The sequence below is a fragment of the Ovis canadensis genome, chromosome 1, assembly GCF_042477335.2.
Source record: "Ovis canadensis isolate MfBH-ARS-UI-01 breed Bighorn chromosome 1, ARS-UI_OviCan_v2, whole genome shotgun sequence".
NCBI lineage: Eukaryota > Metazoa > Chordata > Mammalia > Artiodactyla > Bovidae > Ovis > Ovis canadensis.
The window spans coordinates 21,004,121-21,532,036 of record NC_091245.1 but is presented as its reverse complement, the minus strand read 5'-3'; the positions used below and the strand labels follow the sequence as shown (position 1 = coordinate 21,532,036).

General features: G+C 41.6%; 7 protein-coding genes and 1 non-coding gene across 22 annotated transcripts; 4 read left to right on the top strand and 4 right to left on the bottom strand.

Annotated features, from left to right (window-relative positions):
* Positions 1-29,102: 29,102 nt before the first annotated feature.
* Positions 29,103-44,987, bottom strand: LURAP1 (leucine rich adaptor protein 1). Its single transcript, XM_069590271.1, has 2 exons — positions 44,655-44,987; positions 29,103-34,608 (listed from the first exon to the last, which is right to left on the bottom strand). Exons 1-2 carry the CDS (start codon positions 44,850-44,852, stop codon positions 34,087-34,089), a joined length of 720 nt encoding a protein of 239 aa, XP_069446372.1. The 5' UTR covers positions 44,853-44,987; the 3' UTR covers positions 29,103-34,086.
* Positions 44,988-48,089: 3,102 nt separating this feature from the next.
* POMGNT1 (protein O-linked mannose N-acetylglucosaminyltransferase 1 (beta 1,2-)) lies at positions 48,090-56,984 on the top strand. Its single transcript, XM_069589435.1, has 22 exons — positions 48,090-48,243; positions 48,717-48,887; positions 49,495-49,609; positions 49,736-49,854; positions 50,343-50,408; positions 50,499-50,612; positions 51,336-51,453; positions 51,653-51,751; positions 51,890-52,017; positions 52,357-52,427; positions 52,656-52,731; positions 52,926-53,009; positions 53,099-53,140; positions 53,348-53,406; positions 53,756-53,828; positions 53,911-54,039; positions 54,122-54,247; positions 55,190-55,254; positions 55,439-55,483; positions 55,716-55,851; positions 56,096-56,205; positions 56,305-56,984. Exons 2-22 carry the CDS (start codon positions 48,768-48,770, stop codon positions 56,390-56,392), a joined length of 1,983 nt encoding a protein of 660 aa, XP_069445536.1. The 5' UTR covers positions 48,090-48,243; positions 48,717-48,767; the 3' UTR covers positions 56,393-56,984.
* Positions 56,985-59,293: 2,309 nt separating this feature from the next.
* Positions 59,294-71,227, bottom strand: TSPAN1 (tetraspanin 1). 6 transcript variants are annotated; one of them, XM_069590252.1, is made up of 11 exons: positions 71,143-71,227; positions 70,263-70,386; positions 68,026-68,138; positions 63,944-64,074; positions 63,424-63,488; positions 60,867-61,073; positions 60,575-60,649; positions 60,384-60,482; positions 60,150-60,305; positions 59,964-60,047; positions 59,294-59,775 (listed from the first exon to the last, which is right to left on the bottom strand). In XM_069590252.1, exons 5-11 carry the CDS (start codon positions 63,478-63,480, stop codon positions 59,728-59,730), a joined length of 726 nt encoding a protein of 241 aa, XP_069446353.1. In that variant the 5' UTR covers positions 63,481-63,488; positions 63,944-64,074; positions 68,026-68,138; positions 70,263-70,386; positions 71,143-71,227; the 3' UTR covers positions 59,294-59,727. The 6 variants fall into 6 exon arrangements, with proteins under 6 accessions (XP_069446353.1, XP_069446331.1, XP_069446361.1 ...); XM_069590230.1 differs by having other exon boundaries at positions 70,198-70,386; positions 71,143-71,209; XM_069590260.1 differs by lacking the exon at positions 71,143-71,227 and having other exon boundaries at positions 70,263-70,517.
* On the top strand, positions 67,268-67,772 carry P3R3URF (PIK3R3 upstream open reading frame). The gene is made up of 2 exons (XM_069590302.1): positions 67,268-67,511; positions 67,729-67,772. Exons 1-2 carry the CDS (start codon positions 67,268-67,270, stop codon positions 67,770-67,772), a joined length of 288 nt encoding a protein of 95 aa, XP_069446403.1.
* A 16,512-nt stretch (positions 71,228-87,739) lies between the features above and the next one.
* LOC138431316 (U6 spliceosomal RNA) lies at positions 87,740-87,846 on the bottom strand. The gene has a single exon (XR_011253615.1). It is a non-coding gene; the product is annotated as a U6 spliceosomal RNA (small nuclear RNA).
* A 30,676-nt stretch (positions 87,847-118,522) lies between these two features.
* On the top strand, positions 118,523-225,285 carry PIK3R3 (phosphoinositide-3-kinase regulatory subunit 3). 4 transcript variants are annotated; one of them, XM_069589778.1, is made up of 11 exons: positions 118,523-118,605; positions 120,334-120,450; positions 183,076-183,184; positions 185,281-185,379; positions 192,981-193,161; positions 193,944-194,069; positions 201,890-202,032; positions 206,170-206,346; positions 212,777-212,851; positions 213,321-213,491; positions 221,549-225,285. In XM_069589778.1, the coding sequence occupies exons 3-11, from the start codon at positions 183,102-183,104 to the stop codon at positions 221,745-221,747; spliced, it is 1,254 nt and encodes a 417-aa protein (XP_069445879.1). In that variant the 5' UTR covers positions 118,523-118,605; positions 120,334-120,450; positions 183,076-183,101; the 3' UTR covers positions 221,748-225,285. The 4 variants fall into 4 exon arrangements, with proteins under 4 accessions (XP_069445879.1, XP_069445888.1, XP_069445872.1 ...); XM_069589787.1 differs by lacking the exon at positions 120,334-120,450; XM_069589771.1 differs by lacking the exon at positions 118,523-118,605 and having other exon boundaries at positions 120,219-120,450.
* A 3,876-nt stretch (positions 225,286-229,161) lies between these two features.
* On the bottom strand, positions 229,162-428,592 carry MAST2 (microtubule associated serine/threonine kinase 2). 6 transcript variants are annotated; one of them, XM_069589227.1, is made up of 30 exons: positions 428,090-428,592; positions 406,200-406,347; positions 402,833-402,975; positions 345,117-345,148; positions 290,735-290,826; positions 259,932-260,007; positions 257,474-257,494; positions 255,623-255,701; positions 253,320-253,474; positions 251,370-251,445; positions 248,201-248,410; positions 243,836-243,937; positions 241,409-241,541; positions 240,553-240,614; positions 240,215-240,300; positions 239,568-239,776; positions 238,194-238,332; positions 236,567-236,699; positions 235,681-235,846; positions 235,009-235,110; positions 234,665-234,787; positions 234,384-234,493; positions 233,879-234,033; positions 233,398-233,678; positions 233,101-233,298; positions 232,250-232,476; positions 231,926-232,048; positions 231,370-231,506; positions 231,042-231,235; positions 229,162-230,740 (listed from the first exon to the last, which is right to left on the bottom strand). In XM_069589227.1, the coding sequence occupies exons 1-30, from the start codon at positions 428,285-428,287 to the stop codon at positions 229,218-229,220; spliced, it is 5,433 nt and encodes a 1,810-aa protein (XP_069445328.1). In that variant the 5' UTR covers positions 428,288-428,592; the 3' UTR covers positions 229,162-229,217. The 6 variants fall into 6 exon arrangements, with proteins under 6 accessions (XP_069445328.1, XP_069445338.1, XP_069445348.1 ...); XM_069589237.1 differs by lacking the exon at positions 257,474-257,494; XM_069589247.1 differs by lacking the exons at positions 345,117-345,148; positions 402,833-402,975; positions 406,200-406,347; positions 428,090-428,592 and adding exons at positions 320,425-320,619; positions 323,294-323,417.
* Positions 428,593-487,637: 59,045 nt separating this feature from the next.
* On the top strand, positions 487,638-522,186 carry IPP (intracisternal A particle-promoted polypeptide). 2 transcript variants are annotated; one of them, XR_011256995.1, is made up of 10 exons: positions 488,088-488,168; positions 491,312-491,653; positions 493,459-493,890; positions 501,140-501,295; positions 502,713-502,880; positions 509,185-509,322; positions 509,868-509,990; positions 512,166-512,386; positions 515,720-516,047; positions 520,261-522,186. XR_011256995.1 is itself a non-coding variant. In XM_069589678.1 (9 exons), the coding sequence occupies exons 2-9, from the start codon at positions 491,362-491,364 to the stop codon at positions 520,483-520,485; spliced, it is 1,755 nt and encodes a 584-aa protein (XP_069445779.1). In that variant the 5' UTR covers positions 487,638-488,168; positions 491,312-491,361; the 3' UTR covers positions 520,486-522,186. The 2 variants fall into 2 exon arrangements, 1 of the variants encoding a protein (XP_069445779.1); XM_069589678.1 differs by lacking the exon at positions 515,720-516,047 and having other exon boundaries at positions 487,638-488,168.
* The last annotated feature ends 5,730 nt before the right edge of the window (positions 522,187-527,916 follow it).

The following is a 527,916-nucleotide window of genomic DNA, read 5'->3' as shown; positions in this document are numbered from 1 at the left end:
GGTTGGAGTTAGATGTCGCTGCTCTTCCCCCATCCCCACCCGCCGAGGTTGGGGGCAGTTTTTCCGTCTGGACTCCCTACCACGTGGTCGGCTTAGGCAGTGAAAGCTCCCAGGGGACTTGATTTTTAGGTCTGGCTTGTCTCAAAGAAAGCTACCTTCCTTTCCTAGGCAAAACCGTGCTGGCGGCAATGTGGCTTTGGAGTCAGGCCTAATCCTGTACACTGTCTTCCTGTAGGCTCAGTCTCTTAAAACGTCACTTACTTCATAACGAAACTGTGTATTATATTAGTATTTTGGCTATTCTGAGAATTAGATAAATTAATGTGCTCAAATTTCTCAATATAATGCCAAGCACAACCTACGTACTCACTAGGAAGGGGTATACATAGCATTTATTGCCAGGTACCTCTAAGTTTCTTCAGTTCAGTTCAGGTGCTCAGTCGTGTCCGACTCTTTGCGACCCCATGAATCGCAGCACGCCAGGCCTCCCTGTCCATCACCAACTCTTGGAGTTCACTCAGATTCACGGCCATCGAGTCAGTGATGCCATCCAGCCATCTCATCCTGGGTCGTCCCCTTCTCCTCCTGCCCCCAATCCCTCCCAGCATCAGAGTCTTTTCCAATGAGTCAACTCTTCGCGTGAGGTGGCCAAAGTATTGGAGTTTCAGCTTTAGCATCAGTCCTTCCAAAGAAATCCCAGGGCTGATCTCCTTCAGAATGGACTGGTTGGATCTCCTTGCAGTCCAAGGGACTCTCAAGAGTCTTCTCCAACACCACAATTCAAAAGCATCAATTCTTCGGTGCTCAGCCTTCTTCACAGTCCAACTCTCACATCCATACATGACCACAGGAAAAACGATAGCCTTGACTAGACGGACCTTAGTCGGCAAAGTAATGTCTCTGCTTTCGAATATACTATCTAGGTTGGTCAAACTTTCCTTCCAAGGAGTAAGCGCCTTTTAATTTCATGGCTGCAGTCACCATCTGCAGTGGTTTTGGAGCCCCCCAAAATAAAGTCTGACACTGTTTCCACTGTTTCCCAATCTATTTCCCATAAAGTGATGGGATCGGATGCCATGATCTTCGTTTTCTAAATGTTGAGCTTTAAGCCAACTTTTTCACTCTCCTCTTTCACTTTCATCAAGAGGCTTTTGAGTTCCTCTTCACTTTCTGCCATAAGGGTGGTGTCATCTGCATATCTGAGGTTATTGATATTTCTCCCAGCAATCTTGATTCCAGCTTGTTTCTTCCAGCCCAGCATTTCTCATGATGTACTCTGCATAGAAGTTAAATAAGCAGGGTGACAATATACAGCCTTGACGTACTCCTTTTCCTATTTGGAACCAGTCTGTTGTTCCATGTCCAGTTCTAACTGTTGCTTCCTGACCTACATACAGATCTCTCAAGAGGCAGGTCAGGTGGTCTGGTATTCCCATCTCTTTCAGAATTTTCCACAGTTTCTTGTGATCCACACAGTCAAAGGCTTTGGCATAGTCAATAAAGCAGAAATAGATGTTTTTCTGGAACTCTCTTGCTTTTTCCATGATCCAGCGGATGTTGGCAATTTGATCTCTGGTTCCTCTGCCTTTCCTAAAACCAGCTTGAACATCAGGCAGTTCATGGTTCACATATTGCTGAAGCCTGGCTTGGAGAGTTTTGAGCATGACTTTACTAGCATGTGAGATGAGTGCAATTGTGCGGTAGTTTGAGCGTTCTTTGGCATTGCCTTTCTTTGGGATTGGAATGAAAACTGACCTATTCCAGTCCTGTGACCACTGCTGAGTTTTCCAGATTTGCTGATATATTGAGTGCAGCACTTTCACAGCATCATCTTTTAGGATTTGAAATAGCTCAACTGGAATTCCATCACCTCCACTAGCTTTGTTCATAGTGATGCTTCCTAAGGCCCACTTGACTTCACATTTCAGGATGTCTGGCTCTAGGTGAGTGATCACACCATCGTGATTATCTGGGTCATGAAGATCTTTTTTGCACAGTTCTTCTGTGTATTCTTGCCACCTCTTCTTAATATCTTCTGCTTCTGTTAGGTCCATACCATTTCTGTCCTTTGCTGAGCCCATCTTTGCATGAAATGTTCCCTTGGTATCTCTAATTTTCTTGAAGAGATCTCTAGTCTTTCCCATTCTGTTCTTTTCCTCTATTTCTTTGCATTGATCGCTGAGGAAGTCTTTCTTATCTCTTCTTGCTATTCTTTGGAACTCTGCATTCAGATGCTTATATCTTTCCTCTTCTCCTTTGATTTTCACTTCTCTTCTTTTTACAGCTATTTGTAAGGCCTCCCCAGACAGCCATTTTGCTTTTTTGCATTTCTTTTCCATGGGGATGGTCTTGATCCCTGTCTCCTGTACAATGTCACGAACCTCATTCCATAGTTCATCAGGCACTTTATCTATCAGATCTAGGCCCTTAAATCTATTTCTCACTTCCACTGTATAATCCTAAGGGATTTGATTTAGGTCATACCTGAATGGTCTAGCAGTTTTCCCTACTTTCTTCAATTTAAGTCTGAATTTGGTAATAAGGAGTTCATGATCTGAGCCACAGTCAGCTCCTGGTCTTATTTTTGTTGACTGTATAGAGCTTCTCCATCTTTGGCTGCAGAGAATATAATCAATCTGATTTTGGTGTTGACCATCTGGTGATGTCCATGTGTAGAGTCTTCTCTTGTGTTGTTGGAAGAGGGTGTTTGCTATGACCAGTGCATTTTCTTGGCAAAACTCTATTAGTCTTTGCCCTGCTTCATTCCGCATTCCAAGGCCAAATTTGCCTGTTACTCCAGGTGTTTCTTGACTTCCTACTTTTACATTCCAGTCCCCTATAATGAAAAGGACATCTTTTTTGGGTGTTAGTTCTAAAAGGTCTTGTAGGTCTTCATAGAACCGTTCAGCTTCAGCTTCTTCAGTGTTACTGGTTGGGGCATAGACTTGGATTACCGTGACATTGAATCATTTGCCTTGGAAACGAACAGAGATCATTCTGTCATTTTTGAGATTGCATCCAAGTACTGCATTTCGGACTCTTTAGTTGACCATGATGACTACTCCATTTCTTCTAAGGGATTCCTGCCCGCAGTAGTAGATATAATGGTCATCTGAGTTAAATTCACCCATTCCAGTCCATTTTAGTTCGCTGATTCCTAGAATGTCAACGTTCACCCTTGCCATCTCTTGTTTGACCACGTCCAATTTGCCTTGATTCATGGACCTGACATTCCAGGTTCCTATGCAGTATTGCTCTTTACAGCATCAGACCTTGCTTCTATCACCAGTCACATCCACAGCTGGGTATTATTTTTGCTTTGGCTCCATCCCTTCATTCTTTCTGGAGTTATTTCTCCACTGATCTCCAGTAGCATGTTGGGCACCTACTGATGTGGGGAGTTCCTCTTTCAGTATCCTATCATTTTGCCTTTTCATACTGTTCATGGGGTTCTCAAGGCAAGAATACTGAAGTGGTTTGCCATTCCCTTCTCCAGTGGACCACATTCTGTCAGACCTCTCCACCATGACCCACCCATCTTGGGTTGCCCCGCGGGCATGACTTAGTTTCATTGAGTTAGACAAGGCTGTGGTCCTAGTGTGATTAGATTGACTAGTTTTCTGTGATTATGGTTTCAGGGTGTCTGCCCTCTGATGCCCTCTTGCAACACCTACCATCTTACTTGGGTTTCTCTTACCTTGGGCGTCAGGTATCTCTTCACCGCTGCTCCAGCAAAGCGCAGCCACTGCTCCTTACCTTGGACGAAGGGTATCTCCTCACCGCCACCCTTCCTGACCTTCAATGTGGGATAGCTCCTCTAGGCCCTCCTGCGCCCACGCAGCCACCGCTCCTTGGACGTGGGGTTGCTCCTCCTGGCTGCTGCCCCTGGCCTCGGGCGTGGGGTGGCTCCTCCCGGCCACCCCTGGCCTTGGATGCGGGGTGGCTCCTCTCGGCCACCACCCCTGACCTCGGATGTGGGGTAACTCCTCTTGGCTGCTGCCCTTCAGGCATGGGGTCCTCCCAGCTTCTGCCCCTGACCTCGGACGTGGGTTAGGTCCTCTCGGCCACGCTTAGTGTGCCGGTCACAGATTATAAGTTTCTTAGTTATAATTATTTAATAAAGAAAGCTGAGCCCTGAAGAATTGATGCTTTTAAACTGTGGTGTTGGAGAAGACTCTTGAGAGTCCTTGGACTGCAAGGAGATCCAACCAGTCCATCCTAAAGGAGATCAGTCCTGAATATTTGTTGGAAGGACTGATGTTGAAGCTGAAACTCCAATATTTTGGCCACCTGATGTGAAGAACTGACTCATTTGAAAAGACCCTGATGCTGGGAAAGATTGAAGGCAGGAGGAGAAGGGGACGACAGAGGATGAGATGGTTGGATGGCATCTCTGACCCAATGGACATGAGTTTGAGTAAACTCTGGGAGTTGGTGATGGACAGGGAGGCCTGGCATGCTGCAGTCCATGGGGTTGCAAAGAGTCGGACGTGATTGAGTGACTGAACTGAACTGAATGCTCACAACGGTGAGACAGGTTTATTATTGTCCCTGTAGACTAAAAAAATTGCTCACAACCTAAAAGTTGAGAGTTAAGTTTTATTTGGTGGGAATTTTTAGGACGTCAAGCCCAGGAAGCAGAATCTCAAGTAACCCTAAGAGAACTGCTCAGAGGAAGCAAGGGGGAACTTCCATATATAGAAGTTTTGCAACACAGGACAAGTAGTCAGAAATATCGAAAGTGAAAGTGTTAGTCATTCGGTCTTGTCCGACTCTGCGATTCCTTGGACTGTAGCCTGCCAGGCTCCTCTGTCCATGGGATTTCTCAGGCAAGAGTACTGGGCTGGCTTGCCATTTCCTTCTCCACGGGATCTTCACAACCCAGCATTTGAACCTGGGTCTCCCGCATTGCAGGCAGAGTCTTTACAGTCTGAGCCACAGGGAAGCCCTAAAAATTATTGTAGAAATAATTGAAGAAAGCCAGAAATCCCAAATTAAGGAATTTAGTGCTTTTCTGTGTATGGGAAGATGCAAGATTCTGGGCTCAGTTAAATTATTCCTTTGATCTGCACCTCAGCTCTCTGGGGCCAGTATCCTGTGCTTTCAGGCTTCCTTGGTGGTTCAGACAGAAAAGAATCAGCCTGCAATGCAGGATACCTGCATTGGATCCCTGGGTTGGGAAGTTCCCTTGGAGAAGGGAATGGCAGCCCACTCCAGTATTCTTGCCTGGGAAATCACATGGACAGAGGCACCTGGCGGACCACAACTCGTGGGGTCACAAAGAGTCAGACAAGACTGAGCAACTTTCACTCACATCCTGTGCTTTTACATCCTGAGTTTCCTCAGGGTTCGCCCCAGAGAGTGACAGCAGTCTGAAGGCTGCTGGATGGCAGGCATTCTTTGTTTCATTTATGAGAACCCCCAGGGCTCACTACTCTCTGTGGTGGCTGCAAGTCTCCAATCGTTGATGATTGTGACATCTTTTGAAAAGACCCTGATGCTGGGAAAGATTGAGGGCAGAAGGAGAAGGGGGTGACAGAGAATGAGATGGTTAGATGGCATCAGCAACTCAATAGACATGAGTTTGAGCAAACTCCAGAAGATAGTGAAGGACGGGAAAGCCTGGTGAGCTGCAGTCCAAATGAACAACAATGGCAGGCAGTATTCCATTTGTCATCCCTCTTTTACAGATGAAGAAACTGCTTAGAGAAACTAAGTTTACACACCTTGAGAATAACCAGGATTTGAATTTAGAATCATCGTTCTTCAGTCACCATGCTGTGGTAAGGAGGGGCTGAGCTAAGTTTTGTGGGGCCTGAAGCTTTTGTAAGTACTTGTTTAGCCCTTCTAAAGTTAGGTACACATTAAAATTAGGTACTCAGGGCTTCCGTGGTGGCTCAGTGGCAATGAATCTGCCTGCCAATGCAGGAGACACAGGTTCATTCCCTGCTCCAGGAAGAACCCATATGCTGCAGAGCAACTAAGCCCAGGCTTCACAACTGCTGGGCCCACACTGTGCAGCCTTAGAGCTGCAACTACAGAGCCTCCATGCAGCAACTACTGAAGCCCAAGTGCTCTAGAGCCCATGCTCTGCAACAAGCCCCCGCAATGAGACGCCCACGTACAACTAGAGAGTAGTCACTCTCACTGCAACTAGAGAAAGCCCACAGACCAACGAAGACCCAGCAGAGCCAAAAAATAAATAAATAAAATTAGGTTCTCAATATTTTTTTTAATGAAAAACAATTATAGAATCTTGGAAATGTAGGTCCCTTTCTTCTGAAACCTCTAGGCAATTTATCAGAAAGCCTTCTTTCTGCAGTCTGGCTTCTCCTCAATTAGAACACTCTGATCCCTAATAACTTCCAGGACTCCAGGGTCTGTGCAGATGGTCCCTGAAGCTTACCTTTAGCTTTATGGTAAATCTGGCCTCTGATGACAACTGTTACTATTTGCCTGGAGTGGGACGGGGTATACTTGCTTACTGACTTTTTAATCATGTATTTTAATTTAAAGATAATTACCAAAAAAAGCTTAAAAAAAGAAAGGTAATTGCAGATTCATATGCAATTGTAAGAAATAATACTGAGAGATACTATGTACCCTTTACCCCATTCCCCTAATGGTAACATGTTGCAGAAGTATAGTATGACATCAGGACCAGGATATTGACATAATGCAGTCACCATACAGAACATTTCCATCACCTCCTGAGAATCCCTCATGTTGCCCTTTTATAGCCACTTCCCCCTCTCACTTCTACCCCTTCTTTAATCCCTGCTACTGCTGCTGCTGAGTCACTTCAGTTGTGTCCGACTCCGTGCAACCCCATAGACGGCAGCCCAACAGGCTCCCCCATCCCTGGGATTCTACAGGCAAGAACACCGGAGTGGGTTGCCATTTCCTTCTCCGTCTTTAATCCCTAGTAACTAGTAACTTACTCTCCATTTCTATAGTTTTGTCCTTTCAAAAATGTTATCTAAATGGAATCATATAATAGTAACTTTCTAAAATTGGCTTTTTTCACTCAGTATGATTCTCTAGAGATTTATCTAGATTGTTGAGCATATGCATATCATATCAATATTTCTTACTATTGCTGAGTAGTATTCTGTGATGTGGATGTACCTCAGTTTATTTAACTAGTCACATGTTAAGGACACCCAGGTTGTTTCCAGTGTTGGCTATTATGAACTGCTACAAGCATCCATTTGCAGATTTTTGTGTGAACATGTCTTAATTTTCTGGGATAAATGCCCAGAGGTACAATTGCTAGGTTATAGAGTATTTGTATGTTTAGCTTTTTAAAAAACTCATAAATTGTATTCCAGAATGATTGTACCATTTCACATTCCCACCAGCAATGTATGAATGATCCAGTTTTTCCACATCCTCATAAATTTGATGTCATCACTGTTTTTTACTTTAGCTGTTCTGGTAAGTGTCGAGTAATATCTTGTGATTTTAATTTGCATTTCCCTAATTGCTAATGACATTGAACACCTTTGCATGGACTTATTTGACATCTGTATATCTTAGTGAAATGTCTCTTCAATATCTTTTGTCCACTTTCTAATCAGATTGTTTTTTACTGCTGTTTTGAACATGCTTTATGTATTCTAAATAGTAGTTGCTTGTCAGATATGTGGTTTGCCAATATTTTTGTCCATTCTGTAGCTTATTTTTTCATCTTCTTCACAGAGGTTTCACCAAACAAGCCTCCTTAGTTTTGATGACATACAGTTTATCACTTTTTCCTTTTCGTGGATCATGAGTTTGATGTCGACTCTAAGAACACTTGACCTGGGAACTCCTTGGTGGTTCAGTGGTTAGGACTCGGCGCTCACACAGCCACTGCCCAGGTGTGATCCCAGTCAGGGGAACTAACATCCTGCAAGCTGCATGGCACTGTCCCCCCAAAAAATGGTTAAAAATAGTAAGAAGAGGGGCTTCCCTGGCGGTTCAGTGGTTGAGACTTCACCTTCCTATGTGGGGGGTGTGGGTAACACTTGACCTAACCCTAGATCCCAAAGATTTTCTCTTAAGTTTTTTTCATGAAACTTTTGAGTTTTATGTTTTGCATTCAAATATGTGATCAATTTTGAGTTAATTTTGTATATAATGTGTGATATATAAGTGGAGAGGCTAATTTCCTATTGATATTCAATTGCTCTAGAACCATGTTAAGAAGTGATGAAATGGGACTTCCCTGATGGTCCAGTGGTTGAGAATCCACCTTGCAATGCAGTGGACGTGGGTTTGATGCATGGCTGGAGAACTAAGATCCCACATGCCACATGGCCTAAATAAATAAATACACAAAAAGATTAAAGAAGATAATTTAGGTGATACAAACTTCATTTAACACTTCATGATCAGACAGTAGCCATCCAGAAAACTGTTAAATGGAGCAAAAGACAGATAAAGAATAATAAACAGGAAGAGAAAAACAGAAAATACTTGATCAACTGGGACAACATAGTCAATCCTGTTTGGAGTGAGAAGGAGCAGAAATTAAGTATAGAGCCCAGAGTTGGCTTGGCATTTGGGGATGGCTGAGGATATAGAGATGTATGTTTCTGCTGAAACAGGGTAATTACAGGGACGTGAAGGTTATATAAATTTCCGTGTCACCACAAGCAGGAGTGGCTCCCTTGGGACCTTGTTGAACAGACTATCTTTCCTTCTCTGAATTGTTTTTGTACTTCTGTCAAAAATTAGTTGGGTGTATTTGTGTGGATGCATTTCTGGGATTTCTATACTGTTCCATTGATCTATTCCTTCATCAGTACTATACAGTCTTGGTGACTGTAGATATATGTCTTGAAACTGGATAGACTGATCCACTTTATTTTCTTTTTCAAAGTTGTTTTACCTAGTCTAATTTCTTTGCCTTTCTGTATAAATTTGAGGATAGTCTTGTCTGTGTTTACAAAAAACTTGCTATGATTTGGATAGAAATTCCATTAAACCTATTTACCAATTTGGAAAGAATTGATATGTTTACTATATTGAACTTACTAATCCATGAACATTTGTTTAGATTTTCTTTTATTTCATTTATCAGCATTGGGTAGTTTTCAGCATACAAATCCTATACATTTTTTTTTCAGATTGACACCTAAGTTTTTTTTAATGATTATTAATGATATTGTATTTTTATTTTTTATTTTCTCATGTTCATTGCTAGCATATTGAACTGAAATTGATTTTTTATATGTTTAGTGTGTATTCTGAGACCTTAAAGAACTAACTTATTACTTCTAAGAGGCTTTTTGGTAGATTCCTTGGGATTTTCTATATAGACAATCATGTCATCTGCATATAGGGATACTTTTATTTCTCTTTCTAATGTATTTGCCTTTTTTTTACTTTTTCTGCTTTATTGCACTGGCTAGAACTTCCCATAAAATGTTGAACAAGAGTAATAAAAGAAGACATTCTGTCCTGTTCCCTATCATGGGGGAAAATTATTGTCCTTCACCATTGTGTATAATGTTAGCTGTAGGTTTTTTATTGATGTTCTTTAACAAATTGAGGAGCTCCCCATTTTTCTGGGAAGTTTTATCATGAACAGTTGTATTTTGTTAAAAGTTTTTTTCTGTATCAATTGATGTGATCATGTGATTTTGCTTCTTTAGCCTACGAATATGATAGGTTACATTAACTGATTTTTTAAAGTATATTTTCTAAAAATTAATTAACTTTATTTTTGGCTATGCTGAGTCTTTATTGCTGCACACAGGCCTTCTCTAGTTGCAGCAGGCGGGGTCTACTCCCTAGTTGCGGTTCGCAGGCTTCTCATTGTGGGAGCTTCTCCTGTTGCACATCATGGGCTCTCCAGCGCCAGCTCAGTAGTTGTGGCCCATGGGCTTAGTTGCCCTGCAGCACGTGGAATCTTCTCTAACCAGGAATCGAACCCATGTCCCTTGCATTGGTAGGTGGATTCTTAACCACTGGACCACCGGGGAAGTCCCATATTATTCTTAATATCCAGTATCTAACAAAAATTGTGGGCAAGTGAAGAAACAGGAAATGTTACTCAAAAGTCAGTCAATAAAATCCTACTCTACGATGACACAGATGTTAAAATTAGCAGACAAGAATTTTAATGCACCTGTTATTAATAGTTTCAAAGACATAAAGAAAAATATGTGCAAATAAAATACCACTACATAGCTACTAAAATAGCTAAAATTAAACAGAGTGACACTATATTAAAGTGTTGGTGAGGAAAGAATACTGAAATGGTTTGCCATTCTCTTCTCCGGTGGACCACGTTTTGTCAAAACTCTCCACCATGACCTATCCTTCTTGAGAATTTTTTTTTTTGTACTCCAAAATCATTGCAGATGGTGACTGCCCCGTGAAACTAAAAGATGCTTCCTCCTTGGAAGAAAAGCTATGACCAACCTAGACAGCATATTAAAAATCAGAGACATTACTTTGCTAAACAAAAGTGCGTCTAGTCAAAGCTATAGTTTTTCCAGTAGTTAGATTTGGATGTGAGAGTTGGACTATAAAGAAAGCTAAGCACCGAAGAACTGATGCTTTTGAACTGTGGTGTTGGAGAAGACTCTTAAGAGTCCCTTGGACTGCAAAGAGATACAACTAGTCCATCCCAAAGGAGATCAGTCCTGGGTGTTCATTGGAAGGACTGATGTTGAAGCTGAAACTCCAATACTTTGGCCACCTGATGAGAAGAGCTAACCCATTTGAAAAGACCCTGATGCTGGGAAAGATTGAGGGCAGGAGGAGAAGGGGACGACAGAGGATGAGATGGTTGAATGGCATCACCGATTCAATGGACATGAGTTTGAACAAGCTCATGTTGGTGATGGACAGGGAAGCCTGGCATGCTGCAGTCCATGGGGTTGCAAAGAGTCAGACACGACTAAGCGACTGAACTGACTAAGGAAGCAGAGCAACTGGCACTCATATACTTTACTGATTGGAGTATAAAATGGTCAAAGCATTTTCAGAAAAGTGTTAGTGTTTCTTTTATAAAGTTATACTTGCCTTATGACCCATTCATTCCACTCCTGTATTTATCCAAGAGAGGTATTTATTTGTGAAACAAATGTTCACAAAAAAGCTTGTACATGAATGTTCACAGAATCTTAGTGAATAAGAGCTCCAAACTGGAAACAACACAAATGTCCATCAGTAGGTTAGCAATTTGTTAATAGATTAACAAATTATGGTATATTCATATAATGGAAAACTACTCAGTAATAATAAGTAACAAACTTTGATACATAAAATACGTATGAATCTGAACACGTATGATGCTGAACAAAAATAAAAAGCCGCACATGAAAAAGTAGATGTCATGCTATCCTACTTACATGAAATTCTAAAGCAGAAAATACTAATGTTTCTTGATACAAAGCAGATCAATGGTTGCTTGGGGCCAGGGCAGTAGAGACTGACTGCAAAGAGCATGAGATAAATTTTTGAGGTGATGAAAATGTCCTATGTATTGATGGTAATAGTGATTACATGAGTGTATACATTTTCAAAACCCATCAGATTGTAACTTAAAATGGGTGAATTTTCTATATGCAAATAGAATATACTTCAATAAAGTCTATTTTCATGAAAAAGAGCAAAATAAAGGCAATTTCAGATAAATAAAGAGAATCATCACCATGAGATCTGTACTATAAGAAATGTTAGTCAAACTTCTTCAGACTAAAGAAAAATGACACCGCATAATCCACAGAAAGGGAGATCACCAGAAATAATAAACATGTCTGTGTGGCAGGCAGAATAATGGCCCATCAAAGATGTCCCTGAGCTAAACTCCAGAGTCTATGAATATGATAGATTACATGGCAGAGGAGAATTAAGATTGCAGACTGAATTAAGGTTGCTAATCAGCTGACCTTGAGATGGAGAGATTATCCTAGATTATGTGACCCAATATAATCACAAATATCCTTGCAAGTAGAGGAGGGAGGCAGAAGAGTCAGTGTCAGAAAGCAGATGGCCTCTAGAACCTGGAAAAGGCAAGGAAACAGATTCTCCCCTAGATCCTCCAGAAAAGAATGCAACCCTTCCAGCACCTTGACTTCGGTTTAAGGAGACCCATTTCAGACCTCTGACCTCCAAAACTATAAAGTAAGAAGTTTGCACTATTTTACATCACCAAGTTTGGTGATAAATTTGTGTTGTTTTATAAACACTAAATTTGGTAATTTGTTACAGTGGCCACAAGAAAATAATACTGTGGTTTATTATAGAAGTCTGGCTTAAATTTTTTTTTCTTCTCTTAATCTCTTTAAAACTCATACAACATGTTAAAACAAACATTAGAAACTATATTCTGGAATTTATAACTGTTAGGGACCAAACGACGGGCTCTAGGACCTGAGTCATGTTTACCAGAAAGAGACAGGACATGCACTCATCCTGCCTGGCCAATCATGTAACGCCAGCTACTCCTGTAACTGAGACAAAGAACTGCCTGTATATAAGCCACCATACTCCTTTGTTCGGGGCTCTTGTCAGATTCCCTTGTGCGGGATGAGACTTGGGCCCTAGCGCGCTAGGAATAAACAAACTCCCTTCTTGCCTTTGCATTACTGTGGTGGACTTGCTCTCTTGGTAGGTTCGGAGATACGGGCTTGGTGCATAACATTTGGGGGCTCGTCCAGGATCTCCGTCCCGCCAGGGAGGACAACTCTCCTGGTAGAAGGGAGTAACCTCGTTAGGAGATAAGAGCTCTGAGCACCGGTGCTAACGTTGCAGAAGCCCAGATTAAGTCCGGGGCCCAGTATCATACTGGGGAGGCATCTGGGTGTAAAGTGCAGAGGCAAGTCCAGCGTAAGGCCAGGGCCCGGTTTCGTGCTGGGGAGGCGGCTGGCTCTGTGAACATCCTGCAGGTAAGATTGAGTGCATTGTCGGTGGCCACCTTGCGTTTGTTATCTGTTTGTCTATTTGTGGTATCTGCGTTGCTCTTTGTGTGCTCTGTTGGCTCCCAGTGTACTTTTCTGTGATCATGGGACAAACAACTTCTACTCCTTTATCTCTTATGATTAACCACTTCTCTGATTTCAAGTCTAGAGCTCAGAATCTTTCGTTACTGGTGAAGAAGAGCAAACTGGTGACTTTCTGTTCTGCCGAGTGGCCCACCTTTGACGTCGGATGGCCACAAGAGGGAACCTTCAATCCCCAAATTATCCAGGCAGTTAGAGAGTTCAAGGCCCGTGGACGGTGTGAGGCCGGTAGCGCCCCCGGCACGCCTGACCGGGTCTTACCGGAGTCAGGTTGCTTGGGAATGCAGCCCAAAGCGGGTGGTAAACTCCATCTAAGGCTAAATACCGCACGAGACCAATAGTCAACAAGTACCGTAAAAAAAAGTTAAAAAAAAACTTTAAAGAGAGTTCAAGAGGGCGTAAAACCGTTAAGAGGTAAACGCGTGGGGTCAGCGCAGTCCGCCCGGAAGAGTCAACCCAGCGGCGGGCCCAGCCGTGCCAGTGGCCTGGCGAATCTTTCCCGCTCCCTGTTCCTCCTGACCCCTCGCCACTGTTCCCTCCGCCTCCGGGGTGGGAGGGGGGGGGGAACAAGAGAAGGGGGAGGAGATCTCGGGGGTAGGCGGGCGGGGCCGAGGGTGGGGTCCGCCGGCTCCAGGACGGCTGAAAAGGCCCGGCGGGTCCACCCTCCCCGAGTGTTACAGCCCCCCGGCAGCAGCACTCGCTGACTCCCAGGGCCGAGGGAGCCAGCCCTTGTCGCAGCACTCTCCCCCCTCCAGTCGCTACCCCCCCCCGCGGGGGGCGCGCTGGGGTCTCTTGGGGGGGGGGGGGACCGTCTCCGAGTGTACCGCCAGACTCTCATAGCTGGCCTTAGAGTGGCTGCCAGGAAGCCAACTAATTTGGCCAAAATAAATTCAGTGAGGCAGGAACCAAATGAGAGGCCAGCAGCCTTCCTTGAAAGGATAATGGAAGCTTTTAGACAGTATACCCCTATGGACCCACAGGCAGATGAGTCACGAGCGGCAGTTATGTTAGCATTTGTAAATCAAGCAGCCCCCAATATTAGAAAAAAAGTTACAAAAGATAGAGAGGTTAAATGAACAATCCTTGCAAGATCTAGTGAGGGCAGCCGAGAGAGTTTTTAATCATAGAGAGACCCCAGAAGAGAGAGAGGACTGCATTAGAAGAAAAAAAAGAAAATTTAGAGCTGAAGAAAACCGTAAAAATCAAAAAGAGCTGGCCCAGATATTTTTTGCTGGGGTTGAAAACAAAAACAGGTTCCAAAAAGGGAAAAAAATTGGACTCAAAAACTGAAAAAAAAAAAAAAAAAGACAAGGCATAAGCTTGAAAAAAACCAATGTGCGTTTTGTAAAGAGTTTGGACATTGGAAAGATAAATGCCCCAAGAAAAATCTAAAAGAGGGGCCCAAGAACCCCAAGAACGAGACTCCCTCTCCAGACAGTCATATCCTCTACTCGGGTGAGGATAGCGACTAGCGGGGTCAGGGCTCGAAGCCCCTCCCCGAGTCCTGGGTAACTATAAATGTGGAGGAAAAACCGGTTGGCTTCATGGTGGACACGGGAGCCCAATACTCAGTCTTAAACCAAAAAGATGGACCCATGTCTAAGAAAAGTAGCTGGGTGCAGGGAGCAACCAGGACTAAACGATATGGATGGTCTACAAAACGGCATGTGAACTTGGGGGCCCACCAGGTGACCCATTCTTTTCTGGTGATACCTGAGTGTCCAGTGCCCTTGTTAAAAAGGGATTTACTGTCTAAAGTAAATGCCCAAATTCATTTCGACCACGGACAAGTGTCGGTTTTAGACGGGACCGGGCATCCTCTTCAGGTCTTGTCTCTGGCATTAAAAGATGAATACAGACTCTACTTGCCAGAGGCCCCAGCGACAATAAGCCCCGAAGTACAACCATGGGTTCAAAGATACCCTCAGGCCTGGGCTGAAACAGCAGGAATGGGACTGGCCAAACAGAGGCCCCCTATCATTGTGGAACTGAAAGCCAGTGCTTCCCCGGTGAGGGTACGACAGTATCCCATGAGTCAGGAGGCTCGACAAGGAATTACTCCTCATATACAATGCCTCATAGACGCTGGGGTCCTGAAAAGGTGCCGGTCCCCATGGAACACTCCCCTGTTGCCTGTGAAAAAGCCTGGGGGAACTGATTTTAGACCGGTTCAAGATCTACGAAAAGTCAACAAATGGTTTGCCTCTTGCCCCCGCAAGCCAAGAGATCTTTGCCTTCAAATGGCAGGAAGACGGTGGTCAGACCCCTGTGCAGCTGACATGGACTTGCTTACCATAGGTTTTCAAAAACTCGCCCATGTTATTTAATGAGGCCCTGGACAAAGACCTCCATGAAAAGCGGGGGATTAAAAAAGGGGTACTAACACAGAGATGGGGACCATGGAAGCGACCTGTAGCTTACCTTTCGAAGAGACTGGACCCAGTGGCAGCCGGATGGCCACCTTGCCTCCGTATCATCGCGGCCACCGTGCTCTTAGTCCACGGTGCTGATACACTGACTTATGGACAGAGACTCTTGGTCTACACTCCTCATGCCATAGAGAGAGTTTTAAAGCAACCCCCAGGTAAATAGATTTCTAATGCCCGCTTGACGCACTACCAGGCCTTGCTACTTGACACCCCACGGATTCATTTCCAAACGCCCTGCACTCTAAATCCGGCCACTCTTTTGCCCAATCTGGAGGAAAATAGCCCCCTCCATGATTGTGATGAGATACTGGCCGGGGTAACAGCAATACGAAAAGACTTAACCGATACTCCACTGGATAACAGTGAGCTAAAATGGTTCACAGATGGCAGCAGTTATGTGAAAGATGGACAGAGACGGGTGGGAGCCGCAGTAGTAGATGACTCCGGACAGATGATATGGGCAGAGGCCCTTCCCCCGGATACCTCAGCACAAAAGACAGAGTTAATTGCCCTGATTCAAGCATTAGAGAGAGCCAAAGGAAAAAGAATAACTATTTTCATTGACAGTCGCTATGCTTTTGGCACGGTACACATCCAGGGCCCGATATATCGGGAACAGGGGTTTTTGACAGCTGAAGGAAAAAAAATTAAAAACTTGCCTAAAATCCGTAGACTTTTAGAGGCTGTACAGATGCCTCGGGCTGTGTCAATAGTACACGTACCTGGACATCAGAAGGGTGACAGCCCCACGGCACGAGGGAATCGTGCCGCAGACCTGGCAGCTCGAAAAGTAGCTGATGAAGATTTCATCACCCCTGTGTTGGCGATCAGACTTCCACCTCCAGGTATGGGAACTCTGCCCCCAACCCCTGAGTATTCATCCACAGACCTTGCTTGGATCCAAGAACACACCAACCTTCAAAAAGGTGAAGATAGATGGTACCGAGACTCAGATGGCTACTTGATACTCCCTGCTCAGTTGGGACGGCAACTATGTGAACATTTACACTTGTCTACTCATCTGGGAGAAAAGAAGACTCTGATGCTCTTTCAAACTGCGCGCCTGCGATTTCCCCGGCACCAGACAACTGTAAAAAACATAGTGCATGCTTATAAGGCGTGTCAACAGATGAGGCCAGGAAAAGGACAACATGCAAGACTGAGGTATCGGGGAGAAGGACCAGGGCAACACTGAAAAATAGATTTCACCGAGGTAAGGCCAGGTCGACGGTATCGGGCCTTGGGTGCATTGCAACCACGTACACCCAGCTACTTCAGCAGAGCAAAAAGACACCAGAAAAAAAAAATGAAAAGCGTCTCTGCACCCGTCCAACCCCCTGAGGCTAAAGCTCCGGCATCATCGACAAGACCAAGACAACTCACCTAGACCATCTTATGGATGACCATGTTACTCTGCTCCAAAGCTGCCAGCATGAACCCGCACCAACCCGTCAAAATCATCTAAAAACTGCAAAATGGACTAACATGTGAGATGCTTAACTCCACCACCGCAATACATCCACCAAATACTTGGTGGCCAGACTTATACTTTGACCTTAAGCCGGTGGTAAATGTACCCTAAAAGAGGGGCAAGCTCCGGAATCATGCATTCTGGGCATGTCCAGGTGCACCCAGACATAACTAAAAGATCTGTGGGGAGATACAGGGGGGACTCTGTGCTGCCCTAAAAAAAAGAGTGTTGTTTTTATGCTGATCACACAAAAATAGTTAAAAAATCTATGGCCAATGTAAGAGAGAGACTAGCCCAACATAAACGAGAATGTGAGGCTCAACAAAGATGGTTTAAATCTTGGTTTCAACAATCCCCTTGGTTGACCACCCTAATCTCCACCTTGCTAGGACCCTTGCTAGTACTTCTACTGATGCTTACCTTTGGCCCATGTATTATCAATAGACTTGTAGCCTTTGTAAAGGAACACATAAATACAGTGCAGCTGTTTGTGCTTCGGCAACAATGTCAAATTGTGTCTCAGGACCAAGAGGAAGATTCCTCTATATGATCTAAGGACAGGGGGGAATGTTAGGGACCAAACGACGGGCTCTAGGACCTGAGTCATGTTTACCAGAAAGAGACAGGACATGCGCTCATCCTGCCTGGCCAATCATGTAACGCCAGCTACTCCTGTAACTGAGACAAAGAACTGCCTGTATATAAGCCGCCATACTCCTTTGTTCGGGGCTCTTGTCAGATTCCCTTGTGCGGGATGAGACTTGGGCCCTAGCGCGCTAGGAATAAACAAACTCCCTTCTTGCCTTTGCATTACTGTGGTGGACTTGCTCTCTCGGTCGGTTGGGAGATACAGGCTCAGTGCATAACAATAATATGTAGGTAAAATACACCTGACTACAGTAATTCAAGGATTGGGCCAGAGGGGAAAAATGAAACTATCCTGTTGCAAGATTCCTGTTTTATATGAAGTAGTAGTACATATATACTTCATATACTTTATATGAAGTATACTTCATTATATATGAAGTATATGAAGTAGTACAATAATTGTCTTATCACTCATGAAAGAAAAGGTGCTAAAATCTCCAATTATGATTGTAGACTTTATTTTCCTTTAGTTCTACCAATTTGTTTATTCATACAATCTGAAAGCTCTTTTATTAGGTGCAAACATATTTCAAATTTTTAAGTCTCTTTGTATTGATCCTTTTAGCATTATAAAATGTCCTCTTTTTCTCTGGCACTACTCCTTATCTTGAAGTTTATTTTGCCTGGTATTAATTTCCAACATTCTTTGGATCAGTGTTTGCATGCTATATTTTTCCCAGCCTTTTAATTTCAACTTATTTTTATCTTTGTATTTAATTACATCTCTTGTAAACAGCAATAGTTGGATCTTGCTTTTTTATTCAGTCTAGACAGTCTCTGTTTTTTAATCGCAGTTTAATTCACTTACATTTAATGTAATTATTAATAAATTTGAACTTAAGACTGCCACTTGCTATTTGTTTTCTATTTGTCTCATCTGTTGATAGAACAAATGGATAGAAATTCACCAGGGAGGTGGAAGACTTGACATACTATCAACCACCTAACCTAATTGACATTTATAGAACATTGTATCTAACAGTTGCAGAATGCATGCTATTTTCAAGAAGACATGGAACATTTACCTAGATAGGGCATCTTTTGGGCCATAAAAGATGTCTCAATAAAATTTTAATTCATACAGAATATATTGTCTGGAATTTAATTATTGTTTAGTCACTAAGTCATGTCTGACTCTTTGAGACACCATGAACTGCAGCATACCAGGCTTCCCTGTCCTTTTCATGATCTCCCAGAGTTTGCTCAAACCCATAGGCATTGAATCAATGAAGCCATCCAACCACCTCATCCTCTGTTGACCCCTTCTGTCCTCAATCTTTCCCAGCATTAGGGTCTTTTCCAACGAGTTAGCTCTTCACATCAGGTGGCCAAACTAGTGGAGCTTCAGCATCAGTCCTGCCAATGAATATTCAGGGCTGATTTTCTTTAGGATTGACTAGTTTGATCTCTTTTCTGTCCAGGGGTCTCTGAAGTCTTCTCCAGCACCACAGTTCAAAAGCATCAATTCTTTGGTGTTCAGCCTTCTTTATGGTCCAACTCTCACATCTCTATATGACTACTGAAAAAAAAACACAGCTTTGACTAGATGGACCTTTGTTGGCAAAGTTATGTCTCTGCTTTTTAATATGCTATCTGGGTTTGTCATAGCTTTTCTTCCAAGGAGCAAGCGACTTTTACTTTCATGGCTACAGTCACGTCCACAGTGATTTTGGAGTCCAATAAAATAAAGTCTGTCACTGTTTCCACTTTTTCCCCATCTACTTGCCATGAAGTGATGGGACCAGATGCCGTGATCCTAGATTTTTGAATGCTGAATTTTAAGCCAGCTTTTTCACTCACTTCTTTCACCTTCATCAAGAGGCTCTTTTGATGAAGTTCCTTTTCGCTTTCTGCCATTAGAGTGGTATCATCTGCATATCTGAGGTTGTTGATATTTCTTCTGGCAGTCTTGATTCCAGCTTGTGATTCATCCAGCTGGGCATTGCACATGATGTACTCTGCATATAAGTTAAATAAACAGGGTGACAATACACAGACTTGATGTACTCCTTTCCCAATTTCGAACCAGTCCATTGTTCCATGTCCGGTTCTAACTATTATTTCTTGACCAGCATATAGGTTTCTTAGGAGGCAGGTAAGGTGGTCTGGTATTCTGATCCCCTTAAGAATTTTCCACAGTTTGTTGTGATCCACATAGTCAAAGACTTTAGCATAGTCAGTGAAGTAGAAATATAAAAATAAATTTTCTAAAAAGCCCCAAGTATTTTGGTAGTTAAGCAATATACTTCTAATTAACTTATGGACCAAAGAAGAAATAGCAAAGGGAATCAAAAAACAATTTTAACTGAATAATAATAAAATACAAGATATAAAAAATGTATGAGATGTAATAAGTAAAGCAGTGCTTAGAGAGAAATGTACAGCTTATTTTATAAAAAATAGAGGCTTAAAATCAAGAATATAAGTTTCCACCCAAGAAACTATAGAAAGATAAGCAAATTAAATGCAAATCAGAAGAAAAAAATAATAAAAATTAGCGTTAAATCTGATGAAGAAGAAAACAAACAATAGAGAAAATAAGGCCAAAATTTGGTGCTTTAAAAACATTAATAAAATGGATAAACTCTGAGCAAGAGTCTATTAATCAATCATAAAAGGGACCATCACAGATTCTACATAGGAGCAAAAGAGAAGTTGTCACTACAAATCCTACAGACATCAGAGGATAAAAAGTAAGGAACTTCTGAGATGATGATTCTGATGGCACATGTTTTTCTTTTTCTTAATCTTTTTTTTGTTTGTTTGTTTCCTCATTGGGTCTTCATTGCTGTGCTTGGGCTTTCTCGAGTTGCAGTGAGCAGAGGCTACCCTTCGCTGTGGTGCACAGGCTTCTAATTGTGGAGGCTTCTCTTGTAGGACACAGGTTCTAGGAGCACGGCTTCAGCAGTTACAACACTTAGGCTCAGTAGTGGTGGCACCTGAGCTTAGCTGCTCAGGGGCATGCGGTATCTTCCCAGACCAGGGTTCGAATCCGGGTCCCCTGTGTTGGCAGGTGTGCTCCTAGCCACTGTACCACCAGGGAAATCCTGGCACATCATTTTTCAGTCTCTTCAGATCCCTACATAAAAACTGACACGGCAACTGGAGACTCAAATTTTTAAAAACATGCACAACATTTACAACAAAATTTGGTGACAATTGATCTCCACAACCCTAAATTACAAGCAAGTGGGGACAAACCACCAAGAGCCACCAGACTATATGAGTTCAGCATCTGTACAGAAGAAAGAAGGAACCAAAGGGATGGTATCTGAGAGAATAAGAATAATAGACTCCCTAAAGTGTCAAGAGGTGCTCACTGGAATCAAGAAAGGCCAATGAGAACAGTAAATGAAACTTAGGAGGGATCTGCAGCCTAAAATAGCAAGTGAAGGGACTTCTCTAGCGGTCCAGTGGCTAAGATTCTGTGCTCCCAATGCAGGGGGCCCAGATTAAATCTTTGGTCAGGGAACTAGATCCTGCATGCCACAACTAAGACCTGACATATCCAAATAAATACATATTTTTAAAATTTATAAATAAAATAAAATATCAGGGGAGTGCAAGGGGCCCACAGTGAGGACTAAGTGGCTGGAGCAGGTCAGACACCTATGAACTGTCAAAACCAGCCCACCTGGAGAAACTTCTAGGAGTGGAATAAAAATATAGTAGGATAGGGACATCAGAGATGAAGAAATCAAAGATGGATAACAATCTAGAGCCAGGAAATCCCAGGAAACAAGTCAGACAAAATTAACAGAAGATGGAGTTCTCTGGTGCTATAAAGCTTTTCTGAATCCTGATTCATTCCTTAAGTTCAAAAAAACTAATTTCCCAGAAAATGAACAATAGGAAAGTATCAAGGTCAAATGTCATATAAACTTATTACCAAAAAGCTGTAAGAATAACATTAGACACTGTGAAAGCACATCACAGAGATGTGCCACAAAGCAGATCAAAACTGCAACCTGCTGTTTGAAAACAAACTAAAAGACCCTAAGAAAATGATATGTGAAAGAACAACAAAAATCCCAGTTAGAAAAACTCAGCTTTATTTCAGGCAAATAGCATTCAAATCCTTTGACCCAAATCTCTTGTCTCAACCTGTGTGCTAAAAACCTGACAGTGGTCCTGGTACCTTTCCTATCAAATCTAAACCCCAGCTAAAACTGGATTTTCCTTCTATCTTAAAATGTCTTTAATTTGGTGCCCCTACATTAAGCAAGCCAACATGCTTTTTTTTTTTTTTTAAATCCAACCATTCTTGTCTGCTTACAAGGCCATTTTATATATCTTATGATGTTACTACCTTCTTGGCCAATTATACCTACCCAAAGGCCCAAATTAGGTCTTCCTGAGAAATTCTTTCCAAACTTAACCTCCATCTCATTTAGGTGATATATTTATGTTTGTGTGTCTTGTTTTCAGCACCTAACTGTATGCTACTAAAATACATTGGCATCTGCTCACAAGCTCCCTATGCTGGACTCAAGAAAAAAATCAGTTATTATCTAAGCCAGGGGATTCCAATCAACTGGTCAAGATTAAGACATGATTAGTGGAAGCTACTGATATTCACACTCTTGAAAATTCATCTCTCTTTAAATACCTTTCCCAGGACTTCCCTGGTGATCCAGTGGCTAAGACTCTGTGCTGCCAATGCAGGGGGCCCAGGTTTGAATTCTCGTCAGGGAACTAGATCCCATATGCTGCAACTATAAGATCATATACTGCATCTAAGACCCCATGCAGACATATAAACAAATATATATATATATATTTTTAAAATGATTGCTTGTAGAACTAAAATTACATAAGGGCTAAGAAGAAGAGTATAGCATACCATGACTATATGCCTTCACAATGTAGATTCATAGTCAAGGCTGTGGTTTTTCCAGCAGTCATGTATGGATGTGAGAGTTGGACTGTGAAGAAGGCTGAACACCGAAGAATTGATGCTTTTGAACTGTGGTGTTGGAGAAGACTCTTGAGAGTCCCTTGGACTGCAAGGAGATCCAACCAGTCCATTCTGAAGGAGATCAGCCCTGGGACTTCTTTGGAAGGAATGATGCTAAAGCTGAAACTCCAGTACTCTGGCCACCTCATGCAAAGAGTTGACTCATTGGAAAAGACTGTGATGCTGGGAAGGATTAGGGGCAGGAGGAGAAGGAGACGACAGAGGATGAGATGGCTGGATGGCATCACGGACTCGACGGACGTGAGTCTGAGTGAACTACGGGAGTTGTTGATGGACAGGGAGGCCTGGCGTGCTGCGGTTCATAGGGTCGCAAAGAGTCAGACACGACTGAGTGACTAAACTGAACTGAACTGAATGAGGGGGAGAATGGCAAGTGCATTTGTAAAATACTCTAATGTTTTCAGTAATCATACTGGTGGTAGTGTGTTGTGATTGAGACAGAAGAAGGGAGTAATTATGGAATATTCTAAATCTGTCATCGCCTGTGTCTTTTTTGTTTTAGCCACACCACGTTGTGGGATTTAGCTTCCTGGGCAGGGACTGAACCCAGGCCCTCAGCAGTGAGAGTGTGAAGTCCTAACCAATGGACCACCTGGGAATTCCCTCCTGTGTCCTTGAAAACTAGGGTTCTTAAGAAAGGAGCTAGAGAAGAGATTAAGTAAAAGTTCTTTAATCTTTAATTTGAATTGAAAGTATCACTATGTACTCATGAATTATTTTAGTGTGTGTATGTACATGTGTGTATATATATATAATATATATATATAGTCTATTCACTGAATCTATACCTCTATCCACTGTAAAGGCCTAGCTGTGTCCTTGAAATATAATTTCTCACCTAAAAAAATGAAGGCTTCTTAGAGAAATGGTTGATTCCAGTCTGGGACAAGAAGTGTACAAGATGACCCAGGAGTATTTTGTCAAAACAATCAGTAAGGAGAGCTGTCAAAGATTACTAGAGTCATCAGAAGAACTAAGAAGTCAGCCTAGTGTCCACTGGCCAAAGTTGGTGCACTTCAATAATGACAATATGAAACCCATTATATATATATATAACCATTTGTTCCTAGGGCTTCCTAGGTGGCGCTAGCAGTAAAGAACCCACCTGCCAATGCAGGAGACCTAGAGACTTGGGTTCAATCTCTGGGCAGGAAGATCCCCTGGACAAGGACATGGAAACCTACTCCAGTATTCTTGCCTAGAAAATCCCATGGACAGAGGAGCCTGGCAGGCTATAGTCCATAGAGTCACAAGCCTCAGACATGACTGAAGTGACTTAGTATGCATGCATAGGTTCATAATGATACATATATTTATTATAATAATATTTTTAAGAGTAGTCAACTTTGGAGGATGATAAGGATTCATTATCTTCAAAACTGGTGAAAAAAGAAAAGTCAAAGTGAAAGTTTCTCAGTCATGTCTAACTTTTTGCAACCCCATGGATATACAGTCCATGGAATTCTCCAAGCAAGAATACTGGAGTGAGTAGACTTTTTCCCTTCTCCAGGGGATCTTCCCAACACAGGGATTGAACCCAGGTCTCCTGCATTGCAGGCAGATTCTTTACCAGCTGAGCCACAAGGGAAGCCCCCCAAAAAGAATCAAATATTTATTCTACCTTTCCTATGTGAACTCTACACTCAGAAATCAAATAGTAGATAAGAGGGTGTTTCTCTTTTTGAAAGTATTTCAATGAATAAATAAAATTAGAGAATTATTGGCACCATTTTGTAATCCTCAATGAATTAATGGCTTTAGGCAATAAACATCAACACCTGAAAAAAAAATCATAAGCATAGAGACAGGATTTATATGCCTCTTAAGAGTCTTGCCAAAGTGATAAAATCTGAGTCTGATTCAGCCTCTGGAGTCAGCTACCAATTTGCAGGAGATATTGAGGACACAAGAACATTCAGAACTGTATTATGAGTATCTAAATCAGCAAAATCCAGACTGTGGTAAACTCTACATGTCAAATGGCCCAGGTTGTTAAACAAATAAATTGTAAGGAATCAAGAAAGGGATGAACGGGGGACTTTAGGTTCAGTTCCGTTCAGTCACTCAGTCGTGTCCGACTCTGCAACCCCATGGACTGCAGTATGCCCGGCCTCCCTGTCCATCACCAACTCCTGGAGTTCACTCAAACTCATATCCATTGAGTTGGTGATGCCATCCAACCATCTCATCCTCTGTCGTCCCCTTCTCCTCCTGCCTTCAGTCTTTCCCAGCATCAGGGTCTTTTCAAATGAGTCAGCTCTTCGCATCAGGTGGCCAAAATATTGGAGTTTCAGCTTCAACATCAGTCCTCCCAATGAACATTCAGGACTGATTTCCTTTAGGATGGACTGGTTGGATTTCCTTGTAGTCCAAGGGACTCTCAAGAGTCTTCTCCAACACCACAGTCAAAAGCATCAATTCTTCGGCGCTCAGCTTTCTCACATCCATACATGACTACTGTAAAAACCATAGCCTTAACTAGATGGACCTTTGTTGGCAAAGTAATGTCTCTGCTTTTTAACATGCTGTCTAGGTTGGTCATAACTTTTCTTTCAAGGAGTAAGTGGTTTTTTTTATTTCAGGGCTGCAGTCACCATCTGCAGTGATTTTGGAGCCAAGAAAATAAAGTGTGCCACTGTTTCCACTGTTTTTTAGTCTATTTGCCGTGAAGTGATGGGACCAGATGCCATGATCTTCGTTTTCTGAATGTTGAGCTTTAAGCCAACGTTTTCACTCTTCTCTTTCACTTTCATCAAGAGGCCTTTAGTTCTTCACTTTCTGCCATAAGGGTGGTGTCATCTGCCTATCTGAGGTTATTGATATTTCTCCTGGCAATCTTGATTCCAGCTTGTGCTTCTTCAGCCCAACATTTCTCATGATGTACTCTGCATAGAAGTTAAATAAGCCGGGTGACAATATACAGCCTTGATGTACCCCTTTCCCTATTTGGAACCAGTCTGTTTTTCCACGTCCAGTTCTAACTGTTGCTTCCTAACCTGCATACAGATTTCTCAATCTGCATGTCAGGTGGTCTGATATTCCCATCTCTTTCAGAATTTTCCACAGTTTATTGTGATCCACACAAAGCTTTTGGCATAGTCAATAAAGCAGAAATAGACGTTTTTCTGGAACTCTCTTGGTTTTTTGATGATCAAGCGGATGTTGGTAATTTGATCTCTAGTTCCTCTGCCTTTTCTAAAACCAGCTTGAACATCTGGAAGTTAACAGTTTATGTATTGATGACGCCTGGCTTGGAGAATTTTGAAAAATTGTGCAGTAGTTTGAGCATTCTTTGGCATTGCCTTTTTAGGGATTGTAATGAAAACTGACCTTTTCCAGTCCTGTGGCCATTGCTGAGTTTTCCAAATTTGCTGGCATATTGAGTGCAGCACTTTCACAGCATCACCTTTTAGGATTTGAAATAGCTCAACTGGAATTCTAACCTCCACTGGCTTTGTTCATAATGATGCTTCCTAAGGCCCACTTGACTTCACATTCCAGGATGTCCAGCTCTAGGTTGAGTGATCACACCATCGTGATTATTTGGGTCATGAAGATCTTTTAGATTAGATTAAGAGACTTAAAAAGACATCAAATGTACTAAATGAAGTAAGTCAGAGCAAGACAAATTTGATATGACTCATGTGGAATCTAATTTTTTTTAATGCTACAAATAAACTTATTTATAAAACAGAAACAGACTTACAGATATTGAAAGCAAACCTATGGTTACCAAAGGGGAAATGTGTGAGGAAAGGATAAATCAGAAGCTTTGGATTAACATATACACACTGCTGCTGCTGCTGCTAGGTCGCTTCAGTCGTGTCCGACTCTATGCGACCCCATAGACGGCAGCCCACCAGGCTTCCCTGTCCCTGGGATTCTCCAGGCAAGAACACTGGAGTGGGTTGCCATTTCCTTTTCCAAGGCATGAAAGTGAAAAGTGAAAGTGAAGTCGCTCAGTCGTGTTCGACTCTTAGCGACCCCATGGACTGCAGCCCAGCAGGCTCCTCCCTCCGTGGGATTTTCCAGGCAAGAGAACTGGAGTGGGGTGCCATTGCTTCCGGTTACATGTGCTTTAATTTGCTTCCTGGGGGTCCCGGAGGCTGCTCTCCAGGCAGAGGCACTAGGCTGGGCTCTCCTGCAGCGGGCCCCCCACACCAGCCCTGCAGACCCTCCTCCAGGCCGCCCGTGCCTTCCACAAGCTCCTCATAGGTGATCTCGGCTAACGGCCGCGGCCCCGAGCAGCTCCACCATGTCGGCCCGCTGCACTCAATAAGATTGACAACCAATCGGGACTCACTGCATAGCACAGGGAACTCTACTCAATATTCTGTGAAAACCTATATGAGAAAAGAATCAATATATGATCTGTATAACTGAATCACTTTGCTGTACACCTGAAACTTATACAACATTGTAAATCAACTACACTCCAATAAAAGAAAAAGACATAAAATGTTTTCAAATGGACAAGACTGTATAGTATGTACGGATGTACATTTGGGTGATAAAACTATATAAAAGATACAAAGAAGTTAATACTGTAGTCAGGAAATTGTTGCTTATTGGCAGCAGAGTAGAGTTAGTTGCTCAGTCCTGTCCAATTCTTTTCGATCCCATGGACTGTAGTCAACCAGGCTCCTCTGTTCATGGAATTCTCCAGGCAGCAATACTGGAGTGGGTGGCCATTTCCTTCTCCCAGGGATCTTCCCAACCCGTGGATCAAACCTGTCTCCTGCATTGCAGGCAGATTCTTTACTGTCTGAGCCACCAGGGAAGACCAAATATAATGTAAGTGCTATGTAAATAGTTGAAGATGAGTGGCAAATTCAAGTTTTGTTTTTTGGAATTTCATGGAATTTTTTCAAATATTTTCCATCCTTCAATTGAATCCATGGATATGCAGATATATAGGGCCGACTGTATTTTCTTCTCTCTAAATATCAAATTCTTCAGCAAATAAATAATACCATATACACTTTCAAATTAAATTCACAAGTTTTTTGTTTGTTTGCTTGATTTTGCTTTAACCTGTCATGTAACATACTGCCATGAGTCTTTGGATGTAGCATCTAAGCAAAAAAAGCTGCATATGGTCATTCTCTGTATGAGAGGTATAAATAAGTAAGGAGACAACATTTTTGTGGACTACTTTTAAAGCATGATATAGCATTATCAACATTATTCATGATTTAAATATTATGTATACATTACAGATAATCTACATATCAACAAGTATGTAAGGGGAACACTAGAAAATAAAAATTTTATAATGTTCTTATGCAGTGCTTGGCAGCAGAAGAGGATTATAATTGGAATGGGGCATATAGACAGGACTTCTGGGTAGGTTCTAGTTCTTGACATGCCAGTGGTTATAGGAGTGTTTAATAATTCATTAAGTCCTATATTTATTTTGTGTGTTTTTACACTTGTGCTTTATTTTCCAAGGAATAGTTTTTTAAAAAGAATAACAAGGCAGTGTTATAAATAATTTTATGCCAATAAATTCAACAACTTAATTGAAACAAATTATTTGAAAAACACAACTTACCAAAACTAACTCAAAATGAAATTAAAAGTTGAAATACCTCTATATGTATCACAGAAATTGAATTTATCAAAACCCTCCCCCACGAAGAAAACTCCAACCCGATTATTTCACTGATGAAGTCTGTCAAATACTGAATAATGCTACCAAAGTTACAAAAGTGTTTTCAGAAAACAAAGGAGACAGAAACACTTCCTAACCTCTTTTAAGAGGCCAGCATAATCCTGATACTAAAACTTACAAGTTTATCAGAAATTAAATAGCTATATTTTATTATATTAAGGAATTATTAATTTTAGGTGCAATAATCATAATAAAAGTCCTTATATTTTAGAGGTACATAATAAAACATTATAAATAAACTGGAATCATAACTAGTTTTGCTTCAAAATAATCTTGGTTAAGGGAAGAGTAGTTGAGGGAATAAATAAACCAAGATTGACCAGAGTTGATAATTATTGAAGCTGGGTGATGGATGCATGGAAATTCATTATACTATTTTCTCCACTATTGTTTACACTCAAGATTTTTCATAATATAAAACAAAAAATAACTACAAAATGATTAAAAGACATTAAATATATAAAACAATAAGTTCACAACAATAATTTAAAAAGAAAGTAAAACAAAACAAAATCATTGAACACCAAGTTGCTAGGACATCAACTTACTATTTGAAAGGGATAAATAAGGGCAGAGATTTAAGCACTTATCTTGCCATTCTGGTATGAACTTTATTTCAGGGTAACCAAATGGTCCTGAAGGATGTAAAAAAAGTTTTTCTGTAGAGAATTGGAACTAATAGAAGAAAAAACAACAGCATTAGAGAATAACCATTTTGTAATTGCTAGTGAAATAACCAATTTATAAAATGGTCATAAATGGATGGTAACAATTTGGTGAAGAATTGATAGAGAACCTTACGATACAGGGTCAGCCTATCACCACCTGAATGGAAGGAGTCTAGGACATGAAATGGGCAGTGAAGGAGAGCCATCCAACCAAGAATACCTGTGCTGCTGTGTAAGTGAAAAATAAATCTTTATTGTGTTAAATCACTGTAATATGGGTTAATTCATTATAAAGGTTGGCTTACTTTAGAAGTATATCATTTATACACATTAAAACACATAAGCACATAATTATATTTCAAAGATACATACATATCCAAACACATACTGAACACATTGAAGTGTGTGTCTGGGTCAGGGAGAGGAATGAGAATAAGGATCAGGGATTAAAAGAAGAAAATCAAACAAAAAGGGGCCTGGTATCAACTAATGACAAGAGGTCACCATTCTCCGCTGAGCATGGTTTAACAAGGAATGAAAAAATAATTCTAAAAAGAGACAACTAATCTACTCTTTGTAGAGAGAGCCCAGGCTAGTGTTAGCTGGTAATTATCTTCTACCTTGAGGAGGAACAAGGTATGATTCTGGAGGGGAGGCAATGTTGAAGACAGAACCTGTTGGAACCCTCCACTACATTCACCAGGGAAGTCTCAGATCTGAAAAGTTCCCTAAACTGAGATTTTCTCCCAAGTATGACCTTCACTCTCAGCTCTCTTTGGTAGTGATGCAGGAGGCATTTGCCACTCTCTAGACATGGGGCCTGGGCTGGCTATCTCCCCCTGGCACCACCTCTCACTCCAGGCTAAAGGAGGCTCGACACAGCTGAGAGGCTTGTTCTGGGCCTGGGTACATCTTCCCTCCCACCCTCCATCTCTGCTTGAGGAGGGCTGAATAACGGTCCTTCCTCCAAAGATGTTCAAGTCCTAACCTCCAGAATCTGGGAATAGTTTACCTTATATGGCAAAAACGACTTGGAAGATATGGTTAAAGTAGGGATCTTGAGATGGGGACATGATTCTGTTATCACAGTGGGCCCAATGTAAGCACGAGGATATATAATCACAATGTAATCCTCCTAATAGGAGACAGGAGAATCAGAGAAAGATGTAAGAACGGAAGTAGAGGTCAGAAAGGCAGAATACTATGTTGCTGGCTTTGAAGATGGAGGAAGGGGCCATGAGTCCAGGAACACAAGCAGCCTCTAGAAGCTAGAAAAGGCAAATAAATGGACTGCCCCCTAGAGTCTCCAGAAGAGGTTACCAACACTTTTTAACTTGACCCAATAAAATTGATTTCAGACCTGTGGCCTCCAGAACTGTAAGATAACACATTTGTGTTGTTTTAAGCCATTAAGCTTGTGACAGTTTGTCAGAGCAGCAATAGAAAACATGCACACCAGCCCTGCTGCTGGGCAGCATAACCTGTTCTCCAAGGAGAGTAAGGTCTGTGAGAAGGGAATGGGGAATCAGGGAAGACTTCCTGGAAGCCTCTGCAGTCAGACTGACCTAGGTTCATACTATAGTTCATTTATTATCTATCTGTTAATAATGCATTATTTATAGTGTTTCTGAGAATGGAATAGTACTTTAAATTTCCTATTCCTACCTAATTAACCACTTTTTAAATTATACGTTACGTCTCTTCCTGGGTTTATACACATTTATTCCTCTACTCTGGGTGTTACTGAACACCCAGTACATGCCTGGCACCGTGCACAGAGTGAGCCTGAGTTCACTGCAAGCTCCAAACATTTCTCACCTAAGCTGCCACTGAGCTCCCAGGCAGTCCAGTGCTGAAGTTCACTACCCTATCCTAAATGCAGGCTCTCATACCTGAGCATTCACATGGTCTCACGTCTCCTTGATGGACTCATCCCAGCAGCATCACCTCTTACCCTCTCAGGTGCTGTTTCCACAGCTACCAAGAGCAGTCTTGCCTTTGCCTTGACCCTGACTCTGACAAAAGTCTGCAGCCCACTTAGAGGATAGTATGTCCCTCTGATCATATTTTCAAGACTCCATTTTCATCTCATTCTTTTTTGTCTTTCTACACCTCTCTCCCTTTTCATGTCTTCTTCTTTGAGCTCCTAAACAGGTCCTCTTCATAACTGGGAAAGGTCTAAACTAACAGGAGAGCTAAGCTTTAAACAGCCAGTACAGAAGCAGGTAGGAGGGACCAAGGGTGTGTGTTACCAGCTTCTCTGGGAGTGAAATGAAATCTAAGGTATTGAGACAGGATATCCAGGTTACCTGGAGTTCCCAGGCAGCCCCACTCACCCACCTCTCTAGCCTCTCAATACCCTCAGATGCCTATCCAAACTGAGCTGTAATCCCTTGACTTTGAAGCTCCCAACTCCTCAGACTCCATTTGAATTTATCTCTCACCTGCCATCCCTATCTCCTGCTTCTAATGTCCAGGTGTGTAATGCTGAGTTCTGATCCCATGATGTTGGGCCTACTCACCCTGCCTTCCCAGAAAAATATTTGGTCCAGGACTGATTTTCCTTGTATCCCTGGTCCGGATTAATGCACCCTTTACCCAATTCTGGTCCAAGGGTCTCTTTCCTCAGAGCCTGTGGCTCTTTCTGCAAACACCAAGCTGCCTTTCGAGGACAAGGTAAGAACCTGAGTGTTAAAACAGGGAGAAAATTACCTTCAGATCCTTTGGGCTTGGATGATGTTGACAGGGTATGGTGGGAGGATGGTCTGGCCAAGTGATGAAACTTTGGTGGACGGGCAGGTAGGCAGGTGATCTGGGTTCTTAAACCTGAGGATCCTCAGAGTTACCACGGGCAAATTTGGGGCACTCTCTGCCTTCTCTAGGCCTGTCTTTCTAACCTGTCTGTGCAATAAGAGGGCTGGTCTTCATTAAGGCTATATTTGAGCCTGAAGGTTTCACCCAGCTACTCCAGCAATGGTGCATAATGGCCACAAGAGGGCGGACAACGTCTTCAGCTCAGAAGTTTGTAGATTAAATGAACCGGCAAAATTAAAAAAGGAACACAAGGGTTTCAAAAAGAAAGATAGTTACCCAAAGTCACCACAAAATGGCAACAGGGTCAGGGTACTGGGAAAGGGTACTTGAATTCCCAGCCTAAAGGGAGGTCAGGACCCCCGAAACCAAGAGGGGTGGTAAGGAGAGGGCTGGTGGGCAGCAAAGAAGAGACTTACTTATATTCTTGAGAGATTTCAATCCCTTTGAGAGGAGAGGAGGAAACACGGTCTTGAGCCGCAAATCAAATGTATTGCCGGAAAAGGATCTGCGTGGGGGTTTTGGGACAAGACTTGAGGAGTTTATGGGAACTAGAGATGAACAACTTGGCTTCTGTCCCTTCCCCAGCATAGAATGAAAAGTAGAGAAACTGCAGGAGTTATTCTAGGATTTGAGGAAGATTCCTCAAGTCAAGAAGTGGAGTCGCTTAGTCGTGTCCGACTCTGCGACCCCATGAACTGTAGTCTGCCTGGCTCCTCTGTTCATGGGATTTCCCAGGCAAGAATACTGGAGTGGATTGCCATTTCCTTCTTCAGAGGATCTTCTCAACTCAGGAGGGCACAGCAAATAGGCAAGGATCACCTGATATCCTTTTTTCCTTTTTGCCTTTCAATAATCTATTGACAGTTTCAGGGCCCAGGAAAGACAGGGACCAGCATAGGGGCAGTACCCAGGGTTCCAAGTGTTAATTTCCAAGAATTCATACTCTGACATCAGTCATAGCCCTCATATCCACCCTCTCCCTGGGCCTGTCCCCTCCCTGGGCCCCAGGTTGGCAGCTTCCCTGAGTCCCTTCTGTGGTGTAACTCACTACGGCCCTGGGACCCAGGACCAGAGCCAGTGCCCCACTTCCTCTGCAGTCCCAGGAGTCTAGAGCTTGCTCTAAGAGAGGAAGGAAAGCAGTCTTTCCCTCCTACTCCCCCGCTCCCAGGATGCGGGCCCTAAAACCAAACAGCTTCAGTCTTTCTCTGCCACGCCCTGCACTGTAACCCAGACAAGAGGATTCCTTGTGTCCCAGCCCCAGGTAGGCATCTCAGTGTCCAAATGGTGGAAGGTCTGGGGCAGGATGGGGGAAGGGGAATCACAGGATCTGAGAAGATATCTCCCCCTTTTGGAGATCCTGGTATACCCCAAGCTTCTCCCTCTGGCTCCCATCAGAAGTTGAAGGACTCATCTGCATATTAAAGGCCTGAGGCCCAGAGTAGAAACTGAGAAGGTGTGGAGACACAAAGGCTGAACCTTCTGGCAGACAGATTTGGAGCCAGAATACAAGAATGGAGGCCACCCAGGGACAGAATAAGACAGGGGACTATGGCAGGGCAGGCCAAACAGACTGTTGAGATCTGTAGGTGGAGGCCCCTGCCAGTTTCCTCCCTAAAAGCAGAGAAACAGGAGTGCAGGCACCAGACAGGCAGGTGGTCACAGAGGAAGTGAGAATCCCTGGAATAAAATGAGAACTCCCTGTTTAAACAGAAAGAACCTTTCTGAGAAGTGCAAATATCTGACTGAGAAACTTTCCTGCCAAGAGGGTAGTATAGTCCCATTCACAAGAAGGAATGGTAGGGAGAATAAATAATATGGTCTCACTTAGCAGCAGGGGCTCAAATACCCTTATATCTATCATCACTAAAAGACTGGTACAAAGGAAAGGCTAATCCATCCTTGCAGGAAATGACATCACTCACCAGCCAGGAAGGGGTGGCCCTACCAACCCCAAAGGCTTCTGGGAGGGTCAATCCATGGAGGTTTGGCCCTGAATGTGCATGTCCCTCCACAGACCTCCATATTGGCCAAGAGTGAGGCTAAGGCTCCTAGAAGTTGGGTGAGGTAATCACATCCCAGTCCCTTCATCAGTGATTTCATAGGGATGCTAAACCCTCAAATCCTTACCTAGTTGTGGGGAAAGGAGAAGAGATACTATCACACCTGGAGCCACAGGTCAAGCCTCTAGAGTCCATGTACCTATGGAAATAGCTCTAGGGACCCAACAATTGAAGGTTAAAGGCAGAGCCTCCCCAGGGACCAGAGGGATGGTAAGGCCAGGTTTCATGGTAACTGATTTCAATGCAGCCTCTTCCTAATTCCAGATAGAGGGAGAACAAATTCACGGGAGACCAGGGCCTAGTGATGAAAGAGCCATAGGAGTACAAAAGGGTGGAAGAGTTGTTACAGGAAGGTCACATCATCCTGGCACTGGCCCCAGTACCAGTGGGTCTCGAAGCCCAGCTTGGCACTCTCATCCTCTGGCGGCTCAGGAGGTGCAGCTTGCAGCCCCTCCCCTGGGGGTTTCCACACGGCCCTCAAGCTCCCTAGCCTGGTGGCTGTCAGGTCCACCTCAGTCCTGGCCCTCTCCCCACCAGGTATAACCTTTGCCCAGTCCATCTCGGGGCGGGGAGCCCCAGGGGGGCCGTGTTCATCCACCTCGCTGGGCGCCACTGTGTCCAGGAAGCTGCCGATGGAGACACTGTCCAGCCGGTCAGCGGAGCTTGTGTCTGGCAGGCTGTCCCAGCTGCCTCGCCTTGAGCGGCCTGGGCTCCCGCCTGTCAGGCTATATTGGCTGCTGGTGAGGCTGCTGCAGTGGCTGGTCAATGTCCCCCTCTCCTCCAACAGCCAGCGCACCGCCTCAATGCCCTCATTCAAGGTCACCAGCTGCTGCAGGATCTTCACGTCGATGGCTCTCAGGCAAGCCTAGGGGAGTGAGAGAAGAAATCAGTCCCAGGTTCTGGGCCATGGGTTTCCCCAGTGTTTCTAGAGGCCTCTACCTTGTAATCCAAACAACTATGCTTGACTTTCAAGAACCATGTAAATAGAATGGTTTGGACTGTAGGCTTTAGAAGCAGAGAGATTGCTGCTTAAAATCTCAGCTCTACAACTGATCCAGCTTTGTGACTGTGGGCAACTTTCTTGCCTTTGTTGGCCCTGGGTTTCCTTGTTTGTGAAATAGGTTTAAATGACTCACCTCACAGGGTGGTTGGGAGAGTTTTGAGATGTTGTCTATTAAGTACGGACCACTGTACCTGGTATAGAGTGAGATCTCAATAAATATTAAAATCCAATCCTACTGAGACTTAAACTTCACAGATAGGATATTTACTACTGAACCGGTCCAGATTCACCAGTAAGACTTAGAAGCAGTCATCCAAAAAGTTGCCTTAGAGGGGGCCAAGTGTTAATTGGGAAATAGATTGGGCCAAACAGAGGCATGAGCTGGGGGCGTGGCATAAAGAGGATGCTAACCTGGTCCCCCAGTCCCTTTGGGGTGTGGCAGTAGCCACTGTGGGGAGGGAGGGGTTGGTTAGAGCTTCAAAGGGTCAGAATCCTGCTGGCTGGGGATCTGGCACTTCCTTCTACTATACACCAGTCTCCCTGTCTGCATTGAGCGCAAGTCTGACTTACTGGGTAATCTCTAGGGTCCTTTCCAGCTCAGATGCACTGAGTTATCTTCCCCAAGCACAAGTCTGAACTTGTCCCTCCCTTGCTCAAGAACCTTTGCGGGCTTTGCACTGCTCTCAGAAAAGAGAATATTGAAATATTTTAGCAGCAGGTATTCAAAAGCCTGTCATTATATGGCTCATGCTCATCCCTCTAACTTCATCTCTACCATATTGCCATGGGAATTCCAGGTCCTGCCACACATAACTTTTAAATTTTCATTTAGCTTCACTTTTAATAAAAGTAACAGATGTATATAGATTGAAGAAGCAAATAGTTCTGTAAGATTTGTTAAGAAAAGTAACAGTTTCCCTTTCCTAAATCCCACTTGCCAAAGACAACTACTATTAATTTTTTAGCTGTTTATTTTGTTGCATGTGTGCCCAGTCACTTCAGTTGTGTCCAGTTCTGTGCGACCCTATGGAATGCAGCCAGGCTCCCCTGTCCATGGGACTCTCCAGGCAAGAATACTAGAGTGGGTTGCCACACCCCCCTCCAAGGGATCTTCCCAACCCAGGGATCAAACCCATGTCTATGTCTCCAGCATTGCAGGTGGTTTCTTTCCTGCTGAGCCACCAAGGAGGCCCATTTATTTTGGTACTTACCTTCCAATTTTAAATAACTGCTTACTGATTTTTAAGTATTTTCTATTGACTTTGTATATAATAGAAGGTTAAGGATTTAACTCTTTCATCCTGCTCCCTTTATCTCTGCCATAGTCACACTCTCCCCATTTTATTACAATGTATGTAATAAAATTAACTATTCAGCATTTACCTTATTAGAATTTGGAAATGCTACTCACAGCTAAGCCATGTGATTTACTGTGGTTACTTTTCCTTTTTTTTTTGTACAACTTTAAGTTTTCCTTTTTAGATAATAATTATTATCCTTATTATTACTACTACTACCACAACTATTTTCTTAGTTTGGTATATTGTTATCAGTAAGTCATCCCTAAACTCTCTCCCAGTAGTCTAAATTTCCCTCTCACAGCTTTATTTTTTTTAACTGAAGTATAAATGCTTTACAATGTTGTGTAAGCTTCCACTATACAACAAAGTTAAACAGCTATATGTATATATAGATCCCCTTCCTCCTGAGCACCCCCTCCCACCCCCTCCCACCCCCTACCCCATCCCTCCAGGTCATCACAGAGCACTGAGTTGAGCTCCTTGTGATATACAGCACCTTCCCACTAGCTATCTATTAGACACATTATATATATTGGAGAAGGAAATGGCAACCCACTCCAGTTCTTGCCTGGAGAATCCCAGGGACAGGGGAGCCTGGTGGGCTGCCGTCTCTGGGGTTGCACAGAGTCGGACATGACCGAAGCAACTTAGCAGCAGCAGCAGCAGCAGTGTATATATATCAGTTCAGTTCAGTTGCTCAGTCATGTCCGACTCTTTGCAACCCCATGAATTGCAGCACGCCAGGCCTCCCTGTCCATCACCAACTCCCAGAGCCCACCCAAACCCATGTCCATTGAGTCGGTGATGCCATCCAACCATCTCATCCTCTGTTGTCCCCTTCTCCTCCTGCCCCCAATCCTTCCCAGCATCAGGGTCTTTTCAAATAAGTCATTTCTTTGCATCAGGTGGCCAAAGTATTGGAGTTTCAGCTTCAACATCAGTCCTTCCAATGAACACCCAGGACTGATCTCCTTTAGGATGGACTGGTTGGATCTCCTTGCAGTCCAAGGGACTCTTAAGAGTCTTCTCCAACACCACAGTTCAAAAGCATCAATTCTTTGGTGCTCAGCATTCTTTATAGTCCAGCTCTCACATCCATACATGACCACTGGAAAAACCATAGCCTTGACTAGACGGATCTTTGTTGACAAAGTAATGTCTCTGCTTTTTAATATGCTGTCTAGGTTGGTCATAACTTTCCTTCCAAGGAGTAAGCATCTTTTATATATATCAGTACTACTCTCCCGATTCATTCCACCCTCCCCAAGACTTTTAAACATATCACATGTTCTATCTATTCCCTCTTCTTCGAGACAGTTTCTGGCCTGTTCCAATCTGTCCCTGCTGCACAGCTATCCTCCAGAGATCTATCTCCCTTCACTATCATCTTGGGGATTCCCTTTGCCTCTCTCTTGAGTTGGATCCCAATTCCTGGATCCCACATCTTTTTTTATTGATTTACTCCTTAATGTATGTGTGGCGCTTTTCCTCCAGTAGCTTCCCAAGAAAAGTCTGCATAGACTATACCTGCATAGGAGGTATATTTGTTGAAGCTTCACATGTTTTAAAACATTGTTATTCATTCCTCACACTATTGACTGATTAGCTGAGCATAGAAATCTAGGTTGAAAATAGTTTTTTGTCAGAATTTAAAGCATTGTTCCATCATCTTCCAATTTTCAGTGCTTCATTTTAAAAGTCTGATGCCGTTCTGCTTTATTGTATGTGACCATGTTCTCACTCTTTCTAGAAGTTTTTAGGACCTTCTCATGATCCCCAGTGTCCTAAATTATCACAATGATTTACCATTGTGTGATTCTGCTTTCATCCACTGAACTGGCCATTTGTTGGGCACCTTTAATCTACAGGCTCATGTCCTCCAGTTCCGGGAGATTTTAATTATTTCATTGATTATATATATATATATATATATATATATATATATATGAAAAATACATATATATGAAAAAACATATGTATATATATGAAAGTGTGAAAGTGTTTAGTCGCTCACTTATGTCCGACTCTTTGCGACCCCATGGGCTGTAGCTTGCCAGGTTCCTCTGTCCATGCAATTCTCCAGGCAAGAGTACTGGAGTCGGTTGCCATTTCCTTCACGAGGGGGTCTTCCCGACCCAGGGATCAAACTTGGATCTCCCACATTGCAGGCATATTCTTAATTGTCTAAGCCTGTGCACCTATACACACACACACACACACACACACACACACACACACATTTTTGTTTTTCCTGGAAATATCTTTATTTGGATAGAAGGTACCCTGAATGGATCCTCTATTTTTCCTCTCTTCCTCCTCTTCCTATGTGTATTCTAGTTGGTGAAATATTTCAACAGTATCAACTCTTCTATTGAGTTTTTCATTTTTTCCTAGCATGTTTTTATTTTCAAGAGTTGTTTCTAGATCTTGGATTTTTCTTCTTCTTCTTCTTCTTTTTCTTTTTAGTTGTGGCACGCAGGATCTTTTACTTGCAGCATGCAGAATCTTTAGATGTGGCATGCAGAATGTTTAGTGGGATCTAGTTCCCTGACCAGGGATTGAACCCGAGTCCTCTGCACTGGGAGTGCAGAGTCTTAGCCACTGAACCACCAGGGAAGTCCTTACATGTTTCCTTTTATAACTTTCCATTTTTCTTCATGACTGTAATATTATCTCTTTAAGGATATAATTAATGATTAAGTTCTTATCTCTTTGAATATCTCTTTAAGTTGTTTTTTTTTTTTTTTTCTGTTTAAGTCTATATAGTTAAAGGGTTTCACCAGTCTTACAATCTTAAGCTGCTGCTCACACTTCAGACTGGTCTCTAAGAAAGCTGATTGGAAACTCTGTGCCAGAGGCTTGCCAACCCTGAACCTCACTAAGAGTTATTCAGAGGCTGTTCAATTGGGTAACGTAGGTAGTATCTTTGTGTGTGTGTGTGTGTGAGTGTGTGTGTATGTGTGTGTTTTTCTCTTGGGTTCATAAGATTCACTATATTATACCCATTTAGAGAATATAATGTAAGCAAAGCTGCCATTATTCTGGGAGCCAAGTAAGGGAAAGGCTAGGAGGGGTATTACATAACATTTGGTATATTTTAATTTAACCCTTCTTGCTCTCAGACTCTGCTTGGTGTCTCCCAATCTGGAGACTTTTGGTTTTATTATTTTTTAAATATATATTACTTGATAAGTATTTATTAAACTATTCAGGAAATAAATGCTTCACACAAACCAACAATGATAAGCCAGAAATAAGACCGAGTATTTGTACACTGAGAAAAATATAGCCACTGGAATTAAACAGTCCTAGACTCAAATTCCAGTTTTGCCACTAATGAGCCATATGAAATGGGAATATATTTTTCCTTTAAGCCATCATTTCTTCATGGTAAAAGAGGATACTCTCTAAAGGTTTATTAAGAAGTAGAAGGAACAGTCACAGGCATGGCATACTGTCTGACAAGTATTCACTAATCAATAAAAGGCACCTATACCTATTATTATAATTAACTTATCTACTATGGCATAAGCACAGAAAATTTTGTACCTGAAATTATTTGTGTTTTTGGAAGATTATCCCAACTTGAATTCAATTAAACAAATGATTATTGGGTACCTGGATCTTCTAGTAATTACACAAAGACAACCCAGACAGCACATTAAAAAGCAGAGACATTACTTTGCTAACAAATGTCCGTCTAGCCAAAGTTATGGTCTTTCCAGCAGTCGTGTATAGATGTGAGATTTGGATTATAAAGAAAGCTGAGCACCGAAGAACTGATGGTTTTGAACTGTGGTGTTGGAGAAGACTCTTGAGAGTCTTCTTGGACTGCAAGATAATCCAACCAGTCCATCCTAAAGGAAATCAGTCCTGAATGTTCACTGGAAGGACTGATGCTGAAGCCAAGTTCCAATACTTTGGCCACGATGCGAAGAACTGACTCATTTGAAAAGACCCTGATGCTGGGAAAGACTGAAGGCAGGAGGAGAAGGGGATGACAGAGGATGAGATGGTTGGATGGCATCACTGACTCAATGGACATGAGTTTGAGTAAACTCTGGGAGTTGGTGATGAACAGGGAGGCCTGGTGTGCTGCAGTTGAGGTCACAAAGAGCTGGACACAACTGAGCGACTGAACTGAACACAAAGATAATGGAGAAACCCTCCCTACTTAACAGAAGCTTACAGTTTCAATTAGGAGATCTGGACATAAATAACTGAAGTACCATATACTATACTGACTATTCATGATACAAGATAAAAGAGATTATATTCAATTATTTCATGCTGGGGACAAATAGATTAAAGGGGAAACCATTTAGTCCATGACCAAACTAAATGCATTAAACAAAACTTCTCATACTAAAAATGCTTCTCCTGCTTCATTTTCTCCTCCCTTCCTTCCTCTTTCCTCCCTTCTTCCATCCCTCCCTCCTTCCCTTTCTTCCTGCTTTCCAGCTTTCTGCCCTTCCCCTTCTTCCCTTCCTTCTGTTCCCTTCTTTCCAAAATGTACATTTCCAGTTTTCTGCGATGATAAAGGAGTAGTGGGCAATTAGTTGCCCAGTTGTGAAGGGAATCTTAAAGAGTATGATTCTTAGACATTCATCAACCCATTTGTGTTCAGCTCCATTTGTACCCTCAGTTCCAGAAATATCTGAGCACAGCTCCTGAGACCTTTGAGGTGCTAAATGGATTGCTTTTCTGCTTTCTGTATTGCTGGCTTGGAATTCAGCTTTTTTCAAGACTACTTAGTTACTACTCTTCCTGCTGCTTTCGGCTTCCAGATTTTATTTCTATCACCTTCTCTCCTATTCTTGTCCTAATGGCTTCATGGCCTTAAAAATAAGCTCTTTACTAGCTTTTAATGGAGTTTCAAGAGGAATGGAAGTAAATGTATGTGTTTGACGTGCCATCTTGAACTGGAATTCCCATTGACTATATTCAAGGCCCAACTCAAATGTTGCCTCCTCTAGAAAGTCTTCCCCATACTTCTTCAAGATGAAATTAAGCCATTCAGTCGTGGAACAATATTTATTGGGTGTTTTTTATAGGCATGGCATTTTGTAGATAAAGCAAGAAAAGACATCATTTCTTGCCCTGGGAGTTCACAGTCTAGTAGATAAGATAAGACAAAGATACAAACACTTAAATTTCAGAGCAGGAAATGCCAGGGGACATAAATGCTACACAGAGAGCTGTGGGTACCCAGAGGACTACAACCTAACCAGGGGAGTAAGGAAATGCTTCCTAGAATAAAGGACAGGAGCTGAGACTTGAAAGTCAAGTGAGCCTTAGCCAGGCAAAGCAATGGAGAGCCATTCTAACCAGAGGAAATAGCTTGCATCTCCAATTCAGTTGTGCCTTCCCAGAACACAAATCTGACCATGTCACTCTACAGTGAAAACTTCCAGGAAGTACTCTGTGGGTTCTAGCACCTGTGCCAGTGGCTAGTCTGTTTCTCCCCTAACCTAGACTGTGAGCTCCCTGAGAGCAGCAGGTCCCACCCAGTTCATTTATGGTGCTTAGACTAGGATTCGGTAGGTCGGCTTCAGTGCTATGATTCTCTGGCCTTTACTTTCTTTGGTGTCTTTGCTGGTCTCCGGGTTTGGGGGCTGGGTTTTATCACATTGGTGAAAACGAACCTGAGCAGCAGATCTTACAGTCCTGTGACAGTGGGATTCCCTGACTGTGACAGCACAACTGCTCAGAATAGAAGAAAGCAAGGCTTTCTTGCCAGAAAAAGAAACACTCATTTCACACCAATCTCTCTGGAAACAGAAAGGGGATAAACCACACAGAAAAGATGCAGCCTCAGAGGCCACGCCAACCCAGTTCTCTTCCCAGGGGAATTCAGGTTCTCCATTCCTCCCTTAACAAGCATATGTCAGATGCTCTGACCAGCCCTAAGGTCACAAGTGCAGCTCACTCACAGGCTCAATCTCAATCAAGTCCAGGCACAAAAACCCAGAGATCTGAGTCTTAGCTCCCTGGTTTGAGACTGAGATTCCCAGACTATTGTTACCCTTGGCCCGCCCCCCTACCCTCCCTCTAGAAGTAGGAAAACTGAGGCCAAAGAGAGTCAGGGCTCTGCTCAAAATCACAACAGAATCAGGAGCAAAGCCAGGACTTGAACCCATGCCTTCTCTCTCTCTGCCTAAAGCTTTTTCTCAAACTGTTCTGCGGGGGTGGGTTGCCATAGCAACAGTTCTGTGGGTGGGAGGATTAAGTATGGGAGGTTGCCATTGTTTTCCCTTCCCACAGATCCCAGAGTCTGTCTGGTTCACTCAACTTTTAAGTAGGGGAGGGAAGTGGCCAAGAGGCAGGGATGACCTTGGCCTCAAGGACAGGCCTGCCCACTCCCTGCAGGAAAGCTGGGTGAGGGGCAGTTGAAGGACACTACTTACAGGGCTTGGACTAGTTCTGCCACAAGTGGCTCCAGGGGAACCCTCTCCCCGCAAATGCCCCACCCCTTGCCCTCCCCAGTGCAGAGTACATAGAGACCAAAGGCACCTTTGCAGGGGAGGGGAAAGGAATGGAGCAGGGCACTTGGGGAACCTCTCCCTGAGCAGGACCAGAAGGCTCCCTCCCTTGTGTCTTTCTTAGGGAGCCTTGGGCCCCAGGCCGGGCTGGGTCAGGAATGCAGAAAGACCCAAACAAAAGAGAAACTTATCCTTTCAAGTTTACCGATAGGTAATCTCCTCCAGGGCTTCCCAGGTGGTGCCAGTGATAAAGAATCCACCTGGCAATGCAGGAGACTGAGGAGTCCCCAGTTCGATCCCTGGGTCAGGAAGATCTCCTGGGAGGAGGGCATGGCAACCCACTCCAGTATTCTTGCCTGGAGAATCACATGGACAGAGGAGGCTGGCAGGCTACAGTCCATGGGGTCACAAAGAGTCGGACATGACTGACGTGACTTAGCACACACGCAGTCTCCACCAAAGACAGGAAAGAGTTAAAGCCAGAGAGACCAGCCATGGCTCCTCCCCGTGCGAGCTCAGGCAAGCCCCTCAGCACCTGCAAGCCTGTTTCCTCTGTGAGAGGGGAAAACGATAACTGCTTTTCTCCCTCCAGTGACATAAAAGACATTTAGTGCATCTGGCACAAAGCAGGTCTCAATACTGAAAATGTAAAGTGCAGGCAAATCATCTGAATTCAAAACTTGGCTATACTTTCTACTTTTTGTCTGACTTTGGACAGCTACTTAGCCTCTCTGTGCCTCAGTTTCTTCATCTATAAAATATCCCTTACCTAATAAGTTTCCATGAGAACTAGGAGACTATCTTGTAAAATGTTCAGCATGATTCCTGGCACATGCACTTGGTGAAAGTTAGTTTTCAAAGCAAGACATTCTAAGTTAGCTCTTTCTCTGCCCTAAGCTAAAGTTTGTAGAGTGAGGCAAAGCCAGACCCCTCCCTTAGGTGGGCACAGTTACAACCCTACTGGGGAGAATCTGGCAATAGCTTCCAACCTTCAAGGCCAAATGCACACATGGCATTCAAATCCTTCCCCCAGGGAGCCTTCCCTGACTGCTTTGCCCACGAAACTCTCCTCCCATCCTTTCAGGAAGTCCCAAGACCTCCCTCCCAACGTCTCCCTACATACACACACACACACACACACACACACACCTCAGCATGGCACATACACCCCTCAGCATCACACACACACACACACACCCCTCAGCATGGCACAGAACTGGGCACAGTGGGGCTCCAGGAAGACCTATTAGCTGACACACTCACTGTGGGCTCCTGGTTCTAGGCCAGAAGGTAGCTGGCAATTCCTCAGTTCCCTAGAATTGGTTGCAAAGTGGTGGCAGGTGTAGATCACCCCCTTCACCGGAACCAGGGCCCTAGGGAGCCTGGGAGGCCCCAACTGCCCTTTTGGCTCTGAATCTAGAGCAGCAGCAACAGGGAAGGGGCTCGGTGCTGGTTTCCTCCTCTTCTCCCCAAGGAAGTGCAGATGAGATGCAAATCTCCAGTGTACTTGGGGGCTGGCAGGAAGGAGACAGGGTCTGAGGAGGTGAGGTCAACACGCTGGTGCTGCTCCTCCGTGTCTGCTAAGCTCCTAGGAACTTTCAAATATTGTCCGTGGGTGTGGGGGATGCTAGGGAAAGAGGATGTTTTTAGTGGCCCTAGTCCAGGCAGTTTTCACGCAAATCGCTTCTGTGCAGAGTGTTGGGGTGGATACTGGAGCCACAGAGGAACAAACCCCGGTCCCAGTTTGGAGGAGGAGAAAAAAACTGTTGCCCTGTAATGGTGGCTAGGGGGAAAGGAGGAGCTAGATTTGTGCCGTCCTAGGTTCTCAGGGCTTCCCAACCCATACCTCTCCCCTCCCAATTATTTGGCAAAAAAAACAAAACACACACACACACAACTTACCAAATCCTGCACCTCCCACCCGGAGTCAATACTCCACTCACCCTTGGTGGGGAAGGCAATTAATGAACCCCAAGGATTAAAGATTGATCTGGTAGGAATACTGAGGAGTTAGGCAGGTGGTTTTAACTCCCTCCTCCCCAGCCCAACTCTGGGTACGCGAGTCCATCCTTTCCGGCCCCGCGCTGGAGACTCCGTCCCACTGGCCCGTGCAGCCCCCACTCACCAGCTCCATCCTCAGCGCCATGATCTTGTCCCCCAGGCTGTGGCCCGTGCTAGGGGCCCCGGAGAGCAGCAGAGCGCCAGAGGTTCCTGGCTCCCACTCGCCTCGCAGCCCACGGAGCAGCCCTTCAGGGGTCTTCCTGCCCACCTTGCCCTCCACGTCTCGCAGGTCAGGCGTCTGGGACTCCGCAGTCCCCTCCATGCGGGCCTAAGCCTGAACGGGGTTGGGCAACCGGACGCCGGGATCCCGCTCCCGGCGGGGGGGGGGGGGTCCTCCTTTTTCGGCTGCTAGTGCCGGGCGGAACCGGTGGGTCCCCGCCCGCACTCTGTCGCGGAGGGAGGAGGGCGCCGTAACACTCAGAAAAGCGGCGCAGAGCTCGGTATGTGTGTGTTGAGTGTGGATCTTCGGGTGCTGCGCATACACCTCTGGCTCCGGAATGGGTGAGGCTGGGTGATGCTGAGTATGCACCTGAAGGCAACTCAGCGCCTTCTCCCGACTGTGGCGCTGAGTCCAGCCAGGCACTCAGCAGGCGCCCAATGAATGTTTGCTGAAGGAAGGTTAAGCACCCTCAGTTAGGGAGGTGGGATTTTAAGGAAGAGTGCTAACAGAGCTACAGAGGGTTTTGGAAGCCTTCTTGGAGTAGATTCTTTCCCATCTAAGCCACCAGGGAAGCCCCTGGAGTAGAGGAGCTGGGTCTAAAACAGTGGTTGGAATTTAACTAGCCACCGACACACACACATACACGCACGCACGCACACACACACGCACAAGCCACTAAATTTAGACTAAAGGCGAGGAAGTCAAGTTCTTTTGGCCAGTGAGGAGAAAATATTGAAGCTGATGATTCTTATACTGTACATATATGGATTATCTGGGAATCTTGTTAAAATGCAGATTCTGATTTTGTAAATCTTGGGTAGGGCCAGAGATTCTGCATTTCTAACAAGCTCCCTGCTGATGGCCATGCGGCTGGTCCAGGGACCACATTTTGAGTAACAGATTTATAAAAGGTGGTTTTAATATGCTTGGATTTTATTCTGTGAGCAATGAGGATCCATAAAAACTTTTTATGCTCTGGCTTGATTTTGGTTTTTAATCCAAGTAATTCTGGTCCATGGCATAAAAGATAGTTACCCTGACCTATCCTTTCCCACATCTAGTTCCACTTCCCAGAGGCAACCACTTTTAGCTATTTTTTCCTGGTGTTTATACTCATAGCTCCACAATAGGCTTTTATCATCATCTCCTGATTTTAAACATTGTCTACTGACCTCCTATTATGATACATAAGATTTACTGCACATTCTATGCTTCCCTCCTTCCATTGGCCCTATTTCTATCATTATTTTTCAGCTTGTTATCTTTGTAACTTTAAGTAACGTACTTTTCTTTAGTATGCTTTGATCCATGAAAGGGTTTTAAATCAGAGACAGACAAAATAGATTTGCCTTTTTTGAAAAAATACTCTGGATTTTGCAAGGAGAATTAAAGGAGTGAATATCTGAAGTCAAGGAGACAAGGTAGAAGGCAAGAAACTAAAATGTCCTGGCCGGGGCTGGTTGTGAAGTTGGAAAAGAATTAGACCTGAATGGAGGAGGAATCTTTAGATGGCATGATGGACAAGACTTGATAACTAGTAACATTTGTTTATCTATACTGTCATTCAATAAGTATTTGTTCAGAAAGCAAATGATTTCAAAAAATATTCTGGAGGATCTCCTATGTTCTAGCCATGGTATGTGGTACAAAAAATATAATGGTGAGCAAAGAGACCTGGCCTGATTGCTGGAGAGAGACAGGGAATTGAGGGTGACTCCCAGCTGTTTGACCTGATGCTATTCACCAAGGAAGGGAACCCAAGAAGACTGGGGTTGAGGAGAGATAGTTTTTGCAGGAGTCATGCTGAACTGGAGGAGCCTATGAGAATGTTCACACAGTAGTTGAACACGGGTCTGCCTGGAGCTCAGGAGAAAGTCTGCAGGAATGAGTTTAGAAATCTTGATGGTCAGAGAGCTCATGAGAGTGGATGAGATCATCTATGAAGAGTGAGTTTGAGGAGAGAAGAGGGTAAAGGGGGAACCCCAAGGGACACCTTTTTAAAATATGTTGGGATTTATTCTGTTCTAACACATACTTGGGCTTCCCTGGTAGCTCAGGTGGTAAAGCGTCTGCCTACAACGCGGGAGACCTGGGTTCGATCCGTGGGTCGAGAAGATCCCCTGGAGAAGGAAATGGCAACCCACTCCAGGACTCTTGCCTGGAAAATCCCATGGACTGAGGAGCCTGGTAGGCTACAGTCTATGGGGTCGCCAAGAATCGGACACGACTGAGCAACTTCACTTCACTTCACTTTAACACATACTTACTTATTAGAAGTCACTGATTGCCTCAACTACTAAGACAAGCCCTGTTAACATTTTGGGGATACCATCTCACCATTTTAAGAAGCAGATGGAATATGGAGAGCTCAAAAAAAAAAAAAAATTCTAACCTATCTTCTGGCTTCCTCTGTGTCCTTATAATCCACAGTCCACAGGAGAGTAAAATTTTCTCCTGAATTGGATCATATTTCTCCCTGCCTAAAACTGTGCCATGGCCATCCACTCACTTCAAATAAGCATCACCATCCTCTAGAAACTTTTTAGAAATGCAGTATTTTGCTTTGCCCTCCAGACTCCTAAATCAAAAACTCTAAGAATAGGGCACAGCAATCTGTTTTAATAACCCCTCCAAGTGATTCTAATGCAAGCTGAAGTTTGAGAACCACTGTGTTAAGCTAAATGCTTCACACCTGCTGAACTTTATTAAGCGTTATTATTATCAGTATAGTGAGGGGTTAAGAGGAATCTGGAACCAGACTGCCTGGGTTTGAATTCTAGCTCTACCAACTTCGTAATATTGCGCTTCATTTTCTTTGTCTCTATGATTGGGATAGTAATAGTTCCTACCTCTTGGAGTTGTTGTGGAATTAGATGAGTTAATATAGTGCGGTGCTTACTTAGAACGGTGACTGCCATGCAGTAAGCATCATGTAACGGCATCCTCATTTCACAGAGAAGGGAACCTATGCTGAGACGTGAAATGACCTGCCCAAGGTCTAGGAGAGTGGTATAACCAGGTTTTAATTCCCCGTAGTCTTCAATGGCCTCGCATACACTGGACCTAGGTGCAGCCTCGCCCAAGCAAAGGGAGGTGGGTGTCTATGTTCCAGGCCTGTCGCCCTTCTGACCCTGGCGCGCACCGCGGTCTAGTCCAAGGCTCTAGGACTCCGACCCGAATCGGGTTTGCCATCGCGCGGTACTGGGGGCCGGGAAGTGGCTCTCCCCCAGCCGCCCAACCCGGCCAGCCGGCTGCAAAGCAGCTGACGGACCCAGCACTAGCAGGACTCGCGGGCAGCAGACTCTGGCCGCCGCCCTAAGCGCCGCCCGCCGCCCTCTCACCCCGCGGCGGCTGCGGCGGCGGAAGCGGGGAGGCGGGCCGGCCGGGCCGGGGCGGGGCCGCGAGCGGCATGGAGGAGGCGGAGGCCGCGGTGCTCCGGGCCGAGCTGTGCGGGCCCGAGTGGGGCTCGAACGGGGCCCGCGCTCCTTGAGATGTGAGTGTCTCTGGACGGGGGTCCAGGAGGGGTGGCGTGGCCCGGGCGGATCCTCCGACTTCTCGGGCTGCCCCGAGCCTCGGGAGGAAGAAAGCAAGGCCAGATCGGAGGGAGCGAGGGCCGAAGCGGATAGAGAATGGTGATGTTGGGGGTTCGCTGCCCTTTGCTCACGCGATCACTAGGAAGGTCTGGGGCTTCGTTCTTAGGGATTGATGAGCCTGAGAGCCGATGATTTGGCCTCCACCCCTGGGACCGTGAGCTGTCCTGTCAGTTTCCCCAGCCCCAGGGGAGTTTCCAGGTGTTCCGACCCCTTTGAACATTTCCCTTCCAGAGTAGTTGAGCTACTTTCCCTGGGTCACAGAGCATGGATGCCCGCAGGGAATAATTACTGGGAGGTCCTCCCTCATCTCCCCGAGAAAACATCAGACTCTGGGAAGAACACCTTACCCCATGTGACCCTCTGGTCTCCTCAGATTGCTGCAGGCATGGGTTGGCCAGGACAGTGGTGACCCCCCCAATACGACATGGACGACTGGAAGCCCAGCCCCCTCATCAAGCCCTTTGGGGCGCGAAAAAAGCGGAGCTGGTATCTTACCTGGAAGTATAAACTGACCAACCAGCGGGCCCTGCGGAGGTTCTGTCAGGTATAGAGCTGTCCCCAAACTCCCAGGGGCTCCCTCTCAGCTTTGCCCCCAGCCTAGACCATGGGAATGGGACCAACCTTGGCTAGCCCCACCGCAGAAAGAGGGAGCACCTTCCTAGAGGGGAAACCTCTTTGTCTCCCATCCCTTCCAGGTAGTGGTTTGGGCCCAGAGTTCTGGAATCAGAACCCAGGTACAACCTCCTAGGCTTCTGACAAAGCTGAAGTTGGATCAAGAAGGCTTTGCCCAGGGCACACACCTGTCAGACAGGCAGGGCTAGCACCCAGGTCTTCCAATTCCCTGTGTGGTTCTCTGGGACTGGCTCCATCTCTAGGAACTAATTGTGGAGGGGACCAAGAAACTCAAGGCCTCCAATGGAAGCATACAGGAGTTCTGGGTAGGGAACGCCCTGATGGAAGGGGGGCTCTCTGAAGGAGGTGGTCATGAAACTGGACCCTGATCTGGGGGAGTAGAACTGGTCTTACAGAGAGAGGACAGGCAAACCCAGGTTCTCCCCATGTCATCGCTTCAGCCAGAGCCCTCATTTCAGGAAGACCCTCAGTGATCTGGAGGGGGTACCCCTGTTTATCATCCCCACCCCTCCCCTCAGACAGGAGCTGTGCTTTTCCTACTGGTGACCGTCATTGTCAACATCAAGTTGATCCTGGACACACGACGAGCTATCAGCGAGGCCAGTGAAGACCTGGAGCCAGAACAAGACTATGGTAGGGCCAGACTGAGGCTGGGGTCGGTGGTGGAGGGAGGTCCCCTGGGATCCTAAGGCTGAAATGGCAGGCAGATCCCAGATTTTGCTGAAGGGACTATCTCCAAGACCTGTCACACCCCTCCAGATGAGGCCCTGGGCCGACTGGAGCCTCCACGGCGCAGAGGCAGTGGTCCCCGACGTGTCCTGGATGTGGAGGTATACTCAAGCCGCAGCAAAGTGTATGTGGCAGTGGACGGCACCACGGTGAGTGGGCTGGTGCCTAGTGTAAAGTATGTGAAATATATCATATGTAGCGGGTATTATCAAAAGTGATAATATTAGTAGGCAGTTACTTTATTGATTTATTTACTTTGTAACTACTTCCTGCTCCCTTATTTGATCTTGGCCTTGGCCTGGACACTGGAAATCCAGAGGTAACCAGACCTGGCCTCTGCTTTGAGGGGTTCAGTCAGATAAACTGTGATAGCTCCAGCATGAGGCAGATAGTCAAGGGCTCTAAACGTCATGACAGCGGGGGCAGATTGTAGAAAGATGGGATCTCCTTTCATGCAAGAACTATGGAGACTTCCTGAAGACGTGCCCTTCAAGCTGGGTCTGAAGAGAACTATGTGACCAGAGGCAGAGGAAGGAGGGGAGGTTTTGTTTCATGCAGCTGTTTCTGTAAGTGCCCATAAGACAGAGACCTCAAATGCCAGGATGAAGAGTTTGTCCTTGTCTCCACTACTCTGCAGGTGCTGGAGGATGAGGCCCAGGAGCAGGGCCGGGGCATCCATGTCATCGTCCTCAACCAGGCCACGGTGAGGTTCTAAGGGTAGGGAACCTAGAGGGCTGTAGCTAAGCCCTCCTTGCTGGTGACACTAACTCACAAGAGCTGTGTCTCCTGCCAGGGCCATGTGATGGCAAAGCGAGTGTTTGACACCTACTCACCTCATGAGGATGAGGCCATGGTGCTGTTCCTCAGCATGGTGGCACCCGGCCGAGTGCTCATCTGCGCCGTCAAGGTCAGTGGCTCGGCCTTGGCCCCGTTCCCAATGCCCCTAATTCAACTCTGCTTGTGGCCCTGGGTTCGTGCCCCTAATATGGCAGAGTGGCAAAAGCCTCTGGAGGAAGGTGACCAGGTTCCAGCCTTGTCAGTGGAGAACACAACAGAGTCCCTACCCTTATGGAGTATACCCACAGGGCAAGATCAACAGGAAGCAGCCAGATAAATCTATAATGTCAGGAAACGATAACTTATATGGAGAAGAAAATTAAGCAAGGGAGACAGGGTGAAAGGGAAGGCCTCTGTAAGGAAATGACCTGTGCACAGAAAGCTGGTAGAAGTAAGAAGTGAGCCCTATGAATGTCTGGAGAAAGAGCATGCTAGATGGAAAGGCAAGCACAAAGACCCCTAATTGGAAAGGTGCTTGGCATGCTTGCGGAACAAGGCTGCCAGTGGAGCTGGAGCAGGATGGGGGAGGGGAGGAGAAGGGTAGAAGGGGGAGGGCAGGGAGGTGACAGGGGACAGAGGTGGGTACTGTGTGGGACCATGGTAACGACTGATTAGCCTGGTGACCTTGGGTGAGTTTCAGAATCTAAGCCTTCAGTTTTCTGGGATGTGATAATTCAATGAGCTGATTTAAGTAAAAGATTTGACATGGTGCTTGACCTGCAGTTAGTATTCCCGGAGGCCAGGTCTCCCGGAGCTGTGCCAGTCAGGTTGATCACCTTCTCTGGTCCCCTAGGACGAGGGCTCCTTCCACCTCAAGGACACCGCCAAGGCTCTGCTGAGGAGCCTAGGCAGCCAGGCTGGCCCTGCCCTGGGCTGGAGGGACACCTGGGCCTTCGTGGGACGAAAAGGAGGTGCCGGCACCATAGGCATCCACCCTGTAGTATTCAGGGCCTGGGAGGAGCAAAACTCCGGGAGATGGGGTGGGATAGGGGTCCGATCAGAGCTGGTGGTGGTGGGCTGGATGAAGCTGGGCCAGGAGACGGGAAGAAGATCCAGCACTAGAGCCTGGATCTAGGGCCCCCATTGCCCCTCATTTCTGCCCCCTGCCAGGTCCTGTGCTCGGGGAGAAACATTCTAAGTCACCTGCCCTCTCCTCCTGGGGAGATCCAGTTCTGCTGAAGACAGATGTGCCGCTGAGCTCAGCTGAAGGTGGGGTCAGTGGGGGCTGGGCTCCAGGGCAGTGCCTGGGCTGGGGGTGGGCATTTGGGTTCTCTTTACAGGGTGTTCTCCAGACCACACTGGCCTCATTCTCCCATCCTGTTGACCTCATCTTTCCCTCCACCTCAGAGGCAGAGTGCCACTGGGCAGACACAGAGCTGAACCGTCGCCGCCGCCGCTTCTGCAGCAAAGTTGAGGGCTACGGGAGCGTGTGTAGCTGCAAGGACCCCACACCCATTGAGTTCAGCCCAGACCCAGTGAGTGGGGCTTTAGGCAGTGAGGCCCGGACTCTTCCCCAGCTAGGCAAGAGGCCCAAGGAAAGGTCCAGGTTGGGCTTTTCCTGCCCCAGCCTGGGAGGGAACCAGGAGCTGATTTATACTGGGCTCTGAAAGATGGGGGATCCTGGTTGGGGGGAAGGAGCAGACCGTGTGAACAAAGGCCTAGAGATGGAGTTGAGCTGAGTGTGTGGAGGGGCCAAGACAGGGAAGCCCTCTGCCTTTTCCCTTGAGTCCCCCTCTCCCTCAAGACTATTCCCCAGGTGGGGAATCCCAGTCTGAAGGGAAAACAAGGCAAGAGCTGAACACTTTCTCCCTCAGCTCCCAGACAACAAGGTCCTCAATGTGCCTGTGGCTGTCATTGCAGGGAACCGGCCCAATTACCTGTACAGGTGAGCCTGGGAGTAGGCTGTATCTAGCACCGAACAGGAGGTTGCTAGTGGTGGGAACCCTAGGCTCATGTATCTGCAGGAAGAATGCTTGAGGTGGGTGGAAAGGCAACAGATTCTGGGTCCATTCACCTATGTGGGTGAACATGGGGAGTTGGGGCCCACCTGTAAGTATAGAGGAGTCCTGATTTGGGGGGACAAAGAGGTCTAATCCATCCCTGGGCTCCCCAGGATGCTGCGCTCTCTACTCTCAGCCCAGGGGGTGTCTCCCCAGATGATAACAGTTTTCATCGATGGCTACTATGAGGTGAGTGGGGCTTGGGGGCTTTGGGCAGAGCAGAGTGCAGGGTTGCAGGTACTGAGTAGCAATGATCACAGAGGCCTGGCAGGGGAGACAGCCCAGGCAAGGGCTGTGAAACATGCAGGGCTTGACGAGACAGACCTGCAGAGGTGGGCTGGGGCTGGAGTTGAGGTGGCTCACATGATGGCCGTGCCCCTTAGGAGCCGATGGATGTGGTGGCGCTGTTTGGTCTGAGGGGCATCCAGCACACTCCCATCAGCATCAAGAACGCCCGTGTGTCTCAGGTACCACCTGGGCAAGGATGGAAGGGGTGGACATCTGGCCCTACTGTCCACCCCAAAGCTCATGTGCCCTATTCCTACTCCCCACCCAGCACTACAAGGCCAGCCTCACTGCCACTTTCAACCTGTTTCCGGTGAGTAGTAAGGACAAAACTCTTGGACCTAGAGGGGGAAAGTGAGCATAAGTCTGGTCTTACCATATAGCAAGCTCTTCCTCTCTCCGGGCCTCATCCTCCTGATATGAAAAAAGGGGGCACTGTGGCCTGAGAAGGGGATGGAGGTGGGAGAGACATGGGATGAGAAAGCCCCCTAGGGCTCATGTTGTCCCCTACCCACTTTAGGAAGCCAAGTTTGCTGTGGTTCTGGAAGAGGACCTGGACATTGCTGTGGATTTTTTCAGGTGAGAGGGGTGCTCCTCCATGCAGCTCCAAGCTGCATGGGGCCTCTTTATTTGACTGGGTCTTCAGGGAAGAAGCGCCCCATGCCCCCTCCACTGGGGGCTCTTAGAAAGCTTTCTGGAGGAAGCAGTCTCCAAAGTGGGGGGGAATGCCTGAGCAAAGGTAGGCTGGCCGGTGTTGGGGCAGGAGGAGAGAGCAGAAAGGATAAATGGAAACGGAAGGGATGAATGGGGTTTGAGGGGAAGGTGGAAGGAGGCATGATTCCTAAGTGCCATCTTCAGCTCTTCCAGCATCACTGTGTTACTGGGTTTGTCCTTGCCCCTCTCTGAACCCCTGGACCCTGCCTCTCAGTTTCCTGAGCCAATCCATCCACCTGCTGGAGGAGGACGACAGCTTGTACTGTATCTCTGCCTGGAATGACCAGGTAGGCTCAGCAGCCAGGGGTCAACTGAGGGATGGGTAGAGGCCCCAAGCTAACCCCTCCTCTCGTGGCTGCCTGTCCACAGGGCTATGAGCACACGGCGGAGGACCCAGCGCTGCTGTACCGTGTGGAGACCATGCCTGGGCTGGGCTGGGTGCTCAGGAAGTCCTTGTACAAGGAAGAACTTGAGCCCAAGTGGCCCACACCAGAGAAGGTGCCCTGGCAGGGGAGGGTGGGTAGGCTTGGAAGCCCCTGGCAGCTCGCCCTCTTAACCCCCGTGTCTCCCACGCCGCCAGCTCTGGGACTGGGACATGTGGATGCGGATGCCAGAGCAGCGCCGAGGCCGAGAGTGCGTCATCCCTGACGTGTCCCGATCCTACCACTTCGGCATCGTTGGCCTCAACATGAATGGCTACTTCCACGTGAGTGGGAGGCAGGGGTGCTGGGGTGGGGGGTACAGTGTGGTAGATGGGGCAAGAACATGGGCTCAGCTCTGCCACTCACTAGCCAGGTAGCCTTGGGAAATTGTTAGTAACTGCCTTTTGCATTAGTTTCTTTATTTGAGAAAGGAAGATAAAAATACCACCTACCTCATAGGGTTGTGAGGCTTAAAGAAGTTAGTATGTGTAATATGCTTTGGACTGTAAACATTATATAAGGGTCAGCTGGTATTATTTTTATTATTGCTATTCTTAGCACTAGACTGTGGGTGTGGGGAGGGGATTTCTGCTGCCACACACTCATCCAGCCCTGCAAATTGTGCTCTCTCCTATCCTTATAAATGTTGAGGCTGAAGCCTCAGCCTGAAGTGAACAGGGAGGGCCCCAGTCCCCACCGCTTCATGGCTGTGTCCAAAAGGCCACTCCCCAGTTATAGCCAGGGATACCTTGAGAAAACCTAGTGTGAAGGAATGGACAGCTTCCACTTTGGAACCTCCTAGAAGCCAGGAGGGCCTTCAGAGGCTGGTTACTATAAGACCCCCACTCATCTCTGAGAGGAACAGGGAGTGACCTCATTTCCCTCACCCTCAGCTCCTTAGTCATCAAGTTCCCTCCCTCCCAGTCCAACCTGTCGCTTTGTGGGCCTCGTTCCCAGCTTCTGTGGCCCTACAACAGCAGGTCCAGGGAGAACCGCTGGAGACAAGGACTAGCTCAGGGGCCAGCAGCATGAGATGCCAGTGTGAACTCTGCAATGGTGGAGCCAGATTAAAGCTAGTAGCATACTGCCAAGAGGATGGGGAAGACGAGGAAATTAGAGAGGCTTTTATAGGTCTAGGACTTCATCTGTGGGTCTTGTGGATATGTGGTGGGTCTGCAGACAGGTGTAGGCCAGCCAGGGTAAGGCCCTGCTTACATTCATTCCAGGAGGCCTACTTCAAGAAGCACAAGTTCAACACGGTTCCCGGTGTCCAGCTCAGGAACGTGGACAGGTAGAGGCTGCGGACAGCACAGGGGAGGCCTAGGAGTCTCGATAACCAGTACTTGACAGGCCCTTTCCCTGGGGCTTGTGTATTTACCCCAGCCCTGTTGCCCCAACCCCCACATGGTCCCTTGAGGGGCTACCCCTCCCCTGGACTGATGCCCCGCCCCGACTCGGTTCTTCCTCTCCTTCAGTCTGAAGAAGGACGCTTATGAAGTGGAAGTTCACAGGCTGCTCAGGTACGGCTGAGGGCAGGGAGGGATGTGTCAGGGAGTGAGGAGATGTCACATACTGGGAGTCTTGGCTCCAGAGTTTGTGGAGTCCAATGCAAAATGAAAACCAGGGTCCCTTGTTCAAAAATTCTTAAGAAGTTCAAGATAGCCACAGTAGAGCATTAAAAGCACAGGGCCTGTGTGACACAGTCACGAGGTGGGCCTTGTCTTGGCCTTTCTCCCCCGCCCCCTGCTGCAGCGAAGCGGAGGTTCTGGACCACAGCAAGAACCCTTGTGAAGACTCTTTCCTGCCAGACACAGAGGGCCACACCTACGTGGCCTTTATCCGGATGGAGAAGGACGATGACTTCACCACCTGGACTCAGCTTGCCAAGGTGCTCCAACACCACATCTCCCCCAGGAATACCCCTCCCCAAGATACAGGGAGCCTTTCTGGACTCTTCTACTTCAGAACCTTCTCTTCATACTCTCAGAGCCTCTCTTCTAACCTCCTTCACAAATCCATAGTCTTGAAGATGCTGTCTTGCAAATTGAGAAGGCTGCTGAGGTGGGTGGCGCTGGGCCCTCGCCACAGCTCTCTGACCTATGCCTTTGCCGGCCCCCCTCCTCCTCCCCCAGTGCCTCCGAATCTGGGACCTGGATGTGCGTGGCAACCACCGGGGCCTGTGGAGACTGTTTCGGAAGAAGAACCACTTTCTGGTGGTGGGGGTCCCAGCCTCTCCGTACTCGTGAGTGACCCTATCCTGTCCTGGGAAATGGAAGACTCATGGGATTAGGGGATGTAGCTAATGACCGCTTCCCTGTCCATATTCCTATTCTCTTCTCAGGATGAAGAAGCCACCATCAATCACCCCAATTTTCTTGGAGTCACCCCCAAAGGAGGAGGGAGGCCCAGGAGCTGCAGAACAGACATGAGACCTCCTCCAGGAACCTGTAGGGCTGGGTACTGTGTACCCCCAGGCAGGCTAGCCCTTTACCCAATCCTGTAGGATTTTGTAGACACTGGCAGGGGCTGGGTCTGGTTTGTTTTTAACATGAGACTTAATTACTAACTCCCAGGGGAGGGTTCCTCTGCTCCAACACCCCTGTTCCTGAGTTGGAGGTCTATTTATTTACTTCCTTGTCGGGAAAGGGCAGGAGAGTACCTGGGAATCACCGGGATCCCTGGGCAGCCCATCCTGCCCTTTGCATACTCCCTCCTCCCAGGCCTGACTCAGAACCTAACATATTTATTGACTGTCCTGAGGGCCTTGGAAACAGCTGAAGCCTAGAGGGCCTTGATTCTTTTTTTTTTTTTGGACTGGGGTGCTGCCCTGAGGGTGGGGCAGGCTCTTACTCAGGAAACTGCTGTGCCCAACCCATGGACAGGCCCACCTGGGGCCCACCTGCTGATGCAGACTCACTCAGAGACCCTCGGACACTGAACCAGGCCTCTTCTCAGCCTCCTCTTTGTCCAGATTTCCAAAGCTGGATAAGGTGGTCATTGATTAAAAAAGGAGAAAAGCTCTGGGGATGTGTCTTGTGACTGTGTGTGTATGAGAGAGAGACACACACACACGGATGGGTGGGAGAGAGAATGGTCGTGATAGATGGTGAGTTTTCTTTACTATCTTCCACAGGTTTATTTTCCACTTGGGCTTCCCTGTGGCTCAGTTGGCAAAGAGTCCACCTGCAAAGTGGGAGACCTGGGTTCGATCCCTCGGTTGGGAAGAACCCCTGGAGAAGGGAAAGGCTACCTACTCCAGTATTCTGGCCTGGAGAATTCCAGGGACTGTATAGTCCATGGGGTCACAAAGAGTCAGACACATCTGAGCGACGTTGACTAGTGCCATTTGGCCACCAGGGGATGCCCGAGTCTCAAACTCCAAGATTTTTACCTAAGGTCCACCCTAGAACAACTGAGCCTGACCTTTAGCCCCTACTTGGGCCTGAGTTCAGAGCAGCACCCCCACACCCCGTTCCCACTGTTCAATTAACCATGGTACTATTCCTGCCTAGTTCGTCTGGGCCAGAACACCTGTCCCCAGAAATGGAGCAAGAGAGAGCAAAATGGAATAGGTGGGGATGAGGAGGTGATGGAGAGCGGGTGAGGATGGTGGTGCATGTGGGAAGGAAGTGGGCAAGACAGAGCTGAATGTCCCTCATGCAGGAAGTGAGGAGTGCACTGCAGATGGAGATACAAGAACAAGGATGCCTGTGGCCCTGAGGGAAGCTTATATACAGATTCCGTATCTGAGCGTTTTTCTGGGGAAAAGCTATCATTTTCATCAGATTCTTACCCAGCCAGTGATCCAGAGATTAGGAAGATCTAAATCATGCAAGCCTGCCAGAAGATGGAAGAGATTATCCAGAGGAATAGTTGATACAACCCAAGGCATGGCAACTGGGGAATCTGTGAAGGACTTACGTTCATGAAAGTGAGTATAGGACAGTTTGAGAAGGGGTCTGCCTGCAGAGCCCTTGTAAAGTGAGCCGGATGAGCTCCTTATATGGAGCCTTTGGCCAAGGAGGCAGGAACTGGCAGGAACTCCGCCCTGTCACCAGCTCTCTGCCCCTGCCTCTCCCACTGGTGCCTGGAACCCCGCTCAGTGATGGCAGGGACGGTATGTGGCTCCAACATTTCTCGCCACCGTGACGCCTTCAGTGTTTGCCGGAGGTAAAGATAGTGTTCAAGGTGCCACAAAAGCCAGGTTGAGGAGCAATTAACCTGTAATGAGGTGGAGGAGGCCCGCCCAGGGCAAACAAATCCCTTGCAGCCTTCATGTATGCACCTGGGGGTGGGGTAGTATGAGGCATAGAAAGGTGGGATGGGCACTGAGTGCTCCACCCGCCCATTCCCCAGGAGACTCCTGATCTGGGCCTTGAAGACTAGCTCTCGGACTGTGTTCCACTGGCAAGGTTGCAGTTCTTTTCTGGACTCAGGACAAGTGATAGTTCTGGGTTGCCCTAGTAAAGCCTGGGAAGAAGGATCCAAGGGTCAAAGGGAGGCAAGGAGGACTGGTTTGCCAGGCTGGGCTAGGCTTGGAGGTAGACACCACACCCTCTGGCCACGGCCTCCCACCTTAGTGCTCTCTCTTCTGCAGCAGTGATCAGGTGGTTTTCTGGGATGTTGTGATTTAAAAGTAAATCATGCCGCCATGTCAGCCAGGACCCCACCTGGCTCTGGAGTCAGATGGGATGGACCGAAATCCAGGCCCAGCTTTTCATAGGAGGTTGTGGACCTGGAAGAAGTCACTTGGCTTCTCTAGGCCCAGTTTCTGGAATATGGGGTAGTTAAGACTAAATAAGAGATCAGATCTATAGAGCACTGGGTGATCAAGACAGTAAATGAAATTCTCTCTGATGTCCCCAAAGCAGGGACAGGTGCGGGGCTCTGCCTGCCTGGGAAGGGTAGGCAGCTTGGGTGCCCTGGTGGGGGCTTCTGGAGGGCTTCCCAGAACTTAAGGAATGACCCTCTTCCATTGCCCTGGCAGTATTTTTAGTCTCCCTGCCCCCTATTTGGGCACAAGCTTGTTATTTTCATAGTTTTCCAGTCCAGTGCCCCTACCCAGGAAGGGGTAGTTTCAGACCAAAGTCCTCCCACATTATAGGGCTGCAGACTGGCCCAGCCCCCGCCACCTCGCTCAGTGACCTCTTGTGCATTCTTGTTAAGCTCCCTTCCAGGTCTGCAATCCAAATGAAGGTGAGAAATAGCCAACCACCTCAATGCCACTTCCCTTCTGCTGCCTTTCCAAGAGCCTCTGAGTCAACAACCCCACAGGAGTTTGAGGCCAGTGTAGACAAGTTTGAGGTCCCTCTCCCCAAAGATACACACAGTCCAGATAAACATTTTAATGGGTTTATGAGTTCTGAAATGCCTTCTACACATCTGCTCAGTAACTGCTGATTTTGTATATGCTCATGCTATGGGCTGCTTTTCTCTAATTTCCCCTGTGGTGTACTGGGATCCCCAAGAGCACCACCCCCCCTTTGCTCTGAGGGGGTATCAAGTGTTTAACGGACAGATTGGAGGAATAGGTAAGAGGACTGGCTACCTTAAGTGCTCTGGAATAGGAGGACCCCAAACCCACCAATAGAAGGAAATGTCAGGCTCCAGATGAAGGGGGTGGTGTCCATTTGGCCCCGAGTCCAGAGGAATAAGGTCAGGTCAACTCCAGCCCAAGAGACACTGTTAGATCCTGTCCCCACCCTGATCATTGCCTCTTCACAGTTCTCATACGACAGCAGCGGTTGTGGAAGGAGAAGCCGACTTATTCCAGATTGCAGTACAGATACATGGACACAATCATGGCAGCCAGCTGGTGGGAAAGGGGACAGGGAGAGATGAAGAGACATATCAGGGTCCTTAAACTTTAGTCCCCTGCCCCCCAAGACACAGACCGTGAAGCTTTGTTAGAAGTCTGTCTCTTCCAGAGAGGCCTCAGAGGTGGGTCAAGCAGCCCTGAGCCAGGGTGGGGGATATCCTGCCCCAAGCTCCTCTCCTTACCTCCAAGCCCCCAATTCCAGCTGCCACACCACCCACAGTGACTGCGTTGGTTCGGATGTCATACAGAAGCTGTTTGAAGCATCCCTTGGGGGAGGGGAGAAAGCATCTATAGTCAGCAGCTGCTCCCACTCTCATTCAGCACCCTGAGGCCGTTAAAGCATCCCAACCTCCTAGGCCAACCTTTACCTGTACGCTCATGTTATGGGCGTTGACACTGTTGCAGGGTTCCACGAACGAGTGATTAACACTGTTATAGCAACAGTATGGGGGAAAGGTACCGTTCATTCTTACATAGGGCGAGCCCTCAAAATCTGTGTAGTTGGTGAAGCCACAGCACTTGAGCTGGGAATGAAGAGAAGATGATCAGAGGGGCCCTTGCTTATTTCCCCCCACCCCCAAGTCTCCCCCAGCCCACCTTACCCCTGCCATGGTGGAGTTCCACACTTGAGTGAAGTCTTTTTGGGAACCGTACTCTTTTTTGATATTAGGCACCACCACTGCCATCAGGAGGTTCTCAGCCTGGGTGGGGAAGGCCAGTGTTTACAGCCTGGTGTGGCCCCCTCTCAGGGCTTTGCCCAGGGGTACCCCCTTGCTCCATCCCTGTTCCTCACCAGTGTAGTATACACTAAGGCGACCACAGCAGCTGCAACCTCAGCAATGAAGATGAGGAGGAGGATGAAGAAGAACTGAATGGAGAACAGGGATCTGAGTTTTAGGGAGAGAGAGCCTCTCATGCCTTACTTACCCTAACCGTGCTTTCCCCTCCCACCGCCCCCCCCCCCCCCGCCGTTTGCCAAGACCCCCGGAATCCAGAGCAGGGTTTGGGAATCCTCAGGGCCTAGTGTTAAGGGTGAGGGGACCCTGGGCTTTGGTTATGGGCCTGTGGAGCTGGGTTTGACACACCGTCATGAGGGCACACTTGCTCTCAGTGTGGGCGCCGTAGCAGCCCAGGAAACCAAGAGCGAAGAGCACAGCACCGGCCGCGATGAGGAAGTAGCCCACGTTGACGAACTGCATGGCACTGGAGGACATCGGCCCGAAGATCTTCATGAAGGATGGTCCATCAACCGACACCCAGATGCCCACTGCCAACAGGGCTGCACCACACAGCTGGGGACAGAGAGGCAGACTTTGAAACAGTGCTGCCAGGCAGCTCCCTATCGCACAGCTCAGTTAGGAAGATGCGAGATGAGAAACTTTCCCATTTATTGGGTATGGAGTCCAAAAACTCATCCTGTAGGGAGTTCTGACTCATCTTTAGAGCCAGAAAGATGGGATTTGGGACATCTGCAGTCAGCACCAGGCTGCACATCTAGGCAGATGTAAATGAGACCAGGGATTCCAGAAATAGCCACAGGGTGTAGGGGAGGAGCAGAGCTTTCCCTTACTGCTGCCAGGGTCCTGCCACATAGCTTGAAGTGCAAACAAGCAGGTGAACACCTGCCCCTGCACCCCCCACCGGCAGCCACCTCCCCCCATTTCGCTTCTGGGTTATAGGTGCCTGGAACACCTCGGTTCTCTGATAGGCAGAAAGAGGAGGGTGGTAGCGTTGAGCAGGTTCAACGGTCACTATAGCAACAGAGGCGTGGCTGAGGTTTACACCTGCTCCCAACCTTGGAGAGGGCAATGGTAAGAAGGGACACCCACCCTAAGGTCCTCCATTTGGGTCCCTTCCAGGACCAGCTCAGACCTCTCCTTGCCACACAAGTGGAAACTGAGGCACCAGAGATGGAGTACAGCCAGAGCTCTGAGAGGCCGCACCCCACCTCAGAGGTGATCCTGAGGCCGAGACTGGAAAGGAGGGCACTGCCCAGTTCCCACAGCTCTTAGAGCAAAGCCTCGCTGACCCAGTGCTTCAGTGGATGCATCAGCCTGACACCACCCAGGTGTCCAGTCCCCACTTTCCGGCTGTGGAAACTGAGGCTGGAACCAGGAGCAAAGTGGCAGGTTGTGGGTGGATCCCAGGCATGTTTGCCCAAGGACACAAAGCTGGGCTTCTAGCCTGCGGGGTCAGATTTCAAGGAGTCGGAGGCCTGCCCTGCCCAGTCTGGCAAGGCCTGGGCAACAGAGGCCAGAAACCAAACCGGATTTGCCTTTAACCCCCCTCGGGCCAGAGCCCCTGTGCTCCAGATCCCTGCAACCTGCTGCCTTCTTCAGATCCAGGGATAAAGGCTAATTCCCTGAAAGGAGAAGAAGCCCAAGGCACAGGCCACACCAGCATCAGAGAGTGTCCTCACCCCCAGCCCAATTCCTCCAAATTCGCCTGCACTTCATGCCTCCATTTCCTCATGCTTTGCTCACTCTCACCCAGTCTCCTGAGGCTTCAAGGTCTCTGGTGACAACCTGTGCTCAGCCATGGGTGTATCCTCCTTGACTTTCTGACACCTTGCTTTCCTGCTTTGCTTCCTTATGCTCTTTCTCCATTTGCTTCCTGGTAGCCTTTTCTCTGTTTATCCCTTAGAAACTGAGTTTCCTGGAGTTCACTCACCCTGTGTGTGCACACCCTGCCCATGGCTTCAGTGACCACCTATGGGCACATGACTTCCAAATATCCTGAGCTGCAAGTCCACTGGGTACATGGCTGCTGGTGAAGTACCCACCAGGTTTGCTCTCAACGGAGAGGAGATGCGGTCATTATCTCCAAGACCTCTGTCTCACTTGCCCCTTCCTCCATCCTCAGCCACCATCCAAGGGCTTTGTCCTTTGTCCATGTTGTCCGTTTCTCCCCAATTTTACCACCATCTCTAGATTCATGCCTCATTGCTTAGCTTCCTCAAACATGCCCTATACAGTCTGTTCCTGGTTTTCTGAACAATATCTGATTTCATTGCCTCTGGGCCTTTTTGCATGCTTTACCAACCCCCTCACTACGTGCAAATTCCTAGCCTCAGCTATTTCCTTCTAGAAGTCTTCTCTGACTAGGCAGGGTTCAAGCCCCTCCTAGTGTGTGATCAGACTACAGATATGGAAAACTGGCTGCCTATCTGGCCTGTTGGACCCAAGATCCCTGAGGGCACAGAATCTTAGGCAGTGTTTGTTGAAAAAATACAACAAATTCCACTTGCAGCTGAAACTCTACTCCCATATCTCTGGACCTTCTCGGCTTTTGGCTCCCCATCATACACAGGCCACTGAATTTCCTTCCATGCTAGGTGATCTTGGGCAAACCCCTGCCCCTCCCTGAGGCCCCAGCCTGTTAGCCTACCCTGCCCCGCTCTAAGCCTGAAACTTCCTGGAAGGAGAGGATGCCCCTAAACTTCTCCACCCCAAGTTGTGTGGCAGCTAGGCTGCTCCTGGAGCCAAGACTCAGCCTTCAGGGAGACTTCCACATCTCATCATCAGGAGGAACTTTCAGGAAGAGTGTGGACATAGCAATCTCTTATTCCCCAGTAGGGGCTCTACTCAGGCTAAGACCCACTCCTGTAGGGAACCCCAAAGAACCCATAAACCCCATACTTACAAAGATGAGCATATTGAAGAGGATCATCATGACCTTAATGAAGCTGAAGCACCCCATGGTGGCTCCTGGGAGGCAGACATGTGGGAATTAGGATCTCGCTCCCTGCCCGCCTCCCCCAGCCTGGACTGACATACCAGACTCCAGCATCCTGGACTCACATATTTACCGAGCTTCTGCCTCTGGACTCTGATGTCTCTGGACTCTGACATCTCAGGATTTTCCCCAGTTCCCATCCTGATACCCCTAACTTTCTGTACTGCCCAGGACCTCTACTAACACCTGACACTTTGAAATTCTAACATCCCACGTGTGTCCATCCCACACTCACCCTGAGCCTGATTCCCCCACTTCAGGGTCACTCCATGTCATTACCTGGCTCCAGCTTACCCTGGACTTTCCACTCCCACCACCCCAGACCAATCCTAGACTCTTCCAGGACCCTCCCCATGGCCCTTCCAGCTCCCCAAACCTGTTTCCAGATTGCTCTCTCTTCGCAGGAGAGTCTATCCTATGCCATCACCTGGTCGGGGGTCCTGGTAGTAAGTTCTGTAAGAGGGATCCGCTGAGGCTCCAGAGAGGACCACGGCTCCAGGGGAACTGCCACTGAGTGGGCAGGCGGGAGACAGCGCTGGCTCTCACGGCACTGCTCACCTGTGGGCGGGGCAGGAGCTTTAAAGGCTCCTTCTGCCCGCCCCCCGCCCCCGGTTGGCCTGCCCCTGCTGCCCCCTGCTGCTTGCCGCTTCCTCCCCACAGCCCCGGCAGCCTCTGGCCTCCGCCTGGCAACGCCAAGCACAACAACGCCCCTCCTGATCTGAGTAAGACAGCTGTCTGGGGCTGAGGTGAGCAGCCCCCTAGAACCGTGTACCTTCCACAGCAAGGCACAGCTGCTTCCTAACCTGCACCTGCCGAGTCGGCCGGACACATCCTACATGCTCGCAGGTACACACACCTGCCCAAGCTGTATATTCACACCCACATACACAATGCACACTTGCACAGGCACACACACCTGTGAACTCTGTGTGGGCTGGCTCCTAGCGACAATCCACAGAGCAACATCTGAGATACATACTGAAGCTCTCTCTCTCACACACACACACCCCACACTCATGCAGGCATGCCCACACATGCTTTCAAGGAAGTGACCAGGCTTGGCATTTTCTCCCCTACTCTGAGTGGCAAACAAACGACTCTTCCTCTTTCTCCCTCCACGAAACTTCAACCCATCTTTTCTCTCTCTGCGTCTTTCCTCCCTCCCCACACTTTCTCTCCTCTGTCCTCTCAGCATTCTGTATACACCCTTTCCATTCCTACCAGCAGAGGGCACCATGGTCCAACAAAAGCGCTGCCCTCCCCTGAAAGCTCTGCAGCTCTGTTATCCCCATCTTCACGAGTCCTTTCCCGGCTGCTGATGTTGAGCTGCTGGGAAAGTTTTGGCTTTTAAGTCACTCAAGCCAAGTGCTCCAATCCTGGTTCTGTTGCTTATTAGCTGTGTGACCCTGGGGGCATTTCTTAGACTTGGGTTTGAGCCTCTATTTCCTGGTCTGTATAACAGGATAGTTACAGGGTTTTAAGACGAGATTAAAAATGAGATTTTTCTTCCCATTCTGGGACAGAAGCGAATGACCACAGAGTGAAAAGTTCAGAACAAAGAGAGTCACAGCCAGAGGGGGTGTGGGGTGGAAGATTTTTAATTTGTTTTTATAATGGGAGGAGGCAGCTGAAGAGACAGGAAAGAGAGGAAGGCTGTTAACGTGAATATTTGTACAGATCATGTTTTCAACGTGTAACTTATATCGTAGGGTTTTTTTCACCTTTCACAATAATCCTGTAAGAGTCTCTTTTCATCTGCTTTTTCAGTATGGGGAAAGAGAGAGATACAGAAAGTTAAGTGCACATTTCTGAATGAATGAATGAATGAATGAATGAATGAATGCAGAATGTGCTGTGTGCTCAGTTGCTCAGTCGTATCCAACTGTGACCCCAGGGGTTGTAGCCCACCGGGCTCCTCTGTCCTTGGGATTCTCCAGGCAAGAATACTGGAGCGGGTTACCATTTCCTCCTCCAGGGGATCTTCCCAACCCAGGGATTGAACCCAGTGTCTCCTGCAATGACAGACGGATTCTTTACCGCTGAGCCACTTGGGAAGCCTTGACTGCAGAATAGCAGGAGTTAAATGTCTGGGCTTTGGACCTTGGCCATCCCAGATCTGAATCCTTGCCTGCCTCTAGTTGTGTGACTTCACTCAACTAAGCCTCGGTTTCCTTGTACAGTCGATTTTCATCATTCACGGATTTCACATCTGTGAATTTACCCGCTCGCAAAATGATCTGTAAGTCCAGAGCACACTCATGGCACTTTAGTGGTCATCCATGTCCGTGTGTAGAGCAGCAAAAAAATTCAAGTTGTGCAATACGCTTGTTCTCTGATGAGGTTGAACAAGGGGATGCTCTGCTTTCTTGTTTCGGCTCTCATAATATAAACAAGTGTTCTTTTTGTGGCCTACTTATTGTCTGTCACTTTTTTGCACTTATGTGCTTTTTGTTGGTGATTTTGCTATTAAATACCCTGCTCCAGCATAATACTGAAGTGCTCTCTAGTGTTCCTAAGTACAAGAAGACTGTCATGTGCCTTGTGAAGAAAATACTTGTGTTGGATAAACTTTATTCAGGTACATGTTATAGTGCTATTGGCTATGAGTTCAATGTTAATGACATCAATATATTTTAAATGAAGCACCTTTAATAGAAACACACATAAATTAGGTTATTGGTGAGTTGACAAGATATTGTGACCAGAGCTTGGTATGAATCTAATCCTGTATTTCTCCTGGAAGCATTGGATAAATATTTGCTAATACCGTGATTGTGGTGATTTATTAGAACATAACTACCACAAATAATGAAATTAGAAGATGCTTGCTCCTTGGAAGAAAAATTATGACCAACCTAGACAGCATGCTGAAAAGCAGAGACATTGCTTTGTCAACAAAGGTCTGTCTAGTCAAAGCTATGGCTTTTCCAGTAGTCATGTGTGGATGTGAGAGTTGGACTATAAAGAAAGCTGAGCACTGAAGAATTGATGCTTTTGAAGTGTGGTGTTGGAGAAGACTCTTGAGAGTCCCTTGGACTGCAAGGAGATCCAACCAGTCCATCCTAAAGGAAATCAGTCCTGAATATTCATTGGAAGGACTGATGCTAAAGCTGAAACCAATAATTTGGCCACCTGATGCAAAGAACTGACTCATTGGAAAAGACCCTGATGCTGAGAAAGATTGGGGGCAGGAGGAAAGGGGATGACAGAGGATGAGATGGTTGGATGGCATCACTGACTCAATGGACATGAGTTTGAGTAAACTCTGGGAGTTGGTGATGGACAGAGAGGCCTGGCGTGCTGCAGTCCATGGGATCACAAAGAGTTGGACACTACTGAGTGACTGAACTGAACTGAACCACAAATAATGAAATAGGAATAATGATAGAATCTCCTTGTAGGGTTGTTGTGGGATTAGATGAGGTAATGTTTGTGAAGGACTTGGTACCATATTTGGCACATAGTAAGTGCTCAGTAAACAATGTTAATATTATTAACATTGGATGAGTGAAAAGGTGAGGGAGTGAATTTTTTACTCAGAGTTCCTTTCCCAAGGGGCTAAACTGAAGTTTTCTGTCTCTGGGGCTGGATCCCTGGAGGGAATTGTGGGGGAGTCAGACCCTTAGGTAGCGGCTGGGGCCCAGGCTCTGTAATAAAGAGCATCACTCATACACAAGCTCTGTATGTCATAGAGGCCGTGTTACCCTGGCCAGTAACACCATCAGGCACCTTACAGAAGCTCACTGCGCCCATGGGGCCTTCTCAGCTTGTCCGTGCCCCTCGGCCCCGGGGCTTAATATCCCCCTACCGCAGGCCAGGAGTGGGTTGGCCTCGGCCCCGCTTTCCCAAGATGTTCAAGTGTAGCCGCAGAAGGTACCGGCAGAAACGGCAAGGCCCAGCTGGCACCACTGTAACCACCAATCTTGCCACTGCGGCCACAGATATCAATGACACCCAAACTGCCACCACCAGGGTGTTGATCCTTCCGCCGCAAGGTAGGCTGAGGGCCTGAGCCAGGGTGGGGTCGGTGGGGGAGGAGAACAGGGCCCCTGAAGTCCTACCCACATGAGGCCTGTGCAGGCACTCTAGCACCCAGAGTCTGAGCACCGTAATGGAGGGGGACGTGTTGGCTGAAGTGGACGGCTTGGGGAAACGGGAGAATCTAAGAGCAGCGGAGCTTCCTCACTCTTTTCCTCTCCCTCCTCTCCTCAGTTCTCAGATACCTCTGTCAACCTGGCAGCTTTCTGATCCTCTAGAAACATCCAGAAACTAGTCCAGAAGCTTGGCTGGCTCCAGACCTTCATCTCCTCAGGGCCACGGACTGTGAACAGCAGACAAATACAGTCCTTTCTGCTCCAACTACTTTCCTCCACTCCCAGGTGCTTCCAGCTGACTATGGAGGGTATGAGGGCAGGGCTAGGGCTGAATGCTCCCAGGGACAGGCTTCAGCGGCAGCAGCAGGCATCACAGAAGACACTGGAAGGATAGTACAAGGTCAGCAACACATACCATCTTTGGCCTCAGCTTTTGCTCTGGCCTATGAGGTGGGGGTCCTTCCTGCCTTGCACTTCCATCAGAACAGGGAAAAGAGTCTCCGTAGACATCTTGGAAGGTATAGGGACCTGTGTCGTTGGAGAGAAGGGTAGAGGCATAAATCAGAAAAAGAAGGCATGAAAGACAGATTGCACTGCTCCAGGGTAATGAGTGTCTGAGTGTAAGGTGTGTGTGCCTCTGTGTGCCTGTGAGGGTCAGTGTGAGTGAGACGGAGAGAATGGAGGTTGAAGCAGACGTGGCTGAGTGTGCCTTTGCGATGAGTGTGTCTCTGTGGCCAGCTGTGTGTGTCAAGGTGTGTGTGTGTGTGTGAGGGTATGAATGGGTCAGGGAGGCAGGAGGAATGAAGGCCAGGAGGTGGGTGGGGTCACCAGGAAGTAGGAAAGGGTTAGCTTCCAAGGGGGTGCACCACCCTCAGCCCCCACAGCCGTTCTCTGAGGTCGGTATTTTCCCGGACGGACAGCTGAGCTGGGGCCTTTGGGGGTGGGGCGAGACTGAGTTAGCGTCCAGGAAGGGGGAGGGTGCTAAGCACTCAGGCCTGGGGATTTTCCATTTGGATTTCTGCGTGTGCGCCCATGTGTCATCGGGTGTAACTGGGTTTCTGCGGGGTGTGTCTCCGTGGAGTTTGTGTCTCAGAGGCAGGGACTGTCTCTCATGTGTCACTTTATGCACAAGTGAGTGAGTGTCCCAGTGTCCCGAGGTCTGGATCCAGTTCCAGGAGGGCGGGGGTGGGAGAGGACTGTGAGACCTCTGGCCTGGCCCCCTGGGAAGCCTGTGAGGAGAAAATGAATTGTGTCTGCTTTCCTCCACTCCAAGGCTTGCCAGAGGCTGGGACCTGAGAGGAGGAGTGGGGCAGAGAACTCACTGACACATCGTGTCCAGACTGCACTGGTGGAGGATGAGGCTTCTCAGGGTGTGGGGGAAGGTACTGAACCCCCAGTCAGAGCCGGAGGCTGACTAGCTAGTGCCCAAAGCCTGCAAGGATGCCCACACATATAAAGACGTGTGACACAGTCCAGGAACACATGCAGACGTATAAACACAACTGATACAGATAAACAATGCAACAAATTCACACCTGCATGCAGGTACACGCCAAGTACACCCCTATAAACAGATATATGCACTGACACATATAAACCTTCCCACCTGACACAGGTAACAACACACACACACACGCCTACAAATGAGCACACACACACATGCATGCACCTAGTTACAGCACACGGGCATGTAGACTGACATCTGCAATCCTGCTCATGCCAACACAGGCACACACTCCTGCAAACACACTCAGCAGGCTTCCCTGCCTCTGTGGCCCTGGGACCCAGAAGCCTCCCTTCCCCTACGCGAGAGAGTGTACGGGTGTGTGTGTGTGCCTGCCCACACTTGTCTATGTGTATCTGGGGCTGTGAGATTGTGTGTGGATGTGTGTGTGTGTGCATGCACACGTGTGTGTGTGTGTGTGTGTGTGTGTGTGTGAGAGAGAGAGAGACAGAGGGGGTTGCTTAGCTGTGGGAACCCAATGACATCATCTCTTCTGGCTATTTTTAGCTTCCTCTGCAATGACGGCTCCTTCACTGCCCCTCCCCCACCAGGTTCCCAACTCTCCTTACCCTTCAAGCTCCCAGAGACAGCCACAGCCAATGGTCCCCCTCATCCTAGTCTAGGTGACCACCTGGATCGCTAATCCGGTTCACTCTCTCCCACCCCAGTCCTGGCTCCCTGGAAGCTGAGAACACCAGGCTCCCAGGCCAGAGGAGGAGGCTTGGGCAGTATGGCAGCCTGGAGAAGGGGCCTGGGTTAGGTGAGCTGACCTGGCTGGTCTCCAGCCCCTAGGGTGCCTCTCCTTCTGCTTTTCAATCTGAAACTGTGTCTCGGTCAGTAGTGCCTGCTATATGCCAGGGAGGATGCCAAGTTCTGGGGATAGAGCAGTGAGCATGACTGTGGGAATTCTTCCTGGTTAGAGCTGCAGCTCAGTGGGAGACAGACATTAAACAGAGCACACGTAGGTGCAGCCCTGAGCTGCAGCAAGGGCTCTGAGTTGGTAACGAGGGCATTCAGGCCGGGATGATGGTCTGTCTCTCACAGAGGTGACCTGAGGAAACCAGAAGGACACATTCCCTTTACCTTGTACCTCTCACCGCAACCACCGCACCTCCAGAATTCCACCAAGCCCTGCTTCCTGCTCACACCTCATTCTGTGCTCCCAACACTGCACCAGCCCTCCATCCACATGGCGGTCCACTGCTATTCAGGTCTCTTTTCTCTGGAGCTTCCCCACAGTTGATCCCTGGGAGGCAGTGCAGTATTCCCCATCTGTAGATGAGAAAACTGAAGGCCAGAGAGGGGTAGTGCTGGACCACACCTGCCCCTGCTCAGGGAGCAGCCCAGGGGAGATGGCAGGCAGGTGGAGGCGGAAGTGGTGGCGGCACTGCCGTAGAAGAAGCAGGGGATGACATCAGGAGGTGGGGGAGGGAATGCCTGTGGCCTGAAGGACTCCTGCCTGGAGGAGGGCTTCCTGCTTTACCCAGCCTGGGGCAACCACTGGAAAATCGGGTTTGGCAGCTTCAGCTGGGCTGCAGGGCTGGAGGAGAGGTCTAGACCACAGGGAGGTGGCCTGGAGGCGGGCCTATCCTCTAACATGGAGTGTGGCCAAATGGTCTCATTGGAGGAGCGTTTTATAATACTGGGACCCTTTGGAGAGTGTGAGCTGAATTCAGGAGCCCAGAGTTTCCATTCTCTGGTGTGACACTGAGAAACTCCTGCCCCTTTCTTGGCCTCAGTGGCCCCTCCCAGAAAGTTGCTCTGGAGGATCAGTTTCTCCACTTCCAACTCCTGCCCTCCTGGGAGAGCAATTCCTGTTTCCTTGGAGTCTGACTCAGGTACAGGAGCACAGAGCCAGTGGGTAGGGGCTGACCAGACAGCCCCTAGGGCGCCAGGCTGGAGGTCCCTTGTCACCAGTGGGTCAATAGCCGGAAGCCCAGCTCCAGCCCCACAATGCAATACCGGTCACCCCACCCTTACCAGTGCCCTCATCCACACCCCAACTTCCGGCCTCTGTTCCTTCCTTACCTTCAGGGAAAGCTGCAGGGCTCCCTTGGGGATCTCCCATATCTCCTCCACTGGCTCCCTGCCCTGTGCTTAACCCTCCCTCTCTGCCCATTTGGGCAGGCCAGTCTCCCAGTAAACTTTCTTTTCCTGGACCTGCAGGCAGTCCAGGGAGGAAAGGAAGCTGGGTGGGAGGGGCTGTAAAGGAGCCTGCTTTTCCTCCTGCCCTCAGATGTTGTTGTTCAGTTGCTAAGTGATGTTCGACTCCGCAACGCCATAACTATAGCACACCAGGCTTCCCTGTCTTTTACCATCTCCCAGAGTTTGCTCAAACTCATGTCCATTGAACTGGTAATGCCATCCAACAATCTCATCCTCTGTCATCCCCTTCTCCTCTTGCCCTCAACCTTTCCCAGCATCAAGGTCATTTCCAATAACTTGGCACATCAGATGGCCAAAGTATTGGAGTTTCAGCTTCAGCATCAGTCCTTCCAATGAATATTCAGGGTTGATTTCCTTTAGGATTGACTAGTTTGATCTCCTTGCAGTCCAAGGGACTCTCAAGAGTCTTCCCCAACACTACAGTTCAAAAGCATCAGTTCTTCAGTGCTCAGCCTTCTTTGAGAGGCTTGGGGGAGGCGGGTGGACTGAAACCATGGGCCTAAGACTGAGCTTCTCAGGGCATGTCTCATACCTGGCAGCCCCAGGTGAAGTAGGAAGGCTACCCTTGACCCATCCAGCTAGCTTCTTCCTCTGCCTTCAGCGAATTCAGAGATAAGAACCTAGGGCAGATATTTGCATTTTCTGGAGGACAAACACAAGAAACCTATGCCAAGTGAACTCTGACGTCATCATGTCAGTGACAAATTTATGAAACAAAAATCACAAAACTATGGATGCATAGAATCCATAGTCATAGAATCTTAGTATCACAGAATTCTAGCATGGTGCAATGCAAGTAACAGCATCTTAGAAACACAGAATTCTGGCATCAGTGAGTCCCAGATGACAAGGCTAGAGTATCCTTGAGATGGAAGTCTTGAGAAGTCAATTAGTAAAGCGTGGAGGTCTAAATCTGGGAATTCCCCACGGGGGACACACACAGTAGTTCTCACATGAACTTGAAGGAGGAGGCAGTGCTTGGGACATATGAGTTTAGTTAGGGTGAGGTAACACACCTGCAATAAACCAGACAGAAGACAGACCTCTTTCATAAGGACGCATTCCTGGTTCCTGAGGGTGAGGGGAGTGAAGTGGCAGTGAGAAGAGAGGGGGAACTATATAAACAAAGAAAATACAACCTAAGGAAAAGATCAAGTAGCAAAATACACTGGCCCTAATGCCTCCAGCTTCTCCAGGACTGGGGTGAACATCGGCTCAGGACATTTTCAAAGGTTAGTAAGACTATTTACCGCATTGGAATGGGTGACCCTTGGCTGGTGTTTGTTTTTTTTGTTTTTGCCAGAAAGGTTCCAAACAGAAAATAGTCCGTATCCTACATTTTTCTTGGGGCTGCTGGCAGGAGCAACCCCTCTCTAAAGAGATGCTGATCTTGGAGCAACATGATATACAACAAAGCCACTTTGTAGGGTGGGGCTCACAGCCCCCAGCAAGGCCCTGATAGGGGACCTTGTGGAGGGCGTCTGTCTGGGGTGGTGCCTGTTGGGGGCGGGCATCTCTACGGAAGGAGCCAAGTTTGAGGCAACATTTTGTATGGGGACCCTTGTCTGATTATGGGGTTGGTTACTCAGTAAACAACAGGGATATTTACCTAGCATTTCTGGGAAACTACTGCAAACTCAGGAACCCAGAAGGAGTGGCTCCAGAGAAAGGCAAATGCCAGGCCCTTCTGGGCATGGGAAATGGGGCAATGTCCGATGGAGATCCTCCTGCTCAGCTAACTGTCCTTGGATTCAGCCTTGACCTCTACCCACACTCCCACTTGCCTTCCTCTCCCTGCTGGCCTGCTCTACCTACCTACACCTGCTGTGTGTTCTTTGGTAAATGTTGTCCCCTCTCTAGGCCCCAAACCTCCTTTGCTCTTTTTTTGAAGTCTGTAATTGGGTCCTAAGTGCAGCTTCTAGTATTTTATAGTCCTGCTTTCATCCAGATCAGTTTCAGCTTCAGATATCTCCATTCTCAGCTTCCAGAGAAAGTGTCTGGCAGCTTCGGGGAGGAGGCAGGGAAGACAGAATAGAAATAGTGCTCACGTTTGACATGCTATATGTGTCAGTGTCCATGATGAGTGTTTTTATAACACTCATCACTGGGCATCTTACGCAAAGCCCACAAACACCCTGTGTCTATAAATCATTGCTCCCATTTTATAGATGAAGGAACTGAGGTTCAGGGAGGGTAAATAACATAACCGCAAATCATTCAGCTAGGGAGCAATAGGAGTGGAATCTCAACCAGGTCTGTCTTAATTCTGAGCACTGTGATTTCAGATTAGCATTATTTCATGTGGCTTCATTTGGTAAAATGGAAGCCCATGGATCGGAGTTTCAGAGAGAAGTAGTCTCTCCAGCGGGCTCTGAAAGGTGACAAGTTCCACTTAGAAAAGTTTGCAGTCAGGACTGACAGCTCATACTGTGAAAAAGCTGAACTGAGACTCCTTGTCTTGGGAACTCTGGGTATGCTCCAGCTCAGATTGGAGATAGCTGAACTGGGTTGAATGTGAGGAGGTTGGGTTGGAGAGTGGTCCTGGTTGAGAGGCTGCTGTCACTGTTCCTGGAGATAGTGTGTATATGTTGGGGAGGGGCTGTGAATGGAGGCTTCTTGACTTTCTGGGATGGGCTAGCCTCTGTCCCCTGAAGTTGGAGCTGATTGATAGGCCTCCAGGGCTTGGGGCAGGGATAGCATCATGGTATGTTGGCACTAGTCTCACTACCTTGAGAGTCCCAGCACTTTTTGGATCCCTAAGACTCAGCAATGTGCACAGCTGCATCAGGCAACTGACTCCAAGGAGGTGGAAGGATTTCAGAGAGATACCTACCCCTGGTCTGTCCAAAGATGGGTCATCATCGGGGGCTGAGAAATAAGGAAGTCAGTGATTCACTAGGTCAGGACTAGGGGCACCTGGTGGGGGTGGGGGAGTCATCTAAAGGATCCTTCACTGTAAGGGTGAGGAGAGAGTTTGAGGTCCAGAAAGGGAACAGGACTTGCCAAGATTGCTTGGTGGATACACCAACAGAGATGTCAGGACTAAAAGAGAGGTTCAGATTTTGTATACTGGGAGCTTACAGAGGCAGGGCACAGACCTCTACAGGCCTCATGGAAAATGTATAGGTGGGGGACTTCCCTGGATGTCCAGTGGCTACCATTCCATGCTCCCAACGCAAGTCGCCCAGGCTGGATCCCTGGATAGGGAACTATATCGATACTGCATGCCACAACTAAAATTTTCCATGCTGTAACTGAAGATCCCACATGCCACAACGAAGATCAAAGATCCTGCATGCGGCAACAAAGATCCGGTGCAGCAAATTAAATAAATTTGAAAAAGAAAGAAAAGGTATATGTGGTTTTAAAGGTGGACTTAAAGAAAGGACAACGTTTTAGCTGATGCAAAGGGGTAAAAGACATTCCTGGCTGAGGAAAAGCAAGAGCAGCCAGCTGGAGGGGGCACCGATTGGCCACCTGGGATGAATGAATTATCCCATGAGGAAGAGAAGTCTGATACCCAGTGATACAAGGCTCGGGGCTGTCTGCGCTCTGTGCGCAGTCACAGAGGTGGAGGCCGCAGGGATACAGGGCCCAGAAGCAGTTGGCGGGCCAATCTGAGGAGACCAGGGCTGGGAGACTCTTAGCAGTAGGGGTGGGGGCAGCTAGACGCTCACCACCCAGGGCGCCGACTTTTCCTTTAATCCTAGCCTCGACAGGACCCAGGCTCCTAGTGTGAGGTGGGGCCCAGCTAAGGGGAAGCGATTCCACCTTTCCCGGCCGGTGTGCACATCTCCTCCCTTCAGCAGCTTCCTTTCCACTTCCGCACAGCCTCCGATCCGGCCACTGGGCGGTGACGGGAGAGGGACTTCCTCGGCTTTAGGGCTTTGAAGGCTGTGAGCCTATCCAGTGTTGCTGTGATGCAAATCCGCTCTGGATTATTCCCGGACGTTCTTCCGTAAAGTGGGACGCACCCGGCGCCAGAGCTGGGCTAGAAGTGTCTCCCTCGGCCCTGACCCGGGGACGCCAGGGCCTAGAACGGGGTGTGGGGTGTGGGTGGGGTGCCTTCCTCAGCAGTCTTGGGATAAAGGTGGCGGTGGGAGCCCGGGGTGGGATGGGGTGCGGGGGTGGGGGTGGGAGCAGGGCTGTAATTAACGCACCGGAATGCCTGGTGTGGAGCCGGAAGCAGTGGTCTGGAACACCACCAAGAACCCAGCTAGGAATGTAGAGGGTGGGCAGCTGGAACTCAGGTCCGCGCCTGAGGTTTTGGTGGAGAGATTTGAAGGTGTTGGACTCGGGACCATGTGTAGCGGTGGAGATCGTGGTGGGTATGTGAGTGGTCTGTGAGGGGCAGCCCCAAGCCTGAGCGTGGCTTGGTCTCGCTACAGACGTGGTTTGGACACCAAGACCAGGTTCGAATGATCACTGTCCCGCAGGGAACCAAAACTGGAGTTACACATCTGAGACCTGAGAGCCTGAGACTGCTAGGGGAAGGGGAGAAGAGAGGACAAGGCGGGTGGGGGTGCTGGGTGCTGGGGCTCCAACTTAAGGAAACAGACCTGCAGAATGGTATGAGCAGTTTATAGGAAATGCTATCCATACAAATCAGCATGTATATATAGGCATAAGGAGGGGCATTTACTGAATGACTACTGCGTCCTTGACCAAGGATGCTCAACACATTGACAAAAAGAGGAGTGCGTCTGCTTTTTTCTTACTTTTATAATCAGAAAAGGACAATACAGCTCTTTTTATTAAAAAAAAAAAACAAACCTAGTTTTCAGCCCTACTGTTTGGCCTTGGAAATTTTGCTTTGACTTCTACAAGCCTCAGTTTTCTTATCTGTAAAATTAAGAATAACAGGGACTTCCCTGTGGTCCAGTGGTTGAGAATCCGCCTTGCAATGCGTGGGACTCAGGTGTCATCCCTGGTGGGGGAACTAAGATCCCACATGCCACGGGGCAACTAAGCCCATGAGCCACAACGAAGTCCTACATGCTGCAACTAAGATCTGATGCAGCCAAATAGATTTAAAAAAAGAAGAAGAAAAAGAAGAAAACCTAGGCCAGGGTCCGTGGATTTGAGGATTAAACGAGTTTGGACAGCAAAGGTGCTTGGAACAGTGTTCAGCAAGTTGTAGCAGTAAAAACATAGCCTAGTTTGGGGGTGAGGATGGGGAGCAAAAAGTCTTCTGGAAGAGTGGAAATTAGAGCAGAGTCTTAGAATATGAGTAGCAGCTTGTTGGTGGAAGAGGAAGAAGGGAAGAATGTTAATGACAGAGCGGACAGCATGAGGAGGAACAGGTGGGTGAGAAACGTTGTGAATTTGGGGGAAATAAGGAGGCGTGAGGCAGGGAGTGGAAAGAGATGAGATTAGAAAGGTAAGCTGGAGCTGGATGTTCAAGGTGGAGACTCAATTCCTGAGCCTGGTTTCCTTTCTAAGAGCTGTTGAGTTTTCAGCAGAGGCAGGAGGAGATAGGTTCCTGGTGGGGCAGTGTGGGGACAAGGAGACCTGTGAGGAGGAGGGTAATGGCTTGAACTATGCAGCACCAGTGGGGTGGGAAGAAGTGCATGGGTTTGAGAGAGGGAGCAGCGACAGGACTTGGTGATAGATTGAATAAGTGGCAGATCTTGATTTCTAACTTGGGTCCCCAGGGTGCTGCTGTTCTATGAGACAGAGATCAAGGGATCAGAAAGAGTAACACATTTGAGGGGAATCTGAGTTCAGTTTTCAGCATGCCTTTGACCTCTGAACAGACCCTCAATAATTGAGGTCCTGTTGTCCCACCCAGCAATTACTCTGTCCCTAAGATGGGAGGGGTGTCACCAGCTCTACTGGCTGGCTATTCCTTGGCTAGAAGTGGGTAGAGATCTGGGTGGGGAGGCTGGGTTAGGGGTGCTGCTACCAGTGGGCTAGACCTGGGAGCATTCCTTTGTGGTTCTGGACTGCTTGGCAGTTTCTTTGGGCACACTCATGTTATAGGAACGTGAGGATTGAGTTGTCAAATGGTTCCCACAGAGAGTCCCTGGAGTGGGACAGTGGGCTTCCCAGGTGGCCCTAGTGGTAAAGAACCTGCCTGCCAATGCAAGAGACATAAGAGATGTGGGTTCAGTCCCTGGGTTGGGAAGATCCTCTGGAGGAGGGCATGGCAACCCATTCTATTCTCTCTTGCCTAGAGAATCCCTAGGACAGAGGAGCCTGGTGGGCTACAGTCCATGGGGTCGCAAAGAGTTGGACACGACTGAGTGACTTAGCACGCATGCCCGGAGGGCGCCAGTGCTCTGTGCTGTGGAGATTCAGTTCAGTTCAGTCGCTCAGTCATGTCCGACTCTTTGCGACCCCATGAATTCCAGCACGCCAGGCCTCCCTGTCCATCACCATCTCCTGGAGTTCACTCAGACTCACGTCCATCGAGTCAGTGATGCCATCCAGCCATCTCATCCTCTGTCATCCCCTTCTCCTCCTGCCCCCAATCCCTCCCAGCATCAGAGTCTTTTCCAATGAGTCAACTCTTCGCATCAGGTGGCCAAAGTATTGGAGTTTCAGCTTCAACATCAATCCTTCCAATTAACACCCAGGACTGATCTTCTTTAGGATGGACTGGTTGGATCTCCTTGCAGTCCAAGGGACTCTCAAGAGTCTTCTCCAGCACCACAGTTCAAAAGCATCAATTCTTTGGCGCTCAGCTTTCTTCACAGTCCAACTCTCGCTGTGGAGATTACTGTGTCCATTTTATAGCTCAGGAAGCTGAGGCTCAGGAATTGAGAGTCAGAGCTTGGAAGTGAATAAAGTTCTGTGTGATGTCTTCTCACAGTTCCAGCTGCCACATCATCAATGGCAAAGTTAGATCTAAGAGGGTAAGGGAAAGCACCACAGCCATGGCTCCTTGAGAGAGAAATGCAGTCTAGAGGGGTTCTGGGGACTCAGGAAGGAGGCAGGGAAACTTCCTGGAGACTGTACAATATGTGAGGTCATAGAAGCATAATCTTGTCTGCCTTTCCAGCCAGCGGTCATTGGCAATAAGCCACTGCTTGTGGTGAGGGAGACCTTGTTATCTGAGGGACCTTTAGGCAGAATGTGTCCACAGAGCCCCAGAACTGGCAGGATGGAATTCCTTCAGGCATCTCACACCTGAAATGGAGGTACTCCTACCTAGATCTCTGGTATCCATCGGCCTGAGCATCCTTTCTGCACTGGTACTTCACTGGCCGCTGGAATCCTAGTTAGCCTGTTCATTTGCATATCAGGGTTCAGCACAAGTTTCTGTTCTGTTCCCAGGTTTTGTTTTACTTAAAAAAACCCTCATGTGACGAAGTGATGAATTCTTTCTAAAGGAGGACTGACAGTTACAAAAAAAACCTGTTCTTTCTGTGAATGGTAGGGGAGAATTTTTAAGATACACACAAAAAAATGTTGCTAACCTTCATCTGTCACTTATCAAGGTTTTTTTTTTTTTTCCCCAGGTGTCCGAATAACTTGCCATGGTAAGAGATGGCCAAATTTAGGAGCTGAGAGGAGGTAGTTAAAAAAAAAAGTTTAAATAATATTTGGTCATTGTAGAAAATACAAGCAAATAAAAAGAGAAAAAGATCAAGCATCCATCAAGAGAGAAACTGCTAACATTTTAAAGTATTTCCTTTTTTTCATTTCTGGGCATATGTAGTTTCCTTTTACATGGTTAATATACTGTATAGACAATTTTGTGTTTTGCTTTCTTATTCAATAAAATTGTAATAACTATCTCATGGTTTAAAACCGTTAAAATTTTTTTAAATGACTGCATAATCTTCTAGTATATGGAGTTACCATATATATATATATTTTTTACCACTCCCCTATCCTTAGACATGCAGGCCTTTTCTTTCTTTCTTTCCTAAAATATGTATTAATTTTTTATTATCTTTTTGGTTATGTCAGGTCTTAGCTTCAACACACAAGATCATCCACTGCAGCCTGCAGGCTTCTGTCTAGTCAAGTCATGAGGGCTAAGTTGCCCCCACGGCATGTGGTATCCTAGTTCCCTGACCAGGGATCAAACTCATGTCCCCTGCAATGGAAGGTGGATTCTTAACCACTAGACCATCAGTGAAGTCCCCTTTCTTTCTTTTTTATTATAAAAACGCTGTGATGAAAATCTTTGTACATATATCTTTGTCTGTATTTTGGGTTATTTTCTTATAGCTTTTTCCTCAATCAGCAAGCTAAATGACACAACCAGAGGCTCCATGACAGTTCCAAGGCACCATCAAAAGACCAAAAAGTGGCAGTGGCCCGGTTCCTGGAAATCTCCACTCCTTCCCCAAGATGCTTCCTAATACCCACTTGACTTCACACTCCAGGATGTCTGGCTCTAGGTGAGTGATCACATCACTGTGGTTATCTGGGTCATGAAGACCTTTTCTGTACAGTTCTTCTGTGCATTCTTGCCACCTCTTCTTAATATCTTCTGTTTCCATTAGGTCCATACCATTTCTATCCTTAACTGTGCCCATCTTTATATGAAATGTTCCCTTGGTATCTCTAATTTTCTTGAAGAGATCTCTAGTCTTTCCCATTCTATTTTCCTCTATTTCTTTGCATTGATCACTGAGGAAGGCTTTCTTATCTCTCCGGGCTATCCTTTGGAACTCTGCATTCAAATGGGTATATCTTTCTTTTTCTCCTTTGCCTCTAGCTTCTCTTCTTATCTCAGCTATTTCTAAGGCCATCTAGAGCCAGACATCCTGGAGTGTGAAGTCAAGTGGGCCTTAGGAAGCATCACTACGAACAAAGCTAGTGGAGGTGATGGAATTCCAGTTGAGCTATTTCAAATGCTAAAGGATGATGCTATAAAAGTGCTGCACTCAAGATGCCAGCAAATTTGGAAAACTCAGCAGTGGCCACAGGACTGGAAAAGGTCAGTTTTCTTTCAAATTCCAAAGAAAGGCAATGCCAAAGAATATTCAAACTACTGTACAATTTCACTCATCTCACATGCTAGTAAAATAATGCTCAAAATTCTCCAAGCCATGCTTCAACGGTATGTGAACCATGAACTTCCAGATGTTCAAACTGGATTTTGAAATGGCAGAGGAACCAGAGATCAAATTGCCAACATCCACTGGATCATCAAAAAAGCACGAGAATTCCAGAAAAACATCTACCTCTGCCTTATTGATTATGCCAAAGCCTTTGACTGTGTGGAGCACAACAAACTATGGGAAATTATTAAAGAGATGGGAATACCAGACCACTTTACCTAACTCATGAGAAATCTGTATGCAGGTCAGGAAGCAACAGTTAGAACTGGACATGGAAAACAGACTGGTTCCAAATTGGGAAAGGAGTATGTCAAGGCTGTATACTGTCACCCTGCTTATTTAACTTCTATGCAGAGTACATCATGAGAAATGCTGGGCTGGAAGAACCACAAGCTGGAATCAAGATTGCCGGGAGAAATATCAATAACCTCAGATATGCAGATGATACCACCCTTATGGCAGAAAGTGAAGAAGAACTAAAGAGCCTCTTGATGAAAGTGAAAGAGGAGAGTGAAAAAGTTGGCTTAAAGCTCAACATTCAGAAAACTAAGATCATGGCATCCGGTCCCATCAGTTCAGTTCAGTCGCTCAGTCGTGTCCGACTCTTTGCAACCCCATGAATTCCAGCACACCAGGCCTCCCTGTCCGTCACCAACTCCCAGAATTCACTCAAACTCACGTCCATCGAGTCGGTGATGCCATCCAGCCATCTCATCCTCTGTCGTCCCCTTCTCCTCCTGCCCCCAATCCCTCCCAGCATCAGAGTCTTTTCCAATGAGTCAACTCTTCGCATGAGGTGGCCAAAGTACTGAACTTTCAGCTTTAGCATCATTCCTTCCAAAGAACACCCAGGGCTGATCTCCTTCAGAATGGACTGGTTGGATCTCCTTGCAGTCCAAGGGACTCTCAAGAGTCTTCCCCAACACCACAGTTCAAAAGCATCAATTCTTTGGCACTCAGCTTTCTATACAGTCCAACTCTCACATCTATATGTGACCACTGGAAAAACCATAGCCTTGACTAGATGGACCTTTGTTGGCAAAGTAATGCCTCTGCTTTTGAATATGCTATCTGGTCACATCACTTCATGGCAAATAGATGAGGAAATAATGGAAACAATAAGAAACTTTATTTTGGGGGGCTACAAAATCACTGTAGATGATGACTGTGGCCATGAAGTTAAAAGATGCTTGCTCGTTGGAAGAAAAGCTATGACAAACCTATACAGCACACCCGTGGGGTTGCAAAGAGTCAGACATGACTGAGTGACTGAACTGAACTGAACTCCCCGAGATAGTTGGAACAATCCTCCCACTCATTAGTCTATGAAATTACTGAGCCCATAAATACTAGCCACACCTCATTTCAAGGCTGCCACACTTATCCTCCTTGCTGGCCCACATTCTGTCTATGGAGTGTATTTCTGAATAAATCCAATTCTTACTATCACTTTGTTTCTCACTGAATTCTTTCTGCGATGAGACATCAAAAGCCTGAGCTTCATTAGGTCCTGAAACCAGTACTGTGGGTTTTGGTTGGGCTCCAGTCCCAGCCACATGGGTTAGAGTCCCAAACTGGGTTTTGACCTGGTTTGAGTCCCAGCACATGGGTTCAAGTTCCAGTCTGAGGTAAACGGTTTTAATTCTTTTAAAGGTTGTGCCCTGTCCCCTTTCCCTCGTTTCAATGTGATTCAAATGAGCCATCTCCACCTCTGAATTCCAGGGATGGGCATTAAGACCCTGGCATGGCCAATCATCACAGGAATTGGTTTAGTGATGGGCATTTCATCCAAGTGGGGCAATGAAAGCCTTTCACTGGAACAACTCGGGGGCAGAGGCCATCTCTTCTGTTAGAGATTTGGGAATAGAGAGAGTGAAGCTAAAGAATACAGACCTGGAACTGACCGGTGGCTTTTGCTAATCAAGGGGAGAGTCCATGTAAGACAGAAGCCAACACTAGTTAAGTGGTCCCAAGAAATGGGGAAGATATACTGAAGACTTTGAGCACTTGGATTCAGCTACCTTACTTTACATGAGGTAATGAATCTACCCCTCCCCACTTTAAAGCCAATTTGAACTAGTTCTCTGTTACATGCAATTGAAAAAGTCATATGGTTTTGCATGGTGTTCAGAAAAAAGTGCCAAATTTTTACAGAATCATAGGTTCTGAAATTTGAAGGATCTTTACAGTGTTCTTCATTCATGTTCTACTTGAATCAGGCCTTTGGGTAATTCCAAGGATGGGGTACTCACTCCCTACAGAGGTAATCTTCCATTGAGATGGGAGATAGATGTGTTCCCTGTGGGCAGATACTCCAAGATAAGATAATGGCAGGAGCAGGGAGGATCTGAGATAAAAGATAAAGGAACAATTTAGTGTTGTGGAGCATTTTCCTCCAATTAAAAAAAAGAAAAAAGTAAAAGAGGAAAAAAAAAAAAAAACCCCAGTAAGAAGAACAGCAAAAAGAAAAAAAAAAGAGACCACATATTTCTCATTCCTGAGGTCAAGAAGACCTTCCTGACTACGCAAGCACAGAATGTCTCCTCAGGGGCCATAAAGGGAGGGGGCACCATCCCATAGTAGGTGATGTCACATAGACCTCCTTGCTAGAATCCATCTTGGCTAAGAGATACATGTACACATAGGAGAGGACACTGAGAAATATACCAGATACAGACTCAGACCCAGGCAAAGCATGATGACTGGCCAGAGGAAACAGAAGAAATGCCTCACATGAGTGACTGAAACTACCACAAAGGCACGACTCTCTATCCAAACCCACCCACATCTGTCTCAGTTCAGTTCAGTCCCTCAGTCGTGTTTCACACTTTGTGACTCCATGGACTGTAGCATGCCAGGCCTCCCTGTCCATCACCAACACCCAGAGTCCACCCAAACCCATGTCCATTGAGTCAGTGATGCCATCCAACCACCTCATTCTCTGTTGTCCCCTTCTCCTCTTGCCTTCAACCTTTCCCAGCATCAGGGTCTTTTCTAATGAGTCAGTTCTTTGCATCAGGTGGCCAAAGTATTGGAGCGTCAGCTTCAGCATCAGTCCTTCCAATGAATATTCAGGACTAATTTCCTTTTGGATTGACTGGTTTGATCTCCTTGCAGTCCAAGGGACTCTCAAGAGTCTTCTCCAACACCACAGTTCAAAAGCATAAATTCTTCGGTCCTCAGCTTTCTATATAGCCCAGCTCTCACAACCATGCATGACTACTGGAAAAACCATAGCTTTGACTAGACGGACCTTTGTTGGCAAAGTAATGTCTCTGCTTTTGAATATGCTATCTAGGTTTGTCATAGCTTTATCTTCCAAGGAGCAAGTGTCTTTTAATTTCATGGCTGCAGTCACCATCTGCAGCGATTTTGGAGCCCCCCAAAATAAAGTCAGCCACTGTTTCCACTGTTTCCCCATCTATTTTCCATGAAGTGATGGGACCAGATGCCATAATCTTAGGTTTCTGAAAGTTGAGTTTTAAGCCAGTTTTTTCACTGTCCTCTTTAACTTTCATCAAGAGGCTCTTTAGTTCCTCTTCACTTTCTGCCATAAGGGTAGTGTCATCTGCATATCTGGTAATACATATCTATGCACACATAATTTTCTCCCAATAAGGCCTTTATTTGTTTCAGTACTACTTGTCTCTTTGTTGAAATTTATTTCTGCAAATCAGTCAAGCCAAGATCTTGTCATTGACCCTCATGGTCTAGAGATAGGGTTCAGTGCCCTCACTGCTGGGCCCTGACTTCAGTCTCTGGCTGGGAAACTGAGATCCTGCTTCAAGCCACTGTAGGCTGAGGCCACCGAAGATCACCATCACTGGAGAGTCAAAATCAAAGGGAAGTGTTTTTTTCTCATGAATTGGAAGAACTAAATTACTCCCTATGACTGAAACTAAAACAAAAGATGGGAAGACTCTAATCGGATCACTGAAGTGAAACAGGAGGGAAGGGGGCAGAGGACAATTTTTGAAAGAATGACATATCCTGAGGACACAGCATAAACCGATTAAAATCAGATGGGTCCAAGATGGCAGACATGTCAACTTCGACTAGACCTTGATCCTCAAATAGAAAGCTAAATGATACACCCAGAGGCACTATGACAGTTCCAAAGAAAGAAGTAAAAAAAAGTGTTAGTAGTTTAATCACGTCCAACTCTGCATGTGACCCTATGGACTGTAGCCTGACAGGCTCCTCTGTCCATGGGATTCTCCAGGCAAGAATACTGAAGAGGGTTGCCATTCCCCTCTCCAGGGGATTTTCCCCAACCCAGGGATTTAACCCAGGTCTCCTGCATTGCAGGCAGATTCTTTTTCTTCTGAGCCACTAGGGAAGTCCATGACAGTTCTAAGTCAAGTCGCTCGGTCGTATCCACCTCTTTTCGACTCCATGGACAGTAGCCTGCACCAGGCTCCTCCATCCATGGGATTTTCTAGGCAAGAGTACTGGAGTGGGTTGCCATTTCCTTCTCCAGGGAATCCTCCCTACCCAGGGATCGAACCCAGATCTCCCACATTGTAGACAGACGCTTTACCGTCTAAGCCACCAGGGAAGTCAGAGCTCTTAGGGAGCTTCCCAGGTGGAGATTGGAAGCCACCCCACTATGAGCACATGGTAGGGAGAGGCTAAGAAAGGGGCAGGCCACTTCAGACTGGCGGGTGGCAAGTTTAATAAGCAGGAGAACTTACCTCCAGGCTTGTCCTAGGAGACTTGCACGATGAGGGAATCCCCTCATCTGCCTGCCAAAATCTTAAAAACATATATATAGTGGCCTCAAAAGATCAAAAAGTTGGTGGTGGCCGAATTCCTGGAAATTTCCACCCCTTCCCCAAAATAGTTGAAATAATCCTCCCACTCACTAGCCTATGAAATTACCCAGCCCATAAAAACTAACCACACTACACTTGGGGGCTGTCACTCTCACTCTCTGTGATGGCCCACCCTCTCTGGAGTGCGTTTCCTTCTCAATATAGCTACTTCTTGCCTATCACTTTGTCGCTAACTGAATTTTTTTCTGCGATGAGACATCAAGAACCTGAACTTCATTAGGTCCTGAAACTAGGTCTGTGATCTCTGTTGGAGGACTGTGGGTTTTGGCTGGGTTCAAGTCCCAAGCAAGGTTTTGGCCTAGTTCGAGTCCCAGCATGTGGCTTCAAGTTCCAATCTAAGGTAAATGGTTTCACAAGTATTTTGGCCAAATCCATGGCTTTAGAAAGGAAGAGGTTAGGGACTTCCTTGATGGCCAAGTGGTTAAGAATTCGTCTGCTGATGCAGGGGTCACTGATTTGGTCCCTGGTCCAGGAACTAAGACCCCATATGCTGTGGGGCAAGTAAGCCTATAGGCAATGACTACTGAGCTGGTGTGCCCTAGAGCCCATGCTCTGCAACAAGAGAACCCACTGTAACAAAAAGCCTGTGCACCACAAGGGGAGAGTACTCCCCAGTCACTGCAGCTGGAGAGTGGCCCACACGCAGCAATGAAGAGCCCATGTGCCATAACAAAGACCCGGCACAGTCAAAAGAAAAAAGTAAAGAAGAGGTTAAAGACAGCTGAGGTTGGGGGCAGGAAGGAGCTTAAACGATTTGAATAAGATAAGGGGCATTTTGTTTGTTTGTTAAAGAGAAAGCTGGAGAGAAAGAAGAGAAAGGAAAGTCAAATAATATGGCATAGTACCAGAAAGGCTTTTAAGAACAATAAATCTAATACTAAATTTTAAAGGTCTTCTGCAGCTGTGCTAAGTTCTCTCTTTCCCATGAATCTTCAGTAAAGTTTGGTCACAAAGCACTGGAGCAAGCGATTGTTTTGGTGACAAAGGATTGAGGACCAGGTGCAGGACAAGGATAACACACAGGGGATGTGAGGCAATCCATAAGCTAAATTCAGATAGTGGAAGCAGGAATGCAGAGACAGGGGTTATTATGGCAATGTAATTGCCCCGGGGATTTCCAATAATCTTTGGGAATGTTTCCGGGAATTTGAGGGAATGAGGGTTTGACTAATATCTGTTTTTGTTTGTTTGTCCTTCTTTTTTGGCTAGGCTAATTGGCTGTGGAATTTTAGTCCGCTGACCAGGGATTGAACCTGGACCCTCAGCAATGAAAGTGTGGGGTCCTAACCACTGAACGGCCACGGAATTCCCTAATTTGGTTCTTAAGAGGCAGAGAGAACTCCAGCTAACAACTATACTGTACTCATATTAAGATGAAATCAGCTTCCTTAATGCTTCCTTTGTGATCAAAGGCATTTGTCTTTGAGGGCCATAAAGACCAAAGCTATTTCCTTTGCCTCATAAGACTATAATTTTGTCATCTGTCTTTGGATTCAGAACTAGATTTCAATCTGGGCTTTGCCCCTGACCAGTGTGACTGAAATTTATAATCTAGTGGGGAGAGATTGAAAATATCCAAATAAATAAAATATGTAAGGACTTCCCTTGTGAAGATTCCATACTTCTGCTGCAGGGTGGGGCATAGTTCCCATCCCTGGTCAGGGAACTAAGATCCCACATGCCTCAGGGAGTGGCCAATAAGACAAAATAAAATAAAATGTGTAATATGAGGGATATAAATAAGTGATACAGTGGTAAAGCAAGTGAGAGGGAAATGAAATGCCAGGGAGTTAGTTATTTGCCACTTTTTATATGGTGGAGACAGGAAGCCTAATAATGTGATATTTGATAAAAGACCTATAAGAAGGGAGGCAGCAAGCCTTGTCTATGCTTGGGGGAAGAATGTTTCATGTGAGGGTAGAACAAGTGTAAAGGCTCTGAGGTGGTAGGATGTAAAGTGGTGTGCTTTTTTTTTTTTTAATTGAAGGATAATTGCTTTACAGAATTTTGTTATTTTCTATCAAACCTCAACATTAATCAGCCATGCTGCTGCTGCTACTGCTAAGTCACTTCAGTCATGTCCAACTCTGTGCGACCCCATAGACAGTAGCCTACCAGGCTCCCCATCCCTGGGATTCTCCAGGCAAGAACACTGGAGTGGGTTGCCATTTCCTTCTCCAATGCACAAAAGTGAAAAGTGAAAGTGAAGTCACTCAGTTGTGTCCGACTCCTTGTGGCTCCATGGGCTGCAGCCTACCAGGCTCCTCTGCCCATGGGATTTTCCAGGCAAGAGTACTGGAGTGGGGTGCCATTGCCTTAGGTATACATATATCCCCTCCCTTTTGAACCTCCCTCCCATCTCTCTCTCCATCCCACCTCTCTAGGTTGATAGAGTCCCTGTTTAAGTTTCTTGAGCCATAGATATGGCTATCTATTTTACATATGGTAACGTAAGTTTCCATGTTACTCTTTCCGTTCATCTCACCCTCTCCTCCCCTCTCCCCGTGTCCATAAGTCTATTCTCTGTGTTTCTCCATTGCTGCCCTCTAAATAAATTCTTCAGTACCACTTTTCTAGATTCCATACATATGTGTTAGAATACAAAAAAATATAGAATGCGTCATGAATTTGCATGTCATCCTTGCACAGGGGCCATGCTAATCTTCTCTGTATCATTCCAGTTTTAGTATATGTGCTTCCGAAGTGAGCACTGTAAGATGTGTTTATAGACCACCAACGAGGCTGGTGGCTGAAAAAATGAATTTGCCCTGCCAGAGCCTCAATTTTTCATCTAAATAATTCAGATGAGAATAGTACCTATATAACAGAGTGGATATGATGAGTAAATGTGATGGGTAGCACAAGGTCCAGGCCTTATAAGTTGTTGTCATTAAGACAGTTACACCTTTGACCTTGTTGACCATTCTTTTTTGATAGTGGTTAGTGATTCCCCCTCTATCCCAGTTCTCTTCTGATTCATGCTCTCATTAGCCTATAATCTGTCTGTGGCAGTTTGTGCATCAATAACTAATGATTACCAGTACCTACTGTGTGCTGCACACTAGATGGTAAGACTTTCTTAAGATACCTACTGTCCCATGGGGGAGAGTACATCTGTATGTTAACAGCAGTCATAAAAAGCAGAGCAGGCCCTAGAGAATAACTAGCAAAGTGCTCTGGGAATTCAAAGGTGAGCTATGGAAGGCTTCATGGAGGAGGTGGCATTTGGGCTAAGTTTTGTCTCCTTATTTACGTATTTATTTTTGGCTGTTCTGGGTCTTTGTTGCTGCACAGGCTTTTCTCTAATTGTGACAAGTTGTTGTTCAGTTGCTCAGTTGTGTCTGACTCTTTGCGACCCCAGGACACGAGGCTTCTCTGTCCTTCACTATCTCCTAGAGTTTGCTCAAACTCATATCTATGAAGTCAGTGATGCCATGCAACCATCTCTGGAGTGGTTTTGGAGCCCAAGAAAATAAAGTCTGTCACTGTTTCCATTGTTTCCCCACATATATGCCATGAAGTGATGGGATCGGATGCCACAATCTTTGTTTTTTGAATGTTGAATTTTAAGCCTGCTTTTTCACTCTCTAAGAGGAGAGGCTCATCAAGAGCCTCGTTAGTTCCTCTTTGCTTTCTGCCAGGGGCTTCCCTCATAGCTCAGTTGGTAAAGAATCTGCCTGCAATGCAGGAGACCTTGGTTCAATTCCTGGGTCAGGAAGATCTTCTGGGGAAGGGATAGGCTACCTACTCCAGTATTCTTGGGATTCCCTTGTGGCTCAGCCAGTAAAGAATCCGCCTGCAATGTGGGAGACCTGGGTTTGATCCCTGGGTTGAGAAGATCCCCTGGAGAAGGGAAAGGCTACCCACTCCAGTATTCTGGCCTGGAGAATTCCACGGACTATACAGTTCCAGTCGCAAAGAATTGGACACGACTGAGTGACCTTCACTTTCATGTTCACTTTTGCTTTCTGCCGTAAGGGTGGTGTCATCTGCATATCTGAGGTTATCGATATTTCTCCCCACAATGTTGATTCCAGCTTGTGCTTCATCCGACCCAGCATTTTGCGTGTTGTACTCTGCATATAAGTGAAATAAGCAGGGTGACAATATACAGCCTTGACATATAGTTGTAGCGAGTGGGAGCTTACTTTCTAGTTGTGGTGCATGGGCTTCTCACTGTGGCAGCTTGTTGCAGAGCACCAGCTCAAGGACAAGGGCTTCTGTAGCTGCAGCTCATGGGCTCAGTAGTTGCAGTTTCTAGGCTCTAGAGCACAGGCTCAATCCTTGTGGTGCACAGGCTTACTTGCTCTATGGCATGTGGGATCTTCCTAGACCAGAGATTGAACCTGTGTCTCTGCATTAGAAGGCAGATTCTTTACCACTGAGCCACCAGGGAAGCCCTGGGCTGTCTTTTGAGGAAAGTCTTCTCAGGGATGGAGACGAGGTGGAGAGGCCATTCCAGAAGGGGAAAAAAGTGTGAGCCTGGGCACAGAGCCTGGCATGCTCAAGTCACAGGTGGGGAAGGGGAAATTCCCTGGTATGGGATGAGCATAATAGGTTGGAAGTGGGACAAGATTTTGAAGATATTTGGTTATCAAGTTGCTAATTTTGGACTTGCTCTGTAAATTATAGCCCTGTCAGATACTTTCAGGGAATGATACAGTCACGTGTTTTTTGAATGATCTGTCTGGTTGCAGAGTAGGAAAGCTGAGGGTCAGCATGGACAAAGAGGGTGATGGGAATACTGAGAGAGGAGGCTGTAGGAACTGCCCTGATGAGTAATGATGAGGCCTTAGGAATGGAGATGGAGAGGATGGATGATAGAGTACAGGGTGAAATAAAATACTTTAACTGCTCCCCAAGGATCATCAGGGAACAGACAGGAATTGCCCAAATATGACTACAATGAAACTGTACTCTCAACTCTTCTGCAATTGGGCTTTGGGAGATTGAGGTCAGCTATTTTCAGTCCTACTCCACGGAAATACCTTTCAGAAAGGGGAGATGGACAGGAGTAACATGGGTGTCAACCCCTGAGCACCTTCCTGTTTTAGCATTTGATAACTGCATGGAACTTCAGCAGCTAAGAGTACTCTAGCCATCACTCTGTCCTGCGGGGATCAACTTTCTAAACAGGGATTTCTCCTGGCTCCCAAGAGCAGCTTGAACTGAGAGATGGAGAATTGAGTTTCGGCCCTGGGAATGTCAGTTTGAAAGCTCTGTAATCTTGGACAAATAATGCTGTGATTCCCACCTAATCTTTTCAAAAGGCTGTTCTGACTTTCTAAATGGTCTATCTAGCTGAAGAAAGTAATCAAAGATAGCCAAAATTTGATACTTTGGGGGAATCCAGACCTGCTGTGCTGCCAATTCCTCTAAAAGAAGAAAGCCAATCCAGACTTTGGACTTCAGGATTTCCAATACTAGTTGGCTGAATCCAGAGCATCAGTATTGGGAGACTGGGGGTGGGGTTCCAGCCTGCGACAGGGACAGTCCTGTGGGCTGACTTTGGAGGGGCAGGAACTGAAGGGAGAGGACCCAGCAGGTGATTATTTTAATGGCCCAGCTGAGCATTCTTCAGCTTCAAGCATTTTTACCCACATTAGCTAATTAACTGATAGTTTGTCCAAGTGGAGATGAGGGATGATAGGAGACAGGGAGCTCATGCCTGATCATGCTTTCAGGGTCTGAAGGGGACTGATATCATGACTACAGTTCTAGGGCCAGGGCATTTAAGTGTGTGGACAGGGGCTAATGGACAAGAGCTAATTGATAGGCTCTTAGGCCCATGTGCATGACGGTCAGCTGGTCTGTCCAAGACAGTGTGATAAATGCCCCCATACAGTTCATGTGCAGTCACAGTCAGAGAAACCCAGTCAGATCCCATCACTGATCTGATGACAAGTGCGTGGGGTATTAGCTGCTTCACCACAGATGTCTTGTCCAGAGAACTGTCCCTGTGTCCAGGAGCCTGAATGAGATTCTTCACGGTCAGAGATTTTGCGTATGTTTTTTATACAGGAAACTTTCACATCAGAACCCAGCCAACAATGAATTCCTATTATTTACTCTTTGTGCTCTATAAGGAGCATCAGAAAAGACAAGCACATTTATAGAAAGGAGTGTGTTTTAGCACAGCTTGTAGTAGTTCAATGTAGGCAACAATTTCACATTGTAAAATTCACCTTAAAATTTTTACATAAGTAAAATATATTATTTTTTGTGTATATTTTTGTGGGTTTAGACTTAACTATAAAGAAAAACATTTTTAGGCTTTGTGGACACACCATCTGTCACAGATACTCAACTCTGCCTTTGGATCACCAGATAATACATAAATGAATGAACATGACTATTTATGAACACTGAAATTTGATATATATTTTTGTTTAGTCACTAAGTCGTGTCTGACTCTTTGCAACGCCATGAACTGCAGCATGCCAGGCCTCCCTGTCCTTCACTATTTTCAGAGTTTTCTCAGACTCGTGTCCATTGAGTCGGTGATGCCATCCAACCATCTCATCCTCTGTCTCCCCCTCTCCTGCTCTCAATCTTTCTCAGCATCAGGGTCTTTTTCAATGAGTTAGCTCTTTGCATCAGGTGGCCAAAGTATTGGAGTTTCAGCTTCAGCATCAGTCCTTTGGATGAATATTTAGGGTTGATTTCCTTTAGAATTGACTGGGGCTATAATTTTCTGACCTCTGGTTTGAACTGGGGTTTCTCAGCCTTGGCACTACTGACACTTGTGGGCAGATAATTCTTTGCTGTGGGGGCTGTCCTGTTGCATTGTAAAATGTTTAGCAGTGTCTCTGGCCTCTACCCATTAGATGCCAATATCACTCCCTTTCTCTTTGCATTGTGACAACCACAAATGTCTTCAGACATTGTCTGATAGCCTCTAGGGAGCAGATCGCCCCCTGTTGAGAACCACTGGTTTAGACAGATGTCACTACCACAACCATGAAAATACAGAATAGTTGTATTATCCTAAAAAAGTCCCTCATACTGCACCTTTGTAATCAACACTCTTCTCCATCCCAATCCCTGGCAGTCACTGGTTTCTGTTTCTATAATTTTGTCTTTTCCAGAATAATACATAAACAGAATTATAAGGCATGTAGTTTTTTGAGTTTGATTTCTTTCACTTAGCACAATGCATTTGTGATTTATTCATGTTGTTGAGTGTATCAGTAATTCATTTCTTTTACTGCTGAGTAGTATTCAATTTTATGGACATACTAAAATTTATCCGTTCACCAGTTAAAAGATATTTATACTGTTTCCAGTTTTTTTGTGATTTTGGATGAAATTGCTTTGGACACTTGTGTGCAGGTTTTGTCTGAACATAAATCTTCATTTTTCCTAGGTAAATAGCTAGGAGTGGAATTTTGGAATCATATAATAATTGTATATTTAATTTTATAAAAAACTGCTAAATTATTTTCCAAAGTGGCTGTACAATTTTAAATTCCCACCAGCCATGTACGAACATTCCATTTGTGCCATATTCTCACCAACACTTGGTATTGTCGGGGTTTGCTTTTTTAAGCCATTCTAATAGGCATTTAGTGTTTCATTGTGGTTTTAATTTGCATTTCCCTATTGATTAATGGTGTTGAGCATATTTTAATATGCTGTCTATCTTTATTGGTGAATTGTTCATATCTCTTGCCCATTTTTTATGATGTGATTTGTTTTATTACTAACTCCTTTATATATTCTGGATACAAGTCCTTTGTTGTATGTGACTTGCAAATATTTTCTCTCAGTCTATACCTTTCTTTTATTCTCTTAGCAGAATCTTTTTAAAACAATTATTTATGTATCTGCTTTTTTAAATTTTTGGCTGTGCTGGATCTTCATTGCTGCACATGGGCTTTCTCTAGTTGTGGCGAGCAGGGGCTACTCTCTAGGTGTGGTGCAAGGGCTTCTCATTGTGGTGGCTTCTCTTGTTGTGCCGTACAGGTTTTAGGGTGCACAGGCTTCAGTAGTTGCAACACATGGGCTTGGTAGTTGCGGGCTCTGAAGCTCAGGCTCATTAGCTGTGGCCTTAGTTGCCCCATGGCATGTGGGAGTTTTGGGATCAAGGATTGAACTGGTGTCCCTTGCACTGCAAAGCAGATTCTTAACTATTGGACCATCAGGGAAGCCCAACAGTTTCTATCATAAGCAGATGTTTTTCATTTTGAGGAAGTCCAGTTTATCAATTTTTTTCTTTTATGAGTTGCTCTGTTATGTCATATCAAAGAAAGATTTTTTTTCTTGTGCTTTCTTCTACAAGCTTCGTAGTTTAAGGTTTTACATTTAGGTCTACGATCCACATTGAATTAATTTTTGTATAAAATGTGAGATGTGTTGTTGTTTGTTCTTTTTTTGCATGTGGGTGTCTAACTGTTTCAGCACCATTTGTTGAAAAGACTATCCTTTCTCCACTGAACTGCCTTCGCACTTTTGTCAAGTTCGTTGAGAATATATGTGTGGGACTGTTTCTGAGTTCTTTATTTTGTTCCATTGATCTATGTGTCTGCTGCTGCTGCTAAGTCACTTTAGTCGTGTCCAACTCTGTGCGACCCCACAGACGGCAGCCCACCAGGCTCCCCGGTCCCTGGGATTCTCCAGGCAAGAACACTGGAGTGGGTTGCCATTTCCTTCTCCAACGCATGAAAGGAAAAGTGAAAGGGAAGTCGCTCAGTCATGTCCAACTCTTAGAGACCCCATGGACTGCAGCCTACCAGGCTCCTCCGTCCATGGGATTTTCCAGGCGAGAGTACTGGAGTGGGGTGCCATTGTCTTCTCCGATCTATGTGTCTACCTTTTAGTTAATATCACACTGTTCAATCTTACCTGTTAAATAAAATTCTTAAAGGTGAATTCTTTTGAAACAGTTACGTGTCTAATAAGTGTTCTGTCATGTTGAACACATTCAGAATTGTGAAAAATTTAAAACCCAAAGCTAATGTTTGGGTGAAAATCTTGGATCAAAGTTGGCAGGTAACAGAGATGACAATGCAGATAATGTGAAAGTATTGAAAGAACACTGTGGTTTTGGGCAAACCCCCTTGCCCAGTTAAAGATCCTGGGAGTCACCTGACACAAGCTGAAATAGTAGTATGGTGGCAAGATGACCAGCCATTGAAAAACTTATTCTTTTCTTTTCTCTAATTTGGCTATTGGGTCTTAGTTGAGACATGCAAGATCTTTAGTTGTGGCATGCAAACTCTTAGTTGGAGCATGTGGAAACTGGTTCTCTGATTAGAGATTGAACCCAGGCCCACTGCACTAGAAGTGTGGAGTCTTAGCCACTGGACCACATGTAAGTTCCTATAGAACTTATTCTTGAAGACTCAAAAGGCCCTGGAGAGAGTCTCTGAAATACCTGAGGAGGGGTTAATTCCTACAAGTAGGGAAGCGGGTGTTCATGCTAGGATAAATAATGTATAAAGGTTATTAAATAGTATAATCTCATTTAGTAATTGGAGGCAAATGAAGCTGAGGATATGTGGTTATATTTTGGGGATTCCACCCAGAATTTTTATAAATCTTATTGAAATTTATATCCATACCATGAACTCATCACTATATCTAGAAATAAAGCCAATAAATGTTAGGATAATGACCAAGATAACATTAGAAAATTTGTGCATGGTGGTAGATGTAGACTTCTAGAAATCTCTATGCATTGTGGGATTTAAAAGAACTGTGAAAAATCTGAAATCGAAGAGATGTGCAACTTTTCTGTTAGGTACCTGGGCAGATAGAGGGCCCAGTAAGGTCTTCAGGAGGAGAGAGAACACAGCCTTACTCAAGTTTCTAAAGATGTGAGCTGGGCTGCAGTACTAGGAAGATGCCAGGGAACAGAGTTCCAGTGTTGGATATGGTTAGAATTTCTCCTACATGAAAACAGACAGTTCCAACTCTCACCAGAGTCACTGGCCTAATTGCTGGGGACAGGTGAAAGGAAAGGCCATTCGGTCAGAGATTTATGAGATCCAAAAGTTAAGAGTATTTAGGGGGAAGGCAACCTCTGGCATGAGGAAACTCTGCGCCTGGTTGGGCCCTCTGCTAAGATACTGCAAATGGTGGATACCACTAGTGGAGAAGTGAGAGAAGAACCTCTGAGTCTGACAAAGGGAGTTTTCAAGGCTACCAAGGTCTCTGAATCAGCTGGCTGAGTGCCAAACACTCTGACTATTTTAGCACTTGGAAAGATTTATAGTCATAAGGTCATTCAGATGTTTTTCTATGCTCTATTGGAGGGTGTGGGAAAAGATGCATAGTTTTTTTTCTTTAAAGAAAGAAACAAAGTGAAGTCGCTCAGTAGTGTCCAACTCTTTGTGACCCTGTGGACTGTGGCCTACGAGGCTCCTCCATCCATGGGCTTCTCCAGGCAAGAATGCTGGAGTGAGTTGACATTTCCTTCTCCAGGGGATCTTCCTGACCCAGGGATCGAACCTGGATCTCCTGCATTGCAGGCAGATGCTTTACCCTCTGAGCCACCAGGGAAGCCCTTTTTCTTTAAAGGTGCCTACTTTTGAATTGGGGTTGGAGACACACTTACAGGAGGCAGAGTAAACAGAAGCCAAAGTTCTAAACAGTATGAATCAAGTTCTCTGTATAACAGGGAAGGACTAAAGTAAGGCTTTGGGGAAATTTTCAGCTGCAAGACCCAGAATAGTCTTTTAGGTTCTTCCAGTTATTGAAATTAACATAGGAAAAGGAGGAAGGGAGGCAGCTCAAGTCATGGGATGAAGGAAACTCCATCAATAGAGGTGATTGTAGATACCCAGCAACAACTCCAATGACTACTATCCATGAAGACTTCAAGGTACGTATGAAAGCCCTGCTAGTGCCCTTATAGGTTTGGAGAAAAAGCTGTGAGGGTGGATACTTCAGAGCCCTAAAAGGCAGAATGCTGGAGGAACTGGGGGGCGAGGAGGTTCCAGAACAAGAAGAAATTCCAGTTATCCTAAGGTTGAAGAGCATCTGGGGAAGAGGGAGTGGAGATGGGCCTAGAGTTTGAGCTGTCTTCGACCCAGCCAGGAGCCCAAGACAGGTGAAGAGCCCATCTTTGTCTTGTGGCGGGAGGATCCTAGGAAGATGAGGAGCCAAGAAAAACACCAAGCTGTAAGCATGGCTTGATAGTGAATTCACAAGTAGCAAGCTCCCAAGCCACTCCCCAAGACAAAAATAGAATGAATAAGATGTGGTTTTGCTTTAATACTGATTGTGAGGCATGAGTATCCTACAGGACTGGTGGAAATGATAGAAAAGATGAAAAATCTGTAGTTATATATTGGACCCTGGCAGTGCTTGGCAAAGGTAGGTACATTATAGGGATCAAGTCCAGACTCTTTATTTATTTATTTATTTTTTTTAAGTCCAGACTCTTTAAAGTGTTCACTGGAAGCATTCCGTGGTGTTCTACCCTTACCCAGGAAAATCAAGGCAAGGAAGAGTCTAAAATTCCCACCCCCTGCCCCGTTTCCATTCTGGGTCCTTTAACTGGGGGGTTCCTAAAATTCAAAAGGTGGAAATAGAAGGACCAAACCCAGAATAGTTTCTCTAAGAAAGGACATGACTGAGCATGAGGTATGCCCATAATCTTGAAGTTGGAAGCCCAGACCCTTCAGAAGATAGTGCAGGAAGTCTGTATTGTCTGAGAGGGATGATTTTTTAGATCACCTTAAAGACCTACTGATGAACTGCATCAGCTCTGGGTTCCACATCCCCTTTTGTGATAGTGAAGAAAAAAATTCAGGTAAATTCTGGGTTTGTGTGGATTTCCTGGCTCTGAACAGACAGTCTAAAGTAGTCCAACACACTGTGTTCCTTATACAGGATGGCTTAGCCACTTCCTATGGAGTCGGTTGTTTCCAGAATTGGATGTCAGAGCAGGTATTATAAAATCTCTATGACTGCAGAGAACATTAACAGGGTAGATTTTATCTGTCTTGTGTAGGTCTAGCAACGTGAAGGGATTGGGGTTCCAGGAATCCTTATTACTACTCAGAGGTTATTGTAGAAAGTGACTGGTCATTTGAATTTATCTGCAAGTGCTTATGTATTCATTTATATGTAATATTTATATATTCATTATTTATGTTCATATACATATATTCATATTCTCCCAAACCTTGCAAAAATGTGGACAATGGGTCTTCAAGTAGTGAACATATATATATATATAAAAAGTAGTGAACTTTTTTTTTTTGTCTGCCCAGATTTTCTTTAAAACTGCCCTTCCCAATCCTAAATCTATGTATCTTGGGTATAGCCGACCTCATACTCTGCTTCTAGGAGTGCCATATGACCAGCTGCTGCTGCTGCTAAGTCGCTTCAGTTGTGTTTGACTCTGTGCGACCCCATAGAAGGCAGCCCACCAGGCTCCTCTGTCCCTGGGATTCTCCAGGCAAGAACGCTGGAGTGGGTTGCCATTTCCTTCTCCAATGCATGAAAGTGGAAAGTGAAAGGGAAGTCGCTCAGTCGTGTCCGACCCTTAGTGACCCCGTGGACCGCAGCCTACCAGAGTCCTCTGTCCATGGGATTTTTCCAGGCAAGAGTACTGGCGCGGGATGCCTGTCCAATTAGAACATTCCGTCTAACTAGGCTCAGGGATTGGTTCAAGGTGAGTGTGTGATCCAAGTTAAGCCATTGAGACTTAACCCTCAGAAGTTTTCTGTAACTATAAGGAGAAACTTGCACTTTGCTAGATGGCATTGCTGAGCGTGTGGAATGTAGGCCTGGGGTTGCTGGATGCTCTCCTTGTCACCACTTAGGGGAACATCTGAGGGAAGGAGGACTGAGAATGAATCTGATTCCTGGTAGCATTATTTGAGCACCTCAACTTGAGCTTAGGACTTTCCAGGTGGCTCAGTGGTAAAGAATTTGCCTGCCAATGTAGGAGCCACAGCAGCTGCGGGTTTGATTCCTGGGTTGGGAAGAGCCTGGGAGGAGGAACTGGCAACCCAATCTAATATTCTTGCCTGAAGAATCCCATGGTCAGTGGAGCCTGGCAGCCTACAGTCCATAGGATTGCAAATAGTCAGACATGACTAAGCGTGCACGTGCTCGACTTGAGCATGTTTATTTGACTTAACCAGATTTTATTTTCTTAGGCTCCAAAATCACTGTAAATGGTGACTGTAGCCACAAAATAAAAAGACACTTGCTCCTTGGAAGAAAAGCTATGACAAACCTAGACAGAGTATTAAAAAACAGAGACATCACTTTGCCAACAAAGGTCCATATAGTCAAAGCTATGGTTTTTCCAGTAGTCATGTACGAATGTGAAAATCGAACCACAAAGAAGGCTGAGCACTGAAGAATTGATGCTTTCCAACTCTAGTGCTCAGGAAAATTCTTGAGTGTCCCTTGGACTGCAAGGAGATCAAACCAGTCAATTCTAAAGGAAATCAACCCTAAATATTCGTTGGAAGGACTGATACTAAAGCTGAAGCTCCAATGCTTTGGCCACCTGATGCGAAGAGCCAAGTCACTGGAAAAAAACCCTGATGCTGGGAAAGATTTAGGGCAGGTGGAGAAGCGGGTAATAGAGGATGAGATGGTTGGATGGCATCATCGACTCAATGGACATGAATTTGAGAAAACTCCAGGAGATAGTGAAGGACAGGGAAGCCTGTTGTGCTGCAGTCTATGGGGTCGTGAAGAGTTGGATACAACTTAGCAACTGAACAACGCAACAAAGTTTCCTGTCACTTAAATCTGAAAATGTCATGCTAATACAATAGTGATACCAGAACACATGGGAGACTTTACAAGTCAATCTCAGTTAAAGAGAATGACATGTAATGTCACACAGTGTGTAAGAACAGGCCATGAGAAGATCTCTATTATTAACAACTAGTCCTACCCTATCAACTATGAAAATATGGAAATATTCATAAAGCTTATGAAGAACTCTTCCAGGATTACAGAAGTCTTGTGTTCTAACTTGGCATTATCAGGACAGACCCAGGGCACTGATTCATAAGTCAGCTTCCAGAAGGAAGTCAAATCCCTTACTCCTCTGACCCCTTTTGGGAGTTCAAGGCCTTGGCGACTTTGCTGAGCTCCTTAGCTTAAGGTTGTCCTAGCAATTGCTGATGCACACTAATATCAGTTTTGAGGACATCTAAGTAGGTGCTATGTTAGAAAAATAAAGAAGAGAGAAGGTCTACAGTTCTTGTTATCAAGTATGTCTGATAGTAAGACACCATTTAAATGGAACACCATTTAAAACAGAGTTTCTGGATTGAAAGTGGGAAATCACAGGAAAATTCTGAGAGAGATAGCAGGTGTATCAAGTGCTAGACTAATCTCATTTGTCCATGTGTTTCCCAGTCCTAGGTTGATTGCTCTGGTCAGTCAGTGTTAGTCGCTCAGTCGTGTCCGACTCTTTGTGACCCCATGGACCATAGCCCACCAGGCTCTTTTGTCCATGGAATTCTTCAGGCAAGAATACTGGAGTGGGTTGCCATTCCCTTCTCCTGGGATCAGACTCGGGTCTCCTGCATTGCAGGCTGATTCTTTACCATCTGAGCCATCAGGGAAGCCCAGGTTGCTCCTGGTACCTGGCTATTATTGACCTGTAGCATGCCAATGGTTTTTCTTCACTAGTTATATCCACAGGCCACCAAGAATCAGGCTCTGACACAGGTCTAGCAGGAAGACTTGTACACCATGATAGTGGTGGCATTTGACTATGTGGTTGAAGGCAGATCATTACCATCCTAAGTGTGGGTGTAGAGTTGGAGAAAGGAATCATGGACAGGAGCCAAGCCTAGTATATGTGTGTGTGGGTTCTCTCCAAAGAAAATACTCAAAACTTCCCAAGGGAGAAGACTAGAACATCCTCCAACAGAGATGGCTTCAAGACCTGATAAATGATGTAGTACTGAATATTTGACATTCTGTTTTGGAGGACTTGCAAGTCAGATGGGAGGCAGGGCCCATAAACTCTGATATGATGTTGAGTATGGTGCCAGAAGATGCAAGAATGAAATAAAATGCTGTTTTAGGATTTGAGGCTGCCCATGAAGCTCAAAATAGATAATTGGAGGTATAACATATAGCCAGTGAGAGAGGAAAGTCACAGTGATTGACCAAAATAACTTACTACTAACAGAGAAATCAATCCTCCTTTCTTCTGGCCCACTTGGTAGGCATTAGAGTTCATGAGGAAGCCCTCCCCTGTCACTGCTCATTCACTCAGTTGCGTCCAACTTTTTACAACCCCATGGACTGTAACCCACCAAACTCCTCTATTAGGAATACTGAACGAGAAAGCTAGAGTGGGTTGCCATGACCTTTTCTACCTTCTGTCACTAGTAGCGGCCTTATAGGGAACAGAGAGAGGAAATTGGACAGTGGTTCAGAGGGTAAAGACAGCAGCCTTATTTAGGATTCTTGGGTTGTAAGTAACAATCTACTTAATAAACAAGGAATTTATATAAACAGCCCCTATTAGAACTGAGAAAGAGGGGCCAGGGCAGGGCACATAGACTTTCTCCTCATCAGATGAGGAATCAGTATAGTTAAGGGAACTTATCCACCAAGAGCCTTTCTTCCTTCTTTTAGACCATGCTCTTGGAGTTCTTCACCCAAATGGCCCCAAGCCTGTTTCCAAGATTGCACTGGGTCTTTTCCCTGGATCTGTTCTCCTAAGGACAGATAGAATTGTCAACGTCAATACCTTTAGACCCAAGGGGTGGTCAAGGGACAGCTGTTTATAGTGGAATGGATGGAAGGAGATTGGACATGTGCACAAGGATCCCCTTCACAGTGCAGGATGAAGCCGGGGTGAAAAGAGATGGGAGTCAGAAATCCAAGGATTTGTGAATTCTAAATTTGAACATAGTCTTTCAGGTTTGCATGGAGGTATATTTGGCAAGATAGGAGCATAGAATATATTTAGCTTAATCGCTTGTTCCTTCGATTTATAATTTTAAAGTATTTTGACATAAGGTATGTGTGCTTCTATTTATATTACTGTTGTGGGCCCTGAAAATGTTAGAGGTGAGCCTGACCTTAGAACAGGGACAAAGCTGGGCATTAGAAGGCTCAAGACTCAAGAAATTGACTATTGATCAGGTCCTTTCCATTCTACATCTTTGTTCCTTTCAGAGTGTTTCCTTCATCCTTCGTTGGCTTTCTGAACACTGGCCAGCTTCAGAGATTCCATGCTACAGATCCAAACCCCTGGAGAGACCAATTCTTCTTTTGGCCAACGCAATATTTGCAAATATTTGTGAAAGAAAATTTAACTCAACCTGTGTCCCTCAACTAAGGCCAGTGGCAAGGTCATGTGCAAATTGGAAAAAGGAATGTCACATTGAACTGGAGAAAGGTCTTCAGCAGTGTGTACTACTGCTGCTGCTACTGCTGTGTCACTTCAGTCCTGTCCGACTCCGTGCGACCCCACAGACGGCAGCCCACCAGGCTCCCCCATCCCTGGGATTCTCCAGGCAAGAACACTGGAGTGGGTTGCCATTTCCTTCTCCAAGGCATGAAAGTGAAAAGTGAAGTCGCTCAGTCGTATCCGACTCTTGGTGGCCCTATGGTCTGCAGCCCACCAGGCTCCTCCGTCCGTGGGATTTTCCAGGCAAGAGTACTGGATTGGGGTGCCATTGCCTTCTCTGCAATGTGTACTACAATGGGGCAATTGACCATCCAGTCTGGGTCATCAATCCACTGACACCTTCAAGCCTTAACTCATAAACAGTATTCTTGGGGCTGGTTAATCTATCCAACGATGTCCCAGAAGTGAGTGTACCACCTGGAAAAGCAGAAGAGGAAAATACTACCAATAAAGAGAAAGAGTCTCAACAGAAAATTTGTAATCTTATTTTGTAGTGGGTAGTTTTTTAGGATGGGGATTTGCTGTTACCTATCCTCACCAAATGTGGCCTTTTTTTTTACCTCCTATGTGTGTTCATGCTACATTGCTTTAGTCGTGTCCAACCCTGTGTGACCCGCCAGGCTTCTCTGTCCATGGGATTTTCCTGGCAAGAATACTGGAGTGAGTTGCCACATCCTCCTTCAGGGGATCTTCCTGACCCAGGGATTGAACCTGTGTCTGTTGTGTCTCCTGCATTGGCAGGAGGGTTCTTTACCATGAGAAACACCTTTCAAATATACCCATGGCTCTCTGTCTTTTGCCTACATTGTTTCAACAATGTTTTATCTTCAAATGATTTTCAGTTTGAATCTTTAATTCACTCTGCAATCTGTAATGATTCTTGAATACAGATCTGCCCTCATTGGTCTGAACATAAGGAATGCATTCTTGGGAATTCCCTGGTGGTCCAGTGGTTAGGTCTTTGTGCTTTCACTGCTGAGGGCCAGGGTTCAACCTCTGGTAGGGGAATTAAGATCCTGCAAGCTCTGTGGTGAAGCCAAAAAAACCCCCCAAACAATGCATTCCTTATCTTGGCTTACAAGGCTCTTCATGTTTACCTTGTGCTTCATCCCTCACCATCCTCTACCTCCTTCATGACACAATTTCCAGGGTCCCCAAGAGACACTGGCTTCCCTCATGGCTCAGACAGTAAAGAATCTGCCTGCTATGCAGGAGATGCAGGAGACATGGGACAGATCCCTGGGCTGGGAAGATTCCTTGGAGTAGGAAATGGCAATTCACTGCAGTATTCTTGCCTGGAAAATCCCATGGACAGAGGAGCCTGGTGAACTATATAATCCATAGGGTCTCAAAGAGTCAAACACGACTGAACACGCACACAGGAGACACACGCTCTCTTCTGGGCCTTTGTACATGCTCTCCTCCTTGTGGGCCTACATTTCCATCTGGCCCTGTCATCCAGCTAGAAAAGAAACTGGCTTCGACATGATGATTTTGAGGTGTTCTGGGGCTATCTAGTAGGCATTTGGGTAGACAGAAGTAAGAATACTTTAGAAGGCTGATGAGGGTGCTACCTAGAGGTCAGAAAGGGTGACTAGCTTTCAACTGGAGGAAAGACATACTCCCTCAGAGAGGAAGGCAAGGAAGACAAGGATGGTACTAGTTGCTAAGCTCTGGAGGGGATGTAAGGAGGGAGGCGTGAAGCCTGATGATCTCTGTGAAATAAAAGGCCAGGTTACACTTACTGATCTGAGGGTGAAAGACAGTCATTTGTGATAAGTGATGAAGGTTTGGAACGTCTGAGAAAGCACCTTGAGGATAAGTGAAAGAAACTGAAGTTATGGCCAGAGACCAGCCCAGAAGGAACTTGGCAAACTTTCTTTCTGTTTTAAATCTAAGCCCAGCTGCCTGAGTGTAAGAACAGAAGGAGGACTCATGTTATGATCTGGAATTTGGCTTTGGCAGTGTGACTTTCTGGAAGGACAAGGAAGAGAGACAATTGAAGGTACTGGGAGAAAATTGTTAAAAAGATACACCTTGGGTCCTGCCTGTGGTTCCTGGTACTGGGGCTAGCCTATGACAACGTTTCATCCATTTGAATAGCGTATTCAAAGCGACTTACAGGGTTCTCCCTGGTGGCTCAGTGGTAAGGATCTGCCTGCCAATGCAGGAGACATGGGTTTGATCTTTGATCTGGGAAGATCCCACATGCTGCAGAACAACTAAGCCCCCACACACAATTACTGAGCCTGTACTCTGGAGCCCAGGAACCACGACTGCTGGGCACATGAGCCACAATGACTGAAGCCCCCATGGCCTAGAGCCCATGCTGCGCACCCAGAGGAGCCAGCGCAATGAGAGCCCCGAGTGCCACAGCTAGGGCGTAGCCCCCACTCGCCGCAGCTAGAGAAAAGCCCACAAAGCAACGAAAACCCGGCACCGCCAAAAATAAATGACAAGTAAAATGAAAAGAAAAATAAAGTGACTTGCAAACATTTCTTGTGCAGGTTGGTCCTTTACTTTGAAGTTATATTCTTTCTATATCTTGCTTTTAAAATGTCTTAAAAAATTAAATTATTGGGCAATGTATTAGTTTCCTAGGGCTAGAATAATGAATAACCACAAACTGGGTGAATTAAAACAACAAAAATATATTCTATCACAATTTTGGAAGTTAAAAGTCCGAAATCAAGTTGTTGGTAGTATTGGTTCTTTCTAAAGACTCCGAAGGAGAATTTGTTTTATGCTCCTCTCCCAGCTTTTGGTCGTTGTAGGCAGTTCTCGGTGTTTCTTGGCTTGGACGTGCATCACTCCAGTTTCTGCCTGTGCTTCACGCTGTCTTACCCTCTGTGTCTGTGTCTCAAATCTCCCCTTGCCTTTTTCCTTATGGTACCTGTCTTTGGATCTAGCACTCACTGTAAATCTAGGATGATCTCATTTTAAGATCTTTATGTGTGCAAAGACCCTCTGTCCAAATAAGACCACATTAAGAGTTTCTGAAGGGTTAGGATGTAGACATATTTTTGGGGGGCACTATTCACTACAGTGGTATTAGATGGCTGTCCTTTTCCTCCAATGCCTATGCCTGGTCAAAACAAAACAAAAAAAAAAAGAGGTCAGGGAGGGCTGGAGAGAGTTGTCTGAGCTGAGATTTCAGATAAAGAGCAATTCATGGGTATAGTATCATATGATTCTCATTTGCAGAGTCCTGGGAGAACTCATAAGAAACATCAAGGCCCTATATCAGGGTAAGATATGGAGCTAGATTCCTCCATTGCCCTGGAAAAGAAGACAAGAAACATTTGAATTGCGGTTAGGGAACACAGCCAGAAATCAGTGCTGCAAGAACAGAATCAGTGAAGAGCGTGAGGTTAAGATAATAGTCAAGGAGATCAGGAGGAGGCTAAACAGTAAAGCTATTGCAAAAGAAGATGAAGAGAGTAAATAGAGTGCGCTGTCTTGCCCTGACCTTTTGGCCTCAGGAGAGTTAGCTAGTCTAAAAGCACAAGGGTTGGGAGGGAAGGATAAATTGGAAATTTGGGATTAATAGATACATACTATTATATATAAAATAGATAAACAACAAGGACCTACTGTATAGCACAGGGAACTGTCTTCAATATCTTATAATAATCTATAATGGAAAACAATCTGAAAGGGAACATATAACTGAATCACTTTGCTTTACACTTGAAACATTGTAAATCAACTATACTTTGATTAAAAAAAAATGAAAAAAGCACAAGGGTTGCTGAATGTATCACTACTTGTTCATGAGTCTACCTTACCAGATGATGGGTTCATCAGGGACAGAATAGTGTCTTACTAAGTGTTGTTCATGCGTTGCTAAGTTGTGTCTCACTCTTTTTGACTCCACAGACTGCAGCACACCAGCTTCCCTGTCCTTCACTATCTCCTAAAGTTTGCTCAAATTCATGCCCATTGAGTTGGTGATGCTATCTAACCATCTCATCCTCTGCTGCCCTCTTCTTGTTTTGCCTCCAATCTTTCCCAGCATGAGAGTCATCCAATGAGTCCTCTCTTCACATCAGGTGGCCAAAGTATTGGAGCTTCAGCTTCAGCATCAGTCCTTCCAATGAATATTCAGAGTTGATTTCCTTTAGGATTGATTGGTTTGGTCTTCTTGTAATCAAAGAACTCTCAAGAGTCTTCTCCAGCATCGCAATTCGAAAACATCAATTCTTTGGCGCTCTTGTTGAGTATTCAGCATAAACTCTAGAACATGAAAGGATTTCAGTTGAGCTGAAAGAGCTTGTCATTTTGGATTGTTCTTCCCTTCTATCTTTAACATTTAATAAATCTACTTTGGGTATAATTATCATATTACATATTTGATATATGTGACGACCAGTTGATAGGGACAGAGTGGAGGGACAAAGTAGGTGATTAAATAGTTAATCCCACTGCTGCTGTTGCTGCTAAGTTGCTTCAGTCGTGTCCGACTCTGTGCGACCCCATGGACGGCAGCCCACCAGGCTCCCCCGTCCCTGGGATTCTCCAGGCAAGAACACTGGAGTGGGTTGCCATTTCCTTCTCCAATGCATGAAAGTGAAAAGTGAAAGTGAAGTTGCTCAGTTGTGTCCGACTCTTAGCGACCCCATGGACTGCAGCCCACCAGGCTCCTCTGCCCATGGGATTTTCCAGGCAAGAATACTGGAGTGGGGTGCCACTGCCTTCTCCGAGTTAATCCCACTAGGGGATGGTAAATAAAAAATATACTGGAAACCCTTGTAAGTTGATGGCTACTATAGAAAGCAAATATATGATATTCAGAATTTTTCAGAAAATTTTTCAGAAAAATTCAGATATTTGTTCAGAAAAACAAATATCATATATTAATGCATATATATAGAATCTAGAAAAATGGTACTGACAACCCTATCTGCATGGAAGGATTGAGATACACATGTAGAGAATGGAAGCCTTGACATGTATGTACTACCATGTGTAAAATAGAATGCTACCATGAAGCTTCTGTATAATACAGGGAGCCCCAGCCTAGCACTCTGTAATGAGGGGTGGGATGGCAGTGAGGGTGAGAGGGAGGCTCAAATGGGAGGGGATATATGTGTGTGTATATATATATATATATATATATATATATATATATATATATATATATAGCTATGACTAATTTGCATTGGTATATGGCAGAAACCACTACAACACTGTAAAACAATTATCCTCCAATTTAAAAAAATTAAAATAAGAAAGCAAGTTTGCTTAACAGCAAACCAAGCTGGCTTGCTTAGCAACAAAACCATATTGCAGAAGCGTGAAACATGCCCCCAAACAATAAAACAATGGTGGCGTGAGACCCACATACTGCCCAGTGAGCTCAGTAAGTTAATGATCTCTAGGATATGCTGCCTGCACATATAAAAAACAATCATCTGTGGACCTAACTTGACCATGTAGGGACAAGAAAACTCCCCTGCTCAACCTGGAGGAAGAGCTGATGATGGAAGCATGACGCCTACTCAGGAAAGACAAAGAAGTTCTCCCCCTCTCCACTTTTCCTTTGATTATAATACCATAGCTCAATAAGTTCTTGGGGCACGATACCCCGCCAGTCGCTTGTAAGCCTCACAAGCATCCTATTCTAATAAATCACTTCTTATCTGTCACTTTACCTCTCACTGAATTCTTTTCTGAAACAATAAAGGACTATGGTACTGGAGCTCTTCAGATCCCCCTGAAACGACACCAAAAACGGTGTCAAATAGTGAGCATGACAGGAAAGAATAAGGGCTCGGGTCCTAGTAGGGCATGGGATGCCATGGGCTAGGAGTTCCAGGGAGGACGCCTCACCCATGATAGCCCATTTCAGTCAGCCCAATCCACTCTGAATGCTTTTGGGCTCTGATTGGGTTCCCAGGTACAGGTCAGGAAGATAATGAATGGTATGAATGTCTAAAAAGACAGGGAACTGGAGAACGGTGGCAATCAGCATGAGTTGCTATAAAAAGGTGGTGTGGATGTTTAGAGATGCCGAAGGGATCTTGTTGTTGTTGCAGGGGTCAAGAGAAATGGAATGTGAAAAGGAAGGAATTTCACAGTCTGGCTTGCTTTGGTCAGGTTTGAATCCTGGCCACATGGAAACATAAAACAGCAGTGAGATGGTTATGCTTGTACACATCCAACAGCAAGCCTGGGATAAAGCCAGCTGCTGCGTGATATTACAGAATTTAGTCACCTATACTCTGCTCTTTCACTCTGAGGTTTTCCTTCTATGCTCTGTATCTGTTTCTGTTCCATTTCTTTTCCTTTTAATTCCAGAAAACTTTTAACTACATTCACTAGAAAAAATTCGTTCTTCTCTCTCAGTTTATTTGGCAAGAAACCAGCTAAACTCTGAGATTTTTCTTCTATCTATACGTGATTAAAACTCAAGACTATGTGTTTCTCACAAGGCCCTTGCCTTTCAAGATGGCCCACATTCTGTCTACGAAGAGTTTCTTGTTAAATAAATACTCATCACTTTGTCTCTCACTGAATTCTTTCTTTCTATGATGAGACATCAAAAACCTAAACTTCATTAAGTCTTGAAACTAGATGTGTAAGTTCCAATTAAAAGACCCTGGGTTCAAGTCCAATCTGGCTTATGGCTGAGTTGGAGTTTGGGGTTATGTGAGTTCAAGTCCTAATCTGGGTTACACGGTTCCAGTATTAAATAAGAAAAACTGTAAATTGGCACCCACTTTGTTGGACAAATTATACAAGCCTCTGTGATAAATTAACCAGATTTATTTTACAAACAAATCAATCTTAACTTGGCTATATTTGGTAAAAAATAAGGGCAATTTTGGGCTTCCCTGGTAGCTCAGCTGGAAAAGAATCCACCTGCAGGAGACCCCAGTTTGATTCCTGGGTTGGGAAGATCCCCTGGAAAAGGGATAGGCTACCCACTCCAGTATTCTTGGTCTTCCCTGGTGGCTCAGATGGTAAAGAAGCCACCCGCAGTGTGGAAGACCTGGGTTCGATCCCTGGTTGGGAACATCCTCTGGAGAAGGGAATGGCTACCCACTCCAGTATTCTTGCCTGGAGAATTCCATGAACAGAGGAGCCTGGCAGGTTAAAGTCCATGGGGTCCCAAAGAGCTGGACATGCCTGAGCCACTTTCACTTTCAGGGTAATTTTAGAGAAAAAGTTATGTTTTAATAGATAATGCATTTTAGTTTTACTACTTGAGGTCCATATCTACGGTCTAAGACACACTTTTCAAATAGCTCTATGTTGTTATATTATTATAAAGCTTAACTGAGTTATTAAGAAGGTATTTTAAGCTTGTTACTGAAGCTGATCACTGTAATCTATCTTTGGATAAAGATTAAATGCTTATAATTTATAATCAGGGAACTTACATGTTAGAAAAAGAAATCATTTAAAGGACTGTGTCCCACCTAGATAAAAAACCTCTTATCAGGTATTCTTTAGTATATCATGCCCAAGAAAACTAAATGGAATCAACTTCCAAGACTTAAGGTACTTTCCCCTCAATTACTAAAGTGCCCCATGGAGGACTTCTTGAGCCCTGATGTCAGTCTTCCTCTCCTTTCAACTCTTACAAGTGCTGACCCTTTATTTCCAGTTTGCAGCCAGACCAGTTCTCATTCACTGTCACCACCACTGGGGCACCTTCTGTCCTTCTGTCCTGTTCCCTTGCATCAGGTTCTCAGGCATTGACACCTCGTTGGGAGACTACTTTGGAAGAGATAACATCTAAAGTTGCAAATATAAACCTTGATTAAATTACATGGTAGATTTTGACATGGGAAAGAAACTTTTGGACAGGTAGGTATTGCTCCAGTGAAAGCTGCTATATCCATAAAAAGAGCTGCTCCAACAAGGGCCATCTCAAAATGTGGGAGCCAAGGCTGCAGTTGAGGATATCACAGCCAGAGCCCGTGCTAACCAAATGGTAGCCCAAGCCCAGAGGGCCATAGAGCACACCAGATGGGGAATAATGCTGTCCCTGAGGCAAATCCACAATGGAATCACCAGACAAATTTTATTGATAGGGATAGATGGGACTATATGGTTAGTTGTTTAACAGCAGGTATAAAAACTTACAGTGAAACATTAATTATGAAAAAGTGAAAAAAGTCCAACAGGGACCAGATGAAAATCCTGTTTTTCAAGAGAGATTAAAGGAAGCTTTTAAGAAGTATACAAATGATCCCTAATCTGCCAAGGGACATGCCCTTTCAGCTATGCATTGCATTTACGGCTCAGTTTACCCTAGACATTCGGTGCAAAATTCAAAAAACAACTGTGGATCCTCAGACCCCCTAAGAGAGATTTGCTCCAATGGACTTATTTGGTTTTCAATAATGTGGATATGGCCAAAAAGGCTGAATGCATCCAGAGAGATAAATGAAAAGCTCAAATGATGACAATGGCTTTCTCTACTCAGAGACCACCAAAGGGGAGGCTGGCTTTTCCAGGCCCATTTGGCTGTGGTAGACCACAAGGGCCATGGGTACCCAGACAAAATCAGCTGGTCCTGTGTGGACAGAAAGGGCGCTGGAGGAAATATTATGATCAATGTGCTCTTTACAAATAGCCCAGACATTGACAGAGGGAATGCCCCAGATGCCAGAGAGCAATGGGAGCCCCTCAGCCTTTAATGGTTTCACAATCAAAATACTAATGAGGCCCAAGGCCAAAAGTGGCTCTGCCTAGTGGGGCCATCTACATAACTAATGCTGAGCCTCATGTGGACACTGAAAGAGTGAACCACTTGAAAATTTCTCATAGACACTGGTCCAACCTTCTTGGTCTTAACCCAAAGTATTGGAAACCTTAACAACGATAAGAAATAAGTAATGGGAGTATCAAGAAAGAGACAAGGGCACACTTTCCTGAGACCCCTTTTGTGCCATATCAATGGCTGGTTGTTTCTTTATTCCTTTCTGTTTGTGCTTGATTGTCCTATTTCTCTAATGAAAGGGACTTATTAACTAGATTAGGGGCCACTTTGTGTCTCGAGGGACAAGTAAGCTACCCTTATCACCAAAGGATATTAACAAAATTTTTTTAAAAGCAGATTAAATCTATAACTGAAATAAAAGACTCCATAGACCCTAAGGTATTAATATAAAACACTGAGATTCTGAGACTAACCAAAAACAGATTGAGGCCTTAAGTGCTGGGGGAAATGGTTTAGATCTTCAAAATCATGGATATAATCCCCTATAACAACTTTTCTAATGCTTATTGCTGTATTTCTTCTCATTAGTATCTCTTTTGTGGACTCATCCTCCAGTGTTTTACACCTAAGAGGGCTAAAAGGATGATGCTAACCAGAGTGACATTGACTTGAAATTCTCCCAGTATAGAAGGGACAGTCAGCAAGGTGCTTTACTCCTTCCCTAGGCAGGCCTATGCCTCATCTCAGCTGGAAGTAACTAATGAGTGATCATTGCCCCTTACCCTCTTTTAAGCATAAAAGGATGAACACCTGAAGGGGGCAATGATATCAACAGAATAAAGGGGCAAAGTAGGTGATTAAATAGTAAATCTCCCCAGGGGATTGTAAGTAGAAAAAATATGGGAGACCCCTATAAGTTAACAATTACTCAAGAAAGCAGGTTTGCTTAACCACAAAACCAAGTAGGCTTACTTAGCAACCAACCAACAGAAGCACCAACCATCCAACAGAAGCACAAGAACGCTCCCAAACAATAAAACAATGGTGGCATGAGTCTTACATCCTGCCCAATGAGCTCAGTAAGTTAATGATCCCCAGGACATGCTCTCTGCACACATAAAAAACAATAATTTGTGGACCTAGCTTGACCACGTAGGGACAAAAAAACTCCCCTGCCCAACCTTGAGGAGAAGCTGATGATGAAATCATGATGTCTACTAAAGAAAGACAAAGTTCTCTTTCTCCCCACTTTTCCTTTGATTATAAAACTATAGCCCAAGCAAATGAAGCAACTGACAAACAACTAATCTCAAAAATATACAAGCAACTCCTGCAGCTCAATTCCAGAAAAATAAATGACCCAATCAAAAAATGGGCCAAAGAACTAAATAGACATTTCTCCAAAGAAGACATACAGATGGCTAACAAACACATGAAAAGATGCTCAACATCACTCATTATCAGAGAAATGCAAATCAAAACCACAATGAGGTACCATCTCACGCCAGTCAGAATGGCTGCGATCCAAAAGTCTACAAGCAATAAATGCTGGAGAGGGTGTGGAGAAAAGAGAACCGTCTTACACTGTTGGTGGGAATGCAAACTAGTACAGCCACTATGGAGAACAGTGTGCAAATTCCTTAAAAAACTGGAAATAGCACCACCTTATGACCCAGCAATCCCACTGCTGGGCATACACACTGAGGAAACCAGAATTGAAAGAGACACGTGTACCCCAATGTTCATCACAGCACTGTTTATAATAGCCAGGACATGGAAGCAACCTAGATGTCCATCAGCAGATGAATGGATAAGAAAGCTGTGGTACAAACAAAACAAAACAAAACAAAACAAAACAAACAAACAAACAAAAGAAAGCTGTGGTACATATACACAATGGAGTATTACTCAGCCATTAAAAAGAATACATTTGAATCAGTTCTAATGAGGTGGATGAAACTGGAGCCTATTATACAGCGTGAAGTAAGCCAGAAAGAAAAACACCAATACAGTATACTAACGCATATATATGGATTTAGAAAGATGGTAACGATAACCTTGTATGTGAGACAGTAAAAGAGATACAGATGTATATAACAGTCTTTTGGACTCTGTGGGAGAGAGAGAGGGTGGGATGATTTGGGAGAACGGCATTGAAACATGTATAATATCATATAAGAAACGAATTGCCAGTCCAGGTTCGATTCAGGATACAGGATGCTTGGGACTGGTGCACTGGGATGACCCAGAGGGATGGTACGGGGGGGAGGTGGGAGGGGGGTTCAGGATGGGGAACAAATGTACACCCATGGAGGATTCATGTTGATGTATGGCAAAACCAATACAATATTGTAAAGTGATTAGCCTCCAATTAAAATAAATGAATTTAAATTTTAAAAAAACTATAGCCCAGTAAGTTTTGGGGACATGGCACCCCACTGCCTGCCTGCTTATAAGCCTCACAAGCATCCTGTTCTAATAAATCATTTCTTATCTGTCACTTTGCTTCTCTCTGACTTCTTTTTTGCACTGAATAAAGGACTATAGTACTGGAGCTCTTCACAGCCTCTAAAACAACATCCAAATGGTTTCATGATTATATTTTCTTTTTTTCTCTTGCTCACTATATGAAAATTTATTGCTTTTGAACTCCCAGTTCCTTATACTGGAATATCTAAGGTGCTTTTACTTCTATTCCCAGGAACTTAGGTGCCTTTACTTCCCAGGCGGTCCTAGTGGTAAAGAATTCATCTGCCAATGCAAGAGTTGTAACAGATAGGGGTTCAATCCCTGAGTTGGGAAAATCCCTGGAGGGGGGCATGGCAACCACTATAGTATTCTTGCCTGAAGAATCCCATGGACAGAGAAGCCTGGTAGGCGCTAGTCCATAGTGTTGCAAAGAGTCAGAACATGACTGAAGTGACTTAGCCCACACACTTAGCTCTAAAATCTTAATGACCTGGATAACCATGATGGTGTGGTCACTAACCTAGAGCCAGACATCCTGGAGTGTGATGTCAGGTGGGTCTCAGGAAGCATTACTATTAACAAAGCTAGTGGAAGCAATGGAACTTCAGCTGAGCTATTTCAAATCCTGTGTGCTGCACTCAATATGCCAGCAAATTTGGAAAACTAAGCAGTGGCCACAGGACTGGAAAAGGTCAGTGTTCATTCCAATCCCAAAGAAGGACAATGCTAAAGAATGTTCAAACTACCACACAATTGCAATCAGTTCACATGCTAGCAAGTTCACATGATCAAAATCCTTCAAGCTAGACTTCAACCATATGTGAACTGAGAACTTCCAGATGTACAAACTGGATTTAGAAAAGGCAGAGGAACCAGAGGTCAAATTGCCAACATCCGTTAGATCACAGAATAAGCAAGAGAATTCCAGAAAAACATCTACTTCTGCTTCGTTGACTACACTTAAGCCTTTGACTGTGTGGATCACAATAAACTGGAACATTCTTAAGGAGATGGGAATACCAGACCACCTTACCTGTCTCCTATGAAACCGGTATGCAGGTCAGGAGGCAACAGTTAGAACTGGACATGGAACAACAGACTGATTCAAAACTGGGTAAGAGTACCTCAAGGATGTATATTGTAACCCAGCTTATTTAACTTATATGTCTACTACATCATGTGAAATGCTGGGCTGGATGAATCACAAGTTGGAATCAAGATTGCAGGGAGAAATACCAGTAACCTCAGATACACAGATGACACCACCCTTATGGCAGAAAGCAAAGAGGAATTAAAGAGCCTCTTTTTCTTTTCTTTTTTTAAGAGCCTCTGATGAAGGTGAAAGAGGAGAGTGAAAAAGCTGGCTTAAAACTTAATATTCAGAAAAATCAGATAATGGCATCCAGTCCCATCACTTCATGGCAAATAGATGGGGAAACAAAGAATCAGTGACAGACTTTTTTTCCCTGGACTCCAAAATCACTGCAGATGGTGATTACAGCCATGAAATTAAAACATGTTTGCTCCTTGGAAGAAAAGCTATGACAAAACTAAACAGTATATGGAAAAGCAGAGACATCACTTTGGAAACAAATGTCCCTCTAGTCAAAGCTATGGTTTTTCCAGTAGTCATGTAGGGATGTGAGAGTTGGACCATAATGAAGGCTGAGGGCTAAAGAATTGATGCTTTTGAAGTGTGGTGCTGGAGAAGACCCTTGAGAGTCCCTTGGACAGCAAGGAAATCCAACCAGTCGATCTTAAAGGAGATCAGTCCTAAATATTCATTGGAAGGACTGATGCTGAAGCTGAAGCTGCAATATTTTGGCCACCTGATGCAAAGAATTGACTCATTGGAAAAGACCCTGATTCTAGGAAAGATTGAAGGCAGGAGGAGAAGGGGATGACAGAGGATGAGATGGTTGGATGGCATCACCAACTCAATGGACATGAGTTCAAGCAAACCTGGGCAAATGGTGAAGACAGGAAAGCCTGCCATGCTGCAGTTCATGGGGTCACAAAGAGTTGAACACAACTTAGTGACTGAACAAGACTGCATAATTTAGAATTTCATACATTGGTATTGAGAGAGGGAGAAACAGGATCCTGGATGAAGTCTGGGGAATAATAGTGATTTGTGTAGACTGATTCCTCTGCAAAAAGCATAAGATGAGCAGAATACAAGGTAGTTTCTACCCTCGAATTAAAAGAAAGTCATTATGAGTATATCATTTTTCAATCAAATTCTTAGATCTGAACACACACATGACCAGGCCTTTTACATTCCATGCTGGTATTTTTATTACTCAAATGGTGATCTTTAAGTTCTAGAGGTTGCATCATTTTCCCAGGTTTCCCAAGACGCCCATGCAGAAGTGTTTGCGTGTATGTATGTGTTAGTTTCTCAGTCATGTCCGACTCTTTGCGACCTCTGTCCGTGGGATTCTCCAGGCAAGAATACTGGAGTGGTTTCCCATTTCCTTCTCCAGGGTATCATCCCAACCCAGGGATCGAACCCAGGTCTCCCGCATTGTGAGAAGATTCTTAACCATCTGAGCCACCAGGGAAGCCTTAGAGGTGTCTGGGGAGGCTGCAAAAAGACTCTTTTTTTGAATATACATATTTTATAAAATATTTCTGAAGGCTGTTTGTGACTTTATTGTTCATAGAGGTGAGGTGATTCATAGAATCAATGAAAAATGCTATTAGTTTTTCGTTTTTTTTTAAACCAAAATTGTCCAATATGGGAACTGGACTGATTTTGCCCTCTAACAGTGAAATATCTGACAGTTTTTAGATTGAGACCCTAGAATTACAGGGAGATTATTGCACATTCCAGAAAGCAGACATGAACTATAAATTGTTTCAAACTATTGAAATAATGACCACAGAAAGTGAGCGTACTTTAAAGCCCTATATGGTGTTACATTTCAGAAATGAGCTGGACTGGAAAATGAAACCAGCTTCTCTTCTTGCTGCTGAGTTTTTCTGAATTTCCTACAAGCTGCTTGGAATTTTGCAAACAATTCACAGCTGATAAAATAAAAGGGCAGTGGAACTGAGTGTCTCCAGTGAAGACCCTAGAAGCACCCAGCAGGGCGTCACCGTCTGCCCCTTGCACTTCTGTAACCAAGAACTGTACAATTAAAATTTTTTTTTTGTCCTTTTAAATAAATGAGAGTCAATTGAGGAACTACAGAAAAAATTATCAGGCTAACTTGAACTTAGACTGCCCCAGAACCTTCTTGGAGGGTTTTGTTTCTTCTTGTGATTTTCGTTTATTCACTCAAAGAGCATTCACTGGTTGCCCACTGTGCACCAGGCCTGATGCAGGGCACTGATGGTTTGAGGACATGCTCTCCACTCCTGAGGAATTCCAAGAGCTGGAGGGGAGAGTTAGACTTGGAAACAGGCACTTTGAATGTGGTCTGCTAAGGGCTGCACAGAGGCCAATGCAGGGGACTGAGTGAGCACAATCTTCAAGATCAGATGCACACAAGTGGGAGTTTGCCACTTTGAAGTGGAGGGTGTTGTATGGAGGAGAAATTTCCTACTGTTCTGAGTACTGCAGTATTTCAATATAGCTAGTTCTTAGGAGGGACGGGAAGAAATAAATGTGTGAGAAGACTGGAGAGGTAGGCAAGGGTTAGACCACCAAAGCCTTGAAAGCCAGGCTAAGAGACTGAAACTGTACCCTGAGGGCACTGGGCAGTTTCTGCAAGGGAGTGACATGTCCAGATTTTTTATTTAGAGCCATCAATCTAACTTTGTAGAATATGAATCAGAAGAAGCAAAGCAGGGAGATTATGAGGGCTATTGCAGTCCGGTTAAAAATAATGAGACTGCTGATTTGATCTTTGGGTCAGTTTTCAGTGAAACTTTTTCAGGTTTTGAGCTAATCAAATGGATCTGACAAACTGAGAAGTAAAGAGACCATGTAAGTTTGCTGCTGCTGCTGCTGCTAAGTCGCTTCATTCGTGTCCGACTCTGTGCGACCCCACAGACTGCAGCCCACCAGGCTCCCCCGTCCCTGGAATTCTCCAGGCAAGAACACTGGAGTGGGTTGCCATTTCCTTCTCCACCATGTAAGTTTAGGGCAGGCTAAATATCACCTCCTCTAGGAAGCCTTTACACAGCTGCATGTGGGCAGAGATCATCATTGTTTGGGGGGCTCATAGAGTACTTTGTCAGTTTCTCTATTATAGTGCAATTCTATAATTACAGGTATATAATTGGACTCCTGCTCTGAGGAATCTGGAGGAATCAATGTTAGGCACTTTGTCTTATTCATTTTTTTATCCCCAGTGTTTAGAAGCATCAGTAAATATTTGTTAAGTGAATGAAGGGGAGAAAGAAGCTGTGTGATGTAGTGGGAAAGGCATTGAGCTAGTTGTCGGGTCCTGGGGCTCTAATCCTGGGTCTGCTACTAAGTGGCTGTGTGACTCTGAACCAGTCTCCTTACTGCTCTGGGTCTCAATTTCCTCATCTGTAAAATGAGAATGGGGCTTCCCTGGTAGCACAGACGGTGAAGAATCCGCCTGCCATGGGGGAGACCCAGGTTCGATCCCTTGGTTGGGAAGATCCCCTGGAGAAGAGAATGGCAACCCACTCCAGTATTCCTGCCTAGAGAATCCCCATGGACAGAAGAGCCTGGCGGGCTATAGTCCATGGGGTCGTAAAGAGTCGGACACGACTGAGTGACTAACACAGACACAGATACACACACACACAATGAAAATAAAAATACAGCCCTTCTCAGGGTTATGGAGATTCAACGAGATAACAGAGCTCACCAGCTGCCTGCCCTGTTTGTGCCCTGCCCTCGTGAAACAGCCTGGACTATTGTTCCTGTCATCTGGATCTCATTTGCTCTCGTTCTCCTGGTGAGAGTCGAACTGAAAGCTGTTGCCTTGATGGAGGGGAAGTTTGCAGAAGCAGCATAACACATCATCCAGGTGGACATTGTGTTGCTAGTAGGGTAGACACCAAAAAGAGGCAAGCATGTTAGGCTAGAGAGAGACCTGCTGTTTTTGGTGATCCCCAAAGCTGAAATAGAACCCAAAGTGGGAGATCTATATCTCGTGTTGAGTCTGAAGAAGCCCTAAAACAGAGCCCTATAAACTCAGGAATTGAGCAGCATCTGGAGAAATGCCACTTCTATGAAAATCACTCATTCATCTCATGTCATAATTTCTCACTGCCTTGGGTTGATAGGATTAACCCTTTCCCCAAGTTTCAAGACAGATGTAGAGGAGAGATGAAAAAAAACTACAAATGCCAAATAAAAGGAGTATCATTCTGAAAAAAAAAAAAAAAGGAAAGACAAGATGTTAGGCACTGTCATCTCAAGAGATTATGATCAATCCCTAGTGAAGATGTCCTTCTAGAAGATCCACTAGCACTGTTTTTTTTTTCTTTTACATTTTAAAGGCAAGCTTTTCCACAAAAACTTGATATATCCCTAACTTATAAGTCATGCAGTTGAGGAGGTCCTGAAATCTGCAACTGATAATTTGTAGTTTTCTTGGAATTCCATTTATTGAGTTTATTTAGCTGCATGGACTTGGCCTTATCAGAAGACATGTGGTCAAGGGAAAATAATAAGAAAGGAAGAAAAAGAGGGGAATTGAGTCCAGCGATCCTTCCCCAAAGGCTAAAGCCAGTTTTGTGTTAAAGCCAGTGACCTTAAAAAAATAATAAAAGTATGTTTCCATTTTGCAAGACTTAAAAAAAAATATTGTGTGCTCAGATGGCACCTTTAATCACGAAGAACTTTTGGCTGAGTTCCAGGCTGATTCTGCTGGCACAGAGAGCTCTGAGATCATAGCCTATATTCAGTGCATAGAAGACATATTTCATCCATCTCTGAAATACAGAGGGGAAACGGAGCATATTAGAACTGTTTCACAGCAAGACCAGACCAGGGTGAAACGTGAAGGACACGTCCTTTGGACCATTTGGAATCACAGAAAGGTACTATTAATTCAAAGTACTTAAGTGGCTTTTTTTTTTTTTTTCCATTTTCAGAGTGTTTCACAATAAACTAAGTAGCTTGCATAAATCTGAAGGTAATCTCCAAGGCAGATTTTGTGATTTACCTAACACTACTTTAAAAGAGAAAGGAGGGCGGCAAATGGGAAAAAACCAGTTCTCAGAGTAGCCGGTGGTGACCCAGGAGTTTGAGCTCTTAGAGCTGAATTTAATCCACACCCAGGCCAAATATAATTCTCCAGGATGGAAATGGTCCAGGGCACCAGAGCTAACATTTGCCAAAAAGCCTGAGGCAGCTTGGTGACAAGTAGTCAGAACCTCACTTCTATTTCTCAACTGAAGGAAAGTAAAGCCAGCATCATATGACAGGCGCTTCCCACCATGGCAGGGCACTGGTTCAAGTCCATCTGAAAGAAGTGTGCTTCCCCTTGATTCATCCTTACCTCTTGCATCACTGTTATTCTTCAGAGGCCTCCTATTCAAAGGTTTATTTGTTGGGCAGCTGGGTCATATGATCTTAGGTGGCAAGGTTGAATCACACAGCTTTACTGTGTGTGTCAGTTTGGAGCACATATTATACACTTTCCTGCTTCTTTACTACATCTCCTGAAGCCTTAGTTGTGGGGAGGGCCTGGGTGATTGTTCTGGGTATTGAACCCCCACCACCAAACCATGAGAAGTGGTCCACACAAAAGCTATTATGGAAATCTCTAAGACATTATCTTTTCCACACTTCCTCTCTTCACCTTCATTTTGTTTGGAAGTGCACAGGGACACCCGTGAACAAAAATAAAGCAACTTGCCCTGACTGATTGCTCTGCTTTTTGAGTTATCAAATGTGAGTACTTCTGGCTCCCAGATAGCAAGAAGTAAAGAGTCTGCTGGGAAGCCAGCCACAAATTGGGAGTTGATCTTCCAGCATCTTCTATCTGATGAATGGTCCAGGACATTCAAATTAATGCGCCCTGTCCCAGATAGATTTGCCTTCTGAATCGCATTTGAATTTCAGAAATGTAAGAAACTAAGTCTATTAAGAATCCTGATATGTATTTTCAGCATAGTCCGGTCCATTCATTCTTCCTGGCTCTTTTCAACCCATGACTTTATACGCAGTCCATACACATTTTGACTGTGTGCTCCCAGGAACTGTCTCAACTCACAGTCAGAGCACTTTTAAGGAAGGCAGAACCACTTGAGGAGGTTGAGGGTGAAACGTGGCAACTTTCCCACAGGCATGTCAATATAGCAGAGCCACTCACGGTAGTTTTTGCTGGGGCTTAAATCAGGTTGTCAACCCAAACACAATGGGCTTTGTTATTCCTGTGTAAAGAGGAAATGGAGCAGTTTTTGGCCTCCTGACTGTATTGAAGAGTACGAAGAGCGGCAATTCCAGGCACAACCTTCAAGAGATACTACTGTACCCCCAACCCCCAGCAAGTTAATTAGCAGTTTCTGAAATGCGTCAAAGTATTCAGCATTTCATACTTTAAGAATGAGGGGAGGGACTGGGTATACGTGGAAGAGGGTCTGCCGGGGGGGGGACAGAATAGAGCTCTTTTGGGGAGACATTCCACCTGTGATTTATTTCGAAACTCACACACGCGCTGTAATTGCAAGGCTTTTCTGTTTGTTTGTTTGTTTTTTTTTTCCCCTCCTGGCTAGAGCACTCGAGTTGAGGGCCCTGCTGTGGTGCTCCACTATTTATTTCAGGTGTGGCGAGTTCCCCCTGGGTTCGAAAGTCCCGATGTGGAAAGCACAGAGGAACTACGAAATGCCTCCTTAAGAAGTGCCTCACTGCTCACGGGAAGAAATCGAGGCCGGGCTCAGGTTAGCGGCCGGGACTGCTGCACGGGGCCCACGGGCATGTCCTCTCACTGAGCAATAACGGTCCAGCAGTTGGCTTTAGGGACCTTTGCTTTATCTGACAACTTATCACGGGGGGTGGGTGAGGTGGAGCGGGCTGTCCTAGCAAGGGGAAGAGGTCCGTGGGGGAAGAACTCTGCCCGGGGACATCCTAAGGGCCAGAAGACCGCGCGTCCCGCCAAGTGACAGCACGCTCCTCTCTCGGTCCGCTCCCCTCCCCCGCGGCCAGTCTCCGGGCAGAGCTGTCTCGCGCCAGCCCGTCCTCCCCCTCTTCTACTCGTCCGAGCGGACCGAGCCTCAGCGGGAGCCCCGCCTGTCTCCGGGCAGCTTGAGCCCCCGAGCGCTCGCCCAGCCTGTCAGTAACCGCCGTTTGCGCTTTCTTTCTTTCTTTTTTTTTTTTTCCTCCTCTTCTTTTCTTTCCCCCTTCTGCCTTTGTCCCGCTTAGTAACTAGGCTCTGACCAATCGCCGCCACACCGGCCGGCGCCGGGTGGCTCCTGATTGGCCCGCTTGGGGCGCGCAGTCGTCTCCCGCTCCTTCGCTGGAGCAAGGCAGACAAAAGACGCAGGCTCCGGGCTCCGGCAACCCGGCTAAGCCAATCACCAGCCACTTCACTCTCTCTTCCCCCCTCCTCTCCTCCCTGCTCGCCTCTCCCTCCCGGCCCGGCTCGCGTGCTCCAGGCACTGACTCCTGGCGAGCAGCCAGCGCCCGGGCCCTACCATTCTGATTGAGGCTTGGGGGGGAAGAGGTTGGTGGGTTAAGGAGCCGAGGCCTACGGAGCGATGGGGAGAATTGATAGCTGAGGCAGAGGACAGTTTTACTCACACTGTCTCAGGCACCTGACAGAAACCCCAACACTTCGACGCGGGATAGAGTGGGAGGAGCACTGGCGATGCTGGCCGTCTCCCCTGCTCGGCCTGGTTGGGTGGCGCCTCAGCGGGGGAGCTTGGGGGCGGGGAAGGGTGTCCCCCTCCGCGCCGTTAAAATGAAACTCTAGTGGCTGGAGTCAGGGCAGAGCGTGAGGGGATCAGGCGCTGGCGGGCTCGCTTACAGCCCGGCGGCAGCGTCCGGCCGAGCAGAGATAACTGGACTCTGGAACAGGACCCCATCCCAAGGCTGCGGCAGCTTCGGTTCCGAGTCCGAACGGAACGAAGCTCGGGTCCCGGCCTCTGAGGGGATCTCTCCTCGCAGACCAGTGGGACCCCGAAACTTGAACGCAATACCCAACCCCCTTTTTATTCCTTCTTTTGTCACTTCCCCACCTTTCTTGCAACGCGTTCTTTTTCCCCCTCTCCATTCTCCCTCTCGAAGGACACGAAAGTGGCTTCCGCGGAAAGATTTGAAGGCTATAGGAGCTTTTCTCTTTGCAGAACGACTGTGTAGAAGGGATTTTTGGAAAACCGCTTTTTAACACCTCTGCCCTCGCCCCCCATCCACCCCCAAGCCTCTCTGTATCCCTTCGAAGAGAAAAGCCCATAGATTGAACATTCCGGAGGCATTTTGTTTGATGCCGGAGGAGAGGGGAGAAGGACCCCGTCCTCGTCCTGTTAGTTGGCTGGACTTGTACCGGCCGTTGGAAACCCCGAAGTACATTTTCCAGTGGGACTTTTACAGATATATATTTTTAGATTTTTAAAATAGCAGATAAAGAATATATATGCTTTCTATATATTTTCTGACGACCTGCCCCTGACAGCGCGATGTACAATACGGTGTGGAGTATGGACCGCGATGACGCAGACTGGAGGGAGGTGATGATGCCCTATTCGACAGAACTGATATTTTATATTGAAATGGATCCTCCAGGTACTTGGGAGAAAAAAAAGAATCTTGTGATGGGTCTGATTTGTGTTTAACAAGACCTTGGTGATGTTTTCCGGGCAGAAGTATTCTTGGGTGCTCTAGGTTCGGGATGAGGGGCAGATTTGCAGTTAGAGCTGCAGTAAAAACTGCTTCTGGTTTACACGTTTAAAGTTTGCAGTTAGGACCCCGATCCTATTGTCCTGTGAGAGTGGGGGTGGGGGCTGGGGTGGTGGGGGTGGGAGGAAGGACCCGTTTCTTTTACTTTGCCTTTGCTTCTCGTTCAGGTTTTCGTCGTACCCTCCACCCCCCTTCCCCCCTCCCCGTTTCAGTTAAAGATTCTACCTGCAAAGGATGCTTTATATCCCAGTCTTAAAGTCAGTCTTTCCCTTTAGGGGAATTCTTTAAAGCTTGTCATTTCGTACGTTTGGCTCGCTGTGTTTTACCTTCGTTAACTTCTGAAACTGGGCTTGCCTATGTGATTATTCGTTTTAAAGACCCCCTTTTCTCTCGTGGAAACCGAGTGCCGGTTAGTGATTTTCAGGGGCTGGGCTTTTTTATTCAGTCATGGCCTTAGTCTGAGGTTTTTCTTTTCAGAATATAGTCACTCAGAGAGATCTGCGTGCACTGTTTTATTACTCTTTAATTTATGGTGATTTAACTTAATTTATGGGATAGTATTTAATGTAACTTCGATTCTTAGCGTAAAAAGAGGAAGAACCTTTTTTGTGTGAATATATGTGATGTGTACATATATGTGATAGGTTTGAGTCCCCATAATGTAAAGTATACATAGACTCTATTTTTACTTTAGAGCTTTGTCTGAGATCCTTACAGACATTTTGTGTATATGGTAGGAAAAGAAAAGGAAGGAAAATGGAAAAGTTGGGTAATTTTTTTTCTTTTAAGTCTATGTCCTGATTATCAGCTGTCAGATTTTCAGATCCTGTTTGCAATTATAGACAGTGCTTTATGTAATGATTTTGAATAAGTAGAGGGCCTTTGTGACTATTTTTGTTGAGGATGAATTCGTTATGTCTTTTAAAAATGTGTTATAGCCAAGCCTACAGAATAAATTGTGTCATTGGGGAATCTCGGTTATCATAAGACTGTATGTTTTTGGAAACCTTTGAAAAGATCTGAGCCCATGAAAGTGTAATGAAGTATAACTGTCTTACAGGATGTATGTAGAAATTATTTCCTGTGTCCTTGTGAACAGTGAATTCTCCTCTTTGTGTTTTTTTTCAATTAGTCATCGAGTGATAGAGTGTTAAATGATGTTATATTAAGAGCCAGTACTAATATTGAATCAACCTTTTTCGCTCTCAATGATCACTTAGAAATTTTTTTCGTTCCCTTCACTTTGGAGCCTTCTTTATTTGCTTTTATAATTGTGACTGCAATCCAGATACAGCTTTTTTTTTTGTATTTTGCAAAGTTTGTAAGATTTGCCACCCATCTATTGTGTGTATTTCCCTCTTTGTTTCCCCTTAATGGTAAAGCATCATTTCTACTAGATGCATTAGTCATTCACATAAATGGAAATTTAGTACATCATTGGTTCCTCTCCTCTAAAAAGTAAGGTTAATAATTCTAGATATCTGTTACTGTGAGAATCATATATTCAGACTGCCTGAGAATGATACTATGTTCATTTAATATCTGGCCTTGCAGACATACAAAGGGAATTTGTTGGGCGGAGAGGTGAGTGGGGAGGAGGGGAGAAAATGAAGAAGGCACTAATATTTGAAAAACATGGGCCTAGTAGAAATATAGACTGAGTTGAGTTGACTTGTCCAAAAATGATTTTAAGAAAAGTCAGCTGTTTTCATTATACAGTGCTTTGGGTCTTAAAAGGTTGTTTAGAAAATTCTGATCCAAACTTTGTGTATTCCATGGAAATAAACTTTTGAGTTTAGAATGTTTATTCTTAAATGAAATTTTGCATACTGAGATTCTAGTCAGAATATTAGAAGTATGTGTATACTGTTCATTACCCATTTGTAGGCTTAATGTATTAATATAATACAATTAGTTACTTCTAACAGCTTTTTGAAAAGGAAACATACTTGAGTATGCTAAAATATTGCCTATGAAATGAATGGTTTTTAATGTAAATAATGTGAACAGCCTTGTTTTGTGTGATAAATTAAGTTTTGAGATGTTTAAAACTAAGTAAATTTTTAGTGAAGAGGTTGGAGCATGTCTTGTATCCATCCTTTTCCTAGTTCCTATCATAGGATCCTAGATCAAGCTCCTGGACTGGTGTGTGAGTGCACTAACTGTTCTCCCCCTGTTTCTACTCTGTCCGGTCCACAGTGTTCTTAAAGTATCATGCAGTGATTTATCTTCCAATGGTAAACCTTCCAATGACTTAAAAACCTTCCAGCGCTTTTCCTTTGCCTACTGAAAAAAGCCACATCTTGCTTATCCTGTAATATAAGTCCCTTTATTTTTGCTTCCAACCTAATTTTCCAGTCTTTTCTCCTCCTGGAGTCCGTCACAAGTTCTGTGGAAGCTGTTTTATACTTGCTGTTCCTTGACTGTGTGCTTTTCCCTCTTCCTGGGTGCCTTTCACTTTGGGTTGAAATCTCATACATGTTAAGGGTCCTGGTTAGATGACTTCTTTGCCAGAATGTGTGTTCCCTGATCCCTGCTGTTTGGAGACATCCTTCCTTTCTTTCCCTCCCTCTTCTAGCTCTTCTCAGATAGAACTTTTTCCATTCTGCCTAGAGTAGCTTCTGCATTTATTTATGTATACTTCCTCCTTTGGAATTATGTTCCCACCAGTTGATGAGCTTCTTAGCTTGTCACGGTCTTGCAAGTAGTAGACAGTTTAATAAATATGTGTTGAATTAACGAATGCCTAAGGAGTGTTGTTTCTTTCTAGCCTTTACCTGCTTTTTTACTTAAGGTCTTCAGTCACTTCATTTCTTGGCTATTGCAGTAGCCTCTGTTTAAGTAACTTTCAAATTACACAGTTAATTGACTTAGGGTCCTTAACTGTAATATTAATATTACAGTTTTTAAAATATGACTTTCATTTTAGTTTTAGTCTGAAGTGTAAATGTGAAATTTTTGTCTATTATTGCTGTCAGCAGCCTCAAAAACTAGTTTTCGAAGGTCTTTCTTTCCAGCCTGTATTTTCAAAAACTACCATTACCATGTATCCTGAAGATTCTAATAACTGGCTGGATTGCTACATCTATTATAATTTACTGACCATGTAAGGGTTGGATCCAAATGAAACTTTGATGTCTTAATCTTTATATGTTTCCCAGAAATACTGGGAAATACCAAACTGTTTAGATGGAGTATAAAACGTTTTAATTTCAGAAATGTTAAGATTATGGTACAGAGAATTGCTTATAAGCATCTTGGTTAGTCCTCTTGTGATTTGGAAATCAGGATTATTCCGTAACAGAACAGTTGGTGTCCTTTCCAAGAGCCCTGTTTTTTGGTTTTTTAGATTTATTTATTTATTTTTTGGCTGTGATGGGTCTTCGTTGCTGTGTGCAGGCTTTCTCTAGTTGCGGCAAGTGGAGGCTACTCTTTGTTGTGGTGCTCTGGCTTCTCGTTGCAGTGGCTTCTCTTATTACTCTTCTAGGCGTGTGGGGCTTCAGTAGTTTTGATATCATGGCACTTGGGGGCTTGGGCTTAGTTGCTTAGCAGCATGTGGGATCCTCCCGGACCAGGAATTGAACTGGTTGACCCCTGCATTGCAAGGCATATTCTTAACCAGTGGACCACCAGGGAAGCCCCAGAGAGCCCTGTTTTTGGGATAAGAGCTATTGGAAGATTGCCAATATGCAGCTGATCATAAACTCATCCCCAAAGCTTATAGGTAGTGGTCTGTAAGAGTGCACTTCAGTTTTGACATTGTGTTTATTTTGAGAAGATGTAATAAATCATTTCTTTTTTAGACTAACATACAGTTCTTTTTAAGATTGTAGACTTTTTTGTTCTTATTTTTTTCTTATTAATAACACATTTCTGAATCTGTAGGGCAGCAGCAATCTCTTCAGTGATTATTAGAAAATTTTAAAAATTTAATTGCTTGGCAAAACATAAATATAGGAAGGTCTGGAAAAGTGATTCTCATTTTTTTAAATCTCAGTATCCCTTTTATGGGCTTCCTGGGTGACTCGGTGGTAAAGGATCCACCTGCTAATGCACGAGACCCAGGTTTGATCCCTGGGTTGGGACAATCCCCTGAAGAAGGAAATGGCAACCCACTCCAGTGTTCTTGCCTGGGAAATCCCATGGACAGAGGAGCCTGGAGGGCTACAGTCCAAGGGGTCTCAAAGAGTTGGACACGACTTAGTGATTAAACAATAACCCCTTTTATACTCTTAAAATTATTGAGGATCCCAAAGAGTTTCTGTTTAAATGGGTTGTTTCTCTTGAAATTTGCTGTATATTAGAATGAAACTGAGAAGTTAAAAAGTATTTAATTCATTTAGAAATAATAAAGCATTACATGTTAACATAACTTTAAAATGAGAAAATAGCTGTATTTCCCCAGAAACAAATGAAAAAAGTGAGAAGAATGGCATCATTTTATGTTTTTGCAAATAACTTAATGTCAGGCCTTTTAATCTTTAATGTATGGCTTAATAGAAGGCATATAAATTCCCATGTCTCCTCCTGCATTCAGTCTGTTGAGATATCACAGGTCATAGCCTCTGGAAAACTCCACGATTGTGAAAGAATGAGAGTAGAGAAGGCAAATAATGTCTTAGTAACACTCTGAAAAATTGCGTGAAAATTGGACCTTCTTGGGCCCTCTGAAAGGTCTTGGGGACCCTCAGTGGTCTCTGGATTACACTCAGAGAAATACTGGTTTAGTAGTTACTTGACTACATAGTTTGATGGCCAACCTAGTGAAGTATTTTTGGAGCCAGATGAAAGGTTGTTTCAGGAAACTTACTTTTTTGGGCATACTTGATATTTTCATCCTGGTAAAATTCTAGATTAAGTAACATTCTGGTGGAGAACTAACATATTGGGCCTGTGATTGAAGAAAATGTCTGCTGAGAAACACACTGGAGAAATAGGTCACCTGCCACTGTGTAGTCCTTACCGTTAGCAAATTGGGCATCCTGCTTCTGTGGTTGAATTTTTCTTTATAACTCTGAACATTTGATGGATTCATCTTACATAAAATGCTTCTCCTGTATGTATCGTAAGATATTTCTTTTATGAGCTAGGTGTCACTTTTTAATGATATTGTAGTATGGAAGGAATGTTTATATAATCAAATGATGTAAAAAAGCCATGCCAACTTTTTCTGCATCTTCTTATTGAAAAAGATTAGTCATTGCTTTCATTTTAATATATTATAGTTTATAGTATATCCAAATATGTTTCATTAGAAGTATGGTAAGTCTTCACTTGATAATACTTTTAAGGTTTATTCTCATTGTTTTTTTCATGCTTTATATTTTTCTTAGAATGTAGAAAATATTGGACATCTTTATGGTCACCATATTTAACAAAGTATATAGAAAAATAATGACAAATATGTCTATGTGATATAATTTTTATTGATATTAAAGGAGGAGGCAGCCTGAATGTAGTAGAAAGAACACAGGCTTTGGAAACAGATGGTATGGGTCCCAAACCTAGCTTTGCTTCTTTCTTTGCTGTGAGCATCCATTTCTCTTCTGTAGGATTGGATTAATACATCCCGTTCGCAGTTGTTCTGGAGATTAGAAGTACGATATCAATATCTTGTACGGTGTTTTGCATATGTTGTGTGCTGCATGTGTGCCTGCTCAGTTGTGTCCGACACTTTGTGACCCCATGGACTATGGCCAGCTAGGCTCCTTTGTCCATGACTAGGCAAGAATACTGGAGTGGATTACCATTTCCTCCTCCAGGGAATCTTTCTGACCCAGGGATTGAACCCACATCTCCTGCAGCTCCTGTGTTGGCAGGTAGATTCTTTACCACTGAGCCACCTGGAAGCCCTTTGGCACATGTAATGTACTCAATTCATTGTAGCTTATATCCTGGCATATTGCTAATATTCAGTTAACTCTATCTCTTTGCATATTCTTGCAGTCAGAACCTTTTGAGATATCTTGCTGCATGCTTTTCTTCATCCTTGACATTTAAACTGGAGCGATTTTGTTTTTGGAAGAATTCCCTAGGGTCTTTTCTAGACTCCCATGAGTCTATGGAAATATCACTCAAATCATCCTTTCTTTTTAGTTTCTATTGCCTTTGTTCCTCATCACCTCACGTTTGAAATGATTTGTAATAAGGTAACAGTTGCCAGCATTTGTTGATTAGTTATTGTAGACCTGGCACTATGTTAAATGCTTTCATATGTATTATTTCTTTTAGCCACACAACAACCTTATAAAATAGGCATGATTATCATCCCGCTTTACAGACGGGGAAACTGAGACAAATGTGTTTACTAACTTATTCAGTTCCTCATAGTCAGCAAGTAGCAGAGCAAGTCTGTCTGCCTAACCAACGCCCAGGTTCTTAACTGGTACCTCCTAACTGGTTCTTTGTTTCTAATTTATTTTTCCCCTCTCCTATAAATTCATCCTGAATTCATCAGCCAGATTAATCCTACTAAAATGTTATTTTCATTGGTTTACAGCTCTATTTAGAAATTATTAGCAACTCTCCATTTATTTTAAGCAGAAGCCATACTCTTAAACTTGACATATGTAATCTTTAGTAATATGGTACCAATTTACATTTCCATCTTAATTACTAGTCCTCTATTCCCATTTTTTTTTTGCCCAATTCCTTGCTTTATCACTTCACTATACCTTGCTTATTTCCATCTCCAGCCTTTTGCTTATGCTGCTTCTTATGTTAGATTATGCCTATCCTACCCCATCTTTAAATCAGGATCCTTTGTAAGTCCTTCTTCTTCCAAAAATTCCAGCATTGAACCCCTTTAATTATCTAGGGCTGTGGTCTGTTATCTTGACACAAAATCACTTTCTGTTTTGGCATTAATTATTTTGCAAATGTAATTTATTTCCCCAACAAGATAAGCTTAAACACCCAGTGTCTAAATATTTTGTTAAATCTTAGGCCTGTGGACCCAACCAGCTTTATTTTGTGACTCATTTAAAAATGTTGGTATTATTTATTATCAACATGTGATCTTTAAACTTATAAAGATAATTTATTGTAACAAAAGGAATAATGAAATAATGCAATACATAGTGTTATCAGCAAAATTTTATGGTTTTATATAAAAGTCATATTTGAAATTTTGAAGTAGTAAAAATGAACAGTAAGTTTCTGAAAGTTTGGATTAAATATAGTTGTTTAATGTGTTACTATACCAATTAAATTTAGATTGTGTAGAACTTGACTTGGGATAACAAGGTAAGTAGAGCCTTATAAGATCAATTTTCAAATTGTTCGCCCATGGTATATTTTTTGGTTCCTTGTGCATTATTTGTAAGTTCATATGAAGTGAGAGGGTTATCTTATTTTTTTAAATAAAAGGGGCAGTAGACTAGGTCTAGCCTGCTAGATCATACCATTTTGCATGTCCCATGTCAGTGTAAAAACTGCCCTGTGCCCTGGGACTATGAGCCAACACAAAGCCAAAGTCAACACTATGATGTCATACCATCCAGCATTATCCTGCCTTGGATTTCTTGTCCGATGTTCTGTTTGTGGACCAGTCTAGTTGTCTACCTGTGTGTAAGAGTATAGGGCAACAAATCCAGGCTATGTGATCTTAGGTACTTATTGTTATAGTTTCTTTCTTTCTTTTTGGCTGTACCAGGTGGCTTGCAGATATTACTCAGTTCCCTGACCAGGGATTGAACCCAGGCCACAGAAGTGAAAGTGCTGAATCCTAACCACTGGACCAGGGAATTCCCTAGTTTCTTTTCTTTTCTTTTTAATTTAGGAAAATATAAATCATGAGTCAAAATTTAAAATTTGTGTATAAATTATTTTGGAGAAGGCCGTATCAAAATGTGTTACAGGAATACTGCTTTAGAGTTCATTCTTTCACATGTATCCTTCTTAGCTTTCTAACTGTACAGTAGAGTCACTCAGTATGGTATAATTCATATTGAACTTCTAACAAGGATTTGTAAAATGAACTACAGACTTCTTTTCCTGAGATTTGTCCTGATCGTCCTGGGATATGTTTCATAAAAAAGTATATAGTTAGTATATTTTCATCTGTAAGCAGCAGAACCTCATTCAACATGGCTTAAGAAATAAGAAGTTTTATCTTCTCATGTAATAAGCTTCAGCGTTGGTTGATTACAGAAATTCAACAATGTCAGTAAAAACCCATATTCTTTGCCTTGCCTAGTTCTGCTACTCTCCCTGGAACTGGCTCCTGTTTCCATACACAAAACTTCTGAAAGAAGGAAGAGGTCTCTCTCTCTTTTTTTTTTTTTAAATTTTAATTTTTACTTTATTTTGCTTTACAATACTGTATTGTTTTTGCCATACATTGGCATGAATCAGCCACGGGTGTACATGAGTTCCCAGTCCTGAACTCCCCTCCCACAGGAAGAGGTCTCTTTCTGTGCCACTGTATTTAGAGAGAGGAAACTTTCTCCAAAAGCCTCTAGCAGGCTTCTTTCACAGCTTTTTGGCCAGAATTTGGTCATATGTCCATTCCTGAACCAGTCATGAGTGGTTCAGTAGTGATTACTATAGAAATAACCGTGTTTGTGGAATCTGGAGTGGTTTTGACTTCCTCTGAGACATTATCAGGGGAAGGATTCTGTTAGGAAGGAAGAGGAGGGGATGAATTCTAGGTTGGCAAACAACAGTGGCCACTCTAAAAAGTAATTTGGAGAACCATAGCTCTTTTCAAAGTTCTTGTCTCTGTGTTTGGAAATAAAGATAATTAGTGAGTTAATTTTTTTTTTCTTTTTCAAAACTAAAATCTAGTTAGTACAGTGATGTATTATGAAGCCCATTTTTATTTTATAAATTGGAATTCACAGGGTTACATAGTATTGAGAGTTAAATATGACAGGCCATTTCCTGTCTTACCAGTTGCTTTCTAGAAGATGAGGAAGCTAACATCTCTGGTTGACAGTTTCCTTATCTGAGGCTTGTAGGTGTTGGAATAGAGTAAATTAGTATATCTGGTAAATGAATGTAAGAAAGCATTTATAAAATTATAAATTTCATATTTCAAAGTTTAGTAAATTAAGTTTGATAAATTAAGCCTAAGACTTGATTTATGATTTGAATGACTGACCTTAAAAATTAGGACACTTAAAGTAACTCATAGATCATATCTTTTAATTAGATTGTATTAACTAGTTAGAAATTCAGAGGCAGTATAGTGGGGCTGTTAAGAGAGAGGGTTCTGGAATCAGATTGCCAGAGTTCATGTTGGCTTCTGCCACTTCCTAGCATATATCATTGGGCAATTTACTTATGTTTTCTGTGTTTTGGTTTCCTTGCCTAAAAATGGCAATGATGGTTGTCCCTACTTCAATAAGATTGTTTTGAGAATCCAGTGAATTAACAACTATAAAGCAGCTAACATGATGCCCAGACCGTATTAAGCATCCAAAAATGTTTTTGTTCATGTGTATTAATTTAATTCATGTTTTTCAGCAAATATTTGATTGCCAGGCAGGTATAGCGTTCAACAGAACAGCAAAACTCCCTTTATTCATGGAGTATACATTTTTAAGGGAGGAGAGAGAAGAAAGAATAGACAAAATCATAAGTGGAATACATAGTGATGGTGATAAATGTTATGAAGAAAAAGCAGAGCACAAAAATATGAGTGCTGGGTGAGGGAACTGCTGTTTTCAATATTGTTTATTTATTTACTCATTCATTCAGGCCACGCAGCATGCGGGATCTTAGTTCCCCAACCAGGGATCAAATCCATGCTCTCTTGCGGTAGAAGAGTGGAGTTCTAACCACTGGGCCACCATGGATTTCCCCCGGAAGCTATTTTAGATACTAGGACAGGGAGGGCCTGACGTGAAGGAAGTGAGGGTGCTGGTCAGGTATATATATGGGAGGTAAGAGGGTAAGGGAGTATGCCTGGCAGAGGGAATACCAGGTGACATGCAGGAGCATGCGTGTCAGGCAGTCAGGGATCCGTTAGGAGGCCAGTGTGGCTGAAGTGGAGTGAGGGGAAACTATTATATAGTAAGATTTCAAAGACTAGTAATGATGTGGATGGTGGGGAAGACTATATAGGACATTGTAAGAACTTGGGCTTTTAAAACTTGACTGAGAAATATAAATGGAGCACAACCTTTAAAAGCTGTGACTCACTCTTCTGTACATCTGTAACATATAATATTATATATCAAATATGCTTTAATGAAGAAAAAAGCTTGACTGTGATGAGAAGCCATCCAAGTGTGTTGAAGAAGGATGTGTTATGATTCCTGGCTTAAAAGGACAATTCTGGTTGCTGATGGGAGTGGAGAAACTGTTAGGAGGCCACGGCAATAAACAGGCTGAGGGGTGGTGGTGGCTTGGACAAGGGTGGATGCTGTGGAGACTATGAAAAGTAGTTGGATTCTGAATATTATGACTAGTTATATAACTTGTCTTTTCTAAACTGACTTATTTTCTATTTTTTAGCTTTAGGTATGCTTTAGTAATTAAAAGATTTAGCTTTTAAAATGATGTCAATCTATATATTTTTGGATGGATTTTTCTATCTTTGAAGTGTTATGGTTTCTAATCTCTGACATGAGTGCAAAGCAGCATAATATGTGGCCTTAGTTATTTGATGAAGCCTTACTCATGAGTTGCTTTGATAAACATTACTGAATAAATCTAGACGGTACTATAATTTACTTTGAAAAGTAACTTTGAAAAGGAAATTATCTTGAAACTGTAAGTTTCTGTGGTGGGCTATGAAGGGGAGGAGAAATTAAAGAGAAGGAAGCCATGTATGTATCATTTTACTTTATGTGCTAAAGTTGTTGGTGTTTCAGAATAATGAAAATATATTTGTGTGTTTACGTATTAGTGGAATGATTAAGTGCCTGAGCATAGACATTGCTGAAGTGTTGCTCAGTGTTTAGGGGTTCTGGATTCAGATTATTTTGATTTCCAGTTGTATCCCTGTCTACTTCTAGTTTGTGACCCCTGGAGAGCAACTTGAACAGTCTGTAGCAACTTGAACAGTCATTGTTTTTGCTTCTTTCCTGACTTTCTCAAACTTATTAGTTTCTCTTCCAGGAGGACCAGCCCTTTAGCTCTCTCCTTTGCCTGTTTGCTTACTGTGATCTGTATAATAAGGGTCAGAAACCAAGGGAGTAAAGAAGAGAAGCTGTGAGTACTCATATAGGAACATATTTGATTTTGTCACACTTAACCTGCCAGAGAGTTTGACATGTTTGACTTTTAGGAAGAAGTTTAAGACAGTCAGGTGATTCAGACCTATAGTAGGACGTAGTTCAGTACTTGGAGTTTACTCTTGTTCCTGAACTGTGTAAGAGCCGTTATCACCGCTGTCTGACTGAAACTGATCTGTGCCTCTCTTTTGATTCCGAGGTATCAACAGTGGGCATTTAGGGTAGCATTGCCAGATAAAATATATGCAGTATGTCCCCATGAAATACTTGGGACATATTTATATTAAAAAGTTATTCATTGTTTATCTGAAATTCGAATTTAACTGGGTGTCTTGTATTTTTATTTGCTAATTTGCCAAGCCTAATTTAGAGAGAGGCTAGACAGTTGAATAAACACTATTTCTTAGTACATTCTCCCCATGGAGATAGATGTGTAGGAATAGACGTGTAACTTGTTGTAACTAATATCAGAATAGTTTTCAGACTGAGTAGCAAAAGTCCAACTCAAGTTGGTTTAAACAAAGAGAATTTATGGGTTTGTGTAATTGAAAAGTTCAAAGGGAGTGAGGGAATAAACAAGGTCCTCCTGGATAGCACAGGGAACTATATCCGATCTCCTGGGATAAACGCCATGGAAAAGTATATAAAAGAAGAATGTATAGATGTGTATAACTGAGCCACTTTGCTGCTCAGCAGAAATTAGCACAACATTGTAAATCAACTATACTGCAGTTTAAAAAAGGGAATGAGGGCCCCTGGCTAAGTTTGATCAAGACTGTCAGACTTTGGCCCAGTTTTTCTGCATTTGTTTTGGCTTTCCCCTATATCAGCTTTTTCCTCAGGCTGGCTTCTCTGGTAGTATAAGATGACTGCTTTGGCTCCTGGGATTGCATGTTTCCTCAGTTCTTGGAGTTGGGTCGGGGGTAGGGAGGATGCTTCCCACAAATATAACACAGTGATCCTGAGTTTGTCACTAATTGGACTGTCCTGTGTCCCAAAAGATCACTGTCTTAAAATCGGGATTCCTTGAGTTACTAATTGTAGCTTTCTCTGTCTCGTAAACTTGAGAGTGCATCAGAACCACCTGGAGGACTTGTAAAAAAAAAAACAAAAAAAAAAACCAGAGGCCTTACCCGCAGAGTTTTTGATTCACTAGGTTTGGAGAAGGCAATGGCACCCCACTCCAGTACTCCTGCCTGGAAAATCCCATGGACGGAGAAGCCTGGAAGGCTGCAGTCCATGGGGTCGCTGAGGGTCGGACACGACTGAGCGACTTCACTTTCACTTTTCACTTTCATGCATTGGAGAAGGAAATGGCAACCCACTCCAGTGTTCTTGCCTGGAGAATCCCAGGGACGGGGCAGCCTGGTGGGCTGCCGTCTATGGGGTCGCACAGAGTCGGACACGACTGAAGTGACTTAGCAGCAGCAGCAGCAGGTTTGGGTTTGGGTTCTAAAAATTTGTAACAAGTTTCCAGATGTTACTGCTTTGACGGGTCTGCACACCACACTTTGAGAACCACTGCTGTGTGGAATCAGGGCCTACTTCTGGAGCTGGGGAAGGGGTCAGTCCCACATAAACTCCTTACTAGGGTGGGGAAGGAACAAGATATGTTTTGAGGTAATTACAGCGTCCGCTAAAGAGGACTGCTTGCTGTTTTTGCCTGTCCAACTAACCTTCCCTCTTATTTGGGTAACAAGCTTCCTGATTTTTGTTTTGGAACTGGTCCTCCCCCATTTGCAGTCAGTGTGGTTTATGTAGAGTTGATCTAATCCATTGGCTTTAAGGGTGGGCACATGACCCAGGTCTGGTCAATAAGAACACTGCATTCACCTGGCCAAAGGGATTAGTCTGAGAGTTAATAGGTCAGTGATCTTTGTAGTATACAATGCACATTACTATACATTACTATTTACTGTCCTAGCTAGTGATATAAAGATGGCATAATCCCTATCCTTAAGGAGCTCAGACTGTAATTAAGGAATACCCACCTGTAAACAAATGCATGTAGACTTCTTTTTATTACTTCCTCCATTTCTCATGGCTATCAGCTAACATACATTTCCATTATATACTGTATTACCCACTTTATAATCTTTAACCACACTTACTATTAATTGTTGAGTGTCTTTAGTCCTCATTAGATTATAAATTTCCTGAGGATAAGGGCTGAGTCCGTAATTAACTGCTGGGTCTCCCATACATAGCCCTGTCTCTGGTATATAGAGGCGCTCAGTAAATATTGGTTAAGTGAATATTTTAAGTATAGTAATAAAAAAGTATAAACAGAAGAGGGAGTGATTTACTGGTCAGGTAGTAGAGGTGACAGCCTGGATGAATGGACACAACTTGATATATTTGGGGAACTATAACTAATTCAGTTTTGCTGAAACAAGTATGAGGTGGGAAGTGGTGGTAAATGCATCTGGAGATACAGGTGAGGGCCAATTCATGGAAGGCCCTGAATGCTATACTTAGAGGTTGGATCTTTTTCCTGTGGGTAGTTGGGGAGCTACTGACTGATTGGTTTCAAGTAGGGAAAAGAATATATTGGCTGCAAAGTGAAAAACAGATTGGAGGAAAGCCAGATTGAAGAAGGTAAACTCTCTAGGAGGCTATTTCAGTACAGATGAAAGATGTTATGAAAGCCTAAGGTAAAGGGGAGGAAAAAAAGAACAGCATGGAGGTGGGGAGACCTGTACACACCAGTTCATGTGGGCTCATGCAGATAGCTAATCTTAACTACCAACCCATATAGTTCTTCATCTATGCCCGTGTTAGATTTATAACCAGAGATTGTACTTCTGTTTTATCTCCTAATTATTTAAAAACAAATAAGTGGAAATGACAATTCCTCTCCCCCCACCCCCAAAAAAAGCCTAAGGGAAGATAGTAGCAGAGAGAATGAAGAGGAAGAGTTGTTTAAGAAGTAGAATAATGGGACTTAGAGATGTCTCTATCATGAGAAAAATCAAAGACTCTCAAAAATCAAAGACTTAGTTTTCTGGCTTGGGAGATGGTGGTACCATAAACTAAGAGACCCAATTTAAAGAGGAAGGACAGGGACTTCCCTGGTGGTCCAGTGGTTAAAATCTGCCTGCCGATTCAGGGGACGCGGGTTTGACCCCTGATCTAGGAAGATCTCACATGCTATGGAGCAGTTAAACCTGGGCGCTGCAACTACAGAAGCCCAAGTGCCCTAGAGCCCATGCTCCCCAAGATAAACCATCTCCATGAGCAGTTCCTGTGCTGCCACAAAGAATAGCCCCGGTTCACTGCAACTAAAGAAAACCCGTGTAGCAATGAAGACCCAGAACAGCCAAAAATTTATTTAGTAAAATAAATAAAGATGAAGGTTAGGCTTGGATCATATGGATAAAAGTATAGAGGTGTATTTTATTCTAGGTACTTTTCTCATGGCTAGGAGCATGTGTGAAAAATGGGCTTTACCCTAGTGAGTCAGATGTTAAAGAATCTGCCTGCAATGCAGGAGACCCAGATTCGATCCCTGCGTTGGGAATATCCCCTGGAGAATGGAATGGCAACCCAGTGTAAAGGTGTATTTTTTTCTAGGTACTCTTCTAATGGCTGGGAGTATAGCAATGAACAAAATGAAGTCCTTGCTTTATGCAGGAGGAAATATGACAGTAAATTAAGTAGATATGTAGGTTATGTTCGGTGAAAACAAAGAAATAAGAAAAAGAAGAAAAAAATCTACTGGCTCAGAAATTTCCTGGCGGTCCAGTGTTTAGGACTCTGCACTCTCACTGCAGAGGGCCTGGGTTCAGTCCCTGGTCAGGGAACTAAAATTCCATAAACAGCTCAGGGTAGCCAAAAAAATGAGAGAAACAAAACAAAATGGCTACTGGCTTAGGGAGATGGAAATCAGAGAAGGAATTACTGTTTTATTTTGGGTAGTCAAGAGAAGGCCTCACCGATATGGTGATTTAGCCTTTGTATTGTGAAGTAAAATACACAATCCCATATAAAAATGGGCAAAAGACATGAAAAGGTATGTCTTTGAATAACTATATGAAATGTGTAAGTATATAAAACATAAATGTACAGGTTACTGACTTCGTATAGTGTGCAACTTTGTAACCATTGCTTAAAGATGTTGATGATAACTTCCCGGAAGCCAAAAGTGTACCCCTTTCCACTTATATACCCCTTCTCTTCTCCCTACCAGAGGTAACCATTGATGTGACTTATTTATTTATTTATTTTTGTTGAAGGATAGTTGTTTTACAAAATTTTGTTGTTTTCTGTCAAACCTCAGCATGAATCGCCCATCAGTTCAGTTCAGTCTAGTCCAGTTCACTCAGTCGTGTCCGACTCTTTGTGACCCCATGAATCGCAGCACGCAGGCCTCCCTGTCCATCGCCAACTCCCGGAGTTTACCCAGACTCATGTCCATCAGGTCGGTGATGCCATCCAGCCATCTCATCGTCTGTTGTCCCCTTCTCCTCCTGCCCCCAGTCCCTCCCAGCATCAGGGTCTTTTCCAGTGAGTCAACTCTTCGCATGAGGTGGTCCAAGTTTTGGAGTTTTAGCTTCAGCATCAGTCCTTCCAATGAGCACCCAGGACTGATCTCCTTTAGGATGGACTGGTTGGATCTCCTTGCAGTCCAAGGGACTCTCAAGAGTCTTCTCCAACACCACAGTTCAAAAGCATCGATTCTTCAGCCCTCAGCCTTCTTTATGGTCCAACTCTCACATCCATACATGACCACTGGCAAAACCATAGCCTTGACTAGACGGACCTTTGCTGGCAAAATAATGTCTCTGCTTTTGAATATGCTATCTAGTTTGGTCATAAGTTTTCTTCCAAGGAGCAAGTGTCTTTTAATTTCATGGCTGCAATCACCATCTGCAGTGATTTTGGAGCCCCCCAAAATAAAGACTGACACTGTTTCCACCGTTTCCCCATCTATTTCCCATGAAGTGATGGGACCAGATGCCATGATCTTAGTTTTCTGAATGTTGAGCTTTAAGCCAACTTTTTCACTCTCCTCTTTCACTTTCATCAAGAGGCTTTTTAGTTCCTCTTCACTTTCTGCCATAAGGGTGGTGTCATCTGCATATCTGAGGTTATTGATATTTCTCCCAGCAGTCTTGATTCCAGCTTGTGCTTCTTCCAGCCCAGCATTTCTCGTATAAGTTAAATAAGCAGGGTGACAATATACAGCCTTGATGTACTCCTTTTCCTATTTGGAACCAGTCTGTTGTTCCATGTCCAGTTCTAACTGTTGCTTCCTGACCTGCATATAGGTTTCTCAAGAGGCAGGTCAGGTGGTCTGGTATTCCCATCTCTTTCAGAATTTTCCACAGTTCATTGTGACCCACACAATCAAAGGCTTTGGCATAGTCAATGAAGCAGAAATAGATGTTTTTCTGGAACTCTGTTGCTTTTTTGATGATCCAGTGGATGTTGGCCATTTGATCTCTGGTTCCTCTGCCTTTTCTAAAACCAGCTTGAATGTCTGGAAGTTCACGGTTCATGTACTGCTGAAGCCTGGCTTGGAGAATTTTGAGCATTACTTTATTAACTTGTGAAATGAGTGCAATTGTGCGGTAGTTTGAGCATCCTTTGGCATTGCCTTTCTTTGGGATTGGAATGAACACTGACCTTTTCCAGTCCTGTGGCCACTGCTGAGTTTTCCTACTTTGCTGGCATATTGAGTGCAGCACTTTCACAGCATCATCTTTCAGGATTTGAAATAGCTCAACTGGAATTCCATCCCCTCCACTAGCTTTGTTCTTAGTGATACTTTCTAAGGTCCACTTGACTTCACATTCCAGGATGTCTGGCTCTAGGTGAGTGATCATACCATCGTGATTATCTGGGTCCTGAAGATCTTTTTTGTACAGTTCTTCTGTGTATTCTTGCCACCTCTTCTTAATCTTCTGCTTCTGTTAGGTCCATACCGTTTCTGTCCTTTATTTAAGCCATCTTTGCGTGAAATGTTCCCTTGCTGCTGCTGCTGCTAAGTCGCTTCAGTCGTGTCCGATCTGTGTGACCCCATAGACTGCAGCCCACCAGGCTCCCTTGTCCCTGGGATTCTCCAGGCAATAACACTGGAGTGGGTTGCCATTTCCTTCTCCAATGCATGAAAGTGAAAAATAAAATTGAAGTCGCTCAGTCGTGTCCAACCCTCAGTGACCCCATGGACTGCAGCCTTCCAGGCTCCTCCATCCATGGGACTTTCCAGGCAAGAGTACTGGAGTGGGGTGCCATTGCCTTCTCCAGAAATGTTCCCTTGATATCTCTAATTTTCTTGAAGAGATCTTTAATCTTTCCCATTCTGTTGTTTTCCTCTATTTCCTTGCATTGATTGCTGAGGAAGACTTTCTTATCTCTCCTTGCTATTCTTTGGAACTCTGCATTCAGATGCTTATATCTTTCCTTTTCTCCTTTGCTTTTTGCTTCTCTCCTTTTCAGAGCTATTTGTAAGGTCTACTCAGACAGCCATTTTGCTTTTTTGCATTTCTTTTCTATGGGGACGGTCTTGATCCCTGTCTTCTCTACAATGTCATGAACCTCCGTCCATAGTTCATCAGGCACTCTATCAGATCATATTATCCCCTCTTTTGAACCTCCCTCCCATCTTCCTCCCCATCCCACACCTCTAGGTTGATACAGAGCCCCTGTTTTGAGTTTCCTGAGCCATACATTAAATTTCTGTTGGCTTGACTTGACTTTGTAATGCAATTACTTCCTTGCTTTTCTTGGATTCAGAATTCTGGTTTATAGAATATATGTAGAGAATGCCAAATTATTGCCTTCTGTAACAGTATATATTATTCGACATCTACAATAACCCTTGACAATAACCTATTGTCAGACCCTTAAATTTTTGCAGATCTCATAAGTGTGTAGTGGTGTCTCATTGTAGTTCTTTTATTTTTAAAAGTATTCATTTATTTATTTATTTTTGGTGGCACCAGCTGTTAGTTGTGGCATGTGGGCTTCTCTCTAGCTGTGGCTCACAGCCTCAGTAGTTGTGGTTCCCAAGCTCTAGAGCACAGGCTAAATAGCTGTGGCCCGTGGGCTTAGTTGCTCCACGACATGTGGGATCCATGATGCTGGGGGAACGTTAGTTCCCCTAGCCAGCATCAAGCCACATCCTAAGCATTGGAAGGCGATTTCCTAGCCACTGGACCACCAGGGAAATCCGTTAGATTTATTTGCATTTTCCTTATTCTTAATAACGTTTATAATCTTTTGTAGCCATTTGTTTATCCTCTTATAAAATACCTTTTCATGTCTTTTGCCCATTTTTCTATGGGATTGTTTAGTTTTTCTTAGGTTTGTAGGAATTATAAATATGAGTCTCAGTTCTTATTTATTACATGTATGCAAATATTTTAAGGTGACATTTTGGGCAGAGACCTAAAGGAAATGAAGAAGTGAGCCATGGGGATAGTTGAATGAAGGGTATTACAGGCCGAATGAACAGCAATAACATACAAAGACCTTGAGCTAGGAGTAGTTTTGAAATGTTGCAGGAGCAACAAAGGAAGCTTATGTGAGGTTGGAAAGGAGAGGGGTAGAAGGATTGCTGAAAAAAAAAAATGAAGCAAAATGAAAAAAAACAACTCATGGAATATTATTAAAGTGTAGGCTATAATATCCATTTCTTGCTATTGCTACCAATATGTAAAAATGGAATACAGTGAAGGAAAAGAACTAGAATATGATCAAATGAAAAGAGTAATAATAGGATTGTGGATAATTTTGTCCTAGATTTGTTATTATACATCAAAAGCAATGTTAAAAGTACATTTAATTTTATTCACTCATTTTTGGCTGTGCTGGGTCTTCTTTGCTACACGGGCTTTTCTCTGCCTGTGGTGGGCGGGGGCTACTCTCTAGTTGCGGTTCTCGTGGCTTCTCTTTTTGTGACGCACAGGCATGAGGGCACCTCGACTTCAGTAGTTGCGGCTCCTGGCCGCTAGAGCACAGGCTCAGTAGTTTTTGCGCACAGGCTTAGCTGTTCCACGTCATGTGGGATCTTCCTACAGGGATTGAACCCGTGTCTTCTGGGTTGGCAGGCAGACTCTTTCTGAGCCACCTGGGAAGTCCCTAAAAGTATATTTAAAAAGAGAAAAGATTTACGAGTAGATACTACAGTTAAGTTAAAAAAATTAATCTTCAGAAAGATAACCTTGAAGCTGGCTCTTACTCTCAGGCATTGTTATGTAGAAACTCTGTATTAGTTTCCTATTGCTACCATAACCAGTTACCTTAAAGTTTGTGGCTTAAAACATTGTTATCTTGCAGTTCTGGAGGTCAGAATTCTAAAATCAAGGTGTTGGTAGCGTATTCCTTTTGGAAGCACTGGAGAAGAAATCATTTTCTTGCTTTTCCCACTTTCTAGAAGACATCTGTGTTCTTGGCTCCTGGTCCCTTATTCTGTTTCAAAGTCAGTAGCATTGCATCTTCAAAGCTTTCTCTCTCTCTGACCTCTGCCTCAGTTGTCATATCACCTTCTCTAACTCTGATATTCTTGCCTTCCTCTTATGAATACCTTTGTGATTTCTCTAGCCCACTTGGATAATCCAAGATGATCTTCCCATCTCAATATTCTTGACTTAATCACATCTCCAAAAAGTCCCTTTTGGCATGTAATGTAACATATTCACAGGTTGCAGGGACATTTTAGGAATGTCGACATCCTCGGAGGGCCCTTATTCTATCTACTGTAGACTCGAAAGTTGAGAATAAAAATTTCACTAATCCCTGTTTCTTAGGCTTTGATGAATGGGGAATTATAAGTACAGATAGAGAGAACCCTTATTAACAGAGAAGAAGCTTGGTGAATGTCTTATCTTAATTTTGAATATTCGACAACATCTGCTATAGAGGGACAGCTTAAAGGTAGCCTTAAACATGATATGAAAGATCACTAGAAACTTTAAGTCATATTTCATGTAGTTGATGGCTTGAGAGAGAGGATTGTGCTTTTTTAGAAGACTGGTTTGAATTTTGTCTGCTTAACAACTGCATGACATTGAACAGTCTTCATCTACGAAATGGGAATTGTTCAGTCACTCAGTTGCATCCCACTCTCTGTGACCCCATGGACTGCAGCACGCCAGGCTTCCCTGTCCTTCATCATCTCCCGGAGCTTGCTCAAACTCATGTCCATTGAGCTGGTGATGCCATCCAGCCATCTTGTTTTCTGTCGTCCCCTTCTCCTCCTGCCTTCAATCTTTCCCAGCGTCAGGGTCTTTAATGAGTTGGCTCTTTGTATCAGGTGACCAAAGTGTTGGAGCTTCAGCATCAGTCCTTCTAATGAATATTCAGGATTGATTTCCTTTAGGATTGACTGGTTTGATCTTCTTGCAGTCCAAGAGACTCTCAGGAGTCTTCTCCAACACCACAGCTCAAAAGCATCAATTCTTCGGTGTTCAGCCTTTCTTATGATCCAGCTCTCACATCCATACATGACTACTGGAAAAACCATAAGTTTGACAGTATGGACCTTTGTTGGCAAAGTAATGTCTCTGCTTTTTAATATGCTGTCTAGGTTTGTCATAGCTTTTCTTCCAAGGAGCAGGCGCCTTTTAATTTCGTGGCTTGCAGTCACCATCTGCAGTGATTTTGGAGCCCCCCAAAATAAAGTCTGTCAGGAGTTCAGTTCAGCTCAGTTCAGTCGCTCAGTCGTGTCCAACTCTTTGTGACCCCATGAATCGCAGCACGCCAAGCCTCCCTGTCCATCACCAACTCCTGGAGTTCACTCAGACTCGCATTCATCAAGTCAGTGATGCCATCCAACCATCTCATCCTCTGTTGTCCCCTTCTCCTCCTGCCCCCAATCCCTCCCAGCATGAAAGTCTTTTCCAATGAGTCAACTCTTTGCATGAGGTGGCCAGAGTACTGGAGTTTCAGCTTTAGCATCAGTCCTTCCAAAGAAATCCCAGGACTGATCTCCTTCAGAATGGACTGGTTGGACCTCCTTGTGGTCCAAGGGACTCTCAAGAGTCTTCTCCAACACCACAGTTCAAAAGCATCAGTTCTTCGGTGCTCAGCCTTCTTCACAGTCCAACTCTCACATCCATACATGACTACTGGAAAAACCATAGCCTTCACTAGACGGACCTTAGTCGGCAAAGTAATGTCTCTGCTTTTGAATATGCTATCTAGGTTGGTTATAACTTTCCTTCCAAGGAGTAAGCGTCTTTTAATTTCATGGCTGCAATCACCATCTGCTGTGATTTTGGAGCTCCAAAAAATAAAGTATGACACTGTTTCCTCTGTCAGGAGTAGTAGTACTTAATTCACAAAGATTTTTATAAGAATTATAAAATATAATATAAATACCCACACATATATACACATATAACAAACTGATACTTAGTATCTGGCATATAGCAGGTACTCTTCTTGCAATTCAGTGCTTTTGTGACATAATGGTAGGTAGGGAAGTGTTAGCAAGGTTAAGGTGAGGGGCTTGTGCTGGAGGTTTTGCCAGAGGCAGCTGCACATCTTACTTGTTAGAAGCTGTCTAACTCTAGTGTGTGCTTGGCTCTACCAGACTGGCCTTTTCTTCTTTTTCTGCCTTGAGAAAAGTCTATTGTCTATTGCTGTTCTTTCAGCATAATTATTCTTGAATCTTCCCTTTTTCTTCATGGTTAACCTAAATGCTGACCATCTCATGCATTCATTCAACAAATATTTATTGAAGGCCTTGTATCAGTGGAGACTCAGCACTGGAGACACAGAGATAAATGAGAAAAGGTGTGTCCTCAAGGAGTTCCAGTTTCAGTGCAAAGACAGGTCAACAGCTGCACTGTAATGAATAAGGTTTATGTTCAAAGGTTCAGCAGAGCAGGTTCCAAAGATTCTATGGAATCAAAGAGGGGGTAAGTGCTTACCTAGGTCTAAAAGTGTAATGGAAAGTTTCATTGATAAAATTGTATAAGACCTGAGTCTTAAAAATAGCTGGATAGGAGAGTGTGGTGGGAAATGGAAAGGAGAGGGAAAGAGGGGAGACAGAGGGAGAGAAGGGGTGAGGGAGAGAGAGGGAGGGGAGAGAAGCGGGAGAGAGGAAGAAAGAGGAGAAACAGATTCCCTATGGTACAGGGAACCGTATGTACAGAGGCGTGAGAGCGTGTTGGATGAGCTGTGGGTATTTAGGTGTGGCTAGGGTGAAAGGTGCCTGTGGGAAAATCATAGGAAAATGAGCTTAGAAAAGTAAGCAGGGCCAGACTTTGAAGGCCCTTATATGGCACCCCACTCCAGTACTTTTGCCTGGAAAATCCCATGGACGGAGGAGCCTGGTAGGCTGCAGTCCATGGGGTCGCTGAGTCAGACACGACTGAGCGACTTTACTTTCACTTTTCACTTTCATGCATTGGAGAAGGAAATGGCAACCCACTCCAGTGTTCTTGCCTGGAGAATCCCAGGGACAGGGAAGCCTGGTGGGCTGCCGTCTGTGGGGTTGCACAGAGTCGGACACGACTGAAGCGACTTAGCAGCATATTCCATACCAAAGAATTTGGACTTGATCTTATAGGTAGTATAGAACTCTTGAAACATAGTATGCTAAAGCAGTATGATTAGATTAAAGACTCAAAGCAGCAGGAAAGGTAGAAAAAGAAAATGGATCTCTGGGGAAAGTTTTAGGAAGAAAAAAGTGACTTAGCATGTAAAGCCTAAGGTGAGTTTGTGACATGAAGATAAAAACGTTTCTGCTGGATTTTGTTATTGAGAAGAGTTTAACGACATATCTTTAGTGAATGGGTTGGAAATCATATTATGGTTGGTTGAAGAGTGGATGAGAGGTGAGAGTGTAGAGACTACAAATATAGACCACTCTTAGAACATTTGCTGTGAGGGAGAAGTGAGAGGTAGCAAAAGAGAGGGACTAGATCTGAGAAACATATATATATATATATGTTTTTTTTTTTTTTTAAAGAGAGGAATCTGGGGCTTTCTTGGTGGTCCAGTGGCTAAGACTCTGTGCTTCCAGTGCAGGGGACCTACGTCTGATCCCTGATCAGCGAACTAGGTGCCCCAGCTAAAGATCCTGCATGCCACAACTAAGACCTGGCACAGCCAAATAAATAAGTAAATATTTTAAAAATCATAAAAGCAGAAGAGTTGAACATGTGATATTTTGGTGAAGATGGTAAAGCAGAGATGAGATTGAATATATGGGAGGGTGTGATTTGATGGAACAGGAAAGTAATGTGTTTGCAGGTGAGAGGAAGTGTTAACCCAACCTTTGTCTAACACTTAGAAGAAAGAAGATGAGTTTGAAGAACAATGTAGGTTGGAAAATTGGGTGAGATCAGACTTCTTTTTCTCTGGTAGAAGGCAGTTGTAATAGAAGAGATGTATAGAGTAATCACTGTGTGGAATGGGAAGGGCCACTGATCAGAGGCATATAAATGATTTACTAATAAGATAGTTAATGTCAGTGAAGGTTAGAGACTTACAGATTTGCAGTGGCACAGATTCCCAGCTCGTTGTAATTTTCTTTAGCAGCACTCAGCAGTTGTGGTATGGGAACAGAGGAAGCAGATGGTTGGATGACTTTCCATGGTTGAAGAGATGTACTGAGCTGGTGTGATAGAAGAAACAAACAGCAAGGAGCTGGGTAGAGATATTGGTAAGAAAGTGGTTGATGCTCAACACTGAGGACATAAGTGAGTTATGACACATTCATATAAAAACTCTGACAGTTATTAAAATTTATGTTTATAAAGTGCTTATTTTATAGTATTAAAGTAATAAAAGTGCTATAGGTTGTACAAAGATTTGGTAATGATCAACTGTAGTACTTTAGGGGTTGTCTTAGGCATAATGATGAACAAACTTCTCAAAGCCAAGAGTCTTGGTTGCCCCTGTTAACACATAGACAATCATTTGACAGGGATTATTATCTCTGCTTTACAGGTGAAGAAAATGAGATTTAGCAAAGGTGACTGTTTAGAGTTATAAATTTGGTGAATGGCAGAGTAATAACTATTATAGTACTTATTGAGTAGTTGCTGTGTCAGGCATTATTTTATTTAAATAGTCTTATTTAATATTTTCCTCACATATTGCTTGAATTTTCATTTCTCAGTTAAGAAAACAGACTCAGGAGAGTAATAATATAAGCAATAGAGGACTATCAAAATATGATCCCAACAAGTGCTTTTAGAAGTTCAAGAGAAGAGGGAGATTGTGGGTGGATGAAGGACTTTCGAGATGATCTTTGAACTTAGACTATGAAGGATAGGTTGTTGTTTTAGTTGCTAAACTGTGCCGACTCTTTTGCGATCTCATGGGTTGTGTAGCCCACCAGATTCCTCTGTTCATGGGGTTTCCCAGGCAAGTATTCTTGGAGTGAGTTGCCATTTCCTTCTCCAGGGGATCTTCCCAACCCAGGGACTGAACCCATGCCTCCTACATTGGCACGCAGATTCTTTACCACTGAGCCACCTGGGAAGCCCATGAAGGATAGGTAGGATAGTCTTTTTTTGGGAAGCTGGAGGAGTTTCTTTGATTTACATTTTCCACGTTAAGAAAAGTTTCTCTATAATAGTCTAGTATACCATGTTTCGGAAGAAGGCAATGGCAACCCACTCCAGTACTCTCGCCTGGAAAATCCCATGGACAGAGGAGCCTGGTAGGCTGCAGTCCATGGGGTTGCTAAGAGTCGGACACAACTGAGTGACTTCACTTTCACTTTTCACTTTCATGCATTGGAGAAGGAAATGGCAACCCACTCCAGTGTTCTTGTCTGGAGAATCTCAGGGACTGGGGAGCCTGATGGGCTGCCGTCTGTGGGGTCGCATAGTGTCGGACACGACTGAAGCGACTTAGCAGCAGCAGCAGCAGCAACGGCATGTCATGTTTCTGGGGGCCTTTTGCTCAGATTAAAAAAAAAATTATTTTTGCTTATTTTTAGTGAAAAGACCAAGGCTATCTATAGATGTCATAAGGACTCAACATAATTTCCAGATCTTAAGTGTATTGTGTTCAAGACTGCTTTAGAAGGAATGGAAGAAATTTGCTTCCAGTCAGCTTTGCTAGTTGACTCATGAACTCCTTAGTAGGTCTTCTAGGACAGGTTTCAAATATAAATATAAATCAGCCTATTTATCTACATATTAATCTTAGGTTATTTTTCTCCTTACACAATAATTTTTATCTGGGTATTATTTTTACCTTGGTTAGTAGAAAACAGTTCACTTAAAAAAACAATGAAAAGGCCACCAAAAATTAGTTTTTTTCATGCTGAATTGAAATGGTGAAAAATAAGGACTTTTTAAGGTTTAAAATTCCGTAAACCTTGGAGTAGGTTTAAATTTCCTTTCCTCCAGTCTTGACACTTTCCTTTTATTGTTTTAGTGGAAGAAACATTTGAATATAGAATATTTTACATTAAGGAATCTTCAAGAACACATCAGAAAGGATTTAGTAAGTATGATCTCACATTATGCATAGTAGGAGTTGCTCTGTGTGGATTTGTTATTTATCAGGTTTTATACTTGGAGATGTGAACTCTTTGCATGAGGTGGCCAAAGTACTGGAGTTTCAGCTTTAGCATCATTCCTTCCAAAGAAATCCCAGGGCTGATCCCCGTATCACTAACTTGATGGACGTGAGTCTGAGTGAACTCCGGGAGTTGGTGATGGACAGGGAGACCTGGCATGCTGTGATTCATGGGGTCGCAAAGAGTCGGACATGACTGAGCGACTGAACTGAACTGAATACTTGGAGATGCCTATAATTGCTGTCTGTAAATTTCTGCAAAGTAGTCATCATTGCAGTTTGTCTCATTTTTAGATGAAGTTAGTATGTAATAGATTGTGGCTTCAAATGAGTACTTGATGCTTTGTAATATAGGACTAGTAACTGCAAAGAAGTAAAGATAAAACAATTTAATGAGCTGTGTAAAGGTAGCTTCCATAGGGAAAGCACATTTTGAAAACTGTGAAAAACTTACTGATTTGAGAAGAAATTAAAAAATCTTTATAGTCTTTTAACCATAAAAGAAATTGAATTAGTGATTAAAGAAATATACCCTACTAAAAACAATTCCAGGTCCATATATTTTTTAAAATCATAATTAAAAGAAAACTTTAGAAATTTACCAGCTTAACCATTTTTAAGTGTGTAAATTCAGTAGAGTTAAGGATATTCACATTATTATAGAACATATCTCTAGCACTTTTTCATCTTGCAGATCTGAACAACAACATTAAACAACTCCCTTTTCTGCCTCACCTTGGCACCTGGTAACCATGATTCTACTTCGTGTTACTATGAATTTGACTACTTTAGATACCTCATATAAGAAGATCATACAGTGTTTGTCTATTTATGAGTGCTTATTCACTTCCTATAATATCCTTAAGATTCATCTATTTTGTAGACTGTGACATGTTTTCCTTCCTTTTTAAGGCTAATATTTCATTGTATGTATATGCCACATTTTCTTCATCCATTCATCTCTCAGGGGACATTAGGGTTCTTTTCACTGATGGCAATTGTGAATAGTGCTGTTGTGAAGGTAGGTATCCAGTATCTCTTTTGAGACCTCGCTTTCAATTCTTTTGCATATATACTCAGATTGGAATTGTTGGATCAAATGGTATTTCTTTTTAGATTCTTTTTTACTTATTTATTTTTTCCTTTTAATTTTTTAATTTTCGGGTGCTGTACTGCACGTCATGTGGGATCTTGGTTCCCTGACCAGGGATTGACCTGTGACCCTGGCAGTGGATGTGCAGAGTCTTAACCACTGTATCTCCAGAGAAGGCCCTCAAATGGTATTTCTATTTTTAATTTTTTGAGGTGCCTCCATACTGTTTTCCCTAGTCGTTGGACCATTTTACAGTCCTACCAACAGTGCACCAACAGAAGGGTTCCAGCTTCTCTAGATCCTCACCAACACTTGTGTATTCTGTTTTGTTTGTTTTTAATAGTAGCCACCCTTATCAGACTTATGAGTTCAGACTTTACAAGTTAGTTCTATCAAACGTTCATGGATAATTATAACTTTAGATAAATTCTTCTAGAGTCTAGAAAAATAATTATGCATTTGAATGTTCTGGGTATTTTGTATAAATGGAATCATAATTTTTTGTCCTTTTATGTCTGGTTTATTTCATTTGGCCTGATGTTTCCAAGATTTATCCATTTTGTAGTATGTATCAGAACTGCATTCCTTTTTGTGGCTGAATACTGTTCTTTTATATGTATATATTACTTTTTGTATATCAATCCGTTGATGGACACTTGTTTTCACAACAAATATAATTTTAAAAAGATATAATTTACTATAGCAGCAACAGCAATTTAAAAAATACCTAGGAACAAAATCAGTACAAGATATTCATGCCCTTTTATGGAGAAGATTATAAAATTTCATTGAAAGACATTAGAGAAGATCTAAATAAATTGGGACACCATATTAATGAACAGGAAGACTCAGTATCATAAAAAACATTAGTTCTTTCCAAATTAATTTATAAGTTCAGTACAATTCTATTTAATAATAGGATATTTCATTTGACTTGACAACCTCTGTCCAAAATTTACATAGGAGAGCAAACTGCCAATAAAAATTAGGAGAATTTTTTAGATAGTGTGACTTGAAAAACCATACTATTTGAACACTGTAATACTGGCACAGAATAGACCACAATGGAGCAGAATAGAGGCCAGAAACAGAACCTGTTCATGTAAGGAAATTTAATATATGACAGTGAGATTTTTGCAGATGAGTGAGGAAATAATGGACTGACTAAACAGTCTAAATGGTAATGAAACAATGGGATATCTATATGAAAATAATGGAATTTCTATTCACAGCATATATACAAGTAAGAAAGTGAAAGTGTTAGTTGCTCTGTAGTAATTAAAGATGTAAATATGAAACTTTTAGAAATAATTTATAATTTGAATGATAAAGAAAAATACAAATATATCTATTATCAAAATAAAAAAATGTACAGTTGTTAAAAGAAAACATGAAATGAAATATACCCTATCATCTAGGAGAAAATGTTTGTAAAATACTTAACTAAAATGAATAGGGACTTCCGTGGTGGTCCAGTGGTTAAGAATCTGCCTTGCAATGCAGGGAACGCAGATTCAATCCCTGTGGGGGAACTAAGATCCCAAATGCCTTGGGGCAACTACTGAGCCCTCTTGCCACAGTTAAGACCTGGCGCAGCCAAAAATAAATAAATATATTTTAAAGAATTGATATACAGATACACAAAGAATATTTTATAAACCAGTAATGATAGTGTGGGCTGGAAATTCATAGAAGAAGAAATGCAAATGAAGTATAAACATGAAGAAGTCTTTAATCTTAGTCATGAAAATGCAAATTAAAACCTCAATACATTATACTTGTCATTTTGGTAAGGAGGTGGAATAATGGAAACTCTCATGTACTGCTGTGGGGAGTGGAGTATCACTTGAAACTCCACTTTAGAAGATAGTTTAGAAGTATCTGACATAGTGTATACCCTAGGGAAACTTGAGAAGGTGGGCAAGAGTTTGTATGTTTAACAATATGAGAAAATTCGTAGCAATATTATTTATTGAAGCAAAAAACTGCCAACTATTCAAAAGGCATCAGTAATAGAGTGAAGGAATTGTAGAATATTTATGTAGTAGTAGGGAACAGCGAAAATAACCACAGCTACATGTAATTGGCAACATCCATTGGATCATAGAAAAAGCAAGAGAATTCCAGAAAAACATCTGCTTCATTGACTATGCTAAAGCCTTGGACTATGTGGATCACAACAAACTGTGGAAAAAATTCTTAAAGAGATGGGTATACCAGACCACCTTACTGCCTCCTGAGAAACCTGTATGCAGGTCAAGAAACATCTGTTAGAACCAGACATGGAACAATTGGACTGGTTCCAAATTGGGAAGGGAGTACGTTAAGGTTGTATATTGTTGCCTGGCTTATTTAACTTTTATGCCGAATACATTATGCAAAGTTCCAGGCTGGATGAATTACAAACTAGAATCAAGTTTGCTGGGAGAAATACCAATAACCTCAGAGTTGCAGATGACACCGCCCTTCTGGCAGAAAGCGAAGAGGAATTAAAGAGCCTCTTGATGAAAGTGAAAGAGGAGAGTAAAAGAGTTGGCTTAAAACTCAGCATTCGAAAAACCAAGATCATGGCATCCAGTCCCATCACTTCCTGGCAAGTAGATGGGGAAACAATGGAAACAGTGACAGACTTTATTTTCTTGGGCTCCAAAATCACTGCAGATGGTGACTGTAGCCATGAAATTAAAAGATGTTTGCTCCTTGGAAGAAAAGTTATGGCCAACCTAGACAGCATATTAAAAAGCAGAGACATTACTTTGCCAACAAAGGTCCATGTAGTCAAAGCTGTTGTTTTTCCAGTAGTTAGGTATGGATGTGAGAGTTGAACCAGTTGAGCGCTAAAGAATTGATGCTTTTGAACTGTGGTGTTGGAGAAGACTCTTGAGAGTCCCTTGGACTGCAAGGAGATCCAACCAGTCCATCCTAAAGGAAATCAGTCCTGAGTATTCATTGAAAGGAATGATGCCGAAGCTGAAGGTCCAATACTTCAGCGAAAACCTGATGCAAAGAGCTGACTCATTAGAAAAGACCATGTTGCTGAGAAAGACTGAAGGCAAGAGGAGAAGGGGATAGCAGAAGACAAGATGATTGGATGGCATCACTGACTCAATGGACATGTTTGAACAAGCTCCAGGAGATGGTGAAGGACAGGGAAGCCTGGTATGCTGTAGTCCATGGGGTTGTAAAGAGTCAGACACAATTGAGCACCTGAACAACAACAACACATGTATTAATGTAAATGAATCTTAAAGACACGTACAGAATGATTCAGGCTGTGGAATGATTCTTCCTTCTGAAAGTTATAAAGAGACAAAATATTTTAGGAGATGGAGCCCCTGGGGAAAAATAATAAGGGAATTTGGGGGATTTAAAAAGCAGTGGCAGAGGAAGAAAAGTTTGGCAAGGAATCTGAAAAGCAATAGCCAGACATACAACTAAGTATAACTGAAAAGGATCAAGACCAGGTAGTTTTTCTGTCATATATACAATTATAGTACTGGGTTGAAGGTAAGGCTTGAATTGAAACACATCACTCTTTCTGTGATTGGTCTTTATGTGTGTGTATTTTTATATTTTCTTTGTTATGAGGTTACAGAAGGTCTATTAAAAAGGCCTGATATGTCTGTTTTAAATTGGAATTTTAAAAGTAACTTTGTTTGCCGCCTTTTCTATTATTGAGATATAATTCACATGCTGTTATAGTCATCATTTTAAAATATACAGTTCAGCAGCTTTTAGTATATTCATAAAGTTATGCAGCCAACTAATTCCAGAACACTAAAAAATGTAGGCATTTCCTTGGTGGTCCAGTAGTTAAGAATCTGCATTTCTACTGCAGGGGACATGGGAACTAAGATGCCACATGCTGCATGTAGCACAGAGCACCCCCCAAAATGTTGTAAACCTTGTAGCCTTAGCAGTCACTCCCTATTCTGCTTACCCAAGCCCATAGCAACCACTGACCTACTCCTGTCTCTATGGATTTGCCTGTTCTGGACATTTCATATAAATGGAATGATACAGTATATAGCCATTTGTGTTTGACTTCTTCAGATAGCAAAATGTTTTCAAGGTTCATCTATTTGTAGCATATATCAGTACTTCATTTTTTCTTATGGCTGAGTAATATTCCGCTTTATGTATCTACCACATTTGTTTAAGTGGTAAAGAACCCGCCTGCCAATACAGGAGTCACAAGAGATACAGGTTCGATCACTGGGTAGGAAAGATCCTGGATAAGGAAGTGGAAACCTACTCCAGTATTCTTGCCTGGAAAATTCCATGGACCGAGAATCCTGGTGGGCTACAGTTCAAGGGATTGTAAAGAGTCAGACATGACTGAGTGACTAAACACACATTTGGTTTTCCTTCATCAGTTGATAGATATTTGAGTTGTTTCTGCTTTTCAGCTCTAATGAAGAATGCTTCTGTGAACATTCATGTGCAGAATTTTTAATTTCCAGTTTTCTTGGGTAAATACCTTGGAGTGGAGTCGCTGAGTCATATGGTAACTTTATGTTTAAGTTTTTGAGGAACTGCCAAACTGTTTTCCACAGTGGCTGCTGCATGATCTTACATCCTTGCCAGCAACGTATGACGGTTCCATTTCTTCTGCATCCTCATCAACACTGTTATCTGTCATTTTTATTGTAGACATTCTAGCAGATGTGAAGTAGTATCTCATTGTAGTTTTGATTTACATTTCCTTGATGACTAGTGAAGTTGAGCATTTTTCATGTGCATATTGGACATTTGTATATCTTCTTTGCTGAAATGCCTGTTCAATATTTTATTCCCTGTGGGGGCTATTCTAGGTAGAATTGTTTTCTAAATTATTTATTTATTTATTGGCTTTTGACTGTGCTGGGTCTTCATTGCTACAGACTTTTTTCTAGTTGCAGTAAGCAGGGTCTACTCTCTAGTTGCGGTGAGTGGGGACTATTCTCTAGTTTCGGTGCACAGGCTCCTCATTGCAGTGGCTTCTCTTATTGTGGAGCACGGGCTCTGGGGCATGTGAGCGTTAGTAGCTGTGGCATGCGGGCGTTAGTAGCTGTGGCATGCGGGCTCAGTGGTATGGCTCCCTGACTGTAGAATACAGGCTCAGTTGTTGTAGCACACAGGCCTAGTTGCTCCGCAGTATGTGGGAGCTTCCCAGATCAGGGATTGAACCCATGTCAACTGCATTGGTAGGCAGACTGGTCACCACTGAGCCACCAGAGAATTGTTTTCTTAATTTCAGTTTTGATTGTTAATTGCTAGTGTATAGAAATTCAATTGACTTTTCCTTTACTAACTAAATTGTTAATAGTGGTTTCTTTTGGGGTATGATTATAGGAGGCTTACCCTTTTTTTTTAAGTTCCTGTTAGGAACTAGGCCACACAGCAGGAAGTGAGCAACAAATGAGCAAGCCAAGCTTTATCTGCTGCTGTTGCTGCTGCTAAGTTGCTTCAGTTGTGTCCGATTCTGTGCGACCCCCTAGACAGCAGCCCACCAGCAGCTCCCCATAATTCCCCACTGCTTGTATTACTGCCTAAAACATATTTCCCTGCCCTCCCTCCCTTCCATAGAAAAATTGTCTTTCATGAAACTGGTCCCTGGTGCCAAAAATGTTGGGGACCGCTGCATTATCAAGTTGAGGAAAATCCCTTCTGCTCCTAGTTTGTTGAGTGTTTTTATGTTGAAAGATTGTTTGATTTTTGTCAAGTGCTTTTTCTGCATGCATTGTGATGACTAAACCTTTATTATTTTATTTTGTTAATAAGGTATGATGTCATTGATTTCTGTTTGTTGAACACCTTGCATTCCTGGACCAAATCTCACCTAGTCATGGTGTATGATCCTTTTTATGTTTTGTTGAAGTTGGTTTGCTAGTATTTAGTTGAGGGTTTTTGTATTGTTGTTCATATTGGGATATTGGGTCCATAGTTTTCTGCTCTTTTCTTGTCTTTTTCTGGTCTTGGTGTCAAATGCAATGAGTTGGAAGGAGTTCCCTCCTCTGTTTTGCTAATTCCTCTTTCCCCCTAATGTCCAATCCTAGTTTTCTTCAGTTCTGTTGTTACTTCAAAAATTTTAGTGCTATTTTTTGGTTCTGTTTTTTTTTTTTTTTAATAAACACCTAAAAATACTTTATAGTCTTCATAATTGCATTTAGTGTATCAATGGGGAGTATGATTCATGGTACACAGCAAACTTTAAATGAAATCTACCTCAGATACTGTCTTTCTTGGACAGTCAAGTACAAGGACAGGAGGAACTATTTAGATGTAATAAAAAATTTTATAGGTAAGACAAGAGAGTTTAAGAGGATTGTTCAAGGTTACATTACTAGATTATGGCCAAGCTTGGAGATTTTATTTTGGACCTGTAGCTTTCTATGTGTTTGTGAGCAATACTAAGAAATAGTATTCTGTTTAGTTGAATGGACTGTGTCTAAAAATTATCGTGTTATAAGCATCATATTTTCCAATGGAGAAGTCCTTAGAAATATAATGAATTCATTGCTATCAGGAAGATATTATTGGAATCTTCAAAGCAGTTAATTTTAACTGAAGGAATTGCTGTTTACCTAAATTATATCATGTGAGTGGACAAAAAAATAAAGTCAGTGTCAAAATAAATTGAAATCTGAAGGAACTCTTGTCTCTAGGTTGGGGAAAGGAACAAAGGGAACAGAAATCACCTTACTATTTCAACCTAAATTTTTTTTTTAATATTAAAAAAGTCTGAGGTTTATTTAGCATTTTATCTGAGGTGCTAATGAGAGTAAAAGAAGAACATGAAGATCAATCCTGCATTCAATTTTAAGGAGTCTTTCGATAGTGAAAGCACTCAGACTAACAATTTTGAAAGTATGAAATGCCTATGTTTACAACACACAGAAAATACTATAAGGATTTCCTGTCCAAAGGAGATAATCTGAATATCTGCAAAATCTTTCCAGTCTGAAGACTCCCAACACCCATGGTTCTGCTGTTTTTCCCAATTCTAACCTGGAACTCTGGACAAAACAAGTAGTACAGAAAGCTCTTCTAGGCAGAAGAGTCTCTGCTGCTGCTGTTTAGTCACAAAGTCTGACTCTGCGACCCCATGGACTGTAGCCCACCAGGCTGCTTTGCGTCCATGGGATTTTCCAGGCAAGAATACTGGAGTGGATTGCCATTTCCTTCTCCACAACCTAGATATTTTAACTTTTAATTATTAATTAAATGTTACTTCTATTAACTTAAAAAAAATTTTTTTTTGCTTATGAGACAGTCTTTCTGAAGACTGTCTGTTTTTCAAAGAAAAAAATAAGCAATGTAATTTTAAGAAAATAACATATATGTTTCTAAAGATAAAATCATAATTTCAATTTTACTGAGCCAAGAAGCTGAGCTAGAAGTACTTGCTGGAAATTGCAGTTTTCTGTCTCAATGTCAATAATGTATGAATGAAATTCTGTGTTGTGATTGGCTTATGTACTGTTTTCATTCAGAGATTAGTTTTGCCAGCAATATCTGATTTGGGATTGGAATTTATCTCACAAAGCAGGTTGGTTTTTGGGACGTAGGAAAGGGTCAGTGTTACTAATGAGCGTGCTACAGAGAGAAAATTTCAGTGGAGAAAAATAGCATTTGTTCATGCATGAACAAAATTGTGCTGTAATTCAGTGTTGTATGCCAAATAGCCTGTGAAGTCTGGATTGGAGTGTGGCAGCTGGGGGCGGGGGGTTGTATTTAACCATTATCTTTGAAAAAGAAGTTGGTTAAAGATGTCAATTGTTTTTCTTTTAGAAAGATGAAACGTTTTTGTTTTTTTTTATCTCCTGTTTTCATAATTTTATTTTTAGGTTTTCAAAAAGCTGAAGATTTAAGTAAAATTTTTTTTCTTCCTTCTGTTTAGTTGTTTTTTTCCTCTGGATAGTCTGATCCACCAGTTATTCTTTTCTAAGCATTTTTCTATATCTAACATTATATCAGCATCCACAGTAGTTCTTGTTCTTTTTAAAAAGTTCTCTAAAATGAAATAGGTTCATAAGTTTTAGGAACTGTATTCTATTCATTATTTATTTATATTTATTTATTTTTGATTTCATTGGGTCTTAGTTGCGGCACACAGGATCTTTGTTGTGGTGCAAGGGCTTCATGGTAGTTGTCATTTGTGGGCTCTAGTTTGTGGTGCGTGGGCTTAGTTGCCCCTTGGCATGTGGGATCTTAGTTCCCCGACCAGGGATTGAACCCATGTCCCCTGCATTGGAAGGCGGATTCTTAAACACTGGACCACCAGGGAAGTTCCTAGGAACTGAATTTTAATACAATTATTTAGTTTTGTTACTTTTGTATTTCTTCTACCCTCCCTGGTGGCTCAGACGGTGAAGTGTCTGCCTACAATGCAGGAGACCCAGGTTCGATTCCTGGGTCAGGAAGATCCCCTGGAGAAGGAAATGGCAACCCACTCCAGTATTCTTGCCTGGAAGATCCCATGGACAGAGGAACCTGGTAGGCTATAGTCCATGGGGTTGCAAAGAGTCAGACACTACTGAGCAACTTCACTCACTTTTGTATTTAAATCCTTGTATAATTTCAGATTATTCACAAACACATGTACTGAGAATTTTTCTCTTGTTCCCTGGTTCCTTAGCAGTGGTTAGTAACTGCTGCTTTCATGTTTCCAGAAATTCAGAGTAATTTTTTAATAAAATGTTCATCTAAAGTACCATGATTAAGACTTTATTCAGGTAGTCAGAATTTATCATCTGATGAAATATTTCAGATCTGTTATGTGTACTTGATAACATTGTTTGCCTTTGACAATGGAGGTGGTGGTTTAGTCGCTGAGTCGTGTCTGACTTTTGTGACCCCATGGACTGTAGCCTGCCGGGCTCCTCTGTCCATGAGATTTTCCAGGCAAGAATACTGAAGTGGGTTGCCATTTCCTTCTCCAGTGGATCTTCCTAACCCAGGAATTGAACCTGGGTCTCCTGCGTTGCAGGCTTATTCTTTCCCAACTGAGCTACAAGGGAAGCCTTTGACAATACTTCACAAGATAATTTCTTTATTTACTTGGTTTTATTTACACAGTACTCTCAATAACATATGGCCAAGGTTTATATAAATGAAACATTTTTCTTAAACTGAGAATTTTTAGGTCAAGGATATTTGTAGAAGGTAGAATTAAAAAAAAATGTAAGAGGTTGATACAGAAAGATTTAAAGAAAGCATTGCAAGCTCCTTTTTGACTTTTAGGTGATTGATCAGAATCAGTATCTAACTATAGCTTAAATTAGTTAAATGTAAAGAGGAAACATGAATTAGTAGTAGTTTGTTTCTTCTTTGTCTTTATTAAGTTAAAAGTTTCTGATCTACTAGGTTGCCATCTCTAGTTATACTAAACTGCCAGTAACAGTTGACTAAGCTAGAGATCCTAGGGACTTTTTTCCAAATACAGAGATGACTGCTTTTATGTTTGCCTTTTGGTTCTGCATATGTTACTTAGGTCTGGTTTGGTGGTAACTTAAACATCCTGTTAATGCCTAATAAATGTTTTTGGTGTCCACTGTGTCACCTCTAGGTAAGAAAAAAAACCTTTTTCTCTACCTTTATATGTTCAGTTACTGGGGATTTCAAATTAAATTCACAATTGCCAGGTTAAGAAAGGAAAAGTTTTACCCCTCGTGCACAGGAGTGTCACAGAAAAAAGAAGTGAAAACCCAAAGAAGCAGTTAGGCCTAAGAGCTTCTATGCCATATTTTTTCTTTTAAATTGGACTATAATTGATATATAACATTATGTTAGTTTCAGGTATGCAGTATAATGATTTGATATATGTATATATTGTGAAGTGATCACAGCAAGTCTAGTTAACATCTATCACCATGTATAGTTACAGATTTTTTTTCTCATGATGATAACTTTTAAGACTTTTTCTCTTAGTAACTTTCGAATATACTATATAGAATTATTGACTGTGGTCATCAGGCTGTACATTACATTTCCAGAACTTATTTGTTTCATACCTGGAAGTTTGTCTCTTTTTACTGCCTTCACCCATTTTGCTTGTCTCTCATTCTTTGCCTCTGGCAGTCACCAATCTGTTCTATCTAGGAGTTATGTGTTTTTTTTTTTCTTTCAGATTCTACATATAAGTGAGATCATAGAGCATTTGTCTGTCTGTCTTATTTCACTAGCATAATGCTTTCAGGGTCCATCCATGTTGCCACAAATGGCATGGTTATTTTCTTTTTATGACTGAATAATATTCCATTATATATGTGTATGTGTGTGTGTGTGTGTGTGTGTGTTATATATGGCTGTGCCATGTGGCTTGTGGGATTAAGATCCCTGACCAGGGATTGAACCCAGGCCACAGCAGTGAAAGCCTGAAAGCACTGAGTCCTAACCACTGGACCTCCAGGAAATTCCTTCCATTGTATATGTTTTCTTTATCTGTGCATCCATCTGTGGACATTTAGATTGTTTCTGTATCTTGGCTGTTGTAAATAATGCTGCAATGTACATGGGGCTCCTTCTGTCTTTTTGAATGAATATTCTCTTTGTTTTTGGATAAATACCCAGAAGTAGAGATGCTGGTTTGTACATCAATTCCATTTTTCATTTTTAAAGGAATCTTCATACTGTTTTCTATAGTTGCTATACCAGTTTACATTCCTTACTGACAGTTCATGAGGGCTTTCTTTTCTCCACATCCTTGCCAGCACTTGTTATTTCTTGTCCTTTTGTTTATTTTTGGCTGTTCTGGGTCTTTGTTGCTGCATGGGCTTCTTCTCTAGTTTCGGTGTGTGGGCTTCTTACTGTAGTTGCCTCTCTTGAGCATAGGTTCTGGGGCATTTGGGCCTCCGTAGCTGTGGCTCCTGGCTCTATAGCACAGGCTCAGTGGTGTGGCTCATGCGCTTAGTTGCGCTGTAGCATATGTGGGATCTTCCCAGATCAGGGATCAAACCCATGTCTAATGCATTGGAAGGTGGATTCTTTACCACTAAGCTACCAGGGAAGCTGCTTTGTCTTTTTCATAATAGCCATTTTTAAAGGTGTGACATGATATCTATTGTAGTTTTATTTGGATTTCCTTGATAATTAGTGATGTTTTCATGTAACAGCCATCTGTATGTCTTTTTGAAAAAGTGGCTGTGCAGATCCTCTGCCCATTTTTTATCAGATTTTTTGCTATTGAGTTGCATAACTTGTAAATATATTTTAGATATTAATCTCTTATCAGATATATGATTTGTAAATATTTTCTCCCATTCAGTTGGTTGCTTTTTCATTTTGTTGATGGGTTTCTTTGCTGTACAGAAGCTTTTTAGTTTTATGTAGTCCCAGTTGTTGATTTTTGCTTTTGTTGCCTTTGCTTTGGTGTCAAATCCAAAAAACCATTGCCAAGGTTTATGTCAAGGACCTTACCTTCTGTTTCCTTCTGGGAATTTTATGGTTTCAGCTCTTATGTGTGATTGTTTAATCCATTTAAAAAATGTTTATTTATTTGGCTGTACTGGGTCTTAGTTGCAGCATGCAGGATCTTTAGTTGTGGCATGTGAACTCTTAGTTGTATCATGTAGGCCCCAGTTCCCTGACCAGGGGTTGAACTCAGGGCCCCTGCATTGGGAGCATGGCATGTTCTGTTCTATAACACATCTGGCCTTCTGAATAGGGTGTCAGATCAGAATCTGAGCATCCTCTTTATCCTAGCGCGCTCTCTCTTTTTTTTTTTGGTTTAACAATTCAGTTATATATAAACCTTTTGTACATGAACAAAAAGTGGTGATAAGAAAAAAAAAATCCCTTTTTAAACACAGGCCTGATTAAATTAGCAGTTCTTAAGCTTTTTGGTTTGGGGCCTTTACACTCTTAAACATTTTTGAAGACCCTAAATAATTTTTGTTTATGGAAGTTATATCTATTGTTACTGTATTAGAAACTAAAACTGGGAAAATTTGAAAATGATTACTTTATTCATTTAAAAATAACAGTAACAAAACTATTACATTAACATAAATGAAATATTTCAAATGAAAAATAATTTAATTTCTAAACTCTCTGGTTAATAAAGGGCAGATGGATTCTTATATCTACTTCTTTCATATGTTGTGATATGTTGTCTTGGTTGAAGTTTATGAAGAAAAATCTAGTCTTACACAGATACGTAGTTGCAAAAGGGAGGAATATTTTAACATAATTAATGTTAGTGTTTAAGCTCTTCCTTGACATTACAGCAAAACTTTAATAGTTTCTTAAAGGTTAGTTGAAATGTGGAATCAAAAACCATATCCGGCTTCCTTTGTGGTCCAGTGGTTAAGAATTCACCTTGCAGTGCAAGGGACACTAATTCCATCCCTGGTCCAGGAAGGCCCTTCATGCCATGGAGCAGCTAAGCCCATGTGCTGCAACTACTGAAGCCTTTGTGGCTAGAGCCCATGATCTGCAGTAAGAGAAGCCACCACAATGAGAAGCCCGTGCACTGCGATGAAGAGCTGTCCTTGCTCACCACAGAGAAAACCCATGCGCAGCAACAAAGGCCTACCACAGCCAAATAACTAAAATCTTAAAGGGAATTTCCAGGTGGTTCAGTGGTTAAGACTGCGCTTCCAATGCAGGGGGAGTGGGTTTGATCCCTGGTCTGGGAATAAGATCCCCCATGCTGCACAGCACAGCTGAAAAATGAAAAAAAAAAACAAACAAACTTATCAAACAACTTTTCAAACTCTTATTATAGTCCGTTGGTCTGTCTTGTACTTTAGTGGAATTCTTAGCCATGCATGATTTTAAAACATCATAAATTGTTGTAGTCCATTTGGGTTACATTAACAAGAATATTTTAGACAAGGTAGCTTATCAACAGCAGAAATTTATTGTCCACAGTTCTGGAGGCTGAGAAATCTATAATCAAGGTGCCATCAGATTTGGTATCTGGTGAGAACTCAGTTTCACATTCATAGGTGACTATGTTCTCTGAGTCCTTATGTGGTAGAAGGGGGGTCTAGACTGCTAAGGGAGGTCTCTGGGGTCTTCTTTTATAAGGATCCTGATCCCATTAATGAAGGCTACATCCTCATGACCTAATCACCTCCTAGAGACCCCCACCTCCAAAAAACATCATATTGGGAGTTAGGGTTTAACATATGAAATTTGTGGGCATATGTTAGGCTGTACCCTGCAGGCCTGTAAGCCCTGCCTGTTCTTGCCCCACTTAAAGACTAAAGAAAGAGCTCGGAGTCAGCAACAGAGATATCAATAGTTTCATAGGTGGGTGAATCTTACATAGACAGCAGATGGCTACTGGAGGAAGGGGAGGTGGGTGATTCACATCGTGTTGGTTCATTGGTTACCAGGGAAACCAACAGAGGGGGATAGGCCTTTGATAAGCTATCACAGTGGAGATAATTCTGCTTTAAAGATTGAAAAGATCACTAGCTGGTGTGGAGCAGGTGATTGATTAGATTCCATGATTAACACGGAATCATAAGTCATGTGAATAAAGTGCAGGTGAAGCAGGGACTGGATGGCCTGGTCGTACACAGTACACACAGTCAGCCTGTAGCGGTCTTTTTGAGAATATCGGCTGACTGAATTATGTAGGTCTTCCAACATGTTTTCACATTTAATTCTTCAGTATTAAGTACTCGTATTAATACCACTGTTGACCTCACTAGTAAAGTTTTAAAGTATTGGGAAGCTTTCAAGTTTTTCGGAAGTTGTAATATTCTTTTGAAAGCTCAATTTTGTTATAATGGCAGCAAATACTATCCATAGTTTTCTGTAAAGCGAGAGCCTTTATTTTTAAGAAAAATGTCTGCCAAATCCCCATCTTAATAATTATAGTTTGTTAGCCATTTTTAAAGTTAAAAATAGAATTCTGTGGAGAAAACAGCTTTCAAGTCAATCACTTAAGTGTTTTCTTCAACATAACTGTCATATAATGTTGTGCAGAACTGCTTTATATGTATTTTTCATTTTGTCACATAGAATATTAAAAAGATATTAAGGTCAAGGTTTATAAAAGTTTAGGTATATATATTTTAATAATAAAATAAATATAGCGATGTAATAAAATATTTTACTACTTTATGTTGGACATTTTTGAGTCCAGCTGACTTTTTTTTAAGACTCAGATGTGTGACAATAAAGAATTGAGTGACTAGAATGATAAAATAGTGCAGTTTAATTCCACTGCTTTTATTTATCTTTTATCCAGTATACTTATACACTCTCAGTGAACCATAACTAAGTAAAAAAGGAAATACTAACATGAAAATAGTTTTGATTTTGATGTTCCTTGAAAAAAGTCTCAGGGGCTCTTGGGGGTTTGTGGAACACACTTTGAAAACTGTTGCACTGTCGTCAGGAGAAGAGTGCTTTTTCTATGTCATGACGATTTTAGTGGGAATCATCTTAGCCATTTATTTGGTCCTGTGTAGGAAAACGAAAGGAAATGATTATGATTGTGCAGGTAAAAAAATTGTTCTAATATATTCAACATATAAGATTTATAATTTTAACCATTTTAAGTATGCAGTTCAGTGGCATTAAGTAAATTCATGATGCTGTGCAACCAATACCACTGTGCATTTCCAGAATTTGTCATCATCCCTAACAGAAAGTCAGTACCTTTTAGACAGTAATTCCTCCATTCTCCCTATCCCACAGGTCCTCTATGTTTTGTCTCTATTAATTTGCCTTTGCTGGGAGCATCATTTAAGCTGCGTTAACAGTGTTTATCTCTTTTTGTCTGGTTTATTTCACTTCAAGTTATGTGTTCAGGATTTGTTCATGTTGTCGCTTGCGTCAGAATTACGTTCTTTTTTAAGGCTGAATAATAGTCCCTTTATTTGTATACCACATGCTGTCGGTCTGTTCTTCTGTTGATGGAGTCAGCTTGTTTCTGTCTTCGGCTATTGCGAATAATGCTGCTATGAACATTGGTGTACAAGTATCTGAGCCCTTGCTTTGAATTCTTTTGAGTATATGCCTAGAAGTGAAATTGCTGGATAATCCGGTAATTTTATATGTTTAACTTTTTAAGGAACCACAGCATCTGTACCATTTTTACATTCCCATAGCAGTATACCAGGGTTCCAATTTCTTCAGATTTTTGCCATCACTTGCTGTTTTGTTATTTTGATAATAGCCATCCTAATGGATATGAAGCAATAATTCATTGTGGTTTTGATTTGCAGTTCCCTAGTAACCAGTGATAATCTTTTCATGTGTTTATTGGTCTTTTGTGTATCTTCCTTGGAAAAATATCTATCATGTCCTTTGGCTATTTTTTAGATTGAGTTGTTTGTTTATTAGCTCTAGTAGTTTTTTGTTTTATTTTTGATTGATGTTTTCTATATTTAGAGTATGTCATCTGCAAATAGAGGTAGTTTTGCATTTTTTTTTTCCATGCTGCCTGACTTGCAGGATCTTAGTTCCCTGATCAGGGATTGAACCCAGGCCATCTCAGTGAATGTACCGAATCTTAACCACTGGACCACTGTGGTATTCTCTTGCTTTTTTTTTCATTCCCTTTTTTTTAATTTTTATTTTTACTTTATTTTACTTTACAATACTGTATTAGTTTTGCCATACATTGACATGAATCCACCAGGGGTATACATGAGTTCCCAATCCTCAACCCCCCTCCCACCTCCCACCCTATTCTCTTGCTTTTTAATTTCCAATTTGGATGCCTCTTATTTCTTTTTCTTGCCTAATTTCTGGCTAGAGCCTCCAGTCCCATCCAACTTTTACATCATTTTACTCAGGTTTCAAAATCCTGTGAGAAGAGATTCAGTTTGTTTTATTCAAATTCCATGTCCATCCCTGAATCCCTTAGCCTTGGGGATAACAGGATACCTTGATTTACCAAGACATGTACAGGGAAGGAGTCATTCTACCAGGTGAAAGTGCAGTACTGTTATAAAGAAGGGCAGGTGGCTGGGTCAACAACCAAAAACAAACAAACTGCCATTCACTCCAAGGCCCTTTTTGGTCACAGTTGATTGGGGCAAATCCAGGATTAGAACCCAAGTCCTTTGATTCATAGGCCAGTAGCTTTGTTCTGTATTCTAGCAGTTCTTTATTATACATTAACCATGAATTAATTTTCTTAGAATGTTCAGTTCACTTTGTTTGAATGTTCTTTGTTACCAGTTGCCACAATTTAATAAGGCTTTCAAGCAGCGTTTTCTGTTACACAGAAAAAAATTTGTTGGATAATATTGAATTTTTTATAAGTCCTTATGTTAATCTAAAAATTTATGTTCAATATGTGTATATGGTATTTCATGTTAAGTTTTTATTATCTGTCCAATAAGACTCATGGCATGTATCAAAACTTCATTTTGGCATTTGCATTTAAACATTTCTCTATTTTAATTTATTTAGGATGTTGACTTATAAAGGGATGACCAGTTTCATTCAAAAGCATCTCCCAAAACATGTTGTAGATTATTTTCTTAAGAAAGGATCATTCCTTCCTGTATAAGAAAGAGGTCATCTTTGAAGTGGTTAAAATGTGGCTCCAACACTTATTAGGGCTTCCCTGGTGACTCAGCTGGTACAGAATCCGCCTGCACTGTGGGAGACCTGGGTTCGATCCTTAGGTTGGGAAGATCCCCTGGAGAAGGAAAAGGCTAACCACTCACAGTATTCTGGCCTGGAGAATTCCATGGACTGTATATAGCCCATGGGATTGCAAAGAGTCAGACACGACTGAGTGACTTTCACTTCACTTCCAACCCTTATTAGTTGGGCATGGGCTATATATCTTTTTGTGCTTCAGTTTTGTATTTGTAACATGGGTATAATAATAGTATCTCCTTTATAAGATTATTGTGAGGGTCAGATTAACTAATATGTATAAAGCACTTAGAACAATGCTTGTCAAATAGTAAGTAAACACTCAGTGAATATTAGCATATGTCCCCACTGGAGAGGCATCTTGGTCCCAATATTTTTCAATAAGCTCCACACAGCACGATTTGTAGTGTTTGTTTGCTTTGATAGATTTAGGGTAAATTAGTATACCAGGAGGGCTTCCCTGGTGGCTCAGATGGTAAGGAATTCACCTGCAATGTGGGAGTCCTGGGTTCAATCCCTGGGTTGGGAAGATCCCCTGGAGGAGGGCAGGGCAACCCACTCCAGTATTCTTGCTTGGAGAATCCTTCAGTCCATGGAGTCACAAAGAGTTGAACATGACTGAGCAACTAAGTATAGTATACCAGGAAATTTCATTACTAACTCAACAAAATACTCACGAGCTTCTGACATTTATTAGAAACTATATTAGGTACTGAGGTTACAATGATGACTAGTATACGCTTCTTACTAGGAGCTTGTAGTCTGCTGGGAATCACAAAAGAGCAAGATATTAATAGAGACTGACAGGTACTATAATAAGAATAAGCAAGCAGGTTATCGAATAGAGGGACACTGAGTCTTGCCAGGAGAGAGAGAGGGCATTTGAGAAGTTTCGTTGAAGAGGTGTCGAAAATGAATTACATATAGGATTTACCAGGTAGAAATTGGGTGGCTGGAGATAAGATTTGGAGATCTACAACATGAAACTACCCCTGTAAAGTGTAGAGAACATAGTGTTGCAAACTTACTGTATACAGGTAGCTATGAGTGAAGCAGACTGTATATTTTAAACATGTGCTACACTAGCAAAATCAAAATGATAGCTGATACTTGGCCTTAGGTATCTTGGGAGACCCTAGGGAGTAGTTTTTGCTTTGTGGCAATATAGGTTTAGAATTTCCAGACCTTCAATATTTTAAGAGAAGCCTGAAATTAAGATTTTGTGTCATTTCAGTTCAGTTCAGTCGCTCAGTCGTGTCCGACTCTTTGCTACCCATGGACTACAGCACACCAGGCTTCCCTGTCCATCACCAACTCCCAGAGCTTGCTCGAATTTATGTCCATCAAATTGGTGATACCATTCAACCATCTAATTCTCTGTCATGCTGTTCTCTCGGTTTCAATCTTTCCCAGCATCAGGGTCTTTTCTAATGAGTCGGTTCTTCGCATCAGATGGCCAATGTAGTGGAGCTTCAGCTTCAGCTTCAGCCTCAGTCCTTCCCATGAATATTCAGGACTGATTTCCTCTAGAATTGACTGGTTTGATCTCCTTGCAGTCCAAGGGACTCTCAAGAGTCTTCTCCAACACCACAGCTGAAAAGCATCAATTCCTGATGCTCAGCTTTCTTCATAGTCCAACTCTCACATCCATACATGACCACTGGAAAAACTATAGCCTTGACTAATCGGACCTTTGTTGGCAAAGTAATGTCTCTGCTTTTGAATATGCTGTCTAGGTTGGTCATAACTTTTCTTCCAAGGAGCAAGCGTCTTCTAATTTCATGGCTTTCAGTCACCATTTGCAGTGATTTTGGAGCCCCCAAAATAAGGTCTGTCACTGTTTCCACTGTTTCCTCATCTATTTGCCATGAAATGATGGGACCAGATGCCATGATCTTAGTTTTCTGAATGTTGAACTTTAAGCCAACTTTTTCATTCTCCTCTTTCACCTTCATCAAGAGGCTATTTAGTTCTTCGCTTTCTGCCATGAGGGTGGTGTCATCTGCATATCTGAGGTTATTGATATTTCTCCCGGCAATCTTGATTCCAGCTTGTGCTTCATCCAGCCCAGCATTTCTCATAATGTACTCTGCATATAAGTTACATAAGCAGGGTGACAATATACAGCCTCGATGTACTCCTTTCCCAGTTCGTTGTTCCCTGTCCGGTTCTAACTATTGGTTCTTGACCTGCATACAGATTTCTCAGGAGGCAGGTCAGATGGTCTGGTATTCCCATCTCTTGAAAAATTTTCCATAGTTTGTGGTGCTCCACCCAGTGAAAGGATATGGCACAGTCAATAAAGCAGAAGTAGATGTTTTTCTGGAACTCTCTTGCTTTTTCTATGAACCAGTGAATGTTGGCAATTTGATCTCTGGTTCCTCTGCCTTTTCTAAATCCAGCTTGAACATCTGGAAGTCACAGTTCATGTACTGTTGAAGCCTGCCTTGGAGAATTTTGAACATTACTTTACTAGCATGTGAGATGAGTGCAGTTGTGTGGTAGTGTGAACATTCTTTGGCATTGCCTTTCTTTGGAATTGGAATGAAAACTGACCTTTTCCAGTCCTGTGGCCACTGCCGAGTTTTCCAAATTTGCTGGCATATTGAGTGCAGCACTTTCACAGCATCATCTTTCAGGATTTGAAATAGCTCAACTGGAATTCCATCACCTCCACTAGCTTTGTTCGTAGTGATACTTCTTAAGGCACACTTGACTTCACATTCCAGGATGTCTGGCTCTCGTCTGGTGATCACACCATTGTGATTATCTTGGTCGTGAAAATCTTTTTTGTACAGTTCTGTGTATTCTTGCCACCTCTGCTTAATATCTCCTGCTTCTGTTAGGTCCATACCATTTCTGTCCTTTATTGAGCCCATCTTTGCATGAAATGTTCCCCTGGTATCTCTAATTTTCTTTAAGAGATCTCTAATCTTTCCCATTCTATTGTTTTCTTCTATTTCTTTGCATCAACGGATATTCAGTACTGAAGTCAGATTGATTATGTTCTTTGCAGCCAAAGATGGAGAAGCTCTATACATTCAGCAAAAACAAGACTGGGAACTGACTGTGGCTTAGATTTTGATGTGGAATTCCCTAATTTTTAAGTGTTGGGAAATCAAAACACTCTGGGAGTAGAGTTGGGGGGAAAATACTAATTGTGTGGTCAAACAATACAGTTCTGACCACTAAAGTCAGCCTTGTGGATTGCCAGTTTGTGATGTCTTGGTCTAGAGTGGTGGGATGGACAAGGCAGCTAGCCTGGGAAGAGGAGCCAGTAACAGGTTTAGAAAGAATGACCAGAGAGAAAAAGCATGCAAAGGTATAGGGTCTCTGATGCTGAGTAAAGAGGGTATTTCAAAGAGGAGGGAATTAGTAGCAGTATCAGATGCTGCAGATAAGGAATGAAAACTGTCTATCACATTTAGCAACTGGGTCACTGCCTTGGGCAAAAATGTTTCAGTGGCGTTGGGAGGCAGGATTGAAATGCATTCAAGAGGCAATTTAAATGGTGACACAGGTAGTATGCAGCTCTTTGATAAAAGTTGGGTAGAAAGAGAAGTTATAGGATATGAGTCCTTAATTTGGGACTTATGGATCCTCCTCCATCAGTATTTTGTGCACACTGTGTATGTGTGTACATTGTCTTCTGGACAGAAGTCTTAAAGGTTTCATCAACTTTTCAAAAGAGTCTATAACTCCAAAGAACCACTTGTGTCAGGAGGCCTGTAGCTGAGAGATTTGGGTGTATTTGTGAGCTTGTAGCAAGGAGCCAGTAAAGCATGAGTGACTGGAGAGTAGGAATAGGGTGCTGGAGAACTGTTGCCCCTCTGGTGGTAAAAGGAGATGAGATCTGGAGTATTAGGTAGAAGGACTAATTTAGATAAAGAATGGGTACAGATGCATATATATTTATAGGTAAATGGCAGGAAACTGAAGTAGCTCAGTTCACAATGTTTATTTTTTCTGTTATATAGTATATTTTTAATATATAACATATTATATTATAATATACAAATACAACGTATATAATATATAACATATATTTATAGTATATGTTTGTTGTTTCTGTTATATAGGTCTACCAAAAGATGAGTGAAGAGAGGTGGAATATGATGTTTGAGGAAGGTGGGGAAGGTTTAAAATACCCATAGTGAAGAGTGAGAAAGAGGCAAATAAAGGGAAAGTCTTTTGGATTGCATTGAGGGGTTCTGTGTGTGACTGGAGATAATTATTAGTAAAACCAAACTGAAAATGTGTCCGCATTTTCCCCATCTTGCAGCCTAAAGAGGGAGCAGAAAAAGCGTGAAAATGGATTGAGCTGTGATAGGGGTCTTGCCAGCCAGGTGCATTTAGGAGAATAGGAGGAATAAAAGAGATAAGAGTATTAGTTGAGATCAGGAGGGAGTGAATACCAGCATTGTATCGAAAGTAATGAGTTCAAGGAATTGGAAATCTCATAGAAGTGGAAGAACAGGGGGAGAACTGGAGTAAGTGAGAAAACTGTAGAAATAGAAGTCAGAGTGCATTTATGAGATTAGGACTGGGGTTCTTTCCCTAGTTTGTTTTTGGGTTTTTTTGTTCTTTAATCAGAATTACCAGTTGTGTTTAAAAAACACAGATGCCCAGGTCTTATTCTGGATCAACAGATTCAGAATCTGTAGAGAGTTGGACCAAGGCATCTTCATTTAAAAAGTTTTACATGATTTAAATAATTTTTTTTAAAGTTTACATATAGTAAAATTTACTTTTTTTGGTGTACAGTTCTGAGTTTTGACAAATACATACAGTAGATAGGAGGAGCAGGCATGGTGAGGAAGGTACATTTGTTTTTGACCATCTGATTTCTTGTTACACTGAAGATGCAGCCCATGGAGTTAAGATTATTACACTGAATTAATATTTTTTGATCACTTTCTGAAGTCTGGATCAGGAATGGGCATACTTTTTCAAAGAGCCAGGTAGTAAATACTTTAGGCATTGTGTATGCTTAGTTGCTCAGTCAGGTTTGATTCTTTGAGACCCTTTGGACTGTAACCTGCCAGGCTCCTCTGTCTATGGGATTCTGCAGGCAAGTATACTGGAGTGGGTTGCTCCAGGGGATTTTTCTGACCCAGGGATTGAACCCATGGCTACTGTGTCTCCTGCCTTGCAGGTAGAGTTTTTACCCACTGAGCTGTTGGAGAAGCCCTTAGGCATTGTAGGCCACTTATGGCCTCTATTGCCTGGTTTATGTGTGTGTGTATGTGTTCCCAACTATTAAAAATATGTAAAAATACATTCTTTGCACTGTACAAAACAGGCAAAGGGCCATCATGTACTGACCCCTGGTACACAATCAGTACAACAGTAAATCAAGCTCTGATTTGTAGTATTTGCTGATTCTAGATGTATAGAGACTCCTGGGGCTGATTTCAAGCTGCCAGTGTGATATCCTGAATGCAGAGTTTGAAAGAGATGTGCAGTAGCACAAAGTATTTCTGCTGTATAAATAAAGTAGATGTAAATTACTTTGAATGCATAGTTGATAAAATATAGTAGCTGAAGCTGCAACACTTTGGCCGCCTGATGCGAATAGCTGACTCATTGGAAAAGACACTGATGCTGGGAAAGATTGAAGGCAGAAGGAGAAAGAGGGTGACAGGATGAGATGGTTGTATGGCATCATCAGTACAATGGACATGAACTTGAGCAAACTCTGGGAGATGGTGAGGGACTGGGAAACCTGCTGTGCTGCAGACCATGGGGTTGCCAAGAGTCTGACATGACTGAGCAACTGAACAACCACAACAAATGCCATACACACATCTTCCCAGTATAGATATATCACAGTTATAATTGTTTCTTAAATTATCTTTTAGTGTTTACACTATTATAACTATGTAAGTAGCATTCATGTCATTTGTATGTTATGATTATATTTTGTTTATTATATGTTTTTGGAATTAATTATTGCCTTTATTTTTAAACATTTGCTGAATTCTTTTTATGTGCTTATGACAGTGTTATTCTCATATTCCATGACAGAACTATAAAACTCATCACAGGGGGATTAAGCATAAGATAATCTATTATTTTAATTTTTTCCTTCAACACACCTCCTTAGTCCCCCATTGTTCCCTTGCTAGAATCCCAGTTATTGTTTCCAGCTATCGTCCTGATACTCTGTTTTCCTAGTGATTACTTTTGCTTCTCTCCTGTGTTGGTGTCCATTTTCCTGAATCCTACACCATTTTCTTCTAGGTTTATTTCTTAATTTTGCTAGAGGACATTGTAAAGGAGCTTCTTAAGAAAGGTACTAAGAGAAGTTTCCTGAGACTTTGTATGTCTGAAAATGACAATTCTATGCTCATGTGTAATTGGTAATTTGGCAGGATATATAATTCTTGGTTGAAAAGCCATTTTCCCTTAGAACTTGAAGGTTTTCCCTCCAGTATTATTAATTCGCAGTATTGCTGTTGAGGAATCCAAAGACATTCCAGGCCTTAGTTCTTTGTGATCAGCCTTCCTCTGCTACCCCCACCCCATCCAGCTATGATAGATTTTAAGATCTTCTCTTTATTGCTTAAGTGAAATTCCACTGAGATGTACCTTGATGGGGATCTTTTTCATTCATTTTTTGGGATTCTTGGCACTTTCCTTTTGGAAATGTATGTCCTTCATTTCTAAGAATTTTTTTTTTCTTATTTTAAATGTTTCTGTTTTTTGGAACTTCTTTTAATTAGGTTTTGGGTCTTAGTTTAATTCTCTTGCCTTTTCTCCTATTTTTCATTACTTTCTCTTTCTGTTCTGCTTCTTGGGAGATTTTCTTAACTTTATTTGCTAGCTTGTCAATTAAAGTTTTTTTAAAAAAAACTTTTATAATTTTAGTATATCAGGGCTTTGTGCTTTAGTGTTACTTTGTTACAGATCTTGTTTGTATTTCATAGATGCAGTATTTCCTTTTGTATTTCTGATACGCTTTTTTGGTCTGTAGAAATTTTCTTCTTGAATTTTTGGTTTACGCTTAAGTTCCTTTTGTTTATTTATTTATTTATGGTCTTCTTTAATGTTGTTTACTTTCCTTATATGTCTCATAGTTTTTTATTTAAAAAAAAACCCTGAGGTAAATATGCATAATGTAAAATTTATTATTTTAACAGTTTTTAAGTGTGCAATTCTGTGGCATTAAGTTCTTTGACACTGTTGTGCAGCCATCACTGTCATCCATCTCCAGCACTTTTTCGTCTTATCTGACTGAAATTTTGAACCCATTGAACACTGACTCCCCATTCCCCCTCCCTATCAACCTGCTGCTGCTGCTGCTAAGTCACTTCAGTCATGTCCGACTCTGTGTGACCCCATAGACGGCAGCCCACCAGGCTGCCCCATCCCGGGATTCTCCAGGCAAGAACACTGGAGTGGGTTGCCATTTCCTTCTCCAATGCATGAAAGTGAAAAGTGAAAGGGAAATCGCCCAGTCATGTTTGACTCTTAGCGACTCCATGGACTGCAGCCTACCAGGCTCCTCCGTCCATGGGATTTTCCAGGCAAGAGTACTGGAGTGGGGTGCCATTGCCTTCTCCTCCCTATCAGCCTAGGCAAGCACTATTCTACTTTCTGTCTCTATGAATATGACAGGCACCACATATAAGAGGAATTATACAGTGTTTGTGCTTTTGTGACTGGCTTATTTCTTCAAGGTTCTTCATGTCTCCATGAAGACGTGTCTTCAAGATTTGTCCTTGTGTAGCATGTTAGATTTTTAAAGAGTTTGCGTTCTCTCTCTCTCTCTGTTTATTTTTTGGTTGTGCCATGCAGCATGTGGGATCTTAGTTCCTCTACCAGGGATTGAACTTGTGCAGTGGAAGTGTGGAGTCTTAACCACTGGTCCCCCAGGGAAGTGCCTAAAGATACTGAATAGCTGTATTGAAGCTCCATGTAAGTAGGAAGGACTTAGTAACTGGAGGCCTTCACTGAAAGGTGTTAAGATGATGAACATCTTTTTTTAAAGAGCATCTTATTTTATATATTTTTAAATTTTTATTTTATCTATATTATTTTTGGCTGCGCTGGATCTTGCTGCATGGAGGCTATTCTCTAGTTGTGGTGAGAATAGTTGTGGTTATTCTCTTACTGTGGTGGCTTCTCTTGTTCTGGAGCATGAGGCTCTAGCATGGGCTTCACAGCTGAGATCTTATCAGTTTCTCCAGAGAAAAATCTCCCTAACTGATACCTTGGGGTAGAAGCTCTGTGGCTCATTGTTTAGAGAACTGAAATGGGGAAGGGGTTTGGGAAATCTACCTACTTTGTAGACTTTTCGTTAACTTTGCTGTTTTCAGTAAAGGATTTATCTCTTGACCCAGTTGCACTTGGTGTTCCCTGAGTCCAGAGCCTCTGTAACTGTTTCTGTGAACTGATGAGTGACAGGTAGCCTTTGTGTAGGAGGAGGGAGAGGTAGCTGTCTGATGGCATGGGGGCTGAGGAGGAGAACTGGGGATCTTGCTGCTCTTTCTGTACACTTTCAGTCAGTTCTCCTATTTTTGGCCCCTTCCCTCAATTCTCCCTTTAGAGATACAGTGTGCCTCCAAGTCCTGGTCTTTACAGAGTACAGTGGTGTGATTCCTTTTTTATTGGATTTTCTCTCTTCAGGCTTAGGTTTCAGTTTTTTGCAATCTACCAAGTTTGGTTGCTCTTTGTGTGTTAAAAGTTTTGTTGCTATCATCTGATGTTGTTTCCTCTGATTGCTTTTGCTATTGAGTGCTTATACCTTTAAAATATGTATTTTATTGCCAATTTGGAATGATTAATAGAGGGACTGAAGAATCACATGTATTTAATCTACTGTGTTCTAGTTACTGTTCTATACTTGCCTAATTTTTTTTTTTAGCTCCGTAAAAACTTTTCAAAGAGAATCTGTAAACTCCTTATTTCTGAAAAGCTTGGACTAGCAGCATTGGCATTACCTGGGGACTTGCTAGAAATGCAGAATTCCAGGCCCCTAGCAATCAGTGTTCTATATTTTACAGCATCCCTGGGTGATTTATAAGCACATTAGAGTGTGAAAAGTACTGTTCTGATTCACTGTGCCTGCTACAATGCTTGATACATGTTAGGTGTCTTCTATCGGATAATCAGAAATTTACAAAAGACGCTATAGTTAGAAATACTGTTTTGGGATCAGCATATAGGTATTATTTATAGAAGCTATGGGAGTAGGTGAGAATATAGATTAAAAGAAGGTCAAGGAAATGTCAGTTGTATGGATGAAGGAAGAGAGGACTTTCTGGGAAAACTGAGCGAGAAAGAACAGAGGCCTTGAGTATACAAGATGTAGGAAAACGAGCAACTTTCCACAAGAATGGGCTGCAAGGTTAGAAGTGTCTTTAGGGAGTGCAAAACTTCAGAAATGGCTAAGAAGCGGGAAAAAACACTTTCTGGGAAGACATTCAAGTTACAGAATAGTTTAATTAGAATATGGGGAGAATAATCTAGGAGGATGCTCCAGAGGACATAATGGAATGATCAGCAGTGAGAAGATGGTGTAGTGATGAATTATCTTGAAGTTTATCCTTTTGAATTACAAAGTCCATAAGTATAAAGACTGTGTCTGTCTAGTTCATTGCCATATTCCCAGCTCTTAGAACATACGAGGTATTCACTAAATACTTGTTACATACATATGGAATGATGATAGATTGTGAAAATAGGCCAGCATTTCATTCCTTCTTATTGTGTTCTTTTAGCAACTTTATGTAGAAACAGCTTTGTAATCATTTCATTCTACTTATATTTCTGCAGATGGGAAAAAATACAAGGAGGCTGTGGGCAGCCCTCTGTAATAAAGGTGACATGTTCCTTATCTGTTTGTTGGTAGTAGAGCTACCACAGAACTGTCATCCATAAATAGCAGCTTCCCTGTGCTGCTGGTCAACTCAGTTCTGTATAGAGCGCCCCCAGAGAAGGAATACAGACAGCAGCCAGTCTTTGTGGTTCCTTTCAGTGATTTGGTTCTTGTTGGGCCCTGCTGGTCATGGCATTCAGTTCAGTGAGGACTTGGTTTGACAAGCCCAGTGTTTGAACTTTTCCCAGGAGAGAATCAGTTGTTCTTTTTGCTGGGTTTTAGTTGCTCTTACTGGGTTTCTATCGCACCTTACTTTCACTTTTATTACAGTATTTGCCTTGTTCTGCTGAGAATTATGGTCATGTGTTTCTAAGTGTCATTCCCTCTAGATTTCTTTTGAGTGTCTTGTCTTTGTACCTTTCATAGTAATAGCACAGTTCTTTTGTATAGCACAAGTTTAAACTATTAATCCTTATAAGTAGAAGAATTTTAAATTCTGTAAAATTATATTTCCAACTGTAGCTACTTTTATATGCCACATCCCTTTCAAAGAAGATAGGTATAAATAAGTAGCTACTTGGGAAAAAAGAATGGATTATAGCAAGCTCTCCCCATCTAGTCATTTTAGAAGTCTGATATTTGTTTTTTTAGATAATAGCTTTTTTGAAATGTGATTCACATACCATTCAGTTCATCCACTTAACAAGTATATAATTCAGTAGTGTTTAGTATATTCACAGAGTTGGGCAGCCATCACCACAAGCAATGGGAACGTTTTCATTACCTCTCAAAGAAACCTGCATACATTAGCTGCCATTCCCTCTCCCCCTTTAGTCCAACCCTACACAACCATATACTTTGTTGCTGTAGATTTTCATGTTCAGGACAATGGAATTATACAATATGTGGCTTTCATGATTGCTTTTTGTTTCGTTTAGTCTAATGTGTTCATGGTTCATCCATGTTACAACATGTTTTGATTCCTTCTTACTGCCTAATAATATTGTATATATATATTCACACACACATACATACTACATTTTATATATTCATTTACCTTTGATGGATATTTGGGTTATTTCCAGTTTTTGGCTATAATACAGCTTTGAACATTTGTATCCCGTTTTTTGTATGGTTTTATGTTTTCTTTCTTTTAAAATATAGAGCTAGGACCCAAATTTCTGGGTTATGTGGTGACTCTTCATTTAACCTTTTCAGGACCTGCCAGACTGTTTTCCAGCCAGTTGCATCATTTTACATGTCCATCAGCAGTGAACTGAGAGTTCCAATTTCTTTACATCCTCACCAACATTTGTTGTTATCTGTTTCTTTGATTATAATCATCCAAGTAGGTATGAGGTGGTATTTCATTGGTTTCATTTTCATTTCCCTGATGGTTAATACTGTTGAATATATTTTCATGTGCTTGTGGGCCATTTGTGTATCTTCTTAGGAGAGATGTCTGTTCAGATGCTTTGCCCATGTTTAATTTTAGTCATTTTTTGTTATTAAGTTGCAAGGGTTCTTTATGTGTTCTAGATACAATTTTTTATCAGATATATAATTTATGAAGATTTTCTCCCATTCTGTGGGTTGCCTTTTCACTTTCTTGATGGTGTCCCTTGAAGCACAGAATTTTAAATTTTGATGATATTCAGTTTTCTATTTTTTCTTGTTTGTGCTTTTGATGTCATACCTAAGAAACTATTGTCTAATCCAAGGTCATGAAGACTTAAGCTTATTTTCTTCTAAAAGTTTTATAGTTTTGGCTCTTAACATTTAGGTCTTTGATCCATTTTGAGTTAATTTTTAAATATGTACAGTATGAGAAAGGGGACCAACTACATTCTTATATTTGTGTTGTTCCCTTTTTCCTACAATATTATCTTTAACTTTTTTGTTAATTAAAAAGTTTTTGAGCAACCTAAAACTTAGAAAAAAGTTGAACGTATAGTAGAAATAACTTGGTTTCTAGAACCATTTAGAGTAGGCTGCCGACATGATAGTCCATCATGTCCATGTTTGTATTTCCCACAAATGAGAACTTTCTCCAACATAACCACAATGCAGCTATCAAAATCAGAAAATGAACAATGATGCATTATTACCGTCTCATCCTCAGATTCCATTCAGGTTTTTCCATTGTCCCAATAATGTCCTTTATAACAAAAAGATCCAGTCCAGACTCACACGCTGTGTTTAATTGACATGATTCTCTAGTTTTTCTCAATCTAGAACAGTCCCTCAGTCTTTCTTGAGTTTCCCGACCTTGATGTTTTTGAAGATTCCAAGCCAGTTATTTTGTAGAATGTCTTTCACGTGTGGTTGGTTTGTCTGATGTTTCCTTATGACTAGATTCAGTTTATGTATATTTGTTGTGTCCTTGGTGCATCCTGTTGGTGGCCCATGATCTCACCATTACTGTTGATAGTTACCTTGATTGCTTGAATAAGGTTTGTTTCCCTAGTTTCTCCACTATTGTATTAGTCTTTTTACTTTCCTGATTAATAAGTATTTGTGGGAAGGCCTTCAAAATTATATAAAGCTTCTGCGTTAATCTTTCTGTTTTTTCATTTATTTGTTTACATCTGTGTGGACACATGGATTCCTGTTTTGTTTACTGGTTCATATTCCCTTACTATTGTTGTTTGTATTGATGCTCCAGTCATTCCAGATTGGGTAGTAGGAGCCCCTTCAAGCTGGCTACTTTGTTGTTTTGTCATGGCCCCTCATTCTTTGAATATTTGGTTACTTTTTGTCACAACATGATGTTCCCTGTTCATTTGGTACTTGGTTTACCCCACCCCAGCCGTTTCTCCACAGAGCCCTGGTTCCTTTTAGTAGAGAATGGCATTAGAAGCCAAGAACTGGGAGTTAGGTGTGCATATTAGGACTTTGCCGGTTCTAGGACCTCTTAGAGGAAAGAGCTAGGAAATAGTTGTATTTTCTGTAAGCATAGACATTTACATGCATCTGTCTGTCTGTCTGTTGATTTCCATGAGTTCACATCAGTAGCTGAAATTGCAGTCCAAAGCAGAGGGTTCATTCTTTTTTTCTACCTTTCTGTATTTGTAACTTCCTTTTTACACTATTAGTAGTTTTGCTTACTAATATTTGGCCCATTTCTCTGTATTTAGAACTGGACATGGAACAACAGACTGGTTCCAAATAGGAAAAGGAGTATGTCAAGGCTGTATATTGTCACCCTGCTTATTTAACTTATATGCAGAGTACATCATGAGAAATGCTGGGCTGGATGAAGCATAAGCTGGAATCAAGATTGCCAGGAGAAATATCAATAACCTCAGATATGCAGATAACACCATCCTATGGCAGAAAGCGAAGAAGAGCTAAAGAGCCTCCTGATGAAAGTGAAAGAGGAGAGTGAAAAAGTTGGCTTAAAGGTCAACATTCAGAAAATGAAGATCATGGCATCTGGTCCCATCACTTCTTGGGAAATAGATGGAGAAACAGTGTCAGACTTTATTTTTTTGGGCTCCAAAATCACTGCAGATGGTGATTGCAGCCATGAAATTAAAAGACACTTACTCCTTGGAAGGAAAGTTATGACCAACCTAGACAGAATATTAAAAAGCAGAGACATTACTTTGCCAACAAAGGTCCGTCTAGTCAAGGCTATGGTTTTTCCAGTAGTCATGTATGGATGTCAGAGTTGGACTGTGAAGAAAGCTGAGCACTGAAGAATTGATGCTTTTGAACTGTGGTGTTGGAGAAGACTCTGGAGAGTCCCTTGGACTGCAAGGAGATCCAACCAGTCCATTCTAAAGGAGATCAGTCCTGGGATTTCTTTGGAAGGACTGATGCTGAAGCTGAAACACCAATACTTTGGCCACCTCATGTGAAGAGTTGACTCACTGGAAAAGACTCTGATGCTGGGAGGGATTGGGGGCAGGAGGAGAAGGGGACGACAGAGGATGAGATGGCTGGATGGCATCACCAACTCGATGGATGAGAGTTTGAGTGAACTCCGGGAGTTGGTGATGGACAGGGAGGCCTGGCGTGCTGCGATTCATGGGGTTGCAGAGTTGGACACGACTGAGCGACTGAACTGAACTGACTCTGTATTTACCCAGTGTTGCGTAGCTGTTGCTGCATTCCCCCTGCTACCTCTCTTCCCCTGCCCAGTTAGGAACTCTTTTCCATCCTAATCTGGCTTTGGCTCCCTGTGTTGGGATGCCTGACTCCTAGGTCTGTGTCCTTATTGGCTTGGTCTCCAACACTCTGTGCCTCCAGGCCCTGCCCATTGCCCATCACTCAGCTGCAACACTCTGTGCCACGCTGCCCTTGTGAGGACTGCCTCCTCACCCTCCGGAGCTCCGAGGTCCTTGCTGTGCTGCTGCCCTCATGCGAGGACATAGTCCTCCCGCGCCTGCTTTGGGCTCTGACACCAGCTCTTGGCTGTCATGACCAGTCCCCTTCTTAATGGCTTTTGGACTGAATTGTTTGTGAAGGGGCTTCATGTTGTCTTTTGAGAGGGAAGTTTCTTGTACATCTGTTAGAATTCAAAGTTAGTATTTTATTTTATTTTATTTTTCTAATTTAGAACTATTTTATTTGAAGAGATTTTCTTCTGTAGTTCTAGTTGTAAACACAGAACAAATGCTGTTTGAGTGCTTCAGAGGCATCATTGTATTTAAATGAATCATGTGATATATTTACATCTTAAGCCACACCTGAAATCAAAGACTCAATACAATGTTTTTCCCAAAGAAAGTATCGGTCATAACAAAACATAACTACTCATTCTGTAGATTATCATTTTTCCTAACATGACCACTAAATGTGAAAATGTTGTGGAGATACCTAAAGAGCCGCTATATATATATATTTTTTAGAGAAAATGGCACCATAATGCAAAATACATTTTCCTTTTCTTTACTAGTAATAAACTGTGACATCCATTTGACAAAATACTGTCCAGCCCTAGCAAAGTTATTTCAGCATCATTTGCAAATCAAAATTGACCATTGTTTGTACTTACTCTGTATCCTGTAGGGAAAGGATAAAATAGTGTATCAAGTGCAGAAGTTAGCCTGTGTCAATTGGTGTGTATTTTACATTGTGTTAACACCAGAAATTGAAAAATAAGTACTCTTATGTGAATGAAACATATCCTTGATAATTATCACAAAGGCAAAATCAACTGACTTCCAGTCAGGACTAGTGTCTCACGTCCAGTTCAGTTTGGTTGCTCAGTTGTGTCCGACTCTTTGTGACCCCATGGACTACCAGGCCTCCCTGTCCATCGCCAACTCCCAGAGTTTACTCAAATTCGTGTCCGTTGAGTTGGTGATGCCATCCAACCATCTCATCCTCTGTTGTCTCCTTCTCCTCCCAACTTCAATCTTTCCCAGCATCAGGGTCTTTTCAAATGACTCAGTTCTTCACATCAGGTGGCCGAAGAATTGAAGTTTCAGCTTCCACGTCAGTCCTTCCAATGAATATTCAGGACTGATCTCCTTTAGGATGGACTGGTTGGATCTCCTTGCGGTCCAAGGGTCTCTCAAGAGTCTTCTCCAGCACCACAGTTCAAAAGGATCAGTTCTTCAGTGCTCAGCTTTATAGTCCAAATCTGACATCCATACGTGACTACTGGAAAAACCGTAGCTTGACTAGATGGACCTTTGTTGGCAAAGTAATGTCTCTGCTTTTTAATATACTGTCTAGGTTGGTCATAACTTTTCTTCCAAGGAGCAAGTGTCTTTTAATTTCATGGCTGCAGTCAACATCTGCAGTTATTTGGGAGCTCCCCAAAATAAAGTCTGTCACTGTTTCTACTGTTTCCCCATCTGTTTGCCATGAAGTGATGGGACCAGATGTGTGATCTTAGTTTTCTGAATGTTGAGCTTTAAGCCAAATTTTTCATTCTCCTCTTTGACTTTCATCAAGAGGCTCTTAGTTCTTCTTCACTTTCTGCCATAAGGGTGGTGTCATCTGCATATCTGAGGTTATTGATATTTCTCCCGGCAGTCTTGATTCCAGCTTGTGCCTCATCCAGCCCAGCATTTTTCATGATGTACTCTGCATAGGAGTTAAATAAGCCGGGTGATAATATACAGCCTTGATGTACTCCTTTCCCAATTTGGAACCAGTCAGTTGTTCCATGTCCAGTTTTAACTGTTGCTTCTTGACCTGCATACAGATTTCTCAAAAAGACAGGCCAGGTGATCTGATATTCTCATCTCTTGAAGAATTTTCCACAGTTTGTTGTGATCCACACAGTCAAAGGCTTTGGCATAGTCAATAAAGCAGAAGTAGATGTTTTTCTGGAACTCTCTTGCTTTTTCAATGTTCCAACGCATGTTGTCAATTTGATCTCTGGTTCCTCTGTCTTTTCTAAATCCAGCTTGAACATCTGGAAGTTCACAGTTCACACACTGTGGATTTATTTATTTTTATTTTAAAGACATAGGTATAAACACACCCTTGAATAGCTTGCTAAATACCTGCTTCCCTGGCCTTGCTGCTCCTTTTCCTGTTGACCAAGCTGCTGAGCCCTCAGCTACATAGGCTGTGGTGCCCAGCCAGTGTGTTTAAATAAAACACTGGAAATTGAAGTACAGAGAAGACTGTGGAAAGTAGTGAGAAAGAGCATACTGTGAAAAACAAAATCCATAGGATATGATGTTCAAACTTAGAGACGAGGTGGTTCATGATGATTATTGGGGACATAAAATAGGGGACAGATTGGCCAGGACTGAAGAAACAAGAGGGCCAGGGAGCCCCATTGTGCCTGACAAAGGTGGGCATCCTTCAGATGGAGAGTCTTAATTACATCCGTTACAGTGAACATCTTCACAATGCTGTGAGCTCTTCAAGGCCAGGTGCATGGCTTCCTTATGTCTGTATCCCCACTATTTAACACTTTCTTGCATATGGTAGATTTTTAATACATATATTTGGGAACCAGGAAACTGAGCTGAATCAGCTCACTACTTTCAAAGCCATTTTGGGTGATGTCTGTTCATGCGGTTCATTCACTCCTCTACCTAAGGCAAGGGTGACAGACTTCATCTCACTCTGATGAACTGATAATGGATACCTGGAAGCATTAATGATGCAGATTTTGAGGGGACTCCCCTGGCAGTCCAGTCGTTAAGATTCCATGTTTCCACTGCAGGGAGCATGGGTTTGATCAATGGCACAGGAGAAAGGAGTACCACTCATTCACAGTGCCACCTTGAAAGAAGGGTGGCACAGATGTTCTCTACTCCCCACCCTGGTCTAGAAGAAAGGCATCCAACAAGAAGTTAGTATTTTATAAGAAGGAAAAAAACACAGATAGCTTGAATATTTCATTTTTTCAGGCAATTATTGGTAGAGTTCTAAAAGGATTCTTTCATTGGCTAATGTTTAACCTGTAACATAAAATAATCTTTATTTTGATTTATAATTATCTGGAACCTTAATGTACATTGGTTAATGAACTGTATTTAAGGACATTAGAAAGCAAATAATAATTTACATTACAAAATAATAATATTAATTTCTCTTCTAGCTCTTCCACCAAAGCCACCTAAGCCAATGACTTCAGCCATTACAAATGGAATAAAGGACAGTTCTGTTTCTCTTCAGGATGCAGAATGGTACTGGGGGGATATTTCAAGGTAATTAGACTAAGTATTATAGTTGAATGGAGTTTAAAAAATAATTCTTGAGATTAGTAGTTAAAAAAAATATTTTTAATGCCCCACAAGTTGTCATTTAAAGATTAGCATTTAAAAAACTGTGTAGGAGAACCTTTTAAATTTTCTAAATGGTTTTCTTCCCACACATATAAAAAGACAAGCTAATCTTTAAATTGTAGGTATGGTTATTACTTTTAATACTGTATTGAGGATAGGGTTCTGAATAAGTGAAACTTATACATTTAGGATAGATGTATGTGTTTTGGGATAAAATATTTATCTATGCTTAATTTTCCTTATGTTTCTGTTTCTAAGGTAATGGTTCCTCAGCGTTTGCACACATAAAAATCAATGGAGTAGGGTTCAGGAATCTGCATTTATAACCTCCCCAGTTGATTTTTATGTCTCTTCACCTCCTTTTGAGAAACAGGACTCTAGGACAGATTTGCTTTTTGGGTAAAATGTGGTTTTGGAAATCTCAGAATGTAGAGAAAAAAAAAAGATACATCTATATTTTATAGATAAATACATATATATTTTTTAAATTCCAACATTGTATTTTCTTGTTTTTAAAAAGTTATATCCACTTTTGCCAAATCAGATTTCAAATTGCTTCTGCATTCCTCAATATGCTTGTCCTTCTCTTTCTCTTGTCTGTTCTTTCCCATTACCAAAGTAGCACTCATTTGTTTTTTATTCTGTATCATTTTAATCATCTAAAGATGTACAGCTCAGTGGCATCAAGTACATTCACATTATTGTTCATCCATCGCCACCCTCCATCTCTGCAAGTGTCATCTTCCCACAATGAAGCTCTGTACTCATTAAACACTAACTCACTTTTCCTTCTATTTTCCCCAGCACCTGCCTTCTCTTTCTGTGAATTTGACTTTTCTGGGTACCTCATATAAGTGGAATCATATAACATTTGTTATTTGTGTTTGACTTGTTTTACTTAGCACAATGTCTTCAAGATTAATCCATGTTGTAGCATGTGTCAGAATTTCCTTTTTAAGGCTGAATAATATTCTATTATATATACCTACAACATTTTAATTTATTCATTCTTATGGACATTTGGCTTTGATGAACACTTGGGTTATTTCTAGCTTTTGGCTATTGTGAATAATGCTGCTATGAACATTGATGTATAAATGTTCAAGATTCTGCTTTCAGTTCTTTGGGCATATACCCAGAAGTGGAATTTCTGGGTCATACAGTAATTCTGTATCTAATTTTTAAAAAAAGACTTAATATATTTGATATTAAACATAAAATTTAAATTTTAGCAACATACAAAAAAAGGATCTACTATATTTACATACTTCCCTGGTGGCTCAGAGGTTAAAGCGTCTGCCTGCAGTGTGGGAAACCCAGGTTTGATCCCTGGGTCAGGAAGATCCCCTGGAGAAGGAAATGGCAACCCACTCCAGTATTCTTGCCTGGAGAATCCCATGGACAGAGGAGCCTGGTGGGCTGCAGTCCATGGGGTCGCAAAGAGTTGGATGCAACTGAGCGACTTCACTTTCTTAATTTATATTTTAAGACCATGTGGTTCTGTAACTCAAGGTTCTTTGATGTCCTGGCATTTTCTTTGAGTCTTCTAGTGTTGTTTCTTAAAGTCCTAAACCATCTCTGCAGAAGAAATTTTTTGTCAGTATAAATTCAGATTGGAGAGTATTATTGAAAGATTGTGAACTGAGTAAATTATCCCCACTCTGATCTGACCCAGCTGCCACTGTTGGTTAAACTTAATCTTTCTAAACAGCTGCTGTTTTTTTCTGACACTCTACAAGTTCATACCTGCCTAAGGAAGCCCTAAAGGCTTAATGGAAACAGGTATTCCCTACAGACAGTTGGAACCTGGAAGAGTTTAAAAATCAAATACTCATCCTGGGATTGCATAACACTGAAAATCAAAACAAAAGCATATCTGGAGGAGGAACTAAATGACCTCTGACAGCCCCATGATTCTATAATCTTAGACCCCACCTCCCAATTAGTCTTAGTGATAATATGTGAAGAAAACAACCAACACTTAAAAATTTTTTTTTTCCTATAATTCCTTTCTTCAGGGAGGAGGTAAATGACAAATTACGGGACATGCCAGATGGTACCTTCTTGGTCAGAGATGCCTCAACCAAAATGCAGGGAGATTACACTTTGACCTTGCGGTGAGTATTTTTTAGCAGTTTGTCTAGTGTTCTACTAGCATGATTTATTTCTGGTATACAAAGATGCCTGCATTTTATTTAAATCTTTATATACAAATTTTTTCATGTTTTTATTTAATTTAGATACATAATTTTAGTTGTTTGGCTAACTATCTTTTTCCTACACATTTAAATATTTAATACTAAAAAGGCAACAATTTTTATTTTTATGTAGCAGTAAAACAAAAAGCTTTAAAATCCCTAAATATGATGAAGTAAGATGTATACTGTTGACCTTGAGTGAAGTAGAAGTCATGGGCACAGCCTAAAGTTATTGATGATATGCTGGGAATCCACCCCTCCAATAACTCTATTGTTTTCCTCAATCTAGACTTCAGAGAGTAAAACTCAACCTAATTTAGGTTGATGAGGATGGGTAGAGGATAAGACAATTTTCATGCCCTCCGTGTGGACATATTAGAATCTCATAAGGTGGATGTATCAGTCTTTATATTTACAAAGATGGCACATATAATTAAATAGATTAGGGAAACTGTATTAGATATTTCTACATTTAGTTTTAACATTTAACATAGCCTAAGAACAATAAAAGAAACTGCCTGCCCATACAGGAGATGTGGATTTGACCCCTAGGCTGGGAAAACCCCCTGGAGAAGGAAATAGCAACCCACTCCAGTATTCTTGCCTGGGAAATCCCATGGACAGAGCAGGCTAGCAGGCTACAGTCCCTGGGGTCACAAAAGAGTTGGAAACCACTTAGCGACTAAACAGCAACAAGGACAATAAAGTCTTGCATTCTGTTTTGTTTTTTAAAAAGGGACTGTCTAAAGAATAATGGCAACAATAACAACTTCCTTGTACTAAGCATTTTACATGCAGTATCTATATCAAAACAACCTTATGAGGTAGGTATTTTTAATACTATTAATATTTCCATTTTATAGATGAAGCAACTGAAGCTTAACTTGGTTAAGAAACTTGTCCTAAAGACACTTAGCTCGTAAGTGTCAGAGGACAGGTTCAAACTCAGACTTATTTGTCTTTTTGCCGCCTTTCCAGCCTAGCATCTTTAGGAAAAATAATCCCACATTTTATTCTATGAATTTGGGATTACTATGTATCAGCTTCTGGTAAAGAAATTAAGAAGTTAATGAAGCTAGGACTTCAGCTGTGCTGAGGAATAATCCGTGTTCTGCAGTGATTCATTCAACATAATTTTTCCCATTCCAGTCAGGCTTCTGTCTCTACTGCTGTTCACAGACTGCTGGACCAACGGCCACTTCTCTCTTCTTACCTTTCTGACCTCTTAGCAGCATTAGTCATAGACATGTCTTCTTAGAAACAGTTTATTGTCTTGGCTGTTCTGAGATCACACTCTCCTAATGTTCTTCCTAACTCATTTGAAATTATTCCAGGGCTCAGAACTGGGCTTCATTCTCTTCTCCCAAGAGTGAGTATTCATTCTCCCAAGGTGAGCTTGTCCTGTCCCATGGCTTTAAAGTACATCTTCATAGTGATGATTCATAACCCTTATCTTCTAGCTCTGACCTTCTGGACTCCAGATGCATATATCCAGTTGCCACTCAGATAGCTAGAGCACATACTAACTTTAATATAGTCAAAGCAGAATTCTTGATTTCTAATGTGGCTCCCCCTACCCAAACTGTTTCTCTTCTAGTGTCCCTTTTTTTTCAGAAGCAGAACCACCATCTCCATTACTACCACTATTTTGTGCTACTCGAGTCACAAAATCTTTTTTTTCCTCACATCCAATCTGTCATTAAACAAGCCCTGCCAACTCTACCTCCAAATCTATATCCATAATCTCTTCACACTTGTCTACTATCCAAATCGAAGCCACCATTTTCTTGCTTGATATTTCATAGTTAACCTCCTAACAGGTTTGGATATGCAGAAAGTTGGAGAGAGGTTGCAGGATTAGGTAGCAACAGAAACAAAGATATGGAGGTGAGAAACTGTAGAGTTCTGTTCTGTGAGATGCAATTCCATTTGGCTAGAGAGTAACATTTGAAGAGGGAAAAGTGGCAAGGGTTAGAAAGTTGGAAAGGGTCATGTTGAAGAGGGCCTTGAATTCTAAACTTAGGAATTTGTGTTGAATATTGTATGGAGGCAGGGGGAACCGTTTCATTTTTCAATGGAGCTGTTTTACAGTTAGACTGTGTTTGAATAGAAAAAACAAAGGATGGAGTTAGATGGCTGTTATGAATTGAGAGGGAATGATGTTCTAGAATTAGGTTTATTCTTTAATCATTTAATATTGTTAAGTGCCCACAGTGTTCCAGGAAAAGAAAACACTGGACAAGCCAAAAATGGTTTCTTGTCTATAGTGTTTATATTTGGGGGTTGGTAATAGTCAGGGAGAGGGAGACAAAAGAAACACATTTTAAAAAAATGAAATAGTTCCCTGGTGGTCCAGTGGTTAGGACTCTAGCATTCACTGTGGGGTTGGGAAATAAGATGCTGCAAGCCATGTGACACAGCCAAAAAAGAAAAGAAATACCAAGTCACTTTGTTGTACACCTGAAACTAACACAGTATTGTAAATCGGCTATAGTTCAATTAAAAAAAAATAAAAAGAAGTAATTTCACAGTATATGAAGGGCTATGTAGGAAATACATAATGTATACATAACAGTTTTGAGGAGAGCCTGTCTGAGGATATGACCTCTGAAAACTGAAGTATTAGAAAGAGCTGGCCAGAAAAGTGTTCCAAGGAGAGGGAACAGAAAATGCAAAGACACTGATTTTGGAAAGATCTTGTGAATCCAATAAATGCAGACACCGATGTTCCTGGCTTTCAGTGTGAATCAGAGTAGTAGGAGATGAAGTTGAAAGTGGGAAAGAGCCAGATGCAAAGAGCCTAATGAGCCATGGTAAGGAATTTGAACTTTATTTCTAAGTGCAAAAAAAATAAAAGGTTTTAAGCAGGGCAGTGACGTGATCAAAAGATTGAATACACGATTACCTAGGATTGTGGCTCTAGGAAAGGAGTTGAGAATCAAACTAAGAGGCAATGTTGAGCTGAGAGCTAAAGGGATTTGATAATAGAAAAGGTATGAGGTTAAGGAGGAGTTAAAAGTGACTGTGGTTTGAGCCTGCTGGGCTTAGAATGAATGTGCCATTTATAGAAATAGGAGAGTCAGGAGCAGTTGATTTTTAGCTTCAGAACTTCCAGGTAAAAATTTATCTAGAGTACAGCTAGAAATTTAGGTTTAATGCTTAGGGGAGAATATAGGGCCAGAAAAAGATTCAGGTACATATCTACATAGAATAATTAGAATTTTAAGGAAAGAGTTTATATAGAAAAAAAAGGGTAGAGGATTGACGGCAAATTTTTTTTAGGGAATAAACTGTGTAGCAGCAGGATGAGAAAGAGCGATTAAGAGGTTGAGAGAAAAGAGCAAGCCACAGAAGCCAGAGAAGCATGGAAGACTGAGAAGGAAGTGGGAGTAGAGGAAGGAAAGGGAACGTGGAAATTTCAGTCACTGCAAAGAATCTGAGCCTGGGACAGAGCGGGAGAGCAGAGTCCGAACTTGGTAAAAAGTCACTGGTGACCCTCAAATGAGAGAAAAGAGCATGAGATCAGACTGCTGATGATAGGCGAGAGGAAGTACAGCTTTTTCAATTCAGTTACCATTTAAAAAAATCAACAAATGGTATTTATAGTAGAAAATCTGGATAGTTAACAAATCTTTAGGAATCTGATATATGCCGGCATTGGACCAGGTGCTAGGATGTAAGAAGGAGTAGCTATGTTCTTCTGTTAAGAAGGGTACAGCATGGGAGAGACATAATTAAAAACCCACTATTCCTCAGTTCCTTCATGTCTTTACTTCCTTCTCTCTTTAAAGTTAACAGTCTAATATTAAAATAACCTTGTTGAGTATATCCTTGCTCCAGACTTGTGCCTCTCTCCCTTATAGTAGTCATCTAAATATTGATGTATTCCAACACTTCTTAAATTCAACTCTCCATCTGTTTTTTGCCTATACCCAGGCAGCTGAATGTGGAGAAAAATACATCATGCAGACTGTTGTGCAGCCACTAAGTCCTGTCCAACTCTTTATTGAGTGTGTGTGTGCTCAGTCATGTCCAACTCTTTGCGACCCTATGGACTGCAGCCCACCAGGCTCCTCTGTCCATGGAATTTTCCAGGCAAGAATACTGGAGTGGGTTGCCATTTCCTACTCCAGGGGTCCAACTCTTTACCACCCTATGAATGCCAGTCTCGTCTGTCCTCCGCTGTCTCCCAGAGTTTGCGAAAATTCATATCCATTGAGTTGGTGATGCTGTGTAACCATCTCATCCTCTGCTGCCCTCTTCTCCTTTTGTCTTCAGTCTTTCCCAGCATCAGGGTCTTTTCCAATGAGTTGGCTTGTGACTAACAATCTTAAATGGGCATTTAGTACTGCCCAGCTGAATTTACATTTTCACGATCCGTTTGCTCTCTTACTTTTCCTAGATGATAATTTCACATGTTCTTTTTTTCTCTTCAGATCAACAACCCACATCTTCTTTAGTTAAACCCTCTTTTAACTAAAGAAGTTGCTTCCTGTTTCTCTGAGGATATGGAAGCAGTTAGAAGAGATCCAATTCCATCATGCTCCTGTTGCTACAGCCATCAACATGAATGTGAATACTCTGCCTTTCTCCTGTTCCAGTGAGACTGTTCATTTCCTTGTCCAGGATCCCATTGTGGTTGAGATCCCATCCCATCCCTCTAACCTTCTCAAGTAATCACCCTAGGAATTACCTTGTTCTTCTTTTGGATCAACAGTTTTTGTCTCTACTGAGCCATTCGCATAAGTATATAAATTATATGCTTTACAATCTCTCACTTAAGAATAATAAATAAAGAAAATTCCTTTGACTCTTTTCAGCTGTTTCCCTATTTCTCTGCTTCCATTTACAGCAGTGTTCCTCAAGACAGTTGTCTGTAGGCATTTCTTCTTCCTCTTCTTTCATTCTCTTTAATCCATTCTGATTGGTCTTCCATGCTTACCATTCTATTGAAGCCATTTTGTCAAGACCCCTTAGTGATCTCTACTTTGCCAAACCCCCAAATCATTTACCCAGTTGATCATATACTCTTTGAAAAAATGTTTTTTTAAAAAACAGGTTTTTAAGATACTATTTACTTCAGTAATTGCTCAGTAATTCTCCTTTTACTTCATTAATTGCTCTATCTTGGTTTCCTTTCTCATCTCCCTGACCACTAAACATTGGTGTACCCCAGGACTTAGACCTCGGACCTTTTCTCTTATTCAGCTATGTTCATCTTCAAATAACATCTATAGGCTGACAACTCCTGATTTTATACATCTGGCCCAGAACTTGCTCCTGAACTTTAGATTCTTTACGTAGGCTGCAGGATCCTCTGCTCTTGGATATTCACTGGGCATTTCAAATGTTAACAAATCTAAAGTTAAAATGCTTTTTTCCTCTTTAAACATGTTCCTTTTATATATATCCTTCTTCTTTCTGATAAATGACAATTCCATTCTGACTGCTTAAGATAAAAACCATGAGATCATCTTTACTTTTGTCTCCTTTCATGCCTATATCTAGGCCACAGCGCATCCTCCTCAGCATGTATTCAGAATCCCACCATTTCTCAGTATCTCCACAGCTACTACCATTGTCCAAGATGCCATCATGTCTTGCCTAGATTATTTTACAAGTCTCCCAGCTGATCTTTCTACTTCTACCCCTGCCCACTTTGAATGGTCTTATCAACTTAGCAGCTAGAATGAGCCTTGTAAAACACAAAATAGATGATATCATTCTGCTCAGACTTTCTTGTGTTCCCCATCTTAGTCAGCAAAAGCAAAAGCCATTGCAGTGATCTACAGGCGATTATATGATCCAGGTTCCTTTTACTTTGTCTCCTACTACACTCCTGTTTGCTTTTTTTAGCTCCAGCATTGCTGACTTCATTGCTGTTCCTGGAACATGCCCAGCTTGCTTCTACCTCAGGGCTTTGTACTTGCTATTCCCTGTCTGGAAAACTTCTCCCCCAGATATCTGCTCTGCCAGACTGCTCACATCATTTAGGACTCCGCTAAATGTTGCCTGAACAGAGTGGTTTTCCTTGTGCAACATATATGAAGTAGCCATTTCTCCACCCCCAGAATAATCTCTTTCCTTTGCTCTGCCTTTTTTTTTTCTGAAAAGACCAGTTGATATATCTAGTTGTTTATTTTTATGTTCTATCTTAATGAAAAATTCTTTATCCTCTTTAAAAAAATGGGGATATGTTCCACCTGCTCCTAAACTGAAAGTTCTGTGAGAGCACGGACTGTATCTGGCCTGTTTATCACTGTGTCCACTGTGCCTCATACAGTCTGGACATATAATAGATGTGCAAAAAGTTTTTTTGAATGAATAAGTACCTTCTAGTTTTCCTCTAGCAGAAAGAGCAGCTTGCATTATCCATACCCTCTATGGGTATATGCATGGGAATACACACCTATTGAAACTGCTTACGACTAGGTGGTCCTTCTAAGGTAACCTTTTATAGGATAGTTCTCTTCCATCTAAACTGACCATCTAAGCATTAAATTTAAATCATCCACAGATTCAAACCTACTGTGTTTGACCTTTTACAAATCCCAGTGCTTCATTTATCATGTGTAATGGCATGGCATAAAGAGATAAAGAAGCATATTTTCCCCCCATTAAGTCTGTATGCTGTAAGAACAGTTGAGTGAGAATTGTGCAGTATTTTGCTATGATATAATGAATCAGTCTATTCTGCTTTTAGATTATACCTTAGGGGACTTGGAAAACATGGCCATTTTAAGCTTTGGTTATAAATTATCTTTTAAGGGACCATTGGATATGTCTCAGTAAACAAAAGTGGTCTAAACTATTCAAGCATCTGATATAAACAGCTCTTCAAAAGCTATACTTTGTAAAACAGTTGAATGACAGTTGAATCATTTACATATTGTGATGGCCTAAATAAATAGTCTTTCCAAGTATTATAAGCGAATCTAAAAGACAAAGTAATGTAGGGTGCTGGATTAATTACTCAGTTATAAATCATTCAAGGAGCTTAATTATGTGTGTGCATTAACAATGATGCACACACATAATTGAGTGCTTGAGTGTTATGCTGGTGTATGTGTGACAAATGGTTATCACCCTCTTCATATAGAGATTGCTTCTGTGTCCCTCCAGAGACGCACAACCACATATCTTTAGATCCTGAAGAGATTGTCTCTGTTCTTCTTGATACAGAATTTACATTTAAAAAATTTGTTCAGAAAATAAACAAAAGATACAATTTACTTTTGTTTTAGTTTTTTTTAGTGATTATTTTTGTGAAATTTGTTGATACTGAAAGTTGTGTATGTTGGCCTTTAGTAACCATGACTTTACAGACAGAAGAAATAATTGTAAAAATAATATGTATGCTTCTACGCATATAATATATGCCTTTTCACCCATTCCAGTCTTGTTAACATAGTAAAACTTGTTTATAATGCGACACCAAGCTATCATATCTCCAAGTGAAAGAGTACTTCAACAGAATTTTTTGGGAAAAAAAATCTACAGTTATGTCTTGTTGTTCACAGGAAGGGAGGCAATAATAAGCTAATAAAGATTTATCATCGAGATGGTAAATATGGCTTTTCTGATCCTCTGACATTTAATTCTGTGGTGGAGCTCATTAGCCACTATCATCATGAATCTCTTGCCCAGTACAATCCCAAACTTGATGTGAAACTGATGTACCCAGTGTCCAGATACCAACAGGTAGGTATGATTACATAAGTTTGGGATTTTTTTTTTTTTTTGGCTGTGCTCTGTGGCATGCGGAATCTTATTTCCCTGACCATGAATCGAACCCATACTCCTGCAGTGGAAGTACAAAGTCAACTACTGGAGCACCAGGGAAGTCCTGTGGTTACACAGGCTCTTAATAGCTAATCAGCAAGTCATTTAACAAAATCATTTGATTCTAACTTACCAGGTTTATCAGGAAAAAAAAAGAAATGCTAGATGCTTAAATTTTCCCACTTAAGATTTAAGATATGTTTAGAATTTATTTTGTGACTACTATTCCTTTATATCTTGTTGCATGTGTTTGTTAACTTTATGATACAGGATGCTCGGGGCTGGTGCACTGGGGTGACTCAGAGGGATGGTACAGGGAGGGAGGTGGGAGGGGGGGTTCAGGATGGGGAACATAAGTACACCCGTGGCAGATTCATGTCTATGTACGGCAAAACCAATACAATATTGTAAAGTAATTAGCCTCCAATTAAAATAAATAAATTTATATTAAAAAAATAAAATCTTTGTGTTTGTGTTTCCTATTTATATTTCATTAAAATTTTTTAAAGTATTACCTATTTTGATGTGATCTAAAGAGGTTGATCTTAGTGTTAACAAAAGGATTTAGTGGTTTCCCATACTTGGTACTAATACAGTAGCTTAAACTTACAACAGAAATACAATTTAAAAATAAATAGTTGTGGAAAAACCCATGTTTTAGAAATATTGGCATTCTTCATTTCTTTTGTTTACCTATATAGGATCAGTTGGTAAAAGAAGATAATATTGATGCCGTCGGTAAAAAACTGCAGGAGTATCACTCTCAGTATCAGGAAAAGAGTAAAGAATATGACAGACTATATGAAGAATATACCAGAACATCCCAGGTTAGTATATTTTTGTTGTTTAGGCCAGTAAGTAGGCAGTAAGGCTTATAGTTATCTTGGATTTTCTATAATATTATTATTTTCCATAATTCACTTGATAGTCTTTATCTGCCTTGATATCTTTTTTAAACTAAAAAAATTTATTGAAGTATAGTTGATTTACATATATAAATTCTTATGTATGAATTCTTTTTCAGATTCTTTTCCAGTATAGGTTGTTTCAAGATATTGAATCTAGTTCCCTGTGTTATACAGTGAGGCCTTGTTTTAGGCTTCCTTGGTATCTGAGAAGGTAAAGCGTCTTCCTGCAATGTGGGAGATGTGGGTTCGACTCCTGGGTTGGGAAGATCCCCTGGAGAAGGAAATGGCAGCCCACTCCAGGACTCTTGCCTGGAAAATCCCATGGACAGAGGAGCCACGGTAGACTACAGCCCATGGGGTGGCAAAGAATCAGACATGACTGAGCGACTTCAGTTTCACTTTGTTGTTTAAGCTATCTTAGTATCTCTTTTTAAAAATTAAACTAAATTAAATTATTTATTGACTGTGCTGGGTCTTTATTGCTGCACTTGGGTTTTCTCTAACTGTGGTGAGCAGGACCATCTCTTGTTGCAGAATACAGATGCTAGGTGCGTGGACTTAGCAGTTGTGGCTCACAGGCTTAGTTGCCTTGCGCCATGTGGAATCTTTCCAGACCAGGGATCAAATCTGTGTCCCCTGCATTGTCAGGTGGACTCCCAACCACTGGACCACCAGGGAAGTCCAGTACCAACATAGTGTTGAAAAAGTTTTCAGTAGGGTTTAAACACTCTGTATATGCTCCTTTATTCCTTTCCCCTTATATTGTTATCACTACTGATTACATTTTTATACATTGTCTGCCCATTAGCATAGATTTATAATTATAGTTTTATACATTTGTCCTTTAAAACATATAGAACATGGACAGAGGAGCCTGCAGGCTGTAGTCGTAGGGTCCGCAGAGTCAGGCATGACCGAAGCTACTTAGCATGCATGCAACCAAAAGTACAAAACTACTGGCTTCTATATTTGCTTATGCAGTTGCTTTTACCAGTGTTCTTTATTTATTCATGTAGCTTTGAGTTACTGTCTAGTGTCCTTTCATTTCATCCCAAAGGAGTCTCTTGAGCATTTCTTGTAGGGCAAATCTTGGGATAACAGACTCCTTTAACTTTTGTCTTTCTGGGCTTATCTTATATAATTTCTCTTTCTTCATTCTTGAAGGACAGTACTTCTAGTTACAGAATTCTTGGCTGACAGTTTTTTTTTCCCCAGGGCTTTAAATATTGCCCACCTGCTGCCTTATGGCCTGAATATTTTGGATGGCAGATTAGCTATTATCTTTTATTGAAGGCCATTTGTATATGACAAGTCACTTCTTTTTTGCTGCTGTCAAGATTCTCTCTTTGTGTTTTGACAATTCGATTACAGTTGTGAAATACTTAGTTTTTTTAAAAATATCTTTGTCTAATAGTTTGTTAACTGTTAAGGGTTAGTCAGCTGTGAGCTCTTCCAGTATTACTGTGCTTCATGGTGCCTTGTTTTGACCCTAGAATTAATGTTCTTGATTCTCAGCCCCAAAGCCCTTGATCTTGTTTCTAAGCTAGTGTCTGTGGTGTGCAGTGTAAATGCAGAGACTGCACCAGGAGCCTCTGGACTGGAGGAGCTTACTAGGAGATATTGGCCTGTGAGAATTACAGGTTAGGTGTGCAATACAGTGTTGACTAGGGGAAGGTGTGGGATTACAGTGGTCAGAGTTACTGTGATGGTCCATTTTTCTTTGTGAAGTGTTTGGTTTCATTTTTTTTCAGGTTTTCTTCTGTTAGCTAAGTAGTTGTTCAGAATGACTGTAATAACCTTTTTGTCCCCTTCCTATCTGATACTTGTGCTGTGTCTGTGGTGTGACTGTGTGTGTATGCTGTTTTTTACACTGCAGATTTCAGGTTTTCTGTGTTCCTTTGCCTCTTCTAAGTGAATTATCTGTGATGAGACTAGTATTTGATTTAGAATGGAGAAAAAGTTACTGAGGTTTCTTCAGATTGAATCAACATAAGTGGTCAATGTTAGGGGATGGTGAAATTATCATACATATACATATATATAGCTATTAGAAGAGTTTTCAGAAATTACTTTAAAACTTGATTTTTAAAACATACAAAAGTTATATATAAGTATGTATGTTAAACATAAATATTGCTGAATTCTATGAATTAGATCACACAGCATGGAAGTCCCCATTCCCCAGAGGCAACTACTGATATTAAATGCTTCTTAGGAATTCCTCATGGCCTCAGAAATGCTAACGATGTAGCCTCATGTAAAGGGTGGGAACTTAAACATAGACAGACTCTCTCATAGGACACCAGTAGTTTCTAACATAGCCAGTTTTAGAAAATAATTCTCCTAAATTCCAGTTTAGTTCATTTTATATTTTTAAGAAAGGTAATCTGTGTGTGTATGCGTAAGAGGGGATGGGGAGAGAGGGAGAATCAGGTACAAAAGATTAGTGCAACCATCCAAAAATATGTATTGAATACCTAGTCTAGGTAGGAAACGATATTTGACTCTAGCTATACAGAGGGAGCAGTGAGGCCTTATTTTTCAGAAATGCAAGGTGCTCTGACATATTTGTTAACTGTATTGTGCATTAGTCAAAATGGCATGCTTTAATTTTAATCCCTTTCCTCTGCATCAAATAAAGCAGTGATGGGTTACTATAATCGTGTGGGTGAATTTATTTAAAGGGCAATGTATAACACTATGTTTAATCTCACAGAAATATTAAGTAAAAGATTCAAAAGATATATGAGTATATTCTATAAGGTACAAAACCAAGCAAATGTTAACATTTTCATTTTGACTAGGAATATAAAGTGGTAAGGTTCCAGAAGAACAGAAGTTTTCGAATTTGTTCACTTACGTATCCCAAGTGCTTCAAATAATGCCTGGCATATAGTTGTTGTTGTTTATTCGCTAAGTTGTTTCTAGCTCTTTGAGAACCCATGGACTGTAGCCCACCAGGCTCCTCTGTCCATGGGATTTTCTAGGTAAGAATTCCAGAGTGGGTTGCCATTTCTTTCTCCAGGGGATCTTTCCAACCTAGGGATCAAATTCATGTATCTTGCATTGGCAGGCAGATTCTTTACCACTGAGCCACCATTCAATTTTTTGTTGAATGAATTTATGCAAGATAATGAACCAAAGCATTCCACCTTTGTCAAGAGCCTGAAATCAGATCTCAGTGTGGATTACAGTCTTGGGGAAGGTTAACACTTCTATGAATGGAGATTAGAAAAAAATAGCCACCATTGCATATGGCTTTGGCTTGTGTAGAGTTGCATTTCTTTCTTATCATGACTGCAGAAAACTGAGAAAACTCCACATGTTGCACACATGCCCAATAATATCCTCATATTTAACAGCAGAATATGAGTGCTGAGCAGCTGGTATGAGACCGGGTTCTGGAAGTGGAATCCCTGCTTAGGGAACTGGGAGTGGGGCTGGATGGAGGCAATCATAAAAGCCAGAAGGCCAAAGCTAGAAGAGGGCTAATTTCTGTGAGAACTGAGAGCGTGACCTGAGATGGGCCATGCAGAGAAGAGCCTTGGAGGCTTGAAGCTTTGGGAGGTAGAAGAGAGGGAGGGATCCAGAGGGATCCAGTGATTATAAGTTTAGGAGCGACAATGAGTGTTAAAGGGAGCTTAAAGTACTGACCTCCTCCATTTGTGTTACAGTGTTTCTAAATGTTGTAGACCTTCTCCATGTTTTCTTTTTCTATAAAAGGAAGATTTCATTTTAGATAAAATCTAGTTTGCTGTGGTGTAATCAGATTCTTCCCAGAGAATGGGAAGAGATGGTATACTCAGAGTTAGAGTTGGCACAGAGTGAGAATAGGCTGCATGTGGGCATATTTACATCTGGATTACATATAATTATGAGGCAAAGTGATAGGATTTAGTGATGATTTGGGATTAGACACCGGAATTCAGCCATGAGATCATTGGTGATCTTGGAAAGAGCAGTGTCTGTGGAATGGTGAGTGCAGAAGCCAGAATAGAGTTGGTTGGAGTATGAATGAGAGATGAGGAAAGAGAGAGAGCCCATATAAACAATTCTTTTAAGAAGCTGAAAAGAGAAATCAGGGTTAAGGAACTTTATTTTTTTTCAAAGTGGTGTTAAATTAGAACCTGTGTGAGAAGGAACCCTAGACTGGGAGAGTGAATGTTGTGAGAGGGACTAGTTGATATGATATGAAGTACCAGAGGAAGGGACAGGAGGTAAGACCCAGAGAAGAGAAGAAGGGGTAGGATGGATTACAGTTTTGATGGTAGGCATAGTCGCATTGTTTATTGGGGAGCTGCTGCTTTGGCAGTGACACCAAATATTATTTCCTTTGCTGCTCTGCCTGCCAACACACACAACAGTCAGACTTTTGGTGTTTTCTTTGAGGGTCTAGGGCCAGAACTTTAATTAGTTCAGTTCAGTTGTTCAGTCATGTCCAATTCTTTGCAACCCCATGGACTGCAGCACACCAGGCCTACCTGTCCATCACCAACTCCCAGAGTTTACTCAAACTTACGTCCATTGAGTTGGTGATGCCATCCAACCATCTCATCCTCTGTCGTCCCCTTCTCTTCCTGCCTTCAATCTTTCCCAGCATCAGGGTCTTTTCCAATGAGTCAGTTCTTCTCATCAGGTGGCCAAAGTATTGGAACTTCAGCTTCAGCATCCATCCTTCCAGTGAACAATCAGGACTGATTTCCTTTAGGATGGACTGGTTGGATCTCCTTGAAGTCCAAGGGACTCTCAAGAGTCTTCTCCAGCACCACAGTTCAAAACCTTCAACTCTTCAGTGCTCAGATTTCTTTATAGTCCAGCTCTCACATCCATACGTGACTCTAGAAAAACCATAGCTTTGACTAGACGGACCTTTGTTGGCAAAGTAATGTCTCTGCTTTTTAATATGCTGTCTAGGTTGGTCGTAACTTTTCTTCCAAGGAGCAAGTGTCTTTTAAATTCATGGCTGCAGTCACCATCTGCAGTGATTTTTGAGCCCCCCAAAATAAAGTCTGTCACTGTTTTCAGTTTCCCCATCTATTTGCCATGAAGTGATGGGACCAGAGGCTGTGATCTTAGTTTTCTGAATGTTGAGTGTTAAGCCAACTTTTTCACTCTCCTCTTTCACTTTCATCAAGAGGCTCTTTAGTTCTTCTTTGCTTTCTGCCATAAGGGTGATGCCATTTACATATCTGAGGTTATTGATATTTCTCCCAGCAATCTTGATCCTAGCTTGTGCTTCATCTGGTCCAGCATTTCTCATGATACACTCTGCATGTAAGTTAAATAAGCAGGGTGACAGTATACAGCCTCAACATACTTCTTCCCCTGTTTGGAACCAGTCTGTTGTTGCACGTCCAGTTCTAACTGTTGCTTCTTGACCTGCATACAGATTTCTCAGGAGGCAGGTCAAGTGGTCTGATATTCCCATCTCTTGAAGAATTTTCCAGTTTGTTGTGATCCACACAGTCAAAAGCTTTGGCATAGTCAATAAAGCAGAAGTAGATGTTTTTCTGGAATTCTCTTTTTCGATGATCCAGCAGATGTTGGCAATTTGATCTCTGGTTCCTCTGTCTTTTCTAAATCCAGCTTGAACATCTGGAAGTTCCCGGTTCATGTACTGTTGAAGCCTGCCTTGGAGAATTTTGAATATTACTTTCCTAGTGTGTGAGATGAGTGCAAATGTGTGGTAGTTTGAGCATTCTTTGGCATTGCCTTTCTTTGGGATTGGAGTGAAAAACTGACCTTTTCCAGTCCTGTGGCCACTGCTGAGTTTTCCTACTTTGCTGGCATATTAAGTGCAGCACTTTCACAGCATCATCTTTTAGGATTTCCATCACCTCCACTAGCTTTGTTCGTAGTGATGCTTCCTAAGGCCCACTCTACTTTGCACTCCAGGATGTCTGGCTCTAGGTCAGTGATCACACCATCATGATTATCTGGGTCATGAAGATCTTTTTTGTATAGTTCTTTTGTGTATTCTTGCCACCTTTTCTTAACCTGCAAGGGAGCCAAAATCCTCCACCATATTTGAGAATTGTAGAATTTATAGCTAAATATTTAGATACAGGTATTCCAATAAGTTTACAGTACTACTTGAGATATATATATATCTCCTCAGCTATATGAAGCATCACAAGGTTCTAGTGTCCCTCATCTGCTAATTCCCTTATGTGCCAGCCTTACTGAGCAATTGCAGATCCCTAATATCCACTTTTATTTTGTATAAGTCATGCCATGCCATGTGTGTGCAATGCTGAATTTTCTTCTTCTACCCCAATTCTTTAAGACCTAACTCAGATGTCGCCTCCTCCATGAAGTCTCTGTAAAGCAATAAGTAACTAATTTACCCCACTTTATTTCCTCTATCATGACATGAAACAAAACCTTATTACAGAAATCTATTTTGCCTGTGTATTCTGAATCCTGGAGGGCAGGCCCCTTTTGTGACTCTCTTTAACACCAGATGGTACTTTCTGTGGAATGGATTCTCAGTGATCATTTGTTGAAATTAATCAGTCAAATTAATCAATTAATAATTTGTTGAAAATAATCAGTGAAATTAATCAGAGTTTTCCTGGTGGCTCAGTGGTAAAGAATCCTCCTGCCAATGCAGGACACATGGGTTTGATCCCTGGTCTGGGAAGATCCCACATGCCTCAGAGCAACTAAGCCCATGCACCCCAACTATTGAGCCTGTGCTCTAGAGCCCAGGAACTGCAACTACTGTGCCCATTTGCCACAGCTTCTGAAGCCTGCGTGCCCTAGAGCCTGTGGTCTGCAAGAAGAGAAGCCGCCATAATGAGAAGCCCACACACTGCAACCAGAGAGTAGCCCACTCTTGCCACAACTAGAGAAGAGCCCAAGCAGCAACGAAAGACCCAGCATAGCCAAAATTAACTACATAATAAGTAAAACATAGAATTATTAAAAAGGAATTAATCAGTGCTGAATAGTTGATGAATTGTCCCATAAGCACTGAAACTTTTAAACTTATAAACATTCAGGATCACAGTCTTTCTAGACCTTTACACATATTTTCTTGACTTTCTAAAGTAAACAAAATTTAGCCCTCTTTGAAAATTTTAGGGGAGTCATGATTCAGATGCCAAAGTGTACAGATACCCTCAGAGCTTATTGGAACGTGGAGGACCACTTACCCTAGTGTGAGGGGCTTAGCCTCCTGGGCTTCTGTTTTGTGGTGTTTTTAGTTTTTCACCTTATTTTGCATCTGATTTTAGCAGCTTTCTTCCCCTTCCTCATTTTCTTCTTCTAATAAGATGAATCTAGTAATGAATCTATTTGGAAAATGACATGCTTTAGAAATGAAGAAAGACTAAATAGACTCTATGAGGCTTTTCTGGAAAATAAGGTTTTGCATGCTGGTGCACAAACTCTGTTCTGTCTCTTCACTCCATCAGCACTTTTTAGGGGTCAGTACTGCAGCAGTTAAAAAGGAGGAACTTGATCTTGTCTTCAGGGTATGCAGGGTTAATCTCTTAGCAGCTCAGAGGCCTTTCTGTGGTTCTCAGCTATATTTCAAGTAATAGTTATTTTTCTTTCATTTTAGGGTTTTAATGATATATTTCATATATAAATAATGGTAGCAGGGTCTTGTTTTGGCCCCCTTAATTTGATCTCATATGGAATCATAACTAGAATTTTAAGATTTGTTTTAAGACTAAGGTTACAAAAAGAAATACAAAGATAATGAAGTGTGTTTATCTTTTTTTATCCTATAGGAAATACAGATGAAGAGGACTGCAATTGAAGCTTTTAATGAAACAATTAAAATATTTGAAGAGCAGTGTCATACACAAGAACAACATAGCAAAGAATATATTGAGCGATTTCGAAAAGAAGGGAATGAAAAGGAAATTGAACGGTAAATCTACCTAATATCTCCAAGTGCATCAGTGAGCCAAGACTTTTTTCTTCTTTAATCATCTCTGTCATGTCTGCTTTTACCTCCTCTGACTTGACAGTCCTGCCATATGGAGTTACTTGGTGTTCACACTGATGGTACCAAGCTGAACCTTCTTTCTTCTGCATTCTTTCTCCATCCTCCTAAATTGTTGACCCCTTTAGCACTCAGCTTAGACATGACTTTCTAGAAAATTTTCTCTGATTCCCTAGATTGTTTTAGGGGCTTTTTGTCCCCATTTCTGTAGCATCTGATCCTGATCCTTACTGTAACATTTACTGAAAGTCACACTCACAGAATTGTGAGCTTGTTGAGTGAGGGTGGTGGCTTATTTTCCTTGATAGCTTCAGAATGTGTTACAGTGTCTGAGAGTACATAGTGGTGAATAGAGTTAATAGAAATGCTGAGGACTGTATGCCTGACCAGATATGGCAGGTGTGGGAGACGCCAAAGATTATTCCTAGATTTCTGGTATTAGTGGCTAAGGGATGGTGTAATTCACCAAAATGGGAAGTACATGAGGGGAGTTTGGAGTGGGAACCAGTGAGTTTTGAGGTTCTTATGAGAACCCAAATGGAATTGTCTGAGTGGTAGGCAGTTGATTATTTGGATTTGGAACTCTACAGAAAGGATTTGAGGGGTAAAAGTGTGTAGATTATACTAGATGATAAGGATGAGATGACACAGAGAATGAGAAACATGAGAAGTATTGAATCTGGCAACTAAAAGAATACTGGGAACGTTTGTCAAAGCAAATTTAGTGGAGCGTTAAAAAATGAGCCAAGTAACAGCAGGTTGAGAGGTGCAAAAGTAGATAATAAACCTGAATCATGAACGGAAAGCAAAATTATTGCTCATATTAGCACCAAAGTGTTAGTGAACTTTTGTGCCTAAGAACAGTATTAAGTGCTGTGAGGCAGTATAGCTTAATAGCTTAAGTTCAGTTCAGTTTAGCCACTCAGTCCTGTCCAACTCTTTGCAACCCCATGGACTGCAGCACGCCAGGCCTACCTGTCCATCACCAACTCCCAGAGTTTACTTAAACCCATGTGCATAGAGTCGGTGATGCCATCCAAGCATCTCATCCTCTGTCGTCCCCTTCTCCTCCTGCCCTCAATCTTTCCAAGTGTCAGGGTCTTTTCAAATGAGTCGGTTCTTTGCATCAGGTGGCCAAAGTATTGGAGTTTCAGCTTCAGCATCCATCCTTCCAATGAGCAATCAGGACTGATTTCCTTTAAGATGGATTGGTTGAATCTCCTTGCAGTCCAAGGGACTCTCAAGAGCCTTCTCCAACACCACAGTTCAAAAGCATCAGTTCTTCTACACTCAGCTTTCTTTATAGTCCAGCTCTCAACATGCATACATGAGTACTAGAAAAACCATAGCTTTGACTAGACAGACCTTTGTTGGCAAAGTAATGTCTCTGCTTTTTAATATGCTGTCTAGGTTGGTCGTAACTTTTCTTCCAAGGAGCAAGGGTCTTTTAATTTTGTGGCTGCAGTCACCATCTGCAGTGATTTTCGAGCCCCCCAAAATAAAGTCAGCCACTGTTTCCACTGTTTCCCCATCTATTTGCCATGAAGTGATGGGACTGGATGCCATGATCTTCATTTTCTGAATGTTGAATTTTAAGCCAACTTTTTCACTCTCCTCTTTCACATTCATCAAGAGGCTCTTTAGTTCTTTGCTTTCTGCTATAAGTGTGGTGTCATCTGCATATCTGAGGTTATTGATATTTCTCCAGCAATCTTGATCCCAACTTGTGCTTCATCCAGCCCAGCATTTCTCCTGATGTACGCTGCATGTAAGTTAAATAAGCAGGGTGACAATATACAGCCTTGACGTACTCCTTTTCTTATTTGGAACCAGTCTGTTGTTCCATGTCTAGTTCTACTTGTTGCTTCTTGACCTGCATACAGATTTCTCAAGAGGCAGGTCAGGTGGTCTGATATTCCCATCTCTTGAAGAATTTTCCACAGTTTGTTGTGATCCACACAGTCAAAGGCTTTGGCATAGTCAATAAAGCAGAAATAGATGTTTTTCTGGAACTCCTACTTTTTCAATGATCCAACCGATGTTGGCAATTTGATCTCTGGTTCCTCTGTCTTTTCTTGAACATCTGGAAGTTCATGGTTCACATATTGCTGAAGCCTGGCTTGGAGAATTTTGAGCATTACTTTACTAGCATGTGAGATGAGTGCAGTTGTGTGCTAGTTTGAGCATTCTTTGGCATTGCCTTTCTTTGGGACTGGAACGAAAACTGACCGTTTCTAGTTCTGTGGCCACTACTGAGTTTTCCAAATTTGCTGAGATATTGAGTGCAGCACTTTCACAGCATCATCTTTTAGGATTTGAAATAGCTCAACTGGAATTCCATCACCTCCACTAGCTTTGTCCGTAGTGATGCTTTCTAAGGCCTGCTCTGCTTTGCACTCCAGGATGTCTGGGTCTAGGTCAGTGATCACACCATCATGATTATCTGGGTCATGAAGATCTTTTTTGTATAGTTCTTCTGTGTATTCTTGCCACCTCTCTTAATATTTTCTGCTTCTGTTAGGTCCATACCATCTCTGTCCTTTATCAAGCCCATCTTTGCATAAAATGTTCCCTTGGTATCTCTAATTTTGAAGAGATCTCTAGTCTTTTCCATTCTTTTGTTTTCCTCTATTTCTTTGCATTGGTCACTGAGGAAGGCTTTCTTATCTCTCATTGCTGTTCTTTGGAACTCTGCGTTCAAATGGGTGTATCTTTTTCCTTTTCTTCTTTGCCTTTTGCTTCTCTTCTTTTCAGAGCTATTTGTAAGACCTCCTCAGACAACCATTTTGCCTTTTTACATTTCTTTTTGTGTTTAATGGCTTAAACCATGGGCTTAAATTCTGTGCATGCATGCTAAGTCACTTCAGTTGTGTCCAACTCTGCGACCCAATGGACTGTAGCCCACTAGGCTCCTCTGTCCATGGGATTCTCCAGGCAAGAATACTGGAGTGGGTTGTCATGCCCTTCTTCTGGGGATCTTCCTGATCCAGAGATGGAACCCCTGTCTCCTGCATTAACAGGTGTGTTCTTTACCATTAGCGCCACCTGGCTGTGTTGCCTTCATTGAGTTACTAACTCTCTGGACTTGTTTCTTTCTCCGTAAAACTGTGGATAAAATCTTGTTGAAATGCTCTGAGGACTAAGTAATACACACATACACTTTATGGTAGAGAAAGCTGTGTATATGTGTGAGTGTGTGTGAGTATCTTGACATCACAGTACCAATAAGTGGCCATTATTAATAGTGAAGAAATGGAAAAGAACTTGTAGTTTAGTTGCATAGGGAGTTAAAGTATCATGATGAAGTTTTAATGGTAATATGAAACTGTTTATTATTGAGTGACAAGTGAGTAACGGGCAGTTGTTGCCTTAGGGTTCAGAGCACGGCAAAACTTTGTGTGGTGGAAAAGCTTAGGGTCATCATCTACTGAGTGCTTACCAAGATGTCCCAGACACTGTTTGGTCCTTTCACATGTTATGAGCCCATTTAGTTCACACAGTAACCCAGCTTTACTTGTTCATTCATGGCTGGGTCCAGGGCCCAAACAACATCGTCAGGATTCTCCTTGTTCTCTGTCTGTTGGCTCAGTTTTCTTCTGTGTTGGCTTCATCCTCAGGCAGGCTTTCCCTTCAAGGCAGTAGTATAAACTGTTGGGAGGCCTAGAATCACATGTTAACAACTTAACAATCTCAGTGGAAAGAGAAAATCTGTCTACAATATTTCTAGCAAGAGCCCTAGATTTGACTGTCATTGGGTCAGTTTGGGTATTACTCTGCTTTCTGAACAAGTCACTGTGGCCTGAGGCAGGGGTAGGATGGAACAGAACAGTCTTCTTGGCCAGGAGGGGTTGTGTGGATCTTCACCAATGAATCTGAGATGGGAACAGGAGTCCTTCCCTACAGGGAACATGACGGTGCTCTTCCCAGAGGGGTGAGAATAAATATGTGCCAGGCAAAAACAGCAGATGTCCACCACATTGAGGGTGTTAGGACCGTGTGCACACTGTAGAACGCTTCTGCTTGGTTTCTGTTTTAGCCTTAATATGTCAAATATTTTCACAGAATTATGATGAATTATGACAAGTTGAAATCACGTCTGGGTGAGATTCATGATAGCAAAATGCGTCTCGAACAGGATTTGAAGAAACAAGCTTTGGATAACCGAGAAATAGACAAAAAGATGAATAGTATCAAACCTGACCTGATCCAGCTGCGCAAGATCAGAGATCAGCACCTTGTGTGAGTATTCTGGGCCTGTGGGGAGGACACCCCGGCAACACCTGATCCTGCTGCATGAGAGACATTAGAGGTAGAAGAAGAGATTTGTAATTGAGACCTGGCCAGTGGGACTGTAAGAATTTAGGAGAGTGGTCCTGTTAGTAGTAGGGTGTTACAGTTCACTAAAGTCAAGCTTGTGGGGATCAGGAGGTAGGGCTGTAATCCATACAAATGAACAGTGATGGAGCGTAAAAAGTGCAGATTAATTAAAGTTTGCCTAAAACACAAAACCCAGAATCTTTGGTTACCTAGAAAAACTGTAGAAATAGAAATTACCCCTGACAGGCAAGGAAACTAAAAGTGGGAACCTACAAGTAAGTATACAGAATGGTCCACTGAAGAGTTTTTATTTGTAAGGAAAAAATTCTATATTTAAGTAATAGAAATGTTTGAAAACACTTATGAAAAATGGCACACCTGAGGAGTGATGGAATATTATATGATTTAGCTAGATATAGGGATATTATCTAAATATAGATGGAAAGATATATTATCAGAACAAGATATATGGATTAGATTTTTAGGCCAGATGACTGCTTCATAGAAGGAGATCATCAGTGAGAAAGAAAATTGTATTAAGTTTAGTTCTAGGTAATGAACAGACTGTTTTGTAATATGTTTATGGGTGACTTTCGCGCATGTAACACGGTTCACACTCCTTGGCAGCAGGAGGCAGAGTAAAGACCTCTGACTGGGTTTTCTATAGACTTCAGGGTTTCTTTGTGTGAGAAGGAGGGAGGGGATAAAATACAAGTTTAAAGGTTGGAACATTGGCTGTTGAGTTTTAGGAGAGGAAAATTTAAGGTGATTGTTTCGGAAGCAAACAATTACTGAGTCGTTTTTAATAACACTCCTCTAGAGATCTTCCAGTTTGCTACTGTGGCCACTGAGAGTCAAGCAAGCACACATAGCATCAGAAGAGCTTGGGAAGCAAGGCCAGGAGGTGGCTTTGTGTACAAGTAGGGTGTGTTTGCTCTTGGAATATTTATATGGTTCTGGTCACATGATGAAGCTAAAGAAAAGCCCCAGAAGGCTGTGCCATGGACCAAAGGAATGAATGGAAGCATTTCTTTGCCCTGGAAAGTGATGAGATACTGAGAAACCTACCATTTCTAGATGCATGACTAAGTATGGCAAACTAGACCTTGAAAATTCCTTTAACAAGTTCTGTAAGCTAAATCTAAAATAGAATTTAGGCACCATCATGGGTGATAAGCCATGACCTATTTATATCCTGCTAGAATGTTTAGGGAGACACTGAAACCATTACCTCTTTTGGAACCATTGCTTCAGGGAGGACAGTCCAGTGTCCATACTCCATGCTTTGATGTTTCTACCAAAGACAGCACTAGGATTGATGGGCTTGATCTGCTCTAACACTGAAACTGTATAGTCAGTCCTGGAAGAGACTGGTTGTACTGCTACCTGATACTGAATATGACCTCTCTTTGGTCCTGTTTTGAAGTTGGAATAGGTTGGAATTCTGCCTCACCTAAGAAGAGATTGTCATTAGTTCATCAAGTCCTCTTTGCATGTGGCCATTTCTCTGATTTCTTGCTATATATATAGCCCATAAGGATTTTTTGAGATTTTTCTTCTGCTGAGATTCCAATGTACTGTTTCTAGAATATTCTTGAATGCCTAAATCAGGATTTCATTTCTTAAATATAAAACAAGTCAGTTCAGTTAAGTCACTCAGTTGTGTCCAACTCTTTGCGACACCATTAACTGCAGCACACCAGGCCTCCCTGTCCATCACCAACTCCCGGAGCCTGTACAAACTCATGTACATTGAGTCAGTGATGCCATCCAACCATCTCATCCTCTGTCGTCCCCTTCTCCTCCTGCCCTCAATCTTTCCCAGCATCAGGGTCTTTTCAAATGGATTAGCTCTTCTCATGAGGTGGCCAAAGTATTGGAGTTTCAGCTTCAACATCAGTCCTTCCAGTGAACACCCAGGACTGATCTCCTTTAGGATGGACTGGTTGGACCTCCTTGCAGTCCAAGGGACTCTCAAGAGTCTTCTCCAACACCACAGCTCAAAAGCATCAATTCTTTGATGCTCAGCTTTCTTTATGGTCCAACTCTCACATCCATACATGACCACAGGAAAAACCATAGCCTCGACTAGATGGACCTTTGTTGGCAAAGTAATGTCTCTGCTTTTTAGTATGATTGGTCATAACTCTAGGTTGGTTATAACTTTCCCTCCAAGGAGTAAGTGTCTTTTAATTTCATGGCTGCAGTCACCATCTGCAGTGGTTTTGGAACCCCCAAAAATAAAGTCAGCCACTGTTTCCACTGTTTCCCCATCTATTTGCCATGAAGTGATGGGACTGGATGCCATGATTTTAGTTTTCTGAATGTTGAGTTTTAAGCCAACTTTTTCACTCTCCTCTTTCACTTTCATCAAGAGGCTCTTTAGTTCTTCACTTTCTGCCATAAGGGTGGTATCATCTGCATATCTGAGGTTATTGATATTTCTCCCAGAAATCTTGATTCCACCTTGTGCTTCATCCAGCCCAACGTTTCTCATGATGTACTCTGCATGTAAGTTAAATAAGCAGGGTGACAATATACAGCCTTGACGTACTCCTTTTCCTATTTGGAACCAGTCTGTTGTTCCATGTCCAGTTCTAACTGTTGCTTCCTGACCTGCATACAGATTTCTCAAAAGGCAGGTCGGGTGGTCTGGTATTCCTATCTCTTTCACAATTTTCCACAGTTTATTGTGATCCACACAGTCAAAGGCTTTGGCATAGTCAATAAAGCAGAAATAGATGTTTTTCTGGAACTCGCTGGCTTTTTCAATGATCCAGTGGATGTTGGCAGTTCAATCTCTGGTTCCTCTGCCTTTTCTAAATCCAACTTGAACATCTGGAAGTTCACGGTTCATGTGTTGCTGAAGCCTGGCTTGGAGAATTTTGAGCATTACTTTACTAGCGTGTGTGAGTGCAATTGTGCGGTAGTTTGAGCATTCTTTGTCATTGCCCTTCTTTGGGATTGGAATGAAAACTGACCTTTTCCAGTCCTGTGGCCACTGCTGAGTTTTCCAAATTTGCTAACATATTGAGTGCAGCACTTTCACAGCATCATCTTTTAGGATTTGAAATAGCTCAACTGGAATTCCATCCCCTCCACTAGCTTTGTTCTTAGTGATGGTTCCTAAGGCCCACTTGACTTCACATTCCAGGATCTGGTTCCAGGTGAGTGATCACACCATCGTGATTATCTGGGTCGTGAAGATCATTTTGTACAGTTCTTCTTTGTACACCCCTTCTTGCCACCCCTTCTTAATATCTTCTACTTCTGTCAGGTCCATACTATTTCTGTCCTTTATTGAGCCCATCTTTGCATGAAATGTTCCCTTGGTATCTCTAAGTTTCTTGAAGAGATCTCTAGTCTTTCCCATTCTGTTATTTTTCTCTATTTCTTTGCATTGATTGCTGAGGAAGCCTTTCTTATCTCTCCTTGCTATTCTTTAGAATAAAATATTTCTTAAATATAAAAGCCTTTATTTATTTTAATTTTATTTTTTGCTTGCCATCCGTGGCTTGCAGGATCTTGGTTCCCCAATCAAGGATTGAAGCCAGGCCCACGACAGTGAAAGTGCCAAGTCCTAACCACTGAACCACCAGGGAATTTCCTAAAATCCTTTAAAATTCCTTTTTTATAAAAGGAAGGGGTTCATTTGCAATACTTTTCCATTAGGAGTTAGTTTTCATGATTATTGCTTCCTTTTCCTGGTTTTCATAAACCTAAATTCATAAATTCAAAATAAAGAATAACTTGCCATAATACAACTTAGTCTAACTTGACTGATAAACTGTGGCTTACTGCCATCCTAGAATAGGCTCTGTTTAGTGTGCATCAGTCCATCCACAGCAATGCCCTAAGTAACATTGTTATCAAAAATTAGATGGTCATTAGCAGCTGATCATATTTTTAAAAGCTGGGAGAAACAGCTGATCAGATAGATGATAAGATATTAGAGACTAGAAAGATTTCAGGAGATTGAAACTATGATCCAGATTGAGTATCATAAAACTTAATTTGAATAAATATCATCTTACACATTCAACTTCCCAAATATAAAATTAGAGTGGCGAGATGGGGCAGCAGTGTGAAAGAATTCTGAAGGATATTACCATGCCAATAATTGTTCAGTTAAGATACAGATTGTGACTAGAAAAGTTAGTTTAATCTTACCTTAAAATGTATCCTAAATAAGCCATCCTCTTATGCTGTGCAAACAGTCCTTGAGTACAGGAAGCCATCTCTTTATCAGAGGATCATAGGTTCTGGGAAAAAAGTCCGCTTAAAGTTAATCCATTTCATTGGGTGTGCTGGAATTTTCCATTTGCCTTCACAATTTCTATTCTTTTTTTCTTATCCTGCTCTGTGCATAAGAAAATGGATCTTTTTGCCCTCTGGCTTCTCATTAGCTTTGGCCATTTGAAGGCACAGGCAGGAGATGAGAGGGCAGAAGGAAAGGAAAGTAAGAATATTTTATATTCTAACTTCTTCCCCTTGTGATCCCTATGAGATGGCTGTGTCCTCATTTTCTACCAAAGGTGGCAGTCCCCAAATGGTACTCTCTGGCTTCAAGTCACTGCTGTCTACAGCCGATTCTTCAATTCTAGGATACCTTGGCCTCACACTGTTGCTGGCCCCAGGGAGTTTCTCTAAAACATCTCCTGGCCTTTGTAAATAGTGAACTCTCCTCAGCTGCCAGTTTGACTGTCCCTTATCCTTCTAGCTAAGACCCTAACTGATACAAACTAAGTGAAATGTCATCACTTCAGTTCAGTTCAGTCGCTCAGTCGTGGCCGACTCTTTGTGACCCCATGAATCGCAGCACTCCAGGCCTCCCTGTCTATCACCAACTCCCGGAGTTCGCTCAGACTCATGTCCATCGAGTCGGTGATGCCATCCAGCCATCTCATACTTTGTCATCCCCTTCTCCTCCTGCCCCCAATCCCTCCCAGCATCAGAGTCTTTTCCAGTGAGTCAGCTCTTCACATGAGGTGGCCAAAGTACTGGAGTTTCAGCTTTAGCATCATTCCTTCCAAAGAACACCCAGGGCTGATCTCCTTTAGAATGGACTGGTTGGATCTCCTTGCAGTCCAAGGGACTCTCAAGAGTCTTCTCCAACACCACAGTTCAAAAGCATCAGTTCTTTGGCACTCAGCTTTCTTCACAGTCCAACTCTCACATCCATACCTGACTACTGGAAAAACTATAGCCTTGACTAGACAGACCTTAGTTGGCAAAGTAATGTCTCTGCTTTTGAATATGCTATCTAGGTTGGTCATAACTTTCCTTCTAAGGAATAAGCATCTTTTAATTTCATGGCTGCAGTCACCATCTGCAGTGACTTTGGAGCCCCAAAATAAAGTCTGACACTGTTTCCACTGGACATAGTACATAGTAAACACAATTATAGTTTGATTAGAGATTTTAAGTTCAAAATAAAACTGAAGATAAAAAGTTCATCTTATGTGCACTGAATTTATGTTATAACTTCAACTTTATATCTTTTTTAGAATAAACAAACAAAAAAGGACCACATAATTAGTAATAGAATGCTAGTTGGATGATGCTTTGTTCAGGTTTTGTCTCTAGAATGTATTGTTTTATATACATGGTAAGGAAAATAAGGAAAAGTGTAGAGAGTGACTGGTGGACTGCCTTAGTTGGGACAGTTAGGGTAGTCCTCCCCGAGGAGATTTTATGATGAGATTTGAATGAACAGGGGCTTGGTTGGGGGATGATGATGAATGAAAGTTTTTATACTCAAGTTTTAGGCCATCGTCCATCTCAGTGAAGCTAAATGAAATGGTTTATATCATTTTACATCTAAAATGTTGGTATATTTTAAAATACTGTGATTTTCCTGGTGATGAAGTAAATTTGCATTAATTACTCAGATTGCTACCCTGAATTTCTTGGGGCTTGCTTTGCGTGTAAAAATAGGCCTTGAAATTCTGTTTTAGAATTTTAAACTCAATGTATTAACAGTAGGTCATGGAGGAATTGCATCCTGTGGCTCAGTGGAGATTGCAAAGGTGACACACGCTCACCTAACTAACAATTTCAAGAACAACTGTTCCGTGGTGTTTGAGTGCAAGGATATGTGTGCTTGTGGTGATATAACCTTCCAGAAAAGGAAAGTGAAAAATGAAGGACGTGCCTAATTTCAAGTAGCTTTCTGTTTCTGCCTTTTTGCTAAAAGTTGAAGGAAAAGTAATAGAGAAACTATTAAATTTAGGGAAATCTCTGGCCATTCTTAGTGGCACTGGAGAAAGCAAGCTCCTGGGCCTGGATGTTTGGTTGGCTTGGGTGTGTCTACTTTGCACCGATGCTGACACTGGTGTCTTTCTTCTGGTAGGTGGCTCAATCACAAAGGAGTGAGACAGAAGCGCCTAAATGCCTGGCTGGGAATCAAGAATGAGGATGCTGATGAGTAAGTTCTCACTGTACCTTTCCGTCAGAGGGCTTTGTTCCCAGTGTAAGACATAGGCCTTCTTAATGCCTCCTGAGTTACTTAAGCAAATGTCCTCTCTGTTATTTGAGGACATTTGAATCAAGGCCTTTGCACCTCTTTAAATTGATTTGCTTCATGAGTATGCTATAGGCACTTGAGTTCACAGACCTGCCAAGCCATATGAAACCTGGATACTTAAGCATCGCTTATTTAGACAGTCAGGAGTCAGAGTCTTGGGTGAGACACATGAATTTTGTGCTTTCTGCATGATAGCAAATAATGAAAATTTTTTTATCTTATTTTTGGAAATTCTTTTAAAAAAATCCAGCTACTTGCAATTCTACTTTGTTATTTTGTAGTTAAGATTTAGAAGAGTTTTATTCATGAATTTGCTTTTAGATAGAAGTAAACTGATTGTTAGAATAATATTTTAACATTTAATTTTTAGGACCTATTTTATCAATGAGGAAGATGAAAACCTGCCCCATTATGATGAGAAAACCTGGTTTGTTGAGGATATCAACCGAGTACAAGCAGAGGACTTGCTTTATGGGAAACCTGACGGTGCATTCTTAATCCGTGAGAGTAGCAAGAAAGGATGTTATGCTTGCTCTGTGGTGTAAGTCTTCTCTGGGGATATGACCTTTTGAAAACTTCTACATTGATTAATAGAAAATCAACTACTCATAAAGTTCAGATCAAATTAGTTGAAGTATGGTAAAATGAGTAACCATGGCTTAGACCTTTAATATTTGTACAAAGAAAAGTTAGTTGCTTTAGGAGATATATAACCTGAAATTATTTGGGGGATTTTAATTTAAATGGTAAGCAGGCTAGGCCCTGCAGTTGTTTGTTGTTGGATTTCAGGTTATCTGAAAAATAATTGGAGATTTTTCAATTGAAAAGATCACGTAATTCTTAATAGTCTCCTGCATGCCTAACTTGGCTTCCATTGTCAGATTATGAAGACTTGATTAAATAGAACTGTTTTTACTTCAGAAGAAAAACTATCTAAGTTTTGTACTTAAATAGTATTGTGTTGAGTTAGTGATAGAAAATGTTGGATGTTTTCTTATGACTGTTTGGAAAAGCTTATTTTCTTTTTAATGGAAAGTAAAATTCTAGGGACAACTAATTATGCCTCAGTCAGATTTTGCTGTTTTATATATATATTATATATCTATATAATTATATATCTATATAATTATATAGATATATATATAAAACAGTTGCCTTTTTAAAGAATATATATATATATATATATTTTTTGCTATTAATATGTTTTCATTGACAATGACCGTACCTAGAGAGGAGGTATATATAGTATGATGGTCATGAGAGAAGCTTTGGGATCAGATATATAGGATTCAAATCCTGATACTACTACTTAACCATACATGTGACCTAGGGTAAATTATTTAACTTTTCTTTTCCTAGTTTCTTTATCTATAAAAGAAGCATAATAATAATATCTACTTAATAGATATTAATAATCTTAATAATATCTACTAAGTAGATTTCTAAACTATCACATGAGTTAATATATGTGATATAATATGCTTTGATCAGTGCTGGAACATAATAAGTAAATGTTGTTTACTAATATTATTATGATAATGATGCTTCTGCTGGACATGCCAGAGGCAAGCAAGGATCACAAATGATTTGAGGACAAAGTGGTGAGGCTAGACAAAAGACACTTGTATTAACAGAGTGCTTTACATGATCATCTTATCCTTAGCTATCTATCTCTGTCATGCAGAGTTTGAATCCAGTTTTACCTGGTTTCAAAACCCACATTGTTTTTTTTTTTTTTGCACCACGCTTTCTTCATTTCACAGTTAAATATCCAAGATAAATGAAATCACCGTGACATAGGTATCACCAGTAGGCTGTGTGCATGAAAAACTGAGTCTGGTGGAGAAAGGGTTGCAAGATTTTGTGGAAGAGATGGTGCTGAGCTGGACGTGGAAAGGATGAATAGTGGGGTGTCCGTGGGCAAAATGTAAGGGAGGTATTGGATTAGTGTTATCCCTGGATAGAGCTACTTGAGACATTTCATTTCTTTGTGACCTGGGCTCAGATCCTCAAGTTATCTGAGTGGAAATGGCAGGAGAAGATGGCTCTTGTGGGATCTGAGATCTGTAAGAACGTTAAAAACAAGACAGTAAGCCCAGTACATCAGCCCCTCACCCTTATCCAGGTCCCTGGGTGGCAGCCTTGTGGATTGTGGACTTGGCTGGTGGAAAGTGCTGCTCAGCAGCTCAGGTAATTCCTGAGAGACCAGAGAACAGCTTGAGTATCTTGGGGAGCTGTATTATTTTTCCCTTCCCTTTTGCCATAGACTTGACCAGTAGTGTGGATTTCTGTTGCCTATGAAACCAGCTTCAGTCATATATCATATTGGGGTTCACCTTGGGGGGACATTGGAAGCAAAAGAGTCTGGCATCACAGACTTCCACTTGTTTGTCAGCCACTGCAGCTATAGAAAGCCTGCTTATAGTGATTTTTCAATTTACTTAGGACTAAGTTGAGGACTTGCTTAACTCCAGAGCCTTCTCAGGCTAGAGACCTGTAGCCAACAATGAATGTGTTAGGTAGTGAGCAGTTGTGATTCTTCCATTGTTATTGCCATTTGGCGTAAGAAATTTGATTAGGGATAGAACATATAGATCAACAAGGAAACAGAAGACTTGAAAACTCTATAGAACAACTAGACATAGGTGGTGCTAGTGGTGAGGAACCAGTCTGCCGATGCAGGAGGTGTAAGAGATGCAGGTTTGATCCCTGGGTCGGGAGGATCCCTTGGAGAAAGAAATGGCAACCTGCTCTAGTATTCTTGCCTGGAAAATTCCATGGACAGAGGAGCCTGGTGGACTACAGTCCATGGGGTCACAAAGAGCTGGGCACAATTGAACTCACCCACATCCACACAGAGACATCTTTAGAACACTCCACCTAACAACAGCAGAACACACATTTTTCTCAAGTGCACATGAAACATTATCCAGGCTAGACCACACTTTAGGCCACAAGTCTCAATAAATAGGGTTGAGATCATATAAAATATGTTGTCTATAACCACAATGGAAAGAAATTAGAAATAAAAAATAAGGAAATTTGGGAAATTCACAGAGTGGACAATAAATAACATATTCCTAAATAACCAATAGATTAAAAAATGAAAACAAGGGAAATTAGAAAATACTTTGGGTTAAAAGAGAAACACAGAATAGTGAAACTTACTTAATATAGCTAAAGCAGTGCTAAGAGGGAAATTTATAACTGAAGCTCTCAAATCAATAACCTGCCTTCTTCCACCTTAAGAAACTAAAAAAAAGAAGGGCAAACTAAACCCAAACAAGCAGAAAGAAGGGAATAATAAAGATTAGAAGAGAAGTAAATAAAACAGAGAATAGAAAATAATTGAGGAAATCAATGAAACTGGAAGATGGGATGATGGGATGAATAAAATTGATAACCTCTTTTCTAGTAGTCATGTACAGATGTGACAGCTGGATGTAAAGAAGGCTGAGCACCAAAGAATTGATGCTTTTGAATTGTGGTGCTGGAAAAGACTTTCTAGAGTCCCTTGGACGGCAAGGAGATCAAACCAGTCAGTACTAAAGGAAATCAATCCTCAATATTCAGTAGAAGGACTAATGCTGAAGCTGAAGCTCCAAGACTTTGGCTACCTGATGCAAAGAGCTGACTCACTGGGAAAGACCCTAATGCTGGGAAAGATTGAAGGCAAAAGAAGGGGGTGGCAGATGATGAGATGAACCGACTCAGTAGACACGAGTTTGAGGAAACCAACTCAATGCACGTGAATTTGAGCAAACTCCAGGAGATAGTGAAGGACATAGGAACCTGGCATGCTGCATTCCATAGGGTCGCAAAGAGTTGGACATGACTTAATGACTGAACAACAACAAAGCTAAACTCATACACACACACATACATACGCACACACGGGAGAGAGAGAAGACACAAATTAGTAAAATCAGGGTGAAAGAGGGGACACTCGTTGTAGTCCTTACAGAGATTAAAAAAAATATGATGGAATACTATAAATAATTATATGCTAACAAATTAAACAACCTAAATGAAATAGACAAATGCCTGGAAGCACACAAACTACCAAAACTGACTTAACAGGAAGTAGAAAATCTGAATAGAACTATAATAAGTAAAGAAATTGAATCACTAATTTAAAAAACTATCCACAAAGAAAACCCCAGGACTAGTTAGTTTTACTGGTGAATTCTACCAAACGTTATAAAAAGAATTAATACAATTCTTTCAGACTTTCCCAAAAAATTGGAGCAAATACATCGCAGTTTGTTTAATGAGGGCATATTCCTTATGAATATAGACATAAAAATCTTTAACAAAACACTAGCAAAGCAACTCCAGCAGCATATAAGAAGGATTATAAACCATGACTAAGTAGAATTCATCTTAGGAATGCCAGTTGATTCAACATTAAAAAAATCAGTGTAAATAAACCATACAACTAGATTAAGGACAAAAATCAACTGACAAAAATCTACTAGTTATTTCAGTAGATTCAGAAGAAGTATTTTTACACTCTTATTTAAACACACTGAAAAAACTAGAGATAGGCAGGTATTTCTCAGCCTGATAAAGGACATGAAAAACCCACAGCTGACATCATACTTAGTGGTAAAAAACTGAGTACTTTTAAGAGCAGCAAGAGACTAAGGATGTCTTTTCTCACCACTTCTAATCATTGTACAGAAAATTCTAGCTGAGACATTTAGGCAAGAAAAAGAAAAGGCATCCAGATGAGAAAGGAAGAAGTAAACTATTAGAACTAATAAACGCATTCACCAGGGTGCAGGTTAAAAGATTAGAAAACAGAAATTAGTCGTATTTCTGTATACTAGCAGTGAACAACCTGAAAATGAAATGAAAACGTACTATTTGTAATAGCATAAAAATGATAAAATGCCTAGGTTCAAAGTGTAAGAGCTGTACAGTGAAAACTATGAAACATCATTGGAACAACTTAAAAAAAATTCTAAATAAGTGGGAAAACATCCCGTGTTCATAGATGGCAGTACTTTCCACATTGATCTGTGTGTTTGGTATAATCCCCATAAACAGTACCAGCTGGCTTTGTACAGAAATGACAAGCTGATCTTAAAATTGATGTGATAATACAAGGGATCCAGAGCAGCTAAAATAATCTGAAGGAACAGAAAAGAGTTGAAGTACATCTCCCAATTTGAAAACTTACTACAGTTGAGTAATTAAAATTGTGAAGTACTAAAATAAGATAAAAGTTATGACCAACCTAGACAGCATGTTAAAAAGCGGAGACATTACTCTGCCCACAAAGGTCCATCTAGTCAAGGCTATGGTTTTTCCAGTAGTCATGTATGGATGTGAGAGTTGGACTATAAAAAAGCTGAGCACTGAAGAATTGATGCTTTTGAATTGTGGTGTTGGAGAAAACTCTTGAGAGTCCCTTGGACTGCTAGGAGATCCAACCAGTCCATCCTAAAGGAAATCAGTCCTGAATATTCATTGGAAAGACTGATGTTGAAGCTGAAACTCAATACTTTGGCCCCCTGATGCAAAGAACTGACTCATTTGAAAAGACCCTGATGTTGGGAAAGATTGAAGGCAGGAGAGGGGGATGACAGAGGATGAGATGGTTGGATGGCATCACTGACTCAATGGACATGAGTTTGAGTAAACTCCAGGAGTTGGTGATGGACAGGGAGCCTGGCGTGGTGCAGTCCATGGGGTCGCAAAGAATTGGACAGGACTGAGCGGCATCCAGTCCCATTACTTCATGGGAAATAGGTGGGGAAACAGTGGCTGACTTTATCTTTCTGGGCTCCAAAATCACTGCAGATGGTGACTGCACCCATGAAATTAAAAGATGCTTACTCCTTGGAAGGAAAGTTATGACCAACCTAGACAGCATATTAAAAAGCAGAGACATTCCTTTGCCAGCAAAGGTCCATCTAGTCAAGGCTATGGTTTTTCCAGTGGTCACGTATGGATGTGAGAGTTGGACTATAAAGAAAGCTGAGCGCCAAGGAACTGATGCTTTTGAACTGTGGTGTTGGAGAAGACTCTTGAGAGTCCCTTGGACTGCAAGGAGATCCAGCCTGTACATCCTAAAGGAGATCAGTCCTGGGTGTTCATTGGAAAGAGTGATGTTGAAGCTAAAACTCGAATACTTTGGCCACCTGATGGGAAGAGTTGACTCATTTGAAAAGACCCTGATGCTGGGAAAGATTGAGGGCAGGAGAAGAAGGGGACGACAGAGGATGAGATGGTTGGATGACATCACCGACTCAATGGACATGGGTTCAGGTGGACTCTGGGAGTTGGTGATGGACAGGAAGGCCTGGCGTGGTGCGGTTCATGGGGTTGCAGAGAGTCGGACACAATGGAGCGACTGAACTGAACTGAACTGAGCCACTGAACTGAACTGAACTGAGGGCTTCCCTGATAGCTCTACTGGTAAAGAATCCTGCAATGCAGAAGATCCGGGTTCGATCCCTGAGTAGGGAAGACTACCTGGAGAAGAAAATGGCAACCCACTCCAGTGTTCCTGCCTGGAGAATTTCATGGACAGGGGAGCCTTGGCGGTCTACAGTCCATGGGGTTGCAAAGAGTCAGACACAACTGAATAAGTAAGCACAGCACAACATAAGATTAAACATGTGAATCAATGAATAGAAATGACAGCCAAGAGATAGTCCCCTACAGTTATGGTCAGTTTGTTTTCAACAAGGTTCTCAAGACCATTCAAAAGAGAAAAAATAGTCATTTCAACACATGGTGCTGGGACAGCTAGTGAGCCACATGCAAAAGAATGGATTTGGACCTCAGTTCATGCCACATACAAAATCTAACTCAAAATGTGTCAGGTAACTAAATGTAAGGGCTAAAAGAGACAACACTTAGAGAACGTAGGCGGAAATCTTTGTCACTTTGGAATGGCCAGTGGTCTCTTACACATCGAAAGCACGAGTGACAAAAAGATGAATTGGGCTTCCCCACAATTAAAGACTGTCTGCATCAAAGGACACAGTCGGGAAAGTGGAAAGACAGCCCACAGAATGGGAGAAAATATTTGCAAATCATACATCTAATCAACTAGTATCTATACGTAAAGAACTCTTAATAAAAAGACAACTGCCCCAATTTAAAAATGGGCAACGGCAAATAGACATTTCTTTAAAGAAGATATAAAGATGGTTAATAAACATATGAAAAGATGCTCAACATTATTAGTCATTGCTGCTAAGCTGTTAAGTTGCTTCAGTCGTGTCCGACTCTGTGCGACCTCATAGACGGCAGCCCACCAGGCTCCCCCGTCCCTGGGATTCTCCAGGCAAGAACACTGGAGTGGGTTGCCATTTCCTTCTCCAATGCATGAAAGTGAAAAGTGAAAGGGAAGTCGCTCAGTCATGTCCAACTCTTAGCGACCCCATGGACTGCAGCCTACCAGGCTCCACCGTCCGTGGGATTTTCCAGCAAGAGTACTGGAGTGGGGTGCATTGCCTTCTCTGTTATTAGTCATTAGGGAGCTGTAAATCAAAACTACAATGAGATACCACAAGGATAACTGTAATCAAAAAGATGGGCAATAACAAGTGTTGACAGGGATGTGGAGAAAGCTGCTGGCAGGAATTTAAAGTGGTGCAACACTTCAGAAAACAGTTTGGCAGTTCCTCAAAAGGTTTAACTTTCTTTGGCAGGCAGGGTGGGAGTACATTCCCATGTGGCTTGTGGGATCTTAGTTCCCCAACAAGGGATTGAACCCGGGGCCATAGCCGTGAAAGCAGAGTCCTTGCCACTGGACTGCCAGGGATTCCCCAAAAAATTTGTTTCACTTATGGCTCAACAGTTCCCCTCTTAGGTATACATCTAAGAAGACTGAAAACATGTGTCCATACAAAAACTTATACATAAATATTCATTATAGCCAAACCGTGTTAACAACCCAAGTGACCCATAAATCGATGAATGGATAACCAAATTGTAGCATATCTATACAATAGAATATTAGTCAACCCTGAGGAGAAATCAAGTCTCCATACATGATACCACATAAAAGAACTTTGAAAATGGTGTGCCAAGTGAAAGTAGCCAGACAAAAGATTGAGTAATACTGTGTGATTCTGTTTATATAAAATGTCCAGGATAGGCAAAGCCATAGTGACAGGAAGTAGACTGGTCACCGGGGTCTAAGGGGAGGGAGGAAGACAGTGAATGCTGATGGCTACGTGGTTTCTCTTTTAGGGTGATGAAAATATTCTGGAAGTAGTAGTGATTGTTGCACAATCTTGTGACTATTTTAAAAACAACTGATTTGTACATTAAATTTTTTTTTTTTTGGTTTGGTTTGCCCTCTCCAGTGCATTCTTACCTAATTTAGGTCCAGAGCTGAGTGACTGAATGCAGCCAGCCATTTTAGCCCTTCCAAGTCTTGAGAAGTGAAGGGTGTCTCTGTGACCAGTGTGCAAGGGGCTGGGGGGACACAAGGGTGTGATATCATACAAGCTCCGATGGACGAAAGGCTGCTGCTGCTTTGCAGAGCAACTGCTCTCAGACTTCTGGTCTTTGGGGCCCTTTATGTTGCCCTCTGCCTTCATTCCCCGTGGTGTCTGTGTTGTGTCGTTGCAGCGCCGACGGAGAGGTGAAGCACTGCGTCATCTACAGCACTGCTCGGGGCTACGGCTTCGCAGAGCCCTACAACCTGTACAGCTCCCTGAAGGAGCTGGTGCTCCACTACCAGCAGACGTCCCTCGTGCAGCACAACGACTCTCTCAACGTCAGGCTCGCCTACCCTGTCCACGCACAGATGCCCTCGCTCTGCAGATAAAGAGGGAGCAGAGGCTCTCTCGCAAAACTTTTCTACAGTTTTTATTAGACTATGAGGGCATTCTTTCTACGTAGACTGCTTGTTTTGCACAAGAAGTGATTCTGTGAATGTGAAGTGGAGAGGCCGAGCAGCAGCCGGCCAGGATGGGGACGTACAGGGCCTGGGGTTCTCGGGGACTCAGCCGTGCCACTGCACTGACATAGGAAGCTGGGAGCAGATGCTGGTTTTTGGGAAAGTCTTTCATTGGGGTTTTTGTTTTACTTAGCCAGGCACCTTCAACAGAACATGTTAGGCCTGATTGGGGTGGGGGTTGTAGTGGGAAGCCTCTGAGTAGTCCCTGTCCTCTTCTGAGAGGCCAAGGTGCTTTTTAAGACTGTGGTGAGGCTTGGCCCTGTTGGGAGTCTGTTTTGGTCTGGCAGTCTCTCTTCCTTCCAAAAAGAAGGTGGTTTTGGTTCAGTGGTAGAATGGCATTTGGTGAAAAAGACAACCAAAGGAAAATGGGGAGGCTTGGGATTTCATTTAAAGAATTGTAATCTGTAGGTAAAAAAACTTTTAACCGAAGGTACCTAACGAGTATAGTTTAGGTGTCAGCATCTCAATAGCTCCTCTCTCTAAAGAAGCATTATGTTTAGAAACCATATTGGTCCCAGCAAAACAATGATTGCTGCCAGACCAAGGTGTGGTGGAAGATGATGGCACTCGTGTCTGAACGCACACTTCTGAACCAAAACTTGAAAATAAAAGGAAAACCAGAGACTGTTAGTTTTAGCAGACACTAAAATTGGTCAGTGTAATTCCCTTTTGCCCTGCCCTTGTTTCTCAGAGATGAGGAATAGTGTTCTTTTTGTGGGCTGGTGAGCTTTGAATTATAAAATGAAGTTGGTGCTTGTGTGGTGGTGTTTTCTTAGCCTAAAGAATGGTCTGTTGTTTGAAACCTTTGTAACTTGTGTGTATGAGTAAAGAAAAGGTGCAATCCAGTGCTTTTAGATGGCTTGATATACCAAATAACGATCTAGAGCAACATTCTTCTGTGTGCTTCCACAAGTTGAAAGGTCCTGCAGAAACAGTCAGCGTGTTTAATTTCCCGTCATCTCCTGTCCTTTTCTGGGTAGGGCCAGGGGAGCCATAGGTGGCTAGGGCTGTGGCTAGAAGGGAGCCAGCTGTGGTCAGGGACTTCAGTAGGTCCCAGGCCCCCGGGGCTCTGGTGTCCCAAGCAAGGGCCTTACCCCACCCTTGTGCTTCCAGATGGTGGTTGCTGAAACTTCTGCAAGGAGAGGAACGGATGGCTTGGCATTCAGACTGTTAGCTGAAGTCATCTGGAAGCTGTTCTTTGCCTTTTTTGTGATCCTGCCATTAAGATGATGTACACAGACTGTCCTCATGCTCCAGTGGCCCTGACTTTAGGCCAGGAACCTTCTGCTTCGTGTGGTTTAAGCCTTCCAGCTGAGTGAAGCTGGGGCAGATGGAGTTGGGGCAGCATCTACTCCTACCTCCATCGTGCTCCACCCCCGTCAGTCAACACTCATTTGACAGACAAGAGGGTCCAGCTGCCTCTGAGCCAATCCTAGAGCCGTAATAGGCTTGAATGAGTCAGCTGTTTGAGCCCAAAGCTGTGCAGTCAGGCTTCCTGGTTGAGTAGGGAAGTCAGTATCTGAGTCTTATTGAATCAGGTTTACACCTAGGGGAGCTCTAGTTTGGGGGATGAAAGAAAAATTTCGCTTTCCCTGAGCACTTATCTTGGTGACAGGATCTAGAATGTGCCACAATGTAGATAGAAATAGATTAAAATCTGGGGGAGAACCTCCCGTTACTAACAATGAAGACAGAAAGGCAAGGGGGCATATCTTTGGCTTTTCCTTGGTTACGTTGCAGTTTCAGGACTGGATGAGGCAGACAGATGAAACCTCCTGCAATGGCTCTGTTCTAACCTGAGCCCTTAACTGATACCAGCCAGCTGGACATTCCTTCCCTAGATGGCCAGATTGAAATCTTGCTAAGAGTTTTACTGAGAAATAAGGCCAGACCAACTACTGTGAGGCATGCCTGATGGCTTTGTGGCTTAAGCAGTTAGATGCTCAAGATGGGGTGCCAGGAATGCCTTCTTTCTGGTATTAAAATTTAGTGTGTTCTGGTTATCTCTTAAATGAGAACAAGAACCAGGATACACGCTGTAACGTTCAACCATGCTGTGCTGCTTGTCAGGCAGCATTAAGGGTGTATAGGGAGCAAGCAAGCGCGGTCTGTCGCCTGCACTTGGGCTGGTTGTGGAGGAGGGCCACTCATTTTTAAGTCCTGCATTCCTTCACCTGTTTGTTGCTTTCCTGTTTTTCATTCTTGAATTTGTCGCTTTGTGGGAACTAAGACGTAGGGATCATTTGAGAAGTTTGAAAGTCTCTTTTCTGACTAGTTGCCACATGGTTTGCTTGATCTTGACCAGTGGAGATAGCAGAGGGACCAGTCTGCTAACCCCTGGGAGGGTAGTATGCAGCTCCTTTATCCTATGGTCCTGGCCTCCTTCATCAGAACTTAGCTCCATGTCTTATCCCATGATCTGGGCCCTGGGATTCTCACTTGGCATCTTCAGTGCAGTCTCATTGAGTCAGAGGGTAAAAAAACAGTCCAAGACCAGAGGGGCTCATTGTCTTCCTGGCTAGGGAAGCTGGCCACCAGCATGGAAGCAGCTCGAGGCTGGCTGGACACTGGTCAGAGGCCTATCTATTCTGGGTGGAACTTTCATCACAGAACAATGCTCTGTCTCCATCTGGCCACAGATGCTAACTCAGCCTCGACCATAGCTCAGGCCTGTATAGACTAGCAGTGTCCTTACCCCTAATTTGGCCAAGATTGAGGACTTCTGATAACGCCCCTACTCTGTCTCCAAGCCTCGATGAGACCCTCACAGGCTTTGCAGAAGCTCTGAGAACCAGTGTGGTGTCTTCCATGGGTCTCCTTGCCGCAAGGAACGAGCCTCATTGGTCCTTTTGGGCCAAGAACTGCATCTGGGCAAATTACTGTTTTTTCAAGGTGTTTTCTGTTGCCAGTTAAGACTCCTTATTAGCTAGCTCTCTGTGAGGCTTCAATGGCCTCAAAGCAGAGGGTCCAGATGGGGGCCTAGCTGGGCCCTCTGCTGTCAACTGCTCAGCCTTGCTCTAGCTCCAGCCACTTGTGACGAAAAACAACCTTGTTTCCTTACAAATTGCAGCATGTGACTTTGGTGCCCTGTTGTTACTTGTGAAAAACCTATTCTTCTGTTGTCTTTGATGTAGTCAAAAAAATTCATGTAGTTACGTAAAAATATCTGATTCACAAGGAAGCCAACTATATGTCTTGTGTTGGGACAGTTCATAATGTAGTTCCTAGACCACTTTTGCAAATTGTTCTTGTCACCAGGGGTGTTCAGACATTGCTGTGCAGTTGTGGGGGAGGGTGGGGGGAAGGCGAGGGGAGATACTTTTTGGTCTTTTTGTTTTTTACCTTCCCCAAGAGGGGACAGTCTGGCCAACTTGCTCCAGTAATGCAATAAAGACATTGCAATAAAGCACCTTTTGTTTTCATGCTATGGAGAGGTGGGCTGGGGTGGGGGCAAAAGGGAGAGGACTGGGGTACTGAAAAGTCCTGAAGCTGCCAAACCTTCTCTCCCATGAGCACCAGAAGATCGGTCCTGGGGCTGAACTGGGGCTACAAAAATGCTTCCACCAACCCTGGGGGACTCAGAAACTAGCCCTGAGAAAGTTTAACATTGGAGCCCGTTCATCGCCACCCCATTCCTATTAGAAAGCCCACTGAGTTGATTCTCATCATATCTCTTTGCCCAGAATGTGTTTGCATATTCTGTTGTGGGGGTAGAGGATGTGGGCTGACTTACAGTGTGTCCTCTTGTGCCCCAGGCCCTGTCACCCTCCTACCACAACACTTTGTTGAGGTCCCTACGTGTTGGGAACATAATCAGCAAACATGACCACCACCCTGGGCAACAGGCACTTCGGTTCTTATCCCGGTCACTCAGGCCCCACCCACACGTACTGAACTGCAGATCAGACTGACGGGTGCTAATCTGTTGTTCTAAATGACCTTGCCTATATTCTTCCTCCCAGCTATACTTAGCTACAGAGCACCCTCAAGGCCAGTGGTAGAAACCATGGATAATTTCCCCTAATTCCAAGAGTTCTTCCCACTCTCAGCATGGGATACTCAGACTCCTATCTCCAGCCCAGTCCTCTCTCCTGGACTCCACCTGCTGGCTGGATAGTGCCACCGGCCCCTTGGATGTCCCACAGGAGTTTATTCAGAGGAAACATGCTTGGCTATGAATGCCCTGACCTTCCTACCACCACACCTGTCAGCAGTCCACAGCCACGTCACTGCTCTCCCTCTCACCTGTTTAGCCCTCCTCCTCCTGAAAGCCAGTCTCGCCAGCTGTATTTTGGCTCCTCTTTTTCTCTCATCTTCTCAGGACTCTACCATGAGTTTATCTATTGTTTCCTCTCAGCTGGTTGGGTATCTCTCACTCACTACTCAATCCTTTATCTCTTCAGGGGAAACCTTTTTAAAAACATTTAAGTTTTTGTCTTTATTTCCTCACTCCTCAAGTTTTTCGGTCCAGGTCCCACTGCTACCTGAAACTGCTCTCCTTGATGTCTTTGGTAACCAGCATTTGTGACGACCATTCTCCATGAAAAACTCTGCCACTGACTCCATGATCATTTATCTGGTTTTCCTCCTGCATCTCTGCTCCTTTTTAAAATAAATTTTTTGCACCATGCAGCATATGACATCTTAATTCCCCAACCAGGGATTGAACCTGTGCCCCCTGCATTGGGAGCGTGGAGTCTGAGTCACTGGACCACCAAGGAAGTTCACTGTACTCCTCTGGCCACCTTCTCACTTATGCTTTTTTCTTGGCAGTTTTATCCATATCCATGAAGTCACCTACTATCGCTTGGCCAATTATGTCTGTCTTCGTTTTTCCTGCCTAGACTATGTTGCGAGGTACCTCATACTCAGAATGCAGGGTCACCACTGAGGCCTGGTTCTTTTTCATTATTTCATATTTCAGTGAATGGAAGTACATAATTTCATCTGGTTATGTAGTCATCTTTGATACCTTTGCTTTGTATCTACGTAAAACCCACCACCAACCTGGATCAGTATTACTTTCCAAATATCAAAGGCATCACTTCTCTCCAACTTCACTGTTTCACCATCTCTAGCCTTAATACTGGAAGGCTTTCCTTCTTTCATTATTGCTTCCTCAAATTCATTCTCATCATAGCAACCAGATTCATCTTTTCAAAATTCAAATCCGGCAAGTTCCTGGCACACCAGGGACTAAGACGTAGACCTCCACTGCTGGGGCCCAGATTCAATCTCTGGCTAGGGAACTAAAAAAACCAAACAACCTGCTCCCCACCCCCATGCCCCAGATATCTGAATCTGAACTTGTGTAAAACCATTAAATAACTTTCAATCGCTCTAAATCACAAAATTCTTAAAATGGCCTGGCTTCTTCCAAGTTCTGGGTCTCTGTTCATTTGGCTCCCTCCTCAGCTAACCCCGAGGGCTTGGACCTCTTCCTTTTGCACAGGTCTTCTGTACAGTCCCCATCTACGCTTGTGGATTTAATTATCTCCTGGCTGACGGCTGCCAGGTCTGTGCGCCTGGCTCCCTACATGCCCCTTCCCTCTAGGGACCTTCCTCACTGTTGGCATCCTGGTCCAGAACACTGGCAGGGGTTACTACATGATTTTCTCCCTGGTCCGCTTACCCCCGCCCTGAACCTCTCTACACTGCATCCAGCGATTCCTAAAATCTAAATGTGATTATACCACTTCCCTGCAGTTACCTTCCAGAAGCTCATTTCTGTCAGGCTAATCTGGCAGTGTTTCTCAAGGGAAGCACCACTGGTACTTGGGGCAGTTGCCCTAAGCATCACAGGATGCTTAGCACCTCTGTGCCCACTCCTCCCAAACCCCTTCCTCCCCCCATTCCCAGCCTCCTGGCTTGGGGGCAGTTCTCTCCCATGAGCTGCAAGCTGTGCCGCCCTTCCTCCACCTGGTATAGTGCCTCTAACCAGATCCTGACACAGGGGGCTTACACAGGCAACTCGTTTCCTGTGTTCCCAGTGTCCTAGACTGGCTGGCCAAGGATGGGCCATCAGTGCATGACTGAAGGACGGAGGGAGTGTGAGGGGCCCGGGAGGGACCAGGTATCCGCCACCACGGGCAGAGAGCGCCCTCTGGCGACCACAGCCTTCCCTATGCTGGGAGACAAAGACCAGCAGAGCGGGTGACGAGCCCAGCCAGTACATTTTGCTGCCTCCAGGCCTCTCCGGACCTAGGTATTGGATTGTGGAACAGTTAGGGGAAGACAGCAGTCTGGCAAGCCCTGTCTCTACGGAGGCACTCCCCCATGGCCCTGCCCTGCTCCTGTGATGCCATCTCCCAACTCCATCCTCGTCCTCCCTTCCACACCAGCCACTCACCAAGTGCCTTCTACCCATGGCGGCTGCCCACATCAGCAGTGTCCATCTCCAGTGCTGAGGCCTCCCTGATGATAGCCCAGGAAGGGCTCACTGGCGACAAACATTAAGGGTTTGTGACTTAATCCAAAGGCAGTTCTCTGTCAGCATTTTACCAAATAACTTCTCCTTCCCTTTAAAGACTCCTTTTGGATTTTATGACTCTTCTGGCTGCTTCCTCCAAGTCTGTCTTTGCCTTAAATGCTAGTTCACCACCACTGATACACTGATGGTACTCAGATTCCTATCTTCAGTCTGCGTTTCCCTACTGAGCTCCAGACACATGCACCCGACCTGGATGACCCACAGTACCTCAAAGACAGCCCAAGTTCAACTCTTCACCTCCCTCTACCTCTTTTTCTTCATTTACTAGCGAAGAGGCACTCCAAATGAGATAAATATGACTTCTAGAGTCAAGAGGACCTAGATTCTAATCTTAGCTCTGCCCAAGCTGTATGATCTTGCCCATGTTAATGTCTGAAAAACCTGAGTTCCCTTCTCTAGAAAGCAGGAATATTTACAGCTACTGGTTCCCCATCACCTAGAGAAAGTCTAGATTCCTACAGGACTCTTCAATATGGCCCTAGCCTAACTCACTAGACTCAATACCAGTTTGAATTAATTTTAGTTCTTTGATTGTACCAGATATATGGGCAATAATGTGCGCTTTCTCTGGACATTCATTCTCACACTAAATTCTCACTCTTCTAGCAAGTTACTACCTATCATCTATCCTTCAGGTTTGAGCTCAGACCCCACAGTGTCTGGGAAGCCTCGCTGGCTTAGGCTCCCAGGACAGTGGGAACTGTCTCATTCACCATCATATTCTCAGCACCAGAGGACCTTACATTACATTTGTACGGACTGAAGGAAAGAAGCAAGCAAAAGACATAAAGATAGTTTCCAAGAGTGTGTATTACACAGGACCGAGTGCAAGAAATGGCAAACAAGTTCTATGTTTGCTTCAAAAGCTCATCAGGTGCCAATGCCAAGTCCTGATGCTTCTGAGGGCCCCCTGGGTCTTGGCCCTTCTGGAGCAGGCTGGGCCCAGGCTCCGGGGTGAAGGGGCAGCTCTTGCATGGAATGTCCTGCCTCCTGTCACCTGAGGCATCAGGCACTTTGGTGATGACCAGTGCTGGCTCCTCTTTCTCTCTCTGTGCACACTCAGACTCCCATAGCCAGCTCTGGCTGGGAACCTCACAAGGTGGATGGGCCAGCCCAGGGGCATTGGGTGGCCATGACTTCCCCTCCTGTCTGGGGGACAGGTTTGTAGGGTGGCCTGGAGTTGTAGTTTCCAAATCTTGGGAGTTGGCTGGCCTATCTTCCATTGCTGCCTTTCCAGCTGGGGATGCCCTGTCAGGGCTCTTGAAGAGGAATTTCCAGGACCATGGGCCCAGCTCTCCAGGGGTGGAGACAGTGGAGCAACTGGCAGGGATGAGTCCTGAAGAGCTCGGACAAAGTGCTGTCAGTGCCTGGGTGTGGAGGTGCTGGGCTTTCCAGCAGCCTTCAGCGGGGATGGGGTCTGTGGGGCCAGCCTTCCCCAGGTTGGGGGCTGAGGACGAGGAGCTGGAACCCTCTTCAAAAGCCTGTAGGATCCCAAGCTTCTTCTGGGGGATACCAGGGCCTTCCATTCTGGGAGATCCCAGTGTGACCCCTGTCAGTAGGCCTGGGACCGCTGGGCCCTGGCCCCTGGGATCCCGGGGCAAGAAGGCGTCCTCTTCTTCACCCTCTCCTGCTCCTCTGAGGGGTGGATCCTGGCCCCTTTCTCGGTGGGGTACCAAGCTTGGCTCCTGAACACCTTGGCTGTTCTCAGGCCCCTCATCAGTGTCATCTTCCGAAGAGTCAACCTCCCGGATGGCTTCCTGCTTCTGCAGCGACTCTCGCCGTTCAGCCCGGTCCTGGCGGAGGGTCCCTAGGGCCCGTGAGGGAGCAGCCTGCAATACCCCTTTTCCTGGCAGCGCCCCCTTTCCAGACAGCACACTCCTGGGCCCAACTACCTCCAGAGGGCTGACTTCCCTGGGGGGCAATTCCTTCTTTAGCTCGGGGTGGGGCAGGTCAAGGCTCTGTTTTCGAGAAGTGGCGAGCTTCTTCTCAGAAGCAGCCAGTGCAGCCGCCAGTTTTTCAGCCGACTGCACCCTCTTAAGTAGTGGTGAGCGGGGTGGCTCCGCGCTCTTGGGCCGTGAGAGTTGCCGGCCTAGGGGAGGCGACAAGTGGAGCTTGGTGGGGAAGGCCTGGGCCCCGTGGCCAGAGAGAGGTGATGGGGAACGCTGAGGTGAAGCTGCTGGCGGTGGTGAAGGGGTGTGGGCCAGTGGTGACAGTGGGATGCTGCCCGCCGACTTGCGCCGTGGAGAGCGGTACTGGCGTTGGAGCTTGGGCGCCAGACCGTGGAGGGAGCTCGGCCGTGTGTGCCCAGAGCCGGCGGGAGAACTGGGCACGCTGGAGCTGGGGGAGCTGCTCTGTGATGAATTCCCCCCAACTTTGCACAGACAGACACACACACAGAGGTAGAGGAGTTAGCTCTTAGAAGTGACTGAGGGGAATAACAGGGCTTGGCCCTGGAATGTCCCAGATCATCAAGGTGACCCCACCAGAGAACCAGAGCTTGGGCTATAGACATGAGGTCATCCCTCGCCTGTCACCTCCTCCCCAGGACTGCTGGATCTGCTGGGGGTGGGCTGAGCACAAGCCTTGGAGAGGGATGGGTGAGATGCACAGAGGGCCCTGGACTCTGCCACCTCCAAGGGGCTGCTCTGCGACTTGCGGGGAACCCTCCATACCTGAGTGCACGGCTTCAGGGGTCACCCGGTAGCCCTGCGTGGGAGAGCGGGGAGAAAGGCTGTGGCTGTGTGTGGGCGAGCCTGGCCCACTCTCGCCGGATGACAGGGAGCGGTTAAGGGAAGAAAGGCTGCGGCTGGTGTGGAGCAGGGATGCCTGCTTGGTGATCTTCCGGAACAGGGAGCTCCTTTTTCTGCTGCAGAGACGAGGTCAGAGGTGGTCTGAATTCTGACCGGGGCACAGCACACACTGGGCCCGGGGCTGGGGTGCCCGGCACACACTGGCCCTGGCGTGGCTCAGAGTGGACCCCCGTGGCTGAGTCTGGCTCACCTTTCTTGTCCATCCTTGCCCCGGCTCCGCTTGCTCCTTCGGGCCATCTTGGCCTTGTAGCTGCCCTTCCGAGCAGGCCCCACCTTAATGGACGTGTTCTCCAGGGGAGTTGTTGAAATAGACACCTTGTTTCCACTCTGGGGAACAGAGCATGCGCCCAGACTAAGGCCGTGGCCATGTTCCTGCCCCGGTCCCTCGCTCCTGGCATGGCTGTCCACAGCATGAGTTGCTGCCTCTGCAGCACCCGGTCTGAAACAGGGACCGCCTCCCCTCTTCACAGAGCAGGAAACAGCTCCACTGGAGCCCGAGTGGCTCAGGGTTGGGAAGAGAGAGAAGAGGCTCACAGGCCTGTCTTCCATTCCGCAGCTCGGCAGGATCCCCGCCTTGGTCAAGGAGGATGTCACCTTCCAGGGAAAACCCTCTGCTCCAGCCACACCCATGCGTATGGGCGCCTATCTTAAGTGCCAGCTGTGCGTGTGCCCCACTCCCCTACGGCCAGTCACAGACTCAAGGCTGGGGTCATGCAGGGGTTGCAGGCGGCACTCCCAGCACTGACCTTCAGGATCAGCTCCACCACCTCCGTGTGCACCAGCCCATGCACAGGCTCCCCGTTGACATGCGTGATGAGGTCCCCCTGACGCAGCCCTGCCTCACTGGCTGGACCTCCATCCTCCACGTGCTGTGCCGGGGAGAGAACAGTCCTCAGTCTGGAGCCTGGGCATGAAGGGTGGGCCTACTTCTGCTCATCAAGCTGTGACCCTTCTCCGCCCCACCCTTTGACCCTGGAGGGTGGTGTGGGCAGGGACAGACAGGCCCTAGTAAGAGGAAGGAAGAGGAGTGATGAAGTTGGGGGACAACAGGTCTGGATGGCCCGACATACCCACACCATGTGGTGCACGGTGTAGACATCTGAGTCACCCATGTAGACACGGATGGCTCGTAGGGTGAAGCCATACTTCTTGCCGGCTCGGTGGATGACGATGGGGGGCCGTGAGCTGCTGAGGGCTGGCAGGAAGTCCCTGCTTGGAGAAGAGTCCCTGGATGATGGGTTGGATGACTGGGAATGTGGGGACATGGGGCTGGCCAGTGGAGAGCAGGAGTGGTGCTCTGGAGAAGGAGAAGCTGGGACTTAGCAGGTCCACGCTTGAGCCCAGCCCATCTGGGCTGTTGCTCCCACACAGCTCTAGTCACAGAGCCTGTCTCCAGGCCTGTTTTCCCCACAGCCTCCAAGCAGCAAAGCCCCCTCATGTGCCCAGGCCCTCACAGACCCAGGAGGTGATGGAAAATGGCAGCGAGCATTTACTGAGTGCTTACTTATATGTACTAGGGACCATACAAGTACTTCATACTTGAATGTCACAATTATCCTATGAGCTACCATTATGGATATTCACATTTTTTGATGAGGAATTTGAAGCTCAAAGGAGTTAAGCAACTTCCTCAAGATCAAGGGCCCTTTAGAGATGGAGCCAGGATCTGAATGTAAGCTCTCTGCCTTGGAGCCTGCACTTGCCACACAGTGCTATCTGCCTTCTGGTGCGCACACACACAACCCGAGACTGATCCTCACTCCCTTAACAAACAGACAGCAGTGACACGCAGTCTTTCTGACACCTGCTCCTCAACACAACACACAGACACACCTGCCAGGGTCAGAGCCCTGGCCACAGGCCCATAGAGAGGCCAAGGCCCTTGCTATGAACCTTGGTCTTCACTCCCCGGGGGCCTCACCGGCAGGAATGAGAAGGGACAGGGCCGTGGCTGAGGCGGACTTGATCACTTTGTTGATGGGGCGAGCGGTGCGCTTTTCTATGGAGTCCCCGGAGAGCAGCCGCTGGCGGGCCCTACGCACCGCCAGGTCGCTGATGGCCTTGGCTGTGGCTCCCTCCGCCAGCTGCGGGGTTCCGCGGCCTCCTCGGGTCTCCATGGCTGTGGACCAAGCGAGCAATGGGGTCCACTGTGCAGCTGAGCCGCCACTCCGGGCCCCCCGCAGCACCCCAGCCAGGCCCTCCACTCGTGGGGCCGCACCTGGGCTGGGGGCGCTGCTCTGGCCAGCAGGCTCCTCATCCAGCTTCAGCCGCCGCTCGGCCGGCCGTTCCACGGCAGGCCCAGACGCCCCCTCTCCAGACGGGGTCAGAAGCCATGCACCCTCCTGCTGCTGCCTCCTGGGGGCGCCAACAGCCTCCTCAGTGCCCTCCGGGAAGCGAGGCACGTCCAGGAGGCCCGAGCAGTGGCGCCGCACTGTGAGTGGAGGGCTGGAGTCGCTCTCGGTGTGGGACGATTCGGACACCGACAGCCGCTTCCGTAATCTGCGAGACACGCGAGGCCGAGGGTGGAGGGCCCGGCGGCCTCCCTCCTCCAGCCCAGGCCTCCTCGGGGGCTCGGCTCACAGAACCTCCCTCCCGGAGCCGCACGCGCGAAGGCCCCTCACGGCTCGTCCTTCCCCGTCATCGGTGACCGCCCCACGGATGGCCGTGCCGCCCACCCTGGCCCAGCTCTGAGCGCTCACATCTCAGGGGAGCCGATCACCCAGCTCCGCTCTCGGCCCCTCAGCCCCGCCAGGCCGTCCGTGCGGTCCTCCTTCTCCTCACTCAGGCTGCGCTTGGTGGGGGGTGGCGTCCGGCGCTCCTCAAGCAGCGAGAGCCGCTCCATGCTGCTGTACACCTGCCGGCACAGGACACCTGCCGGGATGCCCAACCACCACACCACGGGCCACAATGGATCCCCGGCGCCTGAAGCCCAGGAACTGGAGCTAAGTCTCCCCTTTCCTCCCCTGTACACAGCTGATGAACATTCAAGGAAACAGCCATTCCACTGGTCTGACCTGGCCCCACCCTGACATCTCATACCTCAGGGCCCTGAGTAGACCTGGAAGCATCCACTCTGTGCAGGTGCGGCCCTCTCCCCTCTTTTCCTGGAGACGGCGCCAGCCCCCGCCCCCTTAGGTGGCCCCAGCACGTCCCTCAACAGGTCTGGTCCTCCCAGTTCTCCAGCTGGGGCTGCACCGGTCGCACCTTGTTGAACCTTGGAGAACAGGACGAGAACTGGCGAATCTCAAGGCAGCCATCCTCACTCACTTCCTCCTCATCCTCCGAGTCCACGTGGTGGTATCGCTCTGAGCGGGCTGGGACACACACGGCAGTGCCTTTCAGAGGCCCTGGTGCTGGCCTCCTTCAACCCTATCAGACCTTAGGAGGGCCTGGAGGAGTGACTCCCAATACCAAGCTCAGGGCACACAAGTGTCTCTGGGCACAGGTAGGATTCCCACGCCTCCCTGTCCCACCAGTGGCCTTACTGTCAAAGTAGCTGGTATCATCCTCTGACTCCAGCTGAGGAATAAATTCAGCCTTCTGGCGAAGAAGTCCTGTCCAGTCCAGACCAGTGAAGAATGGGTGCTGCTTCACCTCATAGGCACTGCCTGTGGACAGGGATGGTTTGGGCGGGTGGAGTCCAGGTCAGCATATCCAGTGAGAACCTAGTTCCCGAGAGGCTGGGCCTGGAGGCCTCAGCTCCAACATCTTCCTCTTCTGCCCACAGGGAGCACGGCAGTCAGGAACCAGGGGCACTGCCCACATCTGAAGCCTGAACCTCCCAGTTACACGGAAAGCCCCGCCCCTCCCTTACTGGGGCCTGTCCCACCTGTGCCCAGTCTCTCCAGCGGGTTCTGGTGGAGCAGTTTTGAGGTGAGATCTTGGGCATCCGGCGGCAGAGCATCATCCCCCTCAGGCCACACAATCTCATCTGAAGAGTCATCGGGGTGACAAGGGAAGGAGTGGGTTAGAGAAGGTCTTAGAAGTTTTGGGCAGAGTGGGGAGCTGGAGAAGAGGGTCCTAGGATAGGATACGCCGTGGGGAGGTATACAGGGCCCAGCCTAGAGCCGTGAAAGCCGTGCCTGGGACCCACTTCCAGTTGCACAAGTTCCTCTCTCTCTGGGGGAATCTCCCACATCCTCGACCACGGCTGGTTCTTTGATCCAGAGTAGCCACTGAAAAGCAGTGGTGTCCCCTGTTCTAATCTCCAGCTCACCCTGCCTTTATACTCCCGACACATGTACACTCACACACACACACACACACACAGAACTCACACTCACAGCACAGGTACACCCATGCACATATGCGGGATCACAAATGTGATCAGAACAAGTGCTAGGTGACACACAGGGTGTGCACGTGTACATCTGAAGCAAGCACACCAAACACACACATAAGAATTCAGAGCAAGAACTTGTAAGCCTCACAGATGCTTGTGTAAATCATATCTGTGGATCTGGATTCTGTCCCCACAGTGGGCTGGGGTGATGGTACCTACCACTGATCACTTGCCCAAAGAGCTCCTCCGGAGTGTCTCCAAAGAAAGGGACGCAGCCCACCAGGAACTCGTACAAGATGATGCCCATAGCCCACCAGTCCACTGGCTTCCCATAGCCCTGCCGCAGGATCACCTCAGGTGCAATGTACTCTGGGGTTCCGCACACCTGGGCACAGAGAAGTTGGGGGGCTCAGCACCTGGCATGGTGGCTGGATGGGTGGGGGTGCTCCCGCTTCTTGGAGCAGAAAGTCTCTGAATGAAGACTCATCGCACTCTGGTTAATGAGCAGAAGTGACAGGAGCCCCAGGGCACCAGAGCTGGTGCTATCGGTGCGGTAAGTTTACGTATTTCCTAATTAACTGAAACATCTAGTTCTATCCCTTTCAGCATGGGGTGCCCACAACTGGCCTCTGCCCTCGAGCCTCCCAAAGAACAGACCCCATGGCCACTTGACTACTACAGCGACTTGTGGACAGTCAGAACCCGAAATGTCAAATCAGGAAACGCCCAGAGGCTACTCTTCAGAGGCAGTCCAGTGGAAACTTGGAGCTGTGTTCTCAGGACATAGGCGCTGGGAGAGCTCTGCCCTTCACTGAGGCCAGGAGCCTCAGGACCGACCTAGTGTCGGCTCTGACAGTGTCAATGGTCCTGAGACCGATCTCCCAAGCCCCAGGAGGAAGATGATTTGGGGTTTTCTATCCATTTGATTCTCATGGGCCACCCTGTTTCCAAAGGTGCTCCCTCTCTCAGCACATCCCTGGAACCACAAGGAGGAAAAGACAGGCGCTCTCAGTCTTAACACTGAGCTGCAGGGAAAGCATGCGGCTCCCAGTCCTTACTCTGAGGCCTGGAATTCAACCCCCAAGCTCTCAACCATCCTTCTTACCTGCTTGTCCAGGAACTCCCGCGCATCCTTTTCAATGTGGCCCTCGTACAAGTTTGTAGTCAGACTCATAAGGCCAATTTTGGAAAGGCCAAAATCAGTGAGCTTGATGTGCCCCATGGATGTAATCAGCAGGCTGGGAAACCAGAGAAACAAATGTCTGGAGTTATTTCTTGGTCTTCCAAGAGTGCTGACTTTAGCATACTCCCCCTTTCCTCACTCAGACAGGGGGACAGGCAGCTGTGAGAGAACAAGCAACTCTGGTTGGGTGAAAACTGCACTCGGCATGAGCAACTAACCCACGTTTGCCCAGCCCCTTGCCCAAATGGGTCCAAATGGGTCCTCTTCTCAGTGAAAAGCAGTGTTTCTCTTACGTACTGAGCTCTGTGATAAATGTTTTAGCGATTGTTTTTAAAAATATTGTGGCTCATGAAAGGTCTTACAGAGGAATAACACAACCAAAGCAGGTATTATCATCCCCAAGAGGAGGAACATGAAGCTCAAAGAGGATTAATTCACTGACCTGAGCTCACAGAGTTAAGGAGCGCTATGAATACAGTCTGTCTAATGTCAAAGCCACTTTCCATGACAGAGGTTTATCACCCCAGCCTCAAGATGGAAACATGGAAGATATCTCAGCCTGCTCTCCCATCCCAGCCTCACCATTTCCTTCCCACTTCCCCATCCCTCTCTCCTCCCGCCCGACTCTTCTCCAGGGCAGGCACTGCTGTTTGGGGCCTAGGCTACTGCTGTGGTCTCACCACCTCTTTCCATGGGCAGTGATCTTCCTAAACCTAAACCAAAGTCTGAGTGCATCACCTGGTGGTTAACAGATCCTTCAGAGGCTCTCTGTGTGTTTTCTGCGCTTAGTCGCTCAGCTGTGTTCGACTCTTTGCAACCCCATGGACTGTAGCCCACCAGGCTTCTCTCTGTCCATGGGGATTTTCCAGGCAAGAATATCAGAGTGGGTTGCCATGCCCTCCTTCAGGGGATCTTCCCAACCCAGGGATCGAACCCAGGTCTCCCGCAATATAGGTGGATTCTTTGCTGTCTGAGCCACCAAGGAAGCCCTGGTCAGAGATTCTCTAGGACCCTTTAAAACTCAACCCAAACTAAATAAAAGGTCCCTTGATGGTTCAATCCCGGCCCCTCAGTCACTACTCTAACTAACAGTCTCAGCTTCAGCCATACTGTACTGTTTGTAGTTCCTCACACCTGTGTGTGTCTTTGTATATCCTGCTCCTCAGCATGAGAGAGTCACCCACACTGGACTTAAGCTCTACAGACCAGGGACAAGAATACAGTGCTTGGCAGAGAGCACATGCCAGCAGATGTCAGCCCACTTGCTCTGCCATCTACTAGATGTGTGGGTTCTTTTGCTTCTGCTTGGGTTCTTGGGTAGAGCTCCTCAGTGATTCTTTGATGTCACCAAGGCCTTACAATGCCCTTGCCGGACCTTGCTGTCAGTGTTCTTCGCATCTGGGGATAGTCAGGGGTTAGAGTACCAAGCCTGGGTGCACACCCACATGAGTAGCCATTTGAGATAAATTCAAACATGCTGTGTCTGCCTTCATTTATCTTGAGACCCAAGTGGGAGACCCTAGACAAGGGACTCGAAAAGTGGGCATACTTGTCAGGCTTGAGGTCACGGTGCACGATGCCGTAATTGTGTAAGTACTCCAGGGCTAGCACGGTTTCTGCAAAGTACAGGCGCACCATGTCCACTGGCAGGGCCCCGATGTTCTTCAGCAGCGTGGCACAGTCTCCTCCTGCAACAAGCCCAGGCCACCATGAAGGAGGGAGCCAGTGCCCTGCTCCAGATGGTCTCAGAGGCCCCAGAGGAGGTGGCCTCACCAAACTCCCCGGTGCTAGAGATGGTGATTCTAGCACCCCTGCTGCTGGTGTGGGTGGGAGACAGACTGTGGGCCGGAGCAGGAGCAAGAGGAATCAGCCAGGGACGGTCAAGGCCACTGTTCAGGCCAAAGAAGGAAGGAACCCAGGCCTCTATGCCTGTAAGTTGACTTGTTGGGACAGGACTAAGTTATTTTTGGGTGGGAATCCTGTTTATTATAAACACATCTGGCTGATATTTCAGCATGTGTTATTTCCTTCCTGTTGGCTGTCCTTTGAAGTGAAGTGAAGTGAAGTCATTCAGTCATGTCCGACTCTTTGAGACCCCATGGACTGTAGCCCACCAGGCTCCTCCATCCATGGGATTCTCCAGTCAAGAATACTGGAGTGGGTTGCCATTTCCTTCTCCAGGGGATCTTCCCGACCCAGGGATGGAACCCAGGTCTCCCACATTGCAGGCAGACGCTTTAACCTCTGAGCCACCAGGGAAGCCATTTAGTTTTGAGTAAAGTAACATTGTAAACTCCCAGCACATACCCAGGGAATTAAAAGGGGAGTGTTGTTCCCAACTTCAAGACTTAGGCAAAATATCTTTGGAAGCTGTGCACAGCCCTGACGAAGGGAGGGGAAGGCCACTGGAAAAGCTGTGCTCTGCCATGCTGTTCTGTGCCAACCTGAGCATGCTGTATGCTCTTTAAGGGGTGCCCCTCTAAAGTCATCTGTCAGGGTGGCAGCCTGCCTTTCTCCTGAGGGCCCAGATGCAATCCTCCCAGCGATTGATCCTGGGCGTGGGTGGCTCTGCTGCCTCGTCGGTCCTGTGTGGTGCCAGTAGGCTGTGGGCCGTGCAGGCTTTGGGCACAGGTTTTACAGCTGAGGGGCATATACACCCCGTCCCAGAGTGCCTCTCTCTGTGCCTGATGTGGGCAGCCTCATGGCAGCTACTGCTCCAGAAGCCTCTTCCTGGGAGAGGCACGGCACCTGGTGCCCACCATGGCCAAATGGTCTCTATGATCCTAAAGCAGAAACCAGGGCCAAGGACAGGTGGGGAAGCTGGGCCCTGAAATGCCATACCCCCCCAAAGCTGCTGGGCCCTGATAAGGGCTGTCTCTGACTGTGCCTTGGCCCCCAAGGCAGGCCACCGGTCCCCCAGTACCTTCCACATACTCCATCACCATGCACAGGTGGCGCTTGGTTTCAAAGGAGCAGAACATGCTGACCACAAAGGGGTTCTCGGCAAAAGTCAGGATGTCCCGCTCCACGAAGGCCTGCTGGATCTGGTTCCGCAGGATCAGGTTCTGCTTGTTGATCTTCTTCATGGCAAAGCGTTGCCGGGTGGACTTGTGCCGCACCAGGAACACGGCCCTGGAAGCAAAGCCTGTCTGTTCCCCACGGCCCTTGGCTATGCCCTCCGCCACTGCCAGCCTGGGGGTCAAACTGACTCCTTTCGCACCTTATCAGTGTATGGAACAGAGGGGCAAGTGGTGTTCAACAGTGAGAAGGACCTGAGGGCCTGCCCTGGGAGCTCATTGAGTTCCTGAGGACACAGCTCAACCCCTCCTCAGAGCTCATGAGTGGAGAAGTGCCCCCAAGGGAAGAGGGGCTCTTGCCCAGGAAAGGCACCACGCTCAGCTGTCAGAGGGAACTGCACTCTCGCCTCCCTAGGAGGCTTCATGGAGGGAGAAGGGCCATCCTGAGGGACAGTCTTGCTGCCCAGAGGACCAGGTACCACTCACTTCCAGAAAGAAGAGCCCACGGGCCAACTGAGCTCCAGTGCCGGCCACACCCGACCCCTGCCTTTACCCATAGGCGCCATTGCTGATGAGCTTAATGGTTTCAAAGTCCTCCTCAGAGGGTGTCTTTTTCGATGTCAGAGATGCCCCACGGCCCTGGAAGACAAGGGAAAAGGCAGGGGGCAGGCATGCTCGTCAGAGTGCACACACCTGAGGGGGCTGTGCCCCAGTGTCTGCCCCGCTCAGCCCTGCCGGAGCCTCCCGACTCCTCCTGGAGCTGAACAGCCCTCAGCCCGTGCGGCGACCGCCCTGTCCGCTGGCCCTCCTGCACAGTCTCTGAGAGAACCCACAGCCCACACTCCACAGGGCTCAGGCCCCAGGGTTGAGGCAAGAGCTCAGAGTCTTTACCTCGACCGAATCATCTGTCTCCGGAGTGTCGGGACTGTCATAGCTGCTCAACTGGGCCATTTCTAGAAACAAAGCAAGGACACAAGACAAAAGTGTGCGCGGCAACCTCAGGCCTCTCGGCCACCCGCTCGCGCCACAGGACAGACGTGTGCAGCGGGGGCACAAATGCTCCCTGCACCGGCCTGGGAGGTGCTCTGCGGCTCTGGCTTTAGTGGAGTCACAGCTTTTGGACTTGTTTGCCAAATAACATTGCCACTTGTATCTCTCTAAGTCCAGTGCCATTCAAAAGGCCTGGAAAATTCTATAAAGCTTCCCTCAAACTCGGGACAATAGCTGAAAACAGGCCTGAAGCTGGTAGCCGGCCCCCGTCCTGCCGGCCAAGACTCTGCTCTGCTGGATGAGGCCGGGAAGTAGGAAAGGCAGGGGCGGGACGACTAGAGACAAGGGACTCAGATGCCCACCTTTACGAGAGGCTCAAGGTGAAGCCCGGAGTCGGGACCACCCCAAGACACAGGCGGACCTGTAAGGTGGCTGCAGGAGAGGCAAGCATGCAGATGAGGTGACCGTTTTTGAAAATGTGATTGGGGTCCTTGTGTTGACCTCTTTTGACCTTTAGGATCTAAATCCAACCCAGGTGCGCCCAAGACAGCTCTGCTTGGGTGTCAGAAGGCAGATGTGGACAATCTCGAAGGAGTGGCTCTTTTATGACACAGAACACAGGGTTTTCCTACAGCCCTCGGGCCTCTGAGGCTGTGTTGTGTCCCTGTCCAGCTAACCCTCTTCTTCCAGTGGTTTCTCTGCTGTTAGAGCGTGTAGGCTGTGGGGCCTCTTTGCAGCCACGAGGCTGCATGCTCACCCTCTAGGGGATCCCGTGTGAGGCCCAGTTGGCTAACGATGTAGCGGGGAATGTCACATTTAATCCCTTGTCCCTCTTTGGCGTGGCCCTCAGCTGCTTCTAACAGGTGGTAGAACTCTTCAGGGTCAAACTCCTGTACCGGGGAGAGAGGTAGTCAGTGGTGAGAGCTACAAGCAAAGGCTGCTGGCCTTTATGGTTTTAAGGCATTTACCCAGAGCAGGAGGAATAGGAAGACTTCCTCTTTGTGATGGACACCCCTACCCCAGAATCCCCAGAAACATCATGAGTCAGGGACCAATGGGGACAAAGCTGTCTTAAAGGTTACCTCCAGATTGGACATCTTAAACATCTGCTGTCTTCTACAGCAAGACAACTCAGAGCTTTCAGTTTCAAGAGAGCTCTGCCTATCTGCTGGTCCAAAGCCATGTGCCAGCCAGACACAGCATTGTCCGGAGTCTTCCCATACCTAGTGCAGAGGGGCAGTCCTGGCCCACCTTCAATCACACTGCACAGCCCTGGTGGCACACACCCATGCTGTCAGGCATCTACTGAGCAACCCCTGTGTCCTGGGGTCTAGAGAGCCATATGGACACAGCACAGAAGTCCTTGTCTGCCCAGAGCACAAAATAATGAGGGCCTCACTGACTGAGTGCCTACTAAGTGTCATACTCGGTGCTAAGCCCTGATGATACCTCTATGATCTTGGGGAGGAAGTCAAGTCTCACAGAGCTGCATGGATTTGACCATGGCCACAGAGGTAGGGAGAAAGACAAAACCACTGCGCAAGCCCAGACTTAACTGCCAGCCGCTGTTTAACCACAGACTTCATGTTGTTGCAGGAGCGGCCCTCTGGTCACCACAACCCCAGCCTCCACTGCTTTCCTATACCTCTGTTCTCAGGGGTTTAGAAAACACCACCACCACCTATTTGGGTAAAATCTAAGCCAGACTGGGAAATTCTGTTACCTTCTTCTTCCTCCATCCCTGTCTAGTCAGAATGTCTACTTCATAAACCCCCTCTGCCCAGCTCTCTTTATCTGGTCTCTCCCACCGTCCTAGTTCACGGCGTGCCTCTCTCACATGAACTGTATTAAGAGCCTCTGCCCCACTGTCCCTGGCTCATCCTGCCTTCTCCCCCAATTCACGATCCGTGTTGTACCCATAGTTATCTTTCTCAGGAGTAAATCTCATAGAGTATTACTCAGAAATAAAAAGGAACCAATTACTGCTGCATGGAATAATATGTATGAATTGATACAAAATTATGCTGAGCTAAAGAAGTCAGAACATACTGCATGATATAATTTATATGAAACTGTATAAGAGGCAAACTTAACCGTAGTGAAAGAGCAGATAGGTGGCTGTCTGGAGTGGGAGGCGAGGTGGGGAGGGGAAAGTGGCTGACTGCAAAGGGCCACAAAGGGAATTTTCTGAGGTGAGAGACATATCTTCCATCTCAACTGTGGCAGTGACTAGACAGGTATAGATTTGTTAAAACTCACTGAACTGTATAACCAAATAGGATATATTTTATTGTATGTAAATTATACCTTTACAAAGTTAGTTTTAAAAAGTAAATCTGACCACATCACATTCTTACCTAAACTTCCTGATGGCTCCCAGTGGCCTTACAGATAAACACAAACTTCTAAGCCAAGAACCCGCACACTTCATGGTCCTGTCATGATCCACCTCCCAAGTTTTTCCCTCACCAGCTCTTCAGACACACCCGTACTCCATCAAATGTCCTTTCTGACAGCTCTCCCCTGGCAAACTCACAGTTATCCTTCAAGTCACTGACTAAGCTTCACGTTCCCCAGGGGGCCTTCACTCAACATTCATTCCTGTCCATCCTGAGAAGGACTAGGGCACATCCTTCCACATTCCCCATGTTCCCACTGCACCTTGGATTTTCCCCCTTCACAACACTTCTGCCAATATCATAACTATTATTTGGACATCTTCAGGCCTTATACCTAAGGCATTCAAGATGAATTCTAACCCTGCTGCAGAGGAGGCATTATGGGATCAGGACTCTGCTTTATTTATACCTGTATCTCCAGTGTCTAGAATGAAGGAGGCATTCAGTAAAGTGTCACTGAATGATCAAATGAAGGGTGGACTCAACTTGTGCAAACAAAATTGGCCTGTGCTCCTCAGCCCTGGGGCCCCCACTAACCTGGGCTTGCTCAGTGCGGGGTGGGCAGATGAAACCTCTCCCCACCACTCTCCTCAGGGGTGTCCACCTTTCCTCAGGGACTTATTTGGTCCCCCAGTGCTTGCACATCCTATTTAAATAAGGACGTCAGCAGCAGAAATGGCAGTGGGTGCCCCCATTCTGCTGTTAGCAGAATACTTCCTCTGCAGTCCCCATTCCCTCCCCTCCAGCCACCACCCCCCACCCCAACCTTCCCAGAGCCCACTCACCAGGCATTCCAGGAGACGAGCTGGGCGGGCAATGACAATCATCAGCTTTTTCACCAGCTGCATCACAAAAGCCACTTCTGAACTCTCTGAGCGCTCATGAGCCTGTAGAGAAGACAAAGGTAGCTTGAGCGATCTGCGGGCGGAGCGAAGCAGGACTGGCCTGAACAGAGCCGACTCTGGGGAGAAGCGCTTTGTAGTACAGAGAGCTCTGCAAAGCAGAGACCTTAGAGGGGGTCAGAGGGCCATGAGCAGGAGCCACGTGAGCTGGTGAACACTGCATGACACAGGAATGTCACACGGACACACCGCTTTACCTGCTTCTCCATCCAGCAGGCTTCACTTACCTACCAGACCCCAGCTCAAGAGGCAGCTCTCAATGGAGCCTTCACTGATGCTTTCCATCACAGACAGACTGTGTAAGGAATAGAAAGACCTCAAAGCAGGAGAGCGAGGCGAGCAGCAGGGACTTCAGAGAGCGGCTCTGGCTGTAGTGGGGATGGTGCCTGAAAGAGGGCAAGTCTAAAAGGAGGAAAGCCCACCAGCAGGCTATGGCAATAGTGAAGACGAAAAAGGCATAAATCAAGGAAGTAAGAATGTAGGGAAATGGACAGACTGGGTCATCTGAGAGCAGCCCTGAGGGGTGCGAGAGGCAATAGATGGTAACTGTAGCTCCAATCTTAGGGAAATTTCAGTGAACCCCTAAATGAAACAGATAATATAAAGAGATAGGCAATTTAGGTAAGGATAGGCAGTAGTAGTCAGTAGTAGTTAAGTTGCTAAGTTGTGACTCTTGCAATCCCATGGACTGTAGCCTACCAGGCTCCTCTGTCCATGGGATTCTCCAGGCAGGAATACCGGAGTGGATTGCCATTTCCTTCTCCAGGGGATCTTCCTGACCTAGGGATCGAATCCAGGTCTCCTGCATTGTAGGCAGATTCTTTACCAACTGAGCTACAAGGGAAGCCCCAAGGATAGGTAGAGAACATATTCCCTTTAGCTTTAAAGACAAAGCAGGTAGGTGGAAAAGAGTTCTGTTTTGGACCTGAAGAGTCTGAGGTACTACACCAGCTACTTCCTCAGGTATTTGCTCAGCCCTGGAGAGCTTCTTTTTTCTGGAAACTGCTCTGACTTCTAGAATCTGTATTGTGTGGCTGCACTTTCCCTCCCACTTCCAACAGCTGACCAGAAGGGATATAGGTGCTGAAAGATGGATGGAACAACAACGGTTAATATCAGGGTGACAGAACTGTATAACCCACTTCTGGGGAAAAGGATGAGCATACCTACCAAAGAGAGAACAGAGTGGGCCGGAGGAAGATGACACTTCCTGGGCTTTCCACAGGTTCTCATTTCTAGCTCTGGTCCCTTCCGAAAGCCTGGCTGCATTGCTGTCTTCAATTCTCTAGGACCTGCCCTTTCAGTCTTTATATAATAAACTGTTCTGAGGTGGCTCTACTACTTGCAATGAAGAATACCAGCCAATGTGAGAAGGAAAGTGAAGGATCTGAAACTCAGGAGAATGCAGGTGGGCAGGGACCCTTAGTGGATGGATGACAGCTGAAGACATGGGAGCTGACAGGACTGATCAGAGTGAAGACGGAGAACGGGAGCATGGATGCTCAGGAGGGTGCTCCTCAGAACACCAGAATTTAAGAGAACTTGTGAAGGGGCAGCAAGACAGGAGAGAACAGTGTCATGACAACCAGGGGGAGGGGAGATCAAGAGAGGTTTGTTCACTGTGCAAACCCCTGCAGAGAGGCAAACAAAGAGGAGGGCTGCGAGAGGTCACAGGATTTGGCAACTGGCCAGTTAGTTCTTTGGGGACTTTTGCCTGAAACAGTTTTAGTGGCATATGGGAACAGAAAGTGGAAGGCAGGACGCTGAGTAGTGAATAGGTTGCAAGGAAAGAAATATAGCAAATGAAGACCATTTAAAAACAAAACAACAACAACAACAAAAAACCTGGTTATTAAATGAGAAGAGAGGCTGGGCACTTGATGCAATTGTGTTCACTCTTTTAAGGCGCAGCCCCAAATATCAACTGTGTGAAGGCTCATCTAAGACCCCTGCTCCATGACACACACACATACACACATGAAGAACAAGAAGTAACAGCTCCCTTTTCTACGTTCTCCTAGCTGTTTGCTCATAGCACATGGTACTAGCATGTTGTCTTATAATTAACTGTCTCTACAGCTATGCTGCTGGGCCTTGTGAATAGACAGCCTGTGTCTTTCTTTTTCCCTCACGTACTAAGCCTAGCATAGGTGCCTCTTATCACACGTCAATGCTTGCTGACTGAGTGTTTGAAAGTGTAAGACCTTAGGCTCTGGAATGAATAACCTGGGTTTGGGTTCCAACTCTGTTACGCAAGAAACAAGTTACCTTGGGCTAGCTTGGCCCCTTTAAGTTTTGGTTTTCTCATCTGTTTATTTAGAGAATAATATTAGCACCTTCCATACAGTGCTGTTGTGAAGTTAAATTAGTGCAGTAACTAGCATATTCATGTACCAAGGCTTCCCCACAGGCATCTTTCATTCTAGTCATGTCAAACTACTTTACCTGTAATGTCCAGAATGTACCAAGTTCCTCCACACCTCTGAGAGGTTGTTTGTACTCCTTCCTAAGTCCAGTGAACTCCTACCTCCTCATCAAGATCCAACTTTTCCTGAACTCTCCACAAAGTCAGCATATCCTCCTCTGTGCTCAGAATTCATCTCTAGCTAGTGCTCATCAATCACACTTACTACAAAAAACAAAAGTGAGGTAATTCATAGAGCACTCAGTGTGATGTCTGGCACACAGGACACTTCAATAAATAATAGCTGTTATTTTCACTGTAATTCTCATTGATGGGTCTGTACACCCCCGTCAAAGGCGAATTCCTTGAGCCAGACCCGCACTGAACTTCTTTTCTGCATTCCTAGGGCCTAGCAAACGACAGAACATATGACTGCACTGGCTCCGTGTCTAGTATTCTTCCTACTTCCAGGGGCAATGAGTCTGGAAAACGCCTGTAGTTTCTGGGCAGGACTCTGACTTTAGCATTCCAGAAGATCAATCTTAGACGTACAAGCAACCTTGGAAGTCTGGTTGATTTACCTGATATCTGTCTCAGATTCCTATCTATTGTTACAGAACTGTTAGAATGTTATTCTTGAACGGAAACAAACAGCTGCCAGTGATGTTTCATGGGAGTTTAGCTTTTTAAAACTCCTATTTCTGCAATGTCTGAATACTTTTAAAATCAGAAAGACACTTTTAAGGAAGAACTTCTTCATCTATTAAAATCAAAACCTTTCTCTCTTGTCCACTGGGCTTGTCTGCCTTTTAGGGGACAGAAAAGCTATGCATCTATTACATACGAGAAGACTTCCAGTATCTGACAGCAATGATCGTGATCCTTTGTCTAGATTCAACTTTTTCCTAAATTAAAAAAAAAAAAACAAAAACCTTCCTGCTCCTAACTTCTGGACTAACACACTGGAGTCCATTTGATTATCAGCCTTGGCTCTCAGCTCAGCTGGTGAGAAGGCATGGGTCTGGAGGTAACTGGGTCTGGCCTGGGAAACACTCTAGTGACATGAAGAGCCCAGCCCCAGGGAGACAGCACATCTCCTCTCCCCTAAATTGTGCTAATGGTGTGATATGAACAGCTGTGGTCTGCGGAGAAGCACCCATCCCCGAAGTGGAGAGGTGGAGAGGAAGCCAACAGTGGAGCACGAAGTAGCGAGGACTCAGTGGCCTCTGGATTACTTCACCTGGAGACTTCTCAGGCTCGGGAGCACCAGGTCTCTAAACCGTCTGTCCCCACTAGAGAACTTCTCACTATGTACAGGGAGTACTGGCGAACAGATAAACCCACAGAGCAGTCCTCAGGACTGCTTTATCTCGGCTGAGAAGAGGCGGTCTCAAGGCTCTGCTTACACCAGTGTAGACTACCTTCCTGTAAGAGGCCTGGCCTTCACAAAGACCTCTGCCAGGGCCTTTGGTAGACCAGTGTGTCTACCAAACGAGAGCCCATGGCAGCCACTGGGGCCCCTTTCTGGCTTTGGGTTACAAGTCTCCTAAGGAAATATTTATGAACACTACCAGTGTTGGAACCTCGGGCAGGGTGACTGGAATTAGAAAAGGAAAAAACTCATAGCACTGAGTTCTGATACTAAACAGGCTTCTCTCAGAAATGCAGGGGACAGAGGAGGAACCAAAGTCCAGCAGCAGCAGCAGGACACGTGAGGTGGGCCCCCCACACCAGCAAGAGGTGGCAAGCAGGCTGGGAGCACCGTGACCGCTTTAATCTGAGCTCAGGACCAATAACCCCTGCCACATGGAGCATTCACCAGAGTTCCGCACAAGGACACTCACATCTTGCAGAAGCTTCTCTAGATTCTCTTGAAGTTCGTAGAAGTAGTGTGAGGTAATGAGGCCACTCCGGGATTTGTCCAGGCAGTCTCGGGCCATCTCTATCACCTGATGATGAATAAAGCTCAAGGTTCCATCAGCCAAGGGCAACACGTTGTCTGGAGTGTTGGAGGAGATGAACTCGGCTAGACGCTCTTCCATTTGTGCAGTGGCCTGCAAGTCAAAGAGGACAAGTGACTCTCTCCTCCTGAGCCAGGTCGCCTGGAGCTAAGCCTGAAGGGCCTGGTCACAGCCTGAGGACAGGCTCTGTGATCCTGCTTTCCTCATGTTGCACTTGGGGAACCCGATGACTAGACACATGAAAGGCCGCCTTCAAGTCAAGTCAAACATTCAGTCAAGGCCCTCTCCCATCTGGCCTTGTCCACCTCTCCACTCCTTAAAGGGCATGCTCTCTGGCTCTAAGGACACTGGGGTTCTGTTGTTTTGCTCCTTCATTATGCTGTCTCATGCCTCTGTCCATTTATGCTGTTGCTTGTGTGTGGCTTTTTCACCTGCCAAGCCTGCCTGGCAAACTCCTATGACTCCTTCTTTTTTTTTTTTTTTTTAGTTTTTTCTTTTTTAAATTTTAAAATCTTTAATTCTTACATGCGTTCCCAAACATGAACCCCCCTCCCACCTCCCTCCCCACAACATCTCTCTGGGTCATCCCCATGCACCAGCCCCAAGCATGCTGCACCCTGCGTCAGACATAGACTGGCGATTCAATTCTTACATGATAGTATACATGTCAGAATTCCCATTCTCCCAAATCATCCCATCCTCTCCCTCTCCCTCTGAGTCCAAAAGTCCGTTATACACATCTGTGTCTTTTTTCCTGTCTTGCATACAGGGTCGTCATTGCCATCTTCCTAAATTCCATATATATGTGTTAGTATACTGTACTGGTGTTTTTCTTTCTGGCTTACTTCACTCTGTATAATTGGCTCCAGTTTCATCCATCTCATCAGAACTGATTCAAATGAATTCTTTTTAACGGCTGAGTAATACTCCATTGTGTATATGTACCACAGCTTTCTTATCCATTCATCTGCTGATGGACATCTAGGTTGTTTCCATGTCCTGGCTATTATAAACAGTGCTGCGATGAACATTGGGGTGACTCCTTCTAATCTCAGTTCAAGCATCATTTTCCTCTGGGAAGTCTTTGATTCCTCCAGGAAAACTAGGGCTTCTTTTCCTCTGTGCTTCCACTGGACCCCCCAACTATACAAACTTGGTGTGTGGACACTGCTGGTTTCTAAATCTGTCTCCAAACTGGGAACTTCTTCAAGCCACAGGGAGTCTGATTATCTCAGGATGCTCTTACTTCAACTTAGGACCCAAGTGAGCTAAGCAGATGTTCAGAGAGTATTTACTCAAGTTGTGAATCTGCTGGCTCATGGACCTGGATCCCCAGCAGAGCAGCATGGGGTTTGGATCAGAAGCCTCTTGGGGACCTAACTGCATATGAATGTCGAAAGAACATACGTGAGCTAACAAGTTCCTGCCTATCTCGGGCTTGGCTTTCTTTTCTTTGCCCACCAGGTGGCAATTTCTGATTTTCAGTGTGTTTAGGTGGATATTTGTGTATGTGCATGTACGTATACACACATTTTTGGTTTATGCATATATAGACACATATATATATGGTGGTGGGAGGGGAGAGGAGGTAGGAGGGAGTGGAAGGAATCAACATATTTCCTCTATCATCACTTCATCCTACATGAATGACTTGGGGACACACAAACATGGAATGTTAGAATAACAAAACACCTAATACATAAGGAGGAGGAGGAAACATGGGGTGCATTTCCAAACACTATACACACCCCCAAGTTTTTAAATAAAGAACCAAGCACAACAGAATGATTTCCACAGTGTCACTCTGCCCCTCTGCTTTGCTCTCGTTCTCCAGGGCCCACTCAAAGGCTAGAAAGTGCAGACCACAGAGCAGCAGGGAAATAACAGTTAATACTTCTGAGTGCTACTGTGTCCTGGGCACAGTTAGAAAAATTTAATGTTCATTAATCTTCACAAGCTCCCTATGAGAGAGATTCTCTTCTTATCCCAAATTACAGATGAGGCAAACGAAGTTCAGAGAAGTTAATCATCTGCCCCAGGGCACGAGACTAACACACAGGGGAGGCAGACTTGGACGCAGTCGGTCTGCTCCCAGAATCTGCCCTTCCTCACTGCTCCGCTTCCTGTGAAGAAGGAAAGCACAAGGGTGGCACAGCCTTCCCTCATCCTGCCCTGTGTGCCCGGAGACGCCCTGAGGCTAGAGAAAGGACACGTTGGAGGAGCAGGAAATCACACATTGCCAGCCCTGATATAGATGAACAGGCAGAGCCGGGGGCCTGGATGGAGGATGAAGAAAGAGGCCTGAAGACCTCATGCTTGCTGCTGTCATGAAGAGGGGTCCACCTGGCCCTGGTTCCCTCTCTCCAGAGCTGGTTTGTTCTGCAGGGGCAAGGCCTATCGTTAGGCAGCCACACCACAAGGTTTAGGCATGTGGTCTTCAAAAGGAAACGCAACTGCAAAATAAGGTTCTCGTTCCACATACGAGGAGGTTCACCATCAAACTGCAGCGACGAAGACCACTTCCCAACTCTCTCAGGACAGTAACTCGCCTCCCCCCTTGGCATTTCCCCACTTGAAAACACAAGTCCAGTTGTGAATACCAACTCTGAGCTCTGTCTCCTACCTTACTGCTCCCTCTGGCCAATTTCAAGGCAGGGGAAATTTAGAAATCTGCCTTGAATGAAGGTGCTCTCAGAGGGCAAATCTCCTTCTGGGGGATCCCAACTCATGGATCCTCACTGGAGGGTTAGAACCAAGATCTCTGCTCTTTCCTTCCCCATTAACATGTGGTAGGATATGGCTTTGACATTTCCCTCTAGACACCCCTTTTCTGTGGGGAGTGGGGAAACAGAGGCTTGCAAGCACAGTCCCCAGACTTCCAGGTCCTCTGTCCCTCCTCTTCTCTGGCAGTCTGGCAGCCGCCGTGTTGTGCCCTCCTATTCTGGCTGCCTCCAGAGACACGGTGCTACCTCCCACCTCTGGTCTTTGCAGTGGGGCTGGCTGGAGGCGGCATCCTCAAGGTATTACCGTTTCTTTTAATCTGGATCCTTACCTTGGGGAATCTTTCCTTGTATACATGATTCATCATTATTATTTCACTGTCAAAGGAAACTGGTGACCGTCCAGGACTAAATAAGAAAGAAATAAGTGTGTTACATTAGTGCTAGGGACATCGAGGAGAAAGAGGCCCATCCCCAGAGCCCGTGCCTGCCCACCGTCTGCAGCACCTACACACTCCCGCCTTCAGGAGTGCTGAGTTCCAGAGCCTCCTTTCTCCTGGAGCTGTCAGTACACTTTCTTCAGCTCAAAATGGTGTTGCTTGGAGCTAGACTACCTTCCTGTAAGAGGCCTGGCCTTCACAGAGACCTCTGCCAGGGCCTGAAAAGGCCTAGACAGGAGGAGACCACTCTTGAAGTCACAGGTGGTTCTTCTAGGATCCCCACCCCCATAACAAGACTCTCTGGGTCCTCCTTGCTTTGGCCAGTGGGGTTGGGCACACCTCTAGCATATTCCAGGAATCAGATCAAATCAAACTACCAATCATCAAAACAACCAGAAGAAGACAGTGTATGCCTGTATCTTTCCCAAACAAGCTGCAGCCAGTGGGGCTGACCTAGCTCTACCTGGGGGATGAATGAGGCTGGTCCCGCCAGCCTGTTGAGGACTGTACACCTGGGCCATCTGAATCTTCCACTTTGGCCCACGTGTGATTATATCCTCGTAAAGGATTTCAAAGTCTAAGCCACACAATTGAGTGGCTACTTGGGTCCTGCCCAGTTTGATGCCCCCGACCTGTGATCCCAGTTGAGTCCAGAGCTGCTCTTCTCTGCTTTTCCTCCCTGCAGTGGCCCTGGTCCATCTGCTGCATTAATGTACATTACCAAGCATTTTAAGAGTAATCCTCAGGGATTCCCAGAGGTACTGCCGTCCTCTCAATCTCAGATGGTCTAACAGGTGCCCCTGTTTCTGTGTGGACTGTGAGGAGCACCAACATCCAGGCATTCCTCTGTGGCACTGGGCTCCATGCTCCCTTGTCTGAACGTCTGACCCTGTGCACTGCAGTCCCAGTCATTACTGTCCTCAACCTAAACTTGAACCAGCCTTTGTGGTCTGGCTCAGCTCACTCCCTGACATTTGCAGTGCCAACATTACCCGAGGGGACTCTTCCTGGGAGGCATTACTCCTTGGCCCCCACCTTCAAGATGTCGGCCAATTTAGTATTTCTCAGGGGCCCTGGAAAGCTGAGCTCCATCTCTGAAAGCCCTGCTCATTGCAGTTTCCACCTTCTTCTTGAACCTGGAATTCTGGCACAGATTTACCATCTAATGCCAAAGAGAAGAGCTGACTTAATCCATAGAATACACAGAGAAATCAGGGGTTAAGGACTGATTGGTTTGATGAGCCCTAGTGATTCAGGGAGACGAGACTGATTGAGATGGCCATTTAGTTCTTCTTTTGCGATGGGCTTCTCCCCGAGTCAGCCACAAGTGTCCTCAGAAGCAATGTTTTCAGTTGGCCGAGTTATATATTCTGGGCCTCTGGGTTCTTAGCCAGGTAACCATCAGAAGGGATGATACCATTACTCTCCCGTAACTGAAGAGTCCACAGTACATTTTCTACTGCCAACCCCTCTTCTTGCCTAAGAGCATCATTAGGTACCTCTCGGTGGCAGGGAGTGGTGGGGGGAGCTGAACTGTACCCGAAGCCAAAGGGCTTGGGCCTCCCTGGGCTTGACTCATTCGAGCTGTGCCCATGTGCTAGGCCAGGGGCTGGCAAATTATGGTCCGCAGACCAAATCTGGCCAGCTGCCTGCTTTTATAAACAAAGTTCCCATAATGTCTGTGGATGAGTCCACACAACAGCAGAGTAAGTAGCTGCCGGAGGTGGTATGGCCTACAAAGTGTGAAATATTTACTGTCTTGCCCTTTATGGAGCAAGTGCGCCAACTCCTAGGCTCTGAGGACAAGCTGAGCTCCAGGGCACCAGGTGGAGGGCCCCTCACCTGAGGCTGCGGGAGCGGGGCCGCAGGGCGGGGGACTGCCGCCCCTCCTCATCAGGCACACTCTCTGTGCTGAAATGCTTCGTCAAGAAGTGCAGCTCATCGGCCGTGGGCTGGAAAGGCAACTGGTGCAGCTTCTCCTGAGAGGAGCACGACGACTAGAGGGACATTAAAAAAAAGCATTAGAGACAAGTTTGAGGCAGGCCAGGAGCGGAGGTGGGCTGAGAATGGTGAGGGGCCCCCAGTCAATGTAAACCTGAAGTCAGCCCACAGCGGCTTCCCCTCCACAGGGCACGATCCTGTCCATCTCTACCCCTCAGGGCTCTCAGTCCTGATGGAGCCGAGATACTCTCCTCCTTCCTGAGTTTTGCAGGGGGTCAGACCCAGACATTCGTGAGGTGTGAGAGCTCCTCGACTCCCTAGGGGTCCTCTTTAGGTGGCAAAAAGCAGATTCTTCTGCAAGGACCCCTTACTTTCGTGAAGCTTTTGGCTAGTTGGAATGGCAAGTAATTAATAAGTCATGCTTCCTGGCTTCTTTGGCAATGTCCTAGGGATGCTCGGCCTACAAACGACATCCTGGTAAGTTCTACTTCCTACAACACCTTGGAGAGCCCCGGGGGAGCTCAGCAATGCTTCCTTCAGGCTGTTAACCAGAGGGCAACTGGCTTTGCTGAGGCTGTGACCACTTCACCCAGGCTCTAGGGATACCAATAGGCAGGAAAATTCAGCAGGGAACAAAATTATTTTCAGATCTGCAACCCAAAGACTAGACCTGACCTGAAAATAGGTAAGAGTTCTAAACGTGGCCTGTGACTGAGATTGAAGCTAAGCCCACTGGAGTCACAGGAGACGATGAGAGGGAGTGAGCTGAGCTACGAGAGGCAGCCCACAGTGCAGCCGCTGCTGTGGCAGTCCTGGTCAGTGAGCACCCCCTTACCCGACCAGACCGGCTACAACAGCAGCCAGTCTAACGCTCCTGGCTCAGTTCTGCTCACCAACTGATGAAGGATCTGGAGTTAAATGTTTAAATCCATTTACACTCAAAGCTGCAGCACCACACTGAGAGAACTCTGAGGCCACATGTAAGCCTTAATACCAAGTGAGAAACCAGAATTTTTTTGACTAACAGTGCACACTTCTCTCATGGAATGCTATAATAAATAAAGTCGTAAACAGCTGGTGGGAGGTTTTCACAGGGCTCTGTTTTGGTCACGTTTTTTTATAAATGGTTTGGACAGAAACTGTAAAAAAGTATCCTCACTCAACTACAACTAACGTGAAGCAAAGTTGGTATTTTAAGGTATTTCAATAAAATAAGCTGAAGCAATGGGTTGGGTCAATTAAAATTTTTTGAACAGGAATATATATACATAACAAATACATGACACTTACCTTGGGTCTAAAAAAATCATGATGGAGTAAAGGATTATGGGAAGGGATATTTACTAGGGAAAGATCTGTAACTAACAGCTGCCGAAAGACCAGTGAGATCTTTGGATTAATTTAAGAGTAATATTTAGGAGTCTCCTGTGGGTCCAGTGGTTAAGACTCTGCACCCCCACTGCAGAAGGCACGGGTTGGATCCCTGGTCAGGGAACTAAGATCCCACAGGCTGTGAGGTGCAGCAAAAAAAAAAAAAAAAAAAGAGTAACTCCTTTTACCTGCTTTGGATTTATGAATATAGACAAATTGAGCTGAGAAGACCTAAAGAATGGTGGAATACAAGGGAAATGGATCACCCAGTCTGTGGCTTGCAAAGCCTGAAACACAGCCCTTTGCAGAAAGTGTTTGCCAATGTGTCATCCTGCCTTCAATTAAAAGTTGCTCAGTGAGAAGTCTCATTTTAGCATCAGTTGTGCACAGCAGCAATAGGACATCTGTTGTGTTTTAGGCTAAAATCTTCTCTAAGAAGTTTTTGAAAGGAAAAGTGAAAAAGTTAGAGGATACATGTCCTTTGGGACATGGAAGGGGTTATCTGCTCTTGACTGCAGTTCTGAAAATAAAATAGGGGAGCAAGGGAACTGTGCTTAGGAGTCCCTGTGCCCAGCCTCATGGGCAAAGTAAAAGTCCATCCTCAAGTTCCCCTCGGAATCCACTAGGAATAACTGATGCTCCGAAACAAGCTGGTTAATTCTTTCCAAAGGCATGTAATGGATCTGACTATGGCTGTTAAGGGCCACCAGACTTCTGCCCCCCTCAGCCTCATCCCAAACAACCTCTCTGAGCTGGGCTTTGGAGAAAAAGTTGAGAACCATTTCACAACACTGTAGGGTGAAGGAAGTACAGCCACAGGCTTGGCTACTTACTGAGACAGTAGAGCTAGGGGTGTTGGTTCCATAGCCTGAAGAAGGCAATGAGGCCAAAGACCAGCGCCGTCCATCAGTCCTATGTAAGAAATGAACGTTAGGCAGTTTCTACCAGACCCCACCCTGAGCCCAGGACCTGCCTGTCTTTTGATCAGTTTTTTGGGGACAACTAATTCACTGGTGGACTCTTTCTTGTCTCAAGACTGTACTGCTTGGTTCAGTACATGCATTCATATCTCTCTCCTTCATGGGGCCTATTGTTCCATATTTTCCACTGAAAGACAGACATCTCTGACTATAAAGGAGTCCATAACTTTAAATAAGAACATCTGTTATACAATACTATGGTTTTGGAATAAACATCTTTACACTCTCAGCTTATTCACTTCTGGCAATGACAGAGGATCCCAACTAAAGGCTACATCACAAGGAGAGAACTGCCACTGAAATGCTAGTTCCCTTCCTAAAGGTTCTACATGAAGGGCCCTTTGGGGTGCCCCAGGCCACTGGGTTGATAACCAGGAAGAAATGAAACTACCACTTGGGTCTGAGTATGAATCAACAGATAGCAAATAGTCAAAGGCTACCCAGGGCCCATCAGGACTGATAAATCCAATCTTTGAGAATGTTTGCCAAAGAGTGACAGCAACCTGATGAATGAGGAGTGAGGTGGTATAGCCTTGGCTGTATATGAGACTCTGGGGCAGGCTTCCAGCTGCTCGTTAGAGGATATGCCTGAAGCTCTCATTATAGAGAACCACAGTTACCTGCTTTGCTGTAGAGAAGAAAGATCAAGCAAATATTTGGCTTGACGCTTTTATAACATGGACAAGTGATTCTTTCCTGGATTACAGGATGTACTGTAACAAATGTTCTTTCTTGTGGGGCTTGGGGGTATAACCTGCTCTGGTTGAAGTTAGAGGAAAACTTCTTTGAACATTAGCAATGGAGGACCTTTAGAAGTTAAGTTCAATACTCTCAATCTTCAGAGAAAACATTAAGACCCAGAGATCAGGGTGGATTGTTTTGTTCCAGGCTTCACAGTTAACAGTGGGTGGGGTGAGGCATGAGAGGAAGAAGCAAAAAAGGAATCAATCTTGCCAGGGCTTTTCTTCTGGAAGCACTCCCCTCCACCCCCAGCAACACTGAGCAGCTTTTCCTACTAGGTTCTGTTAGGGGACAGCCGGGGGTTCCATGCCACATGCACACAACTCAAAATTCATTCCACCCAGGCAGCCAGTCCTGCTGGAACCTAGTCTCTGAGATGAGCCTGCTCAAACATGATGTTCTCTCTGGACTCTCTGCTTGGCCCTGAGAGCTCTACACAAGAAAGCATGTCAATTCCTGGAAAACAGAGCTCAGTGAAAATGGAACTAGTCTAGCTCAGGGAGGCATTTCCCAAACCCTTGTCAGATACACTTCTCCACAGGTGACTTCTCCTCCTTCACATGGAAATGGAAACCAATTGCACGGCAGCCATTTTCCTAGAAACTGAGCAGGGACCACCAGAGTCAGAAATGCCACTATGAGGAGGCCTCTGTGTCCTCTGCTGGGTCATCCACTGGGTGACCAAGCAAAGCTGTGGGAATGAGGCTGACTTGTCTCTTCACTCAGAAGCTTGGAACTATTCATCAAATCCTGCCTCTAAGCGTATGAGCATGGAGCCTTGGTTCCAGCAGGCAGAGGGCTCTCCCTTAGGGCCGCTTTACTAGAAATGAAAGGCCAAATGTCCAAACCCACAGTCAGAGAAGACGCATCCCACCCAGTTCTCACCAAGCACAAGACCACACGCCACACTGCCTGGCCATGCACAGCGGTTTCCCAGCCCCTCCCCGCCAAGTCCACTATTACCTGTCTGCTCTGTGGCCATGGCTGTGGTGGAAAGACACACAGTAAAGTGAGAACCAAAGGGAACCAGAGAGACTGATCTGTCTGACCCCTGGCGTTTGGTCTAGCTTGGCAGAGGCAAACATTTTGTTTAGGAATGTGCAAAAGTTAGAAGTGGAGTTGTATGACTAACAGGTATACCCCTAGAGTTTCATTACATCTGTCTTTTGTGTGAGATTCCAAACTAATGCAATGCTATAAAGCCCATGCTGGACTTCAGTGACAGAAAACACAATTCCTGAGGACTCTGTTTGGCCGGATTGACGTCTTCTTCCCCTCCCCTATCAATACCTAACTGCTTTCCCGACTCTGTCTGGTAAGGGGACAGCCTAGCTTTTTGTCTTCAACTCAAACTTTAGGTCACCTAGCACAGACCTGTGTGGCTCTCAGTGGTAATATCAAGCCTCAAAGCTTCCAGCTGATCTATTCCTAAAGCCCACACAATGACGCAGGCACAGGGCACCAACAGAACAAGCTATTCCCTCTGCCTGGATTGGTCTACACACCTGTGTTCTCACTTTCAACATGGCAGCCTCCTTCTTATCCTTCAGGCTGGCTTAAAGGTCAGTTCTTCTTAGAGGCCTTACATGACCACCCAGTATAGACTCTCCAGCCTCATTCCCCTCCTACTCTTTTAGGCAGCATCATATTCTTTCCCTTTATGGTGTTTATCATAGGTTATAACTATATACTTGCTCGTTTGCTTGTTCATTATTCTTCCCCACCACTCATTCAATCAGTAAGCACCAACTGAGTGCTTATTATATACCAGCAGACATATTTGCAAGATATTAAGGCATCTCTATTAAAGGTGCTTTGATTCTGGTTAAGAGGAAATGCAAAGCAAATAAGAAAATACAGTCAGCCCGCCTTATCCATAGTTCTGCATCTGCAGATTCAACCAAGAGTGAATAAAAAATATTCAGGGAAAAAATAATCCAAAAAGTTCCACAGAGCCAAACCTGAATTTTCTGGGTGCCAGCAACTATTCACACTGTATTTAAAACTATTTACATAGCATTTACATTGTATTGGGTATTATAAGTAATCCAGAGATGACTTAAAGTACAGAAGAGGATGTACACAGGTTATATGCAAATACCATGAAACTTAAACATCTGTGGATTTTGGTAATCACTGGGGTCCTGGAACCAGTTCCCTCTGGATACCCAGGGGTGACTGTATCAGGCACCGAAAAGTACTAGTTTGAACATCAAACTGGATGCTCTGCTGGAGAATGATGAGGGACTTCTTTATACTATATGGTGAGGGAAGGCCTCTCTGGAGAGCTGGTGTTAACTAAGCGAAGACCTGAGGGAACAACATTCCTTCAAAGGGAACAACAAGTGCACAGACTCTACTAACTCCACTAAGTTTCTAGAAAACAAGGGCTCTGTCTGTCCGGTTCCCACTAAGTACCCAGTCTGTGCCTGGGCTTACTGGGTGCTCAGTAAATATTTACTGAATGAATGGGAAATGACTCAGTATAGAGGACAGTCCTAGGTCCTGCTGTCCCAGCTCTGAGGCAGAGTTCACACACAATCGAGGCAGCAAGTCTGGGACAAATGAGACTTTCAGCTGGGCTGGAAAAGCAGATGCATCCATTCAGCATATTCCTATACTGAAAGCATTCCTTTTCTGGAGGTCTTAATGACAAAGACTGGCTCTAATCAAGAATAGCTTTAAAAATAAAATCAAAGAGCATGAACTCTGCCAAGCAAGAATTGTAGAGATGTTCTGAAAAGTAAATAATTTGTATAAGAAGACTTGACACATGGATTGGATGGACTCATGTCAGTCAGCTCAGTACTTCTCCAGAGGCCAGGCAGTGGGCTGAACTGTCAAGACTGTTCCCATGTGCTGGAGACAAGTTCATATCACTTCTGGAAATGAGTGAAATGTGAGGAATACAATCATGGCTTTTCATCACACCAAATCTTTCTAAATTCATGGGAGTATAAGTGAAGACCTGGTAGTCTCTTTATCCTCAAGGAGAGAGGCATAAATGGCTCCTTCCAGCTCCCTGGAACTAGCTGAGTTAGAGGAGGAAAAGTGTAACTTTGGGTCCTCCTGGGAGGAGAGTCCATCTTCTCATTAGCACAGCTCTCAATCGAGAGTATAATGTTTCAGAACATACCCTCAGGAAACCAGGGGTTTCTGTTTAAGATTGTAAAATAAATCCACTTCTAATATCTGCTTGCCCGTTTGAACACTCAAATGCAAACACCTATGGCGTTTGGAAAACAAAGGTTGAACAAGATAATTATGACCTGGGCGAGGAAAGCAGGAAAAGAATTCTGATGGCTGGCAGATCGAAGGTAATACACTTAGAAGGGCAATGCCTCAAAGGAGGAAGCTGACATTTAACTGACATTCATGCAAATACCACACATGTTAGTCACAGAAGAGTCTATCAACTTACCTACGGGCAGGAACAAAGGAAAAGTGAGCAGGTGCATTTGGAGAGAAATTCCGGGGACTATCCAAAGGACTGTTACCTGTAGACAGGGAAAGTAAAAGAAATCCTCTGTGAGGTTTGCTTCTGGGAAAGGCTGAGATGATAACCTTTAGAAAAGAAACCATCCCCTAGCATCGGCAATGAGCACATATGATTATTTTTCCAGGCCCACCATTAGTTTAATGATTCTCTCTTTGCAGAAGTTTGGCAGCCCAGAGGGTTTTCCCTTGTTTCCAAGTTGCCTATAACCCATCTATGCTTCTCAGACATCTGTTCTAGATCTAGCAGCAACTTGACAATTTCCCGTCCTCCTTGGAACACCTCAGGTTCCAATCTGCCTAGTCAAGGTAACCCAACTTTGCAAAGTCCTGAACTCATTCAGGGCAGAGCACACAGCCAAACACTCAACACTTCTCAAAGGGCAACGGGACTGCTGGTCTGAAAGGCTCTTGCACATATATTCTGCACACTGCATCCAAGGGGCTAACCCAGAAATATGTGTGTCTAGGGGAAAATGAAGTTCTCAGGTGGGGACTTAGGTGAGTGGTGGTCCCCAAGTCTGCAAAGAATGCCCAACCCTTTCACAGGGTAGGAACGATCTCCATCTCTTTGTTAGTTTTCACATGTCCCCTACAACTTGTAAACTTATCGCTCAGGAGCTTTGAACAAAACTGTGTGCTTCTGTTTACAATAGCCAGGAAGCAACCTAGATGTCCATCGACAGACGAATGGATAAGAAAGCTATGGAACATATACACAATGGAATATTACTCAGCTATTAAAAAGGATGCATTTGAATCACTTCTAATGAGGCAGATGAAACTGGAGCCTATTATACAGAGTGAAGTAAGTCAGAAAGAAAAAACACCAATATAGTATATTAAGGCATATATATGGAATTTAGAAAGATGGTAATGATGACCCTATATGCGAGACAGCAAAAGAGACACAGATGTAAAGAACAGACTTTTGGACTCTGTGGGAGAAGGCGAGGGGGGATGATTGGAGAGAATAGCATTGAAACATGTATATTATCATATGTGAAACAGATCACCAGTCCAGTCTGATGCATGAGACAGGGTGCTCAGGGCTGGTGCACTGGGATGACCCAGAGGGATGGGATGGGGAGGGAGGTGGGAAGGAGGGTCAGGATGAGGAACATTGCTGATTCATGTCAATGTATGGCAAAAACCACCACAATATTGTAAAGTAATTAGCCTCCAATTAAAATAAATTGGAAAAAAAAAAACTGTATGCTTACCTAAGTGCTAAGGACCACAGTTGCTAAATCTAAGCCTGCCATACTTCTGTGGTCCAATTGCCAGCTGGGGGCTGGTATTTAGGAGAAGCTGTCAACATGTCTCTACCCAAAAAACCATGTTGAAGTAAGCACCACACTCCATGATGTGCTGATCACTCAGCCAGTCCCCACCCACCACCCCACTTCTGTGCTCACCTCTATGAACACACACTAGCTATGAGAAACAGCAGCTACCCAGGGACCTGATAGTTCAGCAGGCCCTGGTTTCCTCTTGGGCAATTTATTTTTTGTATAGGGTATGATGTTCCAAAGTGCCACGAAGCTGCCCATGAGTTTCTCATTATCTCCATTCAACAGGCGTGGATGGCACTCAATTCTTTCTATACTGATCTTCCGGGTGGCTCAGACAGTAAAGAATCCATCTGCAATGTGGAAGACCTGCAATATTGGGAAGATTCCCTGGAGGAGGGCATGGCAACCCATTCCAGTATTCTTGCCTGGAGAATCCCCAAGGACGGAGGAGCCTGGCAGGCTACAGTTCATGGAGTCACAAAGAGTTGGACACAACTGAACGACTAAGCACAGTACTGATCTTAGAAAAATCAGTCTCTCAAACAACGGCTCCCTACCCCGTGCAGTACCTCTGTATCAGTTATATAAAGGCACTCTCCTTAGGAGAACTAATGAAGAAGAGGCATTTTCAGCTTCTACTCATCCCCTTGCCAGGGAGCCCCAGTGAGGTGCACAACCTTATGCAGTAGATCTGCTCTCAACTCAGTACCAGCTCTGGGTTTCCTGTGGGTTGAGGGCTACCTCTTATGGTTTATCCTACCTCCTGGCTAGCATATGTCACCAGGGTGTGAGAAAAGTGATTTAGAAGAGCTGTTTCCTTGCTGCTGCTGCTAAGTCGCTTCAGTCGTGTCCGACTCTGTGCAACCCCATAGATGGCAACCCACCAGGCTCCCCCAACCCTGGGATTCTCCAGGCAAGAACACTGGAGTGGGTTGCCATTTCCTTCTCCAATGCATGAAAGTGAAAAGTGAAAGTGAAGTTGCTTAGTCATGTCCGACTCTTAGCGACCTCATGGACTGCAGCCTACCAGGCTCCTCCATCCAGGTAGGACTTAAAAAGAATCAGGCCTCCTCAGAATTATCAAGGTCTGAAAAACTATATATGTAAAATTCTTTTTAAATAGTGTCATCTCAGAGATTAACAAGTACCCTCAGTTTGATCCCTGATATGTAAAGCTAGATGCCCTTTGTTGGTTCCCAAAACCACCAATCTGCCCTGAATATGAATATCCTACAAACAACGACCAGCCTTCCAAGGACCAGGTGTGGTGATGGTTATTGAAAAGAATATGAAGAATCTTCCAGGAGCTCACAGCAAAGCTAGGGATTCACAGAACACACAAATGCCAGAAATGCCTAACACTAAGAGGAAAAAAAGTTGCAAATAACAACAATAACAAAAACCAACACATCACTGAGGTGTGTGACAACTTCAAGCAGAATAATAATCCTTAAAGGATAAGAGAGTGGAGGATGCAGAAAACATATTTGAAGAAATAATGGCTGATGGTTTTCTAAATTTGATGGAAAAAACTATAAACCCATTTTATCTAAGAATCTCTAAGAGAAAGAGGAAGAAATATATACCAAAGCACATTAGAATCATATTGCTCAAAATTCATGATAAAAACAAAAATCTTAAAAGTAGTTGGGAGGCAGATTGAGGAGGGTAGGAAAGACATGTTTAGACAGGAATAAAGATAAGGATTATAGTAGACTTCTCACTGAAAATAATGCAAAAGGATAATGAAATAACATCTTTAAATTAATGGGAAAAAACACAAATCCTATCAACCTGGAATTCTATACACAGCTACTGTGTAATAAAGAACCTGGTGGCGTTTGTCCCCAGTTCCTAGGAAGGTGCCTCTGCTGCTGCTGCTAACTCTGTGCGACCCCACAGATGGCAGCCCACCAGGCTCCCCCAGCCCTGGGATTCTAAATCTTTGCAATTTCCCAAGTGATAGGAGTGTCTTCGTTATTCATGGTGGGGCCAGACAGTTTACGCTAATAAGATGAGGAACCAAGGGAACAGAGAGCTGAAGCTTTAAGCCATCTGATATTACTCTGGCCTCAGGGGTGCCAGAGACTGAGTTCAATCACATAGCCGATGAATCAATCAATCATGCTTACATAATGAAACTCCAGAAAGCACTATGGACGCCAGAGCTCTGATGAGCGTTCCTGGTTGATAATACTCTGCATATTGTTACACATCAGTGTGCCAGGGGAGTGAAGCATCTAGACTTCACGGAGAGAGGCACCAGAAACTTCACACACGGGACCCTCCCAGACTTCACCTTAAGTGTCTCTATATTTACAGAGATATATTAAGCGGCTGGTTCTTAATATATCCTTTTTGCTATAATAAAACTGTATTTGTAAATATACTTCTTTTATGATTTCTGCAAGTCATTCTAGCAAATTATTAAATCTGAGGAGGCAGTGGGAACACCGAACTTGTATCCAGTTGGTGAGAAGTATGAGTGGCCTGGGAACTGCCAATTATGCCAGTGACGTCTAAAGTAATGACAGTTTTGTGGAGGACTGTGGCTATAACCTAAGTTCTGCCCAGTTGTGGGCAGTTAGTGTCAAAAGTCACTGCACCAGTGAAAATATTCTTAAAAAAAAAAAAAGGTGAAATAAAGATATTTTCAGATTTTAAAAAAGCCAAACAAAATCCTCAACAGAAGACCACACTACAAGAAATAGTTTCAAAATGTCCTTTAGGCACAAGGAAAATAATACCAGATGGAAATATGGATCTACACAAAAGAATGAAGAACACTTTAAATGTCTTTAAAAAATAATGTTTAAACAAAAATAACAAGGTAATGTGAAGTTTATATCATATATGAAAATAAAAAGGTTGAAGACAGTATAAAGGCTGGGAGGGTAGAAACAGAATAGTATTATTTTTATGCTACATGTGAAGTGGTTTAATATGGTGATTAAAATGTATATTATACATGCTAATCCAACTACTAAATAACAGAGAGTTACAGCTCATAAGCCAATAGAGGATATAAAATAAAATTAAAAAACACTCAGTCCCAAATGAAAGAGCAAATGAAGAAAAAAACAGATGGTACAATAAGAAAATAAATAGGAAGATGATAGATTTAAACCAAAACATTATCAACAACAATAGTAAATGAAATAGTACGGTGGTGGTGGTGATTTAGTCACTAAGTCGTGTCCAAATCTTGCGACCCCATGGACTGTAGCCTACCAGGCTCCTCTGTCCATGGGATTCTCCAGGCAAGAATACTGGAGTGGGTTACCATTTCCTTCTCCAGGGGATCTTCCCAACCCAGGAATCAAACCCAGGTCTCCTGCATTGCAGGCAGATTCTTTACCAACTCAGCTAAAAGGCACCAATTAAAAGATAGAGATTGATGTTATGGGGAGGGAGGTAGGAGGGGGGTTCATGTTTGGGAATGCATGTACACCCGTGGTGGATTCATGTCAATGTATGACAAAACCAATACAGTATTATAAAGTAAAATAAAGTAAAAAAAAAAATAGAGATTACAAGCAATAAATGCTGGAGAGGATGTGGAGAAAAGAGAACCCTCTTACACTGTTGGTGGGAGTGCAAACTAGTACAGCCACTATGGAGAACAGTGTGGAGATTCCTTAAAAAACTGGAAATAGCACCGCCTTATGACCCAGCAGTCCCATGACTGGGCATACACACAGAGGAAACCAGAATTGAAAGAGACACATGTACCCCAATGTTCATCGCAGCACTGTTTATAATAGCCAGGACATGGAAGCAACCTAGATGTCCATCAGCAGATGAATGGATAAGAAAGCTGTGGTACATATACACAATGGATATTACTCAGCCATTAAAAAGAATACATTTGAATCAGTTCTAATGAGGTGGATGAAACTGGAGCCTATTATACAGAGTAAAGTAAGCCAGAAAGAAAAACACCAATACAGTATACTAACATATATATATGGAATTTAGAAAGATGGTAACGATAACCCAGTATGCGAGACAGCAAGAAAGACACAGATGTAAAGAACAGTCTTTTGGACTCTGTGGGAGAGGGAGAGGGTGGGATGCTTTGGGAGAATGGCATTGAAACATGTATAATATCATATATGAAACGAATTGCCAGTCCAGGTTCGATGCATGATACAGGATGCTTGGGGCTTGTGCACTGGGATGACCCAGAGGGATGGCACAGGGAGGGAGGTGGGGAGGGGGGTTCAGGATGGGGAACACGTGTACACCCGTGACAGATTCATGTTGATGTATGGCAAAACCAATACAATATTGTAAATTAATTAGCCTCCAATTAAAATAAATAAATTTATATTAAAAAATAGATTGTAAGAATGGATATAAAAGAACTTCTTAAAGAAAGTATTGATATTCATAATATTGCAAAAAAGAAAAGATTGATCTCAGATATTTCACTGATAAATTCTACCAAACATTTAAGGAAAAAGTAATACCAACTACCTACAATCTCTTTCAACAGAAGCAGAAAGAATATTTCCTAACTTGTTGTATGAGACCAGTATTACCCCAATACCAAAACCAGATAAAGACATTACAAGAAAGGAAAACTATAGACCAGTATCTCTTACAAACACAGATGTAAAAATCTTCAACAATACATTAGAAATATAAAATCCAACAACATATAAAATATTATATATCATGATCAACTGGAATTTACTCCAGGTATGTGAGTCTGGTCCAACATTTGAAAGTCAATTAATATAAGCTACAACAACAGACTAAAGAGATAAAAACACATAAGTGCATCAACTAACACAGAAAAAGCATTTGACAAAATCTAACCCCCATTCCTGATAAAAACTCTTAGCAAACTAAAAACAGGGGGGAACCTCCTCAAATTTGGAACTTCCCCAAAGTAGATGAGAACATCTACAGAGGCTATGCTGCTAAAATCAGACTTCACTGTGAGAAAGTGGATGATTTCCTTTTCGGACTGAGAACAGGCAAAGGTGCCCCCTCTTACCACTCCTATTCAACATCATAGTAGAAGTGTTAGCTAGTTCAACAAGACAAGAAAATGCTATAAAAGGTAAACAGATGGGGAAGTAAGATATAAAACTGTAGATGAGATGATTGTCTATGTAGAGATTAAAGAATCAGTAAGAACCAAAAAATTACTCTTGGAACTAATAAGCAATTATAGCAAAGTCACCGGATACAAGATACATGGCTAATATACAGTACAAGTCAATTGCTTTCCTTCATAACCAGCAATGAAGAATTAGTAGCTGAAATTAAAAACACAGTTATACAATTAACACAAAAATGAAATGCTTACATATAAATCTAATAAAATATGTATACAATTTATATGCTATAAATAAAACTGGTTAAAGAAGTCAAAGATCTAAATAAATGAAGTGATACTGCTTGCTCATGGATTGAAAGATGTAATGTTGTTAAGCTGTCAGTTCAGCGCTTCCCTAGTGGCACAGTGGTGAAGAATCCACCTACCAATGCAGGAGACGTGGGTTCAGTCCCTGGTTCAGGAGGATCCCACATACCACAGAGTCACTAGGCCCATGCACAACTGAGCCTGTGCTCTAGAGCCCAGGAGCCACAACTGCTGAGCCACTGAAGCCTGAGTGCTCTCGAGCCAGTGCTCCACCACAAGAGAAGCCACAGCAATGAGAAGCCTGCACCCACAACTAGAGAGTAGGCCCAGCACAGCAACGAAGACCCATCACAGTCATAAGTAAATAAATAAAATTATTTTTTAAAAAAAGAAGTCAGCTTTTCCCACCCAGATCTATGGAGTCAATTTTAATCAAAATCCCACCAAACTAGTTTGCAAATATAAACAAAAGGATTCTAAAGCTTACCTGGGAAGGCAAAGTAACCAGAAAGTCAACACAATACTAAAAATAAATAAATAAACAATAAAGTTAGAGGACTGATATAACTTGATTTCAAGATTCACTATAAAGCTATAGAGATCAAGACAGTGTGGTATTACAGTCTTGCAGTGGTTAGAAAGAAAATCACATTACAGGAAGTTAATTAGGACGAAAAAGCAGAGGGTGATGTCTAAGATGAAGGGATAAGCTAAACCTCAGAAAAACAACTAAATGAAGTGGACACAGGCAACTTTCCAGAAAAAGAATTCAGAAAAATCACAGTGAAGATGATCCAGGATCTCAGAAACACAATGGAGAAGATGCAAGAAATGCTTAGCAAAGTCCTAGAAGAACTAAAGAACAGAGATGAACAACATGCTAGAAGGAGTCAAGAGCAGAAGAACGGAGGCAGATGAATGGGTAATCTGGAGGACGGAATGGTGGAAACCATCACCTCAGAACAGAATATAGAAAAAAGAAAAAAAAGAAAAAATGAAGACAGCCTAAGAGACCTCTGGGACAACATTAAACACACCAACATTCACATTATAGGGGGCTCTGAAGGAGAAGAGAGAAGATATATGAAGAGGTAATATGTACCTCTGAAAATGTACCTAACATGGGAAAGGAAATACTCAACCAAGGCCAGGAAGCACAGAGAATTCCAGGCAGGATAAACTCAAGGAGGAACATACTGAGACATATAGTAATCAAACTGAAGAAAACCAAAGACAAAGAGGAAATATTAAAAGGAACAAGGAAAAAGCAACAAATAACATACAAAGGAACTCCCAAAAGGTTATCAGCTGATTTCTCAACAGAAACTCTACAAGCCAGAAGGGAACGGCATGATATATTTAAAATGATGAAAGGGAAGAACCTACAACCAAGAATACTCTACCTAGCAAGACTCTCAATCAGATTTGATGGAGAAATCAAAAGCTTTCCAGACAAGACAAAAAAAAGTTAAGAGGATTCAGCACCACCAAACCAGTTTTACAACAAATGCTAAAGAACATCTCCAGGCAGGAAACACAAGAGAAGGACAAGACCTACATATAATAAACTCAAAACAATTACGAAAATGGTAATAGGATCATACATATTGCTAATTCCTTAAATGCAAATAGATTAAATGCATCAACCGAAAGATGAAAACTTGCTGGGTGGATGGAAACATGTGCATGTATGCACTTCCACTTACCACATCACTCTACTTAACCCCTCAAACTGTATGTAATTATTTTATATTGTTAGGTTAATCATGTTTCCATTATAGCTTGCAATTGTAATTATCTTTTTATTTTTTCATCTGGCTATTGATTGTGAAAACTGATAAACATTTTTTACTATTGTGGTTATGTAACTATTATTTGCTTAATACCACTGTATCATTATTAGTCAACAGAAACTAACAGAATTCTTTATTACTAAAACTACCATTTAATAGAAAAACCTGTAATCAAATTATAAAATCCAGATGCATTTCAGAATTATCTTGGACTTTTTTGAAAAACACCAATGCCCAGGTATTACTTTTTTTCTCCATAGCTCCAGATGTGTTCTAATGAGCAGCCATGTTTAAAAACAACTGGATTACATTATGATCTTCCACTTTTATCTAGTTTGTTTCACTTTCTCTACTTCATATTCAGTACTCCCATTTCATTTGGTTTATGGTTTTCAATTTCTCCATCTCTTTTGTTGTTTCTCAAGCCTTTATCAAATGTAGCAGTGAAGTTCCTGTATACATAAATATATAGAGTATGCCTAATATATATATTTTAGAAAATTTATGAGTTTTTGCATGGCTAAAAAATGTACGACATTTTGATTTCCCTTGTTTGACTTAGTATGAATAGAATGCTAAATTTTTAACTTTTATTCGCTCAAAACTTTGATATAGTTCCACGTATTTTGGTATCCAGTATTACTGTTAAATATCTGGAAAATTTATGGTCTTAGAGATTTAAAAAATCTGAATGAAGCTTGAAATTTCTAATTCAATTCTGAGAATATAAAGAAATACTATGTAAAAAAAAGCCAGGAAATTAGCATGGGATACAGTATTATTAACTGAAGTACAGATTTTGTTCAAGTTTCACAAAACTTTATGCTAGCGTCCATTATTTGTTTTCATACGTTATTTAAGAGCCCACATTATATTTAATTGCACTGAGCAGTTCCAGCTGTATGCAACAAATTCTAATAAATTCTCTTTTGATTATTATTCTATTATAAATATTTTCTAATTTTCCTTGTTATGACTTCTCACATTCATTATTTAAAAGTGGAATCCCAAATACATGGGATTTTTTAGAGTATCTTTGATATTAATTTCTCACTTTGATATTAATCTCTCATTAAATGCTTTCTTCTCTGCAATCACCCTCTGTGTTTTTTTCAGTCTTCTAACTTCATTGAGGCTTTCAATGGCTAAGTCAAAGATTTCTCTTGGTAAATGTCATGTTGTACTTGAAAATATGTTGGTAATTTTCAAATATCTTTTGATATTGACTTCTAACATTATCCCATAGTGATGAGAGAACAGATTCTGTTATTTCAATACCTTTAGCCTATGAAATGTCTGCACCTTGTTTTATGCCCCTGGATATGCTCAAGCGTCTCCTAGTTCACAGTCTAGGGGAACTTGAATGGAATTTGTATCCTACTGTTGTGTGAAAATAAGTCTTAATTATGTTGAATTGGTTAATAGTGCTTTTCAGGTCTACTCTATCCTTCTACTCCTCTGTATAGTCATTCCACTAATTTTTGAGAGTTTGATATTGAAACTCCAACTAAAAGTCTTAATTTATCTACTTAAAAAATAATTGCAATATATAATGGAACTTTTTTCCGTAAAAAAGACCAAAAAATCCAATAAAAGAAATCTGTGTTTTTCAAAAAAAAAAAAAAAAAATGATAGTGTGGTATGGGTGAAAGAACAGACACATAGATGATGGAACAGAACAGAGCACCCAGAGATAAAGAAATGCAACTATATTCAACTGATCTATGATAAAGGAGCTTACGCAGTTCAACAGAGAAAAGATAGTTTTTCCAGGAATGGTGCTAGAACAATCAGATGTCTGTATGCAAAAAAAAAACCCACAGAAGAATCATCTAGATACAACCTTTCACAAAAACTAATTCAACATGGGTCACATAAATGATCCTAATATAACATCTGCCTAAATATAAAGCACAAAGCTATCAAACTTTTAGAAGATACATAGGGGAAAAGGAAGTGACCCCGATTTCGGTGATGAATTCTTAAGATATGAAACCAAAAGCACGATCAATGAAAAAAATTAATAAGTTGGACTGCATTAAAATAAAAAGCTGCTCTGCAATGCACACTGTTAAGAGAATAAAAAAGACAAGCCATAGACTGGGAAAAAATATTTGCAAAACATGTTGTATTTTGGATACAAAAGACTTGTATCCAAAATAAACAAAGAACTTTTAAGCTCAACAATAAGAAACAAACCAATTTTATAGGGCGAAAAAGATCTGAACAGACATCTTACCAACGAAGATACACAGATGGCAAACGAGCACATGAAAAGTTGCTCAACATCATTTGTCATAGGGAATCATAAATTAAAACCATAAAGGGATGCCCATACATATCTATTAGAATGGCTAAAAAACTGACAATATCTAATACTAATAAGGATGTAGAATAACAGGAACTTATTCATTGTTAGTAGGAATGCAAAATGGTATAGCCACCTTAGAAGATAGTTTGGTAATTTCTTATAATGCTAAACACAGTCTTATTGTATAATCCAGCAACTGTATTCCTAAGTAATTACTCAGTTGAGTAGAAAACTTTCTGTCCACATAAAAACTTGCACATAGAAGCTGATAGCAGCTTTATTGATATGTGCCAAAACTTGGAGCAGCCAATGTATCCTTTAGTAGGTAGATGAATATAACTGTGGTACCTGTAGACGATGAAATTACTCAGCACTAAAAAGAAATCAGTTATCAAGTCATAAAAAGATGGACAATGAATGGAGTCTAAAGGCAAAAGGAACTAGATATACATACTCTATTCCAGTCTATAAAGATGCTTCCCATGGGACTATGGGGAAAACAATTTTGACACTGGTACTGTGTACAGTGGAACTGAAAAACTAAATATATATGGATAATGGGTGGTTGGAGCCAAATTTTCATCATTTGAGTGGAAATTTATAGATCAGCAAGGGGTAGTAGTAAAGAATCTGCCTGCCAATGCAGGAGATGCAAGAGATGTGGGTTCTATTCCTGGGTCGGGAAGATCCCGGCACCCCACTCCAGTATTCTTGTCTGGAAAATTTCATGACCAGAGAAGCCTGGTGGGCTACAGCCCATGGGGCTGCAAAGACTCAGGTACAACTGAGCACCTGCGCACTCATCAACCAACCTGACCTAAATGACACTTAAAGAACATTACCAAACACATTCTTTTCAAGTAAACATGGAACATTTACTAAGATCATCTTCTGGTCTATAAAACAAGAAGATCCAATAAATTTTAAAGAATTCAAGACATACAAAGTATGTTCTGTGAGCATAATGAGACTTAATTAGAAATCAATAATAGAAAGACCTCTGGAGAATCTCCAAATATTTGCAAACTAAACAACACACTTCAGAATAACTTGTGGATGAAGGCAGAAATGCAAAGGGAAATTAGAAAAGTATTTTAAACTAAATAAAAATGAAAATATATCAGTTAAAGCAGTTTGATAGCAAGGAAAACATACCACTAAATAAATACCTGTACTAGAAAAGAATGAGGGCCTTCCCTGGTGGTCCAGAGGTTAAGAATCTGCTGTGCAATGCAGGGGATGCGGGTTCGATCCCTGGTCAGTGAACTAAGATCCCACATGCCATGGAGCAACCAAGCCTATATGCCACAACTACTGAGCCCATGCCACAATTAGAGAGTCCATTAGCTGCAAGGAAAGATCCTGCATGATGGAATGAAGATTGGACGCAGCCAAGTAAATAAATATTTTTAGAAAAAGAAAATTCAGTTCAATGACCTCAGTTTTTATCTTAAAAAATTAGAAAAAGAAGAGCAAATGAAACCCAGAATAAAGAAAATCACAAAGATAACTGAAGAAATCAATTTAAAAACAAAGAAAGCCTATTTAACCTGAACTATGTATGTCCTCTTTCTCCTCTGCTTGCCTATATTTGAACACTTGATGGCATTTACCAGAATTAAGGGCACCATATGGTATACATCTTTGTTTCAGTGTCAAGGAGGTAAGTACTTATTAATTTATCATTCTCTCATAGCTCAGTCGGTAAAGAATCTACCTGCAATTCAGGAGAAGTGAAGTGAAGTCGCTCAGCCATGTCCAACTCTTTGTGACCGCATGGACTATAGCCTACAAGGCTCCTCAGTCCATGGGATTTTCCAGGTGAGAGTACTGGAGTGGGGTGCCATTTCCTTCTCCAGGGGATCTTCCCGAGCCAGGGATCAAACCCGGGTCTCCCGCATTGCAGGCAGACGCTTTACTGTCTGAGCTACCAGGGAAGCAATGCAGGAGACCCAGATTCAACTCCTGGGTCAGGAAGATCCCCCGGAGAAGGAAATGGCAATCCACTCCAGTACTCTTGCCTGGAAAATCCCATGGACAGATGAGCCTGGTAGGCTATAGTCCATGGGGTTGCAAGAGTCAGACACGACTTGGCAACTAAACCACCACCACCACCAAGGTTTACACATCTGTTCATTAGAACATTTTAGAGTTGGTTCACAATTCAATGTCTTATATACCAAACATTGCCAAGATCACAGAATGGAAATGGCTTGCAAGTTATGGGAGTCGTCACCAGGACATATCCAAAATTAGGCCTCTAGGTGTGAGACCGTAATCTCTGGCAAAAAGCATCCCTGTTTCAGGGGTAAATAACAATGGATTCCTATCACCTGGAAGCTGATGAAATAATAAACTGATTATAACAAGTATTCCTCCCAAATGGCCAGGCTCCAACATATTTTTCAAAAAAGATACTATTCTGACACCAACTGGGTGTACTTCAATTCTGACACCAACCTCAAAGAGTTAGTACAGACCCAACAGGTTAAGGGCAAAGTCCTTAATAAGACTGCCTCACTTTCTACACCAGCCATTTATCTTGGGAGGAGGGAGGTACCTGTACTTCTGACCTACTGACTATAAATCTGGAGGTTTCCATGCCTGCCTTCCTTCTAGCTACAATAATTCACTAGAACAACTCACAGAATTCATATTCATATTCATCATTACAGTTTTATTAGACAGGATGCACACAGGTGAAATCAGGAAAGGAATACAGAGCTCCTGTGCACCCTCCTCGTGGAATCTGGGTGTGTCCTGCTTCCTGGCACAATAAATGTGTTCACCAACCAGGAAGTGCTACTATGAGATTTGGTGTCTACAGTTTTCATTAGAGTTTCACTACGTAAGAACAATTGATTAAATCACTGGCTAAACAATGAACTCAATCTCCAGCTCCTTCCCCTCCTCATGAGGTTGGGCTGAACCAAAGTTCCAACTCTCTATTTATGTGGTTGGTTTTCCTGGTGACAAGACTTCATCCTGGAGCTATCTAGGGGGACACCTTGAGTTACTTCACTGGCATAGACTTTCTCAGAAAATTCCAAGGTTTTTAGAAGCTCTGTGCCAGGAATCTGGGATAAAGACCATAGAAATTATTTATTATATAGAAGCTAAGGTCTAAAATGTTTGTGCCTTTTTCTCTACTTTCCAATATTCATTTTATCAAGAGACCAAAAATCACTAGTATGAAGACTATGACAGAATAAAATCAGTATAATTTTAATTGGTCTTCTTTTGAGGGAAGATCAAGATGTGAACATTTTGAAGAAAATAATTAAATTGATTCTTCTTATTGACTTACATCCACAATTCTGGCTCTAGGGGGAAAAAATTACATCGTTGAAAGTAACTTATCCTTGAAAACAGCCAGAAATTGCTCAACAAGGACAAAAAATCTGATAGAAAACCCAGCACCCCAAGAAGCAGGTTTTTTTCAACTTCACCAAGGAGTTGGAAGAAATTGTTAAAAGACAAGCAGTCATCCATCCCAGAGAAACAAGCTATAATAAAAGATAAATAGAACTGGGAGCTGTTACCTATAAATTGGCACTTGCCATCTACCTCTACAAGGATCAAAGTATGAGCCACTGCACTGCTGATCATCAACTTCCCCTGAAAGGAATTCAGGGTGGAGATCAGAAATGAGGCAATCTGTGTTCTGGGAAAATCTGGCAGAACAGGTCTTCATATAGCTAGGTATTTTCAAGAGAAAATTTTATGAGTCCAGTTCATGCATCTCCTCATATCTAGAAAAGCACTAAAATCCTTCATGGTGATGACTGTTCCTCGTGACCAGCAGTAACCTTAACAAGACGGGCAGAAAACTTCTGCAAAAATATGTGCTTGATTGCATCTATTCCCTGCTTCACCAAAATCACATATACACTGACCTTCCCCCCCATCTCTTTGGAGCAGTTTATCCAAGCTATCTGAGATGCTATTTCCTGGGCTACAGTCCTCATTTTGGTCCTCATTTTGCCCCAAATAAAACTTAACTCACAACTCTCACGTTGTGCGTTTTTTTCAGTTGGCAGAGCAATCAGCTGACCTTGAACCAGTTGCTTCATTTACACAGTTTAACTAGTAATAAAGTAATATAATTATATAGCAAGCACCTATATAAATACCATCCAGGTTAACGACGCCATCTTCCAAAATGCCTTCTTCTAGTCAAACCTTTCCAGTCAAAGCCCCTCCCCTTTTCCATTAAAGGTAAACACCCTGACTTTTATGGCAATCATTTCTTTACAGCTTTACCAACTAAATAGGCATCCTTAATACCTGAGTTTAGTTTTTCTCAATTAAAAAAGTTGAGATATAGGGAATTTCCTGGTGGTCCAGTGATTAGGACTCTGTTCTTTCACTGCCAGCCCAGGTTCAATCCTTGGTTAAGGAATTAAGACCCCACAAGTTGCCTGGTGTGGCCAAAAAAAAAAAAAAAGATGCAATTCACATGTAATAAAATTCCTTTTAAAGTGCACAGTGTAGCAGTTTTAGTACATTCACAAAGTTGTGCAAACATCACCACTATCTACTTCCAGAACGTTTTTATCACTCAAAAAAGAAACAGCCCCTGTGAACAGTCATTCCTCATTCCCCTCACTCCCAAGACGCTGGCAATCACTAATCTACTTTCTGTTTCTATGGAATCACCCATTCTGGACATTTCATAGAAACGGAATCATACAATATGCGACCTTTTGTGCTCTAGTTTGTTTTTAAACTCACCTAAGAAAATGCCAAACTGTTTTTGCAAAATAGATTACCAATGTATGGTTCCACCAGTAATGCTTAAGAGCTCCCATTGTTTCATATACTTATCTACACCTGGTTCTGTCATTTTAATTTAAGCCACGTTTGATGGTAATAGAATGGTATTTCACTGTGATTTTATTTTGCATTTCCATAATAACCAATGAGATTAAAGTATCTTTTCACATATTTATTGGCCATTTAGATTGCTTTTGTGAACTACCTGTTCAAGTCCCTTGGCCATTTTCCAATCATACTATCTTTGTATGTCCTTTACAAAAAACTCGCTGTATGCATTACCAATTCTCTTTCTGTCCTTTTTAAAAAATAAATATGTTCTACTGTATATCTTCTAAAAGTTTAGTGTTTTGGTTTTCACATTTAAATATACAATTCATGTATATCAAATTTTCATGTGTACTTTAAATATCTTACCATTTTATTCATTAATTATATCTTACAGAAGCTGAAAAAAAATTTTACCATTCACCTGGAACTGATTTTTGTGAAGTAAGAGCTAAGTCTTTCAATTTCCCCATATGAATGTCCAATTGTTCCAATGTTGCCGCTGTCATATATCAAATGGCCACATATATATGGATTTGTTTCTGGGATCTTCTTTCTTCTTCCCCTAAATCTATTATTCTCTTCAATTTCATTTAAGGGTGTCATCACTCATTAATCATCTGAACAGGAAATCTGGAGACAATTAGTTTTAATTCCTGCTGATCTGACCACATAACTTTTCCCTTCTAGTACTCCCTTGCTTACATCTTGACAAAGGCCGGGGCCTCTAACTGGTCTTTTTAAAATGCCAGCATATCTTTACTTTTGTATTTCCATACATCCTGGACATACATTTAGTATAGCCCTTAACAAATTAGGTGAAACTTGACTGTCCCTGTGGACACAGCTTTCCTTGCAGCTTTCTCAAGTAATGACTGCTTGCTTTCACCCTCCCCTTTGTACCACTGAGCCTTAAACATGGGGTAGTACCCTGCTGGCTCCTCATATTCTCTGCCAGGCACTCTCCAGCCCTACTTCTCTCTTGAAGTCAAGATTAATATATTGACATGCCCATGCCAGTGCTTAAAAGGCATCTCAAACTTAACATATTTAAGGGTTCCAAGGACCTGAGGTCCTGGAATCAAATGACTGATTTGGGGGGATATTTCTGATGGCATAGGAGAAAGACTGGGTTAGTACTTGGAGAGAGGGAAGAAGGAAACTAAAATTATGGAAACAAAGTCTAAATATATGGTACAGGGCATATGTGACCAAGGAAGTTTGGAGGAGAAACTCACTGGAAGATAGGTTCAAAGAACTGCAAGTCCTAAGCACTGAAAAGAACCTCAACATATCTGTATTCAAACTATCAAGAATAACAGAGGAGTTAGAACTGAAGAGTAAAAGTGAGTCAAGAACTAAGATATTTACAGCTGCAATGATGGTATTTAATGATAAGTGATAGTATTTAATGGTATGAGATTCAAAGTTTTGGAGCACTAGGAAGAAGAGAGGGACAATACTGAAAAGACAAGAACATCTACTCTCCCTTTCAGGCCCACTGATCAGAGGTCAGGGGAGGGGAAAGAGGGCAGCAGCCAGCCAGTATTCTAACCTTTCCCTCTTCCCCAGGAGTTCATTAGAACTAGACTGATGGACTGAGTCCAAACGGTACATTGGAAGTCCTCAGGGTCAGAGAGGGATGAGAAAAAAAGGTCAGAACAGGAAATGTTCAGAGATTTACAGGAACTAGGAGTGTAGGAGATAGAAGGCTCAAATATCTGGGGGTTCCTGTCAGCCAGGCATAATGAAATTAGCCCATAGTGGATTCAAGACAGATAAGAGACAGGAAGACTGGAAGTGTTAGGGAGTAAAGAGGAGTGGGTTACTGGAGATTGCTCTTGACCCTGCATGACAGGGGCTGAAGGCTTAAGGAAGACACACTTTTAGTCCCACTACACCAGTTTAGAATCAGATGACATGGAACAAACATCATATAAATACACCCACTGACCTGTTAATCTTACTCTGAAAATACGATTCAGCAAGTTCATCCTACACATTTTTAGACAGTCTTTTTTTTCTCAGACAGTCTTTATGCATATATATACTGGCATGCTGCAGTCCACGGGGTTGCAGAGTCAAACATGACAGAGTGACTGAACGGACTGACTGATGCATATATACAAAAAGAATATGAAGAAGGATGTTTGTTGCAACACTGAATAAAACAGTGAAGAACTGAAAACAATCTAAATATTTGTGCTAGTTATCAATCAGATATTTCTAAAATTCATCCTTTAATACCTTCTCTGTCACAGAGAAGATAATTCCTTTCAGTTCAGTTCAGCTGCTCAGTTCTGTCCGACTCTTTGCGACCCCATGGACCATAGCACGCCAGGCCTCGCTGTCCATCAGCAACTCCCGGAGCTTATTCAAACTCATGTCCATTGAGTCGGTAATGCCATCCAACCATCTCATCCTCTGTTGTCCCCTTCTCCTCCCGCCTTCAATCTTTCCCAGCATCAGGGTCTTTTCAAACGAGTCAGTTCTCATCAGGTAGCCAAAGTATTGGAGTTTCAGCTTCAGCATCAGCCCTTCCAATGAATACCCCGGACTGATCTCCTTTAGGATGGACTGGTTGGATCTCCTTCCAGTCCAAGGGACTCTCACTCCAACACCACACTTCAAAAGCATCAATTTTTCGGTGCTCACTCTTTTTTATGGTCCAACTCTCACATCCATACATGACCACTGGAAAAACCATAGCCTTGACTAGACGGACCTTTGTTGGCAAAGTAATGTCTCTGTTTTTTAATATGCTGTCTAGGTTTATCATAGCTTTTCTTCCAAGGAGCAAGCGTCTTTTAATTTCATGGCTGCAGTCACCATCTGCAGTGATTTTGAAGCCCAAGAAAATAAAGTCTTTCAGTGATTCCATTGTTTCTCCATCTCTTTGCATAAAGTGATGGGACCGGAAGCCCATCTTAGTTTTTTGAAGCCATGATCTTAGTTTTTTGAAAGTTGCATTTTAAGCCAGCTTTTTTACTCTCCTCTTTCACTTTCATGAAACCATGATCTTAGTTTTTTGAAAGTTGCATTTTAAGCCAGCTTTTTCACTCTCCTCTTTCACTTTCATCAAGAGGCTCCTCAGTTCCTTTTCGCTTTCTGCCATAAGGGTGGTGTCATCTGCATATCTAAGGTTATTGATATTTCTCCCAGCAATCTTGATTCTAGCTTGTGCTTCATCTAGCCCATCATTTTGCATGATGTACTCTGCATATAATTTAAATAAGCAGGATGACAAAATATAGCCTTGATGTACTCCTTTCCCGATTCAGAACCAGATCCATTGTTCCATGTCCGGTTCTAACTGTTGCTTCTTGACCTGCATACAGATTTCTCAGGAGGTAAGTAAAAATTAAATTTAATTTAAATCTTAAATTATCTCTTTAAGAATTTTCCACAGTTTGTTGTGATCCACACAGTCAAAGGCTTTGGTGTAGTCAATGAAGCAGATGTTTTTCTGGAACTCTCTTGTTTTTTCTGTGAGCCAGTGGATGTTGGCAACTTGATCTTTCGTTTCTCTGACTTTTCTAAATCCAGCCTGAACATCTGGAAGTTCTCGGTTCACATACTGTTGAAGCCTGGCTTGGAGAATTTTGAGCATTACTTTGCTAGCAGGTGAGATGAGTGCAATTGTGTGGTATTTCGAACATCCTTTGGCATTGCCTTTCTTTGGAATTGGAATGAAAACTGACCATTTCCAGTTCTGTGGCCACTGCTGTGTTTTCCAAATTTGCTGGCATATTGAGTGTAGCACTTTCACAGCATCATCTTTTAGGATTTGAAATAGATCAACTGGAATTCCATCACCTCCACTAGCTTTGTTCGTAGCGATGCTTCCTAAGGCCCACTCTACTTTGCACTCCAGGATGTCTGGCTCTAGGTCAGTGATCACACCATTGTGATTATCTGGGTCATGAAGATCTTTTTTGTATAGTTCATTCTTGCCATCTCTTCTTAATATCTTCTGCTTGTTTAGGCATTTCATTGAGAGCGAACACATTAAACTTTCCCAGTAGAGGGCGCTGGAGGGACACTGTACTAGGAAGCAGCTCAGGGTGCAGTCCCAGCGACTATACCTTCCGTCAGTAGTGTGGCAGTGAGGACAGGCAGGGGTGCGCTGACCTAGTCACATGCTGTCAGCCTTGCATCCTGAACCTGACCTAGTGATCACCTTTCCACAGTCCTCCCTGAAACGACAATGTATGCTCCAGGCATGCCCACACTAGTGCCCTGATGGCCTCTGCTTGCCTGGTTCACTCTTTATACCCTAGCGTTTGTCTCCCATGTTGTTCCTGAGGGATATAATATACTCCATGCCACCTACCCTCTGTGCAGGCCCGGATGCTGGCTGCTGTAAAGTGTTCTGGAGAGCTGCCGTGCTGATTGCCATGCTGAATGCTCAGTGGCTACGGGCCAGTTCTGCTCTTCTTTTATTGTTATAGTTTATAATTCTAATAAATTTCATCTGTTTAAATCACTGTGTGGTTTCTGTCTCCTAATTAGGCCCAGACTGCTATAATGTCCATCAATAAGAAAATTAATAAGAATGTCTTTGAAAGGCTCATTAGTGGAATGGACACAGTTGAGAAAATAATCTCTGACCTTGAGGAATGATACTAGAAATTTCCAAAACTAAAAAGAGAGAGAGAAAAAAAAAAGACTGAAATTAATAGAACAGAATATCCAAGAACTGTGGGACAACTACAAAAGGTATAAGACGTGTGTAATGGAAATGACACAGGAAGAAACGGAAGAAATATTTGAAACAATAATGACTGAGAATTTACCCAAATCAATGTCAGACACCAAACCACAGATCCAGGAAACTCAGAGAACACAAGGCAGGATTAAATGCCAAAAAAACTATACCCAGCATACTATATTCAAACTTAGAAAAAAAATCAAAGACAATGAAAAAAATCTTGAAAGAAACCAGATGGTAAAAAGATCTTATCTACAGAGAAGAAAAGAATTATATTCTACTTCTCAGACATCACGCAAACAAGGGAGCTGAGAGGGAAAAAAATCCCACCAACCTAATATTCTGTACTCTACAATATTATTCTTCATAAGTGAAAGAGAAACTAAGATTTTCTTAGACAGTCAAACATTGAAGGAATTTGCTGCCAACAGACCTGCCTTACAAGGAATGTTGAAAGTTCTAAGAGAATTCCCTGGTAGTCCAGTGGTTGGTTGGGACTTGGAGCTTTCATTGCCCCAGGCCAGGTTCAATCCCTGGTCAAGGAACTAATATCTTGCAAGTGGTGCCATGTGGTAAAAAAAACAAATAAAAAAGTTCTAAGAGAAGTAAAATGATATAGGTCAGAAACTTGGACCTACATAAAAGAACAGCATTAGGGGTGAAATTAGTAAAGGTAAAATTAAAACCTTGATATCTTATATTTTTTATTTAACAGATAACAGTTTGTTCAAAATAATAATAGCAAAAACACATTTAACTATGTATTCATAAAAACATTCTATCCATGTTTTTATGCTTATGGATATGTGAAATGAATGAGTGCAATGAAACAAAGGCTGAGGGGAGGAATTAGGATTATTTTGTTATTATAAGGAATTTATACTACCTCTGAATCAGTATAATGTTTTTTGAAAGTGGATTTGGATCAGCTGTGAATGTATTCTGAAAAATCTAAAACATACACAGACACACAGAAAAAATAAAGGACAATACAGCTGATATGCTAACAAAGGAGAGAAGCATAAATCATATACAGCGCTCCATTAAAACCAGAAGAGAGTAGAAGACAAAAACAGGAACAAAGACCACAGGCAACAAATGGAAAACAGTAGCAAAAATGGTAGATACAGGTCTAACTGGAGAAGGAAATGGCAGCCCACTCCTGTATTCTTGCCTGGAGAAGTCCATGGACAGTCCATGGGTTCGCAGCGAGTCGGACACAGCTGAACGACTTAACACACACAAATCTAACTATATCAAAGAGCTGGACCATAAAGAAGGCTGAGCACCAAAGAACTGCTGCTTTTGAACTGTGGTGTTGGAGAGTTTTGAGAGTCCCTTGGACTGCAAGGAGATCAAACCAGTCAATCCTAAAGGAAGTCAATCCTGAATATTCAATGGAAGGACTGATGCTGAAGCTGAAGCTCCAATGCAAAGAGCCAACTCATTAGAAAAGACCCTGATGCTGGGAAAGATGAAGGCAGGAAGAGAAGGAGGTGACAGAAGATGAGATGGTTGGACGGCATCACAGACTCAATAGACGTGAGTCTGAGGAAGCTCCAGGAGAAGCACAGGGAAACCTGGCATTGCTGCAGTTCATGGGGTCACAAAGAATTGGACACGACTGAGCAACTGAACAACAACTGTATCAATGCAAGCATGCTAAGTCACTCAGTTGTTTCTGACTCTTTGCAACCATGTGGACTGTAGTCCACCAGGCTACTCTGTCCATGGGATTCTCCAGGCAGGAATACTGGAGTGGGTTGCCATGCCCTCCTCCAGGAGATTTTCCCAACCCAGGGATCAAACCCGCATCTCTTACATCTTCTGCGTTGGCAGGCAGGTTCTTCACCACTAGCACCACCTGGGAGGCCCAACTACATCAATAATCACCTTAAACGTTTATCAGTTCAGTTCAGTTCAGTCGCTCAGTCGTGTCTGACTCTGCAACACGCCAGGCCTCCCTGTCCATCACCAACTCTCGGAGTTCACTCAAACTCATGTCCATCGAGTTGGTGATGCCATCCAGCCATCTCATCCTCTGTTGTCCTCTTCTCCTCCTGCCCCCAATCCCTCCCAGCATCAGGGTCTTTTCCGATGAGTCAACTCTTCCCATCAGGTGGCCAAAGTATTGGAGCTTCAGCTTTAGCATCAGTCCTTCCAAGGAACACCCAGGACTGATCTCCTTTAGGATGGACTGGTTAGATCTCCTTGCTGTCCAAGGGACTCTCAAGAGTCTTCCAACACCATAGTTCAAAAGCATCAATTCTGCAGTGCTCAGCTTTCTTCACAGTCCAACTCTCACATCCATACATGACCACTGGAAAAACCATAGCCTTGACTAGATGGACCTGTGTGGGTAAAGTAATGTCTCTGCTTTTCAATATGCTATCTAGTGAGTGAGTGAAGTCGCTCAGTCATGTCCGACTCTTTGCAACCCCGTGGACTGTAGCCCACCAGGCTCCTCTGTGCATGGGATTCTCCAGGCAAGAATACTGGAGTGGGTTGCCATTTCCTTCTCCAGGCGATCTTCCTGACCCAGGGATTGAACCCAGGTCTCCCGCATTGCAGGCAGACGCTTTAACCTCTGAGCCATATCTAGATTGGTCATAACTTTCCTTCCAAGGAGTAAGCATCTTTTAATTTCATGGCTGCACTCACCATCTGCAGTGATTTTGGAGCCCAAAAAAATAAAGTCTGACATTGTTTCCGCTGTTTCCCCATCTATTTCCCATGAAGTGATGGGACTGGATGTTATGATCTTCATTTTCTGAATGTTGAGCTTTAAGCCAACTTTTTCACTCTCCTCTTTCACTTTCATCAAGAGGCTTTTAGTTCCTCTTCACTTTCTGCCATAAGGGTGGTGTCATCTGCATATCTGAGGTTATTGATTCCAGCTTATGCTTCCTCCAGCGCAGCGTTTCTCATGATGTCCTCTGCATATAAGTTAAATAAGCAGGGTGACAGTATACAGCCTTGACATACTCTTTTTCCTATTTGGAACCAGTCTGTTATTCCATGTCCGGTTCTAACTGTTGCTTCCTGACCTGCATATAGGGTTATAGTCTAAATTAAAAAGATTGGGACTGGTACATAGATTTAAAAAAATAAAAACAAGACCCAACTAAGTGTAGTTTTACAAGGAAGCCTTTTAAAATATAAAGGCACATGTAAATTAAAAGCAAATGGATAGAGTAAGAGATCTGCTAACACTAATCAAAAGAATGTGGAAGTAAGTACATTCCAGACATTTTAGGGAAACCCAATCCCAAAGAAAAGCAGTGCTAAAGAATGTTCAAACTACAAGACAACTGTACTCATTTCACAGGCTAGCAAGGTAATACTCAAAATCCTTCAAATTAGGCTTCAACAGTATTTGAATCGAGAACTTCCAGATGTACAAGTTGGGTTTAGAAAAGGCAGAGGAACCAGAGATCAAATTGCCAACATTTGTTGGATCATAGAGAAAGCAAGGGAATTCCAGAAAAACATTTATTTCTGCTGCATTGACTATGCTAAAGCCTTTGACTGTATGTTTCACAACAAACTGTAGACAATTCTTAAAGAGATAGGAATAGCAGACCATCTTACCTATCTCCTGAGAAACCTGTATGTGAGTCAAGAAGCAACAGTTAGAACCTTACATGAAACAAGTGACCGATTCAAAATTGAGAAAGGAGTACGACAAGGCTGTATACTGTTACCTTGTTTATTTAACTTATATGCAGAGTACATCATGCAAAATGCCAGGCTGGATGACTTACAAGCTGGAATCAAGATTGCTGGGAGAAATATCAGCAACCTCAGATATGCAGATGATACCCTGAAATGGCAGAAGGCAAAGAGGAACTATAAGAGCTTCTTGATGAGGGTGAAAGAGGAGAATGATAAAGCTGGCTTAAAACTCAACATTAAAAAACTAAGATCATGGCATCTAGTCCCATCATTCATGGCAAATAGAAGGGGAAAAAGTGGAAGCAGTTTTCTCTTCTTGGGATCCAACATCACTGAGGATGGTGACTGTAGCCATGAAATTAGAAGACGCTTGTTTCTTGGAAGGAAAGCTATGACAAACCTAGACAGTGTATTGAAAAGCAGAGACAACACCTTGCCAACAAAGGTCTGTCTAGTCAAAGCTATGGTTTTTCCGGTAGTCATGGACGGATGTGAGAACTGGACCATAAAGAAGGTACGCACTGAGAACTGATGTTTTTTAATTATGGTGCTGGAGAAGACTCTTCAGCGCTCCTTGACAACAAGGAGATCAAACCAGTCAATCCTAAATGAAATCAACCCTGAATATTCATTGGAAGGACTGATGTAAAGCTGAAGCTACAATATTTTGGCCACCTGATGGGAAGAGCAGACTCATTGGAAAAGACCCTGATGCTGGAAAAGATTGAAGGCAAAAGGAGAAGAAGACAACAGAGTATTAGATGGTTGGACAGCATCACAGACTCAATGGACATGAACTTGGGCAAATTTCAGGAGATGGTGAGGGACAGGGAGGCCTGGTGTGCAGCAGTCCATGGGGTGCGAGAGTGAGACATGACTTTTTGACTGAACAACAACAACAACAAATTTAATTGAAAAGAATTCACCCATCTGCTTTCAGATCACAGTAGAATTAAACTAATAATCAATAAACAGAAAGACAATTGGGAAAACCCCCAAATATTTGAAGATTAAACAATACAGTTCAAAATAACACATAGGTCAAAGAAGAAATCTCAACAGAAAATTTAAAGTATTTTTAAGTAAATAAAAATGAAAATACAACTTATCAAGTTAGGGCAATGGGGTGAGAGAGCATGAGGTACACACTACTGGAAATAAGACAGGCTACAAGAGGGATTTCCCTGGCAATCTGTGGTTAAGACTCTGGGCTTCCACTCCAGGGAACATGGGTTTGATCTCTGGTAGGGGAATTAAGACCCCTTATGATGCATGATGTGGCCGAATAAAAAGAAAGATATGCTACAAGGATGTATTGTACAACATGGGGGAATACAGACAATATTTCGTAGTAACTGTAAATGGAGTATAACCTTTAAAAATTGAATTTTGGGACTTCTCTGGAAGTCCAGTGATTAAGATTCTGTGCTTCCAATGCAGGGAGCGTGCATTCAATCCCTGGTCAGAGAACTAAAATCCTACATGCCCATGCTGCGTGCTGTAGCCAAAAAATAAAAATTGAATCTTGATTAATTAATTAAGGAAGATTTAAGATTAATCACCTAAGCCTCCACCTTAAGAAGCTAGAAAAAGAGCAAATTAAATTTAACATAAGCAGATGAAAAGAAAAAAATACTGGAGCAGAAATCAATGAAATTGGAAATAGGAAATCAATAGAGAACATCAACAAAACCAAAAACTGGTTCTTTGATAAGATCCACAAAATGGACATGCCTCTAGCCAGGCTAACTAAGGGAGAAAACAGAGAAGACACAAGTCACTAACATCAGAACAGATACTGTATTACTACAGATTCCATGGCCATTGTATGCGAAGTCGCTCAGTCGTGTCCCACTCTTTGTGACCCCATGGCCATTAAGAGCATAATAAAGGAATATTATGCACAACTCTATGCCCACAAATTTGATACCCAGGTTTAAATACACCCAAAACTTGCCAAATCTCACATAAGAAGAAACAGACAATCTGGATAGGCTTATATGTATTAAAAATTTAATCAATAATTAGTAATCTTCTAAAACCGAAAGCAGCAGGTCCCAGATAGGTTCACTTGTGAATTCCATCAAACATTCGAAAAGAAATTATACCAATTCTCCACAATCTTTTCAAGAAGACAGAAGTGGAAGGAATACTTTCTAACTGATTCTATGAGGCCATCATTACCCAAACACCAAAACCAGGCAAAGACATTATAAGAAAAGACACTAAAGACCAGTATCTCTCATGAACATGGAAATAAAATCCTCTGCAAAATATTAACAAATCCAGTTCAACAATGCATAAAAAGAATTATACACCATAACTAAGAGGGTTTTAATCCTAGGTATGCAAGGCTAGTTCAATATTTGAAAATCAATTAATGTAAACCATTACACCAATAGCTAAAGGAGAAAAATCAAATGATCACATCAACAGATCAGAAAAAGCATTTGACAAAGTCTAAAATCCATCTATAAAAAAATCTTTGAATTAATTAGGAATGGAAAAAATGCAGCTAACATTGATACTTAATGATAAGAAACTTCAAGCTTTTCTGCCAAAATCAGAAAAATGGCGTGACTATATCTTCTACCACTGCTTTTCAACATCATACTGGAAATTCCAGCTAATACAATAAGCTAAAAAAAAGGAATTAAAAAGTATACAGATTGGGAAGGAAGAAAGTATATAAACTGTCTTTGTTTGCAGATGACATAATGGCCTTTGTAGAAAATCTGGGGGAAAAAAATCAACAAAAACCCTTCTGAAACAAGTAAGTGATTGTATCAAAGTTGCAGGATACAAGGTTAATGTACAAAAGTCAACACTTTATACCATCAATGAACAAGTAGAATTTGAAATTAAAAATATTACCAATCACATTAGCACCCCCAAAATGAAATAATTAGGTATAAATCTAACAAGTTATAAATGTACAAGATCTACATGAGGAAAATTTAAAAACTCAGATGAAAGATATCAAAGAAGAACTACTTAAATGTAGGGAGTTTCCACATTCATGGATAGGAAGACTCAACGCTGTCAAGATGTCAGTTCTTCCCAACTTGATCTGTAGATTCAATACAAACACAATCAAAGTCTCAGCAAATTATTTTACGGGTGGAGAAACTGATTCTAAAGTTTATATGCAGAGGCAAAAGATCCAGAATATCCAACTCAATACTGAAGAAGAACAAGAGTTGGAAGACTGATATTACCAAACTCAAGACTTACTCTAAAGCCACAGTGGTCAAAACTGTGATTTTAGAGGAAGAACAAATAGATTAACTGAATAGAACAGAGCCAGAAACAGACCCAGAAAAATGTAATTAACTAATGCTTGACAAAGGAGCAAAAGTAATACAATGGAAAAAAGACATTCTTCCTAACAAACAGTGCTATAATGACTGGACAGCCACCTGAAAAAAAAGAACAGATGCAAATCTTCATAAAAATTAATTCAAAATGGATCACAGACCTAATCATAAAACACAAGACCATACTCCTAGAATATAACATAGGACAAAACCTTGATGACCTGAGACAGGACAATGACATTTTAGATGAAATACCAGATATACAATCCATGAAAGAAATAATTGATAAGCTGGTCTAGAGTAAAATGAAAAACTTCTACTCTGCAAGAGGAGAAAGCAAACCACAAATATTAATACTTGCAAGAGACATCTGATAAAGGACTGTTATCCAAAACATACAAAAAAAAACACTTAAAACTCAACAATAAGAAAATAAACAACCTAATTAAAAAGTAGGGAAAAGATGTGAACAGACACATCATCAATGAAGATACACAGATGGCAAGTGAGCATATGACAAAATCTTCAATACCATGTATCACTAGGGATACGCAAATTGAAACAACAAGGTATTTCTCATTTATTGCTGGTGGGAATGTCAAAATGGTTCAGCCACTTTATAAAACTACCCTTAACCATACAGTCTAGCAATCACCCTCCTTGGTATTTAACCAAATGAACTGAAAATTTATGTACACATGAAAACCTGTGAGTGAGAGTGGTATGTCCAGACAATGGAATACTATTCAGCACTAAAAAGAAATGAGCTGTCAAACCATGATAAGATATGGAAGAAAGCTAAATGCATAGTACTAAGAGAAATGAATCAATCTGAAGAGGCTACATACTGTATGATTCCAATTACATGACATTTTGGAAAAGGCAAAACTATGGAGACAGTGACAAGATTAGTGGATGTCAGGAGTTGGGGTACAGAGTGATGAACAGATGGGACACAGAGGATTTTAGGGCAATAAAACTCCTCTGCATGATACAACAATGATGGATGCATGTCACTATACGTTTGTCAAAACTCATATAACACACCAGAAGAGTGAACCCTAATGTAAACTAGAGGTTTTGGGTAATAATGACGCAACAATGCAGGTTCAACAGCTGTAACAAATGTACTAATCTGGTGCTGGATATTGACGGTGCGGAAGGTGGTTACATGTGTGGGGACAGGGTATATGGGAACTCTGTACCATCTGCTCAGTTTCACCATGAATCTAAAACTGCTCTTAAAAACGTTTATTAATTAAAAGAAAAAAAAAACACAATGAACTAGAAAGGTTCCACTTCTAGAATGGCTAAGTGCCTACTTAATTGACCTTACGTATAGTTATAATCTAGTTATATATGTTGTTCTTCAGTTGCTAAGTCATGTCCAACTGTTTGTGACTCCATGAACTGTAGCAAGCCAGCTTCACTATGTCCCTGAGTTTGGTCAAACCCATGTCAGTGATGCCATCCAACCATCTCATCCTCTGTCACCTAGTAAATATTTAATATTGAACTAAACTGTATGAAATGAACCTACTTTCAACTCAACAGACCCCATATTATTTAACACATTCCAGACTTTAAAGTGAAAATAGTCTTAGAATATTCTGTGGATCCAAATATCAGGATGTATAAGATTTTAGAATTAATCCGATATGAAGTTTGATCTTTCTCAACATTTGGTTAAGTAAAGAGTCCACAGTCATGAACTAGGCTTTAACATGAGTTCTTCCTCCCTGGATCTGAGGCCTACCTAGATTTTCTGCGGTATTTAAGAGAGATGATGATAGCTAACATTTATGGAGTACTGGGGAGCCTGGTGGGCTGCTGTCTATGGGGTCGCACAGAGTCGGACATGACTGAAGTGACTTAGCAGCAGCAGCAGCAAGCATGTTATATGTATTAACATAAAGCTAGAGTCCGCAGACCCAGGCAGGCTGAAAAGGCCAGATGATGTTCTCGATCAAAGTCTCTGAGTAGGGAAGATTTAGTCCTAAACTGTCAGCAATCTAAATGAAGAGATAATCATATCAGAGAGAAGCTGCAAGTAGTAATTACTGCCTGGCATTCACATTACAGTTGTGATACTATGTTCAAGGTTTGGAAGTGCTAAATTAATTTCTACATGATGAAAAAGTCCAAGTCAGATATATGCTGAGTTTTTACAAAGTTCATGGTTAGAATGCACTACCTGAGCTAACACCTACCCCAGTCCATTTTGAGGGAAAAGTCCCTATGCACAACAAGAGGTCCGCTTTAAAAGCCAAGCAGGTCTAGTTCCCTGGGTCTCCCCGTGCTCTTGGTGGTGTCTTCTCATATTAGGGTCAGTATAGTGTTTGAGAATTCTACTGATTCTTGGAAAAGGGTCATGAGCACACTGAATAGCTGGATCTCAGTGAGTCTGATAAAGTGAGACCCTTATCTCTAGGACACAGATCAGTTTCAGAATCACTTGATTCTTAGGGTGCTCAAACAACTATTCCCCATTCATCCTCAGAGTCATTCTCCAAAGACACACTGAACTATAAGCAAGGAGACAAACTCAAGTGGAACAGACCTGTCTTATTTGGCTTAATGCTATACTGTTTCACTACTTTGGTACCTTTTTATTGCCCAAGACAGGGCTTGTAGATTATCAAATCCAGGCAGCAATGGCTTCCTATGGGTCCAAGCCTGCTCTATTTCCATTATCCCTAGGTCTGGAACTTCCACTGTAAACAGCATAGCAGTGAACAGTGTAGAGCAACTCCTTCCACAAAGCTGAGCCCCCTGGTCTGACTCCCCTGGGATTTAAGAATACATATTTAGACTAAAACATGGGGCTAACTCCAATGAGGTCCTCTGCCTCGTAATTTTTATATATTCCTTAGTCAGATGCAAGTATATCAGTCCTTATACTGCCTAGAAGAGTCCATATTCCAAATGAATGCATGAGATCAGTGATTCCACATACTAGAATTGAAGTAAATGTCAACATGAAACAAACAGTTCTCCCACTACTGTTGACTCCTGTTCTAACAGAGGGAAAGTTATTAGGAGTCCTATGAGGCAGAAAACCATCTGTGTAAGCCCTAATTCTTGGGCAAGGTAGGACAAAATGTTAATGGAGGCCTCATCACATGGTCCAAGAGGACCGTAGTCATAACACACTCTCAACACACCAGAACAGGGGTGGTGGACCCAAGACATGCACAAGACCAAAAGGAATATTGACAGGTCAAGGCAAGAACTAACTAAGAGTCAAAAACAAACTGAACACACTCTCCCATAGAAAGCATGCCCATGAGTTCTGTCTGCTTCAGCCAGCCAAGTGAAGAAAAAATATATTGTAACATGATGAACCTCACACAGCGAGAAGAGGAAAGAAATTGGGCATCTGTGACCACTCTTGTATTCCACTTTTGTTAATCTTTAAGCACTCACCTGTGTGGCCATGGAGTGGTGAGTGCGGCCGTGGTAGTGTAGGTGACGTACTAGAGGTCACAATCAAACTCTTGCGGTTACTTGTCCGACAGCTGCAATGAAAACACAAATGTCAGTTATAACAGGGTTGCATCATGGGCCCATAGAACTTAAGTGGCTATCGAGAGACAAAGTCACATCATTTCATGAGCTGAGCAGTGTAACACTTTGAACCGGGTTAGCAATTACTATTTGTACAGTGAGATTTCATAATTTATTGTGTTCCATCTTGCAATAACTTTTGTCACTGTCTTGACTTTTTCTTATATTGCCACTGCACTTTTCCAATGTGCAAGTTTCGCTTCCCAAGCAAATATCCAAGGAGTTCCCTAAATGTAATAATCATGCACTAAATGGTATATATTGAAGAGTGACCACTGCAAGTTTGATTCAGAAAACAAAAACCATAAGCCATAAATATTCTCATCTCTCATAAAAATTAATGTTCTTGCCATAAAAATGAAATTATTAAATCTATGGAATTTATCTTTGACAAACTGCTTAATCAATTAATTAATAGTGTCATTTCACCATAAATTTCAGAGCAGGGCTGGGTTCCTTCTACAAAGTTGGCTTTCCTTTACATTTTAATGCCTGAGGATTTTTCTAGTGCTTGGAGAAAGTCAAATCATGTTGAAAAGTCATTTCATGCTCAACCTGTTATTTAAAATGTATGTAAATTTATTTGAAAGTTAGCCCATCTTTCAAAGGCATTAAAGAAGCCTGGTCATTTATATTCATCGAAACAAATATTTAGAGCTTCCCTGGTGGCTCAGGTGGTAAAGCGTCTGCCCACAATGTGGGAGACCTGGGTTCAATCCCTGGGTCGGGAAGATCTCCTGGAGAAGGAAATGGCAACCCACTCCAGTACTCTTGCCTGGAAAATCCTATGCATGGAGGAGCCTGGCAGGCTATAGTCCATGAGGTCACAAAGAGTTGGACACGACTGAGGGACTTCACTTTCACTGTTTTTCAAACAAATATTTACTGAACATCAACTGCACACCAGGCACCATTCCAGGTGCAAGGGAAGCCATAGAGAACAAAAGAAAATCTCTGTCCTCAAATGGCAGTAAACAGTGACATGAAGAAAGAGACAGAATGTTTAAGAAACAGCAAAGAACTCAAGTAGGTGGCAGGAGGGGACAATGACAAGGAAAAAAGTAGGTTACAGAAGCTATGGGTATAGACTGCAGCCAGACTCTGTAGGGCTGCCTGACTGTTGTAAAGAACTATTGGAAATGTGATAAGGAATCTCTGGAAGGATTGTGATCAATCTCAAGAGATTATGATTAAAAATGACACGAACCCGTCCCTAAGAAACCATCAGGAATCATCCGATCACATCTCACATGCCCTTATTACCCCTGTTACCACCAAAGGCCCAAGTCTTCCATCTCTAATTTGACACAGTCTCCCTCTACTCCTTAATCTTAAAAAAAAAAAAAAAAAGAAAGAAAGAAAGAAAGAGAGCTTACACCATGCCTCCCTGAACTCAGTCTGTCATCAGCAAACTATAATCTTAACTTATTTTTTCAACATTCAGTTTCAATTCTGGCTCTAACTGAAACCTTGCTATCCCCCAGGACACCACAGTTCTGGTGAAAATTCCAATCCTTTTAAACCCAACTTTCCATCTATTTTGCAACTGCACTCGGGCGGCCGACGGTGAATGAAGAAAAATCCAAAATCATGTTGGCTGGTGTTTCTTTATGTTTATGATGATAAATATCAAGTGGATCCATACTACGTCTACTTAGATAACACACTCTCTCTCCAAGACAACTCACATCTCAAGACTAATTCGCATCTTCTCCCCAAACCTCCAGTACTTCTTCCCTTCCCCAAATCCTATCCTCATCGCTGACTTGGCTTTTTATTCAACTAGGGGTAAAAAGAATCAAAACAAAAAGAAGTACTACATATTTCTGCTCCAAAAAATCTAACTAACCTGGAGAATTTCCTGGTGGTCCAGTGGTTAAGAATCCGCCTTCCACTGCAGCGGACGCAAGTTTGATCCCTGGTCAGGGAACTAAGATCCCACATGCTGTGGGGCAACTAAGCCCATGTGCCACAACTGTTGAGCCTGTGTGCTCTGGAGTCCACATGCCACAGCCAGAGCCCGTGTGTCACAACAAAAGAATGTCGCAACTAAGATCTGACTCAGTTAAAAATAAATAATAAATATATTTTTTAAATCTATCAGCCTGAATCTGTATACATATACTGACTTTCCCATCAACAATAGCAGAAGACCATGTTGCTATGGAAGTCAACTCCCTGACTCCCTATTCAAGAAGTCTGTACCTCCACTGTCTTCCTTCTCCTATAACACAAATTTCTACATCCTATTGGGTCATTCTCATCATCATAAAAACATGCTGTCATTTCTTACATATCAAGAAAATTAGAATAAAAACTTTCATAGACCTCTCCCAACTTTGCTCCCCTGTTTGGGAAAAAGTCCACGTAGGAATTCTGTACTTGTTATCCTCGTATCTCATTTCCTATTATCTTTTTTAAAAAAAAATTACTTTTGGCTGTGCTGGGTCTTTGTTGCTGCACAGGTTTTTCTTCAGTTGTGGAGAGGGATGGGGGGCACTCTCCAGCTGTGGTACGGGGACTTCTCATTGTGGTGGCCTCTCTTGCTGCAGAGCATGGTCTTAGTTGCTCCCGAGGCATGTGGGGTCCTCCCTGATTAGGGATCAAACTCATCTCCCATATTGGGAAGTGACTCCTTTACCACTGAGCCACAAGGGAAGGCCCTCCTGTTCTCTATTTAACCCACTCTAGACTAGATAATCAACATCTTTCTTGCCTGTTATCAAGGTCATCACTAACAACAGTCAATTCTCAGTCCTTGTCTTATGTAACCTCTCAACGTCGTTCAACACTTATAACTTCTTCTTCTAAAAAACAAATTGGGATTCAATTTATATTCAATAAGGTGTTCTGTTCAATGAGCCCTGACAACTGTACACATTTATATAACACATCCAAAACAAAAGACAGTGATTCTATTACCCCAGAAAGTCCCCAAGTGGCCCTTCTGGTCAAAGCTACTGTGAGTCCATTTTATTTCCTTTATTGGCTTATTACCTATCAGCTCAGTTCAGTTCAATGATAGCTTTGACTAGACGGACCTTTGTTGGCAAAATGTTGTCTCTGGTTTTTAATACTCTGTCTAGGTTTGTCATATTCTATGGAATGTACATATGAAATCACATCAACCCTTAGAAAGCTTATTTGGACCGAGGGGATCTTGAGCAGAAAGATATCCAAGGTCTCCTGTACTAGGGCTCACACTATCTTCTTCAACAGGCATGCCCTCCCTCTTTACCTTACTTAGTTCTACCCATTCAATAAGAACCATGAGCTCAAACGTGGTTTTGTGTGAATTCTCTTTTATTCTTCCAAGCAGGATGAAAAAATGAAACACTTTTCAGACATTAGACAACAAGCAATGTAGGATGGTGATCACTTAAAGAGAATGGAAACAAACAAGGTGAATCTACAACTGCCTGGAAAGACATGCCCATAACAGCACAGAGAGAAGATGGCTTGCACAGAACCTGGGGTGGAAGAAACTTCCTTAAGAAAAAGAGCAGGTGGAATCACTCCCTGGTACTCAAACAGGGTTGGGAACAGTTTGTGTTTCCACCAGACAAAGCGGGGGAACCTGGTTATTCAAAGGGAATTAGCAAGGAAAAATTAGTCCAAATGCTAACCTGGTCCTACCTAACAAAGCTTAAAAGCAATCCTTAAAAGATCAAATTATTTCCAAGTAATTTAACTGTGCCCCAGAATAAGGCTCAAAAATAATACTGAAAGAAGCAAAAAAAAAAAAAAAAAAAAAACCTCTGTCAATACAAAGTCAAATTCAGTGATTGGTACATAATAAAAATTACTAGGCATGGAAAAAAGTAGGAAATATGACCCATGATGTGGTGTCGGGGAGTAGGGAAGAGAGTAGAAATAACAGACCCAGAGAGGCACACACAGAATTAGTAGAAGAGAAATAATAAAATCATTATAACTATATTCCATATTTTCTAAACATCCTTTTTTTTCCCTTTTAAAATATTTATTTATTTATTTTTAGCTGTGTGGATCTTCGTTGGGACACGCAGGATTCTCTCTAGTTGTGATGTACGGGTTTAACTGCCACGCAGCAAATGGGATCTTAGTTTCCCGACCAGGGACTGAACCCTCATCCCTTGCATTGGAGGTGGATTCTTAACCAGCGGACCAACGGGGAAGCCCCTATATTTTCAGTGAGGCACAGGAAAGTGTAAGCATATTAAAGAGAGATTATGGATAATACTTTTAAAAATCCAAATAGGACTTCCTGAGATTAAGAGTCTCAGATGAAAATTAAACAGGATGGCATTAACAGGAGATAAAGCACTGCAGAAGAAAGATTCGCAATCCTAGATACAGTGAGAAGAAAACTGCAAAATGAAACAGAAAAAAGAGAACATTTTTATTTTTTAAAATTAATTAATTTATTTTAATTGGAGGCTAATTACTTTACAATATTGTGGTGGGTTTTGCCATACATCGGCATGAATCAGTCACGGGTGTACATGTGTCCCCCTCATCCTGAACTCCCCTTCCACCTTCCTCCCCACTCCATCCCTCTGGGTTGTCCCAGAGCATGGGCTCTGAGTACCCTGCTTCATGCATTGAACTTGCACTGCTCATCTGTTTTACATATGGTAATATACATGTTTCAGTGCCAGAGAAAAGGGAACTTTTAAACCGAAAGAACACCAGGGAGCTGTGCAATAACTGCTGCCAACCACTGTGTCATTAGTCCCTGAAAGGGAGGGAGGGAGAAGCTGAAAAAATATTTGCAGAAATAAGTGCTGAAAATTTTCCAAATTTGACAATTATAAACTCACAGATCTAACTGGCTCAATGAACCCCAAGCACAAGAAACATGAAGAAAAGTATCCAAAGCATATCACAGTCAAATTACTTAAAACTGATGATAAAATCTTAAGAGCTGCCAGATAGAAAAATTACATAACACAATAGAATAAAGATAACAATGACAACAAACTTGTGCTTGGAAAAAGATGCAAGCCAGAAGACAGTGAAGAAATGTCTTAAAGCACTGAACCTAGAATTCAATACCAAGTGAAAATATCTTTCAAAAAAGGTAGTCCAAATATTTTTCAGACACACAAAAGCTGAAATAACTCATTATCAACAGATCTGCACTATAATAAGTGTTAAAGAAAGTCCTTCAGGCAGAAGGAATATTATACTAGACAGAAATCTGGATCTGCACAAAGAAAAGCACCAAAAATGGTAAACATAAACCATTTTTCTTTTTTTCTTTTTAAAATCTCTTCTTGAGACTTCCCTGGCAGTCCAGTGGTTACAATTCTGCGCTTCCACTGCAAGAGGCACAGGTTCAATCCCTGATTGAGAAACTAAGATTCCCAAAAGCCTCTGGGCACAGCCAAAAAAAAAATTAAAAACCCAAACCTCTTCTTGAATTTTAATGGAAACACAATAATTTACTGTGGGGTTTACAACACTGTTGTTCATTGCTGTTGTTCAGTTGCTCAGTTGTGTCTGACTCTGTGACCCCATGGACTACAGCACGCCAGGCTTCCCTGTCCTTCACTATCTCCTGGAGTTGCTCAAACTCATGTCCATCGAGTCAGTGATGCCATACAACCGTCTTGTTCTCTGTCACCCCTTTCTCCTCCTGCCTTCAACCTTTCCTGGCATCAGGGTCTTTTCCGATGAGTTGACTCTTCGCATCAGGTGGCCAAAGTATTAGAGCTTTAGCTTCAGCATCAGTCCTTCCAGTGAGTATTCAGGGTTGATTTTCTTTAGGATGGACTGGTTGGATCTCCTTGCAGTCCAAGGAACTCTCAAGAGTCTTCTCCAATACCACAATTTGAAAGCATCAATTCTTTAGTGCTCAGTCTTCTTTATGGTCCAACTCTCACATCCATACATGACTACTGGAAAAACCATAGCTTTGAGTATTTGGACCTTTGTCAGCAAAGTGATATCTCTGCTTTTTAATATGCTGTCTAGGTTACAACATATGTAGATGTAAAATGCATGCAGGATAGCCATAGCACCAAGGCTGGGAGGGGAGACTGGAAGTATACTACTGTGAGGCTCTTACATTAAGTATGAAGTGGTATAATACTACCTTAAGATAAACTAGCGGAGAAGGCAATGGCACCCCACTCCAGTACTCTTGCCTGGAAAATCCCATGGACGGAGGAGCCTGGTGGGCTGCAGTTCATGGGGTTGCAAAGAGTTGGACACGACTGAGCGACTTCACTTTTACTTTTCACTTTCATGCATTGGAGAAGGAAATGGCAACCCACTCCAGCGTTCTTGCCTGGAGAATCCTAGGGATAGGGGAGCCTGGTGGGCTGCCATCTATGAGGTCGTACAGAGTCAGATATGACTGAGGCGACTTAGTAGCAGCAGCAGTAGCAAAAAGATAAACTGGAAGTTAAAATTTTACATTTTAAACACTAACACAAGTAGTGCAAAAGAAAAATAAAGTATAGAAGTTGGGCTCCTAAAATTTCTTGGGCTCCAAAATCACTGCAGATGGTGACTGCAGCTATGAAATTAAAAGATGCTTGCTCCTTGGAAGAAAAACAAACCGACAGCATATTAAAAAGCAGAGACACTACTTTGCCAACAAAGGTCGTATAGTCAAAGCTATGGTTTTTTTCAGGAGCCAACTATGGATGCGAGAGTTGGATCATTAAGAAAGCTGAGCACTGAAGAATTAAAGCTTTTGAAGTGTGGTGTTGGAGAAGACTCTTGAGAGTCCCTTGGACTGCAAGGAGATCAAACCAGTCAATCCTAAAGGAAATCAACCCTGAATATTTGTTGGAAGGACTGATGCTGAAGCTCCAAAACTTTGGCCACCTGATGGGAAAAACTGACTCAGTGGAAAAGGCCCTGATGCAGGGAAAGATTGAAGGCAGGAGGAGAAGGGGACAACAGAGGATGGCATCACCAACTTGATGAACATGAGTTTGAGAAAGCTCCAGGAGCTGGTGATGGACAGGGAAGCCTGGTGAGCTGCAGTCCATGGGGTCACAAAGAGTCAGACATGACTGAGAGACTGAACTGAACTGAACTGATACTTAATAAGCCAGTAAAGGAAATAAAATGGACTCATAGTAGCTCAGTAGGTAAAGAATCTGCCTGCAGTGCAGGAGACCCGGTTCAATCCCTGGGTTGGGAAGATCCTCTGGAGAAGGAAATGGGAACCCACTCCAGTATCCTTGCCTGGAAAATCTCATGGACAGAGGAGCCTGGTGGGCTGCAGTCCATGGGGTCACAAAGAGTCAGACACAACTGAGAGACTAACACTTACTTACTTACTTACTTACTTAAAGGAAGGTAGAAAAAGCACAAGTATAGCTGGCCCAAACAGAAAACGATAAGCAAAAGGACAGATTTAAATCCAATTACATTCAATTCAGTTCAGTCACCCAGTCGTGTCCGACTCTTTGTGACCCCATGGCCCACAGCACACTAGGCCTCCCTGTCCATCATCAACTCCCAGAGTCTACCCAAACCCATGTCCATTGAGTCAGTAATGCCATCCAACCATCTCATCCTCTGTCGTCCCCTTCTCCTCCTGCCCTCAATCTTTCCCAGCATCAGGGTCTTTTCAAATGAGTCAGCTCTTCACATCAGGTGGCCAAAGTTGGAGTTTCAGCTTCAGCATCAGTCCTTCCAATGAACACCCAGGACTGACCTCCTTTAGGATAGACTGGTTGGATCTCCTTGCAGTCCAAGGGACTCTCAAGAGTCTTCTCCAACACCACAGTTCAAAAGCATCAATTCTTCGGCACTCACTTTTCTTTATGGTACAACTCTCATATCCATACATGACTACTGGAAAAACCATAGCCTTGACTAGACGGACCTTTGTTGGCAAAATAATGTCTCTGCTTTTTAATATGCTGTTTAGGTTGGTCATAACTTTCCTTCCAAGGAGTAAGCCTCTTTTAATTTCATGGCTGCAGTCACCATCTGCAGTGATTCTGGAGCCCAGAAAAATAAAGTCAGCCACTCTTTCCCCATCTATTTGCCATGAAGTGATGGGACCGGATGCCATGATCTTAGTTTTCTGAATGCTGAGCTTTAAGGCAATTTTTTCACTCTCCTCTTTCACTTTGATCAATTACATTAATAATCTCATAAAATGCAAATGTTCTAAATATATATTCAGCTAAAACGAAGACTGATAGATTGGATAAAAGAGCAGGACCTGACCATATGCTGTTTATTACCTGTGACAACCAAAAACCTAGAAATCACCTCAAATGTCCACGAACAGATAAACAAATCATAATATATCCATACAATGGACTACTACTCAGCAATAAAAATGTATGAGCTATTGATACACACAATAAATGAATCTCAAAATAATTATGCTGAAATCAAGAAGCCAGACATAAAAGAGTACATACTGAACAATTCCATTTACATAAAATTCAAGAAAACTTTAACCTATACGGACAGACAACAGATAACAGGCTTCTTGACCAAAGGCAGGGGACGTATTATAATGAGACATAAGGACATCCGGGAGCTGCAGATACGTTTATTGTCTTGAATGTTTATTGTACAAATGGTTTCAGAGACGCATACATATATCAAGATCCATCAAACTGCACCATTCATTTGTATTTATTATTTATTTGGCTACATCGGGTCTTAGTCAGGGCAAGCAGAATCTTATCTGCCTTATGTAGGATCTTCCACTGAGGTGCACAGGCTCTCTAACTGTGGCACACAGGTTCCGGAGCAGGCAAGCTCAGTAGTTGTGGTGCATAGGCTTAGTTGCTCCACAGCATGTGGGATCTTAGCTCCCAGACCAGGAGTCAAATCCATGCCCCCTACACCACAAGGTGGATTCTCAACCAGTGGTCCACCAGGGAAGTCCCAAATTGTACGTTTTAAATATGTACAGCCTATTATATTTCAACCACACGTCAATAAAGCTATATATTTTTTAATGTAAATAATATCAAAATCACTTTTCTGCTTAAAATTCTGTCTCAAGGAGAGTAAAAGTCAATGTTCTTACAATGGCCGACAAGCTGTACATGGCCTGGATCTGCATTACCTCTGTCCCTCATGCTCACTCGACTTCAGCCACACGGGCCTCTTCACTTCTCTTAGAACATGCCAGGTGCACCACTGCCTCAGGGCTTTCCCAAAGGAGGCTTCCTTTGCCCGTTTCCCTCATGACTTGCTCACTCCTCTTTCAGGTCTTTGCGCAAGTTCAGTCTTCTGAATGGATTTTCCTTTGACCATTCTATTTAAAATGGTAACATCCACCCTCCCAGATACTCTTCTCCTCCTTTCCTGATATATTTTCCTCAACAGCACTTGCTATTATCTAACATACTATGCATTTCTCATTCATTCTGTTTGCTGTCTTAGAATCTTAAGCTCTATGAGATCAGGGGTCTGCACAGGCTTTGTTTATTGCTATATTTCACAGTGCTGAGAACTCTGCCTGGCACATGGCAGACTCTCAATAAATCTGTGAAGTGGATGAACGGATGAGTATAATTTGCTACAAGAATTACAATAAAAGAGGACACTTATACACCTGACATGTATAAGGTATATCCAAACTATGTCCAAACTTCTCTTGTATGAAAACAAAGATCTCTTGAAATGGCAGGGACAGACAACTGATTCTCATTTCATTTGTCATGGTCTTATTAAAATTTGAATTAGATTCAAAACACTAAAGATCACATTTCTAGGCCACACGCCTTTTTATGAAGGTACATATAATCTCACTTGGCAAATCTGCAACAGCTGCCAGGGGAAGAAAAAAGGGTCAGACACCCTGGTACGGATGTCATGACTCAGCTGAGATCCAAAGCAAGAACTGCCTAATTTTTCCATTTCAACAAGCACTGGCCACTTCCCCAGGATCCTAGACGATAAAGGGCGGGTCTTCATTTTTCCGTTCCAGAAGATTAAGGTACCGGATGTTTACAGAGTCAGCCACACCAACTCTCAGCTGATGGAAGGTAACCTGGAAGCCCCTGAGCTGATGCTCTGCTGCCCACTGCAAGGACTGCTGCCCACTACCATGCCAGTCACTTGGCCACTCACAGCAAGGTCTGGTGCTTCATCTTACGACTTGCTCCACCGTGGTCACCCCACCATGGATAGTGGAGCAAGCACTAAGGCACCCTGTGCAAGCTCTGTGAAACTGCTCAACTGTGACCATATTCGGAGACTTCCCGGCCTTTGAAAATCCCTTCCCTCAGCAACTAGCAGGCACTCAAATCAAATATTCAGGAAGTCTGTTTCTCAGTTTGAAGGAATATACAGTAGGAAACATGGCTGCAGACCCCTCGGTGCCTCTAATCTCCAGCCTCTCAGTTCCAGAAGTCCAGCTGCTGCTAGGGATCTAAGTACTGGGTAATGAATTGACTGCTACATGGCTATTTCCTTTCTGAATTAAGAGTGTGGAAAAGACCACTTCTGCTTCATTAACTGTGGTCAATAAAATAGACAAGAATCTGGACCCATTTACGGTCATGCACTTCCAGGTGCTATTTCAGAGTAACAACTAGGATGATGTCCCTGGAAAGACTGAGAAGCTAGTAAAGTGAAAGCCGCTCAGTCGTGTCTGACTGTTTGCGACCCCATGGACTATACAGTCCATGGAATTCTCCAGGCCAGAATACTGGAGTGGGTAGCTGTTCCCTTCTCCAGGGGATCTTCCCAACCCAGGGATCGAACCCAGATCTCCTGCACTGCAGGTGGATTCTTTACCAGCTGAGCTACCAGGGAAGTCCCAAGAAGCTAGAGCGGGAGAAAATGCATGTTCTCTCAGTCAACAAAGGGTGCTACTTGGAGATAAATCCACACTTTGTCTTCTGCCTGGATTATTTCAACAGCCTCCTAACTAGTCTCTCTAATTTACTCCTATCTTCTATTGTCAGTCTGTTCTCAACACAAGCAGCCACTGTGATCCTTTTAAAACATACATCAGATGATTTCATTCATTTGCCCAAAACCTCGCAAAGTCTGCTAACTTCACATGGAGACACCAAGCTACTTGGACCACTGTACCAACTGTTCCCTCCACTTGGAATGCCCTTCCTCCACCTATACCATGGCAAATACCCCTTACCTCCTCCAATGTCACCTTCCACATTTCCCTGTGCAACACTGTGACCTGCCCCAAGAATCCACCTTATTCTGCCTTTTGGGGGGATGGCAGCTCTCCTTGGATTAATAAAGTATTTTTTAACTCCTACTCTACTGGTTTGGAAATCATACATTTTTAAAAACACAGTTATTGTTACTAAACTTTAATAAGCATTCTTGTCTCAACAGGAGTCTAAGTCTTAGGTCTAAGGATAGCTGGCATCTCAACCCTTCCTTCTGAACAAAATTAGATCTTAACTCCAGTTCTCCTTGCCCCTTCTAATATACATGTTATCTGGTCCAGTGCTTCAGGTCTATCTTGCTTTTACAATACCAAATTAGTACTTATTGTTTCATACAGTAACTGCTTGCATTGATTTACTTGTATTTCCAATTTCTTTGGTCAGCATTCCCTCCTGGATCTCACAACTTTCTTCTTTTCTTCACAATTATTTCACTGAAAATCTAACACTGATAAACCTTCTCAATTTCATTGTCTGTCTGAAGATGGCTTTAGTTTTCTCAATGACTTCCACAAGTATGGAATTCTACAACCTCTTGTTGAGAGTACCTTTTTTCTCAATACCTTAAAGATAGTCCATTGTCTTACGGCTCCTGTTATTGCTGCTGAGAAGCTTGCTCTCAGGATTGTTGTTCCTTTGTGGTTAATTTTTCTTTTCTCTCTGGCTGCTTTTCTTTTAAACCACAATTTTTTTTAGATCTAATTCACATCTCACAGCCTCCCCGGTGGCTCAGCTGATAAAGAACCCACCTGCAATGCAGGAAATCTGTTTTGATCCCTGGGTTGGGAGGATCCCCTGGAGAAGGGAATGGCTGCCAACTCCAGTATTCTTGCCTGGAGAATTCCATGGACTATATAGTCCATAGGGTCGCACAAAGTCGGACATGACTGAGCGACTTTCACTTACTTACTTACACATATTACAGAATTCAACCTTTGAAAGTGTACAATTCAGTGGTTTTTAATACATTCACAAGTGTGCAACCACCACTGCTAATTCCAGAACATTCTGATTATCCCAAAAGAACCCCTGTACCATAAAGCAGTCACTCTCCATTCCCATCTTTCCTACCCCTCTTCCCGGGCAACCACCGAAGAACTTCTGTCTCTGTGGATTCCACCTGTTCTAGATATTTCACATGAGTGGAATCATATGTCATGTGGCCTTGACTCTGGCTTCTTCTACTTAGCACGTTTCATCCACAATGAAGTATTTGTCAGTTCTTCATTTCTTTTTATGACTGAATAAAACTCTGTTGTGTGACAAATATACAAACATTTTATTCACCCATTCATAAACTGACACTTGGGCGGTTTCTACTTTTTAGCTGTTTTAAATGATGTTGTTATGAATAGCTGTGTGTTTGTGTGTACATTATGTTTTCAATTTCCTTAGGTAAATGTCCTTGCTGAACTCATTTACAGGAGCGCCTTTCGCTTTTGTGAATTCTTAAGGGTTCTCTAGTTCTTTTAAGATCTCTGTTTTTGGTTCTGAAATTTTACTGCAGTGCATCTAGATGAAGATTTATTTTTACCTTTTGTGCTCCATGATGTTGTTTTGGTTTCTAATCAATTCTGGTCTCAGTCATTATCTCTAAATACTGCCTTTTCCCCATTTCTCTATTTTCTACGTTGGACCCTGTTATTGTATCCTCCGTATTTCTTAGTTCTCATTCATATTTTACACCTTTTCCATCTCTGCGCTGCACTTTAGATAAAATTTTTCTAGCTTTGTCTACAGCTCTACTATATAACCTGACTACTGAGTTTTCAAATTCAGTGTTGCAGTATATTTAATTCCTTAAATTCTAATTAGCATTTTTTGGAAATATGCCTGATCTTTTAAAATTAAACATCTTTTGTTCTCTCATTTTTATCTCCATTTACATTTTTATTCACTTTAAATATACTTATTCTATGGTTTTTATTCATAATGCTACTTTTAAGTTCATAGGGATCTAATCTTACTGTTCCTTTTTTCTCTTGATTTTCACTTATAGTGGCCTGCTTCCTTGTATAGTCTATCATTTTGTACTATAAACTCACCATTAGTGTGGCTTCATGGGAATATTGTGCTACCTGGTTTGAAGGTACGTCTTTAAAATTTCTTTGAATTTGTTTTGGACAGATCTGTCAGAGTTCTTTAGAGCCTAGAATCAGCTCTTAAGACTAAACGTATGGTATAAACTCTAGGTCCCAAATTCAGTTGAATAAAGGTTTATAGTTTAAAATTCTCAAAGAGACTTTTTCTTCTTTCTTATTAAGAACCTATTTAAAACCCAGATGAGATTCAGTTCAGTTCAGTCGCTCAGTCGTGTCCGACTCTTTGCAACCCCATGAATCGCAGCACGCCAGGCCTCCCTGTCCATCACCAACTCCCGGAGTTCACTCAGACTCACGTCCATCGAGTCAGTGATGCCATCCAGCCATCTCATCCTCTGTCGTCCCCTTCTCCTCCTGACGCCAATCCCTCCCAGCATCAGAGTCTTCTCCAATGAGTCAACTCTTCGCATGAGGTGGCCAAAGTTAAAGAACTTCATTTCATCTCTCCATGTCAGTGGACAAAATTTTTCCCAGTCTGTTCCTACACTAAGGGTAAAGCCCTTTGAAGAGTCCTAATTATACACAAGGTCTTAATTCTACCCTAACTTAGAGTCTCCCTATCCTAAACAAGCCCAAGGCCTCATCCTCTTTCCCCTAAAAGATATCAGGACTAATATAATACAACATAGCTTCCTCCCTGGCCCTGTTTCTTGGAAGTTCCAACATTGGCTTCCACTGTTAGGTGTTGTTTTCACGCTTAGATTTAGGTCTATTGGGATTTTCCTCACATTCTACTGAATTTACCTATGCATTTAAAACAATGATCATAATAGTTAGCATTTATTAAGTGCTAACTGGGCACTGTTGAAAGCACTGTATGTAGTATCTCATACCCAATGAAGCAGGTACTACTATAACCCTATTTATACAGATAGGAACCTGAAACACAGAGATATTATTGTTTGGATGAGTAATGAATGGGAGAGAACAGTCCTGTAATGCGTTCTTAGAACAGTGCATTTCTTGGTGATCAAAGGAAAGTGGCCAATGAGACCAGAGATATTTTTTCTTTGAATGGAGTACACTTCTACTACAAATATGAGCCTTGGTAAAATGAAGCTGTCTTACGTTATCCCTGATTACATAGCATCTGGGAAGTTGTGGTATATTTGGTTTGCCTTTACTAGTTCCCATGCTTCCAAACTTCTTTGAAAGCACCAAATAAGAAGCCCACTACCAGGTTACATTTCCAGATCAGTTTCTTTGAGAGTTAGTGGTTAAAGGGAATCACAAAATATCTTGCAGTCACTCCATATGTTTGTTCAATATCCAGGTTAAACCCTGTATTAGTAACAACCCTTTTTTCCTGCCTCCTCCCTCAATAAATGGCCCAGCTGTCTGGCCTGCACCCAAGTTTCCGTAATAGAGACGATCAGAACACAGTCCTGTTTCTATGAGGCAGCCATGGATACAGTGGCCACTCGTAGAGCCAAGCCCCAACTTTCAGTAATCAAACCTCAATATCCCAGTCATTTTTAGTGATAATTAATTGCAAGATTCTGGGCCAAGTGCTGGAATGAATGTAATCAAACACCGGCCTTCAGAGGCTTGCAGCTTAAGAAAATTAGATATGTGAAGGAAAAGAGCTCAGGCAACATTTACTGAACATAGGTGCCTTTCAAAAAAAGAATCTAGGACTTTGCTGGTGATACAGTGGACAAGAATCCTCCTGGCGATACAGGGGACATGGGTTTCATCCCAGAAAAAGATAATTAACATATGATACCACTTATAAGAGGTATCTTTAAAAAAAAAAAAGAATCTGAGTGTCTGTGCTCTACTAAAATGAAGGATATCACTAAGAGGAAGGCAGAAAATCAGGGGAATGTATTAGACTCCACAGTGGAAAGAGGTACTGGTAATACCATGATGCCACCTATGCAAGAAGACTCGAGAACAGTCAGCCTAGCCTAGAGCAGAAGACGAGAGGGTTCTAGGGGTGATGATGCAGAGGGGAAGGTGAGAGGGAGGATTAGATCACCTAGTGTAACCTACTGCATTTTACACTTCTGATGGAAAATTCAGGGATGAGCAAATGAATTCTGCATAAAATATAAAGCAATGAAAAAGTGAGGTAATTATTACCCCCAAGAAAACAAAAAGTTGTAAAATAAATATAATCACACCATACAATGATTCAACTAGGATAACAGTTATGAAGTCATAATTGAATTGATTATAGATGAAATTATTTTTGTTTGGCTTTTTTCTTTTTTGTTTTCAGATGAAATAATTTACTTAATTTTGAGAAGCAAAAATCAAGGATGGTAAGAGTGGGATAAGAGAATATTTAGTTTTCTCTTATAAGCCTTAAAGAAGTCAATGGCTTTTGAAATTAGGTAGATAGATTACTTCAACAAAAAAAAATTAAAATGATGGTGGTTTACACATAAGTAAAGTGAAGAAGAAAGGGATAGTTGGGGTAGGAAAAGAAATTTGCCGCAACCAGTAATGTAATCACAATAATTACATTGCATTTTAATTGGTACAACCATGGTTCTATTCTAGGCCGTCATAGTTTAAGGGAAACTAGCAAGTGATCATCTGACACCTCTGCTCAAAATTCTCTGACAACTGTCACAATTAAATAAATAAATACCTAAATTAGTTATTAGCATGCCATTCACTGCCCTTCATGATATGGCTACCCCCTGCCGATCTGTTCTACTCATCATCACCCCCCCACAAATCCACCCTCTAGATGGTCTACACCGCAGCACTAAACAACCCCATGCCATTATGCACATCTATTGCTTCTCCTTCTACTCTTGTTTCAAATGTCTACCTGACAAGTATATGTTAATTATTCTCTTCCCAACTCAAGAAACTTCCTTCTCTCTTAAGCCCTTATTGAGTTCTCCAGGGCAGAATTAAAGATTGGTTTCCATACACTGGCACTGAATTTTATATAACCTTCCATTACAGAATTTATTGTGCATCACCACATGACTCCCACCACAAGCCAAGTAGCTCTCTACAGGAGATAATTAACAAACTTAGAAGCAACAAGTAATCCTTGGCTTATTATAAACTTGTACTAGAAAACTGAATAAGTTGGAAAGCTGCCTAAGTTGTTTTATGACATCAGTATAACTTTAATTCAAAGATGAATAACAACACCCTATGAAAATTATAGGTCCATTTCCTTTATAAGCATATATGTTTTAATTCTAAGTAATACTACAACAGCAATAGTGGGTAAAACTTCTGGCACCTCAGCATAAATGCAACTAAAATGTTCTCAGTATTCTTCACCACCACTCACTTGTAGTTAAAAAAAAAAAATCTTAAACTAGATTGACTCAGAATGTACTTGGCAAAACAATAAAAATTAGTAATTGTATTAAATTTTGACTATTTCTTAAATACTCTGTGTGATACAATAAGAAGTATGCATAAAACACTACTTACTGCTGAATTATCAAAGTACAATGAATGCCTTAAAGAAGATACTTGTGCTGTTGGTTCAGTTGTGAGCCACTTTTTTCATGAACATCATTTCACAGTAATTCAGACTTAAGTTTTTGCAAAGAGTTCCTTGACATGAACAAAATAAGCCTATTATTTTAAGAAACAACTGACAGTATTTATTGCCAATGATAAAATCCAACCTTTTAAGTAAAAATCAGAATTTTGAACTTATGTCAGGAGTTTGACAGCTTTCCAATATTTAGACTTTTCTGATGACTTTTCAGATCAGTATTACTGATCAGAATCAGTAATAATAGCAAATATGATTTTTAATATTGTATATTTGAAATGCAGAAACATTTTGGAGAGAAAAGAGAGAGAAAAGGTATTTGATAAAGTTTAACAGGATTTAAAGAAAAACTCAAAGAAAGTTTTAAAGAAAAATAGAAATTTTCTTAATTTTATAAGAGATCTTTACTCTAAAATAAAATTATTATACTCAAGAAAGAAACTTAAGACACATTCCTTTTAAGGCCAAAGGAAAAAACAAAAACTAAACAAAAGGGTGCCTATTCTCCTTGCTACCCCTGAACCTAATACCAGAAGCTCTGGCCAATGAAAGTTTAAAAAAAAGACTCAAAAAGCTGAGGATAAGATGGAAATACATGAAACTGTCAGACTTGCATATGTGAGCAATAACTACAAAAAAATAAATTACCAGTCACAATAATAACCAAAACACTTGAAATCGAATGCTAAGAAAGCCAACCAATAAAATTAAAAATGGGAAGATGAATTTCCAGAGGTTAAAAATTAATTAATAGAAATCTAAAAAAAGACTTGCAAATATAGAATGTTTTAGATCATCAGAAATATACATGAATAGCATAAAAAAATAATGAATCATAACTTACCAAAGTAAAAAATAGTTGAATAGGGAAAAATGTACATGTTTTATAAATAAAATTATAAGATACTGAATGGATGAATGGATAAAGAGAAAATAAACACACAACACATTCTTTTTAATTTGGCCATTAAAAAGAATAAAGTCTAAAAATTATAAAACTACATATGCATTTATTCTTCAACTCAGCATGCCCAATTCTAGGAATTTATCCTGAAGACATACCATGAAAATTAATTCTGTGCCTAGAATCATCATGAAAATTAATTGTGTTCTCTAAATCTTCCCCTAGTATACTAGTTCCTCAGTAGAAAGACTCTCTAATCCCCAACCTATCCTATCTATCTGGAGAAGGAAATGGCATCCCATTCCAGTGTTCTTGCCTGGAGAATCCCATGGACGGAGGAGCCTGGCAGGCTGCAGTCCATGGGACTGTGGGGAGTCAGACACGACTGAAGCGACTGAGCTTCCTATTTATCAAGACCAGAAAAGGGACCCTCGTCCCTGGGGCAATCAGGATAAGCAGGGGCCCCTCCTCCTGTAGCATCCAGAGGCATGAAAGTGAAGCTGCTACAAGAGGCCCTCCTAAAGGAGCTTAACAAATAACATTTATCTTCTGCAACTGTGAAGCTACGGGGTTCCTGCTCCCTGGATCAGTCATTACCTCTCAGAGCACCTACATCAGCTTTTACCACCTCAGAGTCTATACAACAAGGCGCCTGTCCAAGGATGACTGCTAGGAGCCAAAAGAGCAAGCCAAAGTTTGGCTCAGCTGAACATTCAGTCACCAGCTACTAAAACGACAAGCCCTAAGGGCTTTCACAGAGATAAAAGTCTCCAGCTGCACCTTTCTGGCTAAACAACCTTCACTACAGAGCAATAGTTATAAAACACTGATCAAGGAAGTGTGTGACGTTCTTCACTACAGAGCAATAGTTACAAAACACTGATCAAGGAAGTGTGTGACCCTTGGGCTGAAGGTCCAGGAAAGAGTCCAAGCTAACTCAAGAGTACGGGTACCTAGAGATGTCCCTGAGAGTCTAGTGGTTAAGACTCTGCACTTCCACTACAGGGAGAACAGGCTTGGTTTCTGGTCAGGAAACTGTGATTCTGCATACTGCATGGTGTGGCAAAAAAGAAAAGTAGGGCACCTAATAGGAACACAGATATAGAAAACAATCTTATGCTTACTAGGGGGTAAAGAAGAGAGAGAGATAAATTGTGAGACCGGCATTGACATACACATACTACTATACATAAAATGTCAGTGATGGTTTTTTCCAGTAGTTATGTACGGATGTGAGAGTTGGACCATAAAGAAGGCTGAGAGCTGAGGAATTGACGCTTTGGAACTGTGGGGCTAGAGAAGACTCTTGAAAGTCCCTTGGACTGCAAGAAGATCAAACCAGTCAATCCTAAAGGAAATCAACCCTGAATATTCATTGGAAGGATTGATGCTGAAGCTCCAATACTTTGGCCACCTGATGTGGAGAGCTGACTCATTGGAAAAGACCCTGATGCTGGGAAAAATTGAGGAGAAGGGGGCAATAGAGGATGAGATGGTTGGATGGCATCACTGCCTCAACGGACATGAGTTTGAGGAAACTCAGGGAGATAGTGATGGACAGAGAAGCCTGGGGTGCTACAGTCCACGGGGTCGCAAAGAGTCAGACACAACTTAGCAACTGAAGAACAACAATATATGAAATAGATAACAAATAAGAACCTACTGTATAGCACAAGTATAGCCCACCAGGCTCCCCTATCCATGGGATTCTCCAGGCAAGAATATGGGTGTGTGTTGCTATGCCCTTCTCCAGGGGATCTTCCCGACCCAGGGATTGAACCCAGGTCTCTTAGTCTCCTGCACTTGCAGGTGAGTTCTTTACCACTGGCGCCACCTGGGAAGCCCATAGCACAGGTAACTCTACACAATAATCTGTAATGACCTTTATGTGAAAAGAATCTAAAAAAGAGTGGGTGTATGTATGCTACTGCTAAGTCGCTTCAGTCATGTCCAACCCTGTGCAACCCCATAGACAGCAGCCCACCAGGCTCCCCAGTCCCTGGGATTCTCCAGGCAAGTACACTGGAGTGGGTTGCCATTTCCTTCTCCAATGCATGAAAGTGAAAAGTGAAAGTGAAGTCGCTCAGTCATGTCCAACTCTTAGTGACCCCATGGACTGCAGCCTACCAGGCTCCTCCGTCCATGGGATTTTCCAGGCGAGAGTACTGGAGTGGGTTGCCATTGCCTTCTCCAGGATATATGTATATGTATAACTGATTCAGTTTGCTGTAGAGCAGAAACTAACACAACATTGTAAACCAACCAATAAAATTTCTTTAAAAAAAAAGAAAAAAAGAGTAAGAGTACCTAACTGTACCTTAGGGTGCAGTATGTGTGCTAAGTCACATCAATCATATCTGATTCTTTGCGACCCTAAGGAATGACTGTAGACCGCCAGGCTCCTCTGTCCATGGGATTCCCAGGCAAGAATACTGGAGTGGGTTGCCATGCCCTCCTCCAGGGGATCTTCCCAACCCAGAGATCGAAGCAGTGTCTCTTACATCTCCTGCATTGGCAGGTGGATTCTTTACCACTAGCACCACCTGGGAAGCCTGTACCTTAGGGTAACAAATAGATAACAAAGGGGGAAATTTCTTTCGTGTAAACACTGTACTAATAAATGGAAAAGGAATGGGAATATCACCTTTTTTGCAAACTCATAATAAAATAACAGATGTAAGTAATAATTATCAAAGACCACTACTATCAAAACAAGGGAGAAACGTGACATGACTTGAGTCCTAATAGCTGTACACTGCACCAAATTCTGTTAAGTATCCTTCTCCAGGGTCCCAAATCAAATTAGAATCAGATCTAACCTACAGTTGGAAATAAAGAGGTCACAAGATCATGTTAAATAACTTCTCAGGGATGCAATCAGGAAAATCCAGAATGTGGAAAAGTCTACAAGGACAAACAACTCAGTTGCTTCAACAAATTAAATACAAGGAAGGAAAGGAAATGAAAAAGAGGATGGGAAAACCAAAGAAAGTTAAAGGTAGAATGACCAGACACCCCAATTTGTCCATTATAACCCAGGTTCATGCCTGATATCCCAGTATAACTGTTAATAGAGTCCTCTTTCATTATTAAAAGCTTCCTAGTTTAGATAATAAATTATATGGTCACCCTACCTAAGAGATGAAAGTGAAAGTCACTCAGTCATATCTGACTCTGCGATCCCATGGACTGACTATACAGTCCATGGATTTCTCCAGGCCAGAATACTGGAGTGGGTAGCCTTTCCCTTCTCCAGGGGATCTTCCCAACCCAGGAATCAAACCCAGGTCTCCTGCATTGCAGGCGGATTCTTTACCAGCTGAGCCACAAGGGAAGCCCAAGAAAACTGGAGTGGGTAGCCTATCCCTTCTCCAACGGATCTTCCAGAACCAGGAATCAAACTGGGGTCTCCTGCATTGCAGATGGATTCTTTACGAACTGAGCCCTAAGAGATACAGTAATCAAACAAACTGTGTTGGCATATTTCGATACTGATTTAAAAAAAAAAAAACTGTCATAAAACATTTGAACACTGACTAGATATTTGATGATATTGCAAGGTAAGAGTTCTTACCTTTAGAGATACAAACTGATATATTTACAGATGAAATGACATGAGATTTGCTTTAAAATAACTGAGTTGGGGGGGAGAGAATAGGAGGGATGTAGATGAGATAATACTGATCATGAGTTGTTAACACAACTTACAGTGGGGATATAAGACTATTCTCTCTACTCTGGAATATTACAGAGATTTTCCACAATACAATATTTTAAAGAGAGAGTAAGTTTTCCAGTAAACAAAATTTTCCTACTTCTAGAAACAGAAATACCTGAGAAACCTTCAGCTTCCTGCTCTTAATTCAAGAGCAAGCCTTTGGCATGTTGCCTGATAGAACTATATATTAATTCAGAGTCACTGAAGCCAAGATCTATAATTCTCTGCCATACAGTTCCCTGAGGTTAAATCACAGCTAGTATTCTTCATTACTTTATCTTTCCATAAAAAAATTTTAAAAAAGGACTACCCCTTCCCTAACAGGAGAATCACATTTGAATATACTCTCAAGTTGTTCTTTCCCTTACACAGGAGTGGGGGTGGCGGATAGGAATGAAACACCTTAAGCTTGTCTCAATGGACTTTTCCCACTGCCAAGAAATGGCCCAAAAGAGAATGTAATTCGGTTTACTCATTTACTCATGATTAAATTTTTACTCATTTTACTCCATGTCCTGGTGTGCCCCAGAGGGCCAGTTTTAGCTACAATAATTAGTGAGCCTGCGTGAGAAGGCAAGAGAGAACACAGCTGCCACTGCCTCATCTTAGCCAGTAACAAAACTTCCAAGGGCAGAACATAATGATAAGTGATACCTAGAGTTACTCAAGGGAAAATCAGAATATGAGAAAACTAAAAGGAAGCAAAAGGAAAAACAATAGAAGCAAAAAAATAAGTGAGGATTAGCAACATGTGAATTTTCTAACAAAGACAGCAAAATAACTATTACAGCAACAATAGCTGTTCTTCTGAACAATCTTACATGTATTGACTTATCTAATCCTGACAGTGATACCTGAAGTCTATTACTATCCCCAGTTTAATAATGTAGAAAACTGAGACAGAAAGGAAAGTGATTTGCCTACAACAGGGCCAGAATAAGAACAAGTTCTGGAGACGTTCCTCTTTTAGAGTTACTTTGAAAAGCAGTTGTTTAAAGAAAGACAGATAAGACAAGCAGGTGTTGGTAAATGAAAATAGTGCTTTCTCTTTGGCAGGAAACAATCTTGACACTACCAAAAAAGGGTTTCAAAGGCTGCCCAGATTTGGAGGACGCCCAAAGCAACACCTGTCCTTTGCCACTAAAGTCTACAGAAAGCTTCTTACAAATGCGACACAGGAAGGGCCAGAGGGCTGAATTAGTACTAGCTGCAAACTTCAATGGTGAACTTCTTGTTGCTGAAGATGTTCAACCAAAGAATAACTTTTTCACTAGAGATTATACAAAAAGAATTTCTATGCAGTGGGAAGTAGGCTAGAGCTAGAACTCTTCCTATACAAAGTTCATTCTAATGAGCACTTTTTGCTGCATTTAGGGCTGATGAAAACAATGGCAACTCAAAACTGAATCAAAACCTAAGCCATTCTGTGTTCCAGGGAGTTGCCAACACCAAGCTTCTATCCCCAGGAGGTCTAAAATCCCAATGAATGGCCCAAGACACAGCTTCCTGCTGTCTTTAGGGACATCAATTACACCAAGGACCATATCTAGTACTCCTTCAAATAGGGTTATATCAACAATACAATACCCATGTCTCAGTGCCCTTCAGTAAGCTAGAATCACATTCTTAGAAGAGGTACAAGTTGACTAAAGGTTTGAGGTTAATTCAACCCAAATCACAATCACATTTATTATGCCCCTTAAGGTTGACCATACCCATCTAGGTCACTTGAAAGATAGCATCAAGACCTGTCTGTAACAAACCCATCCCTTCTCATCAAGGAACAAATGGAAATGTACTATAAGAATTCGAAAGGCCATTATTTTAAACCTGTGTCTTTATTGTCCTTTAAATTACTAAGGACAACAATCTGTGAGGTCTTAAATAAATCACTAAGATGTAGCACTCAATAAAAAGGGTTAAGATTCTGAGCAGTGCCAGTTCTAACTAGTATTTCTAGCCCCTTTGGGCAATGCAACCAAAAGCCTCAATAGCTGTGTCAGTTTGCCAGGGCTGCCATATCAAAGTACCACACACTGGGTGGCAAGAGCCATTTATTTCCCTCCAGTTCTGGGGGCTAGAAGGTGTCAGCAGGGTTGTTTCATCTGAGGCCTCACTCCTTGGCTGGTAAATGGCTGTCTTTTCCCTCTGTATCTGTGTCCAGTCTAAACCCCTTCTTCTGAGTTATTGTTGTTGTTCAGTCGCTAAGTCGTGTCCGACTCCTTTAAGACCCCGTGGACTATAGCCCTCCAGGCTCCTCTGTCCCTGGAATTTCCCAGGCAAGAATACTGCAGTGGGTTGCCATTTCCTTCTCCAGGGGATCTTTCTGACCCAGGGATCAAACACATGTCTCCTGCTTGGCAGATGGATTGTTTACCACTTAAGCCACCAAGGAAGCTTCCTTCTTATAAGTACACCAGTCATATTGCAGCCCATCCCAAAGATCTTATTTAACCTTAATTATCTCCATGAAAATCCTATCCCCCAGTACAGTCACCTTCTAAGAACTGGAGGTTTAAAGCTTCAACAAATGAATTTTAGGGGGACACAATTCAGCCCATAAAAATAGTATGAAAAGTGAAAGTGAAAGTGAAGTTGCTCAGTCGTGTCCGAGTCTTTGCAACCCCATGGACTGTAGCCTACCAGGCTCCTCAGTCCATGGAATTTTCCAGGCAAGAGTACTGCAGTGGGTTGCCATTTCCTTCTCCAGGGGATCTTCCCAACCCAGGGTTTGAACCCAGGTCTCCTGCATTGCAGACAGACGCTTTACCGTCTGGGCCACCAGGGAAGCCCTAAAAATAGTATACTCTGTGGAAGTAAAAGACATTCTAACATGGCCACTGCATGGTGGCAGTATGTAGATCCTAGATCTCTCCTGGGTCATCTATTTTTAAATAGAAGTTAAATTCACTGCCAGTAGCTCTAGAATTTTCTTCACTTATTCATACTGTTAATTAGAATCATTTTTCTCTTTCAGCTTATATTTGCTCAATTGCTAAATAACATCATGTTCATTAGGCACATGTACTAACGTGCAAAAATGGTAACAGTTTTGTAGAATTTAGGTTCATCATTGTGTTCATTAAAAACTCATTCTGTCCTAGACTCAGAATGTGAACTCAGAGAACAAAACTAAATTAGTGGATAACAACAATGAACGTGGGTAAAAGAATAAAATGGAATGACACACGCCTAAAAGAAGGACAGAGGTTTTTAAAAGGAAATAAAGATAATGGCATGGAAGTGAAAATGGATTAGAAATACCAACTTTTTGAGTATGAGCAGATTTGTGTAATAATGTCATGACTAGGTTACCCTGGGGAAAGAGAAGACCTGGGTTCACAAAATTACTTAGGATCAAAACACACTACATGAAAGAAGTATCTTAGATGGGGAAGCAGAACAGTGTAGTTGTTGAGAACACTATCTCTGGAGCCAGACGGCTTGGGTTTTAATCCCACTTTTGCCATTTACCATCTGTTTTATCTCAAGTAATTTATTTAATCTCTCTGCACTTCTGTTTTCTCATCTGCAAAACAAGCATAACAATAATCCCTACCGCACAAACCTGGTGTGTGGATTGAATGATTTACAGATTTTTAAACAGTTAGAATGGTACTCAGCTGGGGCACTATTAAGTCCTAAGAATTTGTTTACTTACTAACTAAACACACAATAGCACATTTCATTAGAAACATTATAGCAGAGTTAAGACTACAGATACTAGAGCAAGATCCTTTGGGGCTGAATGCCAGTTTCCACTGCCGACGTGAACTGAGAACTTCCCACTGCCTACGTGAACTGAGAACTTCCAGATGTACAAGCTGGATTTAGAAAAGGCAGAGGAACCAGGGATCAAACTGCCAACATCTGTTGGATCATTGAAAAAGCAAGGGAATTCCAGAAAAACACCTACTTCTGCTTTGCTGACTATGCAAAAACCTTCAACTGACCCTGTGGAGAACTCTTAAAGAGATAGGAATACCAGATCACCTTACCTGCCTCTTGAGAAACTGTGTACAGGTCAAGAAGCAACAGTCAGAACTAGATATGGAACAACAGACTGGTTCAAAACTGGGAGAGGAGTACATCAAGGTTGTATATTGTCACCCTGCTTATTTAACTTATATGCAGAATACATCATGCAAAATGCCAGGCTCAATGAATCACAAGCTGGAATCAAGATTGTCAGGAGAAATATCAACCTCAGATATGCAGATAATACCCCTCTAATGGCAGAAAGCAAAGAGAAGCTAAAAAGCCTCTTGATGAAAGTGAAAGAGGAGAGTGAAAAAGCTGGCTTAAAACTCAACATTCAAAAAATTGAGATCACGGCATCCAGTCCCATTACTTCATAGCAAATAGATGGGGGGAAAGTAGTAGTAACAGATTTTATTTTCTTGGGCTCCAAAAATCACTGCAGATGGTGACTGCAGCCACAGAATAAAAAGCTCTGATAAACCTAGACAGCATATTAAAGAGCAGAGACATCACTTTGCCAACAAAGGTTTGTATAGTCAAAGCTACGGTGTTTCCAGTAGTCATCTATGGATGTGAGAGTTGGACCACAAAGAAGGCTAAGTGCCAAAGAATAGATGCTTTCAAACTGTGGTGCTGGAGAAGATTCTTGAGAGTCCCTTGGACTGCAGGGAGATCAAACCAGTCAGTCTTAAAGGAAATCAATACTGAATATTCACTGGAAGGACTGATGCTAAAGCTGAAGCTCCAATACTTTGGCCACCTGATATAAAGAGCTGACTCATCAGAAAAGACCCTGATACTGGGAAACATTGCAGGCAGGAAGAGAAGCAGGCAATAGAGGATGAGATGGTTGATGGCATCAACGAATTAATGGGCATGACTTTGAGCAAACTCCAGGAATTGGTGGTGATGGACAGGGAGGGGGAGGCCTGGCGTGCTGCAGTCTATGGGGTCGCAAAGAGTCGGACACAGCTGAGCAACCGAACTGAACAACAACTGGTTACTAGTAACTTCCTTAATCTCTCTGTACCACAGTGCCTTCATCAATAAAATAAACTGACTTGGATTATTCACTTCATCAATAAAATGGGCTTATATTACCATCTCACTAGAGTATTCTGAACATTAGAAAAATGCTTAGTATATAGTATTGCTCCACAAATATTACCTGCTGTTTCATTTCTCAACTTTTCTTGACCAAGCAAGATAAAACAAAAAATCTGTCCTCCATCTACTACGTTTATCTAACATGTATATCAGTTAATCAATCATCTCATGAGGCAATCTTCATTTCTGATGATAGAAGTATGAGTTCAGACTATTAGGAGATTGGATTTCTGCTTCCTGCCATGATGGAGAAATAGAGACAGATTTACCCCTATGCCTTAAAAACATTTAAAAAAAAAAGATGAAATATATGAAACAATAGTTTTAAACACTGCACAGAAGGGAAACATAGAAAGTAAGCCCTAAATTTGCCCCTAAAGTAAGTCCTAAGATTGCTCTAGCACACCACCTGGGAAAAATTCCTAGGAAGCAACACAAGAGGGGTTACCTAACAAGAGTTCAGCAATCTCCCTGAGGTGAGGGGGACAAAACTGAGAATTTGGAGGGGCTATGGTGGACAGGATTTGAAAGGCAGATAGGAGAGAACTGTACAGAGAGCTCAGCAGGGGGTTTCTGGAGTCTTCAGTCCCGACCAGTGAGGTGGGGAAGGAAACGAGTACTTCCCAGAGCTCACATAGGGCTAGGAATGGACAATGCTCCCACCAGCCAGAGTAGAAAAAATCACAATGCATGGTCATCAAATACAATACTTAGAAAGTACTGCCTCCATATAAAGAAAAAATTAGACCCAAATGCTGCTCTGGGACCATCTACAAAGCCTAAAAGTAACCCTCAAAAGGATCAAACTATTTCTTTCTGATAATTTAACTGCATCTCAGAATAAAATTCAAGAACATTTAAAGAAATACAAACATAGCCGGCAAACAACAAGGTAAAATTATCTTGCTGTATCAGTGAACTGGTATGATGCATATGAGAGATACAAAAAAAGAATGGAATAAAACACTAATACAGTGACCAGGCATGTGGACAAGTCTGGTAGGGTGGTGTTGGGGGGGAATTTAACAAGTTGTCAATCCTAAAGCTATAAGATATTGCCTTAGATTGTGTCCTAAGAACACAGGTGTCACGGGCCAGTACTTTAAGGCTGGGGAAGCAAGATTCTGTAAGCCACATGGCACAGCTGAGAAAACGGGGTGAGGGGGCCTAGTACTTTAAGCCATGGGCCAAGATGGGGTACACCTTAGTTTGCGGGTGCTACCCAACCTACAATTTTTCTCAGTCTCATGCACCAAGGTCTAGTACCTCCAGAATAAGGTGATTTCAGGGAGGAATCAGCTTCTAATGCTGTCCTATGTCAGTCTAAACTTTCCCTCAATTGTCTCTGGAGTTTGAGTTCATATATCAAATAATGTCACTTAAGCCTGTATAATAAGTTTTGCTTCTATTTAAATTTGTCTTTTGCCACATTTTTTTTCCTAACAGAAAGCTTATCAAATACCTATTGATCAATCATACCTTCCTCTTACTTGAAAAATTTTTTCAATTGGTTTCTTAGTCCTTCCTGAAGAACTGTTCCTTTTTAGTCTCTCCTCTGATAGTTCCTTGTTTCCCCAATCTCTTAAAGTCAGATTGCCCCAGTCCAGAGCTCAATCCATTAACATTTCCTCCTTCTATATTCACTGGATAATCTCATAAACCTAATGATTCATTTATAAGATAATAATTTCTAATTACGTCTCTTTAGCCCAGACCTCACGTATCTCTAACTGAATGTCTAATTAGCGATCTCTTGCACTTCTCCAGTCTCAGTTCATGATACCTAAACTTCTCTAGCTGCTGCTGCTGCTGCTGCTAAGTCGCTTCAGTCGTGTCTGACTCTGTGCGACCCCATAGACGGAAGCCCACCAGGCTCCCCCGTCCCTCGGATTCTCCAGGCAAGAACACTGGAGTGGGTTGCCATTTCCTTCTCCAATGCATGAAATTGAAAAGTGAAAGGGAAGTCGCTCAGTCGTATCCGACTCTTCACGACCCCATAGACTGCAGCCTACCAGGCTCCTCCGCCCATGGGATTTTCCAGGCAAGACTACTGGAGTGGGGTGCCATCGCCTTCTCCCAAACTTTTCTAGCTGTTCAGTGCCAAATCTTCAGTTATCCTTAACTCACCATTTTCTCAGATTCTGCATCTAATCCACACTTCTTACCACCTGCACCATCGTGGGTTCAAACCACTGTCTCTGACCCAGAATATACCAGGAGCCTTCTAACTACACTGATAGTGATTCTTGCCATCTGAGGTGGATCATGGCATTCTTCTGCTTTAATCTATTCAATAGCTTCTCAGCTCCTTCAGTAAAAGAATAAGCATCCTTATCATGGTTTTAAAGCTCTACTTTATCTGGCTCCCCACTACATCTCACACCGCCTTTCTTCCCACTCACCACCTAACTCATTCCACACGAGCTTCACTGGACTCTGCTATACAAAGAACACACAGAGCAAGCTCTTAGATCAGGTCTTAGGCACTTTCTGCTGCCTCTGTCTGAAATGCTCTTCCTTCAGATATCACTGTTCTGGCTCTGAGACTTACTTCAGGTCTTTCCTCAAATGTCAACTTATTGCTGAGGACCTCCCTGGCCATCTTACATGAAATGTCAACCCCTGGATCCCACATTCCCCATCCCCCTTATCCTACTGTATTTTCTTGGTATCATTTATGTCCATCTGTTATATATTTACTCACTAATTTGTTTGCCTCCTTCCACTAGAATCTAAGCTCACTGAGAGCAGGGACTTTACTCCTTTGTGATCACAGTCCTTCATGAGAAAAACAGTGCCCAGCATGCAGTATGGACTCATTTTCCTTCTGTGTAAAATGTGGGTTTGGACTATTTAACCCTCAGAGAGCTCTAGCATTCTGTCATGCTGTGTTTCTCCTATGGGGTGGTCGCAGGGCTGTCCACTGGTTGAGATGGACACACAATTATCTAACTACTGATATGCCACACTACTTTTCCCCTAAGTTTGCATGTAACAGAGATCTGTGAAATTCCTCTCACACGAGCCATCACTTTTGTGCAGTTTCTCCCCATTATTAAGGAGAAAGGTCTAGGTTTTACTTATCAGGCCAGAAGCAATCGCTAAGGCCCACGTTCATCACAGTAGGTTTCCTTACCTCCACTGCAGTGGGCGGCTGGAACAGGGACTGCCAGGACTGCTGTGGGCGTGTGTGTTCAGGAAAAAGGCAAGAGGAGAAGTAGCCAGAGCACAATCAGCACTAAAGGGGACTTTAGAGAGGGACCAGGCTGGAGCCGACGTGGGAGAAAGTATGTGCCGGTTCACTTCAGATCCTCGGCAAAGAGCAGAGATTCTGACAATGTACCACAGCAGAGAAAAACAGAGTCAGTGGTAATTTCTCAGCCAAAAAGAAACATTCAATCAAAGTGGGTTAGTTTATGCAAGAGGCTCAAGAAAAGTAAGTGGTCAAAAACCATTCTCAGATATTAATATCATGCCCAGTACCAGTGTTGGCACAGAATGACCATGGAGACTAAAACTTAATCCTCAGAATTAAAAACAAAAAGTTAAGCTTTGGATATTCAAAGTATTTAGGTTGGCTTCTGTGAAAATGTTGTAAATTTACTACAACTCATCAATTAACAAGCAACAGACAATATGTTGTGCTCAATGACTAAAATTTCCTAGAGAAATATACATGTCAATAAAAAAAAGCATTCTTAATAGTTTAAGTTGTTAGATTACATCTAAAATAATACCAAGTTGTTTAACTAACTTTTGTCTGAGTACACCAAATAATGTTATTTCACTATATATAATAAATTTTACTTCTATTTAAATTTTCATTTTGCAGGTTATTTTTTCCCCCCAAAAAACAATTTAACCATCTTAATGTGTTAAATACTAAAGAAGACAGTGAGATCATTAGACTGAACACAGACAGATGGTAAATATGAATTTCTATTTTTTAATCATATATAATAGACATGTCACAGATGATGAAAAATAATTGACAGACACACAGCATTTGTGTAGTAGTGGTATAGCTTTCTATACAAATACAATATTTAACTACAATATCTTATTTCCAAGATAGGAAAAAAACTTAAGTATCACATAAGCACCTGTTTTAAAATGATGTTAGTTTCCTGTATTGTCACTGCTACCTGTTTGGATTTGATGACATTCTACTTGTATTTAATTACATATATTCAAAAGAAATCTCCACCTTCCTATATGTTATCCCTCTAGCTGGCTTCAGCATATTTCTCAGATGAGTACAAAATATGAAGATATAATAGGATGGTAAAATTTTTCAATATATTTTTAAATTATAAGCAAAAATATTAATTTTTCACTTTAAAAAAGAATTTCCACTTTTCTAAAGAACTCTAAATGACATCTAAATTTAAAAAATTAGTTCCCTAGTACAGTTGACACTTGAACAATGCAAGTTGTTGAAAATCTGTCTATAACTTCACAGCTGTCACTCCAACTTCATAGTCAGCACTCCATATCTGAGGTTCTGCATCTGCAGGTTCAAGTAACTGTACATTGTATAGCACTGTAGCACATATTTATTGAAAAAAATCTGTGGTGTAAGTGGACCTGTGGTTTTAAGGGTCAACAGTACATATAAGCTAGAGCTAATCAGAACACACAACAAGGTCAACAGTACATATATGCTAGAGTTAATCAGAACATACACTTTTCTTGTTAACCTGAATAACATTGCTTATAGAAAATTTTGGATTAAATCTTATCACATAAGATGAGGCTTAGCCATCTGATGAATATATAATTCAAAATTATAAAAAATCTATGAAAACCAAATTTCATTCTCTTTGCTCTTAATTACCACTCTGCAAACTGGTTATACTCTGGGGCCGCAGTCGAAAAAGGAATGTTTGAAAAAGGGAAGAGATTGATAAGCTACTTCCTAGATCCTCAAGGAGCGTTTTCCTAATCCAAATTCAAAGTCACTAAAACAGATACAATGATTAAAATTACCAGTATACTAATGTTTGGAGACCATGATTTTTAATCCCTATGTTTTCTTAATTGATGAAGTTTCTCTATTGTGGTCATTTACTTTGTAGATTTAATATGGAAATAAACCATTTTTTTTTAAAGTGTGTCAATCTTTCCAATTTTATACTTCAAACAAGTCTGATTTCCCAAGGTCTGGTAGAATCATCAGTTCAATCAATGAGCATCCGCTAACACTGAAGGGCAACGACCCAAAGGAAGCCCACTGACAAAGTCTGCCTACTTGAGTAGGCTGTGCTGTCTTCACGTAACCACTGCCCTTCAGGGGAAGGAAATCTGAAGTGCATCCCCTCTGCTCTGTTACAGCAAAGGCTGTTCGAGACAGATCACTGAAAGGGAATGAACTCTAGGGCACTCCTTTCCCTGGTTCCCTAATTTGCTGATCAATTCACTCAATACTTCTTCGTTAAATAAGCCTGAGCATCTCCTGGGAAAGCTACCCTGGAGTGGAAGTCTTCTTCCATTCCCCAGCTTCAAAATCCTTACCTAAGTATTATTCCTATATTGGTCAACATAGAAATAAAATTCCCATACTAAAAGACTCAGGCTTGGATCTGCAAGGGCAGATCTGAGGTCCTGAGCTGACAGGCCAAGGGCAGAAATACAATACCCTCTCTAGTCAAAAGAGGAGATATTTTCCTTTCCATTTGTTTCTCACATCCACTGGGGCTTTGACACTTACTTTAAATACACTTTTGCTTGCAAGGCAGGGAAAAAAGTCTTCATTGTTAGCCCGGCTTCCCAAGTACCTAAGAATCTCTAAAAGACATCTAACTCAGTTTTCAGAATTAGAAACCCCGTATACCTCTGCCAGGGACCACTGTTTTGACCTTGAATTCACGAAGCCAGCCCAGCCCTCTTCCTGACAGGCATCTCCAAAGCAGAGTCTTTATCCAAGCAAATGAAGGTGTGTTAGTTGGCATTAGCTCTTTTCCTGACACCTGCCAGTTTCCACTCAGAGACCCCAGCCTCCTTACTGGATCCGCAGGCATGGTGCTCCCAGTCTCTCTCTCCTCCGTTTCATCATTTTCCTGGCTACTCAAGCTTTTGCCCTCTCCCACTTGGAATCTTGGCAGGAAGTTCTCTCACACAAGAGGTATGCAGGCATAAGCCAAAGGAAACTTACAAAGGCTTTCCAAATTTAAGAGAAAAAATTAAAGTACTTTTCTTCAAAATTATGATTTTCAGCAACAGCCCCCCTTAAAAAATCCTAAGAGCACAAAAGGCAGCAGTGAGGCAGAGTGAGGAGTCCCAGACCCCGAATGAATCAGCTGTCCTCCGTCTGCCTGACATCATTCACACTCAGCCCAGAACAAATCAGAGTCCCAGGGAGCACCTCGTTCCTCCTCAGTGACAAGCGTCAAATCCCCTCCCCCACACATCAGTCACAACCTCTAGCCCTGAAGCCTGGCAACAGTGAGGACTCTGGCAGAGACTGCACATACCAACTTGAAAACTCACACTGTGACAGAAATACTATTAACTCAGGAGGCGTGGGTCAGGCTGGAACAGCTGCTGCAGTGGCTAGCGGACTGGAACAAAGCACATTAAGGATCCCAAATCAGTAAATAATGAGCTAAGAATATGTGGGCATTTCTGCAATGTTATTCATTCTCAAGCCCAGACCTCATGGAGGATGACAGATTTGTAATGTTAGGGCTCAGAAACCAATTTAAGTAAACTCTGTACGTCTTCAGACAAAATCCAGCATCATTTTAAATTCAACTGGTATTACTCTCCAGTCACTTAAATAACCGTCTGGTAAGAATAGCCATAAGTCAAATTAAGAGAAGTAAACCTGGAAACTACTTAGTTTAATTTCATCCATAAATTATTCATGAAACAATTTCTATGGCAGATACCATATGAGGTAAGCTGCAGAAGAACTATAAAGAAGGGTAAGTCACTGAACATTTCCCCACCTACAGAATGAAAATAGGTAAGGTGCTTGATAGGTGGGCTGTAGGGAAGATTATTATACGTAAAACAGAAAAGTGCTTAGCACAGAGGAAGTGCTATAGAATTATTAGCTATTATCATAGGTCTTGCCCCCGCCAAGAGGGCAAGCTCTCAATCTGAAGGGGAAGATAAGTGCAAACACATAGGAAACCATCTGACAAAAGCAAATAAATTATTGAGCTAAACACTGACAGCTAAGGAGTGAAAATTAAGCAAAATCTTGGTCCCCTGCTTCAGAGCACCTGCCAACTCGGATGAGATCCTCTCATTCATATGGATGACAAAGTATGTCAAACTGTTCTTCTAGGATAACATCCAAAAGATTAATTCACACTCCAACCAGCGCTTTTTCAACTACAGGTCACAACTCTTTAGTGAGTCATGAGATCAATTTAGAAAGTTGGGACCAATATTTTCTTAAAAGGGAAACAGAATTTTCAGAAAAGAAAATATCAGAGTGCTTCACACAAAGTGAGGGGAAGAATTATTTAGTGAAATTTGTGTTTGTAACACCTGTTACTGAAATATGTATTATTTATAAGTGCAAACACGTGTCATGGGTTACAGTGTAAAATCTATTATTGAGGGTCATAGTCTATAAAAAATTTGAAAGCCACTGCTCTAATTACCCAACCAAACTTACCCCACCTGGCAGCTACAGACACTCACTGCCCCTCTCCATGTACCAGCCCAATCATTTGTCTCTCACAGTTCCTTCCCAGAATCCCCTGTTGTCTATAACAAAAATGGAAACTCTCTCAGAAATCTACCACCTCTCAACAAGTATTGAGTCCCACTTGGGAAAGTCTCGTGATGATATCAGGGTCAGTCACAGAAGCCCACACTCCCACATCTAGCAAACTAGCCTCTGTCTATCTCCACCCCAAGCTGAGGCCATGCAGTTAAGGTGAGGTTCTAAGTTCCTACTCAATATTCTCCATTCTCTAATACCCAACCCCAGGCTACTTAATAATAATAACAACAATAATAATAATGGAATAATAGCATGCATATCATAGAGCTGTGATGAGGACTACTTGGTGATTTTATGTAGAGTGCTTAGAGTAGAATCTAGTAATTACTTACAATTGTTGGTTGCTTTATGTTATTACAAAGTCACTGCAGATGGTGACTGCAGCCATGAAATTAAAAGACGCTTACTCATTGGAAGAAAAGTTATGACCAACCTAGATAGCATATTGAAAAGCAGAGACATTACTTTGCCAAAAAAGGTCCGTCTAGTCAAGGCTATGGTTTTTCCTGTGGTCATGTATGGATGTGAGAGTTGGACTGTGAAGAAGGCTGAGTGCCGAAGAATTGATGCTTTTGAACTGTGGTGTTGGAGAAGACTCTTGAGAGTCCCTTGGACTGCAAGGAGATCCAACCAGTCCATTCTGAAGGAGATCAACCCTGGGATTTCTTTGGAAGGAATGATGCTAAAGCTGAAACTCCAGTACTTTGGCCACCTCATGCGAAGAGTTGACTCATTGGAAAAGACTTTGATGCTGGGAGGGATTGGGGGCAGGAGGAGAAGGGCACGACAGAGGATGAGATGGCTGGATGGCATCACTGACTCGATGGATGTGAATCTGAGTTAACTCTGGGAGTTGTCGATGGACACGGAGGCCTGGCGTGCTGCAATTCATGGGGTCGCAAAGAGTCGGACACCACTAAGCGACTGAATTGAACTGAACTGAACATCATTTTTCATCTAAGAAATGCAAGTTAAAATCACAATGAGATATTAATACCCAATCCCTTAGATTGGTCTTAAAATTTAAAGTCTTACTGTAACAAGTAAGAGTTAGTATAGACTCTTCTCTTGTGTTGCTGGAAGAGTGTATTTGCTATGACCAGTGTGTTCTCTTAGCAAAACTTTATTAGCCTTTACCCTGCTTCATTCTGTACTCCAAGGCCAAATTTCCCTGTTACTCCAGGTGTTTCTTGACTTCCTAGTTTTGCATTCCAGTCCCCTATAATGAAAAGGACATCTTTTGGGGGTGTTAGTTTTAGAAGGTCTTGTAGATCTTCATAGAACTGTTCAACTTCAGCTTCTTCAGCATTACTGGTCGGGGCACAGATTTGGATTACCATGATATTGAATGGTTTGCCTCGGAATCGAATCTGCCTTGCAATGCTGAGGACATGGGTTTGGTCCTTGGTTTGGGAACTAAGATCTCTCATGTTGTGGAGCAACTAATTTGGGACTTTGCAACTACTGAGCCCCCGCGCCACAAGGAAAGATTTCACATGATGCAAGGAAAATCCTGTGTACCGCAATTTAAGACCCAATGTAGCCAAATAAATATTTAAAAATTTTTTAAATACATGTCTTAGTCAAAAGAATTTTCATATAGCAGATTTGATGAAAGTAACATTGCAATAAAATACAAGGAAATTAAAGCAAGAAAGTGGAAAAAGTTGGCATAATGTATTCTTTTTCTATTGCATAAGAAATTATCACAAACATAGCCACTTAAGACAACACATATTTACTATTTCAATTTCTATGAGTCTAGAATTCAAGCACAGCTTATCCAGGTTCTCTGCTTAGGGTCTCAGAATGCCTAAGCAGAGGACCTAGATAAGCTGTGTCACCCCACATTCTTATACAGTGGCTTGGCTAAGGAAGAATCCACTTCTAAGTTCAATCAGGTAGTTAGCCAAATTTATTTCCTTGTGGCTACTAGACTGAGGCCTGAGCTACTTACTGGATATCAACTGAAAGCCAACCTCAGCTCCTAGAAGCTACCATCATTCTGTACCATATGGGTTTTCCCAACATGGTTGCCTGCTTCAAGAAGCCAGAAAGACAGTTTCTATGGTTAGTCTACTAACTTAGACAAAGTCTTATATACCATAATATAGTCACATGAATGACATCTTATCACTTTTACTCTTTCATTGGTTAGAAGCAAGTTTCAGGTACTGCCATACTCAAAGGGAAGAGGATTACGCAAAAATATTAATAGGAGGAGGAGACTATGGGGGCCACCTTAGAGTTTGTTCACCACGCGTGACTATGAAGCAGATTCACCAACAAATTTCCATAGACTACTTTATTAGGACCACTACAGATCAAAGTTATTCTGAACGTACTGCTATTTTTGGTTTTCTTTATATCCCAGCACTGAAAACATTAAAGGAGATCTTAAAACATGTTCGATGGCTGCCTAGCTATTGTTTTAAGGGATGGTGAAATTGCAACATAAGTGATAGCAATTTATAAGGTGATATTAAAATATTGTATAATATCTTCTGTGACAAGAATAATTTATCATGAGACTCCATTACAAAGTTTGACATGTGGAGCTCATGGTTCATTTCTAAATCCAGGTACTGCTTTATGAATTTTTTTTTTAAACCAATTCCAATTTTTACTACTGTAGCAGAACAAATACCCTCTAATTTAAGAAAAAAAAAAATCTAAGGAATTCCTTGGTGGTCCAGTGGCTAAAACTCTGAGCTCCCAATAAGGGGGCCTGGGTTTGATCCCTGGTCAGAGAACTAGACCCTACATGCTGCAACTAAGAGTTTTCATGCCATAACTAAAAATACTGCATTCAACAAAAAAAAAAATTAAAAGTCCTGCATGCTACAAACTAAGACCCGGTGCAGCCAAATAAAAAAACGCTTTTTAATCTGAAAACAAAATGACTCAAGAAAGTTTATGAAGCTGGTACTATCAAAATAACACAATTTTCAATATATTTAACTTAGTATATTCACAATATACTATAGCAAGCGTCTTTTATTATTCACAATAAAAAAAAGCCTGTTCCTTGGAAGAAAAGCTTTGCCGACAAAGGTCCATACAGTTAATCAAAACTATGGTATTTCCAGTAGTCATGTATGGATGTGACAGTTGGACCAGAAAGAAAGCTGAGTGCCCCAAAATTGATGCTTCTGAACTGTGGTGTTGGAGAAGACTCTTGAGAGTCCTTGGAAGCAAGGTGATCAAATCAGTCAATCCTGAGGGAAATCAATCCTGAATATTCATTGGAAGGACTGATGCTGAAGCTGAAGCTCCAATACTTTGGCCACCTGATGGGAAGAACTGACTCATTGGAAAAGACCCTGATACTGCGAAAGACTGAAGGTGGGAGAAGGGGACGACAGAGGATGAAATGGTTGGATGGCATCAGACTTGATGGAATGAGTTTGAGCAAGCTCCAGGAGTTGGTGACGAATAGAGAAGCCTGGCGTGCTGCAGTCCATGGGGTCCCAAAGAGTAGGACATGACTGAGCAACTGAACGGAACTGACATTCACAATATCAATCCAATACATAATCAACATAAAATAAAAACACACTTTACATTCTTTTTTCGCAGTCCTATTGTAAAAGAACAACATAGCCCTTGAAGACAGGACAAAATGGTTAGAACTGATTAGGTCAAAGATGGCAGAAGTTCAACGTCCACTAGACCTTGAGCTTTATTATACGCTCATCATAACACATTAACATATGCTAAATGACACGCCTGCCAGCAACATGGCCATTTTAAGGCCAACAATAAAAAGGCCAAAAATGGGCAGGGCCCAATTCCTGTAAATCTCTGCCCCTTCTTCAAAATGGTGGAAATAATCTTCCCACTCGTTAGCCTATGAAACTACCCAGCCTGTAAAAACTAACTCTGCCATGTTTCAGGGCCTCTTGCCTTCTGAGACGGCCCACACTCTGTGTGGAATCTGTTTCTCCCGTGGCCACTCCCATTTTCCAAGACAACCCCATGACCTAGCACCAGCTCTTACCTTTAGAGATGGACTACATTTTGTCTATGAAATGCATATACTCTCTAACTAAATCTACTTCTTACCTATCATTGTGTCTCTCACTGAATTCTTTTCACGATGAGACATAAATAACCTGAACTTCATGAAGTCTTGGTATTTGGTATGTGAGTATGTGATCTCAATTAGAAGACAGTGGGTTCAAGTCCCAGTCTAGGTTCTGGCTGGATTTGAGTCCTGGCCATGCAACCAAGTCCCAATTTGAGTTGCACAGTTTCATATATATTTCTCAAAATTCATCAAGCAAAACTTTTTGGGGACACCCAAACAGCTTATTTGTATGAGTTATAACTATCAATAATAACTGTACTACAAATGGAAACTGCAAGGTTTTGTATGTGTGTGTGTGTTTAGCTTAAACAACAGACATTTACTTCTCATAGTCTGGAGGCTGCGAAGTCCAAGATTAAGATGCTAGCAGATTTGAAGAATCTAATGCAGGGGACATGAGTTTGATCCCTGATTCAGGAAGATTCCACATTCCACAGAGTAACTAAGCCTGTGTGCCGCAACTATGGAAGCCTACTCACTTCTGCAACAAGAAGCCAATGCAATGAGAAGCCAGCCCACACAGCAGGTAAGACCTGGAGCAGCCAAAATAAACAAACAAAACAAAAGGATGCTAGCAGATTTGTTTGCTTGTAGGGCTCACTTCCTGAGTTATAACCAGCAGTCACCTTCTCACCGTGAGCTCATGGGAGAGAGCAAGAGAAGGGAAAGAAGGAGGAGGCTGGCAGTGGAAGTGGAGAGCCACAAGTACTCTCTGCTCTCACCCTCTTCTTATAAGGACACCCTCGGGACTTCATCTAAATCTAATTACCTCAGACACTTTAATAATGTGTTATGTACTGATTCATTTGAAGATAGCAATGATAAACACATTACATGTTAGTATCATTTTAGTATTACTATAAAATTAAATCTGATTTGACAACCCCCTAAGAACTGTCCTCAAGTAAAGTGTGAATACGTTCCAGAATATGAAGCAGAACAAAACTGGGAAAGTGATGTTTGTTTGCTGTGGCTTATAACTACCATATTATGAATCTGAAAAGCTATGAACTGGTTAAAATTTTAGCAAAGTTTGCCCAATCTGGATGGGCCAGTTTCCCTGGCTTACTGTTTATTGCTTTCACCTACCTTATTAAAGTTTATTCTTTTTTCCTGTGTAATGTGCCCAGATAGCAAATATTTTATATCATAATAAAATAGCTTCCTTTACGTTGACTTATTGTGTCCTTAATTATTTAAGAAAACAAACAAAATAAGGTTCCTCATGGAAAACCTGAGGTTATTCAAAACTGTGTTACCTTTTATTTAGTTTATTTGGCATTTTACTATTGATGAGTTTCATGGAAAAACCTGTCAAATCAGAAAAGATGCTCAGCCTTCCCTAGTTTAAATTTATACAGCTAAAATGCTATGAATATAAATATTCCAGAAACTGTATAATTATGGGAAGTTTCTAGAGATTTGTCAATGCCCTTTTATCCCATAACCTGGAGTTGGAAATGGCAACCCTCTCAGTATTCTTGCCTGGAAAACCCCATGGACAGAGAAGCTTGGTGGGCTACAGTCCATGGGGTCACAAAGAGTCAGACACAACTGAGTGACTGAGCATGCATTTATCCCATAATGTATTCCTATTTATGAGTCCTCACAGTGTTCTGCTAGATTTTAGGAAATAATAGTTTAGTTTTTGCAGTCTTAATTTCAGTTATCACATAAAATGCTTACTTGCTAAAAGCCTTACTTTTAAAATCTAAATCTAGCTTCTTCTAGGCCAATGGAATTTTATAAATGTATACCGATAACTATCTACCATTTATTACAGTCTTACTAAATCTTTTTACTTGATATCTGTAGCTTAGTCCTGGCATGTTCTCTGTCAAAAGATTATTACATATTATATATCAAGAATTTTTCCTCTGTAAAAGCTATGTTCATTCATATTTTATAAATCAGATGTAATATCCACTGTCTTCTTTGAAAAAACTACCCCCAGAGACATTTTGCTAAATTTTTTTGAGTTGATTTTATGATTCTTATTTTGTATGCTACAGAAACAACTTAATTCCCTTGTTAGTTGGATTGTTCTTGTTATAAATTCTCATCACACCATTCACATTTAAAAAACTGTCAATAATAAACTGACCACAGCTGTCACTGACCAAGAGATTTTTTTTTTCTAAGTGATGCTAGAGTTCAAGGCTTTACAATCAACTACAAGCCAAAGTCTGTGTTTTCAACAAATAATTGTTTCAGAGTTCCTTGGAAAAAGACTGTAGTAGGTATTTCAAACTATCGACACTTCAAAGAAGAGACTCTTTGGGTACAGGTTTCTGATGCCATCACTTGTGGAAAATTTTCAGACCACTGCAGTGGACTGAGTCAGAATTTCCGTAATTCAAGAAGCAGACTACTAATCTAAGATCTAGTGAAATGAAAATTAATTACACTAAGGCTGAATGAACTAATGAGGGATGACCGCAGTTTGTTTAGAATATTGTCTTAAGGTATATTTTCTGGGTATATAAGGAAGCCTACTCTTTCTTCTTAATCTATCTAAATTCTTAATAATTTGCTTTTGTAAAAGGAAACATTTCTGAATTGTATCTGATTCTCACTGATTCCAATGAGATTTGAGAAAGTCCTACTAAATTTACTTACTGAATTCCCTTAAAACATAATTGTAAAAAATGGTTATGCAACTAAGAGTTTATCTAAAATGTCATATTTGAGAATGATACTTATTTAATCATGTAAAACAGGCCACTTTTAAAGGACTATGGTTGAATTTTTTGACTCAATACATAAAAAATGCTATCAGGAAAACGGGCCTGGTTTTACAGGGTCCAGCAGGTCACTTCCTGGCAGACCCAAGACATTTTTAAGGGCTTTGAAAAAAAAGAAGAATCCACCCAAATTCATAGGTATTACAGATGAAATCTGGTGAAGAATTTCTTGAGTTTGGCTCTCTAGCCTCGAAATACAAATAACAGCGGCTTTTAAAAGTTCAATCTAAAAAATAAATAAATAAATAAAAGTTCAATCTGAGATTCTTTATAAAATTCCCAGCAAAGCAAATTTAAGAAGGCCAAACATGAAATTAACCTTATTGCTATCCCTGTGTAAAAAACTAGGCCATATTTAATGAGAACAACCTTGTTTTATGATCAGGAATAGTATATGAGACTGATTTAATCAAAAGTGAGAGAAAGACAGTGAGAAAACTTGGTGTAAGTAAAGAAAAAAAAACAGTAATAATCTTCAGATTGAAAACTATGCATTGTTTAGAGATTAAATTATTTGATTCTAGCCTTTTATTGCCTTTGTGCCATTTTACAACTCTCTAAATTACAGATAACTGACAGCAATACAAAATAGTTCCTTTCTATAGAAATGCAAATCAGCTCTGTATAGTATAGGTTCAACTGACTTTCCTTTTCCCCACAGAAGTATCCAGGTTTGTAACCACATATAAATTTATTTCAATATTTCTTTACTACATACAAATTTGCCCTTTTTTCACTTCTCTTCTGAAGTGGCCATTGCATGTGCCTGGTACTCATTATTAATAATAATAATAATATTAAATTAAATACTAATAAAATATTTAACACCTTAAGAAAACAATAGTTTCACACTTTTTTGTAATTTGTTATTATGAAACTATATTTCTCAAGATAGAAGGATAGAACATATCTTATTTTACAGTTTATTCAGTTCAGTCGCTCAGTCATATGCGACTCTTTGCAACCCCATGAATCGCAGCACGCCAGGCCTCCCTGTCCATCACCAACTTCCGGAGTTCACTCAAACTCATGTCCATTGAGTCGGTGATGCCAGCCAGCCATCTCATCCTCTGTCGTCCCCTTCTCCTCCTGCCCCCAATCCCTCCCAGCATCACAATTGCTTTACTTAAAACTCTTCTACATTTCTATCTCCATTTATATTCTTGTCCTAGGTCACATAAATGTGATCTTGACCTCATGGAGCTTACCATCTGCTATGATCTGAATTGTGTCCCCCACCCAAAATTCCTATTTTGAAGCTCTAATTCCCCAATGACTGACTGTATTTGGAGATAGGATCTTCAGGAGGTAATTACAGTTAAATGAGTTCATAAGAGTGGGGGGCCCTGATCCAATAGGCCTGGAGACCTTATAAGAAGAGGAGGAGCTCGATCCTTGATCTTTCCCTTTCTCTACACTCCCCACCCTTATACACATACACACATAGAGGAAAGGTCATGTGAGCATACAGTGAGAACAGTAAGAAAATGGCCTTTTATCTGCCAGCCAGGAAGACAGTTCTCTTTAGAAACCAACCAGGCCGGCACTGTGATCCTCCTGGACATCTAGCCTCGAGAACTATGAGAAAATAAATTTCTATTGTTTAAGCCCTCAGCCTATGGTATTTTGTTATGGCAACCCAACCAAACTAATAGATAATCCATTGAGAGATGAAAGACAAATAATTCTTCATCTATAATTTCTATGAGAACTATGAAGGAAAAGTAGAGGGTTTGATCAAAGTACATCATGGAAAACCCAACTTGGCCTAGGGACAGCAAGGTATAGACGAGATCAGAAAAGCCTTTCATAAGGAAGTGAGATGTAAGCTGAGACTAAGTAGGAGGTATAGATGAAGAAAAGATCATTCCAGGTACAGAGAACACACTGTGCAAAATTTAGAGACAAAAATAGGAACCAGATTGTACAGACAGTTTCATGGGCCATGTCAAGAGTTTCAGATGTGATCCTAAGACTATTACTCTTAACAGTAATACAAATATACACTAAATGAATTTAAATAAACATCAAATAATCAAATCTGTACTTTAAAAACCTTCTTCTGGCTATTTTATGATGGGTGCGTGTACTGGAGGGTAAGCAATGCTAGACAAAGACTAGTTAGAAGCTATAGGAGTAGCAGAGCCAACAGATTACAACAGCTTGGACTATATAGGCATACAAGCGCTTGTAGAAACGAGAAGGAATTGGCGCTATTTAGAGGTATAGTACAATATAAAGGAGCTGGAATGAGGCAGAGAAAGGTAACAAGGATAATGAAGTTTTCGATCTTGAGGAAGTGGTACCATTTAGTAAGCTAGAAAATAAGAGAGGAGTAGGTTTCTGAGAAAGACAATGATCTCGGTTTTATAAATGCTAATGCTGAGCTGACTTTGAGATATTCAAATACATTATAGTAGTTGCAAGGTCAAGAGATATAAATGTGCAAATGATCAGAATAATAACTACTTTCAACGTAAGAGTAACATACAGGTTCTCACAACTTTTCCATTTTCAGGTCTTGTGTCTATACACTTATGGCTCACTGACAAACCATGTTCATTTTTTAACAACAAAATAGCTCCTGCTGGGAAATCAGTAGTAACTATTGTGCCATTCCTTCCAATCTCTGTCAATCCCTACCTTCCCCCACTGGGAGGTAGAGAACCTATGTAAGACCATTTTCTCTATAAGCCCAATTTTAAAAAATAGACTATTAAATATAACACAAAGCTATCACTCTGGCCTTCAAAGTTATTACAGGTATCAAAATTTCCTGACTTGCAAAGTCCACAGAGAAACTAAAGCCTTATATCAGGCACTATTGACACACACAAAGGATTTACAATGTGTAGCAGGTGGTACCTCTTTTTAGCACATTCTCCTGAAGCATTCATCTAGACAAATACCATCAAGTTGCATCAGAGAGGGAAAGTACATGATACTGTTTCACATGTCAGTTTCACAGAGCTAAAGTTTGATACATCCAATCCTTGAGCCCCAGGAAGTCTTCCCTGCCCACTGACTACCATTGCAGACACCTGGCATTTACTCTTGATAGCTTATGGTGAACGATTTCGGATTTGGGATCTCCGAAGAAGAAGATTTAGCTTCGGGACCAGGGACCAGGCTTGATCACTCAAGAGCCTTTGTGTATCAGTTTTATTAAAGCATAAAAAGGGACAAAGAAAGCTTCTGACAAAGACATCAGAAGGGGCATAGAGAGTGCGCCCCCCTCACTAGTCTTAGCAAGAGAGCTATATACTTTTTCAATTGGTTATTACAGTAAATCAAAAGAATGTCTCAAGGTTGTAAAGGTCTTACCAGACCCACTCCCACAATATACATTTTTAAGATAACAGGATTAGAACTAACAATAGAAAAGGAAAGATATAGCCATTTGAATGCAGAGTTCCAAAGAATAGCAAGGTTCTTCCTTTTCTCCTTTGCCTCTCACTTCTCTTCTTTTCTCAGCTATTTGAAAGGCCTCCTCAGACAACCATTTTGCCTTTTTGCATTTCTTTTTCTTGGGGATGGTCCCTACTTGATGGTCACTTTTCTTGATCACTGCTTCCTGGACAATGTCTCAAACCTCTTTCCATAGTTCTTCAGGCACTTGGTCTGTCAGATCTAATCTCTTGAATCTATTTGTCACTTTCAAAAGTTCCAAAGAACAACAAGGATTAAAAAAAAAATCTTCCTCAGTGTCAACACAAAGAAATAGGGAAAAAGAACAGAATGGGAAAGACTAGAGATCTCTTCAAGAAAATTAGAGATAGCAAAGGAACATTTCATACAAAGGTGGGCACGATAAAGGACAGAAATGGTATGGACCTAACAGAAGCAGAAGATATTAAGAAGTTGCAAGAATGCACAGAAGAACTAACCAAAAGAGAGCTCCATGATCCAGATAACCACGATGGTGTGATCACTCTCCTAGAGCTAGATATCCTGGAATGCAAAGTGAAGTGGGCCTTAGGAAGCGTCACTATGAACAAAGCTAGCGGAGGTGATGGAGATCCAGGTGAGTTATTTCAAATCCTAAAAAATGATGCTGTGAAAGTGCTGCACTCAATACTCCAGCAAATTTGGAAAACGCAGCAGTGGCCACAGGACTGGAAAAGGTCAGTTTTCATTCCAGTCCCAAAGAAAGGCAATGCCAAAGAATGTTCAAGCCACCACACAATTGCACTCATCTCACACGCTAGCAAAGTAATGCTCAAAATTCTCCAAGCAAGACTTCAATAGTACGTGAACGGTGAACTTCCAGATGTTCAAGCTGGATTTAGAAAAGGCAGAGGAACCAGAGATCAAATTGCCAAAATCTGTCAGATCATAGAAAAGGCAAGAGAATTCCAGAAAAACATCTACTCTGCTTTATTGATTATGCCCAAAGCCTTTGACTGTATAGAGCACAACAAACTGTGGGAAATTCTGAAAGAGATAGGAATACCAGACCACCTTACCCGTCTCCTGAGAAACCTGCATGCAGGTCAAGAAGTAACAGTTAGAACCAGACATGGAACAACACACTGCTTCCAAATTGGGAATATTGTTACTTTGCTTATTTAACTTATATGCAGAGTACATGATGAGGAACGCTGGGCTGGATGAAGCACAAGCAGGAATCAAGATTGCTGAAAGAAATATCAACAACCTCAGATATGCAGATGACACCACCCTTATGGCAGAAAGCGAAGAACTAAAGAGTCTCTTGATGAGAGTGAAAGAGGAGAGTGAAAAACTGGCTTAAAGCTCATCATTCAGAAAACTAAGATCATGGCATCTGGTCCCTTCACTTCATGGAAAATAGATGGGGAAACAGTGGAAACAGTGAGAGACTTTATATTTGGGGGCTCCAAAATCACTGCAGATGGTGACTGTAGCCATGAAATTAAAAGACGCTTGGTCCTTGGAAGAAAAGCTATGACAAACCTAGAAGACATTACTTTGCCAACAAAGGTCCGTCTAGTCAAGGCTATGGTTTTTCCAGTGGTCATGTATGGATGTGAGAGGTAGACTATAAAGAAAGCTGAGAGCTGAAGAACTGATCCTTTTGAACTGTGGTGTTGGAGAAGACTCTTGAGAGTCCCTTGGATTGCAAGGAGATCCAACCAGTCCATCCTAAAGGAAATCAGTCCTGAATATTCATTGGAATGACTGATGCTGAAGCTGAAACTCCAATACTTTGGCCACCTGATGAGAAGAAATGACTCACTGGAAAAGACCCTGATGCTAGGAAAGATAGAAGGCAGAAGGAGAAGGGGATGACAGAGGATGAGATGGTTGGATGGCATCATCGACTTGATGCACATGAGTTTGAGCAAGCTCTGGGAGTTGGTGATGGACAGGGAAGCCTGGTGTGCAGCAGTCCATGGGGTCCCAAAGAGTCGGACATGACTGAGCGACTGAATTGAACTGAATTGAACAGACTTTAAGGGAAAACATATCCTTGAGTAAGATGAGTTGTTTTATTGCGCAATCATCAGCTCTGAGCTTAAAGAAAAAACATTTGTCCTTTTCTCCTCCTTGAGAACTTCAGAACCCTATCTCTTCCTCAAGAACCCCAGACCTTTCTCCTCCTCGGGGACCACAGACTTCTTATCAACCTACCTAAGAATTGACTCTCCCACTTTCATCCAATATCTGATGTCCTAGTCCACTGATCAAATGAGTAAGTCAACACTGCAAAGGTAACTATCCTCAAGGACTCAAGTTTAATAAAGGCTACCAAGAGCAACACACACTCTATGACAGGTGATGTAGCTACCTTTTCACTCCTAAGTGATAAGTTTGTTCTTATCTCTACTGACTGCTCACAGCCTCAAAGAAATAAAAACATTTCAAGAAATATAAGGACAATTACCTTGAGTTGTAATATGTATAAGAAAAGCTTAACTTTCTGGGTAACTAAAGACTAGAACACTACTGACACTGAGCTCCTAAGAATAGGGCCTAGATATTGGTGCTGATTCACAAACCAAAAAAAAAAAAATCCTATTTGATAGGAACTGCTAAGAGGGGGTTCTGCCACAGACCCAGGCAAGGGAAGTCATTCAGAGCTGTTTCCACTGAGAAAAAAGCAAAACACAATATTCCTACGGCTTGGGTAAATAAATATAAATAGCTTTAGAACTTCATTTTCTTTCAATCATTTTCCCACAGATATGTACACTATCAACAAAGCTATCAGCTCCTCTAGGTCTGATACTCTAGACTAGATTTTTTCAATGCAATAATAAAAAAAAAAATACCCCAATGGGTTTAAATATGAAATAGTTTTCTAAAAATGAAAACAATTTTACTTCAGGAAGCCACATCTAAAATAAATGATATAAGCCAGGCCAAAAGAACTTTCATAACCAACCTGTCCAAAGTCTGTATCATTGCAGGCCTGGATGTTCTCATTCCCCATCTTGGGATTTAGCTGCTTTCTTCCTATTGTGATCAAAACCAACCATGAATCACCTGTGACTTTGCTAAGGCACCCTATTGCTCGTTTAACTTGGTTTAGGATCTTACTAATTTGTTTTTCTGAAGAATTTGCTGTTTTTAACAGGTAATTATAGCCTGCTAATAATAAAAACAGTAATAAACAGCTACCACTTTTTCAAAGTATACTAATTAAACAGGCACTGCAGTAAACACTTTAACAATAACAAATAGTTGAGTGCTAAATTGAAGGTTCTATGCCATACATTTTATATGCATAATCTTTTACAAATAAAATGAGGTATTTGAGGCTGCTGGGGACAAACTGTCAACACCCTGTCTAAGGCTAATACTTCCACATGTACTTAGATGGCCTCCATTATTGCTTAATTAAGAATATTCCAGCAGTTGTTCTCTCCACTCCTGCATGAATCTCCTTGATTACTGGATAATTTCAATGACATACAAACAAGATATATCTCCTATTTATACTTTGAAAAGAGAGAAAAATACTCAACTCCATTACCTTTCCAGTTCAGTTCAGTTCAGTTCAGTTCAGTCGCTCAGTGGTGTCCGACTCTTTGCGACCCCATGAATCGCAGCAAGCAAGGCCTCCCTGTCCATCACCAACTCCCAGAGTTAACTCAAACTCACGTCCATCGAGTCCGTGATGCCATCCAGCCACCTCATCCTCTGCTGTCCCCTTTTCCTACTGCCCCCAATCCCTCCCAGCATCAGAGTCTTTTCCAATGAGTCAACTCTTCGCATGAGACGGCCAAAGTACTGGAGTTTTAGCTTTAGCATCATTCCTTCCAAAAACATCCATGACTGATCACCTTCAGAATGGACTGGTTGGATCTCCTTGCAGTCCAAGGGACTCTCAAGAGTCTCCTCCAACACCACACTTCAAAAGCATCAATTCTTCAGTGCTCAGCCTTCTTCACAGTCCAACTCTCACATCCATACATGACCACTGGAAAAACCATAGCCTTGACTAGATGGACCTTTGTTGGCAAAGTAATGTCTCTGCTTTTGAATATGCTATCTTGGTCATAACTTTTCTTCCAAGCAGTAAGCGTCTTTTAATTTCATGGCTGCAGTCACCAACTGCAGAGATTTTGGAGCCCCAAAAAATAAAGTCTGACACGGTTTCCACTGTTTCCCCATCTATTTCCCATGAAGTGATGGGACCAGATGCCATGATCTTCATTTTCTGAATGTTGAGCTTTAGCCAACTTTTTCACTCTCTTCTTTCACTTTCATCAAGAGGCTTTTTAGTTCCTCTTCACTTTCTGCCATAAGGGTGGTGTCATCTGCATATCTGAGGTTATTGATATTTCTCCTAGCAATCTTGATTCCAGCTTGTGCTTCTTCCAGCCCAGCGTTTCTCATGATGTACTCTGCATATAAGTTAAATGAGCAGGGTGACAGTATACAGCCTTGACGTATTCCTTTTCCTACTTGGAACCAGTCTGTTGTTCCATGTCCAGTTCTAACTGTTGCTTCCTGACCTGCATATAGGTTTCTCAAGAGGCAGGTTAGGTGGTCTGGTATTCCCATCTCTTTCAGAATTTTCCACAGTTTATTGTGATCCACACAGTCAAAAGCTTCAGCATAGTCAATAAAGCAGAAGTAGATGTTTTTCTGGAACTCTCTTGCTTTTTCCATGATCCATTGGATGTTGGCCATTTGACCTCTGGTTCCTCTGCCTTTTCTAAAACCAGCTTGAACATCAGGGAGTTCACGGTTCACGTGTTGCTGAAGCCTGGCTTGGAGAATTTTGAGCATTACTTTACTAGCATGTGAGATGAGTGCAATTGTGCAGTAGTTTGAGCATTCTTTGGCATTGCCTTACTTTGGGATTGGAATAAAAACTGACCTTTTCCAGTCCTGTGGCCACTGCTGAGTTTTCCAAATTTGCTGACATATTGAGTGCAGCACTTTCACAGCATCATCAACTGGAATTCCATCACCTCCACTAGCTTTGTTCATAGTGATGCTTTCTAAGGCCCACTTGACTTCACATTCCAGGATGTCTGGCTCTTGGTGAGTGATCATTACCATCGTGATTATCTTGGTCATGAAGATCTTTTTTGTACAGTTCTTCCGTGTATTCTTGCCACCTCTTCTTAATATCTTCTGCTTCTGTTAGGTCCAGACCATTTCTCTCCTTTATCGAGCCCATCTTTGCATGAAATGTTCCCTTGGTATCCCTAATTTTCTGGAAGAGATCTCTAATCTTTCCCATTCTGTTGTTCTCCTATATTTCTTTACATTGATTGCTGAAGGCTTTCTTATCTCTTCTTGCTATTCTTTGGAACTCTGCATTCAGAAGCTTATATCTTTCCTTTTCTCCTTTGCTTTTCATCTCTCTTCTTTTCACAGCTATTTGTAAGGCCTCCCCAGACAGCCATTTTGCTTTTTTGCATTTCTTTTCCATGGGGATGGTCTTGATCCCTGTCTCCTGTACAATGTCACGAACCTCAGTCCATAGTTCATCAGGCACTCTATCAGATCTAGTCCCTTAAATCTATTTCTCACTTCCACTGTATAATCATAAGGGATTTGATTTAGGTCATCACCTAATTTCTAAAATCCTCTTTTCAGCAAATCACTTTGAAATAATAGTATAGACTACCTCATCCCCCCAAATATCAGAAAAGAAATAAGAATAATTAAATGAAACTCTATATATGCTTCACTTACCTTTAACAACTGTTAACATTGATTTTTTTTCCCTCCATTCTCTTTTCCTCTCATTCGCTCCCTCTCTTGCTCTAACACATAAAGACACACACTTTTTGTTAATTAACTGAATCATTTGAAAGTCAGCTATAAACATCATAATAATTCCCCTCTCAAATACTTCCACAATTAATGACCTTGCTATAAGAACAAGGAACAACCACAAAATTGTCACACTAACAAAGTTTAATATTCGCACCTTTTCATCGAAAGCAAAGTCCGCATTCAAATTTCCTTAACTGTCCCAATAATATCCTTTAGCTATTTTTAGAAGTCGAGGATCCAACCAAAAATCAATCAAGAGCTACATTTATTCACCAGGCCTCTTTTCTCCAACAAACTAGAACACATCCTTAGTGTTTGTGGTCTTTTACAACTTCAACATTTTTGAAGAGTTCAGGCCAGCAGTTTTACAGATTATCACCTCAATTTGAGCTTTTCTGATTGCTTCTTCATACATTAGATTGAAATTAGACATTTTTTTAAAATACAAATAGTACAGAGGTAATACTGTCTCCTATTCTGTCTTGAATCCATTCAAATCAAGCTTTGGACCCACCTCTGATTAATGTCACTTGCCAAGGTCACCAATTGGGTCTTCCCTATTACTAAACTCAAAAATCAATTCTTAGTTGTCATTTTACATAGCCTTAACACTTTCTTCTGGCTTTGGAAACACCACTCTCTCTTGGTTTTATTGCAACCTCACTTGGATGTCCTTTCTCAGGCTTCTTGACTGACATATTCTCCTTGTCTCCTAATAAGTAAATGCTGAACAGGCCCAGGGCTCAGTCCTTAGATCTCTTTTTTGACTAGATTCACTAACTCAACAGGTCAGTGCTTCTCAAACTAGCTGTGATGAAGGACCAAGTGAAATTTCCATCATTTATAAATCATTGCAAAACACAACAAATACAAAATAACAGAAAAATGACCAAATGCTTGAAGGTCACAACAATGTCAAATTGTTTAAACTTCTGTACTAAAGCAGTTCATTGATCATCACCTGTCAGTTGACTACACTTAAGTAGCATTTCAGTAGTTTATCTCATTCAATCCCATAACTTAAATCATCATCTATTAATATATGCTGTCAATCCCTAACTGTATAATTCCAGATCAGATCTCATCCTTGATCCCCAGGATTCACATATGCAATCTCTTTATCAACACTCTTTCTTGAATGTCAAGCAAGCACCAAAGTTGCAATTCCTCCAAAAACCGCCATCCTGCCCATCCCAAGAGCAACAATAACAACAACAACAAATCCCTGCTCCACTCACAATATTGTCGATCTTGTCAAGTAAATGGCAACCATATGCATCTACCTACTCAGCCTTAAAACCTCACTATCAACCTCAATCTCTCTTTTTCTCATATACCAAAATTAACTATCAGCAAATATTGACAGTTCTCCTTTTATACATCCAGAATCCATTCACTTCTCACCATCTAAGCTGCTACCACCCTGGCTAAGTAGTCATCATCTTGACTGAACTTTGTAATGGTATCCTCACTTACTTTCCAGCTTTCGCTCCTGCTCTCCCCATAGTCTGAGCAACCAGTGACCTTGTTAAAACCTAAGACAACTACTCAATAACGGTGCTGGGACAACAGCTATGGACATTCAAAGGAATCAAATCGGACTCTTACCAATGCCACATATAAAAAGTAAGGTACCCTTACTTTCCTGATTTCTCTATTGAAGATGGTAAGTCACCCTCTGCCGTCTACTACACACTTGTACAAAGACATGCCCAGCTCTTTGCAGAAGAGGTACCATGGAGCTACCGTTATCTGGGAAGATGACTAAGCACAGAGTTCAGATGAACCAGTCATTTCATTTACAAGTGACGCATTTCAAGCCTAGAAATGATAGTTCCTGTTAAAACCATATATAACTTGTTAGTGGCAAAGTGTAGGTTAGTATCCATGTTTCTAAGATTCCTTCCAGAGTAAAATTCTTTCTACTCCTCTAATACTAATGATTTTTTTAAATTAAATTATTGTTCTGGTTAACTCTAAGTTCCCAAAATAGAGAAATGTATCTAATTGAAGCTTATAACCTCAGAACTTAGAACAGTGCCCAACAAACAGCAGGTATTAGTATGAATTTATTGAATGAACCACTGTTTAAATGTGAGTCAGTGTATTAAAAAGTATTTCTGGATAATTTCCATGGCGATCCAGTGGTTAGGACTCAGTACTTTCATTGTCAGAGCCTGAGTTCAATCCCCGGTCAAGGAACTAAGATCCTACAAGACACTCAGCGTGGCAATATTTAAAGGTAGTCAGAATAGGCCTCACTTTAGATACCACTAAAATAACCAAGAAATGTCTCTAAAGCTAAATTGATCTAAAATTTCCTCCAGTTTCAAACAAAAATCACTTGCACAGGATATCCTTCCTTCTCTGCAGACTATTCATTAGAGGTATACATTTCTGAAAGAAGTGACCAACCTCAGGCCTTTCATTTCACCTAACCTGAAGCAAAGGCAAAGCTCAGAGAACTTCCCAAAAAAGGAACCTAAAGAATTTAAAAAATGCCAGAAATAATAGGAAAGTCACCAAGTACAAATATTTGCTGAAGGTGATGCTGAAAAGTTACCCTCTTTCAATTATATATACCCACTCAGTGCATCGTTAAGTGCATCCATTAAGAGTCCTGGCAGCGCTCTTGCCCAGTTTTTAGAAGACTCAGGACACCTGAGAACCTAGAACTGAGATTCACTGCTAGAAATAAAGACAGAAAGGTGACTCTTGAATAATAAAATATATCCAAATTTAATCTAATATATTTATAAGAATTCTGAAAGTAACATACACTTAAACTAAAACTAAAAAATGAAGCACTATCACACATATTGCCTTTCTAATAACTATTAAAAACGAAGAAAAACAGGTATCAAAATGTTCATTCTATAGATAAAGCAACTGAGAAGATGAAGCGATTCCTCTACAGTACAAAGTTAATTAAGTGACATAGCCAAGACTGACTCCTAGGAGTTTTCTGACTCATAACTCAAGTCTCTTTATATCAAATAACAGTGAGCTTTCATAAAGCAGCCAAAAGGACTTTATAAGAATCTCAGAGGACAATTTAATCATTAGAGCATTTTTACAAAGCAAAATCCAGAAAGACAGTAACAGAAAAACCATGTGTTTCACACATTTTTAAACATATACGATATATAAAGTATACTTAATAAATATATATGAATACCGTTGTGTCCTCCTCCATAATTATGCCTCATGTATTTCTGTAAAGAAAAATTTCAAAGCCATTGTTTTAACATAGCCCTATTTCCTTACTGTTTCTCAAATTTGGTTTCTTAGCAAAATCATGGTGGGTGTGGGTGCAGGGGCAAAAAAATATAGGCTCTTGGGCCCCAACACGGAGATTTTAATTTAAATAAGTTCAGAATCAGCATTCTAACTCCTTTTTATCATTTAAATGTTTGTTTTTAATCTGCATAATAAGCATTCTAAATGATCCTGATTAGCCAAATTTGCAGTACTACCCCCAAAATAATTCCTGAGGGAAAAAGCAGGCCAACAAAATATTAGAAATTAAAATCCTGGGACAAAGATCATTAATGAATTTCCCTGGGCCCTGAAGCCAGAATGGAACAAACAGGTAAACAATAGCCCCATTCCAACCGTGATCCCAAACTTAGCTTTTGTTTGCCTCAACTTGTTGACCTCTCCCCAGTACCATTTATGCAGATGTTAAGAGCTTCAATTTTAACATTTGCAAAAAGCATGACTACTAAACTCAGTAAACTCCAGAACACAAGCATAAAAGACTGTGATGGGTATTTAAGTGGCGGCTTTCGCTCAAATGTTAGACAAAAATTGACATAGAGGAGAGGATTTGGGGTTGGGAGTGATGAGGGAGAGTGGAAGAGCTGACAAACACAGTGAGAGAAGTTGGCTGGCCCACTGGTTTCACTGGCCCAGAAAAGAGTCCACAGAAAAACAGACTCATGAATACTCTGAGTGATACTGAAAACAGTCCCCAGGAGGGATTCCTGAGCAGGAGATCATAATTGCAATCATAATCATCATCTACTTACAAGCTGCCTCTTCTTGGAAGGCTCAGCTCCTTCTGAAAAACAAATCACAAACAAAGGTTAGAGAGAAAGAAGAACCCTTCTCAGTCCTAAAAGCCTGTGCTCTATGTCCTAGAAGATTTCTAGCATCATTTTAATAATGGCAAAAACTCACTAGCTCCGAAAAATAACATTTTCCTTTGTCTCTTAAATTTAAGTGAAATAATAAAATTTAAGCAGTCTGGCTAACTATCATCTCATTCTTCCTTACTGAAGATGTTTCACAGAACACCTGCAGCAATTTCACCACTAGATGGAACCAACAGGCCACTGTAGATTCCAGGTACTCACTGGGCCAGCCACCAACTGCTGATAAATTGTGAAGGATTCATATCATTAGTTATGGGTATGAAAGGAATGAAATGGAATATTTTCTTTAATTATAAAATATTTTAAACAAATAAATTATAGAAAATAATACAATAGAGATGATGATACACACCGCTGGCATGAGAAATAACCCCTACAATAGAAGTTGGGCCCCTGTGACATGCTTTCCAAATTTACCAAGTCCCACCTCCCACTAGTCTCCACTTAACAACTATCTTAACTTTTTGTTTATCTTTTCCATATATGTCTTTATTTTTTATTATATATATCCTTAAATAATTACTAGCATTGTTTTATATATTTTTAAATTATATACTTATAACACTGCATATATTCATCAGCTGACATCAATCTACACTATAATTAGGAGACTCACCCATGTGAATATATTTCACTTTAGTTCATACAGCTATAGTACAGCGGTCCAATCTATAAATTTTTATAATATTTATTTACTGATTCTCCAGTAAATGGAAACTTAATTTTCTTTCCATGTTTTTCTTCTCCAACAAGACAATGCTCCTATAAACATACTATACATGTTTTGTCATCCACGTGTATAAAAAGTTTCTTGGTAGTATACACTTAGATGTGGCATGAACTGAGTCAGAAATTGCTCCCAAAATGATGATTTACCTTCCCCTCCAATTTACCTTCCCCTCCAATCCAAATGTTCAAGCTGGATTTAGAAAAGGCAGAGGAACCAAAGATCAAATTGCCAACATCTGACAAATCATCAAAAAAGCAAGAGAGTTCCAGAAAAACATCTTTTACTTTATTGACTATGCCAAAGCCTTGGACTGTTTGGATCACAACAATCTGTGGAAAATTCTTAAAGAGATGGGAATACCAGACCACCTTACCTGCCTCCTGAGATATCTGTATGCAGATCAAGAAGCAACAGTTAGAACTGGACATGCAACAACAGACTGGTTCCAAATTGGGAAAGGAGTATGTCAAAGCTGTATATTGTCACCCTGCTTATTTAACTTCTATGCAGAATACATCATGAAGAACGCTGGACTGGATGAAGCACAAGCTGGAATCAAGGTTGCCGGGACAAATATCAATAACCTCAGATATGCAGATGACACCACCCTTACGGCAGAAAGCAAAGAACTAAAGAGCCTCTGGATGAAAGTGAAAGAGGAAAGTGAAAAAGTTGGCTTAAAACTCAACATTCAGAAAACTAAGATCATGGCATCTGGTCCCATCACTTCATGGCAAATAGATGAGGAAACAATGGAAATAGTGACAGACTTATTTTGGGGGGCTCCAAAATCACTGCAAATGGTAACTGCAGCCATGAAATTAAAAGATGCTTGCTCCTTGGAAGAAAAGCTATGACCAACCTAGACAGCATATTAAAAAGCAGAGACATTACTTTACCAACAAAGGTCCATCTAGTCAAAGCTATGGTTTTTCCAGTAGTCACGTATGGATGTGAGAGTTGGACTATAAAGAAAACTGAGCACCGAAGAAATGATGCTTTTGAACTGTGGTGTTGGAGAAAACTCTTGAGAGTCCCTTGGACTGCAAGGAGATCCAACCAGTCCATCCTAAAGGAAATCAGTCCTGAATATTCATTGGAAGGACTGACGCTGAAGCTGAAACTCCAATACTTTTGGCCACCTGATGCAAAGAACCGACTCACTGGAAAAGACCCTGATGCTGGGAAAGATAGAAGGCAGGAGGAGAAGGGGATGACAGAGGATGAGATGGTTGGATGGCATCACCAACGCGATGGACATGAGCTTAAGTAGGCTCCGGAAGTTGATGGACAGGGAAGCGTGGTGTGCTGCAGTCCACGGGGTCACAAAGAGTCAGACACGGCTGAGCGACTGAACTGAACTGAACTGAACCAACACTTTCTAAGAGTTCTCCTTTTCAAACCTATCTCCCAAACTCCCGACACTTGAGTAAATTAAAGTGTGATGCTGGGTTATAGGATTGGTGTATGTTTAGTTTATAAGAAACTACTAGATCTTTTTCTAAAGTGATTGTATTAATACTACGTTTTACTTGTATTAACAATGTATGGGAGTTTCTATTGCTTCACATTCTAGCTAATATAGATTACCCTCACTAATAACATAAGAATTGCTCTACATTCATGCCACTTACATGATATCAGTATTTTAAATTTTAACCATTCTTGTGAGTATGTATTGGTATCTCACTGTTGGTTTAATTGACATTTTTCTGATAAGTGTTGAGCATGTCACATGCTTATTAGTCATCAGTATATATTCTTATATAAAATATTTTGCCGCCTTTATAAGTGAACTGTTTATCTTTTTACTATTGAGTAGAAGAGGTCCTCACATATTCTAGATACAAGTCCTTTGTTAGATACTTTGATAAATATTTTCTCCCAGCCTATGGCTGGCCTACTGGAGTTATCAATTGGTGTTTTTTTTCCCTTGGGGGGTGGGGAGCATGCGGTTTGCAGGATCTTAATTTCCTGACCAGGGATTGAACTAATGCCCTCTACAGTGGAGACAGTGCCCTAACCAATGGACCATCAGGAAATTCCTTTAAGTGGTACCTTTATGAGCAAAAGTTTTTAATTTTGATGAAGGTCAGCTTGCCAGTTTTCTTTTTTAATAGTGCTCTTAGTATCTTGTCTAAGAAGATTTTGTCCGTGCCAGGGACACAAAAAATATTTTCCTACATTTTATTTCCAAATGCTTTATGGTTTTAGCCTTTATGCTTAGGTTCATTATCCGTTTTGAATTGATGTAGGGGTAATATTTGATTATCCCCAAATTAGTATTACCCGAAATACTAACCAAATTAGTATTTCGGGTAATACTAATCTTACGTTTCTAGGTTAAACCAAACTTTGTCAAATATGCCATAAGATTATCTTTGCTAATATTTTATTAATGATTTTTACACCTATGTTCATAAGGGATAATGGCCTCCAGTTTTCTTTTACTATAATGCCTTTGTCAGATTTTGGTATCACAATTATGCCAGTCTCCTAAAACCAACTGCGAAGTGTTCCTGCCTCTCCTCTATTTTCTGAACGAGTTTGTCTAAGACTGGTATTATTTCACTAATAAAACATCCAGCGTCTGGAGGCTTTTATTTAGGACTTTTTGCTTCTACATTAGTAAATAAAACTGGGCTATGTACTTTTTCTTCTCAAGCTGTCTTGTTGGTTTTGGCATCATGGTTATACTATCCTCATAAAATGTCCTAGGAGAGTGTTCTCTTTCTATTTTCTGAAACAATATATGCAAAATTGGGAATATCATTCTTTGAATCTACATGACAGTTCTGGCTTTTTGAATAGTTTAAATAGGTGACACGGGGTGGGTTTATTAATATATTTGGGGGCAGTAACAATAAACAAGCTTCCCTGGTGGCTCAGTGGTAAAGAATCTGCCTGCAATGCAGAAGACACCAGAACCAGAGATGCAGGTTTGAACCCTGGGTCAGAAAGATCCCCTGGAGAAGGAAATGGCAACCCACTCCAGTATTCTTGCCTGGGAAATCCCATGGACAGAGGAGCCTCGTGGGATTCAGTCCATGGGGTCACCAAGATTCGGACATGACTGAGCTACTATAGAATAACAAACAATAAACAAAAATTCTATGAAATGCCTATTTGCCCCTCTCTGAATCACTTTTAGACAAGGAAATGAATCTATAGAAATCCATCCCTTCTCCAATCCTCACTAACCCTTGCACCTACACAAAAGCCTACATTTTCAAGATGGATGCCCAGGGCTCCAGATCAGTACTTCCAGTGCCAAGCTGTCCATAAAGACAGGCCTAAGGCAAAGTGAAACAAGGTAAGGTCTCCAATCAGATAAAAGCAGTCCAAGGAACAATGATTTCCCTAACCTCCCTTTCCCAGGGAATATTCACAGCAGGCTGAGGAGGAAAGCTGCCTAATCAGGAAATTTGGCTAAGGCAAGAAAAGCACCCATTTAGGCAAATAACCATAAATTCTCTGACTCATCATTTACTCTTAGAAAGCATGAGGTAATAACTGACAATACATTACAACCTCCGGTGAAGCCTATTCCATTCAGCCTTCTCGAACCTACTAGTAGTTATCTCTGGACTCTATCCTTCATGATTGTTTGATTATCACATTCTGAACACATTCCAGTCTATCCCACCTTGATATAAGAAAAAAATTTCCCTGAATCACTGTACACCTCTCTTTAACAACTTAGCCTTATAAATGTTTTTTCCTCCTTCAGTCACATTTCTTGAATGAATTGTCTACATTCACTGTCTTCAACATATTGCCTCCTATTTTCTTCAACACAATGCAGATATCCCAAGACCCTAGCACCCCATTTTTCCCTCACCCTCCTTACCACCCTATTTAAGCCATTCTTGCCAGGTTACCAACGTCTTCGTGTAAAACCTTCACCACATTTTTAGTGTACTTTTCTTTTCTGTACTTGACTATTCAGCAGCATCTGACGGTATCTTTCATTCTTCTGTCTTAAATGACTTTTCTATCCATGAAAACTACATTCCCCTGTTTTACCTCTTATCATTTGCAGCCTCTTCCTTCATCATTTTCCTCCTCTGTCCATGGAATTCTCCAGGCAAGAATACTGGCATGGGTAACCATTCTCTTCTCCAGGGGATGTTCTGGACCCAGGGGTTGAACTGGGGTCTACCTCCATTACAGGCAGATTCCTTACCTACTCAGGCAGATGAGTCACCAAGAAAGCTCCTCCCCCCCCTTTTTTTTCACTCTTCACTTCCTTTCCAGACTTGACTGCTCAGTAGCATCTAACAGTATCAGTCATTCTTCTGTCTTGAATGATTTTTATATCCATTAAACTACATTCCCCTCTTTTGCCTCTTATCATTTGCAGCCTCTTTCTTCAATATTTAAGATGCTTACATGTTGATGGTCTTTACTCCCTGGAAACACTCCTCTCTACACATATCTTACAGATTTGTATTTTTATCCCAGATCTCTCTTCAACTATATAGTTGTATATAGTTTTACAATTATAGCTCAACTTATCTTTCTATTCAGTCTTGCCCTTTTCCTGTTTTTCATTTCGGTACCATCAAACCCAGAGGTATTCCTGCTTCTTCACTTTATCTGACCCTACACATCCAATTATTCATTGAGCCTTGCCAATTCTACCTCCAAAATATCTATCTTTAGTCTGTCAGTTTCACTTTACTTCCACAGCTATGTCCACTAGTCCAAGCCAGCATCATCCCATAACACCCTCCCAAATGACTTCACTTTAGTTCTGTCCCCCTTGATTCCTAATGCCCTATTAATGCAAATATCATGTAATAAGTATCTATTTTGTAAGTGATAGTGTATGAATTTAACAAAACAAATAGTGCAGTTAGAAAGATCTTTTTAAAATGCAGAAATGACTAGGTGATTTCTCTTCTTAAAACCCTTCAATGGATAAAGTCTAAAGTCCTTTAGTTTAAAGTCTAAAGTGCCTAGAGGGCACTACCTAGCTGCTATTGTCTTCCTTTCTATCATCATTTGCACAGTTCTCAGGCTTGTTGGAGTTTTGATCTGTTAAACATGCCGTACTCGCTCTCACACACACCTGTAGGGCTTCACAGCTATAGTTCTCTCTGATTGTTCCTTTGGTCTTTTTATACCTTCTCGGATCTTAGCTTAAACCTCATTTCTTCTGAGACGATTTCCCTACACACAGTTTCCTTAGCCTGCTGCTGCTGCTAAGTTTCTTCAGTCGTGTCTGACTCTGTGTGACCCCATAGACGGCAGCCCACCAGACTCCCCCCTCTCCGGGATTCTCCAGGCAAGAACACTGGAGTGGGTTGCCATTTTCTTCTCAAAAGCATGAAAGTGAAAAGTGAAAGTGAAGTCAGTCGTCCGACTCTTAGTGACCCCATGGACTGCAGCCTACCAGGCTCCTCCATTTGTCGGATTTTCCAGGCAAGATTACTAGAGTGGGTTGCCATTGCCTTCTCTGTTCCTCAGCCTGCTGCTGCTACTGCTAAGTCGCTTCAGTTGTGTCTGACTCTGTGCAACCCCATAGTTAGCAGCCCACCAGGCTCCCCCGTCCCTGGGATTCTCCAGGCAAGAACACTGGAGTGGGTTGCCATTTTCTCCTCCAATGCATGAAAGTGAAAAGTGGAAGTGAAGTCGCTCAGTCGTGTCCGACTCGTAGCGACTCCATGGACTGCAGCCCACCAGGCTCCTCCATCCATGGGATTTTCCAGGCAAGAGTGCTGGAGTGGGGTGCCAGTTCCTCAGCCTACCTCTATTTAATTCCAACTCTTTACTGCAATTAGTTGCTTGTCTGTTTTCTCAGACTGATTGTTAGCTGGAGAAGGAGAGATCAGTCCTGCTCACAATTATATTGCTAGTACCCAGCACAAACCTGGTTTAGTAGGTACCAAATGAACATTTGATGAATAATCAATGAATGAGTAATGTAAGTGAATGCTACTTACTATTTTATTATCACTATCATCATTATAAGGCTCACATAGGGTCTTGCTCATTGGACTTATATTGATGGAAACTGTCAAATGCAATTATGTCAGCAAAAGAGGCTTTACTGGAGAAAGGATATGCTCTGCTATCACTTATTTACTGACTGTCTTCAGGATGGTAGCTATTCCACTGACTGATTTTTATTGTTTTTTTCTTTTAAGTTTTCAGGACAGGAAAGAGTAGAAGCCATTACCTACCAAGGAAATCCACTTTTATACCATTTATTAAGTGGCCTTAAAAGACCATTATTCCAAAATACAAGGTTTTTCCTCTGGCAGCAACCATTCTGCTGGGATGCACAAAAACTTTCCTTTCCTGTATAGCAAATGTACCATTACTACTGCTCTGGGCATAATGGTGTTTTAGCTCCACTTATTCACACTTGAGTGTGGGTGTATCCTGAGGTCAAGAACTAAGGGGGAAATGAGTGTATATGGAGATATGGTATGCCTATCAAACTCTAAATGTTTCACTCCTCTTTTTTTTATTAAATTCAGATGTCCTCATCCTGAGAACAGGTTCCAATGACAATATTTACATTATGCAATAATATTAAGAAACATGGAAAAGAGCACAAAATTTGAATTTATGAAAATTAGGTTCATATTCTCAATAACGTGTAACTTGTGCCTGGAATTTTACCTCTTTCTAAGGACTAGATGAGCTTCCCTAGTGGCTCAATGGTAAAGCAGGAGATGTGGATTAGATCCCTGGGTTGCAAAGATCCCCTGGAGAAGGAAATGGTAACCCACTCCAGTATTTTTGCCTGGGAAATCTAAAGGACAGAGGAGCTTGAAGGGCTACAGTCCAAGGGGTTACAAAAGAGCTGGACACAACTTAGCAACTGAAAAACAACAAGGGCTAGATTTCATGCTTATAAAGGTCAAATAAAACAAGGTATACAAAAGTATTTTATTCTATAAATTTTGACACAGATGATATGTGTTGTTCTCATATGAATGTGAAGAACAGTAAAAATAGTTTAATGATCCTAACAAGATATTGCTGCATTGTATGAAGAACTCAGGGCTGAGTCAAAAAAAATACTTTAACACAGTTCTACTACTTACTCTGCTCATAAATCCTGGTCAGTCATTAAACCTTTCTAAATCTAATTTTTCTTATCTGCACACCTGAGATAAAAACATCTATTTTGCCTATCTCATAAAAGTTATTCCAAGGCTAAAGAAGAAAATACATTTAAAAGCTTAAGGTTTTTTCATATAAAAAGATGCTCTATATCATATGTTATCAGGGAAATGCAAATCAAAATAATATTAAGATAGTGAATTTTCAAACTACTGAACAATTGTGCTTATTTTGCATGCTAGTAAAGTTTATGCTCAAAATCCATCAAGCTAGGCTTCAGCAGTATGTGAACCGAGAACTTTCACAAGTACAAGGTTTAGAAAATGTAGAACAAATTGCCAACATACACTGGATCATAGAGAAAGCAAGGGAATTCCAGAAAAGCATCTACTTTTGCTTCACTGACAACGCAAAAGCCTTTGACTGTGTGGATCACAACAAATTGGAAAATTCTTAAAAAAAAAAAAAATAGGATGGGAATACCAAACTACCTTACCTGTCTCCTGAGAAACCTGTATGCATCAAGAAGCAACAATTAGAACCTCACATGGAACAAGTGACTGGTTCAAAATTGTGAAAGGAGTACAACAAGGGTATATACTGTCACCCTATTTATTTAACTTCTATGCAGAATACATTGTCTGTAAATGCCAGGCTGGATGAATCACAAGCTAGAATCAAGACTGCCGGGAGAAATATTAACCTCCAATATGCAGATACCACCACCTTAATGGCAGAAAATGAAGAGGAACTAAAATGCCTCTTGACAAGGGTGAACAAGGAGAGTAAAAAGGCTGGCTTAAAGTTAACATTGAAAAAACTAAGATCATGGCATCCAGTCCTATCACTTCCTGACAAACAGATGGGGAAACAATGGAAACAGTGACCCATTTCCCCTGCTTGGGCTCTAAAATCACTGCAGATGGTGACTGCAGTCTAAAAGACACTTGCTCCTTGGAAGAAAAGCTATGAAAAACCTACACAAACCTAGTGTGTTAAAAAGCAAAGATATCACTTTGTCAACAAAGGCCCATACAGTCAAAGCTATGGTTTTTCCAGTAGTCATGTACAGTTGTGGGAGCTCGACCGTAGAGAAGGCAGAAGGCCCAAGAATTGATGGTTTTGAACTGTGGTACTGGAGAAGACTCTTGAGAGTCCCTTGGACAGCAAGGAGATCAAACAAGTCAATCTTAAAGGAAATCAACTCTGAATACTCAATGGAAAGACTGATGCTGAAGCTGAAATTCCAATATTCTGGCCACCTGATACAAAGAGCCAACTCACTGGAAAAGACCCTGATGCTAGGAAGGATTGAAAGCAGAAGAAGATAGCAACAGTTGGATGACAAAATCAATGCAATGGACACGAACTTGAGCAAATTCTGGGAGATGCTGAGGGGCAGGGAAGCCTGGCATGCTGCAGTCCACGGGGTCACATTGAGTCAGACACAACTTGACGAATGAACAATAACATGGCTTTTCTGTTTGTCATGTAGAGATATGAGAGATGGACCATAAAGAAGGATGAGTGCCAAAGAACTGATGTTTTCGAACTGTGGTGCTAGAGAAGACTTGTGAGAGTCCTGTGAACTACAAGGAGATCAAACCAGTCAATCCTAAAGGATATCAACCTTGAATATCCATTGGAAGGGCAGATGCTGAAGCTCCAATACTTTGGCCACCTAACACAAAGAGCCAACTCACTGGAAAAGATCCTGATGCTGGGGAAGAATTGAAAGCAAATGGAGAAGGGAGCAACAGAGGATGAGATGGTTAGATAGCATCACCAACTCAATGGACATGAATTTGAGCAAAATCTGGGAGCTAGTGAAGGACAGAGAAGCCTGGCATGCTGCAGTTCATGGGGTCACAAAGAATAGGACACGACTTAGCAACTGAACAACAACATCACTACACACCTATAAGAATGGTTAAAATCTGGAACACCGACAACACCAAATGCTGGTGAGGATATGGAGCAACAGGAAATCTCATTCATTGCTGGTGGGAATGCAAATTAGTACAGCCACTTTGGAAGACAGTTTGGCAGTTCCTTATAAAACTAAACATAGTCATACCCTGGTGGTCCAGTGGCTAAGACTCCATGCTCCCAATGCAGAGGACCCAGATTCCCTTGGTCAGGGAACTAGACCCCACATGCTGCAACTAAGAGCTCTCATGCTGCAACTAAAGATCCTGCATGTCACAACAAAAATACAAGATTCCACATGCAACAACTAAGACACTGATGAAAGAAATAAAGATGACATAAACAAATGGAGAGATATTCCACGTTCCTGGGCTGGAAGAATCAATATTGTGAAAATGACTATACTATCAAATGCAATCTACAGATTCAATGCAATCCCTATCAAATTACCAATGGCATTTTTCACAGAACTAGAACCAAAAATTTTACAATTCATATGGAAACACAAAAGACACCGAATAGTCAAAGCAATCTTCAGTAAGAACAGTGGAGCTGGAAGAATCAACCTTCCTGACTTTACAATAAAACAAGGCTGCAAAACAGTATGGTACTGGCACAAAAACAGAAATACAGACCAATGGAACAAGACAGAAAGCCCAGAGATAAACCCATGCACCTATGGGCACCTTATCTTTGACAAAGGAGGCAAGAATATACAATGGGGAAAGACAGTCTCTTCAATAAATGGTACTGGGAGAACTGGAAAGCTATGTGTAGAAGAATGAAATTAGAATACTTCCTAACACTGCTGCTGCTGCTGCTAAGTCACTTCAGTCGTGTCCGACTCTGTGCAACCCCATAGATGGCAGCCCACCAGGCTCCCCCGTCCCTGGGATTCTCCAGGCAAGAATACTAAGGTGGGTTGCCATTTCCTTCTCCAATGCATGAAAGTGAAAAGTGAAAGTGAAGTCGCTCAGTCGCATTTGACTCTTAGCGACCCCATGGACTATAGCCTACCAGGCACCTCTATCCATGGGATTTTCCAGGCAAGAGTACTGGAGTGGGGTGCCATTGCCTTCTCCGTCCTAACACTATACATGAAATTAAAAGATGCCTACTCCTTGGAAGGAAAGTTATGACCAACCTAAATAGCATATTAAAAACCAGAGACATTACTTTGCCAGCAGAGGTCCATCTAGACAAGGCTATGGTTTTTCCAGTAGTCATGTATGGATGTGAGAGTTGGACTGTGAAGAAGGCTGAGAGCCGAAGAATTGATGCTTTTGAACGGTGGTGTTGGAGAAGACTATTGAGAGTCCCTTGAACTGTAAGGAGATCCAACCAGTCCATCCTAAAGGAGATCAGTCCTGGGTGTTCTTTGGAAGGAATGATGCTAAAGCTGAAACTCCAGTACTTTGGCCACCTGATGTGAAGAGCTGACTCATTGGAAAAGACTCGGATGCTGGGAGGGATTGGGGGCAGGAGGAGAAGGGGACGACAGAGGATAAGATGGCTGGATGGCATCACTGACTCAATGGACGTGAGTTTGAGTGAACTCCAGGAGTGATGGACAGGGAGGCCTGGAGTGCTGCAATTCATGGGGTCGCAAAAAGTCAGACACAACTGAGGGACTGAACTGAACTGAACACTAAATACAAAGATAAACTCAAAATAGATTAAAGACCTAAATGTAAGGCCAGAAACCATAAAACTCTTAGACGAAAACACAGGCAGAACACTGTATGACATAAACCATAGCAAGAACCTCTATGACCCATCTCCTAGAGAAATGAAAATAAAAACAAAAATAAACAAGTGGGACCTAATTAAACTTAAAAGCTTTTGCACAGCAAAGGAAACTATAAACAAGGTGAAAAGACAACCCTCAGAATGAGAAGAGATAACAGCAATGAAACAACTGACAAAGGATTAATTTCCAAAATATAAAAACTGCTCATTCAAACTCAATACCAGAGAAACACACAACCTAATTAAAAAGTGGACAAAAGACCTAAACAGACATTTCTCCAAAGAAGACATACAAATGGATAATAAATACATGAAAAGATGCTCAACATCGCTCATTATTAGAGAAATGCAAATCAAAAACTACACTGAAGTATCACCTCAAACCCATCAGAATGGCCATCATCAAAAAATCCACGAACAATAAATGCTAAGAGTCGCTAAGAGTCGAGGGTGTGGAGAAAAGGGAATTCTCTTGGAAGGTTGATAGGAATATAAATTGATACAGCCACTACAGAAGATAGTACACAGGTTGCTTAAAAACTAGGAATTAAACTACCATATGACCCAGCAATCCCACTACTAGGCATATACCCTGAGGAAACCAAAATTGAAAAAGACACATGTACCCCAGTGTTAACTGCAGTACTGTTTACAACAGCTAGGACACAGAAGCAACCTAGATGCCCATCAACAGATGAATGGATAAAGAAGCTGTGGTACATATAAACAATGGAATATTACTCAGCCATAAAAAGGAATGCATCTGAGTCCATTCTAATGAGGTGGGTGAACCTAGAGCTTATTATACAGAGAGAAGTAGGTCAGAAAGAGAAAAACAAATATCAGCTATTAACACACATATATGGAATCTAGAAAGCTGGTACTGATGAACCCATTACAGGGCAGCAATGGATACGCAGACATAGAGAACAGGCATATGGACACAGGGTGGAGGGAGGAAGGAGAGGGTGGAACGAATGGAGACAGTAACATGGAAACATATACACTACCAGAGGTAAAACAGATAGCCAATGGGAATTTGCTGTGTGACTCAGGGAGCTCAAACCAGGGCTCTGGGACAACCTACAGGTGTGGGATGGGGCAGAAGGTTCAAGAGGGAGGGGACATATGTATACCTACGGCTGATCCCTGTTGATGTATAGCAGAAGACAATACAATACGGCAAAGTAATTATCCTTCAATTAAAAAATAAATGATTTTTTAAAAAAGCTAAAATACTCTTATTTCTTAACCCAACAATTGCACTCCTTGATATTTACCTGAAGGAGCTGAAAAGTTATATCCACATAAAAACCTCCACATAGATGTTTAGAGCAGCTATATTAATAATGGCTAAAACCTAGAAACAATCAAAATGTGCTTCAGCAGGTAAACAGATAAATAAACTGCAGTATAGCCAGACAATGGAATATTATTCAGCACTAAAAAGAAATGAGCTATTGAGCCATGAAAGGGCAAGAAGGAAAGTTAAATTCACGTTACTAAGTGAAAGAAATAAATCTGAAAAGGTCACTGTATGATTACAAATATATGATGTTCTAGAAAAGGCAAAACTATGGACACAGGAAAAAGATCAGTGGTTGCCAGAGGCTGGGGGAGGGGGAGATGAACAGGCAGATCACAGAGGACTTTCGGGGCAGTGAAAATATTCTGTATACTATAATGACATATATATGTCATTATACATTTGTCCCAACCCACAGAATATATACCACCAACAGTGAATCCTAAAGTAAACTAAGGCCTTTGGGTGATTAAAATGAAATTAATGTAGGTTCAGCCTTGGTTAAAAAACAAACCAAAAAGTACCATTCTCATGAATGGTATTGGTAATGGAGAAGGTTATGTATGTGTGGAGGGCAAAAAATAACATAAGAAATATCTGACCTTCCTCTCAGTTTTGCTGTAAACCTAAAATTACTCTGAAAAAAAAAACTCCTCCCCACTCAAAAAAAAAAAAAATTAGAGTTTGACAGTCTGAATTATCATTAATAATAAGTTGCATTTTTCTAATCTGACCCACCTCCAACAGAGTTTAAAAGCTAATGGATGAATTGCTATTCTCCAAATACTAACTCTGCTCCCAAAACTCAAGGATATATTGTTTAGAGTCTCTGCAATTTTTATTATCATTTTAGATCCCTCAAGTTATCATACTTTGACACTGCCTGCCAAAAATGATGTGTATCTCTTTTCTTGAACTATATTCTTAAGTGGCAAAGAAAGCTGTAATACTAAATTCTAAAGAAATAACACTATTCACTCCCTTTCACTTTTCCAAAAGCTTCTAAAGGTATTACACACAAAACAAGATGGTGCTGCTTACATGAGGAATCACTGTCTATATGCATTACTCATTTTTCACAATGACAAAACTCATAAAGTATTTCCAAAGAAAAGACAAAAGCCAAGTGTCTAAAGGCAATAACCACTACCCCCACAAGTAAATATGCAAGCCAAGAGTACAAGGCTGGCGATTGTCCTTTCTATCAATAGCCACCAGCATGGAGATGACTGTGATCAAAGCTATCTCTGCCTAAGGCAGCTCCTAGTCAGAATCCCCTTCACATTTTCTATTTGAATTCTCACTTATATTCATTCTTTCCTCTTCCACTAAGTAGCAGCACCCTTCCCAGAAAAGGAAATTAATAGTTCCCTGCTGGCTCAGCTGGTAAAGAATCCACCTGCAATGTGGGAGACCTGGGTTGGATCCCTGGGTTGGGAAGATCCCCTGGAGAAGGGAACGGCTACCCATTCCAGTATTCTGGCCTAGAGAATTCGAGGAACGGCAGAGCCTGGTGGGCTGCCGTCTATGGAGTCGCAGAGAGTCGGACACGACTGAAGTGACTTAGCAAGAGCAGTACAGTCCATGGGGACGCAAAGAGTTGGACATGAATGAGCAACTTTCACTTTCAAGAAACGTAACTCAACTTTCCACTCCATTGGAAGTGGGTAGAGGGTTGGGTTTTGGAGACAACTTCTCAGCTAACATATAAAAGCATAGGGAGTGGGGGTGGGGGGAGAGGGTATTCTCCAGTTGAAAGACTAGATATCTCTTCACAGAACTTATAAGTAAATTCACATAGTGTGCCTCACATAAATAACACTGTTTGAAGCGACAGCAGGAGTGAAGAAAAACTACTCAAGGGGCCCCTCAGAATCCACTGCTGATAACAATACCATCCTATATTTCAGTGACTAGCTGGATGAAAGAAGACAAGAAATATTTTATTATTTTTTAAAACACACTATTAAATATAGAAAAAATGCATGTAAGCATATAACTCAAATTTTAGAAAACTGAACACACTAGTGTAACCAATAGCCAGGTTTTTAAAAAACAAATTATAACCATCAGTCTAGAAGCATCCTCATGTCCCCTCTTCCAGTCACTACCTGCACTCCCCAGGAAAACCACTATCTTGATTTCTCAACTTTATAGGTCAGTTTTGCTTTTTAGACATCTTCTTTACATGGAATATAGAGTATATCCTTTTCTGCATCCAGCACTTGTGTTCAACATATGTCCAATTCAAATCTCAGAAGGCAACAAGTAAATGCAAGTGTTACAATATCTGAAGAGATAATGGCTAAAGTGTCAGTCACTCAGTCATGTCTGACTCTTTGTGACCCCATGGACTGTAGCCTACCAGGCTCCTCTGTCCATGGAATTCTCCAGGCAGGAATACTGGAGTGGGGTAGCCACTCCCTTCTCCAGGGTATCTTTCTGGCCCGGGGTTAGAGCCCAGGTCTCCACATTGCAGGCAAATTCTTTACTGTCTGTGCTACCAGGGAAGCCCCAATAAGAAGCCTAAGACCCAAAAAGAAATACTGAACAAGAAAACTAGCAAAGATACATAAATTTCAATAAGTACTGACTATATAAAATAACAACAATAAATAGAAATAACTAACTTGTAGAATTTTTTAAAAAGAACTAAAATGCTAAACAAAAAATAGCATGTATTTTTGGAGGGGTTGATGAGAAAGAAGGAGTCTCTTTTTCAGGAGGGGGGTTAAAATCTGAATTTGTTCTAACTCACCAGTAGAGTTAGAAAAATCAAACAAGAACACAAGCCAAAACACTAATCAGTATTTTTAAATGGCAAAGAATCAGAGCAGTAAAGCATGGCATGCAGGACATGGAATGCAAGAAACAGTATGGCAGAAACCATGTCTGACAAATGCAAATAGACAAGTTTGTCAGTACAGACAGGGGGGAAAAAAAGAAGCTACTGCATGCCATTAGAAACAGATACACCAAGAGAAAAATTACACTGAAAAGGTTAAAATAAAGGGATAGCTGGTTTTAGAAAAACTAGGGAAACAGATCTCAAATAATACAGAAAGGAAACACATCAAACTAGTAACAGCTTATTAAAAGAAAACCAAAGACTCAAAAAAACAGAGATCTTCAAGACATTAGAAAAAGAAATAGAGGAACCTAAGAACAACAGTGGTCTTTGAGATAACAACAGTGGTCTTTGAGATATAAATATTGCAAAATCAAATACTCTCAGGGGCCAGTAAGGTACCATATTTCATCAAATCTCAAAAACTAGTAATTGCAACAGATGCCATTATTTTAGGGATCAGCAAAAAAAAAAAAATTAAGCAAAACAAAATAACCACTGTCAATTAAACTATAGCAAACCATCAAAAGTAACATACTATCATTTCAGAGCTGTTAAAAAGCAAAAAGATGAGAGCCTTAAAATTATAAAATACAGTAAATGTATGAAGCAACAAAATATAAAATGAAAAATGTTTGATGGTCAATTTTTCTTAAAATCTAAAAAATTAGTCAAGTAAAACACATCTACAGGAAGTGGTCTGCAGTCCTTCAAACTGTGATCCTGATTCACACAGGAGAACACAAGAATTCAATTCAGAGATGACAAGGGGTTGTAATTTTAGAATATTATAAGATATTCTATTCATAATAACTCCATGTATAAAAATATGCACTGTTAGTGAAAGTATGTTGTTAAAAGAGTAAAGTCTAAGAAGTAGAAGAGAACTCTAAAGTTCCGAGGCTGACTCAATGTTGAAATTATCCACGATGACATTAGTTGCTACACGGGGAAGATGACCAGGAGGTTGATAGGCACAGAAAGGACAGAACAACACTGAAGAATGAGAAACAGTTGGAGAACATAAATGAATATGGAAAAAATAATCCAAAAAAAGTCTGTTTTGACTGTAACATAGGAGTATACTATAAAGCACAGAGCAAAAAAAGAAAGCATATAGATAAATCACTCAATTTTTAAAGGCATACAATTTACTGACATGATGAAAATATTTAATGGTACTAAGGATTGATGAGTACAACTGTAATTTTTCTTATTTTATCAAACTTTCCACATAAAGAATAACAAAATTTAGAACACCAGGAGGAAATTATTAGGTTACATGATTATTCATTTGTCGCTATCATTTTAAAAATGAAATAACTTTCAAAAAGAATGTTTGAAATCTAGTTGGTTCTTAAAGATTTTTGTTTTTAAAACTAAAATCTAAACTGAATTGCATCTTGTATGATGATCATAACTTATTAGGATAGTCATAATTTTCAAAATTAAAAATCCCAAGAAAGCTCTGTGAACAATAATGCTTCCCAGCATGTACTATGCTATCATATGTTTTCTAAAACAGGTACCCCTGAATGATGGCACTTGCACTTTTGAACATCAAAGGTAGAAAATCAAGAAACATTAAACACAGTTTTTGCCTGAAGGCACAGCATAGTCTCAATTCAAAATCTGGACTCTATACAATGATGGGCAATTACTTTGCTTGCCTTACAGGCAAATACTTACTTACCATGTTACAGAAATGATGACACTAAGAGAGTTGATAATAAAAGTTTGTATACGGTGGCTAGTCAGGTGACCCTTCAAAGTTAAAATAACCTCCATAAAGTTGACTGGGAAATAGCACAAAAAGAAAAGCATCTTCTTCCATTCACAAGGAATTGCAATCTCAAATCTCTCACACTGCAGCTGCTCCAAAAGCAGCAGTAAGATGACAGCCGATTTTTACCATATGGAAGACCCAAACCTCAACTGCTCTTCAAGTAAAATGTCAGTCCCTACACAGGATGGAGGCCCCTCCAGTTTAAAAGAAAAATGCTCACACATAATCTCCCAGAGGTCTAAAAGGACCCAGGGGTGCTGTAGTGTGTGAATGTGTGGGCTGAAACCACTATAGATCTTTTTTTCTATTATTAATAAGCAGAAAGCCAGTTGAAAAAGAAGCCACTAGCTGAGCAAAAGACTCAAGATCACCCAACTGTGAAACCCATCCAACCTGTGGCTTTCCATACTTGTGAATCAATGTATTTCTTTAATACTTCAACCACATAAAGTAACTTTTCTGTTACTTTCAGTTCAGCTTATTCTGATCTATATCTATAGCCCAGTCACTTTTACAAGCTGTCTGTCCCTGAGAAGGTACTGAGCTTCACATATCTGAAAAAGAAAGGCCAATCAGAAAGCCTCCAATGCTATCATTCTCTTCCAATCTATTAATCATTCTTGCCTTTTGGACCACAACAGTCTCCTAACTGGTCTTCCTGCTGCAGCCCTTGCCTTTTACTCTCAAATGTACTAAGCAAAGTCAGACAGAGAAAGACAAATACTGTATGGTATCAGTTATATGTGGAATCTAAAAAATAATACAAATGAAAGTATACACAAAACAGAAACAGAACCACAGATGTAGAAAACAAACCTGCAAAAAGGTCACCCAAGGGAAGAGGGAAGTGGGGAAGGGCAAATGAGGGGTATGCGATTAACAGATACAAGCTTACTATGTATAAATTAGATACGGAACGAGGATATATTGTATACCACAAGGAATTATAGCCAGTATTCTACAGTAACTTTTAATGGAGTATAATTTATAAAAATACTGAATTCTGTACACTTGAAACTAATATCAATACTACAAATCAACTATACTTCACTATTTTTTCATTTATTTTTTATTGAAGGATAATTCCTTCACAGACTTTTGCTATTTTCTGTCAAACCTCAACATGAATCAGCCATAGGTATACATATATGCCCTCCCTTTTGAAACTCCCTCCCATCTTCCTCCCCATTCCCACCCCTCTAGGTTGATACAGAGCCCCTGTTGGAGTTTCCTGAGTCATACAGCAAATTCCTGTTGGCTATCTATTTTACATATGGTAATGTAAGTTTCCATGTTACTCTTTCCATACATCTCATCCTCTCCTCCCCTCTTCCCATATTGCTAATTCAATATTTTTTAATTTTAAAGAGAGGCATTGAGAGTTTTTTCAAAATTTGACCATGGTTATACGGTTAGCATGGGGCAGAACTGTAATTTGAATCAACTTTCTGTTTCTTCTTTAAAATTATCTATACCTGAAAATGCAGATAATATGTATTTGTCATCAACATCATGATGACTGACTGAGGTAATGTAGAGTCTAACAACGCAGGAAACAAAACAGGCACACAGTGAATGCACTGTTTACTATACTGGTATCTCTCAGGGCTTTCCAGGTGGTACAGGGGTAAAGAATCCCCTGCCAGTACCAGAGACATAAGAGACACAGGTTCGATCCATGAGCTGGGAAGATCACTTGGAGTAGGAAACGGCAACCCACTTCAGTATTCTTGCCTGGAAAATCCCAAGGATAGAGGAGCTTGGTGGGCTAAAGTCCATGGGGTTGCAAAGATACCTCTCAGGAAACCTGGCAAAGAAAACTGGATGATCAAAGTAGACTGCGTCTTCGCTGATTTTCTGGCAAAGTTTTAAGAAGTCTAATTTGTTCACCAAAAAGCTGTTAGTAAGGCCCAGATATTCATTTGGATTTTCATCTCCTCTGAGGTTACCCGGTAGATTATCTGGATCACTGGGTGAAGTGAAAGTCGCTTGGTCGTGTCTGACTCTTTGCGAGTCCATAGACGGTACAGTCCATGGAATTCTCCAGGCCAGAATAGTGGAGTGGATAGTGTTTCCCTTTTCCAGGGAATCTTCCCCACCTAGGGATCCAATCCAGGTCTCACACATTGCAGGTGGATTCTTTACCAGCTGAGCCACCAGGGAAGCCCAAGAATACTGGAGTGGTAGCCTATCCTTTCCCCAGGGGATCTTCCTGATCTAGGAATCGAACCTAGGTCTCCTTCATTGCAGGCAAATTCTTTACCAGCTGAGCTATCAGTGAAGCCCGGACCACTGGGTACACTTTAGCTTTTATGTGTGTATGTAAACAAATCTAAAATCAGCTTTTAAAGTTTTATGTTAACAATTTACCTGTTTAAAACAAATAATCTAAACTGCTGCTTTTCAAGCATTACTTCTATTTCAGGATGTTCCAGTGCAGTCTTCTAGAGAGTAAAGTGAAAGTTCCTAAGTCCTATCCAACTCTTTGCAACCCTGTGGACTATACAGTCCATGGCATGCTCTAGGCCAAAATACTTGAGTGAATAATGGATAGCTGTTCCCCTTTCCAGGGGATCTTCCCAACCCAGGGATCGGGCCCAGGTCTCCCACATTGCAGGCAGATTCTTTACCAGCTGAGCCACCAGGGAAGCCCAAGAATACTGGAGTGAGTACCCTATCCCTTCTCCAGTGGATCTTCCCAACCCAGGAATCAAACCGGGGTCTCCGGCATTACAGATGGATTCTTAACCAGCCGAGCAACCAGGGAAGCCCCTTCTAAAGCGTAAACTTGCAACTGAAAAAAAAAAAAAAAAAGAGGCTGTAAGGAAACACTTGACAGTGCTCTGTGATCTGGCAATTTGGAACTCCTGCTAGATAGAAACAAAGAACTGAGAGGAAGGGCATCAGTAAACAGGGTAGCAGATATTAGAGACTGACTCAGTCACTAGGAAGGAAATAATTGATTTAACAAAAAACAAGCACAATAACTGAAAATATTCCCCATCCAAAAATCAGAATTCCCTTTCTGAATCCTGGAAACTAAAGAGAAATAAAGATATAAATAGGTAATGCAATTAAATGTGCTTATAAGGCAGCCATTTTTTTTATTAACAGCTACTTGAACACACATCACTGTTTATTAGAGGTCTTCTGAGTACTTTATAACTACTTCTCAAAATATTTCCAAGAAATTAAATGCCAAATCTTATGGAACCAATTGTACTAAAAAGGAGAAATTAAACAAGGCTTTGACTTTGAAAGCCCGATGGTACTAAACAGCTGCTGAAGGTGCAGTGGGTGCTCCCAGTAGGCTCTGACTGCCTTCAATGCCATTAACCAGAAGCACAAATAAGAAGAGCTACAAATATCATCACTTGTTTAAATTTTACCAATCTTATACATTTTCCTTCTGAGCACTTTAAAGAAACCAAAATAATGGCAATTAAGAATAAATAAAAAGACCTTAGGTACTTTGTTAAAAAAACACAAAATAAAAACAAGAGAAATAGCTACATTTCATGGTAAGAACTTCATAGGTTGACTGAAACCTTTACGTCAATCCTTTAAAACATTCAATGATGAACTAAATGAACTGTAAACAATCTGTCAGCAATGTCTGGTGTCCAAAATTAGACGTGTGTTGGTCTGATTTAATTGCTCCACTCAACATAATGTAAGTAAGCCCAAGCAGCACATTTTTTTCAAGACTAAGCCAAGATGATCTACTTTACAAAGCATAAAAAAATTAATCATCAAAACTGAAATAGTTGTAATATGTACTCTTTTAGTGCTAAAGGTTCTCATTAAAACTCAGCTGAAGGTTGTCTACCAATATATTTCCCCCTCGTTGTTATATTTTACTTACTTCTTGTTGTACCAAAATTATCCGTGACTTAGGAAGTAGAAGGCTTCCAAAATAGGAGTCAGATACATGGTTATCACATATGGTTACATTATATTATGTATGCAAAGTGATAATTTAGATAAGTTCTTAAAACTATGTGTAGGGTTAAACATATATTAACACATATAATTGAATTAATTAAGGGAAAGACAGGCAGGCACAGTGGTCAGGAACAGAATATGTTTACAATAGACAATCTGTCAGAAACGTCTGGTGTCCAAAACTAGGTGTGCATGGGTCTGACTCAATTAGTCCACTTGGGTAAGTAAACCTAAGCAGCAAAATTTTTCTATTAAAGTAGAAAGGTCTTAGATGATTCCTTTAATTATAAGTTACACATAATGGAATATAGAGGAAGTTAGTAGCATTCTCCCCTGCCTCAAATGAATTAAATAAAATTGAAGCCATCTGCTCAGTATATTTTCAATAGACAGTAAGAGGAAGGAGATTAGTAAAAAAAGGCTTTCTGTTACTCACCTGTAACCCTCTCCTTTGTAGAATACTGGAATCATCCATAATAGATAGCAGACCAACAAAAGCCACTCTCCAGACAGCCAGCCACTAGAGCCTACTTGCTTACTGCTGGGGAAAGAGGCACACAATCAAGCTTTCCCCATGCTGTGCCCACCACTCCGCTAAACCAGGTTTCTCTCAGTCCAGCGTGAGTACACAATCACTGCCTCACATCACAGCCACGTCTTTCTTCACAGCAGTCCAGACAAATCTCATCTGAATCACCACCACAAAAGGGGGAAATTTTTCCCATTTGTTTTTCTCTTCTATACATACCCCTTTTGGTTGAAAACATCTGAAGTACCAAGAAAAGGACAAAGCTCCCTGAAAAAAATTCCAATCTTTAATATCCTGACTTCACTGCTTATTAAAAAGGTTTGGCACACAAAACAAGAGAGTCTCCACCTACAGCTACTAAGCTTATAAAATCCGTGTCACGTTTTCCTTTCCCAAAACAAAACCACGCCACGTACATTTTTAAAAAGATAATTCTTCAGAAATACAAAGAAAAATATATTATTCTGAGGCTCTATTTTGAGCTCAGGCTGATATAAAACCAGTTATTGTTTTGACTAAGTCGGCAAAATTCTTTTCATCCTTTGTACAGACAAAGCAAATGTCAGATTCTTTCAATACTGTCACAGGCTCTTTTGTTTCTTTATCTCTAGATACGCTGGTCTTCACTTCTTGGACAGTCAAGAAAGCCTCTTTCCTCTGGAGCTTAGATCATTGCTAAGGTCAGTCTCCATGCTCTTTTATGTCCTGGAGGGGGCTTGTACACGTGTGGTGAGTTCTGAGCATGGACAAATTCATTCATCTATTCATTGCTGACAGTACTGTCACAGGAAAAGCTCCCATTCTAACAGACCTCTAAAAGGGCACAGCGTGAGAAAAATCTAGTTTTACCCGGACTTTAATAATCTCAGAATTGTTTCTTGGGTCACCAGTTGTTATTTTCAAAGCAAGAGTTCAACCAGGTTTAAAGATGATTCAAGTCTCTTTTTAACATATATAGGTTGTAAATATATATATTATGTATATATATATAAAATAAAGAGAGTTCAAGAGTGAAAGGTTAGCTCTCATATGATTTTATCACTTAAACACTCCATAAGCAACGTTTTAAACTTTTCAATTTTACAGTAGTTCCCAGAATTCTAGTAAACACAGGGGAAGGAAAATCAAGGCAAGTGAGTGATTTTTCTAATAAGTCACAAAAGAACTGTTAGCAAAGGGAGCAGTACATTCTTAGGAAGAGAGTTAAATACATTATCTACCGACTCACAGTCACAGTTCTTCGAAGGACACACACAGATTATTCCCTCTCCAAAGGATTTCAGAAGATATTAATCCAAATTTCCTAATTTGACAACTAAAAGTATGTATACACCCTGACTCAGGATGCTTTATACATACCTTTACTCTAAGGAGTAAATATAGCAACAACTCTAGGACAGCTTCAGTCTGTACCCAACAAGGAGAAAAAGCTGCCCCTCCTATAATTATGGTAGCTGCACCAAACAGTCTGGGGCTTGAAGGAAGGTCTATTTACAAAATCTTTTTCTGGTCTTTCTCACAACTGACTCCAGTCACAAGAGCTAGCCACACTGCTGAAAATAGCACAGAAAACAGGATACACTTCTCTTTCATTCAGCAAAAACCTTCTAATCTGGAGCACAACCAGTGTGGTCTTTCATTGTGAGAGCTAATAAATCCACATCTCCATGGACTCCTTCCATCTGCTGCTTTAAACAACTAATGGATGGATTATGTCTATGGGGAAAACAAACACAAGACCTGAACAGACAGCTGATTTGCATAGGGTGTGTTATCCAGTGGAAGAGTGTCTGCAAAGTCACAGCTCTTAAAGCTACAGAACCTTTCAATCAAAAGAGATTTTATTAACTAAAACATATTCAACAGCAGAGAGGAAGTAGGAATGAGTCTCTAATCCTGTGGAAGTAGAAATGATATATTCTGATAAACTGTTCAGGCCAGAGATTAAAAATTCAAACTCTTCATTCATTTACTAATTCAGGAATCATATATTATATCAAGCATTGAGATGGGCAGTGGGGAAAAATTACCAAGATTAACATTACCCGTAAACTAATAACTCCACTTCAGAAGAGCTCAAATCCAACAGGGAAGCCAAATACAAACAAGTAATCATGATACCATCTGAGAATTATGACAAAGAGCAAAAAAGGGGTGTCAAAGAGCACTCAATTCACGTCACCGGGAAATCCACAAAAAAGGCTTCCAGGGCCAATTGCCATCTGGTCACTGAAACAAATGTTATAGGATTACCAGCGCTTGGCCAAGACAGTCTCTGTTATCTAAAGTATACACAGCTTAAAAATATTTAACCAGTCCTCACTAATCAAAAAATGCAGTAACAAACCCCTTCCTATGTTCTCTGTAACACAGGAACAACAGATTTCATCTCCACACCACCCTGCTGCAACCTTAGCCTTCCAATGAGAAAGAACAATGCACCGCTTCCTGAGTACGTCCATCCTTCTTCTCCATCTCATATTCTTTGAGGTTAAACAGGAATACAATCATGTACTTTATTGGATTGTTGAGTAATTTAAGCAACATATACTGATGCTTCTTAACCTTTCTCAATATTTCTAAAGACAAAATAGAACGCACTCTACCTAAAATTTCCTGCCACAACCTGGCTTCTTGAAAGCCTCATGTTTTGGCTAAATTCATGCCAATTTTGCTTTCTTCTCTCTAATCTAATAAACTCTCATTTTTTAAAAAAGATTAATTTATTTTTGGCTGTGCTGGGTCTTTGTTGCTGTGCATGGGCTTTGTGGAGAGCAGGGGGCTACTCCCTAATTGCAGCGCACAGGTTTCTCATTGCGGTGGCTTCTCCTGTTGTGGAGCACGGGCTCTGGGCACATGGGCTCAGCAGCTGCAATGCATGGGCTTAGCCACTCCGTGGCATGTGGGATGTTCCCAGGGCAAGAACTGAAAGGTTCTCTGCAATGGCAGGCGGATTCTCAACCAGTGGACCACCAGGAAGCCCTAAACTTTCATTTTTAATACTAAAATAATATTTACAAATGCTGATTAAATTGAAGGAGACTGAAAAGGAATAAACAGAGATGAAAAGAAAATCAAGACTGCTAATGTTATTAAAGAAGCCAGGAAAAGAGTGTTAAAGGAGGGGTAACAGTAACAAATGCTGGCAAGAGACCCATATCTCAAGAACACCCCTAAATTTTCTGACTTGGAAGTCACTGGTATCCTCTATAAGAAGAGTTTCAGAGGTAGATGGGTGAGAAGAGCAGAAGCCCACCAGCAATGGGTTACAGTTCATCCACTTCAGTCGCTCAGCTGTGTCTGACTCTTTGCAACCCCATGGGCTGCAGCACGCCGGGCTTCCTTGTCCATCACCAACTACCAAAGCTTGCTCAAACTCGTTTGCATCAGGTCAATGATGACATCCAACCATCTCATCCTCTGTCATCCCCTTCTCTTCCTGCCTTTAATCTTTCCCACCATCAGTGTCTTTTCCAATGAGTCGGTTCTTCACATCAGGTGGTCAAAGTATTGGAGCTTCGGCATCAGTCCTTCCAATGAATATTCAGGACTGATTTCCTTTAGGACTGATTGGTTTGATCTCCTTGCAGTCCAAGGGACTCTCAAGAGTCTTCTCCAACACCACAGTTCAGAAGCATCAGTTCTTCGGTGTTCAGTTTTCTTTATGGTCCAACTCTCACATCCATACATACCTTTGACTAGACGGACCTTTGTTGGCAGAGTAATGTCTCTGTTTTTCAATATGCTGTCTAGGTTTGTCATAGCTTTTGTTCCAAGGAGCAAGCGTCTTTTAATTTCATGGCTGCAGTCACCATCTGCAGTGATTTTGGAGCCCAAAAAAATAAAGTCTGTCTCTGTTTCCATTGTTTCCCCATCTACTTGCCATGAAGTGATACAGAGTGAGCAGGAAATGAGGAAATAAAGATGGCAGATCTTGACAGCTCTTCTACCTTCCAGTTAACACTTCTCTATCCCTCACAGCCAATTCTCTTTAAGAAGTTATTCATGAAAAGGAATGGATGGGATTTGCAGCATTTACAGAGATCAGAGGAGGAATATTTCTTCCATTGTAACACAAGAAAAAGCAGGTAAAGGTAACAAAATATCTATAATCTTAGTGGTAAAGAAGCTAATAACGTTTTCAAGTATAGCTATTTTCCCTGTGAAATAAGAAGGAAGTCAGCAAAGAGAATAGAGATTTGAGAGGAGCAAAGAGAACTCGAAAGAGATAATGCGGAGAATAAGAAGACCGCTTAAAGAAAAAGGACTGGTGGTGTGCTCATCTTCTCCTGTGAGAGCACCAAAATTGCAACTAGCTGTTGAACAACCATCAACAGGAGGACACTGGACCCCACCAAAAAAGAAAAAGGACTGGCAAGCAATGTTGAAAACTAACAAACATTATTCATCATAATTTTATAGGGCCAGCCACCAATCTAATCCATGTGAGGCTTTCTTCAGTAAACTACAGTAACACAAAGGCAAAAGTTCTATTAGACAAATTTACCAGATGGATCGACAAAAAAATGGGGCAAAAGACTAACTAAAGAGTTAATGGAATCTAGGCAAAATGATTAAAGAATAGGAAAAAATCAGAAGAGTCTAATAGAGATGCTGATAAGTCTAAGAACTGTTACACTCTAAGAATAATTAAATGAGGGAGCTGAAAATCTGTCCAGTCATGGTGAGCAGGTTATCCAGACTTATGACTTCAGTGGGAAAATATGTCAGAAGTATTCCAAGGCACAGAGTATGGTCCTGAAGAGGGTGCATAAGTGGGCTAGAAATGATGATAATGATGAAGTCAAGTAACTGTGATGCCAGAATCCTTCCATGTGGGAGGATCCACATGGTCACTGAAGATAAAGATAATAAAGATAATGATAGGAATAGGAAGACTTATACCTGATGACAGTATCCAACAAGAGAGGGGAGGAATAATTGGGAGGTTAGTAAATACAGCAGCCAGGAACGGAAGGGTTTAGACATAGGGACTGCTAAGAAAAATTAACAGTTTATATTGAATAAAGTTGACTTAGAAACAGTTGTCATGATTGAACCAAATCCCTTATTTTATACTTCAATAAATTAGGACCCAAGAAGGGGATGTAACCTGCTCAGAAAATACACAGTAGTAACTTGAACCCGTTTCACCTAGAACATGCAGCTTTAACTAAACAGAACAGACGAAGGAGGTTTTCCTGTCCTAGAAAGGACATACAGAACATTTCATTAACTTCTCTACCATATATTAATACGGTGTTAAAAAGACTACTTGGTAATAACTAACTAAAAACTAGAACATCTGCAGAAATAATTAAAATTTAATACATAAGTTCTCAGAATAGGTTGCAACCATATACTTTCCAACAACTATCAACCTCTCATTTATTCGAACATGAATAAAATATCTTATGACTAACCCTATGTGGAAATCTATAAGGAGCTTTATATGGTAAAAAAAAAAAGCCAACATAAGCTCAATGAAAAAATTAACTCTGGTTGTAAAACCCAAGTCCTAAAGGCAATCTTGGAGGAGACTTCTCCAGGCATGCAGTACTGCACGCAGTACAAAGCATAGAACCTGGAACCTCTACGGTTCATGACAGGTCCTCAACAAAGGATTCTTTTTAATTTGTTGTTTAAGTGGAAACCCAGCCAGCCAAGTAAAATTCCTTCAAAATAGGCCTGTTTAATGAGGAAAAATATGTTCCTCAAGGTAAAAAGACAATGATTTTAATGATATCCCCATTTCACAGTATGCACGAGTTTACAGTTAAGATTCCTCCCTCAAACCTTAGGAAACACTATCACTATTTCAAAATAGAAAGTTAAATAAACCAGCTGAAACTTGATTTCTATGTTTCCATTTTACCGTATCCTATGAATGCACTTTACTTTGTTTCCAAGATGCCCATATATCTGAGGCACCTACTGTTTGAAGTTTTGTGCCCCCTTTTGAAAAACAGCCCATTAACTGTGTTTGCCAGAAGCAATCTCAGTCCCTCAGATCAGGTAATTTATTTCATGTGGGGCTGAAAATTAACAGAGGTCAAATGGTGAGGAAAATGGGCTGAAACTGGAAAAATTAATGTCATCTTTTAAAAGGCAGGCAAAAGTTATAAGCAATCACAGAATAGAAAAGCAGTATCATTTTTATGTCTTTTGCATATTACAATGTAAATTTTGCACTATCAAAACAAAAAACTTAAAAACAAAAACAGAAAATTTTCCAACAACTTTCAAAAACAGAAAAGCACTTTTTTATTCCTTTATATTCTGTTTTTAGAGGTTTTGTTTTCCCTATTTTTTTAAAGGATAAAACTAAAAGTCATACTCACATTCCAAAAGATACGCCAAAAAATTCAGTCTCTCAATCTAAACACTGACATAAATAAATCAAAACTTTTATAGAAACTGGAAATCTTATCACTAAATTCTAATTTCTAAATTATGTAGCTCCCTCACCTTAAAGGTTTAGATGACCTAAAATGATCTTCACTGTGAAAACTGTCCGAAGTAATTTAGTACAAAATCAAAGCTAGAAAATCAATGACTTAAAAAATAAAAACATAGATAGCACATGCATTGACCTCCTTCCTCTCTTGAGATTCCAAAATACTCTTTTAACAACTGATATAGCAAGCAGTAAGGACCAAAAAAAAAAAAAAACCTAAACACTATCAACCAACGTGACTTAAATGACACTTGTATAGGACTCACACAACAATGGCAGAATATACATTCTTTTCAAGTGCACATCAAACATTCACTAAGGTAGACAATATTCAACACAGTAAAATATGAACCAATAAATTTTAAAAGGCAAGTCATTATGTAACTGACCACAATGGAAATAACTTAGAAAAGAACAAAAGTGATATTTTAAAATCCTCTCGTATTTGAGAACACCCATGACTAACTCATCATTCAGAGAAATAAAAAAGAAAATTGAAAAGTAACTTAAACTGAGTGAAAATTTAAAAACAACTCAAGTCAAAGATGTGCAGGATGAAGCTAAAGCCTTAGTACAAGGAGAGAAATGTTTACTACTATTAAATCCCCTCTATTAGGAAAGAAATGACCTCAGCTTCCACTTCAAGAAACTAGAAAGAATAAATAAAATCCAGTATAAGCAGACAAAACAATTAATAAAGATGAGAGCAGAAATCAATGAAGTAGAAAATACAGACATACAGACATAAATTTCTTATTATAAGAGAAATCAATTAAACCAAAAGGTAGATCTTGAGAAAATGGATAAACCATTATTCAGACTGATAGGAAAAAAAGAAGGAAAAAAATTACCAAGATCAGGATGACAGATTTATAATTTGATACCAATAAATTTCACAATTTAGATGAAATGGATAAATTCCTTAAAAGCCATAAAACACCAAATCCCCCTCAAGAAATATAAAAAGTATGAATAAACATATCCTTATATCTAGTAAAACAATTGAATTTGTAGTCTAAAAATATTCCTACAAATAAAATGACAGCTGCAAGTGACTTCACTATACTAAATTCTACCAAGCATTAAAACAAACAAATTCTTCAAAAACTCTTTCCAAATACCAAAGAAAAGGGAATATTTTCCAAACACATTCTATAATGTCAGCACCATCCTGACTCCAAAACCAGGCAAAAGACATTACAAAAAAAGAATAAGCCATACATCTCCCTTAGGATAATAAATGTAATAAGTTTAGCAAATCAAATGCAATGATATATTAAAAAGACAATACATTTTAGGATAATAAATGTAATAAGTTTAGCAAATCAAATCCAATGATATATTAAAAAGACAATACATTATGACCAAATGGGGTTAATGTGAGGAATGCAAGGTTGGCTTAACATTTAAAAGTCAACCAATGAGGGAATTCCCTGGCAGTCCAGTAGTTAAGACAGCACTTACACTGCTGTGGGCCCTAGTTCAATCCCTGGTTGCAGTACAGCACCACTCCCCACCCCCACAAAAAAATCTTTTTTCAAAGTCAGCCAATGAAAAAAAAAAAAAACAAATCAATACAATTCACCAATTACCAGACTAAAAAAAGAAAAACTTTATTATCTCAATACATGCAAAAAAGCGGTTGACAAAATACATCATCCATTCATGTTAACACTATCAGGAAGCTGGGAAAGACGCAAACTTCCTCAACTGATGGAGAACATCTACCACAAACTTCACCAGAGAAGTTATTTGGATGGCAAGTAGGTACATGAAAAGATGCTCAACATCATGAATCACCAGAACAATGAAAATTAGAAGCACAATGAGATTCCATGACACACTTGTCAGAATGGCTGAAGTTAAAAAGGCTGACATTGACATTAGTCAGCACTGGCAAGGACATGAACAACTGGAGCTCTAATACACTTGTTGGTGGGAATGCAAAATGGTATACTACTTCAGAACAGTTTAGTTGTTATTTAAAAGTTTCAAATACAACTACCATATGATCCAGCCACTCCACTCCTATGAATTTATCTAAGAGAAAGTAAATCATATGCCTACACAAAGGATACTACATAAATGTTCACAGTGTAGTTTATTCAAGAAACAGAAACAAACCCCAAATGTTCACCATCAGGTCAAAGGATTTAAAAAAGCTCACATAGCTATACGATGAAATACCATTCGGCAATAAAAAGGAATGAACTATTGATACTTGCCACAACATGGATCAAGCTCAACATAATTATAATACGTGAAAGAAATTAAACAGAATAGTACATACTGGATAATTCTACTTACACAAAAACCTAGAAAGTGCAAATTAATCTTCAGTGACAGAAAGCTAAAGAGTGGTTGCCTGGGTATGTAAACAGGAGAGAGAAGTATAGGAAGGAAGGTTCACAGATGAACAAGAGGAAACTTTTGAAAGTGATGGATATATTCATTATCTTGGTTGGGACAGTGGTTTCACAGAGGTATACACACGCTAAAACTTACACTGTACACTTTAAATATGTACAACTGATTGTATGCCAATTATACTCCAGTAAAGTATTATTTTTAAAGCATGTATTTTGTGTAAAAATAACCAAAACAACAAAAAAAAAGTTCTTAACCAACCCCAAACTCTAAGGCTCATATACAAACCCAAGCACACCATGGACTACAAAAGAATTATTAGTCTGGCTTTTAATTTTCCTTCTGATCTTGGCAAATGGGGGTTTTCCTTTTTCTTTTTTTTTAACTGTGCTCAGCTGTGGTTTTCTATGGTATTTATTATTTTTAAGTATATTTTATCCAGCATTTCTATGCCTTTAGACCAGAAGGACTCTTCACCTTTAGGTTAGTCTGCCATATTGCTGCTGCTGCTCTTGCTGCTAAGTCGCTTCAGTCGTGTCCGACTCTGTGTGACCCCATATTGCTAGAAGTTCTTTATTCTTTAACATTGGCATTTCTGACATCCATTCCTACACTGTTCATTTTAAGATACCCTACTGCATAAGTAATTTTTATAAGGGCCATAAACTACCTTGCAACATTGATTAGTTAGTTCAATTAATTAAAATACCTATTAAAAAATTCATCTGACAGAATGATTCTAAGACTTTAAAACCCCAAATTAAACTTGTTAGAATGGCTGTCGTTAAAAACACTCACACAAGTCAGCACTGGCAATGATGTGGAACAACTACAACTCTCATACACTGTTGGTGGAAATGTAAAATGGTACACTACTTTAGAAGTGTCATCCATAAGTTGGTGTCGCAAAGATCACCTGGTGTTGGAAGATCCCCTGGAGGAGGGCATGGCAACCCACTCCAGCATTCTTGCCTGGATAATTCCATGGACTGAGGAGCTTCATGGGTTGCATGAGTCCATAGGGTTGCAAAGAGTCAGACATGACTCAAGCAACTTAGCACTCATGCAAAGACAGTCTGCACTAGACATTATAAAGAACAAAATCTCCCATCATTTCTTATTTGTCCTTTCACCAAGCAGAGCAATCAGGATGTTAATGAACAAGGCAAAAATCAGAAATCCTCAAGTATGCTATGATAGTCTGCGTCCGACTTCCTGCGTCCCATGGACTGTAGCCCACCAGGCTCCTCTGTCCATGGGATTTTCCAGGCAAGAATACTGGAGAAGGTTGCCACTTACTTGTCCAGGAGATCCTCCCAACCCAGGGATCAAACTCAGGTTTCCTGCACTGCAGGCAGAATCTTTACCATCTGAGTCACCAGGGAAGCTTATATTTTCAAATAAAAACATGTAAATACATACATACATACTTATATACACATTGTTAAATGCTATGAGGAAAACAACGTGTGATGGGGGAGAAATGACATTTGAAATGAAATTTGAAAGAAAGACACAGTCATTAAAAGATCAGGCAAAAGTGCCTATCAGCTATAGCAAAAATTTAAATTGCAAAGGCTTTGTGGTGGGAATAGGTCCATTATACAGAGAGAAGACTAAGATGGAATACAGCAAGAAGAACATTGCTGTATGAGTTCAGAGAAGTAGGCAGGGACCAGATCATATAGCAACTTGGTAGACTATGATAAGGAATTTAGAGTTCATTGTATAAAGGGAAGCTATTGGGTAATTTTAAGCAAAAGAATGATATAATCTGATATGTATTATTTTTTATTTTTTTGGCTGCACCGAGCAGCATGCAGGATCTTAGTTCTCCGACAAGAGATCGAATTTGCATCCCCTGCAACAGAAGTGCTAAGTCTTAACCGCTGGACCACCAGGGAAGTCCCTGATATACATTTTTTTTAATGTACTACTTTCTTTCGTTTAAAATTTATCTTAATGTGCTAACTACTTTGTGAAGAATGATGTGTAAGTAGGTCAAGGGAATAGAATGCAGAGAAATCCAGTAAGTTACTGGAACAGTTTAGACTAGAGAAATGGGGGGGTGGGGGGGCAGCGTTCCAGCAATAAAGCTTGGCAGAGTTGGGGGAAAAGGGAAATACACAGATTCAGAGTGTATTCCATACAGAGAATCAACTAGACTAGCTCTTGGACTGAACATGGGAAAAACAGAACAATCAAGGATGTCATCTTTTACCAAGATGGTGACACCATTTACAAGATGAAGAATATTAAAGAAGGAACAAGACTATCATTTTAGTATGTCTAAATTCCATTCTCCTAACTAATTTGCTTCTAAAGAGTTATAAATGGTTGCCTACATTCCATCCTCAATAGTGTGTGCATGCATGCTAAGTCGCTTCTGTCGTGTCCTACTCTTTGTGACCCTATGGACTGTAGCCCACCAGGCTTCACTGTCCATGGAATTCTCCAGGCAAGAATACTAGAGTGGGTTCACTCACTAGTAACAACCTTCAAATGGGAAACTCTGACCACCACTTTCTATTTGAGAAGACTATAACTCTTTCATATGTAAAACCACAGTCTAGAAAGCTGACTGACAAAGCCAGAGTTAGGTACATCTGACTGAGGAAGGGAGGGAAATACTTTGTAAGCTTCTTAAGCATCAGAGTGAAAACATAAAGAGATGGTCTTCCTAGCAGTGTGAGCTCAGATATAAACTGTACAGCCTCTTGCATTACTAAATGAAGTCATTCCTTTCTGCTTTCAAAGACTCAAGCTCATGGCAAGAGTAGAAAAATATGTGTAAATACATGTGTATTATATTTTATATAATACTTAGAACCTATTTAAACTCTATCATTTGGAATTTTTACTCATGAAATAACGGTTTTGAAGGGGAAAATGTCTATTTTGTAAATTTTGACATGATGTCTTGACTCCTCCCTAGGTTCATTTGCTAACTTCTGAATGCTGCCTCGAAGGACTGAAAAGTGGTTCAGTGATGAAGAATCCACCTGCCAATGCAGGAGATGCAGGTTTGATCCCAAGGTTGGGAAGATCCTCTGGAGAAGGAAATGGCAACTCACGCCAGTATTCTTGCCTGGGAAATTCCATGGATAGAGACTAGAGGGCTACAGTCCATGGGTTCACAAAAGAGTCGAAAGGACTTAGCAACTAAACAATAAAAAGGACTGAAAATATATTCATTAAGACCGAAAAAAAGCAGCCTACACAGAGGCAAACTAAGCAGAAAATTCCAGTCAATACAAAATATTATCACAATCACATAACCCTGCCCAACTGATGCCAAGAAATGTTCTGAGACTCTCTTCAAATAACAGATGAAACAGGAAAAAGTACACTTTGTATAGGCATTTGTGATTTAACAGAGAAAACAGTGGAATCGGAAATAAATTTAGCATTAATCATCTTGAGTAGTGCATTCATACCATGTCACAATTTCCAGAGCTAATAATACACTATGTTCTTCAGTAAGATGTCTTGAAGAACAATAAAATTTAAATAAAACTCTATTTTTAAATTTGTGAAATGCTTTCCAAATAGTAACTACCATTTGCTGGTACCTAAATGCCTAATACTGTGTTAAGTACTTTATAAATAACATCTTATTATAAATGTATAACATGAAGCAGAAAAGTAAGAAAGGAGGAAAATGTGAAAGCAAGGAGAGAGTGAGGAAAAAGAAAAGACAGGATGGGAGGTGAAGGAAGAAAGGAAAAGCAGAAGTAGAAGGAAAGGTCTGCGTGCTTCATGTCACAAAATTATTAGGGACAGAGTCAGGACACAAAACTAGATATATCTTAATCAGTCCACAGTCCCACTGTTCTCTTCCTAACTATTCTTGTAAGACAGATAGATATGCTCAAACTCTTTCTAGCTATTCCTCAAGATCAAGTTCAAATTATTACCTCTGTGATGTCTTTTCTTCCTTATCGCCTGAACCACAAAGATTTCCTACTTCTCTTAAAGTATGTAAATGATATACCATCACTTGGCAATATACAGGTTGACAATCCCTTATCTCCAATTCCAAAATCTAAGTTCTTTTAAAATCTAAAGTGTGTTTAAAGCAACTAATACCAAAAATAATTTAGCAGCAAAACTGAACTAAGGCAACTTTAATGTTTATTTACACCCACTCAATATTCACGTTTTGAGATAGAAATATGTGTTTGATGACTTGAGCACCCCAGATCCTGCTCCTGTGTTAGGTAATATATAGTATATGCTAAAGTACAAAGAAAAATATCTGAATTCTAAAACATATCTACTTTCAATGGTTTCAGATTAGGGAATATGAATCTCTATTTTCATGGATTATTTACTTAGCTTTCCCTGTATCTTCATTTTATACCCCCACCTAGAAGTTATAATCTCAAAAGGATACACATAATTCTTTGAATCTCCTCTTACCCCTCCTCGGGCTTCCTTTGTGGCTAGCTGGTAAAGAATCTGCCTGCAGTGAGGGAGACCAGGGTTTGATCTCTAGATTGGGAAGATCCCCTGGAGAACGGAAAGGCTACCCACTCCAGTATTCTGGCCTGGAGAATTCCACAAACTGTACAGTCCATGAGGTCGCAAAGAGTCGGACATGACTGAGTGACTTTCCCTTCCTTTATCCCTTCCCAGCAATTAATTTACTATGGTTGCTACTAGTAAACATTATATGATGGATGGTTTTATTTGGTGTTGGTTACTTAAAACCAATACAAATAATCCTATCATCAGAGTATACTGAAGATACAGATATATAAAAAACAGTCTTTATCTTGAACCCTCTCCTTCCTGCCTCCTCCCACCCTCGCCATGTCCATAAGTCTATCCTCTGTGTTTGTGTCTCTACATTCAGTTCAGTTCAGTTCAGTTCAGTCGCTCAGTCGCATCTGACTCTTTGAGACCCATGAATGGCAGCACACCAGGCCTCCCTGTCATCACCAACTCTTGGAGTTCACTCAGACTCACGTCCATCGAGTCCGTGATGCCATCCAGCCATCTCATCCTCTGTCATCCCCTTCTCCTCCTGCCCTCAATCCCTCCCAGCATCAGAGTCTTTTCCAATGAGTCAACTCTTCGCATGAGGTGGCCAAAGTACTGGAGTTTTAGCTTTAGCATCATTCCTTCCAAAGATATCCCAGGGTTGATCTCCTTCAGAATGGACTGGTTGGATCTCCTTGCAGTCCAAGGGACTCTCAAGAGTCTTCTCCAACACTACAGTTCAAAAGCATCAATTCTTCGGCGCTCAGCCTTCTTCACAGTCCAACTCTCACATCCATACATGACCACAGGAAAAACCATAGCCTTGACTAGACCAACCTTAGTCAGCAAAGTAATGTCTCCGCTTTTGAATATGCTATCTAGGTTGGTCATAACTTTTCTTCCAAGGAGTGAGCGTCTTTTAATTTCATGGCTGCAGTCACCATCTACAGTGATTTTGGAGCCCCCAAAAATAAAGTCTGACACTGTTTCTACTGTTTCCCCATCTATTTCCCATGAAGTGATGGGACCACATGCCATGATCTTCGTTTTCTGAATGTTGAGCTTTAAGCCCACTTTTTTGCTCTCCTCTTTCACTTTCATCAAGAGGCTTTTTAGCTCCTCTTCACTTTCTGCCTTAAGGGTGGTGTCATCTGCATATCTGAGGTTATTGATATTTCTCCTGGCAATCTTGATTCCAGCTTGTGTTTCTTCCAGTCCAGCGTTTCTCATGATGTACTCTGCATATAAGTTAAATAAGCAGGGTGACAATATACAGCCTTGACGTACTCCTTTTCCTATTTGGAACCAGTCTGTTGTTCCATGTCCAGTTCTAACTGTTGCTTCCTGACCTGCTGCCCTGTAAATAATTTTATATTCTGTAAAGCAATTATCCTTCAATTTAAAAAATTAACAAATTAAAAAAAAATTTTGTCCTAAAGTGAATTCATTGGGGGAAGACAATAAAAAATAACCAGGCTGCAAGGTACATGTGGTAATTACTAAGTTAAAGAAAGGAAATTGTGCAAAATTTCTAAACTAGCTGGGGTTGGAAAGACTAAAAAGAGATAGAATTAACCAATCCATACAAAAGAAAACAGGAAAAAAAGAAATACAGAGAAGATGGACAAATAGCACAAAATAAGGCAATAGATAAATGGCCATATATCAGTAATTCCAATAAAAGAAAACAGACTAAATATTCCAGTTAAGAGAAAGACTATCAAGCTGGATGACAGAATGAATAAATGGATAATCTGGGAAGTAAAGATTTTTAAAAATTAACATAGTATGGCAAAAATTACAAGAGTTTTAATATCTAATAGAGAAATTCAGAGAAGGCCATGGCATCCCACTCTAGTACTCTTGCCTGGAAAATCCCATGGGCGGAGGAGCCTGGTAGGCTGAAGTCCACAGGGTCGCTAAGAGTTGGACACGACTGAGCAACTTGACTTTCACTTTTCACTTTCATGCATTGGAGAAGGAAATGGCAACCCACTCCAGTGTTCTTGCCTGGAGAATCCCAGGGACGGGGGAGCCTGGTGGGCTGCCGTCTACAGGGTCGCACACAGTCGGACACGACTGAAGTGACTTAGCAGCAACAGCGGCAACAAAGAAATTTAAGAAAACAGGTATATTCAGATATTGCTGGTAGAAGGTAAACTATTAAAAACAATAATACCTATTAAAATAAAATATGCAAATAATCTTTGATTCAGCAACCCCATTTTAAAAGATCTATTTTAGAGAGAGAGAAGCCTCAGTATTTAAGGATATATGAATATGGGTATTTATTCCAGCATGTTTAATATCTGCTAAAAGAAGAAAAGATTAAAAAAACATTGTGTAGGGATTTTTGGAAGTTCCTTGAAACCTTGAGTTTCCCACATCTCAGTGGTCCCCAAACTCTGCTGCACATTACGGTCAGCCTGAGCTTTTAAAAAATCCTGATCTCCAAGTCACACCCACACATGTTAAATTTGAGTATCTGAGATCAAGAGCCTGGCATCAGTGTTTTGGAGATTCCCAAATAATTTCAGTGTGCAGCAAAGTTTGGAAACCAATACCACAACTGTTAAAAAAGAAGTCTACTATTCTGTGGTCCCTCCCTGTTTAGGGTTGCTAGGTTTAGCAAATAAAAATACAGAAGGTCCAGTTAAATCTATCCTGCTCTAACCTTTTTTTCTGTCTGGTTTTAGATGAGAAAAGGGAGTTGTTATAGAACATTAAAGGAGAGGCTTCTCTATAATTTCTCAACAAAAGTGGTTCAAATGAAACCAACAGAAAAGTTTCCCAGATATGATCATCACAAAATAATAAGAAACATTATCAGAGATTAAGAGCATTCATTCTACAAAAAGAGACATGAGCTTTCAAACCATATTTCTATCATGAATCATCTGCATGAACTTGGACAAGTTACCCACTTTTAAATCTCCACGTCCTCAATTCATACATTGCAATCAATCATTGTAATCATGCCTATCTCATAGGGCTGGTATAAGGATTAAATAAATCTAATCCATTTCAAATACTCAGCATACCCTCTAGCACATAAGATGTATTTAACAAATGTTATTATTTTTAATCATGTGGTAAATGACCCCTTCAAAATTGGCCCTGTTATTAAAAAATGCTAGTTGATGTGGAAATACTAATTAATATCTCCAATAAATTACTTCTAAGGGAAAGATATAACTATTCTTTAGCTAATCTCTGACTGTTTATATAAGTAGGCAAGTACCAAGTAGAATAACAGCACATAAATCTACAAGAAGGCTAGATCAGATGCCTATCCATCCCTTTAATATGCACAGTATAGCAATTTACATTTACATTCATAATCAGGAACATAAACAACTATAGAAGACCCAATACAATATCTTGTAAAAAGTTTTGTTAGACAGAGATGCTCTTAATCCCAGCGTTCTGAAATACAGATGAAGAGTCACAGTACAGAAGACAACAGACCACAATTCCATACAGTCATACCGGGTAAACAAAACACCCAGATTCATTCATTTGTAGCAAAATACATTTTAAACACTGTGATAGTGCTGATGATAACTTAATTCTTTCATCGACATTTGTAGCTATATAACAGCATCCTGCTTTTGAACTGTGGTGTTGGAGAAGACTCTTGAGAGTCCCTTGGACAGCAAGGAGATCCAAGCAGTCCATTCTGAAGGAGATCACCCCTGGAATTTCTTTGGAGGGAATGATGCTGAAGCTGAAACTCCAGTACTTTGGCCACCTCATGCGAAGAGTTGACTCATTGGAAAAGACTCTGATGCTGGGATGGATTGGGGGCAGGAGGAAGGGAAGGGGGCAATGGCATCACTGACTTGATGGACATGGGTCTGGGTGAACTCTAGGAGTTGGTGGTGGACAGGGGGGCCTGGCGTGCTGCGATTCATGGGGTCGCAGAGAGTCGGAGACGACTGAGCGACTGAACTAAACTGATACAAAAATTACAATCAAGGACAACAGATGCAACTAATCTCTTGAAAGGATAGTTGTTTTCTTCTTTAAACACAGCAATATAAAACATTAACAAATCAATTACACTGCCTAAAAAAAAAAGATCAAAAACCTTAACCTCCTAACCACACTGAGTGACACATAATGAAACAGTTATGAAAATGCAAGGCTCAACAGCAATTTCTCTCACTCCCCAATAGCATCCTCTGCTCTGCACTGTTCACTACACATCTCTCTTTGTCCTGAAAGCCTGGGATCTTGTTAAGCACAAAGACTATATTTCATTCTTCTCTGTACACCCAGCACCTGGCACAACAAACTGGCACAGAGAGGTCAAAAAAGATTAAATTCAGAAAGACACGATCCATGTCCTAAAGCCAATCAACATCTAACAGAAGTGTGATTCCCCTAAAGGTCTGTCTTTTTTAATCCACTGATGTTCTTCTCAAGTGAACTGATCTACATTCACAGCTTCAACTACCATTTTCACACAGACGATTCTTTGACTCTTAAAGCTCTGTCACTAGCACAAATTTCCTGAGCTTTAAAAACAACTCTTTATGGCCAGAGTTCTTTTTTTACTACCCAGACCTGCCCTGGCTCACATAATCTTGTGAGTGTGTTTGGGGAGAGTGGGGGATGTTTGTTTGTTTGATTTTTGATCAATGAAATCACTCTGTAAGATCTATCAAGACTCTGGAATTGTAAGAATAATCACTGGAGGCTTCTAAGCAGAGGATAACTATTAGATCCCTAGTTCCAGAAAAAATCTGCAACACATTTCATAAATAAGCCAATTAAGAGGAGTCAGAATAACAGTCAAGAAAGTGGGGAAAGGTAAAAGAAACTGATGAGGAAAGCAAGAGATGTGCATAGGGAGTAAAGAACATAGTCAGACCCTCATTCAGTTAAGAAACACCCTGAGACTTAAAATACACTATCTCCCTCCTCCCACCACATCAACCACTCTCCCACTTTTTTATCTGCAATCTCTCACCTCTAGCTATCACCTCTACACAAAAGACTCCCTCCACCCCATGACTCCCCGGTACCCTAATCAAAACTCTCAGTCTGTTCATCTACACAAAAGACTCCCTCCACCCCATGACTCCCCGGTACCCTAATCAAAACTCTCAGTCTGTTTATCTACACAAAAGACTCCCTCCACCCCACGACTCCCCGGTACCCTAATCAAAACTCTCAGTCTGTTCATCCTCAAGGGCTCTCCACTACCTAAAAATGAGGTCCTAATGCCTCCTTTAACACCCAACCTCCTTTGCTCTTTAATCTAATTTAACCCATCCACTGTTCACAGCCTTATCTACCACTCCATTTCTTCCCTTAGACTTCATGAATATAGGGATCATGTCTGTCTTAGTCAGTAAGACACAGTCAGCACTAAACACAGTGACTGCCATACAATATGAATACATAAACTATGCTCCAGCCAAAATGAACTACTTGCTATTTCTAGGATTTTAGACAACCATACCTTTATCTCATCTTCCCTATTCCAGAAAGGCCTTCTCCCTGCCCAAAGCTTTTCATGTTCAAATCTTACCCTTCCAGGCCTCTTCCATCAAGTTTTCCTTTATTCCTTTAAAAAGTTATTTATTGCCCACAGGCACTTCTTACCAACTCTTACCATCCTTTGATCATTTCTAATCATTCTTTAAAATCCAGCTCAAGCGTTATCATTAGTAAGCTTTTCATTCCTACCCACATTCAGAACTGATCACTACCTATTGTGCCCAAAATATACCCACACAGCTTTCTATTATAACAATTATACAGAAATTATTATTTAGTGCTCTAAGAATAAGGACAATGTCTTATATATATTACTTTCTCAGCTGTAACATGCTGTGCTTAGTTGCTCAGTCATGTCCGACTCTTTGTGACCCCAAGAACTGTAGCCTGCCAGGCTCTTCTGTCCATGGGAATTCTCCAGGCGAGAATACTGGAGTGGGTTCCCAGGCATCCCTCCAGGGGATCTTCCCAACGCAGGGATTGAACCCAGGTCTCCAGTATTGCAGGTAGATTCTTTACTGTCTGAGCCACCAGGGAAGCCCATTCATCCCAAATCCTGACACCATGTGGATACTAAAAAACATTACTTGCTGAATAAAAATCCAGACAATAGGCAGATATAGCATGCTTCAGTTCTAACCTAAACCAGATGAGATTTTGGAAGGGACCCTGAAAGTCCATAGATACATTACCCTGATTTATCTCTGTTTTATAGCTCTCTGCCCAGAGAATGTATACTTTGGTCAATTTACCTCTAACTTTACAACATTCTATAGAGCAAGATTATTTCACAGGGTCTACAACAGATGAAGACATGCTTCTAGGTAATAAGCAGCTTAGGCTGAAATCTGCATATTAGTTGCACATAGATCACAGATCAATTGGATTACCACAAGTTCACCTTAACTTATCAGTGTTTACATTACTATAAAGATGCTTGTTATACATGCATTTCATATGTTAAACACTGATGGAATATTTTAAGTCACAATTTTTCCTACAATTCTTCCTCACTTAGCACAGTAGTAAATCATGTTTACTCTACACACCCACACACAAGCATGGGCTCCAAAATTTGGTTGTCATTTTATGTGGTACAAAATAATTTGGCAAGTATGGGGATATAAGATGGAAATTCCAAGACAATTTTTTTTAAATTGGAGGTTATACTTAAATAAAGCTTTACAATGGTGCGCTAGTTTCTGTCATACAATGTGAATCAGCCATAAGTGTGTGTGTGTGTGTGCGTGTGTGTGTATCTATCCCCTCCCTCTTGAGCCTCCCTCCACCGGCCCCCCATCCCACCCCTCCTGGTCACCAACGAGTGCCAGGCTATCCCCCCAGCTCTCTGTTTTACACATGGCAGTGTATATATGTCAACGTTACTCTCTCAACTCATCCCACCCAAAACAGTTTTTTTTTCCTAACTGCCCAAGAAAACTGTTAAATATATTCACAAAGAGAAAATATTAATCAGGAAATCCTGACACAAAGGAAAAACAGAAGAGGGTTATATTAAGATTGGGAGAAGTACAGGGGGTGGGGAAAGAACGAAAGAAACAGGCAGTTTAGGCATTGTGTCTTATTTTTATTTTTTAATCACCCACAGCTCCCAGTATAATACTTCAACACAGTGGCCATATATTTAACATTAACTGAATAAAAATAATGGTAATAGATCAAGAAAATAGAGCCCAGGTCTTTCCATCTGTTTTATGTGCCATAAAAAAACAGGAGGACATGGCAGAAGTAATGTCATCCTCAGAGTAAAAGGCAAATAATGCCAATTCTGGGGCAGTGGTAGAGTATAGGATGGCTCAATCTTGGGTGCTATGCAATGATCTAAAGTTAACTGCACCTAAAACAATCTTCGACCCCAACCATTAATGTAAATCTGGGGAGCTACCTTTGGCCATTTCCACAAACCCTTCAAAGGCTACCTTTGTCAGGGACCCTTAAGGCCACCCCTAGGTTTAACAACTCTCTAGGAGGACTCAGGGGACTGTGCATATACTTGTACTCATGACTAAAACTTACTACAGAAAAAGGAAACAAAATCGGCAAAGAGAAAAGGTACATGACAAAGTCTGGAGGAACATGGAGGCAAGCTTTCAAGAGTTCTCTCCCAGTGAAGATACACAGGCACATTTAATTCCTCCAGCAACAGATTTTGACAACGCACATTAAGTACTGCCTACTAGTGAAGTTCATCAGACTCAGTGCTCCAGGTTTTTACTGGAGCTGGTTATGTAGGTACACTCTGCCTACTGCATACCAAAATTCCAGGCCTCCAGGAAAACAGATACTCACATTCTTTGGATAGTTCAAACACAGCCAGTCACTCTTATCATTTTAGGAAAACTTTATCAGTGTAAGAAGCAGTTTACCATGTGTTTCCAGATGCTAACCGAGGGCCAATCTTGGATGCCTTTTTAAGGACAGCAATCTCAGGCCTTATTAACTCTTTTCTGCACAGCACACTACTCTTTCTTAACATTCCTCTCTTTCAAGGCCACCAGTCTGCACACTCTTGAACCAGTTTTGTACTCTAGATATTTTACAGATGAGAAAAGACACATTGCAAAAATGCAGAATGACAACTCACTTGGAAGCTGTGAGTTATATACCACAAAAAGACCTGAGTTATACACCATAAGCAGATAATGTTTAGAAAAACTCATTTCACCTGACGTTTGTTGACTCAACTACTACAGATAAACAGCAAATATTATGTTAGATGGCTGTTGCAAGAGGCAGTGAATGGAAGGAAATTTTTGTAAGAAACTAACCTTGCTATCAAAAAGTTTATAATCCAACTTCCCTGGTGATCCAGTGGTTAACAATCTGCCTGCCGATGCAGGAAGCACAGGTTCAATCCCTGGTTCAAGAGGATCCCACATGCTGCAGAACAACTAAGCCTGAGTGCCACAGCCACTGAAGCCTGCATGCCCTAGAGCCTGAGCTTTGCAACAGAGAGAAGCCACCACCACGAGAAGCCTGGGCACCACTAGCGAGAAGCTCCCGCTTGCCACCACCAGAGAAAAGCCTGTGCACAGCGATGAAGACCCAGCACAGCCAAAATAAATTTCAAAACTACACAGAATCTAGTGATAGATGGAATCTTCTACCAAGATTCCCAGCAAATATTTACAACTGTTAACCCTGAGGAAAGAAAAATAAAGAGGCATGTTCATGGAGAGAAGGATGTTGAAAGTAATCTTCATAACGCTTTCAGTAAAACAACTATTCACAATTTTAGAAATTAAGTGTTTAATACAATAAGAATATCAGAATACTCAAAACCAATTCACTGTGCAAATGTTTACAGGAACCCACTACATGCTATGCATTGTGCGATGGTCTGGAATCCAAGTGTAAAGAGAAACATGCACGTAAAGACTATCAGGTGAGAGAAGATTTAAACAATAATCATATCATTATCTAATGTCTCCTAGAGTTTACTATGTACCAAGCATTGTTCTAAACTTTACATCTACAAATTCATTTAATATTTAAGACAAAAAAAGAATAACTATTTTAGATATTTTTTTATTCCCATCTTACAAAGAAAAAGCATTACAGGAAAGTAAAGCAATCTGTACAAAGCAATGTATCTTCTATCGGTGGCAACTAGTTTAACCACTCTCAATCTTCATTCACATTCTTGGAGCCTACCACCTACATAGAGAAAGAAAGGTTGTATAAGGTTTAACTGTGCTAAAAATAAAGTTTAAAAACTCTGTTCTGGATGGGGGAGTCACAAAAGTCTTCAGAATAGAGGGAATCATTGAACTGAATCTTAAAAGATGCGCAGAAGTTGACTGAACAGTCTAAGCAAGGGGAACAATATATTCCAAATAAGAATCCAAGAGACATATCAAGTGCTTTGATTTCCCATTTGAAAACAGAATTTATGAAAAGTTTACAAAATAACTGCTATTTGCTATTTTTTTTAAAGAACTTAAGTTTTTACACACACAAATTTAAGGCAGAGTAAATGCTACATTTACATTTATTTTAATGAACCAGAGAGAACTGTATAATGACAGAATTTCTGAACTACAAGAGAAGGTTTCTGGGATGAAGACACACTCAAAAAAAGGTTTACCAAAAAGAAAATTAACAGTGCTTTGAATAAAACTGTAATATAACAACATAATTCATAGTCAAAATTATAAATAGGCTCATCGTTTAAAATATTTGCAAGATGTACAAGATACCATCCATTTGTCGCTCCAGATCATTCACTGTACCCCAAATGCAGGCTCATTACGAACCACGTCCCTTGCCCTCTTCATTCAAATGGGTTCAGCCAATAGGTAGCACCAGCACGAGATGGGAGAGAGAACAGATGGTAAGGGAGAGAGTGGCGGAGACTTTTCTCCAGGGTTAGTCGCCGCAGGGTTGTATTAGGCTGTATCACACAATGACAAGTCATGCTGTCAGGTCACCTCTGTACACAGCCTCCTCTGTCTCCAAGTTCCAAGGGTCACTTCCTCCCCTTACCCTTTCAGGCCTAGGGTTGGTAACAGCACCAGTTATTATCAAGGAAAAGGCGCTATGTATGTATTGCCATTTCACTTCTTGCCTATATCTCTTTATTATAATTTGTCTGTTCCTTTTCCAGCCAGAACCATTTTATGGAGAATAAAATTAAACATATTTTCAACTTCATTTGCATACTCCAAAGAAGAGAAAGTCTTTTTAACTTAAAAGAGAAATTTTTATGTAATCAAAATGAAGTAAAATTTTACCTATATGTAATCCTGATTAAAATCTTCAGTATCTGAATTGTTGAGAAAATAGAGTATCAAGTCAAAGCAAAAAAATGCAATTCAAATTTTCCAACTTGCTGAAGACTTTCCTCTCTACTTACCTACAAGTCTTGAAACAGACCTCAGAGTCAGACCCAGTTTTGAATCCCTATTCTAATATTCACCCACTAGCCTACAGCAAAGTACTTTACTTGTATTGTTCACTGTTGAATTACCAGCATCCAGTACAGTGGTGATACATAGTGGGTACCTCATAAATATTTGTGGAATGAATGGACAAATAAATATCTCTCTGCAGGTCTGAATTTCCTCACCTATAAAATAAGGTAACTATGTCTACCTTACAAGAAGAAAATTTATGTTCCAGAGAAAATAAAGGATAATATATGTAAAAGAATCCAAGTATAAGGTCTAGTAAAGATTAGCTCTCTACCCCAACTCAAATGTGCGTATGTGTGTATTAGTCACTCAGTCATGTCCAACTTGTTGAGACCCCACGAACTATAGCCTGCCAAGTTCCTCTCTCCATAGAATTCTCCAGGTAAGAATACTGGAGTGGGCTGCCATTCCCTATTCCCTTCTCCAAGGGATATTCCCAACCCAGGGATCTTCCCCAGACCCAGGGATCAAACCCACATCCCCCACATTGTAGGCAGATTCTTTACTGTCTGAGCCACCAGGGAAGCCTACTCCCATTCAAATATCTCCAGTAATTCTACTTTCTTTACATGACAGAATGTACCAATATCAACACCTTTCAATCTTTCCTCAGCACTGTTACACTTATACACAGCAATACACAGCATTAATGGTACAATTTAAAAGACTTTCTGTAAAAAATTTAAAACAAAAACAAAACAGAACAAAATCTGTAGCTATAACTTTTAACTGGTGATTTAATAATCCTTTTTTCTTTATGAAATACTTGCATAAACACTGTCATTTATTCTAACTCTTAATAAATTCAATAAGATGTCTTCCAATAGTCCTAATCAATCAACTAATTTATCTAAAATTTTTTTAATTTTAAATGCTTTTTTTTAATATGGAAACCACTATTTTTGAAGTTGTACATCTTACATTCTTTACAAATTATCACAAAGATATAAAAATGTTTATAAAACTCAGCTCAAAATTTGTTCAGGTAAGATAATTAGCCTATTCTTTGGCTTCTCAAAAATATTCTTGAGAACAAGCAATCAGACTGCTAATATTCTGTTGAAATCTCATGAAAGTTTCCCAGCTTTTATTTTAAAAGCTCTTATGGAGGTCCAACCAGTCCATCCTAAAGGAGATCAGTCCTGGGTATTCATTGGAAGGACTGATGTTGAAGCTGAAACTCCCAGTACTTTGCCCACCTGATGCGAAGAGCTGGAAAAGACTCTGATGCTGGGAAAGATTGAGGGCAGGAGGAGAAGGGGATGACAGAGGATGGGATGGTTGAATGGCATCGGACTTGATGGACATGAGTTTGGGTAAACTCCGGGAGTTGGTGATGAATACTGAGGCCTGGCGTGCTGTGGTTCACGGGGTCGCAAAGAGTCAGACACGACTGAGCGACTGAACTAAACTGATGAAACCTTATTCTCATACCTTTGAAAAGACACTAGGTGGCATCAGAAACACATTCCTCTTACAAAAAAGAAAGAAACCAAGAGTGGAAGGAGAGGGATTCTCAAATAGGCAGTGAATGCACTTTTTAAAACATGTACTCCTACAATTCTTAATACATTGAACACTTCAATATTTTATACTACTTGATAAAATCACACTTTTTCTTTCTTATGGCTTGTGCTTTTTGTGCCCTGAGAAACCTTTGCCTCATCCCAAATCACAGACTTTCTCCTGTTTTCCTTTATACGCTTTATAACTTCAGCTCTTACAACTGTCAATTACCCACTTCAACTTAATTTTTATATATAGCATAGGGTAAGGATCAAGGTGCATTTTGTTTCCCCATGTAAACTGTTCTACCACCATTTGTTGGAATGACTATCTTTTACCATTAAATTACCCTGCATATTTGTCTATTTCTACATTTTCAATTCTGTTTCAGTGATTTGTGTGTTTATCTTTATACCAAGATCACAATGTTGATTAGTGTACCTTTCAGTTCAGTTCAGTCGTTCAGTCGTGTCCGGCTCTTTGTAACCCATGAACCACAACACGCCAGGCCTCCCTATCCATCACCAGCTCCCGGAGTCCACCCAAACCCATGTCCACTGAGTCGGTGATGCCATCCAACCATCTCATCCTCTGTCATACCCTTCTCCTCCTGCCCTCAATCTTTCCCAGCATCAGGGTCCTTTCAAATGAGTCAGCTCTTTGCATCAGCTGGCCAAACTATTGGAGTCTCAGCTTTAACATCAGTCCTTCCAATGACGAACACCCAGGACTGATCTCCTTTATAAAGATTCATAAAATCAGGTGGGATGATTCCTTCAACTCTGGTCTTCTTTTTTAATATTGTTTCGGTTATTTTAGGCCCTTTCCATTTCAATATAAATGTGAAATCATGTTGTCAATTTCTGAAAAATACTGCTTGGGTTTTGATTGGAAGTGCACTGAATTTATACATCAATAAGAGAATTTACATCTTAATGACACTGAGTCTTCCAATCCATAAACATATATTTTCCAATCATTTAAGTCTTTTAAAAATTCTCTCAGTAATGTTTTGCACTTTAAAATATACTGGTCTTAAAAAAAATAAAATGTACTGGTCTTGCAAATAACTTTTCAAAATTTCTCTTTATTTCATTTGTAAGCAATTATAAATAGTAATTTCAATTTCATTGTGTTAGAGAAATACAGTTGATCTTTGCCTATTTTTATATATAGATTTTTGTATAAAACAGTGATAAGAAAATGAAAACATAAGCCACAGACAGGGAGAAATACTTAGCATATGGCAGAAAGTGAAGAAGAACTAAAGAGCCTCTTGATGAAGGTGAAAGAGGAGAGTGAAAGAGTTGGCTTAAAGCTCAATATTCAGAAAATGAAGATCATGGCATCCGGTCCCATCACTTCATGGCAAATAGATGGGGAAATAGTGGAAACAGTGGCTGACTTTATTTTTCTGGGCTCCAAAATCACTGCAGATGGTGATTGCAGCCATGAAATTAAAAGACGCTTACTCCTTCGAAGGAAAGTTATGACTAACCTAGACAGCATATTCAAAAGCAGAGACATTACTTTGCCAACAAAGGTCTGTCTAGTCAAGGCTATGGTTTTTCCAGTGGTCATGTATGGATGTGAGAGTTGGACTGTAAAGAAAGCTGAGTGCCAAAAAATTGATGCTTTTGAACTGTGGTGTTGAAGAAGACTCTTGAGAGTCCCTTGGACTGCAAAGAGACCCAACCAGTCAGTCCATCCTAAAGGAAATCAATCCTGAATATTCATTGGAAGTACTGATGCTGAAGCTGAAACTCCAATACTTTGGCCACCTGATGCAAAGAGCTGACTCATTTGAAAAGACCTTGATGCTGGGAAAGGTTGAGGGCAGGAGGAGAAGGGGACGACAGAGGATGAGATGGTTGGATGGCATCACCGACTCAATGGACATGGATTTGGGTGGACTCCAGGAGTTGATGATAGGGAGACCTGGTGTGCTGCGGTTCATGGGGTTGCAAAGAGACGGACACCACTGAGAGACTGAACTGAACTGAACTGATATATAATTTGCATCCAGAATATACAAAGAACTCATAACATTCAATAATAAGAAGACAAGCAACCTAAAATTTTTAAAGGACAGAAGATCTGAACAAGTAATTCAAACAATCACATCTATGTAATTTATAGTTTGACATGATGTGTTTAAAACAATGACATAGTGTAAACCCATTAAGGATCTGAGTGAAGCTCAAAACATAACTTGAGAAGCTTAGTTCTGCATTGCTTTTTAAAAAAATTCTGGTCTTGGTACAAATGTTAGTTACGTCTTATTTATATCACAGTTAGGTCACCATGCTGCGACATGGTCTGTATTCATGCTGCCTTAGATACTGGTTCTTTTTTTTTGCCTTAGATACTTTTGTAATTATTTTTGCAGACTTGTGATTGTCCCTCTTAACTTTCTTTTATGTAATTTATAAAAGTTTCTTTAAAATTCTGCTTTTAATTTTGAATAAAAACTTAATTTATTTAAAAAAAGTATATATATATATATATGTATATATATATATATCCCTGATGACTAATGAGGCTGAATTGCTTTTCAGCCTCACTGGTCATCAGGGATATGCAAATTAAAACCACAATGAGATACTCCGACACACACAGTAGAATGGCTAAAATTAAAATGACAATACTCAGTACTGAAAAGGATGTGGAACAACTGCTGGTGGGAATGCAAAAATGCCAGTTTCTCATCTAGATAAACATACACCATACACTTGACATATATTCCAGGAATCGCATTCGTAGGTATTTGCCCAGCAGAAATGAACGCGTAAGTCCACATAAATACTTGTACACAAACTTTCATAGCAGTTTTCTCCACAACAGGCAAAAAACGAGAAACAATCCAAATGATCAACAACTGGTGAATAAACAAAGTCTGATATACCCAGACCAAGGAATTGTTTCATCAATAAAAAGGAACTACCAATGCTCAAAAACAATGTGGATGAATCTCAAAACCATTATGGTAAGTGAAAGACGTCAAACACAAAAGATCACATACTGTATGATTCCATTTACAAGAAATTCTTGAAAAGACCAAAAAAAAAAATCACAGTGACAGAAAGCAGGTTAATGTTTGCCAAGGGCTGGCAGGGGAAAGAATTGATTGTAAAGGGACGACACAAGGGAACATTTCAGGGTGACAGAAATTTCCATACCATGATTTTCTTTATCTGTATCATGATTTTGGTGGTGGTGGTGACACAACCATATACAACTCTGAAAACTACGGTATTTCTCTTTGAAGCCATGTGTGAAAATTAAAGAATAATCATACGAGTTGAGAAACACAGAGAAAGGTTGTAAGGAGTATCTTGGATTGCTTTTTTAGGCCACACCATGAAGCATCTGGGATTTTACTTACCTGACTGAACCCTGCACTGAAGCCCAGAGTCTTAACCACTGGACCACCAGGGAAGTCCCTTGGATTCTCAATTACCTCAAAAGCATACCCCAATAATGTCACCTCAAAAAAGGTCTGAAACACTAGGTTAAGAATACAATAACAGGGACTTTCTCTGTTAAATCTCATTGTGCTGGTTCTTCTTGAACAGTCATTTGTTTGTGAGGCTCTAACTGAATTTAACATTCAGCAACGGAAATGTGCCATCAGCATATGTAATAAGTAATTTCTTCAGTGTCTTTATCCAAGAAATTGATTAAAATGGCAATTAGGACAAGGACAAGAATAGAGGTCTGTGTGACATCATTTCAGGCTGGTACCAACACATTAAATCAACCTTCTTTTGTGGACATTATATTTCAAACAAGTGTTAATCCAACCAGCAATAATATTAGCAAAGGTATTCCAAAAGTCCTTTACTCCTTCAGCGAGTAATTATACATTGCCTACTATGTACCAGGTACAACGTTACATGTCAACTAGGAACACGATGATGGAAAGAGCCATTCTTTGTAAATGACAATTCCTATAACCACAGTTGGTAAAGAGTTCGCTTGCTACTGCAGGAGATGCAAGAGACGTGGGTTCGATCTGTGGGTGGGGAAGATTCCCTGGAGAAAGATATGGCAACCCACTCCAGTATTCTTGCCTGGAGAATTCCATGGAAAGAGGAGCCTAAAAGGCTACAGTCCATGGGGTCGCAAAGAGTCAGACACGACTGAGCAACTTGGCACGCATGCGTCAGTCCTGAGAAGGTCATGTCTGCCAATAAAGAAAGAATTAGTCAAATGCTATCAATTAAGAGACTCCTGGTATGTATAGCCCTTCTATTAAAATCTGAATGTTTGGCACGCTTCATGGGTTAGGTCAACCTCAGTATAAATTACTTGAAACCAATAGGCTGATTTCAGAGAAAAATCATCCAAGCCTCATCTTTCCATCTGTGGTCTCAATTTCTCATTGACAATTTGCTAATGCCAGAGATCAAATTGCCAACATCTGCTGGATCATCGAAAAAGCAAAAGAGTTCCAGAAAAACATCTATTTCTGCTTTATTGACTATGCCAAAGCTTTTGACTGTGTGGATCACAATAAAATGTGGACAATTCTGAAAGAGATGGGAATACGAGACCACCTGACCTGCCTCTTGAGAAACCTATATGCAGGTCAGGAAGCAACAGTTAGAACTGGACATGGAACAACAGACTGGTTCCAAATAGGAAAAGGAGTGTGTCAAGGGTGTATATTGTCACCCTGCTTACTTAACTTATATGCAGAGTACATCATGAGAAACACTGGGCTGGAAGAAGCACAAGCTGGAATCAAGACTGCTGGGAGAAATATCAATAACCTCAGATATGCAGATGACACCACCCTTATGGCAGAAAGTGAAGAGGAACTAAAAAGCCTCTTGATGAAAGTGAAAGAGGAGAGTGAAAAAGTTGCCTTAAAGCTCAACATTCAGAAAATGAAGATCATGGCATCCGGTCCCATCACTTCATGGGAAATAGATGGGGAAATAGTGGAAACAGTGTCAGACTTTATTTTCGGGGGCTCCAAAATCACTGCAGATGGTGACTGCAGCCATGAAATTAAAAGACGCTTACTCCTTGGAAGAAAAGTTATGACCAACCTAGACAGCATATTCAAAAGCAGAGACATTACTTTGCCAACAAAGGTCCGTCTAGTCAAGGCTATGGTTTTTCCAGTGGTCATGTATGGATGTGAGAGTTGGACTTTGAAGAAAGCTGAGTGCTGAAGAAATGATGCTTTTGAACTGTGGTGTTGGAGAAGACTCTTGAGAGTCCCTTGGACTGCAAGGAGATCCAACCAGTCCATTCTGAAGGAGATCTCCTGGGATTTCTTTGGAAGGAATGATGCTAAACCTAAAACTCCAGTACTTTGGCCACCTCATGCAAAGAGTTGACTCAGTGGAAAAGACTCTGATGCTGGGAGAGATTGGGGGCAGGAGGAGAAGGGGACAACAGAGGATGAGATGGCTGGATGGCATCACTGACTTGATGGACGTGAGTCTGAGTGAACTCCGGGAGTTGGTGATGGACAGGGAGGCCTGGTGTGCTGTAATTCATGGGGTCACAAGGAGTTGGACACAACTGAGCAACTGAACTGACTTGAATGAAAATTCATCCACTCAATAATTACTGATTATTGTATTTTATGATAATTGTTACAGGAAGCTATGGAAACATTTTAAACTTTGATGTTGGATAAATTTTAACCAAATGAAAATTTAGAAGATAAAACTAAAAGAAAAAAGAATAGACAAGATCAGATTTTGTTTTTGAAAGAATAGACTTTAGAGTGGAGAGTGATTAGAAAGGAAGAATGAATTAACAGTAATGAGATCCCAGCAATGATCAAAGACATTGCAAATGTGGCTTAGACTGGTGAAAAAAGTCTAAGGTGAAAAAAGGTAGACATGTTAGAAATATTTGGAGCTAGGATTCATTGGGTGATTGGATGGGGGAGAGTAAGGGAAAGGAAGAGTCAAAATAGACTTCCAGGACTCTGGTTTTGGGCTATTGGGGCAGGGAAGGCGGGTCATGGTGCTAGTTAACAACTGAAGAACTGGTTTAGGGGAACACAGAGGCAGAATAAACAGTGAGTGTGTCTTAGACAAAGATCAAAGTTGCAGATACTTCTTGGCATATTCATGAGAAAGCAAAGCAGAAATTAACCTTACTTTAAAGATTATATATATATATTCTTATATATATGTTATATATCATATGTTATATGTTATATGATATGATATGGTATAAATATCATACAATTTATAGTATATAAGGATATATATATATATATATTGTAGGAAGGCGGACTCCTTCCAGGGCCCAAGAGTGGGGCTCTTGTCCAACACTTGGAAATGAACTGTCCAAGGAGACACATGCTGGCAAAAAGCAAAAAACTTTATTGGGAATGAACACCCAGGTGGAGAGCAGCAGGGCAAGGGAACCCAGGAGAACTGCTCTGCCACATGGCTCGCAGTCTCAGGTTTTACAGTAACAGGATTAGTTTCCGGGTTGTCTCTGGCCAATCATCTTGCTTGGCCCAAACTTCATCTGACTCAGAGTCCTTCCTGGTGGCCTGTGCATCTCTCAGCCAAGATGGATTTCAGTGTGAGGGCTTCTGGACAGTTGGCAGGACACACCATCTCCTCCCTCCTCCTTTTGGCCCTCCCAAATTCTCCAGGTTAGTTTTGGGGAGTAGCACTGAGTTCTTTATGGGAACCTCCAGTTGTGAGACAATTCAGGCAAGCACATATCATTGTGCCTGGCCTAGGTAGGAGGTTTTGGTCAACGGTTCCTGAACAAATATGTGCCACACTCAGTTGTGTCTGAATCTTTGCAACCCATGGACTGTAGCCCATCAGGTTCCTCTGTCTATGGGATTTTTCAGGCAAGAATACTGGAGTGAGTTGCCATTTTCTTCTCTAAGGAGTCTTCCCAAACAAGGGATCGAACCATACATATATTTTAAGATGAATAACTTATCTTGGACAAGATGCCATCTAAGTTTTTCCCTATCCCTAGGAACATACAATATAGTAATATGATTGGATGATTCTTTTTATACATGCTTTGGAAACCACTAATTGGAATCATAGTTTCTACATATACAGGGAAAATGGACATTCAGAGAAATCCTCTCAATAGATACTAGGAAATGAGGGAGAAGTCCAAAAATCTCCTCACAAACACAATCACCCAGATGGCCTCAAAATGAAAATAGTTGCTACACTCAGGCTTTTGGCTAATCGTTCTCCAGACTCTGGTCAAATCTAACCTCTTGCAAATTATCTCCCCAATCATTACATCCAAGACAATTCCTGTCCCTTTAGTTCCTTATTCTATTAAATGTTGTCTTATTACTTTTAAATTGTTTTTTTGTTATATGTGAATCTTGTAGACCCAAAAATTCTCTGGAGGCTGGGTCTGTGGACTGTATATGGGTCTGTGAGCTGTATATGGCCATAATTCTATTAACAACAAGAATACATTATAGGACAGACTTTTTTAGAAATGCCACAGAAGCTGGGGTGGCATCAAGGTATATTCAGTGTACAGTAAGTCAAAGCAAGTAAAGTATTCAACACTAACTATCAAATGTGCCATCAAACATAAAATATTCAACTGGAAATCCTTGATTACAAGAATGGAAAAGGAGGAACTAACCTGAGGTTACCATAAGTAAGTAAATTGCTAAGGAAGAAAAGCACAAGAGGAAATAAAAGGCGGATCCCTGGGAAGAAAGACATAACTAGATTCAGTTCTAGAGAAATAATTATTTTACACACCCATAAAAAGACAAATAACCCAATTTTTAAAATGAGCAAAGAGTCTGAATAGATATTTCTTCAAAGAAGATATACAAAGGGCTGATAATCACATAAAAGGATGCTTATTGTCATTAGGAAAACACCAATCAAAACCACAGCTATCACTTCAGAACCATCAGGATGACTAAAATCAAGACAGACAATAACAAATGCTGATGAAGATGTGAAGAAACCAAAGTCATCGTACACTGCAGTTTATCAAACACTGCTGCGTTTAAACAGTCATCATAAGACCGAGTAATTCCACTCCCAAGAAAAACGAAAACTGTCCATATGAACACTGTAAACAAATGTTCATTATTCTTAATAGTCTAAAGGAAAAAACAACCCAAATGTCAATCAACCGACAAACAGATAAAATATGGTATATTCATACAATGGAATATTATTCAGTGGTAAAAAGGAATGACATACGAATACATGCTACACAATGGAGGAACCTTAAAAACATCATTTTAATGGAAGCCAATTACAAAAGGCCACATATTATAGGATTCAAGTTATATGAAATGGACAGAATAGGTAAATCTATGCAGGCAGAAAGTATATTAGTGGTTACATAGGGCTTTGGCCACCTCATGTGAAGACTTGACTCACTGGAAAAGACTTTGATGTTGGGAGGGATTGGGGGCAGGAGGAGAAGGGGATGACAGAGGATGAGGTGGCTGGATGGCATCACTGACTCGATAGACGTGAGTCTGAGTGAACTCCGGGAGTTGGTGATGGACAGGGAGGCCTGGCGTGCTGCGATTCATGGGGTTGCAGAGAGTCGGACACGACTAAGCGACTGAACTGGACTGAACTGAGGGCTAGAGAGAGATGAAAATAAGACGATAGCTAAAGGGTCTAAGAATTCTTCCTGATACGATGAAAATATTCTAAAACTGACTCCAGTGATGGCTGCATCTATGAATATACTAAAAATCACTGAATTGTACGGCTTAAATGAGTAATTTATAATATGTGAATTATATTTCAATAAGCTTTTTTAAAAAAAATTAATTCAGGAATATTCTACTTCAATTGTTAGGCTAGGAATTCAGCAAACTCAGTCCAGTAATTTCCTCTGCAACAAACCACCTTAAAATGAAACATTCAGCTTTACCTTAATGGCAGCAGTTCTCAAAAGAGTGCATTTAAAGCAAATACGGATGCCTGGGACCACTCCAAACCCACTGGATCAAAATCTCTATGATGGTGCATGGATTTTTTTAAGTTCCAGAGGTTAAAAGAGGAGAGAGGTGGGGCTTTACAAGACATGTTGAAAACAAGTGGAGAAATCTGAATTTTTTGAAATTAAACTTATGTTAAACTTCTCGGATCTGGTAATATAGATGAATCTTGAACAACACAAGGGTTGGAGGTGCTGACATCTCCCAATCCCTCCCCAACCCCATGCAGTGGAAAATCCAAGTATAAATTTACAGCTGGTCCTCCCTATCCACAGTTCTGCATTCCAGGATTCAACCAACCACGGATCTGGTAGTATTAATGGGAAAAAAATCCATATATAATTAGGCCCACTCAGTTCAACTCCCTGTTGTTTAAGGGTCTGTTATATATTGTGGTTATTTAGGAGACTATCCCTTGATCTTAGGAAAAATACTTGAGGGTGAGATAGCATGTTTGTTACTTGCTTTGAAATATTCAGGGAAAAAATACATACATATACACACAGATAAAACAAATGTGACAAAATATAAAGTTACAACCAAACTGGTCAATCTAAGCAAGTTTAATTGCCATTCTTTCCATTTTTATGCAAGTTTGATATTTTCAAAACAAAAAGTTGGGGAAGTTCCACAAATGATGCCAATTATCCCTATAGCCTAAAATCACAAACCTCAGGTCATATCAAGAAATCTTTTGATCCAAAAACTAACTTCCCACTGCTATAAGAAGACTTCTTCCCCTATCCCCATTTTCTTGGATGAACAAATGAACAAAGCTTTCTACTCCCTATATGCCAACCCAAAAGCTTTATGGTCCCAAAGAGTAGATGAACTTATCTTAATGGGAACAAGCTTCTGTTATCATATCCTGCAAATTACTAGTCTGCCTTGTCTTACAGATAGAGGAAAGAGGGTTGAGATCAATAGAAAGTCAACGGATTCCCTAAGTAAAGAGGCAGGGCCACTGAGGGTAAAAGGGTACAAGACACAACAACAGGCAAGAAAACAACTGGCCCAGACTATACAGCTTAACCTGTTAGGTCTTGTCTACTATACGAAGCTAGACAAAGAAGAAGCTCATTCTTTCACCTAATATATACTGAAGTGCCTACTCTGTGCAAAACATGTTCCCTATCCACACGTACTAAATATGTATACCACAGAGCTATATACGGAAGCAACACAACTTCACAAGATTCAGAATCATTTCCATAAGAAAGCTCTTCCTCAGGAAATTTATTCATTAAAGTTAAAATCATACTGAATCTTTTTATTGACTCTCATTACATAGTCAGTACCAGTGACCGCATGAGAGCACATTCAGAATATACTCTATTAAATTCCATTCTTTTCCATTGTTTGCTTTGAGAAATTAATCTAGCCAAACTCTAAAGGAAAAAAAATAGCTGTGGTAATGACAAAAGACAATCAAGGATCTGTTCACAGAGCAAGGGAGCATCTGTACTAACACTTACCAAGCCAGCGGTAAGCGAAGGCGCAGACTGTCCGAGGGACTGATTCCTCATCCGCACCAGGTTAGACGCTTCTCCTGAAGACTGCCAAGTCACCTGCCCCACGCTGCTGTGTGCACTGCCGGACAAGGGGAGCAGCTGCTTCCCTTCAAACACAATGTTTGGGAAATTAACAAATTATTAATTAATGAAATGAAAAAAATACAATGACAGCAAATGGGTTAAAAGTACATTGATCCAAAGAAAAGTGAAGCCCCTCCACAGCCATTTTAGGATCTGTAGCCCTCTAAAAAACTCCACCTATGTTGGCGGTGGTGAGAAATCCAACTGGAATACTGAACTGAGTCGATGATTTTAAATGCTCTGTAATATCCACCACCATGCCAGGGCCCAACTTCCAACCTAACAGGCTTGTTCCAACCTAACACCCAACCTAGCAGGCTAGGAGTTTTCCAGTCCCTTCCATCCTCCCTAGTTTCTCATCAACTCAGTGTGGTAAGAGTGGAGCTGAAAGCTTCTCCTAGACAAGTTTGGCCCTTAGGTTTCCAGAAGACAAACACTGAATCTCTGCTGCTCTTGCCAGATTCCATGTGTTCAGTCTAGGTTGACTGAATGTCTTAATCCCACTGAAAGACTGCAAGAAAGTCATTTATAAAGACTGAGCACCTAGGACTGCAATGACTTTCTAGCTGAGGTTCAAGTGCTATTCCAACCCCTTCCCTCACACCATTCTTCACATTGGTGCTAGTGATCTAATCAAAACAAATATGGTCTTGTCATCCCCTTCTCATGACTCTCTACTGTTTAAAGAATTAAGCCGCGCTTTTTGTTGCTTTTTTAGTTTTGTTTTTAGGGTTTTTTGTTTTTATTTGGCAGCACCACGTGGCATGCGAGATCTTAGTTCCCTGACCAGAGACTGAACCCACACCCCCTGCAGGGGAGGCACAGAGCTTTAACCACTGGACTGGCAGGGAAGTCCTAAGTTACACTTTTAAAACTCTAAAAAGATCCTCCATAAATCCATATTATCTTCCTGGCCTCATCTCCTTTTCCAAACCCATTCACTCATTCAACTTCAATATTCTGCCCTGCATATTCACCTAGCTTTAACTTGATCACCAATTTACTTAAAAACTCTTCTTCTTCCTGCAAAATTCTATTCATCAGAGAAATAACCACTCTTATAAAGAGGTATGAGCAAAAAGTAGGTCTGGGTTTTGTTTTCGCTGTAACATACCCTTTTACTGCAAACAAAATGTGATGGAACTTATTTGGAGGGCAATTTAGCAAAACCTATTATAATTTTAATTTGAGTAAGCCTGGACATAGCATTTCCATTTGTAGGAATGCAAAAGTAGACCAGAAAGTTAACCCTAGCAATGCTCTCACTATAATAAAATGGGGGATAAAATAAATGATCACTACAAATTAAATTATAATATCTCCACATAATGACATACTGAACCCATTAAAAATAATGAGGCAGCTCAACACTGCAGTCAGGAGAAATTGTTCAATGTTCTCAGTTGAGTGAAAATAGCAGAAAGGAAGTATATAGCATATGATCTTAATTTTTATTTTTAAAATAAAGTTTATATACTTACATAAGATTTTAAATGTATATTTAAATATAATGGAGTATATATAAATGGTTTGGAGGGAGAGAACAGAGAAAAAAGTAAAGATTTTCAACTTTGACATGAAGCATGTTACTGCACTCAAAATTTTTTATAACTGGCATATTTTACATTTTTCATCAGAAACAAAATTTAAAAAAAAAATCTAGCTCTCTCTCAAGTCTGCTCTCAAATGCATGCTTTAATGAGAAGTCGTTCCATAAAACCCTCCACAAAAAATAATACTGGTTCTCTACTGAAAACCTCCACAAGCCCGGAATAGAGCCTGCCTAGTTTCTTTTCTTCCTTCTGCAAATGTTGCCAAGCTCTCCAGGCGATCTGCTGATAGATTAGTAGCTATATAACCTAAAGGAAAATTAGTTTATTAACTTCCCATTCACATATCCAAAGGCTAGTATCACAGTTCTATCTCTCTTCAAAATAAGTGCCTAATGGGAAAAGAGACTTACACAACAGCAGACAAAACCCATATGGCCATATACTAGTAAGGGCTTGAAGCTTACCAAGAAATGTCAAGAATTTGAGGAACACAAATAGCTTAAAACAAAAGGAACAATATGAACAAATGGAGCAACTAGCCATTTAGTAAACAAATAACTCAGGGGAAAAAAACTTCTTAAAAATTCTAATTATTATTCTTACAATGATTTCAAGAGCCTATTTTTAAGAAATATTCCCAGTTAAAGATGGTTGAATGACCACATATTTGTATTTTCTGTCATCCTGGAAACTCCATTAAATGAGAAAAGAGGGAATTCCCTGGCAGCCCAGTGGTTAGGACTCAGCACTCTCACTACAGGGGGCCTGGGTTCGATTCCTGGTCAGGGAACTAGGATCCCACATGCCAGAGGGTAACTAAGCCCATGCCACAGCTAGAGAACCCACACCCCATAGAGCCTGCGCTCTGCAACTAGAGAAGACCCCATGTGCCACAGTGAAGACACAGCTGAGCCAAACAAAAGAAAACTTCAAGAAAAATTTAATTAAAAGAGTAAAAATCTATTTACTCATAGGGAATGAGAAGATAAAACACATCCTTGAAAGAAGAGCAGAACACTATGGAAAAAGAAACAAATAAGAAACAGCTCTATGTGATTAAAACATGAGAGCCAAAATAAAAGTCTCAATAGAACAGTGAGAAGAGAAAACCAAAGGAATAGCCCTGAAAAGGAACAAAAGGACAAAGAAATTGATACTGTTCACTATAGGCCAAGGAATGTAATAGGATTCCTTTTCCTTCTTCAACTAAAGTCAAATAGATTCTTTTTTCATACTCTATTCACTGCTTAAAACCACGCCATGTTTTAATTGCTTCCTATTTAGGCATGACTTCCTTGTATTAATTTTTCCTTTGGAATCTTTTAAAACTTTTCTATGGAAGAGGTAGGGAGACACTATGGCCTTTGGAATGGATTTCAGAAATAGGAAAAAAAAAAAAAAGAAGAAGTAGCAAAGTTTGTGAAGTCTGAAGAAATAAACACAGAGCAAAAATCATATTGAAAGGGAATAACCAGTAATAATGGTCAATCAAGAAATATCTAGCAGGTTCATGAGGTTAGCATTCAGAGATGCCATGAGGAAACAGCAAAGAAAGGAAAACAGCATTACTCACAAGTGTTCTATAGAAGACTATTACCACAGAAGAAGCAGTCAAGATGCCAAGTTAATACACCCTTTAACATTGACAACACAGTCCCAAAACTCTTAAAAAAAAAAAAAAATTAGATACTTACCTGACAAAGAACTGGCCAGGCTTCCTCTCCGTAACTTACAGTCATCCTGACTAAGCTGTCGTTGAAGTTTAGCTTTTCCAGTGGATGAAAATATGTCAGGATTACTAAGCTTCCTGAAGAGCAGGGGACTACGTCCAGTTATCACATCCTTCAAAGGAAAAAAGAAAAAACAGTAAAACACATAAATCTTTAATGTCTTTTCTGACAGTGCAAGAACTTTATATTTAAACATCTCCACAACATTCATTACAGTTAGAAAGTGCCAACATTTTATATTTCCTATTGAACAGCTGAAGCCAGAAACAAATTTCTTAGTGACAACTGTTTCGGTATGCCATGAATGATGTGAGACATTGATTACAAAATCCCAAAGGAAAAATAGGGGATGAGATTTCAAGGAGACACAATAAGGCACTTTGACAGGATATATTATTCATAATGAGTACATGTCTACTTAAGCTTATTTACTTTTCTCCTTTTAGTCATAGTATATCCAATAAAGAAAAGCATATTTCAGTTTTTAAAAAATCATAAATAATAAAATACCTGTCACACAAAGTTACAAATATCCCTAACATTCAATTAATGCTGAAGTAAAACTTAGAGCCTTCTTTATATGTCTATAATACATATGTTTATAATTCTCCAGGCAAGAATACTGGAGTGGGTAGCCAGGCCCTCCTCCAGGGGATCTTCCTGACCCAGGGATTGAACCCAGGTCTCCCACTTTGCAGGAGGATTCTTCACATCTCAGCCACCAGGGAAGACCTTATGCTTCTATAATAGGAGCTAAATATATGTTTTCAATGAAAAAGTATAATAGTACAAAGGAGGCAATACAGACAATATGAAGTGCCTTCCCTTTGCCTTTACTCTAGCCCATCCCACTCCATCCCAATGCCACTTCCTCCTCACCAGTAAGCATCAAGATGCAGACATTCTAAAGCAAACACTCACCTAATTAGCAGCATTAGATGAGAAAATATTATTTTTTAAAAAGGCAAGTGAGGCCTATCTTTTACATTTCAATGAAGGAAGCTACAACAAACAGAGATAAGCAGCACATCAATCTGACTTGGACAGTACAAAAAAAAAAAAACTGAGAAGCATAAGGAGAAATAACTGAAATGTACATTACCTGCCATTTTAAAAACAAGACACAAATATCTGATACCAGGGCAATACTAAAAGCCACAGGAAACGGAGAAACGTCTACCTCCTTGAGAAAAGATTTTTTTTAAAGCCTCTGGTCTTACATACTGTGACAGGTGGGTTCACACGCAGGAAAGCACAAATACTGGTTGGTAGTGGTTATCCAGAATATAATTTACAAATACTCCAGCATAAAAAGAGTGAAGATGAAAAACAGCTGAAGAGAAAGGGGGGAAAGCTATTATCTTGGTTGTTGTTGTTTTGTTTTTTGTCACACGGCGCTGCTTGCAGGATTTTAGTTCCCTGACCAGGGATAGAATCTGGGCCCTCAGCAGTGAGAGTGTAAAGTCCCAACCACTGAACCTCCAAGAAAGTCCCGAGAAGAAAGTATTTTTAATATTGATAGTAAATGGATAAAAGAATATGGGGGATAGTAAGGCACCGTACCATTATTGGTAGCATTGAAAAAGACCCTGATGCTGGGAAAGACTGAAGGCAAGAGGGCAGCAGAGGATAAGGTTGGATAGCATCACCAAGTCAATGGACATGAACCTGGGTGAACTCCAGGAGATGGTGAGAGACAGGGAGACCTGGAGTGCTGTAGTCCATGGGGTCACAAAGAGTTGGACACGACTGAGCAACGACAACCCACTCCAGTACTCTTGCCTGGAAAATCCCATGGACAGAGAAGCCTAGTGGGCTGCAGTCCATGGGGTCGCTAAGAGCCGGGCATGACTGAGCAACTTCACTTTCACTTTTCACTTCCATTCATTGGAGAAGGAAATGGCAACCCACTCCAGTATTCTTGCCTGGAAAATCCCAGGGACAGAGGAGCCTAGTGGGCTGCCATCTATGGGGTTGCATGGGGTCGCACAGAGTCGGACATGACTGAAGCGACTTAGCAGCAGCAGCAGCGCAACTGAACAACAACAACCATTGAAGCAATTGATGTGTCCAGGCAACTGCATCAGGAATGAGCAGGAAGAAAGGGGAATTGGAAGAAGTCAATGCAAAAAGAGAAAGCATCAAGGCAGCAGCCTATAATACCACCAAGTGGTGTGACAAGGATGAACAGTACTTATGCATCAAGTAGAAACCATGAAGAAATCAGGGTTTGGGCACTAACGCTGGTAACCCATCTAAAAGGGCTGGCCATTCATAGAGGCAGCACTCCAGCAAGCAGCTGTGGATGGAGGGAAGTGAGGAGGCCTTACCAGGTACCAAGGAGAAGGAATATCCTACATGAAGGCAATGGAAAGGAAAATACTCCCAAAATAACTTACAAATGAGCTACATGACAGCCAGCACTTGGATGCCTGCTTCACTGTATGGATGAACAATTAGTCTTAGGCACAAAAGGACTGGCAACCAACAGGACTAGATCAGCATCAGGTAAAAGAAAGTCATATCCTTTTCAATCTCCCTATTCCCTATAGCATACTAAAGAAAAGAAGCCAGAGGAGAGGAAAAATGAAAGCAGATTATGCACCTTCTTATTCCAAGTCTCCCCTACCAAGACTCTGCAAAGGGAAGGAAATGTTGATTAAATAGGAAATGAAATTTAACTTTTAAACCAGGACATCCTTTTAATTTTAGTATATTACTCATTTCAAAAATGTACATATAACTAAGCATATAACTTAAAGAATTTTTGCAAGTTAAACATATCCATGTAACCACCATCAAGATTTTAAAAAAAGAAACATAAGCAAGCACTTTCTAGAAAGCTCCCTGTGCTCCCTTTCAGTCACTACACTATCTCCCCAGGATAATTACTATCCAGGCTTCAAACAGAGATGAGTACATAAATAGTTCACTCTTTATGAACTATTCTGTACCTTGCTTCTCTTGCTCAGCTAGCTAGACTGGACTTATTTATTTATTTTTAATTGAAGGATAACTGCTTTACAATATTGTGTTGGTTTCTGCCATACCACAACATGAATCAGCCATAGGTATACATGTCCCCTCCTTCGTGAACCTCCCTCTACCTCCCAGCCTCTCCCACCCTTCTAGGCTGTTAGGGAGCCCTGGTATGAGTTCCCTGGGTCATATAGCAAATTCCCACTGGCCATCTATTATACATATGGTAGTTAGACTGAACTTTTTAAAACAGTAGAACATTATTGGATTTACTGAAGAATTTATTAAAAGACAAGAAAAGGGAATGAAGCAAATAAAACACATGGTCTAAGAGAGAAAGAAAAGGGGCATGGGAAGAGGAACTTCCTTTCTATAATATAACTTCCAAACTAACTTACTTCTTGCAATTTTCTAGTTCCCATTTCTAGTCTCTTATGAGAGATCCAGCCACATCACATGTTTTGCAGGTTCAATAGCGTATTACTGTACCCTTAAGCCGCCCCCTTCTGCTTAAACTCGATCAAATTTCTATCTGGTTCCTAGCATTTCTACAATCAAATGATTTTTCGGCAAAATAGGGAGTTAAGGAGGGGAAGGAACCTAGGATGACTTCCAGGATTCTGGCCTGGATAGTATCCCAGAAAATACAGGAAGAGAAACAAGGTTACAAATAAAAAACTCTTATGGCAGTATTAACGTAACTACAAATTACAGTATTCTTCCAATAATTATTAGGAAACTATAAATGCTTAACATGAAAGAAATTAAATAAAGGAGACATGAATAACTTTCTTCAACTACATGAGGGCTTTCTCCTCTGCTATAGGAAGAGTAAACTTCTTACCTCACAGGCCAGAACTAGAAATACTGGACAAAAATAACAAAAGGAGAAGTAGGTTTAATTATAGGAAGAACTGCCTAACAGTGAATAGGCTATCTTAAAAAGGACGAACTCTGCCCCTAGAATACTGAAAAAGCAAGGTGAAAGTTGGCCTAAGCTGTGATCCTGAAAATGTGGTCCCAGACCAGGAACATCAGCATCAGCAGTGAACTTGTTAGAAATGCAAATTCTGGAGTCCCACACCAGATCTACTAAAATGGAAAATCTCAGGGAGGGGACCAGCAATCGGTGTTTTAACAGGCCTTCTAGGTAAGCCCAAAGCACACTAAAGTTTGAGAACCACCAAACTAAACAAAAACTTTCAGTATGATTCCACCAACACACACACATGTTGATCAACTGTGAGAATTGTGTCACAAATTACTTGAAATTGATTTAAAGTACTCAATCAGTATACTCTCAATTAAATGAAAGCAAGTTCCTGGTCAATACTACAATAAAATCGGTTCACTTATGTTACAATGTTTCTTACGTGAGATTTTTTAAAAGGCAGAATTATAGCTTGCATGCCAGAAATTACACATAATTTGTATTTATCTATTGTAGCAACACAGTAACAATAACATACCTACTATATGACATGTAAATTTCAACTATCAAATAAAAGGTTGAAAATTGCCTGACTACAAAATCTCTACATGCTCCTCCCAACCCTAGAGCTTATTGCTTTCTCTTGAGTCCTCACAGAATCCTCCCTCCCTTGGTCAGAACTATCTCCGTCCCCCACAATACTAAAGCAAATCTCAAGCTAACTTTATACACAAGGCTAGTGCTGTGTTTATACTATATTATGCTTTCAGGATAGGACTTCCTTCCTTGACTTCCCTGTAGCTCAAACAGTTAAGAATCTGCCTGTGATGCAGGAGATCAGGGTTCAATTCCTGGGTCGGGAAGCTCTTCTGGAGACGGGAACGGCAATCCACTCCAGTATTCTCACCTGGAGAATTCCATGGACAGAGAAGTCTGTTGGGCAACAGTCTGTGGGGTCACAAAGAGTCAGACACGACTAAGCAACTAACACAAACACACAAGGATAGGATTCAGTTCAGTTCAGTCGCTCAGTCGTGTCCGACTCTTTGTGACCCCATGAATCACAGCACGCCAGGCCTCCCAGTCCATCACCAACTCCCGGAGTTCACTCAAACTCACGTCCATCGAGTCAGTGATGCCATCCAACCATCTCATTCTCTCTTGTCCCCTTCTCCTCCTGCCCCCAATCCCTCCCAGCATCAGAGTCTTTTCCAATGAGTCAACTTTTCACATGAGGTGGCGAAAGTACTGGAGCTTCAGCTTTAGCATCATTTCCTGCAAAGAACACCCAGGGCTGATCTCCTTCAGAATGGACTGGTTAGATATCCTTGTAGTCCAAGGGACTCTCAGGAGTCTTCAACACCACAGTTCAAAAGCATCAATTCTTCGGCGCTCAGCTTTCTTCAAAGCCCAACTCTCACATCCATACATGACCACAGGAAAAACCATAGCCTTGACTAGATGGACCTTTGTTGGCAAAGTAATGTCTCTGCTTTTCAATATGCTATCTAGGTTGGTCATAACTTTCCTTCCAAGGAGTAAGTATCATAGGATTAGATGTAATCAAAGGCTTCACAGCTAAAAAACAGAAGTCTACACACTAAAAACTTGTCTATCAGGCTAAAAACCTGGGCTTGCAACACAAGTTGTCTTATCCCATATGAACGGTAATTTAATAGGTGAAGAGAAGACCATATACTGTGACGGATTCTTCCTGACGTACCCTGCCAAGAGTCAAACTCAGGCGCCACACTAATCAAAGTACATTCTCTTAATCCCTATTAAAACCTTTGCTTGATGTGCATATACAAAAAAAACATAAAAAAGTACTTTGACCCATGCCTCAGGCATATCAAAGACAATGTATGAAAAATAACTCTAAATGGATTATAAATCTAACTATAAAATCTAAAAGTATAAAACTTCAAAAGAAAATGCAAGAGTAAAATTTTTATACTTTGAGTTAGATAGCATTCTTAGATAACACAACAAAGCATAAGTTTAAAAACGAACAAATTTATAGACGTCATCAAATTTAAAAACTACTCTTCCAAAGATACTGTTTAAAAAGTGAAAACAAATCACATAGGAGGAAAAATATTTGCAAAACATATCTGAGAAAACACTCAGTAACAAGCCAATTTAAAAAAAAAGTGAGAAAGAAACCTAATAGACATTTCAGCAAAGAAAAAGCAAATATGGCAAATGACACCATTCTCAACAATTCATCATTACGGAGATAAAAATTAAAATAAAGTGAAAAACAACATTGGCAAAATGGTGGAGTAGACAGTTCCCAACCTAAAATTACCCCAGAGAAACACTGAAAAACAGGCAGAAACTGCCAGAACCACTTTTGTCAGACTCTGGGAAATAGAAGATTTACAACAACCATGAGAACTGAATCAAGAAGTCAACCTAAAAATGGTGGGAAAGCTCTGTGGCGTTTTCACTCGCCCTCACCCTACTCATTCCTTGATGTGGAGGCAATCGTGAAGACATCAGTAGGGATCCCAGAGTGGGACCCTGGCCCCTGGTACCAGAAGGACAAGAGGAGATCTCACTTGTACATTATTACATCTGTTCTAACTCAACTAACTTGGAATCTTCTCAACGTGGAAAAGCAGCAAGCACTGCTTAAAACCCCGTAAGGTGACCCAAACACCCACAGCCACCTGGGCAAAGGATTAACAATGAGACATACAATTGACTACCTGAGATCTGGGCAGGAAAAGGGAGAGTTTCTTTGGGAAATTAGGGTAATAACAAACACCTGTGTATATAAAGTAAATTAGAACGCCCAGGGTGAAATGCATGCTCAGGAAAGACTGAAAAGATTTTAAGCTTTCATCTCCAGCTGATCCCTGGACTCAACACAAGTCTGGCTAAAGGCCGAAGGAGTCAAAAAGCCGATCTGCAAAAACCAGATTGTTGTATGTTTGTAAAACAAACATATTGATTGTATGTTTGTTTGTTTGCTTAGCTCCTGGCAATCCAGAAAATCTTAATCAAAATACAAGCTAAGGAACAGAGACTTCAGTATCACACACAGCAAGAAATACAATTTCTACAAAAAAGGCTGGGAAAATTCACTAGACACATGAACAACTACAGCCTTCAATATTCAAAAAATAGCAAAACCTGGGGAAAGGGGAAACACTGTATTCCCGAGTTGCCAATATTCAAATCTCTACTTTTCAACAAAAATAATTTTCAAAAAACACAAGACGTATAAAGAAATAAGAAAGTATGGTCCACTCAAAAGAGTCAAAATACATTAACAGAAAACATCCCTGAGGAAGCCCAGTATTCCACTTTGCAGAAAACTTGAAATCTATTGTCTTAAATAAGCTCCTATCACTAAAGGAAAACATTTGCAAAGAATTAAAGAAAATCAGGAAAACAATGTATGAACAAAACAAGGACTATCAACAAAAAGACAAATTATAAAAGGGAATCAAATAGAAATTCTAGAAATAAGAAAACCAATAAATAAATGAAAAGTTCAGTAGGGGGGTTCAATGGCAAATTTGAGAAAGCAAAGACATAATCAGCAATCTCGAGGACAAGACAATTAAAGCTATATAGTCTGAGGAACAAAAAGAAAAAAGAGAATAAAGTGAAGAGAGCCTAAGAGATGAGGGGTTCATCTTCAAAAGAAACAATTTATGCATTAAGGGACTCCCAGAAGAAGAAGAGAGAAATGGGAAGAATACCTGAAGAAGTAACTGCCAAAAACTTACCAAATTTGATGAGATATGAGCCTACACGTGCAGAAGCACAATGAACCTCAAGTAGGTTAAACTCAAACAGAATTTGAGTCAAAACATGTCATTACCAACTGTTGAAGCCAGCAACAAAGAGAAAATATTCAAAACAGCGAGAAAGATGCATTTCATTATGTACAGGGGACCCCCAATCAAAGAGCAAAAAAGCAGACGTCGTGTGCCTTCCATTGAAAGAATACACTACCACCCAAAATCTTGCCAAAGGAATTGAACCTGAGACTGATTAAGCCTCTCTATCCAGCTGTAACTTGCAGGCAATACAAAGGACCTGAAACATTTTGAAATGCACCATAACTATGAATCTAGACTATGGGAAACCACAGGTCAAATGTTCCAAGGTTTTTCAACATACAGACTTTAAAGAAGAGATGAAAGGAAAACGTATAAATTAAAAGAGACAAACACATCTAGTTTTTTAAAATGGGCAAGACTAAACTGTAATGTCTTAGATGCAAATTTAAAGAGAAATACAAAGAAAGGCTTAAGTCAGAATGTGCTGTGCTATGCCTAGTCACTCAGTCGGGTCCGACTCTTTGTAACCCTATGGACTGTATAGCCCACCAGGCTCCTCTGTCCATGGGATTCTTCAGGCAAGAATACTGGAGTGGGTTGCCATGCCCTCCTCCAGGGGATCTTCCCAACCCAGGGACTGAACCCAGGTCTCCTGCATTGCAGGCAGATTCTTTACCATCTGAACTACCAAGGAAGCCCTAGGTCAGAATACTGATTACTTTTGCAGAGACAGAGGGACTATGATTGGGAGGGCCACAGCAAGAAGAGTTTCCTGAATGGCTGGTAAAATTCTGCTTGATTAATGGCGTTCATTTTATAATTCACTAAATTATCCTTTTGTTTTTGACTGCTTTTCTGTACTTATTGTATTTGACAATAAACAATTAAATAGTAAAAAAGAAAAAAAGGAGGAGGAAAGAAAGAAGAAAATTCACAAAACAAGTGATCTGCTACAAAAGGAATACTTTGCTACACATAAAGTTACAGTAGTGACAAAGAACAAACCAATAAAAATACATAGAAACAAACATTTAGTGAGCTCCAATACAAACTAGGCAATTTATAACCATAAGAACAACATGGTTAAATAGACACTGCTATCCCCATTTCAAATCCAAACCTACTAAGCTATTAAGAGAATTCAAACCTAAAGTATATTTATCTCCCTGTATCTCACTGTTTGCTGAACCCAGGGTAGGCAAGGCACAAGTGGGGAAGCTGGAAGAAAACTCAAGGAACTGCAGACATGTTTCTTCTCTCCGGGCTAGCGCAACAGCCGTAAGGCAGACACACTGTATTCTCTTGGGGTTGACCTAGCAGATGCAGACATAATGCAGCCTCAAGGGCTTTTCAGGTGGAGCTTATAGATGTTTGCAGAACAAAGGTGGCCTGTGGCCAAGGGGGTATGTTGTGAAGTGCGTGTGCAGGGCTATAAGTGACCTCAGCTGTTACATAACCATGTATTTACAAAACATGGGGCAAGAGCGAGAGGCCGTGGGTCCAAAGAGTCTCATCACTGCTATCTTGGCTAATCTGCTCTTTCCCTACAATACCTCTTCACCATATTCTATTTCTAAATGACAATTTTAAAAAAAACTCAACAACAATCAATAAGAAAAATAAAAAGAACCAGTTTATGAGAAAAACAAAGTTCATAACTAAGGAAGTCACAGAAAACAAAACTTCCAAGTAAATACTAAACCTGTGAAGAGATTCTCAACCTTGCTAATAATCAGGAAAATGTATTTAAAGCACTGAGATGCCATCTAAACCTAGAAAATTAACAAAAAGTGATAACACCAAGAGTTGTCAAGGACACAGCGAAACATCAGTGGTCAAAGCACATACAGGTACAAACACTGAAAAAAGCAATCTGGCAACAATATCCTGTAAGAGAAACTCCTCCACATGTGCACAAGGAGATAAGCACAAGAATATTTACTGTAGCACTGGAAAATGGAAATCACCTAATGGTCCATTATTATAACAAAATGTGTGCTGTGCTGTGCTTAGTCACTTAGTCCTATCCGACTCTTTGTGACCCCATGGACTGTAGCCTGCCAGGCTCCTCTGTCCATGGGGATTCTCCAGGTGAGCATACTGGAGTGGGTTGCCATGCCCTCCTAAAGGGGATATTCCCAACGCTGTGATAAAACCCAGGTCTCCCGCATTGCAGGCAGATTCTTTACTTCCCTGCCACCAGGGAAGTCCAATTTTTTTTAAAAAAAGTTTACATATTACAAATTATTCTTTCAAAAGAATGCTATATAGCAGTTTAAAATTGATGAAATTAATCTAAATGTGTTAAGATAACATAGATCAAGGTAAGTAAACTTCAGCTGGTAGGCCATGTCCTACCCACAGTCTGCTTATGTCTACCCAGGGAGCCAAAAGAAATTTTTACATTTGTAAATAGTTGGAAAACAACAGAACAAGATTTTGTACAATAGTATTCTCAATATGACAAATATGGAAATTACATAAAATTCTAATTTCAATGTCTCTATATAGTCTATTGAAATATAGATAAGTTCATTCATTGGCATATTGTCTTATGCTATCATGCTACAACAATACAGTTGAGTATGTAGTCATGAAACAAACAGTATGACAAAGCCTAAAATATTTATTATATTGCCCTTAACAGAAAAAGTGTGCTGATCTGGGACATATAATTCTCAGAAACAATGCTGAGTGGAACAAGGTTAGAGAGCAAAAGTATACATATAATAAATAATTTATATAAAATTTAAAAACAAGTATTCCTACATCTATATTATCCCTGTTTTGCTGAAATACAGGCAGAGAAGCTACGTGGCTTATTCATCTCCCAACAAATCCAAGGTTAAAGGATCTGAGACTCTGCCGTCAGGTCTGCCCTTAAGAAGGGTGAACATAACATTAATACTGGTAAACAACTAAAACAATATCACAGAATTTTAAAATGTGGTTTCCTTGGTCCATATTTGCTAGTAAATTCATTCTAAAGCCTAGGGAGACTATAACACATTCTAAACCAGTTACTTAGAAAGAAATTCACAGAAGTTTCCCTAAGTGCTTCCCTGGTAGCTCAGGTTGTAAAGAATCCGCCTGCAGGAAACCCCGGGTTGATTCTGGGTCAGGAAGATCCCCTGGAGAAGGGACAGGCTACCCACTCCAGTAGTCTTACCTCGAGAATCCCCATAGACAGAGGAGCCTGGTGGGCTAAAAGGAAAAATATACAAATTAAAGCCGCTTTTTCAAGCTGAACAAAATAAAAGGACAGTTCAATAATGCCAACAAATCAAAGGTCAAGACATACCTTTTTCTATTTCTTTCTGAAACCAGATAAGAACACTGAAAAACATGAACCCTATACTCACATATTCTATGCATGTATCCCAAAAATATGATAATTAACCATTATTGAGCACTCATCGGTATCAGGCTTTGTAGTAAGTGTTTTACATGGATTAACTTATTAAATCCTAACAAAGAAATTGGTAATGAAATTATCTCCACTACATACACATGGGGTGATTAAGGCTTAAAAAATTTAAGTAACTTGCATCAGGTCACAGAGTTGGACTCTAAGGTCAGACAATGACTTAATCACTATACATTCACTCAATGTATTTCTTTAGTATCTCCAATATACGTGTCTAGAAACTGGAGATACAGCAGTAAGGAAAAACCAATTCAAATTCATATCCTCATGAAGCACATATCCTAATATGTGAGAATGACAATAAATAACAAATATGTGACAGTCACAGGTGAATAAAGGACATAATAGAAAGAGGGGACAGGAGTGACTAGGAGTGCTACTTTAAAAAAGCTGATCAAGGAAGGCCTCTTTGAGGAGGTGATATCTGAACAGAGACCTAAATGAAATGAGGAAGCCAGTCATATAAACATATCCAGAGAAAGAACACCTCAGGTAGAGAAAAATACCAAGTATAGAAGTCCTCAAATAATTTTTAAAATGTCCTCAGGGAAGAGCATGCTTAATATATCCTGAGACTATCAAGGCACCCCCTGTGACTAGAGCACAGTAACAAGAGGAAGAGAAGGAAATGAGGTTTGAGAAGGCCTAGAGGCAGATCACGTAGGCACCTATAGGACAAAGCAAGCACCTTCAACTTTGATTAACTGTGATGGAAAGCCACTTTCGACTAGAGAGGGTGACAGATTTTGACTTTAACTTTTACAGGATGATACTGCTCTTGCTGTGTACAAATTATCATTATCATAGTTGGGGGGGAGGGTAGAAGAATAGAATCAGGAAGACAGGTTAGGAGACGTTTATAGTAACCCAGATGGAAGATGAAAGAGGCTAATATTAGACTACTGATGGAACTAGTAGGGAAAAGTCTCATGCAGTTTGAATACTGCACCAACCAGAACTGATGGGCTGAATGTGGAATATGAGGTTTAGAAAAGAATCAAAAACAACTTCCATATTTTGCTCTGAATGAATGATTTTGTTGTTTAGTCGCTCAGTAGTGTCCGACTCTTTGCGACCCCATAGACTGCACCACGCCAGGCTTCCCTGGCCATCACCATCTCCCAGAGTTTGCTCAAACTCATGTCCATTGAGTTGATGATGCCATCCAACCATCTTACGCTCTGGTCACTCCTCCTCCTCCTGCCCTCAATCTTTCCCAACATCATGGGCTTTTCCAGGGAGTCAGTTCTTCACATCAGGTGGCCAAAGTAATGGAGCTTCAGCTTCAGCATCAGTCCTTCCAGTGAATATTCAGGATGGATTTCCTTTCAGATGGACTGGTTTGATCTCCTTGCAGTCCAATAGTATCTCAAGAGTCTTCTCCAACACCACAGTTCAAAAGCATCAATTCTTCAACATTTAGCCTTCTTTATGGCCCAACTCTCACATTTGTTCATGACTACTGAAAAAAATCAAAGCTTTGAGTATATGTACCTTTGTCAGCAAAGTGTTGTCTCTGCTTTTTAATACTCTGTCTAGGTTTGTCACAGCTTGAATGATAGTGCCATTTATTGACATGGGAAAGACTGAGCGAGAAGCAGAAAAGGAAATAAAAACAGGGTTCAACTTTGGACATATTAAGTTTGAAAGGTCTATTAGTTACCCAAATAGAAATGTTACACTCACAACTAAAAAAAGAAGTTAGAGCTCAGAGGCAAGTCAAGACTAAAGGAAAAAACATGGAAATCAACAGCATACAGATGAAAGGCAAAGTAATACAATCTAATGAGATTACATCAGGAGAGAAAACAGACTATAGAAGCAGATTAAATACTAAGCTCTCTGAAGCACTGGTGAGACTGGAAGAAAAGCAAGAGATCATGGTCCCAGGAGCCAAATGATGGAATGATCAACCATGTCAAAAGCAACAGGCTGAGTGAGAGGAATACTGAAAACTGGCTACTGGATTTGACCAATGATGACCCTGACAAAAGTGCTGCAGTGGAATTAGGAGACTAAGGCCTGATTTGCCTGGAATGGGTGCAGGAAAGAGTAAGAGCAGAAGAAATGAAAGAAGATACAGACAACTCTTTCAAGTGGTTTTATTCTAAAAAAAAAAAAAAGGACTCTCTTAATCACAGACAATTATTTCATATCCCTTGTTCGTTTGCCTGAATAACTGCAAGAGTCTCTTGAGTAGTCTCACTGCTTCCATTCAGTCAATGCTCCTTAGAGTAGTCAAACAGATGGGATTAAAATGAATGTCAGATCACGTTATTCCTCTGCTCAAAATTCTCCAGTGGTTTTTCATCTCTTTCAGCACAAAAGCCAAAAACCTTACCCTGTAAGACACTTGCCCATCTAAAACTCTCCACAATTCAGCCCTCCTCTCCCCATCTTTCCCCTCTGACCTCACCCACTACTCTTCCTCTTACTCATTCTACTCTAGCCATACTTGGGCTCCTTGGTGTTCCTCAAACAAAATTTTGGAGCTAAAGGTATGCTTCCAGCCTAAGGAGCTTTCTACCTCTACCAAGTATACTCTTCCCTCAAAATTGAAATGCCTGTTTCTTACACCCTTCAGGTCTTTACTCAAACATCTCATTCCAAAGAGATGTCTTTCATAATAATGCTATTTAAAGCCATAAAATCTCCCACCACTCTATGTCCCCCTTTCCTGCTTTATTTTCTTCACAGTATTTATCACACTATGCTGCTGCTGCTAAGTCATTTGAGTCATGTCCGGCTCTGTGTGACCCCATAGATGGCAGCCCACCAGGCTCCCCTGTCCCTGGGATTCTCCCGGCAAGAACACTAGAGTGGGTTGCCATTTCCTTCTCCAATGCATGAAAGTGAAAAGTGAAAGGGAAGTTGCTCAGTCATGTCTGACTCTTCGCGACCCCATGGACTGCAGCCTACCAGGCTCCTCCGTTCATGGGATTTTCTAGGCAAGAGTGCTGGAGTGGGGTGCCAAGGCCTTCTCCATTGTCACCCTGTAGCACACTACATATTTTACTTATTTCTTTTATTATCTGATACAAGTGTACCATAGACAGAGTTGGTTTAATCACAGCTTGGATTTTCTCAAGTTGACAGGTATGACAGAAGGTACTGAAGGTACATACACAGGAATAATTATGATAGCCCATGAAATATTTAGGTGGACAAGGAGGAAAGTAGAGGCATGAGGTGACCAACAATGAAAAGATGATTTAGGAAAAACAAAAATCAACAGACCAGAGGTTACAAAGAGTTTGAACAATTTTTGGAGATGAATGAATGCGAGCTACAGAAACAGAAGATGATGTGAAGGTCAGAGTGTGGTAAGCTCTAAACTGAGATTTTAGAAGTGGACCTATTATTGGTAAAGATGAAATATGCCCAATGGACATGGAAGCAGGAAGCTCAGGTTGATATCAATTTTCCTCATCAATTATTTACTATATTTCCACTTTATATAGGGTCCTCACTGGTGGCTCAGCTGGTAAAGAATCTGCCTGCAATGTGGGAGACCTGGTTTCCATCCCTGGGTTGGGAAGATCCCCTGGAGAAGCAAACGGCTATCTACTCCAGTATTCTGGCCTGGAGAATTCCATGGACTGTATAGTCCATGGGGTCGCAAAGAGTCGGACACAGCTGAGCGACTTTGACTTTTACATCACCACTGTATATATGGCTATAGGGCAGAGAAAAGAGTTTGGGAGTTGACAATGAGGTACAACACTGAAACAAAAGGGTAGTCAACCATGTCGGACTAACAGTGCATCATGTGTAAGTCCTGACTCCCAGGGACACCTAGTCTCTGCTCTCCCCTGAGGACTTTTTCCTCCACCCCCAGGGCTAGCCCTTGACCCAACAACCTGGTTTTCAAACCTCTTTGGAACCCCAAGTACGTATATAAGAGAAGAAAAACAACCAATACCTGCTGATAAAAAAGATAATTACCAAGGTACCATGGGGGTTTTACCAAAAAGTACAAAACTAGGTAGCAAATTTAGCAAAGAACCATATAGTAGCTAAGACCAGCAATGAAGGAGGCATAGGGATTACAGTATGAAGCTGCCTCTGATAATCCTAATCATAGGTCACCATGAGTAACTGGGGTGGAAAAAGCTTTTAGGCTGATCTTAGGCTAAGAGGCATCCAGTAAAACAAAGATGGGAAAAATCTGTAAACAGATGTGTCCTATGCTCATCAGGGAAAACTGTCCAAGCTGCTTCAACCATCCCAGGCTCTCTGCTCCCAGGACCTTTGACAAAATCAAATCTCCCAAAGGTAATAGGTTTTCAGGGCTGGCCCTTACTTATATTACTTCAGGACAAGATGGGAGGAAAGAGTTAACAAACACTCTGTATTGAAAACTCATTGTCATTGCAGAGGTCAGACTGGAGTAGGTGCGTGCTAAGTCGCTTCAGTTGTGTCCAGCTCTTTGCAATCCTATGGACAGCTGCCTCCCAGGTTCCTCTGTCCACAGGATTCTCTAAGCAAAAATACTGATACTAGAATGGGTTGCCATGCCCTCTTCAAGGAGATCTTCCTGACCCAGGGATCAAACCCGAGTCTTTTATGTCTCCTCCACTGACAAGCGAGTTCTTTATCACTAGCACCCCAATGACTCAAATGATAAAGGATCCACCTGCAATGCAGGAGACTCAGGTTCGATCTCTGTGTCAGGAAGATACTCTGGAGAAGGGAATGGTCACCCACTCCAGTATTCTTGCCTGGAGAATTCCAAGAACAGAGGAGACTAGCGGGCTATAGTCCATGGGGTCACAAAGAGTTGGACATGACTAAGCAACTAAGCACACACCTTCCATTGAAAACTCAGCGTGAGTACCTGCTCAATTGCATCTGATATAGCCTGTCAGGCTCCTCTGTCAATGGAATTTCCCAGGCAAGAATACTGGAGTAAGTTGCCATTTCCTTCTCAGGGATCTTCCCAACCCAGGGATCGAACCAGCATCTCGAGCATTGGCAGGCAGAGTCTTTACTACTGTGCCACCTGTAAAGCCCCTGGGAAAACTCAGAAAAATTCTCAAATGCCCATGTCTTAATCACCATGTCCTACACTGTATCCTCCACACAGCTGCCAGAGTAACCCAGGTTAAAAAACAAGTAAGACCATCCTACTCCCCTACTTAACTCTTTTTAAACAGTAGTAAAGATCTTCTACCATCTAGGCTCTTTTAGGCTCTAAACTCATCATCTACGCCTCCAAGTTCAAATTCCAACAAAACCAAATCAATTACAGTTCCCTAAAAAATACATGCAGTTTTCCCTCTGTGTATTTTCTGCCCTGTGCTTTTGGGCTTCTCTGATAGCTCAGTTGGTAAAGAATTTGTCTGCAATGCAGGAGACCCCAGTTCAATTCCTGGTTTGGGAAAATCCTCTGGAGAAGAGATAGGCTACCCTCTCCAGTATTCTTGGGCTTCCCTTGTGGCTCAGCTGGTAAAGAATCTGCCTGCAATGCAGGAGACCTGGTTTTGATCCCCGGGCTTGGAAAATCCCCCAGAGAAGGGAAAGGCTACACACTCCAGTATTCTGGCCTGGAGAATTCCATGGACTATACAGTACACAGTCCATAGGGTCGCAAAGAGTTGGACATGACTGAGCAACTTTCACTTCACTTTGACTATACAATAACATTACAGTACCAAATAATGATTTTCATGAAAAAAAATTTTGAAAATTCCTTAATGGTGCTGAGAGAATTCTAGAAAGTAAAATTGAACTCCATCGTCTTCCATCTTCAAAAATGTCTCATTTTCTTTACTTACCTATTTCTCTCTTACTACCGTTATTACTCAACTCACCCAAATTCAAAATATTTGAATCATTTCCTGTTCATTCATTCAGTTAGTAAATAATTATTGTGCCTATTGTGACAAAGGCCTTGATTATGTATTATGGTATATAAAATGATGATATAGTTCCCACCCTCAATAATTTACAACTTAAAAGCAGATATGAAATAATATAAAATGAATACAGAAGGACAGAAGGGCTATTTATGACAGCCCAATCATAGAAAAGCAACTTCACAGAACAGTTTCTGTGGCATGAGTTAGGCCTGGAAGCTTGAGTAGAATTTCAATGGGTAAAGACTGAGAAGAAAGTTTTTCAGATAGATAACTAATTAAAATAAAAATATGAAAGTGCCTAAGGAGGAAACAAATATTTACTGAGTGCCCATTATGTACCAGTTAAAACACTAAGGGCTGGTACAGTGATAATTAAGACAGCCTCTGAGGAGTTTTGTCTCTGATGAGAGACTGACAACCAATTAGGATATTGCTCAGGATACATTTCAAGTGCCAGCACACATCCATATTTCTAATAAGTATTCAGACTAATAACTATGTTTCAAATACCATACTAGGCCCTAGGTATACAATAGTAAATGAAAGAATCTGGGCCTCAAAGAACTTGCTACCAAGAGAGATAAACTATTTCAATAATGTATGCTACAATGGATACAAAGCAAAGTATTAGGAACCAAGAGAAGGGGCTTCTAACTGATTCTAATAAAAAGTGATGTTTCAAGTAGACCTTGAATGCCAAGGTCTTCAAACTTTATTCTATGGTATTAAAAAGCTAATGAAAGTTTCTGAAGATAAAGCAATGAATTGATCATTTAAAAATACTTATTGCAACTCAGACAGGCAAGGAGTTCCAATCTTCTTTATTAGAATACAGAATAAATTAGAGGTTAAAAGGCTAAAAGCAGAGTAAACGCAGTTAAGATATTACAACCAAGACAAAAGTTTATAAATGGTGTAAATTAAGGTAATGACAGTAAGCATAAAGATTTGAAAGATATCATGAAGACAGAATCAGCAGAATCTGGGTAAGGGGGTCAAGAGAGAGCGAAAAGACAAAGACCAGAGATATAATTTCAAGTTTGAGGACCAGAGAAAGGAAAGACACAGGGAGAAGCACATTTCAAAACAGAACAATGGAATCTATCAATATTTCAATGATACAGTAAGCCACTCATCCAGAGATCCAAGTTCTGCATCCTGTTCAGAAATTATTCCTAAACACCAGCATGGTATAACATATAACAGCATTATTCCATGTCAGGAGAAATGAAGAACAAAGTCATTTCTGAAAGGTAGATACCTTGGTGATCAGCTAGGTTTTTACTCCTGAATGAATGGAATAATCCATCCCATCTCTTAACACACAAAATTGAAAATTTTTAAGTTTTCAACAAATAATTTCAAGTCATGGAATTTCAAGACTCTATCAAATTATGAAAACCACTAATGTTAAGATCACAAATGCTGAGAGTCTAAGGTGGAAATGTTAGAAAGGTGGAAAGGCTAGAAATGGAAATATAGAGCTAAGAAAAGAGGTCAGGCCTAGAGACTCAGATGACTTTACAAGGAGGCTCTGTAACACAATGTCATGAACAAAGAGAACTACAGACCCTTTGGCTGAGTCGGTAAAGAATGCCTACAATGTGAAGAACTGGGTTCGATTCTTGGGTTGGGAAGATCCCTTGGAGGAGGGCATAGCAACCCACTCCAGTATTCTTGCCCAGAGAATTCCCACGACAAGAGTCGGACACAACTGAACGACTAAGCACAGCACGTAGACCCTATTCCGTATCCTAAGTACTTGCCATGAATAGGGTAAACCTGTTAAAAAACAAAATACAATTAAGAAAAAAACCTGTGGACTTCCCTCGTGGTCCAGTGGTTAAGAAACCACTTGCTAATGCAAGAGGCATGGATTCGATCCATGGTCAGGAAAAATTCCACGTGCCAAGGGGCAACTATGCCAGTGTGCCACAACTACTGAGCCTGCACTCGCAACTACTGAGCCTTCACGTCATAACTAATGAAGCCCACATGCTCTAGAGCCCATAAGCTGCAACTACTGAAGCCCATGTACCCTGGAGCCTATGCTCTGCAACAAGATAAACCACCCCAATGAGAAGCCCATGCTCGGCAACTAGAGGGTAATCCCCACTCCCAGCAACTGGAGAAAAGCCTAAGCAGCAACAAAGACCCAGCACAACCAAAAGTGAATAAATAAATAAAAATTTTAAAACAAAGGATAAAAGAAAAAAGCTGGGAATTCTCTGTTGGTTCAGTGGTTAGGACTCAGAGTTTTCACACGCAGGGGCGTGGGTTCCCTGGTCGGGAAACTAAGATCCTGTAAGCCTCAGTATGACCAGAAAAAAGAAAAAGACAAAGCTAAGGACAGAGAGGAAACACATCCTCAAGGAACATACTGGGGACAGCGACAGAAAACAGAAAAAGACACCCAAGAAGCAGTCAGAGAAACAGGAGTAGAAAAGACATTATGACAAAAGAGAAGAAAACATCAAAAGAAACACATGGTCAAGAGTGACCAATAGTTCACAGAGGTCAGAGAAGAGGGAGGTTATCAGATTTAGTCATTTTATAGTCCCCAGGACTGCTGCAAATCTTTCCGTGTAATTCTTTCACAATGAAAACTTTTAACAAATAGCCACACATTATTTTTCAACTTAAAAAAAGGAAGTTTTAGCATCATGGTACATTTACACAATGGAAAACTATACAGCAGTGAAGAAGGACAAGCTTTTTCTAAAAGAAACAACATAGATGAATCTTACAGACATAGCTGAATGAAAGAGTACAGTCATAAGAGTTAAGCTGAATGATTTAATTTATATGAAGTTCAGAAGAGGCAACACTAATCCATGCTGATAGAGGCTGGTGAGTGGTTACCTCTAGAGATGAGTAATACCTGGGAGAAAACACAAAGGCACATTCTAGGGTACTGGAAATGTTCTACATCCTTATCTGACATAGGTGTATTCATTCTATAAAACTTCATGGGCTGAATGAACCTTTGATTTGCACTCTGTAGTCACATCACAATTAAAAAGTAAATAAACAAACATACAAGTTACTGATGACCTTGAAGACATCAGTTTGGGGAGAGTTTATGTGTAAAAGCCAAATATATGAGGAATGTATATAAGGTGAAGAAGCTGAGACAGTGAACTGTTGTTCAGTCACTCAGTTGTGTCCAACTCTGCAACCCCATGGACTGCAGCATGCCAGGCTTCTGTGTCCTTCACCATCTCCTGGAGCTTTCTCAGACTCCTGAATATAAAAACTCATTTTTCAAGAAGGTTGCTGGTTAGCAAAAATGAGATTACAAAGTAGCTTAAGTAGGTTACAAAACTCATGGAAATCTTGTTGTTTTGTTTTTATTTGAGGTATAAGACAACAAGGGCCTACAGAAGATAAGAGGGAATGAAATCAAAAACATAGAGAAATTAGCCTGGAAGAGGATAAGTACTTCCTTCTTTGAGATTTAAAAGGATGAGTGAACACAGAAATCCTGAGATAAAGGGGAAGAAATCAAGTAACCTTGAACTCTTCAGTGAAACACTGGATAAGGTAAATTGGACCAGGTAAACTTGAGTCAGGAAAGGATCTGGGTTTTAAGTACATTTTAAAATGTTTTGAATAGGAACTGCAGAGAATATAAAAGACAAGGTTGAGAGAGAAAATTACAGTAAGAGGACAATGCTCAGCGGCCTCAAAGTAAGGGCAAAGATAGCAATAGCACAGTCTACTCAGCACTGGGTGGAGAATACAAGATAAAAAACCAACAGTGGGGGAAAGTCCAAGTGCTAACATGTGCATCACTGAAACTATATAATAATGATGTCTATGGAAAATACTTATTTAACATACAGGAAAGGTATCCTGTTAGGCAGGAGACCTAACAGGACCCAGGACCCTTCAGATCTCCAAAGATGAAGTTAGTAGGGTCTTGAATAGTATGTGCAAAAGGGAAGCTGTCACTGGAGTCCATTACTACAATACATTTTTCTGTAAATCCCACAAGATCAAGGACCATGCAGGTACTCACTGAACTTCCTACAGCTACTAATGACAACTTCTCCCTCATAAAACTGACCTTTATCCCCTACTTCTAAATAACCCACACTTGATTAAAAAATTAATATATAAACACATCCTGTCCATTCAGAAACTCCACGAACTTTTTGCATTTCTTTCTATGTTTTCCCACTAAGATATTTTCAGTGGTAAACTCCTATAAGGCAGAGACTAAATCTATGAATTCTCTGCTCACAGTACTTCCTTTGGATTGCACACATGCATCCCCAAAGCACATGTTTTAAAAAGTGCTTTCTCGTGAAATGAATCATTACTGGAGAGAACTTTAACAGTGGCTAGGAACATATTCCAACAAGACTATAACGATGGCCAAACCAGAGAATGCTTAGGAATGACATCTTTTTCACAACTGTCAAGGCAACCTCGAGAAAATAAGATAACATTTACTATATCACACTGACTGTCCCTACCTTACATTTTTTGCCCCTCTGGATAATTCCTCCATACCCCTTTAGTAAACCTATTCTTTGAACTTCATTCACTCCCAGCCCACATTCCGGCGTCTCTTCTTCTCCTCCAGAACCCTTTACCTCAAACTCCCATAGGACCATTTTTCATCCCTACGTTCTCATTTCCCATTCAACCCCAGACTAATACTTCCATTTCTCCACTCCGCATTTTTCTGCCTCTCTAGACCTCCCATTCCTCCTGCCCAACTTCAATTCAATCCCCACCCCTTCAACTCCCCCAGCCCAAATCTTCCCGCCCGAGACAGCCCTCCCCCATCAGTCCCATTCAGGCTCCTCCTCCCCATCCTTTCCCTGCGAGACCCCGGCCAGCCCTACCTGCTCCCTGACTTCGGGCCCTGCGGGCCCGGTCCGCTCCTCCAGTCGCTGCCTCCCGGGCGGCGCTCGCCGGCGCGGGGGCAGGGGCTGGGGCTGGGGCAGCTCCGCCGCCCGCTGAGCCCCATCCTCCCGGCCGGCTGCCGGCGGCGGCGGCGGCGGCGGCGGCTGCGGTCGATCGCGGCAGCGGCTCCGCTTCATATCTGCGGCTGGGCCCTGCGGGCGTCAGCGCCGCGACTGTCCCGGCCCCGCACCTCCCCGGGCCGCAGCGCTACCGCGCCAACCACCTCCCGCGGCCACCATGGCCCGGCGGGCACCCGAAGCCACCGATCCCAGCCCGCAGCTCCTCCGCGCTTTCTGGGGCCTCAAGGGCCGCGGCCTCCTCGGCGCTCCTTACGCAGGAGGCAGCATCGCCGCAGCCTCGTCCTGTCCCAGCCGGCACACGCTCGGCTGGTCACCCGCCGCCGCCGCCGGCTCCACAGCCAGCCGCCCGCCCGCCTGCCTCTGGCCGGGCCCCGCCCCTCCCTTCCCCTCGCGCGCGCGCACCGGGAGCCCGCCCGCCACCTCCGGCCGCGCGCCGTCTCCCGCGCACGCGCCAGCGAACGGTCGCGAGAGACCCGCCCTTGGCCCCACCGCGTGGTGTGGGAGGGAGGGGGCGGAGAGCGGAAGGGGGCGGGGCCCCGAAGCGCCTGTGGTAGCCGCGGACGGTTCATTGATTCTTTCTTTCGTCCATTCATGAAATTGTGTGCCAGGCCAAGCTAAGTGGTGCGAATCTAAAATGAATTAGAACTGATCAACGTCCTCAAGGAAGTAGGTGGAGAAGGACCAGGAGCAGCAAGAAGATAAAGGAGACAACTAGTGAACAGAACACGGATGCATGCCTTTTTGTTCAGCATCTGCGAACCAACTGTCATCTGATCGTCACATCACACTTTGAAGGCAGGTCTGTTCATTCTCCTGTTACAGATAAGAAGACCGACGAGAAGTGACATGCACCAGGTCACTGAGTAAGCTGGACAGAACTCAAATTCTGGCTTTTCTGACTCTTTCCACGGTTTCCTGCTGCTTCCAAAAAGTAAGACAGGATGTGGAAAGTCCTATAAAAGGGGAAGAAGCAATAGATTCCTTCAAGGGGAAAGGGAAGACAAGCTTCCAGAACATTGCCATGATTCCCCACTGACAACGCAGTAATTACGTTATCGCCCAGTCCAGCCTGGCCACCGCGAGTCCAGCTGTGGCTTGGGCAGCTCAGCCTGCCACTTTCAGTGACTCATCTGCTCAGCAATGTGGCTGTAGCTCAGCAATGTGGCTGTAGCTCAGCCCTGTCTGGCCTCCTCCTTCTGGCTTCTGGTCTGCCACAGCACCATATTTTTCCTCTTTTGACTTGACAGGAATGCTTTCACAGAAGCATTTCCTTAAGGGGTCACCCTTTTTTTCCTGAGCCTCCTCCCTGAACCTTTTTTGAAAGACAGTAATAACTAACATTATAGCAAAACGACTTCCCTGGTGGCTCAGATGGTAAAACGTCTGTCTACAATGCGGGAGACCCAGGTTCAATCCCTGGGTCGGGAAGATCCCCTGGAGAAGGAAATGGCAATCCACTCCAGTACTCTTGCCTGGAAAATCCCATGGACAGAGGAGCCTGGTAGGCTACAGTCCGTGGGGTCGCAAAGAGTCGGTCACGACTGAGTGACTTCACTTTCACTGGATACCAGACAGTGTGCATTCAATTCACACATATGTGAACAAGAGGTAAGTTGTATAATTTCCAGTTTACAGTTGAGGAAACTGAGGTTCAAGTTACATGAAATGCTCAATATGACACAGCTAATAAGTGCAGAGCGAGGACTCAGACCAAGGTCTATCAGATATCAGAGCCTATGCACACAACCAATGTTTCTACAGCCAATCGACAATCTGCTCTTTGTATTCCCTATTTCCGTTTCTCACCACAATCCACCTCTCGTTGCCTCAACCAGAAACCTAGAAGTCATCCTATACTTCTTTCCTCCCCCTCCTGTCCCCACATCCAATTGATGAACAAGTCTTGCTTCTTCTGTAACCTTTCCATCGCTCCAATCTGGCTCCTCTTTCCATCATACTAGTACTACCTCACTTCAAGTCTTATCTTCTCTCACCTACTTGACTAGGAAAACTTTCTAATTCATCTACATCCAGACCTTTTCTCTTCAAACCCGTCCTCCAATAAGCCTTTACAAGAATCTTCAAAAAACATGTTACTTTCTTGCTTAAAACAGTCAAATAGGTTTCCATGACCTTCAAGATGAAGTCTACCACTGAACTTAGTATGATTGGCAAGGATATCTGAAATCTGGTCTCTGTCTATGCCACCTTCTCCTATTAATTCTTGTGTGTATGTGTGCTTAATTGCTCAGTCATGTCCGACTCTATGCAACCCCATGGCCTGTAAGCCACCAGACTTCTCTGCCCATGGGATTCTCCAGGCAAGAATACCAGAATGGGTTGCAATTTCTTCCTCCAGGGGATCTTCCTGACCCAGGGATAGAACCCGCATCTCCTGCATTGTCAGGCAGATTCTTTATCATTGAGCCACCTGCAATTATTTATAGTTATGCCAACTGTTTGGGCTTCCCTTGCGGCTCAGCTGGTAAAGAATCCACCTGCAATGTGGGAGACCTGGGTTTGATCTCTGGTTTGGAAAGATCCCCTGGAGAAGGGAAAGGCTACCCACTCCAATATTCTGACCTAGAGAATTCCATGGACTGTATAGTCCACGGGGTCACAAAGAGTCGGACACGACTGAACGACTTTCACTTTCACTATGCCAACTGTTTATATTTCCCTGCATTTACGGAGTCTGACACATTCTCGGTTACAAACAGAAACAAACTCTGATTACCCTAAGGGGGAATTATTAGACGACTATATAGAAGGGTTCACAGAACAGAGATTGGAGGATCAGGCTTATGAAACTAGCAAGAAACAAGGAACTTCTCCAGAGAACACACTATAGAGGCAATTTTAGGACAGTGCTGTCACCAGTGCTCCCATACCACCAGCAGCCAATGTGCTGCTGCCACATACCTGTACAAAGGGATTCTAACCTTCTCTTCTCTCTAATTGCATCATCATTCCAGATTCACAATCTCTGGCAAGAGAATTCCCTGACTCAGCCTTGGCAACTTAGGGACCACAGCTCTACTTCAACAGCTTACCTTCCACTATAGGACTGGGAAAAATCAGTGTGGCACATACACTATAAGGCTGCCTTCATGGTCCACCTCCTCTCCAGTTTAACCCTTTGTGTGATCCCCTTCTCTTGAGGTGGGTGGGACCTGTGACTTGCTTTTAAATAGCAAAGATGGTATAATATCACTTTTGTGATTATATTATATTACATTGTATAAGACTCTTTTTTTTTCTTTCTATTTTTGTATAAGACTCTTGTCTTGCTAACAGACCCACTCTCATTTTCATTCTAATGGCTTGAAGAAGCAAGCTACCATGTTCTGAACTGCCTATAGAGAAAGTCACGTGGCAGGAAATTGCAGGCAACCTCTAGAAGCTATGGGCAACTCTGGCCAAGAGCCAGAAGAAAAACAAAACAAAGGAACCTACAACCACAAGGACATTAATCCTACCAACAACCTGCGTGAGCTTGAAAGCAAACTTCTCCAGATGACAACATAGCCCAGCCATATCTGGACTCACAATACACAGATATTGTGAGATAAACGTGTATTATTTTAAACTGATAAGTTTATGGTAACTTATTACCCCGTAATAGAAAACTAATACACTCAGCTACTTAGTTTCTCAGCCTCTTATCTGTCAGAGATGGCCATGTGGCACAGTCTGGCCTGAGTCCACTCTTACTCCTATCTTCCCCAGTTTAATAAATGACAAGCCAATATTTTTTTCAGTTTCTCAGGCCAAAACCTCAGAATGATACTTGAATATTTTCTTTCTTACACATTTCACATCCATTCCACTAGCAAATTCTATGCTAGCTGAATTAAGATAATGTTATAATGATGTGGGAGAGAGGTGATGATGACAAGTACTAAGAAAGTGATAGTCCTGATGAAAGAAAATGAATGAATTTTAGAGACTCAGAAAGCAGAAACAATAGGGACTGTTGATTCATCTAGGTAGAGAGAAAGAAACAATATTTGAGAATAATTTCCAAGATTCTGGCTTGGACAACTGATATAAGGAAAAGTAAAGAAGTTTGAAGGAGATTATGATTGATCATTTAGATGTATTTGCTGTTAAGTACCAAGGAGATATCTATGGAAGGAGGTACAGTGAACTATTGGTTAAATTGGTTTAGAGCCCAGAAGTGAGAGCTACCAGTATTTAGATGTATAACAAATACAAACTGCTCAATAATCTTGGGGTTATACATGTGATGACATTCTTTTCTGTTTTCTAGTTAGTCACTCAGGCCCCTCATGTCAAGTTATCAGGAAGTCTAGCATCTCCTCCTTAATTATTTAAGAACTCCAAGTCCAGTTCAGTTCAGTCCCTCAGTCGTGTCGGACTCTTTGCGACCCCATGAATCGCAGCACGCCAGGCCTCCCTGTTCATCACCATCTCCCGGAGTTCACTCAGACTCACGTCCATCGAGTCCGTGATGCCATCCAGCCATCTCATCCTCTGTCATCCCCTTCTCCTCCTGCCCCCAATCCCTCCCAGCATCAGAGTCTTTTCCAATGAGTCAACTCTTTGCATGAGGTGGCCAAAGTACTGGAGTTTCAGCTTTAGCATCATTCCTTCCAAAGAAATCCCAGGGCTGATCTCCTTCAGAATGGACTGGTTAGATCTCCTTGTAGTCCAAGGGACTCTCAAGAGTCTTCTCCAACACCACAGTTCAAAAGCATCAATTCTTCGGCGCTCAGCCTTCTTCACAGTCCAACTCTCACATCCATTCATGACCACAGGAAAAACCGTAGCCTTGACTAGATGGACCTTAGTCGGCAAAGTAATGTCTCTGCTTTTGAATATACTGTCTAGGTTGGTCATAACTTTTCTTCCAAGGAGTAAGTGTCTTTTAATTTTATGGCTGCAGTCACCATCTGCAGTGATTTTGGAGCCCAAAAAAATAAAGTCTGACACGGTTTCCCCTGTTTCCCCATCTATTTCCCATGAAGTGATGGGACCAGATGCCATGATCTTCGTTTTCTGAATGTTGAGCTTTAAGCCAACTTTTTCACTCTCCTCTTTCACTTTCATCAAGAGATTTTTTAGCTCCTCTTCACTTTCTGTCATAAGGGTGGTGTCATCTGCATATCTGAGGTTATTGATATTTCTCCCGGCAATCTTGATTCCAGCTTGTGTTTCTTCCAGTCCAGCGTTTCTCATGATATACTCTGCATATAAGTTAAATAAGCAGGGTGACAATATACAGCTTTGATGTACTCCTTTTCCTATTGGGAACCAGTCTGTTGTTCCATGTCCAGTTCTAACTGTTGCTTCCTGACCTGCATGCAGATTTCTCAAGAGGCAGGTTAGGTGGTCTGGTATTCCCATCTCTCTCAGAATTTTCCACAGTTTATTGTGATCCACACAGTCAAAGGCTTTGGCATAGTCAATAAAGCAGAAATAGATGTTTTTCTGGAACTCTCTTGCTTTTTCCATGATCCAGCGGATTTTGGCAATTTGATCTCTGGTTCCTCTGCCTTTTCTAAAACCAGCTTGAACATCAGGAAGTTCACGGTTCACGTATTGCTGAAGCCTGGCTTGGAGAATTTTGAGCATTACTTCACTAGTGTGTGAGATGAGTGCAATTGTGCGGTAGTTTGAGCATTCTTTGGCATTGCCTTTCTTTGGGATTGGAATGAAAAACTGACCTTTTCCAGTCCTGTGGCCACTGCTGAGTTTTCCAAATTTGCTGGCATATTGAGTGCAGCACTTTCACAGCATCATCTTTCAGGATTTGAAAGAGCTCAACTGGAATTCCATCACCTCCACTAGCTTTGTTCATAGTGATGCTTTCCAAGGCCCACCTGACTTCACATTCCAAGATGTCTGGCTCTAGACTAGTGATCACATCATCATGATTATCTGGGTCGTGAAGATCTTTTTTGTGCAATTCTTCCGTGTATTCTTGCCACCTCTTCTTAATATCTTCTGCTTCTGTTAGGTCCAGACCATTTCTGTCCTTTATCGAGCCCATCTTTGCATGAAATGTTCCCTTGGTATCTCTAATTTTCTTGAAGAGATCTCTAGTCTTTCCCATTCTGTTGTTTCCCTCTATTTCTTTTCATTGATCGCTGAAGAAGGCTTTTTTATCTCTTCTTGCTATTCTTTGGAACTCTGCATTCAGATGCTTATATCTTTCCTTTTCTCCTTTGCTTTTCGCCTCTCTTCTTTTCACAGCTATTTGTAGGGCCTCCCCACACAGCCATTTTGCTTTTTTGCATTTCTTTTCCATGGGGATGGTCTTGATCCCTGTCTCCTGTACAATGTCACGAACCTCACTCCATAGTTCATCAGGCACTCTATCTATCAGATCCAGGCCCTTAAATCTATTTCTCATGCAAGAACTCCAAAGTTCCTACATATTCTAAAGGTAAGGATGGTAGTTGTCTATTGCTATATAATAAGCCATCTCAAAATGTGTGACTTAAAACAACAAGCATTTATTTAGCTGACAATTCTGTAGATCAGCTGGGTGCTTCTTATGGCCTGGACCAGTTTAGCTGACCACTGCTTGGCTTGCAAGTGCATCTGCAGTTAGCTGAGGATTGATGGGTGGCTAATAATCTAGAATGGCCTTTCTCAGACATCTGGCAGTTTTCAGGCTGTTGGCCATAGCAGTGGAGCCAACTAAGTCACATATCTCATCATCCAGCAGACTAAATTGAATTTCTTCACATGGCAGCAGTATAGGGGTCCCAAGAACAGAAAAAAATCAGCAAGCCTCAATCTGCAAGCACTTTTTAAGACTTCCTTGGTGTTGCATTGGCAATTGTGCCATTGCCAAAGCAAGTCATAAATCACAAAGCAAGTTGTTGCCAAAGCAAGTCAGTGTGGAAAAGGACTAAAGATACATGGCAAAGGGTAATGGATTCAAAGAGAAAAAGAGTGTAGCTATCTTTGAAATTCTACTCCAGGAAGATCAGTAGAGTTTCCACAGTAGCATCATTGTATCCTGGGACTATGTTATGATGTGAATGTCTGTGTCCTCCCACAATTTGTATGTTAAAGTCCTACCAAAGTGGTTATGTTTGGAGATCGGACCCCTGAGGAAGTAATCAAGGCTAAATGAAGTCATAAGGTTGGGGACTGGATCCAACAGGAGTATTATCTGAACAGGGAGGACCTTGTTATGCGGTCTGTGTTAGTCTGCTTGAGCTGTCATAGCAAGGTACCTTATGGACCTCTGTGGTGGTCTGGTGGTTAGGACTCTACACTTCCACTGCCCTGGGCCAGGGTGGATCCCTGGTTGGGGAACTAGGATCCTATGAGTTCTAAGTTGTAAGAGGAAACACCAGAGGGTGCTTGCTCACCCCCACCCCGTGCACATATACACAACAGGACATGTGACTGTGTAGCAAAGAGGTGGGTACCTACAAGCCAGGAAGAGAGCTTTCACCAGAGAATCAGTCAGAATCTTGATCTTGGACTTTTAGCCTCCAGAACTGTGAGAAAATAAATTGCTATTGTTTACGCCACCCAGTCTAATGTTTGTTGTGTTTTTTTTTCTTTTCAGCTGCTCCTTGGCAACTCACAGGATCTTAGTTCCTCAACCAGGGATCCACCCTGGCCCAGGGCAATGAAAGTATAGAGTCCTAACCACTGGACCACCACAGAGGTCCATAAGGTACCTTGTTATGACAGCCCAAGCAGATTAATACAGACCACATAACAAGGTCCTCCCAGTTCAGCAAAGTTTTCTGAGAGAGGACAAGCCCATTCCCTTGGTGCCCAGCTCAGCCAAAGATGCCTAGGTCACAGTTCCCACAACTGAAGCTCTTAGTGGTATATGTTTTCTATTTCCATATACAGCACAATCAATTGCCAGGGAAGCAAGCAAGCCAAGACAAGTTTCCAAAGGAGCCCACATCCTAGGGATCTGCAATTCTTCCTCTTAAACACTCAAAAGAGAGAGTATCTAATTATGCCCCTTTTCCCTAGGCAATGATTGCTTGCCAATCCTCCTAAGGGAGGATACTCTTATGCTTCTAGGGGCCAAGGTATCATTACATACCCTTTTGGAAAAGGCTGTTTTCAGTGATACTAACATTCTCTACTCTTCTATGAAAGACTTCCTAGGAGATTCAAAGGGGCCCACATTATTCTTTCTAAGAGTTAACTACAAAGATTCCTTATTACAATTATGGCAAAAACAGACACTTGTCACCAAATATCCATTCTTCCCTTTTCATATGAGTAGACACGTGCCACCTAGAATAAAGAAAATTTCCAGCCTTCTTTGTGGCTGAATGTAACCATGTGACTATGACCAATGAGCTGTGAGCATGAGCATAACCTTTGAATTACAGTCTAAAAGGGAAAAGTCATGTCTTTCCTGTCTTCTTTTCTCCTTTTTTCTAGGTTGTTGCTTGGAAAGTGGTCATGGTAGTAACCTATCTTGGACCACACAGATAAGAAAACATCTAAGGGAGGGCAATGCAACAATGTAGAAAGATCCAAGATAATCTAATGGATCAGACCTGCCAGTCTTGCCCCCTGTAGCGTTATGTGAGAGAGACATATACCTCTATCTTAAGTTACTATAATTTGGGCTATCTATTACATGTAACTAAACCTCCATCATCATCACTTAATACGATGATTTTTAGTACCTGTTTTGCTAGAGCTGATGGATCCAAATGTAACCTCAAGCAGGGCACCAGCTACAGATGGAAACTGAAGCCATATTAAATACATTAGTATATACTCGGCAATAAAGGAAACAGGACTCAGGAAATTTGGAACGGGAAGCATCTCTAGGACCCTCAGCAACAGGAATGTAGGGCATTTTACTCCATGCTCTGTCATTACCATGACTAAGTTTCTCTCTTGATCTCTGCTTTAATTCATGTGTCTTTTTGCTTTTCCTCCCAGAAGCAACCACCTTATTTATCCTCTGTTATGTATTACTGCTTTATATCATCACTTCTATCTACCAATATTTTCTATTTAGGCAAAATTTTATCTTTGTCATTGCCTCTTTTGTGCTAACTGGACTCTTTATGCAATTTTAAAAACTTTGTTTATTACTTCTAATGTTCGATTCATTCCCTGTTTTCTAATTCTTTTGTCTAAGGATGAGAAACTAAGTGGCCAAACTTCACCTGTCAAGTTACTTTAATAGCTGCTGGGTAACCTACACATTAGTTAGGGTGTGCTGTGCTAAGTCGCTTCAATTGTGTCCAACTCTTTGCGACCCTATAGACTGTAGCCCACCAGTCTCCTCTGTCCATGGGATTTCCAAGTAAGAATACTAGAGTGGATTGCCATGCCTTTCTCCAGGGGGTCGTCCCTATCTCCAGGGATCAAACCCATGTCTCTTGTGGGTTCTTTACCACTAGCACCACCTGGAAGCCCCAGTTAGGAGTACCTTCCTGGTTTAATTAACAATGTCAAGGAATTGGGAAGATGGTATCATGTGGAACAGAACATGGTTGCTTAGGACTACCCCTTGACAGAGGTGTGAGAGAGAGAATTTTCCATAAAGAGGGATGGTAGACTTGTCGGGAACTATGAGTGACATATCTTCAATGGGTATATTGAAGGGGAATAAAAGTGGAGACCAGAAACCCCTTAAGAGTCTATTCCAAAGGAACAGGTAAAAGTGATCAGGTACTTGTCAGAGTTTTATAATAGTAGAGCTAGAGAGAAAGGGACAGAGTGAAGAAATTTTAACTTCTGTACAGTTTACAGGGTTTGATGAATAGCCAGAGAGGGAAAATGAGCAAATGGGATGAATCAGGGATGATATTCAGGATCATGGTTTAAATAACCAGGTGGACAGTGGTGTCTTTCACTGTCCTAGAGAATACTGAAGAAAGAACAAGTTTCATAATTTTATTTACACATCAATTCACACATTCAACAAATAGTTGCTTAATCTTTCATGGAAGAGAAATATCGAACAAATGAATTCATAAACTTTACAAAGAAGTACAGTTTGGGGACATGTTGATTTTGTGGTATCTATGAGATAAACAGGCTTCTCTGGTAGTTCACGGGTAAATAATCCCCCTGCAGTGCAGGAGATGTGGCAGATGCAGTTTGGATCCCTGAGTCAGGAAAATTCTCTGGAAAACAAAAAGGCAAACCATTCCAGTGTTCTTGCCTGGACTCAGGAGCCTGCCTGTCCATGGGGTCGCAAAGAGCTGGACACAACTGAGTGACTGAGCATGCATCCGCACATGAGATAAACAAGCTGCATTATGGATCTAAAGTTCAGGGAATGCTCTCAGTATATATATATAATTTTCAGAATGAAAATTATTAACAGGCAAATGCTCACAAAATTCTCTCCCGCCCCTGAGTTTTCCCCTGGCCGAGAGAGTTCTTTTGATGCCAGACTGCTTCTTTGGGCTTGGGAATTCAGGATAAGGAGAATGATAAATAGGAAGAATAATTAAAGGGATAAAAGAAGCAGAACTTAGTTCAAGAAGCTGAGTCAATCTACAAGGGAAGAAGGGGAGCAAAAGGAGAAAAGTAAAAGGAAGATAGGTAGGGAAGCAGATAGAAGAAAACAAGGCTGTGTGGGTAAGTGGGAGTATTGTGGGTATAAGGGAAGTGATAGGAGAGGAAGAGGAGCTGTAATGAGTATTGCTACAAATCGCCTTCCCAGTTCCCAAGCATTGCCTGCAAAGGACTTGCATCATTTTGAAGTTATTTTTGGTTGCTAAACTGTGAACTTCTCTAAATATGATTCCATACAAGGTTGAGCCATGTTGCCCTCCCTTATTCATGATCAGATACTTGTCAGAGTTTTATAGTAGCAGGGCCAAAGAGAAAGGGACCAACTGAAGAAATATTAATTTCTGTACAATTTTAAAATTACTTAAAGTTATTAAAAATTGCTTAAAAATTTGGGAGCAGTAGATGGAAATTGAAGTTGTGGAGATGCTAAAGCTGAAACTCCAATACTTTGGCCACCTCATGCAAAGAGGTGACTCATTGGAAAAGACCCTGATGCTGGGAGAGATTAAGGGCAGGAAGAGTAGGGGATGACAGAGGATGAGATGGCTGGATGGCATCACCGATTCAATGGACATGAGTTTGAGTGAATTCTGAGAGTTGGTGATGGACAGGGAGGCCTGGTGTGCTGTGATTCATGGTGTCGCAAAGAGTCGGACGTGACTGAGCGACTGAACTGAACTGATATATATGTGTGTGTGTGTGTGTGTGTGTGTATATATATATATATATATATAAATGCTCAGAGTATATGATTGAAGAAAAAGATTAAAAGAGTCTAGGATGGAGCCAAATATTTAAGGTTCAAAGAATGAATGAAAAGTTGGTTAATGAAAAGGGAGAAAGCCTACAGGTTTTAAAACATGTTAAACTCCATCATTGCAAAGATAAGGCAGTTTCAGACTAACTCTGGGCCTTAAAAATGCAGAGCACAAATATTACAATCTGTGGCAACATGAAATAATATATATTATTATATATATATATAATAGATGTTGAAAAATAGGTAAAGAAATTGCATTTCCTCATCTTTTCCCATTAGGAGAGCAAAAGAGATAGTTTAAAGCTAATAAGAGAGACAGACATTTATTTGAAGGTTCTTTAAAGGTATATAGATAATCTTCAGGAGAACTTTTAAAATAATGTTTCTCACTAAAATTACATGTTAAAGGGGAGGGTAAGGAAATGAAAAGTGGAAGAATAGTAATTTTGTCATTGCTGAGAGCAGAGAGTTAATAGATAAAGTCTCAAGAAATATAAGAAAACGTTACAGTTATAAAGGTAACCACTGGAAGAACTAAAAACTAACTACAGACTTCCAAGTTAGCAGAAGGTTCATGCAACAAAGCAAATATAAATCATATAGTAAAGTTTTTTTATTTGCTTTGTTGCATGAACCTTCTGCTAACTTGGAAGCCTGTAGTTACTTTTTAGTTCTTCCAGTGGTTACCTTTATAATTGTAACATTTTCTTTAAAAACATACATGCCTGAGTCTTAAGAGCAGAAATAAATTACAGATCTTCAGGAGCAGAGATATTCCAAGTGTGGTCCTTAAACCCGAGCCTATTGACTAACTGCTATTGGTCTATAAAATGGTAAGTAAAGAAACTGAGAGCAAGCTCTTAAAAAACATTTAGAGCAGTTGGCTGAGTAATTTTATGTCTGTGAATCTAATAGTCATAAACTGTGTTTGTGTTATCTCATTTTTAAGCTGTTTTTACTGTATTTCAAAAAATAGCAACCTGTGCAATAAAACATAGGACCCACAGCAGATTTCCCAACCTAGGGATCCAGCAAAGGGAATGAATGAAAGTGAAAGTGAAAGTTGCTCAATTATGTCCAACTCTTTGCCACCCCATGGACTATACAGTCCATGGATTTCTACAGGCCAGAATACTGGAGTGGGTGGCCTTTCCCTTCTCCAAGGGATCTTCCCAACCCAGGGATCAGACCCAGGTCTCCCACAATGCAGGTGGATTCTTTACCAGCTGAGCCACCAGGGAAGCCCAAGAATACTGGAGTGAGTAGTCTATCCCTTCTCCAGCAGATCTTCCCAAACCAGGAATCCAGCTGGGGTCTTGTAGATTCCTTACCAATCCAGCTATCAGGGAAGCCCCCAGGGAATTTGAATTTGGAGGCCAGTGCAATTTGATTACAAAACTTCCCCAGGACTTGGAAAATAGACTCTTGAAGGGCACAAACAAAACCTTGTGCACACCAGGAGCCAGGACAAAGGAGCAGTATCCCCACAAGAGATGGAATCAGACTTCCTGTGAGTGTCCGTCCAGGAGTCTCTGGTGGAGTCATGGGTCAACAGTTGGGCCTCAGGCCAAATAACAGGGAGGGAACACAGCCCCACACATGAACAGAATTAAAGATTTCCTGAGCACAGCCCCGCCCATCAGAACAAGACCCAGTTTCCCCTACAGTCAGTCTCTCCCATCAGGAAGCTTCCATAAACTTCTTATCCTTATTCACCAGAGGGTAGACAGAATGAAAACCAATCACAGAAAACTAACCAAACTGTTGACATGGACCACAGCCTTGTCTAACTCAATGAAACTATGAGCTATGCCACACAGAGCCACCCAAGACGGACGGGTCATAGTAAAGACTTCTGACAAAACATGGTCCACGGGAGAAGGGAATGGCAAACCACTTCAGCATTCATGCCTTGAGAACCCCATGAACAGTATGAAAAGGCAAAAAGATATGACAGTGAACAATGAACTCTCCAGGTCGATAGGTGCCCAATATGCTATCGGAGATCAGTGGAGAAATAACTCCAGAAAGAATGAAGAGACGGAGCCAAAGGGAAAACAACACCCAGTTGTGTATGTGACTGGTAACGGAAGTAAAGTCCGATGCTGTAAAGAAAAATATTGCATAGGAACCTGGAAAGTTAGGTCCATGAATCAAGGTAAATTGAAAGTGGTCAAACAGGAGATGGCAAGAGTGAACATCAACATTTTAGGAATCAGTGAACTAAAATGGACCTTAATGGGCAAATTTAATTCAGATGACCATTATATCTACTATTGTGGGAAAGAATCCCTCAAAAGAAACAGAGTAACCCTCATAGTCAACAAAAGAGTCCAAATGCAGTACTTGGATGCAATCTCAAAAATGACAGAATGGTCTCTGTTCATTTTCAAGGTAAACAATTCAATATTATAGTAATCCAAGTCTATGCCCCAACCACTAATGCTGAAGAAGCTGAAGTTGAACGGTTCTATGAAGACCTACAAGGCCATCTAGAACTAACACCAAAAAAAGATGCCCTTTTCATCACAGAACCCTGGAATGCAAAAGTAGAGTCAGAGATACCTGGAATAACAGACAAGTTTGGCCTTGGAGTACAAAATGAAGCAGGGCAAAGGCTAACAGTTTTGCTAAGAGAACGCATTGATATAGCAAATACCCTCTTCCAACAACACAAGAAACAACTCTACACATGGACATCACCAGATGCTCAGTACCGAAATCAGACTGATTATATTCTTTGCAGCCAAAGATGGAGACATTCTAGACAGTCAGCAAAAACAAGACTGGGAGCTGACTATGCAGAGAAGGCAATGGCACCCCACTTCAGTACTCTTGCCTGGGAAATCCCATGGGCGGAGGAGCCTGGTAGGCTGCAGTCCATGGGGTCACTAACAGTCAGACACGACTGAGCAACTTCACTTTCACTTTTCACTTTCATACATTGGAGAAGGAAATGGCAACCCACTCCAGTGTTCTTGCCTGGAGAATCCCAGGGATGAAGGAGCCTTGCGGGCTGCCATCTATGGGGTCTCACAGAGTCGGACTTGACTGAAGTGACTTAGCAGCAGCAGCAGCAGCTGACTATGGCTCAGGTCATGAACTCCTTATTGCAAAGTTCAGACTTGAATTGAAGAAGTAGGGAAAACCACTAGACCATTCAGGCATGACTTAAATCCCTTTCGATTACACAGTGGAAGTGACAGATAGATTCAAGGGTTTAGATCTGATAGACAGAGAGCCTGAAGAACTATGGGCAGAGGTTCATGACATTGTACAGGAGGCAGTGATCAAGACCATCCCCAAGGAAAACAAATGCAAAAAGGCAAAATGGTTGTCTGAGGAAGCCTTTTCTTTTCTCAGCCAAATAGCTGAGAAAAGAAGAGAAGTGAAAGGCAAAGGAGAAAAGGAAAGATATATTCATCTGAATGCAGAGTTCCAAAGAATAGCAAGGAGAAATAAGAAAGCCTTCCTCAGTGATCAATGCAAAGAAATAGAGGAAAACAACAGAATGGGAAAGACTAGAGGTCTTTTCAAGAAAATTAGAGATACCAAGGGAACATTTCATGTAAAGATGGGCTCGATAAAGGGCAGAAATGGTATGGACCTAACAGAAGCAGAAAATATTAAGAAGAGGTGGCAAGAATACACAGAACTATATAAAACAGATATTCACGACCCAGATAATCACGATGGTGTGATCACTCACCTAGAGCCAGACATCCTAGAATGTGAAGTCAAGTGGGCCTTAGGGAGCATCACTATGAACAAAGATAGTGGAGGTGATGGAATTCCAGTTGAGCTATTTCAAATCCTAAAAGATGATCCTGTGAAAGTACTGCACCCAGTATACCAGCAAATTTGGAAAACTCAGCAGTGGCCACAGAACAGGAAAAGGTCAGTTTTCATTCCAATCCCAAAGAAAGGCAATGCCAAAGAATGTTCAAACTCATCTCATACACTAGCAAAGTAATGCTCAAAATTCTCCAAGCCAGACTTCAACAGTACGTGAATCCAGAACACTTCTGCTTCACTGACCACGCCAAAGCCTTTGACTGTGTGCATCACAACAAACTGTGGAACATTCTTAAAGAGATGGGAATACCAGACCACCTCACCTGCCTCCTGAGAAATCTGTTTGCAAGTCAAGAAGCAACAGTTAGAACCGGACTTGAAACAATGGACTGATTCCAAATTGGTAAAGGAGTATGTCAAGGCTGTATTTGTCACCTTGCTTATTTAGCTTATATGCAGTGTATGTCATGCAAAGTGCTGGGCTGGATGAAGCACAAAGTGCTGGGCTGGAAACAAGATTGCCAGGAAAAATATCATTAACCTCAGATTTGCAGATGATACCATCCTTATGGCAGAAAGCAAAGAGAAGCTGAAAAGCCTCTTGATGAAAGTGAAAGAGGAGAATGAAAAAGCTGGATTAAAACTCAACATTCAAAAAACTAAGTTCACGGCATCCAGTCCCATCACTTCATGGCAAATAGATGGGGAAACAATGGAAACAGTGAGAGACTTCATTTTCTTGGGCTCCAAAATCACTGCAGATGGTGACTGCGGCCATGAAATTAAATCATTCTTCCATTGCTCCTTGGGAGAAAAGCTATGACCAACCTAGATAGCATAGTAAAAAACAGAGACATTGCTTTGCCCAAAGAGTCAAAGCTATGGTTTTTCCAGTAGTCATGTATGATGTGAGAATTGGACCATAAAGAAAGCTGAGTGCCAAACAACTTATGCTTTTGAACTGTTGTGTTGGAGAAGATTCTTGAGAGTCCCTTGGACAGAAAGGAGATCAAACCAAACTGATTTCAAAAGGAAATCAGTACTGAATATTCATTGGAAGTACTGATGCTGAAGCTGAAGCTCCAATACTTTGGCCACCTGAAAAACTGACTCATTGGAAAAGACCCTGATGCTGGGAAAGATTGAGGGCAGGAGGAGAAGGGGACGACAGAGGATGAGATGGCTGGATGGCATCACTGACTTGATGGACATGAGTTTGGGGAGCAAGCTCCTGGAGTTGGTGATAGACAGGGAAGCCTGGCATGCAGAAGTCCATGAGGTCACAAAGAGTCAGACATGACTGAACTGAACTGAACTGATGCAATAAAAAAAATTTTTTTTTTTAATCTGAGAGTTGAGAAGCATTGCTCTAGAGTAGCAGTAACCACAATATCACCTGGGAATTTGTTAGCAGTGTAAATTTATTGAATTTCTCTTATTTTAGGCATTGTGTTAGGTCACATTCTCTGAAGAAATCGTGTTTAAGCTCGTCTGATGGATGAGTAGACAGTAGCCAGGTAAATAACTCCAGAGCTCATGTTCTGTACATTTTACTATGTTACCTTCGTTTATTTCTGAATTCATTCATCCAACAAACATTCAAAGTGCCTACTACCTGTTAGGACTTACCTTTTGTTGAACCAATTGACATAAACATGATCGTTCGTGCTGGTGAATTTGTAGCGCAAGGAAAGATTTAAACTTTTATAAGGGTTTAAGTCTATGTCTTGAGGGTCTATTAATTTCTGCTTTCTATTCCTCAATTTGTAACCCAGTACTAGACAGTTTTGACAACTGTCACACTTTACAATTTTTCAAGTTAGAGCTCTCTACCCAAAAGTGATGTCACTTTATGTCTCTCTAGCTCTAGTTTTCTAAACATTTTACTAGAATAGTCAGCAATTGTTGACATGGTTGACTGACTGTCTCTTTCATAAAAAGTTAATTTCTTCTCTTGGCTTTAACCTTCTGGGTTTACCTCCTGCTTCTCTGATCCTTCCTTCTCCATCTCTTTATGACATTTCCTCCTCTAGCTAATTTTTTTTTTTTCCGCCTTCAAAGAAGTTCATTATTTCACTCACACACCCTTGATTCTCATGCCACCTCTCACTAAGGTAGAGATTAGGGCAACAAGGAGGTGACAGGTCCTTACCCTGACAGCCTTTGTCAGAGTCCACTCCCAGTGGACCTGAACCCCTGGAAGCTGGGTTCAGTGGTTGGAGGCTGGTTTAGCAACCTGCTCACGATGCTGATTTTAACATCCTGCTTCTCAGTGTCCTCATACAGAGTGCAGGACAGGTCATGCTGTGACTTGTAGGCACCAAGGAGGTCATGTGGCTGACTCGTTCCCCACTCCTCTGGAGAAATCATGGAAAAATATTCAACAGGTATGTCTTTAATGAACTTTTCTCCCTTCTTATTCAGCTTGACTTTCACAGTCATTCATATTTACTTGCTCACAGAAACGTTCACTCTTCTGTTCCTCTCTTTTTGGTATACTCATTTGGCAAAATCAAAACCATGATTAAATCCATCCTGTGCCTCTACCTTGTATGTACTGTTTCAGCTGAACGAAGCTGGAAAAAATGTGTGACCATGAGGTAAAGCCATAACCATACATTTCAAGTGGGCCTTACTGTTTCCCAACAATCACACTGTATGTCCCAGTTCATGCACTCTCCCCTCTCCTAGAGGATGATTTCATAACTTCCTACCAAATGGCTCAGATGGTAAAGCGTCTGCCTGCAATGTGGGAGACCCGGGTTTGACCCCTGGGTCGGGAAGATCCTCTGGAGAAGGACATGGCAACCCACTCCAGTACCTTTGCCTGGAAAATCCCACAGACAGAGGAGCCTGGTATGCTCTAGTCCATGGGGTCGCAAAGAGTCGGACATGACTGAGTGACTTCACTTTCACTTTACCAAACCCCCAGTTCTCTCCCATCCTCGTGCTTTCTGTTTCTCAGAATCCATCATCACATCTCACCTGCCAGCATCTGCACTCACATGTTTTCTTTTTCTTTCTATTATCATAGATGAATTATCCATGTTCCTCTCTAAAGCCAAGCCCTCCACTTGTACAATAATTCCATTTTCTGCCATTTACTCAAGAATATCACTCACGAAATGCTACCCACTCTCTCCTATATTATAAATTTCCGTCTCTTTCCTATCACTCCAACAGATACTTAAAGTTTCTCTTCTCCTCACTTCTGCCACCAGCTACTCTTGATAATTTTTGCTCTCTATGTAGCTAAATGTCTAAGAATATTTGTCTATATACACTCTCTCCAGTCCCTCCCCTCCATCTTATTTGTAAGTCTATTTTTTGGCCTGGCTACAGACACATGGGATCTTAGTTCCCCTACAAGGAATGGAACCCACTCGCCCCTGCATGGGATCACTGAGTCTTAACCACTGGACCACCAGGGAAGTCCCTAAGTCTTTTTATTATAAAATTATAAAAATTGCAAACATACACAAAAATTGAGAGAATAATATAATGAATCTCTGTGTGGGCAATCAAGATATTATATAATTACGAACATTTGCCATATTTATTTGCTTCATCTTATCTCTTTTTTCTCTTTGTTGTATATTTCAGAGCAAATCCCTGATAGTGTGTCATTTCAACTCTAAATACTCAAATGTACTACTTAAAAAAATAGGAAAATCTTTTAGCCACACTATCATTATCACTTCTTACAAAATAAGCACTATTCCTTAAACTTATCTGATATCTGAGCTACATCCAAATTGTTCAGATTGTCTCCAAAATGTGTTTATATAGTCAGCTTGTCCATTCCCTCTTAAATAATACGTTCCAATTAAGCCTACTCCAACGACCACTCCACCAAAACTTCACTGGTCCATATCATCAATATTTTACCATGTCATTACCATATTGTTACCAATATTTACCATTGATCAATTCTCATCTTATTTGATATCTCAGTTGCATATTATATATCTGCTTACTTCCTACTTCTTCTATTTTTAGAGAAAATCATATAATGAAATCCCACATACTGCAACATTTTACCATTCCTGTTTTGTTTTTGCTCCACATCTTTTGCTTCTTCCTGGAGAGTTTAAAGGCAATCCCAGTCAGCATATAATTTCAAGACATATTTCTACAGGTAAGGACTGTAAAAACAGAGCTATAATCATATTATCATGCCTAACAAAATTAATCATAATTTCTTTTTATTTTTTAAAATTTTAAAATAATTTTTATTTATTTATTTACTTATTTTAACTGTGCCGGGTCTTCATTACTGTGCGTAGACCCTCTAGCTGTGGCGAGTAGGGGCTATTCTTCACTGTGGTGTGTGGGCTTCTTATTGCAGTGGCTTCTCTTCTTTCAGAGCACAGACTCTAGGCACACAGACTTCAGCAGTTGCAGCAGGAGTGTTCAGTAGTCGTGGCTCACTGGTTCTGGAGTACAGGCTCAGTAGTTGTGGCTCATGGGTTTAGTTGCTCCTTGGCATGTGAAATCCTCCCTGACCAGGGATCAAACCTGTGTCTTCTGCATTGGCAGGCAGATTCTTAACTACTGGACCACCAGCAAAGTCTCCCAATAATACATAAATTTTAAAAAACAAAACCCTTTCATTTATATATAGAATCATATTGATAGATTAAACTAGAGTTGAGGAAGCCACAGTCCAGAATACGAACAGAAAAGGCTAAAACAGAGGTGAAAATAGCCTTTCTAAGAGAGGAAATTTCTAAACTGGAATAACCAGGAGCAGTAAGCATCTGAGAAAGGAAGCAAAGATCAAAATATTAATTGAAACACTGTCTGAGAACAGCTGCACTATTATTTAGCAACATTCTCTCTCTCCATAAGCACCCACTAGCTTCCCTTTTACTTCAGAATACATCCTGAGAATAAAAGAAGAACCTGCTTTGGATAGTTCATGCTCTAGACTCCTTATTTTGGTATTTGGGTGGGGGAAGTCTTGATAGCTAACACCTACTCATTTTAATTATATTTTTTTTCCTCAGAAAACAAGCTCAAATGTAAAACTACTTATTAGCTACACTTATACATATGTAATAAATCAGAATTTTTTTAAAGTTGTCTTCTTACTCTTCTTGAAAAAATATATATAACTTTAACACAAATGTGTATTCCAGCAAAAAAGAAAAAAAAAAGGGATACTACCAAAAAGATGAGGATGTGGGAAGAAACAGATGACTAACATAAAAGTACAATGAAAATAAATATCAAGACTTTGTTATACAGTAGGCTGGATGGCATCACTGACTCAATGGACATGAGTTTGGGCGAACTCTGGGAGTTGGTGATGGACAGGGAGGCCTAGCATGCTGCGATTCATGGGGTCGCAAAGAGTCGGACACAACTGAGCGACTAAAATGAACTGAACTGAACAGAGGCTTAAAATGCAATTGTTCAAAATATTAATAGAATGAGAAGTCAAAAGTTAAAATGGAATGAATTCTGTTCATATTGCTGCAGGAAGGGGAACCCCTCCCAGGGGCTGAAACTGGGCTCTTGTCTAACACTTGGAAATGAACTGTCCGAGGAGACACATGTGCTGACAAAGCAAGAGATTTTATTGGGAAAGGGCACCCAGGTGGAGTAATGGAACCCAGGAGAACAGCTCTGCCACATGGCTCGAAGTCTCAGGTTTTACGGTGATGGGATTAGTTTCCGGGTTGTCCTTAGCCAATCATTCTGACTCAGAGTCCTTCCTGGTGGTGCACACCTTGTTCAACCAAGATGGATGCCAGAGAGAAGGATTCTGGGAGGTGGTCGGACATGTGATGTCTCCTTTTTACCTTTCCTGAACTCTTCCGGTTGGTGGTGGCTTATTAGTTCTGTGTTCTTTACCAGGACCTCCTGTCCTAAAACAACTCGTGCAAATGGTTACTATGGTGCCTGACCAGGGTGGGCGGTTTCAGTCAGGGTGCTTCCCCTAACAAAATGATTACATGGTCATGAAGATGAAAAACTCCATTGACATTGTAATGAAACTTCCCTGAAGTAACAGGGAAGCTAGTGTCTTACTTCAACAAGAAAAAAGAAAGGCTATTAGAATCTCCAGAAGAACATAAAGCTATGTTCCAAAGACGAAGCAAATTTAAAATATGGCCTATATTGCAGCAATTAATGGCAAGCTTCTCTGCTAGCTCAGCTGTTAAAGAACCCACCTGCAATGCAGAAGACCCGGGTTCAATTCCTGAGTTGGGAAGATCCGCTGGAGAAGGGATAAGCTAACCAGTCTAGCATTCTTGGGCTTCCCTGGTGGCTCAGCTGGTAAAGAATCTGCATGCAATGTGGGAGTCCTGGGTTGGATCCCTGAGTTGGGAAGATCCCCTGGAGAAGGAAATGGCTACCCACTTCAGTATTCTGGCCTGGAGAATTCCATGGACTTTCAGTGAATAATTGAGTGAATGATATGAAAATCTACTTGGCCATGTTACTTCTGGGTTTTTTTGTTTAAGCCTTATCCTTTGAAAGTTACATTTTTTTTAAAACAATCCTAACAGACTTACATACATCTTTGTAAACTTCAGCCACTATTAACTGCTAGTCTCAAATTCATTTCTTGCCCTTCCTCTACTTTGTTCTGTCTTGCAGAGGATTGGCTCATGCAAATTATCTTTCTAAAATTTCCTAGTCTTCTTTTTTTGGTTAGTGGAAAGGGATGTTTGCTTCAGGCAGCATCTCCAACATTGACTGTGTCTTTTCCATGGTCACATCTCACCAGAGTCCCTTCCTTCCTATCTCAGCTTCCAGAGGGTCCTTCCTTCTGTGGTTTCTGCTCCCACTGAGTAGTCTTAGCTCATGGGTTCTGTTAACCTCCTCTTCTGACCTTTCAGCCCTAGGAATGGTAGAGATTTCCTGCTGTTGCTAATTTCTGAGTTGCTTACTCATCCTCTGTTTCACTTCAGACCCTTTTGTAACTAGGTACCTATATTAAATTCCTTCTATTTAGCTGCTGACATGGGCTCTGTTTCTCTGACAGGACCCTGGAAGATACAATTAACATCAGTAGTGTGTATAAAGCATGGGAATTAATGCCATGGATCATGTATCAAAGAACAGGAAAGGAGAACACCAAGACTAGAGAGTTCCTGGAGCAGTAAGTTAGATAGGCAATGGAATAGCCAGGCTCAGAGACATGCTTCGGAAAGGCTGGCTACATCAGCATTATCATTTCAAGCAAAGTGGAAATTAGTGACAGGGAGACTAGTGGGGACCCTAAACAGTAAATCCAGGAGCAAGACAGTAAGCCCTGAATTAGTTAAAACTTATCTGGTTGCATGTGATCAAAACCTAAGTCAACCAGGCAAGCAAAAGTTACATGGGACACACTGCTAGTTACCTATCCAACATTCATTCCTCTGTCTTCCATACTAAGAGAATCCCAGTTTTGTATCGAACCTGGACTGGTGCAGCATTGTAGCTGAAAAGAAGTAGCTAAAAGTAGCTAAAAGTTCTAGAGTGCAAGTGGGGATAATGTGTACTCAGGGGTGGCCATATGACTCAGTTCTGGCCAATGAGAGAATAAAAGAAAGCTTTAGAGTTAGACTCCCAGAGGTATGCTTATTCCTTCAGCCTTTGTCCTTTGTCTTTCCATCTCTTCATGATAAGAAAGCAGACTCTGGGAGGTACAGTCACTATCTCTCCTCACACTAAGGATAATGGAATAGGAAGACAGAGAAGCCCGGTTTTTTATGATATTTTGTAACCTGGAACAGCTGCTCTTATCCTGGATTGCCTATCTCCATGAAACTTTTTATGGGAGGAAATTAAATTTGTATGTAGTTAAGTCATGTTAATTGCTTGCAATTGCATACATTCCTAGTTGATAAAGAGAATGTATTAGAAGAGTCTTAAAGTAACTCAGGTTATCAAACTGAAATAGAGTTCAACAAATTGCTCTTGAAAGAGATTGCAGTATGTAGTACTGTAGATCCTCCTTCTTTATCTCATTACTCTTCTCTGTATTGAATTAATATTCTTTTCTTGTTCTGATCTGGCTTTCTCTATTCCCCAATTCATATAACAGAAAATATGGCCAACAATATTAAATATCTATAGTCGCTGAAGAGAGATTAACCTCAATCTCTTGGTCCTAAATATAAAAAGATAAGAAGAAACTCATTGGCCCAGTTTGGGCCTGATGGCTGCCCCTAGACAAATCAACCAGAAACAAGCAACCATGTTCAAATATAAACCTGCAATCTCCAGCAGGAACTGTGCAGATAGAATTGGAAGAGAGACAATTCCCACAAGAAAGGAGATGTCTGACAGATGAAACAAGAGATGTTTACTACAAAGACTGAATTAGGGTGGTGGTACCAGAGTTAGAGATAAGGGAGATTCAAGGAATAATCAGGGGGCTGATTGTCTTAAGGACTGGGATGATAAAAGAAAGGGAGAAGTTGAGAATGACTTCAAAGTTTCTTGCTTCTAATCAAAAAGATAAAAGAATAGGAAAGAAGAATTGGTGGTTGACTCCAATTGAGTTATCATAAACAGTAACTTTGGCCTGAATGATGTTGATTTTTCTCTGCATGCTTTGTCACATAGTTTTAAACAACAGATTCTTAGTTTCACACAGATTCCATGGAAATCTATATGAAAATCACAATGTTTCCAATGAATGAAAGAGCAGAGCATAGGGAACAGATAATTCACAAAGGATGAAAGTAAAGGATTTAACAAACACAAAAAATGTTCTAATTTACTAGCCACCAAGGAAATGCAAATCAAAACAGAGATGTACTAGTATTTTTTTAACCCATTAGACTAACAAGAAGGCTGGCTGCTAAGGCAATTTGTTAGTTAAAACTGGGCTATCATCTGTGTTTCAGATGGCAAGGAAGTAGACACAACCTCCAGAGTAAGCTTCATGACCAAAATTATTCATGAACTGTAGAAATGTTCCACTCTAATAACTCCACTTCTGAAAAAATATCCTAGGCAAATAATACAAAATATAGAAAAAAATAACCTTTGTGCATTGAAAATGTATTTCACAGCACTGCTTAAAATAGTAAAAAGTATTAAAAAACAATAAATAGTGAGGATTGATTTTATAAAGTATGATACCCTCTTAAAACACAATATTATGCAACCACTAAAATAATAGCATTTACAAAATATTTGTATAGCAGTGTGGAAAATGCTTCTAACATGACCTTAATTATATAAGCAATGCTATAAGTGTAAATTAAAATGAAACCAAATTATATAAAGTAAAAATTGAAAGTTTACTCCGAGTAGCCATTGCTAAAAGTTTTGTGTGTTTGCAAAATTTTTTCTACATACAGAAAATTTTAAATCCTGATACTTTTATTTGTTATTGTCTGTTGAGCATATTACATATCATTAACTAGTCCTCTAAAACATTTTTAATGGCAGTTTGATAATCTATTATACAAAAAATATCTATATTTATGCAACCATCCCCTTAACTGTAAAGCTACAGTAAACTTTTGAATGCAAATAATTGAAACCTACTTAGCTTAAGGAAAATATATAAGCTGTCATAAGAATACTGTTTCCTAGAATAAAGAAGAAGGAATGCAGAAAGCACCAGAATGTGCAATGTAATGGTCCAGGAATGTTTTCTCTCTGTCTCTTATCTCTACTTCTCTCCACGACTCAGCCTCATTCTCCTCTCTCTGCAGATTGGTATTCTCTGTTCTTCAGTTCATCTGGAGGGTAACAGCCTTGACACAGTTCCTGAATTTTCACACTCCTTCTATTCAAGATATCAGCCTAAACCATAATTCCTACGTAAGAAAGACAATATAATTGACCTAGTTCGATCAGGTGTTTACCCTGGTCCAATGAACAGTGGCCAACAAATCAAGGTCCTTCTTCTGAGACTGAACTAAGGAGGGTGATGACATGAATAGATTCTCTCTGTTCTCAGAGAAGGATAAATCACTGGGAGCTGAAAATACACCCCCAAAGATGTCTACTATTTCCTCGTGGCTCAGCTGTAAAGAATCTGCCTGCAATGCAGGAGACGTGGGTTTGATTCCTGGGTCAGGAAGATGCCCTAGAGAAGGGCATGGCAACCAACTCCAGTATTCTTGCCTGGAGAATCCCATGAACAGAGGAGCCTGGTGGGCTACAGTCCATAGGTCCACAGGGACACAACTAAGCATGCACGCACTCCATTATCCATGCTAATGACTTTTACCCTTCTTAAATATCAACTCCATGAGGACATAGTCTCTGTCTTTTTTTTTTTTAATGTATTTATTTATTTTTATATTTTGGCTGCACAGCATGTGTGATGTTAGTTCTCCAACTACCAGGGATCAAACCCATTCCCGATGCATTAGAAGTGCAGAGTCTTAACCACTGAACCACTGGGTCACCAGGGAAGTCCCTATGTTTATCATCTCTGTGTCTTCAGTTCTATGAAACTTCCCTGCTAGATTTGGAGCTCCCTGGGTGGGAAAATTTAAAAATAGAGACCGTAGGCAAAGTAGAGGGCTAAAAAGAACCATGTGTTATTCCAAAACTTAAAAGAGTAAAAGGTTTTTGACTGAGGACTTAATTTACAAGGTATATGGTGAAGAGCAACTACCATTTTTAAAGTACCTATTACATGCTAGGCATTTTTATTTTTTGATACTCTTGCGCTCACTTTGTTTTTCTCCTGCCCCTGTCAGTCTCCCTGCACTGTAGAAAAGCTGGTAGCTGGCAGCCCCAGGCTTAACATTATCTCAGATAAGAACTTGCAACCAAAAAAGGAGAAGACTTCTCTTCTATATGTAAAGCCAAGAAAGGACTCTGATTAGCTTTACTTTTGTCACCTGTCCCCTGTAAACCAATGACTGATCCAGAGAGATGGAATACTATGAAAGGCCGTGGCCGAGTTGTGTGTCCTTTGGCAAAAAGAGCAAAGGGAATAGGAAAGCTTGCTGGACAGCCAAGAGCATTAGTTACCAGGGCTAAAGCGTATTGGAGCCAATTGTCTCCCTTGAGAACCTCTTCTCTAACACTCTAACCATTATTCTCTAAGGATGGCCTTCTTATGCCCTGATAAGGTAGATTCAAAGATCTTCACGGTCCTTTCAGATTTCTGCTTAAGAGAGAGTGTGTACTTCTAGCCAAGCTTTGAATATTGGGCCTGTTCTGAAATAATGCAGAGAACTAAATAGTCAGCACGTCTGAGTGACTCTGCTTCCACTAAGTCTTCAGGGCTTCCCAAACATTGTCACACTCCACTTGTTTGACCTCGCTCATTCCCAGTCCTCTTTCACTAAATGATGACCATTAAGACTCACTCTTCCTCTAGTCATTTTCTCCACTTGCTTTTTAAAAGAGACTTACTATTGAAATTCATTCATCTATTCCTTCAAAAATAATTTTATTAAACACCATCTATGGGACTTACCAACTTCTCTGGTGGCTCAGACAGTAAAGCATCTGTCTACAATGCAGGAGACCTGGGTTCAATCCCTGGGTTGGGAAGATCCCCTGGAGAAGGAAATGGCAATCCACTCCAGGACTATTGGTGGTCCAGTGGTTAAGAATCTGTCTGCCAATGCAGGGGCCATAGGTTCGATTCCTGATCTGGGAAGATATCACATGTCCCAGGGCAAGTGGGCCTGTGTACCACGAGTACTGAGACTGTGTACCCTGGAGGCAGTGCTCCTCAACAAGAGAAGTCTGCACACCACAAGGTAGGATAAATCTTCCTCAGTGCCTCAGGATAAATGAAAGGTAGGCAGAAATGATGGGCCCATTACAGTTTTGCTTATAAAATCTGGGCATTTGGTCAGTGACGGAGAAGAGAAACAGACAAACCTGCAGCAAGACAAATGAAGAGCCAAATAGCCTCTGAGACACCCAATGCCATTGTATGCAGAGCTGACAAAGAAGCTGAATCAAGAATGGAAAAGCAGACACTTGCTTTAGGTCTCACCTTGTATTAATACAAGGACATGGATAGATGAATTGTGATTATGTCCTGTATAGTCAATATATATTTTGATACAAACTGCAAGTCTGTCACCCCAGTTGGAAAGTCATGATGATTTCGTGTCCAGGAGATGGAAACTCTGTGACCAGCCTCAGGCAGGTCAATAAGGCATAGATTATGTCCTGAATACCATATGGAGGGGCTTAGAGTTTGAAAGGGAACGGATATCTTTGGGTGAAGAGAACAGATTACTTTTTGTGAGACAGATGATCTAATATTATGTTACTCTGTTTATTTCCTGTGTCATTAAAGTCTTGATAGACTTTAGCAAAGTCTTTTTTCTTTTTTTAATGTAGTGGGTTTTTCATTAGTGGTACCACATGGCTTGCGGGATCTCAGTTCCCCAGCCAGGGATTAAATCCAGGCCATAGCAGTGAAAACCTGGAATCCTAGGCCACCAGGGAACTCCAAGCCTTTAGTAAAGACTTCTTGAAAACCCCAGCCTCAGGTCACCATGCTGCTAGGATTAAGGGCAGCAATGTGATACAGCAACCCATCTGTTTCCACATTTAAAGTTTCCACCCAGAAGCAACTATCAACAGCCCCTCAGCTACTATTAAGCCCATATATACCAAACCTCAGCACAAATACAGCCAGAAGGAAGCATATCACTTTCCTTCTCTGACCCTCAGTTGCCTCGTATTACAGGTATAGCATGATATCCCAGCTAAACCCAAACTGAATTCAGAGTCTGGATTGTGGTAGAATCAGTGGGCTGGTGTGTACTCTTTGTGCATGAGTTAACATATATGAAGAGTTTCCTGGGATGAAAGAGGAGATTAATGGAGGCACTGTCACAGACTGCTATAGATACCAATCTCCTTGAAGTGGATGCCTTAATTTGAATTCCCCTAGAAACAGACACTGAGAGACAGAATTCAAGACCAAGTAGTTTAGTAGGCTGTGCAGGAAATACTGGTAGTAAAGTGAGGAGAGAGAAAAGGAAGGGAGGGAGGGAGGTCCACAGTGAACAAATGATCAAACTAGCTATCACTGTGGGTGACTGGAGCTTAACCCCATGCAGAAACTGGGAAATTATATCAAATGCAGGCCTCGGAATTGGATGCTAAAGATGAGGAAATGGGTCTTATATACACCAATTTCCATCAGTCATTGGTTGAGGACTACTCCAGAAGATATTAATTTCCCCCACACACACCTACCACTGTATTTCCAGCCTGCCAGACACAGGGGCTGTGTAACCTTCAGCAGAAATACAGATGCAGGCAGGTGGAAGTTTGTTAGAGAGCCCTTAGTGATAAGGTCAAAGGTGAAGGGCAGGGCACCAACAGCATCCGCCACAAAAGGGCTGGAGCGTGGTGTACATCAGATCTTTGTGAAACATGGGTACGTTTAGGAAAGCTTTGGAGCCTCAATTCAATTCAGTTCAGTTGCTCAGTTGTGTCCAATTCTTTGCGACCCCATGGATTGCTGCATGTTAGGCCTCCCTGTCCATCACCAACTCCCAGAGTTGACTCAGACTCATGTCCATTGAGTCAGTGATGCCATCCAACCATCTCATCCTCTGTCGTCCCCTTCTCCTCCTGCCCTCAATCTTTCCCAGCATCAGGGTCTTTTCAAAAGAGTCAGATCTTCGCATCAGGTGCCAAAGTATTGGAGTTTCAGCTTTAGCATCAGTCCTTCCAATGAACACCCAGGACTGATCTCCTTTAGAATGGACTGGTTGGATCTCCTTGCAGTCCAAGGGACTCTCAAGAGTCTTCTCCAACACCACAGTTCAAAAGCATCAATTTTTCGGGACTTAGATTTCTTTATAGTCCAATTCTCACATCCATACATGACTACTGGAAAAACCACAGCCTTGACTAGACCTACAAGACTTTCTAGAACTAACACCCAAAAAAGATGTCCTTTTCGTCACAAGGGACTGGAATGCAAAAGTAGGAAGTCAAGAGATACCTGGAGTAACAGGCAAGGTTGGCCTTGGAGTACAAAATGAAGCAGGGCAAAGGCTAACAGAATTTTGCCAAGAGAATGCACTGGTCATAGCAAACACCCTCTTCCTACAACACAAGAGACGACTATACACATGGACATCACCAGATGGTCAATACCCAAATCAGATTGATTGTATTCTCTGCAGTCAAAGATGGAGAAATTCTATACAGTCAGCAAAAACAAGACCAGGAGCTGACTGAGGCTCAGATCAGGAACTCTTTATTTTTATTGCTGAATATTGACAAATTCAGACTTAAATTGAAGAAAGTAGGGAAAACCATTATGAGCCATTCAGGTATGACCTAAATCAAATCTCTTATGATTATACAGTAGAAGTGACAAATGGATTCGAGGGATTAGAGCTAATAGACAGAGTGCCTGAAGAACTGTGGATGGAGGTTTGTAACACTGCACAGGAGGCAGTGAACAAAACCATGCCAAAGAAGAAGAAAAACAAATAGGCAAAATGGTTGCCTGAGGAGGCCTTACAAATAGCTGAGAAAAGAAGAGAAGTGAAAGGCAAAGGAGAAAAGGAAAGACATAAGCATCTGAATGCAGAGTTCCAAAGAATAGCAAGAAGATATAAGAAAGCCTTCCTAAGTGATTGATGCAAAGAAGTAGAGGAAAAGGGGCTAAGGCAGTACTGAACACAGATGTACCTTCAATAAAAGCAACCTTTATTACTTTTATGATCTCAGTTAACAAAAGAAATCATCAAAGACAAAAAGGCATATTCCTCATAATGACAAGTCCTTCTTTGTATAAATTTCTATATATCTGCCTCAGACTTTGGGGAGTAAGAGGGAATCAGAACCTATCACTCTCCCTTCTCCACCTAGACTTTCTGACCTAAGGTATTTGTGTCAGTATGTATTTATGAATATATGTGATCACATCTATGTGTAAGTCTCTATGCATGTAAATGATGTGAATGCAATGGACCAGTGTTATTGTGTGTATGCCTGTGAGCATGTACCAAGCCCAGTGGTCTCTCCTTCAAAGCTGCCCTGTGATCCTAGATCTGGGAGAAATTAGAGAAGCAAGTTTTTCAGGCAGCCCTTATAGAGACTTGGGGCCAGACTTATAGAGACTGAGTGGTAGGCTAAACAAATGACTGATGGTCCAGCCAGGCACAGCTCAGGCAGTGCCTAAAGAATACATTGGTAAGTATGAACAAGGGAAGCAGAGACAGGAAATGGAGAAAGCAGAGGGAAGTGAGGTCAGGAGTGGGATGTGGCAGCTCAAAAACTGGAGCCAAGAGCCCAGAACCAAGAAGCTCTTCTCTAGGATGTACTGGATCCAGATAATGATTTTCTAACCCCTTATCTCAGGAGGTCCAGATTGGCCAGGCAGAACTTCCTGCACAGTTTGTATTCAATGCCAGTCCAAGCTGGAGCAGGGCCAAGTTACAAATAAACTGGATGAAGGCAGAAACTCAGTTTGACTTCCCTGGGTCCCAGCACAGCAGCCGGAGTCTGAGCAGATGCGTATTTCACGTGCCAGAAGTTCACTAGCCACTTTGGCCATACAGGAAGCAATCGTCTTCACAATAACAATGTCATGTGTTTGCACAGGGACAAAGAGTTTATGAGGCCCTTTCACTGTATTATCTTTTTTGAGCCTCATTTGGACCTTTTGGAGATGGGGTCATATCCATTTTGTAGATGAAGCCATATAAGCTTAGATGTTAAGTGATTTTCCCATGGTTATATAACTGGTTAGTGACACAGCTAGGCCTGGAATTCAGGTTTGTCTGACTCCAAAGCCAGAAAATTCTCTCTCTTCCATTTCCTTTCCTAAATTCATTTCTCAGTGCTCCCTTCCTAGAGACATATAGGAACACTTGGAAATGCAGGAGTCCACTATTTCAAACCTTAGAAAGTCTAAGAACCTGAAAGAAAGCGAAAAAAGTGAAAGTGAAGTTGCTCAGTCGTGTCCTACTCTTAGCAACCCCATGAACTGCAGCCTACCAGACTCCTCCATCCATGGGGTTTTCCAGGCAAGAGTACTGGAGTGGGGTGCCATTGCCTTCTCTGCCCACAAGTAGCAAGGCTTGCCAAAGACAAAGAAAGTGCAGGGGCTTACCTGATGGCTCAGTGGTAAAGAATCTGCCTGCCAACGCAGGAGGCATCAGTTCAATCCCTGATCTGGGAAGATTCCCCTTGCCTTGGAGCAGCTAAGCCTGTGCTCCACAATTGGAAAAGCCACTGCAATGAGAAGCCCGCATAGCAAGGAAGAGTAGCCACACATATACCCCTCACCATCCCATCCCGCCACCCTCCACCACACCTCGGCTTGTCACAGCTAGAGAAAACCCATGCAGCAACGAAGACCCAGCACAGCCAAAATAATAGTAATAATAATTTTTAAAAATAAACTGCAAAGAAATCTTAAATGCTATTCAATGATTTGTAATTTGAATCTAATAAAGTATATTACAGAATAAAACAAGTAAATATTAATGTTACTAAGAACTAAGATTTTCAGTATAAGAGAAAGGAGATACAATAAAAATTCTAAGGTGAAGGAAAAAATGTAATGTTCACTTTGAATTGGAAATATTAACATTCATTAAAAAAAAATGTATCTGCCTGTGCTGTCTTTTGAAAGCACCTGCAACCAATAACCTGTAGTACATTCTGTGAATGCCCTTGTCCCACAACCTCTTCTGCCTTCTCTGAGCTCATCTGAAGTGAACAGTTTCAGGGCCCTCTTATCAACTCAAACTTCTGATGGAAGTGCTGGGATTTAAAAATCTAGGGGTAGTTCTAAGAGAGTTGGTGAGTAAATAGCCCCTCATTTCTGTCCCTGTGTGGGACAGTTCTGGGGCACATTCTAGGTGGTTTTTCAGCAGGATTGAGCCCCATTTGCTCACAGTAGTAATTTGTTCATGAATACACCCCTTTATTGGCTTTTCTCCCTTCCCTGATTCATTTCCCCATTCCTTTTTTTTTTTTTTTCAAATTATAGGAAGTTTCTATTGGATTCTGTACAGAAGAGAAATGCTCAGTTGTCAAGAAAACTACAAATGGATATCTGGCTTACTGGGCTGGGTGGACGAATACAGAGCTCCTTCCCTGTGAACCCAGGGTCCAGCAGCTCATCAGCACAACAAACAGGCCTGGAGGCTAGACAAAGTGAGAGAGGGAGCCCCAGGTCCTGGGGGGCCTCTGCTTGGGATCCTCCATCCTCTTTAATTATTAAAATCCAGGCCTGGAGGGACTTCAAGGGACCATGCCTCCTTGCAAGTGCTGCTGGACATGAAATACACACAGTGAAAACCCAAGTGACAAATCGGCTGATGGAAAAGGGAGGACAGTGGCTGACTGGCAACCTCTGCCCCCACATGGCATGTGGGTCTTTGAAGGCACACCAGTGTTGGCAAGGCAGGCCTCCCATGGCTGAGGCTGGACTAGAGCCCCCTGACTTACTCACCTGTGGCCAGCTTATCCCTGCAAGTTACCCTACAGCCAGAGACTGAAGGGGCCTCTGAAGCTGAGAGAGAGCTGGGTACTCCTCACTTCCAGAGGTCTTTCTGGAGCTGGGACCAGAGGGTGAGGAGACCAGAGAGGAGGGTAAGGAGACCAGAGAGGAGGGTGATGAGACCAGAGAGGAGGGTGATGAGACAGGCTTGGCCACCTGAGGGGCAGAGGCATTGCTGTCATTAAAGATTGTCGAGCAGGAGGGAAGAGAGTATAGACCAGTTCCTTGCCGAGCCCTGGAATCCACTCCAGACCTTCACATGTAGGGGCCACTGAATGGAGAAAGGGGATGGAATGAGACAACGTTTGCATTCACCTCAGCTCCTCCAGCTCAACGTTCAATATTCCTGGGCTTCTCTTTAGTATGAGTCTAGCATCTGCATTCATGCAAGACACAGTAGGCCCTTCCCAGGTCCATGGTCAAGCCCAGGACTGCAAGACGTCTGCCCAGATTGGAGAGCAAAGAAAGATCCCTGCCGCAGAATGGAAGAAAACTCCCACCAGGGACCAGACCTTAAACCCAGAATCTGGGAATCCTCTAAGCCAAGATCCCTTCCTGGCCAGACAAGCATGGTTTGGGAATGGGCACTGGGATAAAGCAGCCCACTCCCCGCTGCTTCAGTTCTCTCTACCATGTACCCACAACCTTCATGGTCATTTCCCCACTTCTTAATTTGTATTTCTGAGGATCATCAACCAAAGAAACTATCTGACTTCAAATCCTTGTCTCAAGGTCTGCTTTCAGGAGAATCCAAACAAAGAAAAACCCTGATAGTAATCAATACAGCATGAATTGTGATCACTAATTATTACTTTTCATTAAATTAGCCTTGGAGTACAAATTTGGCCTTGGAGTACAGAATGAAGCAGGGCAAAGGCTAACAGAGTTCTGCCAAGAGAATGCACACTGGTCATAGCAAACACCCTCTTCCAACAGCACAAGAGAAGACTATACATGGACATCATCAGATGGTCAACATCGAAATCAGATTGATTATATTCTTTGCAGCCAAAGATGGAGAAGCTCTATACAGTCAGCAAAAACAAGACTGGGAGCTGACTGTGGCTCAGATCATGAACTCCTTATTGCCAAATTCAGACTGAAAGTGGAGAACACCACTAGACCATTCAGATATGACCTAAATCAAATCCCTTATGATTATACAGTGGAAGTGAGAAATAGATTTAAGGGACTAGATCTGATAGACAAAGTGCCGGATGAACTATGGACTGAGGATCATGACATTGTACAGGAGACAGGCATCAAGACCATCCCCAAGAAAAAGAAATGCAAAGAAGCAAAATGGCTGTCTGAGGAGATCTAAAAAATAGCTGTGAAAAGAAGAGAAGGGAAAAGCAATGTAGAAAAGAAAAGATATACCCATTTAATGCAGAGTTCCAAAGAATAGCAAGGAGAGATAATAAAGCCTTTCTCAGCGATCAATACAAAGAAATAGGAAAACAATAGAATGGGAAAGACTAGAGATCTCTTTAAGAAAATTAGAGATACCAAGGGAACACTTCATGCAAAGGTGGGCTCAATAAAGGACAGAAATGGTCTGGACCTAACAGAAGCAGAAGATACTAAGAAGAGGTGTCAAGATTACACAGAAGAACTGCACAAAAAAGATCTACATGACCCAGATAATCACGATGGTGTGATCACTCACCTAGAGCCAGACATCCTGGAATGTGAAGTCAAGTGGCCTTAGGAAGGATCACTACAAACAAAACTCGTGGAGATGATGGAACTCCAGTTGAGCTATTTCAAATCCTGAAAGATGATGCTATGAAATTGCTGCACTCAATATGCCAGCAAATGTGGAAACCTCAGCAGTGGCCACAGGACTGAAAATGGTCAGTTTTCATTCCAATCCCAAAGAAAGGCAATGCCAAAGAATGCTCAAACTGCTGCACAATTGCACTCATCTCACATGCTAGTAAAGTAATGCTCAAAATCCTCCAAGCCAGGCTTCAGCAATACGTGAACCGTGAACTTCCTGATGTTCAAGCTGGTTTCAGAAAAGGCAGAGGAACCAGAGATCAAATTGCCAACATCTGCTGGATCATCGAAAAAGCAAGAGAGTTCCAGAAAAACATCTATTTCTGCTTTATTGACTATGCCAAAGCCTTTGACTGTGTGGATCACAATAAACTGTGGAAAATTCTGAAAGAGATGGGGATACCAGGCCACCTGATCTGCCTCTTGAGAAATCTGTATGCAGGTCAGGAAGCAACAGTTAGAACTGGACATGGAACAACACTGATTCCAAATAGGAAAAGGTGTACGTCAAGGCTGTATATTATCACCCTACTTATTTGACTTCTATGCAGAGAACATCATGAGAAACATTGGGCTGGAGGAAGCACAAGCTGGAATCAAGATTGCCAGGAGAAATATCAATAACCTCAGATATGCAGATGACACCACCCTTATGGCAGAAAGTGAAGAGGAACTAAAGAGCCTCTTGATGAAAGTGAAAGAGGAGAATGAAAAGGTTGGCTTAAAGCTCAACATTCAGAAAACTAAGATCATGGTATCTGGTCCCATCACTTCATGGGAAGTAGATGGGGAAACAGTGGAAGCAGTGTCAGACTTTATATTTTTGGGCTCCAAAATCACTGCAGATGGTGATTGCATCCATGAAATTAAAAGATGCTTACTCCTTGGAAGGAAAGTTATGACCAACCTAGACAGCATATTAAAAAGCAGAGACATTACTTTGTCAACAAAGGTCCGTCTAGTCAAGGCTACAGTTTTTCCAGTGGTCATGTATAGATGTGAGAGTTGGACTGTGAAGAAAGCTGAGCGCCAAAGAATTGATGCTTTTGAATTGTGGTGTTGGAGAAGACTCTTGAGAGTCCCTTGGACTGCAAGGAGATCCAACCAGTCCATCCTAAAGGAGATCAGTTCATTGGAAGGACTGATGCTAAAGCTGAAACTCCAATACTTTGGCCACCTGATGGGAAGAGCTGACTCATTTAAAAAGACCCAGATGCTGGGAAAGATTGAGGGCAGGAGCAGAAGGGGATGACAGAGGAAGAGATTGTTGGATGGCACGGACTCAATGGACATGGGTTTGGGTGGACTCCGGGAGATGGTGATGGACAGGGAGGCCTGGCGTGCTGCAGTTCATGGGGTCACAAAGAGTCGGACACAATTGAGCCACTGTACTGAACTGAAGTGAACTAAAATTAGCCACAGTTCCTTATCACCAACACAAGGAGACAGTTTGAAGGAATTCTCATTGACCAATTTTGGGATAATTTGAGAAATAAAATGAATAAAGGCTGTAAAACAACAAGGTCCTACTGTATAGCACAGGGAACTATATCTTAATAGCCTATAATAAACCATAATGGAAAAGAATATGAAAAATATTATATGTAAAACTGAATCACCGTAAAGCAGAAATGAGTACAATTGTAAAGCAATTGTGCTTCAATAAAATAATGGATCTTTTTGTTTGTTTGTTTTTACTGCACCACCTGGGCATGCGGGATCTTAGTTCCCCGACCAGGGATTGAATCTGTGCCCCTTGAAGTGGAAGCATGGAGTCTTAACCACTGGATCACAAGGGAAGTCCCATTACATTTCTTTTTGAGTGACATTTGGTCTTCCCAGATGGCTCAGAGAATCCACCTGGAATACAGGAGAACTGGGTTTGATTCCTAGGTCCAGGAGATCGCCTGGAGAAGGGAATGGCAACCCACTCCAGCACTCTTGCCTGGAGAACTCCATGGACAGAGCAGCCTGATGGGCTACAGTCCATGGGGTCGCAAACAGTCGGACACAACCTAGCGACTAACACTTTCACTTTCACTTTTTGGTAGTTAATGTATTTCAAAGAATTTATACGTTTCATCTAAGTTATCAAAGATTTTGCATAAAGTTGTTCATATTGTCTCCATACAGTGTTATAATTATATCTATAAGAACTGATTGATGTCTTCTCTCTCATTTCTGATATTGGTAATTTATGTCTTCTCATTTTTTTCTGATCTCTTTGCCTGAAGTAATATTAATGTTATTTACCTTAGATACTCAGTTCTAGTTTCATCAATTTTCTATTGTTTTTCTCCTTTTTATATCATTGATTTATGCTCTTATTTTAATTATTTCCCTACTTCTGCTTACTTTGGGTTTAATTTGTTTTTCTTTTTCTACTTTCTTAAGCTGAAAGCCTGGGCCATTGAGAGTTTTTCCCTTTTCTAATACAAACATTTAGTGCTATAAACTTACCGATGTTAACTGTTTTACCTGTATCTCACATATGTTGACGTGTATTTTCATTTTCATAAGTCCAAATTGTTTTCTAATTTCCCTTTTGAGTTCTTCTTTAAACCATGTGTTATTAAAATGTGTTAGTTAACAAATAGAGAATTTTCTAGATTATTTCTATTGATTTCTAATTTAATTTTATTTATGGTCAGAGAACATATTCTAAATGATAAGAATCATTTTACATTTACTGAGATTTGTTTTAAAGTGCAGAATACAGTCTATCTTTGTAAATGTTCTCAGTGCACTTGAAAACAATATCTATTCTGCTGATCTATATTCTGTTGAGTATAGAATTTTATAAATGCCAATTAAGTGAAGTGTTGATAGTGTTGTTCAAGGTTTCTGCAGGGTACACATGTCATCAAGGTAAGAGACAATGAGAAGTGATATGAGTTTCACTGAATTCTTGTAAGCTCCAGCTTGTGCTGATGGCCTTATTTTTCCAGACTTTCTTCTGTCTTCATTTCGTTTTGGCTAGTTTCTATTGCTATAGCTTCAGGTCAACTAATTTGCAATATCTGCTGTTAATCTTATTTACTGTATTTTTCCATTTCATTCTTGTTTTGCCTCTAGAAGTTTATCGGGACTTTTTTATATCTTCCATGTTTCTGTTTAACCTTCTCATGCTTCCTTCTACTTTTTTGAACATATGAAATAAAGTGTAGTTACAATAATTTTAACATCGTTGTCTATTTAATTCTATCATTTGTGTCATTTCTGGACCTGTTGGTTACTGATTGATTTTTCTCCTTGCTATAAGTTATAGTCTTTGTTTCTTTACATGACTGGTAATTTTTGGTTGGATGCCTTACTGCATCAATTATTGGCTGCCGGATATTTTTTGTATTCCTATAAATATTCCTGAGCTTTTTTGAAGAAATAGTTTGCTCCTTTCAAGGCTTGCTTTTAAGCTTTCTTACTTGGGACCAGAGCAACTTTTACTCCAGGGCTAATATTGCCACACAAGTGAAGCAATTATCTGAGTACTCTCAGTTCAGTCGCTCAGTTGTGTCCCACTCTTTGCGACCCCATGGACTGCAGCACACCAAGCCTCCCTATCCATCGTCAACTCCCAGAGTTTACTCAAACGCATGTCCATTGAGTCGGTGACGCCATCCAACCATCTTATCCTCTGCCATCCCCTTCTCCTGCTGTCAATATTCGCAAGCATCAGAGTCTTTTCCAAGGAGTCAGTTTTTCACATCAGGTGGCCAAAGTATTGGAGTTTCAGCTTTAGCATCAGTCCTTCCAATGAACATTGAGGACTAATTTGCTTTAGGATGGACTGGTTGGATCTCCTTGCAGTCCAAAGGACTTTCAAATCTTCTCCAACACCACATTTCAAAAGCATCAATTCTTTGGCGCTCAGATTTCTTTATAGTCTAACTCTCACATCCATACATGACTACTGGAAAAACCATAGCTTTGACTAGACAGACCTTTGTTGACAAAGTAATGTCTCTGCTTTTTAATATGCTATGTAGGTTGGTCATAACTTTTCTTCCAAGGAGCAAGTGTCTTTTAATTTCATGGCTGCAATCACCATCTGCAGTGATTCTGGAGCCCCTCAAAATAAAGTCTCTCACTGCTTCCACTGTCTCCCCATCTATTTGCCATGAAGTGATGGGACCAGATGCCATGATCTTCATTTTCTGAATGTTGAGCCTCAGGCCAACTTTTTCACTCTCCTCTTTCACTTTCATCAAGAGAATCATTAGTTCTTTGCTTTCTGCGATAACGGTAGTGTCATCTGCATATCTGAGGTTATTGATATTTCTCCCTGCAATCTTGATTCCAGCTTGTGCTTTATCCAGCCTGGCATTTCTCATGATGTACTCTGCATATAAGTTAAATAAGCAGGGTGACAATATACAGCCTAGACACACTCCTGTTGTACTCTACCTGATGACATATTCTGACTCTTTGGGACATAAAATGTTTCTGGCCTATGTGAGATGAGGATTTTTCCATGACTTAGACAGTTTTCTTACGCACATGTACTGGTCAGTACCCAGATGAAGATCTGAGGAGAACCTTCTGAAGGTTTTCATATTGCTCACCCTTTTCACCTCTTTCTTTTCTTTGCTGCTCTGTCCTCTCTGGTGCTTTATCCTGAAAATTCTGTCCACCTTGGCTTCCTCAAATTCTCAACTTTGTCTCTGCAACTCAGGGAGAATGCTGAACTGTGGCAGGAAATGTACTCCATGAAGTAAGCTGGGATAATTTTATTTTATTATTTTAAAAAAATATTTATTTATTTATTTACTTGGTTGTGCCAGGTTTTAGTTGCAGCATGGAAGATCTTTAGTTGCAGCATATAAACTCTTAGTCGCAGCTTGTGGTTCCCTGACCAGGGATTAAATAAATCCTGGCTCTCTACTGTGGAAGCACAGAGTCTTAGCCACTGAACCACCATGGAAATCTCAGGGCCATTTTGGAGCTCATATTGTTTTTTTCCTTTCTCTCAAGGATAACTCTCTTGTTCTGCCTGTTTTCCAACATCTGAAAAATGTTTCAAATATTTTGTTCAGATTTTTAGATTTTTTTTGTGCCAGAGGGTAAATTATGAGGGTAAATCTCCTCAGAAGTCTCTGAGGAGATACTTTGAAACTATGCAAATGTCCTTTTCTCCAACATTTTTTATGTGTGTATTCCATTGATTATTCTTATTTATATAATTTATTGCTATGATGTTTAGAAAACAATGATTTTTGTCTATTATTCCTTCTACATTGATTAGTTGGCCTGTGTGAATGAAAAATGTCAGCCACCCTCTCAGTAAACAAATGATATTGTAGCCATCACTGCAGCCAACCCCGAAGGTAACCCCTGTGAGAACTCAGGGTGGAGATAAATAGGCTGCCTGCTGCCAAGCCCTCAGCCACTGCAGCCACCCCAGTGGTACACCCTGAGGGCACTCAGGATGAGAAAGAAGAGAATAGTCTGTCTAGAGAGTTAAGGTGCACATCAGAGGAATGATTTCAGTGAGCTCAGCCTCTTGCAGCTTCCCATACATAGAAAAGCATTAAATTCATTAACTTCAGATATCGGGTTTTCTTTAATTAGCAGTAATCTTATGTTTTCACTACCTAGTCTTTGTTGCAAAAACTCCTATATAACCTGGGAACAGTCCCTCAGCTCTATCTCAAAAACTGCCTCCCAGGCTTGAGGCCCTCAGATATCCACCGAATAAAACCTAATTCTCAAGTTTTTGATGGTGCATTTTCTTCAGTTGACACCTATTACCATGAAAAATAGCTTTCCCTTTTCCCTCCTTCACTTTTATATTTAGATATTTATTTAATGTGGTGGACAGACTCTGTGGTGGACTCCATGATACTTGCCTCCTGGTATTCACTGTCTTATCTGACCCCTTCCCTTTGGATGTGCATGAGTCTTGCTACTAACCAATAGAATACAGAAAAGGTTATCTTATATGACTACATTACATAAGACTGTAACTGTCTTGCTTGGAGAGTATAGTTCCTTTGCTGGCTTGACAGAAACAAGCTGCCGTACACCTGAAGGAACACCTGGCGAAGAGCTGAGGGTGTTCTCCTGTTGACAGCCAGCTAGAATCAGAGGCCTTCAGTCTAGCAGCCTGCAAGAAACTGAATCAGCCAACAACCACATGACCTTGGAAGGGAGTCCCTATGCTATTGAGCCTCAGATGAGATGGCAGTCCTGGTAAGACAGCTGATTATAACTTTGTGAGACTCTGAAACAGAGGATCCAACTAATCCATGCCCCAGATTCTGACTCTTCAAGACTATGAGATGATAAATGTGTGTTGTTTTAAGCCACTAAGTTCATGACATAATTATTACATAGCAATAGATAGCTAATATAGCAGAATGTGGTCCACTAGAGAAGGGAATGGCAAGCCACTTCAGTATTCTTGCCTTGAGAACCCCATGAACAGTATGAAAAGACAAAATGATAGGATACCAAAAGAGGAACTCCCCAGGTCATTAGGTGCCCAATATGCTACTGGAGATCAGTGGAGAAATAACTCCAGAAAGAATGAAGGGATGGAGCCAAAGCAAAAATAATACCCAGCTGTGGATGTGACTGGTGATAGAAGCAAGATGCGATGCTGTAAAGAGCAATATTGCATAGGAACCTGGAATGTCAGGTCCATGAATCAAGGCAAATTGGAAGGGGTCAAACAAGAGATGGCAAGGGTGAACGTCAACATTCTAGGAATCAGTGAACTAAAATGGACTGGAAAGGGTGAATTTAACTCAGATGACCATTACATCTACTACTGTGGGCAGCAATCCCTTAGAAGAAATGGAGTAGCCATCATGGTCACCAAAGAGTCTGAAATGCAGTACTTGGATGCAATCTCAAAAACAACAGAATGATCTCTGTTTGTCTCCAAGTCAAACCATTCAATATGACAGTTATCCAAGACTATGGCCCAACCAGTAACACTGAAGAAACTGAAGTTGAACGGTTTTATGAAGACCTACAAGATCTTTTAGAACTAACATCCAAAAAAGATGTCCTTTTCATTATAGGGGACTGGAATGTAAAAGTAGGAAGTCAAGAAACACCTGGAGTAACAAGCAAATTTGGCCTTGGAATGCGGAATGAAGCAGGGCAAGGACTAATAGAGTTTTGCCAAGAAAATGCACTGGTCATAGCAAATACCCTCTTCCAACAACACAAGAGAAGACTCTACACATGGACATCACCAGACGGTCAACACCGAAATCAGACTGATTATATTCTTTGCAGCCAAAGATGGAGAAGTTCTATACAGTCAACAAAAACAACACCAGGAGCTGACTGTGGCTAAGATCATGAACTCCTTATTGCCAAATTCAGACTTAAAATTGATGAAAGTAGGGAAAACCACTAGACCATTCAGGTATGACCTCAATCAAATCCCTTTTGATTATACAGTGGAAGTGAGTAATGGATTTAAGGGTCTAGATCTGATAGATAGAGTGCCTGATGAACTATGGAATGAGGTTCGTGACATTGTACAGGAGACAGGGATCAAGACCATCCTCATGGAAAAGAAATGCAAAAAAGCAAAATGGCTGTCTGGGGAGGCCTTACAAATAGCTGTGAAAAGGAGAGAGGTGAAAAGCAAAGGAGAAAAGGAAAGATATAAGCATCTGAATGCAGAGTTCCAAAGAATAGCAAGAAGAGATAAGAAAGCCTTCTTCAGTGATCAATGCAAAGAAATAGAGGAAAACAACAGAATGGGAAAGACTAGAGATCTCTTCAAGAAAATTAGAGATACCAAGGGAACATTTCATGCAAAGATGGGCTCGATAAAGGACAGAAATGGTCTGGACCTAACAGAAGCAGAAGATATTAAGAAGAGGTGGCAAGAATACACGGAAGAACTGTACAAAAAAGATCTTCACGACCCGGATAATCATGATGGTGTGATCACTCGTCTAGAGCCAGACATTCTGGAATGAGAAGTCAAGTGGGCCTTAGAAAGCATCACTACGAACAAATCTAGTGGAGGTGATGGAATTCCAGTTGAGCTGTTTCAAATCCTGAAAGATGATGCTGTGAAAGTGCTGCACTCAATATGCCAGCAAGTTAGGAAAACTCAGCAGTGGCCACAGGACTGGAAAAGGTCAGTTTTCATTCCAATCCCAAAGAAAGCCAATGCCAAAGAATGCTCAAACTACTGCACAACTGCACTCATCTCACATGCTAGTAAAATAATGCTCAAAATTCTCCAAGCCAGGCTTCAGCAATACGTGAACCGTGAACTTCCTGATGTTCAAGCTGGTTTTAGAAAAGGCAGAGGAACCAGAGATCAAATTGCCAACATCCGCTGGATCATGGAAAAAGCAAGAGAGTTCCAGAAAAACATCTATTTCTGCTTTATTGACTAGGCCAAAGCCTTTGACTGTGTGGATCACAATAAACTGAACAATTCTGAAAGAGATGGGAATACCAGACCACCTGACCTGCCTCTTGAGAAATCTGTATGTAGGCCAGGAAGCAACAGTTAGAACTGGACATGGAACAACAGACTGGTTCCAAATAGGAAAAGGAGTACGTCAAGGCTGTATATTGTCACCCTGCTTATTTAACTTATATGCAGAGTACATCATGAGAAACGCTGGACTGGAAGAAACACAAGCTGGAATCAAGACTGCCGGGAGAAATATCAACAACCTCAGATATGCAGATGACACCACCCTTATGGCAGAAAGTAAAGAGGAGCTAAAAAGCCTCTTGATGAAAGTGAAAGAGGAGAGTGAAAAAGTTGGCTTAAAGCTCAACATTCAGAAAACGAAGATCACGGCATCTGGTCCCATCACTTCATGGGAAATAGATGGGGAACCAGTGGAAACAGTGTCAGACTTTATTTTGGGGGCTCCAAAATCACTGCAGATGGTGACTGCAGCCATGAAATTAAAAGACGCTTACTCCTTGGAAGAAAAGTTATGACCAACCTAGATAGTATATTCAAAGGCAGAGACATTACTTTGCCAACTAAGGTCCATCTAGTCAAGGCTATGGTTTTTCCTGTGGTCATGTATGGATATGAAAGTTGGACTATGAAGAAAGCTGAGCGCTGAAGAATTGATGCTTTTGAACTGTGGTGTTGGAGAAGACTCTTGAGAGTCCCTTGGACTGCAAGGAGATCCAACCAGTCCATTCTGAAGGAGATCAACCCTGGGATTTCTTTGGAAGGAATGATGCTAAAGCTGAAGCTCCAGTACTTTGGCCACCTCATGCGAAGAGTTGACTCATTGGAAAAAGCTTTGATGCTGGGAAGGAATGGGGGCAGGAGGAGAAGGGGACGACAGAGGATGAGATGGCTGGATGGCATCACTGATTCGATGTACGTAAATCTGAGTGAACTCCAGGAGTTGGTGATGGACAGGGAGGCCTGGCGTGCTGCAATTCATGGGGTCGCAAAGAGTCGGACATGACTGAACGACTGAACTGAATTGAACTGATGCCCAGACTGCAGTTTCTAAATACCATTTCTCATTAAAAACAAACTAGAGGGAATTCCCTGGCAATCCAGTGGTTAGGGCTCTACTCTTTCACTGACTACATTTTCCAGCCCTTGTCAAGGAACTAGGATTCCACAAGCCATGCAACACAGCCAAAATAAATAAATAAACAAAAAGAAACGATCTAGAGCCCCTTGGATAAGTTGCTGGTTTCCAGGCCTCAGACAAGAAATGCTGAGACTGAAATATCTTGCTGTGCCCCAAAGCAAGAAAATTATCAAAAACTACTGGCGGTATGTCAAAATGATTCAGGAGTTAATTAGAAAGGGATTGCAACTAATGGTATAATTTGAGTATTGGCAAGAATAATAACTTCACTGAGTTGAACCAAATCAAATATTTTAAAAATTTATGATTTCATAATAATACTAACATGTAGTGTGAAATAAAAGTGTTTTTTTTTAATGGCATGACAAGAGAAATTTGAAAACCAAAAAACTTTCTCTGTACTTTGGCCTCCTCTCTCCCTGCACTGTCCACTGTGTATCTGCGAGCTGCTGCTGCTAAGTCGCTTCAGTCATGTCCAATTCTGTGCGACCCCATAGACGGCAGCCCACCAGGCTCCCCCGTCCCTGGGATTCTCCAGGCAAGAACACTGGAGTGGGTTACCATTTCCTTCTCCAATCCATGAAAGTGGAAAGTGAAAGTGAAGTCACTCAGTCCTGTCCGACTCTTTGCGACCCCATGGACTGCAGCCTACCGGGCTCCTCCGTCCGTGGGATTTTCCAGGCAAGAGTACTAAATGTGAAAATGTGTGCCTATGTTTTCTTTCTTTTTCTTTTTTGGCCAAGTGACTTGCAAGGTCTTAGTTTTCCCTCTGGCCAGGGATCAGGGATTGAACCTGGGCCCCCACATCGAAAGCACTGAGTCCTTACCACTAGACCACCAGGGAATTCCCCATTTTTCTTTTAAGATGTTATATTTCAGTCCCTGGTCCGGGAAGATCCCACATGCAGCAGGGCAACTAATCCTGTGCACCACAGCTACTGAATCCCGAATACCTAGAGCCTGTGCTCCCCAACAAGAGAAGCCACTGCAACGAGAAGCCCTTGTGCTGCAACTAGAGAGAGCCCAGTCAGAGCAACAAAGGCCCTGCACAGCCAAAAATAAATTTTTAAAAATATGAGAGTTGTGACTCTCATATTTATATCATTGTTCCATTTTGAGCTGAATTTTGTATGTGGTGTGAGGGAGAAGTCCACCTTCATTCTTTTGCATGTAGTAACCAGTTGTCCCAGAATCATTTGTTGAAGAGACTCTTCTCTCCCCTTTGAATTGTCCTGGCATCTTTGTGGAAAAGCAACTGACCATAATATATTTCAATTAAAAATACAATGCATGGGACTTCCCTGGTAGCACCGTGGATAAGAATCCACCTGCCAGTGCAGAGGACATGGTTTGATCCCTGGTCCAGTAAGATTCCACATGCCACAGAGCAACTAAGCCCAAACACCACAACTACTGGGCCTTGTGTGCCACAAATGCTGAAGCCTGCACCACCACCACCACCCCTACAGCCTGCATGCTGCCACTTCTAAAGCCCAAGAATCTAGAGCCTGTGCTCTGAAACAAGAGAATTCACCACAGTGAGAAGCCAGCACATCCCAACAAAGAGCAGATCCCACTCACTAGAGTTAGAGAAAGCCCACACAAAGCAATGAAGACCCAGCGCAGAAATAAATAAATAAATAAAAATTTTTTTAAATGCATGGACACTGAGAAGAATATATCAAAATGCTAATAGTGGTTGTCTCTGGGGAGAGGGGATTATAGGTGATTGCTATTTTTTACTTTATGCTTTTATGTATTTCTAATTATTTGCAGTGAACAGATATTGCTTGTGAAATTAAAACTTCACTTCAGTTGCTTAGTCGTGTCTGACTCTTTGTGACCCCATGAATCGCAGCACGCCAGGCCTCCCTGTCCATCACCATCTCCCAGAGTTCACTCAGATTCACATCCATCGAGACCATGATGCCATCCAGCCATCTCATCCTCTGTTGTCCCCTTCTCCTCCTGCCCCCAATCCCTCCCAGCATCAGAGTCTTTTCCAATGAGTCAACTCTTCACATGAGGTGGCCAAAGTACTGGAGTTTCAGCTTTAGCATCATTCCTTCCAAAGAAATCCCAGGGTTGATCTCCTTCAGAATGGACTGGTTGGATCTCCTTGCAGTCCGAGGGACTCTCAAGAGTCTTCTCCAACACTACAGTTCAAAAGCATCAATTCTTCGGTGCTCAGCCTTCCTCACAGTCCAACTCTCACATCCATACAAGACCACAGGAAAAACCATAGCCCTGACTAGACGGACATTAGTCGGCAAAGTGATGTCTCTGCTTTTGAATATACTATAGGTTGGTCATAACTTTTCTTCCAAGGAGTAAGTGTCTTTTAATTTCATGGCTGCAGTCACCATCTGCAGTGATTTTGGAGCCCAAAAAAATAAAGTCTGACATGGTTTCCCCTGTTTCCCCATCTATTTCCCATGAAGTGATGGGACCAGATGCCATGATCTTCGTTTTCTGAATGTTGGCCAACTTTTTCACTCTTCTCTTTCACTTTCATCAAGAGGCTTTTTAGTTCCTCTTCACTTTCTGTCATAAGGGTGGTGTCATCTGCGTATCTGAGGTTATTGATATTTCTCCTGACAGTCTTGATTCCAGCTTGTGTTTCTTCCAGTCCAGCATTTCTCATGATGTACTCTGCATATAAGTCAAATAAGCAGGGTGACAATATATAGCCTTGATATACTCCTTTTCCTATTTGGAACCAGTCTGTTGTTCCATGTCCAGTTCTAACTGCTGCTTCCTGACCTGCATGCAGATTTCTCAAGAGGCAGGTCAGGTGGTCTGGTATTCCCATCTTTTTCAGAATTGTTCACAGTTTATTGTGATCCACACAGTCAAAGGCTTTGGCCTAGTCAATAAAGCAGAAATAGATGTTTTTCTGGAACTCTCTTGCTTTTTCCATGATCCAGCGGATGTTGGCAATTTGATCTCTGGTTCCTCTGCCTTTTCTAAAACTAGCTTGAACATCAGGGAGTTCACGGTTCACGTATTGCTGAAGCCTGGCTTGGAGAATTTTGAGCATGACTTTACTAGCATGTGAGATGAGTGCAATTGTGCGGTAGTTTGAGCATTCTTTGGCATTGCCTTTCTTTGGGATTGGAATGAAAACTGACCTTTTCCAGTCCTGTGGCCACTGCTGAGTTTTCCTAACTTGCTGGCATATTGAGTGCAGCACTTTCACAGCATCATTTTTCAGGATTTGAAACAGCTCAACTGGAATTCCATCACCTCCACTAGCTTTGTTCGTAGTGATGCTTTCCAAGGCCCACTTGACTTCACATTCCAGGATGTCTGGCTCTAGATTAGTGAAATTAAAAAGAAGACAATAAATGTCATTAAAAATGAAAGTAAAGAAAATCAATTAACTATAGATACAAGCATTTATTTATGAACTCTCAATTTTATTCATTTATCTATATGTCTATGCTATGCCAGTTCCACACTATCTTAGCTACTATAACTTTGTAGCAGGTTTTGAAATTGGAAAATGTAAATCCTCCAACATTGTTTTTGTTTTTAAAAATTGGTTTGGCTAGTCTGGTCCCTTGAATTCCATATGAATTTTAGGATCAGCTTGTCAATTTCTACAAAGAAACCAGTTGTTTTTTTTGTTTGTTTTAATAGAGATATCATTGAATCTCAGATCAGTTTGGGGAGTATCTCTATTATAACAGATTGTTTTCTGATCTTGAATACAAGACATCTTTCCATTTATTCAGCTCTCCTTCAGTTTATTTCAATCATGTTTTGTAGTTTGTTACACACATATTTCTTTTGTTAAATTTACTCCTAAGTATTTTATTATTTTTGATGCTGTTATAATGGAGTTATTTTATTTTGTTCATTTCTAGTGTATGGAAATATAATTGATTTTTGCACATTGATCTGGTATACAGCAATCTTGCCAAATTCAATTATTAGTTCTAATAGTGTGTGTGGGGGGGGGGGGATTGTATAGGGTTTTCTACATAAGATCATGTCATCTGCAAATAGAAACTGTTTACTTCTTTTCCAGTTTGGATGCCTTTTATTTTTCTTTCTTAATTTCCCTGGTTAAACCTCCGGCAGAATGTTGAATAGAAATGATGAGAGGAGACATTCTTGTCTTATTCTTGATCTTAAGAGGAAGTAGTCTTTCACTATTAATGCTGTTAACCATGGGATTTTTTGTAAATGCTCTTTATCAAATAGGTGGAGTTCCCTTCTACTCCTAGTTTGTTGTGTGTGTGTGGGTTTTTTCTCTTTGGTCATGAGAAGCTCCCTTCTATTCCTAGTTTGTCATGTGTTTTTGTCATGAAAACAGTTAAAAGATGTTTGAAATGGGTCATTTTGCCTGCTCTGTAGAGAACAGATTAAAGTTAAGGTCTATAAGAGGGAGGTTGGTTAGGATGCTATTGTAATAATCCGAGAGTTGATAATGGCATGCAGTTTTGCAGGCAAAAAATGATGGGACTTCCCTGGTGGTCCAGAGGTTAGGAACCCACCTGCCAGCGCAGAGGATCCAGGTTCAATCCTTAGTCAGGGAAGATTCTCATGCCTCAGAGCAACCAAGCCTGTGTGCCACAACTACTGAGCCTGAGCTTGAGAGCCTGCAAGCCACAGCTACTGAATCCTCATGCTGTAACTACTGAAGCCCACATGCCCAGAGCCTGTGCTTTGCAACAAAAGAAGCCACTATTATGAGTAGCCCCTGCTCGCTGCAACTAGGGAAAACCCAAGTGCAATAACAAAGACCCAGCACAGACAAAAATAAATGATATTTTTTTAAATGATGATAGAGCATGGGAACTAACCCAACGGTAATGAGAATATAGCAAGAGACATTAAGAGGATAGGATTGATAGACTCTTGTGACAATTGAACGTGATATTGGGCAGAGCTGATGATGTCACAGACCTTCTTTATTAAGCTAGTGCAACCATCCCCCAGCTGCTCTGACTGTTGGCTGATAATGGCTCACATCTGCACTTCTCTTGATAACTGACATTAGCTGTGTCATCCAGAGGGATCTGGAAGGTTCAATGACTTCCATCCCTGTGGAAGCCAAAGACTAATTGGTGTGAAAGTATTAAAGTCTACTCACCATACCAAAAGGGATTATATATTACAAAGATTCTGATCCTTGAACTGCCCAGTGGGAGTGAAAAAGCTGCCTCTTTGGCATGATGAATTCAGTTATTAATGGAAGCCATATATTAAGCTGTTGAAATTGACTATGATAATTGGTCCCAGAAGTTCATCAAGCAATTTGCTGAAGGACTTTAGAGATAATGAAATATTTGTGGTTAGAAAATAAGGAAAAACAAGTCTTTGAAAATTACTTCAGTTTATGGAGTGATGGAAATAATTTTTATCTTGATTGTGACATGTTGCATGACTTTATAATTGTAATGGACACATGAATGTGCCTCAAAGACTTTCAACAGTAGAGAACTCAGTATGTCACCTTCTGTTCCCTTATTTTTCATAGCACTTATTATCCCCTGAGATACCATACATTCTTCATTTATTTATTTTCTGCCTCCTCAGCTATAACATAATCCAACAAAAGCAACAACTTTTGTTCACTGCTTTATTGCCATGACCCAAAGTGCCAGGCACATTGTGGACTCTCATTACATATTAGTTGAATAAATGAATAAATAAAGTTCACTATCTTGATTCGTTTCTCTTCCTTCCTCAGTTCATCTAGCAAAAATAGAAAGTTACCAAAAGGAAAATCTCAGCAAACAGTTGACCTAGGACTTATTTGAGGGCCTGGAACATGTTGACATGCTCCATTGAACTAGTTTCCTGGGGCTTCTTAGAACAACTGCTCTAGTTCATTCAACCGCTATTTCATTAAAATCCTCAAGGTCCTTGACCCGTGTTCTTTTCATGGTACCTTTACATAAATTCAAATGGTTGACTTTCTGCACCCAGGCAGGCTGTGAAGCACTGTTGAAGGAAAATTATTCAACGGGTAGATTGATACCACTATAAATTCATGGTCACACATTTCAACCAACAGAGACAAGATCTGTAAGAAAAGTAATAGCCAATGTTTATTCCTGAAAATGGCAAAAGTACTTTATATGCATTAACTCATTTGACACTTATAACACCACCATAAGGTAGATAGATATTCAATTCATGTTACTAATCATGAAACTGAAGCACAGAGAATTGAGTAACAAGCCAAAAGTCACACGGCTAGTAAGAGACAGAGTCAAATTTTTCAACTCAGGCATTTGGTTTCAGAGCTTGAGGCTTTAACCATTAGTGCCAAGTAAGTTAATCATGTTTCCCTAGTCAGTTCTCTTTCCTTCTGTGTATTGATCTTATAGACAAAAATTTTTCTTAATTCCCTTATTAATTAAAAAATTATCTATTAGAATTTTTGGATTCTTCTGTGTAAATAATAATCTGCAAATAATTTATTTTCTTGTCTGTGGGTCTGTTCTGTAATAAGCTCATTTGTATCATGTTTTTTTAAGTTCCACAAATAAGTGATATTATGTGATATTTGTCTTTCTTTGACTTACTTCACTTTAATATGATAATTTCTAGGTCAATTAATGTTGCTGCAAATGGCATTATTTCACTCTTTTCAGGGCTGAGTAACATTCCATTACATATATTTGTTATACAGTTATATCAGTTCAGTTCAGTTGCTCAGTCATGTCTGAGTCTTTGGGACCCCACGGACTGCAGCATGCCAGACTTCCCTGTCCATCATCAACTACTAGAGAGTGCTCAAACTCAAGTCCATCAAGTCAGTGATGCCATGCAACCCTGTCATTCTCTGTCGTCCCCTTCTCCTTTTGCCTTCAATCTTTACCACTATCAGGGTCTTTTCCATTGAGTCAGTTCTTCGCATCAGGTGGCCAAAGTTTTGGAGCTTCAGCTTCAGCATCAGTCCTTCCAATGAACGTTCAGGACGATTTCCTTTAGGATGGACTGGTTTGATCTCCCTCCTGTCCAAGGGACGCTCAAGAGTCTTCTCCAAGACCACAGTTCAAAAGCATCAATTCTTTGGCACTCAACCTTCTTTACGGTTCAACTATACACCCATGCATGAGTAGTGGAAAAACCATAGCTTTGACTAGATAGACTATTATCGGCAAAGTGATGTCTCTGCTTTTTAATATGCCATCTAGGTTTATCATAGCTTTTCTTCCAAGGAGTGAGCGTCTTTTAATTACATGGCTGCAGTCACCATCTGCAGTGATTTTGGAGCCCAAGAAAATAAACTCTTCCACTGTTTCCATTGTTTCTCCATCTCTTTGCCATAAAGTGATGAGACCAGAGGCCATGATCTTAGTTTTTTGAATGCTGAGTTTTAAACCAGCTTTTTCACTCTCCTCTTTCACTTTCATCAAGAGGCTTCTCAGTTCCTCTTTGCTTTCTGCCATAAGGGTGGTGTCATCTGAATATCTGAGGTTATTGATATTTCTCCTGGCAATCTTGATTCCAGCTTGTGCTTCATCCAGCCTGGCATTTCTCATGATGTACTCTGCATATAAGCTAAATAAGCAGGGTGACAATATACAACCTTGGCATACTCCTTCCCCAATTTGGAACCAGGTCCCTTGTTCCATGTCCAGTTCTAACTGTTGCTTCTTGACCTGCATACAGATTTCTCAGGAGACAGGTAAAAATTCTATTTAATTCAAATCTTAAATTATCTCTTTCAGAATTTTCCACAGTTTATTGTGATCCACACAGTCAAAGGCTTTGGCATAGTCAATAAAGCAGAAATAGATGTTTTTCTGGAACTCTCTTGTTTTTTTGATGATCCAGTGGATGTTGGCAATTTGATCTCTGGTTTCTCTGCCTGTTCTAAATCCAGGTTGAACATCTGGGAGTTCATGGTTCACATACTTTTGAAGGCTGGCTTGGAGAATTTTGAGCATTACTTTGCTAGCATGTGAGATGGGTGCAATTGTGCAGTAGTTTGAGCATTCTTTGGCATTGGCTTTCTTTGGGATTGGAATGAAAACTGACCTTTTCCAGTCCTGTGGCCACTGCTGAGTTTTCCAAATTTGCTGGCATATTGAGTGCAACACTTTCACAGCATCATCTTTCAGGATTTGAAATAGCTCAACTGGAATTCCATCACCTCCACTAGCTTTGTTCGTAGTGATGCTTCCTAAGGACTGCTTGGCTTTGCTTTCAGGATATTTGGCACTAGGTGAGAGATCACACCATCGTGATTATCTGGGTCATAAAGATCTTTTTTGTACAGTTCTTCTGTGTATTCTTGCCACCTCTTCTTAATATTTTCTGCTTCTATTAGGTCCATATCATTTCTTTCCTTATTGCGCCCATCTTTGCATGAAGTGTTCCCTTGCTATCTCTAATTTTCTTGAAGAGATCTCTAGTCTTTCCCATTCTGTTGTTTTCCTCTATTTCTTTGCACTGATCACTGAGGAAGGCTCTCCTTTCAATTCTTTGGAACTCTGCGTTCAGTTGGGTATGTCTTTCCTTTTCTCCTTTGCCTTTCACTTCTCTCCTTTTTTCAGCTATTTGTAAGGCCTCCTCAGACAGCCATTTTGCCTTTTTGCATTTCTTCTTCTTGGAGATGGTCTTGATCCCTGCCCCCTGTACAATGTCATGAACCTCTGTCCACAGTTCTTCAGGCACTCTGTCTATCAGATCTAATCCCTTGAATCTATTTCTCACTTCCATTGTATAATTGTAAAGGATTTGATTTAGGTCATATCTGAATGGTCTAGTAGTTTTCCCACTTTCATCAATTTAAGTCTGAATTTTGCAATAAGGAGTTCATGATCTGAGCCACAGTCAGCTCCTGGTCTTGTTTTTGCTGACTTTATAGAGTTTCTTCATCTTTGGCTGCAAAGAATATAATCAATCTGCTTTTGGTATTGACCATCTGGTGATGTCCATGTGTAGAGCTGTCTCTTGTGTTGTTGGCAGAGGGTGTTTGCTATGACCAGTGTGTTCTCTTGGCAAAATTTTGTTAGCCTTTCCCCTGCTTCATTTTGTACTCCAAGGCCAAACTTTTCTGTTACCCCAAGTGTCTCTTGACTTCTTACTTTTGCATTTCAGTCCTCTATGATGAAAAGAACATATATTTTGGGTGTTAGTTGTAGGAGATTTTGTAGGTCTTCATAGAACTGTTGAACTTCAGCTTCTTCAGCATGAGTGCTTGGGGTATAGACTTGGGTTACTGTGATATTGAAATGATTTGCCCTGGAAATGAGCTGAGACCATTCTTTCATTTTTGAGGTTGGACCCAAGTACTCCATTTTGGACTCTTTTATTGACTATGAGGGCTACTTCATTTCTTTTGAGGGATTCTTGCCCACAGTAGTAGATATAATGGTCATCTGAATTAAATTCGCCCATTCTGGTCCATTTTAGTTCACTGATTCCTAAAATGTTGATGTTCACTCTTGTATCTCCTGTTTGACCACTTCCAATTTACCTTAATTCATGGACCTAACATTCCAGGTTCCTATGCAATATTGTTCTTTGCAGCATTGGACTTTACTTCCATCACTAGTCACATCCACAAGTGGGCGTTGTTTTCACTTTGGCTCCGTCTCTTCATTGTTTCTGGAGCTATTTCTCCACTCTTCTTCAGTAGCATATTGGGCACCTATCAACCTGGGGAGTTCATCTTTCACTGTCATACTTTTTGCCTTTTCATACTGTTCATGGGGTTCTCAAGGCAAGAATACTGAAGTGGTTTGCCATTCCCTTCTCCTGTGGACCATGTTTTGTCAGAACTCTCCACCATGACCTGTCCATCTTGTGTGGCCCTACACGACATGGCTCATAGTTTCTTTGAGTTAGACAAGACTGTGATCCATTTGATCAGCTGGTTAATTTTCTGTGATTGTGGTTTTCATTGTGTCTGCCTTCTGATGAATAAGGATAAGAGGCTTATTGATGCTTCCAGATGGGAAAGACTGACTGTGGGAGAAACTGGGTCTTGTTCTGATGGCCGGGGCCATGCTCAGTAAATCTTTAATCTAATTTTATGTTGATGGGCAGGGTTGTGTTCCCTCCCTGTTGTTATGCCTCAGGCCAAACTATGGTAGGGGTAATGACTTACACACACACACACACATACATACATATATACATATATTTACTATATAATATAAATTATACTTAAATATAAATATATATAACTATGTGCATATAGAGAGCTTCCCTGGTGGCTTAGATAAAGGTAAAGCCTTATCTGAGGTTAAAGCCTCTGCAGGCAGAGATAAAGCCACTGCGGGCAATGCAGGAGACCCAGGTTTGATCCCTGGGTCAGGAAGATCCCCTGGAGAAGGAAATGACAACCCACTCCATTACTCTTGCCTGGAAAATCCTATGGACAGAGATGCCTGGTAGGCTACAGTTCATGGGGTTCCAAAGAGTAGGACACAACTAAGCAATTTCACTTTCATGTATATATGTACATAGTTATCGCTCCTTTTTTAAGTTTTAATACTATTTATTTATGGCATCCTCCTTTTTTCTTGATACATCTTGCCACACATATATGAATCTTTTTATTTTAAAAGACCTAACTTTTGGTTTGGTTTATCCTCTTCACTAGGGCCTTCCTTAGTGGCTCAGTTGGTAAAGAATCTGCCTGCAATGCAGGAGACCCAGGTTTAATCCCTGGGTCAGGAAGATCCCCTGGAGAAGGAACTGGCAACCCACTCCAGTACTCTTGCTTGGAGAATTCCATGGACAGAGGAGCTGGGCAGGCTACAGTGCATGGGATCGCAAAGAGTCAGACATAAACTGCGAATTTCACATCCTCTTCACTATATCTTTGTTTCCTACTGCACCAATTTTTAAAAATTTTATTATTTCTTTTTTTAAGCTTTTATTGAATTTATTCTATTTTCTTTTTTAATCAATTTCTTAAGTTTTTCAGTTGCTTCATTCCTGACTTTTCAGGTTTTATTCTGTTAAAATATAGGTTAAAAGCTATAAATTTCTAAGTATGGCTTATAATGTAAGCATGCATGGTGCCCGTGGGAGTTAGGCAATGAAGTAGCCTAATTTGTAGATGGGAGAGAAATCTGAGTTAGCCCCATAACCTGTGTTCCATAGCAAGAGAAGTCACAGCAATGAGAAGCCTGAGCACTGCAACTAAAAGAGCAGCTCCCACTTGCCACAACTAGAGAAAGCCCACTCACAGTAATGAAGCCCCAGTCAGCCAAAAGCAACTAACTAACTAGAGAAATAAAAATTAAAAAAAAGAGTTTGCATGCTGCAACTTTAAAGATCAAATGTCCCCTCTGCCAACTAAGATCCAGCACAGCCACATAAATAGATAAATATTTTCTAAAAACATATAATTTACAGAAGTACAAAGAAAAAGTACTCAGGACTAAATTCAATAAAAGACATATAAGATCCTTTTGAATACAATTACAAAACTATAAATGTTTCTAAAATTTAATTTTATTAATGGATAAAAATATACAATATTATAAAGATGTTAATTCTCTCCAAATTGTCCTATAGGCTTATTGAAATACTGAAATACTGAATCTCAATAATCAGATGATGTATACTATAACAAAAATAATAATTTTGCACTCATCAGGTTATACAAAATTGAAACATCTGATGATATTATGCATTGGCAAGGATGTGGAGCCAGGGAACCCTCATTCACTGCTGGTGGAAATGAAACTTGACAGGCTGGTTCTAAAATCTATTTGGAAGAACCAGGAATAGCCAAGACACCACTGAAGAAGAACAAGATGGGAAAACTTTTTCTACCAGAAATCAAGACTTACAAAACTATAGTAATTAAAGCAGTAGAGCATATATGAATAGACCAATAGAACTGAATAGAGAATTGATTCCAGCCACAAGGGAAACATAATATGGTAGAGAACTAGCATTTAAGATTAGTGAGGAAATATGAAATAGTCAACAAATAATGTGATAACTGGTTATACATATGGGGAAAAAATTGGGTCCTTATCCCAATCCGTGGGCTTCCCAGGTGGTACTAGTAATAAAGTATCTGCCTGCCAGTGCAGGGGATGCATGAGATATGGGTTCCATCTCTGGGTCCAGAGGTTCCCCCAGAGATTCTTACAACTGCTTCTTTGTGCAAATCAGGGCTGGTTAGCCACCTTCTCACTAAATAGTCACATGGCTTTCTATCATGTGCATGTGTGGGTGGGATGAAGGAGAGCAAGCACCCACTGGTATCTCTTCTTATAAGGGCACTAATCCCTTTATCAGGACCCCATCCTCATGACCTCATCTAATCCAAATTAACACCTAATCTGAGGTGCTTCTCCAAATACCATCACATTGGGAGTTAGGACTTCAACATATGAGTTCTGCAGGGACAAATTCAGTCCATACATGCGTGCTAAGTCACTTCAGTCATATCTGACTCTTTTTGACCCCATGGACAGTAGCCCACCAGGCTCCTCTGTCCATGGGATTCTCCAGGCAAGAGAATTACCGTGCCCTCCTCCAGGGGAGCTTCCCCACCCAAGGATAGAACCTGTGTCTCTTATGTCTCCTGCATTGAGAGGCAGTTCTTTAACCACTAGCATCCCCTGGCAGCTTATAAACATCTTTTTACTGTCGAATCTCAATAATCAGATGATGTATACTATAACAAAAATAAAAAATTTGCACTCATCAGGTTATACAAAATTGAAACATCTGATGATATTATGCATTGGCAAGGATGTAGAGCCAGGGAACTCTCATTCACTGCTGGTGGAAATGTAAATTGGAAAAAAGAGTTTGAAAAAGAAATATTTTCTACTGAAATTGAAGATGCACGTATCCTACATATCCTATGTTCCAGCAATTCTGCTTCTAGGTATATGCTCTAAAGCACCAGTTTTCAAATTTCCGGGTGCAATACAATAGTTGTTGTTGTTCAGTCTCTTAGTCATATCCAAATCTTCATGACCCCATGGACTGCAGCACACCAGGCTTCCCTGTCTTTCACCATCTCCCTGAGTTTGTTCAAACTCATGTCCATTGAGTTGGTGAGGCCATCTAACCATCTCATCCTCTGTTGCCTCCTTCTTCTGCTTCCAATCTTTCCCAGCATCAGAGTCTTTTCCAATGAGTTGGCTCTTCGCATCAGGTGGCTAAAATACTGGAGCTTCAGCTTCAGCATCATTCTTTACAGTGAATGTTCAGGATTGATTTCCTTTAGGATTGACTGGTTTGATCTCCTTGCAGTCCAAGGGACTCTCAACAGTCTTCTCCAACACCACAGTACAAAAGCATTAATTCTTCAGGGGTCAACCTTCTTTATGGTCCAACTCTCACATCTGTACATGACTACTGGAAAAACTATGACTTTGACTATACAGACCTTTGTCAGCAAAGTGATGTCTTTGCTTTTTAATGTGCTGTCATAGCTTTTCTTCCAAGGAGTAAGTTTCTTTTAATTTCATGAGCGCAGTCACCATCTGCAGTGATTTTTGAGCCCAAGAAATAGTCTGTCACTATTTCCATTTTTTTCCCATCTGTTTGCCATGAGGTAATGGGAACAGATGTCATGACCTTAGTTTTCTTAATGTTCAATTTTAAGCCAGCTTTTTCACTCTCTTCTTTCACCTTCATCAAGAGGCTCTTTAGTTCCTCTTTGCTTTCTGCCATAAAGGTGGTATCATCTGCATATCTGAAGTTATTGGTATTTCTCCCGGAAATTTTGATTCCATCTTGTGATTCAGTACATATTGCAATACTGTAGTAAACTGTGGAATTAATTTTAGTGGTGCTGAGGTATAATTTCCTGAAAGGTAAAATGATGATTTTTACAAAAATATAAAATAAAAGGAAAAACATGCTATTTGCCTCATTAATTAAAGAGGGAGCCAGTAAGATGTTACAGGAATGTTGTACGAATCTGCAAAGAAACAAGAATATTAAAATGAATTCACTAACAGAGGCAAAAGTGGTTTACTATCCTATAGGTCAATAAAATATAATGCTTGGGAGTATCTTTTCTTCAAGGTGGACAAGAATTATTTTAAATACTATAAGTTTTCTTGTAAACTATTTTAGTTGACAGAAAGACAGCCCTATGGATTTGAATCGTTCCAGTATCTACTTAGAAAATGCTCAATGCCCAGGCTTACATTGCAAAGTATTTTTTGTTCATTTCTATCTTTGACAATTTTTCCTGACAGCAATTCCCTTTCAGCATCTTTTTTTTTTTTTTTGGTAATGAAATAAAAAAGAAGGAATAGAAATTTAGTGCATTGTTGGTAGTAAGTATAGTTATGTGTTGGGGCCCTGGGTAGCTGCATGCAAATGTACCTCAGTGGCACATTGATTATTTTGAAGTAAAGTAGCTTAAGAGATGGCCAACACAAGAGGGACACTCTGACCCTTCTTTCTATCTCCCTGAAAGCAGGAAATAAATCTCTCATGTGACAGGTGCACTCCCTGCATCTGGAGCTAGAAGGACACTCTTATCTCCAGAGATAGGGAATTCAGACCAGCAAGCCTGTATAAACAAACTTTGTTACTTCCTCTAATTTACTACCCCAAGCCCAAACTCTGTTTAGATTTTTCGCTAATTGAACTCCCATAACCTAGTTTCTTTGTCCTGTCAATTCCTCACAAATTTTTTGTTTAAAATTATAAAAGCTATCTGCTTTAGCCACTTCTTAGGCCCCTTTCTATGAGCAGTCCTTGTGAACAATTAAAATTGTTTCTTTTTCTCCTGTTAAGTTTTGTCTTGTGTCATTTTATTACCAGTCCAGCCACAAGAAATCAAGATGCAAAGAGGGGGGAATTTCCCTCTCTCCAACACGAGTTTTATGAAATTTTTGTTTTATCTATTGATGTGGTATGCATGTGGTTATCGGATTTGTTGTAGAATGTTTTTGTTCGCTGTGGGCTGGGGTCAAAAGGTTTGAAAGCCATTTAAAAATGTGCCACATTATGAGGTTCAACAGTTTCAATAACTGGACCTTTAAGTTATTCCTTCAGTCAAAGTAGACATCCACTCACAGTGCAGAGACTCAGAAAATGATCTGAGTGAATGGCAAGGAATCGAGAAGTGTCGGGTAGTGAGTGAGGAGTGCGGGGTATGTGGGGGTGGTGTGTGTGTGTGTGTGTGTGTGTGTGTGTGTGTGATTTTGAAAAGATTCCATAGTTCTCCTCTTCCGAGACCCACCTGCAAATGAGAAGTATGCTGCTTTGTAAACCTCCCTGAGGAAAATTAGTTGCAAACTTAAATAACAGGGCCACAGAATTTGTAAGAAAGATTCTTACAAATAAATACATAACAAAAAATGAGGAAAACATTGTACCTAGCAGAAAAGGAAATGATAGAAAACTTGTAATTCCTTTCACTGCAGAAATGACTTTATCCAAGTCTTGGGTGTGGGTAACATTGACTTCTACTCTGAAAGTTCTCTCTGCGGGATACTCAACAGTTTTGGAGGGATGGATAGGCCTGGAGGTGCAAACTCTAAGCCCTTTCTTTATGTGAAGAGAAAGTGTTCGTCGCTCAATCGTGTCCGTTTCTTTGCGACCCCATGGCCTGCACCAGGTCCGTCTGGAGTAGGTAGCCACTCCCTTCCCCAGGGGATCTTCCACAACCCGGGGATAGAACCCAGGTCTCCCTCATTGCTGGCAGGTTCTTTACCGTCTGAGCCACATCTAGACGGTTGTGGACTCTCTGGGAGCAGCGTCAGAGGCTGCGTGAGGAGACTAGGTCCCGACTCTCATTAGCACGGATGATCGCTGTCTGTCTGGGAGGCCACAAGAATCGAAAAAGGGTAGGCGGCGTGGAAAGGGCGAGCCCGCCAGCCTCCACAGGCAGGAGGTTAGGCTGGCCGCTGGACCGTTTTCCGCGAGTAGTCAAGCACCAGCCGAGCGCCGCAGCAAAGTAGCAGCAGGAGGCGCAGCTCCCCGGCAGCTGAAGAGCAGTGCGCACGCGCAGACGCGCCTGGCCAGCGAAGCGGACAGGCCCGCTCCCCAGACCCGGCCTCGCCTACAGCACCCGGCCGCGGACCGCACTGCCTAGTCACCCCGCCCGGCTTTCCCCGCCCACTCTGCGCGCCAGCAGATCGCGGCTGCGCGCGCAGAGCCTGAGCGGGCGCCGGCGGGAAGGGGAAGCGGCGGGTAAGAAGGGCCCGCGTCCTGGGGGCATCTGTGACTGGGTTGGGAGTTTCCTCCTCGCCTCTGTCTTTGTGGAGGAGCGTGCGAGGAGCCTCTGGAACTGGCTTCCTCCTGGCCGTTCAGGCATGCCTCTACTAATCGAAGTGTTTTCGCCCTCACCGGAGCGTCGTCTAGTCCGGTCTCCACCTGCTTCTCGTCTCCCCGCCCCCACTGGGGAATCCGAGGCCGAGCGCAGGCCGGTCTTATGTCGTCAGACCTTCTGCTCTCGCCAGACCCATCTGAGATGCCTTCCCGGCCGTTTATGTAGCGCTAGATCATTTATCTGCCTTTAGTGGCGCAGCATCCTAGGAGTAGCTCTCCGGGTCCAGTCTCCAAATCAAGCACAAAGAGCCTCTTTTTTTTTTTGGACGCTCTCTCGTCCTGGGATTCTTTCTGACACCCTTTGCTGAGTGAAAGCAGCTTCCAGATGCTCCAGGCAGTGACTTTGAGGCCTCTAAACATAGATTCTCTTTGCTTCCTCTGAGTGTCTCCACCGTTTCCTTAATAATCCACCTTTGAAATTTGTGTCTGTTGAGGCGCATCCCTTACATGCAGTGGCCCTGAATTAAGCTCTTTCCTTTTGGAAATGGGGTGACACCATGTACCTCCTTTTGGAATGAAGTACTCCACTGGCAGTGGGATAGTATCAGCAGTTACTAAGAAGCGTAGTAGTTAGAAGTGAAGGAGGATTTCTGCTGTCCGTTGCCAGAGTAGATGGATATTCAGTCACTTGTTTGTACCAGGAGGCACCGTTTTATCTCAAGCTATGCTTGATGCCCTGAAGTTGGGGAGAGAGGAGGTACCTTGTAATTAAACAAATCGCTAAGTCCAGAATCTGCTGACAGGAAGAAATCTAAAACAGAAAAAGCCTGACTGCCGTGCCATGTTTAATAATATCTGCAGATCAAATTTCTATCTAGAGAGAAATACACTTTTTCTGTGTAAGTTAAATGTGATATGTTGACGTTTATGTTGGTGCTGATGTGAAGTTTTAGCAGCTACCTTGGAACTTTTCAGTCAAGTTTCTCAATAAGTTAATTCCTAAGTAATCATAATAATCAGCTTAGTTATTTTTACTTTGATAATTTTTACTGAATGCTGAAAACTTAGCCACTCCCACCATTTCTGTTAGTCGACTAATTTTCCTTGATACCTAAATGCCTTTGTCATCTTAGATTTCTCTTGTGCTTCATCTCAATATCTCTTATATGACTGGATCTCATAGTTTCTTTTTTCAAAAAGTAGCTTGGATTTATCCCTTTGATTCTCATTGTTGAAGCTGGAAGTCTCTTTTCTAAGACTTTGCTACCTCTTAGCACTTCCTCCAGAGAGCTCAAAAAACAAGTCTGAAACGTGACTATTGTCATGTTTATTCTTAATAAACCTATAAAAGTTCATGTTCAAACTTATTTGGTTGGGTTTCAAAGCTCTTTCTGTGCACATGATATGATGGGAAAAACCCAGGATTTAGAGTCAGACCTGGGTTTAAATACTAGGACTGTCATTGTACTAACACTGTGTCCTTGGGAAACTGAGCTTCAGTTTCCTTCCCTTATTTCGAATAACAATATCTTTTCTTCCAGCCTCTTAATTATTGTGAGAATTACAATTGCCATAATGTGTGAAAAAGTTGTCAGAATTAAACAAAAAGAATCTAAGCTATTATTGTTATTTCTTAGTGCCCATTTATTTCACAATCATTTGAAATCAATATATGTTAGACACTGTGCTATAGCTATGAAAGATAATTCCAAAAGGATTGTCTCTCAGGGAACTTTCAGAGTGTGTGTGTTCATAGGGAGTAGGGTGACAAGGAAGAGTGTGATTGTTGTTTAGTCGCTAAGTTGTGTCTAACTCTCTTGCAACCCCATGGCCTGCCAGGCTCTGTTCATGGGATTTTCCAGGCGAACTGGAGTGGGTTGCCATTTCCTTCTCCAGGGCATCTTCTTGACCCAGGGATCAAACCTGCATCTCCTAGAGGTAGATTCTTTACCACTAAGCCACCAGGGAAGCCCCCAGATTGTGATAATGGGCTGTAAAATGGTATGGTTAGGGTGAGCACCAAACCCAGAGGAGAGAGGAACAGGGAAGATTTCCTGGAGGATATTAAGTTTGAACAGTGTTGAGTTATAACAAAGATCCAGGCAGAAAAGGTGGGGAAAAGTGTCATGAAAGAGATGTCTTTAGAGAACTGCAAATTGTTAGATTTTATTGGAGTATTAAAAGTATTCAAAGAGGATTATAGGAGGTGGGATTGGATGGGTAGACAGAAGTGAAATTTGAAAGTCTTTTTTGTGCTAAAGGAAGTGAACACATTGAAAGATTTTAAGCAGACAGTTGGCCTGATCACAATTGCTTTCAAAAAAAAAAAAAAAAGGGAACACAAGTTCTTTTTTTTTTTTTTAATTGCTCATTTATTTATTTTTGGCTGTGCTGGGTCTTCATTGCCGCACTGGCTTTTCTCTAGTTGTGGTGAGCCAGGGCTACTCTGTAGCTGTGGTCCTTGGGCTTCTCATTGTGGTGGCTTCTCTCTTGCAGAGGACGGGCTCTAGGGCATCTGGGCTCAGTAATTGTGATTCCTGGGCTCTAGAGCACAGGCTCAGTAGTTGTGGTGCATGGGCTTAGTTGCTTCTCTGCATGTAGACCTTCCCAGACTAGGGGTCAAACTCATGTTTCGTGCATTGGCAGGCAGATTCTTTTCTACTGAGCCACCAGGGAAGCCCCACAATTGCTTTTTGAAAGCTCATTTTGACTGCCCTGTGTGCTTCCTTACCGCAGTGTACAAGGCTATCCTACCTTTTTGCCTTTCCTTATTTTCTTTAGTTCACCGTCTCCTCATACCTTAATACACTGGCACTCAATATCCAGTTCAGGTTCCATTTCTGCTGTGAGGCGTTGTCCACTTACTTTAGACCGCATTATTCATTCCCTTCTCTGAAACCCTGTTAGGAATAGTACCACACAGTCTAGTCCTTACTAGTTTCATATGTTTTTATGTCCCTAAATAGATCTTAATTTCCTTGAGGATAGGGAATGTTTCATATGTATATGAATAGAAGACATGCTAAACACAAAAATTTGTTGCTTGGTCTCTTTCTTTTTTTCAGGGTAAGACCAGATTATGGGCAACAGTCCTTTTAATTGATCTATCGTCATCATGGCTAATGAGGGCTGTGCCAAGGCTGGTGATAGTCATTTTTCATTAGATAAACATGCTCAGCTCATCTTGGCTCAGATCAATAAAATGAGGGATGGAGAGCATTTCTGTGATGTGGAGCTGCAAGTTGGGAAGGAAACTTTTAAAGTTCATCGGCTGGTTTTGGCTGCCAGTAGTCCTTACTTTGCAGCTTTGTTCACTGGAGGAATGAAAGAGTCCTCAAAAGATGCGGTACAGATTCTAGGAATTGAAGCTGGAATCTTTCAAATACTTTTAGATTTCATTTACACAGGTATGTAAGTATTATATTATTGTTTAGTTACTAAGTTTTGTCTGACTTTTGTAACCCTGTGGACTATAGCCTGCCAGGTGCCTCTATCCATGGGATTTCCCAGGCAAGAATACTGGAGTGGGTTGCCATTTCCTTCTCCAGGGATCTTCCTGACCCAGGGACTGAACCCGTGACTCCTGTATTGGCAGGCAGATTCTTTACCACTGAGCCACCAGGGAAGCCCATTTAAGTATTATATGTAGTGTAAATATATATGGAAAAATAGATTTGAAAGAGATACACTAAAGTGTTAATATAGGAAATTCCCAGGCATCAGGGGTTACGGCTCCACACTACTGGCAAGTCGGAAAAAAATAGTGTGTCTGTGTCTGGGAAAATGTTTGATTTTCATTTTTATACTTTTCTGCCTTACATCTTTTCATGTGCCTGTTGGCCATCTGTATGTCTTCTTTGGAGAAATATCTATTTAGGTCTTCTGACCATTTTTTGATTATTTTGTTTTTTTTGTTGTTGCTGTAAAAGTGCTTTTAATAACCTGTAAAGACTTATTAAGTTGTAGGGCATTCTTTTTCTTACTCTTAAGTAATCCTTGGCTTAATACCATTCCTTCAGTTACCTTCCATCACAACCCATGATGTTATCTTCTCCAAATTTGTAATGAACTCTGATTTCATTCAATTAAGTCTTAGATTTCTCTGCAGCCACTACTGTTTATTCCCATGGTGAATTCCATTTCTTATATTTTTGGAAAATTCCCTATTTGCATTTAAGAAGCCACATTCCCCTCTCACCATAGTGTCTTTGGCCATTTATTCATATATAATAAATTTTGGGGGCACCTAGTGTTTGGAAATACAGAAAGGGCAAGCTTTTTTTTTAAACAGACTTTATAAATCTAATTGAGAATACAAACACTCAGTTTAGTTGAATGTTTTAAAAGGGTTAAAGGGAAATTATGAGATTGAATGGAGGGACTTCCCTGGTGGTTCATTGGTTAAGAATCCTGTCAACCAATGCAGGGGGCCCAGTTTCAATCCCTGGTCAGGGAACTAGATCCTGCACACAGCAACAAAGATTCCCTATGGTGCAACTAAGACCCAGCTTAGGTCAAAAAAAAGAGAAAAAGATTGAATGGAGAGTTTATCCTTATTAGGTAGGATATCCTTTTCTTTCTAAATATAATTGAGTATTTGATCTCTTCCCAAAGTCATCATATAAGTATATGAAAGTGAAGCCCTCTGGAAGGAGATTGGTATATATAGTTACTTAAATGTTTAAAATTTCTCATATATTATGGACTCTTAGTTATACCTCACATTAAAAATTAACATTTATATGGCACTTTATTGTAATGAAGAATATGGCCCATGTCTTACTCCTGTGCCTCGGTCAAATGTTTGTTAGATGCGTATAGTCTTATGTTAAAAGCATGGACTTTGATGTCACTCCTTACTTTGCATCTCACTTAACCGTGTGACATAGGGTTGAGTTACTTTAACTTTCCAATTCTGTTTTCTTAATATAAATACAAGGGGGAAATCCACTATATGGGGTTATATGGAGGGTTAAGTGAATGTATAGAGCAATTAATGCTGTGCCTGGTTCATTGTTAAGTGCTCCAGGCATGTGCAGTACTACTATCATTTAGGTTTTGCACCTTTCTACAAATTCTTTGTTACCTTTTACTCAATATTCATCTACTCCCACAAAGCCTGAGCTATCAGTGGAATCAAGTATAATGCTTTTTGAATATAAGTCAACGTTTGTTTTATTTTATTGGTTATTTTGTCTTCCTACTTCCCTAGGTATAGTGAACATAGGCGTGAATAATGTCCAGGAGTTGATTGTTGCAGCAGACATGCTACAGTTGACTGAAGTCGTTAATCTTTGCTGTGAATTTCTGAAAGGACAAATTGATCCACTGAATTGCATTGGGATCTTTCAGTTCTCTGAGCAGATTGCGTGCCATGATCTTCTGGAATTTACAGAAAACTACATTCATGTCCATTTCTTGGAGGTGCATAGTGGGGAAGAGTTCCTGGCACTTACGAAAGATCAGCTGATCAAAATTTTGCGAAGTGAAGAGCTTAGCATCGAGGATGAATACCAGGTCTTCTTAGCTGCAATGCAGTGGATACTGAAAGATCTGGGAAAGAGAAGAAAACATGTGGTGGAAGTGCTGGACCCAATTCGATTCCCTTTGTTACCTTCTCAGAGACTTTTAAAGTACATAGAAGGTAATTTTTTTTTGTTTCGTGTTAAATTAGTCAGTTTTATCCAGTGACCTTTCCTCTGTTTGAAATGTGATAGTGTTTTCATTTTTCACTTCAATAGCAAACATTTATTGAATGGTTATTATATGTAAGATACAACTTTTGTATTTTGTAGGTACAGTAGTGTTTCAGTATTTCTACCCATTATTTTAATCAGATCTTTATCTTGAGGTTAACTACCAAGGGAGATAAAATTATTGACAGAGCTAAAATATTCCTGCTATTTTTGGTAGTAGTACTGATTATTTTAGCATAAGATTTCTTCTTGCCACTTTGAAAAATTCAGCAAAACCTAAACATTCAAGGAAAACTATATATGCTGAACACAAAACCAAAACTCAATAAATCCTATAAGTCCTCTCATTATAAAATTAATTGAATATTGATATAATAATACAGCTTCTATGTAGCCTTTGAATATATTTAAGTTCTAAACTTTGAAAACACTTTTCACCATAGTATAAAATAAATTTTATCTTTATATTAGAAAAATAATATTTAAATTTATTTTTAAAAACTACTTTGGACCAGTTTCAAGATTGGAAGCTTTAACTCTTGTCATTTAGGATGTGACTGAATTACAAATATTTTATTATGAATTAATTATAGTATTAGCATTAAAGTTGTAATTATATGATATAATTATATTTAATGTGGATTTTTAGGTTTTTCCACTCTTAACAGTGTCAACAGAAATTTTTAATTTTTTCTCAGTGATATCTTGTATTAATGTATATATCATTAATTCTCATTATTCATATATATAGTCATTACTCACTGACTACTACTACTACTACTAATAGTTAGTTTTCACTAACTACTATTTGTGGTGGTTATCCTCTATAAATTTACCAAGAACAGTGATCAGCAAATACTGAGCCATTATTCCTAAGAAAAGCATGAGGTAAGTTCTTACAAGCCTCTGGTCACAAAATTTTTGTCCTGATCAATACATAAACTTGTTTTTGTGTGTGTGTCTGTCAGAACCCCCTCATTTAATATATACTGTTGATTCATTAAACTCATGCCCAACAAAACTATAACTCAACGCTGAGTGAAGCCTAACACATGTTCAGTTCAGTTCAGTTGCTCAGTCGTGTCTGACTCTTTGCGACCCCATGAATCGCAGCACACCAGGCCTCCCTGTCCATCACCATCTCCTGGAGTTCACTCAGACTCACGTCTGTCGAGTCTGTGATGCCATCCAGCCATCTCATCCTCTGTCGTCCCCTTCTCCTCCTGCCCCCAATCCCTCCCAGCATCAGAGTCTTGTTAGCCTTCTGTAAGACACATCACAGCCTTCTTGCACTTACAAACACTAGACTTTCATACTTTCGCAGGATGCTTAGGGACTATTTTAAACAGTGAAAAGGACAACAGAAAATACAAAGTGAAAACCATGATGCTAAATAGAATGTGAAGAGGACACTTGTTTATAGTGAGAACTGAAATAAGATGGCAGAATGTCACCTCTTTCGGTCTCACTTGGAAGCATGGATGTTAGGTGATTCAAATTTTTTGCCACTGTATGGCATGTCTGTGAACCACCAGGAAAGCGCTGTGAGTGTTGATTTGGGTTGAAAATTCATGTTAGTGAGTAGATGTATTCATAAGTAAAGAATCCACTAAAAATGAAGACTGACTATATTTAAATGCTAAAGCAAGAGAAAAATTATCCAGACACATTTTTTGTGTGTATCATGTGAGAAGTTAGGAGTGGGACAAAGGCTTTCACGGTTGAGTTGACTTTTGCAAAGTGCTGCAGATACAAAGTACTGAAGGGAAGTTCCCTGGAATTGGGGCATGTTTTCCTATGGCTTTTCAGTGTCATAATATTGAAGTCTTGTACTGCCCAGTTCAGTTCAGTTCAGTCTCTCAGTCGTGTCCAACTCTTTGTGACCCCATGAATCACAGCACGCCAGGCCTCCCTGTCCATCACCAACTCCCGGAGTTCACTCAGATTCACATCCATCGAGTCAGTGATGCCATCCAGCCATCTCATCCTCTGTTGTCCCCTTCTTCTCCTGCCCCCAATCCCTCCTAGCATCAGAGTCTTTTCCAATGAGTCAGCTCTTCGCACGAGGTGGCCAAAGTACTGGAGCTTCAGCTTTAGCATCATTCCTTCCAAAGAAATCCCAGGGTTGATCTCCTTCAGAATGGGCTTGTTGGGTCTCCTTGCAGTCCAAGGGACTCTCAAGAGTCTTCTCCAACACCACAGTTCAAATGCGTCAATTCTTCAGGACTCAGCCTTCTTCACAGTCCAACTCTCACATCCATACATGACCACAGGAAAAACCATAGCCTTGACTAGACGGACCTTAGTCGGCAAAGTAATGTCTCTGCTTTTGAATATGCTATCTAGGTTGGTCATAACTTTTCTTCCAAGGAGTAAACGTCTCTTAATTTCATGGGTGCAGTCACCATCTGCAGTGATTTTGGAGCCCAAAAAAATAAAGTCTGACACTGTTTCTACTGTTTCCCCATCTATTTCCCATGAAGTGATGGGACCAGATGCCATGATCTTCGTTTTCTGAATGTTGAGCTTTAAGCCAACTTTTTCACTCTCCTCTTTCACTTTCATCAAGAGGCTTTTTAGTTCCTCTTCACTTTCTGCCATAAGGGTGGTGTCATTTGCATATCTGAGGTTATTGATATTTCTCCCGGCAATCTTGATTCCAGCTTGTGTTTCTTCCAGTCCAGCATTTCTCATGATGTACTCTGCATATAAGTTAAATAAGCAAAGTGACAATGTACAGCCTTGACGTACTCCTTTTCCTATTTGGAACCAGTCTGTTGTTCCACGTCCAGTTCTAACTGTTGCTTCCTGGCCTACATACAGATTTCTGAAGAGGCAGGTCAGGTGGTCTGGTATTCCTATCTCTCTCAGAATTTTCCACAGTTATCACCTAAGGACATTTCACTGGAGTACAACTGCAGGGAAGTAAGGGAGAAATAAATGGAGGATATTTTCCAAAGGCAACCTTAGTATTTTTCAGTATTTTTGAAACTTTATCTCTGATCTTTTTAGAGAAAAGATGGACAGTTTATACAGAAAACTAATGAGACCTCTAACACAAAATTCAGTGAGGGAGCAAAAGACTTCATTGAAATGGTTAGATTGTGTTATGTGAAATGTGTAGATTTTCCCCTATGGTGTATAATTCAGGTAATTTAATATTATTAGTATATGATAACATATCTTTTTCTTGCGTTTTAGAGAATGATTTTACTTTTTTAAAATGGTACATGCTCTTATAAAAACTTTAGGTAATAAATTATTAAAAAAGCAAACAACAGATCACCCAAAGTTCACCATACAGAAATAGCCAGTTATAATTAACATCATTAAACATCATTCTAGATGTCTCTGTATAGGAGGATGGATGATGGGTGGGTGTATGGTTGCAAGGATGGATAGAAAAAAAATTTACAAGAATAAGAATCATTCTATCATACTATTTATAATACAAAAAATATACCTAAATCTCACTGAAAGTTAACAAAGAAGAAACTAATTAGGTAAATGTTTATTTAATCCCAAGAAGTATTCATTCTAAAACATTTTTACATGATAAAAACAAAAAGATGAGCTTCATTAAAAGGTGAAACCATAGTTTCATTTTGTGTTTCAATTTTAAAGTTTAGATTCTCAGCTATGAAAAATGAGGTAGTTAGTATTGTTATTTTTCTCCTTACCTGCCTCAAGGTCTACATAGCCCTTATATAGATACTTTTCAAATCTTCCTAGCTCTGTGCTTTTATTCTATATTTAAGTGGTTTTAATGCTCTGTACCAGTTTTTTAACAGTAGTCTTTTTGTTCCTGAACTTTTTTTATTTTGGGGCCCTGCAGCACTGCTTGCAGGATCTTACTTCCTCCACGAGGGATTGAACCCAGATCATCACAGTGAAAGCACCAAATCCTAACTACTGGACTGCCAGGGAATTCCCTGAGCTTTCTTTTTTGATTTGGTTGGTTAAATTTAATCACCAAGATTTTTTTTTTCCAAGAAAGGTTCATGATTACTGTATTTGCTGATTTTTTTCCTCATATCTGAGAATTTCTGTTACCTTTTAAATTTAACAGATATTTGTGTGGGTGCAATATGCTTAATTTATGAGAATTCCCCCCACCTCCACCTCCATCGTAAGTTTGTAAGGAGTGTTTGTTTGGTTTTTTTTTTCCAATGACTTGTTTTCTGCTTAGATGGCTGAAGAATTCTCTTTCATTATTCTTGATTTGTGTTCAAGTGTGCCGTTTTTCCTTAGACTATATCATATACCCTTTTCCTTTTTTTTTTTGGTCATGCCCTGTGGTGTGCAGCAATTTTTCCTTCATTTTGGAAGGAAAAATTTTTCCTCTGTGAAATTCCTGAATATTTCTAATGTTTCCTTTGGTGGTCTTCATCCTTGTATTGGAAACCTTTTTGTCTTTCGTATTTATCATCTTCTAATGTAGGAAACCAGTCCTGAATATTCATTGGAAAGACTGATGTTGAAGCTGAAACTCCAATACTTTGGCCACCTAATGTGAAAAACTGACTCATTGGAAAAGACCCTGATGTTGGGAAAGATTGAAGGTGGGAGGAGAAGGGGACGACAGAGGATGAGATAGTTGGCTGGCATCACTGACTCAATGGACATGAGTTTTTGAGTAAACTCCAGAGTTGGTGATGGACAGGGAGGTCTGGCATGCTGCAGTTCATGGGGTTGCAAAAAGTCAGACATGACTGAGCAACTGAACTGAATGTTAAAATATTTTGTCTTTTGCTCTGTGCTCACATTTGTTTTCTTAAGTCTTTACTCCAAATTGCCAATTTGATTATTGTCTAATGAGTTTCTTGCTTCTAATTTATTATGTCTACACACTGTCACTTTATTTCCTTAGCAATGCATCTCATTTTGTCTTTGAGCCTTTTTTTTCCCATATAGGATCTTTATTCTTAAAAATAAATCTATCTGTGTATAGAGAATCTGTTTCTGTTATGTGGCTAATGTTTTCTTCCAAACTGAATTCTTAAGTCACTTTCTCTTTTTTTTTCCCTGAGGTATATTTAAATAGTTGTATTGCAATTTCTTGATATTCTGCTCATGCTTAACTTGGCAACTCTGTTCAAATCTGCTTGCTCTGATAATTCTCCATGACACACTTTCTATCTTGATATTTGTTGTTGTTGCTGAGTTGTGTTCAACTCTTCGCGACCCCATGGACTGCAGCACGCCAGGCTTCCCTGTCCTTCAGCATCTCCCGGAGCTTACTGAAACTCACGTCCATTGAGTTGGTGATAGTTGGTGATGCCATCCAACCATCTTGTTCCTCTGTTGTCCCCTTCTTCTCCAGCCTTCAATCTTTCCCAGCATCAGGGTCTTTTCCAGTGAGTCAGTTCTTCACATCAGGTGGGCACAGTATAGGAGCTTCAGCCTCAGCATCAGTCCCTCCAATGAATATTTACAATTGATTTCCTTTAGGATTGACTGGTTTAATCTTCTTGCTGTCCAAGTGATTCTCAAGAGTCTTCTCCAACACCACAGTTCAAAAGCATCAATTCTTCGGTGCTCAGTCTTCTGTATGGTCCAAATCTCACATCTGTACATGACTACTGGAAAAACCATAGCTTTGACTATACAGACCTTTGTCAGCAAAATAATGTCTCTACTTTTTAATACGCTATCTAGGTTTATCATAGCTTTTCTACCAAGGAGCAAGTGTCTTTTAATTTCATGGCTGCAGCCACCATCTGCAGCGATTTTGGAGCCCAAGAAAATAAAGTCTGTCACTGTTTCCATATCTATTTATCATGAAGTGATGGGACCAGATGGCTTGATCTTAGTTTTCTGAATGTTGAGTTTTAAGCCAGCTTTTTCACTCTCCTCTTTCACCTCATCAAGAGGCTCTTTAGTTCCTCTTTGCTTTCTGCTGGAAGGTTAGTGTCATCTGCATATCTGGGGGCTTCCCCCAGTGGGGAAGAATCCACCTGCCAATTACAAAGGAGATGTAAGAGACACTGGTTCGATCCCTAGGTCGGGAAGATCCCCTGGAGGAGGGCATGGCAATCCACTCCAGTATTCTTGCCTGGAGAATCCCCTGGACAGAGGAGCCTAGTGGGCTACAGTCCATAAGGTTGCACAGAGTTGACATGATTGAAGCCACTTAGCATGCACACATGCACATCTGCATATCTGAGGTTACTGATATTTCTTCTGGCAATCTTGATATTACTACTCTGTTTCTCCCACCTATAATTTGATTGCTATGTATTATGTTCTCACCACTTCTTTCTAGCTTGAGGCATGAGGGTGGTGAAAGAATAGATATCTGCTCAGGCTAAGGTCCTTGCCTGTGGGCCTGGACTCTGCTCTCTCTTGGTGAGGTCCAATTATTGATCTGATATCAAGACCTACTTACCTAGCCAAGGATATATCTCACTACTGCGGATTTTAGCTACCACTGAGAAACACTGGGCTGGAAGAAGCAAAAGCTGGAATGAAGATTGCCGGGAGAAATACCAGTAACCTCAGATACGCAGATGATACCACCCTTATGGCAGAAAGTGAAGAACTAAAGAGCCTCTTGATGAAAGTGAAAGAGGAGAGAAGAGTGAAAAAGTTGGCTTAAAGCTCAGCATTCAGAAAACTAAGACCATGGCATCCGGTCCCATCACTTCATGGGAAATAGATGGGGAAACAGTAGAAACAGTGTCAGACTTTATTTTTCTGGGCTCCAAAATCACTGTAGATGGTGATTGCAGCCATGAAATTAAAAGACACTTACTCCTTGGAAGGAAAGTTATGACCAACCTAGAGGGCATATTGAAAAGCAGAGACATTACTTTGCTAAAAAGATCTGTCTAGTCTATGGTTTTTCCTGTGGTCATGTATGGATGTGAGAGTTGGACTGTGAAGAAGGCTGAGCGCTGAAGAATTGATGCTTTTGAACTGTGGTGTTGGAGAAAACTCTTGAGAGTCCCTTGGACTGCAAGGAGATCCAGCCAGTCCATCCTAAAGGAGATTTGGAAGGACTGATGCTGAAGCTGAAACTCCAATACCCCAATGCTGTAAAAAAAAATTTGGTATTGTAGGAAACAAACTCCAATGTTTGATGATTAGCTTTCATTTTTTGATTGTTAAATGTATTTCACTTTCATGGAAAAGACTTTCATGTCTTTTTGATATTGTTTAAAAGTTGATTAAAATATCTTTTCAACATTGCTTTAGGAATATCCGATTTTAATCTTCGTATTGCATTGCAAACACTTTTGAAAGAGTACTGTGAGGTGTGCAAATCTCCCAAAGAGAACAAATTTTGTAGTTTTCTGCAGACATCTAAGGTTCGACCTCGGAAGAAAGCAAGAAAGTACCTGTATGCAGTAGGTGAGAACCTTTTAAAAAGTAATATAAATTATCTTTATTTTCAGGATAAAACCTTTAAAATTTTTGTTGTTATTAAACATGTGAGAATATGCAAGTATGTTAAATAGGCATATTTAATTTCACATACAGGCTGCAGATTTAGAAGTTGCATTTATATAGTATAGTGGACACATCTAAGAATAAAGATGTTTATTTGATGTCTATTATTTGGTGATTTAAATCTTTGAGTTCTTAGATACCCAATTATTATCAAATGCCTAAGATATACTGCTTTAAAAATTACTATCTGAATTCTAGTGAGAAATAGAAAAATAAATCTCAAACGTATTAACTATTCACAGTGTCTGAGATGGTCTGTAGGGATAACAGGAACTAGTGGTCTCCAAAGTGTGGAGATGTAGGATAACCCAAAGGACTATTGTATGGACATTTTGTATTGTAGTGTAGTGTAGTGTAGTGTAGTTTTCTGGCCATGCTATACAGCTTGAGGGATCTTAGTTCTCTGACCAGGAATTTAACCTGGGCTACCTCAGTGAAAGCACAGAGTCGAAACCACTGGACTGCCAGGGAATTTCCTCTATTTAAAAAAATATTTAGAATTTAAAATATTGATATATATCAACAAATTGTCCAGATTTATATACATAATATAATTTATATATAAGAAATTTATGTATAACAATTTATAGTATGTATGTCATTGCATGTATAATTTTATATATACTGTAACATATAAGTTATAATTTTTGAGTGCTCATTAACCTTTTTTATAATGGGATGTTCAGTTAAACAAGGCTTTCAACCCTCACTATTTTTTAATTGTAAAAGATATTAATAGGGAGTTCCCTGGGGGTCCAGTGGTTAAGAATCCACCTTGCAGTACAGGGAAGACAGGTTTGGTCTCTGAGTGGGGAAGTAAGATCCCATATGCTACAGAGCAGCTAAGTCTGCACACTGCAACTGCTTGGCCCACAGGCTCCAGAGCTCATGTGCCACAACCACTGAGCTCTCAAGCTGCAAATACTGAGCCCAGGCTCTACAACTAGGGTCTCTGTGTCACAGTGAAAGATCTCTTATGACACAACTAAGACTCAGTGCATGAATAGAAATCACAATGAAACTTCCTAACTAGACAGATAACAAGTTCTTAGATTTTATCTAACATTTAGTTATGACCAGGACGAGGTGGTAGAATACTGTGGTTGAACTCATTGCATTTAAGCCATCATCTTTTAGGACTTGGTACATTTAAGAATAATAGATGTGCCTCTGACAGACTCTAAAGTATGTATTCCTTACTATGCAGTAGTTATATTGAAAATCTAGATGTAGAGGGCTAGATTTTTTCTTGTTACTACCATTTCCACATTTAGCAGTAAGGGATTTGCTGTGTACCTGCTTTCCTTTCTTTATTCAGGTGGATATACTCGATTGCAGGGGGGTCGTTGGAGTGATAGCAGAGCCCTCAGTTGTGTAGAACGTTTTGACACCTTTAGCCAGTACTGGACCACTGTGTCTTCACTTCATCAGGCTCGATGTGGACTGGGAGTAGTAGTTCTGGGAGGAATGGTCTACGCAATTGGAGGTAATAATGAAAATGTCTTATTTCGATTTTTAGACTGTAACTCTTAAGTTGACTACATTCTTTAAATGCCTTATATATTTTGCTGGATACTCTGGAGTATATATAGATATAGTTGTGCTTATGCTGTAAAGAGCAATATTGCATAGGAAACTGGAATATTGGGTTCATGAATCAAGGCAAATTGGAAGTGGTTAAAGAGGAGATGGCAAGAGTGAATGTCGACATTTTAGGAATCAGCGAACTCGGATGGGCTGGAATGGGTGAATTTAACTCATTATAATCTAATACTGACCATATATCTACTACTGTGGACAAGAATCCCTTAGAAGAAATGGAATAGCCGTCATAGTCAACAAGAGTCTGAAATGCAGTACTTGCATGCAATCTCAAAAATGACAGAATGATCTTTGTTAGTTTCCAAGGCAAACCATTCAGTTTCATGGTAATCCAAGTCTATGCCCTGACCAGTGATGCTGAAGGAGCTGTACTTGAACAATTCTATGAAGACCTATAAGACCTTCTAGAACCAACACCCAAAAAAGATGTCCTTTTCATTATAGGGGACTGGAATGCAAAAGTAAGAAGTCAAGAAACACCTGGAGTAACAGGGAAATTTGGCCTTGGAGTACAGAATGAAGCAGGGCGAAGGCTGATAGAGTTTTGCCAAGAGAACACACTGGTCATAGCAAACACCCTCTTCCAACAGCACAAGAGAAGACTCTACACATGGACATCACCAGATGGTCAATACCGAAATCAGATTATATTCTTTGCTACCAAAAATGGAGGAGCTCTATACAGTTAGCAAAAACAAGACCGGGAGCTGACTGTGGCTCAGATCATGAACTCCTTATTGCCAAATTCAGACTTAAATTGAAGAAAGTAGGGAAAACCACCAGACCATGCAGGTATGACCTAAATCATATCCCTTATGATTATACAGTGGAAGTGTGAGAAATAGATTTAAGGGACTAGATCTGATAGACGGGTGCCTGAAGAACTATGGACAGAGGTTTGTGACATTGTACAGGAGGCAGGGATCAGGACCATCCCCAAGAAGAAATGCAAAAAAGCAAAATGGCTGTCTGAGGAGACCTTACAAATAGCTGTGAAGAAGAGAAGTGAAAAGCAAAGGAGAAAAGACATACCCAACTGAATGCAGAGTTCCAAAGAATAGCAAGAAGAGATAAGAAAGCCTTCTTCAGCGATCAATGCAAAGAAATAGAGGAAAACAACAGAATGGGAAAGACTAGAGATCTCTTCAAGAAAATTAGAGATACCAAGGGAACACTTCATGCAAAGATGGGCTCAATTAAGGACAGAGATGGTATGGATCTAACAGAAACAAAAGATATTAAGAAGAGGTGGCAAGAATACACAGGAGAACTGTACAAAAAAGATCTTCACGACTCAGATAATCATGATTGTGTGATCACTCACCTAGGGCCAGACATTCTGGAATGTGAAGTCAAGTGGGCCTTAGGAACCATCACTACGAACAAAGCTTGTGGAGGTGATGGAATTCCAGTTGAGCTGTTTCAAATCCTAAAAGATGATGCTGTGAAAGTGCTGCACTCAATATGCCAGCAAATTTGCAAAACTCAGCAGTGGCCACAGGACTGGAAAAGGTCAGTTTTCATTCCAATTCCAAAGAAAGCCAATGCCAAAGAACGCTCAAACTACTGCACAACTGCACTCATCTCACCCGCTAGTAAAGTAACACTCAAAATTCTCCAAGCCAGGCTTCAGCAATACCTGAAGCATGAACTTCCAGATGTTCAACCTGGTTTTAGAAAAGGCAGAGGAACCAGAGATCAAATTGCCAACATCTGCTGGATCATCAAAAAAGCAACAGAGTTCCAGAAAAACATCTATTTCTGCCTTATTGACTATGCCAAAGCCTTTGACTGTGTGAATCTTGACAAACTGTGGAAAATTCTGAAAAAGATGAGAACCAGACCACCTGACCTGCCTCTTGAGAAATCTGTATGCAGGTCAGGAAGCAACAGTTAGAACTGGACATGGAACAACAGACTGGTTCCAAATTGGGAAAGGAATACATCAAGGCTGTATATTGCCACCCTGCTTATTTAACTTATATGCAGAGTACCTCATGAGACACGCTGGGCTGGATGAAGCACAAGCTGGAATCAAGATTGCTCGAAGAAATATCAATAACCTCAGATATGCAGATGACACCACCCTTATGGCAGAAAGTGAAGAAGAACTAAAGAACCTCTTGATGAAAGAAGAGAGTGAAAAAGTTGGCTTAAAGCTCAACATCCAGAAAACGAAGATCATGGCATCTGGTCCCATCACTTCATGGGGAATAGATGGGGAAACAGTGGAAACGGGCTCCAAAATCACTGCAGATGGTGACTGCAGCCATGAAATTAAAAGATGCTTACTCCTTGGAAGGAAAGTTATGATCAACCTAGACAGCATGTTAAAAACCAGAGATGTTACTTTGTCAACAAAGGTCCGTCTAGTCAAGGCTATGGTTTTTCCAGTGGTCATGTATGGATGTGAGAGTTGGACTGTAACGAAAGCTGAGCACTGAAGAATTGGTGCTTTTGAACTGTGGTGTTGGAGAAGACTCTTGAGAGTCCTTGGACTGCAAGGAGATCGAACCAGTCCATCCTAGAGAAGATCAGTTTGGGTATTCATTGGAAGGACTGATGTTGAAGCTGAATGCCAGTACTTTAGCCACCTGATGGGATGAGCTGACTCATTTGAAAAGACCCTGATGCTGGGAAAGATCGACGGCAGGAGGAGAAGGGGACTACAGAGGATGAAGTGGTTAGATGGCATCACCGACTCAATGGACATGAGTTTGAGTAAACTCTCAGAGTTGGTGATGGACAGGGAGGCCTGGCATGCTGTGGGCCATGGGGTTGCAAAGAGTTGGACACGACTTAGCTGAATTGAATTGAATAAACATTTGTTAAATAAAGGGATGAAAGAAAAAGGAAACAGGACTTGCCTGGTAGTCCAGTGAATCTGCCCGTTAATTCAGGAGACATCAGTTCAATCCCTGGTCCAGGAAGATCCCACGTGCTGCAGAGCAACTAAGCCCATGCACCACAACTACTGAGCCAGCAACAAAGATCAGTCACAGCCATAAATAAAATTTAAAGAAGAAAAAGGAAACGTGATATTGAATATTTCATACCAGAGGGACACTGTGATTTGTTACCAGGCAAAAGACTTAGGCTTGGTTTTATGAAAAAATATTCATAAAATGTAGCATCAAAATTTAGGTCAATGTTTATGATAAAAAAAATTTTAATTCTGAAAGCTGAATTACAGATCTTTTTTTTTTTGGCTGTACTCCATGGCATGTGGAACCTTAGTTCCCTGACCAGTGATTGAACCAGCACCCCCTGCATTGCAAGGCAGATTCTTAATCACTTTATTGCCAGGGAAATCCCCTTATGAATCATTTTTAATTAAGCAATTTTCTGGACAGTGGCGTGTGTGAAAACCATGTCAGCTAGACATTGGGACTTATTTCTTAATTAAAATCACTGTGTTTTTAAAACTTATGAATTCTAAAATGATTAATGAATAAAATTAAATAAAAGGGAATTTGAATGTGGGAGAAAAACAATTATCAGAGAAGGATCTGAAGAGAAATAAATGCTAACACTTGATATCAAGATTTATTTTCAGGTAAATTGTCTTTATAGCAAGCGTCTTTTTAGATCATCTCTAACTGTTACAGCCAGTTTTCCTCTTTATTTCTATGGGTCATTCTCAAATACTGAAAGTTGTATATCAAAAATCGTACTATTATTTTCCAATTATGACATTGTCAGTTTAAAATGAGAGATATTAAATAATATTTGGTTATTATTTTTTGGAGAAAGCAATCATCAATCAAAAACTGTTTATTAAACTGTTTATTAAATCAATAAATGTCATGGTGCATCTGAAAATTCTAACAAAGAAATTAGAGTTTTGCGCAATAACCTCTTGTCAGTATACAGACTATAAGTCTATATAATCTTTGGCTGAAACTCTGATGGTTTTTTTATGTACATTTTGGCAGTTGCGTTGTATGAACTCTTTTGTGTTTAATGTAGGGTCACAGTGTCCTATGTGACACTTCCATATATATGTATCCCTTTCCTGATACCACAGAAGCATAAATGGCAGCCTTTCAAAACTGCTATGACTTTATAGGCTATTATTACTGTCAATATTACTGTCTTAACATATTACTTAAAATATAATCTTCAAATAATTTTGTGTTATCAAAGTAATTCATGTTTGCTATGGAAAATTTTGCTGAAACTGAGGCATATGAGAAAGAAAATAAAAATCACCCATAGTATAATCATACCACCAAGAGATAATCACAGTTAACAGTTTATTTCCTTCTAGATATGTATGTATCTGGGTTACTATTCTAAGTATCATATTTTAAAATTAAGATATTCACATATCATAAAATTCACCATTGAGAGTGTTAAGTTCAGTGGTTTTGGTATATTCACAAAATTGTGCAACTATCACCACTAATTTCAGGACATTTTCACCACTGCAAAAGCCACTGTTTATCAATTAAGGAAAATCTTATATGCGTATAGGGAACTATTTACTAGCCGTGTTTCCAGACTGTAGGTCAATGTTGTAAGCAAGTCTTTCTAAGAATTGGCTGTTTTAGGCCTGCTCTGTTTTCTGTACGGTAAGTTTTGTATACATTTAAGATTCTAGGCCCTCATAAAATTATATGAGCTGAAAATACCTTTTCCTACTCTTCTGCTTCATCTTTTACTCTCTTCATGATATCTTTTGGTAAATGAATGTTTTAAATTTTAATGTAGCCAACTCTATAATAATTTTCCCTTTATGGTTAGTATTTCTTATATCTTTTTAAAGAAATCCTTGTCTACTCGAAAGTCATGAGATATATACCTTTATTAATTTTTCAAAATTTTATAGTTTTTCCATTTACATTTAGGTCTGTAATTCACCTGTAACTAAATTTTATAGATCATATTAGTAAGGAACTAGTTTCATTTTCCCCATATACATATATAATACAATTCCCAGCATTTTTGTTTACCTGTTGCTCTGCTGTGCAAACTATCTCATATACCTAGTAATCGTATACGCATGGATCTGATTCTAGAATTTCGTTTCTATTCCATTGATCTTTCTGTCTATTCCTGTCTTGTTATAGCTGTACTTTAAGTCTGATAGGCTTATTTAATAGAGAATTTTCTCTCTCTTCAGTATTCTTTTTGGGAGTACTTGGCTATTCTACCTCTTTTATACTTCCATATAAAATTCAGAATTAGTTCATCAAATCTATTTTTTAAAATAATACTGTATGATTCTACTTATATGAGATACTTGGAGTAGTCAGAATCAGTAAAACAGAAAGTACAATGTGTTTGCCAGGGGCTAGGGGAGGAGAGAATGGGGAGTTACTGTTTAGTAGGTATAGACTTCAGTTTTACAAGATGAAAAGAATTATGGGGATGGCTGGTTGTGATGGCTGTATATCAACGTGAATGTGTTTAACATCACTGAACTAAATTCTTAAAAATGATTAAGATAAATTTTATGTTATGTGTATTTTAATACAATAAAAAGAAAGGTTTCTTAAAAATTGGAATTTCTTTAGATCTGTAAATTATGTTGGGAATAATCATCGTTACATTGACACTTAAAATTCATCAACATGATACATCTCTTCATTTATTTATATATTCCTTAATTTTAAAATTTGTCTAAATAAAATTTATAAATTATATCCATAAAGGTCTTATATTGGGTTGGCCAAAAGTTCATTTGGATTTTTCCATAACATCTTACAGAAAAAGCTGAACAAACTTTTGGGCCAAGCCAAATACAATCTTTGATTGCATTAACTTCTTCTAGGTATATTATATTTTAAAATTCTATTTTTAAGTGCTATTAAAATTTTTTTTCATTTTCTGTTTATTGTTAGATAAGGATTACATTAAAACTCAAATTGTAGCAGAGCCTGCTATCTAAACTATGAAAATATAGAAGTTTCAAAATGTAAACTTTATCCCCCAAAATTACATGGATTGTTTGGGTGGTAGAATTAGAAACAGGTAATAGTCTACTTTGCTTAATTAAGTGGACATTAATAAATGACAGTGCTATGATTCAAAATAACACATGGTAGGCAAATAAATTTTAATGAGTATAAAATCAGACATAATAGTTGAATTCTGACAACACAGAATGCCATTGAATATTGTATTGTGGTTTTAGGCTATTAACATTATTAATTCTTCTCATATGTCTCTCTTATTTGACTCAGGTGAAAAGGATTCAATGATTTTTGACTGTACTGAATGTTATGATCCAGTTACTAAACAGTGGACTACTGTAGCTTCAATGAATCACCCCCGCTGTGGCTTGGGAGTGTGTGTATGTTATGGGGCTATCTATGCTTTGGGTAATTATTCTCTCCAATTTAAAGATATCTAATATTATTTAAATTCTTAATCAAATTCTGCTTACTTTAGAAATTTGAAACTTGTGTCTCTTCAGTTTTAAAAGTTCTTATTCTAAAAATTATATTACTTGGGAAATACTGTCAAGCATGGAACTCTTAGAAGGAGATGGGGATAAAATACAGATGAGATATCTGGAGGAGCATTTTAGCTGACTTGTTAAATGTCATTAGGATGACTGTTCTGAATATGCAGACATTATTTTAAAAAATAGTTTTGCAAAATATTGTATTTCTATGCAATAGATTGAAGTTTCGGGGTTTGTTTTGTTTGTTAAAATCACTTGTGAAACGTAGGCAGAGAGTTGAAAGATCCAAGTTCTATTTACAGTCAAATTCTACCTTTTCTTGTAATCTTGGACAGATAACCTCTCTGGTCCATATGATAATCATCCATAATATAAAGTTGTCAGATTAGATGTTTTCTAAGGTGCTTTTCATAAAAAGTTTCCTTTATTCTGGAAATAAGATTTTTTATTTGGTTCTAGGTGGTTGGGTTGGAGCTGAGATAGGGAACACTGTTGAACGATTTGATCCTGATGAAAATAAATGGGAAGTAGTTGGCAACATGGCTGTGTCACGGTACTACTTTGGGTGTTGTGAAATGCAAGGTAATTGCTTTAGAAATCTTTTTCCTGAAAATGTATTTTTTAAACAACTGTTTGAGCTTGAGGCTTTATTTTCACAAAAGTGTATTTTGTGCCTGTTCAGTTCAGGCGCTCAGTCATGTCCGACTGTTTGCGACCCCATGGACTGCAGCACACCAGGCTTCCCTGTCCATCACCAACTCCTGGAGCTTGCTGAAACTCTTGCCTGTTAGTTTTGAATAATTGACACTAACAGTGTGGAGGTTCTGCTTTTAATCTCTTATATTTTTAAACCTCTTATATCTTTATTTCTGTATTACCAAAATGAAACCTTTTTTTCCAAAATAAAGCTAAAATTAAAAATTCCAGATGGGCAAAGATACCTAATTAGCAAAATAAGCATTTGAACTGTTATCCATTATTGTCATTTTTCTCTCCCTTGTAGTCCTTAGGGCTTCCCTGATGGCTCAATTGGTAAAGAATCTGCCTGCAATGCAGGAGACCTGGGTTCGATCCCAGGGTCAGGAGATCCCCTGGAAAAGGGCATGGCAACCCACTCCAGTATCTTGCCTGGAGCATACCATGGACAGAGGAGCCTGGCATGGGGTTGCAAAGAGTTGGACACGACTGAGCAACTAACATTTTAACCTTCGAGTATTTCTAAGTAGGGAGAGGTTATCAAAAACAAGCTTTATAGTGTCATAGGCTTCTTCAGTGTTTTTTTAAATAGGGTACATTGTAATTCAGTATACACCCACAGTGCTATCACAGATTTGAAAAATGTACTACATGTTAAAATGGTAAACAGACATTTATTAATTGTCTACTATACACTGATAGGTAATTAATAAGCACTCTCAAATAAAACCTGATTCTCCGTTCAGAGATGGGGAACACATTTATATGTACCTATAGGCTTCCCCGATGGCTCAGCAGGTAAAGAATCTGCCTGCAATGCAAGAGGCACAGGTTCAATCCCTGGGTCGGAAAGACCCTCTGGAAAAGGAAATTGCAACCCACTCCCTTATTCTTGCCTGAAAACCCCCATGGACAGAGGAGCCTGATGGGCTACAGTCCAAAGGGTTGCAAAGAGTCACATATGACTGAGTGAATAAGCAAGCAAGCAGTACACTGAGAGGTACTTAAGCACTCTAGAATAAACCCTAATTCTCTGTCCAGATTTGGGGAACACATTTATATGTAGCTGTAAAGTATGAAGCAGTCTGCCGTTACGTGACAACTCAGGTGCTCCATTCCTAGCTCAAGTTCTTTCTGCCTTCTGAGTAGCTTCTCAGATTTCTGCTGGCATCTAAATGCTTGAATTACATGGTGTAGATTGTGTTCTATTGTTTAATATTATAGTGTTCTCTAGTTGTTTTATATTTATTTTTATCTTCTTATCTGAAGCCATAGAACTGGAGAGGCATCTTGAATATTGTCTATTTCAACCCCTTTATTTTTAGATGAGGAAGCTGAAGATCAGGAGGCTGTGAGTTGTCTTTTTTCATAGTTGGTTTCTAGTAAAGTTGGAGCTTGAACCCAAGTTTACTTTTAGCTTATGTTCCTTAAAATGCCATTCTGTAAAACTTACAATTTTAGAACTCAGTAAACTCAGTTTAGGAACAACAGTAAGCACTCAAAAAGTAATTGTTGATTGTCAGAATCTTTAGTTGCAAATCAAATTTAATAAGAAACTCTGAATTACAGTCTGTTGTACTGTATCTAACACCTTAATCTAGCCATGAACTATTCTAATTTAAATTTAATTCTCTATTTTATGTCCATTTGAGCAAAAGTTAGGTTGTCACCAAGCAGGGTTATGTCATTCCCAGTTTAAGTGTATGACTTAAGTGTTTTTAAGAAGGCGAGATCCCTCTCTTCCTTTTTTACTTATACACGATAGCAGTGGATCTGGAACTTGAGATCATTAAGCGAACAATAAGATTAGAAATCCTTGTCTGACAGATTGTTATAGCATCATTAAGTTCTTTGAAAATTCAGTGTCACTTTAAATTCGTACCACTAATTCTTTGTAACATGCTTAAATAAGAGCTGTGATAAACTGGACAGAAGTCAATTCTCCCTCTTGAAGCCCTGCATTAAAGTATCAGATAACAAACTTAAATCACAATTATCACATTTTATAATTATTTGTATCCTATTTTCTATAGCATCTGAGCAAAAATATTCCATTTTCAGGTTTAATTTATGTGGTTGGGGGCATCAGCAATGAAGGAATAGAGCTTCGTTCTTTTGAAGTGTATGATCCACTTTCCAAGCGATGGTCTCCACTTCCTCCAATGGGAACTAGAAGAGCATATCTTGGGGTGGCTGCACTCAATGATTGCATCTATGCTATTGGAGGGTGGAATGAGACACAAGATGCTCTTCATACTGTAGAAAAATATTCGTTTGAAGAGGTAGGTTGGATGATTTCAATTGTTTGGTATCCTGTTATTCATGTCTGTAAGATCTGTGGGCTTCCTTTGTGGCTCAGACGGTAAAGAATCCACCTGAAATGGGGGAGACCTGGGTTCGATCCCTGGGTTGAGAAGATCCTTTGGAGAAGGTAACTCACTCCAGTATTCTTGCCTGGAGAATCCCGTGGACAGAGGAGCCTAGGGTCACAAAGTGTTGAACATGACTGAGTGACTTAGCACAAGATCTGTGGTGGTGTTCAGTTGCGAAATCATGCCTGACTTTTTGGGACCACATTAGACTGTAGTACACCAGGCTTCCCCATCTTTCACCATTTCCTGGAGTTTACTCAAACTCATATCCATTGAATTGCTGATGCCATCCCACCATCTCATCCTCTGTTGCCCCCTTCTCCTCCTGCCCACAATAATTTCCAACATCAGGGTTTTTTCCAGTGACTTGACTCTTTGCATTAGGTAGCCAAAGTATTGGAGCTTCAGCTTCAACATCAGTCCTTCCAATTAATATTCAGGATTGATTTCCTTTAGGATTGACTGGTTTGATCTCCTGCTGTCCAGACTCTCAAGAGTCTTCTCTAGCACCACAATTCAAAAGCATCAACTCTTCAGTGCTCAGCCTTCTTTATGGTCCAGTATGCACATTTGTATATTACTGCTGAAAAAACAGCTTTAACTAGACAGACCTTTGCTGGCAAAAGGATGTCTCTGCTTTTTAATACACTGTTTAAGTTTGTCACAGCTTTTCTTCCAAGGAACAAGTGACTTTTAATCTCTATAATTATGGATTTATCTGTTCTTCCATTCCTGTCAGATTTTGCTTCTCATTTTTAATCTCTGTTATTAAGTGTGTATACACTTATTATTACATTTTCTTGCTGAATTGATCTTTTTATAGCCTTGAAATGTTTTTCGTTCTCTATGATAATATCCTTTCCTTGAAGTCTACTTTGTCTTCATACTAATGTAGCCAAGCTATCTTTTGATTAGTATGTGCACTGTGTATCTTTTGTTTCCTTCTACTTTAAATCTGTGTCTTTAAAAACTTCATGTTTTGTAAGATAGCTGTGGTCTGTTTTTCTGTACAGTTTGAAAGTCTCTGACTTCTAAGTAGGGTCTCTAGAATTTTTACTATTTATATATAATGTAATTATATATGTGGGGTTAGTTTTTAGACTGATGTTTTTCTCTTTGTACAATCCATCCTTTTTTTCTCTCTTTTCTGTCTTTATGTTGATTGTTTTAGTACACCATTTTATCTCTTTAGTCCAATTAACCATATGTCTTCACCTTTTTTCTTAATTGTTGCTTTTGGGTTTTCGTTATATATAATAGCCATTTTAATGTATTACATCTACATTAAAATGATATCATGCCAGTTCACTTTTAATGTAAGAAACAGAAAAACATACTTATATTTTCCTCTTCCATCCTTTGTGCTATTGGTGTATTGATTTTACTTCTGAGTATGTAATAAACCCTACAGTATATTGTTGTTATATTTATTTAAAGGGTTAATTATATTTAAGATAAATTTTAATGAGAAAATATTTTATAATTATGCATTCATAACTATCATTTCTAGTTCTGTTCATTGTATAGAATTAAGTTTCTATCTTACAGCATTTTCTCTTAGCCTGAAGAACTTCCTTTAGTGTTTATTTTTGTGCTGGTCTGTTGGCAATGATTCTCTAAGCTTTCATTTTACAAAATTTCTTCGCCATATTTTTTAATTAATTACTTTATTTATTGGCTGCATGGAGTCTTTGTTGCTGTGCAGACTTGCCTCCAGTTACAGTGAGTGGCGGTTACTCTCCAGTTGCGGTGCATGGGCTTCTTATTCAGGTTGTTTCTCTTGTTGAGGAGCACGGGCTTTAGGGCCAGGGGCTTCAGTAAGTTGTGGTTCTGGGCTCCAGAAGCTATTAATATGTGCTCAGTTGCTCAGTCTTGTCTATTTACAACCCCATGGACTGTAGCCTGTCAGGCTTGTCTGTCCATGGGATTTCCCAGGCAAGAATACTGGAACAGGTTGCAATTTTTTCCTCCGGGGGTCTTCTTGTCTACCATCATTTTTGAGAGATATTTTGCTGAGTGTAGAATTTTAGGTTGTTCTTCCCCTCACTCTCATCATTTAATATTGTTGTTTATTTATCTTCTTGCATTGCTTTTTTTTTTTAATTTTCATTGGAGTATAGTTGATTTACAGTGCTGTGTTAGTTCTTGCATTGTTTCTGATGGGAGGTCGGTAGTCAATCTTGTTCTCCCATATATGTAACATCTCTTTTTTCTTTGACAGTTTTTTAAGATTTTTTCTCTTTCTTATGGATTTCCAGTAATTTGATATATCTTATGGGATTTTGGTGTTTAACCTGCTTGAAATTCATTGAACTTCTTGAATCTGTAGAATTATAGCTTCCATCAAATTGAAATCAGCCTTATTTCTTCAAGTATTCTCCTGCTCTCTTTCTGGGATTTAAGTAATGTCCACGTAAAACCATTTAATATTGTCCCATAGGTCACTGAGATGTGTTAATTTTTTCCATCCTTTTTCTCTCAGTATTTTAGTTTGTTTTTCTTGGTTTTCATTTTCCAGATTTTTCAAGTTAATTTGCAAACAGTGTATGACTTTTTTAAGGTATATCATATGTTTTGCTATATATCTACTTGTGAAATGATTACCACAATCCAGGTAATTAACATACCCATCAACTCTCATAGATCCCTTTTCCTTTTTTGTGTCTGTATGTGATGGGAGCTCTTAAGATCTGCCTTCTTGGGGACTTCCCTGGCAGTCCAGTGTTAAAACTCCATGTTCCCAATGCAGGAGGCACAGGGTCAATGCCTTTTTAGTAAATTTCAAGTATACAGTATACTATTATTAACTATATTCACCATAGTATATACATTAGATTGCTAGAACTTATTCATCCTGCATAATTGAAATTTTGTTCTCTGTGCTTCAGTATTGATAGTTTTTCTTCCTGTGTCTTCAAGTCAACGTTAACTTTCTACAATGTCTAAACTTTTAATTTGTAGTATCTAATTCTATTTAGGAAAATTTTCATTTCAGGTATTGTATTTTTTAGCTCCATAAGATGTTTTGGTTATTTTTTAAGTGTCTTCCATTTCTCTCCTTGTAATTTTTCATGTTTTCTTTTATATCCTTGAATGTATTTATAATGTCTGTGTTAAAGTACTTATCTGCTAATTCTATTAATTTGACATTTTTGAACCTGTATTGATTGAAATTTTTCTTCCTGATTTCAGTCACATTTTTTTTTCTTTTTTCTTTTTTTTTTTGCCTTTCCACATTTCTAGTAACTGATCTCGGAGAAGGCAATGGCACCCCACTCTAGTACTCTTGCCTGGAAAATCCCATGGATGGAGGAGCCTGGTAGGCTGCAGTCCATGGGGTTGCGAAGAGTCGGACACGACTGAGTGACTTCACTTTCACTTTTCACTTTCATGCATTGGAGAAGGAAATGGCAACCCGCTCCAGTGTTCTTGCCTGGAGGATCCCAGGGACGGGGGAGCCTGGTGGGCTGGCGTCTACGGGGTTGCACAGAGTCAGACACTACTGAAGTGACTTAGCAGCAGCAGCAGCAGCAGTAACTGATCGAATGTTGGACATTGTAGATGTTACATAGTTGAGTATTTGGATTTTGTTTTCTTTCCATAAGTGTTGTGTTTAGTTTTGATAGGCAGTTATTTGCAAATCAGATTCATATTTCGAACTTGTTTTTAAGCTTTGTAGGGAAGGTCTAGAAGGTCTAGGTCCTTTAGAAATAGTTTATCCCTACCACTGAAGCATGGCTCTTCTTGACTCTCTCCTGTTTGTCGTAGCTGTCCAAAAGTTTTCTTCATATTGTCTGGTCAAAGCTAGAATATCATCCAGCCTTGTGTGAGCTCTGAGAACTGTTAAGCTTACAGGAGTTCCTATAAAGGAAAGCTGTCTCTTCTTTTTACACCAAACGTGGGTTTTCCACACCAAATTCTTCTCTGATGCTCTGTGGACACCAACTGGCGTCCTAAAGTCAACTGACTTCTGACACTAACTATCCCACAGGTTATAGGCTCAGTACCACAGGACTGCCCTCACTTTAGACACCAGTCTCAAGTAGTCTGTCCTCATATTAACCATTGACTTGGTTACAAATTGAGGGTTCCTGTGATCCCTTCCTCAGGTTCAATAATTTGCTATAATGGCTCACAGAACTCTGGGAAACACCTTACTTAACTATTTTCCAGTTTATTATAAAGGATATTCTATGTTACTATAAGTATAGAACAATAGAATAGAATATAATGTTTATATTCTTTATTATTATAAAGGATATAAATGAATAACCAGATGAAGAAGTATAGGGCAAGATCCAGGAGGGATCTTGCAGGTTTCTGCCCCAGTGGGATTTGGGGGTATCACTTACCTGGCATGTGGATATGGTCATCAAACCAGAAGTGCTGCAAACCTCACTGTTTAGGGATTTTTATGGAGGCTTCATCACATAGGCATCCAGTCCTTCTCTATTCCCTGGATGACAGGGTATGGGACTAAATTCCAAGCTTCTGATCTTGGCTTGATCTTTCTGGTAAGAGGCCCCTATATTGATGTTATACAGGATCCTACAAGAGTTGCCTTTTTAGAGAGGAAGACATTCCTGTCACCAAGGAAATCCCAAGGGACTTAGGAGCTCTCTGTTAAGACCTGCAGTCAGAGACCAAATATATGTCTCATTATATCACATCTTCCCATTTGTTGTTGCTTGATTATTCTTATGGAGTCTCATTTTTAAATTTTCTTTCCCCTTTCTTTTCTTCTCTTTTAAAACTTTTTTATTTTTATTTCTTTGTTGTTTTATTTTATTTTCTTTCATAGTCTCATTTTATGCATGCAAAGATTAGGAGTATTCACTCAGACTCGCGGGAACCTCTGTCCTCTGGCACTCTTCCTTACAAATCTCAACTGCATCAGCCTCTCTCAACTCTGATTTCGGTCTCATAAATCAGCTGACTGTTGTGCTCTGCTTGGGATTCCCTTCTCTGTACTGCTGTTCAGAAAGCCCTCCAGGCAAAAAGCCTGGACAGCTATGGAGCTCACCTTGTTTCTTTCTTTTTCTGAATCACAGATTTTCATTGCCTGTTGTCCATCATCTGAGAACTTTATTTCATAGTCTGTCAAGTTTTCTAATTCTTTATGGTAGGAGGGCACGTTTGGTAACAGTTACTCTATCATGACTGAAATTAGAGGTCCCTTCTGATTCTGTCCTTTTGAGCATTTCTTTGCTATCTTGCATACTAAAATATTTCAAGTATAAGAAAGATTATACTTCTCTGATCCTAGAATCAGTCATTTCTCCAAGAACCTTTAGTTTCTCTTAGTGAAGAATAGTATTTGGAAACCAAGATTAGCTCTCAGACTATTCATTGCTCCTGGAGTATTGCAGCTTCCAGGCATTCTTAGTCAACAGCTAAACATAAACAGTAAATGTATATGTGTGTATGTATTCACACAAATACTCATTTATAGGTATTTCCATATCTGTGCATATATGTTATAAAACCATGAGTGCATAATGTTGGCACCAATTTCAGTATACCTCAGATTCTTTCCATGAGAGAAAGGGGCCTTCCCTTTTCCATGATTGTAAGTACCTTCTCTATCAGTTAAAAGGGCTTCCCAGTGGGTACAGTGGTAAAGAATCTGCCTGCCAATGCAGGAGATGCAAGAGACATGGGTTTGATCCCTGGGTCGGGAAGATCCCCTGGAGAAGGAAACGGCAACCTACTCCAGTATTCTTGCCTGGAAAATTCCATGGACAGAAGAGCCTGGTGGACTACAGTCCATGGGGTTGCAGAGTTGGACATGACTGAGCACACAAACATATCACATCATAATCACATCAGTTAAAAACTTGGCTCCTGTTATTCTCAATATATTTACTTATTTGTTCAATTAAACAAGTTTCCCTACCATACCAGCTGTCTTCTCCACTTGTACCTCTATACATTACCTATCCTATTACTTACTATATGAGCGCTCCAATATTCTCTCATGCCTTCAGTTACTTGCTTGATGTAATTATGCTACAAAGGGAAAAGAAGAGAAAGTAGATAAGAGTAGGTTGTAAATCACTGTTCTCTCATGCATTTGTTCTTTAGTCCATTTATTCATTCACAAATATGTAAAGACCTGGGGAAGCAAAGGCTACCTAAATATATAATACTCCAGCTCTCAAGAAACCAACATTCTAGTGGGAAATATTAAAAATAGACAAACAATTGCATTACCATTTGTTAAGTGCTGGAATAATGTAAGCACAAGGTGTGTTATATCATAGACTTAACAGGTTAGAAAAATTTTTTCCAAGTTAATTTCCATGGAATACTATTTTTTTGCTTTTTTTGTTTTTTTGGCCACTGCCACCTGGGATGCAGGATCCTTAGTTCCTCCACCAGGGTTCAAACCTGTGCCCCCTGCAGTGGAAGCATGGAGTCAACCACTGGACCACCAGGGAAATCCCTGCATTGATAATAGGAAGTAGATAGCATAAGTTACCCTGGTCAACTATACTTAGGGAAAGTTGGATTAAATAAAGTTAAATAAATTTCTTTACTATTGGACAGGGAGGCCTGGCATGCTGCAATTCATGGAGTCGCAAAGAGTCAGACACGACTGAGCGACTGAACTGAACTGAACTGAACTGATAGGACTTCTTTACACAATTTATTAAAATAAGATATTTCATGAATCTTTATGCTAAATCTCTCACATTTAAGTGACTACACAGCCCTTACTTTTGTTTGTGAAACATCTTGAGGGGGAAAGTGTTTCAGGGAACGTTATGTTGTGAAATATGGATTTATTGTTTTTCAGTCGCTCATTCATGTCCGACTCATCAAGTTGCCTCAAGAAGTTTACTCTCTAGCATTGATGAATAATCTCTCTTCATTTTTTATGATCTTATAAATTTTGTTCATCATATGCTTTATTTTCAAATTATTATTATTTTTTAAAAATCTGGAAACGTTTTCTTTTCTCTCTTGATTATTTCTCAGGACCTTTGTTTAGCTTTCCTGTTTTCTGGGTATAGACATTTTCCCTGGAGTTGGACTTTGTCATTTTGTCTATAGCAGCTTACTGAAATTGCTTCAGTGAATAATATATGCCAAGAGTTAGCAAACTTTTTGTTAAAAGACTGGATAGTAAATGTTTTAGGCCTTGGGGGCTACATGCAATCTCTTCCTTTGGCATATATATATATTTTTTAATAACCTTTTAGTGTGGAAAGATCATTCTTAGTTGGTAGGCTTAAAAAAATAGGCCCTAGTTTCCAATCCCTGATCTATACTATCTTTCTGAAAATATCTTTTACACTTTACTAGCTGTACTAGATGTCCTTGAAAAAAAAGATTCCATGTTAAAATAAATTTGGCCAGTGTTGTTTATTGTTCTCTTGGAGATTTATGAGGCCTGTTATATTAAAGATGCAAAAAAGCCTTTTTGTAAGCTTTTCTTCTCCTTTGAACTTTGTGAGTTTGTGTGGTGTGTGTTTGAATTACATACTTGTATTTCATAGAACTAGTTTCTCTGAATTCTTGCCTATATAGAATTTCTAGATTATCTCTTGGTGATCATAATTTATAATTAATCACAGATACATTTTTTATTATTTTCCTCTAAATTTGCTACTTTGTCTGCACCTACTAAAAATTTCTGTTTAAAATATTGTATATACTTATATGAATAGGTTGTAAGTTTGAAATTTAAACATGTAAAAAGAACCAGAGTATCTGATTTCTCAGCACTTTTCTGTGTTACCATATTATAACACTGCAAACTTCTTTTTTCTTTTATCCAGGAAAAGTGGGTTGAAGTTGCCTCAATGAAGGTGCCTAGAGCAGGCCTGTGTGTTGTGGCAGTCAATGGGCTTCTGTATGTTTCTGGAGGTCGATCTTCCAGCCACGATTTCTTGGCTCCAGGTACCTTGGACTCAGTTGAAGTTTATAACCCTCATTCAGATACATGGACAGAAATTGGCAATATGATTACCAGTCGTTGTGAAGGAGGTGTTGCTGTACTATGAAATAGAAAGCATTAAGACAGCAAAAGAAACATTTTGAAAATGCAGAATCTCACCTTTTGCAAATCACACTTGTATTTGGTGATAGGACCCTTTCTGTTTTCTGTGAATTTGGTAGAAAAATGACTAAAGTTTTTTTTTTAAGAATTTGAGTGAGAAGTGATAGTGGAATATATCCTAAATTAAAGAGTTCTCACAAATTTGCCAGCTGACCAACAGATGCTGTTTATGCTCTAGAATTGTCCAGTTAGGAGTAGAGTCCTATTTGTAAAAAGAATTTGCCAGAAGCTTCTTGGCAGATAGTTGCTTTAGCAGCTTACCCAGTTCAGTTTAAGCTATAACATGACCATTGTGTGATGTAAGAATATCAAATGAGACAGTTTAAAGATGTCTATACATTCATGATTCAGCTCAGAGCATAATATTCCATGGCCATAGTTTAAATTAAAGAGAAAAGCCAATGAGACAACTTCCTACTTCTGTTTTATTCCTACTTTTCACTAACCCCAAACTTTTTATTGGCGGTAGGTATACTGGGAGGGACATGTTGGAAATGTTTAGCTGTTTATATAAATTTTCACTTGTTGATAACAGCATAAAAAACAGCTCTTGTTCACTTATGTTTTTGTTTTGATGCTGGAATTCAAGTGAGAAATTAATAGGTTCTTAGTGACAGTACTTTATTGCAATAGGATGATGTATGGGTGATAGAGGCCAGTTGGTTATATGCACCTTTTTCCAAAAATATGTTTAGCTTTGAGAAGAGGGAATTTATTAGATTACCAAGCTTTATGAAGCATACTCATACTTGGGCAAGCCTAAGTATGAACTTAGTACAAAGCCACAGCCTGGCTTGGAGAAGATGGAATTGTAGATCCCTGTATAACTTTTTATATACACTAACTCATAAATGTAAAAGCTTCTGATCCAAAACTGCTTCTCAAAACTTACCTTTCTCAAAGAAGCATTCTAAAGAAGTGTTCTCTATTTCTGAGACAGAGATTTTGTGTACATGATCATCACTTTTATTTCTACTAGTCAGTTGGAGCCATATACATTAAAGGTCTTATACATTTAGGTTTACCTAGCTGTTCCAGGATTTGATTCCTATATCCCTGATTTCCCCTTTTCTATATGAAAGTCCTTTAGTATATTATAGGCATCAGTGGCTTATTTAGATAGAAAACCTTTGGTAAGCATTAAAGACTCAGGTCCGAAATATTTGGATTGATCCACAAGGATACTTTCCTTCACAACTTAACCATATGCATATTTTAAGAAAAGCTTATGTAGTGCAGACAGAAAGCTCTGTGTTCCATTCTTTCGGGTATCCTGAAAATCTGAAGGGTCAACAGATGGCTGACTGGGATGTGTAAAATGTCAAGGAGTGAAATATCAAGATAATGTATAAACTAAGCTGTAATTCATGTGCCTTTAATATTTCTAGTTGAGAAATGTGTTTAAAACAGATTTACAAATTTTCCTATCATTTAATTTTCATTATTGCCTGGTGCCAGCCTAAAATGGCAGTATGAAGAGAGGCATTTTGTACTGCTATGATGGAAATGTAGTCAAGACAATCAGTGTTTGGGCTTAAATAGATTCAGATGATGCCTGAAAATAAGTAATTGTAAATATGCTTATTTCCTAGAAAATGACAGACTGTTTTAAAAAGAATGTACTAATAAAGTGTCTTGAATTTTTTGTTTTTTGCTTTTCTTTGTATTACTCATCAACTTAGTTTATTAGCATCATTCTTGGATTACAAGGATTGCCCACGAATTTTAGTGTTTCATCTTTAGGGATTTGCACATTTAATTTTACATTTAATTGTTTTCTGAACAACTATTAAAATGATGACTCTGAATTTGGCAATAAGGAGTTCATGATCTTAGCCACAATCAGCTCCTGGTCTTGTTTTTGCTGACTGTATAGTGCTTCTCCATCTTCGGCTGCAAAGAATATAATTGATCTGTTTTCGGTGTTGGCCATCTGGTGATGTCCATGTCTAGAGTCTTCTCTTGTGTTGTTGGAAGAGGGTGTTTGCTATGACCAGTGCGTTCTCTTGGCAAAACTCTATTAGCCTTTGCCCTGCTTCATTCTGTACTCCAAAACCAAATTTGCCTGTTACTCTAGGTATTTCTTGACTTCCTACTTTTGCATTCCAGCCCCCTATAATGAAAAGGATATCTTTTATGGATGTTAATTCTAAAAGGTCTTGTAAGTCTTCATAGAACCTTTCAACTTCAGCTTCTTCAGCATTACTGGTCGGGGCATAGACTTTGATTACTGTGATATTGAATGGTTTGCCTTGGAAACGAACAGAGATCATTCTATAGTTTTTGAGATTGCATCCAAGTACTGCATTTCGGACTCTTTTGTTAACTGTGATGGCTACTCCATTTCTTCTAAGGGATTCCTGCCCACAGGAGTAGAAATGGTCATCTAAGTTAACTTCACCCATTCCAGTCCATTTTAGTTTGCTGATTCCTAGAATGTCAACGTTCACTCTTGCCATCTCCTGTTTGACCACTTCCAATTTGCCTTGACTCATGGACCTAACATTCCAGGTTCCTATGCAATATTGCTCTTTACAGCATTGGACCTTGCTTTACCACCAGTCACATCCACAACTGGGTATTGTTTTTGTTTTGGCTCCATCCCTTCACTCTGTCTGGAGTTATTTCTCCACTGATCTCCAGTAGCATATTGGGCACATACCAACCTGGGGAGTTCATCTTTCAGTGTCCTATCTTTTTGCCTTTTCATGCTGTTCGTGGGGTTCTCAAGGCAAGAACACTGAAGTAGTTTGCCATTCCCTTCTCCAGTGGACTACATTCTGTCAGACCTCTCCATCATGACCTGTCCGTCTTGGGTGGCCCTACATGGCATGGCTTAGTTTCACTGAGTTAGACAAGGCTGTGGTCCATGTGATCCGATTGGCTAGTTGTCTGTGATTGTGGTTTCAGTCTAGTGGTCTAGTGGTTTCAGTCAACCACTAGACCGTTCAGGTATGACCTAAATCAAATCCTTTAGGATGATACAGTGGAAGTGAGAAATAGATTTAAGGGACTAGATCTGATAGAGTGCCTGATGAACTATGGATGGAGGTTCGTGACACTGTACAAGAGACAGGGATCAAGACCATCCCTAAGAAAAAGAAATGCAAAACGGCAAAATGGCTGTCTGAGGAGGCCTTAAAAATAGCTGTTAAAAGAAGAGAAGCAAAAAGCAAAGGATAATAGGAGATATAAGCATCTGAATGCAGAGTTCCAAAGAATGGCAAGGAGAGATAACAAAGCCTTCCTCAGTGATCAATGCAGAGAAGTAGAGGAAAACAATAGAATGGGAAAGACTAGAGATCTCTTAAAGAAAATTAGAGATACCAAGGGAATATTTCATGCAAATACGAACTCGATAAAGGACAGAAATGGTAGGGACCTAACAGAAGCAGAAGATATTAAGTGGCAAGAATACACAGAACTGTACAAAAAAGATCTTCACAACCCAGATAATCACGATGGTGTGATCACTCACCCAGAGCCAGACATCCTGGAATGTGAAGTCAGGTGGGCCTTAGGAAGCATCACTACAAACAAAGCTAGTGGAGGTGATGGAATTCCAGATGAGCTATTTCAAATCCTAAAAGATGATGCTGTGAAAGTGCTGCACTCAATATGCCAGCAAATTTGGAAAACTCAGCAGTGGCCACAGGACTGGAAAGGGTCAGTTTTCATTCCGATCCCAAAGAAAGCCAATGCCAAAGAATGCTCAAACTACCGCACAATTGCACTCATCTCACACACTAGTAAAATAATGCTTAAAATTCTCCAAGCCAGGCTTCAGCAATACGTGAACCATGAACTCCCAGATGTTCAAACTGGTTTTAGAAAAGGCAGAGGAACCAGAGATCAAATTGCCAGCATCCGCTGGATCATGGAAAAAGCAAGGGAGTTTCAGAAAAACATCTATTTCTGCTTTATTGACTATGCCAAAGCCTTTGCATGGATTACAATAAACTGTGGAAAATTCTGAAAGAGATGGGACTACCAGACCACCTGACCTACCTCTTGAGAAACTTGTATGCAGGTCAGGAAGCAACAGTTAGAACTGGACATGGAACAACAGACTGGTTCCAATACGAAAAGTAGCACGTCAAGGCTGTATATTGTCACCCTGCTTATTTGACTTCTATGCAGAGTACATAATGAGAAACGTTGGGCTGGAAGAAGCCCAAGCTGGAATCAAGATTGCTGGGAAAAATATCAATAACCTCAGATAGGTATATGACACCACCCTTATGGCAGAAAGTGAAGAACTAAAGAACCTCTTGATGAAAGTGAAAGAGGAGAGTGAAAAAGCTGGCTGAAAGCTCAACATTCAGAAAACGAAGATCATGGCATCTGGTCCCATCACTTCATGGGAAATAGATGGGGAAACAGTGGAAACAGTGGCTGACTTTATTTGGGGGGGCTCCAAAATCACTCAGATGGTGATTGCAGCCATGAAATTAAATGACACTCCTTGAAAGGAAAGTTATGATCAACCTAGACAGCATGTTAAAAAGCAGAGACATTACTTTGTCAACAAAGGTCTGTCTAGTCAAGGCGATGGTTTTTCCAGTGGTCATGTATGGATGTGAGAGTTGGGACTATAAAGAAAGCTGAGCACCAAAGAATTGATGCTTTTGAACTGTGATGTTGGCAAAGACTCTTGAGAGTCCCTTGGACTGTAAGGAGATCCAACCAGTCCATCCTAAAGGAGATAAGTCTTGGGTATTCATTGAAAGGACTGATGTTGAAGCTGCAACTCCAATATTTGGCCACCTGATGGGAAGAGCTGACTCATTTGAAAAGACCCTGATGCTAGGCAGGATTGAAGGTGGGAGGAGAAGGGGACGACAGAGGATGAGATGGTTGGATGGCATCACCGACTCAGTGGACATGGGTTTGGGTGAACTTGGGGAGTTGGTGATGGACAGGGCGGCCTGGCGTGCTCTGGTTGATGGGGTTACAAAGAGTCAGACACGACTGAGCGACTGAAGTGATCTGATTAACATGATCTTCCCCCCAAATATTTAACAATTCAGTATACTTCTAAATATTCTGTCCAGTGCACTTAAAAATCATACACACTGTAGAGAAATCCCTCGTGGTCCAGTGGTTAGGACTCCACACTTCCACTGCAGGGGGCATGGGTTTGATCCTTGGTCTGAGAGCTAAGATCCTGCATGCAGTTGGTGGGGCTGAAAAAGACAGGTCAGTTAGCTTGAACATGTGACTTGCCCATATAATGAGAGACTGAGATCAGAGAAAAGTTCTAAGTCTGTGTAGTACTCGTGCAATTTAGAAGCAAAGAAGTAATTTTCCTCACGAAAACAATATGAGTAGAATCTGAAAAGGATCTTCTGAAGAGTATGAGCTTTCATTCCTTCAGTATCAGGCTGTCGTAAACTTTTCTCTGCACTAATAAAGAAGGATCGTTTGGTGATTTTAGCCACAGGCTTTAACTGGTATACTTCCCAATGATCAGAACAAGCTCTAGCACCATAGTATTATATGTGTTTGCTAGGACTGTTTCATTTAACAAAGTACTGCAGAAATGTATTGTCTCAGTTTTGGATGCCCAAAATCTGAAATCAGGGTGTTGGTGGAGTTAGTTCCTTCTGAGGGCTAAGGAGAGATCTCTTCACGGCTTCTTCTTGGCAAGTAGATCTTCATGTTCATTGGTATTCTCTCTATATACATGTTTATCTCTAAATTTTCTCTTGTAAGAACACCAGTACTATAACATTACAATCTACCCTTATAATCTCACTTTAACCTTATTACCTCTGTAAAGACCCGTCTTCAACTAAGGTCACATTCTGAGATGCTGTGGATTGGGACTTGAACACACAAAAAAGTAAACAAGTTACTATTCTAGATTATGATCTTTCCACAGCAAGAATCACTGAAGTGGAAATTATATGTATATAATTTACTTATGAAATTTCTTACCTAATATTTGAATACTTATAGAAAGGTAGGCAACCCACTCCAGTATTTTTGCCTAGAGAATCCCATGGACAGAGCCTGGCAGGCTTCAGTCCATACAGTCGATGGGGTCGCTAAGAGTTGGACACGACTGAGTGACTAACAGAGATACAAAGGTTATATATATCATATCCATTTCCTAATTTATATTCTTACATTTTAAATGTTTTTTCTTTTTATGAGACTATGCATCTGAAAAGACTAGGTTTTCAAGTTAGAATCCAAGGTATTTTCACTGTTATAAAAAGCTTCTGTATGAGTTGACTTGTAAAACTAGATAGAACATTATAAAAATGACTCCAGATTGACTTTTCCTAGTTTGTACATGTGTTGCATGCTAAGTCATGTCAGTAGTGTCTGACTCTTTGTGACCCAGTGGACTGTAGCCTGCCAGGATCCTCTGTCTATGGGATTTTCCAGGCAAGAATACTGGAGTGGGTTGCCATGCCCTTCTGCAGGGGATCTTACTAGTCGCTTTATTAAGTATTTTTTTTACCAGTTGGTGTTATGTTTGGAGATAAGTTGTATCTACTTGTTATTGTTCAGTTTCTAGCTTGTTTCCCACTCTTTGCAACCCCATGGACTGCAGCAAGCTAGGCTCCTCTGTCCTCCACCATCTCCTGGAGTTTGCTCACATTTCATGTCCATTGAGTCGGTGATGCTATCTAATTATCTCATCCTCTGCTGCCTCTTCTCCTTTTGCCTTCAATCTTTCCCAGCATCAGGGTCTTTTCCAGTGAGTCAGCTCTTCGCATCAGGGGACCAAAGTATTGGAGTTTCTGCATCAGTTCTTCCAATGAATATTCAAGGTTTATTTCCTTTATGATTGATGGTTTGATCTCCTTACAGTCCAAGGGAGTCTCAAGATCCTTCTCCAGCATCATAATTCAAAAGCATCAGTTCTTTGGCGCTCAGCCTTCTTTATGGTCCAACTCACATCTGAGCTCCCTTGTAGCTCAGCAAGTAAAGAATCTACCTGCAATGCAGGAGACCTGGGTTTGCTTGCAGTCACTGTCCACAGTGATTTTGGAGCCCAAGAAAATAAAATCTTTCACTGCTACTTTTTTCCCTTCTATGTCATGAAGTTATAGGACTGGATGCCATGATCTTAGTTTTTTTTAATGTTGAAAGTTTCAAGGCAGTTTTTTCACTCTCCTCTTTGACCCTCATCTAGAGGCTTTTCAGGTCCTCTTCATTTTCTGTCATTAGAGTGGTATCATCTGCATATCTTAGGTTGATGATATTTCTCTTGGCAGTCTTTGATTCCAGCATGTGATTCATCCAGCCTAACATTTTGCATGATATACTCTGCATGTAAGTTAAATAAGCAGGGTGACAGTACACAGCCTTGTCATACTCCTTTCCCAATTTTGAACCAGTCAATTATTCCATGTCCAGT

What these genes read in the sequence shown, in the direction of transcription:
- LURAP1 (XM_069590271.1), bottom strand. Translation starts at nt 44,852, where the DNA reads ATGGAGGGGACTGCGGAGTCCCAGACGCCTGACCTGCGAGACGTGGAG. An exon ending in TGGCGCTGAGGATGGAGCTG is followed by an intron (nt 34,609 to 44,654) that starts GTGAGTGGGGGC and finishes TCACTCCCCTAG; the next exon opens with GCTTGCCTGAGAGCCATCGA.
- POMGNT1 (XM_069589435.1), top strand. Translation starts at nt 48,768, where the DNA reads ATGGACGACTGGAAGCCCAGCCCCCTCATCAAGCCCTTTGGGGCGCGA. An exon ending in GCCGCTGAGCTCAGCTGAAG is followed by an intron (nt 51,752 to 51,889) that starts GTGGGGTCAGTG and finishes CCTCCACCTCAG; the next exon opens with AGGCAGAGTGCCACTGGGCA. An exon ending in TCTCTGCCTGGAATGACCAG is followed by an intron (nt 53,829 to 53,910) that starts GTAGGCTCAGCA and finishes GCCTGTCCACAG; the next exon opens with GGCTATGAGCACACGGCGGA.
- TSPAN1 (XM_069590252.1), bottom strand. Translation starts at nt 63,480, where the DNA reads ATGGGGTGCTTCAGCTTCATTAAGGTCATGATGATCCTCTTCAATATG. An exon ending in TCTTCAATATGCTCATCTTT is followed by an intron (nt 61,074 to 63,423) that starts GTAAGTATGGGG and finishes CTCTGTCCCCAG; the next exon opens with CTGTGTGGTGCAGCCCTGTT. An exon ending in GGAACTCCACCATGGCAGGG is followed by an intron (nt 60,306 to 60,383) that starts GTAAGGTGGGCT and finishes CTTCATTCCCAG; the next exon opens with CTCAAGTGCTGTGGCTTCAC.
- P3R3URF (XM_069590302.1), top strand. Translation starts at nt 67,268, where the DNA reads ATGGGGCCTTCTCAGCTTGTCCGTGCCCCTCGGCCCCGGGGCTTAATA. An exon ending in GTTGATCCTTCCGCCGCAAG is followed by an intron (nt 67,512 to 67,728) that starts GTAGGCTGAGGG and finishes TCCTCTCCTCAG; the next exon opens with TTCTCAGATACCTCTGTCAA.
- PIK3R3 (XM_069589761.1), top strand. Translation starts at nt 122,185, where the DNA reads ATGTACAATACGGTGTGGAGTATGGACCGCGATGACGCAGACTGGAGG. An exon ending in TACTGGGGGGATATTTCAAG is followed by an intron (nt 183,185 to 185,280) that starts GTAATTAGACTA and finishes TCCTTTCTTCAG; the next exon opens with GGAGGAGGTAAATGACAAAT. An exon ending in CAGTGTCCAGATACCAACAG is followed by an intron (nt 193,162 to 193,943) that starts GTAGGTATGATT and finishes TTACCTATATAG; the next exon opens with GATCAGTTGGTAAAAGAAGA.
- MAST2 (XM_069589227.1), bottom strand. Translation starts at nt 428,287, where the DNA reads ATGAAGCGGAGCCGCTGCCGCGATCGACCGCAGCCGCCGCCGCCGCCG. An exon ending in TCCTTTGTTCCTGCCCGTAG is followed by an intron (nt 257,495 to 259,931) that starts GTAAGTTGATAG and finishes TTTCCACCACAG; the next exon opens with CCATGGCCACAGAGCAGACA. An exon ending in CATGGCCACAGAGCAGACAG is followed by an intron (nt 255,702 to 257,473) that starts GTAATAGTGGAC and finishes TTTCTTACATAG; the next exon opens with GACTGATGGACGGCGCTGGT.
- IPP (XM_069589678.1), top strand. Translation starts at nt 491,362, where the DNA reads ATGGCTAATGAGGGCTGTGCCAAGGCTGGTGATAGTCATTTTTCATTA. An exon ending in AATGGTCTACGCAATTGGAG is followed by an intron (nt 502,881 to 509,184) that starts GTAATAATGAAA and finishes TATTTGACTCAG; the next exon opens with GTGAAAAGGATTCAATGATT. An exon ending in TGGGGCTATCTATGCTTTGG is followed by an intron (nt 509,323 to 509,867) that starts GTAATTATTCTC and finishes ATTTGGTTCTAG; the next exon opens with GTGGTTGGGTTGGAGCTGAG.